The sequence below is a fragment of the Rattus norvegicus genome, chromosome 19 (assembly GCF_036323735.1).
Source record: "Rattus norvegicus strain BN/NHsdMcwi chromosome 19, GRCr8, whole genome shotgun sequence".
Taxonomy (NCBI): domain Eukaryota; kingdom Metazoa; phylum Chordata; class Mammalia; order Rodentia; family Muridae; genus Rattus; species Rattus norvegicus.
In genome coordinates, this window is record NC_086037.1 from 22,918,474 (window position 1) to 23,348,473 (window position 430,000).

Below are 430,000 nucleotides of genomic sequence, written 5' to 3' on the forward strand. Positions count from 1 at the left end.
CCTGGGCAACACCCCACGAGCAAACCTGAGCCTCGGGACCACAGGTAAGACCAAATTTTCTGCTGCTAGAAAGCTGCCTGGTGAACTCAAGACACAGGCCCACAGGAACAGCTGAAGACCTGTAGAGAGGAAGAACTACACGCCCGAAAGCAGAACACTCTGTCCCCATAACTGACTGAAAGAGAGGAAAACAGGTCTACAGCACTCCTGACACACAGGCTTATAGGACAGTCTAGCCACTGTCAGAAATAGCAGAACAAAGTAACACTAGAGATAATCTGATGGCGAGAGGCAAGCGCAGGAACCCAAGCAACAGAAACCAAGACTACATGCCATCATCGGAGCCCAATTCTCCCACCAAAACAGACATGGAATATCCAAACACACCAGAAAAGCAAGATCTAGTTTCAAAATCATATTTGATCATGATGCTGGAGGACTTCAAGAAAGACATGAACACACTTAGGGAAGCACAGGAAAACATTAATAAACAAGTAAAAGCCTACAGAGAGGAATCGCAAAAATCCCTGAAAGAATTCCAGGAAAACACAATCAAACAGTTGAAGGAATTAAAAATGGAAATAGAAGCAATCAAGAAAGAACACATGGAAACAACCCTGGATATAGAAAACCAAAAGAAGAGACAAGGAGCTGTAGATACAAGCTTCACCAACAGAATACAAGAGATGGAAGAGAGAATCTCAGGAGCAGAAGATTCCATAGAAATCATTGACTCAACTGTCAAAGATAATGTAAAGCGGAAAAAGCTACTGGTCCAAAACATACAGGAAATCCAGGACTCAATGAGAAGATCAAACCTAAGGATAATAGGTATAGAAGAGAGTGAAGACTCCCAGCTCAAAGGACCAGTAAATATCTTCAACAAAATCATAGAAGAAAACTTCCCTAACCTAAAAAAAGAGATACCCATAGACATACAAGAAGCCTATAGAACTCCAAATAGATTGGACCAGAAAAGAAACACCTCCCATCACATAATTGTCAAAACACCAAAAGCACAAAATAAAGAAAGAATATTAAAAGCAGTAAGGGAAAAAGGTCAAGTAACATATAAAGGGAGACCTATCAGAATCACACCAGACTTCTCGCCAGAAACTATGAAGGCCAGAAGATCCTGGACTGATGTTATACAGACCCTAAGAGAACACAAATGCCAGCCCAGGTTACTGTATCCAGCAAAACTCTCAATTAACATTGATGGAGAAACCAAGATATTCCATGACAAAACCAAATTTACACAATATCTTTCTACAAATCCAGCACTACAAAGGATAATAAATGGTAAAGCCCAACATAAGGAGGCAAGCTATACCCTAGAAGAAGCAAGAAACTAATCGTCTTGGCAACAAAACAAAGAGAATGAAATCACACAAACATAACCTCACATCCAAATATGAATATAACGGGAAGCAATAATCACTATTCCTTAATATCTCTCAATATCAATGGCCTCAACTCCCCAATAAAAAGACATAGATTAACAAACTGGATACGCAACGAGGACCCTGCTTTCTGCTGCCTACAGGAAACACACCTCAGAGACAAAGACAGACATTACCTCAGAGTGAAAGGCTGGAAAACAATTTTCCAAGCAAATGGTCAGAAGAAGCAAGCTGGAGTAGCCATTCTAATATCAAATAAAATCAATTTCCAACTAAAAGTCATCAAAAAAGATAAGGAAGGACACTTCATATTCATCAAAGGAAAAATCAACCAAGATGAACTCTCAATCCTAAATATCTATGCCCCAAATACAAGGGCACCTACATACGTAAAAGAAACCTTACTAAAGCTCAAAACACACATTGCACCTCACACAATAATAGTGGGAGATTTCAACACCCCACTCTCATCAATGGACAGATCATGGAAACAGAAATTAAACAGTGATGTAGACAGACTAAGAGAAGTCATGAGCCAAATGGACTTAACAGATATTTATAGAACATTCTATCCTAAAGCAAAAGGATATACCTTCTTCTCAGCTCCTCATGGTACTTTCTCCAAAATTGACCATATAATTGGTCAAAAAACGGGCCTCAACAGGTACAGAAAGATAGAAATAATCCCATGCGTGCTATCGGACCACCACGGCCTAAAACTGGTCTTCAATAACAATAAGGGAAGAATGCCCACATATACGTGGAAATTGAACAATGCTCTACTCAATGACAACCTGGTCAAGGAAGAAATAAAGAAATTAAAGACTTTTTAGAATTTAATGAAAATGAAGGTACAACATACCCAAACTTATGGGACACAATGAAAGCTGTGCTAAGAGGAAAACTCATAGCGCTGAGTGCCTGCAGAAAGAAACAGGAAAGAGCATATGTCAGCAGCTTGACAGCACACCTAAAAGCTCTAGAGCAAAAAGAAGCAAATACACCCAGGAGGAGTAGAAGGCAGGAAATAATCAAACTCAGAGCTGAAATCAACCAAGTAGAAACAAAAAGGAAGATAGAAAGAATCAACAGAACCAAAAGTTGGTTCTTTGAGAAAATCAACAAGATAGATAAACCCTTAGCCAGACTAACGAGAGGACCCAAAGAGTGTGTCCAAATTAACAAAATCAGAAATGAAAAGGGAGACATAACTACAGATTCAGAGGAAATTCAAAAAATCATCAGATCTTACTATAAAAGCCTATATTCAACAAAACTTGAAAATCTGCAGGAAATGGACAATTTCCTAGACAGGTACCAGGTACCGAAGTTAAATCAGGAACAGATAAACCAGTTAAACAACCCCATAACTCCTAAGGAAATAGAAGCAGTCATTAAAGGTCTCCCAACCAAAAGGAGCCCAGGTCCAGACGGGTTTAGTGCAGAATTCTATCAAACCTTCATAGAAGACCTCATACCAATATTATCCAAACTATTCCACAAAATTGAAACAGATGGATCACTCCCGAATTCCTTCTATGAAGCCACAATTATTCTTATACCTAAACCACACAAAGACCCAACAAAGAAAGAGAACTTCAGACCAATTTCCCTTATGAATATCGACGCAAAAATACTCAATAAAATTCTGGCAAACTGAATCCAAGAGCACATCAAAACAAACATCCACCATGATCAAGTAGGCTTCATCCCAGGCATGCAGGGATGGTTTAATATACGGAAAACCATCAACGTGATCCATTATATAAACAAACTGAAAGAACAAAACCACATGATCATTTCATTAGATGCTGAGAAAGCATTTGACAAAATTCAACACCCCTTCATGATAAAAGTCCTGGAAAGAATAGGAATTCAAGGCCCATACCTAAACATAGTAAAAGCCATATACAGCAAACCAGTGGCTAACATTAAAATAAATGGAGAGAAACTTGAAGCAATCCCACTAAAATCAGGGACTAGACAAGTATGCCCACTCTCTCCCTACTTATTCAATATAGTTCTTGAAGTTCTAGCCAGAGCAATCAGACAGCAAAAGGAGGTCAAGCGGATACAGATTGGAAAAGAAGAAGTCAAAATATCACTATTTGCAGATGATATGATAGTTTATTTAAGTGATCCCAAAAGTTCCACCAGAGAACTAATAAAGCTGATAAACAACTTCAGCAAAGTGGCTGGGTATAAAATTAACTCAAATAAATCAGTTGCCTTCCTCTACACAAAAGAGAAACAAGCCGAGAAAGAAATTAGGGAAACAACACCCTTCATAATAGACCCAAATAATATAAAGTACCTCGGTGTGACTTTAACCAAGCAAGTAAAAGATCTGTACAATAAGAACTTCAAGACAATGAAGAAAGAAATTGAAGAAGACCGCAGAAGATGGAAAGATCTCCCATGCTCATGGATTGGCAGGATTAATATAGTAAAAATGGCCATTTTACCAAAAGCGATCTACAGATTCAATGCAATCCCCATCAAAATACCAATCCAATTCTTCAAAGAGTTAAACAGAACAATTTGCAAATTCATCTGGAATAATAAAAAACCCAGGATAGCTAAAACTATCCTCAACAATAAAAGGACTTCAGGGGGAATACTATCCCTGAACTCAAGCAGTATTACAGAGCAATAGTGATAAAAGCTGCATGGTATTGGTACAGAGACAGACAGATAGACCAATGGAATAGAATTGAAGACCCAGAAATGAACCCACACACCTATGGTCACTTGATTTTTGACAAAGGAGCCAAAACCATCCAATGGAAAAAAGATAGCATTTTCAGCAAATGGTGCTGGTTCAACTGGAGGTCAACATGTAGAAGAATGCAGATCGATCCATGCTTATCACCCTGTACAAAGCTTAAGTCCAAGTGGATCAAGGACCTCCACATCAAACCAGACACACTCAAACTAATAGAAGAAAAACTAGGGAAGCATCTGGAACACATGGGCACTGGAAAAAATTTCCTGAACAAAACACCAATGGCTTATGCTCTAAGATCAAGAATCGACAAATGGGATCTCATAAAACTGCAAAGCTTCTGTAAGGCAAAGGACACTGTGGTTAGGACAAAACGGCAACCAACAGATTGGGAAAAGATCTTTACCAATCCTACAACAGATAGAGGCCTTATATCCAAAATATACAAAGAACTCAAGAAGTTAGACCGCGCGGAGACAAATAACCCTATTAAAAAATGGGGTACAGAGCTAAACAAACAATTCACAGCTGAGGAATGCCAAATGGCTGAGAAACACCTAAAGAAATGTTCAACATCTTTAGTCATAAGGGAAATGTAAATCAAAAGAACCCTGAGATTTCACCTCACACCAGTAGAATGGCTAAGGTCAAAAACTCAGGTGACAGTAGATGCTGGCGAGGATGCGGAGAAAGAGGAACACTCCTCCATTGTTGATGGGATTGCAGACTGGTACAACCATTCTGGAAATCAGTCTGGAGGTTCCTCAGAAAATTGGACATTGATCTGCCTGAGGATACAGCTATACCTCTCTTGGGCATATACCCAAAAGATGCCCCAACATATAAAAAAGACACGTGCTCCACTATGTTCATCACAGCCTTATTTATAATAGCCAGAAGCTGGAAAGAACCCAGATGCCCTTCAACAGAGGAATGGATACAGAAAATGTGGTACATCTACACAATGGAATATTACTCAGCTATCAAAAACAACGGCTTTATGAAATTCGTAGGCAAATGGTTGGAACTGGAAAATATCATCCTGAGTGAGCTAACCCAATCACAGAAAGACATACATGGTATGCACTCACTGATACGTGGCTATTAGCCCAAATGCTTGAATTACCCTAGATGCCTAGAACAAATGAAACTCAAGACGGATGATCAAAATGTGAATGCTTCACTCCTTCTCTAAAAAGGGAACAAGAATAACCTTGGCAGGGAAGAGAGAGGCAAAAATTAAAACAGAGACTGAAGAAACACCCATTCAGAGCCTGCCCCACATGTCGCCCATACATATACAGCCACCTAATTAGACAAGATGGATGAAGCAAAGAAGTGCAGACCGACAGGAGCCAGATGTAGATCGCTCCTGAGAGACACAGCCAGAATACAGCAAACACAGAGGCGAATGCCAGCAGCAAACCACTGAACTGAGAATAGGACCCCGTTGAAGGAATCAGAGAAAGAACTGGAAGAGCTTGAAGGGGCTTGAGACCCCATATGTACAACAATGCCAAGCAACCAGAGCTTCCAGGGACTAAGCCACTACCTAAAGACTATACATGGACTGACCCTGGACTCTGACCTCATAGGTAGCAATGAATATCCTAGTAAGAGCACCAGTGGAAGGGGAAGCCCTGGGTCTTGCTAAGACTGAACCCCCAGTGAACTAGACTGTTGGGGGGAGGGCGGCAATGGGGGGAGGATGGGGAGGGGAACACCCATAAGGAAGGGGAGGGGGGTGGGGGATGTTTGCCCGGAAACCAAAGAATTATTATTAAGTATTAAATAAATTTAAAAAAAGTAAATAAAAAACCATACATGGAAATTAACCAGATCCAAATACACAACTTAATGAATTTCTATGAATTTTGAGCAGCCATTTCAAATGGAAACTGTGATCTTCACACTGGATTTTATACTCCCACTATCAAACGCATTTTTATGTATTTGTCTGCTGTAATAAATAACACCCACATGTAAAAAAAAGAAATATTTTGTTATGATTTTCATTGAAGTTTTCCATTTGTTGTTTCCTAGTTATATGCTCTTGTTACTATTTTTCATTTTTAAAATACTTTTAAATATTTATATTAATTCATTTTAATCCTGTTTTGTTGTAAATTGTATTTCTTATCAATAAAAATTGATTTTAATCTCTTGACTCTTAAGACCATCATTCTTATTCAAGGGTTCTTTCTGGTCCTGTGGACTGAGAACTGACAGCTGGAGATGGATCTCTGCATGTTCCAGGGAGCCCGGGCTAAAGAGTGAATTCAAAGCCAGCAAGGGGTACCCAGTGTGAAGTGTCTTCTGTGTGGATAATGTGGCTGTCTCTCAGATGCACACTTTACTATGTAATCACTGCCATACTTTACCCATACTGTCATGTGTTCTGCTCACCTTAACATATAACAGTCTGCAGCTCACATTCATTGTTGACCCTGTGCCCCACATATTGAGTAATATACACTCATTGCTGTACAGCTACAGAAAAATTGACAACATTCTCAAAGGAATACAGAAGTCATCCTAATGGAGAACCATGTGCTTCAGCTTTTCTCGCAATACAGCATCGATATTTACCCCAGAGATTATGACCTTCAATGTCATGCTGGGAAACAGGTTTTGACAGATGCTCTTGTCCTTGACCAGAAGTATGCTGTGTTTTTATTGATGTAGATTAGACTTAGTTTTATCATTTATGTCAATGGGTCTTTTTTTCTACAGTCTGTCTGTGGCCTGTCCTGGGTGAATTTCCCTCATAGTCCAAAGGAAGGAATCCCATTCCCCGTTGTATATTATTGTTAGGGACCACGTGGTTCCTCTGAGAGAACAGCCGATGCTCTAACCTGTGAGTCGTCACCACAGCTTCTTCAGGTGGCTTTTGTCTTTCCAGGGCATGTGCTGTATTAGGTGGACAGGATCACCTCCAATTAAATGGAGAGATCTCAGGAGATGTGTGTTCACAGGAAACTTACTGAGCTGTGCCTGCTCAATGTGTTAGGTTGCCAGGCATCCCTACAGGGCTCTGGTGTTCCCACTGCTCATTGTGGGTCAGGATCATCCTCCAGCATCACTTAGTGTCCATATTAGAGCAGATCTTTCACCTATTACCAATGAGGACCATGTATATTATTCACATCTGATAAAATACAGAATAGAAACTAACTTCCTTTAGGCCAGCTTGGCATAATGAATTCTTTTGATTGTTAGCAAGAAACTTATCTTTATCTAAGCAGTTTAGGGAGGAACCTCAAGGGCATCCATAGTGAATGCAGCCTACAGCTGTGAACACAGGTTTCTTTTGGAGAGCAGGCCTGTGCAAGCCCAGAACCTAGGTGGGACAGTTCAAGCTACCCTTTTTCCATGGCCAATCTGGGATCGTATTGAGAGTGTATTTTTTCCAGGTGACTGATTTCCAATTTATGGAATTGAACTAACTTACTGAGAGTGGAGGTGACTCAGAGAGTTAAAGTACAGAAGGAATAATCCAGAATGTCCACAAACAGTTGCTGTCACCCCAGGGCTTTTAAAAGCTCAGCACCTAGAGAACTAATGTAGTCTTTGGTTATTCTCAAGCTTAGGTCTTCTACTCATTATAAGCTGACCATGACACAAAAAGAGTCATCTGTGTCACAATAGAAACTAGTTGTCACTAGATTAACACCACACTATCACATCACTACCGTGTTTGAGGTTCTCAGTTACTATCTAAGAACCTGGAAGAGGCCTGGGTCTTGCTACACATACTCATAATTTATGTCCACATTGTCAGCTGAGAGTCTTCATACAGCCTGCTCTGTAATTTTGTAGAAGATTAATAGTGTTCTAGTGAGTACAATGTGATTAGGAAATCGGGGGATCCCAGGAGCCTCTCTGACTTCTGGCCCTCCATGCACTGTCAGATGCAGCCAGAAGACAAGGGGCTGTCGGTTCCAGGACTCTCCACATCCCTGCTGGGGTGCCATGCCCAGCCTGGAGAGTGAGGGTCGGTCCTGCTGTCCCCAGTCCCTCATGCTCAGAGCCTATCCACTGGCTGGCTGGGCTTGGCTTTCCTGTGCCTGGCCCTCTTTGCCCATCCCTGCCCTGCCTTGCCCTGCCCTGTTGGATCTCACTACTTAGGCCAAAGAATTTGAGATTTGGGCTCCCTGGCCGTGCACTCAGAGCCTCTGGGAAGCAAGGAGACCCAAAGGGACAGACCCCAGGCCTGGCCCTGGAGTCGTGCATCTCCCCCTACCCAGAGGTGTATTCCACAGTTCTCCACTCCAAGTTTTGTTTTCAGGAACCCCAGCAGGTGGCGCTCTTTGCTGAGCCTTACATGTGAGCCTGGGATAGTGGTGGGATGTAAAGTGCTGGAAATCTTTCAGAAAATTCAGGCTTTTCTCAAACTCTCTGACCATCCAGTGCCCTCCCTGGTTCACCCACCCTGTGGAAGGTGGGAATCCACTTTTCGATGTCCTGTGTGACTTTCCCTGCATTGTGAGCTCTCCTGCAGGAGATGCTTTCACATGCTTCTTTAAAAGCACCTGTTCCTCAGACATAGATCAGCTGTGAAAACAGGCTTCTTCAAGTCAGTGTGCGAGCTCCCCCTCCCAGCTCAGAGCTGCAACACCATAGGATCCTCCAGCCCCAGTGCTGGGTGAGTCCCCCAAAGGATTTAGAGCAAAGTGCCCCTTCTGAGAAGTGACTTAGAACAGAAGGTTCAGAAGTGACAGTCAACCCCCAAGTGCTTCTTCCAGGACAAAGCAACCAGCTCTCCCTTTGAAACAGTGAAGGCTCCCACATGACCCAGTTCTGTGATTGGGGAAGATTTTCTGGTACTTTGTTGCCCAGTCACAGTGGGGATACATTCTTGATCCATGCTCATTCCTACAAGAAAAGGTCCTCCTCCCCACCCAGGCCTTGAGTTGAACCCAGGTACTTAAAGATCAACGGTCCAGAGAGAACAGAATGCAGTCCAGGGGAGAGGAGAGGACAGAATGATCTTAAAGCAGAGAAAAGCCCCATATTGGCCATCTAACAACTTTAGGGTTTGTGCATATTGTGTACTTCAGAACCTTAACGTCACATTTTCTGATAACACTGTTAGGAGAAGCAGAAGTCTACTGTGGGTGGGATTGTCCCAGGCAGGGAGGGGATCTGATTCTGCAGGCCTGGCCACCCTCTGTGTTCTCCTGAAAATAACTGTTGGTCAGCTGTAAATCTGAAGTGAGAATTGTTTTTTGTCAACTCAAACAGATGACATTTCAAGTCTCACACACTATGTGACTTTACACACAGGGTACTTGAACTTACTTCTAGAGAAGTGACTATGGGCCATCAGAGGGAAACCATTCTTGACTTTAGCATTCTGTCTGTATAAATACAGTCCACAGGGACTGGCTTCCTGGACAGACATATTCAAGCAGACTCACATTGTTATGGGGAAAACCTGAGGCAAGAAATGTCCTGGGGACAGTGATTTCAGATTGTGCCTTTAGCCGGGAATCTCTGTTGTCATTAAGGCCTGCTAAAACATGTAACTAGTTCAGGGCATCTCTGCTCTGACAACTGTTCCGGGTTCTCCTGAGAAGAAGGCCTTACTTTAAAAGTATTTCACAGAGCAATGTTTCTCAACCTGTGGGTCGAGACCCCTTCCCAGCCCCTTTTTTTCTGATACGTTGCCTATCAGATATGTTGCATATTATGACTTACAAGAACAGCAATATTAGTTACAAAGTCGTAATGAAATAATTTTATGGTGGGGGTGACCACAGCATGAAGAGCTGTATTAAAGGGTTGCATCATTAGGAGGGATTTGAACCACTGCCATAGAAGCTGACACATGGGAGCAGACTCCTCATGTGAGTAGAGACCCATGGCAAGGGATACCGTGTCACACCCTAGAACCCAGAGGCAGAATCTATCCCAGGAGTCTGTGGGTCACCTTGTCTTAAATTCTTCCAGGGTCAAGAATAGCATTGATCATCTCAGCAGAGTCAGCTTGCACAGCCCACATCAGGCCCATGTCTTCCCTGTACAGAGAAGGATGTGGGTCTAAGTGACAGCCAGTGAGACTGAGGGGACCCTGATACTCATTTGCTTTGAGCTGTGGTTTCTTCACCTGTAAAATGGACGTGTTTCTGCTGAATTGGGTTGTTGTGGAGATTAACAGAACATACAACCTGCTCAGTGTCTGCCTGGCATGGACACCTGCTGGTTAAATGGAAGTTGTCCATGGTGATGCATTTAAAAGAAGAATCTCTAGCCCCATAGTGTTAGATGCCAGGTTGTGGGGAGCGGGTGTGGCAGCAATCCCAAGATGGCGCCCGGGACTGCTGCCAAGTCTTATGACTAGCACCTGACTTCCTCATACATCCAAAAGTAAGACACGCCCATCGTGAGAGCTGCGCAGGTGCACCATGACACAAGATCAGGCCATTTGGCGTGGACCTATGAACTGAGACTATGTAGACTGGACTGATGGGGCGTGGTTACTGGTTTTTTAGTAGGGAGTGTCCTTGGGGGTAGGAGATTGCTGCTTGCATGCAGAAAGAAAGGTTCCTGAATAAACTGCTTTGAGAAGAACTTCGTGGTGTCTCTCCTATCTGCAGGACGGAGATGGAGACGACACCGGTGCCATACAGGTATTGTAAGCATTTTGTGACACTACGACCACCTCAGATTAAAACCGAAGGCTCTTGTTTTAAATTAAAAAAAAAAAAGAATCAAGTATAAATTACTAATATGAAAAAATCATAATCAGAATTGAGGTAATTCCTGTGAAGACATTTAGTTTTTCATTCTTTTCTCCTTGAGGACTTCTCAAGTGTCTTTCCAAAATGTGATGGCCACACAAATGGTTCCCTGCGGGTGTGATCTCTCTGTCCATGGGCCTTCCCAAAAGCTGCAGACCCAATGTGTTGTTTTACAACACAAAATTCCAGACATTAAGTTTACCAATGAAGTCTCAGGAATCAGATGCGGAAGTCAAGTAAAGCTCCCAACTGTCCTTCCTAATTCACTGACCCCACAGAAAAAGAACATTATTGTTCCCTCTGCACACTTTCTTAAAAATCCTTCCACTCAAAGACTTTCCATTGCCTTAGTCATCTTCATTTCCTTTCAAGTTATGCCTTGATCTCCTCTGGACCTAAGTGCACGTTTTACCTTTGCAATGAAGGTGTGTGGTAGGTTAGTCATACGGTAATAAAGTCCATGTTTGCAGTAAACAAACAACTTTTTCTTTAAATGTCTGTGCCATGGCAATGCTATACCACACACTGGTTTTTCATTAAATAATACATTCATAGAGATCACTGTGTGATCTAATATTTTGTAACATAACTTAGTAATGTTCTCTCTATTATAGAAATCAAGTTCTCTCATGTGTATTCTGGTCTTTTTCTGTCCTGTCTGAGTACATCATCATGGGAATCCCAAGGAACATCAAACCTGGTCTTTTGAAACTGTTGCATGTGGCCAACCGGGAACCAAAACCACCCAAGAGACTACTGATACTTGACACACATCAATTCCCCTCCCTATTTTCATATAGTTTATGGGAAGAGGTCACCATTGCTGACCATGTCTCATTATCCAACGTGCTACTAAATAGAACAGTTGGGGTAAAGGAGGTCACCCACAAAGCACAAAACACCCATCTCAGATAAACACGTATGGTTTATTGAATCCAAACATCAATGAATTTCAGGACACAATTAAATGTCGAAACCTAAGGATAATAGATAGAGAAGAGAATTAAGATGTCTAGTTCATAGGTCCAGTAAACACCTTCAACAAATTATAGCAGAAAACTTCCATAAGGTAAAGAAAGAAAAGACCATAAAGGTACAACAAGCTTACAGAACATCAAATTAATTATACCAGAAAGAATTCCTCCATTCACACAATAATTAAAACACTAAATGCACAGATCAAAGAAAGAACATTAAAAGGGGTAAGGTATTGAAGAGTTAAATTTCAAAAGTCAGTCACAAACAAAGTCCTGACATGCCTGTGAGAATTTGAGATAGGGTTCACCGACCCGGCTATCAGCCCCCAAGGACACTGGCCATCTGGAGCCACCCCCTCCCCTTCCTTCACTCCCTGAGGATGAGTCATCCCCCTGCTGAGTGAGATGAGTCACCCTACCCACATTGCTGAGATGCTAGATTACACGTATTCTCTGCTGATGTAACTCCGTGCCAAAAGTAACTGTGCAACATTTGAATCAGCCAATTATGTGTAACTGCGCGAAATCCCCTGGCTTTCCCTATATAAACCCCGGCCTTTAGAGGCTCGAGGTCTGCTCCGTGAGATACGTGTCGGCCCGAGATCTCATTAATAAAGCTACCTCTTGTTGTTACATCAAGATCGGCTACGCGTGTTTCCTGGGGCACGCCATCCCGATACTGGAGCGAGAGTCTCCCCAAATTTGGGGTTCTTTCAGTGTAAACATCCAGTAACAAAAAAAAATTCAGACGTATCTGAATTACACCAGACTTCTCAACAGAGACCCTAAAGGTCAGAAAATCTTGGGCAGATGTAATGCAGACCCAGGCTCCTATATCCAGCATAATCCTCAATCACCATAAATGGAGAAACCAAGAGATTTCTTGTCAAAACCAAATTTAATGAATAATTTTTTTTTTCCGGAGCGGAGGACCGAGCCCAGGGCCTTGAGCTTGCCAGGCAAGCGTTCTACCACTGAGCTAAATCCCCAACCCTACAAAACCAAATATAAACAATACTTTTCTCTAAGAAAGCACAAAGGAGGAAAATAGGAGGAAAACTCCAAGACAATGAGCTAAACTATACCCAAGAAAAACCAAGAAATTAATCATCTCTCAATAATTTCAAAAAAGAGAAGCACACAAACATAATTTCACCTATAACCAGAAAAAGAAGAGAATACAGCAATCATTGGCTTTAACATCTGACCAGATCCTCTTTCCCTAATCCCCAAACTCCTAGGGGCCAAACTGCCAGCCAAAATGTATGCAAGGATGCTCTAAGGTTCAAGGTGAGGACTATTGCCCCACCAAACGCAGGTCCTAGAGGTGTGAGGTGGGGATGGATATGTGTGGGTGCAGGAGCACTGTCACATAGGCAAAGCTGAGCAGAAATGGAATGTAAGGTTTGATGAGGGGAGTGGGGAAAGTAGGACAATATTTGAAAAGTAAATAAATAAAATAACCGATTAATAAAAAATAGCCAAAAATAAAATAACAAGTAAAAAGGTAAATGAAAATTAAACCAAACCAAACAAACAAACAAACAAAAATCCCTGTAGAGGATTGGCCTAATGCTGCTTGTATTTTAATGCTAATTTGTAGAACTCAAGACTGGTTAACCCCAAATAATTGACCCTGCTCCCAGTTAACTGTGATTATAAAGAAGCCAACAGCCAACAGCTGCACAGCAGAGAGATGGGGGAGGTGAGCTTTGATGGCTTTACTAGAGAGGATCATGAGGAGGGAAGAAGGAAGAAGAAGCTGCCATAGAATAAAGAAAGAACATGTGTGATGGAGAGGAGGGAGGAAGAGGACAGCAGCCACGGTTAAGAGAGAGGAGAGCCTGGTCCTGAGGGCTGTCCATGGGGAACAAAGAGCAGCCAAGATGCTACAGTCAGTAAGAGCAGGTCTCAGGCGAGCAGAGATCAGCAGAGACCCCAGACCAACAAGCTACGCAAGCATAACTCCATCCAAACTCCCTCTCAATATCCCGTGTCCTCCATGGGTCTGGCCTCAGCGTGTGTCCTGCGTCAGCACATGTGTCTGTCTCAGCTGATATCACTCTGCCCATCAGCCCGAGTCCAAGGAAACAGTGAAAAAGTACACAGCCCACCAGAAGGTTTTTTGCTGTGGTTCTATGAAGTCCCAACAAATGCAGCTCAACTACAGAATGCAAGGCAGACCAATGCATGTGTGTCCTTAGTGCAGAACCCTTCATCACGTGTCCTTTCACATGCGTGCTTTAGCAGAACATCCTTTTACCTGTGTCTGCTTCAGTGAAACGTTCCTTCACACATCTGCCTTAGCCTTTCACCTGTGTCCACTTCAGGGAACCACTCCTTCAGGTGTAGAATTTCTCAAGATTAGCAAACCGCATACAGAACATTCAGAACAAAACAAGGTGTGTGGTCAGCATGTCCTTGAGCCAAGTCCCTTCTCCTCGTCAGTGACGGCAGGCGTGTTACCGGAACAATATGAAATGGCTGGCAGGCATGGAACAAAATGGCAAAGCTATTCTGGGGGATGTCACACCGTACCAGCCAGCAGCTCAACTGAATTTTTAAGTTTTGATGTTACAAGTGAATATACTTGACCTTCAAACGCTGAGAGAGGCCATTATAATATGAACTATATAAACTAGGCCAAGACCGCCTCTAGGGCAAAGGCCCTCAGCCTGGGGGTCGTGACCCACACGGGGTCTCCTATCAGATAGTTTACACTACAATAAAGATTCATTACAGTAGCAAATTTACAGTTGTGAAGTAGCGACAAAATAATTTTGTAGTTGGGATCCCCACAGCATGAGGAACTGTTCTAAAGGGTTGAGGCCATAGGAAGGTTGAGAAACACTGCTCTAGGAATTTATGTTTTCTTTCTCTTTCATATTTTTCAGACAGAATCTCAAACTGTAGCTGAGATTGGCTTGGCTTGGAACACGTGTGTAGTTGATGCTGGCATCAGACTTATGGCAATTCTCCTGCTTCAGCCTCCTACTCAGGAGCCTACCAGGGTGAGATCACAACCACGGGTAATGGGATTGCTGTTCTTGGTTGTCAACTTGAGTGTACCTGGAATTAACTAATGCCAAATGGCTTGACGCCCTGTGATGCGGAGATCTCTCTCTCTCTCTCTCTCTCTCTCTCTCTCTCTCTCTCTCTCTCCTTCCTTCTTTCTGTTTTCCTCTCTTCAACCCCCTCCTCTTGGTCCTCCTCCTCTTCTTTGTTTTTTTTTGAGACAGGGTTTCCCTGTGTAGCTCTGGCTGTCCTGGAATTCATTTTGTAGACCAGGCTGGCCTTGAACTCAGAGATCCACCTGCCTCTACCTCCTGGATGCTGAGGCTAAAGGCATAAGCACCATTGGATTTTTTTTTCTTAATTAAATTTTCTGAAGGAAGAAGACCAACTTGTAATCCAAATCTTGGAGATCAGAAGATAAATCTTTAATTCAGATCTTTTGAGATGGAAAGGCCCACCTCTAATCTGGACCACACCTTCTTTTTTCTTTTTATTTTTTCATCTTTATTAACTTGAGTATTTCTTATTTACATTTCGATTGTTATTCCCCTTCCCGATTTCCAGGCCAACATCCCTCAACCCTTTCCCCTCCACTTCTATTTGGGTGTTCCCCTCCCCATCCTTCCCCCATTAGGGCCCTCCCCGCAACAATCATGTTCACTGGGGTTTCAGTCTTGGCAGGACCAAGGGTTTCCCCTTCTTCTGGTGCTCTTACTACGCTATTCATTGCTACGTATGCAGTTGGAGTCCAGGGTCAGTCCATGTATAGTCTTTGGGTAGTGGCTTAGTCCCTGGAAGCTCTGGTTTGTTGGAATTGTTGTTCATATGGGGTCTTAACCCCCTTCAAGCTTTTCCAGTCCTTTCTCTGATTACTTCAACGGGGGCCCCGTTCTCAGTTCAGTGGTTTAATGATGGCATTCGGCTACGTATTTGCGGATTCTGGCTGTGTCTCTCAGGAGAGATCTACATCCAGTTCCTGTCGGCTTGCACTTCTTTGCTTCATCCATCTTATCTAATATCTGTATAGGTATGGGCCACATGTGGGGCAGGCTCAGAATGGGTGTTCCTTCTGCCTCTGTTCTAAACTTTGCCTCCCTATTCCCTGCAAAGGGTATTCTTCTTCCTCTTTTAAAGAAGGAGTGAAGCATCTGCATTTTGGTCATCCTTCTTGATTTTCATGTGTTCTGTGCATCTAGGGTAATTCAAGCATTTGGGCTAATATCCACTTATCAATGAGTGCATACCATGTGTGTTTTTCTGTGATTGGGTTACCTCACTCAGGATGATATTTTCCAGTTCCATCCATTTGCCTATGAATTTCATAAAGTCATTGTTTTTGATAGCTGAGTAATATTCCATTGTGTAGATGTACCACATTTTCTGTATCCATTCCTCTATGGAAGGGTATCTGGGTTCTTTCCAGCTTCTGGCTATTATAAATAAGGCTGCTATGAACATCGTGGAGCATGTGTCTTTGTTATATGTTGGGGTATCTTTTGGGTATATGCCCAAGAGAGGTATAGCTGGATCCTCAGGTAGTTCAATGTCCAATTTTCTGAGGAATCTCCAGACTGATTTCCAGAATGGTTGTACCAGTCTGCAATCCCACCAACAATGGAGGAGTGTTCCTCTTTCTCTATATCCTCGCCAGGATCTGCTGTCACCTGAGTTTTTGATCTTAGCCATTCTGACTGGTGTGACGTGAAATCTCAGGGTTGTTTTGATTTGCATTTCCCTTGTGACTAAAGATGTTGAGCATTTCTTTCAGTGTTTTTCAGCCATTCAGCATTCCTCAGCTGTGAATTCTTTGTTTAGCTCTGAGCCCCATTTTTTAAATAGTGTTATTTGTCTCCCTGAGTTCTAACTTCTTGAGTTCTGTGTATATTTTGGCTATAAGCCCTCTATCTGTTGTAGGATTGGTAAAGATCTTTACCCAATTCGTTGGTTGTTGTTTAGACCACACCTTCTGCTGGCTCATATCAAGGACATGGAAGAAGGAAGTTTGCTTTATTAATTCGCCTACTTCTTCAGGATTACTGCATGTACTGAAGACCAGCTGAAATATCCAGCCTTATGGACAAAACCGTTGGGGTCCAGGAGTTGCCCCATAAACCACACAAACTCTGACCTCACTTAGACAGGGATGGTTTAATGAATGCCCACCCTAAGACTGATCATCAGAGACCTAGCTGAGAATTTGTCAGGCTAGGACCCTGGACATTTTTCTATGTCAGTTTATAAAGACTAAAATGTGAGCTCATAGGCAGGTGCAGGTCTGGTTGTCAGCCCTGAATCAAGCCATTTTAGACAACAAAGGTTCATACTTACTTTTTATCTGTTTAAAGATTTATTTATTTATATATAAGTACACCGTAGCTGTCTGCAGACACACCAGAACAGGGCATCAAGTCTCATTACAGATGGCTGTGAGCCACCATGTGGTTGCTGGGATTTGAACTCAGGACCTCTGGAAGAGCAGTCAGTGCTCTTAACCATGGAGCCATCTCTGCAACCCTATTGACCTTTAATTTTATTGGTCCTACATGAAGCTTATAATTATGAAATTTAAGATTAAGAAACCTCACAACATAAAGAACTTCCTTCCAGTGGTTCGGGAATGGGTGGGTGGGGGAGCACCCTTGAGGAGGCTGGAGAAGGGGGTGGAATGCAGGGTTATTGTAGGGGAAACTGGAAGGGGGTTAACATTTGAAATCCAAATAAACAAAATAACCAATAAAAACAACATACACAAGTTATGTGATCATTCCTGACCCTGCTCTGAGTTAAATTATTTTCAGACAACCATGACAGGCAGACATATTACAGCAAGAATATGAACTATCTGGCAGGCATGGAACAAAATGGCTACAGCTATGCTAGGGGGATTGGCTTCAACAGGGGGCAACTACTGCATTTTGGACCTTCCATTCCTTGTTGAATTAGCTGTACCACAGCCTATAAACCATTCTAATAAATTTTCTTTCTCTATATACAGTCATTCTAGGAGGGATGATTGGTTATGCATTGTTAAATGCAATGCTGATCACGAAACCCCATCACTTCCACAGCAATATGCAAGTGTAAGTAAGTTACTGAACAATTGAACAGAAATTAAAATTTACTGCATTTATTGCGTGTGTCAGCAGGCATAGGGAATACCTGGCTGCTTACATCTCTTGGTCTCTATAGAGTAGTGGGAGAACTGAGACCCACTGAGGAGGTCTCTTAAGCAAAGACCAAACTCCTTGCAGTGACACCGGATTCCAGGCTTGTTGTCCTGTTTAGGCCTCACTGTGGTCTATGTACACTCTCTGCATTCTCCCCATGCAGGTTCACATGGACTGAACTCAGAAAGGTGGGGTTGGCAGAAAGATGCATGGTTAAATAGCCCACCAGGTTCACATTGTATCAGCTTGATTTAATCTAAGGACAAAGAAGTGGAGTTTCTCTGATGGCTTTCTTCTAAACCCTTGAAAGGATCACTGGGGTTTGACCTCAGTACTTCATACTTCTTGCTGGGTCAGCAAAACTCAAGGAAGCTTGAGATTGCCATAGGCACAGTATTATGCTAGATATACTGAGTAGATGATACTAAGATGTTCAGATGGTCATACCCATTTGCATGAGTTCTTAATGTGCACCTAAGGAAAGAGAGATCAAGGTCTTCAGAATAGGAAGATCATTTCCAGTTCTTTTCTACAATTCCAGTCTGAAAGACTGGTAGGGAGAGAATGGTAGATAATCAAGAATTCATAGATGATGCTTTGAAGGAAGTGTGGGTTTCTGTGCTGGTTTAGACAGGGTCTCAAGTATCCCATGTTGCCCTCTTCCTAGCTGGCCAGGTTCACTTTGAGCTCAGATAAACCTGCTTCTACTTTCCAGTAGACAGTCTTACAAGAGTGGCCTCCAGGGACTGTGAGGACAGCATTAGCCTTTGACAGTTGAGGTGTGTAACCCACAACTATAGGTTTAGCCACTTTGTTCCATGTCTACCAGCTATTTCAGATTGTTGCTGTCTATGCCTGACAATCAAGGACACAGAAAAATAACCTGATAGAAAGCAAGGACATGGTGATCACATCCTTTCCTGATCTGTATGTTCTGGATGAGGCTTGTTAAAATTCCAATATTGCAGAAAGCTTTATATAGGACCCATCACATTAAGCATCACTGTGCACTGTTCTATCTAAAATGGCCTAATCAGAACTGACCACCAGATCACACTTCCTTCAATCCTCATATGAGAAGCATGAGATTTTGTTTTGACATTTTTCTTTCTTTCTTATTTTTTGCTGTATAAGTTGAGAGGAAGATATTTGGGGCCATGGATCTGCCCCCAAAATCTGGGGTATGGATCTGATCAATCAGTGTTGGTGTGTGCACTCAATACAGTATCCACTTTTTTACTGTGACAGATGCTTTTGTGTTTGTGGGGAAGCCCATGACCCAGAGCACAAGTGCTGGGTCCTTGCTCTATCCACGTAGTGATATGTATAGCCTCATCCTACACCTTTATCTGCACCACCTATATCTCTTGACTATTTTATTTTTCTGATAGAAGCTCAGCTTCTGATAGAAGGCCTGTCAGCAGTGCTCCTTTGGCGACATTGGCGCAGAGAGGAGAACCCCACAAGCAGCATGAGGTTCCCTTCATTGGTGGCTCCAATATTGCACTTTCCTCTGCCAACTGGTCTCCACACTGTTCCTAGCAACATAAAGACTTCAACTCTTTCAACTAAGGAATTTTCTGGCAATTGTCGATTGCTAAGCACATGACTTCATGAGTGTTCCCCTAACACACACGCATGTTGTAACCTACCATGCAGACTATTTCTTGATGTGATATAAAGCACCTGTACATAATGAGACAGGAGAACTTTTGACTGCATATTCAAGCTGGTGTGAAATCTCAGGAAGTTTTAATGGCTAACATTGGTGAATGAGGACAATTTGAGTTAGTGAGACATTTTGGGGCAAGATATGGAAGGAATCATTCATTTAGATGCATAAGAATTACTAAGGTTTTTATAATCAAGCCTTGAGGAAAATTTGGCTTTGGAAGCAGGAGATGCTCAGTGACTCTGCCCCAGGAAAGTCTCCTGGAAAGGGCACCTCTGCTTATGCTCAGTACAGGGAGAACATTAGCAGGGAGGGAAAGTCTGCTCCCCATGACATCTGCTGTCCCTTCTTGGACATTCTATTGTCTCCTAGAGAGTTCTGGAATCCTCTGTGATGTCACCAGTGTTGTAGTGACAACCAGTGCCCTAGTTTCTCTCAGACTGAGTCTGGCGGTTACAAGCTAAGACATGTTTTCCCGTCTTCGCAAGCGTTTTGGGAGGGGGAATGTCGATTCTGGAGAGACTAGAGTGAAGGAGTCTGGCCTTTCGTCTCAAAGTAATGATGGACAAAGACAGCACTTCTGGGGAATGTTGAGTAAGTTCTGGGCAGTGTATTTTGAGCTTCCTGCCAGGGGGTATGCAGGCTTAAGCTGACCTTTCTAGCAATGGGCCACAGCAACTGGAGCATCTGAAAAGGAATTGAATTTCCATGAATGTCACAATTCCTGAAAGTCAGGATTTCAGAACTTTAGTTTCCCCATCCCCACTGGGAGGATATGGTAAGTCCAATGCTATTATTCTGTGAACTTCTGGTCTTTACTTTTCAGTGCATTTGTTATGTTACATTGTATAATAACACCATCAGGAGTCATGGAGGGTCCACCTTTTCTGAGTTTAGACAGGGCAGCAATGTACTTCACTATCATTGCTTCTTTAAATACAGTGGATATCTGACAGTAGGAACAGGGAGAGAATTGTGCTCCAGGCAATAACCTTATGTTCTTAGACCTTCTCTGATTTCTTCTAACTGGCAGGGTCATCTTTAGCTTTATATATTAGAGGTTGTGTGTTACAAACATGTTTCTAAATACCAAAAGTATTTGGAACATGTGGACCAAGATTCATCCTGTAACCTATTGGAACTTTTCGGGCATTTGGTATTTCAAATAGGGAAACTGATAAGTCTGTTGACCATGTCCTCCATGGAAATGTGTTTTTAATCCAAAGTTGTTGGCCTAGAGTATCAGGGTAGGACATCTGAGTGTCTCCAATCACTCAAGTTTTGTGGATGGTGAATTTATCATCTGAGTTCGAAAACACAGGGGTGAGGGTCCTGAAACCAAGCTGTACCCTGTTCAGCTGATGATAATTCTGGAGAAGCCATCTCCGTGGTCCATGTAAGCACCTGATGTCCGGAATAGGGAACACCTGGATGCTTACATCTCCTGGTCTCTATAGAGTAGTGGGAGAACTGAGATCCACTGAGGAGGCCTCTTAAGCATAGACCAATCGCCTAGCAGTGACACTGGGTTCCAGGCTTGTTCTCCTGTTTAGGCCTAACTGTGGTCTATGTACACTCTATGCATTCTCCCCATGCAGGTTCACTTGTGTTCTTCTACCTACAGACGCTGGGAGAGAAACATCATCCCCTGGCACTGAACTAAGCAAGAATCAGGCCAAGAAGGAAAAGGAGAGGCTGATTAAAGAGCTGCAGCTCATTACCGAGGAGAGAAATGACCTGAGAGATCGCCTGAGGTTTCTGACAGAGAGATCCATGAAGAACAGGTATGAATCGCTCCAAATGCTCTTGTTTCATTCCTGGGTCTGCAAGGTCACCTTCATCTTATCCTATTAAGGTTTTGGGTTCTAGAAAGCTGTGCCTCCCTAACCACCCTGTGCTAAACCTCACCTCCCATATTGAGGAGATTCAGAACCTTGACCCTTCCTGAGGAGCGAGATGGAAAATGGACTCATCTGCTTCCATTTATTGAAAAGCAGATCTTGTGGACTGAATGAATAATTTGGGGATAAAGTCAGGGAGAGTGAGTGTCTAGTGTGCATTTGCAAAGCCCTTGACAGATGGTGGCTTTGCAAGATTGTAATTGCAGTGAGTTTACGGTGAGTCTCTGTACTTGCTAGGCAGGGGACTGAGTGCTGGAAGATCCACGCAGTAGCCTGAGGGGCCTGGTACCAAACTGTTCTTCTCAATGCTTGACTAGAAGGTCTCAGGCTCAGGCCTGATTGTTATTGTGTGTGTGTCTTGCCCTCTGAGACAGCAATGGTGGATGCATTTCTCCTGGTTTTCACAGTACTCTCTGTTTCCATATTTCTCTTTCTCTTTCTCTGACTCTGTTTTTACATTTCTCTTTTTTGTGGGTATTTCTTAGTCTGTGAGTCTGTATGTGCATACATCCAAATGCATATGGACAACTTTTATATGTTTATATTTCCCTCCACACATGGAATCTAGGGGTCTATGTCTTAGCCTGAGTATTTACCTGTAACACATTCATGGTGATGTGAATGCTTTGTTCTGGGAGCCCCACTGTCAACAGCACAGTTCTTTGCCTATGTGGCCACGATTGTCTGTTTATTTGTATTCCTTGTGCAGATTATAATTTTGTGTTGATATAAGGTCTGTTATCAAAACAGGATAAAAGTAATCACAGGTTTCTGGGTGTGTTGGGTGGGGGAGCATGGAGAGGTGTGGCCTAGGCTCTTGATAGCTCAACTGGCTTGACTGCAGATTTCCTCTTGATTGAACAAAGGGAGCCAGGGAAGCCTCCATCTGGATGCTGAGATTCTGGTGTCCTGGACGCAGAAAAACACGTTTCTGAAGCTGAAGAAGATCCAATATGTAGAATTCAGAAGGTGTCCTTCCAGGACTGGTGTAGTACAGGACCCACCCTGAGTTCATATATTCCTAAATGCCGATGTTCATTGGATTCTATCATTTGGGTCCAGGCCACACTTCAGGCCAAATCCATATTATGACGACCTGGAGAGAATGGAGGAGGCGGTCATGTCAATTCTGCACAACTTAGAGATGGAGAACAGTGAGATCCATGAGAACAACCATAAGCTGAAGAAGGAGATTACCTTCTCTAGGTAAGTCCTGGTCAGAAAGGCTATCACCTGTGGAAAGGCCATTTCTGACTTTCTTTGTTCTGGATTGGACGGTCTTCAGCTCTGGTTCTATCTCTTGTGCTGTTTACACATCAGTGTGCCAGGGTCATTAGGACTCAGTTTTCAGTTCCATAAAAGACTGTTACTCATCCCAGGATTGTCTAGGTATCTTCAGAAGGCTCTAGATAGAACAGCACTGATTGAAGTCAGCAGAAGGTTATTAGGCTGACCTGGACCTATGGTGTCATACCAGGTTTTACAAAACCCAGTGTGTGGACCACATGGTTAGCATGACCTTCTCTTGGTTCTACTGACCTCCTTTGAGGGTGTTGGACCACTATTAATTGATGTTGCCCCCATGCATTGGGCTTTCATGGATAGTTGTAGATCCATGTTCTTTTTGAGAGATGTGGACACTAATTGGTGCTCGGGCCAAACAAATAATTTATTCTTCCTGGAATTTACTCTTTGTGGTTTGTGCAGCAGCCTTATATGTATCGCAATGAATTCTATTAAGTCTTCATGGGTATCTGGGTCCTGGTGGAGTTAGTGGCACTCGGGAGTGGGAATGGGAGAAAGGGGCAGCATGATCTTACTATGCAGACTGTATTTCCAGAAACCTGCTCAGCCAGCTCCTGATGGAGAACACATGTAGGAAGAAGTTGGTCCCACTGAAGCAGGAGAGCAAGGAGGGACATCTTGAGTGTGCACTGAACCAGAAATATTTGGTTGACTTCAACAAGAAAGATAAAGACCAGCAACGTCCAGACCCAGCATCATCTGTTAGGGTTGAGCAGCTGTGTTAGCTTAAAAATATCTGATTAAGTTTGCCAATTTGATACATCTGTGCTCTCTCCTACCACCTTTCTAATTTACACTCACAACAAGCCAACCACCTCATGTAATGGAATTGTTCATTGCTCTGCCTATGCACAAGTATTCTGGGAAGCCAACCACTTTTCAGAAACTGAATTATTTTGCAAGTATATTTGTCTGCTCTTTTTGAAGCTGCAGTATAGAAATGGTGACAGATTAATAACATACCTCATTATTGCATATCCACGTGATAGATTGGATGCTATGTAGAGTTTTGAACAAGTTTTTGGTTCTTTGACAAATGACACTCTGTGGTCATGTGACTTCTTGTGTAGGAAGCACCTTTGCGGGATAAGAACAAAGTGCAAATGTCAAATTAGAACTTGTCATTGGTTTTAACCTTGGTGACATATGGACATCTACTTTCTTCCTGCAACCCAATGAGGTCTCTTCCCATTGCCCTGTACTTGGTTTGCACTGGTATAAGTCTGGGTCCCATATTGGCAGCCCACATTACTGTGAGGCTCTCTGGAGATTTTGCCCTTCCCAAAGAGTTAGCAACAATGATATCAGTTAAAAGGTCCATGTTGACTGTCCAATAGAACTGAGATGGTAGAAGGCAGCCTTCCGACAGCTGCCTTGCATTTCACCACCAAATCAGTGTCTGAAAAACTGCCTTCCTCTCCCAGGTCTCAGAAAGTGCAAGAGAGCTGGAATTGGACACACACCAGTAAGAGAGCTTCCTGAAGAATAAGTTGCTTTCTCAGGAGTCCCTGATGACAAACATCCTGAATGGTAACAAATTTTTTGGATGAGTATTCTTCCTCAGAGTTAATTTGTCATTGCTTAGAGACCCTAAATTTATATCACACTAAGCCAGCCTGACTGATTGAGGTCTTACTTTCTTCTCAGAAAACAGCACTTGAGAGACAACTTGGGGGACCTCCTTTCATTATGTGTGCAAGAGGAGAAACAGCAATACATCTGTGCTTCTAAATGTTCGTTAAGAATGTGCTGCTTAGAAATATTTTTGTTATGATTTTAATTGAAATTTTCTTTTTGTTGTTTCATATTTATATGTTCTTGTTACTGTTTTTATCTTTTCAAATATTTTTAAATATTTTAATTTATTTGTTTTAATCCTGTTTTGTTGTAAAAATGTATTTGTTATGAATAAAAATTGAATTCTATCTCTTGACTCTTAAGACCATCATTCTTACTCAAGGGTTCTGTCCCCTCCTGTGGACTTAGAACTGACAGCTAGAGATGGATCTCTGCATGTTCCATGGATCCTGGGCTAATAAGTGAATTCAAAGTCACCAAGGGTTACCCAGTGTGACAGTGTCTTTTGTGTGGATAATGTGGCTGTTTCTCGGACACACACTTTATGAAGTAATCACTGACACGCTTTACCCAATGGTTAGGGTCCATGTGGTTCTTCTGAGAGAGCAGCAGATGCTCTATCCTGTGAGTCATCACCACAGCTCCTGCAGGTGCTTTTGTCCTTCCGCATCATGTACTGTATTAGGTGGACAGGATCACCTCCAATCAAATAGAGAGATCTCAGGAGATGTGTATTCACAGGAAATTTACTGAGCTGTGCATGCTCAACGTGTTAGCTTGCCAGCCATCCCTACAGGGCTCTGGTGTTCCCACTGCTCATTGTGGGTCAGGATCATCCTCCAGCGCCACTTAGTGTCCATATTAGAGCAGATCTTTCACCTATTATCAATGATGACCATATGTATTCTGCACATCTGACAAAATACAGAATAGAAATTAGCTTCCTGTTGGCCAGATTGGCATAATGAGTTTTTTGATTGTTAGCATGAAAATTATTTTAATCTAAGCAGTTTAGGGAAGAACCTCAAGGACACCCATAGTGAATGCAGCCTGCAGCTGTGAACACAGGTTTCTGTTGGAGAGCAGGCCTGTGCAGGCCCAGAACCTAGGTGGGACAGTTCAAGCTACCCTTTTTCCATGGCCAATCTGGGATCATATTGAGAATGTATTTTTTCCAGGTGACTGATTTCCAATTTATGGAATTGAACTAACTTACTGAGAGTGGAGGTGACTAAGAGAGTTAAAGTACAAAAGGACCAATCCAGAATGTCCACAAAAGCTTGCTGTCACCCCAGGGCTTTTAAAAGCTCAGCAGCTAGAGAAGCAATGTAGTATTTGGTTATTCTCATGCTTAGGTCTAGTCATTCATTATAAGCTGACCATGATACAAAAAGAGTCATCTGTGTCACAATAGAAGCTAGTTGTAACTAGATTCACCACACACTATCATATCACTACCGTATTTGAGGTTCTCAGTTACTATCTAAGACCCTGGAAGAGGCCTGGGTCTTGCTACACAAACTCATAATTTATGTCTTCATGACACTGTGTGCTTTGTTCTGTTGATGCTACCATTGGCATACAATACCTTGGATACTTTGTGCTGACATCTGTGACATGAGACAATAGTTCATGCCATGCCTAACCTTCATAAACTGTCCTTAGAGTACGGTGTAGACAGAGGGGCCTTTTTTTTCTCTCTGAATTTTCAAAATATTTCCTCTCTTCAGTCAAGTCTGTCAGCCATTGTCCAGTGCCTGTCTTGAGATGTCCACATTGTCTCCTGGGAGTATTCATCCAGCCTGCTCTGTAATTGTGTAGAAGATTAATAGGGTTCCAGCCCTAGGATTTAATTCAGTGTGATTGTACTTTCCAAACATGCTCAAAGCCCTACATTCCACCATAGCCTGTGTGCTTTAGAGAAAGAAAATAAAGAACCACATTGCACTTGAAATTTCTCCTCCAACAAAAGGAGAGCCTGCATAGGGCCTTTAAGTAACTCTAAGTCCCAGCTTCTGCATAACTCCCTCCATCGACTCCATTATTGGTGTATTTTCATTACTGCTCACTTTATTTTTGGTGTGCAAAGAATGTGTACCATGTCAGTAAAGTGTGTGTGTGTGTGTGTGTGTGTGTGTGAGAGAGAGAGAGAGAGAGAGAGAGAGAGTTTGTGTTTGTTTGTGTTTCTGTGCAAGTGTTTGTGTATGTTCATCCATGAACTCACTATCAATTTTCATAAAATGACTTAGAAGACTGTAATGAAAACTGTCGAGGTGCATGCAGACGTGTGTTACTAGTGTCCCATGGCACCTGGCAGGTAACACTGAAATGGTGGTCTAATATAATACAGCCTAAAAACAGGCTGTGGATGGTTTACACAGAGATTGTGACGTCATCACCACTAGAGAGAGCAGCAAAAGCTTCATTTATCACATGCTGCTGTTACCAAGATGAGGCAAAGCCTTATCCTACAGAGAGTCTGGTATGATTTGATGGCAGGAAATAAACTTAGTACTAAAATCATTCAATTACAAACGAAGAGGATAATACAAAGAGTCATAGGAAGCAAGAGCTGTTTTTTGAGGAGATCCATAAGAGAAACAACCCCTTTCTGAAACTAAGTACACACCACAGTGTCAATACCTAAATTATCAAATCAGAAATGAAAAGGGGAATGAAGCAATAGACATGTGAGTGAATTCAACAATCATTAGGGCTTCTTCAGAGTCCTTTACTACAGAAAAGTGAAAAATCTATTTGATATTGGTAATTTTTCTACACAGATAACAAATACCAAGTTAAATCCAAATGTGGGATTTAACTCATAAGATTATTCTCATAAGAAAATAGATAGTATTTAAACGATGCCACTACAAAAATTAAAAAATATATATGAGGGCCACTAGGCTTTAATGCAGCCTTTCTACCAGACGTTTAATGACGACCTCATAACAATAGTGCTTCAATTATTCCTCTGATTTGAAAGAGAAGGAACATTGCCAAACCCCTTCTCTGAGTTTCTCTTTTTACCTAGAATTCCTGAATCTGTTGCTTCTTCCATTGTCACCCCATCAATAGAGCTGCAGGGCGAGTCTGTCCCGCCCCAGAGCCTATCCGCCAGCTGACAGGGCTGGGTTTTGCTCTGCTTGCCCCTGCCCCCGCCCACGCCCCTGCTCTTGCCCACGCCCCCGCCTCACACCCGCACTCGACATCGCCTCAGACCCATCCCCCCCTCCCAGTCCCACCACCGCCCTCGACTCAGACCCGTCCCAACCCCCGCCCCCAGCCTGCCCTCGCCCCTACCCTGCCCCCGCCCCGACCCCCCCACAACCGTCCTCTCCTTCACCCCCCCCCCTGGCCTCCGCCCTCGCCGTCGCTGCTTACGTTGCTACCATTCCGTCTTCGACTCCCCTGTTGACCCCACCGCCACTGCTGCTACCTTCTCCCACTTCTTCAGCCCAAGACTTTTGAGATCCCGGCTTGCAGCGCTCTGCACTAGGAGGCTAATGGAGGTGAGGAGAGCCTAAGGGACAGACCCCAGGCCTGGCCCCAGAGACTTGTGTCTCCCCCCTCCCACGAAGTGCTTTCCCGCAGTTCTCCATTCTGGGTTCAGTTTGTGGGGACCCCAGCAGGTGGCAGGCTTTGCTGATCCTCAGGTGTGAGTCTGGGACAGTGGTGGGACTTATGGTTGAGGGAAGTCTTTCAGGCAAATGCAGGCTTTTCTCAAACTCTTGGACCATCTGGTGCCCTCCCTGGGGTCACAGGACCTGTGGAAGTTGGGAAGCCACTTTTCACTGTCCTGTGTGACTTTCCCTGCAGAGTGAGCTCTCCTGCAGGAGGTACTCTCACATGCTTCTTTAAAAGCACCTGCTCCTCAGATCCAGATCAGTTGTGAAAACAGGCTTCTTCATGTCAGTGTGCCAGCTCCCCCTCCCAGCTCAGAGCTGCCACACCTAAGGATCCTCCAGCCCCAGTACTGGTTGGGTCTCATGGAGGAGTTAGAGCAAAGTGCCCCTTCTGAGAAGTGACTCAGAACAGAAGGTTCCTACAACCCAATGAGGTCTCTTCCAGTTGCCCCGTTCTTGGTTTGCACTGGTATAATTCTGAGTCCCAGATTGGCAGCCCACATTGCTGTGAGGGTTGCTGGAGATTTTGCCCTGCCCACAGAACAGAAGGTTCAGAAGAAAGGCCAGTTTGGCATAATGAATTCTTTTGATAGATGGCAACAAAATTATCTTAATCTAAGCAGTTTAGGGAGGAACCTCAAGAGCATCCATAGTGAATGCAGCCTGCAGCTGTGAACACACGTTTCTTTTGGAGATCAGGCCTGTGCAAGCCCAGGACCTAGGTGGGACAGTTCAAGCTGCCCTTTTTCCATGGCCAATCTGTGTTTGTATTGAGAAAGTATTTTTTTTTTCCAGTTGACTGATTTCCAACTTATGGAATGGAACTGACTTACTCAGAGTGGGGTTGACTTAGAGAGTTAAAGTACAGAAGGAATAATCCAGATGTCCACAAAAGCTTGCTGTCACACCAGGGCTTTTAAAAGCTCAGCAGCTAGAGAAGCAATGTAGTATTTGGTTATTCTCATGCTTAGGTCTAATCATTCATTATAAGCTGAACATGACACAAAAAGAGTCATCTGTGTCACAATAGAAACTAGTTGTAACTAGACTTATACCACATTATCACATTATTACTATATTTGAGGTTCTCAGGTATGATCTTAGAAACTAGAAGAGGCCTGGTTCTTGCTACATATAGTCATATTCTATATCTTCACAACACTGTGTGATTTGTTCTGTTAATGCTACCATTGGCATACAATACCTAGGATATTTTGTGCTGACATCTGTGACATGAGACAATAGTTCATGTCATCCCTTACCTGAATAAACTGTCCTTAGAGTACAGTGTAGTCGGAGGGGCCTTCTTTTCCTCTGAGATAGCAAAACATTTCCAGTCTTCATACAAGTCTGTCAGCCATTGTCCAGTGCCTGTCTTGAGATGTCCACATTGTCAGCTGAGAGTCTTCATCCAGCCTGCCCTGTAATTCTGTAGAACATTAATAGGGTTCCAGCCCTAGGAATTAATTAAGTGTTCTAGTACTTGCCAAATATGCTCAAAACCTAGTTTCCACCCTAGCTCTGTGTGCTATACAGAAAGAAAATAAAGAACCCCATTGCACTTGAAGTTTAGCCTCCAACAGAAGGAGAGCCTGCACAGGGCCTTTAAATAACTCTAAGCCCCAGCTTCCCCACAACCCTGTCCATCGATTCCTTTATTGGTGTGTTTTCATTAATACTCACTTTCTTCTTTGTGTGGAAAGAATGTGCACCACGTCAGTAAAGTGTGTGTGTGCGTTTGTGTTTGTGCATGTTCATCCATGAACTCACTATAAATTTTCATAAAATCACTCAGAAGTCCCTAGTGAAAACTGTCGAGGTGCAGGCAGACTCATGTTACTACTGTCTCATGGCACCTTGCAGGGAGCACTGAAATCGTGGGCTACTTTAATACAGTCTAAAACGAGGCTGTGCATGGTTTTCAGTGAAATTGTGACGTCATCCCCACTACAGAGAGCAGCAAAAGCTTCATGTATCACATGCTGCTGTTACCAAGGTGAGGCAAAGCCTCATCCCATAGAGAGTCTGGTAGGATTTGGTGGCAGGAAATAAACTCAGAACTAAAATCAATCAATTACAAACAAAGAGAATGATACAAAGAGACAAGCAAAGCAAGAGCTGGCTTTTTTTTTTTTTTTTTTTGAGAAGATCCACAAGACAGACAAACCACAGAGCCTATATCTAAAGTACCAAATCAGAAATGAAAAGGGGGATATAACAAAGGACACTGAGTGAATTCAACAATCATTAGGGCTTACTTCAGAGGCCTTTACTACAGAAAAGTGAAAAATCTATTTGATACTGGTGATTTTTCTAACAGATAACAAATACCAAGTTAAATACCGATCTGGGAAGGTAATGAATAATTCCCATAAGAAAATAGATACAGTCATTAAAGGCTGCCACTCCAAAAATTAAAAATAATAATAATCAGGGCCACATGGCTTTAATGCATCCTTTCTACCAGACTTTTAATGAAGACCCAATAACAATAGTGCTTCAATTATTCCACTGAATTGAAAGAGAAGGAACATTGCCAAACTCCTTCCCTGAGTTTCTCCTTTTACCTAGAATTCCTGAGTCTGTTGCTTCTTCCATTGTCACCCCATCAATAGAACCATTTAAAATGGGATGTAATCGATGTCTGGAGCCTCATTCTTTCCCTTGACCTCCATGCGGTGTCCAGAAGGCATGCCTGTTCTCATGGACATGGATTCATCTCTTTTTGCTGCAGCAAGAAGAAAGCCAGCAGAGGAGGCAGGAGCTTACAAAGAATCAGTAGGATTTCTAGAAAAGAAGCATCCAGATCTCCATTCTCAGAAAACCCCTGGCTTGCTCTCATGTGACTGGGTCCTCAGACACCAGCAGCCTTAGATGAGACCAAGGAAAGCTGTGCAGAATCCTGGGTCCCCAGGTTCTTGACCTCCTGAGTGACAGCTGTAGACAAGTCCTCCAGGGAATCCTTACAGCTGGTGACATCTGGACAAGGTGAACCAGATGCCAAATGAGACATGGGAGAGAAATCCTAGACTGTTTGGAAGGAATCAGTCTCTGCTTTTGCTTCTGTCTCTGTGTTCCCTGCTGCTATGATGTTCATGGGGAGCTCTCATGCCAGTGGGTCTCCTCCTAATGTGTTTGTTGTTGCAGATGTCCTGGATGTTCTGTACCCCATCAGAACTCAGCCCGTGCTCAGTCACGGAGGTCAGCACCTTCCTGTCCATCAGGTCATGAGACCTGAGACAGTTGAGGTAACGGCAGTTGGCCTGGGTGAAGTGCTCACAGACTTGGACTCTCTTGCATGGCTGTGGCTTCAAGCAGATCTGTTTGTGGCTGTCTCCTTTGTAGTAACTTTTGCAGGAGAAAAGCATCCCCCTGTACCAGGAAGAAGGCCGGCTCCTCTTGGTTAAGCCCAGAAAGCTCATGATTCTTCAGCACCTGGAAGCTCTGTTCCTAAAAACTTGGTGTGGATATTTGCAGAGGTTTCTCTGGGATTTTGCATAATGACTCTGTCCCAGAAGTTTGAGCTTGCAGAGGCTTGGGCAATCTGTAGCATGGTCCCTGGATGCACTTGAGATTGAAGCCACAGGCTTCAGTAGTAGCCGCCACCTACAGCGTGATCCCTGCCTGATCTCCAGTCTCCAATAGGAATAAGCAGTCTTGCCCAGCAGCTCATAGAGCTCTGCCTCTGGAGCCTGATCCTACTCTGCAGTTCCTTTAAGGTCATGCAGCCCCTGTGGGTCCACAGGATCTTAGTGATGAAACAGTCTGCCCCAGGATCCCCCATGGTGCACTATGGCTGCAGATGCTCAGGCTTGTGAGCTGGACTCTGCTTCGTGGAGAAAGGAAACTGGAAAAGGGGATAACACATGAAATGGAAATGAAGAAAATAACCAGTAAAAATTAAAAGAATTAAAGTCATCATCTCAGGAGAATGAGTGGGAAGCCAGGTCCTTAAGCAGGCAGGTTCTCCACAACAATGCATGCTGGGTTCAAGACTGGACATGAGGTGCCCTGAGCTTGGGACTGCCAGGCTCCTACTGGGAAGAGAGCTTTCTTCTTCATTTCCGTAAGTCTCTCTAGTTTTTTTTTAAGGCTTTCATCTCATTATTGACTTTCCCAATGACCTTTTATGACAAGCCATTATGGTTAACAAGAATTAAGTAAGGGCTCATTGAGCTGTTGGTAGTTGGAGGTCTGGGGGAAGCCCTGGACAGAGAGATCTTGCCTGCCAGGGGTGGGATGTGCATGGTGGGAGGGACTAGTGGAGTGTCATTGGCCTCAGTATGCACAGGCTTGGGGCTGGTGCCTGGCTGCCTGGTGCACCTCTGTGGCTACTTGGCCTGGGTCCCACCGTGGATGACCATGGTGGTTGCTGGCCAGTTGTGCTTGCTCTACGTGTCCTCCGGGTTTCTGGCAGGGCTGACCACAGTCTTGAACAGAGACAACTGCTGACAAAGTGGGCCAGAAATCGGAGGATCATGGGAGCATCTTCAACTTCCCCCTCCCCAAGCACTGGCAGTTGCAGCTGGAGGACAAGCCACTGTGAGTTTCCCCACATCAAGGCAGGTGTTCTGCACCACCAGGAGAGCAAGGGCAAGCACTGCTGCCACCAGTCCCACATGCGCAAGGCCTATTTGCTGACTGGCAGGGCTTCACTTTGCTCTGCCTGGCTCTGCTTTGCCTTGCTCTGCCCTGTGGGCTCTCACTTCTTTGGCCAAAGACTGTTGAGATCCCGGCTTGCCTCACCTTTCAATAGGCACCTCTGTGAAGTGAGGAGAACCAAAGGGACAGAAGGCTGACCTGGCCCTGGAGACTTGTGTCTCCCCCTCCAACAAAGTGCTTTCCTCAGTTCTCCACTCTGGTTTTAGTTTGCAGGGATCCCAGCAGGTGGCAGGCTTTGCTGAGCCTCCCCTGTGAGAAGGGGACAGTGGTGGGACTTATGGTTGTGGGAAGTCTTTCAGGGAGATGCAGGCTTTCTCAAACTCTCCGACCATCCATCCAGTGCCCTCCCTGGTTCCCATTCCCTGTGTTTGTTGCGAAGTCACTTTTCGCTGTCCTGTGTGACTTTCCCTGCAGACTGGGCTCTCCTGCAGGAGATACTCTCACATGCTTCTTTAAAAGCCCCTGTTCCTCAGATCTAGATCAGCTGTGAAAACAGGCTTCTCCATGCCAGGGTGAGAGCTACCCCTCCCAGATCAGAGCTGCAACACCATAGGATCCTCAGGCCCCAGTGCTGGGTGGGTCCCATGGAAGAGTTAGAGGATAGCTTCCCTTCTGAGAAGTGACTTAACACAGAAGGTTCACAAGTGACAGTCAACCCCCAAGTATTTCTTACAGGAGAAAGCACTCAGCTCTCCCCTTTAAACAGTTTAGGCTCCCACATGGCCCAGTTTTGTGATTGGGGAAGATTTTCTGGAGCTTAGTTGGCCAGTCAGAGTGGGGCTACATTCTTTTTTTTTTTTTTCTTTATTAACTTGAGTATTTCTTATTTACATTCTGATTGTATTCTCTTTCCCGTTTTCCGGGCCAACATCCTCCTAACACCCCTCTTCTATATGGCTGTTCCCCTCCCCATCCTCCCTCCATTACCACCCTCCCCCCAACAATCACCTTCACTGGGGGTTCAGTCTTAGCAGGACCCAGGGCTTCCCCTTCCACTGGTGCTCTTACTAGGATATTCATTGCTACCTATGAGGTCAGAGTCCAGGGTCAGTCCATGTACAGTCTTTGGGTAGTGGCTTAGTCCCTGGAAGCTCTGGTTGCTTGGCATTGTTGTTCATATGGGGTCTCGGGCCCCTTCAAGCTCTTCCAGTTCTTTCTCTGATTCCTTCAACGGGGGTCCGGTTCTCAGTTCAGTGGTTTGCTGCTGGCATTCGCCTCTGTATTTGCTGTATTCTGGCTGTGTCTCTCGGGAGAGATCTACATCCGGCTCCTGTCAGCCTGCACTTCTTTTCTTCATCCATCTTATCTAATTGGGTGGCTGTATATGTATGGGCCACATGTGGGGCAGGCTCTGAATGGGTGTTCCTTCTGCCTCTGTTTTAATCTTTGCCTCTCTATTCCCTGCCAAGGGTATTCTTGTTCCTCTTTTAAAGAAGGAGTGAAGCATTCGCTTTTTGGTCATCCTTCTTGATTTTCATGTGTTCTGTGCATCTAGGGTAATTCAAGCATTTGGGCTAATAGCCACTTATCAATGAGTGCATACCATGTGTGTTTTTCTGTGATTGGGTTACCTCACTCTGGATGATATTTTCCAGTTCCATCCATTTGCCTATGAATTTCATAAAATCATTGTTTTTGATAGCTGAGTAATATTCCATTGTGTAGATGTACCACATTTTCTGTATCCATTCCTCTGTTGGGTTCTTTCCAGCTTCTGGCTATTATAAATAAGGCTGCTATGAACATAGTGGAGCACGTGTCTTTTTTATATGTTAGGGCATCTTTTGGGTATATGCCCAAGAGAGGTATAGCTGGGTCCTCAGGTAGTTCAATGTCCAATTTTCTGAGAAACCTCCAACTGATTTCCAGAATGGTTGTACCAGTCTGCCTCCCACCAACAATGGAGGAGTGTTCCTCTTTCTCCACATCCTGGCCAGCATTTGCTGTCACCTGAGTTTTTGATCTTAGCCATTCTCACTGCTGTGAGGTGAAATCTCAGGGTTGTTTTGATTTGCATTTCCTTTATGACTAAAGATGTTGAACATTTCTTTCAGTGTTTCTCAGCCATTCGGCATTCCTCAGCTGTGAATTCTTTGTTTGCCTCTGAACTCCATTTTTTAATAGGGTTATTTTACTCCCTGCGGTCTAACTTCTTGAGTTCTGTGTATATTTTGGATATAAGCCCTCTATCTGTTGTAGAATTGGTAAAGATCTTTTCCCAAGCTGTTGGTGGGGCTACATTCTTAATCCATACTCATTCACACAACAGAACATCTTCCTCCCCACCCACGAGGCCTTGACTTGAACCCAGGTCCTTCCAGGACCAACAGACCTGATAGAACAGATTGCAGCACAAGAGAGAAAAGAAGCCAGAATAGTTTAAACTGGAGAAAACCCCCATATAGGCCATTTACCAACTTTAGGGGTTGTGCATATTGTGGACTTCAGAATCTTAAGGTCAGATTTTTCTGATTACACCTTATAGGTGAAGCTGAAGTCTACTGAGGGTGGGATCATCCCAGGCAGGGAGGGGATCTGACTCTGCAGGCCTGGCCACCCTCTGCATTCTCCCAAAAATAATTTTTAGTCAGCTGTAAATCTGAAGTGAAATTTGTTTTTTGTCAACTCAAACGGTTGACATTTCAAGTCTCACACACCATGTGAGAGACACACATTTATCCACAGGGGATTTGAACTTACTTCTATAGAAATGACTGTGGGCCAACAGAGGGAAAGCATTCTTGCCTTTAGCATTCTGTCTGTATCAGAGACTACATGAACTGGCTTCCTGGACAGACATGTCCAAGCAGACAGACATTGTAATGAGGGAAAACTTAGGCAAGAAATGACCTGGGGACAGTGATTTCAGATTGTGCCTTTAGCAAGAAATCTCTGTTGTCATTAAGGCAAGCAGTCTTGGGCCTCCTAAACTTGTCAGTATTTCAGGGCTCTTACAACTGCTCCAGGTACTTCTGAGGTGAAAGCCTTTCATTAAAAAAAAAAAAAAGTTTATAGAGCAATATTTCTCAACCTGTGGGTGGCAACTGCTTCACAGAGATTGCATATCAGATACCTTGTACATTATGACTCATAAGAGTAGCAATATTATTTATGAAGTAGCAATGAAATAATTTTATGGAGGGGATCATCACAGTATGAAGAGCTGTATTAAAGGGTTGCAGCAATAGGACTGTTGAGAACCACTGCCATAGAAGCTGACACATGGGAGCAGACTCCTCATGTGAGTAGAGACCCATGGCAAGGAATACTGTGTCCTACCTTAGGACCCAGAGGCAGAATCTATCCCAGGAGTCTGTGGGTCACCTTGTCTTAAATTCTCCCAGGGTCAAGAATAGCATTGATCATCTCAGCAGAGTCAGCTTGCACAGCCCACATCAGGCCCATGGCTTCCCTGTACAGAGAAGGATGTGGGTCTAAGTGACAGCCAGTGAGACTGAGGGGACCCTGACACTCATTTGCTTTGAGCTGTGGTTTCTTCACCTGTAAAACGGAGGTGTTTCTGCTGAATTGGGTTGTTGTGGAGATTAGCAGAACATACAACCTGCTCAGTGTCTGCCTGGCATGGACCCCTGCTGGTTAAATGGAAGCTGTCGATGATGATGAAGTTAAAAGTAGAATTTCTAGCCAGATAGTGTTAGTTGTGGGGCGCCATACAAGTGTTCTAAGCATTTTTGATTCTAAGACCGCCTCACCTTACAACCTAAGGCTCTTGATTTAAATTTAAAAAAAGAATAAATATAAAATACCAATATGAAAAAATCATAATCAGAAATGAGCTAATTCCTGCGAAGTCATTTAGCTTTACATTTTCTGCTTCTATATTCCAGGCATCTAGAGTAGCACTATCCGAGATCCTAAAGCCTTCTCTTATGGTGCTACCCATTCATTTCTCTCTCCTTGAGGACTTCTCAGGTGACTTACCAGAATCAGGTGGCTTTTAAGATTGTTCCCATCAGGTGCGATCTCTTTGTCCATGGGCCTTGCCCAAAGCTGCAGGGCCAACCTGTTGTTTTACAATCCAAAATTCCAGACATTAATTTTACCAATGAAGTTTCAGGAGTCAGATGCTGAAGTCAAGTAAAGCTCCCAACTGTCTTTCCTGATTCACTGACCTCCCAGAAGAAGAGCATTCCTGTTCCCTCTGAACACTTTCTTAAAAATCCTTTAACTCAAAAACTTTCCATTGGTTTAGTTATCTAGATTTCCTTTCACGTTGTGTCTTGATCTGCTGGACCTAAGTGCACTTTTTACCTTTGCCATAAATGTGTGTGGTAGGTGAGCCATACAGTAATTAAGTCCATGTTTACATGAATAAACAACTCTTGCTTTAAATGTCTGTGCCATGGCCCTGCTATACCACACACTAGTTTTTCAGTAAATAATACATTCTTGGAGATCACAGTGTGATCAAATATTTTGTAACATGACTTAGTAACGTTCCCTCGATTTTATAAATCAATTTCTTTGACGAGGATTCTGGGTGTTGTCTGTCAGGTCTGAGTGCATCATCTTGGGAATCCCAAGGAACATCAAACTTGGGCTTTTGAAACTGTTGCATATGGCCAAGCCGGAGCAAAAACCACCCAGGAATCTACTGATACTTGACACACATTAATTCACCTGCCTTTTTCATATAGTTTATGGCAAGAGGTCACCATTCTTGACCTTGTTTCATTATAAAACGTGGTACTAAATGTACGAGTTGGGGTCAAGGAGATCACCCCACAAATCACAAAATACCCATCTCAGATAACCATGTGTGATTTATTGAATACAAAACATCCATGAATTTCAGGACAGAATTAAAAGTCCAAACCTAAGGATAATAGAATAGAAGAGAATTTAGATTTCCAGTTCACAGGTCCAGTAAGCATATTCAGTAAATCATAGCAGAAAACATCCATAAGGTAAAGGAAGAAAAGGCCATGAAGGTACAACAAGCCTACAGAATGCCAATTTAATCATACCAGAAACAATTCCTCCATTAACATAATAATTAAAACACTGAATGCACAGATCAAAGAAAGATCATTAGAAGGGGTAAGGTATAAATAACCAGTAACAAATAAGTTCAGACCTATCTGAATTACACCAGACTTCTCAACAGAGACTCCAAAAGCCAGAAAATCTTGGGCAGATGTAATGCGGACCAAGGATCCTATACCCAGCATAATTCTCAATCACCATAAATGGAGAAACCAAAATATTTCATGACAAAACCAAATTTAAACAATATTTTTCTCTAAGAAAGCACAACAGAGGATTGTAGTAGGGAAACTCCAAGACAATGAGCTAAACTATACCCAAGAAAAACCAAGAAATAAATCATCTCTCAATAATTTCAAAAAATGAAGCACACAATCACCATTTCACCCATAACCAGAAAAAGAAGAGAAAGCAGCAATTATTGGTCTTTAATATGTAAACAGACCCTCTGTCACCAATCCCCCAGCTCCTAGGGAATAAACTGCCAGCCAAAGTATATACAGGGTCTATGGTTCTAGGTAACTGTGTAGAAGAGGACTGATTTAAGTGGCACCCATGTGGCGGGAGGCCATTGACTACGCTGAGGCCTGTTGCCCCACCAAAGTAGATGCTGGAGTTGTGAGGTGGGAATGGATATGTGTAGGTGGGGGAACACTGTCATATAGGCAAAGCTGAGCAGAAATGGGATGTAAGATATGATGAGGGGAGTGTGGAAAGCAGGACAACAGTTGAAATGTAAATAAATAAAATAACCAATTAATAAAAAAATAGACAAAAATAAAATAAAAAGTGAAAAGGTAAAAGAAAACTTACAGCAAAACAAAACAAAAGAAATCCTTGTAGTGGATTGGCCTAATTCTGCTTGTATTTTAATGCTAATATGTAGAACTCAAGACTGGTTAACCTCCAAAAACTGACCCTGCTCCCAGTTAACTGTGATTATAAAGAAGCCAACAGCCAACAGCTGCACAGCAGAGAGATGGGGGAGGGGAGCTTTGAGGGCTTTGCTAGAGAGGATCATGAGGAGGGAAGAAGGAGGAAGAAGCTGCCAGAGAATAAAGGAAGAACATGTGTGATGGAGAGGAGAGAGGAAGAGGACAGCAGCCATGGTTAAGGGAGAGGAGAGCCTGGTCCTGAGGGCTGTCCAAGTGCAACAAAGAGCAGCCAAGATGCTACACAGTCAGTAAGAGTTGAGCGTTATTGTTTGGAAAGTAGATCTGATACCATGGAGGGCAGGCAGCTGCCCAGCTACTGTGCTGACTAATGCACACAAAAAATAAATTTAACACAATATGTATAACCGGTAAGACAGCTCTGTAGAGGATCCTAAAAGGAATACTTTAGTTTGAAGGGAAGGATAAAATACTAGAGAAAACAGGAAATAATTTAATCAAACTACGACAGTCAATCAAAAGAAGCCAATAAAAACCACAAAAATTAACAAAATGACAAAATTTAATACATAGGTTTAAATAATATTTGCATGTCACTAAACTCAATTCCCCAGTAAACAGACATACATTTAGCCAGAAACAGGATCACCATCATGAGAGATGTAGAGGATATACTAGAGAAACAGACCTAAGACACAGGTCCCTATAGCAATTCTATGCAGTTTCTCTATCCAGCTGACAGAATAGATTTCAAACCAATCCTGTCCAGAAGATGTAAGGACATTCATTTCATACTTTGCAATTACCAAAAGATACTACAATTCTAAATATATACATATTAAACACAGCAGTCACAAATTTAAATATATAATTATCAGATAGATCTGAAATTACCCATTAGCTATAATAGTGGTTGTGATTGTTTTTAATGGTCTATTCTGACCACTTGGCAGATCACATGCAAATAAACAAAAGAGGAGGAGCAGAATTCAGTGACATCATCAGTCAAATGGACCTAACAAACTACACTGAACTATACATTTTCTATCAGCCTGTGGATCTGTCTCCAAAATTGACCACGGATTAGGACACAGAACAGCCCTCAGGAAAGATAAGAAAGCTGGAGTAGTGTCACGCATTCTATCTAAGCACAAAGGAATCAAACTGGTATCACACAATAGAAAGTGCAGTCAGGACACACTCTCGTGGAAGGTCAGCAACACAAACAACACACTACTGAAAGGGCCAAGGGAGAACACATAAGGAAAAATTAAAATTCCTAGAAATGAGTGACAATGAAAACACAACCACCACAGATCTATGCGATACAACATAGTTTTAGGAATTATGTTGCAGTCGGCAAAGCCAGAGCAGTGGACCCATCTAATCCCTTTGTCATGCATCAGAAGTAGAGAATGTGGACTGTGCCCTGTTGGGTTAATGCCTTGAACTGGCTCACCACATTCCCAATTTCCCTTTGCAATGACAACATATTTTTGGCATTACACATTGGATATATGCAATTTGCCTTTTGATTTCATAGGGGAATAATTAAGGGACTTCCTGGAGGGTCGAAAAGCACTGTGGATAAACTGTGTAGAGACCGAAAGACTACAGGGGTTTTGGAAGCTGAGCTAATGTATTTTTATTATGATATGTTTAAGAACCTATAGGGAATTGGGAGTGGAATATGGTGATTTGAATGATACTGGCCCCCATAAACTCACATATATGAATGTTTATTGCTGGTTAGTGGAAATATTCGGGAAGAATTATAAGATACGGATTTGTTGGAGGAGTGTATGGGATTGGGCTTTGAGGTTTCCAAATTCAACACCATCTATAGTTAACACTTTCTCTGTCTCCGACTTGCACATAAGATGTAAGCTCTCAGCCAGCTCTCTAGAAACATGGTGTCCTACCTGCTGCCGTGTACCCCAGCATAATATTCATAGACTCATGATCCTTGAAACTGTAAGCTGAAATAAACTCTTTCTTCTACAAGTTCCCTTGCTCATGGTGTCTCTTCACAGCATAGAAAAGAAACTAAGATTGGAAGGAACAGTTAAGTGAAAAATTTCTCAATAATATCCTGGAAAATAAAATTCAGACATTTACCAAAAGTGTCAGGTACCGTGATCAAGCTGGCTTGACTGCAGAGGTGCAAGAATGTTTCAACAAATACAAATGAATAAACAATTCACCACAGAAAACCAAGAACAGGAAACACATGATCACTGCAGTAGAGGCAGACAATCTCTTTGGCAAAATCCCACAGTGATTAATGCAAAAGTCCTGGAGAATCTGGGATATGGAGAAGACATACCTTAACATTATAAAGGCGATATGCAAGGCCAACAGCATCCTAACTGGAGGAAATCATAATGGATTTCCACTAAAATCAGGAATAAGTCACAGATGTTCATTCTTTTCATCTAATTCAACTAGTATGTGAAGTCTTATCCAAACAATATGACAATAGAGAGATGGAAAGGCATGTCAATATGAAAGAAAGCAGTCAGAGCATTCTCATTTGCAGGCGATATGATCCATATATAAAGACCACTATGAAACCACTAGCAAACTCCTATGGCTCATGGACACATTCACTAAAATCACAGTAAAATCAATAGAACTCCTGTATACCAACAATAAATATGACGAAAGAAGCCAAGAAAACAAACCCATTCAGAATAAAAATCTTGTAATATCTAAGGAAGTAAAGACTTGTTAAAATGAAATCATTAGGAAAAATAAAAAAAACTGAAGAAACCAGAAAATGAAGAGACCTCTCATTTTCATGTATCAGTATGATCTATATTATTATATCGAATCCTACCAGAGTCATCTACAGGTTTAAATCCATCCCATTATAATCCCATTACAGATCTTCATGGGAATGAAAAAAAATCTCAGAACTCACATGAAAGCACAAATGAGCAGGGCAGTCAGACACTGCTAAATAATAAGACAGTAAAGCACTGTGGGAGGCATCACCTTTAATGATTTCACGTTCATTTTGGGGAATAGTAAAAAAGAAAAACCAGCATGTTAATATCATGAGAGCAGTCACAGTGCCTAATGGAATAAAATTGAAGAGCCTGATATTGGCCTATGTTCTTATCAGCATTTGGGTTTTGAGAAAAAGGAAAACAAACAAACAAAACAAAAAACTCACAACCACCCCTCCCACCACCACACACAAGTGCAGTTTTCAACCTGTGGGTTGCAAGCCCTTCAGGGAACAATCACATATGAGACATACTTTATACATGCTATTTACATTACAACTCAAAACAGTAGCAACCTTACATTTATGACTTAGCAATGAAATAATTTGGTAGTTGGGGTTGGTTACCACAATGTGAAGAACTGTATTCCTTGAGTTGTTCTTGGTCATAGTATTTTTCTGCAGTAACAGAAATGTGACTGATATATAAACTGGTACCGAAGTGAGTGGAGATGTTTGTGAGGAATCTCTTGATTTTTTGGAGGAGGGTGGGAGACTTTGGATTGGGAAAACTGTTGAATTATTTAAGGAGATCTTAACAGTTCTTTTAGTTTGCCACATGGGAGACATAAGTATTGTGAGTCTGTGGAAAATAGAGCCTCTCTGATGAAACTTCAAAGGACTGCAGGAACTCTATTGGTGACTGGCTTAGAAGCAATTGATATAATTTTGGCAAACAATTTGTCTCTTTTCTGCCTGTTTACTAAGAAGTGACCTGAAGATAAATAAAAAGCTAATTGACTAATTGTTTTGAGCAAACTTCAAGGGGTAGATATCCGGTGACCTTCCTCATATGGTAGGAATGTGTGTTTGTATTTTTCATTGTTAATGTAGCCAGGACTTCCGTTAATCCTGCCACATTCAGGGTCTGGACGCATAGGAAACTGCAAGATCTCCCAGGATTTGGAAAATGTCCCAATTGTTGTAAGGTCCCCAAAACATGTTGTCACCCCACACACATTGGGAAGCAACTTAAAGGAACATGACCCCCTCATTCTCAAGAGGAAGGGTGGGTGGGTGGTTATTTGTCTGCCGTGGGCTGTGGGAAATCAGGAGAAGGGACTAAAATGACAAAATCATAGATCACTGTATCTCTATTTATACTAGAAAGCAATACCAAGTCTCAAATATTTTAGGATGGCATGGATTTTTGAATGATGATAGAATTTAAAATTGTACTTGCATAAATGATTCAATTCATTTTTAAGATATAAGTATATGCAACTTATTCACAATGTGGTGTAAAATTCTAATTTTATAAAATTACTACTGCACACTGCCGTGGATAATTAAGGAATTCAAGATAGTACTTTCCAACTATAAATAATCAGTCTTCCAGTCATGTTAGGTACTGCTTTAGTTAGGTACAGAAATAAGCTTTATTTAACTTCCTGTGTATGTTTTTAAAGTTAAGTAGGAAGTAAATCCCTTGGGAAAAAAAGCCACATTTGTCCACTGAGATAGACATTACATACAAAGGTGGTTCTTAAATCCTTTAGAGATCTGAAGAATCTGCCATTTCAGATGTCCTAATAGTTAAAGGCTTTTCACAGTGGGAGAGACCTCAACTCCTGGTAGTGTCCCCAATCTATTCTGAAAAAGATGATGGGCTCTAAAGAACCATTGGGTGAAATACTACCCACTTACCTCTACTGCTGCCAGAAAGCTGTCCAGACTGTGCAGAAGTTGATCATGGGGAAGTCTGTGTCCCAGTTTATGGAAAAAAAAATAGGATAGTCCTTCAAGTGACCTGCTTCAAAGGATTGTTGTCAGAGCTCCTGGCCCAGTGAGTTGAAGGTGGATGCCACAGTGACACAGGAATATTTGCTGACTGACTCCCAGGGTAGCCAACAATTTCTGTCATTTCTTAGGTTTGGAAGCTGTTTGCTCTGAATTTCCTTTTATTCAGGCAACATTTCTCCTCCTCAGATCTTGGATGGGGTTGAAGATTAGATAGTTAGTCTTAACCTTTTCTTGTTATGAGAATCAGAAAAGCAAACTTGTTCACCATCGTGCAGAAATGTGACAGCCAGGAACCTGGACAGGAACAGGGTGGACATGGGAGGCTCAGAAAGCAGGGCTCTATGGACAGTCCACAGCAGTATAAAAACTCCTGCGATAAACGCTCTGGCACCATAAGTCCTGAGAGAGGATGGGGATGCCAGGAGAGTGTGCGTGGTCTGCCCACTGCCTGGGACTTTTAAAAGCTTGTACCACCCCCGAGCACATAGAAGAGCTTGAGCAGAAAGAGGCCGATGCCCAGAAGCCGCTGCTGTGGTAGGAGGCAGTTATGGCGGTTGGAGGTGGGGGTAGAGGTGGAGGAGGGATGGGAGAAGACCGAGGAGTTTCCCCAAAAGACAAGAACAGACACCATCCTTACTACTCCAGAACCCACGCCAATCCCACCCCACCCCTAAAATGCCCAGTCCACTGCCAAAACTCCCCATGCCAAGCATTCACTGCTTTATCCCCACTGTGCTTATTTCTTATTTTTTTTTAACTTCTTATTTATTCTCTGTGAACCTCACATCCTGCAGCTCAACTCCATTCATCTGCCCTCCCCTCAGGTCTGCACTCCACCCTTGCATCCTGCTCTAAATCAGAGCAAAAATAATCTTCGTGTGGAAGCTGAATAAAGAAAAAGAAAAAGAAAATTTGTACGCAAAAAATGTGTCAAATTTTAAGGATGAAAGACATAAACGCTTAAATTGTTTGGAATTAATGAAAGTACATTTGGTCTCAGAAGACTTATTATGGTTAATAAATGCAAGTTATGATAGATAAGGGATACAAAGCTTAAAAAGTGATAGAAAATGATTTAGGTACAAAATTTTAGACTAATATAATTTAGATAATGAAGTACCTTCTCCAATTTTGCAAAATACGAATGGACAGAATATTGTGACAGTAATTCTTACCTGATGCATCTCATAAGTTTTCTTATTTTATCTAGCTTATTAATGTTAAATTAAAGGTATTTCTTGGAGTAAAAGGGGAAATGCTGAGGTGACCTCCCTTTGTACTAAGGTGTGTCAACTTTCAATTGTTAGTTCTGTACTGGCAGTGAGCTAAGTGCTGGCAGGATTTCTCTTGTCATTTCTATGTCCCATCATCAGGTTTGCTATTTTGTGGATGTTTGTCCTTCTCACCAGCTCAACACAAGCTAAGAGATGTATCAGGTATTGTCTCACTGCCGATTGGATGTAATAAAGATCTGATGGCCAAGAGCTGCGTCAGGAAGTATGTGGGCAGAACTTCCAGGCATAGAGAGGGACATAGGCAGAGGCAAGCTGAAGCAGGAGATTCAGAGTAGACATGGGCAGAAAGAGATATGGAACAGACCACAGCAGAGGGCTAAAGAGCTAAGCAGCAGGTGGGTCTCAATGGTAGAAGAATAGGGTTAAATTTTAGAGAAGATGAGGGACTGCCCAGTGAAAGGCCTAAGATTCAAACTTTGTTCGAATTCTCCATGTCCCATTTACATCTCAGGCAACTCTGTGAAAATAGTACACAATACAGTATTAACATGGCTTTGAGCCTGTGGTTTGGTTACTTTTGGTCACTGTTCCTCAAGACTGCAGGAGAAGGAACAACACACAGGGCAAACACATGAAAACCATGTGCAGCTTAGAGTGGAAAAGATCACTAAGAAGTTTAGTGTCACAGCAAAGTCATGTGCTGAAGAGGAGGGTGACATAGTTAAGGAGATGAATGTTATTAACGATAAGCCTCCTGCCTCTGTACTGTAGAGATGTGGAGGGTGTCCTCAAGGCAAGACTCTTACCAATTAAAGTTCCAACTTGGAAAAGGGAGCTCAATAGATTTCGTGCTCCTACAAAGCAAGTGCATAGGGAAGCTGCTGCAGTTGTCATCCAAGCAGGCAGCTGACAGGTCAGTGCACCTCATGTGGCACGGAATTTGGAGGAAAAAAGATTTTAAGATTCAGGATGACATGAACAGGCGACTCTCGCATTTATGTTTTTATTATTTGCTGCTTGAATTAGAATGATACTCATAGTCTCATTTTTTTAGTTTTCTTTCATCACTTTATCTACATTTCCAATTTATCTCCCACTCCATGTTCCTCTACATGAGTCTCTCTTCTGTCCCCCACACCCTCTCCCTATGAGATTGCTCCTCCACCTGCCAATTCACTCCCGTCTCAGAGGCCTAAGTTCCAATATCATGGTTCATGAAGCTTCCTCAGAAACAATGGTCTCCCGTCCCAGTGATCCCAGATAAGCTGGTCCTCTGCTACATATCTACCTGGAGCCATGGGCACACCCTGATTCTTTTATTAGTTACCTTAGTTAAGGTGTCTCTTCACAGCAATAGAGCAGTGACTGATAGGCTTAAATTCACTTTGCATCCCAATTTTTGTCCTTTCTCTTGTTACTTCTCTCCCACAGTTCCTCCCCAATGTCCTCACACCATCTCCTCTGAGAGAGTAGAGGAATATCCCTCAGAGTGTGCCTCCACCAAGACACATCAAGTTTTTGTAGGGCTGGTGCACCTTCTCCCACTGAGGCCAGGGAAGACACCTGAGTTAGGGTATCAGATTTCACAGACAGGCAAACCTTTGGGGATAGCCTCGGCTCCACTTACTTACAACAGTGTATGTAATACTGTATTAAACTTAGTAAGGTTTATTTACCTTCACCTAGCAACTCATCCTGAGAAACAGTGCTCTGGCCTGATGCTTTTGTTTTCAGCCCTATCTTCCTCTTTCTTCTGTGCTTACCACTGTAACACAGGAGAAGCTTCTAATATTCATGTTGCCAGATCTTTCCGGTCTTGGGGGATAATTCTATTCTGAGTTGTATATGGATGTAATATCTTCTTTACGTATGATGAATATATACTTCAGGAAAGGACTGCTTCCTTGTTTCTATTAAGATCTAATATGACGAAAGGATTCTGATTAATATTCCAGAATCGTAGGCCACCAGGTTGGTATGTCATCACTCACTGAAGTGAGGTGAATTTTATAACACCTTTTGGCCACCCACTTTCAATGTCATTATGTGGTATTGCCTTAGGCTCTTTTCTACATTCCCCTGCCTTTGGCTGAGTATATGTTTGAGGTCTCTCTGTGACTGTGCAAAGAAGTAAGAGCTAGGGCTGGGCCACAAAATAAGAAAGTACTTGTTCATCCAAAAACAAAAACAAAAAACAAACAACCAAAAAAAGCTCTAGGGTAAAATATCGGTGCTAGTGCTGAACTGAACTGCCGGAGGTAATTTTTTTTAAAGTAAATAACACTATCTTGGGGCTGATAATATGAATCAAATATCCTGCAACATAAGTTTGCAATGTTGCCTGCATTTTACAAATCAAGTCTGACCACCGTTTTGGTTCTTTCCAATCATGTCTGAGTGCATCATCACGGGAACCCCAAAGAAAATCAGAAATGGGTCCTTGAAGCTGATGCACAGGGCCAGTATAGACCTGAATATTACAGAGGACACCTTGATTCTTAACACAAGAAATCATTTCTCCATCCCTCTTGTCACATAATTTATGACAAGATGTCACCTTTCCTAACCTTAGCTTCTTTTCCTAAGTGCTGCTGAAGGGAAGATTTGGTGTCAAGAGGTCTGGACTCAGACCACAGGAACACTGAATTCATTTAAATAGGTGTAGTTTATTGAATGCACACCAATACAGTTCAACCAGAGCAACAGCTCACAACTGTGTACTGGACATTGCTAGGCCCAGCTCATTGCAAAATCCACATGGGCTAAAGCACAAGTGCTGGAAATGCTGCTGTCTACGGACCCTGACTCGGGTCATTTTACACACAATTGTTCCTATTTTCCTTGAATCTAATGGGTCCTATGTGAAGCTCATAGTTGGGGAACTTGTTAAGATTAACAAACCTCGTAACATACAGAACATAACAGGGTATGTGACCAGCACCACACAGTTCAATGTCAGGTTTTTTTGTTTTTTGTTAGTTTGTTTGTTGGCATCCATGATGTGGAGGCGTATTACAGAACAATAGGAAAGAGCTGGCTGCTGTGTAACAAATTTGCTGCTATTAAGGTAGGTATGGGAGCAAGACCTCAGCAACAGCCCTTAAGATGGGAAGGAGATGATGTGTTTGATACCTGAAAGGAGCTGCCTCAGCTGTGTTTCTCTGCCTGCTCAGTGCCCATTCACCATCACTCTGTCCCTGAAGAGGAACTCAAGGTCTGCCCCCTGCTGCCTGTGAGCCAGGACTAGGCACAGAAAGGCAAGGCCACAGCACTGGTTTCCAATTCCTCAGTAATGCTGGATTTCCAATAATGTACTTGTATACACAAATACAGTGTGGTAAGTTACAATATATACTAATCATTTCTTACATAGGGCAAGAGTTGATTGACTACAACTAATTCTATTTAAGAAAAGAGAAAGAAACCTGGCTCTTGTGGAAATATACAAAGAAATATCTACGATGCTGGGGAATGAATTCTGCCATGGACTGAACTCAGAATGGGGGGGGGGTTGGAAGAAAGATGCATGGTTAAATAGCCCACCAGGTTCAAATTGTGTCAGATTGATTTAATCTAAGGACAAAAAGTGGAGTATCTCTGATGGCTTTCTTTTAATCCCTTGAAAGGATCCCTGGGGACTGGCCTCAGTACTTCATACTTCTTGCTGGGGCAGCAATGCTCAAGGAAGCTTGAGATTGTCATAGGCACAGTATTATGCTACATATACAGAGTAGATAATACTAAGATGTTCAGATGGTGATATCCAGTTATATATACTCTTAATGTGGACCTAAGGAAAGAGAGATCAAGGTCCTTACAATAGAAAGATCAGTTCCATTTTTTTCTACCATTCCAAACTGAACGACTGGTAGGGAGAGAATGGTAGATAATCGAGAATTGGTGGATGATGCTTTGAATGAAGTGTGGGTTTCTGCGCTGGTTTTAGACAGGGTCACAAGTATCCCATGTTGCCCTCTCCCTGACTGGCCAGGTTCACTTTGAGCTCAGATAAACCTCCTTCCACTTTCCAATAGATAGGCTTACAAGAGTGGCTTCCAAGGACTGTGAGGAAAGCATTAGCCTTTGACAGTTGAGGTGTGTAACCACAACTATAGTTTTAGCCACGTTTTCCCATGTCTACCAGCTATTTCAGATTGTTGCTGTTCTATGCCTGACAATCAAGGACACAGAAAAATAACCTGATAGAGAGCAAGGACATGGTGATCACATCCTTACCTCTTCTGTACGTTCTGGATGAGGTTTGTTAAAATCCCAATATTGCAAAAAGCTTTATATAGGGCCCATCACATCAAGGGTCACTGTGCACTGTTCTATCTAAAATGTCTAATCAGAACTAACCACCAGATAACACTTCCTGAAGTCCTCATATGAGAAGCTTGGGATTTTGTTTTGACTTTTCCTTTTCTCTGTCTTTCTTATTTTTTGCTATATAAGTTGAGAGAAAGATAGTTAGGGCCATGACTTTGCCCCCAAAATTTGAACTATGGATGTGATCAATCAATGTTAGTGTGTGCATTCTATAAAGTATTCATTTTTCACTATGATAGATGCTTTTGTGTTTGGTGTGGTGGCCATTTCCCAGTGTACAGGTGCTGGGACCTTGCTCTATCCACTTAATGATGTTTATAGCCTCATTTTAGACCTTTCTGTGCACCCCCTATATCTCTTGACTATTTTATTTTTCTGATAGAAGCTCATGGTATATCTTACTCAGGCCTGTGAGCAGTGCTCCTTTGGCGACATTGGTGCACAGAGGAGAACCCCACCACCAGCATGAGGTTCCCTTCACTGGTGGTTCCAATATTGCACTTTCCTCTGCCAACTGGTCTCCACACTTTTCCTAGCACCTTAAAGACGACAACTCTTTCTCCTAAGGAATATTCTGGCAATTGTCGATTGCTAAGCACATGACTTCATGAGTGTTCCCCTAACACACACCCATGTTGTAACCTACCATGCAGACTATTTCTTGATGTGATTTAAAGCACCCGTACATAATGAGACAAGAGAAATTTTGACTGCATATTCAAACTGGTGTGAAATCTCAGGGAGATTTAATGGCTAACATTGGTGGATGAGGACAATTTGAGTTATGATGAGACATTTTTGTGCAAGATATGGAAGGAAACATTCATTTAGATGCATAGGGATTACTAAGGTTTTTTATAATCAAGCCTTGAGGAAAATTTGGCTTTGGAAGCAGGAGATGCTCAGTGGCTCTGCCCCAGGAAAGGCTCCTGGAAAGGGCACCTCTGCTTATGCTCAGTACAGGGAGAACATTAGCAGGGAGGCAAAGTCTGCTCCCCATGACATCAGCTGTCCCTTCTTGGACATTCTATTATCTCCTAGAGAGTTCTTGGCATCGTCTGTGATGTCACCAGTGTTGTAGTGACAACCAGGGCCCTAGTTTCTCTCAGTCTGAGTCTGGCGGTTACAAGCTAAGACATGTTTTCCCGTCTTCGCAAGCGTTTTGGGAGGAGGAACGTCGATTGTGGAGAGACTAGAGTGAAGGAGTCTGGCCTCTCGTCTCAAAGTAATGATGGACAAAGACAGCACTTTTGGGGAATGTCGAGTAAGCTCTGAGCAGTATATATTGAGCTTCCTGTCAGGGGGGCTGGAGGCTTACGATGACCATTCTAGCAATGGGCCACAACAACTGGAGCATCTGAAAAGGAATTGAATTTCCACGAATATCACAATTCCTTAAAGTCAAGATTTCAGAACATTAGATTCTCCATCCCCACTGGGAGGATATGGTAAGGCAAATGCTATTATACTGTGAACTTCTGGTCTTTACTTTTACAGTGCATTTGTTATGTTACATTGATATAAAAACACCATCAGGAGTCATGGAGGGTCCACCTTTTCTGAATTTAGACAGGGCAGCAATGTACTTCACTATCATTGCTTCTTTAAATACAGTGGATATCTGACAGTAGGAACAGGGGGAGAATTGTGCTCCAGGTAATAACCTTATGTTCTTAGACCTTCTCTGATTTCTTCTAACTAGCAAAATTTTTGATCACACTGTGATCTTCATGAATGTATTATTTAACGAAAAACTATTGTGTGGTATAGCATCGCCAGGGCACAGACATTTAATGCAAGAGCTCTTTGTTTACTGTGAACATGGACTTTATTACTGTTTAGCTCACCTACCTCACACCTTTATTGCAAAGCTAAAGGGCACTTAGGTCTAGAGCAGATCAAGGCACAACTTGATAGGAAATGAAGATAAGTAGGGCAATGGAAAGTCTTTCAGTTGTAGGATTTTTAAGAAAGTGTGCAGAGAGAGCTACAATGCTCTTCTTCTGGGGGAACAGTGAATTAGGAAGGACAGTTGGGAGCTTTACTTAAATACAGCATCTGACTCCTGAGACTTTATTGGTAAATTAATGTCTGGAATTTTGTGTTGTAAAACAATACATTGCCTTTGCAGCTTTTGGCAAGGGCCATCGACAGAGAGATCACACCAGCTGGGGACAATCTGAAAAGAAATCAGGTTTTCTTAAGTCACCTGAGAAGTCCTCAAGGAGAGAGGAATGAATGGGTAGCACCATAATAGAAGGCTTTAGGATCTCGGATAGTGCTACTCTAGATGCCTTGGAAATAGAAGCAGAAAATGTAAAGCTAAACGACTTCACAGGAATTAGCTCATTTCTGATTATGATTTTTTCATATTGGTATTTTATACTTGATTCATTTTTTAAAAGTTTTAAAATAAGAGTCTTCGGTTTTAATTTGAGGCTGTCTTAGAATCATGAAATGCTTACACTCTGGGCAACTAAACTCCAGGAAATCTTCTCCAGTCATACAGCTGGGTCATATGTGAGGCAACAACTGTTTAAAAGGGAGAGCTGGTTGCTTTCTCCTGGAAGAAGCACTTGGGGGTTGACTGTCACTTCTGAGCCTTCTGTTCTGAGTCACTTCGCAGAAGGGGCACTTTGCTCTAACTCCTCCATGGGACCCATCCAGCACTGGGGCTGGAGGCTCCTATGATGTTGCAGCTCTGAGCTGGGAGGGGTAGCTCTCACCCTGACTTGAAGAAGCCTGTTTTCACAGCTGATCTAGATCTGAGGAACAGGTGCTTTTAAAGAAGCATGTGAAAGTATCTCCTGCAGGAGAGCTCACTATGCAAGGAAAGTCACACAGGACAGGGAAAAGTGGCTTCCCAACTTCCACGGGGCGAGCGAACCAGGGAGGGCACAGGATGGTTGAGGAGTTTATGAAAGGCCTGAATCTCCCTGAAAGTCTTCCAGCAACCCTACATCCCACCACTATCCCAGGCTCACAGGTGAGGATCAGCCAAGCCTGCCACCTACGGGGGTCCCTGCAAAGTAAACCTGGAGTGGTGAACTGGGGAAAACACTTCAGGGGAGGGGGAGACACCTGTCCCCAGGGCCAAGACTGGCATCTGTTCATTTGGCTCTGGCTTCTAGGTGTTGCCTAGTGCAGGGCTTGGTGAGCCCAGATCTCAAAAGTCTTTGGCCAAAGAAGTGAGAGCCCACAGGGCAATGCAAACCACGGCAGGGCAGGGCAGAGCAAAGCCGCACTCCAGCAGACAGTGTATAAGCTATGGGCTCGCGGGACTGGCAGGAGCAGGGCTAACCCTTGCTCTTTGGGCAGGGCAGGGCGGGGCGGGCAGGGCAGGGCAGGGCAGGGCAGGGTGTTCCGCACTCCAGCAGACAGTGTATAAGCTATGGGCATGCGGGACTGGCTAATTATAAGGCAGGGGAGTAACACACTCCTTCTAAACAAAGAATGACTGTACTAATAATCTAACCTTAATATTTTGAATTTCTTGTCCCATATAAAGAACTGCCTCTTCTAGAGCATTCGCCCTGTCTTCAAACCCTCCATGTATCTTTCCTTGAATCAATAAAGCAATACTAACATTCTTAGATAACTTAGATGAGCAGTGTGGACCTCTCTAACCAAAGAAGTAGTAGATAAGGCAAAAGGAGACATTACACCAATCAGAGCAGTAAGACCCAGAATTAAGGCAACAACAAAACGCCTACCTCTACGAAGTACACAGGAGGCATGATGAATGGCCTCTATGCCAGGATCAAAAAACCATGTCCCATTAACATAGACAGGCAAAAGTACATAAGGAGGTTGTTGTACTATGACAAAAACATTTTTCCTTGTAACAGTAAGACAATTAGATAATTGACAATTTATGCAAGTAACATGATAAACACCATGACCATCCTGACAAGGGAAAAATCGCCATGCTCTTCAGAGGAAAGAAAGGAGAAAGGAGCAGCCACACAGGCTAAAACGGAAGCAGAAACTCTCTTAACCTCAGAACGAGGTCTAATGAGGGTTACTTTATGAGTAGCAGCCAAAAGACGCTATAGATCAGGCTGAACAGGAAGCAAGTGGGAATTAAAAATTGGGGGAAAGGTAGGGGAAGCCCATCCAGGGGCAAACCAGGCATTAGCAGGGGAGGTCGGTAAGGAAGCATCTCCTTTGGTAAACCTATACTGTTTCAATTGCATAGATAATCATGTTCTGGACTAACAGACCAATCTAAAAGTTTAAAAGTTTGAGCTGTAGGGCTAAAGGGAGTAAAGTACGCAGCTTTGGAGAGAAAACCGCAAGACCACCATTTAGGGTAGCCATTAAAAGCAATATTCTCCCAAACAGAGATCAGCTCCTCGCCATTCTGACAAGCAAACAAAAGGGAAGGCAAAGGACCTGAAGAAGATGGAGGAGAATAATGAAAGCCTCCTTTAAAAGGTAAAAATAATTTTAGAAACTGAATGTCTCGCTGACTGGTGGAATCGTCACTACAAGCATATTTTCGAGGAGTTGGAGACTCTGAAATTAACTCTCTCTCCTCTAAAGAGAAACACCCTTTAATGTCATTTTTAACAGTAAAGCATGTGGGAAGGGAGTCAGCGATTCCAGAATAGTTGTAGCAAGTCAAAGTTCGTTCTTTGAAATAAGAACTACTTTCTCCTCACCTTGACAAGGCCAAATTCCCAAGGGGCCACATGAAACAAGGGAGGATCAGGTAAATAAGCCCAGTAGGAGTCTTGGGCAGCAGCATAGAGAAAAATAATTACCTGGGTGAAGAGAAGTGAAAGCATAGCAGGAGAAGATTGGAGGGAGTAACTGGGAGGCGGAGAGGAAGCACGCTATCTCTTGCAGCAGAGACCAATTCTTGAAGCTGATCCCAAGTTGGCAACAGCGTGGTAGATGAGCGACCATGCAGCTGAAGCCTGGTGAAAGCAGAAGTGAGGCGCTGCTCAGAGCTGTCTGGCGTCATCAGGAATCAGGCACGCTCCGCTCTCATCTTTCGCTGTCGGTTGTTGAGGGGAGACTTTCTGCTTTTCTGCCCTGGGATTGTATGATGTGATGAGGCGGTCCGGAATCCAGACTGGTGACTCGGCATCCTGTGGAAAGACACATGCATGCCCCCTTGCGGAGGAGAGAAGAACATCTGGTCCCTTCCACGTAGATGAAACAGCTTTCTGCAAATCTAAGGGATGGTGATGTTCCCTAGGATCGCAATGGTGCTGTTGCAGATCTACCTTGAGAATCCTTTTTTCCCTTTTCTTCTTTTTCTTCCATCTAAATTAAACTGGGTATTTCTCATTTACATTTCAAAGGTTATTCCCATTCTCATTTCCAGGCCAACATTCCCCTAACCCCTGCCCCTACCCTTCTATATGGGTGTTCCCCTCCCCATCCTCCTCCCATTACCGCCCTCCCCCGAGGAATCCAGTTCACTGGCGCTCCAACCTTGACAGGACCAAGGGCTTCCCTCCCACTGGTGCTCTTACTAGGCTATTCATTGCTACCTATGCGGTTGGAGCCCAGGGTCAGTCCATGTATAGTCTTTGGGTAGTGGCTTAGTCCCTGGAAGCTCTGGTTGGTTGACACTGTTGTTCATATGGGGTCTCAAGCCCCTCCAGCTCTTTCGGTCCTTTCTCTGATTCCTTCAAACGGGGTCCCATTCTCAGGTCAGTGGTTTGCTGCTGGCATTCGCCTGTGTATTTGCTGTATTCTGGCTGTGTCTCCAGGAGAGATGTACATCTGGTTATTCAAATAATTACTTACAAAAAGAGCATGATAATAAGTGAGTGGGGGAGACATATTTTAATTCTCCTCCCTGTACCTTAGCCATTTGTGTCTTTAATATTTGGTTTGATCTCTCAAAATTGCCTGCCCTTGAGGATCATATGGAATGCCTGTAGTGTGTCTAATAACAAATTTAATACAAAAGTTTGCAAAGGCTTTAGATTGATAAGCAGGACCATTATCAGTTTTCAGATGCAGCAGGATGGCAAGAAATGCAAAAGAAGCAAACAAATGCTGCTGTACATCCTTGAATGCTTCTCCCGTCCTGGCTGTGGCCAAAATAACTCCAGAAAGGTATCAACAGTAACTTGAACAAAGGAAAAATTTCCAAAACATGAAACATGAATTACATCCATCTGCCGTAGGATTCCAGGCTTGAGTCCTTGAGGGTTAACTCCAGGCAGAGAAGCTGGAAGTGTTGTAGGACAAGCAGAACAATGTTTTACAATCTGACGAGCTGCCTCTCTAGTCAAAGAAAATTGATATCTCAGTGCCTGAGCATTTTGGTGGTGAATACCATGGGAGTCGATTGCTCTAGTAACATCATCTAAAAGCGAACCCTGAGTCAATAAATTTGCATATGAGTTTCCTGTGACTAAAGGTCCAGGAAGACTAGTGTGAGCCCGAGTATGTCCCACAAAATAAGGAATCAAGCGTTGACGCACCAATTGTTATAATTTTTGTAATAAGGTATTAATTGTTGTTTTGTCTGTGTTGATCACAGCTATCTCAATAACAGGGAAGAGTCTATACACATTTTGAGAGTCAGGATAGAGGTTAAAATGAATCGAGGAATAATGAGAAAAAACTTCAATAACTGCATATAACTCTGTCTTTTGAGCTGAGGTAAAGGAGGTCCTGGTGTCAGTTTCAGAAACAATAACGAATGGCTTTTCCATTTGAAGAACCATTGGTAAAGAATATTTTTCCTTGATCTAAAGGCTCCATAGAGAAGGCAGAAGGAAATATAACTTGTTGTCAATTCAGAAAATGTAACAGAGGATTTTTTGGAAGATTATATAACACTTGCCCCTTAAAGGAGACAAAAGCTAATGCAAAGGAACCAGAAACATTTAGCAACCACTCAACCTGAGTGTTGGTGCAGGGTATTCTAATCAATTCAAAATCTTTACCCAATATCCCCTAATCCTTCTCTACCCTCCATAATGAGCTGAGCTACTAAATCATAATAAGGAATCAAAACGTGGGGAGGGAGCAGGCAAATGGATCCATTCTAAAGGTCCTTGTTCTTGCCAGATAACCCCAGTGGGTGTTAGGGAAGTATGCAGGATAACACATTCACAGGCCTCATATAAATCAATTCTTACAGTGAGTTGTGCCTGGATGGCCTCCTCAAACACCTGCAGAGCCTTTTGTCCCTCTTGAGTTAACACTCAGAGAGATTTGGGACAATGACCTCTCTTTAAAATATCAAAAAGTGGCTTTAATTGGCCAATGGAAATTTTTACTTAAGGTCTAATCCAGTTGATTTCTCCTAGCAGTTTTTGGAAATCATTTAAGGTTTTCAACTTATCCATCCTAAATCTTAAGACTTCGTGTGAAATAGGATCAGAATAAAGAATTCTCCCCAAATAATTGTATGGGGGATTCTTTTGAAAATTTTCAGGAGCTACTATTAGCCCATACTTACGCACACTCTGTATAAGGTTATCCAAAGCTTGATTCAGCAAAGTCAGGGAAGAATGAGCAATCAAAATATCATCCATAGAATGAAAAATCAACAACTCAGGAAACTGTTGACGAGTGGGAGACAAAGCCATATCCACAAATGTTTGACACAAAGTGGGACTATTTTTCATTCCCTGTGGGAGCACTTTCCATTGAAACCTCTGGTAAGGCCTTTGTAAATTTGTTGAGGGTAAACTTAAGGCAAAGGCTTCCTGTCATCTGGATGCAAAGGGATAGTAAAGAAACATCTTGCAATCTATAACACACGCAGAGCATCCTTCGGGAATCTCTGTGGGAGAGGGCAGGCCTGGTTGCAGAGCCCCTTAGCCTCCATGGCTGCATTCCCCTTCCTTACATCCTGTAACGATCTCCATTTGCCAGATTTTTTCTTAATCACAAAGATAGGTGTATTCCAAGGCCTGGTGGAGGGTTAAATATGACCGTTATCCAGTTGTTCTTGTACAAGCTGAGTAGCTGCCTGGATCTTTTCTTGACGAAGGGACCACAGATCCACCTAGACACTTTGATTAGTGGCCCAGACTGTCTTATCCCCAGTTAAGTCAATTACCCCAGAGATACTTTTCCACCTAAAAGAAGTCTAACCTCATCCTCATAATTAGCTTTAAATAAGAGAAATTGTCCCTCTGTGAGACAGGACCTGGCCAGGATAAATCAGTCTGCAGGAGTGAGCCAAATGCCTACCAGATTTTCCACAAGGGAGAGGACATAAGGTGAAGTAGGGCCATATTTAGAAGTATTTTCTTTTCATTCTTTAACAAGTTTAAAGGAGATGAGTTCCCATTTCTGGATCTCCATGCTTACTGTTAGAAATAGCATCAAATGTTCTCCTTGTTCCCTGGCCTTCTACACTGCTTGCAGAATACGGGACTGAGGGGGGCTTCTTTTCTTACTCCTTTTCTTAGGCGTAAGAGGGCCCAGTCAGGATTATGATATTTAGCTGCCTCATCCTCTCTCAGATTCATCTCCAGGATCTAAAGGCTCTCCCTCCTCGTCCTGCTCAGGGTCTGAGGAAGTCTCTAGTAAATCTACAATACACTGTGAAGGCGGTGGTTTTGATGACTTAGCAGTTTGTTTCTTATCGGTTTGTTTGGACAGTAGAGGCACTCCTTCCTTCACAGTACTGTTTGTACTACAAACAGACCCTGCTGATGAGCTGGGCAGGTCTGTTATCTCAGCCTGGGAAAGTGCCTGTTTCATCACAAACCAGAACATAAGCGCTTTCTCTGGAACCTGTCCTTCGTCTTCCTCAACCTTATGTTCCAGAATCCAGGTTTTTATATCCTTTCCTATGCTTTCCCATGCTGCTTCATCCAAGGTCCCTTTATCAGGTAACCAAAAGCTCACAGAACAAATGAAGAGGAGACAATCAGAGAGCTACTGTTTTTCAAAGTGAATTCTCTTTTTAAGCAATACCTTATGAAGAATCTTTTCATACATAGATCTCTCACTGGATTCAGTTTGCCCATAATAAAACTATAAAACTATCACATTATCACTTCATACCTATTCTTTCTCAGCACTCCTCTTTGGCCGAGGGGACTGTGGCTCACACATATCGTCCTTTCCAGATCGAAAACATCAGGAAAGGGGTTTGGGGCTTACACAATTCTTCCAATTCTGAGTCCCACGAGTTGGGCGCAACTTACTGCCGGGGTCTAGCCTTGACACAGGATCCGGGTTCTCAACTGAAGGCAGGGATATCTGGAAGGTGCTTAATAAATATACAGACTACTCTTTGGGTACAAACTGACAGGCAATTTCAAGGCTTGAACTCTCTCTCTCTCTCTCTCTCTCTCTCTCTCTCTCTCTCTCTCAGCTTGGGGCTGCACAGACTGCATTCTCTTGTGCACTCTGCTTTTTCTATTGTGGTTTTCTTTTCTCGAACTCCCACACTCATGTACACCTTTGTTTTATTACCCTTTCATTCTCACACACACTCTTCATACACACCTCACACATATCTCACACACCACACACACTCTCCTTTCACTCACACACACAGTCTTCATACACACCTCACACATATCTCACACACACCACATGCACTCTCCTTTCACTCATACACACAGTCTTCATACACACCTCACATTCTCTCTTCACTCACTCTTCACATTCTCTCTCCTCATGCTCTCCAGCCTTTCTCTTGCTTCAGTCTTTTATTAATAATCCAAAAGTAGGTAGAAAAAAGACATTGTATAATCATTGCCAAATCAAATTCAAAAGAATAACCACATCCCACAAAGAACTAAGAATTACAATTGTTGCCCAAAGTTTCAACCTTCCCCTATTCCCAGGCCTGTGGCCAAAATAATAATGATTGTAAACTTATTATTATTTAAACTTTAACTTTTAACTTATTATACTTCAGAGCTCAAAGCTCCGAGGTCAGCTACTTGCATTTTCCTGGGAAGCTCTAATGACAAATGACATAAGCATAGATGCCAGGCGGTGACCAGAAAGTATCAAGTTAACCCTTAACTCAATGGTTCCGTTAGCTTTCTGTTCCTTGCACACAATGACTCTCGTGAGAGTCCCAGTATTTTGACTAGTATATAATTTTATATATTCTATACTTTCTTATCCAGGAACCACTCTCAAATGTTATATAAAACTTAATTCCTAATGCAATAACTTTTTCCTTTCTTAGGGTCCTAATGCTGGCTCTAATTCATTTTCTGATAATTACTTTAAAGTTTCTTTGCAAGTCAAGCATTAATCTGGAATCTATTGTGCAGTTATTACATTGTTTCCAAAACAAGAACACATAGCATGCACCTGGGCCATCGGGGCTGTGCTGTGCTGTGCTCCTATGTCTCAATTTCCAATTGTTTAAGAATCATAACATCAAGCAACATCTAGTTTCACAGAATTCACCAGAGCAGAAGGAGAAGGAAGCAGGAAAGTCAGATATAATAGAATAATTGTGCACACCAAGGCCATCTGAAAGGCAGCCACGCAGAAATGAAATCTATACAGACATTGTCCAGGGCTAAGGTTAGGAGAAATGGGAACAACCAGTCTTTACAAAGAGCTGCTGTGGGCTGCTGAGATGTCTCCATCCTGGCCTGCTGCTGGGAGTCCCTGTCATCTATGTTGTCCCCAGCAATTATTGACCCTATGCACCACATATTGAGTAATATACAGAAAAATTGCCGCAGAAAATTGACAACATTCACAATGGAATACAGAAGTCATCCTAATGGAGAACCATGTGCTTCAGCTTTTCTTGCAATACAGCATCGATATTTACCCCAGAGATACTGACCTTCAAAGTCTTGTTGGGAAATCGGTTTTGACAAATGCTCTTGTCCTTGACCAGAAGTATGCTGTGTTTTTATTGTTGCAGATTAGACTTAGTTTTATCATTTATGTCAGTGGGTCTTCTTTTCTACAGTCTGTCTGTGGCCTGTCCTGGGTGAATTTCCCTCATAGTCCAAAAGAAGGAATCCCATTCCCTGTTGTATATTATTGTTAGGGACCACGTGGTTCCTCTGAGAGAACAGCCGATGCTCTAACCTGTGAGTCGTCACCACAGCTCCTGCAGGTGGCTTTTGTTATTCCACATGATGTGCTGTGTTAGGTAGACAAGATCACCTCCAATTAAATAGAGAGATCTCAGGAGATGTGTGTTCACAGGGAACTTACTGAGCCGTGCGTGCTCAATGTGTTAGGTTGTCAGGCATCCCTACACGGCTCTGGTGTCCCCACTGCTCATTGTGGGTCAGGGTCATCCTCCAGCATCTTACTTATTTTTATGTCTTTCTAGTTTTCTTCTAAGGCTTTCATCTTATCAATACACTTTCCCAATGAGACTTCATAACTAGCCATTATGGTTAACAAGAATAAAGAGGGTCATTAAGTGGCTGCTAGCTGTGTTTGTGGGAAAGCTCCTGACAGAGAGTGCAAGCCTGCCAGGTGGTGTCGCTCATGGCAGGAGGGACTAGCAGAACTGCTCTGGCCTGGGTGCCCATGGGCTAGGGGCTGGAGCCAGGCTGCCTGGTGCCCCTCTGTGGCCACTTGACCTGGGTCCCAACATGTGTCCATGGAGGTCTTAGGCCAGTTGTGCTTGCTCTACTTGTCCAGTGGCCTTGTGGCAAGGCTGAGCACAGCCTTCAACCTGGATACCCGTGAGGAAAATGATATCCGGAAATCAGGAGATCCCTGGAGTCTCTTTGGCTTCTTGCTAGCCAAGCACTGGCAGTTGCAGCTGGAGGACAAGCAGCTGTGAGTTCCCCAACTTTTCCCATCCCACCTTGGTTACTTGCCCCACCAGAGAGAACAAGGGCACTCTCTACCACAGCACTTCTTCATGCCCATAGCCTATCAGCCTGCTGGCAGGGGCTTGAATTTGTTCTGCCTGACTCTGCCTGACCCTGACCCTGACCTGTCCCCAGCCCTGGCCCCGGCCCCTGACCCTGACCCTGACCCTGACCCTGACATCTCCTACTTCTTCAGCCCAAGACATTTGAGATCTGGAGTAGCCATTCCCTGCACCTGCCCTGCCATTGGAGTCTAAAGGCAGTGAGGACAGGCCCAGCTGACACTTGTGTCTCCCCATCCCCAGATGTGTTTTGCACAGTTCTACACTCACTGCTTAGTTTGAGGGACCCCAGCAGGTGGCAGGCTTTGCTGACCCTCAGGTGTGCACCTGGGGCAGTGGGGGGACTTATGATTGAGGGAGGACATTCAGAGAGATGCAGGCCTTTCTCAAACTCTCTGATCATCCATCCAATACCCTCCCTGGTTCTTGCCCAGTAGAAGTTGGGAAGCCACTTTTCGCTGTCCTGTGTGACTTTCCCTGCATAGTGAGCCCTCCTGCAGGAGATGCTTTCACATCCTTCTTTAAAAGCACCTGTTCCTCAGATCTAGATCAGCTGTGAAAACAGGCTTCTCCCTGTCAGTGTGCTAGCTCCTCCTCCCAGCTCAGAGCTGCAACACCAGAGGATCCTCTGGCCCCAGTGCTGTGTGAGTCCCATGGAGAAGTCAGAGCAAAGTGCCCCTTCTGAGAAGTGACTTAGAACAGAAGGTTCAGAAGTGACAGTCAACCCCCAAGTGCTTCTTCCAGGAGAAAGCAACCAGCTCTCCCTTTGAAACAGTGTAGGCTCCCACATGACCCAGTTCTGTGATTGGGGAAGATTTTCTGGAGCTTAATTGTCCAGAGTGGGGCTACATCCTTGATCCATGTTCATTTCCACAACAAAAGGTCTTCCTCCACAACCCAGGCCTTGAGGTGAACCCAGGTCTTTCCAGGACCAACAGACCTGAGAGAACAGAGGGCAGTCCAGGGGAGAGAAGAGACCAGAATGATTTTAAACTGGAGAAAACTCCCATACTAGCCATTTAACAACTTTTGTCCAGACCGTGGACTGCAGAATCTCAAGATAACACTTTTCTGATAACAGCTGATAAGTGAAGCTGAAGTCTAACCTGGGTGGGATCATCCCAGGCAGGGAGGGGATCTGACTCTGTAGGTCTGGCGAGCTTCTGTGTTCTCGTGAAAATAATTGTTGGTCAGATGTAAATCTGAAGTGAGAGTTGGTTTTTGTCAACTAAAATGGATGACATTTCAAGTCTCACACACTATGTGAGACACATATTTACACTCCAGGATTTGAACTTACTACTTTAGAAGTGACTGTGCCAACAGAGGGAAAGCATTCTTGCCCTTAGCATTCTGTCTGTATCAGACACTACAGGGACTGGCTGCCTGGACAGACACGTCCAAGGAGATAGACATTGTAATGGAGGAAAACTGAGGTAAGAAATATCCTGGGGAGAGTGATTTGTGGTGGTGCCTTTAGCCAGGAATATCTGTTGTCATTAAGGCAAGCAGCCTTGAGCCTGCTAAAACTTGTCACTACCACAGGGCATCTCTGCTCTTATAACTGCTCCAGGTCCTTCTGAGACGAAGGCCTCTCTTTAAAAAAGAAAAAGAAACAGTTTATTGAGTAATGTTGCTCAACCTGTGTGTTGTGACCCCTTCTAGGAGAGTGTATGTCAGATACATTGCATATCAGATACTTAGCATGCTATGACATAAAAGAGTAGCAATATTAGTTATGAAGTAGTAATGGAATAATTTTGTGATGGGGGTCACCACAGCATGAAGAGCTGTATTAAAGGGTTACATCATTAGGAGGGATTTGAACCACTGCCATAGAAGCTGACAGATGGGAGCAGACTCCTCAGATGAGTAGAGACCCATGCAAGTGATACTGTGTCCCACCCTAGAACCCAGAGGCAGAATCTACCCCAGGAGTCTGTGGGTCACCTTGTCTTAAATTCTCCCAGGGTCAAGAATAGCATTGATCATCCCAGCAGAGTCAGCTTGCACAGCCCACATCAGGCCCATGGCTTCCCTGTACAGAGAAGGATGTGGGTCTAAGTGACAGACAGTGAGACTGAGGGGACCCTGACACTCATTTGCTTTGAGCTGTGGTTTCTTCACCTGTAAAACGGACGTGTTTCTGCTGAATTGGGTTGTTGTGGAGATTAACAGAACATACAACCTGCTCAGTGTCTGCCTGGCATGGACCCTGCTGGTTAAATGGAAGCTGTCGATGGTGATGCATTTAAAAGTAGAATCTCTAGCCCGATAGTGTTAGATGCCAGGCGCCATACAGGTGTAAGCATTTTGTGATTCTAAGACAGCCTCACATTAAAACAGAAGACTCTTATTTTAAAACTTTTAAAAAATGAATCAAGTATAAAATACCAATATGAAATAATCATAATCAGAATTGAGCTAATTCCTGTGAAGTCATTTAGTTTTTCATTTTCTGCTTCTATTTTCAAGGCATCTAGAGTAGCACTATCTGAGATCCTAAGGCCTTCTATTATGGTGCTACCCATTCATTCCTCTCTCCTTGAGGACTTCTCAGGTGACTTAAGAAAACCTGATTTCCTTTCAGATTGTCCCCAGCTGCTGTGATCTCTCTGTCCATGGCCCTTGCCAAAAGCTGCAGAGCCAATGTGTTGTTTTACAACACAAAATTCCAGACATTAATTTTTACCAATGAAGTTTCAGGAGCCAGATACAGAAGTCAACTCCCAACTGTCCTTCCTAATTCACTGACCTCCCAGAAGAGCATTCTTCTTCCCTCTGCACACTTTCTAAAAATGCTTCAACTCAAAGATTTTCCATTGGTTTAGTCATCTTCATTTCCTTTCAAGTTGTGCCTTGATCTGCTCTGAACCTAAGTGCAGTTTTAGCTTTGCAATAAAGGTGTGTGGTAGGCTAGCCTTACCAAAGTAAAGTCCATGTTTACATCAAACAAACAACCCTTGTGTTAAATGCCTGTGCCATGGCGATGCTATACCACACAATAGTTTATCAGTAAATAATACATTCTTGGAGATCACAGTGTGATCAAATATTTTGTAACATAATTAGTAATTTTCAGTCTATTATATAAATTAAGTTCTTTGACGAGGATTCTGTTGATATTTGTCATATCTGAGTGCATCATCATAGGAAACCCAAGGAACATCAAACCTGGGCTTTTGAAACGGTTGCACATGGCCAACTGGGAACCAAAACCACCCAGGAGACTACTGATACTTAACACACATAAATTAACCTACCTATTTTCATATAGTTTATGTCAAGAAGTCACCATTCCTGACCATGTCTCATTATCCAACCTGCTACTAAATGGAAGAGTTGGCATCAAGGAGGTCACCAACAAAGCACAAAACACCCATCTCAGATAAACATGTATGGTTTATTGAATCCAAAACATCCATGAATTTCAGGACACCATTAAAAGTCCAAATCTAAGGATAATAAATATAGAACCGAATTAAGATTTCCAGTTCATAGGTCCAGTAAACATCTTCAACAAATTATAGCAGAAAACTTCCATAAGGTAAGGAAGAAAATGCCATAACTGTACAAGAGGCCTACAGAAGGCTAAATGAATTGTACCAGAAAAAACTCTGCCATTCACATAATAATTAAAACACTAAAAACACAGATCAAAGAAAGAACTTTAAAAGGGGTAAGGTATAAATAACCAGTAATAAATAATTCAGACCTATCTGAATTACACCAGAATTCTCAACAGAGACTCCAAAAGCCAGAAAAATTTGGGCAGATGGAATGCAGACCCAGGCTCCTATACCCAGCATAATTCTCAATCACCATAAATGGAGAAACCAAGATATTTCACAACAAAACCAAATTTAAACAATATTTTTCTTTAAGAGAGCACAACAGAGGAAAATACGAGGAAAACCCCAAGAAAATGAGCTAAACTATACACAAGAAAAACCAAGAAATTAATCAACTCAATAATTTCAAAAAAGGGAAGCAAACAAACATGATTTCACCTATAACCAGAAAAAGAGGAGAAAGCAGAAACCATTTGTCTTTAATATCTAACCAGATCCTCTGTCACCAGTCCCGCAGCTCCTAGGGACCAAACTGCCAGCCAAAGTATATGCAAGGATGGCTCTATGGTTCTAGGTAACTGTGTAGAAGAGGACTGACTTAAGTGGCATCATGTGGTGGGAGGCCATTGACTACCCTGAGGCCTGTTGCCCACCGAAGGGAGGTCCTAGAGGTGTGAGGTGGGAATGGATATGTGTGGGTGGGGGAGCACTGTCACATAGGCAAAGCTGAGCAGAAATGGGATGTAAGATATGATGAGGGGAGTGTGGAAAGTGGGACAACGTTTGAAATATACATAAATAAAATAACAAATGATTAAAAAATAGCCGAAAATAAAATAAAGTAAAGGGTAAAAGAAAAATTAAAACAAAACAAAGCAAAAGAAATCGATGTGGTGGATTGGCCTAATTCTGCTTGTATTTTAATGCTAATTTGTAGAACTCAAGACCGGTTAACCCCAAAAAACTGACCCTGCTTCCAGTTAACTGTGATTATAAAGAAGCCAACAGCCAACAGCTGCACCCCAGAGAGATGGGGGAGGTGAGCTTTGAGGGCTTTGCTAGAGAGGATCATGAGGAGGGAAGAAGGAGGAAGAAGCTGCCAGAGAATAAAGGAAGAACATGTGTGATGGAGAGGAGAGAGGAAGAGGACAGCAGCCATGGTTAAGGGAGAGGAGAGCCTGGTCCTGAGGGCTGTACAAGTGGAACAAAGAGAAGCCAAGATGCTACACAGTCAGTAAGAGCAGCTCTCAGGCGAGCAGAGATCAGCAGAGACCCCAGACCAACAAGCTACGCAAGCATAACTCCATCCAAACTCCCTCTCAATATCCCTTGTCCTCCATGGGTCTGGCCTCAGCCTGTGTCGTGCTTCAGCACATGTGTCTGTCTCAGCTGACATCACTCTGCCCATCAGCCCGAGGCCAAGGAAACAGCGAGAAACCACAGCAGCCCACCAGAAGGGTTTTTGCTGTGGTTCTATGAAGTCCCAACAAATGCAGCTCAACTACAGAATGCAAGGCAGACCAATGCATGTTTGTCCTTAGTGCAGAACCCTTCAAGTGTCCTTTCACATGCGTGCTTTAGCAGAACATCCTTTTACCTGTGTCTGCCTCAGTGAAACATTCCTTCACACATCTGCCTTAGCCTTTCACCTGTGTCCACTTCAGAGAACCACTCCTTCAGGTGTAGAATTTCTCTAGATTAGCAAACCTCATACAGAACATTCAGAACAAAACAAGGTGTGTGGTCAGCATGTCCTTGAGCCATCTCCCTTCTCCTCCTCAGTGACGGCAGGCGTGTTACAGCAACAATATGAAATGGCTGGCAGACATGGAACAAAATGGCAAAGCTATTCTGGGGGATGTCAGACCATACCAGCCAGCAGCTCAACTGAATTTTAAAGTTTTGATGTTACAAGTGAATATACTTGACCTTCAAACGCTGAGAGAGCCCATTATAATATGAACTATATAAACTAGGCCAAGACCGCCTCTAGGGCAAAGGCCCTCAGCCTGTGGGTCGTGACCCACACAGGGTCTCCTATCAGATAGTTTACACTACAATAAAGATTCATTACAGTAGCAAATTTACAGTTGTGAAGTAGCGACAAAATAATTTTGTAGTTGGGATCCGCACAGCATGAGGAACTGTTCTAAAGGGTTGAGGCCATAGGAAGGTTGAGAAACACTGCTCTAGGAAATTATGTTTTCTTTCTCTTTCATATTTTTCAGACAGAATCTCAAACTGTAGCTGAGATTGGCTTGGCTTGGAACAAGTGTGTAGTTCATGCTGGCATCAGACTTATGGCAATTCTCCTGCTTCAGCCTCCTACTCAGGAGCCTACCAGGGTGAGATCACAACCACGGGTAATGTGATTGGTGTTCTTGGTTGTCAACTTGAGTGTACCTGGAATTAACTAATGCCAAATGGCTTGACGCCCTGTGAGGGGGAGATCTCTCTCTCTCTCTCTCCCTCTCTCTCTCTCTCTCTCTCTCTCTCTCTCTCTCTCTCTCCTTCCTTCTTTCTGTTTTCCTCTCTTCAACCCCCTCCTCTTGGTCCTCCTCCTCTTCTTTGGTTTTTTTGAGACAGGGTTTCCCTGTGTAGCTCTGGCTGTCCTGAATTCATTTTGTAGACCAGGCTGGCCTTGAACTCAGAGATCCACCTGCCTCTACCTCCTGGATGCTGAGGCTAAAGGCATAAGCACCATTGGATTTTTTTTCTTCATTAAATTTTCTGAAGCAAGAAGACCTACTTGTAATCCAAATCTTGGAGATCAGAAGATAAATCTTTATTTTTTTTTCTTTTTTAAAGCATTTTTATTGGTTATTTTTTATTTACATTTCAAATGTTAACCCCTTTCCCAGTTTCCCATCCAAATACCCCTTATCCCATCCCCCTCCCACTTCTTGCACAAGGATGTTCCCCACACCAACTACACACTCCTTCCCACCTCCCCATCCTGACATTCCCCTACACTGGGGCGTTCAGCCTTGGCAGGACCAAGAGATTCTCTTCCCATTGGTGCCCAACAAGGCCATCTTCTGCTACATATGCAGCTGGAGTCTTGGGTCTATCCATATGTACTCTTTGGGTAGTGGTTTAGTCTACCGAAAGCTCTGGTTGGTTGGCATTGTTGTTCTTTTTTTTTTTTTTTTAATAACTTGAGTATTTCTTATATACATTTCGAGTGTTATTCCCTTTCCAGGTTTCCGGGCAAACATCCCCCTCCCCCCTCCCCTTCCTTATGGGTGTTCCCCTCCCAACCCTCCCCCAATTGCCGCCCTCCCCCCATAGACTAGTTCACTGGGGGTTCAGTCTAAGCAGGACCCAGGGCTTCCCCTTCCACTGGTGCTCTTACTAGGATATTCATTGCTACCTATGGGGTCAGAGTCCAGGGTCAGTCCATGTATAGTCTTTAGGTAGTGGCTTAGTCCCTGGAAGCTCTGGTTGCTTGGCATTGTTGTACTTTTGGGGTCTCGAGCCCCTTCAAGCTCTTCCAGTTCTTTCTCTGATTCCTTCAATAGGGGACCTATTCTCAGTTCAGTGGTTTGCTGCTGGCATTCGCCTCTGTATTTGCTGTATTCTGGCTGTGTCTCTCAGGAGCGATCTACATCCGGCTCCTGTTGGTCTGCACTTCTTTGCTTCATCCATCTTGTCTAATTGGGTGGCTGTATATGTATGGGCCACATGTGGGGCAGGCTCTGAATGGGTGTTCCTTAAGTCTCTGTTTTAATCTTTGCCTCTCCCTTCCCTGCCAAGGGTATTCTTTTTCCTCATTTAAAGAAGGAGTGAAGCATTCACATTTTGATCATCCGTCTTGAGTTTCATTTGTTCTAGGGATCTAGGGTAATTCAAGCATTTGGGCTAATAGCCACTTATCAATGAGTGCATACCATGTATGTCTTTCTGTGATTGGGTTAGCTCACTCAGGATGATATTTTCCAGTTCCAACCATTTGCCTACGAATTTCATAAACTCGTTGTTTTTGATAGCTGAGTAATATTCCATTGTGTAGATGTACCACATTTTCTGTATCCATTCCTCTGTTGAAGGGCATCTGGGTTCTTTCCAGCTTCTGGCTATTATAAATAAGGCTGCGATGAACATAGTGGAGCACGTGTCTCTTTTATATGTTGAGGCATCTTTTGGGTATATGCCCAAGAGAGGTATACCTGGATCCTCAGGCAGTTCAATGTCCAATTTTCTGAGGAACCTCCAGACTGATTTCCAGAATGATTGTACCAGTCTGCAATCCCACCAACAATGGAGGAGTGTTCCTCTTTCTCCACATCCTCGCCAGCATCTGCTGTCACCTGAGTTTTTGATCTTAGCCAATCGCACTGGTGTGAGGTGAAATCTCAGGGTTGTTTTGATTTGCATTTCCCTTATGACTAAAGATGTTGAACATTTCTTTAGGTGTTTCTCAGCCATTCGGCATTCCTCAGCTGTGAATTCTTTGTTTAGCTCTGAACCCCATTTTTTAATAGGGTTATTTGTTTCCCTGCGGTCTAACTTCTTGAGTTCTTTGTATATTTTGGATATAAGGCCTCTATCTGTTGTAGGATTGGTAAAGATCTTTTCCCAATCTGTTGGTTGCCGTTTTGTCCTAACCACAGTGTCCTTTGCCTTACAGAAGCTTTGCAGTTTTATGAGATCCCATTTGTCGATTCTTGATCTTAGGGCATAAGCCATTGGTGTTTTGTTCAGGAAATTTTTTCCAGTGCCCATGTGTTCCAGATGTTTCCCTAGTATTTCTTCTATTAGTTTGAGTGTGTCTGGTTTGATGTGGAGGTCCTTGATCCACTTGGACTTAAGCTTTGTACAGGGTGATAAGCATGGATCGATCTGCATTCTTCTACATGTTGCCCTCCAGTTGAACAAGCACCATTTGCTGAAAATGCTATCTTTTTTCCATTGGATGGTTTTGGCTCCTTTGTCAAAAATCAAGTGACCATAGGTGTGTGGGTTCATTCAGAAGATAAATCTTTAATTCAGATCTTTTGAGATGGAAAGGCCCATCTCTAATCTGGACCACACCTTCTTTTTTCTTTTTATTTTTTTCATCTTTATTAACTTGAGTATTTCTTATTTACATTTTGATTGTTATTCCCCTTCCCGATTTCCAGGCCAACATCCCTCAACCCTCTCCCTCCCCTTCAATTTGGGTGTTCCCCTCCCCATCCTTCCCCCATTAGCGCCCTCCCCCCAACAATCACGTTCACTGGGGGTTCAGTCTTGGCAGGACCAAGGGTTTCCCCTTCTACTGGTGCTCTTACTAGGCTATTCATTGCTACGTATGCAGTTGGAGTCCAGCGTCAGTCCATGTATTGTCTTTGGGCAGTGGCTTAGTCCCTGGAAGCTCTGGTTGGTTGGAATTGTTGTTCATATGCGGTCTTAATCCCCTTCAAGCTCTTCCAGTCCTTTCTCTGATTACTTCAACGGAGGCCCCGTTCTCAGTTCAGTGGTTTAATGATGGCATTCGGCTACGTATTTTCCGTATTCTGGCTGTGTCTCTCAGGAGAGATCTACATCCAGTTCCTGTCGGCTTGCACTTCTTTGCTTCATCCATCCTATCTAATATCTGTATAGGTATGGGCCACATGTGGGGCAGGCTCTGAATGGGTGTTCCTTCTGCCTCTGTTCTAAACTTTGCCTCCCTATTCCCTGCCAAGGGTATTCTTGTTCCCCTTTTAAAGAAGGAGTGAAGCATCTGCATTTTGGTCATCCTTCTTGATTTTCATGTGTTCTGTGCATCTAGGGCAATTCGAGCATTTGGTCTAATATCCACTTATCAATGAGTGCATACCATGTGTGTTTTTCTGTGATTGGGTTATCTCACTCAGGATGATATTTTCCAGTTCCATCCATTTGCCTATGAATTTCATAAAGTCATTGGTTTTGATAGCTGAGTAATATTCCATTGTGTAGATGTACCACATTTTCTGTATCCATTCCTCTGTTGAAGGGCATCTGGGTTCTTTCCAGCTTCTAGCTATTATAAATAAGGCTGCAATGAACATAGTGGAGCATGTGTCTTTGTTATATGTTGGGGCATCTTTTGGGTATATGCCCAAGAGAGGTATAGCTGGATCCTCAGGTAGTTCAATGTCCAATTTTCTGAGGAACCTCCAGACTGATTTCCAGAACGGTTGTACCAGTCTGCAATCCCACCAACAATGGAGGAGTGTTCCTCTTTCTCTACATCCTCGCCAGCATTTGCTGTCACCTGAGTTTTTGATCTTAGCCATTCTCACTGGTGTGAGGTGAAATCTCAGGGTTGTTTTGATTTGCATTTCTCTTATGACTAAAGATGTTGAGCATTTCTTTCGGTGTTTCTCAGCCATTCGGCATTCCTCAGCTGTGAATTCTTTGTTTAGCTCTGATCCCCATTTTATAAATAGTGTTATTTGTCTCCCTGAGGTCTAACTTCTTGATTTCTTTGTATATTTTGGATATAAGCCCTCTATCTGTTGTAGGATTGGCAAAGATCTTTACCCAATCTGTAGGTTGTTGTTTGGACCACACCTTCTGCCGGCTCATATCAAGGACATGGAAGAAGGAAGTTTGCTTTATTAATTCGCCTACTTCTTCAGGAGTACTGCATGTACTGAAGACCAGCTGAAATATCCAGCCTTATGGACAAAACTGTTGGGGTCCAGATGTTTCCCCATAAACCACACAAACTCTGACCTCACTTAGACAGGGATGGTTTATTGAATGCCCACCCTAAGACTGATCATCAGAGACGTAGCTGAGAATTTGTCAGGCTAGGACTCTGGACATTTTTCTATGTCAGTTTATAAAGAGTAAAATGTGAGCTCATAGGCAGGTGCTGGAAGGGCTGTCTGGTTGTCAGCCCGGACTCAAGCCATTTTAGACAACAAAGGTTCATACTGACTTTTTATCTGTTTAAAGATTTATTTATTTACATATAAGTACACTGTAGCTGTCTACAGACACACCAGAAGAGGGCATCAGGTCTCATTACAGATGGCTGTGAGCCACCACGTGGTTGCTGGGATTTGAACTCAGGACCTCTGGAAGAGCAGTCAGTGCTCTTAACCATGGATCCATCTCTGCAGCCCTCATATTGACCTTTAATTTTATTGGTCCTACATGAAGCTTATACTTATGAAATTTAAGATTAAGAAACCTCACAACATAAAGAACTTGCTCCCAGTGGTTCGGGAATGGGTGGGTGGGGGAGCACCCTCGAGGAGGTTGGGGAAGGGGGTGGAATGCAGGGTTATTGTAGGGGAAACTGGAATGGGGTTAACATTTCAAATCCAAATAAACAAAATAACCAATAAAAAAAACATACACAAGTTATGTGATCATTCCTGACCCTGCTCTGAGTTAAATTATTTTCAGACAACCATGACAGGCAGACATATTACAGCAAGAATATGAACTATCTGGCAGGCATGGAACAAAATGGCTACAGCTATGCTAGGGGGATTGGCTTCAACAGGGGCAACTACTGCATTTTGGACCTTCCATTCCTTGTTGAATTAGCTGTACCACAGCCTATACACCATTCTAATAAATTTTCTTTCTCTATATACAGTCATTGTAGGAGGGATGATTGGTTATGCATTGTTAAATGCAATGCTGATCACGAAACCCCATCACTTCCACAGCAATATGCAAGTGTAAGTAAGTTACTGAACAATTGAACAGAAATTAAAATTTACTGCATTTATTGCGTGTGTCAGCAGGCATAGGGAACACCTGGCTGCTTACATCTCTTGGTCTCTATAGAGTAGTGGGAGAACTGAGACCCACTGAGGAGGTCTCTTAAGCGAAGACCAAACTCCTTGCAGTGACACTGGATTCCAGGCTTATTGTCCTGTTTAGGCCTCACTGTGGTCTATGTACACTCTATACATTCTCCCCATGCAGGTTCACATGGACTGAACTCAGAAAGCTGGGGTTGGCAGAAAGATGCATGGTTAAATAGCCCACCAGGTTCACATTGTATCAGCTTGATTTAATCTAAGGACAAAGAAGTGGAGTTTCTCTGATGGCTTTCTTCTAAACCCTTGAAAGGATCACTGGGGTGTGGCCTCAGTACTTCATACTTCTTGCTGTGTCAGCGAAACTCAAGGAAGCTTGAGATTGCCATAGGCACAGTATTATGCTAGATATACTGAGTAGATGATACTAAGATGTTCAGATGGTCATACCCATTTGCATGAGTTCTTAATGTGCACCTAAGGAAAGAGAGATCAAGGTCTTCAGAATAGGAAGATCATTTCCAGTTCTTTTCTACAATTCCAGTCTGAAAGACTGGTAGGGAGAGAATGGTAGATAATCAAGAATTCATAGATGATGCTTTGAAGGAAGTGTGGGTTTCTGTGCTGGTTTAGACAGGGTCTCAAGTATCCCATGTTGCCCTCTTCCTAGCTGGCCAGGTTCCCTTTGAGCTCAGATAAACCTGCTTCTACTTTCCAGTAGACAGTCTTACAAGAGTGGCCTCCAGGGACTGTGAGGACAGCATTAGCCTTTGACAGTTGAGGTGTGTAACCCACAACTATAGTTTTAGCCACTTTATTCCATGTCTACCAGCTATTTCAGATTGTTGCTGTCTATGCCTGACAATCACGGACACAGAAAAATAACCAGATAGAGAGCAAGGACATGGTGATCACATCCTTTCCTGTTCTGTATGTTCTGGATGAGGCTTGTTAAAATTCCAATATTGCAGAAAGCTTTATATAGGACCCATCACCTTAAGCATCACTGTGCACTGTTCTATCTAAAATGGCCTAATCAGAACTGACCACCAGATGACACTTCCTTCAATCCTCATATGAGAAGCTTGAGCTTTTTGTTTTGACTTTTTTCTTTCTTTCTTATTTTTTGCTGTATAAGTTGAGAGGAAGATATTTGGGGCCATGGATCTGCCCCCAAAATCTGGGGTATGGATCTGATCAATCAGTGTTAGTGTGTGCACTCAATACAGTATCCATTTTTTTACTGTGACAGATGCTTTTGTGTTTGTGGGGAAGCCCATGACCCAGAGCACAAGTGCTGGGTCCTTGCTCTATCCACGTAGTGATGTGTATAGCCTCGTCCTACACCTTTATCTGCACCCCCTATATCTCTTGACTATTTTATTTTTCTGATAGAAGCTCAGCTTCTGATAGAAGGCCTGTCAGCAGTGCTCCTTTGGCGACATTGGCGCAGAGATGAGAACCCCACAAGCAGCATGAGGTTCCCTTCATTGGTGGGTCCAATATTGCACTTTTGTCTGCCAACTGGTCTCCACACTGTTCCTAGCACCATAAAGACTTCAACTCTTTCAACTAAGGAATTTTCTGGCAATTGTCGATTGCTAAGCACATGACTTCATGAGTGTTCCCCTAACACACACCCATGTTGTAACCTACCATGCAGACTATTTCTTGATGTGATATAAAGCACCTGTACAGAATGAGACAAGAGAACTTTTGACTACATATTCAATCTGGTGTGAAATCTCAGGAAGGTTTAATGGCTAACATTGGTGAATGAGGACAATTTGAGTTAGGATGAGACATTTTGGGGCAAGATATGGAAGGAAACATTCATTTAGATGCATAGGAATTACTAAGGTTTTTATAATCAAGCCTTGAAGAAAGTTTGGCTTTGGAAGCAGGAGATGCTCAGTGGCTCTGCCCCAGGAAAGTCTCCTGGAAAGGGCCCCTCTGCTTATGCTCAGTACAGGGAGAACATTAGCAGGGAGGCAAAGTCTGCACCCCATGACATCAGCTGTCCCTTCTTGGACATTCTATTGTCTCCTAGAGAGTTCTGGCATCCTCTGTGATGTCACCAGTGTTGTAGTGACAACCAGTGCCCTAGTTTCTCTCAGTCTGAGTCTGGCGGTTACAAGCTAAGACATGTTTTCCCGTCTTCGCAAGCGTTTTGGGAGGGGAAATGTCAATTCTGGAGAGACTAAAGTGAAGGAGTCTAGCCTTTCGCCTCAAAGTAATGATGGACAAAGACAGCACTTCTGGGGAATGATGAGTAAGTTCTGGGCAGTGTATTTTGAGCTTCCTGCCAAGGGGGCTGCAGGCTTACATTGACCTTTCTAGCAATGGGCCACAACAACTGGAGCATCTGAAAAGGAATTGAATTTCCATGAATATCACAATTCCTGAAAGTCAGGATTTCAGAACTTTAGTTTCCCCATCTCCACTGGGAGGATATGGTAAGGCCAATGCTATTATTCTGTGAACTTCTGGTCTTTAATTTTACAGTGCATTTGTTATGTTACATTGATATAATAACACCATCAGGAGTCATGGAGGGTCCACCTTTTCTGAGTTTAGACAGGGCAGCAATGTACTTCACTATCATTGCTTCTTTAAATACAGTGGATATCTGACAGTAGGAACAGGGGGAGAATTGTGCTCCAGGCAATAACCTTATGTTCTTAGACCTCCTCTGATTTCTTCTAACTGGCAGGGTCATCGTTAGCTTTGTATATTAGAGGTTGTGTGTTACAAACATGTTTCTAAAATACCAAAAGTATTTGGAATATGTGGACCAAGATTCATCCTGTAACCTATTGGAACTTCTTGGGCATTTGGTATTTCAAATAGGGGAACTGATAAGTCTGTTGACCATGTCCTCCATGGAAATGTGTTTTTAATCCAAATTTGTTGGCCTAGAGTATCAGGGTAGGACATCTGAGTGTCTCCAATCACTCAGGTTTTGTGGATGGTGAATTTATCATCTGAGTTCTGAACCCACAGGGGTGAGGGTCCTGAAACCAAGCTGTACCCGGTTCAGCTGATGATAATCCTGGAGAAGCCATCTCCGTGGTCCATGTAAGCACCTGATGTCCGGAATAGGGAACACCTGGCTGCTTACATCTCTTGGTCTCTATAGAGTAGTGGGAGAACTGAGATCCACTGAGGAGGCCTCTTAAGCATAGACCAATCGCCTAGCAGTGCAACTGGGTTCCAGGTTTGTTCTCCTGTTTAGGCCTCACTGTGGTGTATGTACACTCTATGCATTCTCCCCATGCAGGTTCCCTTGTGTTCTTCTACCTACAGACGCTGGGAGAGAAACATCTTCCCCTGAAACTGCCTTAAGCGAGAAGCAGGCCAAGAAGGAAAAGGAGAGGCTGATTAAAGAGCTGCAGCTCATTACCGAGGAGAGAAATGACCTGAGAGATCGCCTGAGGTTTCTGACAGAGAGATCCATGAAGAACAGGTATGAATCGCTCCAAATGCTCTTGTTTCATTCCTGGGACTGCAAGGTCACCTTCATCTTATCCTATTAAGGTTTTGGGTTCTAGAAAGCTGTGCCTCCCTAACCACCCTGTGCTAAACCTCACCTCCCATATAGAGGAGATTCAGAACCTTGACCCTTCCTGAGGAGCGAGATGGAAAATGGACTCATCTGCTTCAATTTATTGAAAAGCAGAACTTGTGGTCTGAATGAAGAATTCGGGGATAAAGTCAGGGAGAGTGAGTGTCTAGTGTGCATTTGCAAAGCCCTTGACAGCTGGTGGCTTTGCAAGATTGTAATTGCAGTGAGTTTATGGTGAGTCTCTGTACTTGCTAGGCAGGGGACTGAGTGCTGGAAGATCCAGGCAGCAGCCTGAGGGGCCTGGTCCCAAACTGTTCATCTCAATGCTTGACTAGAAGGTCTCAGGCTCAGGCATGTTTGTTATTGTCTGTGTGTCTTGCACTCTGAGACAGCAATGGTGCATGCATTTCTCCTGGTTCTCACACTGCTCTCTGTTTCCATATTTCTCTTTCTCTTTCTCTGACTCTGTTTTTACATTTCTCTTTTTTGTGGGTATTTCTCAGTCTGTGAGTCTGTATGTGCTTACATCCAAATGCATATGGACAACTTTTATATGTTTATATTTCCCTCCACATTGGAATCTAGGGGTCTATGTCTTGGCCTGAGTATTTACCTGTAACACATTCATGGTGAAGTGAATGCTTTGTTCTGGGAGCCCCACTGTCAACAGCACAGTTCTTTGCCTATGTGACCACGATTGTCTGTTTATTTGTATTCCTTGTGCAGATTATAATTTTGTGTTGATATAAGGTCCGTTATCAAAACAGGAGAAAAGAAATCACAGGTTTCTGTGTGTGTTGGGGTCGGGGAGCATGGAGAGGTGTGGCCTAGGCTCTAGATAGCTTAACTGGCTTGACTGCAGATTTCCTCTTGATTGAACAAAGGGAGCCAGGGAGCCCTCCATCTGGATGCTGAGATTCTGGTGTCCTGGACGCAGAAAAACACGTTTCTGAAGCTGAAGAAGGTCCCAATATGTAGAATTCAGAAGGTGTCCTTCCAGGGCTGGTGTAGTAAAGGACCCACCCTGAGCTCATATATTCCTAAATGCTGATGATCATTGTATTCTATCATTTGGGGCCAGGCCACACTTCAGGCCAAATCCATATTATGAAGACCTGGAGAGAATGGAGGAGGCGGTCATGTCAATTCTGCACAACTTAGAGATGGAGAACACTGAAATCCATGAGAACAGCCATAAGCTGAAGAAGGAGATTACCTTCTCTAGGTAAGTCCTGGTCAGAAAGGCTATCACTTGTGGAATGGCCATTTCTGACTTTCTTTGTTCTGGATTGGACGGTCTTCAGCTCTGGTTCTATCTCTTGTGCTGTTTACACATCAGTGTTCCAGGGTCATTAGGACTCAGTTTTCAGTTCCATAAAAGACTGTTACTCATCCCAGGATTGTCTAGGCATCTTCAGAAGGCTCTAGATAGAACAGCACTGATTGAAGTCAGCAGGTTATTAGGCTGACCTGGACCTATGGTTTCATACCAGGTTTCACAAAACTCAGTGTGTGGACCACATGGTTAGCATGAGCTTCTCTTAGTTCTACTGACCTCCTTTGAGGGTGTTGGCCCACTACTAATTGATGTTGCCCCCATGCATTGGGCTTTCATGGATAGTTGTAGATCCGTGTTCTTTTTGAGAGATGCAGACACTAATTGGTGCTCGGGCCAAACAAACAAGTTATTCTTCCCGGAATTTACTCTTTGTGGTTTGTGCAGCAGGCTTATGTGTATCGAAATGAATTCTATTAAGTCTTCATGGGTATCTTGGTCCTGGTGGAGTTAGTGGCACTCGGGAGTGGGAATGGGAGAAAGGGGCAGCATGATCTTACTATGCAGACTGTATTTCCAGAAACCTGCTCAGCCAGCTCCTGATGGAGAACACATGTAGGAAGAAGTTGGTCCCACTGAAGCAGGAGAGCAAGGAGGTACATCTTGATTGTGCACTCAACCAGAAATATTTGGTTGACTTCAACAAGAAAGATAAAGACCAGCAACGTCCAGACCCAGCGTCATCTGGTAGGGATGAGCAGCTGTGTTAGCTTTAAAATATCTGATAAAGTTTGCCAATTTGATACATCTTTGCTCTCTCCTACCACCTTTCTAATTTACACTCACAACCAGCCAACCACCTCATGTAATGGAATTGTTCATTGCTCTGCCTATGCACAAGTATTCTGGGAAGCCAACCACTTTTCAGAAACTGAATTATTTTGCAAGTATATTTGTCTGCTCTTTTTGAAGCTGCAGTATAGAAATGGTGACAGATTAATAACATACCTCATTATTGCATATCCATATGATAGATTGGATGCTCTGTAGAGTTTTGAACAAGTTCTTGGTCCTTTGACAAATGACACTCTGTGGTCATGTGACTTCTTGTGTAGGAAGCACCTTTCTGGGATAAGAACCAAGTGCAAATGTCAAATTAGTACATGTCATTGGCTTTAACCTTGGTGACGTATGGACATCTCCTTTCTTCCTGCAACCCAATGAGGTTCCTTCCATTTCCCTGTTCTTGGTTTGCACTGGTATAAGTCTGGGTCCCATATTGGCAGCCCACATTACTTTGAGGTTCTCTGGAGATTTTGCCCTGCCCACAGAGTTAGCAACAATGATATCAGTTAAAAGGTCCATGTTGACTGTCCAATAGAACTGAGGTGGTAGAAGGCAGCCTTCTGACAGCTGGCTAGCATTTCCCCACCAAATCAGTGTCTGAAAAACTGCCTTCCTCTCCCAGGTCTCAGAAAGTGCAAGAGAGCTGGAATTGGACACACCCCAGTAAGAGAGCTTCCTGAAGAATAAGTTGCTTTCTCAGGAGTCCCTGATGACAAACATCCTGAATGGTAACAAATTTTTTGGATGAGTATTCTTCCTCAGAGTTAATTTGTCATTGCTTAGAGACCCTAAATTTATATACCACTAAGCCAGCCTGACTGATTGAGGTCTTACTTTCTTCTCAGAATACAGCACCTGAGAGACAACTTGTGGGACCTCCTTTCATTATGTGTGCACGAGGAGAAACAGCAATACATCTGTGCTTCTAAATGTTCGTTAAGAGTGTGCTATTTAGAAATATTTTTGTTATGATTTTAATTGAAATTTTCTTTTTGTTGTTTCATATTTATATGTTCTTGTTACTGTTTTTATCTTTTGAAAAATTTTTAATATTTTAATTTATTTGTTTTAATCCTGTTTTGTTGTAAAAATGAATTCCTTATGAATAAAAATTGAATTCTATCTCTTGACTCTTAAGACCATCATTCTTATTCAAGGGTTCTGTCCCCTCCTGTGGACTTAGAACTGACAGGTGGAGATGGATCTCTGCATGTTCCATGGATCCTGGGCTAATAAGTGAATTCAAAGTCACCAAGGGGTACCCAGTGTGACAGTGTCTTTTGTGTGGATAATGTGGCTGTTTCTCGGACACACACTTTATGAAGTAATCACTGACATGCTTTACCCAATTGTTAGGGTCCATGTGGTTCTTCTGAGAGAGCAGCAGATGCTCTACCCTGTGAGTCATCACCACAGCTCCTGCAGGTGCTTTTGTCCTTCCACATCATGTACTGTATTAGGTGGACAGGATCACCTCCAATCAAATAGAGAGATCTCAGGAGATGTGTATTCACAGGAAATTTACTGAGCTGTGCATGCTCAATGAGTTAGCTTGCCAGGCATCCCTACAGGGCTCTGGTGTTCCCACTGCTCATTGTGGGTCAGGATCATCCTCCAGCATCTGTGTTTTGTGGGGTGACCCACTGTCAATGTCTAGTGAATTGGGGGCCTTGGGTACAGTCGCATACCCCCAGGACACAGGGGGTGCACAGCAAAGGCAGGAACAACTGCACACAGTTGCAAGCTTTATTAATCCCTATATAGCTGGGAATATGAATAACAACAATTTTCATTTTGTCAAGATACCATAAGATCATTATTCCCAGGATACCAGGAACAACTGAGGGAAGACTAAACAAAGAAATACGAATAAACAAAGGCTTCTTCTCAAAATATTCATATAACAAATTACCTATCTTATTATAATCAAAATATACTCACCATTACCGAGAGAGCGTTAGAACCATTTCCACAGAAACAGGACACAGCAGAATATAGCTTAAGGCCAAGTGAGAAAAACATTTTCTTCTCCAGGGTGGAATTCCAGCCCCTACTTGTATCTGTCACCAGGCCTTTCTTGACCCTGCCTGGGAGCTGCATCTCTATGTCTTAACAATTCCTTCTTTTTTCTTTTGTTTTAAAAGAAACACTTTCCATAACATAGCAAAAGTCTTTGTAGGGGTTTAATCATGTAAAAATAAAGCAACATAATACATAATGTACATAAGATTATGGCAAAACTAGCTCCTTCCAAGCTATGGAATATCCTTTGAAGCCAAGCCTTGGGATCTAATCCTGTCAATTGATCAGCCAATAATTTAGCTATTTCCATAGGGGTAGTATCTTCTAGCTGTTTACCAAAAGACATTCGAGCATCGTATTTCAAGGCATTAATTACTTTTGTAGCACTTTCATTACCTTCCAAATAGGCTTGAATTAACTTCCAATCATGTTCTGTGTCATTATCCATATATTTATTAACACAAAAGTAGTAGGATTTCAATCATATCTTAAATCCTCATATTTTTCAATAAATAACATCTTTCGACTCAACCATTCTACTGTTTGTTTTGAAACATCTACTTGATGTTGAAGTCTAGTATCAGTTTTAGTTTGCTCTATCCATAACTCATGTGAATCTTTATGCCCGTCTTCAACAAAATGCTTTGTCTCAATAGATGTTTTTAATGCTATGCTGGAAATGGCTGCCAAAGTAGCAACAGAAATAAGGCTTAACATAGTAGCTACAAACTCCAATAATTCTTTTACTGTTCCTCAGCAGATTATTAAAAAATTCAATAATCATATAATTAAGAGGATCTTGAGACCAATGATGTCTCAAATTAACAGGCATTCATACATATATTTTTTGCTGAATATCATAATAGAATATTGATTTATATTAAACTGAATAGATGAATTAATACATGAATACTAATGACAGTTAGTACAAGCAAATCCATTGGCAAAATTAAATCTACCTATTAAAAAGAAATATGGCATAGGAATAGAAGTAGTAACCTTGTCTTTCTTAAATGTTGTAAAATTATACTGAGAGGCAGATTGAGTGTCCCAGAAAAGCTTCCATTAGCAAGCACATCTTCTTTTAATGCAGTGACAGTCTTCCACAAATGAGCTTGAAACGCAGTAGGATCTTCCACAGAGGCCAGTCGATTATCAGCAAGGCCTCCATCTCCACATTCCGTCAGCAAGCATCCATTAAGGCGTTCATTCTCCTCTCAGTTCATCCTGGTAACATTTGACAAATCACAAGTGGTAACATTTCATTCTGAACATGTATTAATAATTGGCCATAAGGACCCCAATTTATTCATTTATCTTCAATAATTTTTCCAAACATGCCAGGGCAGTATTTCCAATTGCATGGGAGATATTTTAAGCCTACATAAGTAAACCAAGCACAAATAGGATATACTGGCTCGCTAACAAATGTAATGTTATTCCAATTTTGGTTATAGACCAAGCTGTCAATCCTGGAGCCTGTAACAATTATTCCTGGTAATCGCCAATTTTGATAACCCATTTGTAGGCCTGGTCTCTTTCCTAAACACAAAGGCATCTTTAATCCAGCATAAGGAAAATTATACAAAGCTCCATCACGTCTATTCAAAAGGTCAAATTATTCCAAAGAGATGATAAAATGCTTGGGGTGGTGTATAAAACCACATCTGTTTGCCCGCCAAGTAGCAGGTTCAAATAAAGGTCGACAAGGAATATAAGCCTGATAACTCGCATTGGCCGCAACAGAAGAAACCGTGAGTAAAGCACACACTGCTAACAATACGTGCTCAGCAGTAAAGGACTTTCCTACAGGAGACAACATAGTTTTCCTTTCAGTGCTTAATCGCCTCACCTAGGTAATGGGGTTGTCACTGCATTGATCCGTCTCCGTTGTTGTTTGTCTACACTAAGAGAAGCCAGGGCCTCAGTAATGGAGGACACCTCCTTCATCTCCGGAGAACATCCATCAGGAGAAAATGTAGCTGGTTTAACTGGATTCCTCTGAGGGTAGGGAGCGGTTCTTATCATTCTGTGCTTGAATCCGTCTCCCGGGTAACCAGAATTGTCCCCCATTCTGTAATGAGACAAAACCCTCTCCCCTGCATACAGTAATTTCCCTTCCTGTCATTCAGCATCTCGGGCAATTTTTATCCATATTGTCTGTTCCATGCCTTCAGGGAGAAGTCCAATAAAGTGTCTATTTGCTCTTCATATAACTTCACCCTGTGGTAAATTAAGAAGAGTAATAAAAAATAACGCTTATGCCAATACTACTCTGGGACTGGTATGCCAACTCCATTCAGGCTGTGTAAGGTCATCTCTTTTCCTCCTTTTTAATTTTATAATTTGTCATTTCAGCGTATGGTGAACTCTTTCAACAAAAGCTTGTCCTTGTGGATGGTATTCTATACCAGTAATATGTACAATATGATATCATTGACAAAATGTTTTTTTTTTTTTGCTCTGATTGGTATTTTATTTCTCCTTTACAAGTTCCACATAATAGACAAAGGCTTTTTGATAACATTGTTATCTTTGCTGGAAATGATCATATAATCATTTTAAACAGCACAAATGTGAACATACAGGACTGAGGTTTCTGCAGCCTGTAAACACCTCTGTGGGTTTAACAAGGAAAAAAAGCAATATACTGACAATTCAACTGTAACTCTTAGAAAAACACCGGTTTCCTTACCAAGCACAAGTGTCCTGTACAGGGACCTATCATCCCAGATGGCAATGAGTTCAAGCCTAGGGCAGCCAGGAGCAGCTCCCCATACCGGGTCAGAAGACCCTCCCCACCCAGCACTTCTTCCAAGTGCTCCTTAACCTCATCACAGGTGACAGCAGTCGCCCCAAGAGAGGACAGAGCAGCAGACACAGTGGTGGTGGTTCCCGAGTGTTGTGTGCGGCATTTCACATCCAGCATCTCAGGAAAGTGTCCATGCAAGCATGCGTACCATTCTTTAGACTGCTCCCCTCATTTCTCGAGTGAGGGGACCAGGCCTTCCTAATTCACTTTAGGTGCCTGGAATAACAAATTATTTCACCAGAAGGGGTGCAAGCAGTGCTATCGATAAGAATACGAAGAAGGAAAAAGCAGATATCTTAAAGAAAATGTGTGTTCTACTCACACTAAAATATCAGACCAATGCACAATATACTGCAAAACTGTAACACAATACGGCCAAACACAATGTTCAAATATTGAACTGTTCAAGCATGTGAAGATCATCTTCTGAAAGACAAACTGGGTTCTTATTTTGTAGCTACCTTTGTGTAACTTACACTGCTGTCCCTCAACAAGGTCTGACACTGTCTTGGTACTTGTTAGGAAGTTGGATGAGACAATATAAGCTCAACAGTCAACTCCCGGGATCTCCCAGTGCTCATTTTCAGTCATTTTCAGCATTCGTCCGAGGACTGGGCATCATCTTCATCCCTCACTTCTCGGTATCTCCCTGAAGACTCCCCTTCTGGATTGTAGCTCTGCATTGTAATATTCAGTCTCTCGGCTAGTCTCTGTGCTGCGAGCTTTGCCCGCATCTCCTCATAATTCTGCTTGTGCTCTTTCTGCAGAGCCAGCGGCTCTTCTATGGAGAGCAGCTGTGCAGGCGGGTGGTAGAGCAGAAGAAGGCGAGCTGCTGTGACATCATCAAGATGCTGCCCAGCCCTGCGTCGCTGCTCTTCTGAGGAAGCAGGAGACTGAGCCCTCTGACAATGATTTGGTGAGTCACTCTGTTGTGTGGGTAACACATTGGTCTTAAACTTATGAGGAGGGGGCACTGGGTTTCTAGCTCGCATTTCTAGCACTGTCATGTAATGAGGCTTCTTAGGAGTCTCACTCTGCAGTTCTGGAAAGTTCTCAGTGCTGGTGTTTTCTTCTGAGGGTTCAGTCTGGTCTGCAGTTGTGATCTTTTGCAATTTAGTGATAAACAGACTGTCGACGCTGCTGGAAACCTCTTCCGCTTGACTTGAATGCTGGGGGAGATGTTCATTAACTTCAGATGGGGGAGCCTGGGCTGTGATGCTGACAGACGGGCTGGTACTCACTGTGCAGCCAGTCTCCAAAGTCTCTTCATTGCCTTTGTGAGTGAGCTGTGTAGGTCCCTGAGTTTCTGAGGTTGTTTTAGATGATTCAATGTCTACTGACGAACATTCAGGAACTAATGATGAAGTATCAAGCATCAGGTCAGAATTCTGGGCCTTGTCTATGTCGGTATCAACTCTTGTGTTTGCTTTATGCCTTAGCTTACAGTCAACACTAACAGGATGAAGTAGTTCAGTTCTCCCTCTGACCTCTTCACTTTCTGAAATGGCAGCTTTCAGTTTGGCAGTGGTGTCTGAGATCTTTTTACCTTTGTCGGGCAATTTGCAAATGAATTTTTCTTTGCGCAAAAGTCTCTCCTGGCGCCTCAACCTCTCCCGCAGCTCTGCCAAACTCTGCTGCCCCATGTCCTCAGGAACTGGGGGCTCGAAGCCGCAGGGCAGGGAGCACATTGTGCATGGGCTGAGGCTGGCCCCGCAGGCAGGGTTCCCCAGCAGGGCCCATGGTGGTCGCAGGCTCCTTGGCTGCAGCAACTCTGGAGCACGTGCAGGAGTCGCCATTTTCCCGGAAGAGCCGACAAAATTGTTTAAATTGATAAGAAATATATGTTGGTCCATAATCAGTTTTAATTTTAGAAGGCGGTCCCATAACAGCAGAAGTTTCCAATAGATGCTGTATAACATGAGCAGTGCGTACTCCTGGCAATGGTGTAGCTCATACAAATATTGAAAAATTATCTATGCTTACATGTATATATGAAAGGCGACCAAACTCAGAAATATGGGTTCCATCCATCTGCCACGATGTATTAGGTTGCATTCTTCTGGGATTAATTTCAGATGGAATACATTTTATAAGTGAAGGCTCACAAATACGACAATTAGCAATAATTTGTTTGGCTTCAGAATAGGGAACCTTATATTTAATATGCAAATATCCTGTATTGGCATGATTATGACTGTTTTCTTCTGGGGTAGCAAATGCCACTAATTGATCTACCATATGATTGCCATGTGTTAAAGATGCTGGCAATCTTGAATGTGATCTAATATGTGTAATAAATATTCTAGAGTTTTAGAATAACAATAGTCCTTTAATATGTGAGAATAACATTTAATATAGGCTTAGATGTAGAAACAACAGCAGTTACAATATTCTGTACTACTCCTACAACATAAGCTGACTCGGCCTTAATATTTTTACATCATGAGTAAAATCCAGCAATACATTAATTACTGCTAATACTTCATTTTGTTGTACTGACCCAAAAGAAGATTCTTGTCCCCAAATTTATCTTTGGTCCAATAAGCCATCTGTCTTAGTTCTTTGGTCTTAGAGCCATCTGTAAACACAGTAACGGCAGATGGTAAGGGATCAACAGAAATTAGTGTATTTATCACAATTTTTTTTTGTTTTCTTAAGCAATCCCAGAATTTACTATGGGGAAAATGAAATTCAGTATTTCTAGTGTAAGAAATCATGGCTAATTGAGAAACTTCAGACGTCTGCATTAAATATTCCACTTTATTTTTGCTTAATGAGAAAACAAAAGCAGCACAATCATATCCCCACAGTGTAACAGGTGTTTGTATGCCTTGCTGAATAATTAAAGAAATTTGTTCCTCATATGTTGTTAATGTTTTGTTAAAGTTAAATTTAATATATATCCATTCTAAAGGCAAGTCATCTTGAGCTAAAGTGCGTATAGGATATTCAAGAGTATTTCAATGTATAATTTAATAACTCTATCTGGATCAATACGTGCCAAAAATGCACCTTACCATTTTCAGAAAAGATATCCTCTTCCATGCCTTCATATAAGCATTAATATCCCCAGTTTCCTTTCTAGGTAATAATGCTCTCCTGTACTCTTCATTAGCATTTTCAAAAGCAAGCATTTTCAGCAGTTGTCCTCTAGCTTCCTCTCCTACCACTGTTCTTTCCATTGTTAATTTTAGTATACATAAAGACTTAATATATGGTTCATAGAAAGTTACTGCCTTTTTCAACCAACCACTATCATCCTTTATAATAAGTTGGTTGGGCCACACCTTGAACCGATGATAGACATTGTCCCAGGATAAACATTCTTTATCAGCAGGTCTCAGGGTAGAACTGGATATGTGACCCTGTGCTATAGCACTGTCCAGAGTGGTAAATGCAGCTTCTGAAGAGGAATGCAGGCCTGGCCTCTAGACCTCCACCTTCCAGGCCTGTCTGGAGAGCCTGATGCCCTGGCAAAAGAGACTCCTTCTCTCCAGAGGAGCACTGCAGTCAAATGACATCTCAGTGATGAAAACTATCAGTCCCCAAAGGCATGCCACTGAGCAGAGATAGCCTCAGTCATGCACCTCTGCCCATCCCCAGTTCCTCGTGTCAATAACTCAACCCTTTCATGAACTATATGGCAATACTTGAGGCAGGATGATCAGTAGTTTACTGGCCAATCTGGGCTCTATGAGACGCTCTCCCTGAAATCAGAGCCAGCAGGAAATTCAGTATGAAAGCTCTTTGTAGCCAAGCTCAATAACCTGGTTCAGAGCCTGGGACCCCACACGGTAGGATAAAGTGACTCCCATGGCTTTTCCTCCACCTTCAACACTCATGCTTTGGAATGCACACCCCTACAAGGAGATCAATACACATGGAATAAAAATTAAACATAAAAATTAATGAAGACAATGCAGACAATGTTTTAAAGGATCCTGGGAGTCCTCACTCTGCACTTCCCTTTCCTTTGCCTTGGGAACATCACCTGCACCAGAGGCTGAGACTTCCTGCAAGAGAGAGAGGAGAGATGCACTGTTCATTCAGCTGGAGAGCTGTGCAAAGACCAGAGCCACCCGCCTTTTCCTGACAGTGGGAGCTGGGCCCAAGTGTGGGCTGCTCCTACTAGAGGCACCACAAGAAGAGAACCACCTTCCTCAAACCTTCCTGGAAGTCAGAGCACTGGCTATGGACTTCCCTCAATCCTCAGAGGACTCTCTTTCAGCGACGGCTCAGAGCCTCTTAGGACAGAGAGGGACCAGAGCTTCCCCCCAAAGCAAGACCCCTGTCTTATTTGACAGGTATGAGGGCTTAGGGATGGGACAGAGGATGTGACAAGGTTACATGTAGCACAGGGGCTAGGTTAATAAAGAAATCAAAGAGGAAAGAAACCTGGAAGATTCCTCATCTGTTCTTTTTTGCTCTATTCGTAGGGATGAGGTAGCATTGTCGGGTAGAGGACTAGGACACAGCACAGCCTTCTCTGCACATGGTGAGCTTTCTAGGCTGCCTGTTCACTGTGACCAGCAACTTTTCAACTGTGCCACTCTACTACCAAGGCTGACACAACTGGTGGACCATGTAGCAATAGGACTGTACTGACTTAGGGACATCTGGAATCACACAATGATCATGTGTCACAGAAGAGTTTCTTTTTTTAGAAAAGGATTAAAACAAAAACTATTTATTTTGTCCATAGGAGTGAGTACATTGTCCCTGTTTTCAGACACAACAGTAGAGGGTAGTAGATGAGATTAGAAATGGTTATAAGACACAGTGTGGTTCCTGGGAATTGAACTCAGATCCCCTGGAAGAGCAGTCAGTGGTCTTAACCACTGAGCCTTCCCTCCAGCCCCAGTATATTGTATTTTCAATATTGTTTGTTTTTATTTCTTTTCTCACCTATGTCTGTATGGCGTTTCTGTGAGTACAGGTGCTCATGTGCTTGTGTAAAGGTCAGGGACAACCTGAGCACAGGTCCTCACCTTCTACCTCTCGTCCATGGCTGTGTATGCTAGGCTAGCCCTTCCCCCTAATCCTAGAGACTGTCCACTTTAGGCTCCTATCTCCCTGTGGGAAGGGCTGGATGACAGACACTACTGCATCCAGGTTTATGTGGCTTCTAGGGACCTAAACTGTTGTTGGGCTTGTTCCGCATGAAAATAAACACCATTTCACAGCCCTGGCTGGGCCAGGCAGTGCACGGGTCTTTGCTGCTCTTGCAGAAGACTTGAGTTCAGTCTCCAGCACCAGGGTCAGGTGGCTCACAACCACCTGAGACTCCAGGTCCAGGGACTTCCAAGCTCTTCTGGTTAAACCTACATGGCAAAAGCAGGGCTGGGAGCTGGAGGCTTCTGGTGTTGGCTTCTCCCTGCAGTAGGGGGCAAATCATGGGCATGTGAAACATGGAACCCTGTAATTCTACAAAGTGCAGAAGCTCCTGATGTCCCTCATGGTGCCCCTGACCCTGCCCACCACTCATTCAGGCTTCAGTAACATAACCTTGTCCTGACCTGTGTGCACTCTGCATCCTCACTCTCTACCCCCTGCTTTTCCGGGTTGGAAGTCTCAGGTGTAGGAGGTGCCTACCATAGGCCTCTTCTCTCAGCATTTCAGCATTTTACATTTTATGTAGTTTGTGGTGTTCCTGTGCCATGATATGCACATGGAGAGCAGAGGACACAATGTGGACTCAGTCCTCTACTTTCACCAGATGATCAAACTGAGGCCATGAGGCTGGGTGGCAGAGCCTTTACCTGCTGATCTGTACCCACTTGACCTTCACCAAGCATCCTTTGCTGTACACAGATATATCAGCCTGTGACCCTCATCCTCCAGACTCTTATAAAGCAAACCCCATAGGTGTGGAGCTCTCATGTTAGCCAGGCCTAAAGGGGAAGGCAGCAAGCCCTTCAGGAACTCTAGAAAAATGTCTATACTGGGACTAAACTCGTGCTGCCATGTAGGGCTACATTTTTCCTTTAAAACAGAAGGATGTGTGGTGGTGGTGGCACAGGCCTTTGATCCTAACACTTGGGAGGCAGAGGCAGACAGATCTCTGTGAATTCTAGGCCAGCTCCCTCTACAGAGCTAGTTCCAGGTCAGCTACACAAAAGAAACCCTGTTTCCAAGAGTAAAACAAAGAAAGATAAAGAAAGGAAGAAGGAAAGAAAGAAAGATTTTATATTTTGTATACAATGAGATGCCTGCCTGTCTATGCCTGAACCATCATGGTAACTATAACTCTTGTCACATCTTCATTAATTCAAATACTGAAGGCCAAATGGTTAAATCTTAATGACAATACAATGAGGGGGGTGCTGAAGAGATGGTTGGTTTAGTGGCTAAGAGCAGAAGACCAGGGTTCAGTTCCCAGTGCCCACATGGTGGCTCCTATTAGCCTGTAATTGCAGTTCAATGGAATCGTTCTGGACTTCATGGGCACCAGACATACCACATGGTGCACAAGCATTTATTAGGTGAAACACTCAGGCCCATAAAAATAAGTAAATAAAATATATGGTTAACAGACACTGTGATTCAGGAAGTTCTTAGTGGCTTTGGTTATCATTTCTCTCTCCTGGAGACCTGTCCTCATCATGGCTCAGCCTCCCTGGCTTCTAGGACATTCCCTAGCCCTGTGGAGCATGAAGTACTCAACACCATAAGCCAAGCATTGCAAAGCCATCTGCACCTTCATTGCTACACCTTCTCCATGGCTGTGTCTAAAGGGAGAGACTTGGAATCCCACAGATGCAAGGTCAAACCTGTTGGGCTATGTGAGCCCAGCCACCCAATAGTCAGATCTACTCCTGTCCTTGGCTATGGCATGAGGCTCTTAAGACAAATTAATCTGAAGGATCTCAACAGCTATGCTGTTAGACCTCTCATTGCTCTGCCCGACCTACAAGCTCCTTTACTGGCTCAAATTCACACCCGAACTCCTCTCCTGCCTCAGCCACCATCAGCTCTTCTACTCCTCTCCACCTGTGCTCTGAATAATCCACACTAAGGTGGACGTTAACCTCTTGTGGACCTCCAGACGTATGCTTGTGATTACTCTTCATTGGCTGTTTTATATGGGTAGGCGGGTTCTTCTAGTCTCATGCAGAACACTGCTCACACATTTTGGATCTTACAACACCCTCTTGATTGAGAATCCTGACTAATGACTGACTGAGCCTTCCATGCCTGAAGTCACCCTCTGTCTCCCAGTCCAAGATGAGAATCCCCATCCTAACCCCAGGGTGTCCAGTTTCATCCCAGAAGCTAGACTCTGCACTGCCCATTACCTTTTGGTTCCCTGCCTCTAATTCTGTTAAATAGTTCCTCTCTTCTTTAAAACAAATTCATTTTGTTGTTTGTTTTTTGAGACAGGGTTTTTCTGTTTGGCCCTGGCTATTCTGACAGGCTCTCTGTAGATCAGACTTGTCAGGAAGCCAGATATCTGCCTGCCTCGGCCTCTTAAGCACTGGGATTACTGGATTGTGCCAGCATGTTTAATTAAAAATTAATTAGTGGCAGTGCATGTTGGCACATGCCTTTAATTCCATCCGTTGGGAGGTAGAGGCATTGTGAGTTCCTGGACAGCCAGGGCTATAAATTAACACCTTGTCTCAAAGAAAACAAGCCAGAAATGAAACAAATTGTTGCAATATGGTCTTAGGTATGTAACTGAGTCTGTTCTTGAACTCTGAATCCTCCCACTTTCACTCAAGTGCTAATCAGCAGGTTTCTCTCTTGACTTTCACTGAGCACTCAGGGCTGCCAGGACTGTTACCTCTCCCAGTGTAACTCCTGACTCTCTCATCAGCATCATCACAAAACTCCTGCTAAGAATTAAGGAAACCTGAATTCTAAGGAACAGTCGGAGCTCCAGTATTTCCAAAGCTCACTCTAACATAGATGTATCATATGCTGCAGTAAAATGGTGTCAGCTGGAGGTCTTAATTCCAGGACTTGGGACAGAGTGGTTGGAGGGTCTTGAATTCAGGGTTGCTTTTACCTTACAGTGTTGGTTAAAGCAGGTTTGTGCTGCTACAAGATACCCTGTCTCAAAACTATACCAAACACACCTAAAATGAGACAGAGGAGTTTGAGTGGGCACAGATGGGAAAGCTCGGCACTTTATGGCTAAGCCACCTGCTGCCAGCACCAAAGTCCATGCACAACCCCGATTCTGATCTGCGTCTGGGACCCTGCTCAGGAGAATGCAGCAAAGTAGCTCAGATCCAGGGCTTTTGGTCTAAGAGGAATTCAGGTAGTCACACTTTGGATGCCAGTTCTCCAGCTCAACTGCCTGTCAGCACAGGATCTGGTCTTAGTCATGGCTTGACACCCCTAAATTCCTCCCAGCTGTGCTCTGAACTCACCCTGTGCCCCGTTCTGATGAATCTGCCATTCTCCACGGGAGTAGCCTCAAGAAGTCCCTCTCATTTGAAGCGCCACTCAGAGTGCACTAAACACTGCTGGGGAGGGGCGTGGCCAGCAGAGCACCCACCCCTTTTAGCTGTAGAACATTTAGCTCTAGAGTGAGCACTGCTGTGCATTGTGGAACTTAAGCAGTATCCCAGTCTTGGCCTGGGAAGAGCCATTGACACCCACACTTTCTGGGGCGACATTGTCTCCTGAGGATAGAGTCAGGCCAGGAGCAGCAACTGATGTTCACGAGAGACAAACTTTCTTCACCTCCTGCCCATGCTGGCCCTAGGATCTGGGCTTTTTTGGTGACATGAGTGCTGAGCCTCCCAGGTAGATGGGTTTTCAGGTGTCAGGTGGTGATTGTCACCAAAGATATCCATAAGGATAAGTCATACTGTACTAATTCCCATATTAGATCCCTTCTCACAGGTCACAGAGGCCATAGTGGGTCCTAAATGTGGAGTCAGGTTCCTGTGCACTTTTGAGGAGACTGGTCAGACGTTTAGGCTTCGTGATATTTTGTTGGCATTATTTTGGGGGGCTTTTATTTTTACTGTTGGGGCCAAACCTGGGGCTGCCATGTGGAGGGAAAAGGCTTTGCCATAGCTGTAGATCATCCCTAATTATAAACTCCTGAATTCTCCCAATCCTGGAACTATCTAGGTCCCTCACATGATGCAACCTTTGGGGCATTCCTCACATAGAATCATGGGGTGGACTGCATCCCAAGGAGAGACAGTGGGAAATGTTCCCCAGTGTCTCCCTGTGGCTGTGACGATGGGAGTGCTGACCAGTGGATGGCAGGCCCCATGTGAAAGCCTTTTGGTTTCTACTTGAGTGGAATCTTCACCATGCCTTTTTTTTTTTTTTCTTGAAACACAGGTTGCCCTGGAACTTACAGTCTTCCATCACCCTGACTCAGTTTCCCATGACTGGGATCATAGGCTTAAATTACTATGCCCATTTTTCTTTTTTGTATTTATAAATCTGCTAAAAAGCCAAAAGGATCCAGAATGTAAAATGGTGCGGTCCAAGGCATTTCCAACAGGGGTTTCTTGACCTAGGAGTATCCAGACCAGTGTTTATTGTGTGGCTACTTCATTCCCATAACAGCTTATATTTGACAAAGAATTGCAAGTTGTGATATCACTGGGCAGCAGGCGATATCCCACACAGCAGGACTGACTCAGGTTGTAATTAAGGCTGGAGAAACTTACTAGGACCCTGGTAATCCTACCACCCTGGGGCCTTTAGATAGCCTTAATCTGATCTTCCCCCCTGTGCTATGAATCAATTGCTCTTGAAGGTAGATTTGAATTTACAGTCACTGTGAGGCAGGAGAATTAGGACCCTACGGTCACTCTGGGCTCCATAGGAAGAGCCTGTTTCAATAGTAAAAGAGGTCACCTGTGAGTTCTTACTGTCTTCCCTGAGGCCTTCCTGCTGGAGTTAGAATAGCTGTCTCATCAAGTTGAAGTAGAGGGCAGAATGCTGGTGTCTTCTATAGTGAGGACTAGTGACAGATGGTCTATGGAAATTCTAGAAAGGTCTACAAGTATTTATGTCCTGTGCATGGGAACTGCTGGCTTCCCTGTGTCCTTTCCCTTTATTTTGCAGTCCATGGGGCACCTGGAAATGTCCCCAAACCAGGCTGTACACAGGGCCTACCCGTGACTCTCACTTGCGCTCAGAGCCTGCCTGATAGTCATAGGTCTGACAGAGTCCTGACACCTGCAGAGAACACTATAAGGGACCCTGCAATCCCCATACTGCCCATCAGTGTCTATAATGTCCCTATACGACACTGAGACGATCTAAGCTCCTTCCAATCTTTATGCTGCATCAGAATCTGACCATTGCTACTTTTGCTCCTCTCATACCCACACTAGAAGCCCTGTACCCACACTAGTCCCAGCTGGCCTGTTGCCTACTGACATCTCATGGACTCTGCCCCAATATTCCCTCTTTGCCTGGGTCCCTGCAACTGTGTCCAGTTCTGCCTGCTTCCCTGCCTCCCCTCTTCCATTTTCCAAATGGCCACATTGACACATGGGTTTCTGGGTCTCCCACTCCTCGGATGCTGGGAACAGGTTCATTCTTTGCTGTTTGAATGGTTGTCCTAACACTGGAGGACCTTGCTTCAAGTAGTGGCAGTCAAACCTGGTGCTGATCGTGTCAGATCTGTCCAGGCTGTCTGTGTGACTGTGGAATGCGCCTCTGTTTTGGCTGAGTGTTATTTACCTCCCTCATGACCATGTGATAACCAGACCATGAGCATGTTCATTGTTTGGAAAGAAGGGTGTGGAGGACATATGCTCCTCATCCTAGCATTAGTAGAAAAAAGACATAGGTAGATGATGCATTCTAGACCATCCTGGGCTATAGAAACTCTGCCTCGAAGAATGCAGGTGGAGCAGGGCTGGGGTTCAGTTGGTTGCCTAGCAGCCTACCACATTGAGCAGGCACTGCTCAACCACCTGTACATACACATCTCCTGAGATCTCTCTCCTAAATGGGAGGTGATCCTGTCCACCTAGTACAGCACATGCCCTGGAAGGACAAAAGCTACCTACAGGAGCTGTGGTGATGACTCCCAGGTTAGAGCATCTGCTGCTCTCTCAGAAGAGCCACATGGTCCCTAACAATCATCTACAATGGGGAATGCTATTCTCTCTTTTGGATCATGAGGGAAATGCACTCAGGAGTGGCCCAGACATACATTTGAAAAAAAAAAAAGATCCATTGAGTTAAATGATAAAAATAAATATAATCAGCAACAATAAAAAACACAGCATATGAATGATCAAGTGAAACAGCACCTATAAAAACCTATTTCCCAAAATGACGTTGATGGTCATTATCTTTGTGGTTTAATAATAATGCTGTATTGTAAGAAAAACTGAGGCACATGGCTCTCGATTAGGATTATTCTATATTCCTTTGTGAAAGTTGTCATTTTTTCTGCAGCTCTACAGGCATGAGTGTGTGTTACTCAATATCTGGTGCACACAGTCAATAAGGAATGTGTGTTTTAGACTGATATAGACTAGGATGAGCAGAACACATGACAGCATGGATACAGTATGGCAGTGATTACATCATAAAGTGTGTGTCCATAAAATAAGTCACATTATCCACACAAAAGACACTATCACCCTGTGTACCCCTTGGTGGCTTTCAATTCACTGGATCATGCAAAGATCCATATCCAGCTGTCAGTTCTAAGTCTACAAGAGGGGAAAGGACCCTTGAATAAGATGGTCTTAAGAGTCAAGAGTTACAAATCAATTTTTATTCATAAGGAATACAATTTACAAAAAACAGGCATAAAATGAACAACTAAAATGGTATAAAAAATGAAAAACAGTAACAAGAATATATAACTATGAAATAACAAAAAGAAAACTTCAATGAAAATCATAACCAAAAACATTTCTTAACAGCATTTTCTAAATGAACATTTAGAAACACAGTTGTAGTGCTGTTTCTCCTCTAGGACGTGAGATGTCAAGGCAGTCCCCTCAGTTGTCTCTCAAATGGTGTTGTCGGTATGAGAAAGGAGAAATACCTCAATGAGACAGGCTGGCATACGGATACATAAATTTAGGGTCTCTATACATTGAGGAAATTATCTGAGAAGAAGAATATTCCCCCAAAAAGTTTTGACTGTGAGGATTGTCGTCACAGGGAACTCCTGAGAGAGAAACTCATTCCTCAGGGGGCTGTCTTCCTGGGATCCGTCCTATGCCATGTCTCCTGCAGTTTCTGAGACCTGGGAGGAGAAGGCAGCTATTAAGACACTGATTTGGTGGGGACACGCATACCAGCTGTCAAGTTGCTGCCTTCTGTCCCCACAGCTGCATTGGACAGACATCACTGATCTTTTCACTGAAATCATTGCTGATATCTCTGCAGGCTGGGAACATCACCAGCAACCCTCACAGTACTGTGGGAGAACAAGCTGCTCCTCAGACTCTACCAGTGCAAACCAAGAATGGGGAAATGGGGAGAGACCTAATTGGGGTGCAGGAAGAAAGGAGAAGGCCACATGATACTGAGATCAAAGCCAATGACCAGGACTCATTCGCCATTTGCACTTGGTTCTTATCCCTACAAGGTGCTTCCAAACATCACATGACCCCTGTATGACCTTTGTCACACGACCAAGAACTCGTTCAAAACTCTTCATAGCATCCAATCTGTGATAGGGAGATGCAGTCATGTGATATGTTATTCCTCTGTCACCATTTCTGGACTGCAGTTTCAAAAAGGGCAGAGAAGTATAATTGCCCATAATTCAGTTTCTGAAGAGTGGTTAACATCCCAGAATACTTGTGCATAGACAGAGCAATGAATAACTCTATCACATGAGGTGGGTGACTGACTGGGTGTGGGGAGATTAGAAAGGTGATAGGGGAAGCAAAGATGTATCCAATAGGCAAATGGTATCAGACATTGTTAATCTGACTCAGCTGCTTGTTCCTACCACATTTTGCTGGGTCTGGAGGTTGCTGGCCTTCTCCTGTTCGTCTTCATCATTCGGGTTCAACTCAAACAAGTATCGCTGTAACTCCTTGCTCTCCTGCTTCAATGTGACCAACTTCTTCTTCATACATGCCTGGTCCATCAGGAGCCGGCTGTGCAGGTTGCTAGAAACACACTCTGCATAGTAAGATCCTGAAGCCTCTTCCTCCCATTCCAACTGCCAAATCCCACAAAGTCCACCAGGACCCAGATACCCATAAAGACTTCATAGAATACATCTCCATACATGTAAGGCTGCTGCACAAACAGCAAACGGCCAATCCAGGGAAGAATAAATTGTTTCTGTGACCCAAGCACCAATAAGAGTCCATGTCTGTCCAAAAGAACAAGGGATCTACAACTACCCATGAGAGCCCAATGCATCAGTGCAACATCAATTAGTAGGCAGTAAACAACCTCAAGAGGACAGTAGAACCAAGGGAGGTCATGCTAACCATGTGGTCCACACATTGAGCTTTGTTAAACCTGGTATGACCCCAGAGCCACAGGTTGGCCTAATAACACTCTGATGCCTGAATCAGTGTAGTTCTATCCAGAGCCTTCTAAAGATGCATAGACACTGTGCTGAGAAGTCACAGTCTCTTATGGAACTGAAACTGAGTCCAAAAGACCCACGACACAGTGATATTTAAACAGCAGAAGAGATGGGCCCAGAGCTGCAGACCCTCCGGTCCAGAAGAAAGAGAGGCAGACATGGCCATTCCACAATGATGGGCCCTTCTGACCAGTACTTACCGATAGAAGTGAATCTCCTTCTTGAGCTCCTGAAATTTCTCACGATGTTCAATGTTCTTTGTGTCTAAGTTGTGCAGTAATGACATGACCTCTTTCTCCTTTATCTTCAAATTTTCATAAAATGGATTTGGCCTGAAGTAGGGGCTGGCCCCAGGAAGATAGAACCCAATGAACATCGAGGTTTAGGATTATATGAACTCAGGCTGTGTCCTGTACTACCCCAGCCCTGGAAGGACACTTTCTGAATTCTACATATTTGAATCTACTTCAGATTCAGAAACTTTGAATTGTGTGCCCAGGACAACAGAGGCTAAGCACCCAGATAAAGGGTTCCCTGGCTCACTTTTTTCAATCAGGAGGGCTGGATCTGCATTCAAACCTGTTATGCTGTCAAGAGCCTAGGCCACAGAGCTTACCCAACCACACACACACACACACACACACACACACACACACACACACACACACACACAAACACACACACACACACACACACACACACACACACACACACACACACAGAAACCTCTGATTTCATTTTTCCTGTTTTGACAAGCGGAATGCTACAAGCCGAATAACTAATATTCTAGAGGCAGACAGTACACATAATTCTGGAGATGAGACCAGATATTGCCACAAACTTATAATCTCCCCAAGGCATACAAATGTATAGACAAATGTGACCATACAGGCAAAGAACTGTATTGTTGAAAGTGGGGCTTCCAAAATAAAGCACTTACACCTCCATGAAACTATTATACAGGTATATCCTGAGGTCAAAAAGCAGACCCCTAAATTCCAAGTGTGCAGGGACATAGAAACATATAAAAGTTGTGCATATGCATGCAGACCTGTGCACACACAGACACACAAACTGGGACACACCCACAAGAAAAGAAAAGTAAACAGACTCAGAGAATGAGAAAGAGAGACAAATATGGAAAGAGCACAATGAGAATCAGTAGAAATGTATGCACCATTACTGTCTCAGTGTTTAAGGCACACAGACAAGAAGGAACAGGCCTGAGCCTCAGGCCTTCTAGTTAAGCATGGAGATCAACAATATGGGACCTGTTACCTAAGGGTGCTGCCATGAGATGATAGCGTTCAGTCACCTTCCTAGCAAGTACAAACACTCTCCACAAACTCATAGCACCTAGAACCTTGCAAAGCTGCCACCTGTCAAGGGATTTCCAATTGTACACTGGGAACTCATGCTCCAGTGACTTTATCCCTGAATTCTTCACTCAGATCACAAGTTCAGATTTTCAACAGGCAGAATCAGAGAGTCCATTTCCAAACTCACTCCTCAGTAAGGGTCAGGTTCTGAATCTCCTCTCTATGGGAGATGAGGTTTAGAACAAGGTCGTTTGTTTGGAGCAATGCATACCTCTTGCTCATGGATCCACCTGTCACATAAAGGAGGCGTTCTGTCAGCTCATTTCTCTCCTTGGTAGTTAGCTCCAGTTCTCTTTTCAGCCTCTCCTCTTCCTCGTTGGCCTGCACCTTGTTTCGGACATTTTCAGGGGATGACGTCTGTCTGCAGGCCTCTGTAGGTAGAAGAACAAAAGTGAACCCGCATGGGGCAAATGCATAGAGCATACACAGACCACAGTGAGGTCCAAACAGGAGAACATGCTTGGAAGCCAGTGTCACTGCAAGGAGTTTGGTCTGCGTAAGAGGCGTCCTAAGTGGATCACAGTTCCCCCACTACTATATAGAGACCAAGAGATATAAGCAGCCAGGTGTTCCCTATGCCCGCCCACACAGGCTTACAAGTACCAGAGAGATGCCTTCTCCAGGATTATTATCAGGTACGCAGGCTACAACCTGGTTTCAGGACCCTCACCCCTCTGGTTTCAGAAGTCAGATCATCAATTCAGCATCCACAATGACTTGATTGATCAGGGATACTCAGATATCCTACACTGTTACTCTCGTCCAATAACTTTGCATTAAAAAGTCATGTAGGGGGAGGACATGGTCAACAGACTTATTAATTCCCCCTACTGAAATGACAAATGCCCCAGAAGTGCCAGTAGGTTACAGGCTCTTTCTCTACCTGCCCCATATAGTTTGGCTACTGTAGAAAAATATCTGCCACACAGAACCTCTTGTATGAAGGTAAGATTGGCCCCGTCAGCCAGAGGTAGTCAGAGGAGTTCTAAGAATATAAGGTCATGGCCAGGAGCACAATTCTCTCCCTCTGACTACTGTCAGATAGTCACTGAATTTAAAGAAGCAATGAAAGTGAAGTACATTGATGCCCTGTTTAATTCAGAAAAGTTATACCCTCCATGACTCCTGATGGTGTTATTATATCAATTTAACATACCGAATGCACTGTAAAAGTAAAGACTAGAAGTTCACCCAATAATAGCATAGGCATTGCCATATCCTCCATGTGGTTATGGAGAAACTAATGATGTGAAAACCTTGACTTTCAGGAATTGTGATAATCATGGAATTCAATATCTGTGGAGATGTTCCAGTGGTTGTGGCCCATTACTAAAAAGGTCAGCGGAAGACCCCCACACACACCCCTGACAGGAAGCTCAACATACACTGCCCAGAACTTACTCCACATTCTCCATGTCCTGTGTCCATCATTACCTTTAGGTTTCGTTTGCTTCACTCTAGACTCTTCTCTATCAACATCAACTCTCCCAAAGCACCTACAAAGACGGGCAAACATGTCTGTGGATATATCCTTTGGACACTAAGAGAAAAACTAGGGAATTGGTTGTCACAACGATACTGGTGACATCACAGGGATTCCAAGGTCTCTCTCTCTAGGAGACAATAGAATGTCCACGAAGGGACGGCTGATGTCATGGATAACAGACTTTGCCTCCCTGCTAATGTTCTCCCTGTACTGAGCAAAAGCTGATGGACCCTTTTCAGGGGACTTCCCTGTGGCATAGCCACTGAGCACCACATGCTTCCAAAGCCAAATTTGGCTCTAGGCTTGATTGGAAAAACCTAAGTCATTGCTATGTATCTAAGTGAGTGCTTCCTCCCCAATCCCTGCACAGAAATATTTCATCCTACCTCAAATTCTCCTCAGTCAACAATATTACCCATTAAAGATTACTGAGAAATCACACCAGTTCCTATAAGTAGCCAAAGAGGTGGCCTGTGTCATCATGTGCAGGTGCATGAAATCACACCCAAAAATAGCCTGTCGGGTAGGTTGCGATGTGGGTGTGTGTTATAGGTACAACCTGAAGCTTTGTGCTTAACATTTGACAGTTGCCACCAGATTCCTTAGGAGAAAGAATTGCATTATTATGGTCCTGGCAACAATAGGGTTATCTGTTAGGAGAGGAAACTGAAATATTGGATCCACCAGTGAATGCACCCTCAGGCTGAATGTGGGGCTCTCCTCTTTGCACTTAAGTTACCAAAGCAGGATTGCTTACAGGCCTCTCTAAGCTATAACGTGTGATTTCATCTGAAAAATAAAATAGTCAGCAGATGTTGGGGGGGATGCAGCCAAAGGAGTAGGACAAGCCTAGAGACATAACTCAGTGGACAGAGTAAGAAACAAGCATCTTCACTCCTGTTTCATGGATCACCCCACAAAACACAAAAGCATCTATCGTATTAAAAAAAACAGTTATTTTATTGAATGCATACACTAATACTGTTTACAGTATTAGTGGCAAAGCTCAGATTTTGGGGGCAGATCCATGACTTGAACTATCTTCCTGACAACATATAAAGCAATAAATAAATAAATAAATAAATAAATAAATAAGAAAAAAACCACAAAAATAAAAAACACAAAAAGCACAAGCCTCTGATGTGAAGTTACAGAAGAGTGATCCAGTGGTCACTTCTGACCAGGCCATTTTAGCTATGACAGTGCATAGTGACCCTTAATTTGATGGGTCCTATATAAAGCTTTGTGCAATATTGTCATTTTAACCAACCTCATCCAGAACATACATAACGACACAGGATATGATTGCCATGTCCTTGCTGTGTATCAAGTTATTTTTCTGTGTCCTTGATTGTCAGGCATATTACAGCAACAATCTGAGATGGCTGGTAGACTTGGAAGAAAGTGGATATGAAAGATCCCCGTTTGATATCAGTACAGCCATTTCTTAAGAATGAGAATCTTTTAAGCTGGCCCTCGCTTAGCCCCTAGACGTTAGACAATAGACCAGAAAGTACAGAAAGCACATTCCCACCCACTCTCTAGGAAGCTGCCCGACCATAAGAACAGAGGGTATAGAACATATTTACTGCAGGGCAATTACAAGACAGGAAACATCTCTGGGAACCTGACTGACCACTATAGAAGTGAAATATCCTTGGTACTGAATGCAGCTGTGCTATAGGCCGACATAGCTATACCTTGTCCTGGGAACTCTAGAAGAGAAACACCTGCCAAGACAGATATCCTTGGTCCTTGTCCTGGGAACCCCAGGATAAGAAAACATATATCCAGTCAGATGTCCTTCCTACTGAAATAGCTACATTGATGTGGTTACGGCCTTATCCCAGGACGAGAAACATCTGCCTAGTTATCCTTGGCACCGAAATAGCTGAGCTAATGAAACTGTGTGATCGTAAATGACTGTTTAAGCTGTACATTTCTGTTGTTCGAGGCTCCTCACATCCCTCCTTCGTGAGGACCGTGTCGAGCCCCAGTGCATTGGTATCCCAAAGTAAACCTCTTGTTTTTACATCAAGACTGAGTCCTGTGTGTTCATGGGGTGGTGATTGTCCTCAGGACTGGAGCGAGAGTCTCCTCTGTCTGAGGGTCTTTCAGATAAAGCTATAGTTGTGGGTTACACACCTCAGCTCTCATTGGCTAATGCTGTCCTCACAGTCCTTGGAGGCCCCTTTGTAAGACTACCTGTTGGAAAGTGGAAGCAGCTTTATTTGAGCTCAAAGTGAACCTGACGAGCAACGTAGAGAACAAGATGGGGTAATTGAGAACCTGTCTAAAACCAGCACAGAAACCCACCCTTCATTCAAAGCATCATCTACCAATTCTTGAATTTTTACCATTCTTTGCCAACCAGTCTTTCATTCAGGAAAGGTAGAAAAAAACTGGAAATGATCTTTGTATTCTAAGGACCTCGATCTGTCTTTCCTTAGGTCCACGTTAAGAACAAATGAAATGGGTATCACCATCTGAACAACTTAGTATCACCTACTCAGCATTTCTAGCCTAATACTGTGCCTATGGCAATCTCAAGCTTCCCTGAGTGTTGCTGCCCCAGCAAGAAGAATGAAGAACTGAGGTCAAACCCCAGTGAACCTTTCAATGGGTTAGAAGAAAGCCATCAGAGATACTGCACTTCTTTGTCCTTAGATTAAATCAAGATGATACGACATGAATCTATTGGGCTATTCAACCATACATCTTCCTCACAACCCCACCTATCTGAGTTCATTGCTTGGCAGAATTCATGCCCCACCATCCTAGATATTTCTTGATTCATTGCTGCCAAGGGCCAGGTTTCCTGAGTTTTGTTTTTTGTAGAATTGGGTGTAGTCAATCATAGTTGCCCTCTGTAAGAAATGACAAATATCTATAATAACTGACCACACTGTACTTGTGTATACAGGTACAGTAGTGGAAATTTCAGCATAACTGAGTAGTGGAAAACCAGCACTGTGTCCTGGCCTTTCTCTGCCCATATCACAGCTCACAGGCGGCTGGGGCAAACCTTGAGTTCCTCTGTAGAAACAGAGTGAGGTTGAATGGACACTGAGCAGGCAGAGCAACACAGCTGAGGCAACTCAATTCCAGCAACAAACGCATTATTTGTTTCCCATCTTAACAGCTCCTTTTGAGGACTTGTCCCCACACCTAGCTTAAACACAGCAATTTTCATACATGCTAGCCTGCTATTTCATATTGTTGCTGTAATACGCCTCCACATCATAGAGTTCAAAAAAATATATACCTAACACTGAAAAGGGTGATGCTTGTCAATATCTAGTGCGTTGGGGGCCCAGGTACGGTCACAAATAACCAGGACACAGGGGATGCAGAGCAAAGGCAGATGCAACTGCATGCAGGTTCAAGTTTATTAACCCTTATATAGGCATGAATATGCATTACCTCACTTTCCCTTTTGGCAAGATATAATAAGATCGTTATTCCCATGATACCAGGAACGACTGAGGCAAGACTAGGCAAAGAAGTAAGACTAAGCAAAGGCTTCTTCTTAAAATATCTGTATAGCAAACCACCCTTCTTCCTAGTATCACAATACACTTGTCATAAGCCAGAGAGCATGAGAGCCGCATCCACAAACATAGGACACAGTACAACATAGTCTGAGGTAAAGTGAGAAAACATTTTCTTCTCAAGGGCAGCATTCCAGCCCCTGCTTGCATCTCTCAGCCGTCTTTCCTTGATCCTGTCTGGGAAGTGTATCTCAGTGACTCCACAATTTCTTTCTTTGTTCTTTTGTTTTAAAAGTAACACTTTCTATAACATACCTAAATGTCCTCAAAGGGGTTTAATCGTGCAAAAAGAAAGCAATATAATATATAATGTATGTAACCTTTAATGAGTGTATCTATTTTCTTAGGGGTATTATTCAAATACCTTCCCAGATCTGGATTTAACTTTGGTAATTGTTATCTGTCTACAAAATCAACAATATCGAAGAAATATTCCAGTTTTCTGGCGTAAAGTCCTCGGGAGTAAGAACTAATGGTTTTGGAATTTGCTCGGTGTCTATTGTTATGTCCCTCATTTCATTTCTGATTTTTAATTTATGTATTGTCTCTCTTCTGCATTGTTAGTTAGAGGAAGGGGTTGTCTCTCTTGTGGATCTTCTCAAAAAAAAAAAAAAGAGGAAGAAAACTCAGCTCTTGCTTTCCTTGACTTTGTATTTTTCTCTTTGTTTCTAAAGGCTTGATTTCAACCCTGAGTTTATTGCCCTTGATCAGATCCTACAGACTCTCTATGGGATGAAGCTTTGCCTCACTTGGTAACAGCAGCATGGAATAAATGAAGCTTCTGCTGAACTCTGTTGTGGTGTTGCACATCACAATCTCACAGAAAACCATGCATAGCCTGGTTTTAGGCTCTATTAAAGCAGCCCACTATTTCAGTGTTCCCTGCAAGGTGCCATGGAACGGTAGTAACATAATTCTGCATGCACATCGAAAGGTTTCTCCACGGTCTTCTGGGTCATTTGATAATAATTTATAGTGAGTTCATGGATGAACACACACACACACACACACACACACTTTACTGACATGGTGCATATTCTTTGCACACCAAAAATAAAGTGAGCGTTACTGAAAATGCACCAATAATGGAATCGAAGGAGGGAGCTGTGGGGAAGCTGGGGCTTAGAGTTACTTAAAAGACCGATGCAGATTCTCCTTCTATTGGAGGAGAAACTTGATAGACAATGTGGTTCTTTATTTTCTTTCTCTAGAGCACACAGGACTAGGGTGGCAGCGAGGGCTTTGAGCATGTTTGGCAAGTGCTGTAGCACTGAATTAAATCCTAGGGCTGGAACCCTATTAATCATCTACAACAATTACAGGGCAGGCTGGATGACGACACTCAGCTGACAATGTGGACATCTCAAGACAGTCACTGGACAATGGCTGACACACTTGTCTGAAGACTGGAAATGTTTCTCGATCTTGGAGAGGAAAGAAGGACCCTCCAACTACATTGTCCTCTAAGGAAGTTTATTCAGGTGAGGGATGACAGGGACTGTTTTGTCTCACGTCACACATGTCAGTAGAAAATATCCTAGGTATTGGATGCCGCTGTTAGCATTAACAGAACAAAGCCCATAGTGTTGGGAAGGATAATAAATTATGAGTAGGATTAGAAAACCCCAAGCCTCTTCCAGGTTCTAGGAGAGAAAAAAAAAAAAAACCACGAAATGCAGCATTAATGTGATAGTTTGGTTAAATCTAGTTACTAGTTTCTATTGTGATCCTATTGTCAGTGCTTGCGCCGACAGTGTGTGAATATTGGGTGTAGGTTTGTGGGGTTGAAAGAAAACACGTACACGGGTCACCCCTTTTTAGCGAGTGCCACCAAGGCTTTACTGAGATCTCCTCATATACCAGAGGCAAAAGCTGTGGAAAATCAACAAGGCAGGTGAAGATCCCCAACCAGGATAATAGGACAAGTCTGTGTGGTGAAAGTTCCAGCCCAATCAGGGGCATAAACAGCTTCTTAAAAACAAGAAGCAGGAAAGCTCAGTGGGGAGGAAGGGTGCCATGGAAAATCCCAGCCCCAAATCAGGGGCTAAGAGCAGCTGTCAAAGGTGTAAACAATTTCTTGCTATAGCAGGCTGAAAGGCTCAGCAAGGGGGGAGGGAAACACCAAGGTAGGGTCCAACAGGAGCCTTCACTGGTGGCTCTAATGTTTCACTTTCCTCTGCCAACTGGCCTCCACACTGTTTCTAGCACCATAATGATTTCAAGTCTTCCTCCTAAGGAATTTTGTGGCAACCGTTGAATGTTAAGCACAAGGCTTCATGAGTGTTCCCCTAACACACACCCATGTTGCAACCTTCCATGCAGGCTATTTCTTGATGTGATTTCAAGCACCTGTACATAATAAGACAGGAGAACATTTTGACTGCATATTCAAACTGGTATTATTTCTCAGGAATTTTTAATGGCTAATATTGGTGAAGGAGGATAATTTGAGTTACGATGAGACATTTTTGGGCAGGATTTGGAAGGAAACATTCATTTCAATGCATAGGAATTACTAAGGTTTTTATAATAAAGCCTTGAGGAAAATTTTGCTTTGGAAGCAGGAGATGCTCAGTGGCTCTGCCCCGGGAAAGTCTCCTGGAAAGGCCACCTCAGCTTATGCTCAGTACAGGGAGAACATTAGCGGGGAGGCAAAGTCTGCTCCCCATGACATCAGCTGTCCCTTCTTGGACATTCTATTGTCTCCTAGAGAGTTCTTGGCGTCCTCTGCTATGTCACCAATGTTGTAGTGACAACCAGTGCCCTAGTTTGTCTCAGTCCGAGTCTGACAGATACATCCTAAGACACGTTTTACAGTCTTAGAAGTGTTTTGGGAGGGGGGATGTCGATTGTGGAGAGACTAGGGTGAAGGAGTCTGACCTTTCGTCTCAAAGAAATGATGGACAAAGAAAGTGGTTCGGGGGAATGTGGAGTAAGTTCTGGGCAGTGTCTTTTGAGCTTTCTGTGGAGGCGGGGGGAGGGATGGTGGGGGTCCTGCAAGCTTAAGCTGACCTTTCTAGCAATTGGCCACAACAACTGGAGCATCTGCAAAGGAATTGAATTTCCATGAATATCACAATTCCTGAAGGTCATGGATTTCAGAACATTAATTTTCCCATCCCCAAAGAAAGGATATGGTAAGGCCAATGCTACTATTCTGTGAACTTCTGGCCTTTACTTTTAAAGTTGATTTGTGGCTTGTTTTTGTTTGTTTATTTATTTATTTAGTGGGTAATATTATTTATTGCCAAAGTCAAACATCTGGGTTACATCCTGGGACCCACATGACAGAAGGAGAGAAATGGCTCCTGAAAGTTGTTTGGTCATGTGCTGCACACACACACACACACACACACACACACACACACACACTCACACACACACACACTCACACACACACACACAGACACTCACACTCATACACACACAAACTTTTACGCAACAGTAATTTTTCTTAGAGTCTGATATAATTGGTTCTAATACAAAGACAGCCTGAGTGTAGTTACTATATAATTAAATAGTACTCATGCTCTCAGGCAAAGAGTTTAAAGTTTATAGGTACCTAATAAATTCGCATTGGGACATATAAAGAACATTTAAATGTTCAGCAGAAATACAAAAACAACTAATTTAATTTGTTAAAGTGAAAGCTTATACAATTCTGAAGGTTTTTATGCTGGTTTTATTATACATGTAATTATGAAAAGAAAACATACATACTTGATCAATGAAATGAGGAAGATTGATTTAATGAACAGAAAAATGGATGGTACTTCAAAATTTCCATGATTACATATTAACTATTTAATTGCCTCCACAATAGCAAGAAACGGACATTATTATTTAGGCGACATTACAGATACATAAACCGAGAAAATATTGTTTGGCCTGATTTTCTGAGCTTCCTTAAAGATATAGTTAAGTTGTTTGGTCATGTGCTGCGCGCACACACACACACACACACACACACACACACACAGACACTCATACTCATACTCTCACTCATACACACACAAACTTTAAAGCAATAGTAATTTTTCTAAGAGTCTGATATAATTGGTTCTAATACAAAGACAGCCTGAGTGTAGTTACTATATAATTAAATAGTACTCATGCTCTCAGGCAAAGAGTTTAAAGTTTATAGATACCTAATAAACTAGCATTGGGACATATAAAGAACATTTAAATGTTCAGCAGAAATACAAAGAACAACTAATTTAATTTGTTAAAAGTGAAAGCTTATACAATTCTGAAGGTTTTTATACTGGTTTTATTATACATGTAACTATGAAAAGAAAACATACATACTTGATCAATGAAATGAGGAAGAGTGATTTAATGAACAGAAAAATGGATGGTACTTCAAAATTTCCATGATTACATATTATCTATTTAATTCCCTCCACAATAGCAAGAAACGGACATTATTATTTACTTAAACCGAGAAAATATTAATTGTTTGGCCTGCTTTTCTGAGCTTCCTTAAGGTATAATTAATTGACAGAGCTGTGGTTTAAAATTAGGGTCCATATTCTTCTGTTTTAAATGTGTGCCTTTTCTTTCTATTTTTTTCTCCATCTTTATTAAATTGGGTATATCTTATTTACATTTCAATTGTTATTACCTTTCTGGGTTTCCAGGCAAACATCCCCCTAACCCCTCCCCCTCCCCTTCTCTAGGGGTGTTCCCCTCCCCATCCTCCCCCCATTACCACCCTCCCCCCAACAAGCCCCTTCACTGGGGGTTCAGTCTTGGCAGGACCAAGGGCTTCCCTTTTATTTCTAGTGGGTGCTGCTCTCCCTGCTCCGTGGGAAGTGGATGGGGGAAGGCCCGGGCCTGAGGTGAGTTGGAACTGGGGTAGAAAGGCATAGGGCCTCCTAGGTGAGAATGCCAAACCACCACTGCTGCTGCAGCCACCATGGAGAAGCCCTTGTTCCTGCTGCAGGGAGGAGAGTCTGGTGCCCACAAGATGGCTGAAGGGGAGCTGAGAGTGGACAGCTTCATCACCCGCCTGCTGGAGGTATGAGGATATCGTCCGGAAAAAATTGTGCAGATGACTGGAGCAGAAGTCCGAGGGCTGTGTATCACGTCTCGTGGAATCTTTCTTAGCCAGCCAACAGCTGTGAACACAGGTTTCTTTTGGAGAGCAGGCCTGTGCAGGCCCAGAACCTAGGTGGGACAGTTCAAGCTACCCTTTTTCCATGGCCAATCTCAGATCATATTCAGAAAGTATTTCTTGGGCTAAAGAGACGGCTTAGTGGTTAAGAGCACTGACAGCTCTTCCAGAGGTCCTGAGTTCAAATCCCAGCAACCACATGGTGGCTCACAACCATCTGTAATGAGATATGATGCCCTCTTCTGGTGTGTCTGAAGACAGTCACAGTGTACTTGTATATAATAAATAAATAAATAAATAAATAAATAAATAAATAAATCTTAAAAAAAAAAGAGTATTTCTTCCAGGTGATGGATTTCCAATTTATGGAATTGAACTAACTTACTGATGGTGGAAGTGACACAGAGAGTTAAAGTACAGAAGGAATAATCCAGAATGTCCACCAACAGTTGCTGTCACACCAGGGCTTTTAAAAGCTCAGCTGCTAGAGAAGCAATGTAGTCTTTGGTTATTCTCAAGCTTAGGTCTTCTAGTCATTATAAGCTGACCATGACACAAAAAGAGTCATCTATATCAAAATAGAGAATAGTAACTAGATTCACACCACACTATCACATCACTACTGTATTTGAGGTTCTCAGTTAATATCCAAGAACCTGGAAGAGGCCTGGGTCTTGCTACACATACTCATAATTTATGTCCCCACTGTCAGCTGAGATTCTTCATGCAGCCTGGGGTCAAGGAGGTCATCCCACAAAGCACAAAACACCCATCTCAGATAAACATGTATGGTTTATTGAATCCAAAACATCCATGAATTTCAGGACACAATTAAATGTTGAAACCTAAGGATAATAGATAGAGAAGAGAATTAAGATTTCTAGTTCATAGATCCAGTAAACACCTTCAACAAATCATAGCAGCAAACTTCCATAAGGTAAAGAAAGAAAAGTCCATAAAGGTACATAAAGCCTACAGAACATCAAACTAATTGTACCAGAAAAATTCCTCCATTCACATAATAATTAAAACGCTAAATGCACAGATCAAGAAAGAACATTAAAAGGGGTAAGGTATAAATATCTACTAACAAATAAATTCAGACGTATCTGAATTACACCAGACTTCTCAACAGAGATTCTAAAAGTCAGAAAATCTTGGGCAGATGTAATGCAGACACAGGCTCCTATATCCAGCATAATCCTCAATCACCATAAAAGGAGGAACCAGGATATTTCATGACAAAACCAAATTTAAACAATTCTTTTCTGTAAGAAAGCACAACTGAGGCTAATAGGAGGAAAACTCCAAGACAATGAACTAAACTATACCCAAGAAAAACCAAGAAATTAATCTTCTCTCAATAATTTAAAAAAAGAGAAGCACACAAACATACTTTCACCTATAACCAGAAAAAGAAGAGAATGCAGCAATCATTGGCTTTAATATCTGACCAGATCTTCTTTCCCTAATCCCCAAGCTCCCAGGGGCCAAACTGGCAGCCAATGTGTATGCAAGGATGCTCTATGGTTCAGGGTGAGGCCTGTAGCCCCACCAAAGGCAGATCCTAGAGGTGTGAGGTGGGAATGGATATGTGTGGGTGGGGGAGCACTGTCACATAGGCAAAGCTGAGCAGAAAAGGGATGTAAGGTTTGATGAGGGGAGTGTGGAAAGCAGGACAACAGTTGAAATGTAAATAAATAAAATAACCGATTAATAAAAAATAGCCAAAAATAAAATAACAAGTAAAAAGGGAAATGAAAATTAAAGCAAACCAACCAAACAAACAATCAAAAATCCCTGTAGTGGATTGGCCTAATTCTGCTTGTATTTTAATGCTAATTTGTAGAACTCAAGACTGGTTAACCCCAAATAAATGACCCTGCTCCCAGTTAACTGTGATTATAAAGAAGCCACCAGCCAACAGCTGCACAGCAGAGAGATGGGTGAGGGGAGCCTTGAGGGCTTTGCTAGAGAGGATCATGAGGAGGGAAGAAGGAAGAAGAAGCTGCCAAAGAATAAAGAAAGAAAATGTGTGATGGAGAGGAGAGAGGAAGAGGACAGCAGCCATGGTTAAGGGAGAGGAGCGCCTGGTCCTGAGGGCTGTCCAAGTGGAACAAAGAGCAGCCAAGATGCTACACAGCCAGTAAGAGTTGAGCGTTATTGTTTGGAAAGTAGATCTGATACCATGGAGGGCAGGCAGCTGCACAGCTACTGTGCTGACTAATGCACACTAAAACTAAATTTAACACAATATGAGTAACCAGTAAGACAGCTCTGTAGAGGATCCTAAAAGGAATACTTTAGTTTGAAGGGAAGGACAAAATACCAGAGAACACAGGGGATAAATTAATAAAACTAGGAAAGTTAATCAAAGAAGACTGTGAAAACCACAAAAATTAACAAAATGACAAAATTTAATACATAGGTTTAAATAATAATTACATATCACTAAACTCAATATCTAGGGTGGTGGGGCATGAATTCTGCCATGGTCTGAACTCAGAAAGGTGGGGTTGGGAGAAACATGTCTGGTTAAATAGTCCACCCACATTGTGTCAATGTGATTTAATCTAAGGACAAAGAAGTGGAGCATCTCTCATGGCTTTCTTCTAACCCCTTGAAAGGATCACTGGGGTGTGGCCTCAGTACTTCATACTTCTTGCTGGGTCAGCGAAACTCAAGGAAGCTTGAGATTGTCATAGCACAGTATTAGGCTATATATACTGAGTAGATGATACTAAGTTGTTCAGATGGTGATATCCATTTGCATGTGTTCTTAATGTGGACCTAAGGAAAGAGAGATCAAGGTCATTAGAATAGAAGGAACATTCCCAGTCCTTTTCTACCATTCCAGACTGAAAGGCTGGTAGGGAGAAAGTGGTAAATAATAAAGAATTAATAGATGATGCTTTGAATGAAGGGTTGGTTTTTGTGCTGGTTTAGACAGGGTCTCACGTATCCATGTTGCCCTCTCCCTGGCTGGCCCGGTTCACTTTGAAGTCAGTGCTTCCACTTTCCAATAGACAGTCTTACAAGAGGGGCCTCCGAGGTCTCTGAGGACAGCATTAGCCATTGACAGTTGAGGTGTGCAACCCACAACTATAGTTTTAGCCACTTTGTTCCATGTCTACCAGCTATTTCAGATTGTTGCTGTTCTATGCCTGAAAATCAAGGACACAGAAAAATAACCTGATAGGGAGCAAGGACATGGTGATCACATCCTTGCCTCTGCTGTATGTTCTGGATGAGGTTTGTTAAAATTCCAATATTCCAAAAAGCTTTATATAGGGCCCATCACATTAAGGGTCACTATGCACTGTTTCATCTAAAATGGCCTAATCAGAACTGACCGCCAGACAACACTTCCTGCGAAGTTCCTATGAGAAGCTTAAGTTTTTTGTGTTTTTTCTTCTTCCTTCCTTCCTTCCTTCCTTCCTTCCTTCCTTTCTTTCTTTCTTTCTTTCGCTTTATAGGTTTAGAGGAATGTATTTTGGGCCACGGATCTGCCCCTAGTATCTTAGCTATGGATGTGATCAATCAGTGTTAGTGTGTGCATTCAATAAAATGTCCATTTTTGACTAAGGTAGATGCTTCTGTGTTTTGTGGGGTGACCCATTGTCAATGTGTAGTGAGTTGGGGCCCTGGGTATGGTCGCATACCCCCAGGACACAGGGGGTGCAGAGCAAAGGCATAAGAAACTGCACACAGTTGCAAGCTTTATTAATCCTTATTAAGCTAAAAATATGCATTACTACAATTTTCATTGTGTCAAGATACCATAAGATCATTATTCCCATGATACCAGGAACAATGAGGGAAGATTAAACAAAGAAAGACGAATAAACAAAAGCTTCTTCTAAAAATATTCATAAAACAAATCACCTCTCATATTATAATCAAAATATACTCACCATTACCAAGAGAGCGTTAGAACCACTTCCACAGAAATGGGACACAGCAGAACATAATTTAAGGCCAAGTGAGGAAACATTTTCTTCTCCAGGGCGGCATTCCAGCCCCTACTTGAATCTGTCACCAGGCCTTTCTTGACCCTGCCTGGGAGCTGCATCTCTATGTCTTAACAATTCCTTCTTTTTTCTTTTGTTTTAAAGTAACACTTTACATAACATAGCTAAAGGTCCTTGTAGGGGTTTAGTCATGTAAAAATAAAGCAACATAATACATAATGTACATAAGATTATGGCAAAACTAGCTCCTCCCATGCTATGGAAAATCCTTTGAAGCCAAGCCTTGGGATCTAATCCTGTCAACTGATCAGCCAATAATTTCGCTATTTCCATAGGGGTAGTATCTTCTAGCTGTTTACCAAAAGACATTCGAACATCATATTTCAAGGCATTAATTACTTTTGAAGCACTTTCATTACCCTCTAAATAGGCTTGAATTAACTTCCAATCATGTTCTGTGTCATTATCCATATATTTACTAACAGAAAAGTAGTAGGATTTCATCATGATAAGCAATATAAGCCCCATAACTGGCATTAGCCGCAGCAGAAGAAACCATGAGTAAAACACACATTGCTAAGAATAAGTGCTGAGCAGTAAAGGACTTTCCTGAAGGAGACAAAATTATTCCTTTCAGTGCTTAATCGCTTCACCTGACCAACATAGGTAATAGGGTTGTCACTGCACGGATCCTTATCCATTGTAGTTTGTGGACACTAAGAGAAACCAGGGCCTCAGTAATGGAGGACACCTCCTCATCTCCTGAGAACATCCATCAGGAGAAAATGTAGCTGGTTTAACTGGATTCCTTTGAGGGTAGGGAGCAGTTCTTATTATTCTGTGCTTGGATCCGTCTCCCGGGTAACCAGAATAGTCTCCCATCCTGTAATGAGACAAAACCCTCTCCTATATACAATGATGTCCCTTCCTGCCATTCAGCATCCCGGGCAATTTTTATCCATACTGTCTGTTCCATGCCTTCTGGGGGGAAGTTCAACAAAGTGTCTATCGGCTCTTGATATAACTTCACCTTGTGGTAAATTAAGAAAATTAATAACGTATAATGCTTGTGCCAATATAGCTCTGGGACTGGTCTGCAAACTCCATTCAGGTTGCATAAGGCCATCTCTTTTCCCCCTTTTTAATTTTATAATTTGTCATTTCAGGGTATGGTGAATTCTTTCAACAAAAGCTTGTCCTTGTATATTGTGTTCTGTACCAGTAATATGTACAATATGATATCGTTGACAAAATTGTTTATATTGATAAGAAATATATGTTGGTCCATTATCAATTTTAATTTTAGAAGGCAGTCCCATAACAGCAAAAGTTTCCAATAGATGCTGTATAACATGAGCAGTGCGTACTCCTGGCAATGGTGTAGCCCACACAAATTTTGAAAAATTATCTATGCTTACATCTATATGTGAAAGGCGACCAAACTCAGAAATATGGGTTATATCGATCTGACACGATGTATTAAGTTGCATCCTTCTGGGATTAATTTGAGATGGAACACATTTTATACGTGAAGACTGACACATAGGACAATTAGCAATATTTTGTTTGGCTTGAGAGTACGGAAGCTTATATTAAAATGTAAATATCCTGTATTGGCATGATTATGATGTGTTCTTCTGGGGTAGCAAATGCCACTAACTGATCTACTATATGATTGCCAAGTGTTAAAGATTCTGGAAATTTTGAATGTGATCTAGTATGTGTAATGAATATTCTAGAGTTTCATAATAACAATAGTCCTTTAATATGTGAGAATAACATTTAATATAGGCTTAGATGTAGAAACAACAGCAGTCGCAATATTCTGTACTACTCCTAGAACATAAGCGGACTCAGCTATAATATTTTTACATCATGAGTAAAATCCTGGAATACATTAATTACCGCTAATAATTCATTTTGTTGTACTGACCCAAAAGAAGATTATTGTCCCCAAAATTAATCTTTGGTCCAATAAGCCATCTTGGTGTTAGAGCCATCTGTAAACACAGTAAAGGGTGATGGTAATGGATCAACAGAAATTAGTGTATTTATCAAATTTTTTTTTGTTTTTTAAAGCAATCCCACAATTTACTATGGGGAGGATGAAATTCAATATTTCCAATGTAAGAAATCATGGCTAATTGAAAAACCTCAGACATCTGCATTAAATATTCCACTTTATCTTTGCTTAATGGGAAAACAATAGCAGCACAATCATATCCCCACAGAGTAACAGGTCTTTGTATGCCTTGCTGAATAATTAAAGAAATTTGTTCCTCATAATTTGTTAATGTTTGGTTAAAGTTTTATTTAATATAAACCCATTCTAAAGGCAACTCATCCTGAGCGAAAGTACCTGTAGGATATTCAAGAGTATTTAAACATATAATTTAATAACTCTATCTGGATCAATACGTGCCAAATATGCATCTTTCCATTTTCAGAAAAGATACCCTTGCATGCCTTTATATAAGCATTAATATCCCCAGCCTCCTTTATAGGTAATAATGCTCTCCTGTACTCTTCATTAGCATTTTCAAAAGCAAGCATTTGCAACAGTTGTCCTCCAGCTTCCTCTCCTTCCATTGTTCTTTCCAATGTTAATTTTAATATACATAAAAACTTAATATATGGTTCATAAAAAGCTACTACCTTTTTCAACCAACCAGTATCATCCTTTATAATAAGTCGGTTGGGCCACACCTTGAATCTATGCTGGCCTGATTATAGGAAAAGAAAAGGCAGGTGAATTCGTCATTATCATCCTGTGAATCTAATGGTCAACATGCCATCTTCGGGATACGACTTAGAAAAACCTGCTTCAGGCAGTGGTGCAGAGGGCAAAACTTTTACTTTCGTTTTGTCTTAATGAAGCACTAGCTTCTTGTTCTGTATTCGTTATTACCCTGTCTGCATTCATGGCCTTGAACACAGTAAAAATTACAGCCCAAAGAGACCAGAAATTGGAATCTTTTTGCCCTGCCTGACAGCCTTTTTCTCCTTAACTTTCACTTTGACCCAGATATCAGAATCCCTGGAACCCTCGTCAGGGAACCATGGAGTTTACTCTTGCTGTCTCTAAACACTTTTCTAAACCAGACTGATAGACATGAATTCCCTGCACTCTTAAACATGCTTAAGCATAGCGAGATGAAGAGAAGATTTATCTTGTCCCATTTCCTTGTAATAAATTGTACTTACCTTATCTGACTGTCCAGACTTACCTTCAGGGACCCTGTTCCAGTGCCATAGGTAGACGTCTAGGGTGTTGGGATCCCTGCGTCCGGTCGCATTCCTTTCTGTGTTTCCCGATGCTCAGTGGCCATGCCACTCCAGCATGCTTTGAAATGAACCAGTCCGCAACCACCACCACCAACACCACCACCACCACCACCACCAACACCACCACCACCAGCACCACCACCAATTTGGTTTTGTAAATAAAGTTTTATTGACATCGCCATACTCAGCATTTACATCCTGTTCAGTGCTGCTTCTGGCTGCAGCTGCAGGGCTTAGGAGCCACAGAGCCCTTTAGGCTCCCAGAGATGAGAGCATTGACCTTTGCCTTGTTTGTGAAAGAGGTGACTGACCCCTGTGCTCGAGGTGGCCTTTCCGTGCCCCTTAACCCATAGCATAGGTCTCTGTGCCATCCTCTCCATTTGCTATGGTGTGCACTTCCTGGTACATTTCTGTTAGCTCTTGACATTTCCAGAGCATTGGGTCTTGCAAATTGAATTTGCATGGCACCAGGAATAGACCTGATAGCAGGGTGTGTGACACTCCCTATGGGGACCCTGCCCAGGGGCATAAGCTTACTTTTCTAGTCAACTCCCTGAACAGTGAGCCTTTGTGGGACAAGGTACTTCACGACATGACTTGACCTCTCTGCAGTGCACCCAATTCCTGCTTAGCTCAGATGTCCCCCAGAGAGGTTGTGTGAGTGTCCCCAGTAGAGGCAGCACTCGGTGTGGTGGCATTGACATGGCATCCAGGAAAATCAAAAGCAGAGGGACATGTCGGGCAGTTGGAAGCAGATGTCTGCGTCCATGGGGAGAAGGATGGACTAGACACTCCTGCAGCGGGTGAGCTGAGAAGCACTTCCTTGGCTTATTCACAACCATACATCCTGCATGCCATGCTGTGTACCCATGCTGAGCTGAAGCCCCAGGCTTTGAGTCTCCCACAGCTGCTGTGTCCTGGGGCTAGAGTAGGATTAAGCAGACTTCAGCAGGAGAAAGGTGAAAACCCTGGTTGCAGGGTGGGGATGGCACAGTCATAACACACCTGCACATGAGGCCCCTGACTTAGAGCCGTATAGCAGCTGTGACAAGCCAGCTCTGGTGACACTCATCTGCAATCTCAGCCCATGGGGGGTAGAGGCAATAGGATCAGTTGTTTAATTATCCTTGGCTACATGGCAAGTTCGAGGCCAGCCTGGGCAACTTTGTCTATGAAAATAAGACAAAATGAGGTCTTGACTCTGAGCATCACAGTCTGTACCTGGCACAGTTGCCCCACCCAGGTAAGAAACCCCTCTGTCCAGAGGCCATAACTGCAGGAGACCCCTGGCCAAGTTTCTATACAGCGCCCTGTTTGACTGGACTGTTCTGAGGACCAACCACGCTCTCCTCCACAGGAAGGACATGGGAGAGGCTGTTTCTGTGAGATTCCGGGCCCTGAGACGGCCAAGAATAAACCCTGTCCTTGGGAAAAGCCATGGAGACTGGGAACCCACAGGATCTCTGCAAACACCAGGGCTGGCAGAGGACGCTGATCCTCTACAGCAGCTGCTCTCAATCTGTGGGTTCTACATCAGAGCTCCTGCACACCAGACATTTACACTACAGTTCCTCACAGTAACAAAGTTACACTCATGAAGTAGCTCTCCAATAAGTTTATGTTGGGATGACAAGGACATGAGGAACTGAAATAAAGAGACACAGGATTAGGAACGGTAAGAACCGCCATTCTATAGGAACCCAGGCATCTGCACTCGGTGTCTGGAAGTGTGGTAGGCTAGGCTTCACCCTCAGCGATGCCAGCATGTGGGCACCAAGCCCAGGTTCCACCCCAATGCTTCCTGGATATGTGCAGGCCTGGTTCCATCAAGAAGTAATAAAGGAACCCTTGGTAAAAAACACTGGGTACCAAACAGGTCAGGAAAACACACCCCCTCTGCTGCAACCCCTCTCAGGAGGGCTAGTCTTTCCAGGAGACCCTGGCTATAACCACACCTTGTCTCCCAGTGCTTGCCCATTGGTGTCTTGGCCATATTCAGATTTGAGGACTTTGAACAGAATAGCTTCCAGCAGATTTGCATCAATGAATCCAACAAGTAGTTGCAGTCCTACTTCATCCAGCACATCTTCAAGCTGGAGCAGGTGAGAGTGGACACCTATTCCCCAGCCCAGCCCAGCCATCACCCTGAATGTCAGCTGTGTCCCTCAGTATCAGCAGGATGGGGCCTGGGCACCATAGGTTCCCCAGGACCTAAAGCTATGTCCTTGAACTCAGTGCCATGCTCAGCCCTTCCAGCCTCTTTCAACCCTTCTGGATGCTCACCTGCTCCTGCAGCAAGGCAGCAGTGTGCACATTCTGTCACGTCATTTGTGTGTGTCTACAGGAGGTCAGAGCCTGTCCCCTCTGTTCCTTTCGTTTGGTGTATTTGCCTTTCTGAGGAGGCAGGACCCACAGGTATGGGAGGAGCCACATGCATATTCTGTAGCCATGTCTGATTCCTCTGAGCCTCAGTCCCACTTACACACCTACCCTCCAACCTCCCCACTCCATCTCACCCCTGGGGCTCTGTAAACCTTCCTGCTTTCTGTCTTTATATAACTGGTGACACTGCAGCCCTCAGTGGTGTCATACAGTGTTAGTTTGTCTTTGCACTGCCTGGAGGTCTGACTTAGGAGAATGGCTACCATTCTCATTCCTGTTCAAGGGTCAGAATCTGAATCCTATGTAAGGCTGAATAATATTCCAGCACATGGCTGGACCATGTTGAATTTACACAGTCACCTATGGATCTTATATTTTGGCTTGTAAACACACACATATAAGACTCAAGTGACACCCAAGTGGAGAATTGCTGGAGTCCTCCATGGCTTTCTGAACCGTCTGAGAGACCATCCTGTCCACAGTGTATAGGGCACCATTTACTCATAGCTCACACAGCATGAGAAGATTAGTGAGGGTTAACCTGGCTTCTCTGTCTCCTACTTTCTCCCACACTAGCCCTAGCATCTTTCTGTATTGCAGTGAATGTTTAGAACCCAGGAGGATGGCAGCTTCCTTGCTCAAATATAGCAAGTTCCTCCTTGCCTGCTTTGAGACTGAGTCTCATGCAGCCCAGGCTGGCTTTGATCTCACCATTAGTTAAGATGGCCATGAACTCCTGGTTCTCATGCCTCAGACGTCTCTGAGTGCTGGGTGACAGGTATGCACCACTCTTAAGTCCTGCCACTGGGACAAGAGTGAGCAGAGCCAGCTCTGAAGCACACACTGTGCTGGTGTCAGTGATGACTGACTTATGATCCTGTCTTCCTTGCCCATGGCCCTGCTCCTTGGTGCATGCCATCCTTCCTCCCTGTGACTCATGGGGGACACCAAGCTTGAGGATGTCAGGAAGAAGTTTACTTACTTCACTGGGTTGGAGGCTGTTAGGTTCCTGCATCAGTAGGTGAGATTCAAGCTAGAAGGTTTGTGGCATGAGAAACTGGAACAGAACTGGCATGGCAGGAACAATTGTCACCTGGCTCTGAGAAGACCAGGTGGGCAGAAACTCATCGTTGGGCAGGTAGTGAGCTCAAGACCAGCCTGGGCATTGCTCAGCACATGTGAACAGGTGCGCTTACATGGACATGTGTTTCCCCCACATGGTCACCACTTATCCAGGTACGGTGAATACTCCAAGGAGCTTTTTATGTTTTAACATTGTGTGTGTTTGTGTGTCCATACATACATATACACACATACATTCGTACATATACACGAATACACGTACCTGAAAACACATGCATATACATGACTATACACATTCATGCTCACACACACATATATACACACCTACATGCATACACACATACACACACATACACACATACGCACATACATGCATACACACATACACATATACATACACACATACACACACATACAATACATATACACACATACAAATACACCTATACACACATATAGATAGACATATACACACATACATATACACGTATACACATACATGCATACACACATTCATATCCACACGTACATACAGACATATACATATATACTCACATACATGTAAGCACATGAGTGGAAGCCAGAGGACAGCTTGGCCCTTGTTTCTCTCCTTTTTACCACGTGGGTCCTGGGGATTGAGTCAAGCTCATCAGACTTGACAGCAAGCCCCTTTAACTGTAGAGCCCTCTCATTGGCTGCCAGTTGCCTCTTTCCACAAATTCTATCCATGGTGGGATGTTTAGATTTGTTATTCTCATGATTCCTTCAGCAATAGCGCAGACATCATTTACACTGCATTAGGAGTTATAATTCATGTAGATGTCAGGAGAGCTGGAGGCGTGGATCAAGAAGAGAGCCCACTTTCAATGTCATTATGTGGTATTGCCTTAGGCCCTTTTATACACTCCCCTGGCTTTGTCTGAGTATATGTTTGAGGTCTCTCTATGACTGTGCAAAGAAGTAAGAGATAGGGCTGGGCCACAAAATAGGAAAGTACTTGTTCATCCAAAAACAAAAACAAACAAACAAACAAACAAACAAAAGTAGCTCTAGGGTGAAATATTGGTGCTAGTGCTGAACTACACAGCCAGAAGGTATTTTTCTAAGTAAATAACACAATATTGGGGATGACAATATGATCAAATATCCTACAACATAAGTTTGCAATGTTACCTACATTTTATAAATCAAGTCTGACCACCCTTTTGGTTGTTTCCAATCATGTCTGAGTGCATCATCAAGGGAATCCCAAGGAAAATCAGAAATGGGTTCTTGAAGCTGTTGCCCAGGGCCAGTATAGACCTAAATGATGCTTTGAATGAAGTGTGGATTTCTGTGCTGGTTTAAAACAGGATCTCAAGTATCACATGTTGCCCTCTACCTGGCTGGCCAGGATCACTTTGAGCTCAGATAAACCTCCTTTCACTTTGCAATAAATAGGCTTATAAGAGTGGCCTCCAAGGACTGTGCAGACAGCATTAGCCTTTCACAGTTGAGGTGTGTAACCCACAACTATAGTTTTAGCCATGTTTTTCCATGTCTACCAGTTATTTCAGATTGTTGCTGTTATATGACTGACAATCAAGGATGCAGAAAAATAACCTGATGCAGAGTAAGGACATGGTGATCACATGGTGATCACATGGTGCCTCTTCCGTACGTTCTGGATGAGGTTTGTTAAAATTCCAATATTGCAAAAAGCTTTATATAGGGCCCATCACATTAAGGGTCACTATGCACTGTTCTATCTAAAATGGCCTAATCAGAACTGACTCCCATATAACACTTCCTGCAATCCTCATATGAGAAGCTTGAGCTTTTAGTTTTGACTTTTTCTTTTCTCGTTCTTTCATATTTTTTGCTATATAAGTTGAGACAAAGATAGTTAAGGCCATGAATTTGCCCCCAAAATTTGAACTATGTATGTGATCAATCAATGTTAGTGTGTGCATTCTAACAAGTATTCATTTTTTACTATGATAGATGCTTTTGTGTTTGGTGTGGTGGCCATTTCCCAGTGTACAGGTGCAGGGACCTTGCTCTATCCACTTAATGATGTTTATAGCCTCAGTTTAGACGTTTCTGTGCCACCCTCTATATCTCTTGACTTTTTTATTTTTCTGATAGAAGCTCATGGTATATCTTACTCAGTCCTGTGAGCAGTGATCCTTTGTCGACATTGGTGCAGAGAGGAGAACCCCACCACCAGCATGAGGTTCCCTTCACTGGTGGCTCCAATATTGCACTTTCCTCTGCCAACGGGTCTCCACACTTTTCCTAGCACCTTAAAGACTTCAACTCTTTCTCCTAAGGAATTTTCTGGCAATTGTCGATTGCTAAGCACATGACTTCATGAGTGTTCCCCTAATACACACGCATGTTGTAACCTACCATGCAGACTATTTCTTGATGTGATATAAAGCACCTGTACATAATGAGAGAAGAGAAATTTTGACTGCATATTCAAGCTGGTGTGAAATATCAGGAAGTTTTAATGGCTTACATTGGTGAAAGTGGACAATTTGAGTTATGATGAGACATTTTTTGGGAAAGATTTGAAAGGAAACATTCATTTAGATGCATAGGAATTACTAAGGTTTTTTATAATCAAGCCTTGAGGAAAATTTGGCTTTGGAAGCAGGAGATGCTCAGTGGCTCTGCCCCAGGAAAGTCTCCTGGAAAGGGCATCTCTGCTTATGCTCAGTACAGGGAGATTATTAGCAGGGAGGCAAAGTCTGCTCCCCATGACATCTGCTGTCCCTTCTATGACACTCTATTGTCTCCTAGAGAGTTCTGGCATCCTCTGTGATGTCACCAGTGTTGTAGTGACAACCAGTGCCCTAGTTTCTCTCAGTCTGAGTCTGGCGGTTACAAGCTAAGACATGTTTTCCCGTCTTCGCAAGCGTTTTGGGAGGGGGAACATTGATTTTGGAGAGACTAGAGTGAAGGAATCTGGCCTTTCGTCTCAAAGTAATGATGGAGAAAGACAGCACTTCTGGGGAACGTGGAGTAAGTTCTGGGCAGTATATTTTGAGCTTCCTGTCAGGGTGGCTGCATGCTTAAGCTGACCTTTCTAGCATTGGGCCACAACAACTGGAGCATCTGAAAAGGAATTGAATTTCCATGAATATCACAATTCCTGAAAGTCAGGATTTCAGAACTTTAGTTTCCCCATCCCCACTGGGAGGATATGGTAAGGCCAATGCTATTCTACTGTGAACTTCTGGTCTTTACTTTTCACTTCATTTGTTCTGTTACATTGATATAATAGCACCATCAGTAGTCATGGATGGTCCACCTTTTCTCAGTTTAGACAGGGCAGCAATGTATTTCACTATCATTGCTTCTTTAAATACAGTGGGTATCTGGCAGTAGTAACAGGGAGAGATTGTGCTCCAGGCAATAACCTTATGTTCTTAGACCTTCTCTGATTTCTTCTAACTGGCAGGGTCATTTTTTGCTTTATATATTAGAGGTTGTATGTTACAAAAATTTTTCTACAATACCAAAACTATTTGGAACGTGTAGACCAAGATTCAGCCTGTAACCTATTCGCACTTCTGGGGCATTTGGTATTTCACATAGGGACACTGATAAGTCTGTTGAACATATCCTCCCTGGAAATGAGTTTTAAATCCAAAGTTGTTGGCTTAGAGTATCAGGGTAGGACATCTGAGTGTCTCCAATCACTCAAGTTTTGTGGATGGTGAATTTATCATCTGAGTTCTGAAGCCACAGATGTGAGGGTCCTGAAACCAAGCTGTACCCTGTTCAGCTGATAATAATCCTGGAGAAGCCATCTCCATGGTACATGTAAGCACGTGATGTCCGGAATAGGGAACACCTGGCTGCTTACATCTCTTGGTCTCTATAGAGAAGTGGGAGAACTGAGATCCACTGAGGAGGTCTCTTAAGCATAGAACAATCGCCTAGCAGTGACACTGGGTTCCTGACTTGTTCTCCTCTTTAGGCCTTACTGAGGTCTATGAACACTCTATGCATTCTCCCCATGCAGGTTCACTTGTGTTTTTCTACCTACAGACTCTGGGAGAGAAACATCATCTCCTGGCACTGACCTAAGCAAGAATCAGGCCATGAAGGAAAAAGGAGAGGCTGATTAAAGAAAGAGCTGCAGCTCATTACCGAGGAGAGAAATGACCTGAGAGATCGCCTGAGGTTTCTGACAGAGAGATCCATGAAGAACAGGTATGAATCTCTCCAAATGCTCTTGTTTCATTCCTGGGTCTGCAAGGTCACCTTTTTCTTATCCTGTTAAGGTTTTGGGTTCTAGAAAGCTGTACCTCCCTAACCACCCTGTGCTAAACCTCACCTCCCATATAGTGGAGATTCAGAACCTGACCCTTCCTGAGGAGTGAGATTGAAAATGGACTCATCTTCTTCCATTTATTTAAAAGCAGAACTTGTGGTCTGAATGAAGAATTCAGGGATAAAGTCAGGGAGAGTGAGTTCCCAGTGTGCATTTGCAAAGCCCTTGACAGCTGGTGGCTTTGCAAGATTGTAATTGCAGTGAGTTTATGGTGAGTCTCTGTAATTGCAAGGCAGGGGACTGAGTGCTGGAAGATCCAGGCAGCAGCCTGGGGTAATATATGACCCACCCTGAGTTCATATATTCCTAAATGCCGATATTCATTGTATTCTATCATTTGGGGCCAGGCCACACTTCAGGCCAAATGCATATTATGAAGACCTGGAGAGAATGGAGGAGGCGGTCATGTCAATTCTGCACAACTTAGAGATGGAGAACACTGAGATCCATGAGAACAACCATAAGCTGAAGAAGGAGATTACCTTCTCTAGGTAAGTCCTGGTCAGAAAGGCTATCACTTGTGGAATGGCCATTTCTGACTTTCTTTGTTCTGGATTGGACGGTCTTCAGCTCTGGTTCAATCTCTTGTGCCATTTACCCATCAGTGTTCCAGGGTCATTAGGACTCAGTTTTCAGTTCCATAAAAGACTGTTCCTCATCCCAGGATTGTCTAGGCATCTTCAGAAGGCTCTAGATAGAACAGCACTGATTGAAGTCAGCAGAAGGTCATTAGGCTGACCTGGACCTATGTTGTCACACCAGGTTTTACAAAACTCAGTGCGTGGACCACATGGTTAGCATGACCTTCTCTTGATTCTACTGACCTCCTTTGAGGGTGTTGGCCCACTACTAATTGATGTTGGCCCCATGCATTGGGCTTTCATGGATAGTTGTAGATCCATGTTCTTTCTCAGAGGTGTGGACTCTAATTGGTGTCAGGCCAAGCAAACAATGTATTCTTCCCCGAATTAACTTTTTATGGTTTGTGCAGCAGCCTTATATGTATCAAGATGCACTTTATTAAGTCTTCATGGGTATCTGGGACCTGGTAGAGTTAGTGGGACTTGGGAGTAGGAATGGGAGAAAGGGCCAGCATGATCTTACTATGCAGACTGTATTTCCAGAAACCTGCTCAGCCAGCTCCTGATGGAGAACACATGTAGGAAGAAGTTGGTCCCACTGAAGCAGGAGAACAAGGAGGTACATCTTGATTGTGCACTGAACCAGAAATATTTGGTTGACTTCAACAAGAAAGATAAAGACCATGAACGGCCAGAACCAGCATTATCAGGTAGGGACGAACAGATGTGTTAGCTTAACAATATCTGATAAAATTTGCCAATTTGATACATCTTTGCTTCTCTTACCACCTTTCTAATTTACACTCACAACCAGCCAAACACCTCATGTAATGGAATTGTTCATTGCTCTGCCTATGCACAAGTATTCTAGGAAGTTAACCACTTTTCAGAAACTGAATTATTGTGCAAGCATATTTTGCTGCTCTTTTTGAAGCTGCAGTCTAGAAATGGTGACAGATGAATAACATATCCCATTATTGCATATCCATGTGATACATTGGATCCCATGTAGAGTTTTGAACAATTTCTTGGTTCTTGAACAATTGACACTCTGTGGTCATGTGACCTCTTGTGTAGGAAGCACCTTTGGGATAAGAACCAAGTGCAAATGTCAAATTAGTACTTGTCATTGGCTTTAACCTTGGTGACATATGGACATCTCCTTTCTTCCTGCAACCCAATGAGGTCTTTTCCCATTGCCCTGTTCTTGGTTTGCACTGGTATAAGTCTGGGTCCCAGATTGGCAGCCCACATTACTGTGTGGCTTGCTGGAGATTTTGCCCTGCCCACAGAGTTAGCAACAATGATATCAGTTAAAAGGTCCATGTCGACTGTCCAATAGAACTGAGGTGGTAGAAGGCAGCATTCTGACAGGTGGCTTGCATTTCCCCACCAAATCAGTGTCTGAAAAACTGCCTTCCTCTCCCAGGTCTCAGAAAGTGCAAGAGAGCTGGAATTGGACACACCCCAGTAAGAGAGCTTCCTGAAGAATAAGTTGCTTTCTCAGGAGTCCCTGATGACCAACATCCTGAATGGTAACAACATTTTTTGGATGAGTATTCATCCTCTGCGTTAATTTGTCATTTCTTAGAGACCCTAAATTTATATACCACTAAGCCATCCTGACTGATTGAGGTCTTACTCACTTTCTTCTTCAGAAAACAGCACTTGAGAGACAACTTGGGGGACCGCCTTTCATTATGTGTGCTAGAGGAGAAACAGCAATACGTCTGTGCTTCTAAATGTTCGTTAAGAATATGCTTTTAGAAATATTTTTGTTATGATTTTAATTGAAGTTTTCTTTTTGTTGTTTCATATTTTTTGTTCTTGTTACTATTTTTACTTTCAAATATTTTTAAATATTTTTATTCATTTTAATCCTGTTTTGTTGTAAAAATGTATTTGTTATGAATAAAAATTGAATTCTATCTCTTGACTCTTAAGACCATCATTCTTATTCAAGGGTTCTGTCCCTTCCTGTGGACTTAGAACTGACAGCTACAGATGGATCTCTGCATGTTCCATGGAGCCTGGGCTAATAAGTGAAATCAGAGTCACCAAGGAGTACCCAGTGTGATAGTGTCTTTTGTGTGGATAATGTGGCTGTGTCTCGGACACACACTTTGTGATGTAATCACTGACACACTTTACTCAATTGTTAGGGTCCATGTGGTTCTTCTGAGAGAGCAGCCGATGCTCTACCCTGTGAGTCGTCACCACAGCTCCTGCAGGTGGCTTTTGTTACTCCACATGAGGTGCTGTATTAGGTGGACAGGATCACCTCCAATTAAATAGAGAGATCTCAGGAGATGTGTGTTCACAGGGAACTTACTGAGCCGTGCGTGCTCAACATGTTAGGTTGTCAGGCATCCCTACAGGGCTCTGGTGTTCCCACTGCTCATTGTGGGTCAGGATCATCCTCCAGTATCACTTAGTTTTCATATTAGAGCAGATCTTTCACCTAATATCAGTGATGACCATATGTATTATACACATCTGATAAAATACAGAATAGAAACTACCTTCTTGTAGGCCAGATTGGCATTATCAGTTTTTTGATTGTTAGCAAGAAAATTATTTTAATCTAAGCAGTTTAGGAAGGAACCTCCAGAGCATCCATAGTGAATGTAGCTTGCAGCTGTGAACACAGGTTTCTTTTGGAGAGCAGGCCTGTGCAAGCCCAACCGAGGTGGGACAGTGCAAGCTATCCTTTTTCCATGGCCAATCTGGGATCGTATTGAGAATGTATTTTTTCCAGGTGACTGATTTCCAATTTGTGGAATTGATCTAACTTGCTGAGAGTGGAGGTGACTCAGAGAGTTAAAGTACAAAAGGACCAATCCAGTATGTCCACAAAAGCTTGCTGTCACCCCAGGGCTTTAAAAGCTCAGCAGCTAGAGAAGCAATGTAGTATTTGGTTATTCTCATGCTTAGGTCTAGTCATTCATTATAAGCTGACCATGACACAAAAAGTGTCATCTGTGTCAAAACTAGTTCTAACTAGATTCACCCCACACTATCACATCACTACCGCATTTGAGGTTCTCAGTTACTATCTAAGACCCTGGAAGAGGCCTGGGTCTTGCTACACAAACTCATAATTTATGTCTTCATGACACTGTGTGCTTTGTCCTGTTAATGCTACCATTGGCATACAATACCTTGGATACTTTGTGCTGACACCTGTGACCTGAGACAATAGTTCATGTCATCCTAACCTGAATAAACTGTCCTTAGAGTACAGTGTGGTATGAGGGGCCTTCTTTTCCTATGAGATAGCAAAACATTTCCAGGCTTCAGTCAAGTCTGACAGCCATTGTCCAGTACCTGTCTTGAGATGTCCACATTTTCACCTGAGAGTCTTCATCCAGGCTGCTCTGTAATTCTGTAGAAGATTAATAGGGTTCCTGTCCTAGGATTTAATTCTGCATGACTGTACTTGCCGAACATGCTCAAAGCCCTGTGATCCACCCTAGCCCTCTGTGCTTTAGAGAAAGAAAATAAAGAGCCACTTTGCACTTGAAGTTTCTCCTCCAACAAAAGGAGAGCCTGCATAGGGCCTTTAAGTAACTCTAAGCCCCAGCTTCCCCACAGCTCCCTCCATCATTTCCATTATTGGTGTGTTTTCACTACTACTCACTTTCTTCTGTGTGCAAAGAATGTGCACCATGTCACATGTGTCACACACACGTGTGTGTGTGTGTGTGTGTGTGTGTGTGTGTGTGTGTGTGTTTGGTCCCTAGTGAAAACTGTCGAGATACATGCAGACTCATGCTACTACTGTCCCATGGTACCTTGCAGGGAACCCTGAAATGGTGGCTACTTTAATACAGTCTAAACCGGGTGTGCATGGTTTCTGTAAGGTCACCACTACAGAGAGCAGGAAAAGCTTCAGTAGTCACATGGATGTGATCAATCAGTGTTAGTCATGCCCTTCCCGCATGGTAGACTGCAGGTTGTCTGTCCCCATCACTTTGCTCTCTTGTGCCCAAACAATGCCAAGGTCAGGGCCATTGAGCCGTGAGGCAGAGGCTCACCACCCTCAGTCCTGCCTACGACCCCTAAGACTGTCTCTTTCGGGTGTGTGCGTGCTGGACACTCATGGATCCTGAGATCTCCGCAGCTGAGGTGAAACAGTACCGGAGCCATTGCAATGTGGGCACACATTTGGTTTTGGAGCTGGGCCACTCTTTGACCTTTGGTGAGTGGAGAGACAACTGTTGGCTGAGCCTTTGGTGAACCGGATGGCCCCTGGCCACGTCAGCAGTCAGCAGTATCAAAGCTGAGCAACCAGTGTTTTATGTTCCATTTTGTCATCGCTGGTCAGTGTTCTGATGCCACAGCACATGGCTGGTCTCAATCTCCCCATGTGGCCACAATCCCTAATTGATATGGCCTCCACTTCCCAAGTGCCACTGGGATTTCTGTAGAACCCCTAAGGCAGCAGCAAGCAGGAGCTCCTGGCTATTCCCTCCCTGCTCTCTGGATCTGCAAGTCGTTCTGTGTACATATGGCTATTCCCTCATATACTCTTGATGCCATGATACCTTAATAAACACTTGAATCATGCCCTGATGGCCAGTTTTCAACTGCTACCTGACACCATCTATAATCGCCTGGGAAATGAGGGACAGTCTGGATCAGACTGGCCTTTGAGCATGACTATGCGTGACTGTCTTCGTTGCTGTGGGAGATGCCAGGCAACCTCTTTTCTGATCCTAGAGTCCCTATACCCAGCCACTTGTCCCCTCTACAGCCAGACCCTACTTCTGCTCCTAGGCACTGTCTTGGACTTCCTTCCCTCAGGTGGCTTCTCTCCTTTGGTTGCTACAGAAACCTGTTATGAGGACAGGAACAGGGAGTTAAGAGTTCAAAGCCATCTTCCCACTGATGTTCTTTCTCAGAGGTCAGTGGGACACTTAAAGAGTTTTGTGTATACATTTTATTAAGCAAGGGACAATCATGCATCAGACACAGGAGACTAACAGCACATCTACCGGACCTCCTTCAACACCTGGGCATCTCTTCTGGCCTGTGCTTCTGTGTGCTGAAACCTGGGGACCAACTTCCTGTGGTGTTTCCCAGGATGACTATGCACATTACTACACTGACGTAAATCCTCAAAACTCACAAACAGCAACGGGACCGACCGCCACAGGAACGGTTCTCCATCAACAGATACCACAGACCAGCAAGCAGAAGCATGGGAGGGTGGGGCTGTGGTTCACACACTTCTCTTTCCTCACTAGGGCAGGTGACCCGCTGGAGAAAACAAGGAGGCAGCAGGATGGAAGAGGAAAACTAAAACCCAGTCCTTGCATTAAACACCCAAGCACATTTAGACTAGAGGAGAGAAGTTTGCCAAGAATGAGGGCCACTTTGGACATCCATCATCAATAGCCCTGGCTGTCTAGGCCAGCATCAGATCCAGCCTTCTCCAGGCAGGTGTCAGCCAGGCCCTCAAGGGCACTAAGAGCATTAACCATGAAAAATATAACAAGATCTCTGCCTCTTGCCTGCCTGACAGCCAAGCATGTGTATGCCCTGGCTATGCTCAGGCTGGGACCCCTGCTAGATATTAAGGTATAGAGACCTGATAGTTTATTAGGACCCTGTTCGAAAAGGAAGATACCGGATATTTCCCTCTGGCATCCATATGTGCATGCATGGTTGTACAAGCTGGTAGAATCTCTCTCTCTCTCTCTCTCTCTCTCTCTCTCTCTCTCTCTCTCTCTCTCTCACACACACACACACACACACACACATTCAAAGTTTTGAAGCACAGCAGAAGAATCTCTGGGACTCTAAGCCTGACCAGCCTCATCTGTGAGCCACAGCTTCTGTGTGATAGCTCCTTTGTGTGAGAGGCATAGGGTGACTGAGGAAGGTTGCTGGTGTCCATCCCTGGCCTGCATGTGCATGCATACAGAGACATGGACACATGCACATGCTGAGTACCCCTCATCCAATCCTGAAATCTGAAAACACTGAATTTCAAATCCAGGCATTCTCCTAACCTACACCTTCCCTCAGGAATTGGAGATGAGGCCTTGCAAGAATCCTCAACCAGTGAGACTGGCCCAGACCTTCTGAGATCCATTCTGCCCCAGGAGAACACAGCAGGTGGTATCAGGACAACACAGAAACTCAAGACTCCAGCCTGATGCAGGGACCGCCTGCTGGGTTAGGAGAAGACTCAGCATCAGGTTCCTGAAAGGAAACATCACCTCTGAACACACGGGGTCGCTGTGGCTATGCCTTCAAGGCATCTTCAGCAGCAGCTTAAATGGACTAGGGATGACTATGGGAATCTGCCTGCAGGGTGATGTGGGAATCCTTTTGCTAAGGCTTGATCGCTAGATGTTGCCACAGAAACCCTTGAACTCTTCTTGGAGTACAGTCCAGGCAGAGGCTGAACACAAAACATTCTGATTATAAACTGAGTTTAACAGATAATCCGGAACCTGAAGGCCACAGGCCCAAAGGTCTGCACTGCAGGGGTGAGGCATCACTGCAGGGATGACCACACAGTGCAGGGGTGAGATGTCACTGCAGGAATGACAACACACTGCAGGAGTGAGGTGTCACTGCAGAAATGACCACACACTGCAGGGGTGAGGTGTCACTGCAGAGGTGACCACACACTGCAGGGGTGAGGTGTCACCGCAGGGATGACCACACAGTGCAGGGGTGAGGCATCACTGCAGGGATGACCACACACTGCAGGGGTGAGGTGTCACTGCGGGGATGACCACACAGTGCAGGGGTGAGGTGTCACTGCGGGGATGACCACACACTGCAGGGGTGAGGCGTCACTGCGGGGATGACCACACACTGCAGGGGTGAGGTGTCAATGCAGGGATGACCACAAACTGCAGGGGTGAGGCGTCACTGCAGGGATGACCACACAGTGCAGGGGTGAGGCATCACTGCGGGGATGACCACACACTGCAGGGGTGAGGAGTCACTGTGGGGATGACCACACACTGCAGGGGTGAGGCATCACTGCAGGGATGACCACACACTGCAGGGGTGGGGTGTCACTGCGGGGATGACCACACTGCAGGGGTGAGGTGTCCCTGCAGGGATGACCAGGAAGCTGAGCTCCTCAGGGCTCTCCCTGTCCTGAATGTGCTTCCCTTCTAGGTGAGCACTGCAGCTTTCAGGGTGCTGGAGGCCTGTGTGGGCAGCAGTAGAAACTGCTAGCCTTGTTATTCACAGCTGAAACTATCACACAGGACATTCCAGAAGTGACCACCACCAAAGTGGGGCCTTTCACAGCATTCTGGGTAGGATGGCAAAAGCCCCATGACAATTTCGCCTGTGATCCATACCAAATGTCTGCTGTCAGTGCCTGTCTCTTGGGAGCCACTGGATGATTCAGGGGATGGTCCTGAAGAAAAGGCTTGGCAAAATTGAGGTCTCCAAAGCAAGAGGAGCAGTGAAGAGGTGCAGGGGCCGTAGACCATGGAGACTGACATATCCTGATGCTAGATACCCAGACTCATCCCTGTGTCCAAGCCTGGATGTCACAGAGGCACCTGGTAAAGGTCCCAACAGAATCCTTCAGGATTCCACTATCTCCCTACTTGCCCTCCACCTCACCCACTCCCAGTGGCTCTGGGAGTAAAGGACTTCATCACCTTTTTCGTTTTCTTGTCATATTGCAGGTACTGTGACTCGACCACTCTTCCTCCTGCAGGAGACACATCATTTGTCACAGAACAGGACTGCTGCACCAGGAAGACCCAGAGCATAACCAGGACCCTGCAGTGAAAAGCAGGACTGGCCCTTCATGCTGAATGACAGGAAAAGCACCCGGCCTTCTCTTTGTTGCAGACTGGATTCCTCAGCCTTCCTGTTATGAACAGGGCACTAGTACCCTTCACAGGATACTTAGTGTTTATAAGACATTTATAGAATTCATCTTGTATATAGGCCATTGGGCTAGGAGCCAGCATCAAGGCATCAAGTAGGAGGAAATACAGAAACATTCTAGGAAGGGAAAGCCAGGGGCCAGTGGGATGTCTCAGTGATTGAGGACCAGAGTTCAGATCCCAGCACATGCATGTTCACAGTCATCTGCAGAATCAGATCTAGGGGGTCCCATGACCTCCCCAGCTCCCAAGCAGCTACTTGTGTGCGTCTTAGACACTTCTCACTCACTGTGAAACAACCTAAGCCACAAAATATCCCACACCTTCTTGGATGGGCCCATCCCTGGGGGAGTCTTGTGTGTTCTGGGCTTCAACTCTAGGAAAGCTTGGCCTTGTTTTATAGGATGTCTTATTCCTTATATCAGCCGAGAAAGAAAAAAAAGATCCAGTCCTGGAACCCTAGAGGACACTGCCATGATGTCACTGCTGTGCTGGCATAGGCTTAGAGATATCTCCATGATCCATCCAAGTCACCTAGAGCTCAGGGAATGATGGAAAAATCTATGTGAGTTCGCCCAGCGCTTGCAACCATGAGAAAGCTTGGAAAACACAGGGCACATGTGGTGTTTGATCCTGGGTCAGTTCAACCCTCTTGAGCCTGCAGCTAAGACAAACAGTTACACGGGCCTGAGTGCACAGGCCAGATCTCAGAACCTGTTTGCCAACCATGGAACACTCTGGATCCCTCCTCTCAGCTGGACCTTGATCTGCTACACCTCATCCACCCAAGCTTCTCAAGAAATGAAGCTACCAGGTTAATACAACAACTAACTGAAGGCAACAATAGCCTTCAGCCGCCCTGTGGCAGTAAGGTCAGTCCGTAGGTCTCCTGTCCCTGCACCCTCAGTACCTGTGAGAGCCATGGCCACCTATTCCCTTCTGAGGTGAGGACAATTATACCCACAACCTTGCTTTCAACAAATCCTGCCTTGGCCATTGGTGGGACCCTCATGAGACTCAATCTGATGCAGGCCTCCTCAGACACTTTGGCTTCCTTTCTGGCTGCTGGAGCTTGGGCCCTCTGGCCTGGCCTAATGTAGGATCAGCAACATCCAACTCTGTCGGGCCTCAGCCATCCCACATTGGGGGCCCTGCTTCACTCCTAGGTGCATTCTTTTCCCACATCTCTCCAGTCTCTCCCTCATCCCTAATTCCCCTCGCCTCTCAGGCCCAGCCCTTCAGTCTCTGATGGAGACTGTCCTGGAGGGACAGGAGCCCCTCCCCTGAGATACTCTCCTACCCCATGCTGCTGGGCTCTGACAACTCTGCCCTTGGGCTGACTCATCTCTACAGGCACAGCCTGCTGCTCCCCTGCCCCTGCAACCCACTTCCTAGCTCTGCTTCACACAAACACTCTGAGATCTCTACACTGGCTTCCCATTCTATTTTGCTCCCTCTCTGTCCTCCAGAAGTTCTGCTGCTCTCTCTCACCACAGCAGGACCCACCAAGACACTGCTCCTGACCCCAGCAGCCACCAGCAGCCCAGGTCATGGGGCTACTAACAGCTTTGGCCCAGGACTCAGGGCTCCTTCCTTCTTCAGTATCGAGTCCAGGCTGAGACCATCTGGCCTGCTGCTGGGTCCTGGGAACCCTCAGTCTCATAGCCTCTGGGCACTCTGAGCCCTAGTCCTTATGGCTAAAAAGTAGCTGCCCAGTCAAGCAACATGGGCCTCACTGGCTTCCTGGTGTGCCATGATGCTTTCCCTGCATGGCCGGGGATGACTGCATGCTAGGATTATGTCTGGAACTAGACCTGCAGGTAACACCTGATGGGTTGGCCAGGCTGTCCTCCTACTCCTGTTCTCAGGAGATTCTCCTGACTAAGCCTCCCAAGTGCTGGGATGAGAAGTATGTGCCACCATGCCAGCTAGGGGTCTTCAGGTGTGATGAAAGACTGGGATCTGTGGTCCTGGTTACTTCCAACAGTGGGGACACCAGTGTTCTGAACATTCTGTCATCTAGGACTTATATTCCATGTACTTCACACGAACACTGTGAGACTTCTGCACTGGTTACCTGTTCTCTTTGAAACCTGTCTTCAGGTATCTGACAGTGGGAGTCTCCATGAAGTTTTTGTCACCCTGAGGATGTGGCTATATTAATAAGCTCAGGCAGCATGCAAACACAGCAGAGGTTACAAACAAGACTACCAGGCTGGGGCCACTAAGTGATAGAGTGCTCCTTTGGCATGGTGAGGGCCCAAGTTCTCTTGCAACCAACATCTGCTGGGGATGTAGCTCAGTGATTAGGCACTTGCCTAGCGTATGTGAGGTCCTGGGCTCCATCCCTAGGACTAAACCCTCATCCCCTACCCTGAACTCACCAGGTCCAGGCATCACTGTCAATCCTGAGGGATTGAGTTTGATCCTTAGACCCTCTCTGATACAAAAAGAGAAAAAACTCCCTTGATTTGTGTTTGACCCCCACATGTGTCATGCCTGCCCCACTTCGAGTGTACAATTAAGGAAAGCATGAGTAAGTGGTTGAGAGGCACTCACTGCCCTTGCAGGAGACCCCAGTTTGCTTCTCAGCACAAACTGCATGTGACTCAGCAGGTCTCAGGGTGAAACTGGATATGTGACCCTGTGCTATAGCACTGTCCTGAGTGGGGACTGCAGCTTCTGAAGAGGAATGTAGGCCTGGCCTCTAGACCTCCACCTTCCAGGCCTGTCTGGAGAGCCTGATGCCCTGGCCAAAGAGACTCCTTCTCTCCAGAGGAGCACTGCACTCAAATGACACCTCAGTGATGAAAACTATCTGTCCCCAAAGGCATGCCACTGAGCAGAGATAGCCTCAGTCATGCACCTCTGCCCATCCCCAGTTCCTCATGTCAATAACTCAACCTTTCACGAACTAGATGGTAATGCTTGAGGTAGGATGATCAGTAGTTTACTGGCCAGTCTGGGCTCTATGAGATGCTCTCCCTGAAATCAGAGCCAGCAAGAAATTCAGCATGAAAGCTCTTTGTAAAGAAGCTCAATGACCCAGTTCAGAGCCTGGGACACTGCACGGTAGGATAAAGTGACTCCCATGGCTTTTCCTCCACCTTCAACACTCATGCTTTGGCATGCACACCCCTACAAGGAGATCAATACACATGGAATAAAAAATTAAACAGAAACATTAATGAAGACAATGCAGACAATGTTTTAAAGGATCCCGGGAACCCTCACTTAGCACTTTCCTTTCCTTTGTCTTGGGAACAGCACCTGCACCAGAGACTGGAGACTTCCTGCAAGAGAGAGAAGAGAGATGCACTGTTCATTCAGCTAGAGAGCTGTGCAAAGACCAGAGCCACGCTCCTTTTTCTGACAGTGGGAGCTGGGCCCAAGTGTGGGCTGCTCCTACTAGAGGCACCACAAGAAGAGGACCCCCTTCCTCAAACCTTCCTGGAAGTCAGAGCACTGGCTATGGATGTCCCTCAGTCCTCAGAGGACTCTCTTTCAGCGATGGCTCAGAGCCTGTTAGGACAGAGAGGGACCAGAGCTTCCCCCCAAAGCAAGATCCCTGTCTTATCTGACAGGTATGAGGGCTTAGGGATGGGACAGAGGATGTGACAAGGTTACATGTAGCACAGGGCTAGGTTAGTAAGGCAATCTAAGAGGAAAGAATCCTGGAACATTCCTCATCTGTTCTTTTTGCTCTGTTCGTAGGGATGAGGGGCAGTGTGGGGTAGAGGACTAGGATACAGCACAGCCTTCTCTGCACATGGTTAGCTTTCTAGGCTACCTGGTCACTGTGACCAGCAACTTTTCAACTGTGCCATTCTACTACCAAGGCTGACACAACTGGTGCACCATGTAGCAATAGGACTTTACTGAGTTATCGACATTTGGAATCACACAATGATCATGTGTCACAGAAGAGTTTTTGTTTTTTTTTTAAGGAAAGGATTTTAAAAAACTATTTATTTTGTCCATCTGAGTACGCTGTCCCTGTTTTCAGACACAACAGTAGAGGGTAGTATATGAGAGTAGAAATGCTTATGAGACACAATGTGTGGTTGCTGGGGATTGAACTCAGATCCTCTGGAAGAGCAGTCAGTGGTCTTAACCACTGAGCCATCCCTCCAGCCCCAGTATATTGTATTTTCAATGTTGTTTGTTTTTATTTCCTCTTTCACGTATGTCTGTATGGCGTTTCTGTGAGTACAGGTGTGTGTGTGCCTGTGTAAAGGTCAGAGACAACCTGAGCACAGGTCCTCACCTACCTCTCATCCATGGCTGTGATTGCTAGGCTAGCCCTTCCCCCTAATCCTAGAGACTGTCCACTTTAGGCTTCTATTTCCCAGTACGAAGGGCAGGATGACTGACACTACTGCATCCAGGTTTACGTGGCTTCTAGGGACCTAAACTGTTGTTGGGCTTGTTCAGCATGAAAATAAATCCCATTTCACAGCCCTGGCTGGGCCAGGCAGCGCACAGGTCTTTGCTGCTCTTGCAGAAGACTTGGGTTCAGTCTCCAGCACCAAGGTCAGGTGGCTTACAACCACCTGAGACTCCAGGTCCAGGGACTTCCAACCTCTTTCTGGATAAACCTACATGGCAAAAGCATGGCTGGGAGTTGGAGGTTTCTGGTGTTGGCTTCTCCCTGCAGCAGGGGGCAAATCATGGGCATATGAAACATTGAACCCTGTAATTCTACAAAGTGCAGAAGCTCCTGATGTCCCTCATGGTGCCCTAGAGCCTGTCCACCACTCATGGAGGCTTCGGGAACATGGCTTTTTCCTGACCTGTGTGCACTGTGCATCCTCACTCTCTACCCCCTGCTTTTCGGGGTTGGAAGTCTCAGGTGTAGGAGGCGCCTACCATAGGCCTCTTCTCTCAGCATTTCAGCATTTTACCCACTTGACCTTCACCAAGCATCCTTTGCTCTACACAGTTACCTCAGCCTGTGACCCTCATCCTCCAGACTCTTGTGAAGCAAACACCCATGGGTGTGCAGCTCTCATAGTTAGCCAGGCTAAAGGGGAAGGCAGCAAATCCTTCATGAACTCTACAGCTCCTGAGGCCTAGGAAAATGTCTATACCGGGGCTAAACTCATGCTGCCCTGTAAGACTACATTTTTCCTTTAAACAGAAGGATGTGTGGTGGTGTGGCACAGGCCTTTGATCCTAACACTTGGGAGGCAGAGGCAGACAGATTTCTGAATTCTAGGCCAGCTTTCTCTACAGAGCTAATTCCAGGTCAGCTACACAAAAAACAACACTGTCTCCAAGACTAAATCAAAAAGAGAGAGAAAGAAAGAAAGAAAGAAAGAAAGAAAGAAAGAAAGAAGTGATAGAAAGAAAGGAAGGAAGGAAGGATTCATATTTTGTATACAATGAGATGCCTGCCTGTCTATACCTGAACCCCTGAACCACCATGTTAACTATAACTCTTGTCACATCTGTATTAATTCAAAAACTGAAGGCCAAATGGTTAAATCTTAATGACTATACAATTGGGGGGTGGTGCTGAAGAGATGGTTGGTTTAGTGGCTAAGAGCAGAAGACGAAGGTTCAGATCCCAGTGTCCACATGGTGGCTCCTATTAACCTGTAATTGCAATTCTAGGTTATCAGTCTGGACTTCACGGGCACCACACATACCACCTGGTGCACAAGCATTTATTAGGTGAAGCACTCAGGCCCATAAAAATAAGTAAATAAGGTATATGGTTAACAGACACTGTGATTCAGGAAGTTCTTAGTGACTTTGGTTATCATTTCTCTCTCCCAGAGACCTGTCTTCCTCATGCTCAGCCTCCCTGGCTTCTAGGACATTTCCTAGCTCTGGAGCATGAAGTACTGAACACCATAAGCCAAGCATTGCAAAGCCATCTGCACCTTCATTGCTACACCTTCTCCATGGCTGTGTCTAAAGGGAGAGACTTGGAATCCCACAGATGCAAGGACAAACCTGTTCTCCATGGCTGTGTCTAAAGGGAGAGACTTGGAATCCCACAGATGCAAGGACAAACCTGTTGGGCTATGTGAGCCCAGCCACCCAATAGTCAGATCTACTCCTGTCCTTGGCTATGGCATGAGGCTCTTAAGACAAATTAATCTGAAGGATATCAACAGCTATGCTGTTAGACCTCTCATTGCTCTGCCCGACCTACAAGCTCCTTTACTGGCTCAAATTCACACCTGAACTCCTCTCCTGCCTCAGCCACCATCAGCTCTTCTACTCCTCTCCACCTGTGCTCTGAATAATCCACACTAAGGTGGACGTTAACCTCTTGTGGACCTCCAGACGTATGCTTGTGATTACTCTTCATTGGCTGTTTTGTATAGGTGGGCGGGTTCTTCTAGTCTCATGCAGAACACTGCTCACACATTTTGGAACTTACAACACCCTCTTGATTGAGAATCCTGACTAATGACTGACTGAGCCTTCCATGCCTGAAGTCACCCTCTGTCTCCCAGTCCAAGATGAGAATCCCCACCCTAACCCCATGGTGTCCAGTTTCATCTCAGAAGCTAGACTCTGCACTGCCCATTACCTTTTGGTTCTCTGCCTCTAATTCTGTTAAATAGTTCCTCTCTTCCTTAAAACAAATTCATTTTGTTATTTATTTTTTGAGACAGGGTTTCTCTGTTTGGCCCTGGCTATTCTGACAGGCTCTCTGTAGATCAGACTTGTCAGGAAACCAGATATCAGCCTGCCTCGGCCTCTTAAGCACTGGGATTACTGGATTGTGCCAGCATGTTTAATTAAAAATTAATTAGTGGCAGTGCATGTTGGCACATGCCTTTAATTCCATGCGTTGGGAGGTAGAGGCATTGTGAGTTCCAGGACAGCCAGGGCTATAAATTAACACCTTGTCTCAAAGAAAACAAGCCAAAAATGAAACAAAAATGTTGCAATATGGTCTTAGGTATGTAACTGAGTCTGTTCTTGAACTCTGAATCCTCCCACTTTCACTCAGGTGCTAATCAGCAGGCTTCTGTCTTGACTTTCACTGCGCACTCAGGGCTGCCAGGACTGTTACCTCTCCCAGTGTAACTCCTGACTCTCTCATCAGCATCATCACAAAACTCCTGCTAAGAATTAAGGAAACCTGAATTCTAAGGAACAGTCGGAGCTCCAGTATTTCCAAAGCTCACTCTAATACAGATGGATCCTATGCTGCAGTAAAATGGTCACAGCTGGAGGTCTTAATTCCAGGACTTGGGACGGAGGGGTTGGAGGATCTTGAATTCAAGGTTATTTTTATGTTACATTGTTGCTCAAAGCGAGTTGGGCTGCTACAAGATACCCTGTCTCAAAACTATACCAAACACACCTAAAATGAAACAGAGGAGCTTGAGTGGGCACAGATGGGAAAGCTCGGCACTTTATGGCTAAGCCACCTGCTGCCAGCACCAAAGTCCATGCACAGCCCCAATTCTGAGCTGTGTCTGGGACCCCACTTAGGAGCACGCACCAAAGTAGCTCAGATCCAGGGCTTTTGGTCTAAGAGGAATACAGGCAGTCACATTTGGATGCCAGTTCACCAGCTCAACTGCCTGTCAGCCGAGGATCTGGTCTTAGTCATGGCTTGGCACCCCTAAATTCCTCCCAGCTGTGCTCTGAACTCACCCTGTGCCCCGTTCTGATGAATCTGCCATTCTCCATGGGAGTAGCCTCAAGAAGTCCCTCACATCTGAAGCACCACTCTGAGTGCACTAAATACTGCAGGGGAGGGGCGTGGCCAGCAGAGCACCCACCCCTTTCAGCTGTAGAACATTTAGCTCTAGAGTGAGCACTGCTGTGCATTGTGGAATTTAAGCAGAATCCCAGGCTTGGCCTGGGAAGAGCCGTTGACACCCACACTTTCGGGGGTGACATTGTCTCCTGAGGATAGAGTCAGGTCAGGAGCAGCAACTGATGTTCACGAGAGACAAACTTTCTTCACCACCTGCCCATGCTGCCATCTGGTCTTTTTGGGTGACATGAGTGCTGAGCCCCCCAGGTAGATGGGTTTTCAGGGGTCAGGTTGTCATTGTCACCAAAGGTATCCACAAGGATAAGTCATACTGTACTTAGATCCCTTCTCACGGGTCACAGAGGTCGTGCTGGGTCCTAAATGTGGACCCAGGTTCCTGTGCACTTTTGAGGAGACTGGTCAGGGCTCAGGCTTCAGGACATTTTGTTTGAATTACTTTGGGGGATTTTATTTTTACTGTTGGGGACAAACCTAGGGCTGCCATGTGCTGGGAAAAGGCTTTGCCACAGCTGTAGATCATCCCTAATTATAAACTCCTAAATTCTCCCAATCCTGGAACTTTCTAGGTCCCTCACATGATGCAACCTTTGGGGGATTCCTCACATAGAATCATGGGGTGGATTGCATCCCAAAGAGAGACAGTGGGAAATGTTCCCCAGTGTCTCTCTGTGGCTGTGGTGATGAGAGTGCTGACCAGTGGATGGCAGGGCCCATGTGAAACCCTTTTGGTTTCTACTTGAGTGGAATCTTCACCATGCCTTTTTTTTTTTTTTTCTTGAAACACAGGTTGCCCTGGAACTTACAATCTTCCATCACCCTGACTCAGTTTCCCATGACTGGGATCACTGGCTTAAATTACTATGCCCATCTTTCTTTTTTTGTATTTATAAATATTCTAAAAGCCAGAAGGATCTAGCATTTAAAATTTTGCGGTCCAAGGCATTTCCTACAGGGGATTCTTGACCTAGGAGTATCCAGACCAGTTTTTATTGTGTGGGTACTTCATTCCCATAACAGCTTATGCTTGACAAAGAGTTCCAAGGTGTGATGTCACTGGGCATCAGGCGGTGTCCCAAATAGCAGCACTGACTCAGGTTGTAATTTAGGCTGGAGAAACTTACTAGGACCCTGGTAATCCTAGCACCCTGGGGCCTCACATGTCCTTAGTCTGATCTAGCGATGAATCAACTGCTCTTGAGGGTGGATTGGAATTCTAGTCACTGTGAGGCAGGAGCATTAGGACCCTACGGCCACTCTGGGCTCCATAGGAAGACCCTGTTTCAATAGTAAAAGGGGTCACCTGGGAGTTCTTACTGTCTTCCCTGACGCCTTCCTGCTGGAGTTAGAATAGCTGTCTCACCAAGTTGAAGTAGAGGGCAGAATGTTGGTGCCTTCTATAATGAGGACTAGTGACAGATAGTCTGTGGAAATTCTAGAAAGATCTACAGGTATTTATGTCCTGTGCATGGGAATTGCTGGCTTCCCTGTGTCCTTTGCCTTTAATTTGCAGTCCATGGGGCACCTGGGAATGTCCCAAAACCAGGCTGCACACAGGGCTTGTCCCATGATTCTCACTTGCACCCAGTGCCTGCCTGATTGTCATAAGTCTGACAGAGCCACTGTATGCTCTCCAGACACCTGCAGAGAGCAGTATATGGGACCCTACCATCCCCACACTGCCCATCAGTGTCTACAATGTCCCTATATGGCACTGAGATGGTCTAAGCTCCTTCCCGCCTATATGCTGCATCAGAATCTGACCATTCCTAATTTCCTCCTCTCACACCCACACTAGAAGCCCTGTACCCACACTAGCCCCAGCTGGCCTGTTGCCTACTGACATCTCATGGACTCTGCCCCAATCCCCTGCCCTGCCCTGCCCTGCCCTGCCCCAATCCCCTGCCCTGCCCTGCCCTGCCCCGCCCCAATGCCCTGCCCCAATGCCCTGCCCTGCCCCAATCCCCTGCCCTGCCCTGCCCCAATCCCCTGCCCTGCCTTGCCCTGCCCTGCCCTCACTCAGCTGACATTGTGGACATCTCAGGACAGTCACTGGACAATGGCTGACACACTTGTCTGAAGACTGGAAATGAATGTTTCTCGATCTTGGAGAGGAAAGAAGGACCCTCCAACTACACTGTCCTCTAAGGAAGTTTATTCAGGTGAGGGATGACAGGGACTGTTTTGTCTCACGTCACACATGTCAGTAGAAAATATCCTAGGTATTGGATGGCGCTGTTAGCATTAACAGAACAAAGCACATAGTGTTGGGAAGGATAATAAATTATGAGTCGGACTAGAAAACCCCAAGCCTCTTCCTGGTCCTAAGAGAGCAAAAAATACCACCAAACACAGCATTAATGTGATAAGTTGGTTAAATCTAGTTACTAGATTCTAGTGTGATACCTATGACTTTTTGTGTCATGCTCAGCTTATAATGACTAGAGGACCTAAGCTTGAGAGTCACCAATGCCTCTCCCTTGCTTCTCCAGCTGCTGAGCATTGAAAAACCCTAATGAGACAGCATCTGTTTGCAGACATACTGGATTATTCTTATTCACTTTATCTCTCCCAGTCACCTCCACTCACAGTAAGTCAGTTTAATTCCATAAATTGTAAATGAGTCACGTGGAACATATACTTTCTCAATACAATCACAGATTTCCATGTAAAAGGTGAAACATGAACTGTCCCACCTAAGTTCTGGGCTTGCACAGACCTGCTCTGCAAAAGAAACATGTGGTCACAGCTGCAGTCTGCATTCAATATGGATGCTCTTGAGGTCCTCCCTGACCTGCATAGATTAAGATAATTATCTTGCTTTCTATCAAAAGAATTCATTATGCCAAGTTGGCCTGTAGAAGGAGGCTAGTCTCTTCAGTATTTTATCAGATGTGCTTAATGTATATAATCATCGATAGTAAGTGAAATATCTGTTTGGAATTGAAACTGAGTGATGCTGGAGGATGATCCTGAATGCACAATGAGCAGTGGAGGCACCAGAGCCCGGTGTGGATGCCTAGCAGGCTGCCACATTGAGCAGGCACCGCTCAACCACCTGTACATACACATCTCCTGAGATCTCTCTCCTTAATGGGAGATGATGGCGTCCATCTAGTATAGCACATGCCCTGGAAGGACAAAAGCTACCTACAGGAGCTGTGGTGATGGCTCACAGGTTAGAGCATCTGCTGCTCTCTCAGAAGAACCACATGGTCCCTAACAATCATCTACAATGGGGAATGCTATTCCCTCTTTTGGATCATGAGGGAAATGCACTCAGGAGTGGCCCAGACATACATTTGAAAAAAAAAGATCCATTGAGTTAAATGATAAAAATAAATATAATCAGCAACAATAAAAAACACAGCATATGAATGATCAAGTGAAACAGCACCTATAAAAACCTATTTCCCAAAATAACGTTGATGGTCATTATCTTTGTGGTTTAATACTAATGCTGTATTGTAAGAAAAACTGAGGCACATGGTTCTCCATTAGGATTATTCTATATTCCTTTGTGAAAGTTGTCATTCTTTCTGCAGCTCTACAGGCATGAGTGTGTGTTACTCAATATCTGGTGCACACAGTCAATAAGGAATGTGTGTTGTAGACTGATATAGTTAGGATGAGAAGAATACATGACAGCATGGATACAGTATGTCAGTGATTACATCATAAAGTGTGTGTCCATAAAATAAGTCACATTATCCACACAAAAGACACTATCACTCTGTGTACCCCTTGGTGGCTTTGAATTCACTGGATCATGCAAAGATCCATATCCAGCTGTCAGTTCTAAGTCTACAGGAGGGGAAAGGACCCTTGAATAAGATGGTCTTAAGAGTCAAGAGTTACAAATCAATTTTTATTCATAAGGAATACAATTTACAAAAAACAGGCATAAAATGAACAACTAAAATGGTATAAAAAATGAAAAACAGTAACAAGAATATATAACTATGAAATAACAAAAAGAAAACTTCAATGAAAATCATAACCAAAAACATTTCTTAACAGCATTTTCTTAATGAACATTTAGAAACACAGTTGTAGTGCTGTTTCTCCTCTAGGACGTGAGATGTCAAGGCAGTCCCCTCATTTGTCTCTCAAATGGTGTTGTCGGTATGAGAAAGGAGAAAGACCTCAACCAGACAGGCTGGCATACGGATACATAAATGTAGGGTCTCTAAACATTGAGGAAATTATCTGCGAGGAAGAATATTCACCCACAAAAAGTCTTTGACTGTGAGGATTGTCGTCACAGGGAACTCCTGAGAGAGAAACTCATTCTTCAGGGGGCTGTCTTCCTGGGATCCGTCCTATTCCATGTCTCCTGCAGTTCCTGAGACCTGGGAGAAGAAGGCAGCTATTAAGACACGGATGTGGTGGGGACACGTATACCAGCTGTCAAGTTGCTGCCTTCAGTCATGTGATATGTTATTCCTCTGTCACCATTTCTGGACTGCAGTTTCAAAAAGGGCAGAGAAGTATAATTGCCCATAATTCAGTTTCTGAAGAGTGGTTAACATCCCAGAATACTTGTGCATAGACAGAGCAATGAATAACTCTATCACATGAGGTGGGTGACTGACTGGGTGTGGGGAGATTAGAAAGGTGATAGGGGAAGCAAAGATGTATCCAATAGGCAAATGGTATCAGACATTGTTAATCTGACTCAGCTGCTCGTTCCTACCAAATTTTGCTGGGTCTGGAGGTTGCTGGTCTTCTCCTGTTCGTCTTCATCTTTCCGGTTCAACTCAAACAAATATCGCTGTACCTCCTTGCTCTCCTGCTTCAATGTGACCAACTTCTTCTTCATACATGCCTGGTCCATCAGGAGCCGGCTGTGCAGGTTGCTGGAAACACACTCTGCATAGTAAGATCCTGAAGACTCTTCCTCCCATTCCAACTGCCAAATCCCACAAAGTCCACCAGGACCCAGATACCCATAAAGACTTCATAGAATACATCTCCATACATGTAAGGCTGCTGCACAAACAGCAAACGGCCAATCCAGGGAAGAATAAATTGTTTCTGTGACCCAAGCACCAATAAGAGTCCATGTCTGTCCAAAAGAACAAGGGATCTACAACTATCCATGAGAGCCCAATGCATCGGGACAGCATCAATTAGTAGGCAGCAAATAACCACAAGAGGACAGTAGAACCAAGGGAGGTCATGCAAACCATGTGGTCCACACATTGAGCTTTGTTAAACCTGGTATGACCCCAGAGCCGCAGGTTGGCCTAATAACACTCTGATGCCTGAATCAGTGTAGTTCTATCCAGAGCCTTCTAAAATGCATAGACACTGTGGTGAGAAGACACAGTCTCTTAAAGAACTGAAACTGAGTCCAAAAGACCCACGGCACAGTGATATTTAAACAGCAGAAGAGATGGGCCCAGAGCTGCAGACCCTCTGGTCCAGAACAAAGAGATGCAGACATGGCCATTCCACAAGTGATGGGCCCTTCTGAGCAGTACTTACCGATAGAAGTTAATCTCCTTCTTGAGCACCTGAAATTTCTCACGATGTTCAATGTTCTTTGTGTCTAAGTTGTGCAGTAATGACATGACCTCTTTCTCCTTTATCTTCAAGTTTTCATAAAATGGATTTGACCTGAAGTAGGGGCTGGCCCCAGGAAGATAGAACCCAATGAACATCGAGGTTTAGGATTATATGAACTCAGGCTGTGTCCTGTACTACCCCAGCCCTGGAAGGACACTTTCTGAATTCTACATATTTGGATCTTCTTCAGCTTCAGAAACTTGGAATTGTGTGCCCAGGACAACAGAAGCTAAGCACCCAGATAAAGGGTTCCCTGGCTCACTTTTTTCAATCAGGAGGGCTGGATCTGCATTCAAACCTGTTATGCTGTCAAGAGCCTAGGCCACAGAGCTTACCCAACCACACACACACACACACACACACACACACACACACACACACACACACATCCAGAAACCTCTGATTTCATTTTTCCTGTTTTGACAAGTGGAATGCTACAAGCCGAATAACTAATATTCTAGAGACAGACAGTACACATAATTCTGGAGATGAGACCAGATATTGCCACAAACTTCTAATCTGCCCAAGGCATACAAATGTATAGACAAATGTGACCACACAGGCAAAGAACTGTGCTGTTGAAAGTGGGGCTTCCAAAATACAGCACTTAGACCTCCATGAAACTATTATACAGGTATATCCTGAGGTCAAAAAACAGACCCCTAAATTCCAAGTGTGCAGGGACATAGAAACATATAAAAGTTGTGCATATGCATGCAGACTTGTGCACACACAGACACACAAACTGGGACACACCCACAAGAAAAGAAAAGTAAACAGACTCAGAGAATGAGAAAGAGAGACAAATATGGAAAGAGCACAATGAGAATCAGTAGAAATGTATGCACCATTACTGTCTCAGAGTGTAAGGCACACAGACAAGAAAGAACAGGCCAGAGCCTCAGGCCTTCTAGTTAAGCATGGAGATGAACAATGTGGGACCTGTTACCTGAGGGTGCTGCCATGAAATGATAGCGTTCAGTCACCTTCCTAGCAAGTACAAACACTGTCCACAAACTCACAGCACCTAGAACCTTGCAAAGTTGCCACCTGTCAAGGGCTTTCCAATTGTACACTGGGAACTCATGCTCCAGTGACTTTATCCCTGAATTCTTCACTCAGATCACAAGTTCAGATTTTCAACAGGCGAAATCAGAGAGTCCATTTTCAATCTCACTCTTCAGTAAGGGTCAGGTTCTGAATCTCCTCTCTATGGGAGATGAGGTTTAGAATAAGGTCGTTTGTTTGGAGCAATGCATACCTCTTGTTCATGGATCCACCTGTCACATAAAGAAGGCGATCTGTCAGCTCATTTCTCTCCTTGGTAGTTATCTCCAGTTCTCTATTCAGCCTCTTCTCTTCCTCGTTGGCCTGCACCTTGTTTAGGACATTTTCAGGGGATGACGTCTGTCTGCAGGCCTCTGTAGGTAGAAGAACACAAGTGAACCCGCATGGGGCGAATGCATAGAGCATACACAGACCACAGTGAGGTCCAAACAGGAGAACATGCTTGGAAGCCAGTGTCACTGCAAGGAGTTTGGTCTATGTGTAAGAGGCATCCTAAGTGGGTCACAGTTCCCCCACTACTCTATAGAGACCAAGAGATGTAAGCAGCGAGGTGTTCCCTATGCCCGCCCACACAGGCTGACAAGTACCAGAGAGATGCCTTCTCCAGGATTATTATCAGGTACGCAGGCTACAACCTGGTTTCAGGACCCTCACCCCTCTGGTTTCAGAAGTCAGATCATCAATTCAGCATCCACAATGACTTGATTGATCAGGGATACTCAGATACCCTACACTGTTACTCTAGTCCAATAACTTTGCATTAAAAAGTCATGTAGGGGGAGGACATGGTCAACAGACTTATTAATTCCCCCTACTGAAATGACAAATGCCCCAGAAGTGCCAATAGGTTACAGGCTCTTTCTCTACCTGCTCCATATAGTTTGGCTACTGTACAAAAATATCTGCCACACAGAACCGCTAATATATGAAGGTAAGATTGGCCCCGTCAGCCAGAGGTAGTCAGAGGAGTTCTAAGAATATAAGGTCATGGCCAGGAGCACAGTTCTCTCCCTCTTACTACTGTCAGATAGTCACTGAATTTAAAGAAGCAATGAAAGTGAAGTACATTGATGCCCTGTTTAATTCAGAAAAGTTATACCCTCCATGACTACTCATGGTGTTATTATATCAATTTAACATACCGAATGCACTGTAAAAGTAAAGACTAGAAGTTCACCCAATAATAGCATAGGCATTGCCATATCCTCCATGTGGTTATGGAGAAACTAATGATGTGAAAACCTTGACTTTCAGGAATTGTGATAATCATGGAATTCAATATCTGTGGAGATGTTCCAGTTGTTGTGGCCCATTGCTATAAAGGCCAGCTGAAGTCCCCCACACTCACCCCTGACCGGAAGCTCAACATACACTGCCCAGAACTTACTCCACATTCCCCATGTCCTGTGTCCATCATTACCTTTAGGTTTCGTTTGCTTCATTCTAGACTCTTTTCTATCATCATCAACTCTCCCAAAGCGCCTACAAAGACGGGCAAACATGTCTGTGGATATATCCCACAACTATAGTTTTAGCCACGTTTTCCCATGTCTACCAGTTTTTCAGATTGTTGCTGTTAGATGCCTGACAATCAAGGACGCAGAAAAATACCCTGATAGAGAGCTAGGACATGGTGATCACATCCTTGCTCTTCTGTATGTTCTGGATTAGGTTTGTTAAAATTCCAATATTGCAAAAATCTTTATATAGGGCCCATCACATTAAGGGTCACTATGCATTGTTCTATCTAAAATGGTCTAATCAGAACTGACTACCATATAACACTTCCTGCAATCTTCATATGAGAGAGAAGCTTGAGCTTTTTGTTTTGACTTTTTCTCTTCTCTTTCTTTCTTATTTTTTGCTATATAAGTTGCTATATGAATTTGCCCCCAAAATTTGAACTACGGAAGTGATCTATCAGTGTTAATGTGTGCATTCTATAAAGTATTCATTATTTACTATGATAGATGGTTTTGTGTTTGGTGGAGTGGCCATTTCCCAGTTTACAGGTGCTGGGACCTTGCTCTATCCACTTAATGGATAAGCACCATTTAGCCGTTTATGTGCATCCCCTATATCTCTTGACAATTTTATTTTTCTGATAAAAGCACATGATGTATCTTACTCAGGTAAGCAGTGCTCCTTTGGCCACATTGGTGCAGAGAAGAGAACCCCACAAGCAGCATGAGGTTCCCTTCACTGGTGGCTCCAATATTGCATTTTCCTCTGCCAACAGGTCTCCACACATTTCCTAGCACCTTAAAGACTTCAACTCTTTCTCCTAAGGAATATTCTGGCAATTGTCGATTGCTAAGCACATGACTTCATGAGTGTTCCCCTAACACACACCCATGTTGTAACCTACCATGCAGACTATTTCTTGATGTGATATAAAGCACCTGTACAGAATGAGACAGGAGAACTTTTGACTGCATATTCAAGCTGGTATGAAATCTCAGGAAGTTTTAATGGCTTACATTGGTGAATGAGGACAATTTGAGTTAGGATGAGACATTTTGGGGCAAGATATGGAAGGAAACATTCATTTAGATGCATAGGAATTACTAAGGTTTTTTTCTAATCAAGCCTTGAGGAAAAATTGTCTTTGAAAGCAGGAGATGCTCAGTGGCTCTGCCGGGAAAGACTCCTGGAAAGGGCACCTCTGCTTATGCTCAGTACAGGGAGATTATTAGCAGGGGGGCAAAGTCTGCTCCCCATGACATCAGCTGTCCCTTCTTGGACATTCTATTGTCTCCTAGAGAGTTCTGGCATCCTCTGTGATGTCACCAGTGTTGTAGTGACAACCAGTGCCCTAGTTTCTCTCAGTCTGAGTCTGGCAGTTACAAGCTAAGACATGTTTTCCCGTCTTCGCAAGCGTTTTGGGAGGGGGAACGTCGATTCTGGAGAGACTAGAGTGAAGGAGTCTGGCCTTTCCTCTCAAAGTAATGATGGACAAAGACAGCACTTCTGGAGAATGTTCAGTAAGTACTGGGCAGTATATTTTGAGCTTCCTGTCAGGGGGGCTGGAGGCTTAAGCTGACCTTTCTAGCCACAACAACTGGAGCATCTGAAAAGGAATTGAATTTCCATGAATATCACAATTCCTTAAAGTCAAGGATTTCAGAACTTTAGATTCACCATCCCCACTGGGAGGCTATAGTAAGGCCAATGCTATTATACTGGGAACTTCTGGTCTTTACTTTTCAGTTCATTTGTTCTGTTACATTGATATAATAACCTCATCAGGAGTCATGGAGGGTCCACCTTTTCTGAGTTTAGACAGGGCAGCAATGTACTTCACTATCATTGCTTCTTTAAATACAGTGGATATCTGACAGTAGGAACAGGGGGAGAATTGTGCTCCAGGCAATAACCTTATGTTCTTAGACCTTCTCTGATTTCTTCTAACTGGAAGGGTCATCGTTAGCTTTATATATTAGAGGTTGTGTGTTACAAACATGTTTCTACAATACAAAAGCTATTTGGAACGTGTAGACCAAGATGCAGCCTGTAACCTATTGGCACTTCTGGGGTTTTGGTGTTTCAAATAGGGGAACAGATAAGTCTGTTGACCATGTCCTCCTTGGAAATGCATTTTAAATCTAAAGTTGTTGGCCTAGAGTACCAGGGTAGGACATCTGAGTGTCTCCAATCATTCAAATGTTGTAGATGGTGAATTTATCATCTGAGTTCTGAAACCACAGGGGTGAGGAAACCAAGCTGTACCCTGTTCAGCTGATAATAATCCTGGAGAAGCCATCTCCGTCGTCCATGTAAGCACGTGATATCCGGCATAGGGAACACCTGGCTGCTTACATCTCTTGGTCTCTATAGAGTAGTGGGAGAACTGAGATCCACTGAGGAGGATCTTAAGCATAGACCAATCGCCTAGCAGTGACACTGGGTTCCAGGCTTGTTCTCCTGTTTAGGCCTAACTGTGGTCTATGTACACTCTATGCATTCTCCCCATGCAGGTTCACTTGTGTTCTTCTACCTACAGACGCTGGGAGAGAAACATCTTCCCCTGAAACTGCCCTAAGCGAGAAGCAGGCCAAGAAGGAAAAGGAGAGGCTGATTAAAGAGCTGCAGCTCATTACCGAGGAGAGAAATGACCTGAGATATCGCCTGAGGTTTCTGACAGAGAGATCCAAGAACAACAGGTATGGATCCCTCCAAGTGCTTTGTTACATTCCTGGGTCTGCAAGGTCACCTTCATATTATCCTATTAAGGTTTTGGGTTCTAGAAAGCTGTGCCCCCTAACCACCCTGTGCTAAACCTCACCTCCCATATAGAGGAGATTCAGAATCTGACCCTGAGGAGCGAGATGGAAAATGGACTCATCTGCTTCCATTTATTGAAAAGCAGAACTTGTGGTCTGAATGAAGAATTCAGGAATAAAGTCAGGGAGAGTGAGTGCCCAGTGTGCATTTGCAAAGCCCTTGACAGCTGGTGTCTTTGCAAGATTGTAATTGCAGTGAGTTTATGGTCAGTCTCTGTACTGCTAGGCAGGGCACTGAGTGCTGGAAGATCCAGGCAGCAGCCTGAGGGTCCTGGTCCCAAACTGTTCATCTCAATGCTTGAGTAGAAGGTCTCAGGCTCAGGCCTGTTTGTTATTGTCTGCATGTCTTGCCCTCTGAGACAGCAATGGTGCATGCATTTCTCCTGGTTCTCACAGTGCTCTCTGTTTCCATATTTCTCTTTCTCTTTCTCTTACTCTGTTTACATTGCTCTTTTTTGTGGATATGTCTCAGTCTGTGAGTCTGTGTGTGTGCATACATCCAAATGCATATGGACAACTTTTGTATGTTTATATTTCCCTCCACACTTGGAATCTAGGGGTCTACGTCTTGGCCTGAGTATTTACCTGTAACACTTTCATGGTCATGTGAATGCTTTGTTCTGGGAGCCCCACTGTCAACAACACAGTTCTTTGCCTATGTGGACACGTTTGTCTGTTTATTTTTATTCTTTGTGCAGATTATAATTTTGTGTTGATATACGGTCTGTTATCAAAACAGGAGAAAAGAAATCACAGGTTTCTGGCTGTGTTCGGGTGGGGGAGCATGGAGAGGTGTGGCCTAGGCTCTTGATAGCTTAACTGGCTTGACTGCAGATTTCCTCTTGATTGAACAAAGGGAGCCAGGGAACCCTCCCTCTGGATGCCAAGCTTCTGGTGTCCTGGACGCAGAAAAACACGTTTCTGAAGCTGAAGAAGATCCCAATATGTAGAATTCAGAAGGTGTCCTTCCAGGACTGGTGTAGTACAGGACCCACCCCAAGTTCATATATTCCTAAATGCTGATGTTCATAGTATTCTATCATTTGGGGCCAGGCCACACTTCAGGCCAAATCCGTATTACGAAGACCTGGAGAGAATGGAGGAGGTGGTCATGTCAATTCTGCACAACTTAGAGATGGAGAACACTGAGATCCATGAGAACAGCCATAAGCTGAAGAAGGAGATTACCTTCTCTAGGTAAGTCCTGGTCAGAAAGGCTATCACCTGTGGAATGGCCATTTCTGATTTCTTTGTTATGGATTGGAAGGTCTTCAGCTATGATTCTATCTCTTGTGCTGTTTACACATCAGTGTGCCAGGGTCATTAGGACTCAGTTTTCAGTTCCATAAAAGACTGTTACTCATCCCAGGATTGTCTAGGCATCTTCAGAAGGCTCCAGATAGAACAGTAGTGATTGAAGTCAGCAGAAGGTTATTAGGCTGACCTGGACCTATGGTGTCATACCAGGTTTTACAAAACTTAGTGCGTGGACCACATGGTTAGCATGACCTTCTCTTGGTTCTACTGACCTGCTTTGAGGGTGTTTGCCAACTACTAATTGATGTTGCCCCCATGCATTGGGCTTTCATGGATAGTTGTAGATCCATGTTCTTTTTGAGAGATGCAGACACTAATTGGTGCTCGGCCCAAACAAACAATTTATTCTTCCTAGAATTAACTCTTTGTGGTTTGTGCAGCAGCCTTATATGTATCGAGATGTATTTTATTAACTCTTCAGGGGTACCTGGAACCTGGTATGGTTAGTGGGACTTGGGAGTAGGAATGGGAGAAAGGGACAGCATGATCTTACTATGCAGACTGTATTTCCAGAAACCTGCTCAGCCAGCTCCTGATGGAGAACACATGTAGGAAGAAGTTGGTCCCACAGAAGCAGGGGAGCAAGGAGGGACATCTTGATTGTGCACTGAACCAGAAATATTTGGTTGACTTCAACAAGAAAGATAAAGACCAGCAACGTCCAGATCCAGCATCATCAGGTAGGGACGAGCAGCTGAGTTAGCTTAACAGTATCTGATAAAATTTGCCAATTTGATACAACTTTGCTTTCTCCTACCACCTTTCTAATTTACACTCCCAACCAGCCAACCCCCTCATGCAATGGAATTGTTCATTGCTCTGCCTATGCACAAGTATTCTGAGAAGTTAACCACTTTTCAGAAGCTGAATTATTTTGCAAGTATATTTTGCTGCTCTTTTTGAATCTGCAGTATAGAAATGGTGACAGATGAATAACATACCTCATTATTGCATATCCATGTGATAGATTGGATCCTATGCAGAGTTTTGAACAACTTCGTGGTCCTTTGACAAATGACACTCTGTGGTCATGTGACTTCTTGTGTAGGAAGCACCTTTCTGGGATAAGAACCAAGTGCAAATGTCAAATTAGTACTTGTCATTGGCTTTAACCTTGGTGACATATGGACATCTCCTTTCTTCCTGCAACCCAATGAGGTCTCTTCCCATTGCCCTGTTCTTGGTTTGCACTGGTTTAAGTCTGGGTCCCAGATTGGCAGCCCACATTACTGTGAGGCTTGCTGGAGATTTTGCCCTGCCTGCAGAGTTAGCAACAATGATATCAGTTAAAAGGTCCATGTCGACTGTCCAATAGAACTGAGGTGGTAGAAGGCAGCATTCTGAGAGCTGGCTTGCATTTCCCCACCAAATCAGTGTCTGAAAAACTGCCTTCCTCTCCCAGGTCTCAGAAAGTGCAAGAGAACTGGAATTGGACACACACCAGTAAGAGAGCTTCCTGAAGAATGAGTTGCTTTCTCAGGAGTCCCTGATGACAAACATCCTGAATGGTAACAACATTTTTTGGATGAGTATTCTTCCTCAGAGTTAATTTGTCATTTCTTAGAGACCCTCAATTTATATAACACTAAGCCAGCCTGACTGATTGAGGTCTTACTCACTTTCTTTTTCAGAAAACAGCACTTGAGAGACAACTTGGGGGACTGCCTTTCATTATGTGTGCTAGAGGAGAAACAGCAATACGTCTATGCTTCTAAATGTTCGTTAAGAATATGCTCTTTAGAAATATTTTTGTTTTGATTTTCATTGAAGTTTTCTTTTTGTTGTTTCATATTTATATGTTCTTGTTACTATTTTTCACTTTGAAATATTTTTAAATATTTTTATTCATTTTAATCCTGTTTTGTTGTCAAAATGTATTTGTTATCAATAAAAATTGAATTCTGTCTCTTGACTCTTAAGACCATCATTCTTACTTAAGGGTTCTGTCCCCTCCTGTGGACTTAGAACTGACAGCTAGAGATGGATCTCTGCCTGTTCCATGGAGCCTGGGCTAATTAGTGAATTCAAAGTCACCAAGGGGTACCCAGTGTCACAGTGTCTTTTTTGAGGAGAATGTGGCTTTTTCTCAGCACACATTTTATGATGTAATCACTGACATGCTTTACCCAATTGTTAGGGTCCATGTGGTTCTTCTGAGAGAGCAGCAGATGCTCTACCCTGTGAGTCATCACCACAGCTCCTGCAGGTGGCTTTTGTTATTCCACATGAGGTGCTGTATTAGGTGGACAGGATCACCTCCAATTAAATAGAGAGATCTCAGGTGATGTGTATTCACAGGGAACTTACTGAGCCGTGCGTGCTCAACGTGTTAGGTTGTCAGGCATCCCTACAGGGCTCTGGTGTCCCCACTGCTCATTGTGGGTCAGGATCATCCTCCAGCATCACTTAGTGTCCATATTAGAGCAGATCTTTCACCTGTTGTCAATGATGACCATATCTGTTATGCACATCTGATAAAATACAGAATAGAAACTAGCTTCCTGTAAGCCAGCTTGGCATAATGAGTTCTTTTGGTAGCAAGAAAAGTATCTTAATCTAAGCAGTTTAGGGAGGAACCTCAAGAGCATCCATAGTGAATGTAGCCTACAGCTGTGAACACAGGTTTCTTTTGGAGAGCAGGCCTGTGCAAACCCAGAACCTAGGTGGGACAGTTCAAGCTACCCTTTTTCCATGGCCAATCTGGGATCGTATTGAGAATGTATTTTTTCCAGGTGACTCATTTCCAATTTATGGAATGGAACTAACGTACTGAGAGTGGAGGTGACTCACAGAGTTAAAGTACAGAAGGAATAATCCAGATGTCCACAAAAGCTTGCTGTCACCCCAGGGCTTTTAAAAGCTCAGCAGGTAGATAAGCAATGTAGTATTTGGTTATTCTCATGCTTAGGTCTAGTCATTCATTATAAGCTGAACATGACACAAAAAGAGTCATCTGTGTCACAATAGAAACTAGTTGTAACTAGATTCACACCACACTATCACATCACTACCGTATTTGAGGTTCTCAGTTACTATCTAAGAACCTGGAAGAGGCCTGGGTCTTGCTACACAAACTCATAATTTATGTGTTCATGACACTGTGTGCTTTGTTCTGTTAATGGTACCATTGGCATACAATACCTTGGATACTTTGTACTGACATCTGTCACATGAGACAATAGTTCATGTCATCCTAACCTGAATAAACTGTCCTTAGATTACAGTGTGGTATGAGGGGCCTTCTTTTCCTGTGAGATAGGAAAACATTTCCAGTCTTCAGTCAAGTCTGTCAGCCATTGTCCAGTGCCTGTCTTGAGATGTCCACATTTTCAGCTGAGAGTCTTCATCCAGGCTGCTCTGTAATCTTTTAGAAGATTAATTGTGTTCCAGCCCTAGGATTTAATTCAGTGTCCCTGTACTTACCAGACATGCTCAAAGCCATAGGTTCTACCCTAACCGTGTGTTTTTTAGAGAAAAAAATAAAGAACCACATTGCACTTGAAGTTTCTCCTCCAACATAAGGAGAGCCTGCATAGGGCCTTTAAGTAACTCTAAGCCCCAGTTCCCCACAACTCCCTCTATTGATTCCATTATTGATGTGTTTCATAGCAGCTCACTTTATTTTTGGTGTGGAAAGAATGTGCACCATGTCAGTAAAGGCTCTGTGTGTGTGTGTGTGTGTGTGTGTGTGTGTGTGTGTGTGTGTGTAGTCCCTAGTGAAAACTGTCCAGGTGCAGGCAGACTCATGTTACTACTGTCCCATGGCACCTTGCAGGCATTGAAATGGTGGGCTACTTTAATACAGCCTAAACCGGGCTGTGCATGGTTTGCAGTGAGATTGTGATGTCATCCCCACTAGAGAGAGCAACATAAGCTTCATTTATTACATGCTACTTTTACCAAGGTGAGGCAAAGCCTCATCTTATAGAGTGTCTGGTAGGATTTGACAGCAGGAAATTAATTCAAGGCTCAAATCAAATCAATCGATTACAAACAAAGAGAAAAATACAAAGAGTCAAGGGAACCACAAGATGTGTGTTGGTTTTTTTGTTTGTTTGTTTGCTTGCTTTTTTTGTTTCTTTTTTTCTTTTTTTTTTTTTTGTTGAGAAGATCCACCAGAGAGACAACCCCTTCCTCGAACAAACTGCATACAAAGAGACAATACCTAAATTGACAAAATTAGAAATGAAAAGGGGATATAACAATAGACAATGAACAAATTCAACAATCCTCCCTGGTTTGAGTGCCCTGTGGAAGTTGGGAAGCCACTTTTCCCTGTCCTGTGTGACTTTCCCTGCATAGTGAGCCCTCCTGCAGGATATACGTTCACATGCTTCTTTAAAAGCACCTGTTCCTCAGATCCAGATCAGCTGTGAAAACAGGCTTCTTCAAGATAGTGTGAGAGCTACCCCTCCCAGCTCAGAGCTGCAACACCATAGGATCCTCCAGCCCCAGTGCTGTGTGGGTCCCATGGAGAAGTCAGAGCAAAGTGCCCCTTCTGAGAAGTGACTTAGAACAGAAGATTCAGAAGTGACAGTCAACCCCCAAGTGCTTCTTCCAGGAGAAAGCAACCAGCTCTCCCTTTGAAACAGTGAAGGCTCCCACATGACCCAGTTCTGTGATTGGGGAAGATTTTCTGGAGCTTAGTTGCCCAGTCACAGTGGGGCTACATTCTTGATCCATGCTCATTCCTACAACAAACGGTCCTCCCCCTCCCTCCCAGGCCTTCAGTTGAACCCAGGTCCTTCCAGGACCAACAGACCTGAGAGAACAGAGTGCATCCCAGGGGAGAGAAGAGGCCTGAATGATTTTAAATGGGATAAAAACCCCATATCCACCATCTAACAACGTTAGGGTTTGTGCATATGTGGACTTCAGAACCTTAAGGTCAGATTTTCTGATAACAGCTGCTGGTGAAGCTGAAGTCTACTGTGGGTGGGATTGTCCCAGGCAGGGAGGGGATCTGACTCTGCTGGCCTGGCCAGCTTCTTCATTCTCCTGAAACTAAGTGTTGGTCAGCTGTAAATCTGAAGTGAGAGCTGGTTTTTGTCCACTCAAATGGATGACATTTCAATTCTCACGCATTATGTGAGACACACATTTACCCACGGGGGATTTGAACTCACTTCTATAGAAGTGACTTGGAGCCAACAGAGGGAAAGCATTCTTGCCTTTAGCATTCTGTCTGTATCAGAGACTACAGGGACTGGCTTCCTGGACAGACATGGCCAAGCAGACACACATTTTAATGAGGGAAAACTGATGTAAGAAATGTCCTGGGGACAGTGATTTCAGATTGTGCCTTCAGCCAGGAATCTCTGTTGCCATTAAGGCAAGCAGCCTTGGGCCTGCTAACTTGTCACTATGTCAGGGTGTCTCTGCTCTCACACCTGCATCAGGTCCTCCTCAGATGAAGGCTTCTCAAAAAAAAAAGTATATAAAGCAATGTTTCTCAACCTGTGGGGAGCAACCACTCACAAAGATTGTATATAAGATACCTTGCACATTATAGCTTATAAGAGTAGCAATATTAGTTATGAAGTAGCAATGGAATAATTTTGTCGTGGGGGTCACCACAGCATGAAGAGCTGTATTAAAGGATTGCATCATTAGGAGTGTTTTGAACCACTGTCATAGAAGTTGACACATGGGAACAGACTCCTCAGATAAGTAGAGACCCACAGTAAGTGATACTGTGTCCCACCCTAGAACCCAGAGGCAGAATCTATCCCAGGAGTCTGTGGGTCACCTTGTCTTAAATTCTCCCAGGGTCAAGAATAGCATTGATCATCTCAGCAGAGTCAGCTTGCACAGCCCACATCAGGCCCATGGCTTCCCTTTACAGAGAAGGATGTGGGTCTGAGTGACAGACAGTGAGACTGAGGGGACCCTGATACTCATTTGCTTTGAGCTGTGGTTTCTTCACCTGTAAAATGGACGTGTTTCTGCTGAATTGGGTTGTTGTGGAGATTAACAGAACATACAACCTGCTCAGTGTCTGCCTGGCATGGACCCTGCTGGTTAAATGAAAGCTCTCGATGGTGATGCATTTAAGAGTAGAATCTCGAGCCCCATAGTGTTAGATGCCGGGTGCCAGACAGGGGTTGTAAGCATTTTGTGAATCTAAGACCACCTCAAATTAAAACCAAAGGCTCTTGTTTTAAATTTAAAAAAATAATCAAGTATAAAATACCAATATGAAATAATCATAATCAGAAATGAGCTAATTCCTGAAAGTCATTTAGCTTACATTTTCTGCTTCTATTTTCAAGGCATCTAGAGTAGCACTATACGAGATCCTAAAGCCTTCTATTATGGTGCTACCCATTCATTCCTCTCTCCTTGAGGACTTCTCAGGTGACTTAAGAAAACCAGATTTCCATTCAGATTGTCCCCAGCTGGTGTGATCTCTCTGTCCATGGCCTTGCCAAAAGCTGCAGAGCCAAAGTGTTGTTTTACAACACAAAATTCCAGACGTTAATTTTACCAATAAAGTCTCCAGGGTCAGATGCTGAAGTCAAGTAAAGCTCCCAACTGTCCTTCCTAATTCACTGACCTCTCAGAAGAAGAGCATTGTGGTTCCCTCTGCGCACTATCTTAAAAATCCTTCAACTCAAAGACTTCCCATTGCCCTAGTTATCTTCATTTACTTTCAAGTCTTCCTTGATCTGCTCTGGACATGAATGCACTTTTTAGCTCTGCTATAAAGATGTCTGGTAGGTGAGCCATACTGTAATAAAGATGATGTTTTCAGTAAACAGCTCTTGATTTAAATGTCTGTGCCATGGCCATGCTATACCATAGGATAGTTTTTCATTAAATAATACATCCTTGGAGATCACAGTGTGATCAAATATCTTGCAACATAACTTAGTAATTTTCTCTCTATTATATAAATCAAGTTATTTGACAAGGATTATGGTTGTTTGCTGTCATGTCTGAGTGCATCGTCATGGGAATCCCCAGGAACATCAAAACTGGGCTTTTGAAACTGTTGCATATGGCTAACTGGGAGCCAAAACCAGCCAGGAGACTACTGATACTCAACACACATGAATTCACCTCGCCATTTCCATGTAGTTTTTGGTAAGAGGTCACCATTCCTGACCATGTCTCATTATCCAATATGCTGCTGAATGGGAGAGTTTGGGTGCAGTGAGGGGGTCACTCAACAAAACACAAAATCAAAGATCTCAGATAAACATATATGGTTTATTGAATTCAAAACATCCAGGAATTTCAGAACATAATTAAAAGACCAAAACTAAGGATAATAGATATAGAAGATAATGAAGATTTCTAGTTCCTAAGTCCAGTAAACTTCTTCAACAAAGTCATAGCAGAAGACTTCCCTAGGGTAAAGAAAGAAAAGACCATAAACATACAAGAATACAGAACACCAAATTAACTGGAACAGAAAAAAAATCCCTCCATTTGCATAATAATTAAAACCAAATGCACAGATCAAAGAAAGTACAGTAAATGGGATAAAGGGAACTGATCTCATCCCACAGCTTCCTGCACCCAAATCCTGTGGGGAAGAGAGCCGAACACCCGAAATTGAGGACCCTCCTGAGACTGCAGTACAGACTGCCACTTCTGCCCACCTTTGCCAGCATCCATGGTCCAAGGGGAAACTGCATGTGTGCCTCTGGACACGGGACTATAGGAACAGTCACCTGAAGGTACCTGCGGTTCTGGTGTGGGCCCTTAACTGAACTGAACCGGTCAAACAGCTCCCTGCCCCCAAATACCTTGGGGGAGAGAGCTGGAACCTCAGAATTGCAGACACTCCTGAGAAATCAGAGGAGACTACCCTCTGTCCACATTCCCAACCCAAGAGGGAATCCCCTAGTGCCAGCTGGCCCCCTGAGTGGAGGGACCTAGGAGTACTCAAGGGCAGGAACCTTCTGATTCCTGCCTGCACCAAGAGCTGAGAGACGGTCCCCAGGAGCGCCTACACTCCTGAGAACAGAGCACCTTTTCCCAGAAATGGCTGAAAGAAAACAGGAAAACAGTTCTATAGGAGTGCTGACACAGAGGCCTATAGGAAGGTCAAGCCACTGTCAGAAACAGCAAGACCAGCTAACACCAGAGACAACCAATGGTTAGAGGCAAGCGCAGGAATATAAGCAACAGAAACCAAGACTGCTTGGCATCATCAGAGCCCAGTTCTCCCACCAGAGAAAATACCAGATTTCCAAACACACCAGAAAAGCAATAATTAGATTTAAAATCACATTTTATGACAATGATGGAGGACTTTAAGAAAGACATAAATAACTCCCTTAAATAAATGCAGGACAACACAAGTAAACAGGTAGAAGCCCTTAAAGAGGAAACACAAAAATCCCTGAAAGAATTACAGGAAAACACAACCAAACAGGTGAAGGAATTGAACAAAACCATCCAGGATTCAAAAATGGAAATAGAAACAATAAAGAAAGAACAAAGGGAGACAACCCTGGAGATAGAAAACCTAAGGAAGAGATCAGAAGTCATAGATGCAAGCATCACCAACAGAATATAAGAGATAGAAGAGAATCTCAGGGACAGAAGATAACATAGAAAACATCGACACAACTGTCAAGAAACTGTAAAATGCAAAAAGCTCCTAGCCCAAAACATACAGGAAATCCAGGACAAAATGAGAAGATCAAACCTAAGGATAAAAGGTATAGAAGAGAGTGAAGACTCCCAAATTAAAGTGCCAGTAAATATCTTTAACAAAATCATAGAAGAAAATTTCCCTAACCTAAAGAAAGAGATGCTCATAAACATACAAGAAGCCTACAGAACTCCAAATAGATTGGATCAGAAAAGAAATTCCTCCCGTCACATAATAGTCAAAACACCAAATGCACAAAACAAAGAAAGAATATTAAAGCAGTAAGGGAAAAAGGTTAAGTAACATATAAAGGCAGACCTATCAGAATTACACCAGACTTCTCACCAGAGACTATGAAAGCCAGAAGATCCTGGACAGATGTCATACAGACCCTAAAAGAACACAAATGCCAGCCTAGGCTACTGTATCCAGCAAAACTCTCAATTAACATTGGGAGAAAGCAAGATATTCCATGACAAAACCAAATTTACACAATATCTTTCTACAAATCCAGCAAATTATAGGATACAAATTATAGGATAATAAATGGCAAAGCCCAACACAAGGAGGCAAAGCTACACCCTAGAAAAAGCAAGAAACTAATCGTTTTGCAACAAAACCAAAAGAAGAGAAGCACACAAACATAATCCCACCTCCAAATACGAAAATAACAGGAAGCAACAATCACTATTCCTTAATATCTCTCAACATCAATGGACTTAATTCCCCAATAAAAAGACACAGATAACAGACTGGATACATAAAGAGGACCCAGCATTTTGCTGCATGCAGGAAACACACATCAGAGACAAAGACAGACACTACCTCAGAGTAAATGGCTGGAAAACAACTTTCCAAGCAAATGGCCCAAAGAAACAAGCTGGAGTTGCCATTCTAATATCGAATAAAATTGACTTTCAACCAAAAGTTATTAAAAAAGATAAGGAAGGACACTTCATATTCATCAAAGGAAAAATCCACCAAGATGAACTCTCAATCCTAAATATCTATGCTCCAAATGCAAGGGCACCTACATACATAAAAGAAACCTTACTAAAGCTCAAAACACACATTGCACCTCACACTATAATAGTAGGAGATTTCAACACCCCACTCTCATCAATGGACAGATCATGGAAACAGAAATTAAACAGAGACACAGAGAAACTAACAGAAGTTATGAACCGAATGGATTTAACAGATATCTATAGAACATGTCATCCTAAAACAAAAGGATTTACCTTCCTCTCAGTACCTCGTGATACCTTCTCCAAAATTGACCAAAATTTATAGGATAATTTGTATCCTATAAATTGGTCACAAAACAGGCCTCAACAGATACAGGAAGATAGAAATAATCCCATGCATCCTCTCACATCACCACGGACTAAGGCTAGTCTTCAACAACAACGACGACGACAGAAAGCCCACATATACATGGAAGTTGAACAACTCTCTACTCAATGACAACTTAGTCAAGGAAGAAATAAGGAAAGAAATTAAAGACTTCTTAGAATTTAATGAAAATGAAGGCACAACATACCCTTATAGAAGAAGGGGAGGAAATGGGGGAAGGGACTAATATATACGGGAAACTGGGAAAGGGAATAATATTTGAAATGTATATAAAGAAATATCCAATTAAACAAAGGAAAAAGCTTAAAATGGTAAAAATATATCATTTATTATTACATATACTACATGATACATATATTTATTATATAATATATATTGTTTTGAAATAAAGTTGTGAATTTATATCAGTAAATTTTGATCTACATACCTATACCTATGTGCTCAGGATTGTTTAAGAAATACAAAGGCATCTGTGGTGAAGAAAAGTTTAAAGCCCTGATCCAGATGACTCAAATTTCCTCATAGCCCTATGGGGTTAGATACTGGAAGCCTCCTGCAAAAGTTCACAAACCTGCACAGAGATGAAACGGTGTGGAGATCTTCACAGAGATTAGCTCTCTAATCTAATACTGTCAAGATGTTCTTCTTTCCCTTTTTTTCTTGATACTGATTCATCAGATGAGGGAGTCTTACAACACCCTTGGAAGCCTCCAGCACACTGAGACTAGGTAGGAAGGGTGCTGTTGCAATAAATAATAATAATAATGATAATAATAACAATAACAACAACAACAATAATAATAATAATAATCACCCCCTCATGCTAGAGCTGCACAGTTGGACCACATGGCACTGTCAGGTATTTCCACCTCGGCAGACTCTTTGACCCAGAGCTCTCAAAACCTCTCTACCTGACTCTCAGATTCTACTCTCTGGCCCTAGGAGCAGTCTCTCTGCCTCCATGGCTAGCCTCCATTCAGTGGCTGCCCATCTCGCGGCTCTCTGCTCATATTCCCTGCATCTGGCCCAGCGGATACAGTCACAATTCCCAGCAATCCAACCAAATCAAAACTCTTGAAGCTTGTAATTTATCAATTAGATTTATATCAGTAAATTCTCACTCCACAAAAATGACCACACAATAAACTGATAGCCAATTAATATTGATATAAACTGCGCACCTAGATGAGACAAATTGTCCTGTAATTACCCACCCCTTATAAGATTTTCATAGCTACCTGTGGCTATTTAAAGCCACACGGGGGTGGGTCATCTTTCTCCTCCTCCCTCTTCATTTCTTCTCTTCTCTATTTCTCCTGCCTTTCGAAAACTCTGCCCCCGCCTTTCCTTTTCACTGCCCAGTCACAGGTTTTACCTTTTCATGTGCCTGCCCTCACCTGCATCCACAGGGTGCAGTGAAGGAAATTATGGAAAATCTGAGATTTGGTGCTTTGATGACAGCGACACCCAATAACATACATTATTTACACTTTTACATTATAGTGATTCTCAGACACAATTTCATGTGATTTCATTGCGTAAGTTATGGAAAGTCATGGGCCCTTCCTGTAAGGTAAACATTAGGTTGCTGTTCAGCCTAGCTGCTTTCTATAAGACAAAGTAGAGGTTGCCTAGGCTACTCGCTCGACCCCATCTGTCAGGGGATGTAGCGTCTGAGGGATCTGACAGCAAGGTAAGGATCGGGAAAGTCTGTACAGGACAAGGGACTACAAACTGGGTCCTCTAAACAAGAAGTTCAGCAAGATGAAACTCTGAGGAGGGAAAAATTCTAGCGCAGGGAAGTGGAGGCTTGAGATCATCCATCGTTCAATACAGAAACATAATCGTTACAGAGTCCCAGGCTATTAAGGACAACCTTGTTGAGTCTCTTAAATAAAAAGAAAGTAACGATGTAAGAGACAGGAGGAGAAAAATTATTTAAGTTGTGTCACCAAAGACTTAACTGGTATTTTGAGAAAAACGCCGAGTACAGCTCATTATTTAACAAAGGTTTGGAAGGTCTCATTTTTCAAAGCATTATATAGATAGGGGCGCATCTGCAGTCAGGAGAAATAGGTGGTTATTCCAGCTTTTAATTTCAAATATTATTTTGTATATTATTCATACTGCTTACATGCATGCAAATTAAAGAATCATTGTTTTCTAGCGCGGTAACCCATGCTTGTTATCCCAGCACGCGGAGGACTAATGGGAGAGAACATTCATGACTCGGAAAGCAGTTTGTACCACGGAGAAGTTCCAGGCCATGCTAGGCTCCAAGAACCTGTATTTCAAGAACAATGGTAGAGCATGGAGACATCTCAATGGATGAAGTGCCGATTATACGAGCATGAGGAGCCGAGTTCAGATCCCCAACATCCATATAAGGAGGCAAGAGGAGAAGTGAAGGTCTGTGACCCCAGTACTGGAAGCGGAGATGAACGGCAAGCTCCGGGTCAATCTCCGGGTCAAGCTTCGGGTCAAGCTCCGGGTCAAGCTCCGGGTCAAGCTCCGGGTCAAGCTCCGGGTCAAGGCAGTGCCTTCTGGTTACTCAGACTAGCTAAGAAGGCGGCTCAAGGCACACAGAGAGTCAATGAAAGCATATGGTAGAGAACTGCAAAGGAAGACAGGTGACACTGGCCTTTCAGCTCATGGACACACACACGGGCAAGTTTACCAGCACACACGGGTGCACACGCATGCCGTGTTTTTATGGGAAATCAGATTTTCAGTAAGAGAAAAAAATGGAAGTTTGTCAGTGGTTCATTGCTAAATCGTAAAGTCTCCAAATGCAGGACCAAGAGCTCACATGGGGTCTCGAGCCCCTTCAAGCTCTTTCAGTTTTTTCTAAGATTCCTTCAACGGGGGTCCCGTTCTCAGTTCAGTGGTTTGTTGCTGGCATTCGCCTCTGTATTGGCTGTATTCTGGCTGTGTCTCTTAGGAGCGATCTACATCCGGTTCCTGTCAGCCTGCACTTCTTTGCTTCATCCATCTTGTCTAATTGGGTGGCTGTATATGTATGGGCCACATGTGGGCCAGGCTCTGAATGGGTGTTCCTTCTGTGTCTGTTTTAATCTTTGCCTCTCTATTCCCTCCCAAGGGTATTCTTGTTCCCCTTTTAAAGAAGGAGTGAAGCATTCGCATTTTGGTCATCCTTCTTGAGTTTCATGTGTTCTAGGCATCTAGGGCAATTCCAGCATTTGGAATTTGTAATAGTCACTTATCAATGAGTGCATACCATGTGTGTTTTTCTGTGATTGGGTTACCTCACTCAGGATGATATTTTCCAGTTCCATCCATTTGCCTATGAATTTCATAAAGCCATTGTTTTTGATAGCTGAGTAATATTCCATTGTGTAGATGTACCACATTTTCTGTATCCATTCCTCTGTTGAAGGGCATCCTCATAGGTAGCAATGAACAGCCTAGTAAGAGTACCCCTGGAAGGGGAAGCCCTTGGTCCTGCTAAGACTGAACCCCCAGTGAAGGTGATTGTTGGGGGGAAGGCGGTAATGGGGGGAGGGTGGGGAAGGGAACGCCCATATAGATGTGAGAAGAAAAAGAAAAAGAAACAGAAAACCTTTTGTAAAATAGAACACTAAGTCTCTGTGCTGTGAAATATCAGAAAGACTTCCCTAAGCAGCATCATGTATTACCTTAAATATGTATATATATATATACATATATATTATATATATTATATATTATATATATGTAAATATACATACAGCAGAATAAATACATATGCTACTCAATAGTTGATATTTTCTTTTTTGTTTATTTTTGTTTGTTTTCTGAGACATGGTGTTACTTTATAGCAAAAGATGTCCCTGACCTAGATTTCACAGCAATCCTACCTCAGCTTGGTGTTAAGGCACGAGTTGCCACATCTAACAATAATGTACTTTTATTCAGAGATTCAAAGTATTTTTGATGTAATACTGGACCTCTGGATCCATAGCTAAAATGTCTGCTCTTAGATACCTGGTTAAGCTGCTCAGTGGGTGGCCAGTTTAAGAGACTTTAGAAGTGAAGATCACACATTTAAATTTCACCCATTAAAAATTGTCTAAAACACACGTTAGTACATTTATTAGTATTAATGAGAAACATGTTTCTAAGTACAAATTGGGCATTTATTGTTTTCTAAGAACTGGATATGGAAGAATCAAAAAACAGATCAAATCAGTGTTTTTCTTCTCTCCAGTAGCATTCTTGTAAAGTAAAAGCATTTGACAAAACGTCTGGGAAACCCACACGTGGCACTAAGCCAGGGAGGATGTTCTCACCGTCTCACAACGATTTTGTAAGACACCAAGCTTCTTAAATCCACACGCAAAGTCTTCCTGAGAGTCCGATTATGAAATGCAGTCAGTGTTGGTGAAATTAGAACAGAGCTCAAGAATGCGATGTGGTCACTTTTGGAACCAGTAAATATTAATTTTTGTATGTAATAAGATACCTTAAAATTGAGAGTTATTTTTAGTCATAAAATGTAGAATAGTTACACTGCTTTATGGGTTTAGATAATGCTAAGCAATTGATATTATATTACCATGTTACATGTTAAACTTATAAGTAATGAACACTTTTCTTCCAAATGAAATTTTTGGAAATAATTTTTAAATTGTATAATTTTGACACATGTCCAATGGATTAGTGAGTAGTGGATATAAGTATCTTTCATAAGACAGTCAGACTATGAGTCAAAGTATTTTTTCGAAATGAACAACTTTGTTCTAGTTTTACTGATATTCTTATGATGTTTGTATATATATAATCAAGTCCAATGAGAGATGTGTTATTCTTGGGAACCTTGCCAAGCTGAATTACATTGCTGTCACCTAATGTTTTGGAAAAATACCAAAAGTCAAAACTCTGTAACATTCTCCAATGTTATTTTTGTATAACCATACAGTGGTCTGAAGAGCTAATAAAATTTGCTTAGATATGTGTGCCTTCTGCATGAAAATGTTCCTAGTAAATACTCTTATTTTTGAGATTTCCATAACTTCTATAGATTTTTAATAAAGCTGTAAGCTTCATGTGTTACTTACAGGCTACAATCAGTAAATATCTGTTATTTTAATTAATTTAGATCATGCATTGTAGAACATTTAATATTGCAACCGTTTAAGGTATCAGCTGAGCTAAACCCAATGTTTTGTATGGAGATAAATTGAGGCCCAGGGAGACAATTTTATTGGCTCCAAACATTCAGCCAGTTAATAATGATACAGCTAAGATATGAAACCAGTGAATATGAAATGTTTACTCACTTACCTTCTTTCCCCCACCACACACAGTCTCATTTCATGTTTTATTGTGAGTTACACAGTGTTTTAAAAATTGTTTTGTGTTGATATCTTGTTTGAATAAAAATGTAACCTCCTTCTGAACTGTCCCTTATAGGGTGTCATAATGCTCACTGTTCAGAACATGTAACTGAGATACTCCCATTCAGTCACATCGCCCTTCATCTGTTGCTTTAGTAGCTGCCTCAGTTTCTCCCCTCCCCTCTAGATCCACCCCCTTTCTGTCTCTCATTAGAAAAGAACAGGCTTCTAGGAGATAACAACCGAACATGACAAAATGAAATATAATAAAATAAAGCAAAACCATCACACTGGAGCTGGACAAGGCAACGTAACAGAAGGCCAAGATCCCCAAGAGAAGGCACATGAACCAGAGACCCACCCAGTCGCACGCTCAGGAGTGTGTGACTCAAAATTGCTAAGATGAACGCTATAATATTGATTCAAAAGGCGTTGTCCTCACGTTGAAATAACTTTCTTTTCTGGTCCAATCCATTTTGGTATTCTGTAAACTTCTTACCTTTGAAGGCATCATCTTCTTTAGCTTAGGACAATTTTTTTTTCTGTAATTTTGCTGCAAGTATTTTCTGTGCCTGTGAGCTAGGGTTAGTCTCCTTTCTCCATTCCTACTACTCTTAGGTTTGGCTTTCTCATACTGTTCCGGATCTCCTGGATGTTTCGTGACAGGAGCTTTATTTTTGCCTCTGACCGTTCTACCCATTGTATCTTCAATGCTTGAGATTCTCCCTTCCATCTCTTGTATTCTTTTGGTGAAGCTTGCCTCTGTAGTTCTTGCTCAAATCCCTAAATTTTTTATTCTGAGAATTCTTTTAGTTAGTATTGTCTTTATTGATTCTATTTCCGTTTTGGGTCCTGGAGAGTTTTATTTGTTTCCTTCCACTGTTTTTTGTGAATCAAAGTACGTGAAGAGAGAGCTTCAGTTCTTACTAAGACATACCCTTCACAGTCCAGTGATTGCCAACTGTGGCAAGCCATTGACAATTCATTTGCATATAACTGACGACTTCCATCAGGGAGTTGGCTCCAAAACACGATGGACACTTAGAGCACATCCAATATTTCTTCTTCTTTGATGAGCGCCAAGTGCCAATTTGTACATACAATCTGACAGTTGAAAAGTGAAGGCTTCTCTCCCTGACCTTACACTGTCTTCCACAGTTTGAAGTGACATGTTATCATTGGACTTAATGTAGGCCTACACTTCTGAAAGACATTCAGCAACCCCACTGTAGTTTGTTGTAAAAGAAGGAGACAGAGATAACAGTGATGACTTTTTAAAAGTACTTCATTACTCAATGTTATATTCATAACTAAATTTCATTTTATTTTTATAAAGTACCTTTGACATGATTTTATATTAATTACCTCCTGAGATATGATTGTCGTCCATTTATTGAAAAGATAATATCACACTGGAAGAGCTTCTTTTTCAGGTCCATAAGAAACTTTTAACTATAACTGCATATTGTCCTCCCAATATTTAGGAGTAACAGTGGTGCATTTTTACATTTTTCTTGTATGTTTGATTGTGCATTCCTGTTTTTAGCACATGAATAACAAAAAAAACCCTTTCTCACTAAAGTGATTTTCATTGCAACTGTTAGTAAGAAGACTACGTTTAATTTCATTTCCTACATAAGCTATATTTTAGTCAGGCATCAGTGTTTTCATCCTTGTTGGATGTAAGATCTAAACTTTTCTGGTTAGACTGCCTCATGGCTTCTATATCATCTTGGCTCTAGTTTTAGTGAGGCATAGACTTGCGTAGTTCCTCTCCAGACTTCCATGTGCATTCCCATGGTAAACTACCTTATGTAAGTGGCCTGAGGGAACAAGGGGGGATATTAAAGTAATAATAGATCAATGTTAAGCACTTTGAGAACCCAGGATGCCTGCCAGAGGTTATCCCTCGGATATGTGTCTGTGTTGCATATTAGACTCCGCTCCCCTACGGCCGCACCCACCTTCCTGACCTTACACTCCCGTTCATGAAGTTGAGTGTGACTCTAAGAATAGACATATGAATAAAACTAAATTCAGATTCTTAAAGAACTGATGGCGTAGCCACTGCACTTCAAATTCTTGTAGCACAAAGGCCAAATGACTCGTGTGTAGAGCATGTTGGAGGTCTGTTCTTCCCTTTGGAATGAGCAATGTGGTCAAGGAGAGAAACAAACAAACAAACAAACAAAAAAGTGGTCTGTGATCTAGACACGTTTTCAGAAACAATTCAAAAGACTTAAGTGATGAGACACATTCTGACAGACTATTTGAAATGTGTTGTTTCAGCAAAATACCACACCGATACAATTTTGAAAGAGTAAAAATGGAAGCTAAGAATTCTCAAGTTTGTAACCTTCATTAGCAGCGGAGCAAAATAGATTTCAGTCCAATGAGAATTAATAAGTGACACTGCACAGCTTCACGTCATCATGATTAGCAGATGTTTAATGAGGACGATAAAGACCGCTCATCCAAACTTACTTAGAAATGAGGAACTAACTTGTCAACAGCCCCTTTCGCATATGCAAAGATTCCTCCTTTTATCCTGTTGATAGCAAGTCATTCTGCGTTCATTACTAATATGCTTTTCTGAGGAGGTAAGTTCAACTATTAAATGAAGCACTGTGTTGAAAATTTTATTCCAGTTCTCATGATTTATAAAATTGTCTCATTTTTCTTTCTCTTATGGATCTAGCCACCAACTTCCCAACAGTCCGGATGTTAGCTCTCTTGAGTATTGGATGTCCAGTCACTATAATACAAAATATAGGATTACATTAAGGATGTCAAATCAATTCATACAATGGAAATACATTATGTTTTTGAAATATTAATATATCATATGAAATTAATTTTGGTTGTGCTACAACATGCCAAAAGAATGAATTGGGCACATTTCTCTCATTTCTATTGTATCACCTTATAGATCTTGTCAACTGATTCTCCAACTGTTATTGGACTGAAGAGTTGAGAGAAGGTGCTGGAGAGATGAGTCAATGGTTAAGAGCATTGCTGCTCTTCCAGAGGATCTCAATTCATTTCCCAGCACTGATGTCAGGTGACTCCCTATGAGTGGTAACTCCAGCTCCCAGGAAACCACTACCTTCCTTTGGTCTCTCTAGGGACTCTCACACATGTGGCCTATACTCACACATACAGACATGAAGATAAATAAAATTGAACCCTTTAGTAAGGGTTGAGAGAAATTATATCAGGAAATAAATTTCATTGACATATAGAATACTTGAAATAAATGAGATACACTTTGTTCAATCACAAGAACAAACATATTAAAACTGATAGCATAATATTCATGCAGATACTTAATGTAAGTCACTAATGTATAGCGTGCCTGTATTTGGCTCATATTTATCTGTGCAGTTATTCTGAAAGCTATGAGTCATATATTTACTAAAGCCACCATTATACATAGCAACAATTCAGAGATAGGCTTACATAGCCCAACTGCTCAAGCACTACAGTTGTTAAACAAAAACACAAGCAACTGCCAGAAAACTTGTCATATTGTTGCTGACATTAGCCAAAGGCCCAGCCTTACACAAGCAAAACTAAATTAAGTGGTGAGAGCAAAGTATCTGAACAGGTACAGCTGGAAGAATACTCAAGTAGACCATGGGTAAGGACAGACGGTCAGTGCCACTGACCATCGGAGTGGTCTATCTCTAGTTCTACATGAAGGTACTTGGTAGTACCTTCTGGATGGTTTCTCTGTGTTTTGGATAGGTTTTCTAGTCCCTTATTCAGCTTCTCTTCCCATGCATAGGGAGATCTTGTGTACTGCATTATGGGAGGAAGGCTTCGGTGGGAAAATGAAAAGAGGCAAAAGGCCATTCCCCTATATGATGTTGGAGCAGACAAACACATCAATGATCCAACAGAGTGACAGCGGTATAAAGACAGGAAAGGGGCTTCTTCCGTCACTGTGTTGGCTTTATTCCACGTGACTCACCAGAACATGACGTTAGTGGGTGAGAATGACAGTGGGGGCACTAACAAATCTTCACCAGGCTCCTTAAGCTTCAGCAGGGCATCACGAGACGGGGGTTGGGTGGGTGAGTACCAAGTACCGAGAACTTGGAGTTCTGTGCTGCAGTCTAGAGTGATGCACTCGTGAGCAAGTGTGAACTAAGATATTTAAGAGAATCTGTAACCATCACTGAAGTTATGGGGATGGCTTCTGACAGACCACACACACACTCCTGCATACGGACATTCACTTGCAGATATGTGTGCACTCATGGTTGTGTGGGATTGTGAAATATTAAAACTTCGTCTCTCACTTACCATCACCTCTAGTTTCAGATGCTGCTACTTAGAGGGCAAGAGTGACTTCCTAAGAATAACTGAATAGAAAGCACCTCATTTCTGGTTACCAAGTTTTAAAAAAACAAATCAGTAGCAGTTAATAAATACATTCATCTTGAGGTTTTAAATGTGCAAAACTGAAAAACATATAGACGCTTAATAAACCGTAACTCATCCTTTGAAAAAGGATGTGAATCCTTTTCCTTCATCCATCTGTGAATCCATACATACACTTCCTTCAGGCAGAAAAATCCAAGAACAAAGACACGCACATTTCAAGAGGTTATAAAAGACAAAGAAAAGACTTATAAAAGCAAGCTTCCCACTTGGAAGGGTATAGCTTCCTGCAGCATGAGTGGCATTTAGGGATCTAGGAAGTGGGAGTCTGGAGGACTTGGCACGTGGGCCATATGGTAAGAAGACCCTGTGATGAGGTGAGAACTCTGTCCAACTGCATGAAAGTGAGAACTGAAGAGCAGAGTAATGGAGAAAAAAGAGAACCATGTTAGGCTGTGAGCATAGCCCAAGGCTCCCTTCCCTGGCTCCTTGGCCTGGGGAAAGAAAAGGGAAGACCACAAAGATATGAAGTGTGTCCATATCACTAGGATGGTCGAAGACTAGGGAAGTTTGGTTGCAGACTTCTTAGAAAAGCCAGGCTGAGGGCTGAATACAGCCAGGCTTCTGCAGTCTTACATAAAAAACTGATCCCCACAGGGTAAGAGGAAGTCTAATAAGGCTGTGAAATCTCTGAAGGGAGCCTAGGCATTCTGAGAGGACTAGCTGACCAGACCTGACCCCAGTTTGCAAAAAGTAAAAACAGAGTTGGAAGTGCTCAACTCCAGGGGCCTTGGCAAATATCACAGTGATGTCACTGAAAGGCTGCAGGGTCCAGGTAACACAGGTTACAGGATAGAGTAGGTTAGCACCAGGAATGTTAGAATGCAGAATCACTCAATAGATGAGAGGAAATGAGGGAGCAGGCCTCTAACGAAGGACTGTCAGCAAAGAGGCCCTAACAATCATGTGTTAGTAACAGGGGCAACATACAAGCACAAAAGCTGACGAGATGGTGAGATAAAGAGAAAAAAACAATTACCAACAAGAAAACGTACTCTACACTCATGACCTCTTCATACTTAAGACATGAAAATTAAACTCATAGTGAAAGCAAATTCAAGGATATGGACGGAAAGACACTGCAGAGGAGTTTGAAGGAAAACTGGAGGCAGAGATAAAATGTGGATGGATTACAGATACATTGACAGAGGGGGAAGACGGGAGAATGGGAGAGGAGAGAAAGAGGAAAGGGGGAACCAACTGACTGACTTTATTTTGGCAATAAGCAGATCTGGGCCCAGATCTTAGCTTTGAAATATCATTCACAATAAAACAGCCTATGGTTCTTAGAGAAATGGACCATTCAAAGGTAACACCACATGAGCCTGCAGAGAGGGGTGTTGCCAGAAAGTAAGGAAATGGTCAAACTCCAGAAATAAAGCATTGTGAGAAAATACAGGAGCCTTGCTTTAAAAGAACACACCTAAGTCAATACAATTAATGTATAATGATATTAATTTAAAAATTGATAGAATGGGACCATTGCACAATATTTCTTAAAAACGTGTGATGTCGTCCATCTCTGGAAGGAAAATAGTATCACTAACCCATCTGTTCCCCAAATTGAAATGAAAAGTGTAGTTCATTTATATTTATTTTTAAAAATGTATTTATGTGCTGGAATGTATGTCTAACAGGATGCACATGTGAAGGTCAGAGGGTGGCTCGCAGAATAGTTCCCTGTGTCTATCATGTGGGTCCCAAGAAGTCACTTCCCTCTGCCCACCGTATGGGTCCTAAGAACTAAACTCCGTGTTTCAGGATTGACAAGTTCCTTTGGCAACGGAGCCATCTTGCAGGGCCTGCTTTGCGATTCCAAAACATTAACTGCAGAAAGAGCATCGTCCATCTTTAGAGGAGTGAGGTCTGGTTAAGCGCTTTGTCACCCGAGTGATCCACATTAATGACATCATCTATAAGTCACACTGACAGCAGGTTCTAATGCTTTAACCATGTTATGTTGTCCCTGTGTCTATTTTTTCCAACCTCATTTAGTTTACTGTCTTCTGTAATAACATAGAGAAGTTTATTTCCTGAAAGAAATATGTAATATCAAAAGAAGTAATATCAAAGAAATCAAATAGATGTCCGAAGATACATTAAAAAAATGGCTTGAAGCTGACTGAAATAGGTGCAGATACCCCCAGCCAAACATTGGACAGAGGTCGGGGACGCTTACAGAAAAGTTGGGGGAAGGATTGACGGCCACGAAGGGGCTAGGAACTCCACAGGAAGACCAAAAGAGCCAACCAACCTGGACCTCTGGGAGCTCTACAGGACTGAGCCACCAAACAAAGAGCGTACAGGAGCTGAACCTAGGCCCCCTGCCCACATGTAGCAGATGTTCCCACTAATTGCTTTTTATTTAGACTGGTTAAATCATATCAATTGCTTTCCATAGTAATTGGTAATATGTGCTGATTAAATGTGTTAACATAGCAGACCATGCAGCACAAATATGGTATTCTTATATTCCCATAGCAGTATGCCACTGCCTTAGCATATCCTTTACTAGAAACCTGATTCTAAACTTTTCTCCATTCAATGCTTTTTACTATGAAGGCAAATAATTTCTAACCAATTTCAGGTTGGTAAAATCTTTCTTGGACTCTTCAGGCCTAATTATAAGCAATAACCTCTCTGAGAGCTCCCGGGCAAGATTTATGCAAGCAACCTGTCATTCCCATGAACTGGACCTTGCTCTCTGTCATGGCTGAGAAGAGAAGCTCTGAGCAAGGACTCTGAGAGGTGAGGATACCGGAGTGGCTTCAAAGCTCGCAATTTCAAATTTTTCAGGATGTCTTCTTTTGAAGCTTAAAGAGGATGAAAAAGGAAAATACAAGGCAAAAACAGCGAAGACTTCAGGATCATTCTAAAGGATCGATTTCTCTGCTCTCAGGCCATGCGATGTTCCTTATCTAATCACCCGTTGATGATCACTGAAATTGATTCTTACGTGCAAACGAGTTTACCATAATCTACTCTGATTAGTTTTCAAGATACAGACCAACCTAAATCCAAGGTGTACAAACTTCCCTTTTATTAATCCCTCTTGGATACGTTATTTAGGTATATCTGTGGGTATAAAAGCTTCCAGCTCAATCTCCCAATTGTCATTGTCACATTTTTCCATTTTACAAGAATATTGAATAAGAGACTCGACCTGGCAGAATAGCTCACATTTCTTTCTTCCAGACTTTGAAGTTAATCATTGAAAGTTTCCAAGTAAACACTTGTGCCAGAATGTTACACAACCTCTTTAAAACACGACCTTCATTGAAAGACAACTTGAAAAGGTACATTCGTAGGATAAACACACTCACAGTTGTAAATTCTTCCTATGTATTATTCTGTTAACACACACTAGCTAATGAGCAGCCAGTTCCTATCACCAAAATGTTCTGCAGTCTTGACTCTTATCCCACACCCGAGAAAGTCACTGAAAGTAACATTAACTCTGCGGACAGCCCTCTGATGTGCAAAACATAAAAACCAAGACTGATCAAGAAGACCCAGGCTGGCTCTCAGTGAGCTTGGTCTGGACAGGAGAATTTGCACATCGTTACCAGCGAGTTCTTCCCTTAGCAGGTGCTCTCTTCCAGAGGCAGAAGCATGGCTTAGGTGCTTCTCCATCCTGAGCGCCTTCCTACCTCTCAATCTTTATTGTTTGACTTCAGACAGACAAACGTTCGAGAGCAGAGGGAAAATCAGTCATTTGTCTTCCTTTCTCAAAGATGCACAGAACGGAATGGACCAACCACGGCAACAATCTGTTGGCGTGTGACTCCACCTTGAAACACAATGCCCATGTTTTCAGCTCAGCTTTGAGTCTGATATTGAAGGCTAGATTTTGGTATTTCTAAGAGTGACCATCCTTGAATTTTAGCAGCATATTCCACTCCCATGTACCGTCCCCCTGCACCCCTGTATAAGTCTGACGAATTACTCAAGCCTTCAGAACATTATTGCAATTAGTCTGAGCCTGCAAACAGTTAAGGGCGGTGTCAACACAAGTGTCAACTACAAGCTCTACTGTAGACATATTCTTAGAAGTCCATATTTATTTGACTTGGACATTATCTGAACAAAAGAATCTTACCTTTCAGTGTGGGTTCAAAGATGGTTATTTGGTTATTTAAATAGTATTCGTTTAGATCTATTCAGTTTAGTGCATTTATTATAATTCGGTACTGTACATGTTTGCTTCTATTTCTGGCATAGCTTGTCTTGGGCAGAGCATTTTGAAACAAAACTGCCAATTATTTCAAAATTTAGGACACTGCGACTGAGCATTATGACATGTTCCAGAGCCACCAACCTCAGTGGTGTTGATGGTCCTCGGAGTGGGTGGTTAGTTTTGATTCCTGACAGCCTGAAATCACCTGGGAAGGGTGTCTCAGTGCGAATCGTCTACATTAGCTTGGCCCATAAGCAGACCTATAAGGATTTTCTCAATATGGCCGTCTAGCTGAGGTGGGAAGATCTACCCTGGATGCATATCGCACCATTTCAGGTCTGGACAGAATGAAGGAGGACAGAAAACTGAGTGACACCTGGTCATACACTCATTCTCCCAGCTTCCCTTCCTTTCGACAGTGTGGATGCGACATGACCGCCTTGTCCCAAGTTCCTGCAGCTCTAACCTGGCACTATGAGCTAGAAAAAGAAAATGCTTCTATCCGCTAAGCTGCTTTTGTCTTGGTATATTGTGCACCATCAGAAACAAAACTAAGATACCATTCTCTTACCAGGAAAGAAAAGGAGAAATGTGCTTTTGTCTCAAGAATAGGGAATTTTCAACCCTGAATTGTCAAGTTAAATAAAAGGATATTCGTGGCCATAATTCTCACAATGTACCCAAATATACACTAGAGATCCATCTGATGTCTTTTGGCATAGTATAAGCTAATGATGAACAATACTAATTTTTACTCAGTTCTAAGTTAATGATAAACTTATACATATATGTGCTAAAAGTCATTTTAAAGTAATCTTAATGCTCCTTTCTCTTACATTTCTTTGATACTCTCTTTGAAACATTCTCCACTGATTTCTTACTCCCCAGGGCTTCACAAAGTCCATGAAAACTATTTTCCTCCAGTTCATCCACCTATGCCTTCTCTCCTCCAAACACCAAGGATATATATATGCTTCACTGCTGGATTTTTTCCTATTCTTCAAAGCTATTGAAAATATAAACACCCTGAACCTCCTTTACCTGACACTTCTTAGACCTAAGTTTCTGGAAAGACATTTTTCTTCTTCTTTCATGATTAACTTTTAGGCACACATCAGTTTCCTCCCACCTCCTTGAATTCTAGAGAGAAAAAAAATAGCAACTTTCTAACTACTCATGCTTGGCAATTTCATTGTATACAAAATGAAACTCAGATTTAGAAGGACAACTTCACGACAGGAGCTACAACGGACAATCAAATTATTGGATATTAGTTATATCTTCAGATAAATGTTTTGACTATTTCAAAATTTGGTAATGTTTCGTTAACTATCTGTTGAATTCACATTGTATCTTATAACCTAAAATGTTACTTGTATGTCAAATGTCCCTTCAATATTGTTATGTATTCCAGTCATGATCAGAAATCAACTGACAATGACTTGGTTATATAAATTGTGTCATTGCTTCCTGGTAGAAGTTGTAGCTTTTAGAGATAGCAGTGCTGTTGGATATAAGTTTTGCTTCTGAGAATATTTCAGTTTTCTGTGGCTCCAAAAAGTCACGGTGAAATTTGTGAAATTAGGAAGTAGACCATCAAGAATTGATTAGATAACCAAGGCATCATTTCATGAACACGTCAATATCAGGGTAGTGAAATGGATTCCCTCTTCCCCTCCCCTCTTCTTTTCCTCTCCTCTCCACTCTCCCTCTCTTCCCCTCCCTCTCTTGCCTCTTCCTCTCTCCTCCCCTCCCCCTCCTTTTCACCACTCTGTTTCTAGGTATTCTCTTTTTAGCAAGATTTTTCTTAATCATAGCCACTAAGTTAGTCTCAGACCCATTCATTTAAAAGTATCGACACCTTCATAATGAAGAAAAAATATCCGTGCCTGTAAACCTTGTTGTTAGTGCTCAGCTGTACAGTGAAGTAAATACCAAACATATTTATACAGGATGGTTTGGGGAAGAATATAAGAAGGGTAAACAACATTTGGGAAAACCACCAGCCATTTGTTTCTTTGTACCTGACCAAAAATTCGTTCGGCTGGTATTTTTGCTACAACGTGGCGCCTACAGTCATCTGATGTTTCTGCTTCCTTCATCTTCCCTGCAGAAGGAGGAGGAAGCAGAGAGATCAAAACTCTATGCAAGTCCCCACCACAGCTAGACAAAAGAAGTCTAATGCAGAAGGTGCATGCAGGAGAAGGCTTGTTCCTATGCAAGTATTTGGAAGTGATGGTTACAGTTTTGTAAAATTAAAAATTAAAGCTAAGTGAGCTTTGAATGATAATTTTATATATTTCTGTGGGAAGAAGAGCAGGTACTTTTGCCCCCTAGTTTCTTTCCAGATCTTTTTACAAATATGAATAGATTTTCGCTACGATATCCTTGTTATTATTTCATTTTCCACGTATTTTAATTTAACTATTCATTCCTCTTTCATGTTCATGCTTCATGTTAACATTCATCAAACTCAGATTAAAAGTAGAGCATTTTCTCAAAATAAGATCAGAATTCAATGCTATAAGATTATTTTTGATGTCATCAATAATTGACTTTTAAAAAAGGAAGTTATCCTGTTTTCCCGGACATGGCCAGCATAGAAATACCTGACCATTTGGGGTTTCCAATGGCGTATTATGAAGTTTTTAAACCTGATAAAAGCATGAATGAGATCCTAGAGTGTACAGTTAGAACTTTAATTGATCGTTATTTTGCATCTCTCCATCTGTCTATTCAGAAATATCGGAAGCCCTTTATGAAGAGGAGCCAGCTACACCGATTAGAAAGAGCAGCACCTAAGAAAGTGTGTCCACCCCACCCCTATAACATTGACGTAAGTTTAGAATGTCCTCACACTCTGAAAAAGATTGTAACAACGGAAAAATGTCTCAAGTGAATCCTGGGATGATAATTTATATTTTATTATTTTCTTCAGGCTTTTCTCATGTTTTCAATAAAATGGGGTTTGCTGAGTAGCGGAGGACAAAGGGTTTTCACCAAGCATCAGAGTGATATATTAAACCCCTACAGGCCATCGCTGTGCCCTCAGTTTTTAAATAATGGGATTTTATAGAAAGACCGAATAAAGGACTCTAAAGTGACAAACTACAGAGAGATACGAGATGCAAGTGCCAAAAAAGAAAAACCAGATAGTATTCAATTATCTTCTTCTAAGGCATTCTCATCGCCTCTCTCCTAATATCAGCTTTCCCCACAAACAATAGCCTGCTGCAGTGCAGCCAGGGCTGCCCAGCGGAAGTGACAATGCACAGTGAGTGACAGGTGGCAGGCACCGCCCAATGTTTCCAATGTGCTTTACTCAAGGCCCCCACTGGCCCCTCAGTGAGTCTGACCTCAACGTGGAGCCACATTCATATTTGTGTAGCAAGGGGGACATAAAATGCATTTTCTGCAATAGAATGCAAATGAAAATATCCTGTGAGTTCTCCCCAGTTAGTTTTATATAACGTAATCTGATATGTACAGAAACAAACAACAGATAGGTATGCTTCTTTAAAGGCTCTAAACTTTATATCTATCCAAGGTCGTCATTTAGAATCCCAAAATGTATTTATTAAACAAAGAAAAAATAGAAAGGTTTAAGAAAAATTAAAAAAGGGGGAATCTCTGCAATTTAATATTAAAATGCCAGTGTTTGCACAAGTCTCTTCCTTTTAAAAACACAAATCAGTCACATGAAGCTTCTGGGTCTAATTAAAGTATGATAATATTTTATAATCACTTCTTTCCTCAGAAGACATTAGATTTTACATCATAGCAAAAACAGATCATTGCTTTAATTATCTTAGGAAAATTTCCTTTTAACATACATTTTGGTGCATTGGCCAAGGTGATAAGACTAAATCAGTTGACCTTCAAAAGGAAATAAAATTTTATTCAGATGCTAGAACTAAAGATGCATTAAGAGCTTCATATCAAGACAGTGCTTCCAACTGGGAACAGAGGCTCTCCCTCAGTTGTGATAATCAAAAACCACCTAAACTTTGTCACTGAGGTCTCCAAAAGACCTGGCTGGCCTGGCTCATTCCTGTCTCCCCAGTCTCATCTGGAATGAGATTGGCAAAGCAAGCCCCGTATTCTTCCCTTCCTGACTGTTTCTGTGCAGACTTTTAAGACTTCGTCTCTCTGGCCTGTAATCATATTCTGATTATGAATAGATGGAAAATAGATGAGGGAGCCCATCTATTTTCATTGCTTGTTTGCTATACTCATATACCCAGGACTCTTTAAAAATCATGAGGTTGATCTGGGCAGTACAACTTACACTTGTAATCTCATCCCTGGAAAACTGATGCCAGAGGATTCAAGAGTTCAAGGAGGACTGCCCGAACTACATGGAGTTTGAAGACAACTTTGGTTATGCATTGAGCAGCCTGATCTAGTACATTTTCAGGGCATTATCTAATTTATGTGTCTATTTTGGGTATAACTTTTATATCTATATGAGGGTCTTAGGATCTACTGTGTACTAGAAAAATAACACTACCAGGGATGTACTGTGTTCATCAAATTCTTTTATATATAATGTTAGACCTCTTTTATCAATTTTACACCCAGGAGCATCATATTAGAGGCAGTTAGCCCATGAAAATTAGAAATATAATCCCCACCTGCCCTTCCAGAGGTAGACTGCTGATAAGTACTTTCAGATAAGGGCCTGGAGATGCCCAAGAAACTCAAGCCAACAAAATACTAAGGGACTGAAAGCATTCTTCACTCTGTGTGTTGGAAACTCTTGTTTTAGCAACTGCTTCTGTGTATCTAGTGATACCCTATGAATGCAAAGTCCTGCGTCCAAGATCAGTAGCCGGTTTTGGTGTCGCTGCAATGGTAGATTTCCTTACAAACACGGAAGTGAAGACCGTGGGGTTATCTGAAGGGAGGAAAGTAAACGTTTCGGATCCTTGTGCCGTCCAATAAAGGAGAGACCACAGAAACAAATTAGCTCAGCATATTTTCAGGAGGAGAGGGTTTGTAGCTATTTGTAGCAACGTTTACATGCTGGACTTTTATATTATGCCCAAACAGGCTACTGTCTATAGCTATCTATGTGTCCTGGATGGAGCAAACAGCATTAACAAAAGCAGCAAACGAATATGCAAAGAAAAGAAAGCTGAGCGACTCTGTGATCCAAGAGAGGGAGAGAAGGCCAAAGGATGTGCCCTGACCATAACCTCGTGTGCATGGCTGAACATTCTGCAGTTGGCTTACCTGCTCCAGTGTGCTGGCAGCTCTTCTTTTAAACAGGAACATTCTTACCAATCCTGTTGTTTAAGATTCAGCCTGATCGAAGCACCTTCTTGTCCAGACTTGGTGTCCATGTGTCTTGCAATCTCTGCCTCAGTGTATACTCCCCATTTTAAAATTCACACTCCATTGGGAACGTCTTTCGAGTTTCTCTTCACCCGCGTTTCCCTTTCTTCTCAGCTCAATGAAGCTCGTCATCTTACTCTTCAGACTTAGAAGTCAGACTTTAGCTCTTGTCCATGTAATGACAATCAATTTAATAGCATGTTCTGCTACTTCTATTTTCTAAATAGGTTCATCCTAGGGTCACTTGTCATCACTGCCATGGGAACATTATTCCGCATCTTGGAAGCTCTTATTTGGAACCTGCTTGGATTATTAAAACAGCTCTCTTTGTTCCCTCACTGCTGACTCGTTTGACTGATTAAGCATGGTTTTCGTTGTGTTGCCTGGACGGGTCCTGCACACCATCAACCCTGCCTTCTAAATAGCTGAGTTCTTGGGCATCATTTATCTTGGGCCAGAGAAGCCAGCATCACCCCAGCTCTGATAGCCACAATTTTTGCCTCTTCAGCTCATTATCTAGATAACAACCAGTGTAAATCATACTTTTATTTTCTTTTTATTTCATTCGTTTGTTGGTTTGTTTTGGCAGAGGCTTGCTATGTAGCCCAAGGTGGCTAAGAGTTCACTCTTCACTCCTCTTGTCTTAGCCTCCTGAGTGCTGGGACTGCAGCCCAACTCATGACACCCATGATCGGCACTCTACCACAATTCCCATTTCCTTCTTCCTAAACACTAAAATCATAAAAGACTGCCCCCATACATAACCTTAACCTAACCCTTGCGATCATTTATTTTTTTCCAACTACGTTAGTCTTTCCAGCTGCTCCTCAAACACTTCAAACCTGCTTTACTAAAGACTTTTTTATTTTGTTGTTGAGTCTTAGAATTATCTCAATAATTCTCAATGGTCAATCCTCCTCCATTTTCTTTCAAGCGTTTCTTCAAATGTTGCTACCTGCACTATCTCCCCTCCCCTCCCACCCTCCATCCTTCTCTCTGTTACTTGCCTTGTTCTGCCTTCTCTGTCCTAGTCTCCTCCTTCTCCATCTCTCTTATTCCCCATTTGTGTGTTTGGACTTGAACCCAGGGCCTCATGTTTCCTAAAGCAAGTTCTCTGCCATTGAACTCCATTCCCTAATGCTCAAATATCACCTCCCAAGTGTAATATTCCTGGTCATTTGCTATGGTTTGCACAAGTGTCCTCAAAGAACCATATTTACAAGCTCAGTCTCCAGAGTCAACTTATAGGAAATGGAACTTTTAGCTGTGTTTGGTGGAAATCCTTTATGTCTTTGAGAATATGTGCTTGAAGAAGGCTGTCGGCCACATTGCCTTTCTTACCTTGCTTCTGGATTCAATGAAGTGAGCTTTGTTTTCCTACATAAACTATTAGAGTTCCAAAGCAATTTATCATTGGATCTTGGACTGTAACCTCAAAAAATGTAAACTGAAAGAAATCCCTACTCTTTTTTGTTATCATAACAGAAATCGAACCAACAGATTGTCCCATTTAAATTGAAGCACTGTATCTCTTCAGGAAAAGTACCTGCATTCTGGCCCCTTCCACCCCACTGTTGTATTTTGAACCAGACATTTTTAGTACCTTTTAATATATATATATATATAGTATAATATATATGTATTTGTACAAAATATTAATTATTTACTAACAAGGATTTGGGGCTATTTGGATCACGATGTCCCTTGTGGTTTTAAAACAGAATTGCATAAAGCCTATTGTCAATAAGGCCTAGAAAAAACAAATGAGTGGGGTTGTATGATAAAAAATCCTTCTTGGGTGCACTTGGGGAAATGGTTGAGTTACACAGTGTTTTTACTGCCACTGTCCTAGTTTCTTGGAATGTTGCCAACTCTTGGCCTTGTTCTATTTAGAGTCTACATCTGTGTAGATTTCTCTTCCAAAATTTAGGAATGTATAGTAATTTAGTGAGTGAAAGTGTTGTTTCCGTAGATGCCATAAACCACTTAGAATGAAATTGGCATCGGGTCCCCATTTTAATATGGCACGGTGGCATATTATAATTCTAATTTATACCCTAAAGTCTTTCTAGTTGCAGAATGGGTACTTTCCTGGGTCCTGTTTTCCCTACAGAACTTAGATAAAAGCTCGTGGTGTATTTGGCATCTGATAGAGCCTAGTTATCTTCTGGAATGAAAACACAATGTCACAGAGAAGAACCGAGAAGCTCCCTGCTGAATAGACAGGGATAATCTCTTCCCAAATGGCCTCGGCTGCTAATGAAGCAATGATAAAGGCCGTACTATGTGATTGTTTTCAGGGATATTGTTCACACTAAATTTCAGTGCTATCAAAGGCAGAATCACCCTCAGACTTCAATACATCGGAGCAATAGCAGATTTAAACTCAATGGTTTTGCTAATGGTTGGTGTGTCTAGTTTAGAGCAGTCATGTAAAAACTGCAACTTAAGTTTTAATTTTAGTCTTCTTTTGACATTACTGATCACATCCTTGAACTCAAAGAGAGAAGACATTTTTACTGAAGCTTCAATGTTCTAAACAGATATCCAAATAGTATTAAAAGCAAATGGACTCCCTCATATGTCCTAGGGCTGATAGAAATACTTAGCACCTTTTAACCCCTTGGGTCATGCCCGGGTAAACAGATGTTTGGCTACATGAGCAATTACTTTCTTTCCTATATAAAGATACTATGAATAAAGTCATGATAAGGAATTGGGACAAAATGCTTACTCAATACATTTTGACTTATTCATAAATTAGAAACTTTAGAATATGCCTACTCATTAACTAATGCTTGCTACCGTTCTTGATCTTAGCAAAAAAGAATGCCACAAAGTGCTAACTAAGGAAGGTTTGAAGTCATATGTGAATAATGCAGACCTTAGCGGCTCTTCCAGGATATTATAGAATTCAGGGACACAAATTGGTGCTATTATCAGATTTATAATATTCCATATATTTAACAAACCACATTTGACATAAGTATGATTGTGAAATCTATCACAAAGATTTTTGGAAAAAGTCGATTATTTAGCTACAAAACTGATTACGTTCGAAAGAATAATTTCTCTCTGAATTCATGATTATAATCATTAACATTAAATATGCTTCGAAAGGTTGGCTCTCGGTGGAATAATAATGAGAGGCCGAATTCCTAAGCTCTCATAGATTCCCAATTTCAGAGAGAAGAAGGAAGATTGAAAGTGTCTGCCTCCGTCCAGGTCATGCTCCATTTTCAGTTAGATCAAAAACAAGCGTCAGGGACAGCCTGGAGTTGTGTCTGTACAGGGTTTCTTCAGATCTTGCTTTTGTCATTTTACTTAAACAAACTGTATATACATTCTTAAGGCTTTTTCAGGTATCCACTTTAAGTTTAACTCCTCTGCTTAAAGGATGAGACGCAGGAGGGAGAAGTGAAAACTGGACCTGCTACTGCTGTTCCTCAGACAGAAGTTTGGGGAGAACACGAGGAAAGCCCAGGACTTGTGACACTAGCTGTATTTCTGGGCTTAAGGCCTGACGTGGTCTTAATCTGACTGTTGAACCATTCTTTTGAGCATACCTGCAATTAAATGACTTTCAAGTGTCAGAGTCTGTCTAGTGTGGTTAGCATGCTAGTCCTCAAAGACCTCATGGGAAAGCATAGAGATGAAGAGCATACAAGCGTAAGGAAGGGGTGACGGCCACCTCTCTGTGGTGGAAGAATGACAGGGAGGAAGGAGCAAACCACATGACAGGTTGAGTCAGGGGAAAAAGTGAATAGAGGGAGCAAAGTTCCAGGTCAGGAACTCTCAGAAGCCAAGATCTCCCAGCCACAGCTCAGAGCTGGGAATTGACTTGATAAATCTGTCCAGCCCAGCATATTCAAAGATCTAGAGATGATTTTTCTATACAAATTAGGTCTTTGTCGTGGTAGATATTTCATCCCATATTTCTAGTTGGAAATCCAAGCTAAATTTGACTATTATCGAGTGCTTTTCTTTTAATATTACTCTCAAATACATACCGTTCTTTTCATCTTCTCCATGAGAGCCCTAATTCAAACAATTAGCAGCCATGCCAACTAGAGCTGCATTACTATGACATGAAGAGCCATGCCTCAGCACGTAGAACATACTAAGTACCCAATAAATACACTCGAGTGGATAAACTGTAGACTGAACCATCCCTCCATCCCATTTGCTCATCCTCCCGTAACTAACTCATTCTCCTGGGAAAACAAGTAACTTCTCAGGTCTCAAATGTGAACATCTCTTACTAAAAACACTGGCTTCTCATTGCTTCTAAGGAAAAATTCGTAAGACTTGGAAGGTCCTGTATAAATGGATTCATTAATGCTATATCTTGTTCAAATCAGATGAGAAATGCGATTCTCCTTATTTGTAATTGTCATTATGATGTCACTGCCAGGTTGAATAATCAGTAACTCCAAACGTGCCATACTTCAATGGATACAAGAGGAGACAGTGGGAAGGGCTCACAGGTCCACACCTTTAATAAAAGTTGATTTATAAACTCTCAGGAATAAAATAGGGCAACTTTATTACCAATTCCATATATTGTCCATATGTTACTATTCTTTTTTGGTTTCTTCTTATTTTTTTGTTTCTGAAGTACTTTAAAAATGATCCTGAAGCTCACATTAATCTGCTTTGACTCCCTATGGGTCGTGTACACACATTGCACCCTCCCAAGAGCTCTGTATTCATGAATTAAAGACACACACACACACACACACACACACACACACACACACACACACGCACACACCAGCTAATTTTGATATGCCTTGACTAGCTTAATGGTTAGGTACTTCTAACCTTCCCCAGCTAGCACATACTCCCCTCCGGTATTCCTAGCTTAACACCTTCTAAGCCTATATTTTATCTTGCGGCCATGCTACCTTCTATGCAGCACCCCTATGGACCTGCTTTTCCTTTTCACCTATGTAGCTGGATGATTTCTCTCCTGAAGCTCTTAAATCTGATCCCTTTGCCTCCAAGTCATGGCAACTCTCCCTCATTCTTCCAATACAAGTTTCATTGCAATGTACTTAAATGTAACCTCTCTGTGTGTTTGACTTTCTCTTTTTAAGCTCTTTTATTCGATTATGTAAATGGTAATGTAACTTGAGGGATGCATTTCCCCCTTATTCTGGTGAGCACAGCTGAAGGCCCTTCAGGTTGCTCCTCTTGTAAATACTTATGTGTTTTGCTTCTTCTTGTTTGAGGATTGGTACAATGCTCATATGGTCTGTCTTCCACAGTAGTAATTACATTTCACACTCTGAAAAGTTAATCTGACTGATGAGGAATAGCTTATTCAACCTCATTTTTAAATGTACTGACTTAAATACCTAGTGATTAATTCATGTCTGAGGAACGGCACAGTTCTAGAGAATTGCCTGGACTGTGGTTGTTCAGTTATATTGCCTAGAGGCTCACATCTCTGAGCAAAGCAAATTAATGGTTGAATTGGCTTGTGATTTCACTGAGACCAAAAACATCCTGGAATTAAATGCCACCAAGCAAAGCCAGCCAAAAGGAACTGGGAAGAGCACACGTCCACAACTAGATATCTAACAGTGCTCTAACTGACATCTGAAAACTCTAGAGTGGCCAATTCAAACGGAGAAAGAGGTCACAAACTAACACATAGCTATAGCTAACATTGGCTTTCAACATATAGTCTTGCCAGAAACACATGGCAACTAGGAAGAAAATTCCAGTTCCACTGCCAGCACAAAAGGGCTACCCTGCCTCCAAATCCAGGGCATTAGGGGTAACATATACAGAAAGCATTGAGAGTGAGGTATAGATACAGCATTGGGAGTGTTGTGTGTACAGAGCACTGGGGGTGTTGAATGCATTTTTAAGCTGAACCGGAGCCATTTCACATCTATAGATTCATTTTTGCAACAGTGTAACGGTACTATAGATAGATAGAAAGATAATTTTCTGAATATGACTTTCAGCCCAAAAATGTAGAATTACCCAACTTGAGATTGAATTAAGTGCCGCTTTTCTGAGAACGGTTACATATGATTATTCTAGATTGGATGCCTTCTTTAAGCTTAGTTAGTTTTGTATAGCAAAGAACAGAAAATACAAAAGTACAGCTAAGTGGAATCCCAAAGGGTTATGCATCACTCCCCTTTAACCCCTGGGGCATTATACAACCTACCTGTCATGGAGTTGTCTGTTCTCTGCCAAAGAATAAGAGTGAGTGTTAAGTTACTCTGAGTAGCTCGTTTCAATGACCTCCAGCCATATCTACCAGGAGACAGGAAAGTATTTTGGGGACAATAAAGGGCTATGCAAATGCTCGTTGGTATAATTAGTATTAAGACTTGTTCTCTATTCCCAGAAGAGGAAACTAGCTAGACATGTTGCAACTTTTAAACTCCTGGTGTCTCTGAAAAACTATTTCTCTCCAATCTTCTCCGTACACATAACACTCAAACTTTAATTTTTCCAAATTGGCCTTCTCAAACTGACTTCATCCTTCCAACTGTTGTTATCATGCCAAATTACCATGCCGTGAGTTTAACACTTGTAGCCAGTCCTTTAAAAATGCTGACTTTTGTTGCATTTTATATCACTAATAATTTTTAAACCAGGCAAAACTAAGACAGGAGGATTGTCACAAGTTCAAGGCTCATGGACACTACATGAGGGGTACTGGGTTAGTGACAGAGAATGTGAGATCCAGTCTCAGTGCATAAAGAAAAAGGAAATGATGAATATACATTCATCATCAGAGGAAAGGAAGGAAGAAATTTTTTTTAATTTTCTTGTTTTCTTTCATTATTTTACTTATTTACATTACAAATGTTGCCTCCTAGTGGTTCCCCTCCCGGAGTTCTTCACCCCATTCCCCCATTGGAAGTAGCCTACCTGATGCCTAGCTATACCACTCCTGGGCATACACTCAAGGGGAATATTTTTAAAATGTGTGAGTATTAATATTTGTGAACTACAGAAAAGTTAAAATACCACAACAAGCATGATCATTGCTTTGTCAATTTGATTTAACAATTATTGGCTTAAATCGATGTGGCTGTTCCAGAAACCTCTTAAAATCTATGATATTATTATTATGAGTTTCTATTTATCTCCCACTAAAATACACACACTCATACAGGAGGAAGCTTGCTACAGGGAGGCAGGAGCGGGTCCAAGCTTGCTACAGGGAGGCAGGAGCGGGTCCAAGCTTGCTACAGGGAGGCAGGAGCGGGTCCAAGCTTGCTACAGGGAGGCAGGAACGGGTCCAAGCTTGCTACAGGGAGGCAGGAGCGGGTCCAAGCTTGCTACAGGGAGGCAGGAGCGGGTCTAAGCTTGCAGAGCAGAGCAGGGCTAGTGCTAAGACGATGTGATGCGGGTACGTGGGAACTCTGAGGGCCTCTCCGTCCCTCTGCAGTCACTGCCCTGACCCATTCCCTGTGTTCTCTGCATGTTTTCCTCCAGACCATGTTAAGTAAGGAGAAGGTCAAATGGAGGGGAAAATATAACACATAAGGCAAAATTTGAGGACCCTCTTAGGACAGCCAATAGGTAGGTGTGCAAATAATAATGCCCATAGCCCTCTAAGTTTTCAAGACATACTTAAAACTAAAAATACAGTTTATTGGCATAGCTGTATTTTAAAATCAATTTCATTAACTAATGGAGATGTTTTGATGCTCGTGATTATTAAACAATTTTTCTTACAGAAGCTGAGAAGTTTTGTTAAATTCGGTGAAATGCTGACATGTGAGAATTTTTTCCCGGAAAGTGACTAAACATTTCATATATCTGCAGATAGGTGCAAAACTGTTAGCAACTCCCTCATTCGGTTACAAAATTAATGAGTGTGCAGTGAAGCCATAACAAAGAACTCTCCTCTGGGCATATTATAAAAAACGTGTCTAGGTCTCATCCATGCAATCTCTTACTTGAGAGCCAGTGACTTGAAATAGGCATATTTATTTAGGATGACAAATACCATTAAAAGTATGGACTGACCCTGGGCTCCAACCTCATAAGTAGCAATGAATATCCTAGTAAGAGCACCAGTGGAAGGGGAAGCCCTGGGTCCTGTCAAGACTGAACCCCCAGTGAACGTGATTGTTCTGGGGAGGGCAGTAATGGGGGAAGGATGGGGAGGGGAACACCCATAAAGAAGGGGAGGAGGAGGGGCTAGGGGGATGTTGGCCTGGAAACCGGGAAAGGGAATAACAATCGAAATGTAAATAAGAAATACCCAAGTTAATAAAGATGGAGAGAAAAAAAGTAACTCTTGATTTTTCTCATATGTGAACCTCTGTTGAACCTTATCCGCTCCTAACTTATAATGGAAGCTTTCCTAAGGGTGGGGGGATAAAAAGCAGTTGATTAAATTTAATATTCTCTTTATCTCATGCAAGTGCTGAGAGATATAAATAGTTCCATTGCGTTCTGACTATCACCAAAGTAGCCAATCAATTCTACCAGATATTCATCATGAAGGACAATTTTGACCCAAACTGATATCCCAAATGAGTTCAGAAGGAGAGGATTTGCTTGCACCATGAGAGCTTTTCAGTTATACAGTAAATCAGGAATTTCAGCCCCTGATTCGGGGCAAACTCGCTTCAGTCTCTAGTGGAAGAGCTGCTTTAGGAAAGGTCCACAGGCTAAGGAAGCAAACAGGACCCCATACCTAGGAACTGAGGAAAACATGTGGTGTGTGTCTGTCATGCCCCTTAGGACATCATGGAACACATTGCACTTTTATCTTTCCTGGTTCCTTTCCTACAAGTTCTGAGAATTTTCTACAATTCATAGGCTCTGTTCAATTACATGACTCTTTTTTTAATGTTAAGACCTAGGTAGCCATTGCCTTTCTGACATTACTGTAGCCATTTTGTTGTATGCCTGTAGCCGAGCGTCATACATTGTTACAGAGTAACTTTCTCATGCCCAAGTTAACCACTTACCATATCCTGTTTTGATGTTCTTTCCAACTCCCCGGACCCTCACCCTCCTTTACAGCCAGTAACAATAAAGGTTAGAGTTGCTTTGTATAGTTAGTTACAATAGGCTTAGACCCAAACCAACCTTCCCCCTACATGTAAAACTGACAATCCCCAAATAGCTTAGAACAAATGGCTCCTTCTCCATCAACAGTCTCAAACACTTTCACATTTCCAGGATTATCAGTAGTATCTACTACTAAGTTTAATGAAATAGTGTTGTAGACTCGGGGCAATAAGAAGCACAGGGGACAATGAGAATTCCAGAATTTCTGGAGCAAGGGAGACAAATCCCCTGCTTTCTATTTCATGAGGGAAATTTATTGTTTTATGATTAAAATGTAGAGTGTCCCCCACCAAGATCTCATGTGTTGAATTCTTAGTGCCAGCTGATGGTACCACTGAAAGGAGACTGAATCAGCAGTGTGCTAATTTGATTGATAGATCAGTCTGTTGACGGGCTCATAGATGAGTGGATTATCAGAAGGAGGGTCTGAAGACACATCAGTCACTGAGTGTGCTTTTGGGGGGTGCAGACGGTACATATTCCCTTTTAGAATTCTTATTTTTCCACTCAGGCTTTGCAGAACTTGTCTAGTTGAAAATGTCTTCAGTTTGTATGAATTCTGTGCTGTCAGTCATATGGGAATGAAATGCATATCCTAGTCAGAATTCCACCATGCCACATCTTCATAGCGTTTATAACGCATGCGTGGGACAAACGTGAACAACTAGAGTTGTGTGGTTGCCTTTAAAAACCTACATTGTAATCTTTGGTGTGAAAAAAGCTAAACTTTGTAATTGATAATGCTACCATACAAAAAACCAAAAGAAGTGTGCCATGAATTCCATGTGGAATTTTATGCCAGACTTAATTCTTAAACAGTAGAAACAATTTTTTCTACGGTGCAATTATTTACATCAGTATTAATGATGTGACCACTTCAGCTGCTGTGCTTATACTTGTATGAGTCTATCGAAAATTAATTTAAATATGTATAATAAAGACAGGAAGGATATAAGCTAGAATATTAGGTCGTTATTCTGATTTTAGTTTCTAAAGTTTACAAGAGGCAGAATATTTTCTCAAAAGTCTCCAGCCAGTGAGCAATGGTCACCTTATGTCTATTCATAAACCTTCACCACAGCCAGGAAAATATAAAGGAAGCCAGTGGGTAGGTTTCCCATGTTCTGGTGGATGGCCCCATACTCATACATACATGGACAGCACTAGCTGGACTTAGTGAATTATCAAGAGAAAGTAATGAGGTTGGGAGGGCCATGCATAGGGAATAGGGACAGTGTTGGAATGGAAAACTGGGGAAAATGTAGTCATATATCATTGTATATGTGTAGGAATGTATAAACTTCTCAAAACTATTTTTGTCACTTCCATTCTTTACGTTCAAAACAGTGTCATCTGGACATGACAGTATGTGCACACATTAACTCAAAGCAGCTCTGGTTGCCTGCACTAGCCCTGCAGAAGAGAAAGCCAGGAAATACTCCAGCATGATTGGATGAGGAGGCACAGGGAGCACCCCAGCCCAACTAAGTTGTTGTTGGAAGTTGATAGATGTTGTAGGAGAAAGATTCTGATGCCCGTATGGAAGTGCTCCAGACCAGTGGACATAAGGCAGTAACAATTAGGGTCAGTAGACTATAAAAAATAAGAGAAAAATACATCAAGCTAGGAAGGGTAATGAGGCAAGATCTGGGAAGAGTTGGAGGGGGAAGTGGTTGGCAAATAAGATCAAAATACATTGTCTGCATGTTATAAAATTATCAAGGAATAAATAAAACATAGTTAATAATTAATATTTTAAATAAGAATAATACTGTATACCCTTCTAGCATGTATAAATATATAAAATGGAAATAAAGACTACAAGCATATCTTCCCTTTATGTTTTGAATTTATGTGTTTGTACATCCACTGTGTGTGTGTGTGTGTGTGTGTGTGTGTGTGTGTGTGTGTGTGTGTGTGTAGGTATGGTATGGTATGCAGATGGACCACCATGCATGCAGGCACAAAAGCCTATATAAGCATGTGCAGAGGCAATAGCAGTACCTTTCTCTGCCATTCTAAATTTTATGTACTTGAGACATGGTCCCTCAGTGAATCAGGAGATTTCCGGTTTTAGCTAGACTGGCCGTCCAGAAAAATCAAGCTACCCTCCTACCTCTACTCCCACAGCACAGGTGTGGCCATATCCAGACTTTAGACTCTGGGAATCTTAATTCATGTACTCGTGCATGTATAGAAAACCACCATACATACATACATACACACACACACACACACACACACACACACACACACATACATACACACACATATACACACACATACACACACATACACATACACACACACACACACATTCCTAACTTATTACATTGAAAACTGCTATAGTAAAATATGTATATAATTTAGCTGAAGATTTTATACAGACTGACAGGGGAGGGAAGGGTTGACCCAAGCTTTTCGTATACTTTCTGGTTCTGTAAAAAGAACAGACTTTTAAGGCTATAAGAGGACTTACATAATTTTCAAGTTTTAGATACACTTAGCAGATGGAGAACCTAATCAAAACAAAACTCAAGTGGAAAACTTGTATGTATATTTTTTTAATTCCACTTAGAGCTCACACTGAAGGACCCCATTTGATAACTGTTTGCCAAAAATTTCGCATAGCCTGACCTGAATTTGCCCCTCACTAGGGGCTTCTGCTCTGTCCTTATTCTTGCTATGTCCCTCAAATCACAATTTTAAATAAATGTTTTGCCAACCTGGTGATTCTTAAGGTAGTACTGACTCTCCCCAGTAGGTACTTTGTGGAGATCTCTCCCTGGCACATGGGCTTTGATATATCAGTCAGACCAATGGCTTATATGCCAGTGGACTGGCAGAGACTAGTCCCCCCTCCCAAAAAAAAAAACTATTTCTAGATGTCACCTTATTTTGCTCCATTGGGATTTAATGATCTTCTAATAAGACTAAATAAGAAGCATAGTTAATTTTGATTGGAGCACCATGTATTGGTAGATAAGACGCACTACATTCAAATCTGAAAATTAATGTTAAAAGTGTGTGATCAAGAGTTCCCCATTCTATGTGGAAAACACTTCATTCATTCATTCATTCATTCATTCCTTCATTCATTCAACTGTTCCCCCTGTGGTACCTTGCCCTTCCTGCTAAGCTCTCCCATGCTTGTCAGTTCAGGGTCAAGCAACAAACGCTACGAAATCATTCCTGATTTCCATATTTACTTTATTTTTCACATATGACGTATGGATATAGAAGAAATAGAAACTAAACATTAGTCTTATCTTCTAGAGCTTCCTTAAATAGTCAAAATATTTGTATAGCTGGAACCAGTGCTGAGAATTTCTAAAATGTTTCCTTGAACAAAACCAGGGGAGTGCAGAGAGGCAATTTAGCCATTTTCCTGGGAGAAGACTGTGAGTAATACTCTTCTGAATTTGTTAGAGTCTCACTGAATTACCAAAGGGCTCAACCATTCAATCATGAAACACCACTAAGCCTTATTAAAGAAAACAGGATCTGTCCATTGTTTCATTAACATTGTCCATCTAGCTATAAATTTTCCTAGATCAACTATGATAGCAAGCAGTATAATTAGACATGTTATGTATGTATGCATGCATGTATGTATGTGCATATGTGTGAGGAATGAGTCCATTGTATAACATGAAATACGCTAAGACAACAAGAATTCTAAAATGTAGATATTTGAATACTTTTTATAATGTTACTTATTTGTAATTTTAAGTTTTAGATATTTCACAATGACCATGTGTTATTTTACAATCAGAAAAACTGATTTTAAAATCTATATCTGACGATAATTATATTTAAAAAGAAAAGCGTAAGAAAACACAAATCATTTTGAGTGGCTGTCTCCTGGTGGCCACTTTGTTGCTATGCTGTAGTAATCAATAAATATTGGTTGAGTAAATGAGTAGATTCTTTTGTAGGACCGTGAAAGGCACCCTGGTTCCCAGTTGAGGAGACTTGAGACCCCAGTGACCCTGAAGGGACCATAGGCTCTCAGCCCTGCATAGATGCGTGGCCATCAGTCACATAAGGGCAATGCCCCATTCCCCTTCACAGATAGAGGACATGAGGACAGGTCAGTAGGCTCAAAACAGATCTCCATTATAATGAGGTACCTAAAAGCCTGGAGGCTTAGTCAATGAACTTTTCTTCCCAGACACCCCTCCCTGCAAAAGGTATTTAATCTCAGGCCCACTCTGAGAAGTGGGGTACAGTTTTACTCATCCACTTTCCGCCATTAACAATAAATGCTTTAAAACCACAGAGGATCATTGAGATCCTCTGTGGGGAGCCATAGAGAAGGCCTTGGCCTACAGAGCTACTGTCTAATCTCCCAAGAAAGCCTCCCTGTACTCCCAGCTGCCCCCGCCCAGCCAAGTACACCACACACACACACACACACACACACACACACACACCAACACACACACACAGGACCAGCCAGAGCTTCCCTTCTTTTCCCTTCAGCCCTGGACTAGATCCAGCCCGTGGGCTCCCATTCCATTCTCAACTCTTCCACACCTTCTCAGTGGCACCTCACATGGCGCTTCCCCACCCCCAGAGCGGTGTCCCATGGCTTCCCACAGCCCAACACCTGCCCTGGGGAGAGTGGGGTAAGCATGGTCAAACTTCCTGTGTCGTGCCTTCCTGAGGAGCCCTAGACCTGTGGCAGAATGGACATAGGACCCCACATCAATACTACATTCTTTTTTATTTTTATTTTTACTCAAAAGCATTCATAAGGAGTAATTAATAATTTTTTCTTAAGAAAATTGGTAAACATCACAAAGTTATATTGATGTTAGCTTTTAAAACTAACTTATCTTCCCTTCCAAAACTCAAAAATCATCATAACCAAAACTCAATAAAAAACATATATGCCTATTTGATATATCCAGAAATTATCCCCCATACAAGAAACCATGTTCTGGTCATTTTATAATGAGTTACCTGACACACTGGGTTATAAGACCACCTAAACAAAGGCAGTTAAGACACCTATCATAGGATTTTCTAGTTGGGTCCGGTGAGTTATAATTTTCAACCCAAAATATATTATCTATGGAAGGGGTCTACAGGTGTTGGTTGTGTTTGATGCTAAAGAACTGCAGTTACCCCGAGTTAAGACCAAAAACTGAGGCTGTAATTTGCAGCTTCTTCATAGCAGTGGTCATTCAGAAGGAGCGATTGTTCTACCTGTAAAACGACTGAGCTACTACTAAAACCTGTAGGCTGTACACTAGGTAATGACATTTTAAATGGTAGACATAAATAGCGTGGCCTCAGAGTATACCTATGACAATGCACATGCCGTGCCTGTGTCTGCTGTAAAATTCTCCTCCCCTCAACAAGAATACCCTTGGCAGGGAATATGGAGGCAAAGTTTAGAACAGAGGCAGAAGGAACACCCATTCAGAGCCTGCCCCACTTGTGGCCCATACATATACAGCCCCCCAATTAGATAAGATGGATGAAGCAAAGAAGTGCAGGCTGACAGGAACCGGATGTAGATCGCTCCTGAGAGACACAGCCAGAATACAGCAAATACAGAGGCAAATGCCAGCAGCAAACCACTGAACTGGGAACGGGACCCCCGTTGAAGGAATCAGAGAAAGGACTGGAAGAGCTTGAAGGGGCTCGAGACCCCATATGAACAGCAATGCCAAGCAACCAGAGCTTCCAGGGACTAAGCCACTACCCAAAGACTATGCATGGACTGACACTGGGCTCCAACCTCATAAGTAGCAATGAATAGCCTCGTAAGAGCACCAGCGGAAGGGGAAGCCCTTGGTCCTGCCAAGACTGAACCACCAGTGAACGTGATTGTTGGGGGGAGGGCGGCAATGGGGGGAGGATGGGGAGGGAACACCCATAAAGAAGGGGAGGGGGAGGAGTTAGGGGGATGTTGGCCCGGAAACCGGGAGAGGGAAAAATAATCGAAATGTAAATAAGAAATACTCACGTTAATAAAGATTAAAAAAAATTCTCCTCCCATCATCTCCTCCATACTTTTCCCTCTGCCTTAAAATGTGAGTAGATACCTACTACATAGATTGTTAGAGGTAAGATAACATGAAAAATAATGAAGAATAGTTCAATTATGCCCATAATAGTGCACATTTTACATTTGTTTTAGGTCAGGCATCCTGGAAGTCAATTTACCCATAGGCTAGAAAAAAAATCATTTACTCTCTTGTCGACCTTTCTTGAATCTTTCACGTCTCTAAATGGGTTACAGGTTCCTGTTGTACCAGCCACAGTCTACATACATACTTCTTGATATTTTTGGAATGAATATTAAGTGAGTAAAGATTTTACATTTCCACCTAATTAGGCTAAGATTGGGCAGTTGTATTTCATAGATCTAAAAATAGAATGCAGACCGTATCTTTAAAATTAGAGAGTATGTGACAGTGATAGGAATGCTTCAAAGCATATCCTGAAATGGTCAATGAGCCTTTCCCACTCATATATAAAGTTACAGTTGTTGGAGGACATTTATTATTTTTACACAGTCACAAAGAAAAAAACAAAGCAGGCTTACATTTTCAAATAAAAACTGTGCTTGTAGGAGCAGCTGACAGTTGATTCATTCAAAAATTCCAGTATCCAGGTGTTGGCATGCAAAATGAAACCTGGGAGAGCCTACATTCTTAAAAATTCATTCCTATCTTTACATTATAAGTACACAATAAGATCCAAATATTCCTTATTTATTGTGTGAATTTTACCACTAAATATGGATGTAGATATCTAAATATCTATGCTCTAAATTTTAAAGGCTTTAAGGAGAAAAAACAGGTATGGTTTTAATATAGGATTTACCAACTTGTTTAAATCACTGTTATTTTTAAATACATTTAAAATATTCTACGACCTCCGGGTAAGCTCACTTAATAGCTTAATTTATTCTACTATTATGTAATCAGAACAGGGTTCAGGCAAACTATATTTGAGCTGAGATTAAATGACATCCCTGTAATAGAAAGTCTTGTCAGCTCCCTGCAATTATCAAACGTTCAAGTTTAACTGATAGCCAAATAATACAGAGGACAATTACAAAGATTCCAAAGTATTGTGTAAACATTTTTACTTCATTATGCCGCAGTCTTGTGGAAAGGGGCAATAAGCATTCTCTTCTAGCAATATGAAATGGTTTCTACTTAAAGCTTACATGTAATAAGAATCGGGTTTTGCTTCACATGAGATTCCAAGAGAAAATACCATTTTCCTCTTGTAACATGAATAGTTGGAAAGTGGAAGAAATGAAATTAAAATAGATATGCACAGTAAATTTTGAGGGGCAAAAATAATTCATGTTGAGGGATTTCCCCAAATTGAAATCTAGTGTGCCCACAGACAGTGAGAGATTTTGCAGTGGTAAAATGCTCCAGCCTTTGCCGCCACTCCATTTCCCAAGACAGAAGAAGAGAATTTCTTGCAATTTTTGCTTCAGGGAATATGCAAAGGACAAAAACAGCCACTCTCATTTATCTTTTATCAAAACAAAAAATAAACCCAAAGCTTATACATAAAGAAGTGCTACATAGACTTGGGCCAGTTAAATCACTTTTACATCGGCAGAACCATGGGATGAGAGTAATGGGTCTAACGTAGGCGAAATTGAGGCATTGACTCAAGTTACAATTAAAGGCAGAATCTTATACAAGCCACATAGCCTCTGTGCCTCAGGATGCTTAATTAAAATACGTTCCTAATGTCGGTTGAGTAGCTTTCTATAAGAATAACAATAGAGAACTGGGCAAATATTGTGCAACAGCCTTTTCAGATCTTCATTATTCTGTAGTTAAGTAAAACTTCTGAAGAAACTAAGCCAAAAACTAAGAGAAGCACCTATGATACAGAATTCGCCTCCTAGTCATATTTTCTATTTTAAAGTTTTTACAAAATTTCTTTAGTCTGCCTTGATATTGCATTCACATTATAGCCAGGTGGTACAGTGATCTCAGAAGACATTTAGGGAAAGCAATCAAAATTACTTGAATAAAAAATGATTGTGGAATAATGCTTAACCTACTAGGTCAATGCTTCATATATTGTGCTGAGATAGACCATCATACCACACCGCCCACTATTTCTACAGCTAGAGATCGAAGCAGCTGCCAAGCACGTTCCATGAGCCATGTACAGTCTCAGCCTAAGACAGGATCTTGCTATGTAGCTCAGGCTAGTCCTGACACCCTAATCCTTCTGCCCCTGTCTCCTGAGACTAAGATTCAAGTGTCCACAATTACATGTAGTCACTTCACTAAATTCTAAATATGTAAAGGCATCATAGTTTAGTATTTTCTTGGTGATTTAAGAACATTTCAGCTAAAATAAATTTCCAAAGTTTTGCTATTTAAAGTGTTAAAACTTGGTCTAAAGTCAAATAGCTTAACTGACATCTTCTTGTATGCCCAGTAACTCTATGATCCAAAGCGATTTAGCTTCAATGTGATATGGTATCATCCTCATCAGAATGACGTTTATTACAGCTTCTATCATGTGTATACTAAAGAGAAAGTGAAATTAAAAAAATGTACTTAAAGCACACGACCCTGAGTCATGCAAACTTAGGAAATGAAAAGAGTTAACTTTATCACTTTTATATTCATGTCAACTGAGTTAGCAAATGCTTTCAAGAGGTACAGAAACAATATAAAAGGCAGGGAGGGATGATGGGTTGAAGAGAGACAGAGGTAGACTTGAGAGGAAGGGTGAGAGATGGAGACCGTGAAGGATCAGCTATGAGGCTGGGCAGTCTCAGATCTTCAGGGTGACGGTCCGGAGGAGCCAGTTGATGAGTCCATACTCGATGGGTCAGTGGTGTAAGCTTTAATATGAGTCAAAGGCTCAAGGGCTATGTGGCTGATGATGTGAGTGCCTGTCTAATCCAGAGACACAGAATGAAGAACACTATTGCCAAAGGGAGAAGACAATATGTCCCGCTTCAAACAGCAAGGTAGTGTGCCTTCCATCCACCCCTTTGTCGTGTTCCGGCTTTAGACAGACTACTCAATGCTCACTACATTGGTGAAAAAGGCTTTTCTTACTTAGTCCACTGTCTCAAATACCAATATCTACTGTAAAGTCTGTAACAAACTCATTCAGAAATATCTCATCAACTACCTTAGCGTTCCTTAGCTAAGCCAAGTTGACAACTAAAATTAACTGTCACGATAAGTCTTCACAATTCAAAAGCTCAAGTTATAATATTTGGTTTAAGGATATTGTGAACATGTACTTTTATGTGTACTAAACTTAATGCTAAGATTTTCCACTGTGTATTTATGTGTTTATGTACATGTTTATTTTAGGTGCTGTGATTGCTCAGGGATATGTCTCTGTCGATGTTGAAACTTCGAATATGTTGTATTTGCGGTCATAATTGAGTGCCTCAAATGTCTTTCTGGGGTAGAGATGTAGGGTACAATTTTCCTTTAATAGATAAAATGTCATTATATGACTAGAAACATCTATACTAAACAAATTTCAAATGTTCTACTCCATCCTATGTGAGAAAACCCTGTGAGTAAGCACTTGGGCACTCATCTCAGTTAATTTCTATGCTCAGACAAAAATGCTTTATTTGACATTTTCTAATAGATACTAAGTATTCCTGGACACAAGGACAATGTCAAACAAACAACAACAAAATCTATACATCCTCTTATTAAGAGCTCTATTAAGAATTGCCCACTCCTTTGAAAATTAGAAACTTCCAAAGCAATAGTCTATAGGGTATGTGATCAAATGTACAGTGCCTTTGATACTCTGTATCTGTAGTTGCCAGGCTTAGGCTGTCTCATATGTACTGTCTCAGAATATCAGTATCTCGTTGTATATTCTAGAACATTAGCACATTAGCATTTATACAATTAAAGTTCATATTTTCACAGGCCACATTTTATTAGTTGCTCAGGTGCCAGAATCAATACTATCTACCTATAATTTCCATGGATATTTACTATATGGAAATTATAAATAATTTACTTGTAAGCGATATTTATTTTATATTTTATTTTCATCATTGATTATGTGCTATATACATACACCAGAAATCATAATTTTTTATAGATATACTTTCATGTATGTGAAATTATGTGTGTAGGGTGTTCATCTTAATGGATTGCCTATACATTTTACTTAGTGAAATTAAGAAAAAACAAAATATTTGTTACATAATATCTATCTCTAATAGATCAGGGAACCATTCCTTCCAGAGAAACCTGTCTTGAACAGGAATGTACTTCATTAGCTAAAGTAAGTAACTAGACTTTGAAATAGGCTCTCTCCTGGGTCTCTACATCACTTTTTCTAAGGTCTTTTGTGACTGGCAGAGATATTTTAATAAAACCTCAACCTTTTTATTGGAGTCTTAAAAACCCAAATTTATTACATAAAATACCCTTTCACATAGGGGCAGCCCAAATTATATGAAGAATTTGATTTTACCTAAACATCTCTAATATATTTGTATCTGTAGCCACATATATTTATGACTATAAATATACCCACTAATTAATATTTTAAGTGACTGAATTGACTAAAGATATGTACATCCTAAAAGGTATGCCTAACACCATACATTATGTTACCAATTTATCTGGTTACATTAAAGTTTCTGTCAAAAAAGAAAAACAAACCAAAAAAGAAAACCCACCTCCTGTCCTCCAGTGGTAGAAAAGTCATGCAGGAATAGAAACAAAAATTTTTTTTCATAAAACGATAACTTCCTACAACTCTGGTCACAGGCTTCTGGTAATGCCAGAAGCTATTCTTAACCCCCTTTAAACAATCTTGATTGCTATAGTCAAACCACACCAGAACCAGTTTAAAATTCATCTCACCATTTATCAATGATCCGTTCACTGACTTTCGCCATACCACTATCAGCTGCCTCACAACCAATTACCTAAGGTAGAACCTTAAATATACATTTACCTCACATGGTTCCTAGGAAATGGAGACCTAGAGTGGTTGTCAGCTGCACTGTAGGGTCTCAGGACATTACTACCGTGCTTGGACTGGAGCTTCCAGTTCCAGAGGACTGGGAGACATAGACTAGGAACTGACTATAGACTGCACTGTCTAATGGCCTATAATCAGAGCTCAATCCATCTTCAACAGGGATGCTGGAGTGGCCTCACTAGTGGGCAACTATGTTTTACTCAGAGCAATTTTCCAAGAGAGAGTAAAGCCGAAGCTAGAACATGGTTTAGGTTTTAGCTCAGACGTGATACACTGTCATTTCTACTGTAACGGTTGGTAACAAAGCCATTCTCCGTGCAGTATGAGAGGACCTCACAAAGTCATGAATACTCAGAAGTTTCTCATGGGTTCTTCTTCCAAACCAAATAGAATGTCAAATGCAGATTTCTCAGAGACGCTGAGCACCGTAAGAATAACTTTCTCTTACAGAGTGGACAGCGGACTTCGTGTTTTCATGTTGGATATTGGAAGCCTGGCATCATTTTTATAATTTCTGGATGTCGGTCCAGGGTTTTGTGAAGTTCTTTCTACAGGCGCATTCTGTCTGACCTTGCATCACTAACAGGACTGAGGCTCGGCCCGCATGTGCAAAACTCTTGACAGAGCTTTGGACTAGAGTGGCAACCGAGATAAAATGACTGCGCAAACGTCACTGCCAACCACATAGCAGACAGTTCACGGTTATTAAAGACGCAGGATTCACAATAAGTCATCCTTCAATGTCCATTTTAAAAGTTGAGCGGTGAAGTAGTGAGAGGCAAACCAGTCATCCTCTGCGGCTCATACGATCTTTATCTCGCAAACCTGATAAAGCTTGGCTTTCCTTTTTGAGTAATGCCACTCGTTTAGTTTGATTTGATGAGGGTAGGATATTATCATTAATATCCAAGGTTTAAAAAAAAGCAAAAAAGGGGTTGGGGATTTAGCTCAGTGGTAGAGCGCTTGCCTAGCAAGCTCAGGGCACTGGGTTCAGTCCCCAGCTCCGAAAAAAAAAAAAAAAAAGCAAAAAGGCAGGGGGGGGGGATTAACACAGAATATATTTATTTACCTAACTGAGGAAAATAATTACTCTTAAGAATTTTTAAAAGCTTGAGCACACATGGACAGTTTAGCTGGGGGCAGCAGAGTTTGCTTCCAAAGGGCTCGCAGCTGTGCTATCTGGGAGGACACCAAGGACTAAGGGGGTTAACAACTGAGTGCAAACACACACTTTTCTCATCAGCAATTGTACCTAAGGTGAAAAGATATTCATACCTCACTATGGAGAGTAAATCAGAAAGTAGAAAACGTAACAGTGGAGCCTATGGGAGCATACGCTTGATAGAGAACATAAATTAGTGGATGCACAAACAGCATGTTAAGGCTGACGTAGTCTAAAACGCATTTTTTAGTGACTATATTATTCACCTCCAGTCAAGTAGGTATTATATAGGATGACATTCAGCTAACCATATATTTAAATGCTTCTTAATTTTAATAGGTCGTTTTTATACTTAATCAGAAATAAATGACTTATATTTATACAATTTGTCCTTTAAAATCATTTTTTTAATTTTACAATAATACTTTAGATGACTTCAAAGAATGTTCTCAAAATTCATCTTAGTTTTGGCAAGAATAATAAATGTATATATTTTGGGAGACTGACTGAAACCAGGACAAGAATCAGGATACCAAAATTAAAAGATAAAAGAAAATGCAGAAATTATATTGTCACATAGAAACTTTACAGAATTATAAAATCAAGGATAGAAATCCAAATAAGTGTTGAGATGTGCATTTAGAATCATCTACATGGTTCAAAATTATAAAGGAAATTGGTAGAACCTAAAATTACTTTAAATCAGAACTGTATTAATAATCTTATTCCAAACTCAATCACATGTAAAACATGAAAAATATGCAAAGCATTCAGAGTGAAAAACCTAAAACACACTGAGGAGTGGGAGTGGGGGTTTCTGAGGGTTACTTGAAATGACATATTTTACAAGAGTTTTAATGATCTATACGAAGCTCTAATTTATGGATACTTAAAGAGTATAAGAAAAAGAGAGATTCGGTACTTATGGAGTTAAATAGAAAACTCTGAGGAAAGATCACTAAACACCAAACTTGACTGTCAAGAGATGACTGTGTTTAAAAATGGAATAAATTCCTATGTTTAATAAATGTCAAATTTTTACCCAAGATGCAATCCACAGACCACAGGAAGCTCAAGAAGAAGGATGACCAAAATGCAAATGCTCCCACTCCTTCTTAAAAGGGGAAAAAATATCCATAGGAGGGTATATGGAAGCAAAGTTTAGAGCAGCGACTCAAGGAATGGCCATTCAGAGCCTGCCCCACATGTGGCCCATATATATACAGCCACCAAAACTAGATAAGATTGATGAACCTAAGAAGTGCATGCTGACAGGAACCGGATATAGATCTCTCTGAGAGACACATCCAGAGCATGTCCAATACAGAGGTCAATGCTAGCAGCAAACCACCGAACTGAGAAAAGGACCCCCTTGGGGGGAATTAGAGGGAAGATTGAAAGAGTTGAAGGGGCTTGCAACCCCATAAGAACAACAATGCCAACCAACCAGAACTCCCAGGGACTAAACCACTACTGAAAGACTATACATGGACTGACCCAGGGCTCCAACTGCATATGTAGCAGAGAATAGCCTTGTTGGGGCACCAGTGGAAGAGGAAGCCCTTGGTCCTGACAAGGTTGAACCCCTAGTGCAGGGGAATATGGGGGGGGGTAGTAAGGGAGCTGTATGGGGGAATACCCGTATGGGGGAGGGGAAGGGGAGGGAATGGGGGCTTATGGACAGGAAACCGGGAAGGGGATTAAGATTTGAAATGTATGTAAGGAAATATATCTAATAAAAAAATTTAAAGTAAATAAATAAATGTCAGTTTTTGCCTAAAGACACCAAAACAAGGTGAATATTATAAAAAGATCCTTTTAAAATTTTGTTTTGGGGGTATATTTTATTATCACTTAGAGAACTTTAATCCACGTATACAATGTATTTTGACCCATAACCACACTGCATTTCCCCTTCCTACCCCTTCACTTTTTCCCAATACATACTTCTTAAATGGGTCACAAAAGAGTGGCAGGCTCAAGAAAGAGGGATTCAGTGCTGATCGTATAATCTAAATAACCTGTATGTTATAACAGTATGTAGAATTCATTGTGTGAAATACTGTAAATGAATCCATGCAAGTAGTCCTTACGATCTATGCTCATTCCCCATGGCCTGAACTAATTAGAAAGAAACCTTATAATCACACAATAAAGTGATTTTATTTTCATGGCCATTGCTTTGAGACACTTTAAAGCAACTCCCATGAAAACTTTATGAATTATAGGGCTGCGATGTTCTTTAATATAATTATACCTCCCAGATTGAAAGCTAACCGAGGACACACACAAATGTAATTTAGGACAAGAAGTTTTGCCTGCCTGAATGAGAGAGAGCAGGAGCTGAAGCAAGGGTAAGGGCGAGCTCAGCCAGAGGGTCAGGTAACTGAAGAACAGAAGGCTTATATAGAAAAAATAACCAGATGATATTTAAAAACTAGCTTCCCCAAAGAGCACTTCTAAATATGTCTAGTAAGATATGTATCCTTTAAAAACTGAACTCTTTTTCTACATAGTAGAAAAAGATTATAAATTACCATTAGAAGAAATTATTTGTGCAAATTAAGCAAATCGTGATTATGACAAATATATTCAGCAGTCGTTACATTTAACCACTCTTACATTATGAATTATGGTGTTAAAAATATAGGTGGAAAGGTGTCTCTTCAGGGAAGGCATAGGCCTGACTAATCTGTTTGCCACCCGAGGCTTTTATACAGCTCTCAGATCTCTGTTAACTGTTCCTCGGTCGTGTTATGGCACATCAGTGAATCTACAGAGTGAAATCAATAAACACAAGTGCTTACACTGTAGAGTATTAATATGGGAGCACAACATAGATTCCCAATTCTAGCTCCTCTCAAACATTTATAGTTAAAGAGCTCCTCAGATTCAGGAAACATTTCTGAAATAAACTGATCTCTTTTAAGGGAAATGATTCAAATCCTCTTGTTGGTTAATTTAAGAACAACTGTAATTCAAGATGATGCAAGGCTCTGGACATTTCCCCAAAATGGCAGAGGGAAAAATCAGCCTAGAAACCTAATAAAAGAGCCCTCGGCATAGGGCAAAGCTGCTGTCAGGTTTCCTTTGTGTTTACTATGACAGGATATCAGTCAAGCTGGCTCTACCGAGTAAAAACCAATCTTTAGCCTAAAACCGATCAAGTTCTAGTAACCTTAGGTGGAAGAACACAAAGACAAAATAAATAGGAACCATAGTATTGATTAATTTACAGAGACATATCCCTTCAAACTAAATGCTTTCCATCGTTTTAAAAATGTTTCTTTTCTTCTTTTTCCTCTAGAATATCACTAAACAGAGCACATTGATATGTGTTTCTATACACCAGTCTGATGAAATTCTAATGAGATGTGACTTACTCATTTAGCCGTTCTGGAGACTGAAATAATGGCTCACACACAGAGTGAGTGCTCTACCACTGAGCCACAACCTCCAGGGCAACACTCGACTGAGTATTCAACATTTATGTGCAAGCCTTAATACTTGCAGGCATAGCAATTTCCAAAATAAAAGTTTAATATTTTCACTCAATATATCTCCATACTTCCTTTTATAATTTTACTGAGGGGTAGACATTAGACAATAATTGCACGCAATTTACAGTCTTCAATGGGACGGATTTTTGACATTTTACCCGTGAAAAATTATACAGTCTGATACCAACCACTCCTATCACCCTTACCCACTTCATCTTTAGTTCCAAAATCTTATCTGCTTTCCTAAGAGGTCTCAGTCTCCTTCCGTGGCCTACTCTATATTTACTCAAACTGAGAACCATCAGACCGATGAGGTCCCTTTCATCTGACTTTCTTCACTCAGCAGAATCATGTCACTTCCCATATTCTCATGTACAACACTAGCTTTAAGAGTTTTGTTTTCTTTTCTGTTTGTACATCTAAGTATGTACATCTACATATCACAACATACTCCTTCTGTCCACCTGTAGTTGGTCATTTGAGTCCTTCCTGTTAAACAGGTAAATGAATATCAGTGTCTGTTTGTGCTGAAGAGGGCAGGGTGGGGTTAACTTAAAGAGTGGCAAGTTGGTTTTTTTTTTTGTGAAGACCGTGTGTGCAGTTCAATTTTGCATGAGCAGAATTTTGCTGGGTTTCATGTTCTTGCAGTCCTTGCTAACACTTGGGATGACCTAACTTCTAATATTAGTGAGTTAGGACCGGGCATTCAGTACACACTGCAGACTGCTGTAAAAGTCCCCTACTGACTAAGAACTGATGTGTGCCTTGAACAGAACTGTGGGACATTCAAAAAAATGGACTCCATTTTTTAAAATGTGTCCACAGCACAGTTTTCTAAGTTAAGTGTATAATTTTGGGGGATTTGACTCATCTGGAGTTGTATGACTCCCATACATGTGCTTAACAAATAGACTGATCCAAGTGCAAAGCTGTCCCATGACCCTGAGAGGTCCCTTGTGCAGCATCTTCGCACTTGAACTCAGTCACAGTTACTCAGCTCCACAAGTCACAGACCTGCTTTGGTTGCTCTGCTTCTCCTTTTCCCAGCTGTCACTTCGACGGCGCCATACAATGAACCTGAACCTGGCTTTCTCGTTTATCAGGACATATCGGAGTTTTTCCATATCATTATTCCTCTTAGCAACAGTTTGTTCCTATGTATTCCTATCTTTTTCTGGGTACCATTAGTTATTACATATAATGTTGCTTTCCATCCACCAATTAAAGGCCACTTATGTGTTTCCAGACTCTACAAATTATGAATGATGCTGATACATACATCCATACATATAAGGTTTTATATAAAAATCATTTTATATAATCTATGTAAAAGCAACTAAAGAAAAAAGCCATTAGTTTGAAACAGAACAAGGGCACTGCATGGATTTGGAAGGAGGAAGATGAAATGATGTAATTATAATATCAAAACACAAAGATGCTACTTCTTAATTTCATTTTTTAAGTTACATGTAAAAATTTATTTCTCTTATCTTCAGCAATCACCTAGAGAAGTTGCCTGAATTTAGTGACTGAACATAGCAACAGTATAAGAAAGTTTGAAAGTATTTCTAAGGTAATTCAACTCTCTTGAAATTTCCTCCTCAGTGTACGCTCCATGCATTTGCCACATATCACTCTGGTAGACCTAATATCAAAGACGTGTTATCGTTCTCAATAGATAAGTAGCATTGGTTCACTACCGTTCTAATGTTGATATCCTTTGTAACTAATGGCACCAAATAGATTTCATTCACATGTTTGCCAACGATATACTTTATTTGGCTTGGACCAAAATGTGAGCTTAATTCATAAAACGATCTTTTCAGTAAATGCTGGTAGAAAATTTGGAGATAAAGTGCAATTTAAAAGTTTAATTTATACTTTGAGCTACATACAAAGTTTACTCAAAACCAATTCTACTAATATATAAGCCCTTAAGCTGAAATTTTTATAAAGAACACCTTTATGACAAGTCCAGACGGTATATCCTAAAAATGACAGAAAAGGTGTAAGTCGTAAAGAAATGCAATGGTCCCTTGGACCTCACCAAATAAAATCTCTTCAAAAGACTCTATTTAAGAGATGAAACATGAATTTAAAACATGTATGCAATGTAGGATTTCTGCCTGAAAATACCTACAGAGCTTACAGCTTGACAATATTCCAAACAATACAAAAGTGGCCAAGACCCTGGAACAGACATCACCACAGAAACATTAAAATTGCGAATACAAAGACTCCAAATGGTTAGTTACTTTGAAAATGTGAATTAGAAGTATAAAAGAATGTAGTAAATAAATGTTTGTTGGACTTGCTAAACATACAAACACTGATCTCAGTAACTGGTAAAAGCTGTAGAAAAGAACAATTTTTATCTCCTACTGATGAGAGCTGTGCAATAGCAAGATCCTCACTGAAGCTCTATGACCAAGAGAAAGGTATGTCTATGACTGTGCATAGCACTACATGTGGATGTATACAGAGGATACACATGACTCATTCAAAGTCAAAACCTCCCAATTCTCCACCGTTCAGCAATAGTTTACCACAGTGTGGTTCCACTACACTAGTAAGGGCACAAAAGGCACAAAATACCCCCTTTTAAAACGGTAGACACAATGCCCAGGAAGTAAAGAGGACATTGCAGCATGCATGTGCATCATCTAGGTGGTGGTGAGAGCCCTAGAGCAGGACATAGTATTTCCTCCTTTTCATCAGAAATAAAGCAAGCATCTTACCTATGTACTTATAGCCTTCTTCCCCATCCACCAAGGGTCTCAGCCACGTGGACCGCAGTCTTGTGCCAGCGTTCACTCTGGCACCTTGAGGAGGATAGAGTGTAAATAATAGTTCAATAGCACTGGACTTTCTGATTACTTCAGAATATTTTCCTTCACTATCTGTGAGAGAGAGAGAGAGAGAGAGAGAGAGAGAGAGAGAGAGAGAGAGGATTGTTTTAATTTTCACACGTTTTATATGTCTTACATATTTATTCTAAAAGATAAAAACTAAACACTACTTAACAATTTTAGTGTTAAGATATAATCAAAACATGGACTGACCTATGTCAGAACTACTTTAACTAAAATCATATTCTTTATATAGTCCTGACAAAAATTTACAGAGATTTGTCAATATTGGGCTCAGATCCTATCGTCTACAGCAGTGATTGCCAAAGCTACATAAAAATTAAGATACATAATGAACAACGTTACATTATAAATTCTACAACACAACTGAATACTTTAAATTGCCATTAAGGAGCAAAATCAGACTATTCTGGCAAAATGTTGAATTAATACAAAGTTTTACAAGCTGGTAATAAAGAAAGAATTAACATCCCTGGTCTAACATTTTAACATAAAAACCAGAAAACAGAAAACAGATATACCAAGATTCTTTTTCTTCGAACACTTGTAATTAACAAAGAATTGTCCAAGATCTTTAAGGTAGTATCACATAAGATTTTTATAGCTCATCTCTAAGGCAACTGGATAGAACTTGAAAATATCCTGAGTGAGGTAACCCAGTCACAAAACATCACATACAGTGTGCATTCACTGATAGGCGGATATTAGCCCAACAGCTCGAAATAGCCAAGAGACAATTCATAAACCAGATCAATCTCAAGAAGAAGGAAGACCAAAGTGTGGATACTTCAGACCTTTTTAGAAGGGGAAACAAAAATACTCACAGGAGGAAATATGGAGACAGCGTGTGGAGCAGAGATTCAAAGGCCATTCAGCGACTGCCCCACTTGGGGATGAATCCCATATAAAGCCACCAAACCCCAGCAATATTGATGATGTCAGTAAGCGTGTGCTGACTGATATAGCTATCTGATATAGATTAGATGTCAGTAAGTGTGTGCTGACTGATAGAGCCTGATATAGCTGTCTGCTGAGAGGCTCTGCCAGAGCCTTACAAATAGAGAGGAGGATGCTGCCAGTCAACCATTGAACTGAAGGCAGGGTCCAATGGAGGAGTTAGAGAAGTGACCGAAGTAGCTGAAGAGGTTTGCAACCCCATTAGAACACCACAATATCAACCAACCAGGCTGCCCAGAGCTCCCAGGGACTAAACCACCCTCCCAAGAGAACATAGAAATGGATCTATGGCTCTATCTGCCTATGTACAGAGCATGGCCTTGCTGGGCCTCAATGGGAGGAGAAGCCCTTGGTCCTGTCAAGGCCTGATGCTGCAGTGTAAAGGAACATCAGGGCATGTGGGTGGGAAGGAGTGGGTGGGAGGGTGAGGGAGCAACCTCATAGAAACAGGGGTGGGGTGGGATAGTGGGTTTCTAAAGGGGAAACCAGGAAATGGGATAACATTTAAGATGTAAATAAAAAATACAATTAAAAAAAAAGAGGAGGCTTTGAAGGTAGGGCAGGGTAAATCAAACATAGGAGGGTTAGGAAAGAGGTGGGGATGATAAAATTAGAATGTTTTAATGATGAAAATAGTGACTGTTCTGGCACAGCATTAGTTAGGTTTTCATTAAAGAAGAAATATTGAAGAAAACCTCCATGGAATGCCTTCTTATGTTTGATTCTTTCCTTTCCTCTTATTTTTCTTTATTTTGTTAAAACTCTCTTTGGGGGGAGTTGGCAAATAAGCCAAGGCAGTTCTACATAATTAGAATAGAGATCTGTTGCTAGGCAGATCTGTTAGTCCACCACCTCAGAGCTCCAGCACCAGCCCTCACTGTCTTCCCTGTCAGGCTAGGGCCTGACTTTTAACATTCACCTCAGAGGTCAATGGAGGAACCTCAGGAATGCAGAGCTGTAGTTCTGGGATGTGTCTCAACACGTGCCTGAGTATGTAGACATCAGGCAAGCAGGACAGTTTCCTTAGCATCCTCCTCTAACACCCCTGCACACAGGCTCTTCTCAAACCCTAGAAAGTGGCTTTACATAGATCCACAGGCCTGGCACCTCAGTACTGTCCACCATTCCCTGAGCTGAAACTGAATGGTCTCTAAGGACATGTCAGGCTAGGGTGAGCAATCTTCTCTATTGTTTGTGGCCTGCTTGGCATCCTGCCTCACTCCCTGTATCTGCTCTACTCAGTTCTTTAGTTATTAGCCCCCACTAGATGACGGATATTGTATTGATAATCCAGTTCCTCTCTAGGGTTAATAATTCATCGTGTTAGTTTTTTTTTTTCTTACACAAATTCCTGGACAATTTTTTGTCTTCCGACTAAACCGTAACTCAAATAGTCTTTACAATATTAAACAGTTTATCCCCAGGTGATGGCGTAATCCTCCTAAAGATACTGGATTAAACATGTAAAATATTTATAGCATCATATCTATTAAGTAGTAGATGTATACATTCATAGATTTCATTTAGTGTTTTTCTGATAATAACGAAAACATGTTTTATCGTTGTTTTTTGCTTTGTATGTGTGTGTATAACTTTTGTGTGTAAAAGTATGCATGTGAACAATGTGTGTGTGTGTGTGTGTGTGTGTGTGTGTGTGTGTGTGCGCGCGCGTGTGTGTGCATGTAGGCTAGAAGTCAACCTTGGCAGTTGTTAATAAAGAGCTGTCCACCTATTTTGGGTGACAATGTCTCTTACTGGCCTGAAGATCTTCAAGTAGTCGAATGCCCAGGGGCCCCAGGGATCTGATTGTCCCCACCTCCACAGTACTGGGTCACCAGTGTGCACCAGGACACTGAGATTTAGATGCTATTTCATCGTGTTAGCTGCGACAGACAGTTACACTTCTTTTTTTTTTTAAGTATAAAGTTCAGAACTATGCCCTCCTAACAAATCAGATTTAAAACTTAAAGTATCATCCTATGTGTATTCATACACACAGCCAAATGATTCTCTATTTCTCTTTTTCATCCACCAACAGGAAGAAAACAAGAGAAAACAAAAAAAAACAAAACAACAACAAACAAGAATGCACCCGGAGAAAGCAGAGGGGAAAACTTCTTCAAGAAGTCAAGCAAGGAACTCTCCTGCAGTGGATGCATTTCCAAGTATGAATGGGGCTAAGTGTGGAAAGTGACAGCACAGAAAATGGATTGAATCACAACCCCTGAAGGGCTCCTCGGTGCACAGAGAAGGACGCAGAATGGACTGCAGCTACTCCTTGAAACCATAAAAAGAAAAAGAAAGTAGGAATGAATCCAAATAATTTCTGCTGCCTAATAGAAAGGGACCAACTTGGACAGAAGTCTTTTTTTTTTTAAGCTCTTCTGCGTTTTACTTCATTCTGATTCCTTCCATTTAAAGCTGCGTCCAAATCCAGCTCTCTTTTATAATCCCAGGACTTGGTCAGAGGCAGGGGGCATTAGCACAGACTGGAAGTCAGTTGGCCTACAGAACTCTACAGGGTGGGTTCGAAGTTAGCCTGGAAACCTAGAGAACCAGGTCTACATACTACTATAAAATAATAATATGTAGTAACCTTGATAAGATTATTCTTACTGTACTTCATGAATCACTTCATAAAGGGAAATGCTCCAACGTTAGGCCAACAAAGACCCTACACTAAAATCTAAGCAATGGTGAGCATGAGACTGCCACTTTCCATGTAGAAATTTACAGTATAAAACATATATATATACACCAAATTCTGATCTTAAGATCACAGCTTCAGGACAAAGGCAATAAGGTATGAAGATTTCTTCTATTTGGTAATATCATGTGCACATTAAGATGCCCATCCACGTGTATGGCCATGGTTGATCCTGGAGGATCTTAACATGATGCCGTGGTGTGATATGAACTGTGGGGCTCGCAGCTCCTGACTTCCTCTACATGCCATTCACTTCCTGCCACAGTACAGTGAGGTCAAAGCGCCTGATGCTGCACTTGCTTGCCTTCGTTTGAAATAAGTTAATGTCGTCAATGTTGGACACGCCACTTTCACCTAGTGCGTTTTAATGTTCGTCAGTAAATCCGAAGAAGAAGCTGACATCACTTTATCGATGTGAAAGATGATACAGGCCTCAGACAAGGTAAGGTGAAGGAAAAGCGTCCCCGAGCTTGAAGGGATTAAATGTTCTTAAACTCAAGTTTTCAAGCTGAAATGTAAGGTCTCAATGACCAAGGGAAGGAAATATTAGAAATTGCTTAAACAGTTCCTACTGGAATATGACTGATTTACATCCAAAATTTTATTTGGATTAAACATTTGGAAGCATTTATTTTTTATTGGACAGATGATGATAAATTGAATAAACACTTCAAAACAGTAAAATTCCCCCTGTAGAGAAAAGCAAACACCATCACTGTGCCCAGGAAATGACCAGGCAGATGGTGGTGGTGTTGCTTTTATCCAGAAGTTTCAGTAATATGGTGCCCTTTCCACTTCCCCGGCAGACCTATCTGGTTTCCTACTCAGATGTACTGGCTGCCTAGAGAATTCTAAGTCATTGTGCCCTCCTATTTATCAAACATCGGTGTTTGTTTTCAATCTAGTTAACTAGCCCTCAACAATTAACTCATGCCTTAGCTTCCCTGTACCTTTCTCTGATCTCCGGATTGAAGCCATGATTAACACCTGTGACACCTTCACACTCAGCACATTCATGAAGAAAACTTTTGATACTGCATTTGTCCAGTTACAGGTGAGCGTCCCTAGAGTGCTGGACAGTAGTTTCTAGAATGTATTTATAAATAACAGTTTCATCGAAAATCAATAGGGGGCACTGCTAAAATGGTAAATTGTTCGCTGCACAAGCATGAGGGACCTGAGTTCAGATCCCAGCTTCCACATAAAGCCAGATACAGTCACACACATATCAGTCACCACAGCTCAGGGAAGATACAGATAGGCAGATCCCGGGCCCTTGCTAGCCAGCTTGTCTAGCTGAAATGGTGACTTCTATGTTTAATGAAAAAGTCTCAAAATATAAGGTACAGACTGATAGAGGATGAGACCTAACTACAACTTCTGGATCCTATATATGTACACACACACATGCATGCACACGCACGCATACACACACACAGGCATGCATGCATGCATGCACACGCACACACGCACAAGCACACCATACATAAATACTGAATGCTAGAAAACTGGATCTTGATACACATAGACCCAACAGGACTTAGGGTTAGAGCCATCAGCAGACAGGGTAACATCCAATTATTCCCCAGTGATCTAGTGTTACATGACATAAACATCTCAAATCGCTCTAAATAAGCTTGTGTCAGAACAGGTCAGGTGGCTCAGGTCACTGCTGACACGAGCATGGTGGTCAAAGGGATATTCTGACGGCTCGTTATTGGAAGAAGCAACATTTTCCTAACTGTAGCCACATATCTAAATCATCTTTGCCCCTTGGTTTCTGACCTTCAGATTTGGGCTTAATGTTCTCTTCATTTGCCTACCTCCATTCTTCTAAGCATTCTCTTTTGCAAGAAAAGTATAACTACTGAAGTTTCTGGCAAGAATATGAATCAGCAGTGAGCAGTGACTGGCCTTGAGGACGGCCTCCCTGTAATAGCCTAAACATGACTCATTTACTTACAGCCTTATGGTTTTGTATTTTCTTGATAGAATCAGTAAGTTTCTAAGGGAAAGGAAATTAATATTTTGCAGACCAACTTGTTCTACCCAGCATCCCAACTCTAGCTCTGTCAGCCACGTTACCGCATCCACCCTTTACTGCATGCTCAGGTCGCTGCAGTCTGGTTCTCCTGGGAGATTTTCATCATGTAGCTATTGGATACAATTATGAAAACCAACTGTTGAACATATTTGGAGTAGCTGTTTCTTTCCTAGAGAACCAAAGCTGTTTCAGCTGGTAGAACAGGTTGAAGCCCGCCTGCATTAGCTGTGCTTTCCGTTATGTTTAGAGGGATGCACAGGCACGACATCATTCCAGGAAGGAAAATTGTGGTTAAGAATTTCCAGTAAGATCGTACTTAATAACTGAGATTTTTAAGGCATTTTTATGTTTTCAATGACATAACAAAAGTCAACTCATGCTTATAGCAAGGTGAACAAACCCTAGGTTCTCTTCAGACGTTAATTGATAGTATTTAATGTACGTTGAAAGTTAACCTCCATTAATGACATCTTTTCTTTGTGGTAGGGCCTACCTTCTGCTTTCCTGGAAAAGATGAATATACATCATTTGAACCTATTTTGAGTTTTCTGTTGTTTTGTTTGCCTAATTTTGTTTTTATAGCCTAAAATAAAAATATGACACAGTCTTAAAAAAAAAAGAATATGAATCCCTGAGCAGATACTAAAATGCTCAAATACAAATGATCTTTTCCTAACCAGCTATCGCTTTAAGCCAAATTGATGGCTTTGAAATGATGCAAACGGACATGGACACTAGGAGAAAAAAACCAACCGTGTAAGAAATACACAGAAAAGCTCGGTCTGAGCTGGCATCAATGAGAGATCTGCCATGAATGGAAAAGGAAACCCTTGGAAATGAAAAAATACAGAATGTCCTTCAAAGCTGTGTGAGAAATCAAATGACTCAAAGGAAGTCCTCCAGACCACTGGGGAACATCAAGCATGGGGCTGACATACAACCTGACGACTGAACATTAGCTCCACCCCTCACACAGAGCTGTGGGCAGAGGATATAAACATGGTGAACTCAAAGTATCTGAGTGAATATTCAATCATTGGGTGAGCACTGTACAGAGTAGCTTTTTGAAAAGTCACTCAAGCAGCAACAATAACAACAGCATCAATAACAACAATAAAGAACTAAACAATACCATGGGCTGGAGAGACAGTTAATTGATTAAGAATGCTTGCGGCTTTTTCAGAGGACCAGAGTTCTGTTCCCAGCACCCATGTCAGTACACAGTTAGCCATACCGCCAGATACAGGGCATCCAATATCCTCCTTTGACCTCTTTTATGTACACACACACACACACACACACACACACACACACACACACACACAATCTTTAAGTAATGATTACAGGAATGAACAGCCAATGAGCATAGGGTTCCCTTGAATCCATTTCCACCAATCAAGTGTAAATGAATAAATAAAGTCTTGGAACTGAGCAGACTCCATACCTCTGAGAACACTGTACCTAAAATATCCAGGATTCAATATTAGCAGGAACATAACATGAGAAATGCAGGAAAATAGGAACAGATTTCTCATGCTCTAGGAAGCAGGCTGCCAGTAATCATGGATTTAGGGGTTAGGTTTAGTGCAGTCTTGAAAGGAACTAAGATAAACATTCACATTGTTACCATAAACCATAAAGAATTCTAAGAAAATATGGTAGCAATCAAAAAACAATAACCACGATAAATAGAGGAAAAACATTATAGAGATGAGGAACACAATAAACACAAACATAGATCAGAAAATGGGACTTAGCCACAACTTTAAGAAGACAGACTAAAATGACTTTAAAATAAGCAGTGAGTGAAACACAAAGACACAGCTTCCAAACATTAAACAATTGGCAGAGTCTGCCTGGATGGGTAAATTGATTAGAGTTAATAAACTATGTAAAGACTATGTCTCTCAAAGCAACACTAAATGGACTTATATATGTATATATAACATAACATAAAATATTATATGTAGTGTGAGTGTGCATGTGTGCATGAATGCACATGTGTTGATATCGTGGAAAATGATGTATACTATTTATCAGAGAAACACCAAATGATATGCATGATTTCAACAAATTCCTCTACAGAAGGAAAAGAAATGTCTACTGAGAATAGGAAAAAAATGTTTGCCCTTAACTCATTACTAGGGAAATGCAAATCAAGGCATAAAGATGTCCATAGTACATCATAGCAAAAAAGGACAAAGCAACTTAAACAGCCACTAAACCAATGGCCAGGTAAACAAGACATAGTAGAGTCACACACCAGTATGTTGTTAGTAGAACAGGACAAAGTGGAGAACATGCTAACGCGTAAATGAACATCAAACATTGTTAAGAAGTGAACCACACTTATTCTAGGGTTACTTACTAATAAGTTTTGCCTCAACTTAAACTTTAGTTCTTCTATATTATTCCACCTTCAGTATTTGCTAGTCTCATATCTTTTATAGTTTTATTGGTTTGTCTGCTTTTTATCTCATATATTACATCGTGACTGTGCTTTCCTTTCTCTCCACTCCTTCCAGTCCCTTCCCCAAAAGTTTGCTCTACTCCTGGATCCACTCCTCTTCCTTTCCCTTCAGAAAAGAACAGGCCTCCCAGGAATATCAACCAAACAAGGCATAACAAGTTACAATAAGACTAGGCACGTATCCTCATATCAAAGCTGGACAAGGAAACCCGATAGGAGGAAAAGGGTCCCAAAAGCAGGCAATTGAGTCAGAGATAGCCTCCACTCCCACTGGTAGGAGTCCCACAAGAAGGCCAACCTGCACAAGCATAGCATATATTCACAAGGCCAAGCTCAGATTCATACAGACTCCCTCATTGTCAGTCTCTGTGAGCTCCTGGACCCTGATGAAAATGTAATTCTAGGTATAGCAACAGCAGTCCAAAGTATAGCACGAAGTCCAAAGAGGAAGAAAATTGGATAAATTTACCAAGGGAAAAAGAGGAAGAGGCATTTAAGAAGAAAATACATGTAGCCCAAGTACAGTTCTTTCTCCCAGAAGAAATTTTTCAAACTGAAACCCTGTCCTCAGTTACAATTCCAATGTTACCATAGTAGTGAGAATAAGGAATAACAATGAGTTAAAAATACCTAAAGATCCCCCGTTGAAGGAATCAGAGAAAGGACTGGAAGAGCTTGAAGGGGCTCGAGACCCCATATGTACAACAATGCCAAGCAACCAGAGCTTCCAGGGACTAAGCCACTACCTAAAGACTATACATGGACTGACCCTGGACTCTGACCTCATAGGTAGCAATGGATATCCTAGTAAGAGCACCAGTGGAAGGGGAAGCCCTGGGTCCTGCTAAGACTGAACCCCCAGTGAACTAGACTATGGGGTGAGGGCGGCAATGGGGGGAGGATGGGGAGGGGAACACCCATAGAGAAGGGGAGGGGGATGTTGGCCCGGAAACTGGGAAAGGGAATAACCTTTAAAATGTAAATAAGAAATACTCAAGTTAATAAAGATAAAAAAAATACCTAAAGATGCAAAGCCTTCCAGGAATCTGACCTACTTGATATTGCATGCTAGAAGTTAATCAGCTGAACTGACTAAATGTGAACTAGATTAAATGCTCTATGTGTAGCTTGTATCTATCAAGCTGCCACCCACAAGCAGAGTCGGTGTGGATAAAGATGGCTGACTGACAATCTAAATGATGCAATCAGATTCTCTTGAAAATGATGTGTGTCAAAATGACCAGTACTTCTCCAAGATTTTTGTTTTCTTCCCATTGTTAACTTCATTTTCAGTAACTATCGTGGGCAACAAAGGAGTCTTTAATGGGACAGGGCAATATCATTAAACATACAATAAACTGAAAATATTATGGTTGTTTTCTAGAGGATAAAATCTGTCCACCTTGTAAGAATCATTTCCAGACAGGCATGAAGACCTGACCTAGGGTCACATAAAAAGTGAGGTGTGCACCCACAATGCCAGCACAGAGAGGGCAAGAGAAGACAAGGACAGGAAATTCCTTTTCAGCCAACCTAACCAAATGACTGTGAACTTCAAGTTTAGTAAGAAATGATAGCTTCAGTGTTTGCAGAATGCTATTGTGCGCTATTTAAAGATAATCTTTGTGTTATTCAGATGCTGATTTCTCTCGCTCAGATCCGGTTTCAATCCGGACGGAGCATTGCAAATGCCTATGTCAAGAATCTCCTTTCTCAAGTTTGTGTAAACAAGGCTTACCACTTATTCTTAGCCTTGTCAATAAAAGCTGATCAGCCAATGACTGGCCAGAAGAGAGAACCGTGTAAGACTTTGGCCAGCCAAGGAATGCGGAAAGAAAGAAGAGTAAACTGGACTCAGCCACAATGAGGATGAGAGGAAACATCATAGGAAAATACACCTGAAGGCCAGAGGACCAGACCAATACAACAACGCAAGGATCTCAGGGATTTTGGCTGGGAGGTAGCCAGATTAGCTTGGAGGATTAAAATAGATTAATGACTCCCCAAGAATTGTGTAGTAAAGATTGATTAAATAAAGCTTGGGGTCTTTATTGGGGAACTCGCTAGGATAAAGAAAAACAGGCACTGTATTAATTTTCTCCTTACATTTATATTAATATTACTGTTACACTCCAGAGAATAGAGAGTCATAAAGCAGGACACTTCTCTGGCCTCTGAATACATCTCCACAAACACATGCATACACACCCTGAAATGCACATAAATAAAAACAAGAAAGTTCCCTAACCTTAGGAATTGAAAGAAAAAGGTTTTTAATTAGTTTTTTTAGAATATAATAATTAATAAGAATTATTAATTAGAATGACAGTTTATAGAAAACCTGTCTTATTGGAAAAGTCATTGAAGCTAGTCTGTAAATGTAAAATGCAAAGTATACCCACAATACAGCAGCATAATTTAAACACAAGTTTAATGAGCGGAAGAGAATTAACAATTCTGTATGGCTTACTCAAACCTTGTTAAGTGAGAATTCTTCACCATCCCCTCCCACATGTACGCAGATGTATGCATAAGGGAACTATACACAACCACTAATATCCCGGCTAGCAGTTTTGGCCATCGATGTGTGGCATAACATCCCACATCATACTCCTCAAATATATTTGTTCATTAGGCTTCAATAAGCATAAGGAAGAAAACGGGCTGAAATGTTTTTAATTATTCATTAAGAGTTCTCATACCTGGGACAATATTCCCTCTTACTGGTTTGAGAAGAGAAAAAATGTCTATTACATAAATTATTATTATTAAATATTAGACATTTTTATCATTTTATCTGTTTACGGTCTGGGGCAAAATGATTTTCCTTTTCTGGAATTGCTGGGGATTTTACCCATGACCTTGTGTATGCTAGGCAAGCTCTGTACTTCTCATCCATGCACCCAGCAAAAACTTATTTTCCAATTGGAAAGATGCTTTACCTTACTATATTTATGCCTTTTAAGCTGATTTTGCTTATCGGCATCAAATTTAACTAACCAGGAGAAAGATTTTAGCAGCAATTTTTAAAATTCCGTGGGTTAAATATATTAGTATAGCTTTGCTAATAATGAAATGGCCCCTCATGGGCTTGCTGTTGAAGGCTTTGGTTCTGACACTGATGATGCTACTCTAGGAAGTTCTGGAGAATTCAGAAATACATCACTAAGGCACAGCCTTGTGTACTGCAGCCTGTTGTGGAACTCTGTCTCCCTTCTCTCACTCCCTTTTTACTACGCGTTTCAATCCTCTGAAACCAAGAGTCAAAATTGAAATTGCTTTTCCCAAGTATCCGTTGTATTGATTGAAAAAGTAATTACCATACTTAGCTGGATGTAACTTATTATTATTATTGTAACTTATATCAAAATGTTTATTTTTAAAGTTAAAGCTGAAATCATCTTCTTTATGCTCTTCAGTCAAAATACAACTTCAACTTCTTTCAACCAGCCTTTTCTCAGATAGATTAAGTTTGGATACAAACAAATTTGAGGAAAAGCTGTAGTCGACGTTAAGGGACACAGGGGAATGGGCTCAACATAAAAGTTATGCGCGCATGAAGTCATACTTATTTAATAAAACGCAATGCGCAATGAATATACATTACTAAACAATAAATCAGAGAGGAAGAGGAGGAGAAGCACGGAGAGAAGAGGGAAGGCGGGACAAGGATGAGGGCGCGGTACTCACATCTGTGGAACAGGTCCCAGAGCTCATCGATCTGCTTCTGCGTGGGGAAATGACCACAGTCGTTGAAGTACTTCAGCAGCTCACTTCTTTCTAATCCTTGCCAGTCTTCTCTCTTGGCAAACATGGTTTCATAGACTTAAAACCAAAAGGGAAAATAATAGAGTTTCTTTTACAAATAGTGTGCTGTGGACAAGTCACTTACAAAGTTCTTCTGTACTGGAAGTTAACTGAAGTCAGCCAGGTTGATCTTTGCACCTGGGGAAGAGCCTCTGGCATTCTAGAAACCAGTGTTAAGTCTTCTGGCTAACAGGCAGGACGCAGGGTCTCTCTTCCTCACCCATTCCCACACCATGAATTTCCTCAGGCTAACATTCAGTCAGGCTTCCCATGAAAGCACAGGACACAGGTGGGGGCTCTACCTGCTTCATGGCAAATGATCACAGAACTTACACATATCAACACACAAACTATTAGCTGTAATGGGGGATGTTTTATTTTTTTTAAGATGTGCTCGTTGTACACATTAATGGGGCTCAGTGTGATAATCCAAGGCATATACACAGCACTGAGGGATCTAATCCTGTCCCTCTGTATCTCTTCTCATCTACTAACAGTTGCTATTTGATTTCTATGTCGATGTTTGCAACATTCATATTTAGGAGAAGACTGTGGTTATCTGTCTTTCTATGTGTTGCTCATTTCTCTTAATACAATATCCACTCGGATTGCTGAAAATGAAAACATTAAGCTTTTCTTTATGGCTGAAATTGCAGTCAGGATATATAACCTGTTTTCTTTATCCGTGCATCGGCTGCTAGACACCTGGGCCAACTCCATGTCGTGCCTATGACTAATGTGACAATAGCCACAAGTAAGGGACAGAGCGAATCTCTTTGGGGTGCCGCTTTGGCTTCCTCAGATACACAGTGAGAGTGGCTTAGCTGGATCATATGCGATTTCTTTGTCTTTTCCTTCTTCCTTTTTTCAAAACCAATTATTTTGTGACTGGCGCCTGAACCGAGAGCACCATGCATACAAGGCAAGAACTCCACCACTGCTGTATCTATCACCACCACAACTCTTTTTAACCTTATTCTGCACCAGGGGATCACTAAGTTGCCTAGGCTAGCCTGGAACTTACAAACTCCTTGCTTTAACCATGATAGGTCTGTAATGCCACATCGGCCGATTTTGAATTTTTATTTTATTCGTTTATCTTTTGAATCTCCATATTATCTGTTCCCTTTCGTCCACATTGTCAGTACCAATGACAAGAACCCCAGGTTTCTGATTCACGATGACTCCTGTCAGAAGTTACCATGTCTCCTGTAAACCTCTCACTTCTTCACTACTCCCAGTCCACACTCTAATCCCTGGGATTTCCATTAGACTTTCTGATTCAAAAATAGAGTTGGGAACAATGTTCACATTTTGTTCAGTGATCTCACAGCAAAAGGGGAAAAAAAATTCAACAAATTCCTACTGGAATATGAATGGCTACGCCAGATCTTCAAAGCCATTGGAAACACATACAAATTAATATTTGATATAGTTATGTGCTTTTCTCTCTCCTCAAATCTATGAACTAAAGCTGCTGCATTTGGAGCCTCTTCTCATCGGATTTAGCATGGAACTTGAGGCTTTCCTTCTGTGTCCGGGCTTTCTGATTCAGAAGTGCCAGCATCTGCATTTCATTGCCTCAAAGCTTCTCCTAGCACCGGGCATCAATCTGTTGACTTCTGGCCAATAACCCAAAAGTCTCAGACCCCTGCAGAGTGGCCCTCAACCCCTGCTGAAGTGCAAGAGATTGGGGGCAACTGATACATGAAAATCTAGTTTTTGAGAAACTTGCCTTCAAGAGTTCCCTTGACAGTGTTTTGTTTTGTTTGTTTGTTTGTTTTTAACTTTCATCCTGTCCCTACTGCATTTTTCTATGCCATTTAAGAGTACTTTATGGGATTTACTTCCCAATACGTTAGCCGTACTTAAATCCATGTCTCAGGGTTTGTTTCTCTAAAAGACTAAAATTAAGACACAAAGAATTTCTATGAAGATTCATGAACTTTTGTTAATTTCTCCTTCGCTCATCTTTAGAATCCTTTCATATCTTTAATATCTTACTTCTGTGACTGTGCCCTGCCTAGGGTACAATACAAGCCTTCTGCAGCTCACTAGCAGAATTAATGAACTAAGCTAGTTAGCCAGTTTTAGTAAAAACAAAACTGAAATTGTGACTATTAGTACAGTTAGAAATTATTGAAATATTTTTAAAGGTACACAGGTATTTTCCAAATATAAAAAAATCAGCAATAATTGCATAGGAAAAGAAGAGAATTCTATGAAAAAATGACATAAATACCTTGCAAATTATGTAAGCTCTAGGTCTAACGTAAGTGAAAGCTATTCATAATTCTTTAGCCATGCAGATTCTATGGACAGAGCACCGTCTGTCTAATCAAATGCCTCTATTCTGTCTTTGTCTCATGCCAGCCTAACCACACCGATAGGTATTCATAAACTGCACTGTGGTTCTCTGTAATCTTCTAGTGCCTTCTGAACTTGACTAGGAATCAAGCCAAGAGACACATGTAAGTTACCCACAGACTTTTAAGACTTTTACTCAATAACCTTATCAGCTAGATACCATCAGAATCCAGTCTGAAAAAAACAGATGTACATGGTATGTGTGTGTCCATCTGTGTGAGTTTCCAAACTAAAAAAATAAAATAATAATAATGAAAATTTTAAATCTGTAATTACAAGTTAAGAGTAAGAAATCATGGAGATAGGGTTAAAACTAAAACAAACAAGTTACATTAGAACTAATTTTAAAAAGCATAGTGACAGAATTTTGGAGTGTGACAATCATACCAGGTTTTAAAGAAATGGGACCATGTCAAAAATAAAAATGCATGTGACTGGGAATTCTGTGGCTGAGTACTAAAACAGACGTTTTCATGGTACCTCCAGAAATGGCCAAAGAAGTACTATCAGTAATCTGAATAAAGAATAGAAGAGTCATGTGGTGTAAATGAGTGGTGGAAACAACACACAAGAGTTTCCCATAAAGCAATATGTCTTGACCCGCATCAGAGCACATCTGCCATTGAATAAGAGTCATTCATTCATTCTTCTTGAAGAACAAGCATGCTGGAGAGAGGAAGTTTAACAATGTGGATGCATTGTAGCTCTTGTGGATGCCAACTTGAATGTTCTCAGCTTGGTTAGTGTGTGTGTGTGTGTGTGTGTGAGAGAGAGAGAGAGAGAGAGAGAGAGAGAGAGAGACAGAGACAGAGACAGAGACACAGAGACACAGAGACACAGAGACACAGAGAGGATATTCCTGAACTGACAGATACTACTGTGCCTCAGTTGTTAAGACCCCAAAGAACCAACAGAACTCAAAAGCTTTCCAACCTCTCTAAAGAAGATAATGTCCCCCAGGATGTTGTCAGAAAGCCCTTAAACAAAGAAGGTAAGAAGCCCGGGACCAAAACAGCCAAGATGAAGTGTCTTCTTCCTCCATGCGCCCCGCAACAGAAGCACTGACATAGTTCTCTGAAGAAGTACCGTACTAAAGAAAACACTATAGTGTTGCACAATATGCTAAATTTTGGCCAAGAGAATGAAGGGAGCCAAAGGAAAAATGCCAGGAACGGATTGTCAAGAGGCGTAGGCTGCCCTCAGAGTACTTCTACTTCGAACTCTGAGTCCAGTAAAACATAAGTCTTGAAGTGTAACAGATAATCAGCCCTTCAAAATACAATCAAATAAAATGGGGGGGGAGCACAAGTTAGTTGGTACAATAACCAAAAGTCCTATCACACATTTTGATAAATATTAGAAACTCTGTATTGGGCAGGACCCCTGCCGGAGACACCGCCGGACCCTGAAGGAAACAGACCGGATAAACAGTTCTCTGCACCCAAATCCCGTGGGAGGGAGAGCTAAACCTTCAGAGAGGCAGACAGGCCTGGGAAACCAGAAGAGACTGCTCCCTGCACACACATCTCGGACGCCAGAGGAAAAAGCCAAAGACCATCTGGAACCCTGGTGCACTGAAGCTCCCGGAAGGGGCGGCACAGGTCTTCCTGGTTGCTGCCGCTGCAGAGAGCCCCTGGGCAGCACCCCACGAGCGAACCTGAGCCTCGGGACCACAGGTAAGACCAAATTTTCTGCTGCAAGAAAGCTGCCTGGTGAACTCAAGACACAGGCCCACAGGAACAGCTGAAGACCTGTAGAGAGGAAAAACTACACGCGCGAAAGCAGAACACTCTGTCCCCATAACTGACTGAAAGAGAGGAAAACAGGTCTACAGCACTCCTGACACACAGGCTTATAGGACAGTCTAGCCACTGTCAGAAATAGCAGAACAAAGTAACACTAGAGATAATCTGATGGCGAGAGGCAAGTGCAGGAACCCAAGCAACAGAAACCAAGACTACATGCCATCATCGGAGCCCAATTCTCCCACCAAAACAAACATGGAATATCCAAACACACCAGAAAAGCAAGATCTAGTTTCAAAATCATATTTGATCATGATGCTGGAGGACTTCAGGAAAGACCTGAACACACTTAGGGAAGCACAGGAAAACATTAATAAACAAGTAAAAGCCTACAGAGAGGAATCGCAAAAATCCCTGAAAGAATTCCAGGAAAACACAATCAAACAGTTGAAGGAATTAAAAATGTAAATAGAAGCAATCAAGAAAGAACACATGGAAACAACCCTGGATATAGAAAACCAAAAGAAGAGACAAGGAGCTGTAGATACAAGCTTCACCAACAGAATACAAGAGATGGAAGAGAGAATCTCAGGAGCAGAAGATTCCATAGAAATCATTGACTCAACTGTCAAAGATAATGTAAAGCGGAAAAAGCTACTGGTCCAAAACATACAGGAAATCCAGGACTCAATGAGAAGATCAAACCTAAGGATAATAGGTATAGAAGAGAGTGAAGACTCCCAGCTCAAAGGACCAGTAAATATCTTCAACAAAATCATAGAAGAAAACTTCCCTAACCTAAAAAAAGAGATACCCATAGACATACAGGAAGCCTACAGAACTCCAAATAGATTGGACCAGAAAAGAAACACCTCCCGTCACATAATTGTCAAAACACCAAACGCACAAAATAAAGAAAGAATATTAAAAGCAGTAAGGGAAAAAGGTCAAGTAACATATAAAGGGAGACCTATCAGAATCACACCAGACTTCTCGCCAGAAACTATGAAGGCAAGAAGATCCTGGACTGATGTTATACAGACCCTACGAGAACACAAATGCCAGCCCAGATTACTGTATCCAGCAAAACTCTCAATTAACATTGATGGAGAAACCAAGATATTCCATGACAAAACCAAATTTACACAATATCTTTCTACAAATCCAGCACTACAAAGGATAATAAATGGTAAAGCCCAACATAAGGAGGCAAGCTATACCCTAGAAGAAGCAAGAAACTAATCGTCTTGGCAACAAAACAAAGAGAATGAAAGCACACAAACATAACCTCACATCAAATATGAATATAACGGGAAGCAATAATCACTATTCCTTAATATCTCTCAATATCAATGGCCTCAACTCCCCAATAAAAAGACATAGATTAACAAACTGGATACGCAACGAGGACCCTGCATTCTGCTGCCTACAGGAAACACACCTCAGAGACAAAGACAGACACTACCTCAGAGTGAAAGGCTGGAAAACAACTTTCCAAGCAAATGGTCAGAAGAAGCAAGCTGGAGTAGCCATTCTAATATCAAATAAAATCAATTTCCAACTAAAAGTCATCAAAAAAGATAAGGAAGGACACTTCATATTCATCAAAGGAAAAATCAACCAAGATGAACTCTCAATCCTAAATATCTATGCCCCAAATACAAGGGCACCTACATATGTAAAAGAAACCTTACTAAAGCTCAAAACACACATTGCACCTCACACAATAATAGTGGGAGATTTCAACACCCCACTCTCATCAATGGACAGATCATGGAAACAGAAATTAAACAGTGATGTAGACAGACTAAGAGAAGTCATGAGCCAAATGGACTTAACGGATATTTATAGAACATTCTATCCTAAAGCAAAAGGATATACCTTCTTCTCAGCTCCTCATGGTACTTTCTCCAAAATTGACCATATAATTGGTCAAAAAACGGGCCTCAACAGGTACAGAAAGATAGAAATAATCCCATGCGTGCTATCGGACCACCACGGCCTAAAACTGGTCTTCAATAACAATAAGGGAAGAATGCCCACATATACGTGGAAATTGAACAATGCTCTACTCAATGATAACCTGGTCAAGGAAGAAATAAAGAAAGAAATTAAAAACTTTTTAGAATTTAATGAAAATGAAGATACAACATACTCAAACTTATGGGACACAATGAAAGCTGTGCTAAGAGGAAAACTCATAGCGCTGAGTGCCTGCAGAAAGAAACAGGAAAGAGCATATGTCAGCAGCTTGACAGCACACCTAAAAGCTCTAGAACAAAAAGAAGCAAATACACCCAGGAGGAGTAGAAGGCAGGAAATAATCAAACTCAGAGCTGAAATCAACCAAGTAGAAACAAAAAGGACCATAGAAAGAATCAACAGAACCAAAAGTTGGTTCTTTGAGAAAATCAACAAGATAGATAAACCCTTAGCCAGACTAACGAGAGGACACAGAGAGTGTGTCCAAATTAACAAAATCAGAAATGAAAAGGGAGACATAACTACAGATTCGGAGGAAATTCAAAAAATCATCAGATCTTACTATAAAAACCTATATTCAACAAAATTTGAAAATCTTCAGGAAATGGACAATTTCCTAGACAGATACCAGGTATCGAAGTTAAATCAGGAACAGATAAACCAGTTAAACAACCCCATAACTCCTAAGGAAATAGAAGCAGTCATTAAAGGTCTCCCAACCAAAAAGAGCCCAGGTCCAGACGGGTTTAGTGCAGAATTCTATCAAACCTTCATAGAAGACCTCATACCAATATTATCCAAACTATTCCACAAAATTGAAACAGATGGAGCACTACCGAATTCCTTCTACGAAGCCACAATTACTCTTATACCTAAACCACACAAAGACACAACAAAGAAAGAGAACTTCAGACCAATTTCCCTTATGAATATCGACGCAAAAATACTCAATAAAATTCTGGCAAACCGAATTCAAGAGCACATCAAAACAATCATCCACCATGATCAAGTAGGCTTCATCCCAGGCATGCAGGGATGGTTTAATATACGGAAAACCATCAACGTGATCCATTATATAAACAAACTGAAAGAACAGAACCACATGATCATTTCATTAGATGCTGAGAAAGCATTTGACAAAATTCAACACCCCTTCATGATAAAAGTCCTGGAAAGAATAGGAATTCAAGGCCCATACCTAAACATAGTAAAAGCCATATACAGCAAACCAGTTGCTAACATTAAACTAAATGGAGAGAAACTTGAAGCAATCCCACTAAAATCAGGGACTAGACAAGGCTGCGCACTCTCTCCCTACTTATTCCATATAGTTCTTGAAGTTCTAGCCAGAGCAATCAGACAACAAAAGGAGATCAAAGGGATACAGATCGGAAAAGAAGAGGTCAAAATATCACTATTTGCAGATGACATGATAGTATATTTAAGTGATCCCAAAAGTTCCACCAGAGAACTACTAAAGCTGATAAACAACTTCAGCAAAGTGGCTGGGTATAAAATTAACTCAAATAAATCAGTTGCCTTCCTCTATACAAAAGAGAAACAAGCCGAGAAAGAAATTAGGGAAACGACACCCTTCATAATAGACCCAAATAATATAAAGTACCTTGGTGTGACTTTAACCAAGCAAGTAAAAGATCTGTACAATAAGAACTTCAAGACACTGAGGAAAGAAATTGAAGAAGACCTCAGAAGATGGAAAGATCTCCCATGCTCATGGATTGGCAGGATTAATATGGTAAAAATGGCCATTTTACCAAAAGCAATCTACAGATTCAATGCAATCCCCATCAAAATACCAATCCAATTCTTCAAAGAGTTAGACAGAACAATTTGCAAATTCATCTGGAATAACAAAAAACCCAGGATAGCTAAAGCTATCCTCAACAATAAAAGGACTTCAGGGGGAATCACTATCCCTGAACTCAAGCAGTATTACAGAGCAATAGTGATAAAAACTGCATGGTATTGGTACAGAGACAGACAGGTAGACCAATGGAATAGAATTGAAGACCCAGAAATGAACCCACACACCTATGGTCACTTGATTTTTGACAAAGGAGCCAAAACCATCCAATGGAAAAAAGATAGTATTTTCAGCAAATGGTGCTGGTTCAACTGGAGGGCAACATGTAGAAGAATGCAGATCGATCCATCCTTATCACCCTGTACAAAGCTTAAGTCCAAGTGGATCAAGGACCTCCACATCAAACCAGACACACTCAAACTAATAGAAGAAAAACTAGGGAAGCATCTGGAACACATGGGCACTGGAAAAAATTTCCTGAACAAAACACCAATGGCTTATGCTCTAAGATCAAGAATCGACAAATGGGATCTCATAAAACTGCAAAGCTTCTGTAAGGCAAAGGACACTGTGGTTAGGACAAAACGGCAACCAACAGATTGGGAAAAGATCTTTACCAATCCTACAACAGATAGAGGCCTTATTTCCAAAATATACAAAGAACTCAAGAAGTTAGACCGCAGGGAAACAAATAACCCTATTAAAAAATGGGGTTCAGAGCTAAACAAAGAATTCACAGCTGAGGAATGTCGAATGGCTGAGAAACACCTAAAGAAATGTTCAACATCTTTAGTCATAAGGGAAATGCAAATCAAAACAACCCTGAGATTTCACCTCACACCAGTGCAATTGGCTAAGATCAAAAACTCAGGTGACAGCAGATGCTGGCGAGGATGTGGAGAAAGAGGAACACTCCTCCATTGTTGGTGGGATTGCAGACTGGTAAAACCATTCTGGAAATCAGTCTGGAGGTTCCTCAGAAAATTGGACATTGAACTGCCTGATGATCCAGCTATACCTCTCTTGGGCATATACCCAAAAGATGCCTCAACATATAAAAGAGACACGTGCTCCACTATGTTCATCGCAGCCTTATTTATAATAGCCAGAAGCTGGAAAGAACCCAGATGCCCTTCAACAGAGGAATGGATACAGAAAATGTGGTACATCTACACAATGGAATATTACTCAGCTATCAAAAACAACGAGTTTATGAAATTCGTAGGCAAATGGTTGGAACTGGAAAATATCATCCTGAGTGAGCTAACCCAATCACAGAAAGACATACATGGTATGCACTCATTGATAAGTGGCTATTAGCCCAAATGCTTGAATTACCCTAGATCCCTAGAACAAACGAAACTCAAGACGGATGATCAAAATGTGAATGCTTCACTCCTTCTTTAAATGAGGAAAAAGAATACCCTTGGCAGGGAAGGGAGAGGCAAAGATTAAAACAGAGACTGAAGGAACACCCATTCAGAGCCTGCCCCACATGTGGCCCATACATATACAGCCACCCAATTAGACAAGATGGATGAAGCAAAGAAGTGCAGACCGACAGGAGCCGGATGTAGATCGCTCCTGAGAGACACAGCCAGAATACAGCAAATATAGAGGCGAATGCCAGCAGCAAACCACTGAACTGAGAATAGGTCCCCTATTGAAGGAATCAGAGAAAGAACTGGAAGAGCTTGAAGGGGCTCGAGACCCCAAAAGTACAACAATGCCAAGCAACCAGAGCTTCCAGGGACTAAGCCACTACCTAAAGACTATACATGGACTGACCCTGGACTCTGACCCCATAGGTAGCAATGAATATCCTAGTAAGAGCACCAGTGGAAGGGGAAGCCCTGGGTCCTGCTAAGACTGAACCCACAGTGAACTAGTCTATGGGGGGAGGGCGGCAATGGGGGGAGGGTTGGGAGGGGAACACCCATAAGGAAGGGGAGGAGGGAGGGGGATGTTTGCCCGGAAACCGCGAAAGGGAATAACACTCGAAATGTATATAAGAAATACTCAAGTTAATTAAAAAAAAAAAAAAAGAAACTCTGTATTACAAAGCTTAGCAGAATATGAAACGACTATTCATAGAAGACTACTGAGGTGTCCTCTGATTTTATACTAGTGCATGGAGCACTCATGACCAACAGTCTTAAACCTCTGAGTACACGTGGGTGGGACCCATATTCCTCTCCTTCCCTCAAGTTTGCAAACTAAGTCCCAGCAGTTTCCAAAATGAAAACATTTCTCACTGCCTCTGCCTCTGTCTTCTCCATGATTTCTCTTTCTCATTCATAGCTTTCCCTCTGTCTGACTCTTTGCTGTATTATCTGTTTGGGAGATGCCTTGAGAATTCTACAAATGCCTTATCTAACTTTCTGAAAATCAGGCTGTGGGACTAGATCCCCTGAACTGGGTTCTCAAGATCTATGTATGTATCATGGACCTCTGAATTGTCTCTCTGGGTCTCTTTCTTTATTTGGCTTCTTCTTCTTTCTTTAATGTCTAACGACAGAAATGGAACAAGTATGACTTACTTTAAAAAATACATTTTTGCATACAAACTAAATGCAAATAGCCTTTTGAAAATAGTTTTTGCTATTCTAATATACTAGCCACGTGTTAAATAGTAATGCTCATTGAAAGACATAAGCCCCATCTTCATGATGCATTCATGAATATGAAGTCCCAAATAAAGAATGAACATACTACAACTAGCTGAAACTACCAAAAGGTAGCACATTGATCTCATAAAATCATAAAATTATTCCAATTAAGTATAACTTACTTGCGTCATTCATTTTAATTCTTAAGAAGATTGGTCTAGTAATACACAGTACCTAAATAACACTCAACTGATGAACTATAAATAGAAAGACAATGATAAAAAAAGTGTGTCCTTATATTTATGAGCAGAACCCTAACAATTTGAAGTAATACGTGGTTTATTCTGCCCAGTATGCTTTAACATTTACCAATATTACAATTTAATATTCATTTCAGGAGTGGCGAACCCCTCCCACAATGGGCAAAGAGTCATCCACTGAAACTCTCAAGGCCTCCAATCCTTCCACAGTCACTTCAAACTTTCTGACTTGTGGCTCAAGCTAAGCCATTCATTTAAAATCTCTTGGAAATCCGATTTAAAAATAAATGTGTCTCAGTATGAATATGTCACTTGGTAAAGTATTTGCCTAGCGTGCAGGAAACTCTGGGCTCTCCAACACAGCATTAAGAAAGACATGATGATACCAACCTGTAGTCCCAGCACTTGGGAGGCAGAGGGGGAAGGAGCTTGAGTTCATTGTCATTCTTAGCTACATCAAGAGTTCAAAGTCAGCCTGGGCAGATGAGAGCCCTATTGCAATATATGAATAGGTAGAAAATAGGTAGGTAGGTAGGTAGGTAGGTAGGTAGGTAGGTAGGTAGATGGGTAGGCAGGTAGGTGGATTGGTGGGTAGGTAGGTGAGTAGGTGGGTAGGTGGGTGAGTGGGTGGTTGCATGGATGGATGGATGGATAGATGTATGTATATATGCATGGATGGATGGATGGATGGATGGATGGATGGATGGATGGATGGACAGACAGATAGTCTCTATTACAATGTTGTCTGTTTCTCTTCTTCAGGAAACAGTAGATTCTTTTTATTTTCTGATCCATAGGTCTCTGGAGCAACTTATTGCTTATACCCTCTGTGGAATCTGATTTCTTTATCTGTGTTTCCAACCCCTTCCCTTTAAATTTCCTGCTACACTTTGTGTAGCCAAATGAGGAGTCTGTTGTTTATAACAAAAAAAACTCTAATGAACTCATCTAAGTACTCAGCGAGCCACTTTACGATGCAAATGGAAATATAAAAAACACAATCTCCCTTCCATTGCTAGGAGTAGATAGAGGTCTTTTCAATAAGTAAAAATTGGTTTAAACCTAGCAGCAAGCCAGAAGGGACTGCAATACTTACATTTTTTTCTGTCCATCCATTCTTCTAGCTCTCCAAAGTATATAATCTGTCTTGTTCTCCAAAGACCAAGACGGTGTCTAACACGGTGGATTAAGCTCCGATACATTTTTATAACTGCTTTCAAATTCGGCCCATGATACAAAGCCTAGGAAGAGTAAAAACATACCATTATATATATTATATATATTATATCATATATATCATATATCATATATTTCTGTTATTTATAACCAGAGTAAACAACTTAGGTAAAAGCCAGTCTTAAAAATCTGCACAGAAGCTGGTTGCTGCCGCTGCAGAGAGCCCCTGGGCAGCACCCCACGAGCGAACCTGAGCTTCAGGACCACAGGTAAGACCAAATTTTCTGCTGCAAGAAAGCTGCCTGGTGAGCTTGGGACACACGGAAGCAGAATTTCTCTAGGACCGGGCACGTTCTGTGTTTACCGGAAGTCCCACACCCGCGGATCCCGGCCAGCAGCAGCTCTCTGCTCCCAGACCGGTGAGAGAGAGACCCAACCGCCTGGTCAGGTGGGCACTCCTGAGGCTGCAGAGCGGAAGAGACCACCAACACTGCTCACCCCTGCCCACATCCCTGGCCCAAGAGGAAACTGTATAAAGCCTCTGGGCTCCCATGGGGGAGGGCCCAGGAGCAGCAGGACACCTGCCTGAGACACTGCAGGAACCTGAAAGAAACAGACCGGATAAACAGTTCTCTGCACCCAAATCCCGTGGGAGGGAGAGCTGAACCTTCAGAGAGGCATACAAGCCTGGAAAACCAGAAGAGACTGCTCCCTGCACACACATCTCGGACGCCAGAGGAAAAAGCCAAAGACCATCTGGAACACTGGTGCACTGAAGCTCCCGGAAGGGGCAGCACAGGTCTTCCTGGTTGCTGCCGCTGCAGAGAGCCCCTGGGCAGCACCCCACGAGCGAACCTGAGCCTCGGGACCACAGGTAAGACCAAATTTTCTGCTGCAAGAAAGCTGCCTGGTGAACTCAAGACACAGGCCCACAGGAACAGCTGAAGACCTGTAGAGAGGAAAAACTACACGCCCGAAAGCAGAACACACTGTCCCCATAACTGACTGAAAGAGAGGAAAACAGGTCTACAGCACTCCTGACACACAGGCTTATAGGACAGTCTAGCCACTGTCAGAAATAGCAGAACAAAGTAACACTAGAGATAATCTGAAGGCGAGAGGTAAGCGCAGGAACCCAAGCAACAGAAACCAAGACTACATGCCATCATCGGAGTCCAATACTCCCACCAAAACAAACATGGAATATCCAAACACACCAGAAAAGCAAGATTTAGTTTCAAAATAATATTTGATCATGATGCTGGAGGACTTCAAGAAAGACATGAACACACTTAGGGAAACACAGGAAAACATTAATAAACAAGTAGAAGCCTACAGAGAGGAATGGCAAAAATCCCTGAAAGAATTCCAGGAAAACACAATCAAACACTTGAAGGAATTAAAAATGGAAATAGAAGCAATCAAGAAAGAACACATGGAAACAACCCTGGATATAGAAAACCAAAAGAAGAGACAAGGAGCTGTAGATACAAGCTTCACCAACAGAATACAAGAGATGGAAGAGAGAATCTCAGGAGCAGAAGATTCCATAGAAATCATTGACTCAACTGTCAAAGATAATGTAAAGCGGAAAAAGCTACTGGTCCAAAACATACAGGAAATCCAGGACTCAATGAGAAGATCAAACCTAAGGATAATAGGTATAGAAGAGAGTGAAGACTCCCAGCTCAAAGGACCAGTAAATATCTTCAACAAAATCATAGAAGAAAACTTCCCTAACCTAAAAAAAGAGATACCCATAGACATACAAGAAGCCTACAGAACTCCAAATAGATTGGACCAGAAAAGAAACACCTCCCGTCACATAATTGTCAAAACACCAAACGCACAAAATAAAGAAAGAATATTAAAAGCAGTAAGGGAAAAAGGTCAAGTAACATATAAAGGGAGACCTATCAGAATCACACCAGACTTCTCGCCAGAAACTATGAAGGCCAGAAGATCCTGGACTGATGTCATACAGACCCTAAGATAACACAAATGCCAGCCCAGGTTACTGTATCCTGCAAAACTCTCAATTAACATTGATGGAGAAACCAAGATATTCCATGACAAAACCAAATTTACACAATATCTTTCTACAAATCCAGCACTACAAAGGATAATAAAGGGTAAAGCCCAACATAAGGAGGAAAGCTATACCCTAGAAGAAGCAAGAAACTAATCATCTTGGCAACAAAACAAAGAGAAGAAAAGCACACAAACATAACCTCACATCCAAATATGAATATAACAGGAAGCAATAATCATGATTCCTTAATATCTCTCAACATCAATGGCCTCAACTCCCACTAAAAAGACATAGATTAACAAACTGGATACGTAATGAGGACCCTGCATTCTGCTGCCTACAGGAAACACACCTCAGGACAAAGACAGACACTACCTCAGAGTGAAAGGCTGGAAAACAACTTTCCAAGCAAATGGTCAGAAGAAGCAAGCTGGAGTAGCCATTCTAATATCAAATAAAATCAATTTCCAACTAAAAGTCATCAAAAAAGATAAGGAAGGACACTTCATATTCATCAAAAAAAATCCACCAAGATGAACTCTCAATCCTAAATATCTATGCCCCAAATACAAGGGCAGCTACATACGGAAAAGAAACCTTACTAAAGCTCAAAACACACATTGCACCTCACACAATAATAGTGGGAGATTTCAACAGCCCACTCTCATCAATGGACAGATCATGGAAACAGAAATTAAGCAGTGATGTCGACAGACTAAGAGAAGTCATGAGCCAAATGGACTTAACGGATATTTATAGAACATTCTATCCGAAAGCAAAAGGATATACCTTCTTCTCAGCTCCTCATGGTACGTTCTCCAAAATTGACCATATAATTGGTCAAAAAACGGGCCTCAACAGGTACAGAAAGATAGAAATAATCCCATGCGTGCTATCGGACCACCACAGCCTAAAACTGGTCTTCAATAACAATAAGGGAAGAATGCCCACATATACGTGGAAATTGAACAATGCTCTACTCAATGATAACCTGGTCAAGGAAGAAATAAAGAAAGAAATTAAAAACTTTTTAGAATTTAATGAAAATGAAGATACAACATACTCAAACTTATGGGACACAATGAAAGCTGTGCTAAGAGGAAAACTCATAGCGCTGAGTGCCTGCAGAAAGAAACAGGAAAGAGCATATGTCAGCAGCTTGACAGCACACCTAAAAGCTCTAGAACAAAAAGAAGCAAATACACCCAGGAGGAGTAGAAGGCAGGAAATAATCAAACTCAGAGCTGAAATCAACCAAGTAGAAACAAAAAGGACCATAGAAAGAATCAACAGAACCAAAAGTTGGTTCTTTGAGAAAATCAACAAGATAGATAAACCCTTAGCCAGACTAACGAGAGGACACAGAGAGTGCGTCCAAATTAACAAAATCAGAAATGAAAAGGGAGACATAACTACAGATTCAGAGGAAATTCAAAAAATCATCAGATCTTACTATAAAAACCTATATTCAACAAAACTTGAAAATCTTCAGGAAATGGACAATTTCCTAGACAGATACCAGGTATCGAAGTTAAATCAGGAACAGATAAACCAGTTAAACAACCCCATAACTCCTAAGGAAATAGAAGCAGTCATTAAAGGTCTCCCAACCAAAAAGAGCCCAGGTCCAGACGGGTTTAGTGCAGAATTCTATCAAACCTTCATAGAAGACCTCATACCAATATTATCCAAACTATTCCACAAAATTGAAACAGATGGAGCACTACCGAATTCCTTCTACAAAGCCACAATTACTCTTATACCTAAACCACACAAAGACACAACAAAGAAAGAGAACTTCAGACCAATTTCCCTTATGAATATCGACGCAAAAATACTCAATAAAATTCTGGCAAACCGAATTCAAGAGCACATCAAAACAATCATCCACCATGATCAAGTAGGCTTCATCCCAGGCATGCAGGGATGGTTTAATATACGGAAAACCATCAACGTGATCCATTATATAAACAAACTGAAAGAACAGAACCACATGATCATTTCATTAGATGCTGAGAAAGCATTTGACAAAATTCAACACCCCTTCATGATAAAAGTCCTGGAAAGAATAGGAATTCAAGGCCCATACCTAAACATAGTAAAAGCCATATACAGCAAACCAGTTGCTAACATTAAACTAAATGGAGAGAAACTTGAAGCAATCCCACTAAAATCAGGGACTAGACAAGGCTGCCCACTCTCTCCCTACTTATTCCATATAGTTCTTGAAGTTCTAGCCAGAGCAATCAGACAACAAAAGGAGATCAAAGGGATACAGATCGGAAAAGAAGAGGTCAAAATATCACTATTTGCAGATGACATGATAGTATATTTAAGTGATCCCAAAAGTTCCACCAGAGAACTACTAAAGCTGATAAACAACTTCAGCAAAGTGGCTGGGTATAAAATTAACTCAAATAAATCAGTTGCCTTCCTCTATACAAAAGAGAAACAAGCCGATAAAGAAATTAGGGAAACGACACCCTTCATAATAGACCCAAATAATATAAAGTACCTCGGTGTGACTTTAACCAAGCAAGTAAAAGATCTGTACAATAAGAACTTGAAGACACTGAGGAAAGAAATTGAAGAAGACCTCAGAAGATGGAAAGATCTCCCATGCTCATGGATTGGCAGGATTAATATAGTAAAAATGGCCATTTTACCAAAAGCAATCTACAGATTCAATGCAATCCCCATCAAAATACCAATCCAATTCTTCAAAGAGTTAGACAGAACAATTTGCAAATTCATCTGGAATAACAAAAAACCCAGGATAGCTAAAGCTATCCTCAACAATAAAAGGACTTCAGGGGGAATCACTATCCCTGAACTCAAGCAATATTACAGAGCAATAGTGATAAAAGCTGCATGGTATTGGTACAGAGACAGACAGGTAGACCAATGGAATAGAATTGAAGACCCAGAAATGAACCCACACACCTATGGTCACTTGATTTTTGACAAAGGAGCCAAAACCATCCAATGGAAAAAAGATAGCATTTTCAGCAAATGGTGCTGGTTCAACTGGAGGGCAACATGTAGAAGAATGCAGATCGATCCATCCTTATCACCCTGTACAAAGCTTAAGTCCAAGTGGATCAAGGACCTCCACATCAAACCAGACACACTCAAACTAATAGAAGAAAAACTAGGGAAGCATCTGGAACACATGGGCACTGGAAAAAATTTCCTGAACAAAACACCAATGGCTTATGCTCTAAGATCAAGAATCGACAAATGGGATCTCATAAAACTGCAAAGCTTCTGTAAGGCAAAGGACACTGTGGTTAGGAAAAAACGGCAACCAACAGATTGGGAAAAGATCTTTACCAATCCTACAACAGATAGAGGCCTTATTTCCAAAATATACAAAGAACTCAAGAAGTTAGACCGCAGGGAAACAAATAACCCTATTAAAAAATGGGGTTCAGAGCTAAACAAAGAATTCACAGCTGAGGAATGCCGAAAGGCTGAGAAACACCTAAAGAAATGTTCAACATCTTTAGTCACAAGGGAAATGCAAATCAAAACAACCCTGAGATTTCACCTCACACCAGTGAGAATGGCTAAGATCAAAAACTCAGGTGACAGCAGATGCTGGCGAGGATGTGGAGAAAGAGGAACACTCCTCCATTGTTGGTGGGATTGCAGACTGGTAAAACCATTCTGGAAATCAGTCTGGAGGTTCCTCAGAAAATTGGACATTGAACTGCCTGAGGATCCAGCTATACCTCTCTTGGGCATATACCCAAAAGATGCCTCAACATATAAAAGAGACACGTGCTCCACTATGTTCATCGCAGCCTTATTTATAATAGCCAGAAAATGGAAAGAACCCAGATGCCCTTCAACAGAGGAATGGATACAGGAAATGTGGTACATCTACACAATGGAATATTACTCAGCTATCAAAAACAACGAGTTTATGAAATTCATAGGCAAATGGTTGGAACTGGAAAATATCATCCTGAGTGAGCTAACCCAATCACAGAAAGACATACATGGTATGCACTCATTGATAAGTGGCTATTAGCCCAAATGCTTGAATTACCCTAGATCCCTAGAACAAATGAAACTCAAGACGGATGATCAAAATGTGAATGCTTCACTCCTTCTTTAAATGAGGAAAAAGAATACCCTTGGCAGGGAAGGGAGAGGCAAAGATTAAAACAGAGACAGAAGGAACACCCATTCAGAGCCTGTCCCACATTTGGCCCATACATATACAGCCATCCAATTAGACAAGATGGATGAAGCAAAGAAGTGCAGACCGACAGGAGCCGGATGTAGATCGCTCCTGAGAGACACAGCCAGAATACAGCAAATACAGAGGCGAATGCCAGCAGCAAACCACTGAACTGAGAATAGGTCCCCTATTGAAGGAATCAGAGAAAGAACTGGAAGAGCTTGAAGGGGCTCGAGACCCCATATGTACAACAATGCCAAGCAACCAGAGCTTCCAGGGACTAAGCCACTACCTAAAGACTATACATGGACTGACCCTGGACTCTGACCCCATAGGTAGCAATGAATATCCTAGTAAGAGCACCAGTGGAAGGGGAAGCCCTGGGTCCTGCTAAGACTGAACCCCCAGTGAACTAGTCTATGGGGGGAGGGCGGCAATGGGGGGAGGGTTGGGAGGGGAACACCCATAAGGAAGGGAGGGGGGAGGGGGATGTTTGCCCGGAAACCGGGAAAGGGAATAACACTCGAAATGTATATAAGAAATACTCAAGTTAATAAAAAAAAAAGAAAAAAAAATCTGCACAGAAATATGCACCCCGCTGTGTATTGCCCTCGGAGCACAAACAGCCACTCCCATCACCAGACTGGACAGTTTCTTTGTTATTTTGACACAAGCTAGATTCATTTAAGAGGAAACCCCAATTGAGAAAATGCAACCATTACATTGGCCGTAGAGCACTGGGACATTTTCTTTTTAAAAAAAAATTGATTATTTTACATTTGAAATATTATCCCCCTTCCCTGTTTCCCCTCCTGAAAACCCCCTAACCAATGCCCCTCCCCTGTGCTTCTACGAGGGTGCTTCCTGACTCACCCACCTGCTTCAGCCTTACCAATCCAGCATTCCCCTACACTGGGGCATCGAGCCTCCATCGAGCCATCGGATCAAAGGCCCCCACTCCCATTAATACAAGATAAGGCACTCCTCTGCTACATATGCAGCTGGAATCATGGGTCCCTCTATGTGTACTCTTTGGTTGGTGGTTTAGTCCCTGGGAGCTCTGGAAGGTCTAGTTGGTTGATATTGTTGTTCTTCCTATATGGTTTCAATCCCCTCTAGCTCCTTCTGTCCTAATTCCTTCATTGGGGTCCCAGTGCTCAGTCTGATGGTTGGCTGTGAGCATCTGCCTCTGTATTGGTCATGCTCTGGCAGAGCCTCTCAGGGGACAGCTATATTAGGCTCCTGTCAGCATGTACCTCTTAGCATCAGCAATAGTGTCTGGGTTTGGTGTCAGTGGATGGAATGGATCCCTAGGTGGGGCAGTCTCTGGATGCCCTTTCCTTCATTCTCTGCTCTACTCTTTGTCCCTGCATTTCCTTTAGAAAGGAGCAATTCTACATTAATATTTCTGCTAGTGGGATTGCAAACTGGTACAACCACTCTGGACACCAATCTGGCAGTTCCTCAGAAAATGAGACATAGCACTACCTAGGTACACAGTTATACCTCTCCTGGGCATACACCCAAAAGATACTCCAACATATAACAAGGACGCATGCTCTACTATGTTCAAAGCAGCCTTATTTATAATAGCAAAAAGCTGGAAACTACTTAGCCATTAAAAACAATGACTTCATGAAACTTGCAGGCAAATGGATGCAACTTGAAAATATCATCCTGAGTGAGGGAACCCAGTCACAAAAGATCACACATGGTGTGCACTCACCAATAAATGAACATTAGGGGAAAAGCTCAGAATGCCCACAATATAACTCACAGACCATAGAAAGCTCAAGAAAAAAAAGAAGACCAAGGAGTAGATGCTTCAGTCCTCCTTAGAAAGGGGAACAAAATAATCATGGGCAGTAGAGGGAGGGAGGGACCTGGGAGGGAAAGAGGACAGAGAGAGAAAAGGGAGGCAGGATCAGGTATGGGAGGAGATAGGAGAGATGTACAGAGGGTCCGGAAATTGAATGGAGGCTTATAGTATTGGGGGATGGGGAACTGGGCATAACCGCTAGAAAGTCCCAGATGCCAGGAAAGCAAGAGGCTTCCAGGACCCAATGAGGATGACATTAGCCAAGACCCAACAAAGGGAAGAGAGAGCATGTAGAGTCACATCCAGAGGTTAGGCACAGCCCCTGGTTGAGGGATGGGGCCAACCACCCATCTCAAAAATATTAACCCAGAACTGTACCTGGGACATTTTCTTAACTATTTATGCAGGACAGCCCAGCCTACTAGGGGTACAACCACCTCTGGTCAAGTAATCCTGAGTGTTATGACCAAACAAGCTGAACAAGCCATCGAGGCAAAGGCTGTATGCATTACTCCAGGGCTTCTGCTTCAGTTCCTGACAAGTCCCTTCCCTGCCTTCCTTCCTGATAGACCGAGACCATGCTATGCAAACAAAACGATATAAGCAACGCAAGTTGCCTTTGATCCTGGTATTATATCAAAGTGAATAAAAACAAACTAGGACGCCTTTCCTGCTGTAACAGACTGTAGCCTTGTGAACTGCGAGCCGAAGTAGACCGTTCCGCTTTACATCGCTTTTTGTCACGTATTCGGCAATACTGAAAAAAGTAACTAATACAGAATATATGAGAAAATGCTAATTAAATTCTCTAACGCTACGATACAAAAGTTAACATAAATTATTGATAAAAATATTCCAATTCATATTAACATAATGGACAAGTCTATGCTAGCTCCCTGGATGCTTCAGTCTGTCTTTTGTTTGATTCTATCATGTCACTGGCATGATGACACTGAGAGGGATGTGGTTTCTCTATTAGCAAGAGCAGACCCTTCCCTGTTTACTACCCATGTATCCTTTTGCAGCCAACAAGTACAGGCTCTGGTCCTGTTTGCTTGTTTATCATGCTCTGTGCAGCTCAGGACTTTTTCAGAGAACTTCGAAGGCTGGTATGTTTTCTTAACCCTAGTCTCTCTCTCAGTGAACGTTTTTGTGTTGCTTTTATTCAGCTCTTGGAAAGTGATGTGCTAGCCCCTGTGAGGAAATATCTAGCTGGTCTGCTGATCTAACCCTGTGTAAACACTGACATATGGCAATATCCAAGAGAATCTTTAATCCGAAACCTCATAAAGTAAGGAGGAACACATACTTAAATGACTAAATCCATGAAATAAAATTTAAAATAATGAAGTGAAATAAAATAAAACATTCTAAATATCCACCTAATGTTTATATATATAAGCATACATGTAAATATGCAAGCGACAAAGGCAGGAAACACCAGTTGTGATTCTGATATCAATTTTTTCAGCCAATAAAACGTTACTGACACTCTTAGCCATGCCAAGATGAGGAAGACGCTGTCCCTTTCCTTGATTTGGTACCTACTTCATAATTTTTTATTAAGTTATTATCCTGGTAGAATATAATTCTTTAAGAATAGGAATCTTATATGTCCATTAAATGGACTTACAAGACCCAGAACTTTCATATGACTTATTTAGAAACTAATGCATGTTTTTTGAATAACTAAATAGAAGTGTATAATCGCACAGTAGGATCAGAGGAATTTCTTTTCCCCTAAACATTCTAAAGTAGTCTCTTAGCCAACAGTGATATTTCTGTGTCCTGCTCACTCCCATAAATTTTACATTTGGTGGTAATTGGAGTCATGGTAATAGACATCATTGTTCTAAGAAGGTATATACAGTACAGAAAGAATCCTGTAAAAGAAAGTTTGAGATGGATCCAAGTCAAAGGCAAATAGATCTATTCCATAAATATGAAAACAGCAGCAAGAGATATAAGAAAATTAGAACATCCTTGATCATCTAAACTCAAAGAAAGAGGTTAGACTAGGTCAGCAGACTGCAACATTTCTAGGAATAACTGTGGCAAAGGTTTTGGCTTTGTTTCTGATAAATTCATAGAGTATTCTGAAGACCAAGTTCTTTTTCAAAGTGAAAGTTTTTAAATATATATTTTAATTAGCATATAATTATATAAGTTCTCCCCACTGTCAGGTGCCTTCATTCCAACCCATTCCATGCCTCCTCACTTCCTCTCAAACTGATAGTGTCTTCTTTAATATCGTTATATACACATATAGCCAGCAGAGTAGTTTTGCTGCTTATGTGTATATGATTTCAAAGCTGACTATTTTGAAACAGTTATGTACATTAGGTGGCATGGGGACAGCTTCCAGAGTGAGAGTTTTTCAGATAAGGGACAACAGGGCAGCTGTTTGATAAAGAAGCTAGGAACAGTGACTTGACTGAAGCAAGGGAACCATGCTAAGTGGGGGAAACACTTTATTAGAGACAAGGGAAGAAGAATTAGCAAAATAAGTAACTTTTGTGGAGAGGTACTTTGAAAGGAATTTAAGATCAAAGAATATTTCATCCTTTCCTACAGGCCAGGTTCCCTTCCGAGCTCTAGATCCACATTCCCAATGGATATCTAGTTACCTCAAAGATTTCTAACAGGCATTTCAAACTCAGTGTTGAAATCTGTATTCTACTTCATTTTTTTTTTGCCTCCCTACTCTTTTACCTGAAAAATCTCAAAACGTCTGAGCTGCTCACACATCCACCCAGAGCAGAATGATGGTACTCTATTGACTACTCCCTCACCATTGTCTTCAGCCAGTCAACCCCAAGTCCTATCCATTGACGTTTCTCCATGCCTCAAGCCATCCTCACCATGCACCAGGCTACTAAAAGAGCACAGTAAACCATCTTCCTCTCTTTTGTCACTCTCTGCCCCTAACACATCATTCAGAATAGCCCAGTCACTAATCTAAGAGCCCCCTTAGAAAGCCTCTTATCTTTGGCTTCCTCCAATTCCACTGCCCTAACAAGACTCCATGTGTCCCAAAAGTGTTCTGTGTCACCCAAGGACATTGGTACTGTCTTTCCTTTTGCCTCTATTGACTTTACAACCGTCTGACAAAACAGAACTCTCTACATCGCAGTATATCAGCATTGACCAACCCCTACACAGACATAGCAATGTGGGTTAAATGACTGGCCTTGTTAATTAAGTATTCATAATTAAGTTTCATAGAGTACCTAAGATTTTTAAAAGTCATTTGTACTTTTAACTGGGATGCATGCTATATGAAATCGTGTAGCAGGAAATTGAACTCAGTATCCGGTAACTAGGAACACTGTTAGGCTGCTGTGATTCTCTTTCACATTAAAAGTATTGAATAAAATAGGTTATATTGTTAAGTAAATGTTCCACAGGTGACTAGGAACGAAACATTTATAAAGCAAACCTATTTTACATGAAATTAGCACGGAATCCCTGAGTAGGTTAAGCAGACTTTGCTGTTGCTATAGATTTTGACACACACAATGAGATACAATTAATACTTTATCAAATTTTCAAAGGATTTTATGAGTTTCAAAATATTAAAGACCTTTGACCCATGTGTTGTCCATTGCTATAGTAACTTTAAAACTTGGAATTTCAAAGATTTTAAATAGTTTCTTAACCTAATCCTAAAATTCTGACTAATCTCATATAAGAATTAAAATTATCTAAGTTATAAAAACTATTGATATTAAGTAAGATTTTACATTGAGAAATATTGTTTTTGCCTTGTTTCTGTTTTTAGGATTATTATACTGTAATCAAATACTAACAAACAGATTTTTTAAAGAAAAGAACTATTTGAATTCTTTAGAAATTATGCTGGTCAAAATCTCCATGATCTTATTAATGACTGGTAAGATAATTGAACACTGCTTCATTATTTTCAAATATGCACAAACTGAGAGGATGTCAAAAGCAAGAGTGAAAAACCAAACCATCACTGTAGTAAACAGTGTCTACAGCGATGAGTTGGAAGTCTCCCAGTAGAGGGATAGTCACAGTGCTGGCAATTATTCTATGATTTGCTGTGCAGCCCCTGGAGCAGAACTTATCTCAAGATTCCCCAGTAGCAACCTTTCATGTAAGCATGGTCTTGGAAACATCATTTATTGTGCTATAAGCCTGTCCCTCTAGCATTTTGTCAGGAGGGAAACAACTTTAGTCAAATCAACAAAGCAAACATCGGGTTCACTAAATGCCATGCCAGTGATAGAATAAGCACAGAAAATCAATATCAAAGATCATAACAAAATTTATAACCAAATAAAAGTCTACAATCTTCCTGCTATTGGCTCTATCCCCTAAAGTACTCCCCACTGTTTTCCTCTCACACTCTACTGCCTCAGAGAAAGTCAATGGTCTCCATACCAGTCTCTCCATTAAGCTTCCTCTTAGTTACGATGTTGCTAAACTTTCTAGATTCAATTTTGCTCGAGGTTATGAATGACTACTATTCACTCTGACAGCAGGAAATAATACAATTAAATTACGTAAGATTCAAAAACCACACAAAGGCTGGTTGCTGCCGCTGCAGAGAGCCCGTGGGCAGCACCCCACGAGCGAACTTGAGCCCCGGGACCACAGGTAAGACCAACTTTTCTGCTGCAAGAAAGCTGCCTGGTGAGCTTGGGACACACGGAAGCAGAATTCCTGTAGAACCGGGCACGTTCTGTGTTTACCGGAAGTCCCACACCCGCGGATCCCGGCCCGTAGCAGCTCTCTGCCCCCAGACCCTGTGAGAGAGAGACCCAACCGCCTGGTCAGGTGGGCACTCCTGAGGCTGCAGAGCGGAAGAGACCACCAACACTGCTCACACCTGTCCACATCCCTGGCCGAAGAGGAAACTGTATAAGGCCTCTGGGCTCCCGTGGGGGAGGGCCCAGGAGCGGCAGGACCCCTGTGCCTGAGACACCACCAGAACCAGAAGGAAACAGACCGGATAAACAGTTCTCTGCACCCAAATCCCGTGGGAGGGAGAGCTGAACCTTCAGAGAGGCAGACAAGCCTGGGAAACCAGAAGAGACTGCTCTCTGCACACACATCTCGGACGCCAGAGGAAAAAGCCAAAGACCATCTGGAACCCTGGTGCACTGAAGCTCCCAGAAACGGCGGCACAGGTAGGTCTTCCTGGTTGCTGCCGCTGCAGAGAGCCCGTGGGTAGCACCCCAGGAGCGAACTTGAGCCTTGGGACCACAGGTAAGACCAACTTTTCTGCTGCAAGAAAGCTGCCTAGTGAACTCAAGACACAGGCCCACAGGAACAGCTGAAGACCTGTAGAGAGGAAAAACCACACGCCGGAAAGCAGAACACTCTGTCCCCATAACTGACTGAAAGAGAGGAAAACAGGTCTACAGCACTCCTGACACACAGGCTTATAGGACAGTCTAGCCACTGTCAGAAATAGCAGAACAAAGTAACACTAGAGATAATCTGATGGCGAGAGGCAAGCGCAGGAACCCAAGCAACAGAAACCAAGACTACATGGCACCATCGGAGCCCAATTCTCCCATCAAAACAAACATGGAATATCCAAACACACCAGAAAAGCAAGATCTAGTTCCAAAATCATTTTTGATCATGATGCTGGAGGACTTCAAGAAAGACGTGAAGAACTCCCTTAGAGAACAAGTAGAAGCCTACAGAGAGGAATCGCAAAAATGCCTGAAAGAATCGCAAAAATCCCTGAAAGAATTCCAGGAAAACATAAATAAACAAGTAGAAGCCCATAGAGAGGAGACACAAAAATCCCTGAAAGAATTCCAGGAAAACACAATCAAACAGTTGAAGGAATTAAAAATGTAAATAGAAGCAATCAAGAAAGAACACATGGAAACAACCATGGATATAGAAAACCAAAAGAAGAGACAAGGAGCTGTAGATACAAGCTTCACTAACAGAATACAAGAGATGGAAGAGAGAATCTCGGGAGCAGAAGATTCCATAGAAATCATCGACTCAACTGTCAAAGATAATGTAAAGGAGAAAAAGCTACTGGTCCAAAACATACAGGAAATCCAGGACTCAATGAGAAGATCAAACCCAAGGATAATAGGTATAGAAGAGAGTGAAGACTCCCAGCTCAAAGGACCAGTAAATATCTTCAACAAAATCATAGAAGAAAACTTCCCTAACCTAAAAAAAGAGATACCCATAGACATACAAGAAGCCTACAGAACTCCAAATAGATTGGACCAGAAAAGAAACACCTCCCGTCACATAATTGTCAAAACACCAAACGCACACAATAAAGAAAGAATATTAAAAGCAGTAAGGGAAAAAGGTCAAGTAACATATAAGGGGAGACCTATCAGAATCACACCAGACTTCTCGCCAGAAACTATGAAGGCCAGAAGATCCTGGACTGATGTCATACAGACCCTAAGAGAACACAAATGCCAGCCCAGGTTACTGTATCCAGCAAAACTCTCAATTAACATTGATGGAGAAACCAAGATATTCCATGACAAAACCAAATTTACACAATATCTTTCCACAAATCCAGCACTACAAAGGATAATAAATAGTAAAGCCCAACATAAGGAGGCAAGCTATACCCTAGAAGAAGCAAGAAACTAATCGTCTTGGCAACAAAACAAAGAGAATGAAAGCACACAAACATAACCTCACATCCAAATATGAATATAACGGGAAGCAATAATCACTATTCCTTAATATCTCTCAATATCAATGGCCTCAACTCCCCAATAAAAAGACATAGAGTAACAAACTGGATACACAACGAGGACCCTGCATTCTGCTGCCTACAGGAAACACACCTCAGAGACAAAGACAGACACTACCTCAGAGTGAAAGGCTGGAAAACAACTTTCCAAGCAAATGGTCAGAAGAAGAAAGCTGGAGTAGCCATTCTAATATCAAATAAAATCAATTTCCAACTAAAAGTCATCAAAAAAGATAAGGAAGGACACTTCATATTCATCAAAGGAAAAATCCACCAAGATGAACTCTCAATCCTAAATATCTATGCCCCAAATACAAGGGCACCTACATACGTAAAAGAAACCTTACTAAAGCTCAAAACACACATTGCACCTCACACAATAATAGTGGGAGATTTCAACACCCCACTCTCATCAATAGACAGATCATGGAAACAGAAATTAAACAGTGATGTCGACAGACTAAGAGAAGTCATGAGCCAAATGGACTTAACGGATATTTATAGAACATTCTATCCTAAAGCAAAAGGATATACCTTCTTCTCAGCTCCTCATGGTACTTTCTCCAAAATTGACCATATAATTGGTCAAAAAACGGGCCTCAACAGGTACAGAAAGATAGAAATAATCCCATGCGTGCTATCGGACCACCACGGCCTAAAACTGGTCTTCAATAACAATAAGGGAAGAATGCCCACATATACGTGGAAATTGAACAATGCTCTACTCAATGATAACCTGGTCAAGGAAGAAATAAAGAAAGAAATTAAAAACTTTTTAGAATTTAATGAAAATGAAGATACAACATACCCAAACTTATGGGACACAATGAAAGCTGTGCTAAGAGGAAAACTCATAGCTCTGAGTGCCTGCAGAAAGAAACAGGAAAGAGCATATGTCAGCAGCTTGACAGCACACCTAAAAGCTCTAGAACAAAAAGAAGCAAATACACCCAGGAGGAGTAGAAGGCAGGAAATAATCAAACTCAGAGCTGAAATCAACCAAGTAGAAACAAAAAGGACCATAGAAAGAATCAACAGAACCAAAAGTTGGTTCTTTGAGAAAATCAACAAGATAGATAAACCCTTAGCCAGACTAACGAGAGGACACAGAGAGTGCGTCCAAATTAACAAAATCAGAAATGAAAAGGGAGACATAACTACAGATTCAGAGGAAATTCAAAAAATCATCAGATCTTACTATAAAAACCTATACTCAACAAAACTTGAAAATCTTCAGGAAATGGACAATTTCCTAGACAGATACCAGGTATCGAAGTTAAATCAGGAACAGATAAACCAGTTAAACAACCCCATAACTCCTAAGGAAATAGAAGCAGTCATTAAAGGTCTCCCAACCAAAAAGAGCCCAGGTCCAGACGGGTTTAGTGCAGAATTCTATCAAACCTTCATAGAAGACCTCATACCAATATTATCCAAACTATTCCACAAAATTGAAACAGATGGAGCACTACCGAATTCCTTCTATGAAGCCACAATTACTCTTATACCTAAACCACACAAAGACACAACAAAGAAAGAGAACTTCAGACCAATTTCCCTTATGAATATCGACGCAAAAATACTCAATAAAATTCTGGCAAACCGAATTCAAGAGCACATCAAAACAATCATCCACCATGATCAAGTAGGTTTCATCCCAGGCATGCAGGGATGGTTTAATATACGGAAAACCATCAACGTGATCCATTATATAAACAAACTGAAAGAACAGAACCACATGATTATTTCATTAGATGCTGAGAAAGCATTTCACAAAATTCAACACCCCTTCATGATAAAAGTCCTGGAAAGAATAGGAATTCAAGGCCCATACCTAAACATAGTAAAAGCCATATACAGCAAACCAGTTGCTAACATTAAACTAAATGGAGAGAAACTTGAAGCAATCCCACTAAAATCAGGGACTAGACAAGGCTGCCCACTCTCTCCCTACTTATTCAATATAGTTCTTGAAGTTCTAGCCAGAGCAATCAGACAACAAAAGGAGATCAAGGGGATACAGATCGGAAAAGAAGAGGTCAAAATATCACTATTTGCAGATGACATGATAGTATATTTAAGTGATCCCAAAAGTTCCACCAGTGAACTACTAAAGCTGATAAACAACTTCAGCAAAGTGGCTGGGTATAAAATTAACTCAAATAAATCAGTTGCCTTCCTCTATACAAAAGAGAAACAAGCCGATAAAGAAATTAGGGAAACGACACCCTTCATAATAGACCCAAATAATATAAAGTACCTCGGTGTGACTTTAACAAAGCAAGTAAAAGATCTGTACAATAAGAACTTCAAGACACTGAGGAAAGAAATTGAAGAAGACCTCAGAAGATGGAAAGATCTCCCATGCTCATGGATTGGCAGTATTAATATAGTAAAAATGGCCATTTTACCAAAAGCAATCTACAGATTCAATGCAATCCCCATCAAAATACCAATCCAATTCTTCAAAGAGTTAGACAGAACAATTTGCAAATTCATCTGGAATAACAAAAAACCCAGGATAGCTAAAGCTATCCTCAACAATAAAAGGACTTCAGGGGGAATCACTATCCCTGAACTCAAGCAGTATTACAGAGCAATAGTGATAAAAGCTGCATGGTATTGGTACAGAGACAGACAGGTAGACCAATGGAATAGAATTGAAGACCCAGAAATGAACCCACACACCTATGGTCACTTGATTTTTGACAAAGGAGCCAAAACCATCCAATGGAAAAAAGATAGCATTTTCAGCAAATGGTGCTGGTTCAACTGGAGGGCAACATGTAGAAGAATGCAGATCGATCCATCCTTATCACCCTGTACAAAGCTTAAGTCCAAGTGGATCAAGGACCTCCACATCAAACCAGACACACTCAAACTAATAGAAGAAAAACTAGGGAAGCATCTGGAACACATGGGCACTGGAAAAAATTTCCTGAACAAAACACCAAGACTGAACCCCCAGTGAACTAGACTGGTGGGGGGAGGGCGGCAATGGGGGGAGGGTTGGGAGGGGAACACCCATAAGGAAGTGGAGGGGGGAGGGGGATGTTTGCCCGGAAACCGGGAAAGGGAATAACACTTGAAATGTATATAAGAAATACTCAAGTTAATAAAAAAAAAAAAAAAAACCACACAAAGAACGTTGAAGCTCTGCCTCATTAGGAAGCATGCCAAACTTCTAAAATAATGTTTCATTGAATCAACTTATTTATTTCATAGCTACCTTTTGAGTAAAGAGAAAGACCATAGGTTAAACACTGTTTTCTATATTTTAAAATAGTAGCAAACAAGACAGGGGTTGTAATCCCCAAATAAAGAATTTAAATACATAGATAATGAGCAAGAAATATAGCAGATAATAAGTCATGGTTGAAATGCTAGAGACTGTATATTATATGTCAAGGCAGTATGTGCTGATATGAATACAAAAATGAATCTAGAAGCTCTCAATTAAATCAAAAAAATTGTACTTCCTGTATTAATTAGTTGTTTTTTGGCTGTGATCAAATAACTGACAAAAGCAAACTGTAGAATGAAGGCCTTGCTGTTGTTGTTGTTGTTAGTAGTAGTAGTAGTGGTAGTGGTAGTAGTGGTAGTAGTAGTAGTCATAGTAGTAGTGGTGGTGGTGATGGTGGTGGTAGTAGTAGTAGTGTTGGTGGTGGTGGTGGTGGTGGTAGTAGTAGTAGTGGTAGTAGTAGTAGTGGTAGTGGTAGTGGTAGTGGTAGTGGTAGTGGTGGTAGTAGTAGTCATAGTAGTAGTAGTGGTGGTGGTAGTGGTGGTGGTAGTAGTAATAGTGGTGGTGGTGGTGGTAGTAGTAGTACTAGTAGTGGTGGTGGTGGTGGTAGTAGTAGTAATAGTGGTGGTGGTGGTGGTAGTAGTGGTGGTGGTGGTGGTAGTAGTGGTGGTGGTGGTGGTAGTAGTGGTAGTAGTAGTCATAGTAGTAGTGGTGGTGGTGGTGTTAGTAGTAGTAGTGGTAGTAGTAATAGTGGTGGTGGTGGTAGTAGGAGTAGTGGTAGTAGTAATAGTGGTGGTGGTGGTGGTAGTAGTAGTGGTGGTGGTGGTGGTAGTAGTAGTAGTGGTGGTGGTAGTGGTGGTGGTGGTAGTGGTGGTGGTGGTAGTGGTGGTGGTAGTAGTAGTAGTATTAGTAGTAGTGGTAGTAGTCATAGTAGTGGTAGTAGTAGTAGTAGTAGTGGTAGTAGTGGTAGTAGTAGTAGTAGTATTTTTAAACTTCATTTCCAGGAGGAGGCTGATCACAATCTGTCTATAGTCATGAGCAGGGAGAGATGAATGCTAGTGCTCAGCTGGGTTTCTCCTTTTTATTCAGTCTAGGACTCAGCAGCCCATGAAATGGTAAAACCTACATACAGGGTGGCTTTTCTCACCTCATTACCAGAAATTTGCTTCTGTGGAAAATGTACGTCCTGTCAATTTGACAATATTAAGCTTTGCATGCCCAGTGGCACTCTATACCACAAGGTATAGATGATCACGATGTAGATAACTAGATAGAAAAATGAAAGGGTCCGCTCTGCACTATGGACCAGGGATGGGGAGGGTTAGTTGCCTGGACGACTTGAAGTTTAGAAGAAGAAGAAGAAGAAGAAGAAGAAGAAGAAGAAGAAGAAGAAGAAGAAGAAGAAGAAGAAGAAGAAGAAGAAGAGGAGGAGGAGGAGGAGGAGGAGGAGGAGGAGGAGGAGGAGGAGGAGGAGGAGGAGGGGGAGGAGGAGGAGGAGGAGGAGGAGGAGGAGGGAGGAGGAGGGAGGAGGAGGAGGAGGAGGGGGGGGAGGAGGAGGAGGAGGAGGAGGAGGAATAAAGTTTTCTTGGCTAATATTAAAAGAAGTCAAAGCCGGCCCAGGAGCGGCAGGACCCCTGCCAGAGACACCGCCGGACCCTGAAGGATAACCGGTAGTAGTGGTAGTGGTAGTGGTAGTGGTAGTGGTGGTAGTAGTAGTCATAGTAGTAGTAGTGGTGGTGGTAGTGGTGGTGGTAGTAGTAATAGTGGTGGTGGTGGTGGTAGTAGTAGTACTAGTAGTGGTGGTGGTGGTGGTAGTAGTAGTAATAGTGTTATACCACCGGATAAACAGTTCTCTGCACCCAAATCCCGTGGGAGGGAGAGCTAAACCTTCAGAGAGGCAGACAAGCCTGGGAAACCAGAAGAGACTGCTCCCTGCACACACATCTCGGACGCCAGAGGAAAAAGTCAAAGACCATCTGGAACCCTGGTGCACTGAAGCTCCCGGAAGGGGCGGCACAGGTCTTCCTGGTTGCTGCCGCTGCAGAGAGCCCCTGGGCAGCACCCCACGAGCGAACCTGAGCCTCGGGACCACAGGTAAGACCAAATTTTCTGCTGCAAGAAAGCTGCCTGGTGAACTCAAGACACAGGCCCACAGGAACAGCTGAAGACCTGTAGAGAGGAAAAACTACACGCGCGAAAGCAGAACACTCTGTCCCCATAACTGACTGAAAGAGAGGAAAACAGGTCTACAGCACTCCTGACACACAGGCTTATAGGACAGTCTAGCCACTGTCAGAAATAGCAGAACAAAGTAACACTAGAGATAATCTGATGGCGAGAGGCAAGTGCAGGAACCCAAGCAACAGAAACCAAGACTACATGCCATCATCGGAGCCCAATTCTCCCACCAAAACAAACATGGAATATCCAAACACACCAGAAAAGCAAGATCTAGTTTCAAAATCATATTTGATCATGATGCTGGAGGACTTCAAGAAAGACATGAACACACTTAGGGAAGCACAGGAAAACATTAATAAACAAGTAAAAGCCTACAGAGAGGAATCGCAAAAATCCCTGAAAGAATTCCAGGAAAACACAATCAAACAGTTGAAGGAATTAAAAATGGAAATAGAAGCAATCAAGAAAGAACACATGGAAACAACCCTGGATATAGAAAACCAAAAGAAGAGACAAGGAGCTGTAGATACAAACTTCACCAACAGAATACAAGAGATGGAAGAGAGAATCTCAGGAGCAGAAGATTCCATAGAAATCATTGACTCAACTGTCAAAGATAATGTAAAAAGGAAAAAGCTACTGGTCCAAAACATACAGGAAATCCAGGACTCAATGAGAAGATCAAACCTAAGGATAATAGGTATAGAAGAGAGTGAAGACTCCCAGCTCAAAGGACCAGTAAATATCTTCAACAAAATCATAGAAGAAAACTTCCCTAACCTAAAAAAAGAGATACCCATAGACATACAAGAAGCCTACAGAACTCCAAATAGATTGGACCAGAAAAGAAACACCTCCCGTCACATAATTGTCAAAACACCAAACGCACAAAATAAAGAAAGAATATTAAAAGCAGTAAGGGAAAAAGGTCAAGTAACATATAAAGGGAGACCTATCAGAATCACACCAGACTTCTCGCCAGAAACTATGAAGGCCAGAAGATCCTGGACTGATGTTATACAGACCCTAAGAGAACACAAATGCCAGCCCAGGTTACTGTATCCAGCAAAACTCTCAATTAACATTGATGGAGAAACCAAGATATTCCATGACAAAACCAAATTTACACAATATCTTTCTACAAACCCAGCACTACAAAGGATAATAAATGGTAAAGCCCAACATAAGGAGGCAAGCTATACCCTAGAAGAAGCAAGAAACTAATCGTCTTGGCAACAAAACAAAGAGAGTGAAAGCACACAAACATAACCTCACATCCAAATATGAATATAAAGGGAAACAATAATCACTATTCCTTAATATCTCTCAATATCAATGGCCTCAACTCCCCAATAAAAAGACATAGATTAACAAACTGGATACGCAACGAGGACCCTGCATTCTGCTGCCTACAGGAAACACACCTCAGAGACAAAGACAGACACTACCTCAGAGTGAAAGGCTGGAAAACAACTTTCCAAGCAAATGGTCAGAAGAAGCAAGCTGGAGTAGCCATTCTAATATCAAATAAAATCAATTTCCAACTAAAAGTCATCAAAAAAGATAAGGAAGGACACTTCATATTCATCAAAGGAAAAATCCACCAAGATGAACTCTCAATCCTAAATATCTATGCCCCAAATACAAGGGCACCTACATACGTAAAAGAAACCTTACTAAAGCTCATAACACACATTGCACCTCACACAATAATAGTGGGAGATTTCAACACCCCACTCTCATCAATGGACAGATCATGGAAACAGAAATTAAACAGTGATGTCGACAGACTAAGAGAAGTCATGAGCCAAATGGACTTAACGGATATTTATAGAACATTCTATCCTAAAGCAAAAGGATATACCTTCTTCTCAGCTCCTCATGGTACTTTCTCCAAAATTGACCATATAATTGGTCAAAAAACGGGCCTCAACAGGTACAGAAAGATAGAAATAATCCCATGCGTGCTATCGGACCACCACGGCCTAAAACTGGTCTTCAATAACAATAAGGGAAGAATGCCCACATATACGTGGAAATTGAACAATGCTCTACTCAATGATAACCTGGTCAAGGAAGAAATAAAGAAAGAAATTAAAAACTTTTTAGAATTTAATGAAAATGAAGATACAACATACTCAAACTTATGGGACACAATGAAAGCTGTGCTAAGAGGAAAACTCATAGCGCTGAGTGCCTGCAGAAAGAAACAAGAAAGAGCATATGTCAGCAGCTTGACAGCACACCTAAAAGCTCTAGAACAAAAAGAAGTAAATACACCCAGGAGGAGTAGAAGGCAGGAAATAATCAAACTCAGAGCTGAAATCAACCAAGTAGAAACAAAAAGGACCATAGAAAGAATCAACAGAACCAAAAGTTGGTTCTTTGAGAAAATCAACAAGATAGATAAACCCTTAGCCAGACTAACGAGAGGACACAGAGAGTGTGTCCAAATTAACAAAATCAGAAATGAAAAGGGAGACATAACTACAGATTCAGAGGAAATTCAAAAAATCATCAGATCTTACTATAAAAACCTATATTCAACAAAATTTGAAAATCTTCAGGAAATGGACAATTTCCTAGACAGATACCAGGTATCGAAGTTAAATCAGGAACAGATAAACCAGTTAAACAACCCCATAACTCCTAAGGAAATAGAAGCAGTCATTAAAGGTCTCCCAACCAAAAAGAGCCCAGGTCCAGACGGGTTTAGTGCAGAATTCTATCAAACCTTCATAGAAGACCTCATACCAATATTATCCAAACTATTCCACAAAATTGAAACAGATGGAGCCCTACCGAATTCCTTCTACGAAGCCACAATTACTCTTATACCTAAACCACACAAAGACACAACAAAGAAAGAGAACTTCAGACCAATTTCCCTTATGAATATCGACGCAAAAATATTCAATAAAATTCTGGCAAACCGAATCCAAGAGCACATCAAAACAATCATCCACCATGATCAAGTAGGCTTCATCCCAAGCATGCAGGGATGGTTTAATATACAGAAAACCATCAACGTGATCCATTATATAAACAAACTGAAAGAACAGAACCACATGATCATTTCATTAGATGCTGAGAAAGCATTTGACAAAATTCAACACTCCTTCATGATAAAAGTCCTGGAAAGAATAGGAATTCAAGGCCCATACCTAAACATAGTAAAAGCCATATACAGCAAACCAGTTGCTAACATTAAACTAAATGGAGAGAAACTTGAAGCAATCCCACTAAAATCAGGGACTAGACAAGGCTGCCCACTCTCTCCCTACTTATTCAATATAGTTCTTGAAGTTCTAGCCAGAGCAATCAGACAACAAAAGGAGATCAAAGGGATACAGATCGGAAAAGAAGAGGTCAAAATATCACTATTTGCAGATGACATGATAGTATATTTCAGTGATCCCAAAAGTTCCACCAGAGAACTACTAAAGCTGATAAACAACTTCAGCAAAGTGGCTGGGTATAAAATCAACTCAAATAAATCAGTTGTCTTCCTCTATACAAAAGAGAAACAAGCCGATAAAGAAATTAGGGAAACGACACCCTTCATAATAGACCCAAATAATATAAAGTACCTCGGTGTGACTTTAACCAAGCAAGTAAAAGATCTGTACAATAAGAACTTCAAGACTCTGAAGAAAGAAATTGAAGAAGACCTCAGAAGATGGAAAGATCCCCCATGCTCATGGATTGGCAGGATTAATATAGTAAAAATGGCCATTTTACCAAAAGCAATCTACAGATTCAATGCAATCCCCATCAAAATACCAATCCAATTCTTCAAAGAGTTAGACAGAACAATTTGCAAATTCATCTGGAATAACAAAAAACCCAGGATAGCTAAAGCTATCCTCAACAATAAAAGGACTTCAGGGGGAATCACTATCCCTGAACTCAAGCAGTATTACAGAGCAATAGTGATAAAAACTGCATGGTATTGGTACAGAGACAGACAGGTAGACCAATGGAATAGAATTGAAGACCCAGAAATGAACCCACACACCTATGGTCACTTGATTTTTGACAAAGGAGCCAAAACCATCCAATGGAAAAAAGATAGCATTTTCAGCAAATGGTGCTGGTTCAACTGGAGGGCAACATGTAGAAGAATGCAGATCGATCCATCCTTATCACCCTGTACAAAGCTTAAGTCCAAGTGGATCAAGGACCTCCACATCAAACCAGACACACTCAAACTAATAGAAGAAAAACTAGGGAAGCATCTGGAACACATGGGCACTGGAAAAAATTTCCTGAACAAAACACCAACGGCTTATGCTCTAAGATCAAGAATCGACAAATGGGATCTCATAAAACTGCAAAGCTTCTGTAAGGCAAAGGACACTGTGGTTAGGACAAAACGGCAACCAACAGATTGGGAAAAGTTCTTTACCAATCCTACAACAGATAGAGGCCTCATATCCAAAATATACAAAGAACTCAAGAAGTTAGACCGCAGGGAAACAAATAACCCTATTAAAAAATGGGGTTCAGAGCTAAACAAAGAATTCACAGCTGAGGAATGCCGAATGGCTGAGAAACACCTAAAGAAATGTTCAACATCTTTAGTCATAAGGGAAATGCAAATCAAAACAACCCTGAGATTTCACCTCACACCAGTGAGAATGGCTAAGATCAAAAACTCAGGGGACAGCAGATGCTGGCGAGGATGTGGAGAAAGAGGAACACTCCTCCATTGTTGGTGGGATTGCAGACTGGTAAAACCATTCTGGAAATCAGTCTGGAGGTTCCTCAGAAAATTGGACATTGAACTGCCTGAGGATCCAGCTATACCTCTCTTGGGCATATACCCAAAAGATGCCTCAACATATAAAAGAGACACGTGCTCCACTATGTTCATCGCAGCCTTATTTATAATAGCCAGAAAATGGAAAGAACCCAGATGCCCTTCAACAGAGGAATGGATACAGAAAATATGGTACATCTACACAATGGAATATTACTCAGCTATCAAAAACAACGAGTTTATCAAATTTGTAGGCAAATGGTTGGAACTGGAAAATATCATCCTGAGTGAGCTAACCCAATCACAGAAAGACATACATGGTATGCACTCATTGATAAGTGGCTATTAGCCCAAATGCTTGAATTACCCTAGATCCCTAGAACAAACGAAACTCAAGACGGATGATCAAAATGTGAATGCTTCACTCCTTCTTTAAATGAGGAAAAAGAATACCCTTGGCAGGGAAGGGAGAGGCAAAGATTAAAACAGAGACTGAAGGAACACCCATTCAGAGCCTGCCCCACATGTGGCCCATACATATACAGCCACCCAATTAGACAAGATGGATGAAGCAAAGAAGTGCAGACCGACAGGAGCCGGATGTAGATCGCTCCTGAGAGACACAGCCAGAATACAGCAAATATAGAGGCGAATGCCAGCAGCAAACCACTGAACTGAGAATAGGTCCCCTATTGAAGGAATCAGAGAAAGAACTGGAAGAGCTTGAAGGGGCTCGAGACCCCAAAAGTACAACAATGCCAAGCAACCAGAGCTTCCAGGGACTAAGCCACTACCTAAAGACTATACATGGACTGACCCTGGACTCTGACCCCATAGGTAGCAATGAATATCCTAGTAAGAGCGCCAGTGGAAGGGGAAGCCCTGGGTCCTGCTAAGACTGAACCCCCAGTGAACTAGTCTATGGGGGGAGGGCGGCAATGGGGGGAGGGTTGGGAGGGGAACACCCATAAGGAAGTGGAGGGGCGAGGGGGATGTTTGCCCGGAAACCGGGAAAGGGAATAACACTCGAAATTTATATAAGAAATACTCAAGTTAATAAAAAAAAAAAAAGAAGTCAAAGCCACAAAACAACAGTGTACAAGCAAAATTTGGAATTTTTTAATTCCTAAAGAGTATGTAAAGAAGTACCATGTGACAATCTTTACAGACACCAGAGACTGGAGGTCCTATGTCCAAGTCAGTAAGTTCACAGTTCATGGCCTATCCAATGTAAGGCAGCATAAGACTATGAGAAATAGGGAAATGTGTCAAGTATAAAACATGGCAGATATTACAGAGGACTGAATGAAAATAAGCGCAAAATCAAAGAAACCAACGAGAAACCTACTGTAATTCTTCACGTGAAAGCAGATGTAAATAAAATCTAAAGGAAAGGGCAGAGAAGAAGAGAATATAGAGAAAGATGTGAAACTCAAAGCAATTGGGTATGGCAACAAAAATGTCAAAATGCAGACACTTCTAAGCTGTGCCTGCACAGTGGATGTACTGCATATGCAATGCAGGAGCAGAGGTACCTGGGAAAGTAAGAAAATGAGTTCATTTTGGGTCACGTGAATTGTGACCTAAGGAAACGTCGAGTAATCAGTGCAGTAGCTGGGCCTGGGCTACAGAAACGTCTATGACGTAGCTTTACTGGATTAGGAAAGACTCCTGCCGGAAGTAGTTCAAGTAGGCAATAGGCTACCTAGAACTGACTATCAGGCTATCAGCTGTTTGACTCGACTTTGAGCAGTTGATTTTACTTACTGGAGCCTGTATTTCTTCAAGTATAAAATATACAGCGGCTACCTATATTAGTGATTAGAATTAGTGATGAATTCAGTATAAAGAGTTTATTTTTAATAAGACAGATTTCACATCAGAATGATCGAAGCAATGGATACACTTGCACTTACAAACAAGTAGATAGCTGTGTTCTTACAAATAAGTATTCTGGGGACCTAACAGGAAGGTCCCTCCAATGAGCTACTCTGAAAGAAAAATGTGTGCACATCTTTATAGTTTGCCAAGCTTTAATTCTCAAAGTGAGGATATTTCTCATGCCCTCATAGTTTTACCAGGACACATCCATTTGGCATTCTTTTGTATTTGGGCAGCCAAAAGGAATACTTGTGGTTTATTATGAAACCCAACATTGCTGTTTCTAAAATCTGCCAAGATAGATGTAGAAGGAAGAGTTACACACAGTTATTTCCAAAGGAAATGTTTAATGCACTTTGAGAGTACCCAGGAGCTTGGGAAGCAGAAAGCTTCTAATTATTCTAGCTAGAGAGTAAATCACAAGAAAAAAAAAAAAAACAAACCAAAAAGACAGTTTCCTCTAGTCCCAGAATTGCTGAACTTTGGATAAAGATAGTACTTTGCTAAGTGACCAAATTCTCAGAAGGCAAAACTATTACCAGACTAAATTAAATTACTCATTTGGTTTTCTCAATCAAAATGTATAGATTTTTGTAGAGATAGAACATTTTTAGACAAATTACATAAATATTTCCAAGAAAACTATTTGAATTCTATAATTAAGAATACATAAAAACTGAAGCGGCAGGTTCCCTGTGGTCCAGACACCACCTGCACCCAACAGCTCCCTGCACCCAAATCCCGTGGGAGGGAGAGCTAAACCTTCAGAGGGGCAGACACGCCTGGGAAGCCAGAGGAGACTACACTCTGCTCACATTTCTGACTCCAGAGGAAAACACCTAATGCCATCTGGGACCTGGGTGCATGGGGGCCCCCGGGAAAAGGCGGCACAGACCTTCCTGGTTGCTGCCCTCACGGAGAGCTCAAAAGCAGCCCCCCAGGAGCAACTTCAGCCATGGGACCACAGGTAAGACCAACTTTTCTGCTCTAAGCGACCCGCCTGGTGGACTCAGGACACAGGCCCACAGGAACAGCTGAAGACCAGTAGACAGGAAAGACTACCCGCCAGAAAGCAGAACACTCTGTTCCCATAACTGGCTGAAGGAAAACAGGAAATCAGGTCTACAGCACTCCTGACACACAGGCCTATAGGACGGTCTAGCCACTGTCAGAAATAGCAGAACAAGGTTACACCAGAGACAACCTGATGGCGAGAGGCAAGCGCAGGAACCCAAGCAAGAGAAACCAAGACTGCATGGCATCATTGGAGCCCAATTCTTCCACCAAAGCAAACACTGAATATCCAAACACACCAGAAAAGCAAGATCTAGATTTAAAATCACATTTGATCATGATGATGGAGGACTGCAAGAAAGACATAAAGAACTCCTTTAGAGAAACACAGGAAAACAGTAATAAACAAGTAGAAGCCTATAGAGAGGAATTACAAAAATCCCTGAAAGAATTCCAGGAAAACACAATCAAACAGTTGAAGGAATTAAAAATGGAAATAGAAGTAATAAAGAAAGCACAAAGGGAGAAAGAGACAAGGAGCCATAGATACAAGCATCACCAACAGAATGCAAGAGATAGAAGAGAGAATCTCAGGAGCAGAAGATTCCATAGAAATCATCGACACAACTGTCAAAGATAATGTAAAAAGGAAAAAGCTACTGGTCCAAAACATACAGGAAATCCTGGACTCAATGAGAAGATCAAACCTAAGGATAATAGGTATAGAAGAGAGTGAAGACTCCCAGCTTTAAAACAATGACTTTATGAAATTCGTAGGCAAATGGTTGGAACTGGAAAATATCATCCTGAGTGAGGTAACCCAATCACAGAAAAACACACATGGTATGCACTCATTGATAAGTGGATATTAGCCCAAATGCTTGAATTACCCTAGATGCCTAGAACAAACGAAACTCAAGACGGATGATCAAAATGTGAATGCTTCACTCCTTCTTTAAAAGAGGAACAAGAATACCCTTGGCAGGGAAGAGAGAGGCAAAGATTAAAAAAGAGACTGAAGGAACACCCATTCAGAGCCTGCCCCACATGTGGCCCATACATATACAGCCAACCAACTAGATAAGATGGATGAACCAAAGAAGTGCAGGCCAACAGGAACCGGATGTAGATCTCTCCTGAGAGACACAGCCAGAATACAGCAAATACAGAGGCGAATGCCAGCAGCAAACCACTGAACTGAGAACGGGACCCCCATTGAAGGAATCAGAGAAAGAACTGGAAGAGCTTGAAGGAGCTCGAGACCCCATATGAACAACAATGCCAACCAACCAGAGCTTCCAGGGACTAAGCGACTACCTAAAGACTATACATGGACTGACCCTGGACTCTGACCTCATAGGTAGCAATGAATATCCTAGTAAGAGCACCAGTGGAAGGGGAAGCCCTGGGTCCTGCCAAGACTGAACCCCCAGTGAATGTGATTGTTGGGGGGAGGGCGGTAATGGGGGGAGGATGGGGAGGAGAACACCCATAAAGAAGGGGAGGGAGAGGTTAGGGAGATGTTGGCCCGGAAACTGGGAAAGGTAATAACAATCGAAATGTAAATAAGAAATACCCAAGTTAATAAAGATGAAAAAAAAAAAAAGAATACATAAGAAGCAAGATGGTAGCGCTTTGGCGGGCAGGCCGGGGGAGCGGAGCGGGCGGGCGGACCGTGGCCTCTGAGGCCCGAGTCGCCGGAGCCGCCCCGTCCCAGCCCAGCCCTCGCCCGCCTTGGAGGCCAGTCTTTCCTGCTTCTCCTCTGGGCCTCCGGCCCTCGACTCTTCGGTCCCGAGGCCTTGCCTGCTCGGGTCTCCCGCCCGAGCAGCCTGGGTTGAGGTCCCCTTGTGGCTCAACCGAAGAACCTTGAGGGCTATGTGGGATTTGCCATCCTCCCAAATCAAGTGTACAGAAAATCGGTGAAAAGAGGATTTGAATTCACTCTTATGGTAGTAGGTGAATCTGGACTGGAAAAGTCGACATTAATCAACTCATTATTCCTCACAGATTTGTATTCTCTAGAGTATCCAGGACCTTCTCATAGAATCAAAAAGACTGTACAGGTGGAGCAATCCAAAGTTTTAGTCAAAGAAGGTGGTGTTCAGTCGCTGCTGACGATAGTTGATACTCCGGGACTTGGAGGTGCAGTGGATAATAGTAATTGCTGGCAGCCTGTTATCGACTACATTGATAGTAAATTTGAAGATTACTTAAATGCAGAATCTCGAGTGAACAGACGACAGATGCCTGATAACAGGGTGCAGTGTTGTTTATACTTCATTGCTCCTTCAGGACATGGACTTAAATCATTGGATATTGAGTTTATGAAACGTTTGCATGAAAAAGTGAATATCATCCCTTTAATTGCCAAAGCAGACACACTTACACCAGAGGAATGCCAACAGTTTAAAAAGCAGATAATGAAAGAAATCCAAGAACATAAAATTAAAATATATGAATTTCCAGAAACGGATGATGAAGAAGAGAATAAGCTGGTTAAGAAGATAAAGGACCGTTTACCTCTTGCTGTGGTGGGTAGTAATACTATCATTGAAGTTAATGGCAAAAGAGTCAGAGGAAGGCAGTATCCTTGGGGCGTGGCTGAAGTTGAAAATGGTGAGCATTGTGATTTTACAATTCTAAGAAATATGTTGATATGAACACACATGCAGGACTTGAAAGATGTTACCAATAACGTACACTATGAGAACTACAGAAGCAGAAAACTAGCAGCAGTGACCTACAATGGAGTAGATAACAACAAGAACAAAGGGCAACTTACCAAGAGCCCTCTGGTGCAGATGGAGGAGGAGAGAAGGGAGCACGTGGCCAAGATGAAGAAGATGGAGATGGAGATGGAGCAGGTGTTTGAGATGAAGGTCAAGGAAAAAGTTCAAAAGCTGAAGGACTCTGAAGCCGAGCTCCAGCGGCGCCATGAGCAAATGAAAAAGAATTTAGAAGCACAGCACAAAGAATTAGAGGAAAAACGTCGTCAGTTTGAAGAAGAAAAAGCAAACTGGGAAGCTCAACAACGTATTTTAGAGCAACAGAATTCTTCAAGAACCTTGGAAAAGAACAAGAAGAAAGGCAAGATCTTTTAAACTCTATTGACCACCAGTTATGTATTAGTTGCCAATACGCCAGCTTGGACATCAGTGTTTGTTGGATCCTTTTGACCAATTTGCACCAATTTTATCCATAATGATGGATTTAACAGCATGACAAAAATTATTTTTTTGTTGTTGTTCTCGAAGGAGATTAAGATGCCTTGAATTGTCCAGGATATTGTGTACTTAGAAATTAACAGCTCTAAGTACCTTTCTACATTTTTTCTTTTTTTTTTAAATTAAAAAGATGTCTTCAGTTTAATGCAAGAAAACATTTTACTGTTGTACAATCATGTTCTGGTGGTTTGATTGTTTACAGAATATTCTAAAATAAAAGGACTCTGGAAGGTTTTCATTGAGGATAAATTGCCATAATATGATGCAAACTATGCTACTCTATGATAATTATAATACAGAGGTTCCATTCGATGCAGCCTATACAATAATGTATTTAGTCTAACACAGTGGACCCTATTTTTTGACACTTCCATTGTTTAAAAGTACACATGGAAAAAACCTATATGCTTACAGTGCACCTAGAGCTTTTTATAACAGCCTTTTTTGTTGTTTGTTTGTTTTGGATTCTTTAAATAAATATATATATATATATATTATTCTCATTTAGTACCCCTTTAGCCAGAATCTCATTACTGCTTCATTTTTGTAATAACATTTAATTTAGATATTTTCCATGTATTGGCCCTGCTAAAATAGAAGATAGCATCTTTCATATGGTAGAAACCAACGAGGAAACTTTATTTTAACTCCCTTTTTACATTTTATGGTAAGTAGCAGGAGGAAAAATGCATTTGTAGATCATTTCTAGGCAAATTGTGAAGTTAACGACCAGCCTGTTTCTACCTATACTCAGTCTTGTTTTACTAGAAATGGGAATCATGGCCTCTTGAAGAGAAAAAAAGTCACCATTCTGCATTTAGCTGTATCTATATATTGCATACCTGTATTTTTTGTTTGTATTGTAAAAAAAATTCACATAATAAACAATGTTGTGACGTAAAAAAAAAAAGAAGCAAGATGGTAGTGAAGCATATCTCCTTTAATCCCAGCACTCAAGAGGCAGAGCCAGGCAGATCTCTGAGTTCAAGGCCAGCCTGGTCTACAGAGCAAGTTCTAGTACAGCCAGGACTACACAGAAAAACCCTGTGTTAAAACAACAATAACAACGAACCCAAATCAAGCAACCATAAATCTACATCGAAAATGTTAAAGACATTCTTATCTGCAGGGTAACCCTTACCTTGCTCTTTAATCGTTGAAGTCTTTTGCGCTCAAGCCACCCCCTGATAAATGCTTGTATAATGATGATCAGTTTAACAATTCTTTTAGTAAATATAAGTCTTTTTCTTCCCTGGAACAGCTGGAAAATTTCTATGTGTGGTCCAATTCTTTTAACTTTGTTGTTGATTTTATCAGGCTTTACAATAATCTGTGACCTGAAAATAAAATGTAAAGACTTCTTAGAGATAATTTAAATTCTTTTGATGAGGAATGTATATGTGTGCGCGAGCGCACACACACACACACACACACACACACACACACACACACACACACTTTAGTACTGAGTATTAAAGCCATGACCTCATAGTGATCTACCATTGAGCTATATGCCCAGCTTTTTTGTTTTGGTTTGGTCTGGGGCTTTGTTTTTGTTTTTTCATTTGTGGGGGTTTTTTGGTGTTCCGTTGTTGCTGTTGTTGTTGCTGTTGTTGTTGTTGTTGAGACATGGTCTTTCTAGGTTGCTCAAACCGGCCTTGAACTCACTGTATCCCTTGCAGGTAATGAAGTCATGAACCTTGGACCTCAGATTCTAGAGAAGTTGGAACACCAGACCTTTACTATTCAGCCTTCAATAACAAAGGCCTGAGACAAGAAATATACTAGGACTTGTACATAGAACTCAATATATAACCTCATTCAACTATGTGAAAAAGTTCTCCAAAAAAGGATAAAGACGCTAGAGTCAATATATCATACATAACATCAAACTTTTAAAGGAAGGAAACCCAAAAGAGAGGGAATATTTCAAACTGATTCACAACTATTCAAAAGGGCAGGGTGGTCCAGATAATTTTCATGCCCACACCGTTATATTAGAATAACTACCGCTCTAAATAAGTCAGCCATTTATGACTTATATGCCAACCCAACATCAACATGACCTCTGACCCTAGACCTGGGAGAGGCAGCAGTGTGACAAGCACCGAGTTAGGCAACAGTATAAGTCACAGTGGGCTCATACTCGAAACGAAGATGGGATGTCAATACTAAGGTGTATAAACTCATGGCAGTGATGGTAAGCACGGAAGAAAATGTGAGCTCTCTACTATGATCATGTATGTGTGTGCTATGAATATGAAGCATGGGCGACTTTGTGTCCTGATGTTTTTCTTTAGATTTATGATTTATGTTTAACATGGTGACTGCTTTTTCAGTGTCTCTCAGATTTGACTTCTCTTGCAAATTCTTAGGCTATAGAAACGAAAAACCACTACTGTTACGACTTCTGGGCACATATCTAAAGGAGAACCATAGGGAAGCCCACCCACCACAGTTCTCTCTTCTGGACAAAGGCCAGAGAATTTCAAACCCAATTTTCTTAATTCCGAGAGTAAATTTCTGACTCAAACTGACTTTGGTTTGGTTCTATTTTCTTCAAACTGACATTGGTTTTGTTTTATTTTCTTCTAGTCTATTTAATTTCTACATTAAGTGGATTCTTGAGCAAGTCTGGTTTTTTGTTTGCTTGTTTGTTTTGTTTACCCATGGTTATTATTTCTCATTCCTTGGTATATTGAGGAGTTGGACGTCTGATTTTGATATAGAATATAACCATAAAAGCTTGGTTGTCAGTAGAATAGCAAGAAATCTCAAATCTGTCTTTCGTACTTGTAAAATGCACTGTATTGTATCTCGTGTGAATTATAGTATAACACTACTCCAATATCATTCGTAGATAATTCTGTAGAATAAGTAGAATGTAGATAAACCCTAGATTTTAGGAGCCAGAGAGTCTGGTCACTGGCTACTAGACAATGTCTTTGCAATATGGTAGGGAAATTATACTCATAAAATCTCAACAGTGCTGTTGCTTAAACAAGACCTAGATAATGACGACATCATTTGCCATGCCAATGGAGACAGAGGAAATTTCACAAATCCTAGATACAGAACTCCAGTCAATGAATTCTAAGAAAGATTTTAAGTTCCAGGGCCCCAGAAACATCTGCTACAACATAGGATCTCCTAGACCTGACAAGGGGACTGCACTCATGAAATCTCAACAGCTTTCTTGCCTGACAAAACCAACATAGTGGCAACTCAACTGACCTGCCAGTGGGAGCAGGAGAAATTCCTCAAGGTCCCACCCCTAGATGAAGAGCTAGAGATGGTCAATTACTGTTCAGATAGAAGAAAGCAGTATTCTCCAGAAACAAGCTCCCACATAAATTGTCCAATCCAAGGGATTATCAGCACAGTACATTACAAACACAGGCACACACGCATGCACATGCATGTGTGCATGCGTGAACACACACATACAAACACAAACACACATAGACATGCAACAGTAACAATTAGAGATCATAAATTTGAAGTGACAGGTAAGTCACAGAAATAGTTAAGGAGGAGGGATGGAACTGATACAGCTACTAAGCTAATGGCTCCCATTTTCTAAACATTTTTTTTTAAGAAATGCAAACATTGGGGTTGGGGATTTAGCTCAGTGGTAGAGCGCTTGCCTAGCAAGCAGAAGCCCTGGGTTCGGTCCCCAGCTCCGGAAAAAAGAAAAAAAAAAAGAATTCTTTATACAGAGCTTCCTAGAATGGCTTGAACTGATCTTACAAACAAAGGATTTGAGAAGAAGCTATGACAGATATGAAGTGGGGACAGATGAATTTCGATGAAGATAGTAAGATAGGCAAAGGCTGACAAATTCATGCCTACAAGACACTGAGTGGCAAATCATTTAACTCAGCAAACATGTTTGTCTGGCATGGACATGGCCCTGAGATTGGTTCCCAGTACTGAGAAACCAATCACAAATGTTACTCAGATTGGAAAGAGAGAGAGAGAGAGAGAGAGAGAGAGAGAGAGAGAGAGAGAGAGTAAAATTCACTGTGAAATCCTTTCTGTTACACTGACTAGCTGAATTTCAAGTACAATCTCTTCTTTTTTTTTTTTATTATCAATAGATATTTTATTTTGTTTTTTTTTTTTTTTTTATTAACTTGAGTATTTCTTATATACATTTCGAGTGTTATTCCCTTTCCCGGTTTCCGGGCAAACATCCCCCTCCCCCCTCCCCTTCCTTATGGGTGTTCCCCTCCCAACCCTCCCCCCATTGCCGCCCTCCCCCCATAGACTAGTTCACTGTGGGTTCAGTCTTAGCAGGACCCAGGGCTTCCCCTTCCACTGGTGCTCTTACTAGGATATTCATTGCTACCTATGGGGTCAGAGTCCAGGGTCAGTCCATGTATAGTCTTTAGGTAGTGGCTTAGTCCCTGGAAGCTCTGGTTGCTTGGCATTGTTGTACTTTTGGGGTCTCGAGCCCCTTCAAGCTCTTCCAGTTCTTTCTCTGATTCCTTCAATAGGGGACCTATTCTCAGTTCAGTGGTTTGCTGCTGGCATTCGCCTCTATATTTGCTGTATTCTGGCTGTGTCTCTCAGGAGCGATCTACATCCGGCTCCTGTCGGTCTGCACTTCTTTGCTTCATCCATCTTGTCTAATTGGGTGGCTGTATATGTATGGGCCACATGTGGGGCAGGCTCTGAATGGGTGTTCCTTCAGTCTCTGTTTTAATCTTTGCCTCTCCCTTCCCTGCCAAGGGTATTCTTTTTCCTCATTTAAAGAAGGAGTGAAGCATTCACATTTTGATCATCCATCTTGAGTTTCGTTTGTTCTAGGGATCTAGGGTAATTCAAGCATTTGGGCTAATAGCCACTTATCAATGAGTGCATACCATGTATGTCTTTCTGTGATTGGGTTAGCTCACTCAGGATGATATTTTCCAGTTCCAACCATTTGCCTACGAATTTCATAAACTCGTTGTTTTTGATAGCTGAGTAATATTCCATTGTGTAGATGTACCACATTTTCTGTATCCATTCCTCTGTTGAAGGGCATCTGGGTTCTTTCCAGCTTCTGGCTATTATAAATAAGGCTGCGATGAACATAGTGGAGCACGTGTCTCTTTTATATGTTGAGGCATCTTTTGGGTATATGCCCAAGAGAGGTATAGCTGGATCATCAGGCAGTTCAATGTCCAATTTTCTGAGGAACCTCCAGACTGTTTTCCAGAATGGTTTTACCAGTCTGCAATCCCACCAACAATGGAGGAGTGTTCCTCTTTCTCCACATCCTCGCCAGCATCTGCTGTCACCTGAGTTTTTGATCTTAGCCAATCGCACTGGTGTGAGGTGAAATCTCAGGGTTGTTTTGATTTGCATTTCCCTTATGACTAAAGATGTTGAACATTTCTTTAGGTGTTTCTCAGCCATTCGGCATTCCTCAGCTGTGAATTCTTTGTTTAGCTCTGAACCCCATTTTTTAATAGGGTTATTTGTTTCCCTGCGGTCTAACTTCTTGAGTTCTTTGTATATTTTGGAAATAAGGCCTCTATCTGTTGTAGGATTGGTAAAGATCTTTTCCCAATCTGTTGGTTGCCGTTTTGTCCTAACCACAGTGTCCTTTGCCTTACAGAAGCTTTGCAGTTTTATGAGATCCCATTTGTCGATTCTTGATCTTAGAGCATAAGCCATTGGTGTTTTGTTCAGGAAATTTTTTCCAGTGCCCATGTGTTCCAGATGCTTCCCTAGTTTTTCTTCTATTAGTTTGAGTGTGTCTGGTTTGATGTGGAGGTCCTTGATCCACTTGGACTTAAGCTTGTACAATCTCTTCTTAATTTGACAGAGGAGGACCTATTTTGTGACTTTAATATAATTTTCCTAGATAAAAAAGTGCCTGATATACAAAAAGCGCTCATTTTATTAATGCTTGCAAATCCTTTACTTCCTCTTTGCGACTGAAATTTGCCCAATTTGGTATCCCTGATATTTACTGTCATTTATGCCTGAGCTATTTTTTATTTATTTTGAAAAAGGGCAGCTACAAGCCCTTCCTGAGGTGACATTATAAAGTGACAATGTTTGTCACTGCCTTTGGGGTCAAGATATTTTATTAGTTCCAAATGACAAATGGCTATGTTCCTACGGGCATTCTGTAGAGAACCATGGTTAGTGGGGATTCCTGCTGAACATAGCCAGTCCTATTCATTCAAATATCCAAAGGGTCATTCTTGCCTTCCCCTTACATTTTCCCATATGCCCTATGATAAGGTATACACAAGTCATCAATTGTGTTTCCTGGAAGGAACAGTGGAAGTGTGACAGCTTTATGAAGACTGTATTTTCTTAGAATTTATCACAGAAAGAATGGACTTATGGGTACAGGCTCCCAGGGCAAAGCTACTGGCACAACTATACATCTGCTTGTTGAGGCAAAAGGACTGACAAGGACATCAGGATGATTTCTGATCCAGAAACAGAGGCTTCTTAACTCAAGATCATCCTGATGATCTTTAACTTATAATTCCTACTTATCTTCTACCAAATTTTGAGCAAAAACCTTTGAATCCCTACATAATTATTAATTTATTAATGGCTTTTACTTGTACACACTAGAAGGAATGACTTCTAAGTGATATAAACATTTTTGCAATTAACATGTTGGTGTTCAAGAGAACAAATTCCTAATGAAATTTTTGTATATATTCTAAGTCATGAAATCAGCGGATATATATGTTAGCAGAAAGTAAGAATTCATGCTAGTCTACTTCATCTGTGAAATAAGTTAAATTTGTAAAAATGCTTTTGCTCTCAAGGAGGATGACCAAAATGCGAATGCTTCACTCCTTCTTTAAAAGGGGAACAAGAATACCCTTGGCAGGGAATAGGGAGGCAAAGTTTAGAACAGAGGCAGAAGGAACACCCATTCAGAGTCTGCCCCACATGTGGCCCATACATATACAGCCATCCAATTAGATAAAATGGATGAAGCAAAGAAGTGCAGACCAACAGGAGCCGGATGTAGATCTCTCCTGAGAGAAACAGCCAGAATACAGCAAATACATAGGCGAATGCCAGCAGCAAACCACTGAACTGAGAACGGGAACCCCGTTGAAGGAATCAGAGAAAGGACTGGAAGAGCTTGAAGGGGCTCGAGACCCCATATGAACAACAGCACCAAGCAACCAGAACTTCCAGGGACTAAGCCACTACCTAAAGACTATACATGGACTGACCCTGGACTCTGACCTCATAGGTAGCAATGAATAGCCTAGTAAGAGCACCAGTGGAAGGGGAAGCCCTGGGTCCTGCCAAGACTGAACCCCCAGTGAACGTGATTGTTGGGGGGAAGGTGGTAAAGGTGGGAGGATGGGGAGGAAAACACCCATAGAGAAGGGGAGTGGGAGGGGCTAGGGGGATGTTGGCCCAGAAACCGGGAAAGGGAATAACAATCGAAATGTAAATAAGAAATACTCAATTTAATAAAGATAGAGGAAAAAAAGAATGATTTTTGACATTTCCAGTGAGATATATCATTTAGGGACTCTGATTGCAACAAATAAAATACCTCCAAAAACAAGACAGCAGTAATAAGCCAAAGAATAGTAGAAAAGTAGAAGAGGCAGACATTCCCAGAGCAGCACCATGGAGTCCAGAGGGCCCTCACCTCAGGCCTCTGCCCCTCTATTAGCACTTTCTGTAAGTTTCTCTAAGGAAAAGTTATTGCAAGTCTGCCTTCCCATCCTTGGCACTTCGTTCTTCCTCACTGCTTTTGGAGTGGTGCAGTAATTTAAAGGTAAGAACTCTTCTGAATCCTTTCCTTCATGATTTGTTTCTCCTCCATCATTCATTTTTTCCTTCTGATTTCAGGCAAGAATCGCAGCCATTCACCCCCAGCCGGCCATCTAGACATTTCCCAGGACCAGTACGTTCTCTACTTGCTGTTATATCCTTCATCAGATGTTAGTGGAAACATGTCTGTTTTCTACACATGGCTGAGCATATAGACCAGGCCACCTTGGCTCCAGGGGAGACAACAGAAGGTTTCATTTCAACCTGAAGCTGTAGCCAATAGTCTCTACTTAGTCTTCACGCTAAGACTGAACCCCCAGTGAACGTGATTGTTGGGGGGAGGGCGGCAATGGGGGAAGGATGGGGAGGGGAACACCCATAAGGAAGGGGAGGGGGATGTTGGCTCAGAAACTGAGAAGGGGAATAACAATTGAAATGTAAATGAGAAATACCCAAGTTAATAAAGATGGAGAAACAAAACACCTTAATTTAATAAGTGTACTTAAATTTTTTAACCTCTCTTTTATCCCATCACCCACCAGAGGTAAGGAAAGGCTAACAGGGCAAAGGAGTGTGTAGAGCTGTTTTTGTTGTTGTTGTTGTTGTTTCTGTAGTGAATCTAATCTGCATTGTTGTGATATCAGTAGTTCAGTTCACAGCTGTGGCAGCTCAATCGATGATCACAAACACCATTCACAAATCAGCAATGGCAGTTCAATCCAGCAGAAACCCTAAGTTTCTATGAAATTGGTTGAAGTCCATGGAATCAGTACAAACGATGGCCAGCAAAGAGCGGCAAGGTAAGCCAATACCACACGGCATTGTACTGCCTGTTTGGTTATATTTATATCCTTTCCAGACATCAGGAATTCAGCTTTCCAGTCACTCTATGACCCTGGCCCATGGAATGGCTCTACCACATTCAAGGCAAGTATTCTCCCTTCATCCAATCCTCCTTAGAAAACCAGCAAGTCATGGGCACTTTAAATGGTGAGATCTAGCGAGGTTTGGGGTCATTTTTGAGGTATGTTCTTGAAGAGACTTCAGTGACCCGCTTGCCTGCTTTCTCTTCTTCCCCTTCTTTCTTTTGATCCTCACATGCCAGGAGGTGGAAAACTTGCTCCACTACCTACAGACACCATGCTCATAGCTTCCCATAAGTGCGACTTCCAAAGCTGGCCCTCACCATCCTGGTGCCAGCTCGGTTTCATGCTTGAAGTTTAAGACGGGAGTCCCCAGCTTGCTGCTCCATTCCTGCTTCCCCACCAGGATGGTGATGAGTTTTTATCCTTCTGGGACCATGAGCCCAAATAAACCCTTCCTTCCATAAGGTGCCTTAGCCATTGTTACAGTGATAGAAAAGTAGTGCAGAATTTGGTGCAAGAGAATGGGCTATTTCTGTGACAGACCTAACCATGCTACTACTTCTTCTAATGCTTTTTTTTTTTTATTTCTTACATGGTATATTTTCGTAGTTACAATTAAAATCAAGAGAGAGACCTATAAAGGAAAAAAGGAAACAGACTCAAAAAGAGGAGATGACTTCTACATCACCACTGTTGATGTTAAGATTGTTCTACTGCGGGGTTGGGGATTTAGCTCAGTGGTAGAGCGCTTGCCTAGCAAGCAGAAGGCCCTGGGTTCGGTCCCCAGCTCCGAAAAAAAGAAAAAAAAAAAAAAGATTGTCCCACTGCTAGTCTTTCCTGTATTTGTCTGATAAGAGCATTTTTCTTCTCTCTCTTTTTTACAGTTACCATTAGTTTATTTTTTAATTGGATTTTTATTTATTTACACTTCAAATGTTACCCCCTTTCCCAGTTTCCCCTCCTCAAACCCCTCATCCCATTCCCCTCCCCCTGCTTGTATAAGGGTGCTCCCCTACACACCCACCCACTCCCACCTCGCCACACTAGCATTTCCCTACACTGGGGCAAGGAGCCTTTACAAGACCAAGGGCCTCCCCTCCCATTGATACCAGATAAGGCCCATCCTCTGCTACATATGCAGATGGGACCGTGGGTCCCCTCCATGTGTACTTTTTGTTTGATGGGTTAGTCCCTGGGAGCTCTGGGGTATCTGGTTGGTTGATATTGTTGTTCTTCCTGTGGGGTTGCAAACCCCTTCAGCTCCCTCAGCCCTTTAACTAACTCTTCCATTGGGGACCCCATGCTCAGTCCAGTGGTTGGCTGTGAGCATCTACATCTGTATTTCTCAGACTCTGGAAGACAGCTATATCAGACTCACGTCGACAAGCACTTCTAAGCTGAAATACCCAACAAGGGGAGGAAGAAGGCCCCCCCCCGTTGGAGTATGGGACCACCCACCCATCTCCAAATTTTTAACCCTCCTGTCTAAAGGAAATTCGGAGACAAAGTGTGGAGCAGAGTCTGAAGGAAAGGCCATCCAGAGACTGCCCCAACCTGGGAATCCATCCCATACACAGACACCAAACCCAGTCACTATTGCAGATGCCAAGAAGTGTTTGCTGACCGTGCTATTTCTTAGAGGACTGTGGAAGGCTTTAGCGGTTGTACTAGAAGAACAATTTTGTAGGAGCCTGGGAGACAGCACTGAGGACAATGACGACTGTGTGGGCTTTGCTCAACAGGTTTCAGAGAAGAACACTACTGGTATCTGGGGTAGAGAGCCACCATTCATATATTGACAATGCTCTCTGCCCATGACCAAAGAATATGCCTGAAGCTACACTTGAAATCAACCTACAATGGTACAGGAAGAAATACAAAATGGACAGAGGGGAACAAAGAACACCACAAGATTAATGTTCCAGTCAAGGTTTATGCTCAAAAAGAAGCAACTACTGTTAAGATAAGTGTCAGAAGGAGAGGACAGATCCGCCCTGGAAAAATTGTGTTCTCAGGTCAAGATCCTACCCCTCTAAGCTTCCAACTGTGTGGAAGAGAGCGTAAAACATTTTTCTGCTCTTGGAAGGCAACTGCAGGCAAAAGCTAATGGTAATGAAGTTCAAGGGCCAAGGCCATGCCAAGCTGACAGTCATCCTGGCAGTAGTCTCCAATTGGTGACTTCAGAGTTTAGAAAGATAAGGGATCCTGCGGCCTTTCCCATGGTTTCAGAGAGCCACTGCTTCTTAGTACTGTGCTGCAGGGCAGTCCCTAGGTGAAAACTGTTGAGAGGCCAAGAGGCCCTGAGAGGCCATTGAGTGGAGTTGTGGAAGTGAAGTCCGAGTTGTGCTACAGAACATAAGATATTAAAAATGGCAGGACCATGAGATATCTGCCAAGGAGAACTGCAGGCATGGAGTCAAGCAAGCCCAAGATAAATGCATGTTATGGGCAGCAAAGCTGGAGAACCAACTCCATCTAAGCCCTCTGACATTAGACACAGAGCCAGAGAGATTGGTGTTCAATGCTTTTTAAGTATAAGAATAGTGAAAAAATAAAATAGATTAACCCTAGAGAAATTACAAGATATCAAACACTAGTCTTAGAAAGGAGACTTCACTTCAGTGTCAATACGAAATATAAAGTTTTACATGTATTTAAGAAATTTGAGATCTGTGAATGCACATATATGAAATTCATGCACACACTTTATCTTCTAAAAATTAAAAATAAAGAAGTCACCTCCTTGAGAACTATTCTTTCTGGTTTAGAAATTCAACATAGCTTATTTCGGTGAAAGTCCAAAAATATTAGTTAGGCAACTCTGACTAAACTAAAACTGACTGATCTTCTTCCAAATGTTCCTTCTTTCTCCTTAAAAATAGTCAGAGCTTTCTCAAGCATGTCTTAGTCTTATCAGTTTCCAACAGTCTTCTCAAATGTACACAGAGCTTAACAGCTTTCAAAGGTTATGATTTAACGATTACTTCATCTAATACCCCCCCGCTCAAGGTTTAGGGGATTCTGCGGAAGAGGAGGGAGCTGTAGGAGACTGATGATCTTCTAGACATGACAGGACACATACATTCAGCCAGACTGTGTTAGCATGCACGAGACCTGCTCAGGTTCAAACAAGAAGGGTCCCAGCATGGGGTATACATGGGGTCCTGCTTGCGTCCCAGCACTGAGTTGGGGAAATGAACATGAAGCCCTGTCCCTAACCAAGAAGCTATCTACCCTTGATATCCACTAGCAAAGGGAAAAGTCAATTTCCTCCAAAGAAGTGTCACTAGGTGTATCAACCACACTAGAGGGCAGACCGTAAACCCAGGAGTAGTTAGATAATACAAATACACTCCGGTGTTGAGATAGATGTGCTTTGGATTTTGTTTTGCTTGGGCACTTTTTATATTACTAGAGTTTTGGTTGTTCGCTTTGATTTTCACTTCTGTGGGAGTTCTTGTTAAAGAGAAAGAATATAAATTGGGTGGAGAAAGGGGGCGGGGGAGGATCTAATTGAAGTTGATGGAGGAGAAAATATAATCAAAATATATTGTATAAAGGGTTTTTTAATGAAACGGATGAAGATAGATGGCTGAGAAGTTAGTAACAATTGTTGCCCCTCAGAAGACTGACATTTTGTGCCCAATCCCCATGATATAATCTGTAACTACAGCTTCATGGATCTAACAACCAACTCTAGCTTCTGCAGGCATCTGTGTACAAATGCACATAAACACACAGACATAAAATATTTAAAGTCGGCAATGGGGGGAGGGTTGGGAGGGGAACACCCATAAGGAAGGGGAGGGGGGAGGGGGATGTTTGCCCGGAAACCGGGAAAGGGAATAACACTCGAAATGTATATAAGAAATACTCAAGTTAATAAAAAAAAATATTTAAAGAAATAAAGACTTTTATTCGAGTCTTATAAACTTTGACTTCATGAATTTTCATCTATGAAATGTATGCTAAATAAATATTGGATATAACCGATGTGCAAGTTATCTGATATGCAACCCCTGCGGGGGACACACCCCACAGGTTGAGAGCTATTGCTCTAGCAGGTGGTGGCTTATATGAGGAAATCTTTAGAATTCAGATTAGCTGGCTAGATCTATGAAAGCAGCTGCAACAAATGATAATATCTGAGAATGTGAAATTTTTACTAATAATAGGGCTAGAATAATTTTAATTTAGAAACACCTATAAGGAAAAAGGATTTCCCAATCAAACTACCCAGCAGAAAAATATTTGTGAGAAAAACACTATCACAGACTTTACAAATGACTCACTTGTGACAGTTAACATTTATTACTTTTAAAACAAGTTTATTTGTGGGAAGTTGAAATAGCATCCAATTAACAGACATGGCTTGTTTAATTTTCTATGTCTTCTTGTATCATTTTGTCATATTTTTTCTTACAAAATTTAATCCTTGTCTTTGGCCTGAATGCATTTGTCATGAAATATCTTGCATACTGCCTACTTTCCTTTGATAACACTTGCTTTCATTTTTGATGTTATCATTTTGCATCTTCTGTCATTCTTTTGAAAATCAAATGTGGTAGAAGTTTATAAATTTCATTCATCTTTTCAAAGAACTTTTGGATTTGTTAATTGTTTCATTATCTTAAATTTTTTGTTTGATTTTTAGAATTTGTGCTAGGTTTTTTGTTTAGGGTTTTTTTTTTGGTTTGGGGGGTTTCTTGGGCTTTCTTGGGGGTTTTCTTTTGCTTTTGTTTTTGTTTTATGTTTCATTGTTTTTTAAAAATAAAGTGTTGAATGTAGGCTTGTTTATGTCTACACTGGTCTAATTAATTGGTGGTTTGTCTTTAAATGTCCAATGTCTAGAATTTTCTTCATTATATTAACAGCGTCATTTTCTATATTGGAGAGGCCCTGTCTTTATCTGGTGCATTAAATTTTCTTTATGATACATATATTCCAATGTCTAAAATAATTCTTTAAAGATTTATTTTTATTTTTAAATATGTGTATAGGAGAAGGGGTCATGCATGCTGTCACCCACAGAGGCCAGAAAGAATATTATATGTCCTGGAGTTACAGGCAGTCGTGATCCACCTAATGTGTGTGTGTTAGGGTCTGAACCAACATCTCCCAAGTAGCACAGGATCATTACCACTCAGCAATCTCTTCAGCTCAAATCCTCTCCTTTTAATGTAGCCAATTAACCCAACTAATAATTAATTGTCCAAGTTTTCACTTTAGGCTGGACTCTGTGGTTTGTTTTGCACATGCTCAGTTCAGAGGCCAGCTAGTCATTGAAGAAGAGTTTACATTCAGACCCAGACCTCCCCCTCTGAACTCTTCTCCTTTGGAGAACTCCATAATTAGTTTCCAATTACTCTTTAGCTCCAGATTCACCAATAACATTAATAAATGAATACATTCCAAACTTATGAAAAAGCTCACATCCGGAAACTGACCTTTTCATAGAACTTGCTCTGTAAGCAAGAGGACCTGATTTCAAATCCCTAGCACCCACGTAAAAAGTCACACACCAGCAACATGGCAAAAAGACAGGTGGATCTGGAGAGCTCACTGGCTAGCCAGTCTAGCTGAGGTTCTGGTTCAGTGTGAAGCCTTGTCTCAAGGTAATAAAGTGACCAGCAATAGATGAAGATGTTCAATGTCTTACCCTGGCTTCACCGTGCATGCACAGATTCACATACTTGCACACATGTAACACAATTAATTGAGCGCTCAACAACTTATGCTCCCTTATATTTCAGCATGAAAGCCATCAGGTATATTGTCAGCATGAGAAATAAGCACACTGATTAGTATCTTTCTTCTCTGGTATAAAAGACCAACCTTTTGTTTAGAGGCTTCAGCTCTTTCTTGATAGGTTGTATCTCTTTCTTCTTCAAGGGTCTCTGGAAAGAGTTAAGAAAAAAAATAACTTGACTGCCTGTAAACTTTTATTCTAATATATATCATAAACCCACATATCCATATGAGCACCTATGTATGCTCAAAGTAGTATAATTGTTGAGTCCTCTTCAGTGTCTTTTTGCACCCCAATATGTAATTTCTATTAACAATTTGGGCAAGCAAGTGTTTTTAAATGTATTATAGATAAAAATTTTATTTATTTGACTCTGCCCATAAATCTTTAAAATTTTACAAAAGATCTGATGTAACATTTTACAAAACGAATGCCATCTATAAAAAAATGAAAATAACTTTGAATCAGGTTAATGAGGAAATATGAGTAGAAGGATGATATGAAATATTTCCTGATATTATTTGGTATGTCTATCAGATTGAGATATCAAATTCCTAGCTGTCAAAGAATTATGGACTAAACTACATTCCCCTCAAATTCTTAAAACCTCAGTTCCTACATATATATTTTTCTCAAAGGCTTCAAAAACTGTATGAAGTTCAAGAGTGAGGCCCTAACCCAACAGGACTAACGGCCTTGTGAGAAAAGGAACAGGCACCAGAATAAGACTCTGTGATGACAAAGGGAAAATGGCAAAAAAGTTCCAAATAAGAGGAGAGAAATACTCCTGCTGGCAGCCTAAGCTTAGCCTTTCAGCTTCCAGAATTATGAGATAATTAACTCTGTTTCTTAAGCCATACACTTTGTTGTTCTTTGTTACCACAACCCTAGAAGACTCATATAACATCACACAAGAAAACAGTTCAGTGAGAGAAACCAGTTTACATCCAGTGAAAACTGTCTCCCATATGTCATTCAAAGCTGGTGTAAGGTGCAGAGACACTCAGTTATTATACAACAATGTTTGACACTGACTTTCCTTATGCATACTAACCAATGATAAGACTAGATGGGAAGGCAACCCCATAGTAGCCTTGAAGAACCAGTCATCGCCTCTGATCAGTGTGAGGCAACGGTGAAATGAAAACGTTTCGTCCACTTCATAATTGCCCATGATCATTACTTTTGAAAAAAAAAGTAGGTATGAGAAACTTGAAATAATCCTGATAACTGAGTGAAAAATAGAACATGGAAAGTCATTGTTAGCGGAAGGCTTTGTGGTGTAATATTGCATGTACATACTGTGTAGAAAATGTGTCTTTTCTATTCACATGTAAGCTTCGATAACTGGAGCCAAAACATACCTTATATAAATACTCAGAAAATATAAAAGGCAACATAAAGATTAAATGTAAAGATGTTGCAAAGGTTTGAGGATACGTTTATTGCTTATTTAAAATTATAGCTCTCACCTACAAAGCTAAGGTTCATTTTATATTTCTTTAAATACAGTCTTAGTTGTATATATTCACACTCTCTTGTGATATTTACTAAGATTCTTTTTCTACAATCGTATTAGGAAGCAAGACCTTTCAAATGAAAAGATGTCATGTTTGTCTTTCTGGGTCTGCGTTACTTCACTCAGGATGATCTTTTCTACTTCCATTCATTTGCCTGCAAATTTCAGGATGTCATTGTTTTTAACAGCTGAGTAAGAGTCCAGTGTGTAAATGTACCACATCTTCTTTATCCATTTCTCAGTTGAGGGACATCTAGGTTGTTTCTAGTTCCTGGCTATTATGAATAAAGCTGCTATGAAGATAGTTAAGCAAGTGTGCTTGAGGAAAGATGAAGCATCTTTCTGGTGTACACACAACAGTAGTATAGCTAGGCTTTCAGACACATGGACTCCCAACTTTCTGAGGAACCGTCACATTAACTTTTATAGTGACTGTACAAATTTGCACTCCCATCAGCAATGGAGGAATGTTCCTCTTGCTGCAAAACCTCACAAGCCTGAGCTGTCACAGTTTGTGATCCTAGCCATTCTGAGAGGTGTAAGACAGAATCTCAAAATAGTTTTGACTTATAATTCTCTGATATCTAAGGGTATTGAACATTTCTTTGAGTGTTTTGTAGCAATTTGAAATTCCTGTTCGAGTTTTCTGTTTAAATCTGGTGTACCCATTATTTTTTATTAACTTCAGTATTTCTTATTTACATTTCGAGTGTTATTCCCTTTCCCGGTTTCCGGGCAGACATCCCCCTAATCACTCCCCCTCCCCTTCTTTATGGGTGTTCCCCTCCCCATCCTCCCCCCATTGCCACCCTCCCCCCAACAATCTAGTTCACTGGGGGTTCAGTCTTAGCAGGACCAAGGGCTTCCCCTTCCACTGGTGCTCTTACTAGGATATTCATTGCTACCTATGGGGTCAGAGTCCAGGGTCAGTCCATGTATAGTCTTTAGGTAGTGGCTTAGTCCCTGGAAGCTCTGGTTGCTTGGCATTGTTGTACATATGGGGTCTCGAGCCCCTTCAAGCTCTTCCAGTTCTTTCTCTGATTCCTTCAACGGGGGTCCTATTCTCAGTTCAGTGGTTTGCTGCTGGCATTCGCCTCTGTATTGGCTGTATTCTGGCTGTGTCTCTCAAGAGGGATCTACATCCGGCTCCTGTCGGCCTGCACTTCTTTGCTTCATCCATCTTGTCTAATTGGATGGCTGTATATGTGTGGGCCACATGTGGGGCAGGCTCTGAATGGGTGTTCCTTCTGTGTCTGTTTTAATCTTTGCCTCTCTATTCCCTGCCAAGGGTATTCTTGTTCCCCTTTTAAAGAAGGAGTGAAGCATTCATATTTTGATCATCCGTCTTGAGTTTTATTTGTTCTAGGCATCTAGGGTAATTCAAGCATTTGGGCTAATAGCCACTTATCAATGAGTGCATACCATGTGTGTTTTTCTGTGATTTGTTTACCTCACTCAGGATGATATTTTCCAGCTACAACCATTTGCCTACGAATTTCATAAAGTCATTGTTTTTGATAGCTGAGTATTATTCCACTGTGTAGATGTACCAGAGTTTCTGTATCCATTCCTCTGTTGAAGGGCATCTGGGTTCTTTCCAGCTTCTGGCTATTATAAATAAGGCTGCAATGAACATAGTGGAGCACGTGTCTTTTTTATATGTTGGGGCATCTTTTGGATATATGCCCAAGAGAGATATAGCTGGATCCTCAGGCAGTTCAATGTCCAATTTTCTGAGGAACCTCCAGACTGTTTTCCAGAATGGTTGTACCAGTCTGCAATCCCACCAACAATGGAGGAGTGTTCCTCTTTCTCCGCATCCTCGCCAGCATCTGCTGTCACCTGAGTTTTTGATCTTAGCCATTCTCACTGGTGTGAGGTGAAATCTCAGGATTGTTTTGATTTGCATTTCCCTTATGACTAAAGATATTGAACATTTCTTTAGGTGTTACTCAGCCATTCAGCATTCCTCAGCTGTGAATTCTTTGTTTAGCTCTGAACCCCATTTTTTAATAGGGTTATTTGTCTCCCTGCGGTCTAACTTCTTGAGTTCTCTGTATATTTTGGATATAAGGCCTCTATCTGTTGTAGGATTGGTAAAGATCTTTTCCCAATCTGTTGGTTGCCGTTTTGTCCTAACCACCGTGTCCTTTGCCTTACAGAAGCTTTGCACTTTTATGAGATCCCATTTGTTGATTCTTGATCTTAGAGCATAAGCCATTGGTGTTTTGTTCAGGAAATTTTTTCCAGTGCCCATGTGTTCCAGATGCTTCCCTAGTTTTTCTTCTATTAGTTTGAGTGTATCTGGTTTGATGTGGAGGTTCTTGATCCACTTGGACTTAAGCTTTGTACAGGGTGATAAGCATGGATTGATCTGCATTCTTCTACATGTTGACCTCCAGTTGAACCAGCACCATTTGCTGAAAATGCTATCTTTTTTCCATTTGAAGGTTTTGGATCCTTTGTCAAAAATCAAGTGACCATAGGTGTGTGGGTTCATTTCTGGGTCTTCAATTCTGTTCCATTGGTCTGTCTGTCTGTCTCTGTACCAATACCATGCAGTTTTTATCACTATTGCTCTGTAATACTGCTTGAGTTCAGGGATAGTGATTCCCCCTGAAGTCCTTTTATTGTTGAGGATAGTTTTAGCTATCCTGGGTTTTTTGTTATTCCAGATGAATTTGCAAATTGTTCTGTCTAACTCTTTGAAGAATTGGATTGGTATTTTGATGGGGATTGCATTGAATCTGTATATCGCTTTTGGTAGAATGGCCATTTTTACTATATTAATCCTGCCAATCCATGAGCATGGGGGATCTTTCCATCTTCTGAGGTCTTCTTCAATTTCTTTCTTCAGAGTCTTGAAGTTCTTATTGTACAGATCTTTTACTTGCTTGGTTAAAGTCACAACGAGGTACTTTATATTATTTGGGTCTATTATGAAGGGTGTCGTTTCCCTAATTTCTTTCTCGGCTTGTTTCTCTTTTGTGTAGAGGAAGGCTACTGATTTATTTGAGTTAATTTTATACCCAGCCACTTTGCTGAAGTTGTTTATCAGCTCTAGTCGTTCTCTGGTGGAACTTTTGGGATCACTTAAATATACTATCATATCATCTGCAAATAGTGATATTTTGACTTCTTCTTTTCCGATCTGTATCCCCTTGACCTCCTTTTGTTGTCTGATTGCTCTGGCTAGAACTTCAAGAACTATATTGAATAAGTAGGGAGAGAGTGGGCAGCCTTGTCTAGTCCCTGATTTTAGTGGGATTGCTTCAAGTTTCTCTCCATTTAGTTTAATGTTAGCAACTGGTTTGCTGTATATGGCTTTTACTATGTTCAGGTATGGGCCTTGAATTCCTATTCTTTCCAGGACTTTTATCATGAAGGGGTGTTGAATTTTGTCAAATGCTTTCTCAGCATCTAATGAAATGATCATGTGGTTTTGTTCTTTCGGTTTGTTTATATAATGGATCACATTGATGGTTTTCCGTATATTAAAACATCCCTGCATGCCTGGGATGAAGCCTACTTGATCATGGTGGATGATTGTTTTGATGTGCTCTTGGATTCGGTTTGCCAGAATTTTATTGAGTATTTTTGCGTCGATATTCATAAGGGAAATTGGTCTGAAGTTCTCTTTCTTTGTTGGGTCTTTGTGTGGTTTAGGTATAAGAGTAATTGTGGCCTCATAGAAGAAATTCGGTAGTGCTCCATCTGTTTCAATTATGTGGAATAGTTTGGATAGTATTGGTATGAGGTCTTCTAGGTATGATAGAATTCCGCACTAAACCCGTCTGGACCTGGGCCCTTTTTTTTGGGATACCTTTAATGACTGCTTCTATTTCCTTAGGAGTTATGGGGTTGTTTAACTGGTTTATCTGTTCCTGATTTAACTTCGGTACCTGGTATCTGTCTAGGAAATTGTCCATTTCCTGCAGATTTTCAAGTTTTGTTGAATATAGGCTTTTATAGTAAGATCTGATGATTTTTTGAATTTCCTCTGAATCTGTAGTTATGTCTCCCTTTTCATTTCTGATTTTGTTAATTTGGACACACTCTCTGTGTCCTCTCGTTAGTCTGGCCAAGGGTTTATCTATCTTGTTGATTTTCTCAAAGAACCAACTTTTGGTTCTGTTGATTCTTTCTATGGTCCTTTTTGTTTCTACTTGGTTGATTTCAGCTCTGAGTTTGATTATTTCCTGCCTTCTACTCCTTCTGGGTGTATTTGCTTCTTTTTGTTCTAGAGCTTTTAGGTGTGCTGTCAAGCTGGTGACATATGCTCTTTCCTGTTTCTTTCTGCAGGCACTCAGAGCTATGAGTTTTCCTCTTAGCACAGCTTTCATTATGTCCCATAAGTTTGGGTAAGTTGTACCTTCATTTTCATTAAATTCTAAAAAGTCTTTAATTTCTTTCTTTATTTCTTCCTTGACCAGGTTATCATTGAGTAGAGCATTGTTCAATTTCCACGTCTATGTGGGCATTCTTCCCTTATTGTTATTGAAGACCAGCTTTAGGCCGTGGTGGTCTGATAGCACACATGGCATTATTTCTATCTTTCTGTACCTGTTGAGGCCCGTTTTTTGACCAATTATATGGTCAATTTTGGAGAAAATACCATGAGGAGCTGAGAAGAAGGTATATCCTTTCGTTTTAGGATAGAATGTTCTATAAATATCTGTTAAGTCCATTTGGCTCATGACTTCTCTTAGTCTGTTTACGTCTCTGTTTAATTTCTGTTTCCATGATCTGTCCATTTATGAGAGTGGGGTGTTGAAATCTCCCACTATTATTGTGTGAGGTGCAATGTGTGTTTTGAGCTTTAGTAAGGTTGCTTTTACATATGTAGGTGCCCTTGTATTTGGGGCATAGATATTTAGGATTGAGAGTTCATCTTGGTGGATTTTTCCTTTGATGAATATGAAGTGTCCTTCCTTATCTTTTTTGATGACTTTTAGTTGAAAATTGATTTTATTTGATATTAGAATGGCTACTCCAGCTTGCTTCTTCCTACCATTTGCTTGGAAAGTTGTTTTCCAGCCTTTCACTCTGAGGTAGTGTCTGTCTTTGTCTCTGAGGTGTGTTTCCTGTAGGCAGCAGAATGCAGGGTCCTCGTTGCGTATCCAGTTTGTTAATGTATGTCTTTTTATTGGGGAGTTGAGGCCATTGATATTGAGAGATATTAAGGAATAGTGATTATTGCTTCCTATTATATTCATATTTGGATGTGAGGTTATGTTTGTGTGCTTTTCTTCTCTTTGTTTTGTTGCCAAGACGATTAGTTTCTTGCTTCTTCTAGGGTATAGCTTGCCTCCTTATGTTGGGCTTTACCATTTACTATCCTTTGTAGTGCTGGATTTGTAGAAAGATATTGTGTAAATTTGGTTTTGTCATGGAGTATCTTGGTTTCTCCATCTATGTTAATTGAGAGTTTTGCAGGATACAGTAACCTGGGCTGGCATTTGTATTCTCTTAGGGTCTGCATGACATCTGTCCAGGATCTTCTGGCTTTCATAGTTTCTGGCGAAAAATCTTCTGTGATTCTGATAGGTCTGCCTTAATATGTTCCTTGACCCTTTTTCCCTTACTGCTTTTAATATTCTTTCTTTATTTTGTGCGTTTGGTGTTTTGACAATTATGTGACGGGAGGTGTTTCTTTTCTGGTCCAATCTATTTGGAGTTCTGTAGGCTTCTTGTATGCTTATGGGTATCTCTTTCTTTAGGTTAGGGAAGTTTTCTTCTATGATTTTGTTGAAGATATTTACTGGTCCTTTCAGCTGGGAGTCTTCACTCTCTTCTATACCTATTATCCTTAGGTTTGATCTTCTCATTGAGTCCTGGATTTCCTGTATGTTTTGGACCAGTAGCTTTTTCCGCTTTACATTATCTTTGACAGTTGAGTCGATGATTTCTATGGAATCTTCTGCTCCTGAGATTCTCTCTTCCATCTCTTGTATTCTGTTGGTGAAGTTCGTATCTACAGCTCCTTGTCTCTTCTTTTGGGTGTACCCATTTTTAATTGGATTATTGGGGTGTTTTTTTTACGTCTTGTTTCTTGAGTTCTATATTTTTGGGTACTGCTGTTAAGCAAAGGATAATCATGCTATAATCCACAGACCCAGAGTGGCTAAGGAACGAGAAGTGTTCAAGGGCTGATAAACAGATCTCTGTATCAAGGACAAATGAAATAAATTTTTCAGGTGAAGTTAGGGCAGGTGGGGATGGGAGCAGGAGGGATAAGGCCAAGGAAGAGATAGGGAGCACTGATAAAGATCACTGGAATCTGTAAGAGTTACCCTAACAGAGTCTCTGCTAATGGAGGATATGGGGCTCAAACTGTCTTCCTTCTATAACCAGGCAAGGCTCCTAGTGGTGGGACTGGGACATCAACCCAACCACAAAATCTTTGACCTTTAATTCGTACTGCCTGTAAAATATGGTGGAGTAAAGGTGGCACAGAACTTGTAGGAACAGCCTAACAATAACTAGCCCAACTTGAGGCCCATGCCTGAGAGGGAGCCCATGCCCGAGACTGCCTAAAAAAAAAGCAGAAACCAGAGGTTAAGTACAGCCAAGAGACACGGGATAGAACCAAACAGGACTGGCAAAAAAATAAAAATATAAAGTCAATGAAACAGAAGACCCTTTCTCAGAGACAGCAGCGTTGACTTGCCCACGGTCTCCTGACCTCCATTGTTTGGCACTGGGCTCACTCTTCAGTCCTGTGGAGCCATGGGGAACACCATGAGTGTACTGCTCCCCTGTGGGGGCCTCCGGGGACCCAAGCCTCACCAGCTTGGAACCGTACCCTACCAATGCTTTCCCAGGTGGGTCTGCCTGTGTCACAGCTGGCGGAAGTGAGTTATACGCAGTCCACTGACCTCCTTTCACTAGCACTGGGCTTGCCCTTTGGTCCATGGGAGCTTTGCAGAACTCTAAGAGCTTCTTGCTTAGAGGCAAACAGGGCCTCCAAGAACTACGGACTTGGAACACTGCCCCACAAATCCCTTGCTAGTGGGGTCTGCCAGAGGCACATCCAGCCGAGTCCAGTGCCCAAACCTCCATAGTCAGGCTTATGGCTCCCTCCCTTCCAAAAAAGCCCTGCTATCATCAAGTTCATCCAGCCAGCACCAGGGAAATCTAGATGCCTACAGGAGAGCATAAGAACACAATCAGTAAGAGTCAGGCGCCACCAAAGCTCAGCTATCCTGCTACAAATTTCACCCCAGTTATAATTCTACAAGGGTAGAATGTAGCCAGGTCCATTGTTGGAACATGGAAGTCCCTAGTAGAGTCCTTCTTCCCCTTCGATACTTCACGCAAACACTTTGACATTCACATTTCTGGAAGCACTTTGGTCTTCTGAACATCTACCAGAAAGGTCCATTGAGCTCTACTTAGAGCACACAACCGCTTCTGTAGCCAGAAACTCCAAACTCTTTCACATTCCCACTGCAAACGTCTCCAAAGGCTTATGAACCACTGTTTTCCACAGCAGGGACTCCATTTTTCGGTGCTGATTTTCTAAACCGGTTATTTTGTATCACAAGGATTATAAACTTAGGAGAGGAAGGATTGTTTGCATGGTTTGAGAGGGTACAGTCTACCATGTCAAGGATGGCATGGTGGCAAGACTGGCTCATAGTGGCAACTGGTTGCATCGTATCATCAAGTTGAGAAGCATAGGAAACGAAAATCAAGTTATAACCATAAGGCGTACCACTGTCCATCTAATTTCTGCTTCCTAGAAGTCAGGTAATCTACCAAAACAATGATAACAGCTAGCAAGCAAGTGTTTAAGCATATAAGCCTGTAGGAGACATTTTCCTTCTAAACAATAACTATCATGAATTGAAGAATGTCTTCCATAAACAATATATAACAATGACTTAACTTTTTTCTGGAAATTATACACATGTAGACATGAAAACATAGACATGTCTATATTTTCCATTAAAAAGAATCCATGTAATTTTCATATCCAAAAAAGACTTGTAAAAATTTAGTTTTAGCAAAGTAGACTCATAAAGATACGAGTAACATAATTAACACCATAAGATAAGAGTGAATTTTAAAGTCGTGGCTATAGGACTTTAAATGATAAGAACTGTTGCTGGTGAATGGGTAAAGATGCTTTCTGCTAATCTTGTTAAATTTGGTTCAAACTCCACAACCCACACAGTATAGGAAAGAACTCACTCTTACATATTGTCCTCTGACCTGTACGCCATGGCCTACGCATCACTACCCAAAAATAAAAACAAACAGACAGACAGACAAATAAATGTAAAGGACTATTCAACGTAAAGAAACATTTCAAATATACTTCATTCATATTTAATTATAATTAAACTGTGTTCTTCAAACATGCAAGAGACCTAGCCATCAGTGCGACCATCTTTGGATACACAGATCTTAGGAAGCTAAGATTAAATGTTATCAGAAGATAGGAGACACCAGACTCCATACAAACAGAGGAGAGACCACACAAAGCAGACAGCTGCCGTGCAGTCAACGGGGAAGCTTCAGAAGAAACACCTGCCAGCAACCTTGATAGCTAACTTCTGGGATCCAGAACTGTGAGAACAATGAACTTTTGCTGATTAACTTATCTAGTACCACTCACTGACATTTTTTTCTATGGTGGCAAATGGAAAGGGAGAAAAATAAATAAATCATTAACATATAAAATATAGGATAAAAGAAAAGAGGGGTCGCGCATAATCACACACAGGGAGGATCATGTAAGAGACACAAGATACACAGACTGATGTTCTGAGACACAGTGTTATAGCTCTGGAATCTTTTTTTTACAGAATTGGTGCTGAAGATGTTTAAGGCTGAATTTCCTGTGGTATTCACATCGCTGCACCTAAGGACTTGCTCTAATAGAAGAACCCAAAAAGACTATCAGATTATTGCTTCACGTGCTCTGAATTAGGGTCTTCATTCTAAAAGCCCTAAATTGGATTTTCTCGGTCCCTCAATTATCATCCTTCAAGTAGATGTGTTTCTCCTCAGTCTCTACTCGACTCCTTGGTATAATACAGAAACAGTAGCTGTGTAATCACATATAGAAAAAAAATGTGATGATCCTTTGGCTAAGTGCTTTTCTAATAAAATATAGGCACATGTTATGGGTCAAGGTGATTAGTAAATTTTACGCAAGGCATGATAAAGGGCTCAAGATTTGCTTCTGGCAGAAAAGAGCATCTGTTTGTTTATTTGTTTGTTTAATTATTTATTTTGGTGAGGTTGCTTTTGACGTTGAGACAATACCTCAGAACTGTTGCCTAGGCTGGCCTCAAGCACACAGCCAATTCTCCTGCTTTGGCCTCACATGTGCTGGGACTGCAGGCATGAACTAAAAAGAAGATGAATTTCAATGGAGAGTTTAGAAATGAACTAGGCTCACTGTAAAATTTCATGGCTTTTTTTTTCCATCAAAATCGACCCAGTATTTTACTGAGGGGAAAAAAAACAACAGCAAGTAAATGACATGTGCATATTTAAAAAATACTTACGAGAGCACCAGTGGAAGGGGAAGCCCTGGGTCCTGCTAAGACTGAACCCCCAGTGAACTAGATTGTTGGGGGGAGGGCGGCAAGAGGGGGAGGATGGGGAGGGGAATACCCATAAAGAAGGGGAGGGGGGAGGGGGATGTTTGCCTGGAAACCGGGAAAGGGAATAACACTCGAAATGTATATAAGAAATACTCAAGTTAATAAAAAAAATACTTACAATATAATAATCCTTAAATATTATCGAGGCTCCTGATAAAGTCTGAGCAGATTCATGAGGCAAATGGGAAGATCTCATCAATGCAGTGCTCCTCTGATCATAAAGAGTCCTGTCTGCTGAAAATATTGATGGAGGTTAAAATAATATTTATCTAAGACGAGTACATACTGATCATAGTGCTTTATAACACAAGAAGGAAAGCAAAACATCTTTGTGGGCTCACTTTTCTGTGTTAAAATCACATCTTGTCATCTCATCAGAGAGAGATGAAGAAGCGATGGCCCTGCAGGAAGAGAGACTTGAATTAATTAGCTCCCTCACAGTAAAGTGCATCCAGGGTGCAGGCAGCAAGCTAACAGGTTCATCCTCGGGGACTCACTTCTCCAAGAATGTTGACTCCTTTGTTTTTTGTTTTGTTTTTTTTGTTTTTGTTTTTGTTTTGTTTTGTTTTGTTTTGTTTTTTAAGGAGATTTCGAGTAAAATCCTATTTGTGAGTTGCACACATAAAAAGAAAACGTCTCTGACATGTAAGTACATTAAAAGGAAATCCAGAAAATTATTAAGGACTAAGTTTTAAAAAATGCAAAGTAAATGAAATTGTTAACGGCGCTAAAGTGAGAGAGAAAATGGACAGACAACAGACACCCTCCGTTCTTCTGTGGAATTCTACGGCAATCTTTTCCTTAAGAAAATGATGAGTGCGACAACTAACCACCCCTGGGAGCTCTGAGCCACCAACCAAAGAACACACATGGGCTTGGAAAATACCAGGAGTTCGTATTATTCTGCTGTCTTCTGCATATCTCATTGCCAACCTAGACACAACTGAAAATGCTTCGTCCTTTTCTTGGATCCCAGCACCCATTTGGCACTAAATGGCATGCCAGCCAGCAAAAGCATACAAATGAAAGCCCCCAAGCAAAACCACTCCACGAGGGGACAAAAATTATTTCACAGGATTTAAAGTACCACCTTTTGGAGGACAAAATGTTTTTACCGCATCATCTTTCCTTAGTCTCCAATACCTTCAAAATTAGAATAGTAATAGTCTCTAAGTATCCTCCAGGTGGAAGATTTTTTTCCATTTTTATTCAAATTTATGTGCTTAAATTAAGCCAATTATTTAAACAGATTGGCTATGTTTCCGAAACCTAATAAGCATGGCTGTTTTAGAGATCTAAATTGTTCAAGTGATTCACAGAAAACTGGTAATGCTATGTGTACCTGGGCATGCCACCAAGCCTGAGAGGACAGGAGGAGAAAGGAGGAAGCAAAGGATTCCCCGGCATTTCCTCACGTTACAAACAATAGATTTATTCAGTTCATCTGGACATTGGCAATAAGACAACAGCAATTTGAACTTTGCATAGAAGGTTTCACCCAAGCAAGAAACTAAATGCTGTGAAGTAACAGTGCATGCAGCTGACTCTGGAGAATGCCCAATGCAAAGCCAATATATCTTTATTAGGACATGACAGAACCAAATGGGTTTAGTGGTCTTGGGTCCCCAGAGCCTCTCTAATGCTAAGCTCATTTTGTCTCCTTTCTATCAATCCCTTTGTATCAATTAATTCTTAGAGTTAACTACATACGCAGTTTTAATCTGTAGGTGATTACAAACAATAGTTAGGAGAGGGAATTAGCAGTTCTTGGTTTGATTATTTATATAATTAAAAGGGATGGTAACCTACAGTTGACAAATAGCATCTTAACCATTTGAATAATCAAACCTCAGAAAGGTGCTTGGGTAGATGAATTCTATCTGCTATATTAGTTGAATTTTAGAAAAAAATGGCAAAACGGTCCATTCAAACTAATTCATATGTTATTATTTTATAAAATGAAACAATGTATGTATTATCAAGTTATGATCGCTACTGTCTTTTGTTTGAATAAAATGAACTGTTTTGAAATAGATTCAAGAAAAATAAAGACATATGTAGAAGAAAAACAACATTGTTCACTATTTTCATGTTAACGGCTGACACCCCTATAAAAACTGATTAATAAAAGGAATCCTGTTTATTTATCAAAGTTTTACAAGACACAAACCTTAAGGTCCTAAGAAAGCTTACTTTCTACTTAGGCCTTAAAATGGTTTATCTTGATTTTATGACTGAACCTGGTATTACTGAGGAAACATGCCTCTCCAGGTATCTCTGAGGGTATCACCAGAGAGGTTTAACTGAGGAGAGAAGATCTATCCTAGATGTGGATGATGCCTTGCCACAGACCAGCATCCCAGGCAGAATAAAAATAACGAAGACATCAGCTGAGCTCCAGTTTTAGAAACACTGTGTTCAGATGCCCCATAGTCCTAAACATAGTAAAAGCAATATACAGCAAACCAGTAGCTAAATAAATGGAGAGAAACTTGAAGCAATCCCACTAAAATCAGGAATTGGACAAGGCTGCCCACTCTCTGCTACTTATTCAATATAGTACTCAAAGTCCTAGCCAGAGCAATCAGACAGCAAAAGGAAGTCAAATGGATACAAATTGGAAGGGAAGAAATCAAAATGTCACTCTTTGCAGATGAGATAATAGTGAACTTAAGCGACCCCAAAAGTTCCACCAGAGAACTACTTAACCTGATAAATAACTTCAGCAAAGTGTCAGGTTATAAAATTAACTCAAACAAATCAGTAGCCTTCCTCTACTCAAAGGATAAACAGGCTGAGAAATAAATTACGGAAATGACACCCTTCACGATAGTCCCAAATAACATGAAATATCTTGGTGTGACTTTAGGCAACCAAGTGAAAGAGCTGTATGACAAGAACTTCAAGTCTCTGAAGAAAGAAATTGAGGAAGATCTCAGGAGATGAAACATGCTCATGGATCGGCAGGATTAATATAGTAAAGATGGCCATTTTGCCAAAAGCAATCTACAGATTCAATGCAATCCCCATCAAAATACCTACTCAATTCTTTATAGAGATAGAAAGAGCAATTTGCAAATTCATTTGAAATAATAAAAAAAACAGGATAGTGAAAACTATACTCAACAATAAAAAAACTTCTGGGGGAATCACCATCTCTGACTTCAAGCTGTATTACAGAGCAATAGTCATAAAAACTGTATGGTATTCGTACAGAGACAAGCAGATAGATCAGTGGAACAGAATTGAAGACCCAGAAATGAACCCACACACCTATAGCCACTTGATCTTTGACAAAGGAGCTAAAACCATCCAATGGAAGAAAGGTAGTATTTTCAACAAATGGTGCTGGTTCAACTGGAGATCAGCATGTAGAAGAATGCAGATCGATCCATGCTTATCACCCTGTACAAAGCTTAAGTCCAAGTAGATCAAGGACCCCCACATCAAACCAGATACACTCAAACTTATAGAAGAAAAAGTGGGGAATAGTCTCGAACACATGGGCACTGGGGAAAATTTCCTGAACAAAACACCAATGGCTTATGCTCTAAGATCAAGAATTGACAAATGGGACCTTATAAAACTGCAAAGCTTCTGTAAGGCTTCTGTAAGAAAACTGTCATTAGGACAAAACAGCAACCAACAGATTGGGAAAGGATCTTTACCAGTCCTACATCTGATGGAGGGCTAATATCCAAAATAAACAAAGAACTCAAGAAGTTAGACTCCAGAGAGACAAATAACCCTATTAAAAATGGGGTACAGAGCTAAACAAAACATTCTCAACTGAGGATTATTAAATAGCCAAAAAGCACTTAAAAAAATGTTCAACATCCTTAGTCATCAGGGAAATGCAAATCAAAAGAGCCCTGAGATTCCACCTCACACCAGTCAGAATGGCTAAGATCAAAAACTCAGGTGACAGCAGATACTGGCGAGGATGTGGAGAAAGAGGAACACTCCTCCACTGTTGGTGGGATGGCAAACTAGTACAACCACTCTGGAAATCAGTCTGGAGGTTCCTCAGAAAATTGGACATTGAACTACCTGAGGACCCAGCTATACCACTCCTGGGCATATACCCAAAAGATGCTCCAACATATAACAAAGACACGTGCTCCACTATGTTCATAGCAACCTTTTTTATAATAGCCAGAAGCTGGAAAGAACACAGATGCCCTTCAGCAGAGGAATGGATACAGAAAATGTGGTACATCTACACAATGGAATATTACTCAGCTATCAAAAACAATGACTTTATGAAATTCATAGGCAAATGGATGGAACTAGAAAATATCATCCTGAGTGAGGTAACTCAATCACAGAAAAACACACTTGGTTTGCTCTCATTGATAAGCGGATATTAGCCAAAAAGCTCGAATTACCCAAGATGCAATTTCCACGACTTTTATCATGAAGGGGTGTTGAATTTTGTCAAATGCTTTCTCAGCATCTAATGAAATGATCATGTGGTTCTTATCTTTGAGTTTGTTTATATAGTGGATTACATTGATGGATTTTTGCCAAAAAGCTCAAATTACCCAAAATGCAATCCACAGACCAAAGGAAGCTCAAGAAGGATGACCAAAATACGAATGCTCAGACCCGGTGAGAGAGAGACCCAACCGCCTGGTCAGGTGGGCACTCCTGAGGCTGCAGAGCGGAAGAGACCACCAACACTGCTCACCCCTGCCCACATCCCTGGCCCAAGAGGAAACTGTATAAGGCCTCTGGGCTCCCGTGGGGGAGGGCCCAGGAGCGGCAGGACCCCTGCCTGAGACACCGCCGGACCCTGAAGGAAACAGACCGGATAAACAGTTCTCTGCACCCAAATCCCGTGGGAGGGAGAGCTAAACCTTCAGAGAGGCAGACACGCCTGGGAAACCAGAAGAGACTGCTCCCTGCACACACATCTCGGACGCCAGAGGAAAAAGCCAAAGACCATCTGGAACCCTGGTGCACTGAAGCTCCCGGAAGGGGCGGCACATGTCTTCCTGGTTGCTGCCGCTGCAGAGAGCCCCTGGGCAAGACCCCACGAGCGAACCTGAGCCTCGGGACCACAGGTAAGACCAAATTTTCTGCTGCAAGAAAGCTGCCTGGTGAACTCAAGACACAGGCCCACAGGAACAGCTGAAGACCTGTAGAGAGGAAAAACTACACGCGCGAAAGCAGAACACTCTGTCCCCATAACTGACTGAAAGAGAGGAAAACAGGTCTACAGCACTCCTGACACACAGGCTTATAGGACAGTCTAGCCACTGTCAGAAATAGCAGAACAAAGTAACACTAGAGATAATCTGATGGCGAGAGGCAAGCGCAGGAACCCAAGCAACAGAAACCAAGACTACATGCCATCATCGGAGCCCAATTCTCCCACCAAAACAAACATGGAATATCCAAACACACCAGAAAAGCAAGACCTAGTTTCAAAATCATATTTGATCATGATGCTGGAGGACTTCAAGAAAGACATGAACACACTTAGGGAAACACAGGAAAACATTAATAAACAAGTAGAAGCCTACAGAGAGGAATCGCAAAAATCCCTGAAAGAATTCCAGGAAAACACAATCAAACAGTTGAAGGAATTAAAAATGGAAATAGAAGCAATCAAGAAAGAACACATGGAAACAACCCTGGATATAGAAAACCAAAAAAAGAGACAAGGAGCTGTAGATACAAGCTTCACCAACAGAATACAAGAGATGGAAGAGAGAATCTCAGGAGCAGAAGATTCCATAGAAATCATTGACTCAACTGTCAAAGATAATGTAAAGCGGAAAAAGCTACTGGTCCAAAACATACAGGAAATCCAGGACTCAATGAGAAGATCAAACCTAAGGATAATAGGTATAGAAGAGAGTGAAGATTCCCAGCTCAAAGGACCAGTAAATATCTTCAACAAAATCATAGAAGAAAACTTCCCTAACCTAAAAAAAGAGATACCCATAGACATACAAGAAGCCTACAGAACTCCAAATAGATTGGACCAGAAAAGAAACACCTCCCGTCACATAATTGTCAAAAAACCAAACGCACAAAATAAAGAAAGAATATTAAAAGCAGTAAGGGAAAAAGGTCAAGTAACATATAAAGGGAGACCTATCGGAATCACACCAGACTTTTCGCCAGAAACTATGAAGGCCAGAAGATCCTGGACTGATGTCATACAGACCCTAAGAGAACACAAATGCCAGCCCAGGTTACTGTATCCAGCAAAACTCTCAATTAACATTGATGGAGAAACCAAGATATTCCATGACAAAACCAAATTTACACAATATCTTTCTACAAATCCAGCACTACAAAGGATAGTAAATGGTAAAGCCCAACATAAGGAGGCAAGCTATACCCTAGAAGAAGCAAGAAACTAATCGTCTTGGCAACAAAACAAAGAGAATGAAAGCACACAAACATAACCTCACATCCAAATATGAATATAAAGGGAAACAATAATCACTATTCCTTAATATCTCTCAATATCAATGGCCTCAACTCCCCAATAAAAAGACATACATTAACAAACTGGATACGCAACGAGGACCCTGCATTCTGCTGCCTACAGGAAACACACCTCAGAGACAAAGACAGACACTACCTCAGAGTGAAAGGCTGGAAAACAACTTTCCAAGCAAATGGTAGGAAGAAGCAAGCTGGAGTAGCCATTCTAATATCAAATAAAATCAATTTCCAACTAAAAGTCATCAAAAAAGATAAGGAAGGACACTTCATATTCATCAAAGGAAAAATCCACCAAGATGAACTCTCAATCCTAAATATCTATGCCCCAAATACAAGGGCACCTACATACATAAAAGAAACCTTACTAAAGCTCAAAACACACATTGCACCTCACACAATAATAGTGGGAGATTTCAACACCCCACTCTCATCAATGGACAGATCATGGAAACAGAAATTAAACAGTGATGTCGACAGACTAAGAGAAGTCATGAGCCAAATGGACTTAACGGATATTTATAGAACATTCTATCCTAAAGCAAAAGGATATACCTTCTTCTCAGCTCCTCATGGTACTTTCTCCAAAATTGACCATATAATTGGTCAAAAAACGGGCCTCAACAGGTACAGAAAGATAGAAATAATCCCATGCGTGCTATCGGACCACCACGGCCTAAAACTGGTCTTCAATAACAATAAGGGAAGAATGCCCACATATACGTGGAAATTGAACAATGCTCTACTCAATGATAACCTGGTCAAGGAAGAAATAAAGAAAGAAATTAAAAACTTTTTAGAATTTAATGAAAATGAAGATACAACATACTCAAACTTATGGGACACAATGAAAGCTGTGCTAAGAGGAAAACTCATAGCGCTGAGTGCCTGCAGAAAGAAACAGGAAAGAGCATATGTCAGCAGCTTGACAGCACACCTAAAAGCTCTAGAACAAAAAGAAGCAAATACACCCAGGAGGAGTAGAAGGCAGGAAATAATCAAACTCAGAGCTGAAATCAACCAAGTAGAAACAAAAAGGACCATAGAAAGAATCAACAGAACCAAAAGTTGGTTCTTTGAGAAAATCAACAAGATAGATAAACCCTTAGCCAGTCTAACGAGAGGACACAGAGAGTGCGTCCAAATTAACAAAATCAGAAATGAAAAGGGAGACATAACTACAGATTCAGAGGAAATTCAAAAAATCATCAGATCTTACTATAAAAACCTATATTCAACAAAATTTGAAAATCTTCAGGAAATGGACAATTTCCTAGACAGATACCAGGTATCGAAGTTAAATCAGGAACAGATAAACCAGTTAAACAACCCCATAACTCCTAAGGAAATAGAAGCAGTCATTAAAGGTCTCCCAACCAAAAAGAGCCCAGGTCCAGACGGGTTTAGTGCAGAATTCTATCAAACCTTCATAGAAGACCTCATACCAATATTATCCAAACTATTCCACAAAATTGAAACAGATGGAGCCCTACCGAATTCCTTCTACGAAGCCACAATTACTCTTATACCTAAACCACACAAAGACACAACAAAGAAAGAGAACTTCAGACCAATTTCCCTTATGAATATCGACGCAAAAATACTCAATAAAATTCTGGCAAACCGAATCCAAGAGCACATCAAAACAATCATCCACCATGATCAAGTAGGCTTCATCCCAGGCATGCAGGGATGGTTTAATATACGGAAAACCATCAACGTGATCCATTATATAAACAAACTGAAAGAACAGAACCACATGATCATTTCATTAGATGCTGAGAAAGCATTTGACAAAATTCAACACCCCTTCATGATAAAAGTCCTGGAAAGAATAGGAATTCAAGGCCCATACCTAAACATAGTAAAAGCCATATACAGCAAACCAGTTGCTAACATTAAACTAAATGGAGAGAAACTTGAAGCAATCCCACTAAAATCAGGGACTAGACAAGGCTGCCCACTCTCTCCCTACTTATTCAATATAGTTCTTGAAGTTCTAGCCAGAGCAATCAGACAACAAAAGGAGATCAAAGGGATACAGATCGGAAAAGAAGAGGTCAAAATATCACTATTTGCAGATGACATGATAGTATATTTAAGTGATCCCAAAAGTTCCCCAGAGAACGACTAAAGCTGATAAACAACTTCAGCAAAGTGGCTGGGTATAAAATTAACTCAAATAAATCAGTTGCCTTCCTCTATACAAAAGAGAAACAAGCCGAGAAAGAAATTAGGGAAAAGACACCCTTCATAATAGACCCAAATAATATAAAGTACCTCGGTGTGACTTTAACCAAGCAAGTAAAAGATCTGTACAATAAGAACTTCAAGACACTGAGGAAAGAAATTGAAGAAGACCTCAGAAGATGGAAAGATCTCCCATGCTCATGGATTGGCAGGATTAATATAGTAAAAATGGCCATTTTACCAAAAGCAATCTACAGATTCAATGCAATCCCCATCAAAATACCAATCCAATTCTTCAAAGAGTTAGACAGAACAATTTGCAAATTCATCTGGAATAACAAAAAACCCAGGATAGCTAAAGCTATCCTCAACAATAAAAGGACTTCAGGGGGAATCACTATCCCTGAACTCAAGCAGTATTACAGAGCAATAGTGATAAAACCTGCATGGTATTGGTACAGAGACAGACAGATAGACCAATGGAATAGAATTGAAGACCCAGAAATGAACCCACACACCTATGGTCACTTGATTTTTGACAAAGGAGCCAAAACCCTCCAATGGAAAAAAGATAGCATTTTCAGCAAATGGTGCTGGTTCAACTGGAGGGCAACATGTAGAAGAATGCAGATTGATCCATGCTTATCACCCTGTACAAAGCTTAAGTCCAAGTGGATCAAGGACCTCAACATCAAACCAGACACACTCAAACTAATAGAAGAAAAACTAGGGAAGCATCTGGAACACATGGGCACTGGAAAAAATTTCCTGAACAAAATACCAATGGCTTATGCTCTAAGATCAAGAATCGACAAATGGGATCTCATAAAACTGCAAAGCTTCTGTAAGGCAAAGGACACTGTGGTTAGGACAAAACGGAACCAACAGATTGGGAAAAGATCTTTACCAATCCTACAACAGATAGAGGCCTTATATCCAAAATATACAAAGAACTCAAGAAGTTAGACCACAGGGAAACAAATAACCCTATTAAAAAATGGGGTTCAGAGCTAAACAAAGAATTCACAGCTGAGGAATGCCGAATGGCTGAGAAACACCTAAAGAAATGTTCAACATCTTTAGTCATAAGGGAAATGCAAATCAAAACAACCCTGAGATTTCACCTCACACCAGTGCGATTGGCTAAGATCAAAAACTCAGGTGACAGCAGATGCTGGCGAGGATGTGGAGAAAGAGGAACACTCCTCCATTGTTGGTGGGATTGCAGACTGGTAAAACCATTCTGGAAATCAGTCTGGAGGTTCCTCAGAAAATTGGACATTGAACTGCCTGAGGATCCAGCTATACCTCTCTTGGGCATATACCCAAAAGATGCCTCAAAATATAAAAGAGACACGTGCTCCACTATGTTCATCGCAGCCTTATTTATAATAGCCAGAAAATGGAAAGAACCCAGATGCCCTTCAACAGAGGAATGGATACAGAAAATGTGGTACATCTACACAATGGAATATTACTCAGCTATCAAAAACAACGAGTTTATCAAATTTGTAGGCAAATGGTTGGAACTGGAAAATATCATCCTGAGTGAGGTAACCCAATCACAGAAAGACATACATGGTATGCACTCATTGATAAGTGGCTATTAGCCCAAATGCTTGAATTACCCGAGATCCCTAGAACAAACGAAACTCAAGACGGATGATCAAAATGTGAATGCTTCACTCCTTCTTTAAATGAGGAAAAAGAATACCCTTGGCAGGGAAGGGAGAGGCAAAGATTAAAACAGAGACTGAAGGAACACCCATTCAGAGCCCGCCCCACATTTGGCCCATACATATACAGCCACCCTATTAGACAAGATGGATGAAGCAAAGAAGTGCAGACCGACAGGAGCCGGATGTAGATCGCTCCTGAGAGACACAGCCAGAATACAGCAAATACAGAGGCGAATGCCAGCAGCAAACCACTGAACTGAGAATAGGACCCCCGTTGAAGGAATCAGAGAAAGAACTGGAAGAGCTTGAAGGGGCTCTAGACCCCAAAAGTACAACAATGCCAAGCAACCAGAGCTTCCAGGGACTAAGCCACTACCTAAAGACTATACATGGACTGACCCTGGACTCTGACCCCATAGGTAGCAATGAATATCCTAGTAAGAGCACCAGTGGAAGGGGAAGCCCTGGGTCCTGCTAAGACTGAACCCCCAGTGAACTAGTCTATGGGGGGAGGGCGGCAATGGGGGGAGGGTTGGGAGGGGAACACCCATAAGGAAGGGGAGGGGGGAGGGGGATGTTTGCCCGGAAACCGGGAAAGGGAATAACACTCGAAATGTGTATAAGAAATACGCAAGTTAATAAAAAAAAAATGAAAAAAAATACGAATGCTCTCATTCCTTCTTAAAAGGAGAAAAAAATATCCATAGGAGGGGATATGGAAGCAAAGTTTAGAGCAGCAACTCAAGTAATGGCCATTCAGAGCCTGCCCCACATGTGGCCCATATATATACAGCCACCAAAACTAGATAAGATTGATGAAGCTAAAAAATGCATGCTGAAAGGGACCAGATATAGATCTCTCCTGAGAGACACATCCAGAGCATGTCCAGTACAGAGGTCAATGCTAGCAGCAAATCACCAAACTGAGAATAGGATTCCCTGGGTGGAATTAGAGGAAGGATTGAAAGAGTTGAAGGAGTTTGCAATGCATATAAACAGCAATGCCAACCAACCAGAGCTTCCAGGGACTAAACCACTACGGAAAGACTATACATGGGCTGATCCAGGGCTCCAACTGCATATGTAGTAGAGAATAGCCTTGTTGGGACACCAGAGGAAGGGGAAGCCCTTGGTCCTGCCAAGGTTGGACCCCCAGTGCAGGGGAATATGGGGTGTGGCAGTCAGGGGGGGTGTATGGGGGAAATACCGGTACGGGGGAGGGGGAGGGGAGGGGATGGGAGCTTATGGACAGGAAACTGGGAAGAGGAATAACATTTGAAATGTAAGTAAAGAAATATATCTAATAAAAGTTTTTAAAAGCAAGAAAAAACATAAAAAAGAAGGGAAAAATAAATCACTAAAATCTAGAGTTTAAAAAAAAAAGAACATTTTCCAAACTAGAATTCATGCCATGGTTTTATTCTCTTAGAATGAGATAAGTAAGAAAGAGTTTTGAAATGAGTGATGGAAAGGTTGTTTGCTGGAATATCAAGTTAGAAGGGCTTTATTGAACATACTGAAGCAGGAAGGCAAATAGACCTTCGAGCGGGACGACTACCGCAACAACGGCAGAACAGACGACCCCACAAAGGAGCAGTGTTCACACCATGCAGGTTGTGTTGTGAGATTGCTCCTCTTGTAGGATAGGTGTCGAGGACAGGCCTTTGCTCCTATCTCACCTTTGACTTGGAAACCGTTACCGGTAACTGCAGCTCAGCTTTGGTAAGCATCGGGTGTAGCAGGATCAGATCATCAAAGCAAGCACCCTGCTCCACCTTTTTACAACGTGAGCTTCAAAGAGTGATGTCCTAGTCACCCACTTAAAATTTCAATCAAATGGATAGAAATCAGGATCGGTCTTGATTCTTATGATCTAGTTTTCTTCCCTTTTTCTACGAAAATTTATTCCTAAACTTTTTAGAAATGTTTAAGATTTCAGAAAATGACTGTGCCCTTCAGATGAAGCCGATCTAGGTCCTTTTCTTCCCTGTTTTCACCACTCTATAATTTAATCAGCCTCAGTGGATGTTTCCTATGATTACTGGAGAAACATTTTAGCCAATAGGCTTAGTAATAATAATAAAAGCCTATGTCATGCATATGTTTAGAAAACGCCATGGGAGTGAACATTAAAAACATTTTTAAAATACTGTTTTTCAACAAAGATGCTATGCAATGTAAGGAATATGTATAAATTATTTCAGAAGAAAAATCAACATTTTTCACATTGTATTTTACAGAATAAACCCCTGGTCCTAAGCCTTTAGGTGTTTCTATTTTAGTTGTCTGTTGTTGTTGTTGTTGTTGTTGTTGTTGTTGTTTAGAAAGTTTTAATTCAATTAAAATGTAATGATTTAGCTATAAACATAATGAAATTCAACAAAACTTCACATGATCGAACATTGGTTACAAACTCCTTATGTTGGGGATACATTTAATTTTAAAGAAAGAAAGAACAGCAGCCTATAACACTCAGAAATTATCAATTTACTGAAATTTTTGTACTTTCAGAACATTAAACTGACTGGTTTAGACGAATGTTGAGAGAACTGGGATATGAAGCGATCTGCCAGAGAGTTTGGCTTTCAGGCGTAGAACTATGTACTTGATGTAAAGAACCATTGCTTCAGTCTGCTTGCAGTCTTTACTTTTTAAAAAGCACTTAAAAATAGTGTCAACCATTCAGAGCCTGCCCCACATGTGGCGCGCGCATATATATATATATATATATATATATATATATATATATATATATATATATATATATCCATCAAAACTAGATAAGATGGATGAAGCTAAAAAAAAAATGCATGCAGAAAGGGACCAGATATAGATCTCTCCTGAGAGACACATCCAGACCATGTCCAATACAGAGGTCAATGCCAGCAGCAAACCACCAAACTGAGAACAGGACCCCCTTTTGGAAGAATTACAGGAAGGATTGAAAGAGTTGAAGGAACTTGCAATCCCATCAAAACAACAATGCCAACGAACCAGAGCTTCCAGGGACTAAACCCCTACCCAAAGACTGTACATGGACAGACCCAGGGCTCCAACTGCATATGTACCAGAGAATAGACTTGTTGGGGCATCAGGGGAAGGGTTCTGCCAAGGTTGAACCCCCAGTGCAGGAGAATATGGGGGAGGGCGGTAGTAGGGGGGATGTATAGGGGGAATACCCGTACGGGGGAGGGGAGGGGAGGGGATGGGGCTTAAGGACAGGAAACTAGGAAAGGGAATAACTTTTGAAATGTAAGTAAAGAAATATATCTAAAACTCTCGGATCCCTGGCCACAGCAGCTCACTGCTCCCAAACCCCGTGGGAGAGCTCACCACCCGGGCAGGCGGGCACTCCTGAGACTGCAGAGCGGAAGAGACCACCAACACTGCCCACCCCTGCCCACATCCCTGGCCCAAGAGGAAACTGTATACGGCCTCTGGGTTCCTGGAGATAAGCGCACAGGAGCAGCAGGTCCCGTGCGTCTGATACACCGCCGGAACCTGAAGGGACCGACCAGATAAACAGTTCTCTGCACCCAAATCCTGTGGGTGGGTAAGCTAAACCTTCACAGAGGCAGACACACCCGGGAAACCAGAAGAGACTAGACTTTGCCCACATTACTGATTCCAGAGGAAACCACCAAACGACATCTGGAACCCTGGGGCACAGAAGCTCCCGGAAAGGGCGGTGCAGATCTTCCTGGTTGCTGCCGCCTCAGAGAGCTCATAAGCAACACCCCACGAGCAAACTTGAGCCTCAGGACCACAGGTAAGACAAACCTTCCTGCTCCAAGCGACCTGCCTGGTGAACTCAAGACACAGGCCCACAGAACAGCTAAAGACCTGTAGATAGGAAAAACTACACGCCCGAAAGCAGAACACTCTGTTCCCATAACTGGTTGAAAGAAAACAGGAAAACAGGTCTACAGCACTCCTGACACTCAGGCCAATAGGACAGTCTAGCCACTGTCAGAAATAGCAGAACAAAGTAACACTAGAGATAATCTGATGGCCAGAGGCAAGCACAGAAACCAAGACTACATGGCATCATTGGAGCCCAGTTCTCCCACCAAAGCAAACAGGAAATATCCAAACACACCAGGAAAGCAAGATCTAGATTTAAAATCATATTTGATCATGATGCTGGAGGACTTCAAGAAAGACATGAAGAACTCCCTTAGAGAAACACAGGAAAACATAAATAAACAAGTAGAAGCCTACAGAGAGGAATCACAAAAATCCCTGAAAGAATTCCAGGAAAACACAATCAAACAGTTGAAGGAATTAAAAATGGAAATAGAAGCAATCAAGAAAGAACACATGGAAACAACCCTGGATATTGAAAACCAAGAGAAGAGACAAGGAGTCGTAGATACAAGCATCACCAACAGAATACAAGAGATGGAAGAGAGAATCTAAGGAGCAGAAGATTCCATAGAAATCATTGACTCAACTGTCAAAGATAATGTAAAGCGGAAAAAGCTACTGGTCGAAAACATACAGGAAATCCAGGACTCAATGAGAAGATCAAACCTAAGGATAATAGGTATAGAAGAGAGTGAAGACTCCCAGCTCAAAGGACCAGTAAATATCTTCAACAAAATCATAGAAGAAAACTTCCCTAACCTAAAGAAAGAGATACCCATAAGCATACAAGAAGCATACAGAACTCCAAATAGATTGGACCAGAAAAGAAACTCCTCCCATCACATAATAGTCAAAACACCAAAAGCACAAAATAAAGGAAGAATATTAAAAACAGTAAGGGAAAAAGGTCAAGGAACATATAAAGGCAGACCTATCAGAATCACACCAGACTTTTCGCCAGAAACTATGAAAGCCAGAAGATCCTGGACAGATGTCATGCAGACCCTAAGAGACACAAATGCCAGCCCAGGTTACTGTATCCTGCAAAACTCTCAATTAACATAGATGGAGAAATCAAGATGATCCATGACAAAACCAAATTTACACAATACCTTTCTACAAACCCAGCACTACAAAGGATAATAAATGGTAAAGCCCAACATAAGGAGGCAAGCTACCCCCTAGAAGAAGCAAGAAACTAATCATCTTGGCAACAAAACAAAGAGAAGAAAAGCACACAAACATAACCTCACATCCAAATATGAATATAACGGGAAGCAATAATCACTATTCCTAAAATCTCTCAACATCAACGGCCCCAACTCCCCAATAAAAACATAGATTAACAAACTGGATACGCAACGAGGACCCTGCATTCTGCTGCCTACAGGAAACACACCTCAGAGACAAAGACAGACACTGCCTCAGAGTGAAAGGCTGGAAAACAACTTTCCAAGCAAATGGTAGGAAGAAGCAAGCTGGAGTAGCCATTCTAATATCAAATAAAATCAATTTTCAACTAAAAGTCATCAAAAAGGTTAAGGAAGGACACTTCATATTCACCAAAGGAAAAATCCACCAAGATGAACTCTCAATCCTAAATATCTATGCCCCAAATACAAGGGCACCTACATACGTAAAAGAAACCTTACTAAAGCTCAAAACACACATTGCACCTCACACAATAATAGTGGGAGATTTCAACACCCCACTCTCATAAATGGACAGATCATGGAAACAGAAATTAAACAGAGACGTAGACAGACTAAGAGAACTCATGAACCAAATGGACTTAACAGATATTTATAGAACATTCTATCCTAAAACAAGAGGATGTATATTCTTCTCAGCTCCTCATGGTACTTTCTCCAAAATTGACAATATAATTGGTCAAAAAACGGGCTTCAACAGGTACAGAAAGTAGAAATAATCCCATGCGTGCTATCAGACCACCACGGCCTAAAACTGGTCTTCAATAACAATAAGGGAAGAATGCCCACATATACGTGGAAATTGAACAGTGCTCTGCTCAATGATAACCTGGTCAAGGAAGAAATAAAGAAAGAAATTAAAAACTTTTTAGAATTTAATGAAAATGAAGGTACAACATACCCAAAACTTATGGGACATAATGAAAGCTGTGCTAAGAGGAAAACTCATAGCGCTGAGTGCCTGCAGAAAGAAACAGGAAAGAGCATATGTCAGCAGCTTGACACCACAACTAACAGCTCTAGAACAAAAAGAAGCAAATACACCCAATAGGAGTAGAAGGCAGGAAATAATCAAACTCAGAGCTGAAATCACCCAAGTAGAAACAAAAAGGACCATAGAAAGAATCAACAGAACCGAAAGTTGGTTCTTTGAGAAAATCAACAAGATAGATAAACCCTTAGCCAGACTATCGAGAGAAATAGAGAGTGTGTCCAAATTAACAAAATCAGAAATGAAAAGGGAGACATAACTACAGATTCAGAGGAAATTCAAAAAATCATCAGATCTTACTATAAAAGCCTATATTCAACAAAACTTGAAAATCTGCAGGAAATGGACAATTTCCTAGACAGATACCAGGTACCGAAGTTAAATCAGGAACAGATAAACCAGTTAAACAACCCCATAACTCCTAAGGAAATAGAAGCAGTCATTAAAGGTATCCCAAAAAAAAGGGCCCAGGTCCAGACGGGTTTAGTGCGGAATTCTATCATACCTAGAAGACCTCATACCAATACTATCCAAACTATTCCACATAATTGAAACAGATGGAGCACTACCGAATTTCTTCTATGAAGCCACAATTACTCTTATACCTAAACCACACAAAGACCCAACAAAGAAAGAGAACTTCAGACCAATTTCCCTTATGAATATCGACGCAAAAATACTCAATAAAATTCTGGAAAACCGAATCCAAGAGCACATCAAAACAATCATCCACCATGACCAAGTAGGCTTCATCCCAGGCATGCAGGGATGTTTTAATATACGGAAAAACATCAATGTGATCCATTATATAAACAAACTGAAAGAACAAAACCACATGATCATTTCATTAGATGCTGAAAAAGCATTTGACAAAATTCAACACCCCTTGATGATAAAAGTTCTGAAAGAATAGGAATTCAGGGCCCATACCTAAACATAGTAAAAGCCATATACAGCAAACCAGTTGCTAACATTAAAATAAATGGAGAGAAACTTGAAGCAATCCCACTAAAATCAGGGACTAGACAAGGCTGCCCACTCTCTCCCTACTTATTCAATATAGTTCTTGAAGTTCTAGCCAGAGCAATCAGACAACAAAAGGAGGTCAAGGGATACAGATCGGAAAAGAAGAAGTCAAAATATCACTATTTGCAGATGATATGATGGTATATTTAAGTGATCCCAAAAGTTCCACCAGAGAACTACTAAAGCTGATAAACAACTTCAGCAAAGTGGCTGGATATAAAATTAACTCAAATAAATCAGTTGCCTTCCTCTATACAAAAGAGAAACAAGCCGAGAAAGAAATTAGGGAAACGACACCCTTCATAATAGACCCAAATAATATAAAGTACCTCGGTGTGACTTTAACCAAGCAAGTAAAAGATCTGTACAATAAGAACTTCAAGACACTGAGGAAAGAAATTGAAGAAGACCTCAGAAGATGGAAAGATCTCCCATGCTCATGGATTGGCAGGATTAATATAGTAAAAATGGCCATTCTACCAAAAGCGATATACAGATTCAATGCAATCCCCATCAAAATACCAATCCAATTCTTCAAAGAGTTAGACAGAACAATTTGGAAATTCATCTGGAATAACAAAAAACCCAGGATAGCTAAAGCTATCCTCAACAATAAAAGGACTTCAGGGGGAATCACTCTCCCTGAACTCAAGCAGTATTACAGAGCAATAGTGATAAAAACTGCATGGTATTGGTACAGAGACAGACAGATAGACCAATGGAATAGAATTGAAGACCCAGAAATGAACCCACAACCTATGGTCACTTGATTTTTGACAAAGGAGCCAAAACCATCCAATGGAAAAAACATAGCATTTTCAGCAAATGGTGCTGGTTCAACTGGAGGTCAACATGTAGAAGAATGCAGATCGATCCATGCTTATCACCCTGTACAAAGCTTAAGTCCAAGTGGATCAAGGACCTCCACATCAAACCAGACACACTCAAACTAATAGAAGAAAAACTAGGGAAGCATCTGGAACACATACGCACTGGAAAAAATTTCCTGAACAAAACACCAATGGCTTACGCTCTAAGATCAAGAATCGACAAATGGGATCTCATAAAACTGCAAAGCTTCTGTAAGGCAAAGGACACTGTGGTTAGGACAAAACAGCAACCAACAGCATGGGAAAAGATCTTTACCAATCCTACAACAGATAGAGGCCTTATATCCAAAATATACAAAGAACTCAAGAAGTTAGACCGCAGGGAAACAAATAACCCTATTAAAAAATGGGGTTCAGAGCTAAACAAAGAATTCACAGCTGAGGAATGCCGAATGGCTGAGAAACACCTAAAGAAATGTTCAACATCTTTAGTCATAAGGGAAATGCAAATCAAAACAACCCTGAGATTTCACCTCACACCAGTGAGAATGGCTAAGATCAAAAACTCAGGTGACAGCACAAGCTGGCGAGGATGTGGAGAAAGAGGAACACTCCTCCATTTTTGGTGGGATTGCAGACTGGTACAACCATTCTGGAAATCAGTCTGGAGGTTCCTCAGAAAATTGGACATTGAACTGCCTGAGGATCCAGCTATACCTTTCTTGGGCATATACCCAAAAGATGCCTCAACATATAAAAGAGACACGTGCTCCACTATGTTCATCGCTGCCTTATTTATAATAGCCAGAAGCTGGAAAGAACCCAGATGCCCTTCAACAGAGGAATGGATACAGAAAATGTGGTACATCTACACAATGGAATATTACTCAGCTATCAAAAACAAGGAGTTTATGAAATTCATAGGCAAATGGTTGGAACTGGAAAATATCATCCTGAGTGAGCTAACCCAATCACAGAAAGACATACATGGTATGCACTCATTGATAAGTGGCTTTTAGCCCAAATGCTTGAATTACCCTAAATCCCTAGAACAAACGAAACTCAAGACGGATGATCAAAATGTGAATGCTTCACTCCTTCTTTAAATGAGGAAAAAGAATACCCTTGGCAGGGAAGGGAGAGGCAAAGATTAAAACAGAGACTGAAGGAACACCCATTCAGAGCCTGCCCCACATGGCGCCCATACATATACAGCCATCCAATTAGACAAGATGGATGAAGCAAAGAAGTGCAGGCCGACAGGAGCCGGATGTAGATCGCTCCTGAGAGACACAGCCAGAATACAGCAAATACAGAGGCGAATGCCAGCAGCAAACCACTGAACTGAGAATAGGTCCCCTATTGAAGGAATCAGAGAAAGAACTGGAAGAGCTTGAAGGGGCTCGAGACCCCAAAAGTACAACAATGCCAAGCAACCAGAGCTTCCAGGGACTAAGCCACTACCTAAAGACTATACATGGACTGACCCTGGACTCTGACCCCATAGGTAGCAATGAATATCCTAGGAAGAGCGCCAGTGGAAGGGGAAGCCCTGGGTCCTGCTAAGACTGAACCCCCAGTGAACTAGTCTATGGGGGGAGGGCGGCAATTGGGGGATGGTTGGGAGGGGAACACCCATAAGGAAGGGGAGGGGGGAGGGGGATGTTTGCCCGGAAACCGGGAAAGGGAATAACACTCGAAATGTATATAAGAAATACTCAAGTTAATAAAAAAAAAAAGATCTGTACAATAAGAACTTCAAGCCTCTGAAGAAAGAAATTGAAGAAGACCTCAGAAGATGGAAAGATCTCCCATGTTCATGGATTGGCAGGATTAATATAGCAAAAATGGCCATTTTACCAAAAGCGATCTACAGATTCAATGCAATCCCCATCAAAATACCAATCCAATTCTTCAAAGAGTTATACAGAACAATTTGCAAATTCATCTGGAATAACAAAAAACCCAGGATAGCTAAAACTATCCTCAACAATAAAAGGACTTCAGGGTGAATCACCTCCCTGAACTCAAGCAGTATTACAGAGCAATAGTGATAAAAACTGCATGGTATTGGTACAGAGACAGACACATAGACCAATGGAATAGAATTGAAGACCCAGAAATGAACCCACACACCTATGGGCACTTGATTTTTGACAAAGGAGCCAAAACCATCCAAAGGAAAAGATAGCATTTTCAGCAAATGGTGCTGGTTCAACTGGAGGTCAACATGTAGAAGAATGCAGATTGACCAATGGTTATCACCCTGTACAAAGCTTAAGTCCAAGTGGATCAAGGACCTCCACATCAAACCAGATGCACTCAAACTAGTAGAAGAAAAAGTGGGGAAGCATCTGGAACACATGGGCACTGGAAAAAATTTCCTGAACAAAACACCAATGGCTTATGCTCTAAGATCAAGAATCGACAAATGGGATCTCATAAAACTGCAAAGCTTCTGTAAGGCAAAGGACACTGTGGTTAGGACAAAACGGCAACCAACAGATTGGGAAAAGATCTTTACCAACCCTACAACAGATAGAGGCCTTATATCCAAAATATACAAAGAACTCAAGAAGTTAGACCGCAGGGAAACAAATAACCCTATTAAAAAATGGGGTTCAGAGCTAAACAAAGAATTCACAGCTGAGGAATGCCGAATGGCTGAGAAACACCTAAAGAAATGTTCAACATCTTTAGTCATAAGGGAAATGCAAATCAAAACAACCCTGAGATTTCACCTCACACCAGTGCGATTGGCTAAGATCAAAAACTCAGGTGACAGCAGATGCTGGCGAGGTTGTGGAGAAAGAGGAACACTCCTCCATTGTTGGTGGGATTGCAGACTGGTAAAACCATTCTGGAAATCAGTCTGGAGGTTCCTCAGAAAATTGGACATTGAACTGCCTGAGGATCCAGCTATACCTCTCTTGGGCATATACCCAAAAGATGCCTCAACATATAAAAGAGACACGTGCTCCACTATTTTCATCGCAGCCTTATTTATAATAGCCAGAAAATGGAAAGAACCCAGATGCCCTTCAACAGAGGAATGGATACAGAAAATGTGGTACATCTACACAATGGAATACTACTCAGCTATCAAAAACAACGAGTTTATGAAATTCGTAGGCAAATGGTTGGAACTGGAAAATATCATCCTGAGTGAACTAACCCAATCACAGAAAGACATACATGGTATGCACTCATTGATAAGTGGCTATTAGCCCAAATGCTTGAATTACCCTAGATCCCTAGAACAAACGAAACTCAAGACGGATGATCAAAATGTGAATGCTTCACTCCTTCTTTAAATGAGGAAAAAGAATACCCTTGGCAGGGAAGGGAGAGGCAAAGATTAAAACAGAGACTGAAGGAACACCCATTCAGAGCCTGTCCCACATTTGGCCCATACATATACAGCCACCCAATTGGACTAGATGGATGAAGCAAAGAAGTGCAGACCGACAGGAGCCGGATGTAGATCGCTCCTGAGAGACACAGCCAGAATACAGCAAATACAGAGGCGAATGCCAGCAGCAAACCACTGAACCGAGAATAGGTCCCCTATTGAAGGAATCAGAGAAAGAACTGGAAGAGCTTGAAGGGGCTCGAGACCCCAAAAGTACAACAATGCCAAGCAACCAGAGCTTCCAGGGACTAAGCCACTACCTAAAGACTATACATGGACTGACCCTGGACTCTGACCCCATAGGTAGCAATGAATATCCTAGTAAGAGCACCAGTGGAAGGGGAAGCCCTGGGTCCTGCTAAGACTGAACCCCCAGTGAACTAGTCTATGGGGGGAGGGCGGCAATGGTGGGAGGGTTGGGAGGGGAACACCCATAAGGAAGGGGAGGGGGGAAAAAAAAACGAAAAAAAAAATGGGGTTCAGAGATAAACAAAGAATTCACAGCTGAGGAATGCCGAATGGCTGAGAAACACCTAAAGAAATGGTCAACATCTTTAGTCATAAGGGAAATGCAAATCAAAACAACGCTGAGATTTCACCTCACACCAGTGAGAATGGCTAAGATCAAAAACTCAGGTGACAGCAGATGCTGGCGAGGATGCTGAGAAAGAGAAACACTCCTCCATTGTTGGTGGGATTGCAAACTGGTACAACCATTCTGGAAATCAGTCTGGAGGATCCTCAGAAAATTGGACATTGAACTGCCTGAGGATCCAGCTATACCTCTCTTGGGCATATACCCAAAAGATGCCCCAACATATAAAAAAGACACGTGCTCCACTATGTTCATTGCAGCCTTACTTATAATAGCCAGAAGCTGGAAAGAACCCAGATGCCCTTCAACAGAGGAATGGATACAGAAAATATGGTACATCTACACAATGGAATATTACTCAGCTATCAAAAACAATGACTTCATGAAATTCGTAGGCAAATGGTTGGAACTGGAAAATATCATCCTGAGTGAGCTAACCCAATCACAGAAAGACATACATGGTATGCACTCATTGATAAGTGGCTATTAGCCCAAATGCTTGAATTACCCTAGATGCCTAGAACAAATGAAACTCAAGACGGATGATCAAAACGTGAATGCTTCACTCCTTCTTTAAAAGGGGAACAAGAATACCCTTGACAGGGAAGAGAGAGGCAAAGATTAAAACAGAGACTGAAGGAACACCCATTCAGAGCCTGCCCCACATGTGGCCCATACATATACAGCCACCCAATTAGACAGATGGATGAAGCAAAGAAGTGCAGACCGACAGGAGCCGGATGTAGATCGCTCCTGAGAGACACAGCCAGAATACAGCAAATACAGAGGTGAATACCAGCAGCAAACCACTGAACTGAGAATAGAACCCCCGTTGAAGGAATCAGAGAAAGAACTGGAAGAGCTTGAAGGGGCTGGAGACCCCATATGTACAACAATGCCAAGCAACCAGAGCTTCCAGGGACTAAGCCACTACCTAAAGACTATACATGGACTGACCCTGGACTCTGACCTCATAGGTAGCAATGAATATCCTAGTAAGAGCACCAGTGGAAGGGGAAGCCCTGGGTCCTGCTAAGACTGAACCCCCAGCGAACTAGACTGGTGGGGGGAGGGCAGCAATGGGGGGAGGGTTTGGAGGGGAACACCCATAAGGAAGGGGAGGGGGGAGGGTGATGTTCGCCCGGATACCGGGAAAGGGAATAACACTCGAAATGTATATAAGAAATACTCAAGTTAATAAAAAATAAAAAAAGGAAATAATCACTTAAAAAAATAAAAAAGACACGTGCTCCACTACGTTCATAGCAGCTTTATTTATAATAGCCAGAAGCTGGAAAGAACCCAGATGCCCTTCAGCAGAGGAATGGATACAGAAAATGTGGTACATCTACACAATGGAATATTACTCAGCTCTCAAAAACAATGCCTTTATGAAATTCATAGGCAAATGGTTGGAACTGGAAAATATCATCCTGAGTGAGGTAACCCAATCACAGAAAAACACACATGGTATGCACTCATTGATAAGTGGCTATTAGCCCAAATGCTTGAATTACCCTAGATGCACAGAACACATGAAACTCAAGAGGGATGACCAAAATGTGAATGCTTCACTCCTTTTTTTTTTATTAACTTGAGTATTCCTTATATACACTTCGAGTGTTATTCCCTTTCCCTGTTTCCGGGCAAACATCCCCCTAATCCCTCCCCCTCCCCTTCTTTATGGGTGTTCTCCTCCCCATCCTCCCCCCGTTGCCGCCCTCCCCCCAACAATCTAGTTCACTGGGGGCTCAGTCTTAGCAGGACCCAGGGCTTCCCCTTCCACTGGTGCTCTTACTAGGATATTCATTGCTACCTATGAGGTCAGAGTCCAGGGTCAGTCCATGTATAGTCTTTAGGTAGTGGCTTAGTCCCTGGAAGCTCTGGTTGCTTGGCATTGTTGTTCATATGGGGTCTCGAGACCCCCTTCAAGCTCTTCCAGTTCTTTCTCTGATTCCTTCAACAGGGATCCCGTTCTTAGTTCAGTGGTTTGCTGTTGGCATTCGCCCATGTATTTGCTGTATTCTGGGTGTGTCTCTCAGGAGCGATCTACATCCGGCTCCTGTCGGCCTGCACTTCTTTGCTTCATCCATCTTGTCTAATTGGATGGCTGTATATGTATGGGCCACATGTGGGGCAGGCTCTGAATGGTTGTTCCTTCAGTCTCTGTTTTAATCTTTGCCTCTCTATTCCCTTCCAAGGGTATTCTTGTTCCCCTTTTAAAGAAGGAGTGAAGCATTCACATTTTGATCATCAGTCTTGAGTTTCATGTGTTCTAAGCATCTAGCGTAATTCAAGCATTTGGGCTAATAGCCACTTATCAATGAGTGCATACCATGTGTGTTTTTCTGTGATTGGGTTACCTCACTCAGGATGATATTTTCCAGTTCCAACCATTTGCCTACGAATTTCATGAAGTCATTGTTTTTGATAGCTGATTAATATTCCATTGTGTAGATGTACCACATTTTCTGTATCCATTCCTCTGTTGAAGGGCATCTGGTAAGTAAAAGATTTGTACAATAAGAACTTCTAGACTCTGAAGAAAGAAATTGAAGAAGACCTCAGAAGAAGGAAAGATCTCCCATGCTCATGGATTGGCAGGATTAATATAGTAAAAATGCCCGTTTTACCAAAAGCGATCTACAGATTCAATACATTCCCCATCAAAATACCAATCCAATTCTTCAAAGAGTTAGAACAATTTGCAAAATCATCTGGAATAACAAAAAACCCAGGATAGCTAAAACTATCCTCAACAATAAAAGGACTTCAGGGGGAATCACTATCCCTGAACTCAAGCAGTATTACAGAGCAATAGTGATACAAACTGCATGGTATTGGTACAGAGACAGACAGATAGACCAATGGAATAGAATTGAAGACCCAGAAATGAACCCACACACCTATGGGCACTTGATTTTTGACAAAGGAGCCAAAACCCTCCAATGGAAAAAAGATAGCATTTTCAGCAAATGGTGCTGGTTCAACTGGAGGGCAACATGTAGAAGAATGCAGATCGATCCATGCTTATCACCCTGTACAAAGCTTAAGTCCAACTGGATCAAGGACCTCCACATCAAACCAGATACACTCAAACTAATAGAAGAAAAACTAGGGCAGCATCTCGAACACATGGGCACTGGAAAAAATTTCCTGAACAAAACACCAATGGCTTATGCTCTAAGATCAAGAATCGACAAATGGGATCTCATAAAACTGCAAAGCTTCTGTAAGGCAAAGGACACTGTGGTTAGGACAAAACGGCAACCAACAGATTGGGAAAAGATCTTTACCAATCCTACAACAGATAGAGGCCTTATATCCAAAATATACAAAGAACCCAAGAAGTTAGACCGCAGGGAGACAAATAACTCTATTAAAAAATGGGGTTCAGAGCTAAACAAAGAATTCACAGCTGAGGAATGCCGAATGGCTGAGAAACACCTAAAAAAATGTTCAACATCTTTAGTCATAAGGGAAATGCAAATCAAAACAACCCTGAGATTTCACCTCACACCAGTGAGAATGGCTGAGATCAAAAACTCAGGTGACAGCAGATGCTGGCAAGGATGCGGAGAAAGAGGAACACTCCTCCATTGTTGGTGGGATTGCAAACTGGTACAACCATTCTGGAAATCAGTCTGGAGGTTCCTCAGAAAATTGGACATTGAACTGCCTGAGGATCCAGCTATACCTTTCTTGGGCATATATCCAAAAGATGCCCCAACATATAAAAAAGGCACATGCTCCATATGTTCATTGCAGCCTTATTTATAATAGCCAGAAGCTGGAAAGAACCCAGATGTGCTTCACTCCTTCTTTAAAAGGGGAACAAGAAAACCCTTGGCAGGGAATAGGGAGGCAAAGTTTAGAACAGAGGCAGAAGGAACACCCATTCAGAGCCTGCCCCACATGTGGCCCACACATATACAGCCACCCAATTAGATAAGATAGATGAAGCAAAGAAGTGCAGACCTACAGGAACCGGATGTAGATCTCTCCTGAGAAACACACCCAGAATACAGCAAATACATGGGCGAATGCCAACAGCAAACCACTGAACTGAGAACGGGATCCCTGTTGAAGGAATCAGAGAAAGAACTGGAAGAGCTTGAAGGGGGTCTCGAGACCCCATATGAACAACAATGCCAAGCAACCAGAGCTTCCAGGGACTAAGCCACTACCCACAGACTATACATGGACTGACCCTGGACTCCAACCTCATAGGTAGCAATGAATAGCCTAGTAAGGGCACCAGTGGAAGGGCAAGCCCTTGGTCCTGCCAAGACTGAACTCCCAGTGAACGTGATTGTTGGGGGGAGGGCGGTAATGGGGGGAGGATGGGGAGGGGAACACCAATATAGAAGGGGAGGGGAGGGGTTAGGGGGATGTTGGCCTGGAAACCAGGAAAGGGAATAACAACTGAAATGTAAATAAGAAATACTCAAGTTAATAAAGATAACAAAAAAATAAATAAATAATGATGGAGGAAAAAAATAAAATAAAGTGTCGTGGATAGCTTGTTTTTAAGACATTTTATATACTTCAAAAATAATAACTTGAAAGAATTATTGCTGAAAACTCCTTTTCAAGCCTATGAATTTATCTTCATAATTTCCTACAGCATTCTATATTCACACCTTAAAGATCCAACTTCTCAGGTTTAAAGTAACAAAAAGTAGTTCTCACTAGATCTCCCCCAAATCTCTTTTATCTTTTGGCATGGTTTTTTAGATGACATCATAAACAAGTGACTTTGCTCAATACCATCTCTTTGGTTTATATAATGAAAATCACTACTGCTCCCAGCATTTGTCCAGGGAAACTCACCAAGTTCCTTCAGAAGTCCCAAATGGGAGGTCGCATTATGCAAAGACAAGCCAATCTGGGAATAGAAGGGTTCCGACATCCTGTTTTCAAAACATAATTATTATAACTTGAGTCATTCAGTGCCCCCTGTTAGGTAGTGCAAGCCCCCCATACCTCAAATTACAGGATTAAATGCTAATCTCATGTACTCCTGACAAAGGGACTAGAGCTGTGGCACCCTCAGTGTCCTACACAGTAAGCGTTATTAAAAGAATAATCTTAACCTTCTAAGTGTGGTAAATAAACATCAGGAACATCTGTCTGAGCAAACCTCACCTAATGGAAGTCAGGAAAATAATCACCATGTCTATTTTTTATTGTTTCATAAGAGATTTTTAAATCGTGCTTTTCTAATGTCTCTTGTAAAGATTAAAACAGGTCTGTCTGTAGGATCTAAAGCCAAGGACCATGTAGACAATTTAGAGAATATAAATAACCAAAAGAAAAGGAACATCTCCTCTAATGCCATCATCTAATATTTTGCTAACTTATAATTTCTCATAGACTAGGTATCATTTAAGCCTTCTGTATGTCCTATCTGATTTAATTTGCCCAATAACCAATTACTACTATTAATTTACAAATTTTATACATGAAGGAACTAGAATGCCTAGGGGTTATTAGGTCAGATTATCACAACTAGAAATAGGTGGAGCCTCGATTTGAGGTCAGGCAGTGGGCTTAAGGAATTATAACACGCTATCTATTCTAGCTTCATTTGACATGATAAGCTAGAGAGTATATTCCATACAGTGTTTATGTGTATAAAGTTGTTTTCTAGTAGTTTTTACACTGGATATTCTTATGGATATCTTCATTAGCACACATAGATGCTTGCTGTTCTATTGGACTATTATTTAATGTCGTACTATATGGATTGAATAGACTAATGGTGTATCAGTCTTCTGATAGATATTTAGGGAGCTCACACTGTTCTGCCGTTTTTAAAAGGCTCAGAAACCTTTGGGCATTCTCAATTCTACCCCTGTTCAATTTCCTGTTTGGTATAAATGCCTAGGGATGGGACTATTGTCCAGATGTTATATAAATATTACAGAGGTGTTAGCATTTAAAATATTTCCCTAAGAGAAAAAAAAACAACAGCATGTATGGGGAAAGAGACTATGACAGTCCTGGTCAGAGCTTGCTATCAGATATGGTGTGGGCACTAAATAAAGAGTAAATAAATTACGAGATTAACTTATCTCATAAATCACCTTGTCTTTCTTCTATGAGTATGACATATTCAAGGATTTGTCAAAGATCGGGGTAATTCCACTGAAATTTTAGAATTCATTTATATCCTACCAAACTTGAGAGGTATGTGCGTGTATCAGACAGTTTACTCTCTAACATGTAGAACATGACTAAGTATGTTTTAATCTTCAAACTGGAAAACATGATATCTTAGCAACAATCGTCTACTAATGAAAAATGGTCACCGAAATCATCTGGTGTAGCAAACAAAAGAAGGAAAAGCATTAAGTCCTAATTCAGAGCTGTTTCAACCCAGTGAGATGCATGCCAATAATCCTAGCACTTTGAGGGAGATGAATCAAAGTGGGAGAATGAAGTGGGAGGCACGTCATTATGGTTTTCTTATTGAACTTGTCAGAGGACCCAGGCTTGGACTGTCACATACAGCGTAAGCTCTTCGGTGAGGACAAAGCAGAGGTCAGCGTTTAGGTTCACTTGCCTGGATTCCAAGAGTGCCTGGACGGAAAGACAGATGCCATGCTTTCCAATGCACTGGCTATGACTGACAGCACTAATAGGTAGGTCAGTGCAGCTTCGTCATGGTTGGAAAGTAACATTTAGAATGTATCCACATCCACCATTGCCATGGTTGGACCAGGACGGTTTGTGAACGATAATCTTTAACTTAAAATTTGAAAGTCACATTCTTAAACTGAAGTGTGAAAATGTGGAAACAGCCCACTCTGTTCTTTGCATGACAAAAAATGGGGAACTGTAGATGAATTAAAACATCGCGTGTTTACAAAATTCTTTTATATTTCTTATTTTTTAGGCATTTTTCTTTTCTTTAGTAAATATTTTTATAATCTACCTGAAAATGATGTATGTCACCTTAACCATAAGTGCTTTCTGTCTAAGTCATCTTGAAAGAAAATATAGGAGAGAGAGAAAAAAACTCCCCTGTAAGCCTCTCTGTGATCTGGACAGAAGCGCCCCCAAAATCTAGTCTGAAAAGCTGTTAGCAATTCTCTACCTGTCCACCTGACTGATTCCATTCTTTCCCTTCTGCTTTCTACAGCATCTCTGCTAAGCTTTCTCTGCATGACAGGACGAGCCAGATTTCAATAAAAAAATTCAACCTGATGTCTTCTTTAAAAAAAAAATTCTACCTAAATACTGGTTTTCAAAAAACCTGAATCACCATGTCCCAAAGTACTTACTTGTCTGCCTGTCTGTCTGTCTGTCTGCATTCCCATCATACAGCAGCATTAACAAAATGAAGCCAACTGCCGAGGTAGGAACAACTTACTAACATAGAATAACTATAAATAAAGACAAGGCAGCCCGAGCAGATTGAAGTTCAGGCTTTATGTGCCCCAGGCTATCATTGGAGTACATGGACCAGGTCTTAATTTCGAACAGTGTTGATCTTCCTCATTAAACAGGATGTGTTTTCATTTAAAAATGGGACCTAGGAGGGTATTAGGAGACCTTTATCTTCTACCCATTGCAGAAGAAACAATTCCCCGAGAAACAGTTAACCCTACTGAGAAAGACACCGTAATGAAAGACATTATTCTTGTTCAGATTTATCACAAATGAGTGCTCATTTGTCCCTAAATCGATGTCAATGTTCCTTGGATTACAGGCTTCCTAAAATTAAATAAGAATTATTTTTCAATGAATTTGGTTAACTTTTCTCATTATTAAAAGCTTGCTGGATAGACTAAACTGTTTAACTGCTTTATTTTTTTTATTAAAATTGGTATGCTTTTTATTTTAGAGAACCAAAGAGCTGAAAGTTTCCCTTTTAATAAACCTGTTTGGAAAGAGATTTCTATATAAAGATGTTTAACATGTCATTGGATAAAGGTGTTGAAGTCAGAGGTGAACTACACTGCCATCTACTTCTGCAGATGATAGCATTCAGAACAAGAGAAAGTTGTGGGAGAGAATGGAAAACTTGCTACAATACTAGGCTAAATGCTGCATGAACCTGAGCTGCTATTTGCATATTTAAATGATTCTCTATTTGCATAGTTAAATGAACAAAACGGCCGCTCATTTGCTAAGATTATCACGGTTGAGTTTTTTTTTATTTAGCGAATACTTTATTAATTTTTGTAATCAAACCCACATAGATAAGACCTTACATATTTAATACAGTGTGTTACCCCTGTACAAATGGAAAAAACTTAAGTTCAACATTTCTAGACCAATATGGCTGTTAATTTCTGTACAGTGCCAACTCAACACAGTAAACGGGGATACTTTTTTCCAAAGTTGACAGCACAGCTAAAGTTTCAAAAAATTCAAATTATATATCTGTATATATATATTTATATTTATATAAAAAGACCAATAATAGCAGTGTGTTGTGCATCAACAGCAGCAACAGCTTTTCCAGGTTCTGCAGTCATCTGAACAAAACTGTAGAGACATCCAGCACACTCCATTAAAAAAAAAAAAAAGTAAAAAAACAAAACCCGAGAAAATAGCACAGTTCTGTTACTCTTGTGGTACCTGGCACCATTTTTTTTTAAATTAGCTTCTCAATCATCATCTGGAAAGAAAACATTCTGAGCAACATCATTAAAAACAGCTCTGATAAAGCACGGTCACTACTACGTATCATAAAGCAGGTACAAGCTATTTTACATCCACAGAGGTATGATACAGTACTGTCCTACATCTATAATACTAGAGGATACAATTTAAAAGGCATTTGAGACTTGATTCTACTTTTCCAGCAGAGGGCCCAAAGGATGGTGTGACACAGCTTTGTAAAGAAACATACTCTAGACAGGATTTCCTTTCACTAGTGGCACAGTTCTAAGGATTCATTCTCTCCATGAATGTCAGCTAAAACCGTTATTAAAAAAAATGAAATATCCCTAGAACAAAACCGTATAACCACCGGATTCACATGAAGATGACCTAGTGGAGACAAGCTGGACCTCACCTTACCAACAAGCTATCAAATCTGTTAGGTTTAAACAGTGAGACCTCCAAGGAAGGAGATGCCAAGTAGTGCTTCAAAGCTTCGGACCACAATCAAACACAGCATCATTTTCAACAGAAGCAGAAGCTCATCTGAGTATGCTCAAGGATGCTGACACCAACATTTAATCATCTGCTCACTCATCCAGGAAGAAGGGGAGATCAGTTACTACTGTACTTTATTGTGTTCAACCAAATCACCATGTTACAAAAATAGCAAGCTGCCATAATAAAAAATAAGGCTCCTCTATCCAGCACCAGATAGCATCATTTTACTTTCAAGCCTAGAAATTGCACACTTGTATATAAACCAACCGAAGATGAGGATTGAGAGTTCATCTTGGTGGATTTTTCCTTTGATGAATATGAAGTGTCCTTCCTTATCTTTTTTGATGACTTTTAGTTGAAAATTGATTTTATTTGATATTAGAATGGCTACTCCAGCTTGCTTCTTCTGACCATTTGCTTGGAAAGTTGTTTTCCAGCCTTTCACTCTGAGGTAGTGTCTGTCTTTGTCTCTGAGGTGTGTTTCCTGTAGGCAGCAGAATGCAGGGTCCTTGTTGGGTATCCAGTTTGTTAATCTATGTCTTTTTATTGGGGAGTTGAGCCCATTGATGTTGAGAGATATTAAAGAATAGTGATTATTGCTTCCTGTTATATTCATATTTGGATGTGAGGTTATGTTTGTGTGCTTTTCTTCTCTTTGTTTTGTTGCCAAGACGATTAGTTTCTTGCTTCTTCTAGGGTATAGCTTGCCTCCTTATGTTGGGGTTTACCCTTTATTATCCTTTGTAGTGCTGGATTTGTAGAAAGATATTGTGTAAATTTGGTTTTGTCATGGAATATCTTGGTTTCTCCATCTATGTTGATTGAGAGTTTTGCAGGATACAGTAACCTGGGCTGGCATTTGTGTTCTCTTAGGGTCTGTATGACGTCTGTCCAGGATCTTCTGGCCTTCATAGTTTCTGGCGAAAAGTCTGGTGTGATTCTGATAGGTCTGCCTTTATATGTTACTTGACCTTTTTCCCTTACTGCTTTTAATATTCTTTCTTTATTTTGTGCGTTTGGTGTTTTGACTATTATGTGACGGGAGGTGTTTCTTTTCTGGTCCAATCTATTTGGAGTTCTGTAGGCTTCTTGTATGCCTGTGGGTATCTCTTTTTTTAGGTTAGGGAAGTTTTCTTCTATGATTTTGTTGAAGATATTTACTGGTCCTTTGAGCTGGGAGTCTTCACTCTCTTCTATACCTATTATCCTTAGGTTTGATCTTCTCATTGAGTCCTGGATTTCCTGTATGTTTTGGACCAGTAGCTTTTTCTGCTTTACATTATCTTTGACAGTTGAGTCAATGATTTCTATGGAATCTTCTGCTCCCGAGATTCTCTCTTCCATCTCTTGTATTCTGTTGGTGAAGCTTGTATCTATAGCTCCTTGTCTCTTCTTTTGATTTTCTATGTCCAGGGTTGTTTCCATGTGTTCTTTCTTGATTGCTTCTATTTCCATTTTTAATTCCTTCAACTGTTTGATTGTGTTTTCCTGGAATTCTTTCAGGGATTTTTGTGTCTCCTCTCTATGGGCTTCTACTTGTTTATTTATGTTTTCCTGGAATTCTTTCAGGCATTTTTGCGATTCCTCTCTGTAGGCTTCTACTTGTTCTCTAAGGGAGTTCTCCACGTCTTTCTTGAAGTCCTCCAGCATCATGATCAAATACGATTTTGAAACTAGATCTTGCTTTTCTGGTGTGTTTGGATATTCCATGTTTATTTTGGTGGGAGAATTGGGCTCCGATGATGCCATGTAGTCTTGGTTTCTGTTGCTTGGGTTCCTGTGCTTGCCTCTCGCCATCAGATTATCTCTAGTGTTACTTTGTTCTGCTATTTCTGACAGTGGCTAGACTGTCCTATAAGCCTGTGTGTCAGGAGTGCTGTAGACCTGTTTTCCTGTTTTCTTTCAGCCAGTTATGGGGACAGAGTGTTCTGCTTTCGGGCGTGTAGTTTTTCCTCTCTCCAGGTCTTCAGCTGTTCCTGTGGGCCTGTGTCTTGAGTTCACCAGGCAGGTTTCTCGCAAGGGAAAAGTTGGTCCCACCTGTGGTTCCAAGGCTCAAGTTTGCTCGTGGGGTACTGCCCAAGTTCTCCGCAGCTGCAGCAACCGGGAAGATCTGCGCCGCCCTTTCCGGGAGCCTCCGTGCACCAGGGTTCCAGATGGCGTTTGGTGTTCTCCTCTGGCGTCTGGATGTGCGCAGAGTGCAGTCTCCTCTGGTCTCCCAGGCGTGTCTGCCTCTCCGAAGGTCCAGCTCTCCCTCCCACGGGACTTGGGTGCAGAGAACTGTTTATCCGGTCTGTTTCCTTCAGGTTCCGGCTGTGTCTCAGGCGCAGGGGTCCTGCCGCTCCTGGGCCCTCCCCTACGGGAACCCAGAGGCCTTATACATTAATTGCTTTATTAAGTAGTCTTCCAACAGCCATGATTTAGTTAATCTTACCTGAATCTTGAGTTAAATTGGGTAAAGATAGAAAGGAGAAATTTTTTTAAATTAATCTTTCAATATAATAACTTCTTTTTCTTATAATGTATATCTTCCCCCAATGATAAGTGAAACCAAACTCCTTGCCCTGAAGCTGTGCCTGTTTTCCATCTGTTCAAACCTGAGACTTGTAACAGATTTGATCAAAGAGATCGAGTGCACCGGTCAAGGGTCTTCTGGCGTGAGGCACAGTTTGTGACACAGAATTTGGAAGACAAGACATTCTTTATATATTGTGTCAATTTTCTTAACGTGTGTGGAATTCTCTTAACATGTTGTGTTAATGAATTGCTGTAAAATAAGCCATTGAGAGAGCATTTTAACAGAGAAACATCTACAGTGTACAAGTTGTCAAATATATGTGCTTATGGGCAGTCGGAGGTTTTATCTGAAGCCCTGGGGTAAAACACACACACACCCCTGTAAAGGTATCTGGAAGATGATATGACTCCATAAGATAACCCTGAAGAGAAGCTGACCCATCTCCAGGCACTCTGGAGAGCAGAAGCAAGATTGCAAATCCTTGCATCTCAACCACATCCTGTGGAATCACCCTCATCATCTGTGACGGAAAAACTAACCTTTAACTATTAGATTTTAAAGGGAAAAAATCATAAGTTATTCTGCTCCATAATTGCTGCAAAGGGGTTATTAAAATTCCAAACTTATATAATATTATCATAAAAACATGGCATTTTTCTCAAGAAAGACACAAATTGGATTCAGGCTTCTGCACTGTAAAACCCAGATGGTTTGCTTAGCTACTCAGACATCCTCTGGTTCAAAAGTTAATTGAACTGAAAACTAAAATCTTGATAATTGACATGCCTTGGGACTGGAGCAGAAAGATAAATTAGCCTCATGCATGGGGTGTTGATGGGTTTGAGAAACCACTGCCATTGGTCAGAGAATACGGCCAGAAAAGAAGAAAATTTCTGTCTCTCTCTCTCCCTCTCTCTGTCTCTCTCCCCCCTCTCTGTCTCTTTCTCTCCTTTTTCTGTTTCTGTCTCTATCCCTCCCTCCCTCCTTCCTTTCCTCCATCCCTCTTCCTTCCTCAGTCCCTCTCCCTCTGCCCCCTTCCTCCCTCCCTCTCTCTCTCTCTCTCTCTCTCTCTCTCTCTCTCTCTCTCTCTCTATTCTCTAAATTAGATAATCCACAGTACCTGTACTTCCTGAGATTCATCTCCTTCTCTTTCTCCATTCTCTTACTCACGGATTCAATATCGTCCATTATTTTACCCAGTTTCACTTTTTCTAGAATTAACAAAAAAAAAAAAAAAAAAGATTTGATTGTGCATTACTATAGTTTCCAAAACAAATGTACTTTTTGATTGAATTACAACTTAAACTTACAGACCTTTTTAAAATAGGAGATGCTATATTATTCCAAAATCAATAGCACAAAGTTACCCATGAAACACATTTGATTGACTTTTCATTACTCTATGCTACTCTGACCTTTTGTAATCACTAAAATTTAGAGCTAGAAAGTAAACCGGACTTGAACAGCGTCTATCAAAAGCAGGAAAAAATGCCTACACCAACATAGCTTATGCCCATACATACAAAGGACTTCCGTGCATATCACCATTATTATCTTCATTATCATAAAGCTTGGTTTACATAGGAGGCTCTGGTGTTTTAAAAATCAATTAGCAAGTCATTAATTAACAGAAGCAAAAATCTCTTCATTTAATAGGCTCAAGACAAAAGTAATAAGTTGGTTATCCACCAACACTTTTTATTTCTCAGCTTAGATATATTAAAAGGTACAGAGGCATATGGTCCATATATCATAAAGCCTATTAATATATAAATATAGTTATAGATCTAGGTATAGGTATGGGTATATAGATATATAGATATAGATAGATAAATGATCCTCCTCTCTTCCAAGTTCCGAGAGCTGCCAGCAACCTTCTGCCCACACCACACTTGCCACCAGGGTCCAAGGCTCCTCTTTGTATCGGCAATCTCCTACTCTCCCTGTGACAGTGTTTCTACCTCAGCTTTCACTGCTCTCCCCAACCCATGTTTCTCAAGTTAACTTTAACTAAAAAGACCCTTCATTGTTTTCATTGCTGTTGCTCTTGTTTTTCTTAATAAAATAACTTTACAGGCACTAGTCTGTATCATCCAGTTACCATTATTCAACCTACTTAAGACAACTGAGGGGATATTTTTTTTCCTGTGACGACTGGATGAAAAGTCTGTTTCCATCAGAATTATAGTGACGATCAACACAAAACTAAATTAGTGTAAACACAAAGAAAATGCTTCTAAATTGTGAACATGTGTTGACTACCTTCTCAAGAAAGGAACAGTCCCTGGTTTTCATGAGTCCGGGTAAGGTTTACTTGCAACAATACTAGGTCCAGAGGCCTAACCAATTTTGTTAGGATTTGGCTTTTCTCCATTACTCTGTATTTTCTGTCCTAAATTCCCAGGTCATATCCTCTGCTACCTCCAGACTCATTTTCCCCTTGCCTGTTGGAGCTTTATCATTCAATACATCACTCTGGCCATGAAAGAGTGAGTCACTGTTTATACATGAATTTCACATGTGGATTTTATATGCCTGGATGCAAATTGCAGGCATGTTTACTATGTTGTCAACAGAACTAAAGGATTCTTGGAAATCCAAAGCAATATATACGTTTACTAAAGATGGTTGTCACTACAAATAAGAAACCATAGCTAAGAAGCTATGATTTTACTTCCTCAGAAGAGCTGGTGTAAGTTACTCATGTATAAAACATGGGGTGTGACCTTCACCCCCCATAAAACACTTGACATGCTCTTAATTCTTCCCCACATATAAAAAACATGAAGCAAGAGTAATCAGACAATTTGAAAGTCAGACCATTATGGAATTTTTCTGGTCTGGTAATACTAGAAATACTAGAAGGAAGATGGTTTTGAAAATCCTTTTTATTACTTCTAAATTCTTACGATAAGTTCATGTTTAAGATCTTATAACTATATCAAAAGTTTTTCACATGCGAACCCCTATTACAGCAAAAGCAGTGCACCCCCTATTTATTCAGAGTTCTCGCTCTGCATGCATCTGTTTCAAGATACAGTGTGAAAGGAGTACAGAGATACAGGCTGATGACCCAGACATGTGTCAGGGAGGTCGGTGATCCTGTCTTCTCAGTAACACAAAGTAAGGGGGGACAGTAAGTTCTGTAACAAGGACTGAAAATAAACAACAAACCAAACCTAGAAGAAAAGCCAGAGACACAGTTCTCTGTGTGACCATCTTCTGAGGGTAGCCCTCCCCTAGAAAGTCAGCCTCTGTGCACAAGGAAATAGTTTCAAATGTGAAAGCTTCAAAGATCAAGTTACTTCATGATACTAAAGTCAATATATTTTCCTACTTCATGGAAACATTTTTAAAAATATATTTTAGTTTCTCCTTTTCTAATAAATTATCAAGAATCCCAGACTTAAATCCTTCCAAATAATTTTGTAGAAATAAGTTTTAAAAGAAAGTTTTAACACGTTTGCTACAATTACATGTGTTCTAAAAGTCATTAAAATATAGACTAGAATATTTTATAAACATCATTGATCAAAACACTGTTTATAAGTTGTAACTGTGGCCACAGAAATAAGCACAAAACAGACATCTATCCTTAGAGATTTCTCTATTCTTTCCTACATATGCATCACCTAATAATGCCTTAGGAAAATCATTATCAAAGTGCATATGCCTTCATCATATATGTAAAGGAAACGATGTGTGATTTGATAACCAAAGAAACATACATTCTGACACATCTCTACACATTTACAACTACCCACACATACAATCTCAAAATTAAATTTCTCTCTCTCTCTCTCTCTCTCTCTCTCTCTCTCTCTCTCTCTCTCTCTCCTCCCTCTCCCTTTCTGTCTCTTCTCCCTCTCTCTTTCTGTCTCTGCCTCTCTCTCTGTCTCTCTATCTTTCTTTCTCTACACACACACACACACACTTCCTTTCAGACTAGTTAAAAACCTAGTATCAATCCTAAATATATTTGTCATATATAAATATTAAATCTCGCAAAGTTCATTTAAAATTGTAACTAATCCAAAAGTAAAACTACATGCCTTTATCCCCAAAGAAAAGCATAAAGACATTTACATTATATGCTTTATGATGACTATGGAGTGGTGTTTAATATGTACTACAAAAACCAACTTCTTCATGTGACTCCTCGTGTGATCTCTAATTTCTGAAATTCATTAATTTGATAATACATCATTCAAAATTCTAATTTATAATAATCCAGAGTCATAAGTTCTTGGAAGAATGACGATTGGAATTGGTTAATCAGTACTGTAGAATCTATAAACTTCGAGAGAAATTGAGTTCATATTTTTTCCTTATTTTACTCTATTAAGGAAACTGTCACACATAAAGAACATATTTGCTAAAGCTATTTGATCTGATAATTGTCATGGCATTTTTAAAAGTTGATATCTTTGGATCAAATTCAAGGTAATGTTTAGCATGTTCTCACATAGACAGATAGATACACCATTTTCAGAAGAAAATTGTCAGCCTGAGTAGACTACAAGTACTATAGCAGATTTTCTCTTTCTTATCTCACAAACTCTAATTGAATTCTAAAATTAATGCCACTGATACCTTAGATCACATTTCCAAGTCAGCCCAAAGTGAATATCAAATTTGTTCAATAAATGCATCCAAGGTACAACCTAATGTGTGTTGAGATAAGACCTTTAACAAATGACTCACAATTTCAAGTCACACATCAGTTCTCTCTCTGATCATTGCTACCTGGTAGGGAACATACAAAGGCTCTTAGTCAAATGGCTCTGACATCACAGAGTCTATAGAGGTTTCCCCGGAGGATCCCTGTGATTGAACTCTCACAGACACTTCATTCCCTCATCACGTACCACATTCCTAACCTCTTGTGTACAAATTAACTGCCAAAGGGAACTATATTCCCCAAAGAGACTATGGCTATAAAGAGTTACTCATCTTTTCTACTAGATCCTCACAATTTTGTCACTCTTAATGTTTCATCCCAATCTCCACAGATCCATATCTATCATCCTTCCTCAAACCATGACATAAACTATTATACACCAAATATCTCAAGACTTTCCCTCAGATAAGTTGGTATTTCACTATATTCTCCTTGATGTCCCTTGCCTGGTCTTTCTACCATCTATCTTAAGGACACAGCCTTCCAGAATCTCTTGTTTATTCCATGTGTTCACCCCTCACACTCTGGGGCTGTAGAAAGTCGTTCTCTTTATAGAAACTAACCAATCATTTTCCTTTCCTCTGAAAACAAAAATTAACATAGTCAATTCATTGCCACACTCTACCAAAAAAGTCTGCCAGAGTGACCCCTCTCCCAGTTACTCTAAACTCTACTACTTGTGATCCAATCCCAGCTTCAAGTGAAGAATTCATTCTGACATTTATTTTTAAATATAGATGTAACACCACCCCTCACTTGCCAATCTGCATTCATCAATGCCCAAGACCTGCCTCACCTAGGACACTTGGTAATGTCTAAGGCATTGTTCCTCCCTGGTAGAAACATGAACATGAGGTCACTGCATGTCCTGTCAATCCCCTCAGCTCCTCAGTTCCCACTCCTTGTTTTCTTCTCACAATGCTACAAGTCTCTGGAGCTCAGATCTTGGATTTTCTCCCAACTACACTTTTTCCCTTCATGACCTTCTCAAGGTCTATGATGGTAATAAACTCTATATTTGTGCTACTTGAGAAATAAACACTAAATTTAGATATTTAGCCCACAAAATCAAATTTGAATGTCGTTATAAATAAAGTATCTTTTGAGTAATGTCATAGCCCATTTTGTGGTGCTATAACAGAGTGAATGCTCTTAAGGAAAAGACTACTTGATGTCATGTCTTTGATGTTTAAAAGACTCCTTGTACCTACTATATCCAAATCCTAACTCTTGAGTTTTCTCCATTAAAAACTACATACCCAAACAGGGCCCAGGGGGCCTAACCTAATCTAGATGTGACCGGAAAGTCTCCTTCATGATACGAAAAGACACCATGTAAGCAACTCATAGCCCTACTCAACTATGATGCCTATGAACCACAACAATGACCAGCATGGTATACTAACTCTAAGGGTGCAATAGTGACACACAGACCTTGACGGTAACCAACATCTCTCTAATTAGACTTAAGACCTGCCAAGAAGAGAGAAGTTGTGCCTGGTATTGGAAAACCTAACCAACTACTCAGGGTTAGTGAAGTCATGGACCTTGGGGAACCTACAACTAGCACTGGACTAATAATTCTAATCAGCACGATCCCTAACTACATTCTGCATACTTGACCTTATACATACAGATAAGTGTAGTTCTCACACCTCATTAAGGAAACGTCTCTTTACAACACAAGGAGGCCATTACAGAAAACTACAACTCTACAAATGGGAGTTGTAGAGCCCAGTCTCAACTTATCTACAAAAAAATTCCTGCACCTAATGTTTAGTGATCACTGCAGAAGGGACAAAAACATTGTAAGAGCCAGAGGAACAGAGAATTTGCTGTGAGCCTGTGTTTCCATGTAATGTCAGAAGCTACACTTTTAAAGTCTCACCAACATGACTGTTTGAGCATGAAGGACACCAGTAAACATGCTAACACGGAAGGAGGAAGCTCATGAAGTCTCAACCCTAGAGGAAGAATTACAGGCAACCAAAGAATGCTGAATGTGGTAGAAATATTCTTCCCTAGGGAAGAGTACACCAATTGGCTATCCATTATCAAATGGTCAGCCTGAAAATACACATACAAGCAACATTGCACAGATGAAGCAGGTTGTATTTATGTATATTTTGCAATACACACAGACACAGACACTGACATGGACATGCACACATGTGTGTGTGTGCGAACACATACACATACCCACACACATTTAACAATTTTAAAAGGGGGTCATGAATTTAAAAGATAATAAAGAAGGGTTTGCATGGGAAGGAAGGCTTGGAGTGAGGAAAGGGAAGGAAGAAGGGAAGGAGTGCTAGCACACCAAGAGCACAGGTAGGACTACAACTTCTGCTCCTAGGGACCCACCTGGAGCCCTCAGGACACAGGAGCCAAGGAGCAATCTGGGACAGGATCATTCCAGTTTCTGTCTGCACCCAGAGGTGATACTGAGCCACGGGCCTCTGTGTCCTGATCCTGCTGGGAAAGAGTTGGTCTCCCAGGAGAGCTGACAAACAGACTTACAGGAGGGTCAAGTGACTGTCAAAGACAGCAAGACCAGCTAACACCAGAGATAAACAAATGGCAAGAACCAAGTGTAAGAACATGAGCAACAGAAACCAAGGCAACTTGGCATCTTCAGAACCCAGTTTTCTTACCACAGCAGGGCAAGGATATCCCAACACACCATAAAAGCAAGATTCCCATTTAAACTCACATCTCATAATGATGTTAGATGACTTTTAAGAAGGATATAAGTAAAAACCTTAAAGAAATACAGGACAACACAAGTAAACAATTAGAACCCCTTAAAGAGGAAGCATAAAAATCCCTTAAAGAATTACATGAAAACACAACCAAACAGGTGAAGGAATTGAACAAAACCATCCAGGATCTAAAAATAGAAATAGAAACAATAAAGAAACCACAAAGGAAGTCAACCCTGGAGACAGAAAACCTAGGAAAGAGATCAGGAGTCATATATGCAAGCATCACCAACAGAACACAAGAGATAGAAGAGAGGATCTCAGGGGCAGAAGATTCCTTAGAAAACATTGACACAACCATCAAAGAAAATGCAAAATGCAAAAAGATCCTAACCCAAAACATCTGAGATATCAAGGACACAATGAGATCAAACCTAAGGATAATAGGTATAGAAGATAGCAAAGATTCCCAACATAAAGGTCGGTAAATATCTTCAACAAAGTTATAGAAGAAAATTTCCCTAACCTAAAGAGAAGCCCAAAAGCATACAAGAAGCCTACAGAACTCCAAGTAGACTGAAGCAGAAAAAAATTCCTCCCAGCACATAATAGTCAAAACACCAAATGTACTAAACAAAGAAAGAATATTAAAGCAGTAAGACAAAAAGGTCTAGTAACATATAAAGGCAGACCTACCAGAATTACACGAGACTTCGCAACAGAGACTATGAAAGCTAGACGATCCTGCACAGTTGTCATACAGACCCTAAGAGAACACAAATGCCAGCCCAGGCTACTATATTCAGTAAAACTCTCCATTACCATAGATGGAGAAACCAAGATATTCCATTACAAAACCAAATTTACACAATATATTTTCACAAATCCAGCCCCATAAAAGATACTAAATGGAGAACTCCAACACAAGGCAGGAAGCTAAACCCTAGATAAAGCAAGAAAGTAATCTTTCAACTAACCCAAAAGAAGATAGCCACACAAACATAATTCCACCTCTAAAAACAAAAATAATAGGAAACAATAATCATTAGTTCCTAATATCTACCAATACAAATGTACTCAATTCCTCAATAAAAAGGCATAGACTAAGAGACTGGATATGTAAACAGAACCTAGCATTTTGCTGTATATAGGAAACACACCTCAGTGAAAAGACAGACACTTCCTCAAAGTAAAAGGCTAGAAAAAAGTTTCCAAGCAAATGGTCACAAGAAACAAGCTGGAGAAGCCATTCTAATATCAAATGAAATCAACTTTCAACCAAAAGTTATCAAAAAAGATAAGGCAGGATACTTTATACTCATCAAAGAAAAAATCCACCAAGATGAACTCTCAATTCTGAATATCTATGCTCTAAATGCAAGGGCACCCTTGGTCATAAAGGTCATAAAACAGGCCTCAACAGATACAAGATGATAGAAATAATCCCAGGCATCCTGTCCTACTACCGTGGACTAAGGCTGGTCTTCAAGAACAACAAAAAATGACCGAAAACCCACATATACATGAAAGCTTAACAATGCTCTACTCAATGATAACTTGATCAAGGAAGAAATAAAGAAGGAAGTTAAAGACTTTTTAGAATTTAATGATAATGAAGGCCCAGCATATTGAAACTTATAGAGCACAATGAAAGCAGTACTAAGAGGAAAACTCATAGCTCTGGGTGCCTCCAAAAAGAAACTAGAGAGAGCATACACTAGCAGCTTGACAGCACATCTGAAAGCTCTAGAACAAAAAGAAGCAAATACACCCAAGAGGAGTAGAAGACAGGAAATAATCAAACTCAGGGCTGAAATCAACCAAGTAGAAACAGAAAGAACTATACAATGAATCAAGAAACCAAGAGCTGGTTCTTTGAGAAAATCAACAAGATAGATAAACCCTGAGCAAGCCTAACCAGAGGGCACAGAGACAGTATCCAAATTAGCAAAATAAGAAATGAAAAGGGAGGCATAACAACAGAAACCAAGGAAATTCAAAGACATCAGATCCTACTGCAGAAGCCTATACTCAACAAAACTGCAAAATATGAATGAAATGGACAATTTTCTAGACAGATACCAGGTACCAAAGTTAAATCAGGATCAGATAAACCATCTAAACAGTCCAATAACTCCTAAAGAAATAGAAGTTAAAAGTCTCCAAATCAAAGAAAACCAAGGACCACATAGATGGGTTTAGTGCTGAATTCTATCAGACCTTCGTAGAAGACCTAATACCAATACTATCCAAACTATTCCACAAAATAGAAACTGAAGGAACACTACCAAATTCCTTCTACAAAGTCACAATTAGTCTTATACGTAAACCACACAAAGACCCAACAAAGAAAGAGAACTTCAGGCAAATTTCTCTTATGAATATAGATGCCAAAATAATAAGATTCTTGCAAACTGAATCCAAGAACACATCAAATCAATCCCCCATCATGATCAAGTAGGCTTCATCCCAGGGATGCAGGGATGAAGGATGCCTATAGGCACATAGGAAGTGACAATAGGAGGTGTGGCTTTATTGGAGAAGGTTTGTCAGTAGGGTATGGCTTTGGTGTCTTAGAAGCTTAAACCTGCCTGTGGATTCAGATATAGAACTCACAACTACCTCTCAACCATGTCTGCCCGCATGCCATCATGGTTCCCACCATGATGAAAATAGACTAAACCTCTGAAACGGAAGCCAGTCCCAATTAAATGTTTTTCTTTAAAAGAACTGTAGTCGTGGTGTCTCTTGTCAGCAATACAACACTAAGACATTGTTATTTATATTTCTTTGCTCTCATCTGCTAAAAGCATAGATTCAAACCCTAGGCTGCTTAGATTCCCAAAAGTCTGGCCCTATCCCTCTTCCCAGCTTTGTTTCCTGATATCATGATCTTTCGCCCTTCTGGGGACTGAGGAATTTTTCTCCCACTGCTCAATGGGGCTTCTCTCTGCTCTTAACAATAAAGAAATGTCTTAAAATCCTATTTCTAGTGAGATCTTTGCTGATAAATTTTCATTTTGGCCTTTAGTTTATTATTTCATGGTGTTCCCATATACTTTCTTTTACTTCTCATTCAGCAATTGCCATGCAGTGGGAAAAGAATATTCTCGAACCTAACATTGATCTATAAGTCTTTTTTAACCTTTTGTTTCCCCAGTTCTGAACAGTGTCTGACACAGAAAGAAAAGTCTTTGCTGAGAAAAAAAAAACTATAAACAGATGAATGGCTTAGGAAATATTTTAGAAATACCTAAGCCTTTGACCACTATAACAACTACAAGTGTGTTTTGAGGTCATTTGTTTAAGCTGTTACTATGAAGAAAACAGTATTGACTTTGCTTAAATGGAACCGAGGTTTCCCCCTTACTACGCTTCTAATAAAGAATACATTTTTACTAATGTTTGCCTTGTGGAAAACTCTACAGCCTGGGAATACTGTTGAGGGAGCTGGGGAAACATCCCTGAAAAGAGGTTGCTTGCCCTAATGGTCCCCATCAATAGAACTTAAGCTATTTGGTAAATAAATATTCTCGAACTATCTGCACTAGAAAAAGAAAAAAATGTCACTTAAGGAAAACACATGAGCCAGTTCTGGTTCCTAGGTTCCCCTTCCCTGTTAGGATGCTCTTGTCACAGTTTCTGACAGATCAAACGTTGGAAGCTCCAGAAACCATCCTCCTCAGCCTTCACAGCTAAAACAAGGTTCTAGGTACCATGTGAACCAGAAAATTTTATTTCAAGCTCTCAAAAACAGCAAAGGGTTCCATGTGCTGCTTTTCCAATCTTCTTGCTGCCATGTGAGGCTTACCTTTTTTTAAAAGGTCTACAGGCTGGTACTTATTTTTTATATTCGGAACATGCTGCTCCTTCAAGGAAGTTTGCTGTGAGGCCTCAGTTAAATTTGAGCATTTAGCAGTGTCCTTGGGGGAGCTAATGCTTCTGAGTACCAACCGATGTTCTTCAACGACATTAAGGATTTCACTTTTCTTAATCTCGAAAGGTATGAATTGGCCAGTTTTCGGTTTTTGGTGTTTGTTTTTAAAGACATCTATAGACGTTCCATGAGCCTTATTCTATAAATAAAACAAAAAAATTAAAATTTTAATATTTATTTTTTTAATGTAGTTGCATGGTTAAGTTTATAGGTAAACTTTACCGAGATGAAAAAAAAAATCATACCATAGCTGGCTGCATTTTGAAAACCGTCTCGCTGAGAAGATATTTACTGCAACATGCATGACCGTTATTAATTAAGCCCACACTCTAAAGCTAGTCCCAAGCATGAATGGGACTTCAAAATCCCACTTCAAAAGGAAAGTGATTTGTCCAATAGCAGCTTGTGTCTCAAAAGAGATATTTTAAAATGTAGGTGTGCAAACAAACACCCCCCAAAACTTACATACAGGCAGCATTATTCAAATTGAACATTTAGAAATATAGAAATATATATGAAAGGGGTTGGGGATTTAGCTCAGTGGTAGAGCACTTGCCCAGCAAGCACAAGGACCTGTTCGGTCCCCAGCTCTGGAAAAAAAAAAAAAGAAATGTAAATAAAAGTGTATATGCGCTTCCTGGTTGCTGCCACCGCGGAGAGCTCATAAGCAACACCCCACGAGCAAACTTGAGCCTCGGGACCACAGGTAAGACCAACTTTTCTGCTGCAAGCCACCTGCCTGGTGAACTCAAGACACAGGCCCACAGGAACAGCTGAAGACCTGTAGAGAGGAAAAACTACACGCCCGAAAGCAGAACACTCTGTCCCCATAACTGGCTGAAAGAAAACAGGAAAACATGTCTACAGCACTCCTGACACACAGGCTTATAGGACAGTCTAGCCACTGTCAGAAATAGCAGAACAAAGTAACACGAGAGATAATCTGATGGCGAGAGGCAAGCAACAGAAACCAAGACTACATGGCATCATCGGAGCCCAATTCTCCCACCAAAGCAAACACGGAATATCCAAACACACCAGAAAAGCAAGATCTAGTTTCAAAATCATATTTGATCATGATGCTAGAGGACTTCAAGAAAGACGTGAAGAACTCCCTTAGAGAAACACAGGAAAACATTAATAAACAAGTAGAAGCCTACAGAGAGGAATCGCAAAAATCCCTGAAAGAATTCCAGGAAAACATAAATAAACAAGTAGAAGCCTAGAGAGAGGAGTCACGAAAATCCCTGAAAGAATTCCAGGAAAACACAATCAAACAGTTGAAGGAATTAAAAATGGAAATAGAAGCAATCAAGAAAGAACACATGGAAACAACCCTGGATATAGAAAACCAAAAGAAGAGACAAGGAGCTGTAGATACAAGCTTCACCAACAGAATACAAGAGATGGAAGAGAAAATCTCAGGAGCAGAAGATTCCATAGAAATCATAGACTCAACTGTCAAAGATAATGTAAAGCAGAAAAAGTTACTGGTCCAAAATATACAGGAAATCCAGGACTCAATGAGAAGATCAAACCTAAGGATAATAGGTATAGAAGAGAGTGAAGACTCCCAGCTCAAAGGACCAGTAAATATCTTCAACAAAATCATAGAAGAAAACTTCCCTAACCTAAAAAAAGAGATACCCATAGGCATACAAGAAGCCTACAGAACTCCAAATAGATTGGACCAGAAAAGAAACACCTCCCGTCACATAATAGTCAAAACACCAAACACACAAAATAAAGAAAGAATATTAAGAGCAGTAAGGGAAAAAGGTCAAGGAACAAATAAAGGCAGACCTATCAGAATCACACCAGACTTTTCGCCAGAAACTATGAAAGCCAGAAGATCCTGGACAGATGTCATACACACCCTAAAAAAACACAAATGCCAGCCCAGGTTACTGTATCCTGCAAAACTCTCAATTAACATGATGGAGAAACCAAGATATTCCATGACAAAACCAAATTTACACATTATCTTTCTACAAATCCAGCACTACAAAGGATAATAAATGGTAAAGCCCAATATAAGGAGGCAAGCTATACCCTAGAAGAAGCAAGAAACTAATCGTCTTGGCAACAAAACAAAGAGAAGAAAAGCACACAAACATAACCTCACATCCAAATATGAATATAACAGGAAGCAATAATCACTATTCCTTAATATCTCTCAACATCAATGGGCTCAACTCCCCAATAAAAAGACATAGATTAACAAACTGGATACACAACAAGGACCCTGCATTCTGCTCCCTACAGGAAACACACCTCAGAGACAAAGACAGACACTACCTCAGAGTGAAAGGCTGGAAAACAACTTTCCAAGTAAATGGTCAGAAGAAGCAAGCTGGAGTAGCCATTCTAATATCAAATAAAATCAATTTTCAACTAAAAGTCATCAAAAAGGTTAAGGAAGGACACTTCATATTCATCAAAGGAAAAATCCACCAAGATGAACTCTTAATCCTAAATATCTATGCCCCAAATACAAGGGCACCTACATACGTAAAAGAAACCTTACTAAAGCTCAAAACACACATTGCACCTCACACAATAATAGTAGGAGATTTCAACACCCCACTTTCATCAATGGACAGATCATGGAAACAGAAATTAAACAGGGACGTAGACAGACTAAGAGAAGTCATGAGGCAAATGGACCCAACAGATATTTATAGAACATTCTATCCTAAAACAAAAGGATATACCTTCTTCTCAGCTCCTCATGGTACTTTCTCCAAAATTGACCATATAATTGGTCAAAAAACAGGCCTCAACAGGTACAGAAAGATAGAAATAATCCCATGCGTGCTATCAGACCACCACGGCCTAAAGCTGGTCTTCAATAACAATAAGGGAATAATGCCCACTTATACGTGGAAATTGAACAATGCTCTACTCAATGATAACCTGGTCAAGGAAGAAATAAAGAAAGAAATTAAAGACTTTTTAGAATTTAATGAAAACGAAGGCACAACATACCCAAACTTATGGGACACAATGAAAGCTGTGCTAAGAGGAAAACTCATAGCACTGAGTGCCTGCAGAAAGAAACAGGAAAGAGCATATATCAGCAGCTTGACAACACACCTAAAAGCTCTAGAACAAAAAGAAGCAAATACACCCAAGAGGAGTAGAAGGCAGGAAATAATCAAACTCAGAGCTGAAATCAACCAAGTAGAAACAAAAAGGACCATTGAAAGAATCAACAGAACCAAAAGTTGTTTCTTTGAGAAAATCAACAAGATAGATAAACCCTTAGCCAGACTAACGAGAGGACACGGATAGTGTGTCCAAATTAACAAAATCAGAAATGAAAAGGGAGACATAACTACAGATTCAGAGGAAATTCAAAAAATCATCAGATCTTACTATAAAAGCCTATATTCAACAAAACTTGAAAATCTGCAGGAAATGGACAATTTCCTAGACAGATACCAGGTACCAAAGTTAAATCAGGAACAGATAAACCAGTTAAACAACCCCATAACTCCTAAGGAAATAGAAGCAGTCATTAAAGGTCTCCCAACCAAAAAGAGCCCAGGTCTAGATGGGTTTAGTGCAGAATTCTATCAGACCTTCATAGAAGACCTCATACCAATATTATCCAAACTATTCCACAAAATTGAAACAGATGGATCACTACCGAATACCTTCTACGAAGCCACAATTACTCTTATACATAAACCACACAAAGACACAACAAAGAAAGAGAACTTCAGACCAATTTCCCTTATGAATATCGACGCAAAAATACTCAATAAAATTCTGGCAAACCGAATCCAAGAGCACATCAAAACAATCATCCAGCATGATCAAGTAGGCTTCATCCCAGGCATGCAGGGATGGTTTAATATACGGAAAACCATCAACGTGATCCATTATATAAACAAACTGAAAGAACAGAACCACATGATCATTTCATTAGATGCTGAGAAAGCATTTGACAAAATTCAACACTCCTTCATGATAGAAGTCCTGGAAAGAATAGGAATTCAGGGCCCATACCTAAACATAGTAAAAGCCATATACAGCAAACCAGTTGCTAACATTAAACTAAATGGAGAGAAACTTGAAGCAATCCCACTAAAATCAGGGACTAGACAAGGCTGCCCACTCTCTCCCTACTTATTCAATATAGTTCTTGAAGTTCTAGCCAGAGCAATCAGACAACAAAAGGAGGTCAAGGGGATACAGATCGGAAAAGAAGAAGTCAAAATATCACTATTTGCAGATGAATATGATAGTATATTTAAGTGACCCCAAAAGTTCCACCAGAGAACTACTAAAGCTGATAAACAACTTCAGCAAAGTGGCTGGGTATAAAATTAACTCAAATAAATCAGTAGCCTTCCTCTACACAAAAGAGAAACAAGCCGAGAAAGAAATTAGGGAAACGACACCCTTCATAATAGACCCAAATAATATAAAGTACCTCGGTGTGACTTTAACCAAGCAAGTAAAAGATCTGTACAATAAGAACTTCAAGACACTGAAGAAAGAAATAGAAGCAGACCTCAGAAGATGGAAAGATCTCCCATGCTCATGGATTGGCAGGATTAATATAGTAAAAATGGCCATTCTACCAAAAGCAATCTACAGATTCAATGCAATCCCCATCAAAATACCAATCCAATTCTTCAAAGAGTTAGACAGAACAATTTGCAAATTCATCTGGAATAACAAAAAACCCAGGATAGCTAAAACTATCCTCAACAATAAGAGGACTTCAGGGGGAATCACTATCCCTGAACTCAAGCAGTGTTACAGAGCAATAGTGATAAAAACTGCATGGTATTGGCACAGAGACAGACAGGTAGACCAATGGAACAGAATTGAAGACCCAGAAATGAACCCACACACCTATGGGCACTTGATTTTTGACAAAGGAGCCAAAACCATCAAATGGAAAAAAGATAGCATTTTCAGCAAAAGGTGCTGGTTCAACTGGAGGTCAACATGTAGAAGAAATAGAGATCGATCCATGCTTATCACCCTGTACAAAGCTTAAGTCCAACTTGATCAAGGACCTCCACATCAAACCAGATACACTCAAACTAATAGAAGAAAAACTAGGGAAGCATCTGGAACACATGGGCACTGGAAAAAATTTCCTGAACAAAACACCAATGGCTTATGCTCTAAGATCAAGAATCGACAAATGGGATCTCATAAAACTGCAAAGCTTCTGTAAGGCAAAGGACACAGTGGTTAGGACAAAACGGCAACCAACAGATTGGGAAAAGATCTTTACCAATCCTACAACAGATAGAGGCCTTATATCCAAAATATACAAAGAACCCAAGAAGTTAGACCGCAGGGAGACAAATAACCCTATTAAAAAATGGGGTTCAGAGCTAAACAAAGAATTCACAGCTGAGGAATGCCGAATGGCTGAGAAACACCTAAAGAAATGTTCAACATCTTTAGTCATAAGGGAAATGCAAATCAAAACAGCCCTGAGATTTCACCTCACACCAGTGAGAATGGCTAAGATCAAAAACTCAGGTGACAGCAGATGCTGGCAAGGATGTGGAGAAAGAGGAACACTCCTCCATTGTTGGTGGGATTGCAGACTGGTACAACCATTCTGGAAATCAGTCTGGAGGTTCCTCAGAAAATTGGACATTGAACTACCTGAGGATCCAGCTATACCTCTCTTGGGCATATACCCAAAAGATGCCCCAACATATAAAAAAGACACATGCTCCACTATGTTCATAGCAGCCTTATTTATAATAGCCAGAAGCTGGAAAGAACCCAGATGCCCTTCAACAGAGGAATGTGGTACATCTACACAATGGAATATTACTCAGCTATCAAAAACAATGACTTTATGAAATTCGTAGGCAAATGGTTGGAACTGGAAAATATCATCCTGAATGAGGTAACCCAATCACAGAAAAACACACATGGTATGCACTCATTGATAAGTGGCTATTAGCCCAAATGCTTGAATTACCCTAGATGCCTAGAACACATGAAACTCAAGACGGATGATCAAAATGTGAATGCTTCACTCCTTCTTTAAAAGGGGAACAAGAATACCCTTGGCAGGGAATAGAGAGGCAAAGATTAAAACAGACACAGAAGGAACACCCATTCAGAGCCTGCCCCACATGTGGCCCATACATATACAGCCATCCAATTAGACAAGATGGATGAAGCAAAGAAATGCAGGCCGACAGGAGCTGGATGTAGATCGCTCCTGAGAGACACAGCCAGAATACAGCAAATACAGAGGCGAATGCCAGCAGCAAACCACTGAACTGAGAATAGGACCCCCGTTGAAGGAATCAGAGAAAGAACTGGAAGAGCTTGAAGGGGCTCAAGACCCCATATGAACAACAATGCCAAGCAACCAGAGCTTCCAGGGACTAAGCCACTACCTAAAGACTATATATGGACTGACCCTGGACTCTGACCTCATAGGTAGCAATGAATATCCTAGTAAGAGCACCAGTGGAAGGGGAAGCCCTGGGTCCTGCTAAGACTGAACCCCCAGTAAACTAGATTGTTGGGGGGAGGGCAGCAATGGGGGAGGAAGGGGAGGGGAACACCCATAAAGAAGGGGAGGGGGAGGGATTAGGGGGATGTTTGCCCGGAATCCGGGAAAGGGAATAACACTCGAAATGTAAATAAGAAATACTCAAGTTAATTAAAAAAAGTGTATATACATATATATATATATGAATATATAATAACATTTAAAGAATGGATGAATTTGAAGGAGAGCAGGAAGGGGTATATGGAAGGATTTCAAGGGAAGGATGGGAAGGGAGAAATTAATTATAATTAAATTATCTCAAGAAATACAGTCTATTTTTAAATAATTTTTTTAATTTAGTCATTTTAACCACCTCTGAGAACACTTAACTGCCTATAAAATTCCCAAATGTTTCTCTGCGAAGCTGGAAACCACTCAGGATGGAGGTATGCTGTCATGAAATGATTGTATGTATTGATAACAGGATATAATTTTTCAGTTGTTTTTAATCACGTGTTTCTTAATTTTGAGCAGCATAGTCAGTGGAAGACTGACACAGCTCCAGGTCCCTGAAATGCAATTGTCTATACAATATCTGTCCTACAGATGGACAGAGCTGGTTACAAAAAGCCAAGTTGTTGTCACTTCTAATTGTTGCCAACTCAAGATGTCATTAAGCTCTTGGTGCTAAGTATTACCTTTACCACTTGTCCCAATGGCTGCCCCGTCTTAAGATTTCCCACCTGCTCTGCAAAGCCTTTTTCCCAAACTGGGACCCCCGTCTTTGCTCCCTTTTACCCTCCCACCCTTCCTAAGACCGCACAACTGCCTGACGCCTAGCAAATGTCTGTTGAGCAGGCACAACGCTTGTTGCTGGAGATACGACATTCCGAGAAGACAGCCTGTCCTCCAGGGTCTACAGACTGCAACAGAGAGCTTTAATGCAAAGTGACACGGGAAAAGACACCGGTTCACATATCAGGCTGAGGAGACCGGAGAGGTGCGTCTCATGGTGAAGCTTCTATTCTAGTTTTGTCTAAACAGACTTAAGGGAATACTTACATAAAATGATAAATCCAAGAAAGGGTTAACACCCTTAAATATATCAAATGTGCAAACATGTGTGTGTGTGTGTGTGTGTGTGTGTGTGTGTAATCATCAAATCATTTGAATAATGATCTGTGTGCCATCTGAATCGGTTTTTATAAAAGCTACTTGAAGCTGTCATTAGTGTCCATGAAAGCTTTTGTGATGATCATTACGGTCTTCAAGTCCCTGACTCATTTTTTCTGAATAGACGCATTAAATAAGGCAAAGCAATACCTCGTTTACTCTCTTGTAATGCTGGGCGATAAGAGATTTTGCTTCTTGCAAAAAATCTCGCTGGGTGGTTTCTAATAAGGGGCCTAGAATGGAAACAAAAACACTGCTTTAAATAAAAGTATTTGTTTTGTGGCTGAGACAAGGTCACAAGCTGGCTTGCCATTTGCCATTGTCCTTCCTCAGCCTCCCAGGCACTGCTTAAAATCATTACTTACTTCCCTACAGCAAGGGGGTGAAGCTAGGAGATTAAATTTTGGAGACAGTTGTGGATTTTGTGGGGCTCAATTACGGGGACTTTCTAAGTAATCTTTACAGTTCGATTCGAAAGAAATGAAATAACGTCTACTTGTATGTAATATCTATTATTTGAAAAGAAAACTCAATTTATAGTGGTCAGGATAATGAGCTAAATGATCTTAAATATTAAGTCCCTGAAAAACTAAAGGAAAAAACAAACAAACTTGAAATATCCATCGTCTTTGAAGATTCTTTGAATATCATCTTATAAAAATATTAAAATACATTTGGGGCATAAAAATATTAACTCTTACCCAGTTGACTAAAGCATATAACTCTATACGTTTTTGAGTGCTTTTAATTTGTTGGTAAAGTAACAATTATAAAATAAAATGCCTCAATAAATCAGTAGGACTTATATGGAAATGAGAAATATCCATTCTTTTTTTTTAATTTTTTATTAGATATACTTCTTTACTTACATTTCAAATGTTATTCCCCTTCCCGGTTTCCTGTCCATAAGCCCCCATCCCCTCCCCTCCTACAGATATTCCTTCCATACATCCCCCTGACTGCCCCCCATATTCCTCTTCACTGGGGGTCCAACCTTGGCAAGACCAAGGGCTTCCCATTCCACTGGTGCCCCAACAAGGCACATATGCAGTTGGAGCCCTGGGTCAGTCCATGTATAGTCTTTCGGTAGTGGTTTAGTCCCTGGAAGCTCTGGTTGGTTGGCATTGTTGTTTTTATGGGGTTGCAAGCTCCTTCAACTCTTTCAATCCTTCCTCTAATTCCCCCCCCAAGGGGGATCCTTGAACAAGCCTTTTATGCACCCAAAAGTCCCAGAGCCTTGTAAGCCTGTATTTTCTAACACAGAAAGTTTCACTCCTTCCCAGTTAGACTTCACTTCCCAGAAAGCCTTCACAAAAAAAATTACAAAAAAGATAATCAAAGATTTATGGTCATGTGGGTGAGTCCATCCTGCATGTGTAGTCTGAGTGAATGCCCTTACTGGTCTGTGTTTGACTGAATTCGCAGGATTTGGAAAAGGCACCCTCAAACTGAGCCTGTTGGCAGATGCCTAGAATCCCAGCATTTGGGAAGCTGAGACAAAAAGATTTTGAGGCCAGCCTGGGCTACATAACAAGATACTGTCTCAAAAAGTCAAAAATAAAACTGTGCTAAATAACCTTAGGCACAATGAACTCAATTCTGCATGTATTCATTGCGTACCTGCTAAGCTCTGTGCTGCTTTCAGTGCCAAATGTGCCCACACGGGACACCGTTGCACCTGTTTTCTATGTACTATAGAGCTTGGGTTCTTCTAGAAAGAATCTATTAACAAACTCAATGGCATTTAGTACAAAGTATACTGAAATATAGAATAGCATAAACCACCACTAACTGGCCCCCTGATGACTAAACTTCACCTTGAAGAGTTAAAGCTTTACATTGCGTGATGGAAGGAAAGGTTTAAAACAGAAACATCTCCAGAGAAATGACCCAGTGAGGCAAATCCAAACTCAAGCAGCAGCTTTAAATCTGTACTTCATTAATTTCTTGAGCTCCCAGCACCCCAGCCAGAGTAGCTCAAACTCTGTTTCATATTTAAGCTCCTACTAAGTTTTATTTTAAAGGAAATAATCGTTGGCTAAAATAACATATATCTAACAGGTGAAAGCCAAAATATTTCAATAAAAGATTCATGCATAGAAAAGATCATGTTCCAAAAAGATAAACATGAACAGCTGTTAGTCATGGGCACTCTTGGCTATACCAGCCATGTTTCAAGCAGTGGGTAGCCGCACGTGACTAGTAAATAACATGTCAGGCCTTCTCTGTTCGTAGAAGTCAAAAGTCATGCTTTACACATGGTTTGTTCTGTGAGTCATTGCATCAGAGGAAAAGATTCTTCAAAACAATTTCATTGATTAGGTAACATGGCTACTCACCTTCCACTACTTCAGGTATAGCTTCTGCAGTTGCCATGACGGGTAGGTTGGGTTATCCTTCTTGAATGCTGAATGCCACTGTTTATGAGTGATAAAGATGTGACGGTCACTTATTTAGGTATTTTATTTATTCATAAATAAAATGATTAACTAACACTTATATTGCATACTTTTAATCTAAAACTTTCCGGGGCTACACACACACACACACACACAATCTTACAGTCGTTAGTGTTTTGCTTTCACAGATGTCTATATGCATGTGAGAGTATCAGAAGCCCTAGAACTGGAATTACAGATAGTTGTGAGCGGCCATGAAGGTGCTGAGACTTTAACCCAGCTCCTCTGGAAGAGCAGAGCCACCCCTCCAGCCCCCTGATCTAAAGCTTTCAATGTCTCTTCTCTGATGGGTGGTGGGGTATTTGCTTACATTCTACCTTACTGGACTCAAACAGCTTTGAAAGGGTTTGGATGTCTTTAAGTGTATTCCCAAAGGTTCCCATGTTGAAAGCATGGCTCTTGGTGTGCCAATGACAGTGTGAAGGACTTAAGAACTAGTGAAGCATCTTTAAGTCATGTGGAGGATGTAATAGGATTAGGTTGAGCTACCCTAGCCCCTCTGGCTTCCGGTTTCTGAGATATGATTGCTCTCTTCCTCATGTGCTGCCACTATGAGAAACTCAGCCACAAGCTTCCCCACTGAAGCTGGGACAAAGCTAGCGCCGTAATTTGCACCTCTGGAACGGAGTTAAATGAACTTCCCTCAGACAGTTCATGTATTGTAACAGAGCTGGACACCTCCTAGAGCTACTGCCTCACATTTGGTAGAGCCCGAAAGAAAAAATGGAGAGAAAGGGAACCAACAGTTCATGCGAACAGCTATTTCGTGGAGTAAAAGAACTCAACTTCAAATATTCTACCTCGAGATGCTGTGAGAGCTCACGTAACTTCATTACTTTCTTATTAATATCTAATTCATACCTTATACATTCCAGCTCTGATCTTAGATTTGTGTTCATCTTCAACTTAAAAAGTGCCCGGGGTTTTGTTCCCATCTCCTTCGTGACTTGTCTAGTCTCAGTCCCTTATCTCTGCTTTAAATATCATAGCTATGCTGGCTATTTCATCTGTGTAAGGAGCTAACAATAGAAGTATGTCTAAGAGTCCCATAACCCCACACAGACCACATGCACCTGGAAAGCAAAATTATACTAAAAAAAAAATACTAGAAATTAAACACTGCTTGTCCTCAACTGTGAATGACTACCATGCACCTGGGAAGTTTAATGAACATATCAGTCTAGATTCTAAGAACTTCATTTTTGAAGTTTACCTCTGCCTTGAACCTTGATACAGGGGTTTCTAGTCCGGTGTTCCAGATTCTGGAGATGCTCGGAAATGGACTGGTACATGGACGGAGCTGAGTTCTCCTTTCTACATCAATACTACGTTCCTTTGAAAGCATTATGCTATGTATTACGTGTCTCTAGAGTTATGGAATCACTTGCACTGGTGGAAACTGTGCACTCAGTGTTTGTATGATTATAAACAAGAATACTACATGCCTCGCAGGGACCCACACACCATCGTAGTCTAGACTTTACACATAACTGTTCAGTTGACTGACTCATCCAACAATCTGTGAAGAAGAGTTCAACCCTTTGGGGACTATTGTAATAAGCATAAACTCCACCCCACGAAAGTCATTACTATAGTCACATGTGGTTAGATAAAGAAGTATAAAAAGTTTCCTCGGTCCCTACCCAGACAAAGAAACCACTACAACACGTATTTAAAAATTCGGAATTCTAGAAAAATCTATTTCTCCAAGTCTCAGAATTATATTGTAGGCAGGATCACAGAATATGTCCTCTCTGGGTAGATCAACTTAAAGTTCTCTAAATTGGTAAGAGAAAGCTTAAGATTTACATTCCTGTTTTTGTAGGATAAGAGGCAAACAGAATTAGAACTCATTTCCTACCTTATCTTCATAAAGTAGATGACTAATCAGAGTTGATCATAGACTATACCATATAGGACCTTACATTTTTCCCAAAGGCCTATATATTAAAGGCTTGTATAAAAGTACCAGAAGGTGGTGGCATTTCCTGGTAGGAGGATCTCTGGAAACTGAGTCATACCTTTGAAGAGAATATCAAGACCCTAGACATTCTGCTTCCACTTCCAGGATATGAGCAAACTTCCTCCATCAAATGTCCCTAGTTTAAGGTACTGTGCCACCACAGACCGAAATGATGGAGTCAAACAACCATGGAAAGAAAATCCTGAAACCATGAGCTAAAACAAAACTTCTGTCTTTACAATTGGCCATTAGTATCCTGGAAATGTTGGCCAAGCAAAGGAAAGATAACAAATGTTATGTCTTTCATAAGGATGTACTTGGGATCAAGAACAGATGTGGTTGCCCCACAGGGGGATGCCGGGAAAGGGACCATACTTTAGGGACCTGGAAAAGGTGGCCCAGCAGTTGGTGTGAGAACAAATGACAGAAATTAGGCAAATGGGTGGAACTGGAAAACATCATCCTGAGTGAGCTAACCCAATCACAGAAAGACATACATGGTATGCACTCACTGATAAGTGGATTTTAGCCCAAATGCTCGAATTGCCCTAGATGCCTAGAACACATGAAACTCAAGACGGATGATCAAAATGTGAATGCTTCACTCCTTCTTTAAAAGGGGAACAAGAATACCCTTGGCAGGGAAGAGAGAGGCAAAGATTAAAACAGAGACTGAAGGAACACCCATTCAGAGCCTGCCCCACATGTGGCCCATACATATACAGCCACCCAATTAGACAAGATGGATGAAGCAAAGAAGTGCAGGCCGACAGGAGCCAGATGTACATCTCTCCTGAGAGACACAGCCAGAATACAGCAAATACAGAGGCAAATGCCAGCAGCAAACCACTGAACTGAGAATAGGTCCCCTATTGAAGGAATCAGAGAAAGAACTGGAAGAGCTTGAAGGGGCTCGAGACCCCATATGTACAACAATGCCAAGCAACCAGAGCTTCCAGGGACTAAGCCACTACCTAAAGACTATACATGGACTGACCCTGGACTCTGACCTCATAGGTAGCAATGAATATCCTAGTAAGAGCACCAGTGGAAGGGGAAGCCCTGGGTCCTGCTAAGACTGAACCCCCAGTGAACTAGACTGTTAGGGGAAGGGCGGCAATGGGGGGAGGGTTGGGAGGGGAACACCCATAAGGAAGGGGAGGGGGGAGGGGGATGTTTGCCGGGAAACCGGGAAAGGGAATAACACTTGAAATGTAAATAAGAAATACCCAATTTAATAAAGATGGAAGAAAAAAAAGAAAATGCATTAAAAAAATAAAAAATTTTAAAAAAAAAGAAATTTTCATTTAACACTAACTTTCTTCCCACTGTCTCTCCACACCAAGTTTCTAAATCTCCAGTCCCACTTTCACCTCCACACTTTGCTCTCAGAAACTTGACCTGTATCTACCTGTTCCTGGGGCCCTGGGCCTCAAAGCACCTTACGTTTTTGTCTGTCTTCACAGAAGAGCATCCGCCTTCCAAAGTGTGGACCAGATCATTTCCTTTCCACTGCTTCTGATTGCATTTAAAGACGTGGCCTTGGCCCTGGCCTTGTGTATCTCACCGTCCTATATAAATATGAAGAAGAAGCTTGGGACTGGGGTTGGGGATTTAGCTCAGTGGTAGAGCGCTTGCCTAGGAAGCGCAAGGCCCTGGGTTCGGTCCCCAGCTCCGAAAAAAAAGAACCAAAAAAAAAAAAAAAAAAAAAAAGAAGCTTGGGACTACAATCTTAAAAACTCCACAACTCTGGAACTAAGTCAGTAGGTGGATTTGACTTGGTTTAGTTTTAATTTTCCTCATTTAAATGATATTACTGGGATAAAATACTTTAAAGGGCCCTTCCGATTTTAATTTTGGTGTATTGTTTTTATATATTTTGAAATAAAAAATAAACCGCCGATTCTGAATGACAGAAGTCAACTATGCGGTCAAGGTTTCCCAGGTCTCCTTTGGCCACTTCCTGCCTTTTCAGAAGCTGCAGAGTCTGACATAAAAGGAAAAGTCCAGGCCAGACCTCCTGAGTCACGTGACTCCCCCACAGCCTTCGGCACTCCCTCTCATTCCATAACTTCTCTCTCGTAGTCTGGTCTGACCACTGTTCCCAATCTGTGCTACATTTCGTTCAGATTAACAAGGGTGATGGTCTATCCATATTGGCCACTGGACTAGATCACAACCCATCAGACGACACACTTCTGAGCAAGTCTTTGAGAAGTTTACCAGAGAGCGCCAGTGCCACCATACTGCTATACCAGATAGAATAGAAAGGAAAAGAGGAGACTCGGTGGTTCCCTCTGTACTTGCTGACTGTGGAGACAGTGCAAACAACCACCTCTTGCTTCTGCCACCACAACTGGAATCCTTATGCCATCCTATGCTGTTTCCTTAGACTGAAAGCAAAGATAAGCCCCTTCTCTTTCAAGTTGCTTTAGACAAAGTATTTTCTCACTTGTACAGAACAATAACTACGAGCAGAAAGAACCTGAGATTGCTCGTTTGGATTGGGGAGACTTGCCTTCGTCATGGTGTCTGTTCACAGCAGTAAAACCCTAACTAAGACACCTAGAATACATTTTAGCTAGAATCCCCATTGACCACACCTTGTATGATCCCAGAAGCATCCCCACTGGGCAACACACAGCCACCACACCCTCCTAAGAACCAGAAAAAGCAACAGAAACCAAGGAACAAAACACCCCTCCCCCAACAAAGACAAGACAGGAAATCAGCACCTAAAATTCCAGTCTTCCAAAGCCAATTGTGTAGACTCCAGTGTAACAAACACAAGAACAGCCGGGACAAAATGTCTCCACTAGGGCCAGCAACCACACCACAGAAGGCCCTGAGCATTGCAACATAGTTTAACTACAAGTAAGAGACCTTGAAGTGGTCTTTATGAATATGACAGAGGCCCTTAAAGAGGAAATGAGTAAATGGCTTCCAGCTTTGTATTTCCATGGAATTCCTGAGTGTGAAAATGAATGGATCACGACATCTGTATCTGTTAGTTTTGCTTTTCCTTGGGCTGTCCTTTCAGTTCATTTCGTCCTATTCCAATGTGTTAGGTTTTGTTTTATCTTTTTTTAATTTTATTGCATTATTATTATTTAGAAGTCTGTTCGATTTCTAATGACAGAAAGGGTGTGTTCTGGATTGGAGGGGAGGGGTGGGGAGGGGAGGAGGAACTGGGATGTTAGATAAAGGGAAAAGTGTTGCCGGGATACATTATGTGAGAGGAAAAATTGTATTTTTAATAAAAGGGGGGGAAAGGAAGCCGACTCTGCTGAGTCATGTTCAATAAGCCGTGGTTTTCTGTCATCTCACATGACTACGGATTACTACAGTGATCTATGAAATATAATTTGGTGAGGTGGAAGTTACCCCAGTGTGTGCTGCCCAAACACAGGGACCTTAATTCAAACACTCAGATCTCACTTGAGGCTGGATGGGGCAGCGTGTGCCTCTAGCTCATGTCTGTGTAGCGCTAGGGAAGAGAAGACAGCATGGTTCCTAGAGCTTGCTGACCAGCCAATCTGCTTAACTATACTGGCTCTTGGCTCAATGATATTTGTCTCAAAAAATAATAAGGTAGAGAGATATAAGGAAAGATACTCAAGATATAACTCTAGCCGCCCCCGTGGATATATACATATATGCACATACATACACGAAAATGATTTAGCAAAATCAAACATGTGTACGGAAGTTCCTGGGAATCAAGCAGATTATGCCTGTGTTAGTGAGAGTCGATCATTGTCAAGTGGAGCCACATTTGAGTAAAGGTACCAACTGCTCCAAGGAACTGAAATGCGTAATTTTAGTCTCTACATAATGTAAAATTGAAAACACAGACATCTAAGATGCTTTCACAAATCAGTAAAATTATAACAAAAGAAAACACTGAAAAAATTACAAGGCAGATTTCCAAATGGAAATTAGATAATACTCAAAATTGATTTGTTATTAGAAAAAATAAGGCTAAAATTCACAGACACATACCCAAATAAACGACTCTTTAAAATCCCCAAAGACATAGATCAACTCAAATATTCACTCCCTGCCTATTGGAGAATTAATTGGTCAATTTATTAAACTGGTTGGAAATAATCTTCAAAAACTAAATTCCTACCCATGAACCAGACAATTCTGACTCCTTATGGAAAAGGCAACACCATTTACTGAAAGATACATGTAAGGATGATCATAGTAGTACTGTGTAAAAATCGAAATAATAGAAACAATTCTAATGTCCACCAAAAGAAGAATAAATAATGTAAGCACGATGTACATAGTGGAAAATTTGCAGCCTTGACACTGGACTTAATCAAAGATCATTGGTTCTCACAGACAATGTTAAAGAGTAAGTCAGCATAAAGAGGATCTGATTTATGCTCCAGTTGATATAAAGTTCAAAACTAAGTACAACCTCTAGGGAGAGGAGTTAAGAGTCTCAGGTGAGACTATAAGTCCTAGTAATTTCTGACATTTATGGAATGTGGTTTACAATGTGTTCCCTTTGTAAATATGTATTATTCATTAAGCTATGCCCCTGGGAATAGTATACACTTTCCCAATATCTTATTTAGCAACTAAAATGCATTTACTGACACCTATTACTTTTTCAAAATGACACATAAGACTGAAACTAAGCTCTAATCCTCATAGATATTTTTATTTATTATCAGCTGATTCTCCATCAAAAGAAATATGAAGCACAGAGCTTTGTTTTAAAAAGCCGGATGTGTCAGAGTTACTTTGGAAGACCCACCTGGCCAAGTACTAACTTTTGTCTTCCATTGATTGTATATGTGGCTAAGCCTGTACTATTGCACCATAGAAAGCTGGGACCCTTCTAGGGAGCTAGCTTTCTATGAAAGAAATGTAAAGTCCATAGTTCAAATCCCTCTTGGGGATTTTATGTGAGTAAGAGCATGCAGGACAAGTGTTTGCTATCACAAGACCCCAATAAGGAGATGAGAAATGGAGACAGGAGAATCCCAGAGATGCTTTTAGCCTGGATACCCTAGACAACACAGTGAACAAACAGTAAAGATCCTGTCTAAAACAAGATAAGATGATAAGAACCAACACCTAGGGTTGCCTTTTGATCTCTACATGCACACCATAGCATATGCACATCTGCACACACACACACACACACACACACACACACACACACACACACACACACACTGTTGCTCTGAAGTCTTAGTTTTGTATTCTTCTACATTTTCCAAGACAACCTACTCTTTAGAAACCCTATTACTACTAAAACCTCCATGTAACCTGCCATGCATTTTGCAATATGACTAGTACAGAGACCTTGACAGGAAGAACATAATTAGCCAAATGAGAAATGAATCTAAGTGCTTTGGTCCAAAATAGCAGTGAACACACAAGCAGCTGGCTTCAGAAAGATCCACCTTTTACTACATTTCTCTCACCTCAAACTCCCATGACAGGAAGACTTAAGCTTTTCTTGAATAAAATGTACGAGTATTATGTCTTATCATGCATTTTTATGTACAAAGTTTCGTAAGATAAGTGGTCAGCTCTTGAAACATATACATATATCACTATACGGACTATGCAGGCCTTTTTTATACATTTTTGAATGTGTGTGTGTGTGTGTGTGTGTGTGTGTGTGTGTGTGTGTGTGTGTGTACATTCGTGCATGTGAGTCTGTGTATCAATAACAAAGGAAGCCATGAATTTGAGAGGAAGAAATAGTGAAAGGAATTCAAGGAAAGAAAAGTAGTGTAATTATATTTTAGTTTTTAACAATTTTTAATGAAAAGATTTTTGGTAAGAAAACTCTAAGTGAAGGTACATATTCCCAGTGACAACAGTAGAAGACTGACTCTCCCGTCTGTGAAGCACTCTTACATATCACGTATGGTTTCAAAATATCTCATGAAGATTCCCAAATTAATACATGACAAATGAAACACGATGTGCATGCTTTCGTGTTATTTTTATAGATTAAAACAGTGCTATTAGATGCTGGCGAGGATGTGGAGAAAGAGGAACACTCCTCCATTGTTGGTGGGATTGCAGACTGGTAAAACCATTCTGGAAATCAGTCTGGAGGTTCCTCAGAAAATTGGACATTGAACTGCCTGAGGATCCAGCTATACCTCTCTTGGGCATATACCCAAAAGATGCCTCAACATATAAAAGAGACACGTGCTCCACTATGTTCATCGCAGCCTTATTTATAATAGCCAGAAAATGGAAAGAACCCAGATGCCCTTCAACAGAGGAATGGATACAGGAAATGTGGTACATCTACACAATGGAATATTACTCAGCTATCAAAAACAACGAGTCTATGAAATTCGTAGGCAAATGGTTGGAACTGGAAAATATCATCCTGAGTGAGCTAACCCAATCACAGAAAGACATACATGGTATGCACTCATTGATAAGTGGCTATTAGCCCAAATGCTTGAATTACCCTAGATCCCTAGAACAAACGAAACTCAAGACGGATGATCAAAATGTGAATGCTTCACTCCTTCTTTAAATGAGGAAAAAGAATACCCTTGGCTGGGAAGGGAGAGGCAAAGATTAAAACAGAGACTGAAGGAACACCCATTCAGAGCCTGCCCCACAGGTGGCCCATACATATACAGCCACCCAATTGGACAAGATGGATGAAGCAAAGAAGTGCAGACCGACAGGAGCCGGATGTAGATCGCTCCTGAGAGACACAGCCAGAATACAGCAAATACAGAGGCGAATGCCAGCAGCAAACCACTGAACTGAGAATAGGTCCCCCGTTGAAGGAATCAGAGAAAGAACTGGAAGAGCTTGAAGGGGCTCGAGACCCCAAAAGTACAACAATGTCAAGCAACCAGAGCTTCCAGGGACTAAGCCACTACCTAAAGACTATATATGGACTGACCCTGGACTCTGACCCCATAGGTAGCAATGAATATCCTAGTAAGAGCACCAGTGGAAGGGGAAGCCCTGGGTCCTGCTAAGACTGAACCCCCAGTGAACTAGACTATGGGGGGAGGGCGGCAATGGGGGGAGGGTTGGGAGGGGAACACCCATAAGGAAGGGGAGGGGGGAGGGGGATTTTGCCCGGAAACCGGGAAAGGGAATAACACTTGAAATGTATATAAGAAATACTCAAGTTAATAAAAAAAATGTTTTAATAATGTAAAAAAAAAAAGAAGGATTTAGCAAAAAAAAAATTAATTCAAAAAAAAAAAAACAGTGCTATTATAAAGTGTATTTGGCCTTAATCATTTATGTCTAAAATAGAAGGCATTAACATCTTATAAATAATAATACAGAGTAAATACTCACTTTGCAAAATAGTTCCCTGTTGATATGCTTGGGACATTTTGTAAATAGGTAAAAGCAACAATGAAATTGCTAAAAAATTAATTACAACAAATAAAACAAAATAAAATAAAGGGCAAAGCTATCGTACAGAGAATCGTTCTGTACTGAGAAATAGTAAATTTAAAGATCCAGTCCAAGAAATTGAGGCCAATCACAGTCTATTCCTTCTGTGTACTCTCCTTTCTTTATTCTCAAGACCTTGCAAAAAATACTGGTGTAGGAGAGTTTATATTTAAGTAACAGCTTCAAGTAATATAATTTGAAGATGGCAAAGAATCTTAAGAGTTTCTCTGAGCCCCCTTCCTACAGGTAAGAAGAATGCATTTCAGGTATATGTAAAGAATTTATATATCCATTTAGCACTGGGTTTGTGAATGAATGGAAAACAGGATACAGATCTCCCGATTCCTGAGAAATAAACTTCTTCTGGGGAATCGTACTCCCCCTACAAGGTTCTTAGTTCCCATTCACTGGTCTTGAGTTTTATACAACCAGCTATTATATTAAATGTGCCATGACATCACTGTTTCGAAAACTAGAGTCCTGAGTCTTGGAGGCTGCTTATGTTAGAAAAAACTCAAGATAGTTACTTATTCTCTTAACCAAAACTCTTTATCCTGTAAAACATAATATGGATGATGGTGATGGTGGTGGTGGTGATGATGGTGATGATGATGGTGATGATGGTGATGGTGATGATGGTGGTGGTGATGATGGTGGTGATGATGGTGATGATGATGGTGATGATGGTGATGGTGATGATGATGGTGGTGATGATGATGGTGATGATGATGGTGATGGTGGTGATGATGGTGATGATGGTGGTGATGATGGTGATGATGATGGTGATGATGGTGGTGATGATGGTGATGATGATGGTGACGATGGTGGTGGTGATAATGGTGATGAGATGGTGATGGTGATGATGGTGGTGGTGATGATGATGGTGATGATGGTGGTGGTGATGATGGTGATGATGATGGTGATGATGGTGGTGATGATGGTGATGATGATGGTGATGATGGTGGTGGTGATAATGGTGATGATGATGGTGATGATGATGAGCCTTATAACCCAAAATGATGCAAGGCCCAGCTCCAGGAAGCACTCTCCTATTTGACTCACACACTCCTGCCTCTCTTTCCATGTTAGAGTTGAATATTTTAGGTGTTATTTTTAACATACAGATAAGACTCATTTTCAGAGAATTAAGACAAGCAGCCGACTCGGGAAAGTGTGGATAGTGTAGGAAGAGCAGAAATCATTAAGAAGGAAGGAAGGAGGGAGGCCAGAGGCAAGAGGCCATAATGACCAACATAATCAGACAGGAAAGGGAGTCAGAGATTGTGCAAGCATGATATATGATAATAAATTATATTTTAATCCCGCAGATAAGTGAGGCTTCTGTAGAAGACTAGACCAAAAGAAAGAGGAAGGTAGGAACAGGTTTTCTTTGTGGAATGGAGTGAGTCAGAGATGCACTTTTAATCCACAAAGGACCCCAAACCAGAAGACAGTGTAGTGACAGAAATGAAGCAGTGCGGACAGTGTCCCAGCCCCCACAGGCAGGTAAAGGTTCCTAGGGTTCGACACTGCTGAGACACCCAGAAACCAGCATAAACCCCACAGAAGGCAGAGTGGCACCTGACTCCACTAAAAACAATGGCCAAGAGGGAGCAGAAAAGGCGACTACTTCCTGCTAGAGGCATGGCTCATTCTAACTTCCCTATTTAAGAAGTAACATAAATGTGGTCAGACCCTGCCAGGCCCTGGCTAAGGAACGGGATGTGCAATATTCCCATCAGTGCAGGGGCAAGAGCCAGGAAGAACCATGGCTGGGTCTGAACTGGAAATCCTCCCAGCAGCCACAGTGTGACTCAGAAAATACAAAAACGCAAAAAAAAAAAAAACAAAAAAACAAAAAAAAAAAAAATCCCTATTCTGTGTAAACCAGGCGGTTATAAGATAACTTTAAAATCATAAAACATGCGCTCCAAACCATCACTGGAAAAAGTAATGAATGATACCAATAATTGTAATGAATTGACATCCCATAGAGAATGGGAACAGCAAACGGCATGAGATGGAGTTAAACGGACACTGAACTCTACCATGAGAGGAGGAGGAGATGGGGTGACTTTCGAAGAGAACATCAAGCTACAAAGTAAAGCAGTCAGGAGTAAAATAGAGACATGAAAAAGAAGAGATTGGAATTTTGGAAAAGGAGAATATATTATTTGGAAAAACTGTATGTTCAAGGTACAAAGTAAGTCTAGATTGGATTAGACTAAGAATTAGAAGACGGCATGGAGGATTTCCCAGAAATGCTTAGAGGAGGGAAAAAAAGATGAAATATCAAATAAGAGACATAAATACTGAAGGATCCCAGAGAGCATGGAAAGCAAGTTTCAGGAAAAAGAGAAATAGAAGGCAGGCAATATTTGACCTGTGAGTATTAAACTAATGATGCAAGTCTCAGGCTGAAAGCACACTCAGATGAGCAATATGAATACAGATAAATCCACACTTTACAGCAAGCATCGGAAATAAAGAAAAAGTCGTGCATGTGCTTTGTCTCCATTTTCTGTCTTGCTATATTCTGTTCTCGGGTTTTTGTCTTTGTGCAAACCTAACTACAATACATCTACACCCCTGGCGGATACTGAGAAGCATGACGCAAGCCTTCGGGGAGGGAGGGAGGGAGGGAGGGAGGGAGGGAGGGAGAGAGAGAGAGAGAGAGAGAGAGAGAGAGAGAGAGAGAGAGAGAGAGAGAGAGAGAGAGAGAGAGAGAAGTCCCCTACTTATGGAAACGCACAGAGCACAACCTTGAGCTGTGACACTTACTTCTCGGAATCACACTCTCTGGAAGTTACCTTGTTCATAACCACACCCGCCGCCCAGGCAGTCCACTCTCAGTGGCAAGTCAGCCCGGAGTGGTTGCAGACCCGGATAAACTGGCCCAGCTCAGGACTATTCTGAAGGACTACAGCAGCTATGCTCTCCAAGGATCTGCGGCGCTTTCACTAAACTGAGGCACAGCCCAGTCTACTGTACCTCTAGCCAGACTTGCTTTCTCTTCATCGTGAGCCCATGGTAAACTCCCTTTCGTAGGAACTCTTGAACTGCGCTCAAGGTCTAGCTGCAAGAATGTGGGTCAAACAAGTGTCACAGACTGTCTTGTCCATGTAAACGTTCAGGCCAAACCTCGTCTTCTTTTCCTTCTTTGTCGCAGGGGTGCAGGTGACACTAGGACGCCACTGACTCTGGGCGTTGAAAGTAACGAAGACACAAGGAGAAGTTTGTGGGTTTTTTAATAAATTGCTTGGGTGGAGGTCAGTGGTGCTAGAGAGATCACTCGACAGGTAAGAGTTCGTGTTGTTCTTTCAGAGGACCAGGGTTCAGTTCCCGGTACTCACATCAGGCAATTCACAAGTACCTCTAGTTCCAGTCGCCAGGGACCTGTACCCTCTCTCTCCGCTCTACAGACATGCGTTAAAGTGCTTATGTCCACCCCACATAACTAATTTTTTATTAAATAAAAATTAAAAATCATTTAGAGGAGAATCTGCCTCATTTGGACAGTTTCAATGAATAAGCATGATAAGACAAAAGTTAGTGGTAACTAGGGGATTAATTTATGACTATCTATCTCTATCTTTGCTTACGTATTTACATCAGAGATTATAAGGCCTATAAACACCGGGGTTTAAGGATTCCTTCTTCACTGATGCATTTCTAATATTTTGACATTCATTCATTGGAAATCACTGTCTTGGAAGAATAATGAATAAATAAATTACCTGAACTCTCACAAAGAGAAGAGACAATTTACAACAGAATGCATCTGACAGAAGAATTTTATAAACATGAGGGATGCATAGTGTAGATAAAATTACACTTTCTTGAATATATATTGATTGATATACATCCATATATATCAATAGACAAGCAGACTCTTATGAATATAATCTACTAATCTTCAACCAAATAACCAAGGCATTGCGGTAGAAAATAAATGTATTTCAGCAAATGTGTTGGAACAACTGGGGAGGAAGTGCAAAAGAAAAAAATATCTGCAAAAAGATTTTATACTAGCCAGAGAATCAAACAAAAATTCCTTTTAGGTAAGGAGAAACATGAAACACATTTTAATATTGACTCTTTTCAGACATAACACCAAAAGCATTATATATGAAAAGGAAGAGCTAGAAAACTGGCCTTCATTAAAATTAAACATTCTCTCTATAAAAATTATTTTTCAAGAGAAGACTAGACTGAAAAAAATATGTTTTAAATGTCTCTCTGATAAAGGTCTGCTATTCAAAATATTCAAAGAATACTCACTACTTTAAAAAAATGACAATTAGAAATACAGATGAGAGGGCTGGAGAGATGGCTCAGTGGTTAAGAGCACTGGCTGTTCCTCCACAAGACCCAGATTTAATTGGCAGTTCAAAGCCATCTATAACTCCAGTCCCAGGGAATCTGATGCATCCTTCTGACATTTTTGGGCACTGCACACACATCAGATAGGTAGGCAAAATACCCATGCACATAAAATAAAAATAAAAAGTAATTTAATTTAATTAATTAAAAAATAATTTAATTAAAATTTATGTATAACCTTTAACAGAAACCTCAAGAATATACAAATGAAAAGCTTTTGTTTCACAGATACTTTGTATTATTTTTTGTTTGCTTGCTCACTTGTTTCTATTTTATTGACTTCAGCCCTGAATTTGAGAATGTCTTGATGTCTACTTCTTTTGGATATGATTTCTTATATTGGTGTGGAATGTTCAAGTATAGTATTAAGTTACTAATATAAGGTCTCTCCAGAGATCTTATATAGGCACTAAAGCTAGGACTCTGCCTCTTAGAATCACTTTAATATATCACTAAATATAGGGAACTATATTTCAAGTATGTTGTACACTTGTTTTCATTCAACTCTAGAAAGACTTTAAATCCTTTCCTAATTTCTGTCTTCTCCCATTTTTTTATCCAGTTGTCAAGGTTTCACGAGTTTATAAGTCTTCTGTTGTTTCTACCATTGTTGATATCCAGCTTTAATCTATGCTGCCTAAAGCAGTATAAATTCTAGTTGCATTCTAAATACCTATCCTTAAACCTACAGTGAAATGTAGCTCTTATCCCTCATCAAAGGAGCTTCTTTCTGTAGTGAACAGAAACCATTAGAAAATCACAACTGGTCAAATCACAGTGGAGTGTCCAATCCAACTGATACATCTACAACACAACCCCGACACCTAAGGCTCAGGAAACATTCTGGGAGAGGCGGCCAAAGATTGCAGAAACAGAGAATCGGACGTCTGGTGTGCGACTGTGTCTGTTATGTATAAAAGGAAAACTGCACTCATGATAGCTCAACAAAATGGTAGTCTAAACAAGACCAGAACAATGGCAATACCAGTTTCCCTGCCAATATAGGAAGGAAAATACCATAAGGCCTTCCCTCTAGATGAGGAGAATGAGCAATTAAAAGCCACTGAGAGAGGATCAGTTCTCTCCAGGGATAAAGCCCCTGATAGCTTATCCAACCCACAAAGTAAGCCCTAAAGACACACACACACACACACACACACACACACACACACACACCATATATATATACACACAAATGTACTCAACAAGATATATATGTACATATATACATACTTATGAACATGTAATAATAATTAAAAATACATAATGGATTTGAAAGGGAATCTGGAGGACAGAAGATGTTAGGGGAGAAGAAAGGAGCAAAGATAATGTAAGTACTCATGTAAAAAATTCTAGAGAGAATAAATCTTAAATTTAATATACATTATAATAGAAAAATTTAAGTATTTAGGCATGGGATGAGGAAAATATGCATAAGGACATCATGCCTGTAGGGTGCACATGAAGTAGTATCAAACAGCAAATTGACTGCCTCGAATGTATTTACCAAAACAAAACAACTCTAATAACTCTAGGGGCAAAGCAAAAAATAATAATTGTGAAAAGCATAGAAGAAATTAATGAACAAAACTGTTCCAAGGTAGAAAACAACTCCACTAAATGGCATAGCAGAGGCAGGCAAAAGAAGCAAAAGCTGGCTCTTGACAAACAGTAACAAGGTCCACGGTCTCCTAAATTCTAGGGACCAAAAGAAAGCAAGTGAGTTTAGTCCCTGGGAGCTGGTTGGTTGGTATTGTTGTTCTTATGGGGCAGCAAGCCCCTTCAGCTCCTTCAATCCTTTCTCTAATTCCTCCAACAGGGACCCAGTTCTCAGTTCGGTGGTTTGCTGCTAGCATTCGCCTCTGTATTTGTCATGCTCTGGCTGAGCCTCTCAAGAGACAGCTATATCCGGTTCCTGTCAGCATGCACTTCTTGGCTTCATCAGTAAGACTACACATGGACAGACCCATGGCTCCAGCTGCATATGTAGCAGAGGATGGCCTTGTTGGAAACCAGTGGGAAGAGAAGCCCTTGGTCCTGCCAAGGCTGGAACCCCCCCCCCCAGTATAGGAGAATGTCAGGGGGGAAGGCAGAAAGGGGGGTGGTTGGGGAGGAGGAACACCCTTATAGAGGAAGGAGAGGGGGGTGGGATAGGAGGCTTATGGCCGGGAAACCAGGAAAAGGAATAACATTTGAAATATAAATAAAAATACCTCCCCCTCCCCCCAAAAAAGAAAGCGAGTAAAAAGGGACAGGGGGAGAGACAAACAGGCAAAGGCAACCTGAACACAGACTCAGATAAGGCTGGGCAGTAATGAGGCCCCGAGACCCCAAAGCCTTGTGAGCCCCACACAGGGAAGAACAAATAATAGAGAATGGGGTAACCAAAAAGCATGAAATGCGCTAACGAGAAAGACGTGAGGACAGTAGCACGTGGGATCCAGACATGCTAGCTCTTCAAGTATTTTCCTTTCTAAGTAAAGAGCTAAGGTTGCATAAGATGAAATCAACTTAGAATAGAATGCTTTTTATTAAGAACTACTTACGTGAGATTAAAATAACATAGCAGAAGGCTGAGAGTGGAACAGTAATAAACATGATGAAACTGGTCCAAATATACAAGCCACATAGCTAGTAAGTTACCTCGGGAGAAGAGCATAGCACACACAGGCCTTGGGTTCAATTCTCAGCACAGAAATAATGAATAACAAATAAATAAACACCAGTTCAAAGGGCTGGGGATATGGCCATTAGCAGAGTACACACACAGCATTCCTGAGGCTAAATAACAATTTAGCACTAAATAACAATTGGGGTCTAGAATTTTCCAGACACTTTCCATTGGAGATGTCTTCTCCAACAGGACTGTTAGACTACCTTCAGAGATTATTACCATTATTATTATCATCATCGTCATCATCGTCGTCAACATCATCATCATCATCATTATCATAATTATCATTAAGTAAAATGTATCAAGGCATTGATCATGGTTTACTGGAATGAATGAACACACACGCGCACACACACACACACACACACACACACACACACACACACACAATACAACCTGCTCGGTCTATATAATCTTACTTAAATGTATCTTTTCAGGACTGACCATTTGGTACTAGATAACCAACGTGTGTGCTCTTGCCTGGAGAAGACTGTTGCTGTCCGCATTCCTTAGCTGCCTTTGGGTCCAGACAACTATAAATTAACCTAACCAGAAAGGATGGCTAGTGCTGCCTCATTGGATTCGGAAACCGAAGAGGCAAAGGTTTAGTTTCTGTGAGAGCTTTCCCAGATAGGATAAACTCAAACACAAGAGCAGCCCTGCGGGTTAGGTGTACTGTCTCATGACTCGGAGGCCAGAACTTACAAGGAGGAGGAAGGAGAAGGCCAGCTGAGTGCCCACTTTGTCTCCCTTCTCTGCGTCCTAACCTACCTATATGGAAGCAAGTAGCTGCCATGCCATTTCTACCATGGCTCAATCCATGGGTCCATACATCCTTCCTCCACTTAATTACTTCTTATCAGGTTGATCACAGCAACAAGAAAGTAATATGCTATCCCTGAAACTCTCAGAGTACATGAGAACCACTAGGAGTCCATGAGTCCATACTCTTTGGGTCAAGGACTGCTATGGCCTAGGTCACTATGTGAAGCAAATAACAAAATATAGAGCCAAGAAATGACAGGAAGCAACTCACACTTTCTGCACACATAGCTTTATGACTAACAATAAAACGATTGTAAGAATCTCCATTGAGAGAGTCCCCACTTAAAAAGATAATCGCATAATAAATGATCAAAAACCACAAGCCCAGTTCCAAGCCACAGGCTCTCCTGATGTCCCTTTGAAATTGGGCAGGAGTGAAAAGATTCTTCTTCTTCCTCCTCCTCTTCCTCTCCCTTCTCTTTCTCTTACAGTAGGAAACATAAGAACTCATTTTAATACCCTCATTAAAGATAGAAGCTTCCCAAAATAAGCTTACTATTAAAGGTAATACATTTGAAAGTGTCAAGAAAAACAAGAACAAGGAGGAAAGGTAATCACTCTCAAATTCAAGGAAGCAAAACTTTAAAAAGAATCATGAATAAAATAAGTAATAAAATTAATATATGATAAGATAATGTTTGGCAATATATTAAGAAAAGCTGTGTGGCAAACTTTTTAACCATATCTAAGAGCTTAAAAAGTGTGACAGGGGAATTTCTTCATTGGTAGGGAAATCTGAGGCTTGTGTGAGTTTATGAGTAATGAATAGAATAAAAACAAATTAACAGAGTGATCTTTTAAGTCAGCTACAGCAAGCTTATAAGGGGGAGAGTGCTTGCTTAGAAGGGTGGCTTAAATGGTAACAGCAGATGCTAGCCTTGGGGAAATGCTATCTTCTTCCAGAATCCATACTCAGCTCACCATGCAATTACCTCATAGAGCATCAGAAAGAACTATGCTAAATATGAAAGGTAATCAACCATTTCACTTAGTCTTCTATGAAGCAGAACTTCAGAGCAAGCTATTAAGTCCTTTTGGCCATGCACCCTGTCCCCGAGACAGGACCACTGATGACAGGGACTGCAGCTGCTCCACACTGTTTTAAAAGCATCTTGATCCTGCAGGCCTTGTTCATCTGGCTTTTTCTACGAGTCAGCTGATACCAGGAGAGGAGGTACATTTAATTGCTTAGTTACATAATAAGTTAGAGGTACGTCCAATGGTGGAATAGGAAGAAAGTCTCGTGTCTTCTCCAGATTCATTTATCAAAAGCCTAATCAGTTGCAATTCAGGGATAAGGTTCTCTACAGACCCCAAAATCCCAAAGTACTTATTTAAATAGCTTTTCCTCAAAAGAGGTCCCTAGCGACATGAGTCCCTTGACATAAAGCATCTTGTAGTAACAGAATTTGCAAAACGTTTCATTTAAATACATATTTACATGACGTATACGGACAACCAAGTCCATCTTTTGTAACTCCCACGAAGATGAAGGCTAAGAGTAAATGCAGCTAATTCAATTAAAATCAAACTACATTCTATCTGATATCGGCCTTCATCCTAAAAACATTACGGCGTCTCATTTTACACACTATCACCATCATCGCCGTCATCGTCACCATCATCACTTTCATCATCAAAAAGCAATAGCTCACATAGGACATTATACCAACTGTTACAGTACCACAGTGTGGTTTATACTGGTGAGGACTGTTTCTCTTATTTTTTTCTCCATCTTTATTAAATTGGGTATTTCTTACTTACATTTCAAATGTTATTCCCCTTTCCTGGTTTCTTGTCCATAAGCCCCTATACCTCCCCTATCCCCTTCTTCTACAAAACACGCCTGTGTCCTCAACATTGGATTCCAGATATTATATATAATGCCAGCACAATTCCCTCGGTGGCATTTTTGATGACCTAATTAAGAAACATTAAGGGAGGTTTGTGCTCACTTGATGGTTTACACGAACATTGCCCTGATTTACATAATCCTTTCTGACAGAGGAAAATAAGGGATCAACAGAAGAGCTAATCTAGATCTAGGATTTGTCTTTCTCTCTTGGTCTGAAGTTCTAAGAGCTAGATCATTCTCAGATCTCCCTTTCAAACCGTAAGAAGCAAGACGCAGGTGAGGAGGAAAAAGTAAATCTTGACTCTTTGCCCTGAGGTGCCTCCCTTCCTCCCATTGCTAGTCCTTTCCTTCGAGCCTTCTAGCAACCGTCTCCTCTAACAGCGGCAGCATTCACATCACTCCCTGTGTCTTTTCCTGCCTTGTAGCTACGAAACCAGGCAAAAGCCAGAGACTGCTTTAAGCAATACTTACCTCAAGTATACTTGTGTGTGTGTGTGTGTGTGTGTGTGTGTATAACATACACATATATATGAATATATATGGGCATATATGGATGGATATATATTATATGCATATATTATACGTGCATATATATATGGATGGCTATATGAATTTTGTCTTCATTGTTTTACTAGGACACAGATTTGCCTCAACAAAACTTGCACACATTCTGCCCTAACACATTCAGCTATGATTCAGGTTTGTGTTTCAAAATTACCCAAACATTATGGATTTACTGGCTCCGTCTAGTATTCCACAGAAGACAAATTCCATAAGGGGTAATGAGGAACATATAAGAAACTTGTCAGACACTTAAACTTAAGTATGACCTACTAAAATTCCTTTAAAGCCAAAGGTAATTTTAAGCGATACAACATTTTTTTAAGACGCATGTTACTCCCTTGAGAAAAAATGGATAATGACGTTTCCCTCCCTCAAGTCACACGCAAAGGAGCCTAAATGTAAGGGAAAAAAATATAGTACTTAAGTGGATAGATTACAGAAGAACACTGGCCAAGAAAACATGAGCATTGTGCAGTGTTCAGTGGAACTGGAGAAGGCAGATTCGGACGGGAGAGCTACTCACGGAGAAGACACTGCCGCGGCAGGTGAGGGCTGCCGAAGCGGGTGCTGCTATCTTCCTCTGAGAATACCTCCTGCCTTTAAGAAGGGTAAGCATTTGCTGAACCTTGCAACCTAGTTAATTGTACGCCTTGAGATCGCCTTGAGATCGTGAGAGATGATTCAATCCGGGGTCCTGCTGTGTACTCAGCATCTTTTAAGTTTAACCTCCCTGTGAGAGAACGGTGTAACCAACCTTACATTGCCTTGGATTCCCCATGTAATCAGGTTTACAACCGAAGGTGAACTCACAGATTTAATCTTTAACTATGCACTCTTCCATGCCCCTAACCCAGAAGTAGGCGTGTGTGTGTGTGTGTGTGTGTGTGTGTGTGTGTGCGTGCATGTGCTGCTGAGAGCAGACAACAGATCAAAATCAACCTGAAAGATGACAGCAGATGCTGGTGAGGATGTGGAGAAAGAGGAACACTCCTCCATTGTTGGTGGGATTGCAGACTGGTACAACCATTCTGGAAATCAGTCTGGAGGTTCCTCAGAAAATTGGACATTGAACTGCCTGAGGATCCAGCTATACCACTCCTGGGCACACACCCAAAAGATGCCCCAACATATAAAAAAGACACGTGCTCCACTATGTTCATAGCAGCCTTATTTATAATAGCCAGAAGCTGGAAAGAACCCAGATGCCCTTCAACAGAGGAATGGATACAGAAAATGTGGTACATCTACACAATGGAATATTACTCAGCTATCAAAAACAATGACTTTATGAAATTCGTAGGCAAATGGTTGGAACTGGAAAATATCATCCTGAGTGAGCTAACCCAATCACAGAAAAACACACATGGTATGCACTCATTGATAAGTGGCTATTAGCCCAAATGCTTGAATTACCCTAGATGCCTAGAACAAATGAAACGGATGATCAAAATGTGAATGCTTCACTCCTTCTTTAAAAGGAGAACAAGAATACCCTTGGCAGGGAATAGAGAGGCAAAGATTAAAACAGAGACTGAAGGAACACCCATTCAGAGCCTGCCCCACATGTGGCCCATACATATACAGCCATCCAATTAGACAAGATGGATGAAGCAAAGAAGTGCAGGCTGACAGGAGCCGGATGTAGATCGCTCCTGAGAGACACAGCCAGAATACAACAAATACAGAGGTGAATGCCAGTAGCAAACCACTGAATTGAGAATAGGACCCCCGTTGAAGGAATCAGAGAAAGAACTGGAAGAGCTTGAAGGGGCTCGAGACCCCTTATGAACAACAATGCCAAGCAACCAGAGCTTCCAGGGACTAAGCCCCTACCCAAAGACTATATACATGGACTGACCCTGGACTCTGACCTCATAGGTAGCAATGAATATCCTAGTAAGAGCACCAGTGGAAGGGGAAGCCCTGGGTCCTGCTAAGACTGAACCCCCAGTGAACTAGACTGTTGGGGGGAGGGAGGCAATGGGGGGAGGGTGGGGAGGGGAACACCCATAAGGAAGGGGAGGGGGGAGGGGGATGTTTGCCGGGAAACCGGGAAAGGGAATAACACTTGAAATGTAAATAAGAAATACTCAAGTTAATAAAAAAAATCAACCTGAAACAAAATTAATAATCACATAAATGTTCAAAGCAACATGGGGATACAGGTTGATATCATCTATATGCAGCTTTGAGTGCATTAATCACATTAGTCAAAGTCAGTAAAATAACCTAAATTCTAAAAAAGAAATTTTAAAAAATATGCTTCAACATTTTTTTGAATATTTGCCCATACTTCTTTTCTTTCTTTACTCTCCTAGTTCTATCTCTTCTCTTCTTCGTCCCTGGTATCATCCTGTGTCCTTCCGATGTCAAAAGTGAGTTCACTTTGGCATTCAGCTCAGGCTAGCCTCAGGGACAAAACTACTTCCCTTCTCTCTCCTCCTGACCCTCATCAAAACTTCCATTACCTAGAAAAAAAGCAATTTAATTAAACTAAGTCCCATAGGACTGTGAATGATCGATTAATAGACTATTTAACCTTCCCTGGAATATATGTTTTAAAGAGGGCACTGTGTGTAGGCAGAATTTCAATCAGTTCAAGAAAGAGAAATATATAGGCTTCATGCAGGCAGATATGTTTTGGTAGAAGAGCGTTCTGAGGGGCCCTTAAGTTATCCCTGCTGGTGGCCACTGCTCAGTCTCTGCTCCTAACTAAAAGACTACAGCAATGGCAGCAATGCCCTTTTCCAGTTTTACAAGTGAACAGCAAAGTAGTCTCAAAGGAAGGCATTCGACGTTCAAACAGACTTCAGAAGTCAGAGTATGCTTTAATACTCCTCTGGGAGAACAGATAAATTCAAATGCTTCTTTTTCCTTGGTGACAAGTTCCCAAGAGCCACCCTCAAACATCAAACATCACTCTGACAGAGGCCAAATCCTTGGCCATGTGGAAGTGACCCTACAGGTAGTCTTTTAAGATTAATTACACGCTTTTCACTCTTAACTTGGACATGAAAACGATCACCAGAAATATCTGATGTAATTCTTTACTGCAAAGATGCATGTGAGACAGATGTAAAGGGCCCCTACAGGCTTTCCATCGAAATTCAGTCTCTCAGCAATTCTACCTTCCACATTCATTCCCACCCGTCTCTTCTCCTGAAACACTTATTTTTCAAAATATTTGCATATTTAATTCTTAAAACTTAGCAACATATAATCTAATTTTATAAGGCTTGTAATTAAATGGTTTAAATTGCACTGTTGGTGCAACTCCATTTTTTTTTATATTTTCCCTACCTAATCTCATGTATTAAATGAAGAAATGAGAAATGGTTTACTGTTTGCCCTTTAAAATATATTTATTTATTTTATGTGCATAAATGAGTGCCTAAGTTGATGGATATTCATCGCATATATACAGGAGCCAGAATGGGCAAGAGGAGGGCATAGTTTCCCTAGAACCAGAGTCATAGATGTTTATACATTGCCATGTGAACCCAAGTCATCTATCTACAAGAGCAACAAGTGATCTTAACCACTGATTTCTCTCCAGCCTCTCTCTGCCTTTTGGTTTGGTTAGGTTATGGTTGGGTCAGATTTTTGTCAGGGGGAGGTGGTGCAGGGAGTAGGTCTTGGTCTTGATTTTTTGAGGCCAGCTCTCACTATGAAATCTTGGCTGTCCTGGAACTTACTATATAGAGTAGGCAGCCCTCGAACTCACAGAGATCTGCCTGCCTCTGCCTCCCGAATGACTTTGTTTGCCTTTCTTTCTGACAGAAATTAAGGCAGACCCTCTGCTCTAGCTACTTACAAATTTTGCCCTCCCCAGGTGACAAGGCACTCCTATCTGGTAATAATAAAAGCCACTGCCCTTGTACTGTTTAATTAAAATTTTAACCCTGGTTGTCAGTCAACGGCATTACTATCTCAATGCTGTAAACTGTTTCTTAGAAATGTGTGACTACACTTAGCTTCTAATAAATATTTCATATCGTTAATATGATATGAAAATATCATAAAATATATACTTAGCTCTTGGTAAGCTTCTCTGTGTTAAAATTTTATATTAATCCTAATTTTCAAATTTTGCATGGAAAGGGAGTGGGGGGGTTAAAAGTTACTAAACCAGAGAGGCTTCTCTGTCAAGCATGGTGGTACATACATGGGATTAAAGAATCCCAACACTCAGGAGACAGAGGCAGTTAGATCTCTGACAGTCAGGATACAAAGAGAAACCTTATCTCAATAAGAAACAAAGAGAAGATACCATGCATGTCCTTTTGGGTTTGAGTTGCCTCATTCAGGATGATATTTTCTAGTTCTATTTGCCTGCAAAGCTCATTGATGTCCTCATTCTTAACAGCTGAATAGTATTCCATTGTGTAAATGAACTACATTTTCTATAGCCAGTCTTCTGTTGTAAGATATCTGGGTTGTTTCCAGCTTCTGGCTATCACAAGGGAAAGGAGGTCTAGTTGCAGGCCTAAATTGAGATTCAGCTCAAGGGGAGGCTCCAAAGCCTAACACTATTACTAATGCTATGGTGTGCTTATAGACAAAGCCTAGCATGGCTAACCTCCAAGAGGCCCAACAAGCAGCTGAAAGAGTTACAGGCAGATGCTTATACCCAACCAATGGACAGAAGACAGGGACCCCCGTGGTTGAATAGGGAAAGGTTGGAAGAAGCTGAGGAGGAGGGCAACCCCATGGGGAGACCAGCAATCTCAACTAACATAGACCCCTGAGATCTTTCAGACACTGAGCCACCAACCAGGCAGCATTCACTAGCTGATATGAGGTCCCTGACACATATACAGCAGAGGACTGCCTGGTCTGGCCTCAGTGAGACAAGATGCACCTTACCCTAGAGAGACTTGAGGCCCTAGAGAGGGAGGGAGGCCTGGGAGGGTAGGGGGTGAATTGGAGACATCCTCTTGGAGATGGGGGAGGAGGAATGAGATGAGGAACTGTCAGAGCGTGGACCCCGAAGGGGATAACAACTGAACTGTAAAAAAAATGATTAAAAATATTTTTTAAAGTGTTGTACAATCTCTCTTTGGGGATATGTTCAGATCCTGATCTGTCTGCCTCCCTGAGTGTTCAGTAAATAACCCTTCATTTAAAAAGAAAAAAAGGAAAGAAAGGGAGGGGGAAGGGAGAGGGAGAGGAAAGAAAGGGAGGGGGAAGGGAGAGGGAGAGGAAAGGAAGGGAAGGGAAGGGAAGGGAAGGGAAGGGAAGGGAAGGGAAGGGAAGGGAAGGGAAGGGAAGGGAAGGGAAGGGAAGGGAAGGAAGATACTTCTTAGTTGTGATATCTATAACCCAAACAAGTACTTTTTAATCTTCTTTCTTTTTAACTAAAGAAGAAAGAAAGAAAGAAAGAAAGAAAGAAAGAAAGAAAGAAAGAAAGAAAGAAAGAAAGAAAGAAAAGAAGGAAGGGAGGGAGGAAGAAAAAGAAAGAAAGAAAGAAAGAAAGAGAAAGAGAGAGAGAGAAAGAAAGAAAGAAAGAAAGAGGGAGGGAGGGAAGGAGGAAGGAAGGGAGGAAGGGAGGAAGGAAGGAAGGAAGGAAGGAAGGAAGGAAGGAAGGAAGGAAAGTTATTTCCCAGGGAAGACTATTCAACTGGCAAATGCTTGCTTGCTGCAGAGGCATGAGGACCTCAGTGTGAACTGCTATCACCTACACTTTAAAAGTCAGGCTCTTTGATACTCATCAAAATAAAACCTTCTGCTCACTACCTACACTTGTGTTTTAAAGTTGCAAGATTGAGATTCTGTTGCCTGGCTTGAGATCCCTTTCCCCCAGCTGGGCTGCCCTGTCTGGTCTCAGTGGGAGAAAACGTGCCAGGGGGGCTCCTTCTCTGAGAATGGAATTGGGAAAACGGGGATGAGAAGGTGGGGCTGGGAGGAGAGGAAGGAAGGTGGCTATGATTGGTATGGAAAGTGAATAAATAAATTTAAAAAAGAAATGTATAATAAATCCCAAGTGGGATGAGAAAAAAAGAAAATATTAAAATACAAATTCCCATCACATATTGGTCAAATAATTTCATTGTAAATTACACCCTATGCTCTGCCGTATTAAAAATCATGGTGGAAGTTTGTAGCTAACTTCCCCCCCAGGAAAACATACAGTTAGCCGTGCTGTGTGGGAAGCAGGTCTAGAATAATCTCTTATCTGGTGATAATTGCTTGCAGTCTGCTCTGAGCGAACCACCCAGTCTACACCAGACTAATTATCTCAATCAAAGGGATAGCGCAGTTACTTTAAGGTGGACATAGCGCAATCGTTACACTTCACCATTCAAAGGATCTGGCTTATGGCATCTTAGTATGGTTTTTGGAATTCATAACAGCTTTTTCATACTAAATGCAAATGTCAACCACGTTCCCAAAGGTGTTAGATTTGGATGATCATCTCCCCTCCCCCCCCCCAAAAAAATTTACCTCTATTCCAGCTCACTTAGGAAATTAAGAATACTTTCATGGAATGGATAATTTATCTGATCTATATTTGATTTATCTCTTGGCTATCTCTTGGCTCCAGAATTAGCATTTGACCCAAAGGATAACAATCATCAAAAGATATCATTCATATATATATATATATATATACATATATATATATATTCCTGAGCTATCTCCCCAGCTCTTAGAAACATCTCCCAGTTGTGGTAGTCCTACCTGCACATAATAGACACAGGCCAGAGATAACACTAACTACACTACAATACACAGAACAGCCCCCGGAATTGACAATACTGTGAAAATCAGGGCTCCTAGGACCCAAGCTGAGAGCACTAACAAATCCATGGAGCTTCAAGTTACAATAACCCAGAAGGAAAGCTTGGATTAACGTGTACTTCCTCTAGTAGTCAATTTAACCCTGGAAATTATTCTAAACCTTGGCACTTGAAGCCCACATTCCTTAAGCTCTCATTCTAGTTAGAGACTTTCAAGTTTTTTCTTTGGCTCTTCCAGGGAAACGCTGAAGGATTCCCCTAGATAGTGAAAACTAAGAATAATTTTAATAAAATTCATTAGGAGCATTTGTCCATGTTGAAGAAAAGCTCAGAAAGAAGCTAATGAATACATCTTTTCTGTCGCTGTTTGTTTGTTGCTTTTATTTAAATTATTTAACTTATGTCCCCCTAAATGAAGCTGATTGCTCACTAGTAATTTTCATATTTCTATTGTATTTTCCAGTTCTTTGAAACCACAATACTGTTCATGAAAAGAGGAACTCTAAATTAAAATCACATGCTCGCTCTATATTAAAAGCAATATAATATCACAATAGAAATATCAAAAAAGTGCTTCCCTGATTAGATGCTCGCTATAAAATATGACACAGCTAGACTAACTTTGGGCTATGCCTCAAATGTACAAGCTCCCCAGCCACTGAGATATAAAACAAGCACTAATAAATGGGCACCTTGTCTGTTGTAAGGTCAATAAATCAAAATCACCAACATAAGTTAAATGCATTTTCAGTGGGTACAGATTTATCATCAAAGACCTCATAATTATGCAGCCACTAGAAAAGCAATGTGTTTGCCATGACCTTGATCATAATTCACCAACACTCCCAATGTATAAGTTTTCAACATTATATCACTCTCAAAAAATAATTTCAAGAGCTTTGATTTCTGAATGAACATTAGATAGATAGATAGATAGATAGATAGATAGATAGATAGATAGATGATAGATAGATAGATAGATAGATAGATAGATAGATAGATAGATAGATAGTAGTTTTTCTGGACACTAGAACTTATTACAAAAGCCATAAACATCTAATACTTGAAAAATAAACTAGTAGAAAAGCAAAGAATATAGGACTTAAAAGTCTTAGAGATTTTCTAGAAATGAAAGTGTGGCTAGAAATCTGGGTAGAGCCAAAGGAAGTCTGCAATATTCACTTTAGCAATGACTTTATCTCTTAAATGCCCTTTTCTTGTAGTTGGATTCTCTGTCAAAAAGGTAATAAAGCAAGAAGGAAAGCCATCATGCTGAGGTGAGGTTAGAGGGCTTCTAAGCTTTGTGTTGCTTTTCATCAGTTGGGAAAGCCTGGCTGCCTCTGAGCTTTCCAAGAATGAGAACTGGACGCAAGATGCTGAAAACTTCTCGGGGCTTTCAAAGCTGAACTGGGAATACCATAAAACTCTTAAAGAACACAAAATAGAGGGAATGAATTGATTTAATGATGCAGGAGCTATTCACAAACTTTCATGTTGGCTATTGAGTTTGGAGTGAAAATGAAGAAAAAATGCTTTTCAATATTTAAGTAGGTATTGTTCTTAAACCAAAAAGTCAATTACCTAGATGACTAGAATTGAAATTTTCAGTATCTTAAAAGTTAAAATAAAATAAAACACCTTAATTGAAATACTGCTGTAAGATCTTTTCTGGAGAATGGACAAAAGTCACACACGACAGTAAACCCAGCATTGAAGAAGCAGGCAGGAGAATCAGAAGCTCAAGTCTAGCCTGAGCTACAAAGTTTATATTTTGCTTATAAGAATCAAATCAACATCAATTAAAAATTTTAAATAAAAGAGCCTTTCTGAGTGTAGAACTTTAGGTGGGTTGAATAGCAATTAAAAGTCTCTGGGTGTGTTCTTGTTTATTTCAGTTTGGTTTTTTTTTTCAGCTATAAAATACAGATCTTAAACTCTTTCTTCTCTTTATTGTATGTATCGATATATGCAAGGGATTTGAGACACACACAAAAGGGTTCATGTCATTAATTACTAAACTTTTTGTTTTCTTTTTTTTTTTCCTTCTTTTTCTTTTTTCCAGAACTGAGGACCGAACCCAGGGCCTTGTGCTTGCTAGGCAAGCGCTCTACCACTGAGCTAAATCCCCAACCCCAATTACTAAACTTTTAATAAAACAGATTATAAGGATATCCATACCAAAAGACAGCCACCTTTGAGTAGGCCAGTACCTCAAACCCCTTGACTGGAGTGCCAAACAGAGTCCAAAGTGACAATGCTGGGTTGACTGCTGGATAAAATATCAGTCTATTCAAGATCTTAAGTGTTTAATGGGGACAGAAAGTACTGTGTCAGACACAGCAATCATGTTTATTATCCATTAGTAATCTCGCTCTGTACCTTCTAGAAACATGGGTTAAAGTGTTGGAGAATTTTTTTCAGATTATGAGCAGAAAATAGAAGGCATGGAGCTTAGTAATGGCCTAGAATCAAAACACTGTCAACAATGGACAGGGAAGGACATAGAGCAAGCTCTGCCACAGTGAGTCCTAGATGCTAGACTAGCATTGAAACACTGGCATTGCCCCCATATGGACAAAATTATTAATCTTTCTTGTCATTCGATATATATAGATATAGATAGATAGATAGATAGATAGATAGATAGATAGATATGATAATTTTTAAAAATCAAGAAATACCCTAATACCTGAAGACTCCTGTTGCTCAGGTCACTTTGGTCAAAAGGACAGGTGACTGACCTGCTTGCCAGCCAAACTAACACCCTAGATTCAGTTCCCAAAGAGCCATTCCACCCACCCCCACTAACCACCCACCCCACGGCCAGGTCCCTTCTACCCACCTCACTGCTCTCCCTGCAGCTAGGTTCCTGCCTACAATTCCAGCAGACGCTCAGGTGCAGGACTCGGTAGTCAGAAGAACAGAGACCCCCTGCTGCACCTAAGGCCAAGAGACTCCCTACTAGATGAGAGGTCATACCGGTCACCAGAAATCCAGTCCACAAAGACCAGAAGACCAACAAAGAACCAGAACCTAAGGAACAAAACATCCATCACAAAGACAAACTGAGAAATCAACACCTAGAGCTATAATCATCCCAAAACCAGATGCCTAAACACCAGTGAAAGAGCACAACCGGGGCAACATGGCACCATGAGGCTACCCTATGACAGCAAGACTTGGTTAGTGCAGCCAAAGCACAAAAAAAAAAAAAAAACTTAAAACCAACTTTATGAAGATGACAGAATTACTTAAAGAAAAATGTTTAAGTCCTTAAGGAAATCAAGGAAAAGACAAAAAAAATGGAGGAAATCAATAAATCCCTTACAGAATGATAAGAAAGCCAAGGGGGAAAAAAAAAAACAAGCAAGGGAAGAAAACTATTCAAGACCTGGAAATGGATACAGAAGCAATAGAGAAACAAACTGAGGGAATTCTGGGAATGGGAAATGTAAGCAAGCAAACAGGAACTACAAATGCAAGTATCATCAACAGAATACAAGAAACAGAAAAAAGAATCTCAGGTGTTAAGGATATACTAGAATGGCTAGATTCATCAGTCAAAGAAAATGTTAAATCTAAAAAATTTCTAACATAAAACCTCCAAGAAATCTAGGACCCTTATGAAGAGACTAAACATAAGAATAATAGGAATAGAAGGGAAAGAATCCCAGCTCAAAACCCAGAAAATTTAACAAAATCATAGAAGAAAATTTTCCTAACCCAAAGAAGGACATGCCTCTGAAGGTACAAGAAGCTTACAGTACCCCTAATAGATTGGACCAGAAAAGAAAGTCCTCACACCACATAATAATCAAAACACTAAATATACAGAACAAAGAAAAATATTAAAAGCTGCAATATTATTACCATTATTGTGGTAATATTAGAAGTACACAAGACACCTCAACTGAGATGCTAAAAGCCAGAAGAAGCTGGTCAGATGTCTTGGAGACTCTAAGGGATCATGAATGCCAGCCCAGAATGCTATACCCAGAAAAACTTTCAATCACCATAGATAAAACAAAGTCAAAAGTAAACAATGTCTATCCACAAATACAGCCCTACAGAAAGTATTAGAAGGAAAATGTGACCAAAGGACATTAACTACACAGGCAGGTAAAACCATAGGCAGAAAATGATCTCACACCAGCAAAACCCAAAGAAGGAAAGCACACACACACACACACACACACACACACACACACACACACACACACACACACAGAGAGAGAGAGAGAGAGAGAGAGAGAGAGAGAGAGAGAGAGAGAGAACCACAAACGACAACAAACAATAATAACAGGAATTAAGGATCATTGGTCATTTACATCTCTCAATATCAATGGACTAACTTCTCCAATAAGAAGACTCAGGCTAACAAAATGGCCTAACAAAATGAAAACAGGATTTATCCTTCTGCTGCATACCAGAAACAAACCTCAACATCAGCGATAAACTTCAGAGTAAAGGCTTGTAAAATTATTTTCCAAGCAAATGGACACAAGAAATAATCTGGCATAACTATTTTAATATCTAACAAAATAGACTCAAACCAAAATTAATCAAAAGAGATGGCTAAGGACATTCCATACTCAACAAAGGGAAGATTCACCAAAATGACAATTCAGTTCTTATTATCTATACCCTAAATTCAAAGTCAAACACTTGTAAAAGAAGTATTATTCAAGCTTAAATCATACATCAAACCCCACGCATTAATAGTGGAGGATTTCAGTACTCTACTCTCACCAATGCACTGGCCATTCAGATGAAAACTGAACTGAGAAATAATGGAACTAATAGATAATATGAATCAAGTACCTAACAGATATCTACAGAAGATTTCACTCAAACACAAAAGAATATTTGTTTGTTCTCAGCGACTCACAGAACATCCTCAAAAATTGATCACACACCCAGTCACAAAGCAAGTATCAACAAATATAAGAAAAGTAAACTAACCCCCTGTATCCTATCAGAACACCACAGATTAAACCTGGGTATCAACAACAACAGAAACTAAAGAAAGCTGACAAACTCATGGAAACTGAGCAATTCCCTACAGATCAACTTCAGGATCAAAACAGAAATAAAGAAAGATCTTAAAGACTTACTAGAATTCAATGTAAATTAACACACAATATACCTACACTGATGGAAAATGATAAAAGCAGTGCTAAGAGGAAAGTTCATAGCACTAAGTGCCTACATAAAGAAATTTGAGAAATCTGATACTAGCACATCCCAAAGCACTAGAATAAAAAGAAACAAACACTCCCAAGAGGAGTCGATGGTAGGAGTCAGAGCTGAAATCAATAAAATAGAAACAAAAACAATACAAATAATCAATGAAACAAAGAGTTGGTTATTTGCAAAAAAAAAGGAACAATATTGACAAACCCTCATCCAAGCTAAGTAAAACACAGAGAATATCCAAATTAACAAAATCAGGTGTTAAAAGGGGGACATAACAACAGGCACTAAGAAAATAAAAAAAAAATCATTACATTTTACTTCAAAAACCTGAACTGCACAAAATGGAAAATGGAAAATAAATGGATAATCTTTGATAGATACCACTTACCAAATGGCTGAGAAACAAAGAAACATTCAACATCTTACTTAGCCACCAGGGAAATGCAAAGCAAAATGACTCAGACTCTGTCTTCTACCTGTCAGAATAACTGAGATCAAAAACGCAAGCGAGAGTTCATACTGGTGAGGATGTGGAACAAGGAGAACACTTCTCCATTGCTGGTGGGAGTGCAAACTTTCACAGACACTTTGGAGCTCAATATGGTGGTTTCTCAGATAATTGGATATCGATCTACCTCAAGAACCAGCCATACCACTCCTGGGCATATACCCAAACTCTATCCCAACATAAGGACACTTGCTCAACTCCATTCAAAGAAGCTTTATTCATAACAGACAGAATGTGGAAACAACCTAGATGTCCCTCAACTGAAGAATGGATAAAGAAAACACAGTATGTTTACACAATGGAGTATTACTCAGCTGTTAAAAAGAATGCATCATCAAAGTTTCAGGTAAATTGATAGGAATAGAAAAAATTACCCTAAGTGAGGCAAGTGAGACCCTGAAAGACAAACATGGTATGTACTCATTTATAAGTGAACTTTAGGACCTAGAAAGGCTAAGTAAGAAGAAGGATGCAAGGATCTCCCTGGGAAAGGGAAATCGAATAGATTCCAAGGGTGGACTGGGTTGATCAGGTTGGGAGTAGGGAGAAAAATACTGGGAGGAAAGACTGAATTAGAGACCATTTCAGGGGTGAGGTACTATGCAAACTCCATGGAACTCTAAAGAGTAACTTGACCTGACTGGCCGTCTTCTGTAACCAGGCAAGGCCTCAAGTGGAGGGATTGGGACACCAACCCAGCCACAAGACTTTGACCTACAGTTTGTCCCGCCAACAGAATGTTCTGAGACTGAAGTATGGCAGGATCTTCACCAAAGAGAGCAGAGAGACGTTACCCAGCCACTGGGTAACACAGATCGATGCAACACAGCCAAACAATTAGGTGAAGCTCCAGGAGTCCTGCTGAGGGGAAAGAGGAAGGACTGGAGGAACCAGAGTGGTCAGGGATGTACCAGGAGAACACAAAATCAACTGAGCAGGAGTCATGGGCTCTCAAAGAGATTAGGGAGCTGTAGGACTCTGACCTCAGTCCTCTGCAGACATGTTAACAACGGCTGAGTAACTTGGTGTTCTTGTGGGAATCCTAACAATGGTAGCAGGGGCTTTCTCTGATTCTCTTGCCTACTTATGGGACTCTTTTCTTCCTACTGGACTGCCTTGTCCAGCCTTGATGTGACGGTATGTACCTAGTTGTATTACGTGTTTGGTTGATGTCCCTGAGAGGCCTGCTCTTTTCTGAGGGGAGTTGGAGAGGGGTGCATCTGGGGAGAGAGGAGGTTAGGGAGATGAGATTGGAGAAGGATAAAAAGGGAAATTGTGGTTGGGGTGTAATGTATGAGAGAAGAATGAATAATAAATAAATAAATACTAAATAAAACAAGAAAGATTTTAAAATAATGAAGATCTAAGTGAAGATGAAATAACTTCAAATAAGTGAAGGGAGTAAGTTATAAAATAAACATAATTCATATAATCACCCTTCCTTTGGAAAGATACTGTCCTCATTCTCCTCTCTCACTGTGATTAGCACCATGACAAAAACCAATTTGGAGAGAAAGGGAGTGTTTTGGTCTACAGGCTATTGTGCATCCTGGATGAAAGCCAATGTGGAAGCTAGAAGCAGAGACCAGCGGAGGGAAGCTGCTTAGTGGCTTACATCCGGTTGCTTGCTCAGTGTTCTTTCTTATACAAACCCAGGGTACAACCTACCTAGGGAGTGACACCACCCACAGTAGGCGAGGCCCTCCCACATCAATCAGTAATCAAACACTAACCCCACAGACCAATCTGATAGATGTAATTCCTCAACTGGGGTCTCAGGTAACTCTTTGTCAAGTAGACAAAACCTAACATAGATACCAGACTTCTTATTCTGTACAAGAAACCAACTCACAAAAATATATAATTTTTGAATAAATATCTGATATCGAGAACTATACTTCCAGGGACCATCTCTGAACTTCATTACTAGAGAAACTTCCGTGAACACATAGAGTACCTAAAACCAGGAGGCTGAGATGCCGTGTTCTCTCCTGAGCACAAAACAAGCTCTTTCTGCGCCTATGCTGCCACGGCCTTCTGCCATTGGTGATCTTTCTTCTTCCCCCTCGGGAGAGCTAAAGAAAACACAATATGAAAGACTTTCTATTTGAGAGAAAAAAAAGAGAAAAAGGTAGCATTTTTAATCAGGATATTTTTATATTGTGATCAGTCTAAGGTTGACCTAAAGATCAGAAATCACACAAGAAAATACTTAAAACTTGAATACTTTAAATATGATTTTTAATCTAGGAAAGTATACCATAAATAAAGTCAAGAAAATGTATGTGTAATATACAGGACTAATATATTTAATCACTGCCATGTCCTTTTGAATCTATTTTTATTAAAAAGGAACAATCTAGTTTTTTAAACTACCAAAAGACCCATAACTCACAAAACAATGCAAATACTAATGAAAATTTCCAATCTCACTAATGATCAAAAGATTAAAACAGATTTTCATCTGCTGGTCAAGTATTGATATTATTAATACCTAAAAGGATGTAGTTGATTCCCTCACGTCACTATTAGAGAGTGCAAATTGGTACTGAAAATTTTCTGAAAATATGCCTCAAATTCAAAATAGGTTTGCTTCCAAACGGCCATTCCAGCACAAGGATATATCTAAGAAACTAATTTGACAACACTCAATGAGTTGTAAGCAAGTTATTTATTGAAAATTTATTTAAAATAACGACAGCTTTTAAGCAACTTATGTATGGATCAAATTATGTCATTTAAGCATCGTGAAATATTATTCTCATTCTTAAGAAGATAGTGTGTCAGTATTTAAAACATTGTTCTTGATGGTTTACTTTGGTGCTATAACAGAACAAAATAATTTATAGCATTATACAACTTATTTTCACACTTTTCAATATACTATGCTTAAAAAACAGAAATATCTGAAATCCATAAGAAGGATTGGAAAGATTGCTCAATGATTAAGAGCATATATTGCTCTTATAGAGAACCTGAGTTCTTTTCGCAGGATTCCAAGGTTCCCTGACCTCCTCAGACACCTGCACTTACACACACACACACACACACACACACACACACACACACACAAACACACACATACACACAAACACACACACATACATACACATATACACACTCACACACACAAACACACACACATACATATACACACACAAACACATACACACACATACTCACATACAAACACACACATATACACACATACACACACATACATACACACACAAACACAAACACACACACACACACACACACACACACACACACATGCACACAAATCTAAAGGTAAAGTACTGTGGTAAAAAGTGAAAAATTGGAAGAGTCCATTAAAATGAACATGGTTATTTTTCTTTTGTCAATGAGCCTCCTTTTATCTTTCTAATAATTACATGAAACTGCGAAAGACTTTGTATTAAAACATAAAAATGTTCATCTTTTTAATAAGCTCATGAATAACTATAAGGGAGAGTATTTGTTTTTATAAAACAATGTTGATTTTATGTCTGCTGTTATAGAAAGATACACCAATATTTTCAGTATTGTTTGTTCATATCTAAAATAATTAGTTGTTTCTAAAATTTATTATTAAAATACAAAAATACATGACCTGGTTCTCATTAAAGTATAAGTGGTTGCATAGGACAATTTCTGTTTGAAAAAGCATGGGTAGCTCAGAGTTAATATCTTATGTGTACTATTAAATTAGCTATTCCTAAAAACGTATAAAATATCATGGTCTCTATATATACCAAACTGTGATGACACATTATTACTGAACAAATTATGATTATAAACAAAAAAAGAAAGAAAAGTGAAAGATCCCAAATTAACAACAAATGGTGTGGGCCACATTTTGGCCCATACATAATATCTGGATACTTTATACAATTAATTTTCAAGTCTCCCATCCTGTTCTTGGAACGCACACACTGAAAACTTGTTGGTTATTTTTGTCTCCGTGCCCACTCTTTCTTCTGGGAAGCTGCCAATCCTATCGACAGCTGGCCCTTGGGAACAGGATTAAATTAACAGCAGATATTCCTTTTTGAACCATTAGTAGATATTAAAAGGACAGAGTTGAACTAATCTAAATTTGTTAAATTGGAGTAAGAGAGTTACCTCCAAGAGAGTTTAAATTGCACAGTCAAAACTTAAAATATTTCCACGTTCTTCTCAGTAATCACTTTCTTAAGTACTCTAGTTTTTCTTAAATGTGAATTATAAAGTGTCCAGCTCTCTCCTTTGTTCTCGGAGATCTCTAGAGGCACTGGAGAAACCCGGATAAAAACATGCATGGCAGCATAGCCTAGGTTATACAAGCCCCACTTCTTTACCTGTCTTCTCGGGCCTCATCCACAACATCAGTAAAAATTCACAGAGATTCAAATTAGCAGACTTTAAAAGCCCGTGGCTGTTAGATGGCTAATGAAAATATAAACTGGTTCAACTGCTTTACAGGGCAACAGAGGGCAACATTCTAAATATCCTCCACATCCTTTGCAGTAGTGGTTGCATATAAGTATTTAGATTCAGTATTATCTGAGCCAGGCCAGGTTTGCTATTCTGACCCACAATGCACCCGTTCATCCACAAGCCTTAAAGCCATAGTAGATATAAGCAGTCTTTTAACCCAGTGATCATAAATGGTTTCCAACCAAGGCCCCAAGGGATTAGTTAGAATTGTGACAGTGTTTGATGCCCTAGTGGGTGGTTTATAATGCTTGTAAGGCCTACTCTTTTCTAGAAAATTAAAAATCTGCAATTTCAAGGCCAATGCACGAACTCATCTGATCCCATCACTAGTTTATGGCTCATTGCAAAGTCCCTGACTAATGCCACAGAGAAGGGCCTTGTCCTAGGTCAAAGCCACACCTAGGAGGCGTGAAAAGATAACACACGGCTAACACTGAAAACAAATGCCTGAAGCGTATGCTTCAAATTGCGACGATCCCTTAGGCCCCTCCTAATAACCACAGCATCCTACAGCATAGGTAGAGAGACCTCCATTTCTATCCTATTGCAGGTAAGAGTCTCCTAGCTCTAGTCTGCCGTTTGTCTGTCACTAGAGAACTATCTCCCGTGAACACACATCCGTAAACCTTCTGCACTCAACTGTTTCCTCCCAGTGTCCCCACAGAGCACAATCTCGGCAATGTCCACAAAGATGGGCTCCTTTAACTAGGCCTCCATATGCCAGAGGAGTGAAGATGATCCCGAGAGGTAAAGATCGAGTCTAAAATACAAAGGAGGCTAGTCCAGCACTCACTGTGCAAAAATGTGATTAAGTTAGAGAAATAAAGAACTGGGGCAGGGGGATGAAATCTAACGTTCACGGCGGAGCATCCTAAGCCAAGTGAAATGGCAGACGGCAAACATTTCCACCTGACCATGTGAAAAAGTTATCTAACATTAGAGCTCGAGAGTCAACAGTCACAGTCTACCAGGACTACCAGCAGACACTGGAGACCACTGGAGCATTTCAGTTTGGGAAGCCAGGAAAAAGACTGGAAATGTTTCTCTTATAAGCAAGCAACTGGGGCTGGGAGTGGCTCATTTAATATGAGCACCGACTGCCAAGCCCAGGGACCTGAGCTTTATCCCTAGAACACCCATGGTGAAAGGGAGAACCAACTCCTGCAAGGTATCCTCTGACTTTGATGCACATAATAAAATGAATAAATGATGAATAGTAAGTGTAATAATTTTTAGTTTAAAAACAGCTTGCAGGATATAGAAACTACTAAGTAGGAGTTTTTTAAAAAACATGAGTAATAAACCAGATCTTCATCTACAATGCGTATTTCTTTCTCTAGAAATCACAGTTAATCTAAACACAAACTGTCTACCAACATAGTCCCTTTTATGCCCAGCATTCTTTTTCCAGACATTCGTCAACACTGGAAGACAAGGCTTTTTCATGGGCAATGCTTCTACTCTTGTTGTAATGCAGTTCTCAGGTAAACTATTATAATATTTCTATCTTGCAATGTTTATACTTATGCTCTCTTTAGTCTACGTTATATGCAGAAGCTTTACCTGTTTTCTTTTTTCAAGAAACAGTGTCAAAAGAAATGCCACATTGCCGAGCATTCCAATGGTGAGCTAACAACCGCCCCTTCCTCTCCAAAACAGGAAAATAAAATATGAACATTTGTGGAGACAAAAAAAAAGCTCACACTTGGAAAGCAAGATTAAAGCAAGGAAATCAGCAAGGCTTTATATTTTTAGGCTTATAAAAGGAAAATCGCCTTCTACCACACTGCCTGTTATTATGACAAATACTTAACATTTATTTTTAGATCTTTTGAATAACACTTTAACTGTATACAGGTCCAAAAATAGTCCTGAAAGGGATAATTTCTCTCGGTTACAATAAAAGTGGCCTGCTTTTCAAAGTCTGGGAGGTAATATGAACAAATACTAGATTCTTATTTCTTCCTGACAGGAAATGAATTTTGTCCAATACCTCCATGGGAGGTACGAAGTTGGATTTACTGTTAATAATTTTCTCAACTTACTGTTCATCTGTATGAAGGGACAAGAGAGAGAAGTCAAACCTTAGGACTTACTTTCTACTGGGTGGCCTCATCCAGCCTTGATGTGAGGATAGATATGTGCCTAGTCTAACTGCATCTTGTTATACTAAGTTCACGGGTATTACTGGAGGCCAGCTGTTTTCTAAAAAGAAACAAAGGAGCAGTGGATATGGGAAAGAGGGGAGGCAGGGGTGTTTGGAGGAAGGGAGGGAGGAGAGCCTGCAGTTGAGATGTATTGTATAAGAAAAGAATATATATATATATATATATACACATACATATATACATATGTACATATATATACATATATATGTATTCTTGTATATATTCTTTTTTTTCTTCTTTTTTTTTTCTTTTTTCTTTTTTTCGGAGCTGGGGACCAAACCCAGGGCCTTGCACTTGCTAGGCAAGCGCTCTACCACTGAGCTAAATCCCCAACCCCTTCTTGTATATATTCTTGTATATATTCATATATATACACATATATGGCAACTTTTGAAAAAAGCTTCAGAGTGACAGGCATTACTGTCAGATCCTGTTCTTTCACGTAAGTTTTGGTTTTACCTCAAAGCACACCATAATATTACTTTCGTCATCCTCTGATTCACTGGCCACAATGTCTTCCTATCGCACACAACAAGCATATGTTTAATTAAATCTGGAAAAAGTAATAAGCATCCTACATTTCAAGGATAGCACTACAGACTCCTCCTGTGTTAAATATATCCCAGTTCCTGGGTAAGCTGACAATTCAAAGGCTAAGCTAGAGAAGTCGGGACAACTCGGCTTTGTCGGTTTCCCAGTTGCGCCGTTCTAGTCTTCCTGTTTCGTTGAGGGAGTGGGGGCACCGTAACGGGGACAGAGTGTTCCATCAACACAACGAGAGCTGAAGCAGCAGCAGCTTTCTCCAACACTGAGGCTGTTTTTGCAAATGTGCATGCTCTAGTTAGGGCTAAGGATATTTCTTCAAATGCTAATAGGAGTTAATTTGGTCACCAGCTAAGTTGAATTTAGAAACTGTCTTTTCTCTCTCGCCTGAAAGATCTGGTCCCGACTGTTCGTTTCTGAAGCAAGTATTTACTCTCTTGTGTGAAATTATCACTTGACGTTGATCTGTATGTTGGCACAGCGTAATTCCACAGATACATTTAGAAAGTAGCAATGCCTCGCTGTCCTTGTGTGTTAGATCTTCTCCCACAGGTCACTGTTTGTCTTTTATTGTCAGGCTATCTCTGCCACCACCCTGTGTCACTATGAAGAACAGTTTTGTGATCAAGAAGCCAAAGTACTTGACACCATGTATAGTTGTGGAAATAGACTCTTGTTGATGATTTCTATAAAGTCTGATCGGTTTATACCCTTTCCATTGTCCTTGGGATAAAAATTAAAGTCACTTGGTTTAGTATGCCAGGGCTCAACCATCTGCCTTTTGCTTTACTCTGCTAAGGCCTTCTTTCCCTCACTGATGTCCGTCCTCCAAATTGGTGAAGGTCAATTTCTTCCCACTGTAGGAAACTCCAAGTTCTTTGTTGCCCATGCCCTTTCTTGTCTAAATACATACACACACACACACACACGCACACACACAGACAGTTTCATATGACACTTTCCCCCCAATTTGAAATATTCCCTGTAGGAGAGAAGCTCATATGACTCAGGAGGTAAATAAAACCTCCCTCGTTTGGGAGAAGAAACACTTGGAAGATATTTGAGGGCCCCCCCACCACCAGCAGTATAGAAAGGAATGAACAACTCAGGGGAGAAGACTGACAGGAGACTACAGTTGATTGCCCAGATGGATGTTGTGAGATCATTATTTTGATATCTCACGGGTTTTCTTTCTGGGGTGAGTCAATATGTATGATTTGTGTGTGTGTGTGTGTGTGTGTGTGTGTGTGTGTGTGTGTGTTGTATCCCCCAGAAAAACAAAGAGAACATGGAATTTATCATTGCCTGAGAGAATTATATTGCCATCAAAGAACAGTCTTCACTGGGACATTTCTTAAAAGAACCAAACATACATTTTGAGAGGTTTGAATAGGATTAATTTAATCATATTAATTAATTAATAGGATAAATAAATTTAAGGAAGAGAGTAATATAAGTCTGCTTTGTGACTATGCCAGATAGAAAACAGAGCCTCAAGGAAATATCTCCTCATAGAGAACAGATACAGACTTAGAAAGGAGCCCACGCTAAGGATGTGTTCATCTCTTCAGTGGTATAGCCAAAAGGGACCAGATATTGATGATTGTCCGTGAATTTTGTCACAGAATGTTGGAACACTAAATGCTCCTATCAGAATCAACACAGTACGCTTCATTGAGAAAGTCATGTGAACAAACAAACAAACTAGTATAACAGAGGGACACACACCTAAAACCCAGCTTCAGGGTACTGCAGCAAAAGCACTGAGCCCATGAGCGCAAGACAACCTGGGAAATACAGCAACACCCTGTCTCACTGTGAGTGTGTACACGTGTGAGCATGTGCATGGCTGTGCATATGCACACCTGAGAGTGTTTATGTGTAAATGTAGTCAATAAAATTAAGTGATATGTTTATTGATTTTCTTAGTGCTGCTGATCTTAGAAAAAGAAAGACTAGAAAGGATCGTAGAACAAAATGGCAGCCCCAGAAATGCATTTTTTAAAAATCTGCCAGTGTTATCTATGGAGGCTTTGAATTATATTCATAACTTCATTCTTTGCCTTCTCTTACTTCCAACATACCAGACCTAACTAGGCTACTAAATGAAAAACTTCTTAGTTCTTTGAAAGCAGGCACAGGATCAACATTATTTAATAGCAAGAGGGTTGCACCAAGCCCCAGTGTCTTAATCAAAGATGACTCCCACCAAGCCATCCCTAGAGTAGCAGTTTTCCAACATACGAAGACATTTACAAACACACTACATCCAACACGGAAGGAACTTCACGTGCAGAAACCATAGATACTGCTAAATATTCTTCAGTGCCCAGGACTGCTCCATCCTCGCACTCCCCAGCACCATGTACCTCCCAACAGTGAACAACCTAGTCCAGTGCATTAATAGTGCTGCTGATGAGAAACCCGGGTGTAAATAGCCTCCTGATTCCCTTCATCGCTAGCATTCTCTTGTTCTGTATTTTTAGGGTCACCAGAAATTATATTAACTTCAGTGAAGTCATGATATGTGCGAAAACGCTCTCCTTTAATATCAGCAACTGCATTAACATCTACATAACCTATAAAAAAGTAAAATCATTTTTATAAATTCTGAAACAGAAATGTTACAATGGCCAAACTAATTCTTCATTCTGTGTAATTATATCAGTTTTTTTATGAGAATTCTGTAAACTCTTTAACCTAGTAACTGTCCCTTCAAACTACATTTTACACAATGCAGCTAAGTTCCTTTCATGATAAAAGTTAAAACGCTAACTCAAAAGAAAATATATCTGATTACATGCAACTTTTCTACTGATGCCCTCCTATATTTTCTTCATAATTAACACTGTAGACTCGCCAGAAATTGGATCTGACAACTTTTTTTAGTAAAAACAAATACCAAAGAGTCAGAATATACATCAGCTGTGTCCCTAGAATTACATCCTTTGATCTGATCTGATCTCCTGCTTTCAGCTGGTGCCTGCATACTGGAGGGGGAGGGGGAGAGGGAGAGAGAGGGGAGAGGGGGAGTGAGAGGGAGAGACAGGGGAAAGGGAGGAGGAGGGAGGGGGAGGGAGAGGGAGGAGGAGGGAGGAAAGGGGGAGGGGGAGGGGGAGAAGGAGAGAGGGAAGAGAGAAGGAGATCGAGGAAGGGGAGGACAGAGAAAGGGGAGAGAGAGGGGGAGGGGGAGAGGGAGGGGGAGGGGGAGGGAGAGACTGTATTTCCCACTAGAGCTTTGGTGAGTGTTTCCCAAAACACTTATGTTGTGAAATCTTGTATTGTTGTTGAGGATTCTTCAGGATCATTAGGCTTTTTATGTTCCTGATTTTAAACAGAAACCATGATCTTACATTAGTATCAATGAGTACATGCTTAGCCTCCCAGGAAAAATAATCATGATTTTTTTCATCTAAATTTAAATATGCGGGGACTCAGCAAAACCGAAGACTCAAAATGCAATTAAGGGTAACAGAGCTGGTAAGAGATAACTTCCCAAGTGTTTCTGTAGACAAAAAAATTCAAAATTAAATAGTAGTGACAAATTTACAAACAACCTAGTTTCTGACCATGTTATTTAAGAATGGAGTCTCCAAAGCCCCCTGTGCTCACATGCATGATGTTTGCGAAGGATCTGACACAGAGAACATACCTTAACACATGTCAGCCACGGCCAAGGAAAGTGAGCTAGAAATTACTCCACAGTCCAAAACAGGAATTGGCAAATGAGAACCAAGTCAGGGGGCCCAATCCGCTCGGCTTTGTTCCCAGGGATTCAGCCATACACCATTCGTTCACACATTGCCTAGAATTCTTTTATTTCTCTACAATGTTATGATACAGCCAAGGGGACCTAATTCAAACACTAACACCGTGCTATATGGATCAGTTTACGGCTTAACTGAATAAATCTCTCTTTCCTCAAAAAACATCCATCTCCCAACAAAGGCAGAAGAGCAAAGTTGAGTCCTTGTGTCCGAAAACCATATGGCTGTAAACCTAAAATATTTAGAATCTAAGCCTTCACTGTTTCTAAAGACCTGATGCCTTGAGGGATAGGGTTGGCGGTAAGTAGCTGGTAGTCAGAGCACAAGTTCCTTCTGCAGAAACAGGACTGCTCATTTCTCTAAAGGGTCGTGACTCTAAAAGGGCATGAGGTGAACTGACAAAGTAAACAAATGACTAATCCTTCCAAGAGATGGGGGAAACAGCTCTCCAAGTACTGTATTCCTCTCACCACTACCTCTCAAGTGCATTATTATCAAATGCTGCGTTCTTCTCAAGCCACTGGCATGGAGGTTGCCTCTTCTGCAGATTTAAAATGAAGATCATCTCGAAACCACTCTTGGGCAACCACACTGAGTTGTAACGAAGAGGAGAAACACTGGATAATGGGGAGGTCTGTTAAGATCACGTCTTGGTTCTGCCATCAATAAGCAGTGTGACCCTGGCAAAACCCTTTCTCTGAACTTCAGTTTACTAACCTACAAGACAGATCTAAGTAATAAATATATATGTGGGGTGGGGGATAGTAGGATATATAGTGGGATAGTAAAGATCAGATACTAAGAGCACTGCTAATCTCTGGGAACTAACTAGTATGCACACTAGTTTTAGGATTAAGCTATTTAAATCCCGTTTCTGATCACTAAATATCACCGATAATTGTCCCCTCCCCAAATGTTTAAAATTTTTATGAAGCGGTCTCATCCGCCATTTGACTGCCCTATTGCAGGGTTTTATTTCAGAGTTGCCTTCACTGTTCTCAATGCTTCCTCACTGCACATGCGCATTCCAAATCAGCAACGGGCGCCTTGTGAGACTCCCTGGGGTGGCAGCACAGCAGCGACTGTCTCAGCTTTAAGCCCCACCCACGTGCGCCGCGACCTTTTGAGTACCTAGATCAATGTGAGGCCAGCTGCCTACTTAACACATACAAGAGTGCCCAGAACAAAAACACTGAAAAGGCCAGACATTATTCTATTTTCTATCGCTTTGAAATGTAGTCCAAACATTTTATGGGATATTCTACTGTGTAAAATACTATTTTATCTGGAGAATGAAAATATACTTTTTTTTTTCCAATTTCTCTTTACCCTCACCCAAGAGAACTCCAAAGCCCCAGAACCACGCTCACCTTAGCTTCAGGCTCAGGGTGACCTTCTGCAGCTAGAGAACCTTCAATCCTCTTTAGTGGTTGTGGAGTCGCCCAACCCACCCTTGTTGTCTGCCTAGCTCCGCCCCCAGGGCACTCTCCCAATCATAGCTGCCCGGCCAGGCCCCATTAGTGCCCCCTTCTCTCACTCCTCACAACACTGTGGATTCACTAGCCTACTTCTCTGTGGGGGCAGCAGGACCTTGCTGCAGCACCCCTGAGGACCAGGACCTCCTGGCACCAGGAGCTGCCAGGCTTGGCAAGACTCCTGTGGCAACCGCCAGAAGGTTCCCTGGAATATGTATGCTTCCCACTGTGACGTTGAGGCATGTCTGTTCCGGCTCTGTTCTGCTCAACACAGTTAGGCTAGAACCAAAGGTTCTATTCTGGTTGCGTTCCATAGCCAAAGACGGAGCTCCCGCTCCCAGGGACCTTCGATGTTTTGGGTTTTCACCAGGATCTCTTTATTATAGGACGTAGTATGACGGCTGCCCAAGGACTTCTACTGAGAAAGAAAGGGAGGGGCTTTTTGACTTTGTTTTGAACTTTTAAAATGATATATTTTTATTATTTGAGATTTTCTTACATCCATAAAATGTATCTTGTCTCCTTCTAACTTGTCATTTCGCCACTCTCTTTCACATTCTCATCTTTCTTTTCTTTATAACCCACTACGTACAATTTGCACGGTCCATATGCTCACAGGAAAGTGGTTGACAGACCTTGTTTATTTGTTAAGAATATTCCCAAGTAGTGAGTGAAAAGCGATGTTACAAAATTCGACTTTCAGTCACAAGAATTGTAGCCAGAAACCCTTTCATGGTACCAAAATTTTGGTTTAGCACCAAATAGCATTGCTCTGACTTTGTAAAAAAAATTAATAATAATAATAATAATAATAATAATAATAAATATTTAGAAAAAAGTTAGGGATTTCTATTGATTCTAGGGTCCCTCGGTAACTTCACAAATCCCAGGTAGTTGGCCAGGTTTCCAGTACTGAGCATGATTTTCCTCTTGTTGATCAAGTCTTAAGTCCTCAATGAGAGGTCTGTTATGGCCAAGGTATATAGGCCACTACCATACCCATAGGGTAATCATGCCATCCTGGTTGGTCATAGTGGCTTCCTTTCTTCTTCGGAAGCTTGTATAGCACCTTCTGGCATCATAAAAGCCAGTCCTCAGGAAGGAGGCATTCAGTTCATTCACCTTGGGTCTTCTGTGGTACTGAGTACAAGCGCTTTGTGTCTTCATCAATAAGACCTTACCTTCTATCTCTGGGGTTGGGGGCAACCAAGGGCAATATCAATAGCCTATAATGTTTGGAAATATCTTGGACAGCTTTGACCATCAACTCAAAAGAGACACCACCACCACCACCACTACCACCATCACCACCACCACCATCACCACCACCACCATCACCACCACCACCACCACCATCACCACCACCACCATCACCACCACCACCACCACCATCACCACCATCACCACCACCACCATCACCACCACCACCACCACCACCACCATCACCACCACCACCATCACCACCACCACCATCACCACCATCACCACTACCACCATCACCACCACCACCATCACCATCACCACCACCACCACCATCACCACCACCACCATCACCACCACCACCACCACCACCACCACCACCACCATCACCACCACCACCATCACCACCACCACCACCATCACCACCACCACCATCACCACCACCACCACCACCATCACCACCATCACCATCACCACCACCACCACCACCATCAATCACCATCACCACCACCACCATCACCACCACCACCACCATCACCACCACCACCATCACCACCACCACCATCACCACCACCATCACCACCACCACCATCACCACCACCACCATCACCACCACCACCACCACCATCACCACCATCACCATCACCACCACCACCACCACCATCAATCACCATCACCACCACCACCATCACCACCACCACCACCACCATCACCACCACCACCATCACCACCACCATCACCATCACCACCATCACCACCACCACCATCACCACCACCACCATCACCATCACCACCATCACCACCACCACCATCACCACCATCACCACCATTACCACCACCACCACCACCATCACCACCACCACCACCATTATAATCATTGAGTCTACTCTGAAGGAGTAGACTTGCCTGGTATGGAGCATGCTATGTAGATATATAGACCAGGCTAGCTTTGATCTCACGAAGATTAAGGAATAGAGTCCCGTGTTGTCCTTGGAAGCCAACTGGAGGCCATTTTTAGACTTGGACAAAGAGTACCAAGATAGACCAAATGTTAGTCTAGAGTGAAGGATGGGGGGTTCTAAGACAGGTTCCTATATGGACCCTACTTCTTCCTGATGCTGTCAGGGAGTCACGGACTATAAGAGCTCCCACAACTTGTCTTAAGGGTAAAATTTGCTAAAACTTAATGGTTGTTGTCTATAAGCAATGTAGTGGTTGTAGACATGTACTACCGAGAAGTATAAAGAGTCCTGGCAGAATTCCCACAAGTAATCAAAGCATCTTAAAGGCCATGTTTACCTTTAAAAAACAGATTTTGGTAATTTAATTTACCCAAAATGGTAATTAGTTGAAATGTTTCTTTTCAAATTTTAATTTTTTTCTAGTTTTTTTTTCTGCCACTAGTTGCCATTCTAACTCCAACTGATCTATGTCCAGTGCCCATAAAGCCACCAAGGGAGGATGCACTCTTTATAGCGCCCACCTCCAGAACTCCAAGCTCCATATCCAGAGGCCTGATACCCCCAGTTTTATATCATATTTATTCTGAGTAACTTCCAAAATGACATCCTCTTCAACTGACATTTTTTGTCAGTTGGCTCTCCTGCTTTTGAACAGCTGCTTATTCCCAAATTTGAAAGTGATAAGAATGAGTGGGTGTGCGTGTGTGTGTGTGCCTGTGTGTGTGTGTGTGTGTGTGAGTGTGTGTGCGTGTGTGTGTGTGTGTGTGTGTGTGTGTAGTTTAGCCCATACATCTAAACCTTATCTATGAAGCCTTCCCAGAGATGAAAATATTATTTTTCCAAACCTCTGCCTCGCCATAACCAGTATCGTTGGTGTCTTCCATCATCTCACCAAGGAAGAGAAAATATAAGAAGTTCCATTACCTACACATTTGTCTTTTCGTCTCATCTCCATTTAGATCTAGCTTTTGATATCAACCAATGTCCAGATTGTGCATGGTCTCTCTCACAGATGTATGTGTTCTTCTGCTTGGAATGATCTTCCTTCTTCTTTACTTTTAGAGCTCAGCTGAAGGGTCATATTCTAGGCAGGACTTTTTCTGGTATTACCAATACTGGTTACTAAGTCTCTGCAGTCCAAAACTCTTTAAACAGAATTCGACTATGTCATGTATCATCTCAGCATAATAATTCACGTTAGCTCCAGTTACATGGGCATGCTGGGAGATGCAACTATATTTTTTTTTTAATGTCTCAAAGCCTTTCTATGGCAAGTGCTTCATTGCGGCTGCAGGGTTCTTATTTTTGTTTGTTTGGGTGGTAGGATGGTCAATTGGTTACTTGGTTGGTTGGTTTTGTGTTTCCTTTAATAGCAAACAGGAAAGGAAAGGTGGAAGAATGAAGTGCATTTGGGGGAAAAAGACATTCGAAGTGTGAGAAACAGTCATGGCTGGTTTTAAGTATAACAACCAGAAGGGAGTAAAACAAAGTAAGATTAATCCATGAGGCTCAAAAGTTTACCCACCTTTAAAAGATAGCTGTTCTAGACAAGGAAGAAAGTGTGAGAGTTGCTGGTATCAAGATAGAATCGTTCTTGCCAGATCTACACAAAATTAGAGTCCAGAAATAGTTAAAGCAGAATGTCTGTGTGAGATGATATTTCGTCAGAGACTTTCTATAAAACAGAACTTCCTTCAGGCTCTGTTTACCCCATGGGTGTCCTGGCCCATATGCACAGCTTTCTATAACAGTACACTGTGGCAAACCAGACACAATGCTGTAGACATCTAGCCAGCATTTACGTCACCTCCATTAGCAGTCAGCTTAGTAGCAAACTGAGACATCAGGTCTTATATCAATGTCTCTAGTTTTGCCTTTATGCACCAGTCAGGTTAGCAATACCTAAACTGCCTCAGAGTTTCTTCTGCAGAGGGAAGACAAGAACTTGAAGCCTACAGAACAGGCCAACGATAAAAAAAGACTTAGAGGAGTGACAATGGGAAAGAAAGGGTGAGGGAGAAGACACTACTCAGAAAGACAAGAAAACTTTAACTGACTAATTACAAGGAGAAAGAGAGAGGGAACAAGAAGTAACCATGACTCAGAACTATGACTCAGAACTTTCCAGGTTAAGTTAACTGGAACCGTCCTATGGTAAACAACAGAAATGGAAGACCCTGGGAGGCCCGCTCTTCTCAGGGCAGTGGAGGTGGTCAGGGAAGGAGTTAATCTGTGGAAAATGGGAGGGGAGGAGGAGATAGGAGGAGTGGAGGGAAGGGAAGTTGCAGGCAGGATATATTGAATGAGAGAAGAATAAAGAAAACAAAAAAAAAATGATGAAAGAAATTAACCTTAAAATAGAAAGCTAGCTGGGCTGGAGAGATGGCTCCGTGGTTAGAGCACCCGACTGCTCTTCCTGAGGTCCTGAGTTCAATTCCCAGCAACCACATGGTGGCTCACAACCATCTGTAATGAGACCTAATGCCCTCTTCTGGTGTGTCTGAAGACAGCTACAGTGTACTTATATATAATAAATGAATAAATCTAAAAAAAAAAAAAAGAATAGAAAGCTAGCAATATCCAGCATCAAGAATTAAAGTGGCAGTAATATTATTAATAGTATATTATATATTTACAATTGTACCTATTAATAATTTTGGTGATCATTATTGCTGTTCCATTTCAAAAAGAATATGAAAGACACGGGGAAAGGTCAACAAACTGAGATGATGTGACATTTAAAAGGCATAGGTTCAGCCCTTGGTCCTGCCAAGACTGAACCCCCAGTGAACATGATTGTTGGGGGGAGAGCGGTAATGGGGGGAGGATGGGTAGGGGAACACCCATATAGAAGGGGAGCGGGAGGGATTAGGGGGATGTTGGCCTGGAAACCGGGAAAGGGAATAACAATCGAAATGTAAATAAGAAATACCCAAGTTAATAAAGATGGGGAAAAAAAGGCATGGGTTCAAGAAAATGCTCCCCAGAGTTCTCTGTGAGTTCCCCCAAGGTCTTTCTGAGGTAGAAGTAGAAACTTACAACATAGGCAGGAGATAAGAAATGCAGATGAGGGCTAACAAATGTGATTGAGAAGGGAGACTTGGGATGGAAAACAGTGGATAAAAATGAATTTCTAACTGGATTATGCACCTTGTAAATTTTGCAACATAAGAGCCATTCATAAAGCGGGAGAAGCTGTGGCTTCCTTTACAAATGTGTCACAGTGTGGTACACTGCAGGCTCCCATAAATAAGAAAATGCAGGGAAGGCAGTGTGCATCGCGGTGATCGCCAAGGAGAATTACCCTCTGTACATCCGAAGCACTCCCACAGAGAACGAACTCAAGTTCCACTACATGGTGCACACGTCTCTGGACGTGGTGGATGAGAAGATCTCTGCGAAGGGGAAAGCACTGGTGGACCAGAGAGAGCTGTACCTGGGCCTGCTCTACCCAACCGAGGACTACAAGGTATACGGCTATGTGACCAATTCCAAGGTGAAATTTGTCATGGTGGTGGATTCCTCCAATACGGCCCTGCGGGACAATGAGATCCGCAGTATGTTCCGGAAGCTGCATAACTCCTACACAGATGTGATGTGCAACCCCTTCTACAACCCAGGAGACCGAATCCAGTCTAGGGCCTTTGATACCATGGTAACTTCGATGATGGCCCAGGTGTGCTGACCTCTGCCCCAGCCATCCGGAAGAGAAGCCGGTGTTCACCCCAGCTGGATGATACTTATTTATTCCCTTTCTGCTCCCTGAGTGTAACCTGCGGGCAGGGCTGCGTGCCCTGTGCTTTTCTACTAAAGGCCTCACAAGATGAGATCTCCATTGTCCTTCCCTTGTCAGGAGAGAGAGAGGGCTCAGTGAGGACCTGTCAGCTGGTCTCAGAGACTCTGGAGCGATGGAAGGGGTGTGACCACAGCTGGGTGGTATGAGGGTGGATGCTGAGTGCAGGAGGTTGTGGGGAGGCGGGTGAGCAGGCGGGTGGTCCAGAAGGGTGCGGGGTATGGGGAACCTAGAGCCAGCTTCAGAGAACGGAGGCAATCCAAGGCGGACAGCCACACACCTTCCTTCTTGGGTAAGCGCTCTCAACATTCTGGACCCATCGTTCATTGCAATCTTAGCCCAGTGCTTGTGCCCAGCGCTAGCCTCAGGAGGTAGTAAAATCTGTAAAGCTTCCTGGGACACAACATTAAAGCGACTGCTGCTTCCCATGTGCCAGAGGAGGAACTCAGGAGCCTGTCCTGCCTGTCTGTGAGCATGGTGGTCAGCAAGGTCCCCAGTGCTGCTCCTAGGCCATGCATGCATCCCTGAGGACAAACCAAGCTCTCCTCGGGTCAAAGGTCCAGTGACTGTGGAGGTGGTGTGAGGCTGCCTCTTCCGTGCCACTGGACGGTGTAGTTGAATACTGGTGTCCTGGGAGAGGCAGAGGCCAAGGGGACCTGTCCTGAGCCCAAGTCCCCTCTAGCTGTCGAGGCTCCATGCTGTCTTCAGAGTCTCTGGCTTCCCCAAGTCATGAACCAAAGTGCTCCCCGGTCCCTGCAGAGTGTCTCATGCCAGGGCCCAGCAGGCTGGGACTTGTCCACACAAGCTGGGTGGAGTGAGAGAGTCCATCCCTGTGCATCTCAGGGCTCCTCTCCAAGAGCACAGGGTTATTACAAAATGCGGTAAGAAAAGAAGCCAGACCACCCACCTGATCAATAAAAGTGGCAAATGAAGTCACTTTGAGAAGTTCGACATGCCGCTGACTGCCGCGGACATAGCCCAGATGTGCTTGGTTCAAGGCTTTGGCAGGAGGTTGGGTGTGGAGGGGAAGGAAGGAGCACCAGTCAGGTGGAATCTTGGGATCTTGAGTTTTTAAGGGAGGTCACCCTCCCTGAGTATTAGCTGCACTGGGGACTGCCCCTCGTTCTCCAGTACGCCCTCTTCCCTCCTCACCGATGGAGCCTCAGGCTTACTGGAGAAACTTGGCTAAATGCCACGTGCTCCCCTCCCCTTCACACTGGGGCAGGTAGTTAAGGCGTGTAAAGGGTGGTACTGGGAGAAACCTGCAGGAAAGGGCACTTTAAAAGCAGGTCCGGCTGATGTGTAGAACACTCAAGGCTCCCTGCTCTCTTCCTGCCTGGAATCATGAGAGCATGAAGATGAGGACTTGCAGACATGAGGGCAGAGCAGAAAGGAGCCTGAGTCTGGGCTGACGAGCCAGCCCTGGGCAGCTCATGTCAGCTTTTCATATGCGAGGCGATAAAATACAGCCCTCTCCTGTTGGGGTTTCTGACAGGTTGTGTGCAAGTACACTGCTGTGCGTGTTATGATTCTTCTCGGAATCAAGCTCTAGCAAACAAAGCTTGTAATAGGATCTGCTTGTCTGGGTGTGGGCATCAGACCTGCAGGCGAATTTCAACCTGAGATTGGCCTTGGAGACCACAGTCACCGCCTGCCTGTTACCCTGGGATCAAGATGGTGGCACCAGTTAGCTTGTGATTTGCTGCAGGGCCATTAGCTGCCTGTCTTCCCTTCTGGTACCTTCTGCAGACCTGGGTCCAGGGCTGCTTGGCTGCCCTACTCTGTGGGAGAGGAAGCTGTGGCTTGGCATTAACCGTGCACATGGCAGGGGCTTCAGGGCTAGAGGGGTTTGCGCTACTGTGTAGATGCTGTGCTGAGGGGTGTTTGAACTTGCTGTATATAACATATAATATATTATATATATAATATATACACATAACAGAAAAGGACCAGGAACTACTGAGTGGACAGCAATGAGGTCAAGGGTGAAACCATACCCTGGGTGGAAAATGCCCAAGCCCCAGGAGCAAATATTCCGACAGGGGACCCAGGCCAGGACTTGGAAGTCCTGATGCTGGAATGCGATGAGCAGGCTTAACCCTTGGCAAGGGCCCTGCGAGGTCACTTTGGTACTGAGGAATCCTCCCTCCCTCTTCCTGCAAGGCTACCCTGGGGCCGATTTGCTGTTCACCATCTGACCACTGGGTGGCAGTCTCTTCTGGCTGTGTCAAGACAGAACCAATTGCTTCCAAAGGTAAACAAGGGTATCTATCCAGGCTCAGGGTTATTGATCCCCTATTGGTACCATAGGCAGACTTGGCCGTGGCCAGTTAGCACAGTGGCTGGAGGTAGGGCCTACTTCCTACACGCCCAGGGGAATCTACTCTAGGCCTTGGCCAGCCCCTGGAGCTGCAGCGACTCAGACTCAGACCTTTGACCGCTGACATCATTGCAAGTCTCAGCGCAGGATCTGCCTCTCTTCAAAGTTGTCACAGCCTCACCTGCTGTTGGATGTGTGGTCCGCTGGGCAGTCGGAGATGCTCCTGGAGTAGTAGTACTTGTTGTGATGATGATATGATGACAGGATCTTACTGTGTAGTCCTGGCTGTCCTGGAACTGTCTGTAGACCAGGCTGGCCTCAAACTCTCAAACTCACTGTCTCTGCCTCCTGAGTGCTTGGATTAAAGGCGTGCACCACCAAAAAAAAAAAAAGAAAGAAAATGCAGGGAAACTCATCCTGGTGTAGCACAGGCCTTCAACTGTAGACTCAACTCCAAATATCTATTTCTCAGCCACGAGCTTTGAGGGCAAAAGGAAGGATATTGCAAAATTCCTGAAGATCATGAATGTTACAGGGTCTACCACAGTGGATGATAATGTTTCCCTTTGTATTTAATATTTTAACGTCTTGTTTTAAAAAAAAATTAAAGCTATAGATGTGGCTGAGTAAAGAATGATTACCTAGCATGCACAAGGCCCTTGGCTACATTCCTAAGAACCTCAAAACAGCTTATGTGACATATTTAATAAAATCTTTAGTTATAACACCCATCAAACCATCTATATTAAATAGTGTCCAATTATAAAAAGGCCAGACAACATGCAACAGACCTGATATTCAGCGTTTGCCAACTTAGCTCCTGAAACAATTCGCACTCTTAAAGTTAGCACAATTCCCAGTGAAATTAGAACGAGGAGTAGCGATCTGAAATGCACGCAGCTTACTGACGGCTGCACCAGCTCAGAAGCAGGGGGAGCTTGAAACCTGCCCTTCAGCTCATAATAATAGTCTGCAGAGGGCTTCTAAAGCACACAGGAAGGATGGGGGAGTGGATTTGTGATCTGAGGAGGAGATACTGTATATGTGGAAAATTCCCATTTAAGTAACCCAGTTGGAATGAATCCCCTTCCCAGATCCCTATTCCGGAAGACTGAAAGGTGGTAATTACAATGGGTGGGCTGAAAAGCCAACTAAACACAGATTGGCAGATAAGCCTACCCGAAGAGACATCCCCTGCCTTGCATTATTCCAACAATAATGTCTTTATTTACATAGCAGAGTGGGTATATCATGCTTAGCAGTGCATACTGCTAAAAGAATAGCCCGCCACCACAAAGAGCTTCTAATTTAAAGATACAAAACCAGGGACAACTATTTCTGAAATTCCCACAGGACACAGTGCATTGGCTTTCTCCACAAGCCTTCTAAATCAAAACCATAGCAACTTAACACGTGCTATCCCCTATGGGCAGGCAGATTCTCTGGAAGAGGCCAGGGACTTAGGAATCATAGCTCTTGCATCAGAAATAAGAAAAAGTGGACATGGAGCAGCTTGGAATCAAAGAAAACTTTCAAAAATTCTAAAACCAATTTCGTAAAGCCCGTGCCTTTTTGTAACATGAGCATTCTTGGAAATTCTCTGTTGTTTTACATTCCCAAAATGTAAAGAATGGCCAGATCAAGAATGTTTGAATCGTATTCGAGCTTTTGTATCACTCTAAAATGGAGAGAATTCTTAAACCATGTTTCTGTTATGAGCAGCTGATGGTGGCTATGGATCTACTAGTCTGCCATTAATTTCAAACATACACAGAAGCAACTGAAAGGTATCCATGGGCTACTGAAACCTCAGGTGTGAAACAGACCCTTTACAGTGAACTGTGTGCCTCTGCATGGGTCTCAGACTTCCCAAATGTGAAATTGCTGAGGGCAGGAGACAGAAAGAAGTTACCGGAGGCTCGGGGGCAGGAAACCTGAAAGAGAATTCTCGCTCTTGACTCAAATCAGGAATGGCCTTTGTTCTGTCCTAGCCGAAGGACAAAAAAATATGCTAGTTCAGAGTAGCTCCAGTTTCTAAATGACACTTCTACCTTGAGGCTAGGTGAACATGGAAAGGAGGGTTGCAAAGCAGACACCAAGCTCTGGATCATCTGGAGATGGATCTTTGGATTTTTGTGGAACAAACAAGTTGTATCTATTTCCCAATTTCAACCTATTTCCTCAATGATTTTAGGCCCTTAATTCCTGTTAGGGGTTGGCCCTATAATGGTGGCCTTATAGGACATCAAAGATGGCTATCGGAGCTCTGTTTATGTCTAATAAAGAGACATTATTTCCTCCTGGTCAAAAGAATCCAATCTGGGGTTGGGGATTTAGCTCAGTGGTAGAGCGCTTGCCTAGCAAGCGCAAGGCCCTGAGTTCGGTTTCCAGCTCCAAAAAAGAAAAGAAAAGAATCCAGTCTACCTTTGGCACTAGGGAGAGACATGACACTGTAGCCCACTACAAAAATATTTCAACCATCTATACTATTATTTTCTCCTTAAGAGTTAACCTCAAATGGGTTTGTCAATCCTCCAGCAAGAGACTACTCCTTAAGGAGTAGTCTGGAAAAGCCATTCTAAAGAGATGGGTAAGTAAATGAGCCCCTTCATGAAACACAGCCTTGAAGAAGCTCATGGCTCCGTGTAGTTGCTCTGGGGAGGCATTAGAGGCCCAAACCTCACAGTGATCAAGAGAAAACATCTAACACGTCTCCCGGCCTCCAGGAGCCATAATCAGAAAACTGAGCGCTACATGTGTTGTGCTGGCTTTGCTTAAGGAATTAAACACTGGACCCAAAAAGGAAATAATCTTCATGGAACGCTGCTTTCCAAACCTTTGGTTTCGTTTTATTAGGAAGACCAAATAAATGTCATTGTTACCGGCACTGATAAGAGCTGAAGCTATATGTGAGAGTGGTTTCTATATGTTTTTCTGAATCTCAAACCTCTTTTATGAATTCCATAACTGTGGAAATACAAAACTACAGGAAAGAACATAAAATGTGTAGGTCTTGTATGAGGCAGAGAGAGAGCCCAGGTTGGAGGTCTCCATCGATACCGTCTTCCCACCCTCTGAGCTCAAAGAAAACTCTGGAAAGTGGGGAGGAAGACTTGTGGAAACCAGCTAGAGAAAACAGCAGGGCCCATGGAGGCTCACAGAGACTGAAGCAGCAATCACAGAATCTACGTGGTTCTACCTTAGGTCTTCTACAAATATAGTGTAGTTGTTTAGCTTGGGTTTTTTTGTGGGACTCCTAATAGTGGGGGTGGGAGTGTCTTTGACTCGTTTGCCTGTTCTTGGGACCCTTTTCCTCCTACTCCGTTGCCTCGCCAAGCCTTAATGTGAGTTTTCGTGCTTGGCCTTATTGTATCTTGTTGTGCTGTGTTCGTCTGACGTCCCCTGGGAGGCCGGTAGCTTCCCCCAGCACACAGCCTATCACGATGTGTTGCATAGACAGAGTTGGAACAACGGAACCTAGAGACTGTGGATTAAGAGCTCCAAAACTCAGGTCTTTTGGTGACAGAGAGCTAATTAATGTACTGTTTTTGTGATTCACGGTTAAATAGAAAGTTTAGCGGGTGAGAGTGAGCGGTCAGCTCTCCCTGGATCTGCAGCTTATTTTGCACACATCGCAACACACAGCGCTGCTTCCTCGCACTAGTAAAAGCTGCACTGGTACAGGCTTGGTGCATTAGCTCCCAGGATGGAGCATTTGCCTGCCTCATACGAGACTCTGGGCTAAATCTCCAGTACTGAAACAGCAAATGGTACCAGGCTGGTCCTACAGTGAGCTACTGTCCACATGGTATACCACGGGTCCTTGGAAACTCATGCAAATGCCTTTTCACAAATTGATTAAGGCTCGGGGATCCAACATGAAACATGGCCTCAGTAGCACACAATTATTAGAAACAAAGCATCAAATATAAATCCCTTTCAAAGAAGTAAAAGATGGGTAAATTCTCTGCAGACCATCCAGCTTTATCCCCATCTTCTGTGGTTTTGGAGGTCACCTTGCCACAGTAGGAGACAGTTCCCCAACCATCATGAGTAGAACGATTTTACCTGGTTGCAGAAGGAGGGAGGCAGCCTCTTCAATAATCTCTCATTGTCTAAACTCTAGGTAGCTTTAAATAAGAGTCTGCCCTTGTTCTTCAGCCCACATACTCATTTTCAACTTATACCTCATAATCTTCACACATTTCATTTGGTTTTCTTTTTATCTCTCTTTAGCTTTAGTTAATTTTTTTTTCCAAAGCTGGGGACCGAACCCAGGGCCTTGCACTAGCTAGGTAAGCGCTCTACCACTGAGCTAAATCCCCAACCCCAGTTAATTTTTTAATTGCCAAGAAAGGTTCTTGAAAACTATTAGAGGGTATTATGATACAGAACTATTAAGCTTGAACGTATATGCGGACTTTCAGATATTTTTGAAACCTGTCGTAAAGTCTTAACTTTTTTAAATACTCCACTGCTTTCATGAACCTTCTATAACAGTCACTCATCACGGCCATTTAGAAAGAAATATGACATTAGAAGGAGGTAAACTTTCCAAGCATTGTACTGTGATTTAGTCGCACTCTCCCATCAAGTCTAAATCTGTCTTCTAACCTGTGTAAAGGAGTCATGATTTATTTGCGCCTGAGGGGGAAGTTCTATTAAAACAATATCTTGAAAATATTGTTCCTGGCTAATACGTCACTCATCACAGAAATGAGGGTAGTAATTCCACAGAAGGTTGGGGGTCTGTCTGTGACTCAAATTGTTAAACAATGCAACCCATGTGTATGTGGACTTTGTGATGTTATTGAAGACCAGCCTTATTCTGTAGTGATCTGATAGAATGCATGGGATTATCTCTATCTTCTTATATCTGTTCAGGCCTGTTTTGTGACCAATTGTATGGTCATTTTTCGAGAAGGTACCATGAGGTGCTGAGAAGAAGGTATATTCTTTTTTTTTTTTTTTTTTTAGGATGAAATGTCCTATAGATATCTGTTAAGTCCACTTGGTTTATAACTTCTGTTAGTTTTTTCTGTGTCTCTGTTGAGTTTCTGTTTTCATGATCTGTCCATTGATAAGAATGGGGTGTTGAAGTCGCCCACTAGTATTGTGTGAGACGCAATATGTGCTTTGAGCTTTAGTAAAGTTCAAAGAACGTATATGCTCTTGCATATACTGAACGTGTGTGCCCTTACATTCAGAGCTTAGATATTCAGAATTGAGAGTTCATCTTGGTGGATTTTTCCTTTGATGAGCATGAGGTCATCTTTTTTTATAGCTTTTGGTTGAAAGCCGATTTTATTTGATATTAGAATGGCTACTCCAGCTGCTTTCTTGGGACCATTTGCTTGGAAATTTTTTTCCCAGCCTTTTACTCTGAGGAAGTGTCTGTCTTTGTCAGTAAGGTACGCTTTCTGTATGCAGCAAAATGCTGGGTCCTGTTTATATATCCAGTCTGTTAGTCTATGTCTTTTTATTGGGGAATTGAGTCCATTGATGTTAAGAGATATTAAGAAATGGTGATTGTTGTTTCCTATTATTTTTGTTGTTAGAAGTGGAATTATATTTGTGTGGCTCTTTTCTTTTGCGTTAGTTGAAAGATGATTGCTTTCTTGCTTTTTCTAGGGTGTCGTTTCCCTCCTTGTGTTGGAGTTTTCCATCTATTATCCTTTGTAGGGCTGGATTTGTGGAAAGATATTGTGTAAATTTGGTTCTGTCATGGAATATCTTGGTTTCTCCATTTATGGTAATGGGGAGTTTTGCTGGATATAGTAGCCTGGGCTGGCATTTGTGTTCTCTTAGGGTCTGCATGACATCTGTCCAGGATCTTCTGGCTTTCATAGTCTCTGGTGAGAGGTCTGGTGTAATTCTGATAGGTCTGCCTTTATATGTTACTTGACCTTTTTCCCTTACTGCTTTAATATTCTTTCTTTTGTGTATTTGCTGTTTTGACTATTATGTGATGGGAGGAGTTTCTTTTCTGATCCAATCTATTTGGAGTTCTGGAGGCTTCTTGTATGTTCGTGGTCATCTCTTTCTTTAGGTTAGGGAAGTTTTCTTCTATGATTTTGTTGAAGATATTCACTCGTCCTTTAAATTGGGAATCTTCACTCTCTTCTATATCTATTATCCTTAGGTTTGATCTTCTCATTGTATTTCCTGTATTTCCTGGATATTTTGGGTTAGGGTCTTTTTGCTTTTTGCATTGTCTTTGATGGTTGTGTCAATGTTTTCTATGGTATCTTCTGTCCCTGAAATTCTCTCTTCAATCTCTTGTATTCTGTTGGTGATGTTTGTGTCTATGACTCCTGATCTCTTTCCTAGGTTTTCTATCTCTAGGGTTGCCTCACTTTGTGATTTCTTTTTGTTTCTATTTCCATTTTTTAGATCCTGGATGGTTTTGTTCAATTCCTTCACCTGTTTGACTGTGTTTTCCTGTATTTCTTTAAGGGATTTTTGTGTTTCCTCTTTAAGGGCTTCTACCTCTTTATTTGTGTTGTCCTGTATTTCTTTAAGGGAGTTATTTATGTCCTTCTTAAAGTCCTCTACTATCATCATGTGATGTGATTTTTTAAAGCAGAATCTTGCTTTTCCGGTCTGTTGGTGTATCCAAGACTTGCTCTGGTGGGAGAACTGGGTTCTGATGATGCCAAGTGGCCTTGATTTCTGTTGCTTAAGTTCTTGTCCTTGCCTCTCGCCATCTGGTTATCTCTGGTGTTAGCTGGTCTTGCTGTCTCTGCCAGTTCTTTGGCCCTCCTGTAAACTCCTGGGAGACCAGCTCTCTCCTAGCTGGACCTGGGTACAGAGAGCTATGGCACAGGGTCAACTCCAAGCACAGATGGAAACCAGAAGAATCTTACCCACACTGCTCCTCGGTTCCTGTGTCCTAAGTGCTCTGGATGGGTCACTCGGAGCAGAAGTGGTTGTCTTACCTGTGTTCTCAGGTGTGTCAGCACTCCTGGGAGACCAGCTCTCTCCCGGTGGGATCTGGGTACAAAACTTAAAAGCGTTTTTTTAATCAGAAAGCATGACCACAGTTCAAAGAACTTTTCAGCAATAAAAGTGTTGCAGAAGATGGGGAGGAAGGATTGTAACAGTCAGTTGAGTCAGGGACACAAAGAGAAAACAACCCATGGAATCAACTAAACAGGGCTCCTAGAGGCTCACAGAGACTGAAGCAGCAATCACATAGCGTGTCTGGTCTGTGGATACGTATATGCTATGGTTGTGTAACTCGAGATTTTTGTGGGACTCCTAACAATATGAGTGGGGGATGGAGAGTCTATGACTCTTTTGCCTGCCCTTGGGGCCCTTTTCCTACTGAGTTACTCATCTACCCTGGATATGACAGTTTGTGATTGGTCTCATTGCATCTTGTTACGTCATGTTTCATTATATCACTGGGAATCCTGCTCTTTTATGAAAGGAAACAGAGGAGCAGTGAATCTGAACGGGAGGAAGATGTAAGGGAGGGAAGGCTGCAGACAGGAAATACTGTATGAGAAAAGAATAAACAAAGTGAATTTCAGAAAATAACTTACTTGGTTGACATTTTTGCCATCTTGAATGAGTCAAATTTATCGTTGCAAGGACAAATGCAGCATGCCTCAATTTATCTGAATAAATATGGTCATTCCAGATGAAACTTGAGGTTTGGCGAAGAAAAAAAAAGGAATTGGATGAAAATAAACTTTATATGTTGCCTACTTTTTCTGCTGTCTTTGAGGAGCATGACACTGACCAGATGAAAGGATTACGATGATAATTTCTGAGAACAAACACTTGCCCATGCTTACAGACGAAATTTCATTGAATTTTCCAAAATACCAGACAGTTCATTTGCACTTGCCAGAAGCCCATTCATAGACTGTCAATGAGGGTACTGAAGGTACCTGGAAGAGAATGGGGGACGAGAGACTCGAAGAAGGACGCCAAGACAAGAGTCTGACCAAGGCGACAATTTTATTTTTCCCCAAGGCTGAATTTATACCATAACATGGGTAACAGAGGGAGGGGGAATAAGAAACATTTACGCAGGCCAAGGACACAGTACTCGTGTGGTCAGGGAATTTGCTGATGTTGACAGGATGTCAGAAAGGTCACAGGTTTGTCATATCTATTAGTCAGTAGGATGTTGGTTTTTCAGAAAGGTTACAGGTCATCACATTGGGTATCTTAACGTCAGACGTTATCATATGATTATTCATTTTGACCACCACATTTGTATTAGTCTTCTGTAGCTGGCTGGGGATTTTCCACGAACCCAGTCATACTTAATTCTAACCATAATAATAACATCAATAATGGAGGGCTTCAAGGGCATCGCTCCCAACAACAGACAACATAAAGATGTTCCTGAGACAGCCCAAGAGTTCACTAAACTTATTAACAGTGATGCAGCAAGAACTGATTTCTCTGCAATGCCAGTCGCACAGTTATGGATCAAGCAAGCATTTGCAGTCATTTCCTGGGTTCTATCTGAGACTACGCTCTGTTCTGTCTGAGACCATGTTGTACCTTCTTCTTCCATTTCTGTGAAACGAGTTTCGCCAGCCCGTTGTTATCAAGTCTGAATTCAGAAGCAGACTTGTCCTGGAAGATGGCGATCTTCTTTTTGTGATTGAAAATTCACTGCCTGAGAATTTCTGACCTGGCGAGAAAGAAGCGATCTCAACCTTGGCATTGACGTTGACTTCCCGTGCACACTGTTTGCAAAACGTAGCAATAGAGTTTGCTGTTGTTATATTAAGACTGTTACCCACACTGCACCATGCTTCAAGACAGTATTTCACTTATTTGTAATTAGAAATAAATATTTCACAATATATACTTACAGTCTCTTTTCGATCAGTCTGTTTTAACTATGTTCAATTTGAAAATACACACCGCATATCAAATATTTAAGTTATGATTCATAAGAACAGCAAAATTACAGTTGTGGAGTAGAAACAAAAGTATTTTATGATTGGGGACACCGCAATATGAGGAACAATATTAAAGGGTCCCGGTTTTAGAAAGGTTGAGAACCACTGACTTAAACACTTCATACTTGAAAACCTAGCAATCTATACTTTGACAAGGGAAAAAAAACATAACCGCAAAGCACAGTTAGAGCCTCTAAGTGTGGTGTAAATATTAGAGAGCTAAGACAGGCTCCTGGAAAGCCAGCTAGGCTGGCTCACACCCATAACTTAAGCTCTCAGGGTGTTGAGGCAGGTGGATTACTATAAATTCAAAGCTAGCCTAGACTATGGAGTAAGACTTTGCCTCAGCAAACAAAAACGTGATAAAGGTTTCAATAATTTGTGTGGTCAGGACGTTCTCTTTACAATCAAGCTGTAAACATCATATGAAGAATTTTTCTTTCCCAATTTGTATCCCCTTGACCTCTTGTATTTGTCTTATTGCTAGAACTTCAAGTACTATATTGAATATATGTGGAGAGAGTGGACATGCTTGTCTCGTCCCTGATTTTAGTGGGATTGGTTCAAGTATCTCTCCATTTAATTTAATATTGGGTACTGGTTTGCTATATATTGCTTTTATATATGTTTAGATATGGGATTTGAACTCCTGATCTCTCAATACTTTTAACATGAAGGGGTGTCATATTTTGTCAAATGCTCTTTCAACATCGAATGAAATGATCATGTGATTTTTCTTCTTTGAGTTTGTTTATATGGTGGATTACTTTAATGGATTTTTGTATATTGAACCAACCTTGCATCCCTGGGATGAAGCCTACTTGATCATGGTGAATGATCATTTTAATGTGTTCTTGGATTCAGTTTGCCAGAATTTTATTGAGTATTTTTGCATCGATATTTTTAAGCAAATTTGGTCTGAAGTTCTCTTTCTTTGTTGGGACTCTGTGTGGTTTAGGTATCAGAGTAATTATGGCATCAAATAAATTAGGTAGTGTTCCTTCTTTTTCTATTGTATGGAATGGTTTGAGGAGTGTTGGTATTAGGTCTTCTTTGAAGATCTGGTAGAATTCTGCACTGAAGCCATCTGGCCCTGGACTTTTTTTGGTAATGATTTATAAATTGATATTATTGTTCAGAAAATTTTAGTTACATAATAACATATTCATTTCAAATATTGTTAATTTGTGAATAGTTTAAGAAAAAGAAAAAATAAGTCCCTCAGGAAACTCTGTTAGATTATTTTTAAAGTTGCTTTAATTATTCAAGGACTTTTGTATTGGCAATACATAAGGAATTTGAATAATATTTTCAATTGATTGTAAGAGTTTATACTATCTCTTGAACTATGTAATGTAACAAGATAAGAATGTTTATATGTTTTATTAGAATATATTATTCTTAGACAAAATTGCTTCATTTATATCTTAAAATTGTATGAATTAAATTTAACATTGCAACTATTTCTGTTCACTGTCCCATTTGACCAATGACATTACCTTATATTATAGCGTATACTGTTTATATTATTATTATTATTATTATTATTATTATTATTATTATTATTATTATTAAATAACTTTGAGTTTAAATGTCATCCTGCAATCAACACCATCCAGTTATCTTTGATGAAATCAAAGATCTTTGAGAAAATATTATGTATTCTGTACAAAATGGAGAGAATTCAAGGCATATGGCAAAAAAACTTAGGTATCTCTATGGTGCATTTTCATGAAGAGAATATCTTATCTTTAATTTTTCTCATAGTTTTAAGGTTTTAATATAATTATATCAATTCCTACCTTCATATCCTTGTTCCAAGCCCTCCGATATATACATCCTTATTCTCTTTAAGATAGATAAAGCAATTGGAGAGCATTAAACTTTTGACAGTTATTTAAAGGTTGGCTCAGAAGAAAATATTCATTCGTTTGATGGCAAGGGGAAACATTAAATTCCAAAAGAGAACTTTATACTGTCATTTAGAAAATGAAGTCAAGGGGCTGGAGAGATGGCTCAGTGGTTAAGAGCACTGACTCCTCTTCCAGAGGTCATGAGTTCAATTCCCAGCAACCACATGGTGGCTCACAACCATCTGTAATGAGATCTGGTGCCCTCTTCTGGCCTGCAGCCACATATGCAGGCAGAGTGCTGTACATAAAATAAATAAATAAATCTTTAAAAAAAAAAAAGAAAATGAAGTCAAATAGTCATCAGGATCAGAAGCAAATTTGTAGCTTGCTACATACAATCACAGTAGATTTAAAAGAATCAGTTTAGACATTATAAATTCTAGTCAGAAATAATATGGGAAAATTATTCCTTCTCTCTTTGATGTAAAGGAGGTACTCACTTTAACAAACTAAGTGGATATCAAAAAAGAAATTTTTGCTACATTGTCATATTTTATCAGAAAAATATTTAAAATCAATAGTCATAATATAAGCTAAATATTATCAAGCAGAAAAGATAAATGATCTTCATAATTTTTAGTTTCATTTTTCTATTTACACTGTGATCAAAACTTTTTTTTATTTAGAGAATACTTTATTAGTTTTTGTAATCAAACCCATGTAGATAAGACCTTACATATTTAATACAGTGCGTTACCCCTGTACAAATGGAAAAAACTTAAGTTCAACATTTCTAGACCAATATGGCTGTTAATTTCTGTACAGTGCCAACTCAACACAGTAAACGGGGATACTTTTTTCCAAAGTTGACAGCACAGCTAAAGTTTCAAAAAATTCAAATTATATATCTGTATATATATATATTTATATTTATATAAAAAGACCAATAATAGCAGTGTGTTATGCATCAACAGCAGCAACAGCTTTTCCAGGTTCTGCAGTCATCTGAACAAAACTGTAGAGACATCCAGCACACTCCATTAAAAAAAAAAAGTAAAAAAACAAAACCCCAGAAAACAGCATAGTTCTGTTACTCTTGTGGTACCTGGCACCATTTTTTTTTTAATTAGCTTCTCAATCATCATCTGGAAAGAAAACATTCTGAGCAACATCATTAAAAACAGCTCTGATTAAGCACGGTCACTACTACGTATCATAAAGCAGGTATAAGCTATTTTACATCCACAGAGGTATGATACAGTACTGTCCTACATCTATAATACTAGAGGATACAATTTAAAAGGCATTATTTGAGACTTGATTCTACTTTTCCAGCAGAGGGCCCAAAGGATGGTGTGACACAGCTTTGTAAAGAAACATACTCTAGACAGGATTTCCTTTCACTAGTGGCACAGTTCTAAGGATTCATTCTCTCCATGAATGTCAGCTAAAACCGTTATTAAAAAGATGAAATATCCCTAAAACAAAACCGTATAACCACCGGATTCACATGAAGATGACCTAGTGGAGACAAGCTGGACCTCACCTTACCAACAAGCTATCAAATCTGTTACGTTTAAACAGTGAGACCTCCAAGGAAGGAGATGCCAAGTAGTGCTTCAAAGCTTCAGACCACAATCAAACACAGCATCCTTTTCAACAGAAGCAGAAGCTCATCTGAATATGCTCAAGGATGCTGACACCAACATTTAATCATCTGCTCACTCATCCAGGAAGAAGGGGAGATCAGTTACTACTGTACTTTATTGTGTTCAACCAAATCACCATGTTACAAAAATAGCAAGCTGCCATAATAAAAAATAAGGCTCCTCTATCCAGCACCAGATAGCATCATTTTACTTTCAAGCCTAGAAATGCCATAGACATATCCAAAGAACACAAGGGAGCAAAAGAACCACAGCTGATGGGGCAATGGGACTGCCCAGTGTCCAGCTGAGCTACTCTGTGGTTATCACTCTTCTCCTACTTCTGGTGTTTCATGCTCCTTAAGATTAAACTGTGCGCACTTACAGACTGTTTGCACACTTGTATATAAACCAACCGAAGATGCAAATGTTACTCGGGAGGTGCGAGCCTGTGGAGCCTTGTTGTAATCGGTGTAGCAGCTGTCAGTGTAAAATGCTCTATGCCCCTTGTGTATCTCACAGGACAGTGTCACAGATCACTTCACCCCGTGGCTGCTGGCATTATTTGACTTCACTTTCCCTGCCCACCCACCCTCAATAAACCACAGCCTTTATGATTTTGTTTCTTCGGTTTTGATCGCCTGAGGTTTGATTGGTCCAGTTCTAACAGGTTTGGTGGTTATGGTGGGTGCAGGGGGTGGCTTTTCTTCTACTTTTTCCTGACAGGTACCAGGAGGGTCACTCAGTGTCTCAGGTTTACTTGTATCACTGTCCACTTTCTGGGCTTTGCCTCCTATCTGTTTGCTCTGTTGCTGCTCAGAGAAGAACCGCTGCGTGGACTGAAGAACCTCTGCTCTCTGCTTTGCCAACACCTAGGACCAAATGTCTTGTGGCTGAGTCCTCTTCCCACAGCTCTCTTCTTCATATCTTGTTCAGCCTTCAGTGCAGCCTGGGCCTGATTGCCTCTGACTCCAGACAGTGATCCACAAGGGCCCCTGGCTACAGGTGGCAAACGGGCATGGCTCATGAGGCCTGTGGTCAGCGGAGGAGGAGGCATCTGACTGGCCAGTGCCATTGGTGGCCTCTGTACAGGCGCTGGGAAGGTGTTAGTATGTGGGGCTCTTACCAATGGAGGGACCAGGTTAGGCTGAGAGAGAATCTGGGGTGCAAACTGTGCAGGAAACGGCTGTGCCATTCTCACTGTGGCAGGGGCTGACTGGAACTGTTTCTAATAAACAATGCTGTTCATTTTGCTAGACTGGCTGTTTGGACTTGTTGATGTAGCCCTGAATGGACTAGATGTTGGCGTGGTGCTTCGACCACCAATTGGTGGTGTTCCTGGTTTGATATCAATGCCACTCCCAAAGGCTTTGAGTTCCATTTCAGACATTTTTCCTGTGGTTGCCATCATGCCATGCTGCGTTCCAGCAGGGATTAACCCTCTGAAAGGCTGGCTTACTTGGGCAGGACGGCTCAAGCTCTGAGCCTGTGCTTGTGGGGTTGTGTGCTGTAACTGGGGCTGAAGTGTCTGAGGCAAGGCAATCAGAGGCTGTCCTGTAGATCCAAAATTAGTCAAGGAAAGCTGGGATGCTGGTAATGGTACTGTAACCTGCTGGAGAGCACTTGGTGATTGGGCAGTGTTATAAAAATTTGTCTGACCAGGCTGCTGTACTTGTCCAGAGTAAAGATTTGACGCTTGAGTAAGATTTGCTCTTGCCTGAAGAAGATGTGTATCAATCAGCTGAGAACTTCCTAGTCCTGATGCCTGACCCAGCTGATGTTCATACAGTATAGGGATGGGCTGAGTATTTGAAGTCTGCTGAAAGGCAAGACCTGACTGTGCCTTGGCAAGCTCCTGGTGCTGGACTGCTGGGAAGTTGTGGAGAGCTGTACCAGAGAGGACCACAGAAGGCTGGGAAAGGCTGCTTTGCATAAAGGCTGGCTGCGACCTATATGGTTGAATTGAAGAACTGAATAATTCCTGAGCCTGGGAAACAGCAGGCCCAGCCCCCAAACTCAGCTGGGCTTGATGCTGCCCTTGTAGTGGGGCATAGATAGGGATTGGAATCTGCTGAACGGATGTTGGCTGCGACAGACCAGGTTGGAAGCCCTGCTGCTGGGCCAGGGATGGCAGAGCCAATCGTGCATGCTGGGTATTGAATAAATGACTTGTATCCATATAGAAGGCTGGGATTTGAGCTGCTGCCGACTGAGACACATAAACTTGTGGACTCTGCTGTTGCTGTGCAATAAGGGAAGGCATACAGCTTAACTGTGAAAAAGGACTGGCAGAAGGCAAGCTGCTGGTCTGTAATTGTTGGGGTTTTACTTTACAAATATTAGGAGGGTCCGACGTGGTTGTAGATTTTGTACTCAATGAAGAGGTCGTGTAAGTACCAGCTCCCGATAGCGATGCTGTAGGAGTGACCGAGGCAACTGGGCTCTGAGGCATTGATGCACTGGAAAATGAGTTGTAATTAGCAGTGCTTGGTCCACTGGCACTACTGCTGACGCCACTCACAGTTGGAGGTGCTGTAGAAGTGACTGGGGACCCCTTTTCCCTTAGATTTGGAGAATTTTCCCATGCCTTCCGTGCAGACTCCATCTTGAAGGTGAGGCTGAAAGGAGGAGGAGGAACTGAGGTCAGGCTGGAGCTCTGTTGCATGGCCTCCCTCTTAGGGAGGGGAAGGCTGCTGGGCAGGAGCACATTATTAACCAAAGTATCCTCCATCTTTGCATTATTAGTAGCCACAGTGTTAGGCAGAGAAGAGGAAGGTGTAGTGTAGTCTGTTACAGACTCCTTTGCATCAGTGCCATATTCTGGAGCGGACACCGAGATCATTGCTCCGATCTCAGCAGACATTTCTGAGACTGCTTTGGTTTCCTTTGCTGTTCCAGGGTCTGTGCTTCTGACCGCAGCCGGGCCGGGTTTCTCTTGTCCTTCTGGTTCAACCTGTTGGGCATCTTTCACTTTTCTAATTTTTAATGATCGTTCCTTTCCAATGGGACCAGGTTTATGTTCTTTGTTTTCTACCAGACTCAAGTCTGGAAGCTTCTGAGCTTTAATGGGCCCTGCCCGAGGCTGTTTCTGACGCTGCTCTTTAGGTTCAGGAACTTTGTCAGTTGGTTTCTCTGAAAGCACAGGAACCACCTCATTTTCATTCCCATTTGAGGCTGGAGCACCAAACTGAATTGTGTCAATTCCAATTTCAACACCACTCTCTTGACCATTTCTTGTTCCCTCTGATGATGTTGCTGATCCAAATGATGTTAAGGGCTTATTCCATGCACTGACTGAAGGTGGCTGTGGTGGACTAATAGGACCTAATTTTTTAGAAATGTCATTGAGCACAGCTGGAGCAGTTACTTTGTTATCCCATAACTCAGCTGTTAGAGAGCTGTGTGACTGTGAAGTCTGCATGGACTTCCCAGTGGCTACATAATCTGTGCCATTAGATGTCTGAGCTGAAGGTAATCTAATCGAAGGTGGTGGCTGCTTTGAAGATGGTGTTGAAGGTGGAAGTGGACTCTGGACTGGTTTGTGGTTCTGTGTCTGCGTCTGTACCATTGAGGCCGGGGTTGGGGCAGTGGATGCAGCTGAGGCTGGGGCAAGTGGCACTGAGGCTGTTGGGGCCGAGGCTGGGGCAGCTGGTGTTGAAATAGATGGCACGGCTGTAGCTGAGACCACTGGGGGTGGAGAAGAAACTGAAGCTGGTGCTAGGGCTGAAGCAAGGATAGGAATCGAAGCAGAGGCGAGAATAGGGATGGAGACTGTAGTTGAGGCTGAGGCCAGGATAGGAGTCGGAGCGGGGACTGACGGCTGGGATGAGGAAGAGGCTGTGACTGGAGATGAAGTGGATGCTGGAACAGGAGCTGAGGCTGAGGTTGGAACTGGAGCTGGGCATGAAGTCAGAACCGGAGCTGGGGTTGACACTGGAACTAGAGCTGTGGCTGATGCCAGCACAGGAACTGGAGCTGGGGTGGATGCAGGAACTGCAGGTGCCAGGGATGTTAAGGCTGGAGCTGAGGAAGAGACTGGAAGTGGTACAGAGGGTGGGGCCTGAACTTGCTGAGTCCCAGTAGCTTGTTTTTTGGCAAACCTTGGAGGAAGCTTAGAAGTCTGACTTCTTCCTTTTTCACCTATATTTTTTTTTGCTCCATACCTGTACAACTTGCTCTTCCTTCTTTCGGCGTTCCTCATCCTGTAGCCGCTTTTGCTGTTTTTTAGATACAACTTCAGTAAAGCCATCATCATTCAAATTTGACTGGGGGTCTTCAACTACAGTTACTTCAGGATGATCATCAATGATAACAACACTTGCATAATTGTTTAGATCAAACTGTGAGAGAGTATCTACTTTCTCTTTTGGTTTTTTAGGGACGGGTTTGGTATCTTCTCTCTTTTTCCCAGTAGCATCCTTGGAATTCTTTTGTCCTGCACCGTTAGGCACCCCTTCTTGGTGATGTGCAGAGTTACCACTGACAGGGTCAACACCAGCTGTGCCTGAGGACTGCTCATCAAATGGCCCTCTCTTCCCACTTTTTGATGGTGGGCCATTTCTTCTTTCATTCCTAGGACCTGAGAAATTCCTTCCTGATTTGGGTGGACCATTGTTGCCACGACGATTCTGGCGATCAACTCCAGGTCTCTGACTAGAAAAACTTCTCTTTGCTATTTCCCTTTTTGGAGGCAAAACACTTTCTCCAGTCTTTACAACTGCTTGTGAACTCATATCAGCATTTTTTTTCTCGTCCCTCTCTCTTCTCTCATTAAAATCACGGCTTTCAGAGGCTGTTTCCCATTCTTCATTTGCCTGACCCGAAGAGTTCTGGTTAGACAAATCTGGTGTCTTATTTCCCGAAATGTCCACAGGTGGATTAACTGGTTCTTGAACAACATTATTAACTGTGCCATTTGTGGGTACCAACACCTCATTTGTCTTTGAAGCAGCCTCTCTCTCTCTCTCAGCCGTCTAAATCTAGGTGGCTTATCTTGCCTTGGTGGTCGGGTAGGACGCTGCCTTCGGGGCCTCTCTCTAGCTGGGTCAAATTTTCGCTCAAATTTTGGAGGTCGTTTATCTGCAGGTATGGGCATAAACTGCTCGTGTCTTCTTGGTGGCTCTCCATCCTCAGGTTTAGGAGGTTCTGCCTGCCTTGGGTTCCACTGATTGTCCCGATAAGCCGACGGTCTTCTTAAGGTAGCAGGGCGGGATGGCCGGCCTCCAGGATCCCTCCCACCTCGTCTGAATGTTCCTCCTCTGCCACGCCTTGTAGGCTCCCCTTTTGGAAGGAAACCTGGTTTAGACTTCTCCTCATCTCTTATGTAAGGTTTCTCTAATTGCCTATTATCTATTCGGACATGGTTTTCAGGCTTAAAAGACGGCTGTGGCTTGACAGGTTTTTTGTTTTCGGACCGTTCCTCTCTTAGGGGAAGTCTCCCTTTGCTTAAACTATCCTTGTCACTTGCACTCTCATGAACTTCACTGTCTGTGTCGGTCTCTGAGCCCCTCTGTCGCCTTCTTTTGGGAACAACTTCAAAATCAGAACACTCACTGCGTGTCTCGCTCTCTTCTCTTTGTCTGGGAGGTCCGGAAGGCACATGCTCTGCTCTTGGCTTACTGTCCCTATACTGAGGGTAATCTCGGGTGTGCCCTCTACCACCTCTGCCACGCCCTCCGTAAGAGCCTCTGTAGCTCCGACCTCTGGAGTAATACTCTCCTCTGCCCCTGCCTCGGTACCCTTGGTCTGGAAACCAATCTCTATCTCTGGCCTCCTTCCAATAGGGCCTAGCAGGTAAAGGCGGCTCCTTTTTCACTGCCACTCTAGAGTCTGGGCGAGGTCTTTCTACTCCAACATCTTTGTTGATGACTTTCTCAGGTGGCTTCTCTTCTTTGACTGTTGGTGCTGCAACAGTTTGTTGGTTTGTAGTTTTAAATATAGGTTCTACCTGGACACTGACAACAGGTTCCAAAGGTTTCTCATCCTGAGATGGCTTCTGAGTCAAAGCTGACGTTTCTGTTGAGGGTAGTTTCTCTGGTTCTGGCTGTACTGGTGGTGAAACCAATGACTGGGGCTGAACTGGAACTGGAGGTGGTAGAGGAAGAGGAAGATCTTTCTTTTCTGTTTTTTCTGCTTTAACAACTTTTTCAGTGACCTTTTCAATCTTTTCACCTTCTTTCTCCTTCCTCTGTTCCCGCTCCTCTTTCATATCTCTAAGTACAGGTTTTTTAATGGGACCCGACCTTCTCACAGGCCTGTCATTACCGTCCTCTCTTCTGTTAGAGCTTGGTCTTGGACCCCACCGAGTTTCTGATTTAGATTTATAGACTTTCTCTGGTTTAGGTCCTTCAGAAGATCGCAGAAAGCCATCTTTTCTTGGCTTCTCCTCTGGCTTTTCTACGGTTTCTTTGGAATCAGTACATCTGCTGGTGACCTTAGGTATGCTGACAGATGGCTCGTTTCTTTGTTCCTCTGCATTCTGAGCATGGTTAGAGCCGTGGGAAACACTTCTTTTTCGGGCAGGTTGACTTTCCAGTGCAGAGATCCGCTCGTCTGTAGGAGTAGGTAGGCTCTTTTGATCGATTACATCAAAACAAGCAGACTGACTGTTTGTATCAACATGGTGAGGTCTTACATCTTCCACAGATCTGCTTAAACACTTTTGTCCTTCTGTTTCAGCTGAGTCTCTAGCACCATCTGTTTTTGAGTGGGTTTCTAACTGACTCTGTTCTACAGGATAAGTAGCAGTCATATGCTCATGGTCCACTGCAGTTTCAGGCCTTGCATCCCCAGTTTCTTCAGTAGACTTGGAAGCAGCTGCCCGCTGAGGCTCAGCATGATAGGGGTCTGACCCCCACATCACTCGAGGCTCAGAAAGAGAAATTCCATGATCTCTCGCAGATCGAGCCATGTGCTCAAACGATTCAGAGGTGTTAGGTGACCCTTCCATCTGGTCTCTTCTGATTAACGGCTTAGGAGGAATCATTCCAGGATGTATGGGTGGGATGTCCATAGCAGGCCTTCCTGATATCATTCGTGGATCCATATAGGGCTGCATCATGAGCCACCTTGGGTCAAAACCCATAGAAGCCAGATGTTGGGGGTGGGGCTGCATTGGCTGATAAAGGGGTCTGTGTGGTGGAGGAGGGACTGAACCATTAGACGGCTGTGAAGGCACAGTCTGTGGAAGTACGCCTTGTTGTTGTTGTTGTTGCTGCTGCTGTTGCTGCTGCTGCCACTGTTGCTGTTTCATTTGCTCCTGCTGCCGCTGAAATCGTGGTGGCAATGATTTCTGAAACTGTTTGAAATAGCCAGATAATACAGCAGGTCGGGGTTGAGACCCTGACTCAGGTTCTGTTTCCTGTACCACTTGTGTGGTCTCCTTTTCACTTCGATTGCTGTCCTGTCTAGTGAAAACTGGTTGTTCTTCTTTCTTACAGTTGTTTTCACTTCCTTGGTTTTCTGTTGCAGGCTCTACATTAGGTTCTTGGGGTTCAACTTTTTCCTCTCTTTCCTTTTCCTTCAACTCGCCCTCCTTCTCTTGTTCTTTCAGCCTTTGTAGTTCCTGCTCCTTTTCCCTCTGTTGTTCTAACTCTTTCTCTTGCTGTCTCGCCCTCTCCATTTCTCTTTGCTTTTCCTGCTCTTTCTCAAGCTCCCGCTCCCTCTCCCGTTCCTGTTCTTTCTCTTTTTCAAGTTCTTTCTCCCGCTCCCGCTCCTTCTCTCTCTCCCTTTCTCTAAGTTCCTCTGGGGAGGGTTGCTTTTCTATGATCCCAAGCTTCTCATCCAGTTGCTTCAATTTCTCTGCACACGCTGCCTTCCTCTGTTCCTCCATCCTCCGCTCTTCCTCCTCACGGCGTTTACGAGCACGCTCCACTGCTGCAGATATTTCAGACTGTTGTTTTCGTCTTTGCTTCCATATTTCATCGGTATCAGGGACTGGAGGCTTTGAAGGAGAGGGGCCCTGTCTTCCAGGCATTTGTCGATCTGGAGGTGGGGGATGCTGCTGTGCAAGCAACTTGGGAGGCGGTGGCAAGTGTGAGGATGAGGTCCGCTCCTGACTAAATGGCGGGCCCTTCCCATAAGGACTTTTTGTGACTGGAGGCTGAGCAGGTGTCTGAGAAGAAGACTCAGTGCTGGAAGCTTCATCTCCTTCTTCTCGGTTTTCTGTGCTTTCAGGTGTTTTGAAGTTTGATCCTCACCGCTGTTTCCCTTAGGACTGGTACTGCCTTGCTCGTCGGCGTCACTGAAATTCAGCTGCTCTGTGTAGGCTACTTTCATCTGGGCGCCTGCCCGGCCTTCACCAGCTTCAGCATCTAGTTATCGGATTTATCCAGCTCCTTCAACTCTGATGCACTACGGATGGATGGGCGTGCAGGTTCAGAAGCCCAAGAAGGAGGACGACCTCGTCCTCGAAGGCCTTTGCTTGTTTCCGATAGAGAAGGGGGGAACCTCATGGGACCATGTAGAGGAGGATAGGCCATCCTTGGGTACTGCTGAAACATATATGGAGGCATCTTAGCTCTATACTGAGAAGCAAGGGCAGGCTGCTGTCCATGCAGTTTGGCCAGTGGAGGACCACACGCTATCCTCTTCTCCACCACTTTGAGAATGTCATTTTGTTCTGATGTTATAGCCGTGCTTTCATCCTGGGCAAGTTGCTTTTAATCCTGATCAGAGGAAGGTGACCAAGCAGACTTACCACCATCTCTCCAGCAAGCAACATTTGGTGGGCGTAAACTGGGTCCAGGTCCATAGTTTTCATCACTTGCTTCCTTTTCTTTTTTCTCCTGATCTCCAGCTGCCTGCAGACTGGGAAATTCCTGCTGAAATTGACTATTCACTTGGATTCCACTTCCTTGCCCACCTTGCTTGTTACTGGCCCATGATTTGGGAGCAGGTGCTACTTCTGGGGGAGCTGCAACCCCAGGTTTGGGCTCTGCTGGTGACACTTCTGGTGCTTTTTCTTCTTCGTGCTGCTCTTGTTTTGATGCCCATCCTGTACCATCTTTAGGCACAATATTCACATTAGGATCATTGCCTTTGTTTTCTGCTTTAAGACTTGGCAGGTTAGCAGGTGGGGGCATCCCCCGTGAAATACCAACTTTTCCAAGACTTTGTAACCCATGTCGAGCTGTAACTGTAGTCTTCTGTGTTTCCAAGGACTTTCCTTTGTAAGTATTAAACAAACTGAGTGTTGCGTACTTCTTCCCATCCTTTGCTTTTGTGCTCTGGCCTGACTTCTCTGACATTTCGGTGGAAACTCATCTAGTCCAAAACCTCCTGCCACACCCCTTAAAAGTAGTCCGCCAGGGTGAGAACCAAGTCTGCTGCGCGCTTCCAGAGGTTCGCCGGGTACGGATTAGGGGCAAGGAAGGGGAAGGAGTTTCCAGAGATCTTCCGCAGGGCCGCTCGGTCCGGAAAGCCCGAGCCACGGCCATACAAACCGCCAAAGCACTTTCGCTACCTCTTGAGAGGGTGAGAGTGAGCAAGGAAAAAGCAAGAATGATGGTCTTAAGAGTCAAGAGATAGAATTCAATTTTTATTCATAAGGAATTCATTTTTACAACAAAACAGGATTAAAACAAATAAATTAAAATATTTAAAAATATTTGAAAAGATAAAAACAGTAACAAGAACATACAAATATGAAACAACAAAAAGAAAATTTCAATTAAAATCATAACAAAAATATTTCTAAACAGCACATTCTTAAGGAACATTTAGAAGCACAGATGTATTGCTGTTTCTCCTCTTGCACACATAATGAAAGGCCGTCCCCCAAGTTGTCTCTCAGGTGCTGTTTTCTGAGAAGAAAGTAAGACCTCAATCAGTCAGGCTGGCTTAGTGATATATAAATTTAGGGTCTCTAAGAAATGACAAATTAACTCTGAGGAAGAATACTCATCCAAAAAATTTGTTACCATTCAGGATGTTTGTCATCAGGGACTCCTGAGAAAGCAACTTATTCTTCAGGAAGCTCTCTTACTTGGGTGTGTCCAATTCCAGCTCTCTTGCACTTTCTGAGACCTGGGAGAGGAAGGCAGTTATTCAGACACTGATTTGGTGGGGAAATGCAAGGCAGCTGTCGGAAGGCTGCCTTCTACCACCTCAGTTCTATTGGACAGTCAACATGGACCTTTTAACTGATATCATTGTTGCTAACTCTTTGGGAAGGGCAAAATCTCCAGAGAGCCTCAAAGTAATGTGGGTTGCCAATATGGGACCCAGACTTATACCAGTGCAAACCAAGAACAGGGCAATGGAAGGGACCTCATTGGGTTGCAGGAAGAAAGGAGATGTCCATATGTCACCAAGGTTAAAACCAATGACAAGTTCTAATTTGACATTTGCACTTTGTTCTTATCCCGAAAAGGTGCTTCCTACACAAGAAGTCACATGACCATAGAGTGTCATTTGTCAAAGAACCAAGAACTTGTTCAAAACTCTACAGAGCATCCAATCTATCACATGGATATGCAATAATGAGGTATGTTATTAATCTGTCACCATTTCTATACTGCAGCTTCAAAAAGAGCAGACAAATATACTTGCAAAATAATTCAGTTTCTGAAAAGTGGTTGGCTTCCCAGAATACTTGTGCATAGGCAGAGCAATGAACAATTCCATTACATGAGGTGGTTGGCTGGTTGTGAGTGTAAATTAAAAGGTGGTAGGAGAGAGCAAAGATGTATCAAATTGGCAAAATTTATCAGATATTTTTAAGCTAACACAGCTGCTCATCCCTACCAGATGATGCTGGGTCTGGACGTTGCTGGTCTTTATCTTTCTTGTTGAAGTCAACCAAATATTTCTGGTTCAGTGCACAATCAAGATGTACCTCCTTGCTCTCCTGCTTCAGTGGGACCAACTTCTTCATACATGTGTTCTCCATCAGGAGCTGGCTGAGCAGGTTTCTGAAAATACAGTCTGCATAGTAAGATCATGCTGCCCCTTTCTCCCATTCCCATTCCCGAGTGCCACTAACTCCACCAGGACCCAGATACCCATGAAGACTTAATAGAATTCATTTCGATACATATAAGGCTGCTGCACAAACCACAAAGAGTAAATTCCGGGAAGAATAAATTGTTTGTTTGGCCCGAGCACCAATTAGTGTCCGCATCTCTCAAAAAGAACATGGATCTACAACTATCCATGAAAGCCCAATGCATGGGGCCAACATCAATTAGTAGTGGGCCAACACCCTCAAAGGAGGTCAGTAGAACCAAGAGAAGCTCATGCTAACCATGTGGTCCACACACTGGGTTTTGTAAAACCTGGTATGACACCATAGGTCCAGGTCAGCCTAATAACCTGCTGACTTCAATCAGTGCTGTTCTATCTAGAGCCTTCTGAAGATGCCTAGACAATCCTGGGATGAGTAACAGTCTTTTATGGAACTGAAAACTGAGTCCTAATGACCCTGGCACACTGATGTGTAAACAGCACAAGAGATAGAACCAGAACTGAAGACCGTCCAATCCAGAACAAAGAAAGTCAGAAATGATCATTCCACAGGTAATAGCCTTTCTGACCAGGACTTACCTAGAGAAGGTAATCTCCTTCTTCAGCTTATGGTTGTTCTCATGGATCTCAGTGTTCTCCATCTCTAAGTTGTGCAGAATTGACATGACCGCCTCCTCCATTCTCTCCAGGTCTTCATAATATGGATTTGGCCTGAAGTGTGGCCTGGCCCCAAATGATAGAATACAATGAACATCAGCATTTAGGAATATATGAGCTCAGGGTGGGTCCTGTACTACCCCAGCCCTGGAAGGACACCTTCTGAATTCTACATATTGGATCTTCTTCAGCTTCAGAAACGTGTTTTTCTGCGTCCAGGACACCAGAATCTCAGCATCCAGATGGAGGGCTCCCTGGCTCCCTTTGTTCAATCAAGAGGAAATCTGCAGTCAAGCCAGTTGAGCTATCAAGAGCCTAGGCCACACCTCTCCATGCTCCCCCACCCAACACAGCCAGAAACCTGTGATTTCTTTTCTCCTGTTTTGATAACAGACCTTATATCAACACAAAATTATACTCTGCACAAGGAATACAAATAAACAGACAATCGTGGCCACATAGTCAAAGAACTGTGCTGTTGACAGTGGGGCTCCTAGAACAAAGCATTCACATCACCATGAATGTGTTACAGGTAAATACTCAGGCCAAGACATAGACCCCTAGATTCCAAGTGTGGAGGGAAATATAAACATATAAAAGTTGTCCATATGCATTTGGATGTATGCACACACAGACTCACAGACTGAGAAATACCTACAAAAAAGAGAAATGTAAAAACAGAGTCAGAGAAAGAGAAAGAGAAATATGGAAACAGAGAGTACTGTGAAAACCAGGAGAAATGCATCCACCATTGCTGTCTCAGAGGGCAAGACACACAGACAATAACAAACAGGCCTGAGCCTTAGACCTTCTAGTCAAGCATTGAGATGAACAGTTTGGGACCAGGCCCCTCAGGCTGCTGCCTGGATCTTCCAGCACTCAGTCCCCTGCCTAGCAAGTACAGAGACTCACCATAAACTCACTGCAATTACAATCTTGCAAAGCCACCATCTGTCAAGGGCTTTGCAAATGCACACTGGGCACTCACTCTCCCTGACTTTATCCCGAATTCTTCATTCAGACCACAAGATCTGCTTTTCAATAAATGGAAGCAGATGAGTCCAATTTCCATCTCAATCCTCAGGAAGGGTCAAGGTTCTGAATCTCCTCTATATGGGAGGTGAGGTTTAGCACAGGGTGGTTAGGGAGGCACAGCTTTCTAGCACCAAAACCTTAATAGGATAAGATGAAGGTGACCTTGCAGACCCAGGAATGAAACAAGAGCATTTGGAGCGATTCATACCTGTTCTTCATGGATCTCTCTGTCAGAAACCTCAGGCGATCTCTCAGGTCATTTCTCTCCTCGGTAATGAGCTGCAGCTCTTTAATCAGCCTCTCCTTTTCCTTCTTGGCCTGCTTCTCGCTTAGGGCAGTTTCAGTGGAAGATGTTTCTCTCCTAGAGTCTGTAGGTAGAAGAACACAAGTGAACCTGCATGGGGAGAATGCATAGAGTGTACATAGACCACAGTTAGGCCTAAACAGGAGAACAAGCCTGGAACCCAGTGTCACTGCTAGGCGATTGGTCTATGCTTAAGAGGCCTCCTCAGTGGATCTCAGTTCTCCCACTACTCTATAGAGACCAAGAGATGTAAGAAGCCAGGTGTTCCCTATTCCGGACATCAGGTGCTTATATGGACCACGGAGATGGCTTCTCCAGGATTATCATCAGCTGAACCGGGTACAGCTTGGTTTCAGGACCCTCACCCCTGTGGGTTCAGAACTCAGATGATAAATTCACCATCCACAAGACTTGAGTGATTGGAGACACTTAGATGTCCTACCCTGATACTCTAGGCCAACAACTTTGGATTAAAAACACATTTCCATGGAGGACATGGTCAACAGACTTATCAGTTCCCCTATTTGAAATACCAAATGCCCGAAAAGTTCCAATAGGTTACAGGCTGAATCTTGGTCCACATGTTCCAAACAGTTTTGGTATTTTAGAAAAATGTGTGTAACACACAACCTCTAATATATAAAGCAAACAATGACCCTGCCAGTTAGAAGAAATCAGAGGAGGTCTAAGAACATAAGGTTATTGCCTGGAGCACAATTCTCCCCCTGTTCCTACTGTCAGATATCCACTGTATTTAAAGAAGCAATGATAGTGAAGTACATTGCTGCCCTGTCTAAACTCAGAAAAGGTGGACCCTCCATGACTCCTGATGGTGTTTTTATATCAATGTAACATAACAAATGCACTGTAAAAGTAAAGACCAGAAGTTCACAGAATAATAGCATTGGCCTTACCATATCCTCCCAGTGGGGATGGGGAAACTAAAGTTCTGAAATCCTGACTTTCAGGAATTGTGATATTCATGGAAATTCAATTTCTTTTCAGATGCTCCAGTTGCTGTGGCCCATTGCTAGAAAGGTCAGCTTAAGCCTGCAGCCACCCTGGCAGGAAGCTCAAAATACACTGCCCAGAACTTACTCCACATTCCCCAGAAGTGCTGTCTCTGTCCATCATTACTTTGAGACGAAAGGCTAGACTCCTTCACTTTAGTCTCTCCAGAATCGACGTTCCCCCTCCCAAAACGCTTGCGAAGACAGGAAAACATGTCTTAGCTTGTAACCGCCAGACTCAGACTGAGAGAAAGTAGGGCACTGGTTGTCACTACAACACTGGTGACATCACAGAGGATGCCAGAACTCTCCAGGAGACAATAGAATGTCCAAGAAGGGACAGCTGATGTCACGGGGAGCAGACTTGGCCTCCCTGCTAATGTTCTCCCTGTACTGAGCATAAGCAGAGGTGCCCTTTCCAGGAGACTTTCCTGGGGCAGAGCCACTGAGCATCTCCTGCTTCCAAAGCCAAATTTTCCTCAAGGCTTGATTATAAAAACCTTAGTAATTCTTATGCATCTAAATGAATGTTTCCTTCCATATCTTGCCCCAAAATGTCTCACTAACTCAAATTGTCCTCATTCACCAATGTTAGCCATTAAAACTTCCTGAGATTTCATACCAGCTTGAATATGCAGTCAAAAGTTCTCCTGTCTCATTATGTATAGGTGCTTTATATCACATCAAGAAATAGTCTGCATGGTAGGTTACAACATGGGTGTGTGTTAGGGGAACACTCATGAAGTCATGTGCTTAGCAATTGACAATTGCCAGAAAATTCCTTAGTTGAAAGAGTTGAAGTCTTTATGGTGCTAGGAACAGTGTGGAGACCAGTTGGCAGAGAAAAGTGCAATATTGGAGCCACCAATGAAGGGAACCTCATGCTGCTTGTTGGGTTCTCATCTCTGCGCCAATGTCGCCAAAGGAGCACTGCTGACAGGCCTTCTATCAGAAGCTGAGCTTCTATCAGAAAAATAAAATAGTCAAGAGATATAGGGGGTGCAGATAAAGGTGTAGGACGAGGCTATACACATCACTACGTGGATAGAGCATGGACCCAGCACTTGTGCTCTGAGTCATGGGCTTCCCCACAAACACAAAAGCATCTGTCACAGTAAAAAAATGGATACTGTATTGAGTGCACACACCAATACTGATTGATCAGATCCATACCCCAGATTTTGGGGGCAGATCCATGGCCCCAAATATCTTCCTCTCAACTTACACAGCAAAAAATAAGAAAGAAAGAAAAAAGTCAAAACAAAAAGCTCAAGCTTCTCATATGAGGATTGCAGGAAGTGTGATCTGGTGGTCAGTTCTGATTAGGCCATTTTAGATAGAACAGTGCACAGTGATGCTTAATGTGATGGGTCCTATATACAGCTTTCTGCAATATTGGAATTTTAACAAGCCTCATCCAGAACATACAGAACAGGAAAGGATGTGATCACCATGTCCTTGCTCTCTATCAGGTTATTTTTCTGTGTTCGTGATTGTCAGGCATAGACAGCAACAATCTGAAATAGCTGGTAGACATGGAACAAAGTGGCTAAAACTATAGTTGTGGGTTACACACCTCAACTGTCAAAGGCTAATGCTGTCCTCACAGTCCCTGGAGGCCACTCTTGTAAGACTGTCTACTGGAAAGTAGAAGCAGGTTTATCTGAGCTCAAAGTGAACCTGGCCAGCTAGGAAGAGGGCAACATGTGATACTTGAGACCCTGTCTAAACCAGCACAGAAACCCACACTTCCTTCAAAGCATCATCTATGAATTCCTGATTATCTACCATTCTCTCCCTACCAGTCTTAAGACTGGAATTGTAGAAAAGAACTGGAAATGATCTTCCTATTCTGAAGACCTTGATCTCTCTTTCCCCAGGTGCACATTAAGAACTCATGCAAATGGGTATGACCATCTGAACATCTTAGTATCATCTACTCAGTATATCTAGCATAATACTGTGCCTATGGCAATCTCAAGCTTCCTTGAGTTTCGCTGACCCAGCAAGAAGTATGAAGTACTGAGGTCAAACCCCAGTGATCCTTTCAAGGGTTTAGAAGAAAGCCATCAGAGAAACTCCACTTCTTTGTCCTTAGATTAAATCAAGCTGATACAATGTGAACCTGGTGGGCTATTTAACCATGCATCTTTCTGCCAACCCTACCTTTCTGAGTTCAGTCCATGTGAACCTGCATGGGGAGAATGCATAGAGTGTACATAGACCACAGTGAGGCCTAAACAGGACAACAAGCCTGGAATCCAGTGTCACTGCAAGGAGTTTGGTCTTCGCTTAAGAGACCTCCTCAGTGGATCTCAGTTCTCCCACTACTCTATAGAGACCAAGAGATGTAAGCAGCCAGGTGTTCCCTATGCCTGCTGACACACGCAATGAATGCAGTAAATTTTAATTTCTGTTCAATTGTTCAGTAACTTACTTACACTTGGATATTGCTGTGGAAGTGATGGGGTTTCGTGATCAGCATTGCATTTAACAATGCATAACCAATCATCCCTCCTAGAATGACTGTATATAGAGAAAGAAAATTTATTAGAATGGTTTATAGGCTGTGGTACAGCTAATTAAACAAGGAATGGAAGGTCCAAAATGCAGTAGTTACCCCTGTTGAAGCCAATCCCCCTAGCATAGCTGTAGCCATTTTGTTCCATGCCTGCCAGATAGTTCATATTCTTGCTGTAATATGTCTGCCTGTCATGGTTGTCTGAAAATAATTTAACTCAGAGCAGGGTCAGGAATGATCACATAACTTGTGTATGTTTTTTTTTATTGGTTATTTTGTTTATTTGGATTTGAAATGTTAACCCCTTTCCAGTTTCCCCTACAATAACCCTGCATTCCACCCCCTTCCCCAGCCTCCTCGAGGGTGCTCCCCCACCCACCCATTCCTGAACCACTGGAAGGAAGTTCTTTATGTTGTGAGGTTTCTTAATCTTAAATTTCATAATTATAAGCTTCATGTAGGACCAAAAAAATTAAAGGTCAATATGAGGGCTGCAGTGACGGATCCATGGTTAAGAGCACTGACTGCTCTTCCGGAGGTCCTGAGTTCAAATCCCAGCAACCACGTGGTGGCTCACAGCCATCTGTAATGAGACCTGATGCCCTCTTCTGGTGTGTCTGCAGACAGCTACAGTGTACTTATATATAAATAAATAAATCTTTAAACAGATAAAAAGTCAGTATGAACCTTTGTTGTCTAAAATGGCTTGAGTCAGGGCTGACAACCAGACAGCCCTTCCAGCACCTGCCTATGAGCTCACATTTTAGTCTTTATAAACTGACATAGAAAAATGTCCTGAGTCCTAGCCTGACAAATTCTCAGCTACGTCTCTGATGATCAGTCTTAGGGTGGGCATTCAATAAACCATCCCTGTCTAAGTGAGGTCAGAGTTTGTGTGGTTTATGGGGCAACTCCGGGACCCCATCAGTTTTGTCCATAAGGCTGGATATTTCAGCTGGTCTTCAGTACATGCAGTACTCCTGAAGAAGTAGGCGAATTAATAAAGCAAACTTCCTTCTTCCATGTCCTTGATATGAGCCGGCAGAAGGTGTGGTCCAAACAACAACCTACAGATTGGGTAAAGATCTTTGCCAATCCTACAACAGATAGAGGGCTTATATCCAAAATATACAAAGAACTCAAGAAGTTAGACCTCAGGGAGACAAATAACACTATTTATAAAATGGGGTTCAGAGCTAAACAAAGAATTCATAGCTGAGGAATGCCGAATGGCTGAGAAACACCGAAAGAAATGCTCAAAATCTTTAGTCACAAGGGAAATGCAAATCAAAACAACCCTGAGATTTCACCTCACACCAGTCAGAATGGCTAAGATCAAAAACTCAGGTGACAGCAAATGCTGGTGAGGATGTAGAGAAAGAGGAACACTCCTCCATTGTTGGTGGGATTGCAGACTGGTACAACCATTCTGGAAATCAGTCTGGAGGTCCCTCAGAAAATTGCACATTGAACTACCTGAGGATCCAGCTATACCTCTCTTGGGCATATACCCAAAAGATGCCCCAACATATAACAAAGACACATGCTCCACTATGTTCATAGCAGCCTTATTTATAATAGCCAGAAGCTGGAAAGAACCCAGATGCCCTTCCACAGAGGAATGGATACAGAAAATGTGGTACATCTACACAATGGAATATTACTCAGCTATCAAAACCAATGACTTTATGAAATTCGTAGGCAAATGGATGGAACTGGAAAATATCATCCTGAGTGAGATAACCCAATCACAGAAAAACACACATGGTATGCACTCATTGATAAGTGGATATTAGCCCAAATGCTTGAATTATCCTAGATGCACAGAACACATGAAAATCAAGAAGGATGACCAAAATGCAGATGCTTCACTCCTTCTTTAAAAGGGGAACAAGAATACCCTTGGCAGGGAATAGGGAGGCAAAGTTTAGAACAGAGGCAGAAGGAATACCGATTCTGAGCCTGCCCCACATGTGGCCCATACCTATACAGATATTAGATAAGATGGATGAAGCAAAGAAGTGCAAGCCGACAGGAAGTGGATGTAGATCTCTCCTGAGAGACACAGCCAGAATACGGCAAATACGTAGCCGAATGCCATCATTAAACCACTGAACTGAGAACGGGGCCCCCATTGAAGTAATCAGAGAAAGGACTGGAAGAGTTTGAAGGGGGTTAAGACCCCATATGAACAACAATTCCAACCAACCAGAGCTTCCAGGGACTAAGCCACTACCCAAAGACTATACATGGACTGACCCTGGACTCCAACTGCATACGTAGCAATGAATAGCCTAGTAAGAGCACCAGCGGAAGGGGAAACCCTTGGTCCTGCCAAGACTGAACCCCCAGTGAACATGATTGTTGGGGAGAGGGCGCTAATGGGCGAAGGATGGGGAGGGGAACACCCAAATTGAAGGGGAGGGGAGAGGGTTGAGGGATGTTGGCCTGGAAATTGGGAAGGGGAATAACAATCGAAATGTAAATAAGAAATACTCAAGTTAATAAAGATGAAAAAAAATAAAAAGAAAAAAGAAGGTGTGGTCCAGATTAGAGATGGACCTTTCCATCTCAAAAGATCTGAATTAAAGATTTATCTTCTGATCTCCAAGATTTGGATTACAAGTAGGTCTTCTTGCTTCAGAAAATTTAATTAAGAAAAAAAAAATCCAATGGTGCTCATGCCTTTAGCCTCAGCATCCAGGAGGTAGAGGCAGGTGGATCTCTGAGTTAAAGGCCAGCCTGGTCTACAAAATGAATTCCAGGACAGCCAGAGCTACACAGGGAAACCCTGTCTCAAAAAAAACAAAGAAGAGGAGGAGGACCAAGAGGAGGGGGTTGAAGAGAGGAAAACAGAAAGAAGGAAGGAGAGAGAGAGAGAGAGAGAGAGAGAGAGAGAGAGAGAGAGAGAGAGAGATCCCCCTCACAGGGCGTCAAGCCATTTGGCATTAGTTAATTCCAGGTACACTCAAGTTGACAACCAAGAACAGCAATCCCATTACCCGTGGTTGTGATCTCACCCTGGTAGGCTCCTGAGTAGGAGGCTGAAGCAGGAGAATTGCCATAAGTCTGATGCCAGCATGAACTACACACGTGTTCCAAGCCAAGCCAATCTCAGCTACAGTTTGAGATTCTGTCTGAAAAATATGAAAGAGAAAGAAAACATAAATTCCTAGAGCAGTGTTTCTCAACCTTCCTATGGCCTCAACCCTTTAGAACAGTTCCTCAAGCTGTGGTGACCCCAACTACAAAATTATTTTGTCGCTACTTCACAACTGTAAATTTGCTACTGTAATGAATCTTTATTGTAGTGTAAACTGTCTGATAGGAGACCCTGTGTGGGTCACGACCCACAGGCTGAGGGCCTTTGCCCTAGAGGCGGTCTTGGCCTAGTTTATATAGTTCATATTATAATGGGCTCTCTCAGCGTTTGAAGGTCAAGTATATTCACTTGTAACATCAAAACTTAAAAATTCAGCTGAGCTGCTGGCTGGTACGGTGTGACATCCCCCAGAATACCTTTGCCATTTTGTTCCATGCCTACCAGCCATTTCATATTGTTGCTGTAACACGCCTGCCGTCACTGACAAGGAGAAGGGACTTGGCTCAAGGACATGCTGACCACACACCTTGTTTTGTTCTGAATGTTCAGTATGCAGTTTGCTAATCTTAAGAAATTCTACACCTGAAGGAGTGGTTCCCTGAAGTGGACACAGGTGAAAGGCTAAGGCAGATGTGTGAAGGAATGTTTCACTGAGGCAGATGCAGGTAAAAGGATGTTCTGCTAAAGCACGAATGTGAAAGGACACGTGATGAAGGGTTCTGCACTAAGGACAAACATGCATTGGTCTGCCTTGCATTCTGTAGTTGAGCTGCATTTGTTGGGACTTCATAGAACCACAGCAAAAACCCTTCTGGAGGGCTGTGTAGTTTCTCGATGTTTCCTTGGCCTCGGGCTGATGGGCAGAGTGATGTCAGCTGAGACAGACACATGTGCTGACGCAGGACACACGCTGAGGCCAGACCCATGGAGGACACGGGATATTGAGAGGGAGTTTGGGTGGAGGCTGAGCTTGGCTTGCGTAGCTTGTTGGTCTGGGGTCTCTGCTGATCTCTGCTCGCCTGAGAGCTGCTCTTACTGACTGTGTAGCATCTTGGCTGCTCTTTGTTCCCCTTGGACAGCCCTCAGGACCAGGCTCTCCTCTCCCTTAACCATGGCTGCTGTCCTCTTCCTCTCTCCTCTCCATCACACACGTTCTTCCTTTATTCTCTGGCAGCTTCTTCTTCCTTCTTCCCTCCTCATGATCCTCTCTAGCAAAGCCCTCAAAGCTCACCTCCCCTATCTCTCTGCTGTGCA

At 41.7% G+C, this 430,000-nt stretch overlaps 7 protein-coding genes, 2 long non-coding RNA genes, 1 other non-coding gene and 2 pseudogenes across 19 annotated transcripts; 5 read left to right on the plus strand and 7 right to left on the minus strand.

The window, feature by feature from the left end:
• Positions 1 to 30,466: 30,466 nt before the first annotated feature.
• On the minus strand, positions 30,467 to 31,896 carry LOC134483252 (zinc finger CCCH-type antiviral protein 1-like; annotated as a pseudogene).
• A 45,139-nt stretch (positions 31,897 to 77,035) lies between these two features.
• On the plus strand, positions 77,036 to 78,914 carry LOC134483253 (uncharacterized). Its single transcript, XR_010060096.1, has 3 exons — positions 77,036 to 77,699; positions 78,421 to 78,526; positions 78,644 to 78,914. It is a non-coding gene; the product is annotated as an uncharacterized LOC134483253 (long non-coding RNA).
• A 4,311-nt stretch (positions 78,915 to 83,225) lies between these two features.
• Positions 83,226 to 84,320, minus strand: LOC134483254 (DNA-directed RNA polymerase II subunit GRINL1A-like). The gene has a single exon (XM_063278537.1). It carries the CDS (start codon positions 84,318 to 84,320, stop codon positions 83,226 to 83,228), a length of 1,095 nt encoding a protein of 364 aa, XP_063134607.1.
• An 11,764-nt stretch (positions 84,321 to 96,084) lies between these two features.
• On the minus strand, positions 96,085 to 99,049 carry LOC134483447 (disks large homolog 5-like). Its single transcript, XM_063278715.1, has 3 exons — positions 98,950 to 99,049; positions 97,727 to 97,886; positions 96,085 to 96,480 (listed from the first exon to the last, which is right to left on the minus strand). The coding sequence occupies exons 1-3, from the start codon at positions 99,029 to 99,031 to the stop codon at positions 96,333 to 96,335; spliced, it is 390 nt and encodes a 129-aa protein (XP_063134785.1). The 5' UTR covers positions 99,032 to 99,049; the 3' UTR covers positions 96,085 to 96,332.
• A 44,580-nt stretch (positions 99,050 to 143,629) lies between these two features.
• On the minus strand, positions 143,630 to 145,988 carry Speer4cl4 (spermatogenesis associated glutamate (E)-rich protein 4C like 4; the record flags this gene model as incomplete). Its single annotated transcript, XM_039100718.2, has 3 exons — positions 145,757 to 145,988; positions 144,415 to 144,558; positions 143,630 to 143,783 (listed from the first exon to the last, which is right to left on the minus strand). Coding segments are annotated over exons 1-3 (510 nt in total), but the record flags the coding sequence as incomplete, so codon positions are not given.
• Positions 145,989 to 148,376: 2,388 nt separating this feature from the next.
• Dlg5l1 (discs large MAGUK scaffold protein 5 like 1) lies at positions 148,377 to 153,066 on the plus strand. Its single transcript, XM_039100716.2, has 6 exons — positions 148,377 to 148,547; positions 149,567 to 149,726; positions 150,900 to 151,043; positions 151,677 to 151,843; positions 152,566 to 152,671; positions 152,795 to 153,066. Exons 1-5 carry the CDS (start codon positions 148,421 to 148,423, stop codon positions 152,628 to 152,630), a joined length of 663 nt encoding a protein of 220 aa, XP_038956644.1. The 5' UTR covers positions 148,377 to 148,420; the 3' UTR covers positions 152,631 to 152,671; positions 152,795 to 153,066.
• Positions 153,067 to 158,354: 5,288 nt separating this feature from the next.
• On the minus strand, positions 158,355 to 388,662 carry Iqcm (IQ motif containing M). Of its 10 annotated transcripts, none has more exons than XM_063278181.1 (15): positions 388,343 to 388,662; positions 377,973 to 378,090; positions 343,766 to 343,843; positions 341,577 to 341,659; positions 333,635 to 333,899; positions 323,558 to 323,648; positions 315,639 to 315,718; positions 288,661 to 288,773; positions 277,490 to 277,551; positions 264,166 to 264,361; positions 231,881 to 232,025; positions 219,879 to 220,013; positions 207,879 to 208,040; positions 161,699 to 161,867; positions 158,355 to 158,515 (listed from the first exon to the last, which is right to left on the minus strand). In XM_063278181.1, the coding sequence occupies exons 3-14, from the start codon at positions 343,800 to 343,802 to the stop codon at positions 161,746 to 161,748; spliced, it is 1,491 nt and encodes a 496-aa protein (XP_063134251.1). In that variant the 5' UTR covers positions 343,803 to 343,843; positions 377,973 to 378,090; positions 388,343 to 388,662; the 3' UTR covers positions 158,355 to 158,515; positions 161,699 to 161,745. The 10 variants fall into 10 exon arrangements, with proteins under 10 accessions (XP_063134251.1, XP_063134249.1, XP_063134250.1 ...); XM_063278179.1 differs by having other exon boundaries at positions 288,661 to 288,776; XM_063278180.1 differs by lacking the exon at positions 377,973 to 378,090 and having other exon boundaries at positions 288,661 to 288,776.
• On the plus strand, positions 261,747 to 263,934 carry Septin7-ps1 (septin 7, pseudogene 1). Its single transcript, XM_063278782.1, has one exon. It carries the CDS (start codon positions 261,747 to 261,749, stop codon positions 262,458 to 262,460), a length of 714 nt encoding a protein of 237 aa, XP_063134852.1. The 3' UTR covers positions 262,461 to 263,934.
• LOC120098733 (small nucleolar RNA U3) lies at positions 377,903 to 378,110 on the plus strand. The gene has a single exon (XR_005497146.2). It is a non-coding gene; the product is annotated as a small nucleolar RNA U3 (small nucleolar RNA).
• Positions 388,663 to 393,882: 5,220 nt separating the features above from the next.
• Positions 393,883 to 394,433, plus strand: LOC100909916 (trafficking protein particle complex subunit 2-like protein-like). The gene has a single exon (XM_017593961.3). The coding sequence runs from the start codon at positions 393,965 to 393,967 to the stop codon at positions 394,292 to 394,294; it is 330 nt and encodes a 109-aa protein (XP_017449450.3). The 5' UTR covers positions 393,883 to 393,964; the 3' UTR covers positions 394,295 to 394,433.
• A 14,281-nt stretch (positions 394,434 to 408,714) lies between these two features.
• LOC134483550 (protein PRRC2C-like) lies at positions 408,715 to 418,639 on the minus strand (annotated as a pseudogene).
• Positions 418,640 to 418,786: 147 nt separating this feature from the next.
• LOC103690642 (uncharacterized) lies at positions 418,787 to 420,060 on the minus strand. Its single transcript, XR_005498801.2, has 3 exons — positions 419,898 to 420,060; positions 419,072 to 419,177; positions 418,787 to 418,954 (listed from the first exon to the last, which is right to left on the minus strand). It is a non-coding gene; the product is annotated as an uncharacterized LOC103690642 (long non-coding RNA).
• Positions 420,061 to 430,000: the final 9,940 nt, after the last annotated feature.

What these genes read in the sequence shown, in the direction of transcription:
- Iqcm (XM_063278180.1), bottom strand. Translation starts at nt 343,802, where the DNA reads ATGGCAACTGCAGAAGCTATACCTGAAGTAGTGGAAG. An exon ending in TATACCTGAAGTAGTGGAAG is followed by an intron (nt 341,660 to 343,765) that starts GTGAGTAGCCAT and finishes TTTCCATTCTAG; the next exon opens with GCCCCTTATTAGAAACCACC. An exon ending in TTCAACGATTAAAGAGCAAG is followed by an intron (nt 232,026 to 264,165) that starts GTAAGGGTTACC and finishes TACTCTTCCTAG; the next exon opens with GCTTTGTATCATGGGCCGAA.
- LOC134483254 (XM_063278537.1), bottom strand. Translation starts at nt 84,320, where the DNA reads ATGTGCTCCCTGCCCTGCGGCTTCGAGCCCCCAGTTCCTGAGGACATG.
- LOC100909916 (XM_017593961.3), top strand. Translation starts at nt 393,965, where the DNA reads ATGGTGCACACGTCTCTGGACGTGGTGGATGAGAAGATCTCTGCGAAG.
- Dlg5l1 (XM_039100716.2), top strand. Translation starts at nt 148,421, where the DNA reads ATGTTTTCCCGTCTTCGCAAGCGTTTTGGGAGGGGGAACGTCGATTCT. An exon ending in GCACTTCTGGAGAATGTTCA is followed by an intron (nt 148,548 to 149,566) that starts GTAAGTACTGGG and finishes TTCTACCTACAG; the next exon opens with ACGCTGGGAGAGAAACATCT. An exon ending in AAGGAGATTACCTTCTCTAG is followed by an intron (nt 151,044 to 151,676) that starts GTAAGTCCTGGT and finishes CTGTATTTCCAG; the next exon opens with AAACCTGCTCAGCCAGCTCC.
- Septin7-ps1 (XM_063278782.1), top strand. Translation starts at nt 261,747, where the DNA reads ATGGTAGTAGGTGAATCTGGACTGGAAAAGTCGACATTAATCAACTCA.
- LOC134483447 (XM_063278715.1), bottom strand. Translation starts at nt 99,031, where the DNA reads ATGTTTGCCCGTCTTTGTAGGTGCTTTGGGAGAGTTGATGTTGATAGA. An exon ending in GAAGCAAACGAAACCTAAAG is followed by an intron (nt 97,887 to 98,949) that starts GTAATGATGGAC and finishes TTCTACCTACAG; the next exon opens with AGGCCTGCAGACAGACGTCA. An exon ending in GGTGGATCCATGAGCAAGAG is followed by an intron (nt 96,481 to 97,726) that starts GTATGCATTGCT and finishes TCCTGGGGCCAG; the next exon opens with CCCCTACTTCAGGCCAAATC.